This window comes from Ranitomeya imitator, chromosome 3 (assembly GCF_032444005.1).
Source record: "Ranitomeya imitator isolate aRanImi1 chromosome 3, aRanImi1.pri, whole genome shotgun sequence".
NCBI classification, from domain to species: Eukaryota; Metazoa; Chordata; class Amphibia; order Anura; family Dendrobatidae; genus Ranitomeya; species Ranitomeya imitator.
Window position 1 is genome coordinate 659182707 of NC_091284.1, and position 576716 is coordinate 659759422.

At 44.3% G+C, this 576716-nt stretch overlaps 1 protein-coding gene across 1 annotated transcript; it reads right to left on the bottom strand.

Moving 5' to 3' along the window:
• Positions 1–11111: 11111 nt before the first annotated feature.
• Positions 11112–340118, bottom strand: ERICH6B (glutamate rich 6B). The gene is made up of 13 exons (XM_069760223.1): positions 339917–340118; positions 255591–255913; positions 246438–246483; positions 244792–244916; positions 174494–174570; positions 164322–164450; positions 143698–143855; positions 138966–139030; positions 125290–125438; positions 76823–76905; positions 64438–64593; positions 15858–16086; positions 11112–11660 (listed from the first exon to the last, which is right to left on the bottom strand). The coding sequence occupies exons 2-13, from the start codon at positions 255871–255873 to the stop codon at positions 11277–11279; spliced, it is 1884 nt and encodes a 627-aa protein (XP_069616324.1). The 5' UTR covers positions 255874–255913; positions 339917–340118; the 3' UTR covers positions 11112–11276.
• Positions 340119–576716: the final 236598 nt, after the last annotated feature.

Below are 576716 nucleotides of genomic sequence, written 5' to 3' on the forward strand. Positions count from 1 at the left end.
TGGGACCGCTCATTAGAGAAATGAATATGGACTCCACTCCCATAGGGGTGGAGCCGCATATTCATTTCTCTAATGAGCGGTAACGGTGACCACTGATAGAGGAAGAGGCTGCGGCACCGAAGACCAGCTGTCCGGGGGAAGGAGCGGGATGCCAGAAGCAGGTAAGTATTAGGCTGGCGTCACACTTGCGAGTTTTACGGACGTAAGAGCGCAGAAACTACGTCCGTAAAACTCGCAAAAAATATGGCACAATTATTCTCTATGCCCCTGCTCCTATCTGCCGTATTAAACTGATCAGTATTATACGGCTTTCTATGGCCGTAGAAAATCGCAGCATGCTGCGTTTGTCACAGTATTGCGCAAATAAAACGTCAATGAAAGTCTATGGAAGCCCCAAAAATACGGATTACACACGGACCAGCAGTGTGACTTGCGAGCAATACGCAGCGCTGTTAGAAAAGCCGGCAATTCAGTGCGGTGTACAGTAAAATCACACTGACAGCTTACAGTAGAATAGGTAGAATAAATGTGTACACATAGAATAGGTATATATATATATATATATGTCAGTGAGTCACATATATGTATATATATTAATATTTCATCCAGCGCGATATAGCAGAAAGCCGGTAATTCAATTTTTGCTTTCTCCTTCCTAAACCCGACATGATTTGTGACATGGTTTACATACAGTAAACCATCTCATATCCCCATTTTTTTTTGCATATTCCACACTACTAATGTTAGTAGTGTGTATATGCAAAATTTGGCCGTTCTAACTAGTAAATTAAGGGGTTAAATGGCGGAAAAAATTGGCGTGGGCTCCCGCACAATTTTCTCCGCCAGAGTGGTAAAGCCAGTGACTGAGGGCAGATATTAATAGCCTGGAGAGGGTCCACGGTTATTGGCCCCCCCCTGGCTAAAAATATCTGCCCCCAGCCACCCCAGAAAAGGCACATCTGGAAGATGCGCCTATTCTGGCACTTGGCCACTCTCTTCCCATTCCCGTGTAGCGGTGGGATATGGGGTAATGAAGGGTTAATGCCACCTTGCTATTGTAAGGTGACATTAAGCCAAATTAATAATGGAGAGGCGTCAATTATGACACCTATCCATCATTAATCCAATACTAGTAAAGGGTTAAAAAAAACCAACACATTATTAAAAATTAATTTAATGAAAAAAACACAAAGGTTGTTGTATTAATTTATTCTACTCTCAATCCACTCACTGAAGACCCTCGATCTGTAAATCAAAAAAAATAAAAATAAACCAAGAATATACATACCTTCTGAGGATCTGTAAGGTCCAACGATGTAAATCCATCTGAAGGGGTTAAAATATTTTGCAGGCAGGAGTTCTGTTAATGCAGCGCTACTCCTGCCTGCAAAACCCCAGCGAATGAAGGTAAAGTAGGTCAATGACCTATATTTAGCTTCATTTGCGGTGAGGCGCCCTCTTCTGGCTGTTCCTAGATCGTGGGAACTTTCCTAGAAAGCTCCCTGGCTCGAGATCATAAGAGGGCGCCCTCTGCTGGTTGTCCTCATATGAACTCGAGCCAGGGAGCTTTCTAGGAAAGTTCCCACGATCTAGGAACAGCCAGCAGAGGGCGCCTCACCGCAAATGAAGGTAAATATAAGTCATTGACCTACTTTACCTTCATTCGCTGGGGTTTTGCAGGCAGGAGTAGCGCTGCATTAGCAGAACTCCTGCCTGCAAAATATTTTAACCCCTTCAGATGGATTTACATCGTTGGACCTTACAGATCCTCGGAAGGTATGTATATTCTTGGTTTATTATTTTTTTTTGATTTACAGATCGAGGGTCTTCAGTGAGTGGATTGAGAGTAGAATAAATTAATACACCAACCTTTGTGTTTTTTTCATTAAATTAATTTTTAATAATGTGTTTTTTTTTAACCCTTTACTAGTATTGGATTAATAATGGATAGGTGTCATAATTGACGCCTCTCCATTATTAATTTGGCTTAATGTCACCTTACAATAGCAAGGTGGCATTAACCCTTCATTACCCCATATCCCACCGCTACACGGGAATGGGAAGAGAGTGGCCAAGTGCCAGAATAGGCGCATCTTCCAGATGTGCCTTTTCTGGGGTGGCTGGGGGCAGGTGTTTTTAGCCAGGGGGGGGCCAATAACCATGGACCCTCTCCAGGCTATTAATATCTGCCCTCAGTCACTGGCTTTACTACTCTGGCGGAGAAAATTGCACTGGAGCCCACGCCAATTTTTTCCGCCATTTAACTCCTTAATTTACTAGCTAGAACGGCCAAATTTTGCATAGACACACTACTAACGTTAGTAGTGTGGAATATGCAAAAAAAATGGGGATATGAGATGGTTTACTGTATGTAAACCAGGTCTCATATCATGTCGGGTTTTAGGAAGGAGAAAGCAAAAGCCGGCAATTAATTACCGGCTTTCTGCTATATCGCGCTGGATGAAATATTAATATATATACATATATGTGTCTACTGACATATATATAGACAGTATATATGTTTGTTTTTGTTTTTTTGCACATGGATCCCTTGTATAACCGTATGTCGGTTTTGCAAGCCTGCGATTAAAACACGCAGTACGGATGCCATACGGATTACATACAGAGGATGCCATGCGCAAAAAACGCTGAAACACCCTGCCTACGGAGGAGCTACGGACCACTATTTTCGGGACTTTTCAGCGTATTACGGCCGTAATATACGGACCGTATTTTCATACGCTGAGTGTGAAGCCGGCCTTACATATTCACCTGTCCACGTTCCACACACCGGGCGCCACTCTGTCTTCGTGTCCTCTTGCAATGACTGTGCAGGTCAGAGGGCGCGATGACGTACTAGTGTGCGAGCCGCCCTCTGCCTGAACAGTCAGTGCGGAGAGACGCCGGGAAGGGATGCTGAGGAGCTGCAAGCAAGAAAGGTGAGTATGGCATTTTTTTTTATTATTGCAGCAGCAGCAATGGCACAGCTTTCTATGGTGCAGCTATGGGGCAATAATGAACGGTGCAGAGCACTATATGGCACAGCTATGGGGTAATAATGAATGGTGCAGAGCACTATATGGCACAGCTATGGGGAAATCATGAACGGTGCAGAGCACTACATGGCACAGCTATGGGGCAATACTGAACGGTGCAGAGCACTATATGGCACAATTATGGGGCAATAATGAACGGTGCAGAGCACTATATGGCACAGCTATGGGGCAATAATGAACGGTGCAGAGCACTATAGGGCACAGCTATGGGGCAATAATGAACGGTGCAGAGCACTATAGGGCACAGCTATGGGGCAATAATGAACGGTGCAGAGCACTATAGGGCACAGCTATGGGGCAATAATGAACGGTGCAGAGCACTACATGGCATAGCTATGGGGCAATAATGAACGGTGCAGAGCACTACATGGCACAGCTATGGGGCAATAATGAACGGTGCAGAGCACTATATGGCACAGCTATGGGGCAATAATGAACGGTGCAGAGCACTATATGGCACAGCTATGGGGCAATAATGAACGGTGCAGAGCACTATATGGCACAATTATGGGGCAATAATGAACGGTGCAGAGCACTATATGGCACAGCTATGGGGCAATAATGAACGGTGCAGAGCACTATATGGCACAGCTATGGGGCCATAATGAACGGTATGGAGCATCTATTTTTATTTTTGAAATTCACCGGTAGCTGCTGCATTTTCCACCCTAGGCTTATACTTGAGTCAATAAGTTTTCCCAGTTTTTTTGTGGCAAAATTAGGGGGGTCGGCTTATACTCGGGTCGGCTTATACTCGAGTATGTACGGTAGGTAGAGCATGCAGGCTTTAGATCAGCATTCCACAACTGCGGTCCTCAAGAGCCACCAACAGGTCATGTTTTCAGGATTTCCTTAGCATGGCCCAAGTGATTATTGCATCACCTGCACAGGCAATAATTCCATCACCTGTGCAATACTAAGGAAATCCTGAAAACATGACCTGTTGGTGGCTCTTGAGGGCCGGAGTTGGGGAACACTGCTTTAGATCAATGCATAATGTTTGGAAGTGTGGTCCATGTCATTCTCTGTATTGCACACTGTGCCCATTTTTTTTTTCTATATAGTTGGACTAGCACTCCTCCCATTTGTCCCAGGTGTTCTTAATTTAACAGGAGCCTGAAAGAGTGGTTCTGCCTATTTTTGCTCTCAGCTCACAGTTTGAGAGCATTTGGAAGGTGATTTTCTAGAACTATTCACTTGGGGTTGGTGCTGTATGGCACCCATTATTGCAGTGGTGCTGTGCGTGTGGAGTGGTGTGGCCCTGATTCACAGGGACTCCGCCTAACAGCATGGGTGCTAATGGCACCAGGTCACTCTTCCTGCTGGCGCACTGTGACGTTGGTTGGCGTATGTCGTTGCACTTTTAAGGCTAGAGACCCACTAAGACGTGGCAGCGGGCTTCATGCAGTCTGATCAGAATGTTAAACTAAAAACGTCATATTTAATTTTGTAAATTGTTGCCTAGAGCCATTAGATCAATGTATGATTTTTGGATGTGCAGTCCATGTTTTTTTCTACAGTTCTGCTATATTATGCTGCTATCATATTTTTTAATCAGATATTTTTTATTAAAGTTTTCAGAATTTTCACCAAACTACCCCACAATCTTTCCCCCATTCCCAACCGCTCCCTCCTACCCAACCCTGGTCCAATAATAAAATATATCACAAAAAAAAATACAGACATAGATAAGGCACATATTCCAAAGCACCAGTCATGGATTACAACTAAATCACTTTCAGGGTGATATAAACATGGTATCATGAGAATAAATTTACAGACGGTAAGCCTGGAACATTCGACGATCCTGCACAAATTTTCTCAAACACTGCCGGTCTACCCAGTTTAAGATAAATGGTCTTCTCTCTGCATAGTATGAGGTTTAGCTTATTTACATATTCTTTCCTCTTGGGAATTTTATCTGAGATCCATTGATATGCTATTAATTTTCTAGCAGTAAAAAGCATTCTGGCAACAGCTATTTGTGAATAATCATCTCCCGCCTCCTCAACATATCCAAGCACACAGACAATAGGGTCTCTGGGAATATCCTGCTCTGTGGCCATATATATTAAGTTGAGAACCATAATCCAGAATATTTGTATAGAGGGACACGTCCAGAACATATGTAGGATATCTGCATTATCGAGCGTACACTTGGGACATTTTGAATTTGGCCTTAGACCCAAATCAAACAGCCACTTAGGAGTCCTATAAACCCTATAAAAGCATATATAGTTGAGACACACGGTTAGGCTCACTGAGGGACAACTTAGGGATCATTCGCATTATTGACTCCCATTGATCTACCGAAACCCCCCCCCACACTTGTTGTTCCCATTTCGCTAATGCCGTCATCGGGTGACCCAATAGCACCCTCGAGAGGAGCTCCCCGTACACAAATAAAATTAGTCCACTAGATGCCTGTAAACCGAGCCTATTAAAAACAGTATCATAATGTATAATAATAGGGTGTATATGAGTCTGCATTATATAAGCGTGTCTTACTTGTAAATACTGATAAAATACAGAATGCTGAAGTGAGAACTCCTTTCGTAAGTCCTCAAATGATTTAAAGACACCCCCATCTATCAGCTGTGAGAGCCACCAGATACCCACTCGTCGCCATTGCACAAACTCCTTCAATGTCCTCAGTTGCGGCAGGTATGGATTATCCCATATAGGGGTATACCTCGTGAACCCAGTAATTCCTCTTAAACTTTTAATTTTACCCCACACTTTGACCATAAGCATTACCATCGGAAATTTAGACACCCACGGTTTAAATTTATTTGCCTCTAATTTAGACAATAGGGGACCCCGACCCCCCTGAGACTGAAGAATCCCTCGACCACCCCCCATTTTCACAGATGTGTCCTCCATTCTACTTGCCAGATGTTGACACTGGGAAGATAAAAAATATAGCCAAGGGTTAGGCAATGCCAACCCTCCCTCCTCCTTACTCCTTTGTAAATGCTCTAACTTAATTCTCGCACCCTTTTTCAACCATAGAAGTTCCCTAAACAGTGCATTAATTTTAAAGAACCTATTTTGGGGAAGCCAAATTGGGGAGTTATGAAGAACATATAAAAGCTGAGGCATAATCATTTTCAACAGGTTCACTCTCCCAACTATTGACAAATGTAACTTCGTCCTGGCCTTAATCTTCTGCTTAATCCTAGCCACAAGCGGGGAAAGATTTAAGCATTCATAATCTAATTTGTTGTTTGATACATTGATACCCAGGTATTTAAAACATGACACTACTGGCACCTGTGGAGCTCCAACCACAGTTGGGTCTAATAGTAAAATAGCAGACTTTTCCCAGTTTATGGCCAAACCCGATATAGCCCCAAACGCAGCAAAAAGTGACATTACTCCATTGAGCGATCCGTCAGTCAGCCAAAAACAGGAGAATGTAATCGGCGTAGAGAGCCACTTTCTCCTCTAATGTCCCGTACCTAAACCCCTCAATTTCTAGGCTAAGTCTTATCCTCGAAGCCAAAGGCTCCACTGCCAGGGCGAAAAGCAGCGGAGACAGAGGTCAACCCTGTCTCGTACCCCTATACAGATTGAAGGGCTCAGATAACAGTCCATTCGCTTGTATTCTTGCTGACAGTTCTGAGTACAAAAGCTTAATCCAACCAATAAAGCCTGGACCAAAACCCATGCACTGAAACGTAGCAAACAGGTATTTCCATTCCACGCTGTCGAATGCCTTAGCGGCATCAAGGGACAGAACTGCCCTCCTCCCCACACTGTCCGCCCCCACTTGCATATTGAGATATAGTCTTCTAACATTTAGGGCTGTTGACTTACGAGGCATGAATCCGGTCTGATCCGAGTGTATTAGAGATTCCACGACTTTTGAAAGACGGATGGCTAACACCTTTGCTAATAGCTTAACATCTACTGTCAGTATGGAGATTGGTCTATACGAGACCGGGAGGGTAGGATCCTTATCTTTTTTTGGTATGACCGTAATAATAGCTTCCCGCATAGAAGGCGGAAGGACCCCAAGCCCGAGGCTATCGTTAATTGTAGTCAATAATATTGGGAGTAGAACCGACTTATAGTTTATATAGACCTCCACTGGTATGCCATCCACCCCCAGTGATTTGTTATTAGATATAGTGTTCAGAGCCTCTTCCAGCTCATCTAAACCCAAAGGTTCATCTAGCAAAGCTCTATCTGCATCAGAAAGTCGCTGGAGCCTGGCGGCTTCTAGAAAGTCCGCAAGCTCTTCCGTGGAAGCCCCAAAATGAGAGGAATACAAGTTAGTGTAAAAGGCCCTCAAAATCGTTGAAATTCCCGATGAATCCGTGATAAGTGTCCCATCCCCACCACTGAGCCCAGGTATGAACGAGGACCCTTTTTGTGCTGACGTTATAACCCAAAGAAGGTGCCTCACACTCTCTGCACTTTCAAAGAATTGGGTCGATTGGAACATATGTTTCTACGCGGCCACCTCTAGAGTCATTTTGGTCACTCGTGACTGAGCATCCTTAAGTCTCCTCTGTGTGTTAGGGGTGACCTGCATTGAGAAATCCTGCTCTGCAGCCTCCAACTCCTGAAGTACAAGTTTAGATTTTTGTCTTGAACTAGACTTAATCTTTGAAATCTCACGAATAAACATACCACGCAAGTAAGCCTTCAGAGTCTCCCACACCACCAGACTAGAGGCTGAGTTCTCATTAAACCGAAGGAATTCCTGTAATTCAGAGGTGAACATATCAGTCTTATCCACTAGCTGCAACCAAAACGGATTTAAGCATCACAGAGGCCCACCCCCGTGACCCCACATCATCCCCCTTGATCACAATGGACAGGGGTGAATGGTCCGACACTGTCCTCGGCAAATATTCAACATTTTTAATTTTCCCCAGCATGAGACCATGACCCAAGGCCAGATCGATACGAGATAAGGAAGTAAAAGTAGGGGATAAACATGAATACTGATACACCTTGGGATTCATGCATCTCCACATATCAGTTAAAGCTAGTGTGCAATTGCCTTCCGGTTTTATAGGTGCATGATTACCTCCATCCCATTGGGCATCTAAAATATTGTTCAAATCACCCACCACTAAATATGGGACCCCTGGATAACCTCTCAAAATAGTAAGGATTTGATATATGATCCTACTACTATATGGTGTAGGAATATATAAAGATATGAGTACCATTGTAACTGCAGACAAGGTACAACATAAAATAAACCGCCCCTCCTCGTCCACCACTACCTGATTACATGAAAACTGAGCACCCCGTCCAATTAGTATACTAACACCTCTGGAATACTGGGAATAAGTGGAGTGATATCCCGCCAATATCCATCTCTTATCTAGAATAATGAGTGTCTCTCGGGTAAGATGCGTCTCCTGCAGACAGATTACCGTTGGTTTATGATCCGCAATAAAAGAAAAAATTGCCTGCCTTTTTACTGGGGACTTCATCCCTCTACCATTGCAACTAAGAATCCTAACCTCCCCTATAACTAGTAGTTTTAGTCATACACAATATCCAGTTAATCCTAGCCAAACCTATTTTGAGATATGTGCACATATCAAAGGACCTAACACCCCCCCCCATTCCCTCCCACCCTCCTAACAACCCATCCCATCATAACTTTAAATTGTGTTGGATTCATCACACAGAAGAAGCGTATACTCCCCTCTGGAATAGATAAAACCCCAACACTGGGTGATTTAGTTCCCATCTCGCCCCCCACATTTTACAGGATAACACCCCACAGCACAAGGTGACCATCTGAGCACAAAGACAACTTAAAGTGTCTAAAAGTTCACTTTTCCCCACTGCAGTCCTCCATTTCTCTTTTTAAATGTTGTGCATTCAGCTGCCTCTATAGCGTCCAGAAAAAATGAGATTTATTCCCAGCCTCGACCCGCAATTTAGCCGGGAAAATCATTGAGTATTTCAAGCCAAGAGCCCTCAGCCATTTTTTTTATAACAAATTTTGCTCTCTTTTTCTGCACTGTTGGTGAGAAATCCGGATAAAATGAAACTCTAGAACCATCAATAGTTAGTTCAGGGTGATCTCTTGAGAACCGAAGAATGTTGTCTCTGTAGTGAAGTATTTTGGCCAAAATAGGCCTTGGTGGATGGCCGGGGGAGGGGGACGGGCCGGGATCCTATGAGCACGCTCCACCACGTATAAGTGGGTCAGAATGTCCGGTCCAACTTTCTCCTTTATCCAGGCCTCAATAAAAGTAGAATTTTTGCCCTTGCATCGTTCTGGCACACCGACAATGCGGACATTATTGCGCCTGGACCTGTTCTCCAAATCATCCGTTTTGTTCTAAATCGCAGCAATATCTTTCGTGATCTCCTTATTGTGCTGCGCAGACGCAGAAACTGTGTTTTCAACCACACCAACTCTTTTTTCCAATAGCCCAGTTCTGTCCTTAACTGTGTGGAGATCATGTTTTACATTTTGCATTGATTCCTGTAGAAAGCCCAACTGAGTGAGCACATTCGTAATGGCTGATCCACACTGCATAATAGCCACCAGCACGTCCCTTATAGTGGGCTCAGCAGGAATCTGCAGCTTCAGCGCTGCGAGCTGCTTCTTATTTTGTTCCACCAGCTCTCCCCAGCTAGCCAGTGCCTCCTGGTTCCGCTGCCCTCCAGCACTTTCAGTCTCCTCCTCCGCCTTTTCACTCATCCCCCGCTCTGTACCTTCTCCTTCTGTGTCCGGATCTTTCCCAGCTGCTTGGGGAGATTCCTTCTCCAATTCCTCCACTCGGGCATATCGCTGCAGACGAGCCGCTACTTCTCGGTTTCTGGCTGCACCATCAGTCTCTGCATCTGCCAGAGCACGTGCTGAAGTGGCGGCGCCATCTTGGGAATCGGAGGCCATCTCTCCTGTAATCCTCATTTGACCTTTTTTCGGCATGTTGCACGCCTGGAATGCTCCCACAACGGCACGATGACCTCCACCAGTCCCCAGGGCCTCTCCATAGATAATTACTGGCCATGCTGTGGGGATTTAGCAGAGGTAATTAACTAGGACATGCGGGAGCTCTGCAGACACACGTCCTCCTCACATGTCGCTAGGCCATGCCCCCCATGCTGCCATCATATTAAGTAGAAAAAACCTGCTGTCAGATTCTCTTTAACAAGTGTAGCAGCCAGCAATAGACAATGCAACACAAAGGCCATATGAGGCCAACGGTGCTAAATTTCTAAGGAAAGCCAATTAAAAAAATATTGTTGGCTAGTGGCTACATTTAGGTAAAAATATAATAAGCAATTGGCCTCAGAGATAGACAACCCTCTTTTAGTGATGAATGAGGAGGAGAGAGGTTAATGAGGATTGTAAAGGGATCAGGTGAAAGCAAAGAAACTTCAAGATAACCACACAGACCCATTTTCTGAACCCACTTATTGCTAAGGGAATTTGTTCTCAGCTTCTTAGACCCCAAACTAACATCCTCCCAGTAATGTTACTGTAATGATGATTACTTCCATACCTTTATATTTTAAGTTTGTGTCTCCATTGTATCATAAATTCATTGAATTCTTATGCAAATGAGCTCACATGGGGTTGGCCTGCACTTACAGCTTTCCAGCTACAACCGCCTTGTTCTCCTCGCGCCGGCTACTGTTGGTGATTGACAGGTCACACTTCTCTGTGACCTGCTCCCCTGAAATAGTCTCTGTGACCTGGTCCCACACCTCCACAGGCACCATCATTACCAGGGGTGGCAGTTCCACAGATGGATAGTTTGGCTCTCACAATAATATCAGGGCGTTACTATTATATTAAGGCGCTAATGTTCATGCACTGCTTGAGGAATGATTGTGTCTGCAGAAGATGTCTTCCAGGATGAACAGGTCATAGAGAAGAATTACCTGTTGCGCACTTACAGAGGCCGGCATCAAAAGATGCACAGGGGCCCAAGAGGTAAGGGGGTCCTCTTCTATTTTCAAGGCAGATGGAATTGTGCATTAAGATGAGGTATTGGACTGCAAAGTCCCATATACTGTTATTGCACAGAGGCCCTGCTGTTTATAAGATATTGATTGTTTTGTGTGAAGAGACCTCTACTAGTTTTTTATTTTTGTACATCACATTCCGAATTCCTGTCTGAATTATCTGTATCATACAACAGGATGAATCCTGTCCAGAATATATTTACTGTGATAGTGATGGGATATAACAATGTCTAGTAAATCTTTTGCAGCAATACGTATGTTTTATTTGTCTTTTGGATCATTAATGTGGCAGTTTTTTTTCTTTGGCAGCTTGCTCTTTTTTTGCGTTTTAGCAGCAGGGATTTTGTCAGAATTAGGGCAAGGCTTCTTCCCAGCAGCCACACTTTCTTGTATTTCCATGGTGTTGAGTAGACTTGATGTATTCACATTTTTGTTGGCGAGTGCAATAATGAGCTTAAAAATCTTCTGCAGCTGGTAAATATGGCCTTGTATCATCTCCTCTCCATCTTTAGACCTGGCTGAATTTCTCACTAGGCTGCGGATTTTGTTTAAAAGGCGGAAGATTTCAAGTTTTTTAGAAGAACAGTAGATTTCCATCTCACCAGTGCTCGACATCATGCTGGATGTTCTTGCAGAGTTTTTCAGCTGCAGAAAAAAACATATTCCTAGTTAGTATACTGGTCATAGTGCTTTGTTTTATAATCCATCACAAGATTAGGATCTTAGTTTGGGCTTCTATTACCTGGGTGAATAAACCAGAATCACTTTTGAATATCATTGCTTAAAGGGAACCTGTCACCCCGTTTTTTGAGATTGAGATATAAATACTGTTAAATAGGGCCTGCGCTGTGCGTTACTATAGTGTATGTAGTGTACCCCGATTCCCCACCTATGCTGAGAAATACATTACCGAAGTCGCCGTTTTCGCCTGTCAATCAGGCTGGTCTGGTCAGGTGGGCGTGGTGACATCGCTCTTTTCTTCCCCAGCTTTCCGTTGGTGGCGTAGTGGTGTGCGCATGTCCAGAGTTCCTAATCCCCTGCGCGCACGTGAAGCAAAAGCGCGCGTTCTGCGCTATTGCCCCTGTCATCGGTGGGGGCGGCCATCTTCCTGGGGCCGCGCGTGCGCAGATCGAGTGCTCTGCTGCACAGGGCTTCAGGAAAATGGCCGCGGGATGCCGCGCGTGCGCATTAGAGATCGCGGCGGCCATTTTCCCAAAGCCGAGTTTGCATCTCGGCTTTGGGAAAATGGCCGCCGCGATCTCTAATGCGCACGCGCGGCATCCCGCGGCCATTTTCCTGAAGCCCCATGCAGCAGAGCACTCGATCTGCGCACGCGCGGCCCCAGGAAGATGGCCGCCCCCACCGATGACAGGGGCAATAGCGCAGAACGCGCGCTTTTGCTTCACGTGCGCGCAGGGGATTAGGAACTCTGGACATGCGCACACCACTACGCCACCAACGGAAAGCTGGGGAAGAAAAGAGCGATGTCACCATGCCCACCTGACCAGACCAGCCTGATTGACAGGCGAAAACGGCGACTTTGGTAATGTATTTCTCAGCATAGGTGGGGAATCGGGGTACACTACATACACTATAGTAACGCACAGCGCAGGCCCTATTTAACAGTATTTATATCTCAATCTCAAAAAACGGGGTGACAGGTTCCCTTTAAAGGGAACCTGTTATGAATAGGTAATTCAGAACCACAATGGACCTTGAAGTTCAGAGCACACAAAGTGACCTGACATTGATCAAAAACATAGGACGAGCTCTGAGACGTGGAAACTCTGCTGACCGCAATCTCTAATCCTATCACACCACACTAGAGGTAGCCGTGGATTGCGCCTAACGCTCCCTATGCAACTCGGCACAGCCTGAGAAACTAACTAGCCCTGAAGATAGAAAAATAAGCCTACCTTGCCTCAGAGAAATTCCCCAAAGGAAAAGGCAGCCCCCCACATATAATGACTGTGAGTAAAGATGAAATACAAACACAGAGATGAAATAGATTTAGCAAAGTGAGGCCCGACTTACTGAATAGACCGAGGATAGGAAAGATAGCTTTGCGGTCAACACAAAACCCTACAAACAACCACGCAGAGGGGCAAAAAGACCCTCCGCACCGACTAACGGTACGGAGGTGCTCCCTCTGCGTCTCAGAGCTTCCAGCAAGCAAGAAAAACCAATATAGCAAGCTGGACAGAAAAAATAGCAAACAAAAGTAACACAAGCAGAACTTAGCTTATGCAGGATAGACAGGCCACAGGAACGATCCAGGAGGAAGCAAGACCAATACTAGAACATTGACTGGAGGCCAGGATCAAAGCACCAGGTGGAGTTAAATAGAGCAGCACCTAACAACTTAACCTCATCACCTGAGGAAGGAAACTCAGAAGCCGCAGTACCACTCTCATCCACCAAAGGAAGCTCATAGACAGAACCAGCCGAAGTACCACTCACGACCACAGGAGGGAGCTTGGCCACAGAATTCACAACAGGAACCTGTCACCTGAATTTGGCGGGACCGGTTTTCGGTCAAATGGGCGGAGTTTTGGGGTGTTTGATTCATCCTTTCCTTACCCGCTGGCTGCATGCTGGCCGCAATATTGGATTGAAGTTCATTCTATGTCCTCCGTAGTACACGCCTGCGCATAGTAAACTCCGCCCATATGACCGAAAACCGGTCCCGCCAAATTCAGGTGACAGGTTCCCTTTAAAGTATTGTACTGAAAGTAATGAGATTTGTCCACCCTAAAAACAGAATTTATAATAAATGTTATGTATGAATGCATGAGCTTATGCACTTACATGAATCAGATATATGAGCCCATAGTGTACCAGTGTATACAGTGGGGAAAAAAGTATTTTGTCAGCCACCAATTGTGCAAGTTCTTCCACTTAAAAAGATGAGAGATGCCTGTAATTAACATTATAGGTAGACCACAACTATGAGAGTCAAAATGAGAAAACAAATCCAGAAAATCACCTTGTCTGATTTAGCAAGATTTATTTTGCAAATTATGGTGGAAAATAAGTATTTGGTCATTAACAAAAGTTAATCTCAATATTTTGTTATATATCCTTTTGTTGGCAATGACAAAGATCAAACGTTTTCTGTAAGTCTTCACAAGATTGGCACACACTGTTGTGGTATGTTGGCCCATTCCTCCATGCAGATCTCCTGTAGAGCAGTTATGTTTTGGGCGTGTCGCTGGGCAACACGGACTTTCAACTCACTCCAAAGGTTTTCTATGGGGTTGAGATCTGGAGACTGGCTAGGCCACTCCAGGACCTTCATATGCTTCTTACAAAGCCACTCCTTTGTTTCCCTGGTGGTATGCTTGGGAGCATTGTCATGCTGAAAGACACATCTACGGTTCATCTTCAATGCCCTTGCTGATGGAAGGAGGTTTGCACTTAATATATCAGTCACGATATATGGCCCTATTCATTCTTTCATGTACACGGATCAGTTGTCCTGGTCCCTTTGCAGAGAAACAGCCCCAAAGCATGATGTTGCCACCCCCATGCTTCACGGTGTGTATAGTGTTCTTTGGATACAACTCAGCATTCTGTCTCCAAACAAAATGAGTTTTGTTTCTACCAAACCATTCTACTTTGGTTTTATCAACCATAGGACATTCTCCCTATACTCTTCTGGGTAATCCAAATGCTTTCTAGCAAACTTCAAACAGGCCCGGGCATGTACTGGCTTAAGCAGGGGGGACACGTCTGTCACTGCAGGATCTGAGTCCCTTGCGGTGTAGTGTGTTACTGATAGACGCCTTTGTCACAGTGGTCCCAGCTCTATGCAGGTCACTCACTAGAGTCCCTCTGGAAGGTTCTGGAATTTTTGCTCACAGTTCTTGTGATCATTTTGACCCCACGGGGTGAGATCTTGTGTGGAGCCCCAGATAGAAGGAGATTATCAGCGGTCTTGTATGTCTTCCATTTTCTTATTATTGCTCCCACAGTTGATTTCATCACACCAAGCTGGTTGGCTATTGCAGATTCAGTCTTCCCAGCCTGGTGCAGGGCTACAATTTTGTTTCTGGTGTCCTTTGACAGCTCTTTGATCTTCACCATAGTGGAGTTTGGAGTGTGACTGTTTGAGGCTGTGGACAGGTGTCTTTTATACTGATAACAAGTTCAAACATGTGCCATTACTAAAGGTAATGAGTGGAGGACAGAGGAGCCTCGTAAAGAAGAAGTCACAGGTCTGTGAGAGTCATAAATCTTGCATGTTTTTAGGTGACCAAATACTTGTTTTCCATCATAATTTTCAAATTAAATCTTTCCAAATCAGACAAGGTGATTTTCTGGATTTGTTTCCTCATTTTGACTCTCATAGTTGTGGTCTACCTATGATGTCAATTACAGGCCTCTCTCATCTTTTTAAGTGGGAGAACTTGCACAATTGGTGGCTGACTAACTACTTTTTCCCTACTGTATGTATTCCACCAAACAGCATCACCTATCATATCACATAAGTATATTCCTCATGGAGGCACCATATGTCGATGCATGGAGTGCCTACTACTGATGAGCGAACCTGCTCGGATAAGGTCACATGCAGCCGTCACATGTTTTTTAGACTCATTTGAACTGTTTTATTTTTTAAATAATAATTTTACCTGACTGGAATACCCCTTTAAGCAAAAAGTTTGCACTTTATAATAATAGCAAGTGGAATATAAAATACACATTTCAGTGTTTCTAAGCTAGCATTAATTATCAACACATTTAATAACAGTATAAATGTCTACACTAATATTATTAATAATAGTCAATATTTTATCAGGACCAGGTCATGTGAAAAAAAAAAAATTAGAACCGGCTTACCAAAAGTTTTGACCCAACATTGAAAGTAACTTTCTCTTTGTCTTTTGTGAATGAGAGATGAATTTGATCCTGTTTTACCACTTTAACTTCGGTGTTGGAGTTAAGCATACATGTGATTGGTTGGAAAGGAGGAGCATGCACGTGCTGGCTGAAATCCCACCAAATCCAGTGTTTCTTCTGGGCCCCATTCTCATCAAAATAGGCACCACCCCATGGATTTAGTACAGTCCTTTGGTAAAAATATCAAATGTGAATCAATATTCGAGACAGTAAGAAGATTTTTGTAATCAGATTTCAAGTCTCTCTCTATCTATCTATCTATCTATCTATCTATCTATCTATCTATCTATCTATCTATCTATCTATCTATCTATATTGTTTGCTACCAAAGGCTTATTCCTTCACAAGACTGATTTTCACCCATGGAAAAACCAAGTCCAAGCATTAATAAATTGCGGTGCAATGATGAATCCCACTCATTGGTAGTAGTAATGGGTTAATAAGGAGTACACACAAGTATCATTAGTATGCCTTGCTCAAACAGTGACAGAAGGCTTCTATTAAGTGGAAGAAAAAGAGATCGTAACATGGAAGCTATCAATGCAAAGGATACTTTATCTGGTCGGGTCAAGCTGAGATAAAAATATTTTGTGGTTCCTGTTCTTGGCAGCATTTAGTTAATGATTTCTACTAGGAAAACTATTAAAAGAAACTCGGGGAATGGAAACACCATACTGTTAGCCTTTATATAAATAATTATAGGCATGCAATTTAGCAATGTAATTGGCTTCACTTGAAAGATTCAATTACTTTTAAATTGCTCATCCAATGGAAAAATCTGAGCAAAAATTGTCGTTCTTAACACACTGAAAACCCTCCTCTCATTTCGACTTTCGCTTACTGATGGGTCCTAATTGTTTTGCAAGCATGATAAAGCCAAGAATTGGTGAGCTTACTGATATGTATAGCTTTCCAATGTCGCCGAGCTCATCCACAGCATTATGATGATGGATCAGAAGAAGATGCTTATTGGGAATTCATTAGCTAGAGCAAACAATAATGAACGTCATTTTATAGAGTGCGGAGCTCTGGGATTATCAGAAAATGTTTCTTGTCATTCCGCAAGTTGATTATTGTAATTTCTAAAATTGAGAAACTACTTCAATTAGCAATAAAAACTTTCAGGATCTTGCGCATGGGAACCATCGCATACCGATAATGATCAGGGGAGGTAAACAGGTATTCGATCTGTGCAGTTACAGACTATTTTATACCAAGTAATAAAAAATAAAGGTTTTATGAGTCATACACAATGTGATAGGATGCACCATTAGCGCAGAATTATGGTACGTATTATGAAAGTCTATAGTCTTTGAATGGCATTTAGGCAATGGACTGTCATAATATAGTCTGTCTATAGATGGTGATGGGCCTGTAGAGCATCAGAAATTCTGTCTGCCACCCTCTCAAAGACAATCAGAAAAGTCTTGTTGTCCTCCAGAGTCATTTTCTGCAAAGCTTCTTGTACTGTTAAGGCATCCATGTAAGGTGACTTTGGCTGGTCTACCTGACCCGGACAGTTTCCACCAAGAGAGCCATCTGCTGCTCATGCAACTGCTGGATCAAAAGTTTGTTGGCTACTTGTTGGGCCTTCTTCTGCTGCCATTGCTGCATCAGGAGTTTATTGGTTTCCTGTTGGATGTGCTGCTGCATATTGACCTGGTCCAGTTGCTTAACAAGCTCCTCCATGCCTTCAGACTGTGTTTGCAATGTTGTAGCTACCTTCACCCAGGACATTCAGCCTTTAAACTGTAAACTCCTATACGCGTTGCAACTTCTGCCCGCATCCAAAATATCAAAAGAAGGGATTCACAATCAGCAGTAGGCACTCACTTAGCACAGGTCTTCGTGCAATACAAGGTAGGGTTTATTGTGTTTCATTGCACTATAAATAAAAAGCTTTCTCCAGCAGAAGAAAATCAAATTATAACCGCTTATTCACAGCCCAAAAACATATAATGAGCCACACAGTCCTGTTATCAGGGTTGGCACAGTATATTAACATGATTTTACTTACACCACAGCATGGGCATTAGTTGTCGGAAGAACAGTCTGTAAATCAACATTAGCTTCTATTCAATTCCACTACCACAGAGAAGTGCTCACTTCCCAGACAGCCCACATTTGCTGTTTTGCAAATTGTATTAGCCTAATGTAAATATCATGTCATGTGAATTGTATTGTGAATTGTATTGTACAGGGTGGGCTATTTATATGGATACACCTAAATAAAATGGGAATGGTTGGTGATATCAACTTCCTGTTTGTGGCACATTAGTATATGGGAGGGGGAAAACTTTTCAAGATGGGTGGTGACCATGTCGGCCATTTTGATGTCAGCCATTTTGGGTCCAACTTTATTTTTTCCAATGGGAAGAGGGTCATGTGCCACACCAAATTTATTGAGAAATTCACAAGAAAAACAATGGTGTACTTGGTTTTAACTTGACGAGAGACGAGATGTGCAGCATCTGAAACAACGGATACTGGAAGCCTATGCTAGCATTTCTTCTGCGGTGTTGCTATCAGTGTGTCAAGAGTGGGACAAGAGGGTTGCATTGACAATCCAACACAATGGGCAGCACTTTGTACACATTTTATAAGTGGTCATAAACTTGTAAATAACTCATGAAAGAATAGTTACATTAAAGCCAAGCACATTACCCTCTTCCCATTGGAAAAAATAAAGTTGGATCCAAAATGGCCGACTTCAAAATGGCCACCATGGTCACCACCCATCTTGAAAAGTTTTCCCCCTCCCATATACTAATGTGCCACAAACAGGTAAACTGTATAGTGTGAATAGTGTTGTGAGTAGATAGTTGATTATAGGATAAGTTTAGGGCTAGTACTTAGGACTAGCCTACAGCGGGTAGAGCTACTGTAAGGGAAAAGTGACTGCTTCCTGCTAGGAAGGCAGATCGGGTCAGGAGTGCTGAGTGAGCGGTGCCACTTACGAGGATGATGCTAAATGAGAGGAGACTGAATGGGAGGGATAGTGAGATCCTTAAGATAAGTGACTAAGAGAGACAGAGTGGCCTTCCAGAGGCAGATCCTTGGAGCGAACGCCTAGACACAAGACCTTGGGCTTATAATGCTGAGAGGTAATGGGCCTAAAGAGGACTGCATATGGGAGACTAGTGAGGGGTCATGAGCGGACATTCCAGGGTGCAAGTAGTGGAAGAAATAGGACAAGGAACCGCTGAACAAGTAAAGGAGACTTGTTGATCAGGACTGGAGCATTAAAGCTGGGTTGTGACGAAGTAGGGAGAAACAGCTGATAGATTTCTAAAGTACATTATAGAGGAAGGATACTGTGTGGAAAATGCTTCAAGTTGCAAAGAAATTGTTAATAAGACTTTGTACCAGCTATCCTTTGCATATAACCCTTACCAAGTTGCCGTTTAGTAAAGAGTTCATTTTTGAACAGTGGTATCCCTCATTGAACTGCAAAACATCTGGTCCTGGCAAACCAGCAGCATCGCTTACATGTGGCCTGCACGGGTAAAATGCCCTCACATGACAAGTCCACACACCCAGCCAAGACCTCCGCTTTCATAGAACGTGGTGGCGAGTCTCAGAAGAGTGTCTGAAGCACGGCTACCGCCCACGCCATGTTACATAGCTATGGAGCTGTAGGAACCCTTTAGGTACCAGAGCCCTTGTGTGATATAAACCGCAGAACCTCTAAAGATGTTGGTGGACACTTTAGGGTATTTGCACATGTTGAGTACTTGCAGCAGATTTTTCCGCTCCAACAAAAGCAGAATGTTGGCAGGAAAAAGCTACATGCTACACGAGTTCAAGCTCACAAGAAAAAATTAGCAGCATGTGAATGAGGTTTCAGCAATTCATTCCTTCTTTTTTTCCCCAAGAAATTTTTAGATCTTTTAATGTTGATGTAAGAAAAAATGAAAAAATAAAGCAGCAACAAGCAATGTAAAAGTGAAAGTACTATTGCAGCACGTAAAAAAAAACATAAAATTTGGCATCTTATTTTGTAAAGCCCGGATGCATGAAATGGACTTCTCATATCCAGGAAGCTTGGCTTCCAAAAGGAAGAAGAGCCATGTCTACAAGTATGTGAGATAACTGAACACTGACAAGTGATTTTCAACGCACTAGTTAAGGTCAACCTTCTTGCAGACCTTGAGGCCTTATCTTAAATGAATCCGCAAGTAAAGGAGTTATGGATATTGATTTTTTAGTGTGCACATTTCTGATAATACCACATGGATGCAACAAGACCACTGTTCCCTTTAAAAAGCCTAATTTAAAAATCAGCCTTTAAAGTCTGAGTTGCACTAATTTGCTAATATTTGTCTGATCTTTTTTATCACTTTCAAAAGCTAAAAAGAAATATTGCTATAATTTGCCATATAATGGATTATATTAAGCTTGTATTTCTTTCCATTTAGAGTATAAGTACGGTATATGTTTTATACCCAGAATATGACACCTTCCATTGCATTTTATAACCAATTATCTGACATTTGTTGTTAAAGTGCAAGGGGCAAAGAAAGATATGTGCTTATTAACACTTGGATTTAGCATTGTGTGTAACGTAAAGAACCACTAGAAAGATAGCTACGTAGATGTTAGAAGGGGATTTGGTTTGGGAAATCCTTTGGACAGACTGATTGTCTTAATAATAATAATAATAATAACATTGATTTTATTTATATAGCGCCAACATATTCTGCAGCGCTTTGCAAATTATAGAGGGGATTTGTACAGACAATAGACATTGCAGCATAACAAAAATTACAGTTCAAAATAGATACCAAGAGGAGTGAGGGCCCTGCTCGCAAGCTTACAAACTATGAGGAAAAGGGGAGACATGAGAGGTGGACGGTAACAATCGCCTTCGTTGTTTGGACCAGCCATAGTGTAAAGGTACCTTCACACTAAACGATATCGCTAGCGATCCGTGAAGTTGCAGCGTCCTGGCTAGCGATATCGTTCAGTTTGACACGCAGCAGCGATCAGAATCCTGCTGTGATGTCGTTGGTCGGGGCTAGAAGGCCAGAACTTTATTTGGTCGCTGGCTCTCCCGCTGACATCGCTGAATCGGCGTGTGTGATGCCGATTCAGCGATGTCTTCACTGGTAACCAGGGTAAACTTCGGGTTACTAAGCGCAGGGCCGCGTTTAGTAACCCGATGTTTACCCTGGTTACCAGCGTAAAAGTAAAAAAAAAAAACAAAACACTTCATACTTACCTTCCGCTGTCTGTCCTCCGGCGCTGTGCTTTCCTGCACTCACTGTGAGCACAGCGGCCGGAAAGCAGAGCGGTGACGTCACCGCTCTGCTTTCCGGCCGCTGTGCTCACAGCCAGTACAGAGAAGCACAGCGCCGGGGACAGACAGCGGAAGGTAAGTATGAAGCGTTTGTTTTTTTTACTTTTAGGATGGTAACCAGGGTAAACATCGGGTTACTAAGCGCGGCCCTGCGCTTAGTAACTCTGTTTACCCTGGTTACCGGCATCGTTGGTCGCTGGAGAGCGGTCAGTGTGACAGCTCTCCAGCGACCAAACAGTGACGCTGCAGCGATCCGGATCGTTGTCTGGATCGCTGCAGCGTCGTTTAGTGTGAAGGTACCTTAAGAATCGGGTGTTCATGTAAAGCTGCATGAACCAGATAACTGCCTAAATATGTAACAGTACAGACACATGCAGGGCTATTAACTGCATAAAGTGTATGAGAACATGATGCGAGGAACCTGATTATGGTTTAAGTTTTTTGAATGGGCCACACAAGGATAGTTAGGTTGATGCGTTGAGGTGGTAGGCCAATCTGAACAAATGCGTTTTTAGGACACGCATTTTCCTGTGGGGATTGGGAATTAATCGTATTACCCTGGGTAATGCATTCCAGGGAATTGGCACAGCACGTGAAAAAGAAACTATAAGATGTTGGGGAGGAGATGAACATTCTAAGCTGGATTTCTTGTTGGCAATGCTTTGTCTTTGGTGATAGGTACTCTTGAAACCATCAATCTATGGCTGACCTTTTTTTTTAATAATAAAACAGTGGGCAGCCCCAGATTGGGGATTTTTCGGAATATAATGTAGTAACAAATCCTTTCATAAGTAACCCTAATGTCCAGATTGTATTTAGAAAAAACACCAATCTAGAAACCGCTCATAAGTAACATTATTATCCTCGAAAGTGGGGATCACAAAATGCAGCGCTTGATTCCTCAACCCACCATGGCATGCTCTCGCAGTAAAAGAGCGAGATCTCGTTATCTGCACTAATAGAGTACACTGCAGTTCTCTGTACTAACTGCTCGAATGATCTTAAGTTTCAGTAACAGCTTAGTAAAGTATGTGGCAACGTTCGGTTAGTGCAAAGAGACAAACCTTAGGAGATCTTGCTGTATCCTTGTGAGAGTGGCCATGAAGGATTGTGGGATCCCACAACCCAGAAGTTTGGGCCCAACTTTCAAGCAGAAGTCTGGCCCGAACTTTGAGGTTGTGAGATATCGAGGACAATTGTGTTACTTGTGAGTGGTTTTGTTACTATCTTATATTTAGAAAAATTATCAATCTGGAGCTTTGCATTGTTTTATTATATAAAAAGTGCAACCCCAGACTGATGATGGGTACTCTTTTTTTAAGGCATTTTCACATGGGCCAAAAATTGGCCAAATGTGAGTATATAATAATGCTCCTTGCAGCAGATCATTGTCATATTTAAGCATGCCACCAATCAGCCGATGAATGAGCAAAACATCAGTTCATTGGTTGACTGAATCGTTTAGGTGAGCATATCAATTATCTTTGTTGTCAGCACATCCCTCTGGAGATTGAGTCAATATGCATTCTTTTTACGTTATGTGAATGAAGAGTGACAGAACCATTCAGGTTTGCACCCCTTTGATACTCGGCCGTAAAAACTAATTTGAACAATTGTCAATTTATCTATTATTAAAATATTAGTGACAAAAATAATAATAATAGTTATTAAGGTTGAAGAAAGACTTTGGGTATGTGCACACGATGCGGATTTTGCTGCGGATCCGCAGCGTTTCAGTTTCCCATGAGTTTACAGTTCGATGTAAACCTATGGGAAACCAAAAACGCTGTGCACATGCTGCGGAAAAACGCGCGGAAACGCAGCGGTTTACATTCCGCAGCATGTCACTTCTTTCTGCGGATTCCGCAGCAGTTTTACAGCTGCCCCTATGGAAAACCGCGGTTGTAAAACCGCAGTGAAAACTGCAGAAAAACCGCAGTAAATCCACGGTAAATTCGCAATAAATCTGCAGCAAAAACGCAGCGTTTTTGCCCTGCAGATTTGCCAAATCTGCTGCGGAAAAATCCGCAGTGGCCAAGAATACGTGTGCACATAGCCTTTAAGTCCATCTAGTTCAACCCATAGCCTAACCCAACATGCCCTAACATGTTGATCCAGAGGAAGGCAAAAAAAAAACCCATGTGGCAAAGAGTAAGCTCCACATTGAGGAAAAAAATCCTTCCCTACTCCACATACGGCAATCAGACTAGTTCCCTGGATCAACACCCTATCAAGGAATCTAGTATATATACCCTGTAACATTATAATTTTCAAGAAAGGCATCCAGTCCCCTCTTAAATTTAAGTAATGAATCACTCATTACAACATCATACGGCAGAGAGTTCCATAGTCTCACTGCTCGTACAGTAAAGAATCCGCGTCTGTTATTATGCTTAAACCTTCTTTCCTCCAGCGTAGAGGATGCCCCCTTGATCCTGTCTCAGGTCTATGATTAAAAAGATCATCAGAAAGGTCTTTGTACTATCCCCTCATATATTTATACATTAAAATAAGATCACCCCTTAGCCTTCGTTTTTCCAAACTAAATAGCCCCAAGTGTAATAACCTATCTTGGTATTGCAGACCCCCCAGTCCTCTAATAACCTTGGTCACTCTTCTCTGCACCTGCTGTAGTTCAGCTATGTCTTTCTTATGCACCGGAGACCAGAACTGTGCACAGTATTCTAAGTGTGGTCGAACAAGTGACTTGTATAGAGGTAAAATTATGTTCTCCTCATGAGCATCTATGCCTCTTTTAATGCATCCCATTATTTTATTTGCCTTTGTAGCAGCTGCCTGACACTGGCCACTAAATGTGATTTTGTCATCCATCCATAATCCCAGGTCTTTTTCATTGACAGTTTTGCCCAGAGTGTTAGAATTAAGCACATATTTATACATCTTTTTACTTCTACCCAAGTGCATGACCTTACATTTATCCCCATTAAAGCTCATTTGCCATTTATCAGCCCAAGCTTCTAGTTTACATAAATCATCTTGTAATATAAAATTGTCCTCCTCTGTATTGATAACCCTGCAAAGTTTAGTGTCATCTGCAAATATTGAAATTCTACTCTGTATGCCCCCTACAAGGTCATTAATAAATATGTGAAAAGGAAGAGGGCCCAATACTGACCCCTGTGGTACCCCACTGCTAACCGCGACCCAATCCGAGTGTGCTCCATTAATAATCACCCTTTGTTTCCTATCCCTGGGCCAGCTCTTAACCCACTTACACATATTTCATATTTTACCCATCCCCATTATTCTCATTTTATGTATCAACCTTTTGTGTGGCACCATATCAAAAGCTTTTGAAAAGTCCATATACACTACGTCCACTGGGTTCCCTTGGTCCAGTCCGGAATTTACCTCTTCATAGAAATTGATCAGATTAGTCTGACAGGAAGAGTCCCTAGTAAACCCATGCTGATATTGGATCATGAGGTTATTCCTCTTCAGATACTCCAGTATAGCATCCCTTAGAATGCCCTCCAGGATTTTACCCACAGTAGAGGTTAAGCTTACTGGCCTATAATTTCCGAGTTCATTTTTTGTCCCCTTTTTGAATATTGGCACCACATTTGCTGTACACCAGTCCTGTGGTACAGACCCTGTTATTATGGAGTATTTAAAGATTAAAAATAATGGTCTATCAATGACTGTACTTAATTCCTGCAGTACTCCGGGGTGTATCCCATCCGAGCCCGGAGATTTGTCAATTTTAGTGATTTTTAGACGCCGACGTACTTCCTGCTGGGTTAAGTAGGTGACACTTAATGGGGAATTTTTGTTATCACTGATCATTTTGTCTGCCATGGAATTTTCTTGTGTAAATACTGAGGAAAAAATGTCATTTAGCATATTGGCTTTTTCCTCATCCTCATCCACCATTTCACCCAGACTATTTTTAAGGGTGCCAACACTATAATTTTTTAGTTTCTTACTATTTACGTAGTTAAAGAATATTTTGGAATTATTTTTACTTTCTCTGGCAATGAGTCTCTCTGACACAATCTTCGCTGCCTTGATTTGCTTTTTGCAGAATTTATTTAATTTTCTGTATTTATTTAATGCCTCATCACTACCTACTTGTTTAAAATCTCTAAATGCTTCATTTTTGTCACTTATTGCGCCCCTTACAGCTCTATTTAGCCATATTGGTTTCCTCCTATTTCTAGTATGTTTATTCCCATAAGGTATATACTGTGCACAGGTCCTATCCAGGATGCTAATAAACGTCTCCCATTTTCTTTGTGTATTTTTATATCTCAGGATATCGTCCCCTTTAACTGCACCAAGATCATCTCTCATCCGTTGGAAATTTGCCCTCCGGAAGTTTAGTGTCCTTGTAACCCCTCTACTACACATCTTATTAAAGGATACATGAAAACTTATTATTTTTTGATCACTCTTCCCCAAGTGACCCCAACCCTTATATTTGATATGCGGTCTGGCCTGTTGGTTAATATTAGGTCTAGCAGTGCCCCCCTTCTTGTTGGGTCCTGAACCAGTTGTGAAAGGTAGTTGTCTCTCATAGTTGTAAAAAACCGATTACCTTTGCTGGAACTGCAGGTTTCTGTTCCCCAATCTATTTCAGGGTAGTTGAAGTCCCCCATAATAATGACTTCTCCTTGAGTCGCAGCTTCATCTTTTTGCTTTGAGGATGTTCTCTATTGCTTCCATTATTTTTGGAGACTTATAACAAACCCCTATCAATAATTTATTATTTTTTCCCCCTCCCCTTATCTCCACCCACAGGGACTCAACATTTTCATTAGATTCACCTATATTATCACACAGGATGGGTTTTAAGGATGATTTTACATATAGACACACAACTACCCCTCGCTTATCCATTCGGTCATTTCTGAACAGACTATAGCCCTGCAAGTTAACAGCCCAGTCATGGCTCTCATCCAGCCATGTTTCAGATATCCCCACCATGTCATAATTGTGCTCCAACAACATTAATTCTAATTCGTCCATTTTGTTGGCGAGGCTTCTAGCATTAGTATACATACACTTTATGTATCTCTCTGCACCTCTATTCTTTCTTAAATTATTAAATTGTTCTAACCCCACCCCCCATGCCACCGCCACCCCCAACTTCCTTATTTGTGCCCAGGTCTCTATCTGCACTATCTTCCCCTCCTATAAAATTAATACTCTCCCCCCATTCCCTAGTTTAAACATTCCTCCAACCCTCTAGCCATTTTCTCTCCCAGCACAGCTGTACCTTCCCCATTGAGATGCAGCCCGTCCCTAGCGTAGAACCTGTAGCCAACTGAGAAGTCATCGCAGTTCGGCAGGATCCCAAACCCCTCCTTCCTACATCAATTCTTGAACAGCTTATTAACCTCTCCAATCTCCCGTTGCCGCTCTGGCCTGGCACGTTGTACAGGCAGTATTTAGGAAAATACCACGTTGGAGGTCCTTGCTTTCAGCTTGAAGCCTAATTCCCTGAAATCATCTTTTAAGGACCTTCCACCTACCTCTAACTTTGTCATTTGTGCCAATGTGCACCATGACCGCTGGGTCCTCACCAGCCTCTCCCAGTAATCTGTCAACCCGATCAGCAATGTGATGGACTCGAGCAGCACACCGTTCGACGATCCCTGTCTTTGTGACAGATGGCCCTATCTGTTCCCCTAATAATTGAGTCCCCCACTACCAGCACCTGTCTGGCCTGCACTGCTCTCCTATTTTCCTCCTTACTGTAGCAGTCACTCCTCCGGCTTTCAGAGGACATGCCTGGCTGCAGCAGTGCTACCCCTCTACTGGCACCCCCCTCATCTGCCAACTTAGCAAACTTATTGGGGTGTGCCAGATCAGGACTAGCCTCCCTGGCACTCTTCCCTCTACCCCCCTTCCTAACTCACCCAGCTTGCTGCTTCACTGTCCTGCAGCTCCATCCTACCATCCCCCGCCTCATCTATCCCATTGAGCGTCTGCTCAGTGAGCAGAAGACTCCTTTCCATACTGTCAATGGATCTCAGTGTTGCCAGCTGCACATTTAGATTCAGAATCTGGGCTTCCAAATGCTCAACGTGCTCACATCTCGCACAGCAGTATACACCCTCGACCGGCTGATCAAGGATTGCATACATGTGGCAAGATGTGCACTGGATGGCATTAACAATAGTGGAACACATTTCCTAATGAGGATTGCACCAGACAGAAAAGTTAAATAAAAAGTAAATGCAAAGTATTAATAAAACACAGACAGCAATTCAGTAATTCCTCCCTTGGAAACTCCCTGAATCCAAAGTCAATGAATCTCAAGTCACACACTTACCGCCGTTCGCACTTACGCTCAGGTCACACTCGCTAAGCTGAAGATTTAACAGATTTTTTTTTCTCTTTCCCCTCAGCAGCAATCCACCTTGCTGTTCAATGCACTTCCTAAAAGGACTTGAACCCCAACCAGCTGCCCCTTATAAACCCTTGATTATGAGCCCCCACCCTAAATTAACCCCTTGTGAATATAGCTATTCCCAATTCAGCAACTCACACCAATTCACACAGGTATTTGTTAAAGGTTTTCCACATACCTCTTCACTGAATCTCAAGTCACACACTTACCGCTGTTCGCACTTACGCTCAGGTCACACTCAGCTCGTTCACACTCGCTAAGCTGAAGATTTAATCCCATTGGACGTACTATCTTGTCAAGGTGACCTGGGACTTAATTCCCAGTGACTGGATAGTACGTCCAGCGCGATCAGCTGCGCTCACGGGGGGTGCGCGGCCGGGCGTCAGCTGACTATCGCAGCTGACATTGGCACTATGTGCCAGGAGCGGTCACGGACCGCCCCCGGCACACTGCGATCAAACATGATCGCAGTGTTCCGGAGGTATAGGGAAGCATTGCGCAGGGAGAGGGCTCCCTGTGTGCTTCCCTGAGACCCTCAGAGCAACGCGATGTGATCGCGTTGCTCCAAGGGTCTCCTACCTTCCTCTCTCTGCAGGGCCCGGATCCAAAATGGCCGCGGGGCTGCATCTGGGTCCTGCAGGGAGGTGGCTTACCAGCGCCTGCTCAGAGCAGGCGCCGGGACCCTACCTGCTGTGCATGTCAGATCGCTGATCTGACACAGTGCACAGCAAAGTGTCAGTTCAGCGATCTGTCACTTTACTGTTGTGCCCCCCCCCAGAGCAAAGTAAAAAAGTAAGACATTTTTTTTACATGTGTAAAAAAATAAATAAATAAAATAATAATTCCTAATTAAATAATAAAAAAATATTGTTCCAATAATAATAATAATCTTTATTTATATAGCGCCAACATATTCCGCAGCGATTTACAGTTTAACAGTTTCAAACACAACAGTCATAGGTAACAACGTTAACAATACAATAAAGCAAAATCAGACGACCCTGCTCGTGAGAGCTTACAATCTACAATGAGGTAAGGGAGATACAAAGTACAGGTGTGTATTTACAATGATGTATCATGTATCATGATGATGTATCATTCCTTTATCTAATTTTTAAAAAAAACAAACAATAAAAGTACACATATTTAGTATCGCCGCTTCCGTAACGACCCAACCTATAACACTGTCCCACTAGTTATCCCCTTCAGTGAACACCGTAAAAAAAAAAAAAAGAGGCAAAAAACAACGCTTTATTATTATACCGCCGAACAAAAAGTGGAATAGCACGCGATAAAAAAGGATATAAATAACCATGGTACCGATGAAAACTTCATCTTGTCCTGCAAAAAATGAGCCACCATACAGCATCATCAGCGAAAAAATAAAAAAGTTATAGTCCTCAGAATAAAGCTATGCAAAAATAATTATTTTTTCTATAATTATCGTATAAAAGTGCCAAAACATAAAAAAAATATAAATGAGATATCCCTGTAATCGTACTGACCCGAAGAATAAAACTGCTTTCTCCATTTTACCAAACGCGAAGCGGTATAAATGCCCCTCCCCCCCACAAAAGAAATTCTTGAATAGCTGTTTTTTGGTCATACTGCCTCAAAAAAATCAGAATAAAAAGCGATAAAAAAATGTCACGTGCCCGAAAATGTTACCATTAAAACGTCAACTCGTCCAGCAAAGAACAAGACCTCACATGACTCTGTGGACCAAAATATGGAAAAATTATAGCTCTCAAAATGTGGTAACTGTGAGGATTAGGGATGAGCGACCTTTACTTTTATAGGATCGGGACGGGTTTCACGAAATCCGACTTTTTCAAAAGTCGGGTCGAGTGAAATCGGCCGATCCTATAAAAAAGTCGGGGTCGGACGAAACCTGAAACCCAATGCAATGCATTGGGTTTCCATGGTTCCCAGGGTCTGAAGGAGCGGAAACTCTCCTTCAGGCCCTGCGATCCATATTAAAGTGTAAAATAAAGAATTAAAATAAAAAATATTGCAATAGTTACCCTCTGACGCGCCCTGGTACTAACCGGCAGCCTTCCTCCTTCGAATCCGCGCTTCTAGGACCTTGCCGTGAAGTCGCGGTGACGTCGCGGCTTGTGATTGGTCGCGCGGCCGCCCATGTGACCGCTCGCGCGACCAATCAGAAGCCGTGACGTCACCGAAGGTCCTTCAAGCGCTGATTCTTAGGAAGGAAGGCTGTCGGAAGGAAGCAGGGCGCTTCCAAGGGTGAGTATATTCCTATTAGGTATATACTCACCCTCGGAAGCGCCCTGCTTCCTTCCGACAGCCTTCCTTCCTAAGAATCAGCGCTTGAAGGACCTTCGGTGACGTCACGGCTTCTGATTGGTCGCGCGAGCGGTCACATGGGCGGCCGCGCGACCAATCACAAGCCGCGACGTCACCGCGACGTCACGGCAAGGTCCTAGAAGCGCGGATTCGAAGGAGGAAGGCTGCCGGTTAGTACCAGGGCGCGTCAGAGGATAAGTATTGCAATATTTTTTATTTTAATTCTTTATTTTACACTTTAATCTGAATTCCGATACCAATTCCCGATATCTTAAACATATCGGGAATCGGTATCGGAATTCCGATTCCAGATTCAAAAGATCGCCGACTTCATGGCCGACCCCACACTGGGGTTGGGTCGGGTTTCATGAAACCCGACCTTGCCAAAAGTCGGCGACTTTTGAAAAATCTCGACCCGTTTCGCTCAACCCTAGTGAGGATAATATATAATATAAGTTTTAGTTTCTCTTGCCTGTTAGTGCCATGCTGTGGGCTAAAACCCCCCTTCTTTTTGTGTTCCTGCAATGTGTGTGTAGAAGAGGTTTTCTGGGAGCAAAGGAATTTTTACGATCAGTATAGCTGCATAGACAATGGTACCAGCTGAAACTGGTCTGATCTCTCTTTTAAAACATGAGGCTCTTTGTCCTAATCTTGTAAGATTCTGGGCCACTGATTTGGGCTAGGAAAATAATAAGTACATATTGTTAAAGTCCATCGGCGGATCTATCAGCCACAGTAAGCACGAGCCTCTAATTCCAACAGGTAAAAAAGTATGGATTTCTCCAAAACTGTGTCCAAACTAGAACAAATTTGGTCTCCTTAGAAAGCCAATTGTAAAATAAGAAGAAAGCTGGGTGTGTTATGATTCTGACATGCTTGGGAACGAAAATGCGAGACTTATAAAATTAGAGTTAAATTTGGTAAGTCTGAAGAGAGAGGATGGACTGGGTAAACCAACCCCTTTTAGTGATGTCACCAGGCTGAGCTACAAGTGTTATGCCAGGCACCCAGCAGTGAGTCTTTCCTGAGGAGCTGTTCCTATCCAGACCTCCTGATGCACTGGGACATTTGGGGTTCCGCCTACCAGCATGGTTTTGCTTGAAATGAATTGAGAATATGTGAGTTTTACTTTTTCTCATTTAATTCCTTTATTTTATAATTACCTTGTACATATTTTCAAATGTCTCATATTGTAACATCTTTATATACCTTTGTAAACACTGCCTTAATCTTTCAGAGTAAAATATTTAATACTAGTTTCGTTCTCCTGCTCTAAAACGTACCCTAAGTCTTCTGAAGGGAATTACGCTACTGTTTTGGGTTAGCTTCAGACCTGTTTAATCGAAGCTGGTGGCAGCATACCGTGTGCTGTGCCTTTGGGAGTCGTTGTAGCGACGGCGGCGTTGTTAATTATTGTTCCTGCCTGAGTGGGAGTAGTTATATTGCCTCGCTGCAGCGTGCCCAATAGCCAGTACATAGCAGGCAGCCTTTCTGGCGACTAATTACCCTAGGTGCAGTACCTAATCTGAACTGAGGGTAAGGGGGTGCCAGACAGCTGCAAGTTCAAGCGGAACTGTAAAGCGGGATATACATAAATCCCTGCAGTTCATGGTATATTGAAGAGCAGTGGGATAACTAAAATAAGCCCATACTGTAAACTAAGAGGTCAATAGCCTTGTGTGTGTTTTTCATCACATTGTAGCAGTGGAGGGATAACTAAGATAAGCCCCCCTGGGATAGCCGTCTGTTGACCTAAAGTCACCCCGATCCGTGACATAGGGGTGACGGTCACGGTGTGAATCATGACAAATTGGCGGCAGCGGTGGTAGATCTTAGAGCATTAGTGATTTGGTTTGAGCAATCATTCCTCTCACTAAAAACTTGCAAAGTTCTTGCGAGGACTCTGCGCAAATAAGTTTGGAGAATGAACTTGGTGTTTATTAGTCCTGAGACAGTTGTGTGCACTGGTAATTATCCCCTACCCTTCTCTTTGTTTTTCTGTCCTATCTTTTATTTGGCAACCATGGCTGCAATGGGGGAAGAGTGGTATAAGCAGCTTAAGAAAGACACTCTTATTGCTCTGTGCGGGGCAGATCGACACCACGAACAAAAAGAAAGGCCAACTGGTCGCGGCTCTGGTGCAACGGGAAACCGGCCAGAGACCAGTGGGCGCAGAACCCGGCCCAAGCAGAGGGGGTGCTGCAGTAGAGGTCCAACCACTGAATGCCGGCCCTACTAGCAATCAGGGCGAATTGGACCCCTACCTGCTGGCAGCCTTGGAAGAATTCCCCACTGATGACCATGATGGATGTCGGCAGCTGATTCAGCAATACCGGCAGGAGGCTCAGGCCCAGCAAGCCGAGCGGGAGACCCAGGCCCAACGAGCTCAGCGCCAAGCCCAGCGAGAATATGAACTGGAGATGCTCCAGCAGGGGGTGATGCCCTCCACTGCCCGGAGCCGTGAGCTCAGCAGGGCTCAGGTACCGACGCCCCGGCCCAATTACTTTCCTGTTATGGAAAAGGATGGGGACTTGGACACTTTTCTGCGGGCCTTTGAGAAAGCCTGCAATCAGTACCAGCTACAGGCGAATGGGCACGATACCTGACACCTGGGCTGAGAGGCAAAGCTCTGGAGCCATTTTCTGCCCTCCCTCAAGAACAAGATGGTAACTATGAGGCCATCAAGCAGGCCCTGGTAACAAAGTACCAGCTTACACCTGAGGTTTACCATAGAAAGTTCCGAAACCTCCAACGTAGCCCACACGACAGCTACGGTGATGTGGTGCATGGACTCAGGACCCACTTTAACCAGTGGATCCAAGGACTGTCAGTGACCACCTTTGAGCAGCTGGGAGACCTGATGATCAAAGACCGGTTCTTACATCTTTGCCCAGCTGAGGTGCGACAGTTCGTGATGGACAGAGAACCCTAAGACATGACGAAAGCAACGCAGATTGTCGATGCCTATGAGGCCAACCGTAGATTGGAACTGCGGAAGCCAGTCACCACCAGCTGGAGAGGGGGTAAGCCTGCAACCAACGCCAGTACCCCTGCCAGCCAACACACCAGAGGTCTTGTCCCCGTGGCCAACAGCACCAGACCTAACACTGAACCTCGCCAGTGTTTCTTCTGCATGCGGATTGGTCATATCAGTCCCCACTGTCCAGACAAGCAGAAGAACCCCCCATCCAAGGCCCCAGGGCCTAACGCAGCAGTTCTTTTGGTGGGTGGGGTGGCTGGGAGGGTGTGTGACAACGTACAGCAAGTCACCGTGGGAGGCCATGTCGCTGGCGCTGTTTCCTGTCTTGGCCGCACCTTCTACTATATGAGCGGTCACGTGGGGCGGCTCATTTACAGTGATGAATATGCGGCTCCAGCCCTATGGGAGGTGGAGCCGCATATTCATGACTGTAATCAGCGGCCCCACGTGACCGCTCATACAGTAGAAGGTGCGGCCAGGACAGGAAGCAGCACCAGCAAGGGAGCAAGCCCGGTGAGTATTTTAAGAACAGCGGGGGGGGGGGGGGGGGGGGCGCACAGGGGGTGGGAGGGGTATGGGGACATGGACCTTTATTTTAAACACGAGAAACAAAAAAAAAGGGATTATTCATATCTTTTTTACAGCAAACGCTGCTGCAGAGAAGATATGAATTGCGGCTACAGCACCAGCGGGGGGGGGGCAGCGCTTACTGTAGCGCTGTCTCCTGCATGGCACACGGACTGCACACGGACAACGTCCGTGTGCGGTACGTGTTTTACACGGACCCATTGACTTTAATGAGTCCATGTAATCCGTGCGCTCCCACGAACACTGACATTTCTCCGGGTTTGGCACACGGAGACACGGTCCGCAAAAAATCAATGACATCTGCACAGATGCATTGATTTGAATGTGTCTACGTGTGTCAGTGGCTCCGGTATGTGAGGAAACTGTCACCTCACGTACCGGAGCCACTGACGTGTGAAACCGGCCTAACAAGACAATGACCCAAAGCATACTGCTAAAGCAACACTCAAGTGATTTAAGGGAAATTGTGTAAATGTGGAAAATGAGAAAAACCAGCTGCAAACAACTTAAGGGCTCCTTTCCACTTGCGAGGAAAACGGACGAGTGCAATCCGATAAAAAATCGGATTGCACTCGGACCAATGTTATTCAATAGGTGACATTCCATTTGCGATTTTTTTCTCAGCCGAAATTGAACTGAGAAAAAAATCGCAGCATGCTGCGATTCTCGGATGAGACTCGCCAATGCAAGTCAATGGGTGCGAGAAAAAAAACGCACAGCACTCGCACCATGCGAGTGCTGTCCAATTTTTACGCACCGGTGTCCTTTGAAAAGCCGGCAATTCAGCACAGTGTACAGTAAAATCACACTGACGGGTTAGATTAGAGTAGATATATACATAACCCGACAGGATATGAGACATGGTTTACATACAGTAAACCATCTCATATCCCCTTTTGTTTTGCATATTCCACACTACTAATGTTAGTAGTGTGTATGTGCAAAATTTGGGCACTCTAGCTATTATATTTAAGGGTTAAATCGCGGAAAAAATTGGCGTGGGCTCCCGCACAATTTTCTCCGCCAGAGTGGTAAAGCCAGTGACTGAGGGCAGATATTAATAGCCTGGAGAGGGTTCATGGTTATTGCCCCCCTTCCTGGCTAAAAACATCTGCCCCCAGCCACCCCAGAAAAGGCACATCTGGAAGATGTGCCTATTCTGGCACTTGGCCACTCTTCCCTTTCCCGTGTAGCGGTGGGATATGGGGTAATAAAGGGTTAAAGTCACCTTGCTATTGTAAGGTGACATTAAGCCAGATTAATAATGGAGAGGCGTCAATTATGACACCTATCCATTATTAATCCAATTGTATGAAATGGTTAAAAAACACACACACACACATTATTACAAAGTATTTTAATGAAATAAACACACAGGTTTTTGTAATATTTTATTATCCTGGTAATCCACCTGAAGACCCTTGTTCTGTAAAAAAGGTAAAATAAAAAAACAACAATATCCCATACCTTCTGATGATCAGTCTCGTCCTCATATGAACTCGAGCATGGGAAAATATTCTGAAAAGTTCCCAGGCTCGAGTTCATATGAGGACATCCAGCAGAGGGCGCATCACCGCAACTGAAGGCAACTACAGGTCATTGACCTACATTCCATTCATTCCACTGGGTTTTACAGGCAGGAGCACAGCTGCATTAGCAGAGCTTCTGCTTGTAAAATTAGTTAACCCTTTCAGATGGATTTAAAGCGTGGGACAAGACTGATCATCGGAAGGTATGGGATATTGTTGTTTTTTATTTTACCTTTTTTACAGAACGAGGGTCTTCAGGTGGATTACCAGGATAATAAAATATTACAAAAAAGACTTTGTAATAATGTGTGTGTGTTTTTTTAACCATTTCATACAATTGGATTAATTGACGCCTCTGCATTATTAATCTGGCTTAATGTCACCTTACAATAGCAAGGTGACATTAACCCTTCATTACCCCATATCCCACCGCTACACGGGAATGGGAAGAGAGTGGCCAAGTGCCAGAATAGGCACATCTTCCAGATGTGCCTTTTCTGGGGTGGCTGGGGACAAATGTTTTTAGCCAGGGGGGCCAATAACCATGGACCCTCTCCAGGCTATTAATATCTGCCCTCACTGGCTTTACCACTCTGGCGGAGAAAATTGCACGGGAGCCCACGCCAATTTTTTCCGCGATTTAACCCTTAAATATAATAGCTAGAGCGCTCAAATTTTGCACATACACACTACTAACATTAGTAGTGTGGAATATGCAAAAAAAAGGGGATACTGTATGTAAACCATGTCTCATATCATGTCGGGTTTGTGAAGGAGATAGCAAAAGCCGGCAATTGATTTACCAGCTTTTAAGCTATCTAGCGCAGCATTAAATATATATATATATATATATATATATATATATATATACATATATATATATTTATATGTGTCTCCCTGACATTTATATGTATATATACCTATTACCTATTCTATGTGTATATATCTACTCTAATCTAACCTGTCAGTGTGATTTTACTGTACACTGCGCTGAATTACCGGCTTCTCAAAGGAGACCCGTGCATAAAAATCGGACAGCAATACGGATGTCATACGGATGTTGCAATAAAAAAAATCGCATGACAATCGCATACATTACATCTGTTTTTTTGGTCCGTAAATCGGACCGTTTTTTTTTCTAGCAAGTGGACCAGCAGTGTACAGCTTGCAAAATCCCGGGTGCAACACCTGAAACTATCGAAGTTGAACAAAGTCCAGGCCAAAGAGGAAAAAATAGGTGGCACTCTGTAATGCAGTAAAACAATCCTTTCTTTATTCAATGCAAGTAGTACATGGATGCAGCAGAGCAGGTGCAGCGAAGGACGATGGCCAGGTATGACCCATTTGAAGCGTCTGATCGACACGAAATGGCTGTTGTCCTTCGCTGCACCTGCTCCACTGTATTACTTGCATTGAATAAAGAAAGGATTGTTCTACTGCATCACGGAGTGCCACCTATTTTTTCCTCTTTGGCCTGGAAATCGTGTAAATGTTTTGGAGTGGCCCTGCCAAAGCCCAGACCTTAATCCAATTGAGAATCTGTTGTCAGACTTGAAGATTGCTGTTCACTAGAGGAAACCATCTAACTTTAATCCCTTCATGACCTTGGGATTTTCCGTTTTTCTGTGTTTGCTTTTTGCTCCCCTTCTTCCCAGAGCCATAACTTTTTTATTTTTCCATCAATATGGCCATGTGAGGGCTTATTTTTTGCGAAACAAGTTGTACTTTTGAACAACATCATTGGTTTTAGCATGTCGTGTACTATAAAATGGGAAAAAAAATTCCAAGTGCGGTGAAATTGCAAAACAGTGCAATCCCACATTGGTTTTTGATTGGCTTTTTTACTAGGTTCACTAAATGCTAAAGCTGACCTGCCATTATGATTCTCCAGGTCATTACGAGTTCATAAGACACCAAACGTGTCTAGGTTCTCTTTTATCTAAGTAGTGAAAAAATTCCAAACTTTGCTAAAAAAAATTGCGCCATTTTCCGATACCCGTAGCGTCTCCATTTTTCATGATCTGGGGTCAGGCGAGGGCTTATTTTTTGCATGCTGGGCTGGCGTTTTTAATGATAGCATTTTGGTGCAGACACATTCTTTTGATCGCCCGTTATTGCATTTTAATGCAATGTTGCGGCGACCAAAAAAAGTAATTCTGGCGTTTCGAATTTTTTGCTCGTTTAGCGATCAGGTTAAACCTTTTTTTTTATTGATAGATCAGGCGATTCTGAACTTGGCGATACCAAATATGTGTAGGTTTGATATTTTTTTTTTATTTATTTTGAATGGCGCGAAAGGGGGTGATTTAAACTTTTATATTTTTTTATTTTTTTCACTTTTTTTCACTTTTTTTTTACTTTTGCCATGCTTCAATAGCCTCCATGGGAGGCTAGAAGTTGGCACCACTCGATTGGCTCTGCTACATAGCAGCGATCATCAGATCGCTGCTATGCAGCAGAAATGCAGGTGTGCTATGAGCGCCGTCCACAGGGGGCGCTCACAGCAGGCCGGCATCAGTAACCTTAGAGGTCTCAAGGACCTCTATGGTTACCATTCTGACACATCGCTGATCCCCGATCATGTGACGGAAGTCGGCGATGCGCTCATTTCCGGCCGCCCGGCCGGAAGCGCTGGTTAAATGCTGCTGTCAGCGTTTGACAGAGGCATTTAACTAGTTAATAGCGGTGGGTGAATCGCAATTTCACCCGCCACTATTGCGGGCACATGTCAGCTGTTCAAAACAGCTGACATGTCCCGGCTTTGATGCGGGCTCATCGCCGGAGCCCTGCATCAGAGCGCGGTATCTGACCTCGGACGTACTATCCAGTCCGAGGTCAGAAAGAGGTTAAGGATCTGGAGCCCTTTTACATTGAGGAATGGGCAAAAATCTCAATGGAAAGATGTGGAAAGGTCATAGAGACTTATCCAAAACTACCTGCAGCTGCAATTGCCGCAAAAGGAGACTTTACAAAGTACTGACTTTAGGGGGTGAATAGTTATGCAAACTGATGTTTTTGGTCATTTTGTCCTATTTGTCACTTGCTTCACAATAAAAAGAAAACCAAATGTTCACAGTTGAAGGCATGTTCTGTACATGAGCTGATGCAAACCTTCCAAAAAATAGTGAAATTCCAGGTTCAGGTAGCAAAAAGTGAAAAATGATGAAGGGAGTGAATACTTTTCACCACTGTAACTTCAGAATAAGAGTTGTTGCTGCAGTTGCATCCTCCTTTTTATTTTCTTAGTATGGCTGAGTCACTTGGTAGACACATATAATGATATCTGAAAGCAACTGCAGCACTTTCTGATGAGTAGAGAAATTGTGCCAGGTTGACAGTAACAATTGGCAAGTGTCTGGCTTATCACCCAGCAATCCATTAAGCACTCAATATATTCAGTTGTTATTAAAGGTCCTATAATAACTATTTCAAAGTAACTTTACTTTCAACAGATTATTCACATTGAACAAAATACAAGGCGGACACTGGCTTTTGTATGTCGGTTGGATAGAATTACTTCTCCTGTTCATTACAAGTGTCTTATCAATGACATTTAACAAATGATTTATATTAACTGTAGCACATTTTTAAAGTGAACATTTCTAAGACCAGCAAAATCATAATTTTTTTTTTTTTTAGAAAAAGAAATTAATTCAAGAATAAAAAATCACAGTGTAATGTGCTTGCTCAAAATGCAAATAATCAGCCATTTTCAGCTAATCAATGTCATTCATGTTTAGTTTAAGCCGAAAACGACCAAAAAATTGACTGAGTGAAACCTTGAAAAGATAGTTGACCAAAAATTGGCGTTTTGAGTCGAAATTTAACTTATGTGTATGGTTAACTTAAAGAGTACTGTGTGTATGCGTTTAGATATTTATTTTTAAATACTGCTTTTCTGCTGAATTTGCTGTTTTTCTTTTGTTCCCACACTTTTTAGAAGATATACTTAACGGGAGACAAGTCAGGAGACAACGAAGGCCATAGTAGCATGTTTAGGCCACGCAGGCTGCTCACAGTAGATGAAGAAATATGCAGCCTGGCTTTATGTTGAAAATCTCCTCCAGGGATACTTTGGAGCTTTTTTTTATAGAGAGCACAGGAACACTCAGCTGTCTGACAAACAACCCTCCTATACAGATATATATATATATATATATATATATATATATATATATATATATATATACTCGCTCTACTATCTAAAGTGTATGAATAGCTTTAGTCAAGCACTTGTTTGGCTAACTTGAATAGCACTGTTCAAGCAAATGTATTTGCACCCTTTGTGTTGTCCATGTGTACAATTTGTACTGTTATTATTATTTGTTTCTAGAGCACCATTAACTTCATGGTGCTGTAAATGAGAAGGAATTACATGCAAAATGTAAATTACAGAGAACATCTCAACTATGGCAAACTGGTACAGAAAGGAAAGGGCACTACCCTGACCAGCTTACATTCTATAATAATCGATTATCAAGTCTGACAAATTAAGGATTACTACATCTACATTACTACAGGATCAGAACCACCGTCAGTATATGCATACAGTTGTGGTCAAAATTGTTGGTACTCCTCGTTTAATGACAGAAAAACCCACAATGGTCACAGAAATAACTTGAATCTGACAAAAGTAATAATAAACAAAAGATCTATGACAATGAACAAATGAATGTCAGACATTGCTTTTCAACCATGTTTCCACAGAATTAAAAAAATAAATAAAACTCATGAAATAGGCCAGGACAGAAATGATGGTACCCCTGAAAATAATATAACAAAAGGGACATGTTAAATTAAGGTGTATCCACTAACTAGCTTCACAGATGTCTACAATCTTGGAATCAGTGTGTGGGCCTGTATATAGGGCTACAGATACTCACTGTGCTGTTTGGTGGCATGGTGTGTATCACACTCAACATGGACCAGAGGAAGCAAAGGAAAGAGCTGTCTCAGGAGATTAGAAAGAAAATTATAGACAAACATGTTAAAGGATAAAGTTATAAGACCAAATCCAAGCAGCTTGATGTTCCTGTGACTACAGTTGCACATATTATTCAGAAATCTAAGATCCATGGGACTGTAGCCAACCTCCCTGGACGTAGCCGCAGGAGGAAAATTGATGACAAATCTAAGGAACGGATAATACGAATGGTAACAAAAGAGCCCAGAAAAATTTCTAAACAGATTAAAGGTGAACTTCATGCTCAAGGAACATCAGTGTCAGTTTGCACCATCCGTCTTTGTATGAGCCAAAGTGGACTTCATGGGAGACGACCAAGGAGGATGTCATTGTTGAAAAAAAATCATAAAAAAGCCAGACTGGAATTTGCCAAACTACATGTTGACAAGCCACAAAGCTTCTGGGAGAATGTGTTAAGGACAAATGAGACAAAAATTGAACTTTTTGGCAAGGTACATCAGCTCTATCTTCACAGACGGAAAAATGAAGCATATCAAGAAAAGAAAACTGTCCCTACTGTGAAACATGGAAGAGGCTCTGTTATGTTCTGGGGCTGCTTTGCTGTATCTGGTACAGGGTGTCTAGAATCTGTGTAGGATACAATGAAATTTCAAGACTATTAAGGAATTCTAGAGAGAAATGTGCTGCCCAGTGTCAGAAAGATTGGTCTTAGTCGCAGGTCATGGGTCTTGCAACAGGATAATGACCCAAAACATACAGCTAAAAACACCCAAGAATGACTAGGAGGAAAACATTGGCCTATTCTGATGTGGTCTTCTATGAGCCCTGACCTAAATCCTAATGAGCATCTTTGGAAAGAGCTGAAACATGCCATCTGGAAAAGGCAACCTTCAAACACAAACTGCTCTTGAGGAGTGGGTCGAAATACCTGTTGAGAGGTGCAGAATTCTCATTGACAAAACACTGAAGATAGAGGGCACCATCAACAATAAGACTTTATGTGCTCAACCTGCAGCATGTCAAATATTGAGACAGTACAAAAAAGCAAAGAGTAAAGAAGACATGCACATACGCAGGGATCACCAAGAAAGATTAACAAAATTTATTAATTCCAAAGTCATTTAAACCACATACCGCACACAAAACATTTAAAACCAGAGATCACAGAATATACCCAAAAAAAGGGGTCAGGGGAACACAGAGTAGGGAGCATGGATCCATTCCATCATCAAGTTACATCACAGGCAATATTGTACGCAGTATATTGTCAGTTAAATTCAATTTATACTGTACAAGAAAAAATAGCAATCCTATTATAACAGATTGGTACCTAATCTAGATGTAGAAAGTGCAAAATGCAGTCTCTATAGCAGCCTATGAAGACAAAAATAAATGCCCTAAATGCACATGGAATAATTAATGCCCAAAAAATAGAAAACATGAAAACATCTTAGCAATAGTAATTTCCAAATGGTAAATGAGCCAATTTACCATTTGGAAATTACTATTGCTAAGATGTTTTCTATTTTTTCAGCATTAATTATTCCATGTGCATTTAGGGCATTTATTTTTGTCTTCATAGGCTGCTATAGAGACTGCATTTTGCACTTTCTATATCTATATTGGGTACCAATCTGTTATAATAGAATTCTCATTGACAGTTACAGGAATCGTTTGATTGCAGTGATTGCCTCGAAAGGTTGTGAAACAAAATATTAAGCTTTGGGTACCATCATTACTGCCCAGGCCTATTTCATGAGTTTTATTTTTTTAAAATTCTGTGAAAGCATGGTTGAAAAGCAATGTCTGACTTTAATTTGTTCATTTTCATAGATCTTTTATTTATTATTACTTTTGTCGGATTCAAGTTATTTCTGTGACCATTGTGGGTTTTTCTGTCATTAAATTAGGGGTACCAACAATTTTGACCAAATGTGTACATCACCAGAACCACCAACAATGCATAAATACAGCACCAGACCCACCATTATATAAATACAGTACGTGAACCATCATCAGCCAATAAATACAGCAACAGACCTGCCAACAGTACATGAATAAAGCACTAGAACAAACATCACTACATAATTACAACACCAAAGTGTCACGGCTTTGGATACTTACCCGCCTGTCTCCTTCCCTCAGCGCGTTCCCAACATGGTCCCTCGCCGCTCCTCGCCCGACTTCTCGGGATCGCGGCGCATCGATGGTTCGCACATGCGCGGTTGCGCTTCCTCTGCCGCTGGGTTTCTTGGGAGGCCTTGACACGGTGGCTCCACCCCATCATGGCGGCGCCCACCGGGTATTTGTTCTCTGCGTCTTCAGAGGTAAGACACCTGTGTATCTATTGCGGTGGTGCTAGCATCTTTGCCGGTGTCCTTCCTCGTTCTCAGGCCCCGTGTATCTTCTTACATAGCTCTTCATTTGTCCCTGTCCTGTCCATCCTCCCGTGCCTCTGCCTAGTGGGTCCTTCAGACTTTCCAGTTTACTGTGTCTGCTCAGTTCTTTGTCTCTGCCTCCCTTGTTAGTCCAGTGTCTTCTCCTTGTCTGTCTTCCCAGTTGCACCTGTCAGTTCTTTGTCTACCGCAGCTCCTGTTCCTGCATTCCGTGTGTTTGTGTTTTCCTAACCTTGTCTCCCTACAATTAACTATCTACTAGTGTTGAGCATTCCAATACTGCAAATATCGGGTATCGTCCGATATTCGCTGTATTGGAATTCCGATACTGAGTTCCGATATTTTTGCGATATCGGATACCGGAATCCGAAGTTTCCATAGTGCAGTGATGCACTATAATGGAGTGTGGGCGGAGAATGCGTGTGTGTGTTTGTGGGCGGGGTCTGTGCGTGACCGTGGGGGGGTCTGTGCGTGCCTGCCGGGCTCTGTGCATGCCTCCCGGGGTTCTGTGCGGCCTGCTGGGGCTCTGTGCGTGCTTGCCGGGGCTCTGTGCGCTGTGCTGGGGCTCTGTGCGGCCTGCCGGGGCTCTGTGCAGCGTGCCGGGGTTCTGGGCGTGCCTGCCGGGGCTCTGTGCGGCGTACGGGGCTCTGTGTGGGCCTGCTGGGGCTATGTGCATGCCTGCCGGGGCTCTGTGCGTGCCTGCCGGGGCTCTGTGCATGCCTGCCGGGGCTCTGTGCGGCGTGCGAGGCTCTGTGCGGGCTTGCCAGGGCTCTGTGCGGCCTGCCGGGGCTCTGTGCAGGCTTGCCGGGGCTCTGTGCAGGCTTGCCGGGGCTCTGTGCGGCCTGCCGGGGGCTCTGTGCGTGCCTGCCGGGGGCTCTGTGCGCGCGTGCCGGGGCTCTGTGCGCACGTGCCGGGGCTCTGTGCGCGCATGCCGGGGCTCTGTGCGTGCCTGCCGGGGCTCTGTGCAGGCATCGTCCAATGGGACTACAAGTCCCATCGGACGATGCCTGCAACAGTGACAGGGATTGACACATTAGCCAATGATGGGACAGTAGTAGTCCCATCATTCGGCTAATGTGTTGAATGTAAAAAAAAAAATACTACATACATTCTACATACATACAACATACATACAACATGCATACTACATACATGCAACATACATGCAACATACATGCAACATACGTGCAACATACATGCAACATACATACTACATACATACTACATACATACAACATACTACATACATACTACATACATACAGCATACTACATACTGTACATACAACATACTACATACATACTACATGCATACTACATACATACTACATACACTACATTCATACATTTCATACAATACATACATACAGACATACAGTACATTAAACATAGATTACATACTCACTATTACTTGTCACTTAGTTCCCCGAAGCCAGTGTCATCTGTAAAAAAGATTAAAATAACAAACAACCAATATACTCACTGATCCGCAGAAATCCACGAGTGTCCTACGAGGATCTCCCGTGGAGAGCAGCAGCATCAGCTGATGTGACCGCTCTCTAGGGGCTCCAGGAATCCAATGATGGGAGGAAGGTATCCTTCCGCACTGTATTCCTCCGCCGCTGTAAAAAAAATGGTCCCTAGTATCACTTTTGGCATTGCTGTGTGAGAAATTTTCCCACGCAGCAATTGCCATAAAGTGAGACTTTGTCCTAAGGTAACCTCTCAGTGATGCACTGCAGGAGCCATTGTCTCCTGTCAGTGTGTCACTGAGGGTCCTATAGAGCAGTGACATCACCCGATGTCACTGTTCTATAGGAGAGATTGTCGAGGGACACTCGTTATTAATTGGACTACAGCGGACAGGTAGTATACGGTTTATTATTTTACGTTTTTTGCAGGCGCTGAAGTATGGTAAGTATGGTTAAATGAAGAATATTAAAATACTTTTTTCCTAATGTGTGTGTTTTATTAACCCTTTATTACTATTTGATTAATAATGGATAGGCGTCTTTTTGACGCTTCTCCGTTATTAACCCGGCTTAATGTCACCTTACAATAGTAAGGTGACATTAACCCCTTATTACCCCATATCCCACCGGTACACGGGAGTGGGAAGAGAGGGGCTAAGTGCCGGAATTGGCGCATCTAACAGATGCGCCATTTTTGGGGCGGCTGCGGACTGGTATTTGTAGCCGGGGGGGCCAATAACCATGGCTCCTCTCTAGGCTATGAATATCAGCCCGTAGCTGTCTGCATAGCCTTTCTGGCTATAAAATATAGGGGGACCCCACGTCATTTTTTGGGGGTCCCCCTATTTTAATAGCCAGTAAAGGCTACGCAGAGAGCTGCGGGCTGATATTCATAGCAGGCTACAAATTTTGGCCCCCGGCCGTCGGCTTTCCCCCTCTGGCGCAGAAAATTGTGCGGGAGCCCACGCCGTTTTTTTCGTTCTTTTTTTTTCAATTCAACGCTCATTAAGGACTCTTTCACTCTTGTGTCGGTACGGGTCTGGCGCTATGCGTCGAGCCGACGTACCAATGCACGTTGTGAAATTTGTGCACGATGTGGGCAGCGGATGCAGTTTTTCAATGCATCCGCTGCCCATTCTGAAGTCCGGGGAGGATGGGGCGGAGTTTCGGCCGCGCATTCTAGGTGGAAAATGGCGGATGCGATGGACAAAAAAATGTTCACTTGAACGTTTTTTCGTGCCGACTGTCCGCCAAAACACGACGGATCCGTTGCACGATGGATGCGACGTGTGGCGATCCGTCGCTAATACAAGTCAATGGGTAAAAAACGCATCCTGCGGGCACATTTGCAGGATCGTTTTTTTTCCGCAGGATCCGTTTTTTCCACCGGATCCGTTTTTTTCAGCAGGATCCGTTTTTCCACTGGATCTGTTTTTTTCCGCAGGATTCTTTTTTTCCACTGGATCCGTTTTTTTTCCACCGGATCTGTTTTTTTCCGCAGGACTCGTTTTTTTCCACCGGATCTGTTTTTTCCAACGGATCCGTTTTTTTCCGCAGGGTCCGTTTTTCCGGCAGATTCTTTTTTTTCCGCAGGATTCGTTTTTTCCCCCTGCTCCGTTTTTTTCCGCTAGATCCGTTTTTTTTTTTGCCGGATCCGTTTTTTTTTTTCAAAACTTGTCGGATTGTGCCTGACGGCAAAAGCTGATGTGTGAAAGCAGCCAGATATATGGATAGATACATCTATGTATCTATAGATATATCTATCTATAAATATACTGTATCTATAGATAGATATATCCATAGATATATAATGAAAGGCCGATGTTTCTAAGGCTACTTTCACACTTGCGTTTTTAGCAATCCGTCGCAATCCGTCGTTTTGGGAAAAAAACGGATCCTGCAAATGTGCTCGCAGGATGTGTTTTTTACCCATAGACTTGTATTAGCGACGGATTGCCACACGTCGTGTCCGTTGTGCAACGGATCTGTCGTGTTTTGGCGGACCGTCGGCACGAAAAAACGTTCAAGTGAACATTTTTTTGTCCGTCACGTCCGACATTTTCTACTGCGCATGCGTGGCCGAAACTCTGCCCCATCCTCCCCGGACTTCAGAATGGGCAGCGCATGCGTTGAAAAGCTGCATCCGCTGCCCACGTCGTGCACAAATTTCACAACGTGCGTCGGTACGTCGGACCCATACCGACGCAAGTGTGAAAGAGGCCTTAATGAGCGTTAAATTAAAAAAAAATATGGAGAAAACAGCGTGGGCTCCCGCGCAATTTTCTGCGCCTGGGGGGAAAGCCGACGGTCGGGGGCCAATATTTGTAGCCTGCTATGAATATCAGCCCGCAGCTGTCTGCATAGCCTTTACTGGCTATTAAAATAGGGGGACCCAAAAAAAATGACGTGGGGTCCCCCTATATTTTATAGCCAGAAAGGCTACGCAGACAGCTGCGGGCTGATATTCATAGCCTTGAGAGGGGCCATGGATATTGCCCTCCCCCCGGCTACAAATACCAGTCCGCAGCCATCCCAGAAATGGCGCATCTGTAAGATGCGCCAATTCCGGCACTTAGCCCCTCTCTTCCCACTCCCATGTAGCGGTGGGATATGGGGTAATAAGGGGTTAATGTCACCTTAGTATTGTAAGGTGACATTAAGCCGGGTTAATAACGGAGAGGTGTCAATAAGACGCCTATCCATTATTAATCCAATAGTAATAAAGGGTTAATAAAACACGCACACATTAGGAAAAAAGTATTTTGAATATTCTTTATTTAACCATACTTACCATGCTTCAGCACCTGCAAAAAACGTAAAATAATAAACCGTATACTACTTGTCCGCCGTAGTCCAATTAATAACGAGTGTCCCACGACGATCTCCCCTATAGAACAGTGACATCGGGTGATGTCACTGCTCTATAGGATCCTCAGTGACACACTGACAGGAGACAATGGCTCCTGCAGTGCATCACTGAGAGGTTACCTTAGAACAAAGTCTCACTTTATGGCAATTGCTGCGTGGGAAAATTTCTCACACAGCAATGCCAAAAGTGAGACTAGGGACTATTTTTTTACAGCGGCGGAGGAATACAGTGTGGAAGGATACCTTCCTCCCGTCATTGTGTTCCTGGAGTCCCTAGAGAGCGGTCACATCCGCTGATGCTGCTGCTCTCCACGGGAGATCCTCGTGGGACACTCGTGGATTTCTGCAGACAGGGAGTATATTGGTTGTTTGTTATTTTAATCTTTTTTACAGATGACACTGGCTTCGGGGAACAAAGTGACAAGTAATGGTGAGTATGTAGTCTCATCAGACTATGCCTGCACAGACCCCCGGCAGACCGCCCAGAGCCCTGGCAAGCCCGCCCAGAGCCCCGGCAAACCCGCCCAGAGCCCCAGCACGCCACACAGTGCCCCGGCAAGCCCGCACAGAGCCCCGGCAAGCCCGCACAAAGCCCCAGAAAGCCCACACAGAGCCCCGGCAAGCCCGCACAGCCCCGGCAAGCCCGCACAGAGCCCCGGCAGGCACGCACAGAGCCCCGGCAAGCCCGCACAGAGCCCCGCACAGAGCCCCAGCACGCTGCCCAGAGCCCCGGCAAGCCAACACAGGGCCCCGGCAGGCTGCACAGAGCCCCGGCAGGCAAGCACAGAGCCCCGGTAGGCACGCACAGAGACCCGGCAGGCCACACAGAGCCCCGGCAGGTACGCACAGAGGCCCGGCCGGACGCACAGAGCCCCAGCAGGCCACACAGAGCCCCGAGACGCCCGTACAGATCCCCAGCAGGCCCGCACAGGCCCCGCCCACACACGCAGACACATACAGTGTCCGCCCACGCACCGCCCACACTCTTCCCCCCCCTCCGGAGCAGGATGTAGAAGGACAGAAAGGGCTTATTTACATTCTGATATTTGTGTCCTATTGACTTGCATTGGTATCAGGTATCGGTATCGGCGATGTCCGATATTTTTTGGATATCGGCTGATCCAATCCGATACCAATACTTCTTGATATCGGAAGGTATCGCTCAACACTACTATTTACTTGTTCGCACTCTTACAGCTTTGAGCCACTGCCAGTCTCAGATTCCTCTTACCTCCCATATTCCTCTGTTCCCGTTATTTCTCTGCCTCTTATTTTCTTCGTCCTCACCTCGGTCCCCTCTCACCTGATTAACCCTTAGTCATCCTTTTGGCTCCAGCCATTGTGGTTTTTATCCCCCTTGGACTTGGCCCACAACACTCCCTGTATAGGGGGTGGTTCCACCGGGTCTGCTCGCCCTCGGGGGCTCTGGAGCTGCAACCCAGAGGGTCCACTTTCTCCTTTGAATCCTAATTCAGAGTCATCATCAGTGTATGAATAGAGCACCAGAACCACCATCAGTACAGTGAGGCAGCACCAGAAACATCATCACTATATGAATACAGGACCAAGATTAGTACAGCAATAAATTTCAATGTCAAGTCAGCCCCCATGAACCTGCAACTCCCAGTATGACATTAACAATTGTAAGGAGATGATGGAAGTTATTCTTTCTTGCCATCATTAGACTGTAGACTATACTGGAACAGGAAAATGTACTAGTCTCAGGCATAAGCACTATTAAACACAATATTTGGAAGATATTTTATATAGTTTATGCCTTTCAATTCTGAGCAGATCAGTGGGTATGGGTCACACAACACCATCCAATCACTCAAAAGACTGTTTAGAAGTGTGCTGCTTAGGAGGTTCTTTGAGCAATCATGTATACTCAGAAGAACAATTGGAGTACTCAGTCCATAATTTGTAAAAACGTACATAATACTTTATTCAATCCATAGTTAGTAATAAATACAATTGTAACAACCATTAACAAATACAGGGTAAGGGTAGCCACAGGTACAATGGCATGTAATATCACAACATAGAGTGCATAGTGCTCATAATTTTACATGGGAAGCTATCCCCAACCACATATAGCGATCACTATCAAGAGTTACCGCATAGTTGCAGCATAATGACATGTAGCAGAGTTGTAGTACTCAGTTAGGGAGCTTACCCATAGTATAGTACAGAGCCGGACCCGTGTCACACCGCCACCATTGGACCACAGGACCAATGGTGGCGGTGTGACACGGGTCCGGCTCTGTACTATACTATGGGTAAGCTCCCTAACTGAGTACTACAACTCTGCTACATGTCATTATGCTGCAACTATGCGGTAACTCTTGATAGTGATCGCTATATGTGGTTGGGGATAGCTTCCCATGTAAAATTATGAGCACTATGCACTCTATGTTGTGATATTACATGCCGTTGTACCTGTGGCTACCCTTACCCTGTATTTGTTAATGGTTGTTACAATTGTATTTATTACTAACTATGGATTGAATAAAGTATTATGTACATTTTTACAAATTATGGACTGAGTACTCCAATTGTTCTTCTGAGTATACACTATTGCTAGGAGTGTCCATCTGATAATATATTGCCTGTGATACAAGGGCTTTACGGACGTATCTCATGGGCTGTAGAATATGTAGAGTGTTCTATTTGGTTTGGCTTTATATCTTTGAGCAATCAGTAGGAAGCTCATGAACTCGAATTTAAAGGCCTAAAACATATGAAAAATCTCCCCAAACTTTAATTACTATTTAGGATGCATTTACTATTACTATGCAGTTACACTGGCCAATAGTAAATTGGCCTATCAAAACAGGTTGCCAATTTTCACGGTGCTAGCAGTGATATCATTGAGGTCACCACAGTTAATCGTTCCACCCCACAGTGAATTGCCCTTGTGAACCTTGCTTCAGTGACCGGCGGTAACCTCTATGACTTCACCGCTTGTCACTGAAGTCGCAGCAGCTCATTGTCTCCTGGTATTCAGTTTGTAAATCAGATGTCAGAAAGATGGATTACGAAGTGGCACAGTATGGATTATCTTCATCTTGGACAGGTGAGGTGTCACAGATCCCTACTCTGTGGTGTAACTAATTTTCACGTGCCCGCTCTCAGCACGTGACTTGGGTTGTGCCTGCAAGGGTTAATCTATCTCCCCTCTCTCAGTCCAGCATTCAACCTCTGTCCTATGCTGTAATGGAAGCATAAATCACACACTGACCCAGGCCACACATCCGCTCATACACGCTGCCACCACTCACCGAATACACGGTCGATGAGTCCAGGAAATATTAATACTAATAATGTCTACCACTTATAAGGCTCACACACCTTAGGCTATGGATTCTTTTAGAACATTCAAGGTTCAACTTGTTAAAGTTTTATACTTTAATACAAAAAAGGTTCAGTGCTTACAGTAAGAAAAAGTTATAAAAATATGATAATAAAAAGACTTACAACTTATGCAAAACAGTATAAAATAACAGGAGAAAGCTTACAGAAATCATCTGACTTGGAAGTTTGCTTTCTGCTCCCTGAGGGTAGGATGAATGTAGATTGGATCACACTAGCTCGGCCGCCCCACTATGTGAATACGTTTCTCTGTATACAGGACTAATTTATAACTTTGGTCTGGAGGTCAGGTTTCTAGACCAGCCCCTCAGGTTAATATCATAATTGCTTGGCTTTTTATTGGACCATGGCCGCGCCCCCCAATGAATATGTTATTTTCTCTTGAGATCCTTTGTGTAAACGTTCTCACAGAGATACTATCAGGCCATAATTAACATCTCTCTTCCAAGAGCTAAGAGGTGTCAAATGTTACCTTTCTTCTTGGCTTCTAGCAGGACCCCTTGGTGAGATTGGAGACAGAATTCTACTTGTCCCAGGAAAATACATATTAACACCTGGGTGCGAACCTGCAGCCTTCAGGACAGATGTTCCTAGTTACACAATACCTATACATAAGGTCACTGCACACACACACACACACACACACACACACACACACACACACACATTATATATATATATATATACAGTACAGACCAAAAGTTTGGACACACCTTCTCATTTAAAGATTTTTCTGTATTTTCATGACTATGAAAGTTGTAAATTCACGCTGAAGGCATCAAAACTATGAATTAACATATGTGGAATTATATACTTAACAAAAAGTATATACCGGAAATGGTCTTTCAACAATCTTGAAGGAGTTCCCAGAGATACTTAGCACTTGTTGGCCCTTTTGCCTTCACTCTGCGGTCCAGCTCACCCCAAACCATCTCGATTGGCTTCAGGTCTGGTGACTGTGAAGGCCAGGTCATCTGGCGTAGCACCCCATCACTTTCCTTCTTGGTCAAATAGCCCTTACACAGCCTGGAGGTGTGTTTGGGGTCATTGTCCTGTTGAAAAATAAATGATGGTCCAACTAAATGCAAACCAGATGGAATAGCAAGCCGCTGAAAGATGCTGTGAAAGCCATGCTGGTTCAGTATGCCTTCAATTTTGAATAAATCCCCAACAGTGTCACCAGCAAAGCACCCCCACACCATCACACCTCCTCCTCCATGCTTCACGGTGGGAACCAGGCATGTAGAGTCCATCCGTTCACCTTTTCTGCGTCACACAAAGACACGGTGGTTGGAACCAAAGATCTCAAATTTGTACTCATCAGACCAAAGCACAGATTTCCACTGGTCTAATGTCCAAACAAGTCTCTTCTGCTTGTTGCCTGTCCTTAGCAGTGGTTAACTAGCAGCTATTTTACCATGAAGGCCAGCTGCACAAAGTCTCCTCTTAACAGTTGTTGTAGAGATGTGTCTGCTGCTAGAACTTTGTGTGGCATTGACCTGGTCTCTAATCTGAGCTGCTGTTAATCTGCGATTTTTGAGGCTGGTGACTTGGATAAACTTATCCTCAGAAACAGAGGTGACTCTTGGTCTTCCTTTCCTGGGGCGGTCCTCATGTGAGCCAGTTTCTTTGTAGCGCTTGATGGTTTTTGCAACTGCACTTGGGGACACTTTCAAAGTTTTCCCAATTTTTCGGACTGACTGACCTTCATTTCTTATAGTAATGATGGACACTAGTTCTTCTTTACTTAGCTGCTTTTTTCTTGCCATAATACAAATTCTATTCAGTCTATTCAGTAGGACTATGGGCTGTGTATCCACCAGACTTCTGCTCAACACAACTGATGGTCCCAACCCCATTTATAAAGCAAGAAATCCCACTTATTAAACCTGACAGGGCACACCTGTGAAGTGAAATCCATTTCCGGTGACTACCTCTTGAAGCTCATCAAGAGAATGCCAAGAGTGTGCAAAGCAGTCATCAAAGCAAAAGGTGGCTACTTTGAAGAACCTAGAATATAAGACATATTTTCAGTTGTTTCACACTTTTTTGTTAAATATATAATTCCACAGGTGCTAATTCCTAGTTTTGATGCCTTTAGTGTGAATTTACAATTTTCATAGTCATGAAAATACAGAAAAATCTTTAAATGAGAAGGTGTGTCCAAACTTTTGGTCTGTACTGTATGTGTATATATATATATATATATATATACAACATGAGGGATATGGTTATTAATTATTTTAGTTTTTTTTACAGGGGACATGGGCTTCAGAGGATTATCTTCATGTCCAACAGGTGAGGAATATGGTTGTTTATTACTTTTGTTTTTTTTTTTACAGGAGACATGGCCTTCAGAGGATTAGGTGTTAAGATGAGTATAACTTTGTTCTTTATTTTTTGATAAAATTTGATTTTATAGGGGGACCTTACATTTTTTTTTCTGGGGTCCCCTGTAAATTGACCAGTAAAGGCTAAGCAAACAGCTGTGAGCTCTTAATAACCTGGGAATCTTTTGGGAAATTGTCCCTTTACCCAGATTATTAACATCGGCCCCCAGCTGTGGGCCTTTCCTCTGCTGATTATGAAAATTACGTTGGAGCCCACCCTATTTTTTTTTCTTTATTTTAATCAAGAGGGACACAGAAGGTGCTGAATACAACTCCCATCATTGTCGCCTGGTCGCACTGATCTCAGGGAGACCAAGCGACAATGATGAGAGCTGCCATCAGCAGCCGGTGCCTGAGAAGAAGTGGTACAGTTCACGCTGTTATGCTGGTACGTGTCACGCTGATGACACACGGATGTTATCAGTGTGCACATGTGTGGCACTCATTTTGTCCATACTGTTGATAAAAAACTGACATATCTGCGGGTTTTTCACATGGACATATGGTCCGTGTGAAAAACCTGACATGTGCGCATCACCATTGAATACAATGGGTGTGGGTGTGTCCATATTTGCAACCCTTAAAATATGGACCATATATAGACCCAATTAAGAACATGTTGAGGGGGCCTAAACAGAACATGCATTACCAAGAACAATGCTATTCTATGTTAGCAATAATTTTGTGCACATAAAACTGCAGTCAGCCTATTTAAACAATCTGTTAAATGACGGCTGATCGGTGCAGTGCAGCAACGTCAGTAGCTTGATGAGGTGACCTCATCACACTGAAGCGATGTCAGAAGAATAGTGACATTACCTCATTGCTCCAAAGTGATGTCAGCAGCATGCTAATGCCTCTGAACATTGGGCAGGAAGCTGTTTAGTGCTCTCTTGCCCCTGCTGTGTTGAAGAGCTGGAACCTTCATTTGTTATTCAAACACCCTCTCTCTGCAGAGACCCTTTTTCTGGACCTCAGCTGCCTAGTGGCAAATATGGCTCTGGAAGTAGTCCATCCTTTTTTAACATTGGAAAAACAGAATTTTTGAGAAAAAAAAAACAGCTGCCGTTTTCTGATCCAAAGTCAAGAGTGGATGGGAAATGTAAAGAAAGCAATTATACTTTCTGCTGAATCTACTTCACACTTTGGCTCAAATAGCTACCGTATATTGAAAACCACGCTCAAAAAGATGGTTCAGGAGTCTCAAAACAAGACTTCAAAAACCCGTGCCCAAACTGTCCACAGGTGGTGCGCTGTATTGGAGCTTAGCCCATTATCTGGAGAAAGGAATTCAGGTATATGTGCTTGCGGGGCCATTGACGGTAATAATGCCATCAGAATCACGGTGTTCTCTGTTAGATGTAATTTTCTTCTGTCTTAAAGCCCTCTTCAAATAGGCGTATACGACAAAGCGAACAGAGACTCCGTCTGTATCATTACAGTCAATGGTCCTGTCAGTGCATACGACCAAATCCTGTTTTCCCGAACTTCAAAAATAAGCCCAACAAAGCAACTGACATTAGGGTAAGATGCGATGTGAACATAGCTTTAGGCTCTGCATACTTCATGAAATCCCATTATTTAGTAACTCTCTGATCACATATCAGAATTTTCACAGAATTTAATTTCACTCAATTCTTGATGCAACAAAATGAAGAATATGGTATGGAAAAGTGTTTGCCTTACTTTTATATTTCATGGCTAGTATACTAAATGGTGTCTATTTTCCTAAATGAACAGGTTCAAAGAGAAAAGCAGCATAAAATAACCTAATAATGGATTATGTCGGATTTGTGTCCTGTGTCTGAAATAGAATCTTTTTAATGATCAGAATTTAAACGTTGAGAATAATCAATGTGTTAAAGGCATAGTCTGAAAAGAGCTGTCAGTCATCCCCTTGTACTTTTTTATCTTCAAGCAGATTATTACTTTTCCCTTTCTCTATAATGCAGCTCATTTTAGGTTACCTTTAATCTGTGCATCAAGTGTCAATCACGTTTATTTTTAAAGGCATTGATGAACTGCATAATGCTCGGAGACCTGAGATATATTGGAACTTTTCTAATTGTATTCATTATTTAGAGTGTTCCTACACCGGCTCACCCAGGCAGAAATTGGCTCCAGATTCTAGCTAAGTCAAAACTAATTGAATTCTGGCTTATTTCATTAAAATGTAATTTGTAAGACACAGACGCACAGCACACAATTAGGTTATGCTGCATTGAAAATTGATGATATCTGTTTGTTTTCTCCATTTAAATATGGATATCGCTAGATTAACTTTTTTTGTTACAAATTAATGGTGTAATGTGCTCCTTGTTTTCTTTATCAGGAACACAATTTCTCTAGAAATGCCAAATGTTTGCCAGCAGGTTTCTGATAACAGAAATACATTTAACTTATTTCCCTAAATCACTTGACTCAAGTTTGGATATAAAGAAGGAGATTTTCCAGTTATAACTTCAATACCTGAAATTGTTTAGAAAAAGCAAATACCGGTAGACATTTTTCATTGCTGCATTTTTATTGCACACAATGGAAACTGGACTTATATATGGATTTAAAGGGAACATGCCAGAAAATTCATGCTGCCTGAAAGCAAGGAAGCACAAATCAGGGGTGACTTCTTAATTGGAAGGATCTATGTTTTTTTATGCAACTCTATGTTATATAGGGGCTAAAACTCAGATGACTAGTCACAAAGACGGGTCCTCTCCATTACTGAGCTAGGTGGAGAGATCTCTCCACATATACACGTAGGGAGACCTGTCATTAAGAAAGAGCCAGATGAGGAGAAGGGAACTCTTCCCCCAGGACTAGTCATCTCAGTCGTCCAGTCACCTCAATCTCGGAACATGGGTATAGTCTGTTTAAATAGATATAAGGGAGGTTGTCCCTGATTCAAGGTGCCTGTGATTTGTGCAGCATGAATTATCCGATAGGTTCCCTTCCAGTATTAGTAAGTTGATGCACTGGTGCACAGGGTTACTGTTGCCCATGTAATCAAAATTATAACATGGTGCCTGCAGATTCAACTGCATTTTTATGGTGACAGGTTCCCTTTAAGAACTGTATTGTATGTCTTATAGTCAAATGTGAGATGCCTAGTTTTTTCCTAGACATGAAGAAAACAAGTTTTAGGAGGAAAGTCAGGCCAAAAAATGGAATTGGTGTGATAATGGTGGATGTGGACCCACCACATAACTGGCCTGGCTTACCCTGGAGGGACGTAACTAAGCAACTGCTTGGCCTTCACTAGAGTCTCTGATGGTGAGGATAGGTTTGAGTCATTAGGGTAGTCACCAGGTGCCACATCAGGGCAGTCCCCGGATCTGCTGCAACCAACCAGGGGGTCAAAGGGCAAATATGAGACACAGAGCTCAAAGCCAGAGATGTGGTCAGACAGTCTGAGGACAGGGCAGGCACCACAGGTTTTAAATACAAAGTCGTGGTCAGAAGTGGAGAGATCAGACTAAATGAGTAACCAAAAACACAAAAAAGGCACAATGAAACCAAAAAATACTCTGTTGCAGAAAATATCAGTAAACGGCAAGTGCTAGTAAAAAGATGGAAAAACACTATTTGGTTAATAAGTTTTTTGCAAAAATGTATATTAAGCCGCTCTACCAAATGTCAAGGTATACCCATATTAGAGCAGTCCAAACTAATTTAGGTAATCCCTATCTGATGTATTTAAAAACCTGGTCATATGTATAGTACCTGTATGACCAGGATTTAGAAAGGAAATATCCAATGTGGACACGTAGCATAGAACGGCTTTTATGTGCACGGCTCACAAGGAGGGGTGGGAACCTCCCTAGTCTTGTAGAAACAAGAAAACAATTGGTTAAAACAAACACATGAGCCATGCACACAGTGAAAAGGCCTGTAGGGACACCGTTCACACCACCAAGAAACTGAAACACAAAAAAGGCACAGTAAAACCAAAAAAATACTCTGTTGCAGAAAATATCAGTAAACTGCAAGTGCTAGTAAAAAGATGGAAAAACACAGGGTATTTGGTTAATACGTTTTTTGCAAAAATGTATATTAAGCCGCTTTACCAAACGTCAAGGTATACCCGTATTAGAGCAGTCCTAACTAATGTAGGGAATCGCTATGTGATGTATTTGCACATAAAAGCCGTTTTATGCTACGTGTCCACATTGGACATTTCCTTTCTAAATCCTGCTCATACAGGTACTATACATATGAACAGGTTTTTAAATACATCAAATAGGGATTACACCAGAACCTCCATCAGTGCAGTGCATTATACTATATTAAGACCTATGAGAAGTGCATTATACTATAATAATATACTATAGGGAGTGCATTATAGTATATGGAGCCCTATGAGGAGTGTATTATACTATATGGAGGCCTATGGGGAGTGCATTATACTATAAAGGGGCCTATGGGAGGTGCATTATACTATATGGAGGTCTATGAGGAGTGAATTATACTATATGGGGGGCTTATAGGGAGTGCATTATGCTATATAGAGGCCTATGGAGATTGCATTATACTATATGGAGGTGGCGCCCTATAGGGGAGTGCATAATACTATGTGGAGGCATATGGGGAATGCATTATACTATATGGAGGCCTATGGAGAGTGCATTTTACTATATGGAGGCCTATGCAAAGTGCATTTTACTATGTGGAGGCCTATGGGGAGTGCATTATACTATATAGAGGTGGTAGAGGCCTATGGGGAGTACATTAAACTGTATGGAGGACTATGGAGAGTGCATTAAACTGGATAGGGGACTATGGGGTGCATTATACTATGTTGAAAACTATGAGGAGTGCATTATACTATATGGAGTCTATTTTGGGGGCCATCATACAGTGTGGAGATTACAGTGAGGGGGACTATCATACTGCGAAGCGGCCATCGTACAATGTGGGAGCTTATGTGATGTTGGGGCCATTATACTGTGTTGGGTCTATCAAACAGTTTGTGGTCAGTATACTGTGTGGGGGGTATTATACAGTGTGGGAGTTATACTGTGTATAGAAAAGCATCATACTGTGTATAGGGGAGCTGTATAGGGGGAGACTCAGAACATTATTAAATGTTAAGTGGCCACTTATTTTTATTGGGGAACTCAGGTTTTTATGCCAAAGGGGCACAGAGGGCATTATTAATTTCTATGGGGCAAAATGTGGGCACGGTTTTCTACGGCACTTGCACAGGGCAGTAATACATGCTAGAGGGTTGTTTTACTATTTAGAGGGTACATAGTATCACACAGTAGGTGCAGTAATAGGGACACATATGGCAGCAGCGGCACAGCATTGGAGTAACAGCAGGATAAGGAGTTTGTGCAAGTTGGGAATAGATGGGGACGGTGCTGGAAATGTGAGAAGTCAGATGTGTCTTTGTTGTAATCTCTGAAGCCAAGTCCTGGCTGTAAGAAGTTGTCATGTTAGTTTGAGACAGATGGAAAGGACTGGAAAAGTGAACAAGTCCACCAGAAAGAACATCAGCTGTAACTTACTATCTGTATTTGTAATCTATTACATGTTCTGCAGGGCTGGTATCTACCACTATATGATCACCATATAGCAATAATATCAGTATTCTATTGACCTTTGTATACAGATCTGTTTTTAGTAACAGCGCAGTCATCTGCTGAGGTTCTCCTCCAGTATTAGGTTGCGTCACCATAACTGTAATCAAGGTTACCTGGTTAGGAGCCCACTCAGAAGTTTTGCCCATCCTGAAACAAAACCCTAGCTACGCCTCTGGTGCCTCTGCAAAATCAAAGACACACAGAGCTACTGTAGGGCCCATAGAGTTCTAATGTAGTCACATAGTTCCATCTACCCATACCTTTATGCAAATTTAATTAACAACGTGTTGCCAAAACACTCAACAGACTGCAAACCATATCATAACCAGTGAGTGGCCCCATATGGACACCTATAGCATAAGCATCTGTCAAAAAATACTGAAATCATGTTTTATTTCAAAACTGGGCATTTTGCACATTGTATCTTGTGACATAGCTAAGAGAAAAGTTAAGGAAGGACACGGTTACATTTTTAATGTGAAATTTAAAGAAGCAGTGCAATAGACTTTTTCTTTCACTAAATCTGTGTACATGTGTATGTATTGTATAGTGTTGAGCGATACCGTCCGATACTTGAAAGTATCGGTATCGGATAGTATCGGCCGATACCCGAAAAATATCGGATATCGCCGATACCGATATCCGATACCAATACAAGTCAATGGGACATCAAGTATCGGAAGGTATTCTCATGGTTCCCAGGGTCTGAAGGAGAGGAAACTCTCCTTCAGGCCCTGGGATCCATAGGGATGTGTAAAATAAAGAATTAAAATAAAAAATATTGATATGCTCACCTCTCCGGCGGCCCCTGGACTTCACGCTGCTAACCGAGAGGCTTCTTTGTTTAAAAAGCGCGCCTTTCGGACCTGTGAATGATGTTCCGGCTTCTGATTGGTCGCGTGCCGCCCATGTGACCGGCACGCGACCAATCAGAGGCCGCGACGTCATTCGCAGGTCCTCAATTCCTAGAATTAGCAGTTTTGTGAATGAGAATGACGTCGCGGCTTCTGATTGGCCGCGTGCCGCCCATGTGACCGGCACGCGGCCAATCAGAAGCCGCGACGTCATTCTCATTCACAAAACTGCTAATTCTAGGAATTGAGGACCTGCGAATGACGTCGCGGCCTCTGATTGGTCGCTTGCCGGTCACATGGGCGGCACGCGACCAATCAGAAGCCGGGACGTCATTCACAGGTCCGAAAGGCGCGCTTTTTAAACAAAGAAGCCTCCCGGTTAGCAGTGTGAAGTCCAGGGGCCGCCGGAGAGGTGAGCATATCAATATTTTTTATTTTAATTCTTTATTTTACACATCCCTATTGATTCGATACCGATACCCGATATCACAAAAATATCGGATCTCGGTATCGGAATTCCGATACCGCAAGTATCGGCCGATACCCGATACTTGCGGTATCGGAATGCTCAACACTAGTATTGTAGTGTAATGTGTGTTAATGTACTCATCTACTATCGTATTCGCCAGTATCCAGCGCCATTTCTGTCCTCTTCTCAGTGACGTCCCCGCTTTCCAGATTTTCCGGGTCATAATTCTCTCTGTATCTTTTACAATGTAAGTCTATGGAAGGTGAGAACAAGCCCCATAGGCTTACAGTGTAAAAGACATCTCCGACTCGCGGACAGAACATGAGAGTGAGCCGGATAGTCTGATGAATGGTAAAGTCACTGAGAAGAGGATCAGAACTGGATACTGGAGGGGGTGGTGATAGATGAATATACTAACATATTTACATTACAGCACATGCACATATACACAGGTTTAGTGAAAAAAAAGTTAATGAGAGTGCTTTTTTAAGTGGACACACATTTTCACATGTAGTAGGTGAATATTTAGATGGCTAGTTGAAATATGACGTAAAATTGTGCTACACAATACATGACTGCCCGGAGTGTAACCTCCCAACACATAGACTATAGCCACTATATTCTGTATAGCCGGAGATCTCTAAACACCATTTCTCTTTGACAATTCCTGCTTAAAAGAATGAAGCACCTCTTTACGTGTTGTAATAAATCTCTGGTCAACAGTACATCAAAAATACTTTTGTTGGTTTTCTAACAAGGTCTATTTTGTTCTTTACCAACATAGTACTTATAGAGTTTTAAATATCTAATTTGTATTCTCTTTCCATTGTGAATGAACACACAGGAATAGTATATGTCAGGTTAAATTTATTCTGCTAGTGCCATGTGGAATTCGATTAAGTGCAATTGGCACTTTGTGCCTCTGGGACAATCTCAAGACATTGAGAAGCACTGCAGTTTTAACTCCGAAACGGCTTTCTATTCCAAGTTACTGAATCATATTTTCTTTATCTTATTTCACGTACTTGTTGTTATTCAGAAAACAATTCATATGCATTTGAAAGTCACAGATCATAAGAAGAAAAAAAGGTTATGTTTATGACAATGCCTGCCTTGGTAGTACACCCTGGAGAGAATTAACCAGGCTTTGCAAAAATCCAATTTTCACATTGAAAATAAGTAGCACACAAGTATCCTATCAATTCACATTGGAGCATCTTTTAATCTCTTAGAATAATGTGAATCATTGAGATTATTTATATGCTTCATCAGGTTGCTGGGATTAGGATCTAAGAATATTTAGTTACATTGCCTTTTGCAGTATTAATGTGCAGCATTTTACACATGGAGGTCTACAATGGGGCAACTATATTTCCTTGAGTAAAGAGTTTTTTTCCTATTTAAAGAAGCACGCCCATCAAACTTTTTTATCCTTTTAATATATTGCAATCATCATACTATATTACACTATGTACTTACAATCGCTAATTCTGCCTTTCTACCCAGCTAATTTTTCTCTTGCTCTATGTAGAAACAGGAAGTCTCTTGTCCCTGCATTTATCATTCCCCTCTTAAACTCCTGACCTAGCTCCCCTCTCCTACCCCTGCTATAGGCTTTTGCAGTGATTCATCTCTTGTGCAATCAAAATTGACCTTGTGTTTCTACATAGAGCGTAGATAGATTCAGTGAATCCGTTTTTATTCACTTGATGTCATAGACATAAAGGAAAACAGAAGAATTATCTGGGTAGAAAAGCAAAATGAGCAATTGTAAGTACGCAGTGCTATGTAATGTGATTGCAATATATTTACATGATAAAAATTGCTTCTCTAATAAAATGATTTGGAAGGATATGTCATCACTTTAAGATCTCTGGAGATCAGATATCTGGGAAGTGGAAATGATCCTGAGACTACAAGGCTGTAGTTCTTGATTATTTGCTGCGTCCCCATCTAAACATTCCCTTATCAGTTTTTCCATTGGCCCCTTCATTCCCCTAAATGGTGTCATGCTGTAGTTTCTACAAAGCGAGTAATAGGCGCACGGCTGTGTAGGAGAAATACAGTGTTGTGCTTCCTCTTCCTTATTCTTAAAGGGAACCTGTCACCCCCAAAATCGAGGGTGAGCTAAGCCCACCACCATCAGGGGCTTATCTACAGTATTCTGTAATGCTGCAGATAAGCCCCCGATGTATCCTGAAAGATGAAAAAAAGAGGTTAGATTAAACTCACCCAGGGACAGTCCCGCTGCAGTCCGGTCCGATGGGCATCGTGGTCTGGTCCGGGGCCTCCCATCTTCTTACGATGACATCCTCTTCTTGTCTTCACACTGCGGCTCCGGCACAGGTGTACTTTGTCTGCCCTGTTGAGGGCAGAGCAAAGTACTGCAGTGTCGGGGAAGGTCAGAGAGGCCCGACACCTGCGCACTGCAGTACTTTGCTCTGCCCTCAACAGGGCAGACAAAGTACACCTGCGCCGGAGCTGCAGCGTGAATACAAGAACAGGGCGTCATCCTAAGAAGATGGGAGGCCCTGGACTGGACTGCGACACCCATCGGATCAGAACCGAACCGGCCGGGACCACCCCTGGGTGAGTATAATATAACCTCTTTTTCTCATCTTTCAGGATACATCAGGGCTTATCTACAGCATTACAGAATGCTGTAGATAAGCCCCTGATGCCGGTGGGCTTAGCTCACCCTCGATTTTGGGGGTGACAGGTTCCCTTTAAGATCAGTGATGGCACAAAGGTCAAGACTCCACTGATTGTAAAATGATGAAAAATCCCAGGAATATGCCATTACTTAGGAAGATGGAAAAATGTATTTGCATAAACCACTCAATTTCAGATAAGCAGCAGAAAATAGATCAATTGATTAGTATTATACATTCTGCTCTTTGGTTTTATTGTGTTATTTTTTTAAAGCTATCAGTTCTGTAAAGTGGTATATACAGTACAGACCAAAAGTTTGGACACACCTCATTTAAAGATTTTTCTGTATTTTCATGACTATGAAAATTGTCTTATCTATGTTTTTTTTTTCTCTGATGTGTTGTACATAAGTATGTGATTCTCCAGAATTTCTTTTAGGCCGGAGTCACACTACAGCGAGATACGGCCGAGCCTCGCAGGTTAAAAACAAGCTCTGGCACCGGGACTACGGAGCGGAGTGTGCAGCTCCATGTATTGCTATGCGGCCGCACGCTCTGCTCTGGAGTGCCGGCGCCAGAGCTTGGTTTTAACCTGCGAGACTCGGCCGCATCTCGCTGTGTGTGATCCCGGCCTTAGTCTATGCCTGGTGAAGAGACCTGAGTAGTCTCGAAAGCTTTCAATTTTTTCAGTTAGCCAAAAAGGTATCAACCAGTGAGGACTCTCAGTTCTTAATATTTTTCTACTGTAGAAGTCAAAATCCACAACAAATCTCAACTGTAAATTTTGCTGAGGAATACCAATAGAACCGCAAGATCTGAATAAAAAAATCATATTCTGCTTACTTACCTGGTCTTTGTATACCCAGCTTCTTGCAATGACATCTTGCATCTTGTGAACACTGTAACCATTCACAGGAGGCAGTGGTCACATCATACAAAATATTATCGCAAGAGGCCCCATGTACAGACGGAGGTTCAGAGATGTGTTCATCGCCATATGAGTGGCAGGGGAGGTGAGATTACTTTTTTCCTTTTGGCAACTTGTTTTTCATGTGAAATTAGTCAGCAATTTTACACCATTATCTAGAAGAATTGTTGCAATCTGCTGCTGCAGATTTCCCTGAAGATCCTTGTGGAATTCTTACAGAAATATTTCTGAAGAATCTTCACTACATGCGGATGTGCAGTCAGGGTAATGTAGCAGTTCTGGGTGTTCTTGTATTATTTGCTATACTATATATAATGCAGTATATATACTTTCATGTGGAATTTATCCCTCTGTATAAATGACCCTATACATTCTTGCTGGGGTGACACAGAAGACTTTTCATGTAGATACATATTCAAAATCAACCATGGTTAAGATTTTTTTGTAGATAGCGTTCCTTCTTTAACTTGTAGGGGGTTAATACTTTTATGGAAGGATAGCTAGGGATGAGTAAATAAATTCGAGTGGAATTAAATTCTACTTGCATTAAATAAAATACGTATTTGCCAAAATGAGGATTTTTTTTTATTTGCTTCTGCACAGATTGCGCAAAATAACATCCACCGGCCGACATTTTTTTTCTGAACCATAAAGGGCCATCAAAAGTTAAAAAAGTTTGTAAAAAATCCTTATAATCACTTCACTGTTCACCTTTGTGGCCCCTCCACTCCCCAGCTTCACACGTCTGGCCCTCGTCACATCTTCTGTTCCTCTATGCTTGCGCTGATATTCCTGGCCCCTCACACTGAACTTGGACTTCTGACTCTGATGAAGTCTTGGATGCTTCTGTGCATGCACACACAAGGCCACAATGCACTTTGTGGCAATGATATTGTGACCTTTTGCGCACTTGTACAGAATCCTTCCCAGCCTCATAAGAAAAAGAAGTTCCTGACTCAGTGTGAAAGGCCCAGAGATTTCAGTAGAGCAGTGGGGATTAGCAGATGGAATGGGTGCTGGATAAGTGACGGTGAGGAGCGAAGGGGCCGGAGAGGTGAATGATGGGTATAAAGATTTTTTCTATTCGTTAAATATCAAATTTATTATGCCCTGGAGTCCAGAAAGACCCCAGAGCATAATAAGAGACATTACATTTCCCAGGAAAATGTGCGTGAACAGGCGCATTAGAATTGTGCCTTATCCACTTATCTCTACTAGTGCATTTTTTGCTTAGTTTTTTTATTTTGTGTGTGCCATATACAACGTGTAATTATTATTCTTATAATTTTCTTTAGGGTATGTTATTAATTTTCAATATTCCTTATCTTCTTCCCGCTCAAAAAATGTGATCAGTATGTAGCATTTCAGTACCGCTACCACACTATCTATTATTGATTGTTGATAAATGACAGTCTTTTGCAAAGTAACATAAAGAATGATAACTCAGAGATTCACCAGTCACTGCTGTTTGATGTAAGTCTCTATTTTCTCTAGTGCCTTGCTGTAAAATGTCTTTAAGTATACCATTCAACTTACCAAACCATCCCGTTATGATGGTAGCAGGTTGCATGACCATTACTCATAAAAATGGCTTGAATCTGTGGTTTCTTCTCAGCATCTTCCAAGATGATAAAGATAAACTGTGTGGGTTTCGGGCAGGCTATCAAGATAGCAATATTTCCTGAAGGATATCTGATTTGCAGTCAAGGAAGATAATGAGAAACATAGTACATTGCGGAGAGTAGTTATCAATACAGCATATAACTATTAAAGAGTTGTTCTTCCCATTTAGAAAAAGAACAAAAACAAATCCTAATGTAAGGAATCAGGATAAAGGTTATAAAAGTATAAAATCTTACAATGACTAAGACTGTCTTTGTTATATGTCTTATTCATTTTTAAATTGCCTGAATTTACACCAGAATAAATAATTTTTTATGTCCAGGTGACTGCATTTGTCTAAGTACAGTCAAATAGAGGAACTAGATAGATTGGAGACTTTCCTGGCCAAGTGGACTTGCTGTAAGCTTTAATTTTGCAGCTGTAATGGGGTCCTGTCAGTTGTCACCTGGCAGGTCTAAAATGGCTAACATGGATAAGCTTAGCGCAAGCTACTTTGTATACCAGATCTTAGGGTTTGTCCATGACCCTCTAATCCTGGACATAAACATGGGCCCCTGGACTGGGGCCACAGAATAAGCTGCTGTTCAGTGGTGCAGGCTGTCAGGAGTGGTCATGTAGCAGGAATAGAACCAAGAGGGTAGAAAAAGTGCAACATCAGAATACACAAGAATAGTCAGTCAAACAAGCCAAGGTCAAAGTAGGAAACTATAATACTACACAGGAGATGAATAGGCAAAACTTAACCAACAGAAGGTTATGTGGCAGCTTCCAGCAATAGGTTTAAGAAGAGTGTGGTGTAGATTTTTTTATTTTCTTGACTCAGTTATAATTTTTTGTGAAGCACCTGGGGGTTTAAAGTTCTCACCACATATCTAGATAAATTCCTTAGGGGGGGTCTGTTGTGAATTCTGTTGTCGAACTCCCTCCTGTGGTCGTGAATGGTACTTCGGCGAGTTCTGTCTATGGGCTCCCTCTGGTGGCTATGAGTGAAGCTGCTGCTTCTGAGGTTCGTTACACAGGTGACGTGGTTTATCCTTTGGTTGGATTCTCTATTTAACTCCTCTCAGATCGTTACTCCATGCCAGCTGTCAATGTTTTTACATTCGTTCAGTTCGCTCCTGGATCTCTCTGGTGACTTGCCTTCTCCTGCAGAAGCTAAGTTCCTTATAGTCTTATTTTGTTCTCTGTTTTCTTGTCCAGCTGGTTTTCATGATTTTGTCTTGCTAGCTGGAAGCTCTGGGATGCAGAGTGGTCCCTCCGCACCGTGAGCCAGTGCGGAGGTCTTTTTTGCACACTCTGCGTGGTCTTTTGTAGGTTTTTGTGCTGATCGCAAAGTTACCTTTCCTATCCTCTGTCTATTTAGTAAGTCTGGCCTCCCTTTGCTGAACCTGTTTCATTTCTGCGTTTGTGACTTTCTTCTTTACTCACAGTCAATATATGTGGGGGGCTTCCTTTACCTTTGGGGAATTTCTCTGAGGCAAGGTAGGCTTTATTTTCTATCTCTAGGGCTAGATAGTTCTTAGGCTGTGACGAGGCGCCTAGGTCTGGTCAGGAGCGCTCCATGGCTATTTTTAGTGTGTGTGATAGGATTAGGGCTTGCGGTCAGCAGAGCTCCCACATCCCAGAGCTCGTCCTGTATGAGGTTTAATTATCAGGTCATTCTGGGTGCTCCTAACCACCAGGTCATAACAGGGGTCTAGTTTCCAAAATTGGGTAACTTGTGGGGGGCTTCCACTGTTTAGGCACATCAAGGGCTCTCAACACGCATGGTTTCCACACGTGATTACAGCTAGTTTTGGGTTTGAAAAGTCAAACGGTGCTCCTTCTCTTCTGAGTCCTGTCATCCCCCACACATGAGGTATTGGCATTCTCAGGAGAAATTTCACAACAATTTTTAGGGTCGATTTTCCACCTGTTACCCTTGTGAAAATAAAAAACTTGGGGCTAAAAGATCATTTTTGTGGATTTTTTTTTAATTTTTTTATTTTTACATATCTACATTATAAACTTCTGTGCTCACCACACAGAATGGGGTCATTTGAGGGGAGTTTCCACTGCTCTCCAAACCCAACATGCTCAGGAGAAATTGCAACAAATTTTGAGGTCTATTTTCTCCTGTTACCCTTGCGAAAATAAAAAAAAGTGGGTCTAAATTAAAATTTTTGTGAAAAAGTTACCGTAAATGTTTATTTTTTTCCTTCCACATTGCGTCAGTTCCTGTGAAGTACCTGAAGGGTTAATAAACTACTTGAATGTAGTTTTCAGCATGTCGAGGGATGCAGTTTTTAGAATGGTGTCACTTTGGGCATTTTCTGTCATATAGGCCCCACAAAGTCACTCCAAATGTGACGTGGTTCCTAAAAATAATGGATTTGTAAATTTTGTTTGTAAAATGAGAAATCATTGGTAACAATTAGAACTTCCTAACAAAATAAAATTATGTTTCAAAAATTGTGCTGATGTAAAGAAGACATGTGGGAAATGTTATTTATTAACTATTTTGTGTGATATACAATATTTCTCTAATTTAAGGGTATAAAAATTAAGTTTAAAATTGCAAAATTTTCAAATTTTTGGCAATATTTCCAATTTTTTCACAAATGAACGCAAGTCATATTGAAGAAGTTTTACGACCATCATGAAGTACAATATGTCACGAAAAAATATTCTCAGAATCATTGGGATCCGTTGAAGTGTTTCAGAGTTATTACCTCATAAAGTGACACTGGTCAGAATTTTAAAATTTGGTCATGAAGGTGAAAACAGGCTTGGGGGAGAAAAAGGTTAAGGCCCTCCAAAATACATTAGATAGCTGTTAATGATTGTTCGGTCAACATTTACTTCTCTCAGATACACATGAATGTTTGGCTTGACTGAACGTACATGAGTTTTCAGAAGGGAAGAGCAGAGAAAGACAGCACTGGCAGCAGCTAATCTCCTTAGTGATGAGCGCAAGTGATCATTACTTGAGTTTGCCTAGGGTGCTCGGTAATGCACTGAGTATTGCGGTTGCTCGAGTGACATGTTAGAGTTCCCGTGGCCGCATGTTTTGTGGCTGTTAGATAGGCACAAACCATGCGGGAATATCTGTCAAACACGGGCAATCCCTGCATGTTTTGTTGCTGTCTAATAGGCTCAAAACATGCGGGCGCAAGGACTTGAGCATGTCTCTAGAGCACCTGCGATACTTGGTGCATCCCCTAGCCCCCATGCAAACTCGAGTAATGAGCACTTGTGCCCTTCACTGTCCTGTATAATAAGTGGGTTGGGTGTAAAAATGCTATACTGCCCGTTCCTTATCTTCTCCAACATGTGTCGGGGAGAGCCATGATGCCCCATTCACATTCTGCTGATATTGGCAGGTTTGGAAAACATTAGTCCAATGTCTATGAAGGCCTTTAATGTCTCAAGAGACTAGATAAACTTTGGAAAGTATTTTTTGGCATCTCATAGAGCATTATTTCTGGATACACCACCTGAAGTATATATGGATGCAGTCATCAGATTAAATAAAATGTTAATTCACAGATAATGTTACAGTTTCAACATTTCATGAACAAATACATTACTTCATTAGCGAAAACCCTAGATTTAGGCAGCAGAACCATGTGTATGGAGACTCAAGTTCCTATGGCTCTTTACTATGGAACTGTAAGGCTACTTTAACACTTGCGTTTTCTGCTGTACGTCGTTGTGCAGCAAAATGATGCATCGACGGACGTCACGAAAATAGCAAAAACCGTGTGTGACGGATCCAGTGCAATGACGGATGCGTCGTCCACAATTTCTGGGAATTAAATGTTGGGGATGAGCGAGAGAGAGAGAGACTGACTTTTTCCCAGATTTTAAAATCCTTTCGGACATGCTCAGAGGGTAAAAATGTTATACGTCGCTGGATTCCTGTGTGCGACGGTCAGCGACGGATCCTGCGCCCATAGGCTTCCATTATAGCCGACGACTGGCAGCGCAGGATGCGTTGCTAACCAATTTTCCGACGTGCAGAAAAAACGACGGATTGTGACGGAAGCAGAAAAACGCAAGTGTGAAAGTAGCCTTAGTGTGCTAATGTATGGTATATTTGCATAGTACTGTCTGCTTCTCTTTCACACATCAGTTTTTTAGAATCAGTCACAATCCGTCTTTTTTACAAAAAAAACGATCCAGCAAATGTTGCTGCTGGATCTGTTTTTTCTAATAGACTTGTATTAGCGACGGATTGTGACGGATGGCCTTTCGTCGTAAAGTCTTTGTCCATCGGCCGGAGACAACGGACAAAGTAACATTTTCTGTGTATGTCAAAAAGTCGGACAGCGATGGATCCTGCGTCGTCCGTCGTTGGCTATAATGGAAGCCTATGGGCGCAGGATAAAAAAAAACCCGATACAGTGCATCAGTTCTTTTTCCTATCACCATGACAGCACTCTACGAGAGAGGGGATTCGCCCACCATCTAGACAGGAACCTACAGGATTTAAAGGGGCGGTCCCCCTCACCACTCCAGTTTTGGGTTCCTGTCCTAGATGGGAACACACAGGTGCTAAAGCACGAAGTTGTCCTACCCAGGTCCTCAGCCTCTGCGTGGTGTCTGTGAGAACGGCAGAGACGGGGTCGCTGGAAGCAGCGTCGGGGGTGTCCTGCTTGCAGACCCCTCCTCGTCTGGCCATATGGAGCATGTCTCAGGGGTCGGGCAGTGCCACCCTGGATCGCGTGAGTGCAGCGCTGATTCAGCATCCTCATCAGCGCTGGTGAACCCGGAAGTAGTTGGTACACTTCCGGGGGAAGCCGGGGAGGAGGCGCGGCTGTAGATATGAAAGAGCGGCGGCTGTGGAATGAGCTGTGCGGCAAGATGTCCTCGGTAGGGGACACAGAGCACCCTCAGGTGGAGGTGCTGGAGCAGCGCAGCAAGAGTGGTAGCGGCCGCTCAAGGAGTAGCAGCAGTGTGGTACGGGGGCAACAGGCGAGCGCCCCAGTGTCACATGTGGATTCACCTCCTCCGAAACTGGTATTATGATAGCCTTTGGTGAGTGTTAAAGATACACCTAGCGCTGACATGGTCTGTTTTTTCTTGTGCTTTGTTTTAGGTTAAGAAGTCATCAAAATCTAAACATAAGCAGTGTGCATTATGTACGGTTCCGTTGCCTGATAGCTATAATAAGAGGCTTTGCCAGGCTTGCATTTGTCGGACCTTAGAGGAAGAGGCTCCCCTTCATTCATCAGACCTCAGGGCGGTCATCAGGGAGGAAATAAATTATTCCCTTAGAGGCAGTCACCATGAAAGGTCGGTCAGGGACGTATCTCCTGGATCTAGCCCGTCCTTACAAGAGGGTGAATGTTCTCGTTCCTCATCGCCATCCTCCTCGGATGAAGAGGGAAGGCCATGTTTTTCAGTAGATAATATGGATGTATTGGTCAAGGCGGTTCGTACAACCATGGGGGTTGCAGAGAACAAAGAACCAAGATCCACGCAGGATATAATGTTTGCGGGCTTGTGTCAGAAAAGTCGTAGGTAATTTCCGGTAGTTGACACGGTTAAGGACCTTATTAGACGAGAATGGGATAAGCAGGACAAAGGCTTTTTGCCGTCATCTGCAAAGAGAAGGTATCCCTTTGATGATAAGGATTTAGCTGAATGGGTGAAGGTCCCTAAGGTGGACGCAGCCATGGCTTCTACATCTAACTCAGGTACTTTACCACTAGAGGATGTAGGTCTGCTGAAGTATCCGTCAGATAGAAAAGCGGATATGTTTTTGAAAAAGGTTTGGGAGTCATCATCAGGAGCATTCAAACCTGCAATCTCTAGTACTTGCACGGCCAGATCAGTTATGGTCTGGATAACCCAGCTGGAAGAGCAGCTGAAATCTAAGGTGCCTAGAGACAAATTACTAAACTCCCTGTCTCAGATCCGTGAGGGTGTGGCGTATGTGGTAGATGCATCAGTAGACTCTCTGAAGCTTGCAGCCAGATCTGCGGGACTCTCGAATGCTGCTCGCCGAGCCCTATGGCTTAAGACCTGGAAAGGGGATGCTCAGACTAGAGCTAAACTGTGTACTATTCCGTGTAGGGGTGAGTACTTATTTGGCCCGGTACTGGATGACATCCTGGCTAAGGCTGAGGATAGGAAGAAGGGATTTCCTAAAGTATTCAATCCTACCTTTAGGAATACCTTCAAGAGACGCATTCCATACCGGAGACCTTACTCAAACCGAGATTGGGACTCGACGGAGCCGAAGAAGAAAGGTTCAGACTTCAATACCTCATCATCTTCTTCAAGGCGTAGACGAAATTACCGATAAATCACATCTTCGAGTAGGGGGCAGATTAAAATATTTCTATACTCAATGGGCCAGAATAACTTCCAGCAATTGGATTATTGGTATAGTTGAGTCAGGATTAAGATTAGAATTTCGGGAAAGACCTCCTGATTACTATGTATTGACTGCCCCTAATTCCTTAGATCAACAGGAGGCCCTGGAAAAAGAGGTTCAGCTGTTGAGACAAAAGGAGGTTATTGTAGAGGTTCCAAAGGATCAGGAGGGGGAAGGGTTCTATTCCCCTTTATTTGTAATTTCCAAACCTGATGGATCCTTTCGAACCATCATAAATTTACGAAAGCTGAACAAATTTCTACAATACCATGCCTTTAAAATGGAATCTATTAAATCGGCGACTAAACTTCTTTTTCCCAGGTGTTTATATGGCAGTCCTGGATTTAAAAGATGCGTACTATCATCTGCCCATTGACAAGGATCACCAGCGGTTCCTCAGAATGGCGGTGCGCTTAAACGATCAGGTCAGACACTTTCAATTTACGGCAATGCCATTTGGATTATCTATGGCACCAAGGGTGTTTACTAAGATCATTGCGGAAGTAATGGCCTATATCAGAGAACAAGATACATTAGTTATACCCTACTTGGATGACTTCCTAGTAGTGGGAAATTCGTTTTTCCAGTGTAAAAGTTGCCTAAACTGAATAATATCATCTCTACAGGACCTGGGTTGGATGGTCAATCTAGAGAAGTCAAAACTAGAACCATCAACGAGTCAGACTTTCCTCGGTATTCTGCTAAATTCAGGGGATCAGCTACAGTGGGGCAAAAAAGTATTTAGTCAGTCAGCAATAGTGCAAGTTCCACCACTTAAAAAGATGAGAGGCGTCTGTAATTTACATCATAGGCAGACCTCAACTATGGGAGACAAACTGAGAAAAAAAAATCCAGAAAATCACATTGTCTGTTTTTTTAACATTTTATTTGCATATTATGGTGGAAAATAAGTATTTGGTCAGAAACAAACAATCAAGATTTCTGGCTCTCACAGACCTGTAACTTCTTCTTTAAGAGTCTCCTCTTTCCTCCACTCATTACCTGTTTTAATGGCACCTGTTTAAACTTGTTATCAGTATAAAAAGACACCTGTGCACACCCTCAAACAGTCTGACTCCAAACTCCACTATGGTGAAGACCAAAGAGCTGTCAAAGGACACCAGAAACAAAATTGTAGCCCTGCACCAGGCTGGGAAGACTGAATCTGCAATAGCCAACCAGCTTGGAGTGAAGAAATCAACAGTGGGAGCAATAATTAGAAAATGGAAGACATACAAGACCACTGATAATCTCCCTCGATCTGGGGCTCCACACAAAATCCCACCCTGTGGGGTCAGAATGATCACAAGAACGGTGAGCAAAAATCCCAGAACCACGCGGGGGGACCTAGTGAATGAACTGCAGAGAGCTGGGACCAATGTAACAAGGCCTACCATAAGTAACACACTACGCCACCATGGACTCAGATCCTGCAGTGCCAGACGTGTCCCACTGCTTAAGCCTGTACATGTCCGGGCCCGTCTGAAGTTTGCTAGAGAGCATTTGGATGATCCAGAGGAGTTTTGGGAGAATGTCCTATGGTCTGATGAAACCAAACTGGAACTGTTTGGTAGAAACACAACTTGTCGTGTTTGGAGGAAAAAGAATACTGAGTTGCATCCATCAAACACCATACCTACTGTAAAGCATGGTGGTGGAAACATCATGCTTTGGGGCTGTTTCTCTGCAAAGGGGCCAGGACGACTGATCCGGGTACATGAAAGAATGAATTGGGTCATGTATCGTGAGATTTTGAGTGCAAACCTCCTTCCATCAGCAAGGGCATTGAAGATGAAACGTGGCTGGGTCTTTCAACATGACAATGATCCAAAGCACACCGCCAGGGCAACGAAGGAGTGGCTTCGTAAGAAGCATTTCAAGGTCCTGGAGTGGCCTAGCCAGTCTCCAGATCTCAACCCTATAGAAAACCTTTGGAGGGAGTTGAAAGTCCGTGTTGCCAAGCGAAAAGCCAAAAACATCACTGCTCTAGAGGAGATCTGCATGGAGGAATGAGCCAACATACCAACAACAGTGTGTGGCAACCTTGTGAAGACTTTCAGAAAACATTTGACCTCTGTCATTGCCAACAAAGGATATATTACAAAGTACTGAGATGAAATTTTGTTTCTGACCAAATACTTATTTTCCACCATAATATGCAAATAAAATGTTAAAAAAACAGACAATGTGATTTTCTGGATTTTTTTTTCTCAGTTTGTCTCCCATAGTTGAGGTCTACCTATGATGTAAATTACAGACGCCTCTCATCTTTTTAAGTGGTGGAACTTGCACTATTGCTGACTGACTAAATACTTTTTTGCCCCACTGTATGTTTTCTTCCAGAAGAAAAGAAGCAGAGGATTATGCACAAAGTCAGGACTGTGAGAAAAAATCCAGATCTGACCTTGAGAGACGCAATGTCCCTTTTGGGGTCATTAACATCTTGTATACCGGCCGTTCAGTGGGCTCTATTCCACACTCGGGTATTGCAAGCTCAAGTCCTGGATGCAGAAAGGAGTCTTCAAGGTCACCTGAGCGGAAGACTCAGACTATCCACCACCACTCTGTGCAGTCTGAGATGGTGGCTAAATATGGGACATTTGGCAAAAGGGGTACATTGGGAAATAGTACCAGACAACACGGTCGCAACCGATGCCAGTCCAATAGGATGGGGAGCTCACATAGGAAATATTTGGACACAAGGGCAATGGTCTCTCTCAGAGACCCAAGAGTCCTCAAATTGGAAGGAGGTTACGGCAGTAAAAAATACCCTGCTCAGGTGGCTACCGATCCTGCGGGATTCACATGTAAGGGTTCAGTCAGACAATATGACAGTAGTGGCATATCTCAACCATCAAGGAGGGACAAGGTCAAGGTCTCTAATGAACACCACCGCAGACATACTCAACATAGCCGAAGCTCACTTTCTCTCTCTATCAGCAGTTCACATACAAGGAGAACACAGCACAGAGGCAGATTACCTCAGCCATCATTCTCTACGTCAGTGGGAATGGGCTCTAAATCGGCTAGTATTCAAACAGATAGTGGGTCTGTGGGGGTTACCCGTTATAGATCTGTTTGCTACAAGGGAAAACAGACAGACCAGGAAGTTTGCATCCCTTCGAGTAGCGGACAAACCTTGTATAGTAGACTCCTTTCAGGTTCGTTGGGATTTCCCTCTGGCATATGCATTTCCCCCAATGTGTCTGATCCCTCTAGTTCTCAGGAAGATCAGGGAGGAGAGGGCGAGAGTAATTATAATTGCCCCCTTCTGGCCCAGGAGGGCATGATTCTCCTTACTCAGGGCAATGTCAGTGACCGACCCTTGGGTGTTTCCCGTGAGTCCGGAACTTCTGTCTCAAGGTCCATTTCATTACCCCAATGTGGAATCTCTACATTTGACGGCATGGAATTTGAGAGGGAGTTATTAAAGGGAAAGGGGTTTTCAGACGCTTTAATATCTACCCTTTTAAGTAGCCTAAAAGAAGTTACTACTAAAATCTACTCTAAGATCTGGAAAAAGTTCCTTGCCTTTTACCAACCTCCATTTATGGACAAAATTCCAATTCCGGCAATTCTGGAGTTCTTACAGAAGGGCCGAGAATTGGGCTTGGCGTAAATACCCTTAGAGTTCAGGTATCAGCCCTAGGGGCATTATATAACAGCAATGTGGCGGGAAATAGATGGGTGTCTAGATTCATTAAAGCTACTGAACGTAGTAACCCGGTTCATATTGCTAGATTGCCGCCATGGGATCTAAATTTGGTTTTGGATGCTTTAACAGAACCCCCCTTTGAGCCGTTAGATTCTGTCTCCATTAAAAATTTAACTTGAAAAACGGCTCTTCTAATGGCCTTGACTTCTGCTAGAAGAATGAGTGATATGCAAGCATTGTCAGGAGACCCTCCTTATCTAATGGTCTTTCAGGATAGGATCGTTTTAAAACCAGATCCAGTATATTTACCAAAGGTAGCTTCTAAATTCCACGGAAGTCAGGAGATATATTTACCATCATTTTGTGACAATCAAGTTTCGGCAGAAGAGCAGAAATTTCATATGCTAGATGTTAGAAGAACAGTATTAGAATACTTGCACAAAACAGAACCTTGGAGGCAGAGTAGGGCTCTGTTTGTTTCCTTCCAGAATCCAAGGAAAGGGGCGAGTGTAACAAAAGGGTCTATCGCCAGATGGATCAGAGATGCAATATGTCTTGCCTATTCTGCCAAAGGTCAAATACCACCGGAAGGCATCAAGGCCCACTCCACTCGAGCCATGGCCTCATCCTGGGCGGAGAAAATGGACGTCTCCATAGACATGATATGTAAGGCGGCAACGTGGTAATCTCCTTCCACCTATTATAAACATTATCATCTTGATCTATCATCTAAGGCCAACTTAGACTTTGGCCGTTCAGTACTTAGTGCTGTAGTCCCTCCCAGGTGATTAGTCTTTGAAAGTCTCTCGTAGGGTGCTGTCGTGGCGATAGGAAAACCGGTTTTTACTTACCCGTAATAGGATTTTACAGAGTCCACGACAGCACCCGCACATTCCCCCCGGTAGTTAATCACTAGTTTCCTGCACTCTATTGGAAGGTGTGCCTTTAGTTGTCACTCTTTAGAGGTGATGGTATTTAGTAATGTTTAAGTATATATGATTGTGTACTAACTCAATGGCGGTGTCCCTTATACTCTGAAACACAAACTGGAGTGGTGAGGGGGACCGCCCCTTTAAATCCTGTAGGTTCCTGTCCAGATGGTGGGCGGATCCCCTCTCTCGTAGGGTGCTGCCGTGGACTCTATAAAATCCTATTACCGGTAAGTAAAAACCGGTTTCAAGACTTTCACGGATTGTGACCGATTCCCCCCCCCAAAAAATGATGTGTGATGATGTTCCTTGGAATGCCTCTGTAATGGAGAATCAGGTTGAACATGCCATGCATTATCTGTTTTGGAAATATATGAAAGTACAGTAGCACCTGCTAAACTTCTGGGTAGTGTATTACAGGTCAATATAGTGTAGGGCTTGAATGGAGAAATAAAATCTCTAAAGCTCATGAGGATATGTAACGTCTTTATCTTACTGACTCATATCACAATATATCGTGGTAAATTAAAAGTATGTTTAGTTTTGTTGTAAACTGAATGGATTACTTCTGTAATTATGTAATTTCTAATAAATATATTTATTAAACAGTATTAGCTGAGAGTGGAACAGCATCACAGCAACCAAGAACATGGTAGAACTAGCAGAATTTTTTTTATGTCAAAGCTTTGAATGGTAAATGTGGGCCACTATAGTCATAACTCTGCACCAGCCTGGGTGTTTCTTGTGACCTGGACCATCATTAAAATGCGGCATGCGGAGTCAATTACATATTCCTGTAGATACTAAAAAAGTAAAAATGTCATAAAAACTGCCTTTCTACTTACAAAAACTATTCATGTGAAAACTGTTACTAAACCAACTGCTAGCTTGTGCTATAATAGGTTTATTGAAAGATTACAATGGGGACTCCTTTACTAAATGGATTTTGATTTTTATACCCAATTTCTGGCTCCATTGTACAATCAGTGCTGATACCATGCCACACATCATTGCAGCTGCTAAATAGCAAATGAAATCAGTAGTATGTATACACATTATATTGTGAATGGTGATATAGGAATGTAAGCAGTTTGTGTCTCCAGTTGTACAACAATATTCTAAAAATAATAAAGTAGGGTAAATTGTCCCTTCAATCCACCCAATGTTTCAAAACTGCTCAGATCTACTGAGGTTTTAGTATTTCAAGGAACAAGATGTGTTTGCTTCTGTAGCCTCTAGATGAAAGCTTCCTTATTGGACAAAGATTCAATTGAAGGAAAAAATGTGTTTTGGTTTCCACCAAGGGCTGAACGGCAAGAAACATCACATAATTTTAGTTCAGTTGGATACAGAACCTGCCCTGTTCCATCTGGAAAGAGGGTGCAGAAATTTTGTCCAGAACTGTAACGCTGCTTGATAGTCTCTTTAGGTCTCTGCAGAAACAAAAATGTGCAGGAATCATAATCTGTGAAAAGTTAGGTTTTGTAATATGTCTGTATACCAGACTGTAATATCATTAAAGTCAATATGTTTAAGAGCAGTCAAATGGAAAATCACAAACACATAATGTGATTTGTTCCATATAATAGGCCCAGTTCTGCAAATACACAGTTAAAAGGGGATTTCAATCAGAGCATATTAATGTTACCCTTTGCAAAGATGTTCTTTGACAATATGGGGTTGATTAATCCTATGCAACATTGAGAAAGTGCAAACCTAGACTAGTCAGTCTGAAAGTGGCCCAAATTAATAACTGGATTATAGATTTGACCCACTTTTGTATAACCTTCTACCACCTATTGGTTGGTTTACTTTACTCCAATTATTTGCATCTGACATTTGGTTCCATTTGGCACATAGTCACATTTTAATCCACACCCTTTTTTTATTTAAGCCCACCCCTTGTTGGAATGACTAAAGCTTGATGTGATGTTATTGCCTAAAATATGGCAAATTTTGGTGCATGTTTCACAGTCTTTAGTAAATGTCCCCCTACATTTATATTACAGAGTTACATCACTATAGAAGCCCACCCTATTAACCACTTATTGCTAAAAGTTAAATTTTTCTTACAGAACTTGATGGTAGCACAACATTAGCGACACTGTGCAAGCAGGGTTAGGGACCCAGGTGTCCAACAGCACGAATGCTGCCTGGCACATCTTTTAGGGTCTTGGGTCACATTGCCCAAAGACACAGCATCACAGCAACAACGGCCACCACACACAACCATCAGGTGTACTGACCTAAACACTCACCTTCCATGATATCCCAGGTAACAAACTAAAAACAAAATAGGTCCCAGGACAAATTGATGTAGTGCTGATACTAATAAAAACAAACAAAGAGGATGGACTACGCAATATGGACCACTCATCCAAATATTATATATACATTGATGAATTGCAGCTAAGCAAATTTTTCAAAACTGAACATAAAGATCTCAGCATTTTGCTTAAACTGCATAAGCCCATTGCCATGTCATGTGAACTTCTTAGGCCATGTTCACACGTTGCGGTTTTTATCACGGATCCGCAGCGTTTTTGACGCGGCCGATCTGCAGCAGTTTTCCACGCAGTCTACAGTACCATGTAAACCTATGGAAAACAAAATCTGCTGTGCACATGCTGCGGAAAAAAACGCGCGGAAACACAGCATTGTTTTTTTCCGCAGCATGTTAATTCTTTGTGCGGAACTGCAGTGTTTCTGCACCCATTGACTTGCATTGAGTCGGGCACTTCTGCAGCAAAACCGCAGATGTAAAAAAGATCTGCTGTTTAGCTGACGAGTTAACGCTGCAGTTCGGGAGGGGGGAACAGTGTGGGTGGAGTGTGGGCGTGTATGTGTGTGCGGGCGGTGTCTGTGAGCTCTCCGTGCCGGGTCTGCGTGCTGTCCGGGTGGTCTGCGGGTTGTCCGGGTGGTCTGCCGCCTCTCCGTGCCGGGTCTGCGGGCTGTCTGGGTGGTCTGCGGCCTGTCCGGGTGGTTTGTGGCCTGTCTGGGTGGTCTGCGGCTTGTCCGGGTGTGTGTGGCACTGTGTGTGTGCATGTGTGTGTGCAGGTATCGTCCAATGGGACTACAAGTCCCGTCGGGCTATGCCTGCTACAGTGACAGTGAGTGACACATTAGCCAATGACACATTAGCCAATAAGAATATTAAAATACTTTTTTCTGGCTGTCTTTTTTAAAAAACTCTTTTACTAGTCTAGGATTAATAAGGGATAGGCGTCTTATTTATGCCTCTCCATTATTAACCCGGCTTAATGTCACCTTACAATAGCAAGGTGACATTAACCCCTTATTACCCCATATCCCACCGCTACTCGGGAGTGGGAAGAGAGGGGCTAAGTGCCGGAATTGGCGCATCTCACAGATGCCCCATTTCTGGGGCGGCTGGGGGCTGGTATTTGTAGTCGGGGGGGCAATATCCATGGCCCCTCTCTAGGCTATGAATATCAGCCCGCAGCTGTCTGCATAGCCTTTCTGACTATAAAATATAGGGGGACCCCACATCATTTTTTTGGGGTGGTCCCTCAATTTTAATAGCCAGTAAAGGCTATGCAGACAGCTGCGGGCTGATATTCATAGCCTGGGAGGGGCCATGGGTATTACCCCCTTCCCAGGCTACAAGTATTGGGCCCCAGCCGTCAGCTTTCCCCCTCTGGCGCAGAAAATTGCGTTGGAGCCCACAACATTTTTTTCCGTTTTTTAAAATTTATCATATGTCGGGTGCACATCACGCAAATCAAAAGTTCGCATCAATGAACATTTATATGACATAGGCCACACTGGGGATTCAACTCGTACTGTCTCTGCAGCCTCTAAGCATTTCATTGTGGTCCATGCCTGCAGCACCAAGTTCTTCCAAGTGCATGGAATTGAAGGTGTTAATAGACCTCTACGTGGTGGAGATACCAGACGGTTTCTTCACACTCGTGAAGCCTTCTGGATTTACTACCTCAATACCCGGTTTCCTACAGGTCTCAACAAACGTAATGAACTGATGTTTCACTATTGATATTATGTGCATTTGTCTCAGCATGTTTTTAAATTTATGATTTTTCATGTTTTTCACTATTTTATGTTATGTTCGCATTTTGTACATTTGCTAACAATTGTTATTTGTCCTTATTAAGCCAATAATGTGATTCCTTTACATTTGAAGGATTTTTCGACCATTCATTTGGCTTTTATTGGTCATTGGGATCTATATATTGGGTAATGAACTCTGTGTATATAGCTTTGATAAAGATCTTTAGTGATAGAAACGCGTCGCTCGTGTCCCCTTGTGCATCTGGAGAGCACATTCCCACTGCTTTTATATTGGCATAATAAAGTTTCAAGCCTGAATTTTACAAATATGGAGCTGGAACGACTTTTTCTTTTTTCCTTCATCTTGTGACTACGTGGATCAACGTGGAGTTCCATGCACCTGCGGTGGTTACTCGGTGAGCTGGCTTTACCTTCCATAGCTGTTTTCTACCATGTGTGCACATATCCTTAGTGGGTCTCTGCTCTGACAGGCACTGCACTGCATGGCAACCACTGACTCCACGACATTGTGCAGTACTACACTTAATAGAGCAGTGATCAATTAAGAGGTCCGTCATGAAATGGCAGTGAGCTTTTACTTTCTGATCAAAATGTTAAGAATCTCATGTTCAAATTTGAAAATTTAAGTTTGCAGTAAATCAATGAATACTATTTGTCCATTGCTTTTTTTCTTCAGATCACCATTAAAAAAATGTGGCCTGGGACTGCCTTCCTGTATGACATTTATGATATATTGCATGGGTTGTCCCTTCATTTTTTTGTTTTCCTTTGTACAAGCACCACACTCATTTGGCCCAGCTACTTTTTAAATTAGAATGAGATGGCAAAAAGGGTCCAACCTATTTTGTTCTTAATTTGCTGCAAAGACCACATACAAGGTGATTTTTTATATCTGTTTACTTGGTGTTGATGCTGTCACGACTCTGTTGTTGGGTGTCCTGGGACCAGAGGCTCCTTCCCTGTCCACAATGCTAGGAGGCGCCCTAGCTCACCCTATTCCCTGGATTACTTCTGGGGGTGAAGATGCTGGGGCCATGTACCTTGCCTTAGCTTATGAATCCGCCCTTAGTCTGTACCCATTGCCCACCCAGGGAAGAGGAGAGTAGTAGTGTACCGTAATACACCAACCTGTAGAAAGTAAGCCCGCCTTTAGAATGTAAGCCCGCAAGGGCAGAGTCCTCTTTCTTCTGTATCAGTCTGTGATTGTTAGTTTTGTTTTGCTGTAAGTGATATTTGTATCTTGATGTAACCCCATCTAATGTACAGCACAATGGAATTAATGGTGCTATATCAATATTATTATTATTATTATTATTATTATTATTATTAACAACCAGGTGACAAGATAATACAATTAGGGATAACAGAAAATGCCAAACATGCAAATATACTCACATAGACAACAAAGGAATACTCTGGGGAGTGGAGGATGGGGTTAAACCAAAGTAGGAGAAGAAATGGAATTATCACGCACTCAAAACCTGGTAACACTTACAGATAAATCCACAAAAACCCTTCTCCAATAATAACCATCAACTACCACCAGCCATGCAGCAAAAGCTATTCTGACAATGAGTGCTAGCCATGTCCCAGTTAATATAAGAGATGGGAGTGGCTAACAGTGCACAGCTGAGCCTAAATGCAGAAAAGCATTCAGGAGCTCTCAAATGAACAGATTAACCCCTGCAGTGCTGAAAGAAACAAATATTGTTTAATAAGAAGGTGAAGTGCTTCTAACCAGTGCAGGAGTAGGAGGAATCGGACGCTGCGGTCTTCTGGCTCCTCTCTGTCATGATAAACCTGTGACAGATGCTATTACTGTGGGATGGTGGAAACTAGAGCTGTGAGAGTTTTGCCTGAGAGCATGGGTGCTGTTGGACAACTGGGTCGCTCCGCCTGCTGGCGAAATGTCGCAGAGGTGGTGGTCATTTGGAACTACAACACCTAATATGAATTTCACCATCATGTTGCAGTGGGCTTATACATTCTGTCATGTATGTGCAACACTTTGCTGGGACTTGTAGTACATCTGAGATTAGAAGCTCACAGTGATTAGTTGAGCACAGGTCCTCTTTAAATCTACATGGCCATTCATTAGTTAATGGGTTTCTTGGGGCATGGAAAGGGTTCATAGGTCTTCCTCGTCTTTTGGCTGTGGTGATTATTGGAACCACACCCTTCCATTATATAAGCCTTTGACTTGCTTCCCTCCATGTGAGCAATAGAATCTTCATTCTGTTCCTGGCTTCATTGAAGAAAGTGGCCTGTTTTGAGATTGTTGCATGTGGTCTGTTGTGACTCCCTCTATCCTCCCCTTTTGGCATTTTTTCGTGTTGCTTTTTTGCCTCTTTACTGTGCACCCATTTCCCCTTCGTATTTTATACTGTGTGTCTGCTGTTGATTGTGCCTTGGTTTTCCCCTGTCTGTCTAGCTTGTGTTTACTTTTTCACTCCAGACCCTTTCCTCCCTGAGGTTAGGATGAGATCAGCTTAGTATTTTGTAGAAGCACAAACAGGAGAAAGACCCAGGCATTTCCACCTTCAGGGGTAATCCTGCGGTTAGGGATAGACTAGGACTCCCGTAGATTAGGATACTGTATAGGGTCCTTCTGTCCTGGCTTTCCTACAGTCACAGCGTGACATATTCTGATGAAAATATATATTTTTTTAATTTTTACCCAGTCACTTCAACAAAAGTAAAACGACGTTGAAATAAATCTATAGTAATAAAAAAAAATAGTCTACTTTAAAATGTATACACTGCTCAAAAAAATAAAGGGAAAACTAAAATCCCACATCCACATCCTAGATATCACTGAATGAAATATTCCTGTTGTAAATGTTTATTCATTACATAGTGGAATGTGTTGAGAACAGTAAAGCCTAAAAATGTTCTGCAGAGGTCTGGAGTTGGAATGATGCTCAAAATCAAAGTGGAAAATGAAGTTACAGGCTGATCCAACTTCAGTAGAAATGCCTCAAGACAAGGAAATGATGCTCAATGGTGTGTGTGGCCTCTGCGTGCTTGTATGATCTCCCTACAATGTCTGGGCATGCTACTGATGAGGTGGTGGATGGTCTCCTGAGGGATCTCCTCCCAGACCAGGACTAAAGCGTCTGCCAACTCCTGGACAGTCTGTGGTGCAACGTGACATTGGTGGATGGTGCGAGACATGATGTCCCAGATGTGTTCAATCGGATTCAGGTCTGGGAAATGGGCAGGCCAGTCCATAGGTTCAATGCCTTCATCTTGCAGGAACTGTTGACACACTCCAGCCACATGAGGTCTCGCATTGTCCTGCATTAGGAGGAACCCAGGGCCAACCACACCAGCATATGGTCTCACAAGGGGTCTGAGGATCTCATCTCGGTACCTCATGGCAGTCAGGCTACCTCTGGCGAGCACATGGAGGACTGTGCAGCCCTACAAGAAATGCTACCCCACACCACTACTGACCCACTGCCAAACCGGTCAAGCTGAAGGATGTTGCAGGCAGCAGATCACTCTCCACGGCATCTCCAGACTCTGTCACGTCTGTCACATGTGCTCAGTGTGAACCTGTTTTCATCTGTGAAGAGCACAGGGTGCCAGTGGCGAATTTGCCAATCCTGGTGTTCTGTGGCAAATGCCAAGCATCCTGCACGGTGTTGGGCTGTGAGCACAACCACTTCTGTGGACATTGGGCACTCAGACCATCCTCATCGAGTCGGTTTCTAGCCATTTGTGCAGACACATGCAAATTTGTGGCCTGCTGGAGGTAATTTTGCAGGGCTCTGGCAGTGCTCCTCCTGTTCCTCCTTGCACAAAGGCTGAGGTAGCAGTCCTGCTGCTGGTTTGTTGCCCTCCTACGGCCCCCTCCATGTCTGGTGGTGTACTAGCCTTTCTCCTGGTAGCGCCTCGATCCTCTGGACACTATGCTGACAGACACAGCAAACCTTGCCACAGCTCGCATTGATGTGCCATCCTGGATGAGCAGCACTACCTGAACCACTTGTGTGGGTTGTAGAGTCCAATTCATGCTACCACGAGTGTGAAAACAAAACCAACATTCAATGGTGACCAAAACATCAGCCAGAAAGCATTGGTACTGAGATGTGGTCTGTGGTCCTCACCTGCAGAACTACTCCTTTATTGAGTGTGTCTTGATAATTGCCAAAAATTTCCATCTTTTGTCTACTCCATTTGCACAACAGCATGTGAAATTGATTGTCAAACAGTGTTGCTTCCTAAATGGACAGTTTGATTTCACAGAAGTTTGATTTACTTAAAGTTATAGTCTGTTGTTTGTGTTCCCTTTATTTTTTGAGCAGTGTATTTGGGACCACATATACTGTTTTCTAGAAAAACAGTTGAAGTAACATTTCATTGAACTATATTTCATAAGGTAGGTCTCCATTTTAAATTCGGGTAATGCAAGGAAAAATTGTTGAAAAATCACAAGATATTTACCATGGTTGGAATTTTTGTGATCGATTGAAGCTACTCGTAATTTTTAAAAGTATATAAGAGAACTGCAATTTTACTATGATCTGTGCATGAGCATTAGTTGATGTGGGGGTGTACGTTAAACCCCTAAAAACAAATGGTGCACGGTATTTCTCTGGCAATAGTAATGAGATCCTCAACTGGACTTTCTTTGCCAATTCCTCCCTTAATGTCCGTTGTTGCCTCAGTGATTGTGGACAGACTGCAGCGGTGATGTCGTGTTAACAGCACTGCAGCCAATCACTGGGCTTGGATGTAAATGTCATAAGCCTCTAAGTCCAGTTATTGGCTGCAGCGTTATTGATGTGATGACCCCTGCAGTTTGTACACAATCCCAGCACAGCGTTACTGGTGACATTTAATTTTATTATTTTTAACTAGACCATGACAAATTGATAAAAAAGTTAAAAGAAGAAAACCATTTAAACTAGAACAATAGAGAAGTAACATAATATTGGAGAAGATTACTTTGTACAGTTAACTAGATATTAAATCTGTTCCATCTAATGCTGTAATAAATTGCAACGAATGGTTTCTATGTTTCAGCTCAACTTCAAGAACACATGTCGTTTAGCAATGAAGGGAATGTGACAATAAGTAGATGATGATCAGTGGAAATGATGAAATTGTGGGAACAGTTGATCCAGCTCTTAAATCTCAGAGATGTGACCTCGTGTCAGTTTCAATCATAAAACAAGATTGCTATGTTTTATCCAATTTCGCAGATCTTTTGTTCAAATGGAAAATGAGTGAATCTAATAATATGTGAAGGGACCGAAGTTGGAAGGCCAAAATAGAGGCAGATAGAAAAAAAGATAATCTGCACCATCTTCACAAGGGGAATTATCACAAAGTGACAGCTTAATGCGCACAGCAGCTGTGAAGACATGGCCCTTTGTAGGGTCAGCAGGCACCTTCTTATCTGTTGGTGATGGGGATCTAGCTCTACAGCTGTATTGGCACTATTAAGTAAAGGATCTGAAAATTGCTTATCCTACAAATGCTTTCAAGATTTTGTATTAAAAGCCCCACGTCACTTATCACCATGTAAGAGGTTTTTAGCTGCAGTCCTCCAATTTACTACACATTGGGCAGGTGTTAACCCAACAAATTTCAGCAAATCTAGGTTCAAACGCTACAGTGACTTTGTACTATTTTAGCAATGGGGGAATGTTTGAATTTTACAATTTCTCGTTTATCACAAATCAAATTCAGATGCATGCTTGAAAATCTTATATCCGCTGTGAAGGTATGTGCCAATTTATCAAAAGCAGAGCAGATTTTCTGACAACTGTGTTTTACAATATATGCAATAAACTTGGCACTCGAATTGGTTGTAAGGTGTAGTTAATTGTCTTTATTGCACGTCCCAGATACAGTTTCAACAGTTAAACATTTTCGGTCCCGCTGGACCTTCTTCAGAACAATTTCCAATTTATCTGATACAAAAATACCAAAGAAAAGGCATATGGAACAATATTTTAGTCTCTGCCTGGTTTCACAATATCACATATTAGGTGTAAAAAAATAGAATTAACAAAAGAAATGTCTACATAGAAAAACAATGAAAGGAAATCAAATATAAAATAAGGAGATAAATATAAAAAAAATCGGTATACACAATATACGATAATTATGCGGATGCTACCGCAGCCTATGGTTAACTCCAATGACTTATGCATTTACTACAGATCTGACTTAGTAGAATTTCGGTATAGTATACTATAGTATGCTATAGAGAACCCCTATGAGAAAAAGGATATATGTTCATAGGTGAGGGGTGGAGCTCCCTCGTGGATCAGAAATGAAGTGATGATATGTATTCATCTTTATAGCCCGATAAACTTAGTGCATGGTATAACGTGCCTAGGGAGATAAAGCATATAGGGTAATATAGTAACATAGTAACATAGTTAGTAAGGCCGAAAAAAGACATTTGTCCATCCAGTTCAGCCTATATTCCATCATAATAAATCCCCAGATCTACGTCCATCTACAGAACCTAATAATTGTATGATACAATATTGTTCTGCTCCAGGAAGACATCCAGGCCTCTCTTGAACCCCTCGACTGAGTTCGCCATCACCACCTCCTCAGGCAAGCAATTCCAGATTCTCACTGCCCTAACAGTAAAGAATCCTCTTCTATGTTGGTGGAAAAACCTTCTCTCCTCCAGACGCAAAGAATGCCCCCTTGTGCCCGTCACCTTCCTTGGTATAAACAGATCCTCAGCGAGATATTTGTATTGTCCCCTTATATACTTATACATGGTTATTAGATAGCCCCTCAGTCGTCTTTTTTCTAGACTAAATAATCCTAATTTCGCTAATCTATCTGGGTATTGTAGTTCTCCCATCCCCTTTATTAATTTTGTTGCCCTCCTTTGTACTCTCTCTAGTTCCATTATATCCTTCCTGAGCACCGGTGCCCAAAACTGGACACAGTACTCCATGTGCGGTCTAACTAGGGATTTGTACAGAGGCAGTATAATGCTCTCATCATGTGTATCCAGACCTCTTTTAATGCACCCCATGATCCTGTTTGCCTTGGCAGCTGCTGCCTGGCACTGGCTGCTCCAGGTAAGTTTATCATTAACTAGGATCCCCAAGTCCTTCTCCCTGTCAGATTTACCCAGTGGTTTCCCATTCAGTGTGTAATGGTGATATTGATTCCTTCTTCCCATGTGTATAACCTTACATTTATCATTGTTAAACCTCATCTGCCACCTTTCAGCCCAAGTTTCCAACTTATCCAGATCCATCTGTAGCAGAATACTATCTTCTCTTGTATTAACTGCTTTACATAGTTTTGTATCATCTGCAAATATCGATATTTTACTGTGTAAACCTTCTACCAGATCATTAATGAATATGTTGAAGAGAACAGGTCCCAATACTGACCCCTGCGGTACCCCACTGGTCACAGCGACCCAGTTAGAGACTATTCCATTTATAACCACCCTCTGCTTTCTATCACTAAGCCAGTTACTAACCCATTTACACACATTTTCCCCCAGACCAAGCATTCTCATTTTGTGTACCAACCTCTTGTGCGGCACGGTATCAAACGCTTTGGAAAAATCGAGATATACCACGTCCAATGACTCACCATGGTCCAGCCTATAGCTTACCTCTTCATAAAAACTGATTAGATTGGTTTGACAGGAGCGATTTCTCATAAACCCATGCTGATATGGAGTTAAACAGTTATTCTCATTGAGATAATCCAGAATAACATCCCTCAGAAACCCTTCAAATATTTTACCAACAATAGAGGTTAGACTTACTGGCCTATAAACACAGAGGGTGTTGAGATCTAAACACAGACAAAACCTATACATGGAAAATTAGAATATACATATTCTAAGTCAGATCTGTAGTAAATGCATAAGTCCTTGGAGTTAACCGTAGGCTGCGGTAGCATCCGCATAATTATCATATATTGTATATGCCGATTTTTTTTATATTTCTCTCCTTATTGTTTTTCTATTGTAAGACTCATGCTGGTGTGGTAGATGGAGGCAGGTATATCTCGCCCAGGTGTTTGTCCTATGTGAATTAGGCCACTCAGTATCTTCAGGGTGCTAATGGGTTAATGATTGCAGGAATAAAAGATGACCAGCTGGGTGTTTCCAGTGTCTGCCTGGGGCACACAGATTGCCTGCCTGTGTGAGACAAACGTGAGTGAAGAGCTCTGCTCAAGATCTGTATGATGTTAGCTGGGTGGGAGAAGCCCCCCCAGTTGTTGAGATAGCAACGTATTTGTTTAGTTAGTGCCGGACAGGCTAGGATTTATTTTTATGTTTTGTTTTTTGTGTTGCTTTCACGTTAATAAATCTGACCTGAGGTCAGCCTGCTCAGAAACCTGCTGTACGCCTCAGATTCAATGCACAAACCACGTGTCCTTTGACCCCAGCAAAGGCGATCCCAGAGTGTTTTGTCACATTGTGGTGGAGAATGCGGGCATACCGTGGCACAGGCGACAGCATGGAAGACGTGGTGAAAGCCTTAGTACAGTCCACTGCCGTACAGCAGTAGGCCACTGCCGCACAGCACGAAGCTAATCGCTTGATGGCCGCACAGCTGAAGGAGTTACTGGACATGACGGTTGCAGACCGCCAACTTCTCCAACAGGTGGCGCAGCGCCTGGTGAGCATGCCTGACGCTGACCCGGAAGCAGAGTCCAGAAGGATCCATGTGAGTCGATACTGGCAAAAGCTGACTGCAGAAGATGACGTCGAGGCATATCTGACAACTTTTGAGCGGACGGCATTGAGAGAGAAGTGGCCGAAGGCACGATGGGCCGATTTGATTGCCCCGTTTCTCTCCGGCGAGGCCCAAAAAGCTTACCATGATTTGGACCCGGAGGTCGCTCAGGACTTTGAGAAGCTGAAAGCTGAGATCCTGGCCCGGCTGGGTGTGACGACGGCTGTCCGTGCACAGAGGGTACATCAGTGGACATACCAGCAAGATAAACCAGCGCGGTCTCAGATGTTCGACCTGATCTACTTGACAAAGAAATGGCTGCAACCCGAGGTACTGACAATACCCGAAATAATCCAGCGGGTTGTCCTGGACAAGTACCTGAGAGTACTACCCCCAGCGCTGAAAAGGTGGGTAAGCCAAGGAAATCCCACGACAGCGGATCAACTTGTGGAGTTGGTCGAGCGTTATTCCGTGGCAGAAGGACTTCCCGACGACACCGCCAAACCCCGGACTGTGCCTCCTCCTCGTGGAACCGGTAAGACTGTTCCAGGGACCACGGGTGAAGGAAAATCGCTTAAAACTGTGGGGGAGGAGTCCGGGACTGCTCGCACTCCGAGACCAAGAGTATTGGACGGTGGTCTCAGTAGGGGACCTGTTAGGTGTTTCCGCTGCCATGAGAAGGGTCATGTTTCTGCGAACTGTCCTGTTACCGCTGAACCCATGCAGTGCGACGTTATAGACTCTAGAAAACGCATGTCTTTGGTTACACAGCTAGTGAGTGTGAATGCGGGTCAAAATGATACAGTGAAACATCTGTGTGAATTATCTGTTGATGGGAAAAATGTTGTGGCATTACTAGACTCTGGAAGTGTGGTGACTCTGGTGAAAGCTAGTCTAGTGGCACTTCCGTCTGGTCTGTCTGACAAGTTTTCTGTGACGTGTGTGCATGGTGACACCCGCTCGTACTTAACAGCGGTCATATGGATTTCTACTCCCTATGGGTCAGTGCAGCACAAAGTGGGACTCGTTCCCGCATTGTTACATGATGTAATCCTGGGCAGGGATTTTCCCTATTTCTGGCAGTTGTGGGAGAATCAGTTGCTCCTTCACGGTAGCTGTACCCGTGAATCTTCTCCCATGCCATCTGGAGGTCCCGAGTCCCTAGAGGAGACCCCACAGGAAGATGTTGCTGGGGAGGTTAGTGAATCTAACCTTCAGTACCCCTTCTCCGTCATGGCGGGGGAAACAGAGGAAACTGAGGAACCTCAGCGAGAGGCGGAGGCAGACAGCCATCCGGCACCCTGCCTGCCAGATGTGGAGTCCAGGTGGATGACTTCCACAGCGAGCAAATGAAAGATCCTACCCTGACTCCGGCTAGGAAAAATGTAAAAATGATAGATGGGGTACCCGTAGAACCTGACACTAGGCTAGCGTACCCGTATATGGTTCTTGAAAATGATTTGCTCTACCAGGTAGAAAAAAAAGGGGAAGGCACAGTGCAACGGTTAGTGGTACCCAAACCTTATCGGCGGAAGGTACTGGATTTGGCCCACGGACATATAATGGGGGGACATCTGGGGGTACAGAAAACCACAGAAAGGATATTGCATTGTTTTGTGTGGCCTGGAATACATTGTGATGTGCGTAACTATTGTGAGTCCTGTCCAGAGTGCCAAATCGCGGCCCCTAAATCTCAGTTCCGTAGCCCTTTGGTACCCCTTCCTATCATCGGGGTCCCTTTTGAGAGAATTGGGATGGATTTGGTTGGGCCCCTTCCCCGATCCACACGTGGGCACCAACATATCCTCGTCATCGTGGACTATGCCACTCGTTACCCGGAAGCCGTCCCTTTGCGTAACACAGCTACCAAGACGATCGCCAAGGAATTGGTACAAGTGTTTAGTCGGGTGGGAATTCCAAAACAGATACTCACCGACCAGGGGACTCCCTTTATGTCGAGGGTAATGAAGGAGCTCTGCAGGCTCTTACAAATAGACCCGTTGCGTACGTCTGTCTATCACCCTCAAACAGATGGCCTGGTTGAGCGCTTCAACAAAACCTTAAAACAGATGCTCCGGAAGGCGATAGACAAAGATGGGAAGAACTGGGATTACTTGTTACCCTATTTGCTGTTTGCCATTAGGGAAGTTCCCCAGTCTTCCACAGGATTTTCGCCTTTCGAACTGTTGTACGCCCGTCGTCCCCGGGGACTGCTGGACGTCGCAAAAGAAACCTGGGAAGGTCAAGTCACTCCCTTTAGAACGGTGATCGACCATGTAACACAAATGCAGGATCGTATTGCCGCTGTCATGCCCATTGTTAGGGACCATATGTTACAGGCCCAGGGAGCCCAGAGGCAAAGTTATGATAGAGGCGCTAAGGTCCGTACATTTGCACCCGGCGATAGGGTGTTGGTCCTAATCCCTACGGTGGATAGTAAATTCCTGGCAAAATGGCAGGGCCCATTTGAGGTCCGAGAAAGAGTTGGTGAAGTGAACTATAAAGTGTACCAGCCGGGTAAGAGAAAACCGGAACAGATTTATCATGTGAATCTGATAAAATCCTGGAAAGACCGCTCTGCCCTAACGGCGGATCTGCCCCGTCCGGTTTGTTCACCTACTGTACCAGAGGTGCAGGTTGCTGAGACTCTCTCAGAACGACAAAAATCTGAGGTTAAGCAATTTTTGTTACAGAACCGACAGTTTTTCTCCGAAAAACCTGGCCGGACGAAGTTGGTGAAACATGAGATTGTCACAGAGCCTGGCGTCACTGTTCATGTGAAGCCCTACCGGATTCCGGAAGCCCGCCGTGAAGCCGTCTCCCGGGAAGTGATGGCAATGTTGGACTTAGGAGTCATTGAGGAGTCACACAGCGCCTGGTCCAGTCCAATTGTGTTGATACCTAAACCGGATGGCTCCATCCGGTTTTGTAATGACTTTAGGAAACTGAATGCAGTTTCTAAATTTGATGCATACCCTATGCCCCGGGTCGATGAGTTGATCGACCGGCTTGGTAAAGCCCGTTACATTACGACCCTGGATTTAACAAAGGGGTACTGGCAGATTCCTCTGGCCGAGGCGGCCAGAGAGAAGACGGCATTTGCTACACCGGAAGGTCTGTTCCAGTATGTCTATATGCCGTTTGGACTTCACGGAGCTCCCGCAACGTTCCAGAGATTGATGGATCGAGTCTTGAGGCCTCACAGACAGTACGCTTCTGCCTACCTGGATGACATCGTAATTTACAGCATGGACTGGGAAACTCATCTCCAGAAGGTACAAGCCGTGATTGATGACCTGCGAGATGCAGGTTTAACGGCAAACCCCAAGAAATGCCACATCGGGCTTGAAGAAGCCCGATACTTGGGCTACGTGATTGGCCGAGGAGTGGTTAAACCCCAGATCGACAAAATACAGGCAATTCAGGGCTGGCCACAACCAGTGAACAAGAAACAAGTGCAGGCTTTCCTGGGGATTGCCGGCTATTATCGCCGGTTCATACCCAATTTTGCAGCCATGGCTACTCCCTTGACGGATCTTACCAAGGGGAAGGGTTCCGTCATGGTAAAATGGACCTCAGCTGCTGAAGAGGCCTTCCACAGCCTGAAACGGGCTTTGTGCTCTCAGCCCGTACTAGTGACTCCTGATTTCAGCAGCGAGTTTGTGGTACAAACTGATGCCTCTGATACTGGTGTCGGAGCTGTACTTTCCCAGGTGAGGGACGGAGTCGAACACCCGGTCCTCTATCTCAGTCGGAAACTGAATGTACATGAGCAGAGGTATGCCGTGGTTGAAAAAGAGTGCCTAGCCATTAAATGGGCTCTCGACTCCCTCAAGTATTACCTGGCTGGTAGGAAGTTTAGGCTGGTCACAGACCATGCCCCTCTCAAGTGGATGCACCTCCACAAGGACCGTAATAGTCGGGTAACCAGGTGGTTCCTTGCCCTGCAGGTTTACTCTTTTACGGTGGAGCACCGACCTGGGGTGCAGATGGGGAACGCCGATGCCCTATCCCGAGTGCACTGTTTCAAAAGTGTTCTTGCTCGACCGGAGTGGTCTGAGCAAGGGGGGGGGAGGATATGTAAGACTCATGCTGGTGTGGTAGATGGAGGCAGGTATATCTCGCCCAGGTGTTTGTCCTATGTGAATTAGGCCACTCAGTATCTTCAGGGTGCTAATGGGTTAATGATTGCAGGAATAAAAGATGACCAGCTGGGTGTTTCCAGTGTCTGCCTGGGGCACACAGATTGCCTGCCTGTGTGAGACAAACGTGAGTGAAGAGCTCTGCTCAAGATCTGTATGATGTTAGCTGGGTGGGAGAAGCCCCCCCAGTTGTTGAGATAGCAACGTATTTGTTTAGTTAGTGCCGGACAGGCTAGGATTTATTTTTATGTTTTGTTTTTTGTGTTGCTTTCACGTTAATAAATCTGACCTGAGGTCAGCCTGCTCAGAAACCTGCTGTACGCCTCAGATTCAATGCACAAACCACGTGTCCTTTGACCCCAGCAAAGGCGATCCCAGAGTGTTTTGTCACACTATGTAGACATTTCTTTTGTTATTTCTATTTTTTACACCTAATATGTGATTTTGTGAAACCAGGCAGAGACTAAAATATTGTTCCATATGCCTTTTTCTTTGGTATTTTTGTATCAGATAAATTGGAAATTGTTCTGAAGAAGGTCCAGTGGGACCGAAAACGTTTAACTGTTGAAACTGTATCTGGGACGTGCAATAAAGACAATTAACTACACCTTACAACCAATTCGAGTGCCAAGTTTATTGCATATATTGATTGACGGGTTGGAGACCCTACTTGAGCACCATTCCTCACCATCCAGCAGAGTGCCGTGTTTTGTACAATATTTGAACTGTGTTTTACAGGAATAGCATTGTGCATGAAATTTTAATAAAATTTCATGAACAGTGTAAATTGTCAATTTACAATATATAGGGTGTAATGTGTGGATTTACCACTCCATTATCACAATACTGCTTTCGCTTTGTCCATTTAAAAAAAAAATATGTTCCTTAACCTCCTTCACCGCCTTGGGTTTTTCCATTTTTGAGTTTTCATTTTTTGCTCCCTTTCTCCCCAGAGCCATAACTTTTTATGCCGATATGGCCGTGTGAGGACTTGTTTTTTGCAAGACAAGTTGTACTTCTAAACGACACCTTTACCATATCGTGTACTGGAAAAATGGGAAAAAAATTTAAAGTGCGGTGAAATTGCAAAAAAAGTTACATTCCACAGTTTTTTTTACCATCTTCACTAAATGCTAAAACTGACCTGCAAATATGATTTTCCAGGTCATTACGTGTTTGTGGATACCAAACATGTATAGGTTATTTTTTATGTAAGTGGTGAGAATTTTTTTTCCAAAGTTTGTAAAAAAAAAAAAAAATAATAATAATAAAAAAAAAGGTTGCCATTTTCCGAGACCCTTAGCGTCTTTCTGTGATTTAGGGCTGGGTGAGGGCTTATTTTTTTGCATGCTGAGTTGACATTTTTATTGATACCATTTTGGTATAGATACAATATTTTAATTGGCCGTTATATATCCCGGTGATCAAAAAAACGTAATTTTGGTGTTTTCATTTTTTTCATTTTACCGTTTACCAATCTGATTAATTTGTTTTATATATTGATAGATATGGTGACTCTGAATGTGGCAATACCAAATATGTGTTTTTTATTTTTTATCGGTTTATTTTGAATGGGGTGAATGGGAGGTGATTTGAACTTTTACTTTTTAAAATTTTTAAAATATTTTTAGAAACTTTTTTTTACTTTTTACAGTAGTTTCCATGGGATATTAGAAGCTGCAATCTTCTGATCACTTGTGCTACACGGTATGTGTAGCTAAAATGGTCATCTGCTATGAGCGCTGGCCACAGGGCGGTAATCATAGCAGTTCGGGAGTGACAACCACAGGGGTCTTCTGCAGATTCTGAGTCATCATGCCTTCCCATCAATGACCCATGGTCCTGTGACGCGGATGCATATGGACGAGGTTTGTGACACACTTTCAGCGTGATCATGTTAACAGCTGAGGGTGGATCACGATTCGAAAAGTGACTGTTAGGGTTATAACTCAGCTTATGAAAATCAGCTGACATTTGGTGGAAAAGTTGCAGGCTCATCGCTGGAGTCTGAAACAAACAATAGGAGGCATCCTTGGACGTACCTATACGTCCAAGGTTGTAAAGTGGTTAATTGATGATACATAAAGGATGGAAAACTCCATTAAACAGAATAGGGAGGTTTTAGCTTACCATAATTTAGTGCTGGTAATGTGAATTGATTAAGGCAACATCAGAATTTAAAAATTAAAGAAGCACTCTCATAGTTTTTGTCCTCTTAATATATTGCAATCATTATACTATACAGCACTGTGTACTTACAATTACTAATTTTACCCTTCTACCCAGTTGATTCTTCTGTTTTCCATTGGATCTATGACATCACATGATTAAGAACTAGCTGCGTTCTTCTAAGCTCTATGTAGAAACAGGAGGCCAATTTTCACTAAATGTATCATTCCATGTCAGGGGGAGAAGTGGAACAACTGGGTCAGGAGTTGAAGAGGAGAATGATTCATACAGGGAAAAGAGACTTCCTGTTTCCACACAGAGCAGAGAAAATTAGCTGGGTTGAAAGGCATAATGAGCAATTGTAAGTACACAGTGCAATATAATATGATAATTGCAATATCTTAGGATAAAATTTGATGTCAGTGTTTCTTTATTGTAATTATTAGGTTCCTTGAAGATACTGGTACATTTACAGCCAGTGCAGGAATTCTTCATGCAATGCGCCTTGAGAAAAAATTATGCAAATGAGCTGCCTTACAGATGGAAAAATATTATTTTTCTAGTGCCCTCTGTGGATATCTGTCCTGTAAGTCAATAGTGATCCATTATAAAAGCATTCATTCTGGACAAAAGCTAATTTACATTAATACATTTATATTTTTGTATTGATTTTAAATTTGGTTGCTTCACAGGAGGAAAAAAATAGATTTTATTTTTCTGTTTCCGAGGAGACTGTTGAAGAACAAAGTTATCAGAAGCAGCAAAGGATTTACAGGTGCTTCTCACAAAATTAGAATATCATCAAACAGTTAATTTATTTCAGTTCTTCAATACAAAAAATGAAACTCATATATTATATAGAGTCATTACAAACAGAGTGATCTATGTCAAGTGTTTATTTCTGTTAATGTTGATGATTATGGCTTACAATGAAAACCAAAAAGTCATTATCTCAGTAAATTAGAATAATTAACAAAAACACCTGCAAATATTTCCTAAGCATTTATAAAGGTCCCTTAATCTGTTTGAGTAGGCTTCACAATTATGGGGAAGACTGCTGACTTGACAGATATCCAGAAGTCAGTCATTGACACACTCCACAACGAGGTTAAGCCAATTGCTAAAGAAGCTGGCTGTTCTCAGAGTGCTGTATCCAAGCATATTAATGGAAAATTGAGTGGAAGGAAAAAGTGTAGTAGAAAAAGGTGCACAAGCAACCGGGATAACCACAGTCATGAAAGAATTGTTAAGAAAAGGCCATTCAAAAATTTGGGGGAGATTCACAAGGAGTGGACTGGTGCTGTAGTCATTGCTTCAAGAGCCACCACACACAGATGTATCCAGGCCATGGGCTACAAGGGTCGCATTCCTTGTGTCAAGCCACTCATGACTGATAGACAACGCCAGAAGCGTCTTACCTGGGCTAAGGTGAAAAAGAACTGGACTGTTGCTCAGTGGTCCAAGGTGGTATTTTCAGATAAAAGTAAATTTTGCATTTTATTTGGAAATCAAGGTTCCAGAGTCTGGAGGAAGAGTGGAGAGGCCACAATCCAAGCTGCTTGAGGTCTAGTGTGAAGTTTCCATAATCAGTGTTGGTTTGGGGGGCCATGTCGTCTGCTGGTGTAGGTTCACTGTGTTTTATTAACTCCAAAGTCAGCGCTTCTGTATTTATCACACACTCCTGGATTTGTTTTACAAATACTGATGCAAAATGCTGATCAAATACTAAACGTGTGAACATGGCCTTAAACATAAGATCATGGGAGTGAATTGCATATCTCTTGATAAAATTAATACCTATTGAACTGTCCCAAAGGCAGAAACTAGAATTTATGTCTGCAATGAGTTACAATAAGTTTGCGCCACAAGTTGTGTGATTTTTTTTTTCCATCAATCAAAAATTTGTTGGAAACAAACATCTTGTAACGGTCACTTTTCTCAATACTTTTTAAAAGTGGTAAGTAGTGAAAAATGTTTCATATTATAATGCAATTATGGCATGTGACAAAATTTGCATCTTTTTTTTACAGCACAAAATTAACACTTGATGGTATATAAACTCCACTCCGCATAATGCTGATGAGTGATGAATAATGTAATTTATTCATTGTAATTTGTAACGCATGGTATTATAATCCAATGCATGGGGTTCTCTGAATGCTGCATACCCAAATGAGGAAAATAGGACACTGACTGCCATATATTTGGATCTAATTGCAAATATCATGTAGGATGTAATCTATGTCAACCTGTGATATAGCCTGGAAACGATTACATGAAAATAAAGATACTAAACACATGGCAGAGATTTATAATGCACAGCCTAAAGGTTTATTCAGTTGAGTACACCAGGGCTTAGTAAATCTGGGTCTGGTGAGTTGTAGTCTTAGATAAGACCCATCCTGGCTCAGTGACCTAGAACTGAGCTTGACATCTTTTTATTATAGTGTCAGACCAGCCGTCCAAATCATTACTCAGCTCATTCATACAGATAAAACAGCCGTCATTTTACTCTCTGGAGGGATATATTATCTGGAAGTCATTGTTATAGTCAGTGCCAACACTGTCAATTAATTGTAAGGAAGGTGTAGAAGGTTATGAGAGATGTGTCACACGCTGAGTTCCTACGTAGCCTTAAGGTTTACAACCATATGGGCAGCCATTTACTATTGTGCTGGGCAGATGCCTGGACGGGAATAAAACTTATTGAAAATGCTGCACACTATTTTAGAAGGAATATTATCCTGCTATACTGTAAAGTTCCTGTAGATGCATAAATATGTATATTTTTATACCTTTATTTGAGCATCACTTGTGAAACACACAGGAAATATGTATACAATTATTCCCTGCCCTAAACTTTATAGTAAAAATTATACTCATTAATATTATGCTTTTATGTTTTTTGATCAAAAGTTATTTACATGCACTATTACTATTTACTTACTACAGGGTATATGTTCATTTTGTTTTCATCCTAGGCTATGTTTGTTAATGTCTACTGTGTGACAAATTGTGAAAGTTTCTGAAAATAGTCAAAAAAAGTTGAAATATTGTATAAACAAGTTTTTTCTATTTGGCAGATTGACAAAGGCATACCTTGATGGCACAATATCTACGACTACAGGGAATTATAGAGATACCAAAATGAAATATGAACTAAAAAAAATTGATGAATTAGAATGAAAAAATGGAATTGTGTTTGACATTTCAGAGCCCCATAGTCAGGAATGGTGGGGGTACTAGAATTCAGACTCTTAACAATTAGCAAGTTACTGTATCAACTGTTGGGTGGATAGGTGATCTTACAGAGTTGGAACAGCTCCTTTTTTAATGTAGGGAAATGAATAAAAAATGCCTAATACAATATATTACTATATAATCTATATATTTCCTTTTTATACACAAGCCAAACCCTGTCGCCTCGTTGGTCTGTATGTGCTTTGATTTTATTACGGACAAAGTTATTGTACCTGTATTGCACTCTTGAATGCTGTGTCTGTTCCTACATGGTACATTAGCAAGCTACAGTACTATATTTGGTTTGCTTTTTTGGCATTTTACATAAATTAGATACTTTTGTTGCACATACAACTGTGTTTGCCTTATTCTAGCCACCCGTGCACTTTATGATATTTCTTGTTTTTTGTGGGTGAGGATGGGAGATCTACAGTATCTGAAAGATTGGCACATTTACAGTTAGGGGAAAGGTCTTGAGTTCCAGAAATAAACTAATCAAGAAGTTTCACTGTAACTTTCCTTTCCTCTTCATGAGAGTGGGACTATTGTAAAAAACTTACCAGCCCTTGTGCCTGTCATTACTATCAAAGATCATTGCTCCGTTCCTATTGGCGGCCCTGACAGCAGTAGAGGTAGGGACTCATTTTATGCTGGACAGCATGTGTGCCATCCAGTCAGTATTATGGAAAGGGTTTAAGTTGGTTGGTGAATGGACTCCTCACATGTTGGGATGCCTTATATTATCCTGCCTGGAATGGCCAATATAGGCAAACCGGTAGCACCTTATAAAAGAATTATTAGATCTAATTTATTAGTCTTATTTATAGAGACGAGTGAATAGATTTGCAGGACCATAGCCTGGTGGCCACATTAGTCATCACTAGTCTGTGACTACTTGCTGGGAGATCTGTGAACTGCCTCCTACCTGCCAAAATCACCGACATATCTTCTGATTTGTAGGACCAGGGCGGTGACATCATTGCGGATTGACACACTGATAACGTTGCAAAGTGCCTACTAATCAGAAGGGGTGAAAGGAATGCCAGCATGCAGGAGCCGGTTCAAAGGGCTCCTAGTCCCTACTAATGTTACCGCTTGACCTTGGTTTTGCCAATCAATTTGCTCATCTCTACTGATTTAATATGAAATTGGTAAGTGAAACCAATATGTGTAGTTAATCTGTCAAGGAAAGAAAATAATATGCTGATTATATAATTTTGTAATATCTCCTAAATTGTAAAACTAATAATGATGGGCAGGGCAAGTAGACAGCTAAAATGATTCAGGTGTTTGAATCCTTGAACTGTTATGTGAAGGTCATATTAAGATATTGTTAACTTAGATAAGAGACCATAGGGAAATATGTCATGTCTGTGTTTTAAGAGGTTTTATTACCAAAGTCCATGGAGGTTAAATGATCACATTTGTGCAAGGTCAACTACACTTTTAGTCTTCTGCTGGGATATCTCTTTACAATTACGCGATTAAAATTAAATGAATGTATTAATTATATCTGAAAGTGCTGTGAGATCTAAGTGCTCTAGCTATTAATATTAACACCATAACTTGGTTAAATATGTAATCTATTTTTTTTAGTCAAAGTAAATCTACGTTTAAGATACATTGTTACTAGAGGAAGATAATTTCATATTGGATACATTACCAGAAAGGTCAAAACTATAAAAAGGAGCAGTAGCATTAATTGTTTTATTAATAAAAATGTTGCACTTTTATATGACTTTACACTAGAAGATTTCAAAGCAATTGAGAAACTAATTACACACAATTAAAATGTTATGGTTTATGGAGTGAAAAGGCAAATGCAGAATACTAAAATCATGCAAGTCATTCAAATAGTTTAATCAAATAGTCAAGCTTCCAATAATAATGGGGGGCATTTTTAAAACTTTATGTATTCAAAAGCTACAAGGTCTCATTTTAAGGTGTCCTGTTTTGAGTGAAAGCAGTGACATGATTGGTTGCAATGGCAGAACTTTTCTTTGTTCCAGTTCTGATAAATCTCTTCCAAAGTCTTAAAAAATAGCTTATACAGCACTGAGCATTAGAGGCTCGTCCACTAGGTTGTGCAAAAGACTGGGCTGGTCTTAAGGGGCCTCAATTATTATCAAGTGGATGCATTATCTCCCAATGGGGCTTCCTACCTCTGCTGCCCAGCAATGAAGTGAACAGATTTTGGCCCTACTTGCTAGCTGTGACTATAGTCTACAACTTGCTGAGAGTGGGTGCGACTTTGCCCCTTAAGACGTCAGGAGTGCACATTTGCCTCTTTTGTTCCTGCCCCTGAATTTTTTGTGTTGTATTGTTCTCAGACAGTCCCCTTTTGGCATAAGGATATAGCGATGCCCATTTAGTCCCGACATTGCACAGTGCCTGTCAGGACACAGTACATTCTGCATTGCTACAGTTATGCAGCAAACTTAATTTCTAGTCTGGAGTCTTTTTTTAAGAAAAAAAATTCTACTAACAAATAGAAGTGGAAACACCAAAAATAAAATAACTAAAAAAAGAACAAATATAAAGAAATGAAAATTCCTCTCCATTTAAAGGGACTCTGTCACCTGAATTTGGCGGGACTGGTTTTGGGTCATATGGGCGGAGTTTTCAGGTGTTTGATTCACCCTTTCCTTACCCGCTGGCTGCATGCTGGCTGCAATATTGGATTGAAGTTCATTCTCTGTCCTCCATAGTACACGCCTGCACAAGGCAAGATTGCTTTGCGCAGGCGTGTACTATGGAGGACAGAGAATGAACTTCAATCCAATATTGCAGCCAGCATGCAGCCAGCGGGTAAGGAAAGGGTGAATCAAACACCTGAAAACTCCGCCCATATGACCCAAAACCAGTCCCGCCAAATTCAGGTGACAGAGTCCCTTTAAGTCTAATTCAACAACCATAATGTGACCATATTTTCGGGGCTGTATTACTGCCACAATTACTAGCCAGACTATGTATGTTATGGTACAAACTTACCGAATCTTATAATTATGACTCCTCTCATACAGCAAAACCAGACAATTTGCATAACTAGCATATTTCCCAGAGGACCATTGTGGCTTTAAGTCTCCTCAATTCGGCATGCTTAGCATGTCAATCTCCACAAGAAGAAACAATACTTCTTGGATATCGGTCAGACGCCTCTCACATAGCCAAACCAGGTCTCCACTCCTCTATATCATTGGGTAATACCAACGATTTATACCTAATTTTGGCACCTTTGAGCAATCTATTAAAGGGAAGGAAATCGTTCATGGTTCAGTGGGGCTCTCAGATGGAGGAAGCATTCCAATCCATGAAGATGGCCTTGTGCAGCCTGTCCTCTCCAGCCCCAACTTCAAGAAAGGCTTTATTGTGCAAATGGATGCCTCTGAGGTAGGCCTTGGAGCGGTTCTGTCACATGAGGTGTACAGAGAAGAACATCCGGTCACCTACTTGAGTAGGAAACTTACTCCGGCAGAGAAAAATTATAGTGTAGTGGAGAAGAAGTGCTTGGCCATTAAGTGGGCTTTGGAGTCCCTATTATGTTATTTACTCAGGCTACAGTTTTGCTTGGTAACGAACCATTTACTCTTGGTCTGGATGAGAAATGCCAAGAGGAATGCTCGAATCACCAGATGGTTTCTGTCTTTGCAAATCTTTAGCTTCTCTATGGAACATTGTGCTGGCAATGCATAAGGAAATGCAGATGCTCTGTCAATGGCACCCTGTATGGTAACAAGTGTTAAACCCCCCATGTTTGAACAGGGAGGGTATGTGAGGCAGTGAAGGGAATCATATACGAGGGTCATTATGTGTCCCCAGGATGCACATAGAAGCATACTAAACCCGCAGCAGAGTGTTTTAATTACAGCCACAGCTGTGATTACAATTTAAAATAAAAGAGTGTGAATTTGGTCAAATTATTTGACCATGTCAGATTTAATAAAATCTGACATGGGCTTTTATTTTTGGAGTGTGCTATAGGATGGTAGTGGGGCGGATTTCACCCTCCACTCCGGGTCTTTGGAGTGGCCCATGTCCACAATTCCCATTTAAACTTTCAGTCAAGGTTTGGATGTGTTAGTATTTGCAATCATCAGAGCAGGAGGCTTTGTGCAGTACAGGTCTGTGTGAGACAGAACACAGGCCAGAGAAGACAAAACCATGGACGCACCCACAAGTGAGACGGCAATGCAGTCACCCATGGCAATGGATTTGTTACGGACTGTTATTGACGATCCGACTGTGAACCAGAGAGTTTTTAAGTTGCCAAAATAAAGACGTTTAAGTTGGACTAACCTGGGTGACTGCCTTTTTAACGCACTGTTGTAAAAGCTGCTGTATTAAAATATTTCTATTATTGGGGTGGTTATTTTTAATTTTAAACCCCAATATATCTTCCTTAATATGTACACTGAATTATATTGGTATTCATTAGTTGTTTTTAACATGCACTGTCTGTGTGCAGACAGCTTTATGGTATATTTGTACTGTCATTATGATACAGGGTATTAACCTTTTATTATGAAATGTATGCTATACACAACTTGTATTATTGATATTGATTTAATATGGGTTTCATAATACCACACTTAATCATTCTTGTAAAATAAGCACCCTTTTATAGGTCATTTAGTTTCCAGATATATTTTCACCTTATTCCATGTTAAGCTTAACATGTCACTCTCCGCAAGGAGAAACAATACTTCTTGGATCCCGGTCAGACGCCTCTCACTCAGCCAAACCAGATCTCCACTTTGCACTGACAAGGGGCAGTACCCCGAAACACAGTGTCTGCAAATTGAGATTTTGGTTTGGCTATTATCCTAAGTTATGTGACAAGGCTTGTTAAAGGGTCGACATTGACTTGTAGGATTGCTCTGTACTAAGAAGCCGAAGGCAGTTTTGAATGGCCTCGATTTTGTTCATTTGGGGTTCAATAACCACACTGCTAATCTGATACCCTAAGTACCAGGCTTCCTCGAGACCTATTACACATATTTTGGGGTTCACCATCAAGCCCGCAGCTCAAAGAGAATCCACTACCGATTGGACCAGGGATAAGTGGGTATGCCAGTCGGTACTATAGATGATAATATCCAAATACAGTGATGGATACTTCTGATTGGGCTCTAAAACTATGTCCATCAGCCTCGGGAATGTGGTTGGACCCTCATGTAACCCAAATGCAAAACGACATAGTGATAGATATCCTCTGGCATTATGAAGGCCGTCTTCTATTTCATAGACTCTGTAAGAGGCACCTGCCAGTAACCTTCGGTCAGATCGAGCGTGTTGACATCCTCTGGCATTATGAAGGCCGTCTTCTATTTCACAGACTCTATAAGAGGCACCTGCCAGTAACCTTTGGTCAGATAGAGCGTGTTGACATACTGGGCCTGCTCCAGTCTCTGTCAGCTTGTCCATCCGGGGTATTGGATAAAGGTCGAATGTTGACACTTCATTCAATTTTCAGAAATTATTACAAAATCATAATGATTCGGATTGTGTAAAATGGGGCTATACCACTCACTTCTAGACTCCTCAATAGCTCCTAGCTGGAGGATTTGTTTCACCTCAGCCACGATGGCTTGTCTCTGGGTCTCTGACACATGGTATGGCTTCATTTGTACCCTTACCTGAGGCTTGGTGACAATGTCATGTTGGATTACAGATGTTTGGCCTGGCAGTTCTGAGAATATGTCTGTTTTCTTCTCCACCAATTTCCAAGCCTCCCGTCACTGTTGTTTAGAGAGAGCGTCGCTTATTACCTCTCTCCGGGCCTCCTCCTGGGCTGGTGTCGGAGGGTCCAGAGACAATACGACCGGAGTCACATCCGTAATCATACATTCTCAGTCTTTCCATGCTTTAAGCAGATTTTCATAATATAATTGCTATTGCCTCTTCCCAGGCTGATATACCTATCGGGTTTACTCTCTTTCCCTATAAGGGTGACCCCTATGGCAGGTATTTGCCTCAGGATCTTAGGGTTCCACACCCTGACAGATCTTTACACTAGCAGGATTAATTTTACCCTCCCACAGGGACCAGAACAGGGGCAAGTGTCTTCCCAACACTGTCCCGTAAGGAAGGGTCTTCACCATTCTCACCACATGTTTAACCTCCCCGCATGGAGAGAAAATGGTAACCTCCGCCGTAGGATACCCACAGAGTTCACTGCAAATACAAATTACTCCAGCTTTTCCCCTAGTGGGTTCTATCCCGGAGATCAATGACCCATGGATGAGTGTTGCTAGGCTCCCTGAGTCCAAGAGAACCTCTGCCCAGTGTCCATTGATGCGCATCCAGCACATATGGGGTCCACCTGCTGGGGCGATGACATGTGAGGTGTAGATGGCCTTGGCATACATTGATACCTGTTGAGTAAACCCGCAGTCCATGGGTTCAGCAGTTGGCAGTCACATGTTCTGGCCTTTGGCACCTCCAGAATCTGATACTGGCGACACTGCTAGTCCATGAGACTGTCTTTGGGGAAAGTGTTTTCCTGCCACCCTGACTCCAGGGTACCCCCTCAGTATGGGCTTGGTTCTGACCTCAGCAGAAGGTTATGATCCTTTCCCAGGCTCCTGGGCTTGCAAGGACTGGCGTGATAGTCACAGTGGGATAGAGTCCTGTATGAAGTCCTGTGTGGCAGTATAACGCTCAATCAGGCTAACAACCTGGTCTAGCTTGCCTGGGCCCCATTGCCCCACCCAACGCTGCATGGCTACTGGAAGAGCTCTCACAAGCCGGTCGACCACCACCCTCTCTATTATCGTGGTTGGAGTCAAGGTCTCAGGCTGGGGCCATTTTTTTTACAAGGTGCAATAAGTCAAAAGCCTGAGACCTAGCGTGTCAGGCTTACACAAATGTCCACTGATATACCCGCTGCACCTGTACATAGGTGTTGAGCCCCATCCAGACAAGGATCTCACCTTTAAGGCATCTATAGCCCCAAGCATCCTCACAGCTGAGATCAAAGTATGCCTTCTGGGCATCTCCCATCAGCAATGGGGCCATCACTTCAGCCCACTGGTCAGCTGGCAAGTTCTCCTGTTCCCTGGTTCTTTTGAAGACGGTGACCGTGATGGAGGTTTCCAGGTCGTCCTCTGGACTCATTTTCCTCAGTGCTGCTCTGACTTTGTCCGGTGCCTCGGGATGGACGGTGTTGGTGGTGGGCACGCCTCTCACAGGGTCACAGTCTACTGCAGAATCAGGCTGTTAGTCTGCTGCTGTTGTGAATTGGAGAGGACCAACTGTTTTAGTATTTCCTCAATCTTGTCAGAAGTGGCGTTGCAGGCTTGATTACCAACATACAGTTTTCCTTGGGTTAAGCCTTAGTTCACACTGCCCAGATTCTCCACTTTATGTAATGCATCAACTTTCACCACAGTGTGGTAAAGAGGCAGTGACCCAGTTTAGTTCAACTTAAAAGTCTTTATTTTGGAAACTTACAAAAAAAAAATTTAAACAATATACAGTATGTTCCAATTATATTGGAGACCCAAACCAACTTAATAAAGGTATGAAAAATATATATGTAAGCAAAAAAATTATTCAGATGTGTAAGGTGCAAAGTGCAAGAAAGTCCATATTCTTATAACAAATATGCAAGCGTCTAAATTGCACTAAGCCAGATACCCAGGCCAATCTAATAAAGTGCAAAAAATCCATATAAGGAAAACATTATTCAGATTTTTAAATCTAGAAAAATATACCCGCATATAAATAGTAAACTCTGACCAATCTGAAAACCACAGTACAAAACACAAGAAACAGGGCGCCATCAAAAACAACGATCTTGTTTTGGACAAAAAAAAGCAGTGCACTTTTTTCAACACTAACATAGCAATACTAATTATGTGTCCTCTTTATTTCGTTTAATAATTTGCCTAAACAGTCCTGCAAATAAGTTCATTTAGATAAAGGTTTTCCAGGGCAGACTTATCTTAAAGGGAATCTGTCAGCAGGTCTTTGCTTTTATTCTGGATGGCAACTGGCAAAGCCTAGCACTGTAATGGTTGGCTGTTGTGATAGGCAATTCAGGAACACAATGTACATAGCGATCAGAGCACACACAGTGATCTGACAACAACCCAAAATAACAGAACGAGCTCTGAGACGTGGGAACTCTGTAGACCGCAATTCCTAATCCTCTCCAAACACAACTAGAGGCAGCTGTGGATTGCGCCTAACGCTCCCTATGCAACTCGGCACAGCCTGAGGAACTAACTAGCCTGAAGATAGAAAAATAAGCCTACCTTGCCTCAGAGAAATACCCCAAAGGAAAAGGCAGCCACCCACATATAATGACTGTGAGTAAGATGAAAAGACAAACGTAGGGATGAAATAGATTCAGCAAAGTGAGGCCCGATATTCTAGACAGAACGAGGATAGGAAAGATAACTTTGCGGTCTACACAAAACCCTAAAGAAAACCACGCAAAGGGGGCAAAAAGACCCTCCGTACCGAACTAACGGCACGGAGGTACACCCCTTGCGTCCCAGAGCTACCAGCAAAACAAATAGACAAGCTGGACAGAAAAAATAGCAACAAATAGCAAAGAAGCACTTAGCTATGCAGAGCAGCAGGCCACAGGAATGATCCAGAGAAACACAAGTCCAACACTGGAACATTGACAGGAAGCATGAATCAAAGCATTAGGTGGAGTTAAGTAGAGAAGCAGCTAACGACCTCACCAGATCACCTGAGGGAGGAAACTCAGAAGCTGCAGTACCACTTTCCTCCACAAACGGAAGCTCCCAGAGAGAATCAGCCGAAGTACCACTTGTGACCACAGGAGTGAACTCTGCCACAGAATTCACAACAGTTGGCACAGTGTGACCATTGTGATCTTCTTTGTGCTCCTCTGATTGTGTGTGATATAATATAAAGCAATGTAATATTTGCTTTTAAGTGTAATGCAATTACAGGTAGCACAGCCAGACACAAAGCAGTGACTATGTACAACAATGGAATATAATATCGCACTGCAATATTATTGCATCTCTTTGCACAACAAGTCCTGTAGTTACAGCTTCTTGTCTGTCTAGTAAATATTGAGAGCTCACATTGTAACCAATGCTCATGAACACTTTATAATAACCTTCACTGTTAAATATTTTATATACCGCAGGAGCTCCTGGAAAGCCCTCTAGGAGAAAAGGATTAAGAACCACTCATAAAATAAAGTGAATATACTATGCACTCATTCTTCAGAGCAGTAGAGAAGGAAATAGTACTAAAAATATTATTACCAGAGCATTTTATTTTCAGAAGCTATGTGTGATCCACACATTAAAAATGAAAAACTCAGGTCTATAGGGAATGAACTAGTCTTAGTCTGTTATTTACTGCCTCCTGACCTCGGGGACATATAAAATGTGTCACTGTGACCCAATCTGTTTGATTTACCTTAAGTATGAAGGTTGTGAACAAGCAGAAGAATTCATATTTTATGTACTCAGTTAAAATATTCCTCTGCCCATAGTATAGAAATCTTTTTTATTGTCTCAATCTACAGTGATACTGACACAGGGGGCTATATGAAATATCATCAAATCATAAAAGCGAGAAAGAAAGCACGGCCCCCAAAACAACTAGTACATCTTTCACATCTAAGTGTGGTGTGTGGCATTTGAAATAACCTTCTATAGCTCATAGAGACTCTTTTTTTATGACAAGTGAGCTGCAAATACATTGTGTAGAGAACGCCGCAGGTCTAAGCCCATGAAGATTCTTTTCGGCTGTGGAAAGACATTTCTCAAACCTATATGAACAGCATGCGACAGTCAGTAAAAGTTGATGGTCACACCAGGCCTTATTTGAAGTTTGAAAGTTCTCAGTGAGGAGAAACTGGATTGAGTTTTAGTTATAATGAAAATGTGCAAAGTTTTTGTACATGCTTTCTGAACATTTTTAAAGACAATCACCAGGTTTATGCTGCCCATTCTGAGAGCAGAACACATGAGCTGCGCGCACAGTGAACAAGCCCGTAGAGACATGTTCACACCACCAAGAGACTTGAAAACACAAAAAAGCACAGTAAAACCAAAAACACTCTGTTGCAAAAAAAAAATTCACAGTGGACAGCAAGTGCTAGTAAAAAGATGGAAAAAACAGGGTATTTGGTTGTTTCGTTTTTTTACAAAAAATGTATATTAAGCCGCTCTACCAAACGTCAAGGTATACCCATATCAGAACAGTCCTAACTAATGTATGTAATCCCTATCTGATGTATTTAAAACCTGGTCATATGTACAATACCTGTACATACCTGTATGAGCAGGATTCAGAAAAGGAATGTCCTTTTCAGAATCCTGCTCATACAGGTATTGTACATATGACCAGGTTTTAAATACATCAGATAGTGATTAAATACATTAGTTAGGACTGCTCTAATATGGGTATATCTTGACGTTTGGTAGAGCGGCTTAATATACCTTTTTTGCAAAAAACGTATCAACCAAATACCCTGTGTTTTCCATCTTTTTACTAGCACTTGCTGTCCACTGTGAATTTTTTTTGCAACAGTGTTTTTGGTTTTACTTTGCTTTTTTGTGTTTTCCATTCTGAGAGCAGCATAAATGTAGAGTCAGACTCGGATTCGAACGCTGTGTCACTTACTGGGCTGCTTACTGTAGTTGCAATAAAACACTGTTTTTTATTGGTCGTCCATGACAGCACCACAGAGAGAGGGGATCCGCCCTTCAGGAACAGGAAACCTACAGATACATAAGGGCGGCACCTGTCCCACGCTCGAGGACAGGATGCCCTACAGCAGAGGTCCCCAACAATTCTGACCTTGAGAGCCACATTCAGCTCTGACAGAGGGTCGCGAGCCACATCCAGGCTTGAGAGAGAGTCGCGAGCCACATTCAACTCCCGTCCCATCACAATAGTGTCAACCAAAGCCCCCATTACAGTCATAATTCTCACCCATCCCTTGTAGATTGTGAGCCTTCGCGGGCAGGGTCCTCTCTCCTCCTGTACCAGTTATGACTTGTATTGTTTAAGATTATTGTACTTGTTTTTATTATGTATACCCCTCCTTACATGTAGAGCACCATGGAATAAATGGCGCTATAACAATAAATAATAATAATAATAATAATGGTAACTAAAGCTTTTCCACAAAAATCACCCCAAAGCAGTATACAAAGATCAAGGGGATCGCACAATATCCCCCATTCAGTGTTCTCCTATAAAGCACTCCCAAGACACTGTTACATCCAGCTTCAAGCACCTCCTCTGACAGGTGATATCATCTTGTCTCCAGCGTACCATACTTAAATCATCTCAAAATCCCTAAGACCCGTACATGTTCATCCAGATCTGCTCTTCTGTGCAGTGCTGCTCACAAAATTCACCATTTTCAGATGTGCTCTTCATACCTGTTTGCTAGAACTGGAACTAATGTATCAAGCTGACAGACAGCCGTGAGCCACAATTCATGAGACCGCGAGCCACATGTGGCTCCCGAGCTACAGGTTGGGGACCCCTGCCCTACAGATATATCCATATTTCATCTGGAATACCCAGGCCGGCTGTCCGACTCACGTAGCGAGGGGGTCTCCTACCTCGGGCAGTGCGGGTCCCTGGAAGCGCCACGGTGGGTCCGGGTAGGGCTCCACGACAGTGAGCGGAGCAGGGGAGCGGAGTCCGGAGGATGTCCGTCTCCAAGTGACAGCAACGGAGGTGAGTATTCCACCCCCCCGATCCGTGCGGTCTTCCTGGAGCCTCTGTGGCTCCTGCGTCCCGTCGGTTGCCATGCCCAGACTTCCCTGCATGTCCCTGTGTGCTCTTTCCGATACTAGAAGTGACGCGGCAGGGGCGGGGCCTAAACCGGAAGTCGGACGCCGGACGGCTTCTGCTGCAGACGCCGCTGTGCTGCGGCCACGTGCAGAGATGGCGGTGGCGTGGGGGGTGGTCAGAGGCAGTAGGGGGACTGGTGGCCACACGGGGAGGGGGCGATACCGCTGGCCACACACCTGCTGACAATCTGGATCCGGGGGAAGGGCTATATATAGCCGCACAGAAGGCTGCAGGGCTGCTAATGAGCCCATCTACAGCAATGGATGAACCAGAAGCTCCCGTCGGTCTGCTGGAGCAGGAGCAGGACAGAGCCTTGGAAAGGTCCCATGCTAACCTCCAGCCGAAGACCCGGGGACGCAGTGATCAGCCCAGTCGCAGGACTTCGTCTAGACGGAAGGATCCAGTTTGCTCCCCCAGTAATCTGGTACCTACCGCTGCTGCCTGGGTAAGAGATATTCGTGAACGTGCCCTGATGCAGTCTTTTCCTATGTTTTTTTCCTTAGGGGAAAAAGTGTACTGGTAAAGCAAAGAATAAGGAGTGTGCACTATGTGGTTGCCCTTTGCCAGATGCCTACCCTAAAAGACTATGTCAGTTGTGTGTGCGACAGACGGTAGGGAGTAAGGAAATATATATATATATATATACACACACACACATATATATATATATATATATATATATATATATATATATATATACACACACATTGTATAGCGGTAGTACTAGTTAAATTACATAGGGTTTTTTCCGCTCCCATAGGTGGCGGAAGAGTCTCCTGATTTTACTTCAAACCTTAGAGAAATTATCAGGAGAGAAGTAAAAGATTCCTTAAAATCCTTGTCCCAAAGGGAGCCTTCCAAGAGAAGAAGGGAGCCTAGCATCTCAGATTCAGATTCGTGTACTGTCCCTAGGAAAGAATATGATTCAGAAGCCTCCGTCTCCTCGGCAACCTCTTCAGAGGAGGATGCTAATCGATTCTGTTTCCCGCTAGACCAGATAGACAGACTGGTTAAATCAGTCAGATCCACCATGGGGGTAGCTGATGAAAAACAAGAACTTTCGGCGCAAGACCTAATGTTCGGTGGTCTAGACCCAAGAAAACGCAGATCATTTCCACTTAATGACAGGGTTCAAAACCTTGTCAAAAGAGAGTGGAAAAAAGCCAGAAAAAAAGGGCTCCCTACCACCAGCCTTTAAGCGGAGATATCCCTTTGACAACCCCTTGGTGAACACGTGGGATAAGGCACCAAAATTAGATGCAGCGGTGGCTAAAGCTTCTAAGAAATCCTCTATTCCCTTCAATGACATGGCTTCCTTAAAAGATCCTCTTGATAAGAAAGCAGACTCGTTTCTTAAAGGGACTTGGGAGATGTCGTCTGGTGCTCTTAGACCTGCAGTAGCTGCAACATGCGCAGCCAGATCAATGATGGTCTGGCTGGACCAACTAGGGTCTAATCTAGAATATGGAGCCTTTTAGGGAATCCATATTAAAATCCCTACCAACAATCCAGAATGCTGCTGCATTTCTCGCAGACGCATCCGCAGATTCTGCAAGGATGGCAACTAGGGCTGCAGGGTTATCGAATGCAGCACGCAGGGCCCTATGGCTGAAGTGTTGGCCCGGCGACATTCAGGCCAGGTCTCGTCTTTGCTCTATCCCGTGCGAAGGAGAATACCTGTTTGGTCCGGTTCTAGATGAACTACTGGAGAAGGCCGGTGATGAGAAAAAGAAATTTCCCAGTCTACTGACCACTTCTTCTAGGCGTCCCTTCACAGGGAAAAGATTCTTTCGCAAAAGGCCGGCCAGGGACCAGGGCAGATGGGACGATAAAAAGAAAAGAGGTACTGGATTCATGTTTGGAGGTGGGGGACGTCAGGAGCCATCCAGTGAGATCAAAAAGCCACCCCAATGACTAATCACCCCAATGGGAGGTAGAATATCTGCCTTCTACCCAGCCTGGTCAAAAATTTCCAGTAGCAATTGGATTTTGGGAATAATAGCTATGGGTCTATGGCTAGAGTTCTCCTCTATCCCTCATAATTTATTCAGGGTTACCCCACTCAGGTCCTCTGCAGCAGAACAGATGGCCCTGGAAACGGAAATTCACGACCTGCTCAGTAAGAAAGTCCTATCAGAGGTTCCGGAAGGAGAACGGAGTAGAGGATTCTACTCTCCTCTATTCCTGATACGTAAACCAGACGGCTCCTTCAGAACTATTATCAACCTTAGGGCTCTTAACAATTTTCTGACCATACAACCGTTTAAAATGGAGACCATTAATACCGTAATAACACTACTGTTTAAAAACTGTTTTATGGTGGTGTTGGATTGAAAGGACGCCTATTACCATATTCCAATTTATGCAGGACACCAAAGATTCCTGAGGGTAGCGGTCCGGTTAGATGGGGTGGTCAGACATTTCCAGTATAGAACTCTCCCCTTTGGTATATCGGTCTCCCCCCGTGTATTTATTAAGGTCATGGCTGAGGTAATGGCCCACCTACATTCTGATAATCCCCTACCCGGACGATCTCCTCATAGTGGGTAAAACAGAGGAGCACTGTTTAGAACAACTGCAAAAAGTAATGTCTGCCCTGGAGCATCTGGGATGGTTACTAAATGTCAAAAAGTCCCGGCTACAGCCCATGAAGGTGCAGCGATTTTTAGGCCTGACCTTGGATTCCCAGGATCAGGAATGCCGTTTGCCTCACGAGAAAATAGATCGCCTGCACCTTCAAGTGCTAAATGCCTCCAAAAACCCCACCATGTCCCTTAGAAGAGCGATGTCTCTGTTAGGCTCTCTCTTCCTGCATTCCAGCGGTCCAATGGGCCCAGTATCATACAAGGATACTTCAGAGCGAGGTGTTATTACAACAAAAAATTTTGAGGGGTCACCTACAGAGCCAGCTGACCTTGTCCCAAAACCCTTTTTTATCCCCCGAATGATGGCTAGACCAAAATAATCTATTCATGGGGGTTCCCTGGGAATACAATGTAACCCGTATAATCACCACAGACGCTAGCCCTTCTGGTTGGGGGGCTCACATGGGTGAGATTATAATTCAGGGACTTTGGGACCAGCTTCAAACAGAAATGTTCTCTAATTTGAAGGAGTTAATGGCGGTGGAGCAGGCAGTTAAAAAACTCCTTATCTGTCTACAGGGCCACCACATGCGGATATTCTCCGATAATTGGGTCTCCGTGGCATATATCAATCATCAAGGCGGAACCCGTTCTAAATCCCTGATGAACGTGGCAAATCGTCTATTCCAGCTAGCAGAGCAGCACTTTCTCTCGTTGACAGCTCTTCACATAAGTGGAGCAGAAAATACTATGGCGGATTACTTAAGCCGCAACACTTTGAGGCAGGGAGAATGGTCACTAAACGACGCTATCTTCAATCTCATTGTGGAAAGATGGGGTCAACCGGAGGTAGATCTTTTTGCCACAAAAGAAAACAGAAAAGTGACACAATTCTGCTCTCTGAACCCCAGAGAAAATCCTCTGTCAGTAGACGCCCTCCTCATAGACTGGAACTTCAGGCAAGCTTACGCCTTTCCTCCCCTGTCTCTACTTCCTCTGGTGGTGAGGAAAATCAGGAAGGACAAGGCCAGAGTTATAGTAATTGCCCCCTTTTGGCCCAGAAGGATGTGGTTTTCATGCCTCAGGACCATGTCGATATCCGACCCATAGGTCTTATCAGACATTCCAGATCTCCTATCCCAGGGCCCAGTCTACCATCCTCGGGCAGTTGGCCTTCATCTGACAGCGTGGATTTTGAGCGGTCGCTGTTAAGAGATAGAGGTTTCTCGCCGAGCCTGATTAACACGCTGCTCAAAAGCAGGAAAATAATCACCACCAAAATTTACGTCAGGATCTGGAAAAGATTTCTTCAAAACTCGGGGGTAGTAGCTGGTCATTCAATACCAATAGCCCAGATATTGGAGTTTTTGCAAAAGGGGTTGGATATGGGGTTTTCCCCAAATACTCTTAAAGTACAGGTGTCAGCCTTAGGGGCCCTCTTTGGCTGCAACATTTCAGAAAATTATTGGATCAGTCAATTCATTAAGGCGGCAGAAAGGTCTAGGCCAATAATGAAGAATAGGGTTATGCCGTGGGACTTAAACTTAGTCCTCACGGCCATGACAAAAGCTCCATTTGAGCCAATTTCTTCGGCTTCTATTAAAAACCTGTCTCTTAACCCCTTCACCCCCAGAGCTTTTTCCGCTTTTTCATTTTCGTTTTTTTGCTCCCCTCCTTCCCAGAGCCATAACTTTTTTATTTTTCCGTCAATATGGCCATGTGAGAGCTTATTTTTTGCGGGACGAGATGTACTTTTGAAAGATACCATTGGTTTTACCATGCCATGTAACTGAAAACGAAGAAAAAATTCCAAGTGTGATGAAATTGCAAAAAAAGTGCAATCTCACACTTTTTTTTGTTTGGCTTTTTTGCTAGGTTCACCAAATGCTAAAACTAACCTGCAATTATGATTCTCCAGGTTATTACGAGTTCATAGACACCTAACATGTCTAGATTATTTTTTATCTAAGTGGTGAAAAAAAATTCCAAATTTTGCTTAAAAAAACAAATAAAAAAATTGCGCGATTTTCCGATACCCGTAGCGTCTCCAATTTTCGTGATCTGGGGTCAGGTGAGGGCTTATTTTTTGCGTGCCGAGCTGGCATTTTTAATGATACTGTTTTGGTGTAGATACGTTCTTTTGATTGCCCGTTATTGCATTTTAATGCAATGTCGCGGCGACCAAAAAAACATAATTTTGGTGTTTTGATTTTTTTTCTCGCTACGCCATTTAGCGGTCAGGTTAATCCTTTGTTTTTATTGATAGATCGGGCGATTCTGAACGCGTCGATACCAAATATGTGTATGTTTTTTGCTTTTTTTTATTGTTTTATTTTGATTGGGGCGAAAGGGGGGTGATTTGAACTTTTATATATTTTTTATAATTTTAATATTCTTAATCACTTTTTTTTTTAATTTTAGCATGCTTCAATAGCCTCCATAGGAGGCTAGAAGCATGCACAACTCGATCGCCTCTTCTACATAGAGGTGAAGTACAGATCACCTCTATGTAGCAGAAATGCAGGGTTGCTTTGAACGCCGACCACAGGGTGGCGCTCAAAGCAATCGGTCATCAACAACCATAGAGGTCTCAAGGAGACCTCTGGTTGTTATGGCAATGCACTGCTGACCCTCGATCATGTGACGGGGGTCAGCAGCGCGAGCAGCACCGGCCGCGCGTCCGGGAGCGCTAGTTGAATGCCGCTGTCAGCGCTTGATGGCAGCATTTAACTAGTTAATGGGCGCGGGCAGATCGCAATTCTGCTCGCGCTCATTGCACGCACATGTCAGCTGTACAAAACAGCTGACATGTCGCGGCTTTGAGGTGGGCTCACCGCCGGAGCCCACCTCAAAGCAGGGGATCTGTCAGCTGACGTACTATTCCGTCAGCTGGCAGAAAGGGGATAAAGTAGCCTTCCTGGTGGAACTAAAGTCAGCTCGTAGGGTAGGCGACATCAAGGCATTATCCAGGCTTCCCCCTTACATGCAACTTAGAGATGATAGAGTGATACTTTCCCCTGATCCAGCATATCTTCCTAAAGTAGTGTCTAGATTCCATAGAACACAGGAGATAGTTCTTCCATCTTTCCTCCCTAATCCTACTATTAATAAAGAAAGGAAACTACACACTCTAGATGTAAGAAGATGTATCCTAGAGTATCTAGCAGTGACTGATCCTTGGAAGATAGATAATGCCCTATTCGTGTCCTATCATGGTAGCAGGAAAGGTCATAGAGTATCAAAATCTACATTAGCTAGGTGGATCAGGGAGGCTATCTCGCTGGCATACGTCTCAAAGGGCAAGCCTGCGCCTGAAGGTCTAAGAGCGCATTCCACTAGAGCTATGGCTGCCTCGTGGATGGAGAGGTTAGAGGTGTCGATCGACCAAATATGTAAGGCTGCTACTTGGTCTTCTCCAAACACTTTCTATAACCTGGGTGCTTCCTCGGACCTCTCTTTTGGTGTAAAGGTGCTGCAAGCTGTAGTCCCTCCCTAAATAGTTACTCTCTGTAATTCTCTCCGTGGTGCTGTCATGGACGACCAATATAGTCTTAGTTACTCACCGGTTAACGGTGTTTTTCGGAGTCCATGACAGCACCTGTACATACCCTCCCATCTTCTTAAGTTCTGGGTGTACACCTCTTCCCTTTTTTTATATAATCCACTCGTGGTGAATAGTTAGCAGTAGTATCGTTGTATATAAATTATGCTGTTAACCTCGGTGGTCCTCTTGTGCTCCGTAAACCAACTGATGCATGGGAGAGGTGCCGCCCTTATGTATCTGTAGGTTTCCTGTTCCTGAAGGGCAGATCCCCTCTCTCCGTGGTGCTGTCATGGACTCAGAAAAACACCGTTAACCGGTGAGTAACTAAGACTATCTGCTTCAGCTCTGCTAGTCTTCTCACTGATGAGCTCCGGCTTTCTAGTTCTCAATATTCCACAACTGTTTTGCATCCTACTGCAGTGCAGACAGAAAGCTGTCAATCAATGGTGTTGGTGAAATATGACAGAGCTCATCAGTGAGAGGACTGCAGAAATTCAGCAGATAAAATGGTAAAAGAGCAAGAAGCAGAGTAAAGCCATACATACACATTGCTCTAATGTCAGCATGATGACCATCTAATGTGCATTGGGAGTTCAGACAATTTTTTGCCAGTGGCAGACAGATTGAAGAAGGTAATCCGTGCAAAAAACAGTACATGGTCCCTTTTATGAGTATATGACAGATGCTGCTTTTGAGGTGGAAGTGGGACACTTTAATTCTTGGGTTCCTGTACCATTCCCAATACAAACAATCTGAAAACTAGGCAGCCAATTTCTGCTGTAGCCAAGAGATCTTCTAATAAAATTTTTTTTTTTTCTGGAGTCCGTCCCTTTAAATGGATTGCCTAGTTTTATGGAAATATAACCTCGGGTTTACAGTACGCTCGAGAGCTACCCCTATCCAAACACAGGAAGTGCTGGCTATACTTTACAGCTGACTCATGCCTAGTGCTAATAAAGTCATTTAACCCCTTTCTGACCTCGGATGGGATAGTACGTCCGAGGTCAGAAGCCCTGCTTTGATGCGGGCTCCGCGGTGAGCCCGCATCAAAGCCGGGACATGTCAGCTGTTTTGAACAGCTGACTTGTGCCCGCAATAGCGGCGGGTGAAATCGCGATTCACCCACCGCTATTAACTAGCTAAATGCCGCTGTCAAAAGCAGACAGCGGCATTTAACTACCGCCTCCGGACGGAAATGCGTGCATCACCGACCCCGTCACATGATCGGGGGTCAGCGATACTTCTGCATTGTAACCATAGAGGTCCTTGTGACCTCTATGTTTACTGATCCCCGCTAGCTCTGAGCGCCACCCTGTGGTCGGCGCTCATAGTACACCTGCATTTCTGCTGCATAGCAGCAATCTAATGATCGCTGCTATGTAGCAGAGCCGATCCAGTTGTGCCAGCTTCTAGCCTCCCATGGAGGCTATTGAAGCATGGCAAAAGGTAAAAAAAATGTGAAAAAATATAAAAGTTTAAATCACCCCCCTTTCGCACCATTCAAAATAAAACAATAAAAAAAAAAATCAAACATACACATATTTGGTATCGCCGCATTCAGAATCTCCTGATCTATCAATAAAAAAAAGTATTAACCTGATCGCTAAACGGCGTAGCGAGAAAAAAAATTCAAAACGCCAGAGTTACTTTTTTTGGTCGCCGTGACATTGCATTAAAATGCAATAACAAGCGATCAAAAGAACGTATCTGCACAAAAATGGTATGAATAAAAACATCAGCTTGGAATGCAAAAAATAAGCCCTGAACCAACCCCATATCACGAAAAATGGAGACGCTACGGGTATCGGAAAATGGCGCAATTTTTTTTTTTTTTTTTAGCAAAGTTTGGATTTTTTTTCACCACTTAGATAAAAAATAACCTAGTCATGTTAGGTGTCTATGAACTCGTAATGACCTGGAGAATCACAATATCAGGTCAGTTTTAGCATTTAGTGAACCTAGCAAAAAAGCCAAACAAAAAACAAATTTGGGATTTTTTTGCAATTTCACCGCACTTGGAATTTTTTTCCCATTTTCTAGTACACGAGATGCTAAAAACAATGATGTCATTCAAAAATACAACTAGTCTCGCAAGAAAGAAGCCCTCACATGGCCATATTGATGGAAAAATAAAGGAGAAGGAAGGAGGGGAGCTAAAAACGAACACGGAAAAACAGAAAATCCCAAGGTCATGAAGGGGTTAAAGGGAATCTGTCAAGTGAAAAAATTATATTAACCTGCAGATTTGGGGTTAATTTGCAGGATAATAGCGTTCTAAATCTGCCCCGTGTCCACACTTAGAACCCCACTGCAAGGAGAGGATGTACTTAGAGGATATGAACTTTATTCCTACCAGCAACGTTCAGTGTTCAGTCACAGAGACAGCACTGGTACTGGTATACACAGAGTGATGGCTGAAACTTCGACCCTGGCACTGACTGACAGCCAGCCCTAATGATGAGCCACTGTTAGTCAGGGCCAGGGGCGCGACTACAGCCGCCACTCACTTTGCACAGAGTGGTGACTGAACCCGCACCCGCACCTACCCTGTGACAGAATGGAGGGAATAAAGTTCATATCCTCTCATCAGCAGGACTAAAGTGCGGCTGTTGGGCATATTCAAAACACAATTAACCTGCAGATTAATAGTGTTTTTTTCACATGACAAGTTCTTAATGAGGTCAACTGCCTTAGAAAACCCATTTTTAAAATGTATTCATTAGGCTAAGTTCACACTACCTTTGTGCACACTTTCAGGAGCCTATACTATGGAGAATCTGTCCACTATAGGGACCCACTGTAAAGAAACCAGATACCGCATAGTATACATTTCTTTGCAGGCTATTAATGTATAGGAAAGCACACTACTGCTTTACCATATACAGATAAAGGGAACCTGTCAGCTCCCCCATGCTCTCTAACACAGCAGCATTCACATTATGTATGACTAAATTCCCTGCCTACCCAGCCCTGCAAAATGTCATTGAGTTAAATCAGGGGCGTGATAACATGGAAAGAGGGCTAACTAGTCTGGGGAAAATAACGCCCGATCGACTAGTCACAGTCCTAATTAGCACAGGAAAAGTGGACCTTATAAATGCTTTTTAACCCCTTCAAGACCCAGCCTATTTTGACCTTAAAGACCTTGCCGTTTTTTGCAATTCTGACCAGTGTCCCTTTATGAGGTAATAACTCAGGAACGCTTCAACGGATCCTAGCGGTTCTGAGATTGTTTTTTCGTGACATATTGGGCTTCATGTTAGTGGTAAATTTAGGTCAATAAATTCTGCATTTATTTGTGATAAACACGGAAATTTGGCGAAAATTTTTAAAATTTCGCAATTTTCACATTTTGAATTTTTATTCTGTTAAACCAGAGAGATATGTGACACAAAATAGTTAATAAATAACATTTCCCACATGTTTACTTTACATCAGCACAATTTTGGAAACAAAATTTTTTTTTGTTAGGAAGTTATAAGGGTTAAAATTCGACCAGCGATTTGTCATTTTTACAACGAAATTTACAAAACCATTTTTTTTAGGGACCACCTCACATTTGAAGTCAGTTTGAGGGGTCTATATGGCTGAAAATACCCAAAAGTGACACCATTCTAAAAACTGCACCCCTCAAGGTACTCAAAACCACATTCAAGAAGTTTATTAACCCTTCAGGTGCTTCACAGCAGCAGAAGCAACATGGAAGGAAAAAATGAACATTTAACTTTTTAGTCACAAAAATTATCTTTTAGCAACAATTTTTTTATTTTCCCAATGGTAAAAGGAGAAACTGAACCACGAAAGTTGTTGTCCAATTTGTCCTGAGTACGCTGATACCTCATATGTGGGGGTAAACCACTGTTTTGGCGCACGGCAGGGCTTGGAAGGGAAGGAGCGCCATTTGACTTTTTGAATCAAAAATTGGCTCCACTCTTTAGCGGACACCATGTCACGTTTGGAGAGCCCCCGTGTGCCTAAAAATTGGAGCTCCCCCACAAGTGACCCCATTTTGGAAACTAGACGCCCCAAGGAACTTATCTAGATGCATAGTGAGCACTTTGAACCCCCAGGTGCTTCACAAATTGATCCGTAAAAATGAAAAAGTACTTTTTTTTCACAAAAAAATTCTTTTAGCCTCAATTTTTTCATTTTCACATGGGCAACAGGATAAAATGGATCCTAAAATGTGTTGGGCAATTTCTCCTGAGTACACCAATACCTCACATGTGGAGGTAAACCACTGTTTGGGCACATGGTAAGGCTCGGAAGGGAAGGAGCGCCATTTGACTTTTTGAATGAAAAATTATTTCCATCGTTAGCGGACACCATGTCGCGTTTGGATAGCTCCTGTGTGCCTAAACATTGGCGCTCCCCCACAAGTGACCCCATTTTGGAAACTAGACCCCCCAAGGAACTAATTTAGATGCCTAGTGAGCACTTTAAACCCTCAGGTGCTTCACAAATTGATCTGTAAAAATGAAAAAGTACTTTTTTTTCACAAAAAAATTCTTTTTGCCTCAATTTTTTCATTTTCACATGGGCAGTAGGATAAAATGGATCATAAAATTTGTTGGGCAATTTCTCCCGAGTACGCCGATACCTCATATGTGGGGGTAAACCACTGTTTGGGCACTCGGCAGGGCTCGGAAGAGAAGGCGCGCCATTTGACTTTTTGAATGGAAAATTAGCTCCAATTGTAAGCGGACACCATGTCGCGTTTGGAGAGCCCCTGTGTGCCTAAACATTGGAGCTCCCGCACAAGTGACCCCATTTTGGAAACTAGACCCCCCAAGGAACTTATCTAGATGCATATTGAGCACTTTAAACCCCCAGGTGCTTCACAGAAGTTTATAACGCAGAGCCATGAAAATAAAAAATAATTTTTCTTTCCTCAAAAATGATTTTTTAGCCTGGAATTTCCTATTTTGCCAAGGATAATAGGAGCAATTGGACCCCAAATATTGTTGTCCAGTTTGTCCTGAGTACGCTGATACCCCATATGTGGGGGTAAACCACTGTTTGGGCGCACGGCAGGGCTCGGAAGGGATGGCACGCCATTTGGCTTTTTAAATGGAAAATTAGCTCCAATCATTAGCGGACACCATGTCACGTTTGGAGAGCCCCTGTGTGCCTAAACATTGGAGATCCCCCAGAAATGACACCATTTTAGAAACTAGACCCCCAAAGGAACTAATCTAGATGTGTGGTGAGGACTTTGAACCCCCAAGTGCTTCACAGAAGTTTATAACGCAGAGCCATGAAAATAAAAAAAAAAATTATTTTCTCAAAAATGATCTTTTAGCCTGCAATTTTTTATTTTCCCAAGGGTAACAGGAGAAATTTGACCCCAAAAGTTGTTGTCCAGTTTCTCCTGAGTACGCTGATACCCCATATGTGGGGGTAAATCACTGTTTGGGCACATGCCGGGGCTCGGAAGTGAAGTAGTGACGTTTTGAAATGCAGACTTTGATGGAATGCTCTGTGGGCGTCACGTTGCGTTTGCAGAGCCCCTGATGTGGCTTAACAGTAGAAACCCCCCACAAGTGACCCCATTTTGGAAACTAGACCCCCAAAGGAACTTATCTAGATGTGTGGTGAGCACTTTGAACCCCCAAGTGCTTCATAGAAGTTTATAATGCAGAGCCGTGAAAATAATAAATACGTTTTCTTTCCTCAAAAATAATTATTTAGCCCAGAGTTTTTTAATTTTCCCAAGGGTAACAGGAGAAATTTGACCCCAATATTTGTTGTCCAGTTTCTCCTGAGTACGGTGATACCCCATATGTGGGGGTAAACTACTGTTTGGGCACATGCCGGGCCTTGGAATTGAAGTAGTGACGTTTTGAAATGCAGACTTTGATGGAATGCTCTGCGGGCGTCACGTTGCGTTTGCAGAGCCCCTGATGTGCCTAAACAGTAGAAACCCCCCACAAGTGACCCCATTTTGGAAACTAGACCCTGAAAGGAACTTATCTAGATGTGTGGTGAGCACTTTGAACCCCCAAGTGCTTCATAGAAGTTTATAATGCAGAGCCGTGAAAATAATAAATACGTTTTCTTTCCTCAAAAATAATTATTTAGCCCAGAATTTTTTATTTTCCCAAGGGTTACAGGAGAAATTGGACCCCAAAAGTTGTTGTCCAGTTTCTCCTGAGTACGCTGATACCCCATATGTGGGGGTAAACCACTGTTTGGGCACACGTCGGGGCTCAGAAGGGAAGTAGTGACTTTTGAAATGCAGACTTTGATGGAATGGTCTGCGGGTGTCACGTTGCGTTTGCAGAGCCCCTGGTGTGCCTAAACAGTAGAAACCCCCCACAAGTGACCCCATTTTAGAAACTAGACCCCCCAAGGAACTTATCTAGATATGTGGTGAGCACTTTGAACCCCCAAGTGCTTCATAGACGTTTACAACACAGAGCCGTGAAAATAAAAAATCATTTTTCTTTCCTCAAAAATTATGTTTTAGCAAGCATTTTTTTAGATTCACAAGGGTAACAGGAGAAATTGGACCCCAGTAATTGTTGCGCAGTTTGTCCTGAGTATGCTGGTACCCCATATGTGGGGGTAAACCACTGTTTGGGCACACGTCAGGGCTCGGAAGTGAGGGAGCACCATTTGACTTTTTGAATACGAGATTGGCTGGAATCAATGGTGGCGCCATATTGCGTTTGGAGACCCCTGATGTGCCTAAACAGTGGTAACCCCTCAATTCTAACTCCAACACTAACCCCAACACACCCCTAACCCTAATCCCAACTGTAGCCATAATCCTAATCACAACCCTAACCCCAACACACCCCTAACCACAACACTAATTCCAACCCTAACCCTAAGGCTATGTGCCCACGTTGCGGATTCGTGTGAGATATTTCCGCACCATTTTTGAAAAATCTGCGGGTAAAAGGCACTGTTTTACCTGCGGATTTTCCGCGGATTTCCAGTGTTTTTTGTGCGGATTTCACCTGCGGATTCCTATTGAGGAACAGGTGTAAAACGCTGCGGAATCCGCACAAAGAATTCACATGCTGCGGAAAATACAACGCAGCGTTCCCGCGCAGTATTTTCCGCATCACGGGCACAGCGGATTTGGTTTTTCATATGTTTACATGGTACTGTAAACCTGATGGAACACTGCTGCGAATCCGCAGCCAAATCCGCACCGTGTGCACATAGCCTAATTCTAAAGGTATGTGCACACGCTGCGGAAAACGCTGCGGATCCGCAGCAGTTTCCCATGAGTTTACAGTTCAATGTAAACCTATGGGAAACAAAAATCGCTGTGCACATGCTGCAGAAAAACTGCACGGAAACGCAGCGGTTTACATTCCGCAGCATGTCACTTCTTTGTGCGGATTCCGCAGCGGTTTTACAACTGCTCCAATAGAAAATCGCAATTGTAAAACCGCAGTGAAATGCGCAGAAAAAAACGCGGTAAATCCGCCATAAATCCGCAGCGGTTTAGCACTGCGGATTTATCAAATCCGCAGCGGAAAAATCCGCAGAGGACCAGAATACGTGTGCACATTCCTAACCCTACCCCTAACCCTACCCCTAACCCTACCCCTAACCCTACCCCTAACCCTACCCCTAACCCTACCCCTAACCCTAACCCTACCCCTAACCCTAACCCTATTCTAACATTAGTGGAAAAAAAAAAATTTCTTTATTTTTTTATTGTCCCTACCTATGGGGGTGACAAAGGGGGGGGGGGGTCATTTATTATTTTTTTTATTTTGATCACTGAGATAGATTATATCTCAGTGATCAAAATGCACTTTGGAACGAATCTGCCGGCCGGCAGATTCGGCGGGCGCACTGCACATGCGCCCGCCATTTTGGAAGATGGCGGCGCCCGGGAGAAGACGGACGGGACCACGGCTGGATCGGTAAGTATGATAGGGTGGGGGGGGACCACGGGGGGGGATCGGAGCACGGGGGGGGGGGGGGATCGGAGCACGGGGGGGGGGATCGGAGCGCGGGAGGGGTGGAACGGAGCGCGGGGGGCGTGGAACGGAGCACGGGGGGGCTGGAATGGAGCACGGGGGGGTGGAACGGAGCACGGGGGGGGGTGGATCGGAGTGCAGGGGGGGTGATTGGAGCACGGGGGGGTGATTGGAGCACGGGGGGAGCGGACACGAGCACGGGGGGGAGCGGAGCACAGGGCGGAGGGGAGCCGGAGCAGTGTACCGGCCAGATCGGGGGGGTGGGGGGGCGATCGGAGGGGTGGGGTGGGGGCACACTAGTATTTCCAGCCATGGCCGATGATATTTCAGCATCGGCCATGGCTGGATTGTAATATTTCACCCGTTATAATGGGTGAAATATTACAAATCGCTCTGATTGGCAGTTTCACTTTCAACAGCCAATCAGAGCGATCGTAGCCACGAGGGGGTGAAGCCACCCCCCCTGGGCTAAACTACCACTCCCCCTGTCCCTGCAGATCGGGTGAAATGGGAGTTAACCCTTTCACCCGATCTGCAGGGACGCGATCTTTCCATGACGCCGCATAGGCGTCATGGGTCGGATTGGCACCGACTTTCATGACGCCTACGTGGCGTCAAAGGTCGGGAAGGGGTTAAAAAAAAACAAAAAAAAACATTGATTTAACTCAAAAATACCATACATGGTTGGTTAGGCAGGGAATTTAGTCCTACATATGTGAATGCTGCTGGGTTGGAGGGCATTAGGACGTGGTAGGTTCCCTTTAAACAAGCAGTACGCATCTGCATACTGGCCAGACGGAGGCTGTTAAAATCCACTTTAGACCCACGCCTTGTGAATAATTACCTATGGCACTGTTACAGAATATGTCTGGAAAAGCTCCCGATGTATTCAGTAGGCTGACTGTGTTAAGGGACGAATGAGAGAGAACACAAACACTGTAATGCCTAAACCTACATTACAAGAGACCAGACTCGAGTGACGACCCACCAAGAGACCAGACTCGAGTGGAGACCTAACAGCCCAGACTCAGAGACAAGAGGCCCGTGTTGGTTCATCAAAGTCGTGCGTGCAGAACCAGAACTGGGATAGGCGATCGAGCTGCAGGAGAGAGACATTCGTATGAAGCGCAACCCCCGATGCAAATGTATGGTATAGAGGGAGGGGGGAATCACGCAGTGCTTCAGGAATAGAGGCGAATAGTTGTCATGTGTGCCTAGTGACCCATCAATATGGGACTTGCGGCCTAACATTGAGTAACGTAAACTCCCGTTGGGGAATGTACGGATCTTCATATTGCTTTGATAGTGGCGACAGGCCGTATACTAGTTGTGAATATAGAGTGGCAGCGTGTAAATAATATTGTGTATATACCCTGTTTTAGTTGTATTACGGTGTTCTTAATTTGCTGCTATACATTCACAACATTTGATATTTGATACACAGTTGCACCCGTCTATCTGTCAGCAAGTGCAAAGACGCAGTGTGTACGTAGCCTTATACAGGCAGCAGACTTCAATGGGAATTATGTAATCCTTCATTTTGCTGTGGGTACACTGCATGGTAATTAAAAACTTGCTGCCAAGTGGCCTCAAAATTTACTGCTGATGTGAAGGTATATTTTGTTTTCAACTTCACTTACTTTAAGAAATTCATTATCCAGAATAGGAATAAAATAGTCGTCAATGTTGTTGATTTGATCCGAAAATGCATTATCAGACAGTGCACAGTTTGTGATGGTGTCATTAGCTGATGCCAGAGTAAAAGATATTTTCTCCATCAAAAAAAGAGCTGAAACAAAAATCAATAAAATATGAATATTATTTAATTTATATATTATCACATTTTATCACTTAGTTTTATTTAACACCGCTATAGATGGTGATAAAAGTACCAATATTCTGAAATGAACATCATACAGTACGCCCTCAGGTAACAATTTAATTAGTCACAATATTTTTAGTGACACAATTTCCTTATCTTCAGTTACAATACTTCTCTCTACATGGTCTGCATTATTCCACCTATACTACATATACTGTACTCTACCTTTACTACCTGTACTAAGCTGCTCATTATCTATACTACATACTGTCCTTTGCTTCTACGTGTCAAGTATTACTCTCTATATTACATATAGTGTACTGCTCTCAACCTGTCATGCTTGACAGACCCCTGAGGAAGCCCACGCAAAACGCGCGTCGGGGCTGCACTAGACCTCCCATCCCGCAGATATATCCATGGGTAAGCTGTTCTCCTAATTTATTTATTAGGTTACATTTTTCTTGGTGCTGTGTGTCAGTGCTTCTGCTTGACAGCATTTAGTGAGACTCTTATCTGGTACTCCGCCTCCTTTGGGTTTGGAACCCTTGTGCTATTAATATCACTTTGAGGTACCCGTTCACTTTACATTTATGCTAGCTGCAGTGGTATATCTGATACGCACCTATTATACGCTAATATTATCCAGGTAGAGTAGCACTCCCTTGGTTCTGCTCACACATTTGGGATGTGGTTTGGTCTTCACACCTGAGCCTGTTTATCTGTTTGACCTATTGTATATGTATACTGCCTTGTGAACTGTTCTTATGTCTGATTATTTAAATAAAATGTTTTTGGTTTTAAAATACTTTTTTGGACTATAACGCCATTGTTCTCTATAGGATATATTACATGGGAGTGTCCTTATACACTTTATGCTGGTTTTCTTAGATTGGTGGTGCCAGCTTATATGGATATTTGAGATGTATCAGTGGTTTTTGTTCATAATAACATTTCAGGTGTATAAGATCTAAATAAAAAATATAAAAAAGAAGTCAAGCTAGCAAAGCTATCTACAGATCAGCAAATCGGCAGCGACTAAAATAAATCTCCCAATTTTATTTTATAACTACATCAATGCCAAGAAGAAAAAAAACAGATGCTATTGGCCCCATTAAAAGATGATATTAACAAGATAATTATAGCGGACAAAGAAAAGGCTTAGTTATTAAACAGGCTCTTTTCATCTATGCTCACCAATGATCTGTTTGTTCCAGTGATCTTTCATCAAGGCAAAAATCAAAGTTCACTAGTACCTGATATAACTAGTTTAACACAAGAAGAAGGACATCTATGTCTGATCAAATTAAAAAATAGCAAATCTCCCAGCACCCATGGCATTCATCCACGGATATTGAGGGAATTGAGCTCAGTACTTGACAGACCACTGTATCTCATATTCTTAGACTCTCTTGTAACAGGGGTGGTGCTACAGGATTGGAGGATGGCTCGTGTGATACCTATATAGAAGAAAGGTAAGAAGGTGGATCCAGGTAACTACCGTCCGGTAAGTCTGATATCAGTAGTATGCAAAGTTTTTTGAGGTTACCATAAGAGATGATCTGCAGAAATATATTGCAGAGAATAATATAATAAATGATATCCAGCACAGATTCATGAAAGATAGGTCATGTCTAACTAACATGTTGGGTTTCTATGTGGAAGTAAGTGCAAATCTGAATGTTGGTAATGCGACTGATGTGATTTATCTGTACTTTGCAAAGGCATTTGATACTGTACCACATAACTGCCTTTTACTGAAGCTACAGACGCAGGGACTAAGAGAAACTATATGCAGAAGGAATTGGCTAAATGACAGGAAACAAAGAGTCGTCATAAATTGTATGATCTCTACATGGGATATAGTCAGCAGTGGGGACTGCAAGGATCCGTGCTAGGATCGATTCTGCATATACAGTAAATGGGAGTATACTTGGGACTACAGAACAGGAGGAGTTGTGCATTCTGGTTGCATTATGTGTACTGTACTGATTTCCACCTGTATTGAATATACTGTATTGTTCTCAGCCTATACTATATGTACTGTACTGCTTTCTACCTGTACTAAATGTACAATACTGCTAGCGAACTGTAAAATTGCTCTCTGCCTGGGTAACATGTTTTGTTCTGCCCTCTACCTCTTCTACATACATATACTGTTTGAGTTTTTGCTTGTGCTACATATACTGCATTTCTCTCTTCCTTTGATACACATATGGTTGTGATTTCTACCTGTACTATGTGTACTTAAATGCTCCTTACTTGTACTACATGTACTGAACTTCTCCCTCTCTCTACTACCAGTACTGTACTGATTGCAACATGTTCTACATGCACTTTATTACTTTATACTCTTACTTACATATACAGTACTACCTGTTCGACTACTCTCTGCCTATGCTACATTAATTGTACTGTCTTCTACCTGTATCAGGTATACTGTCGACTCTTTGCTTGTGTTACATGTACTATACTTCTCTCTTGATGTGCTATACAGTGGGGAAAATAAGTATTTGATACATTGCTGATTTTGCAAGTTTTCCTACCTACAAAAAATGGAGGTCTGTAATTTTTATCGCAGGTACACTTCAACTGTAAGAGACAGAATCTAAAAATAGAGACCAGAAAATTACATTGTATGATTTTGACATATTAAATTAAATTGCATTTTATTGCTTGAAATACGTATTTGATCACCAACCAACCAGCAAGAATTCTGGTTCTCAGAAGTTTTAAGAAGCCCTCCTACTCTGCAGTCATTACCCGTATTAAGTGCACCTGTTTGAACTCGTTACCTGTACAAAAGATACCTGTCCACACACTCAATCACACTCCAACCTCTCCACCATGGCTAAGACCAAAGAGCTGTCTAAGGACACCAGGGACAAAATTGTAGACCTGCACAAGGCTGGGATGTGCTACAGGACAATAGGCAAGCAGCTGTTAGGAGTCGAGTTTCCTCTGCTGCACAGGGGGAATCTCGATCCGTCTCCGCTGCGGTCTCCCATTCTCCTCCAGCCGCAGTGGAGTCTGCTCAGCAGGGACGTCGCTCCCAGTGTCTTGCTCGCTCTCACTCTGTACAGAGAGTTACTGCTGCTTCTTCAGCTCCTGCCATTAAAGTCAGTGCTGGTCAGCGGCGAGCGGACTTCCCTGGGACTAAGTCCTTGTTTGCGCACACTGAGCATGCCCAGAGCAAGATCTCCCGTTGGAGATCGAGGGTCATGTGCTCTGGCTCTGCAGCGCATTCCATTGGTCCTCTTGGCAGGTCTTGGAAGGGCAAAGTTTCTGTGGCCACTTCCTGTCCTGCAATTATATAAACTGCGCATGACTGCACGGCCATGCGCTAGTGTACAATTGAATACGTGTGTTTGTTGTGAGTGCTAGTCGTTCATTAAATACCCCTACCCTATTGTATGACTGTTCGCGTATGGAGTATGGCTGCTATCTAGCGCCCGACAAATCACTCAACGTGTCACACACGTATCAGCGTCTATTGCTGTGACCGCCAGTGCGGCGCCACGCGCCAGCAGTGCGCTTCCTGACCCACGTCTGGGTGCTTAGTGGTGCCTGCCAGCACGGCACAGTTCGCACTTCGGTGCTCTAATTATCAGAGTTGCCTAACACACCCTGTTGCGGTGTTGTGCCAGCAAGGGTCTAATCGGACTTCAATCCTAGTTGGGGTTAAGTTCGCTGACTGCTTGCTCGCCTTCTATGTGCGGTACCGCGACCCTGTGACGCAACAGGATCGCTTCCTTCACGTTGGGTGAAGTTTAACCCACGCGAGTATACTTATGAGTACCGCCATATAGTCCGTCATTACTCAGCAGCAGGTTCCATCTCTGCACGGTGGACCCCGGGCTACGAACGCACCGTACACTATCAGTCTTATTATTTGGTGCGTTCCGCTAGCCCTAACATTACACTAGCGCCAGGGTCTGGCTAGTGATGACGGACAAACAGCAATCCCTGCGGTATATACAGCAGCTGGAGGGTAGGTTGGCGGCTCTCGAGAGCGCAACCTCAGCTGTGGATGTTACCGCAGTTGCTGTACAGGCTGCCAGCGTGGCTGCAGCAACTTTGTCCATTGCCACCCCTGTTCCGACATTTTCTCGCCTCCCGCTGCCAGAAAAATTTTCTGGTAATAGCAAATTTTGTAGGGGATTCGTGAGTCAGTGCTCTATTCATCTCGAGCTTCTGGCTGCACGTTTCCCCACAGAGCGGGCTAAGGTGGGATTTATTGTGTCTCTATTGTCGGACAGGGCGTTGGAATGGGCTACGCCGCTGTGGGAGCGTGGCGATCATGTGGTGCAGAGTGCTCCTCTGTTTTTGAGCACTTTAAAACAGGTCTTTTTAGGACCTCAAGTCACCCATGACACTGCGCTCCAACTGCTGGCATTAACTCAGGGTGAGTCCTTGGTCAGTCATTTTGCCGTCCAATTCCGCACTTTAGCATCTGAGCTGGAATGGTCGGATAAAGCTCTTATCCCCATATTTTGGAGGGGCTTGGCTGACCATGTAAAGGACGCTCTGGCCACTAGGGAGATTCCTGCCACACTGGAGGAGTTAATAACAGTCTCCACTCGAATTGACCTCCGTTTTAACGAGCGGAGGTTAGAGCGAGCCCAGTGTAGGCAGAGGTTTCGGCTGGCTCCTACTTTCGCCAAACCTCTGGAATCTCCGGTCCTGGTTCCTGAGTCACATGAGGCCAGGGAAGTGTCACAAGCGGGACCTAAGTCCCGGACCGCTTGTGCACTCAGGGTCTGTCATGTTTGCCAGCAGTCTGGACATTTAGCCACCAGATGTCCTCAGCGGTCGAGGAAACGTCAGCGTCTAGTGGTCGTAGGTGGAGGTACACTAGACACGGCGACGTTTGCCTCTAAATTGTCCTTTAAGGGGACAATTACTATAGGCTCATTCTCCCACTCGGTAGAGCTCTGCGTGGATTCTGGGGCGGAGGGCAATTTTATGTCTTCTGCCTTCGCCCAACGCCACGCAATACCTCTGGTTATGCTAGCTCAACCTGTAACGGTACGAGTGGTGAATGGGTCGACTCTGCCCTCACAGATAACTCACCAGACCATCCCTTTTACTCTGTCCATGTCGCCATCTCATCAGGAGATTATTTCCCTGCTCGTCATTCCAGAGGGAATTGATGAAGTCCTGTTGGGAATACCTTGGCTACGGTACCACTCTCCTCATATCGAGTGGTCCTCAGGCAGAATTCTGGGATGGGGTGAATCTTGTGGGGGTAGGTGACAGAGGGAGTGCGTTCAGGTAGCTACAACTGAGGTACCCGCAGATCTTTCCTCTCTCCCCAAGCAGTATTGGTCATATGGAGACGTATTCTCCAAAAAGGCGGCGGAGACCCTTCCGCCCCATCGCCCCTATGACTGTCCTATTGACCTCTTGCCTGGTGCTGAGCCTCCCCAGGGTCGAGTCTATACGTTATCTCTCCCGGAGATGGAGGCAATGTCACAGTACATCCAGGAAAATCTGGCAAGAGGGTTCATCAGGAAGTCAGTGTCACCTGCTGGGGCAGGGTTCTTCTTCGTGCAGAAGAAGAGTGGGGAATTGCGTCCATGCATAGACTACAGGGGTCTTAACGCCATCACCGTTAAGAATAAATACCCTTTGCCTTTGATATCTGAACTGTTCGATAGGCTTCGGGGAGCAAGGGTATTTACTAAATTAGATCTGCGGGGTGCTTACAACCTGATTCGCATCCGTGAGGGGGACGAATGGAAGACGGCTTTTAACACCAGGGATGGGCACTATGAATATCTGGTGATGCCCTTTGGGCTCTGTAATGCCCCAGCCGTTTTCCAAGACTTTGTGAACGATATCTTCCGGGATATGCTTTCCACCTCGGTCGTAGTCTATCTGGATGATATTCTCATCTACTCTCCAGATATTGACTCCCACCGGAGAGATGTTTGCAAAGTCTTCGACCTCCTACGGGCAAACTCCCTCTATGCCAAGTTGGAGAAGTGTATGTTTGAGCAGGAGTCCTTACCTTTCCTAGGCTACATCATCTCAGCCCAGGGATTGGCTATGGATCCTGCCAAACTACAGGCTGTGATGGACTGGCAGGAACCCCATTCTCTTAAAGCGGTGCAGCGCTTTATGGGGTTCATCAATTATTATCGCCAGTTCATCCCGCATTTCTCAACTTTGGTAGCTCCCTTGGTTGCCCTCACCAAGAAGGGGGCGAATCCCAAATTGTGGTCTGAGGAGGTCTCCAAGACTTTTATCTCTATAAAGTCACACTTCGCTAGCGCTCCCATTCTTCATCACCCCGATGTTGATAAGCCATTTATCATGGAGGTGGATGCCTCTTCTGTTGGTGCTGGAGCAGTTCTCTTCCAAAAGGATGCTCAAGGTCGGAAGCATCCTTGCTTCTTTTTCTCCAAGACCTTCGCACCAGCAGAGAGGAATTATTCCATCGGGGACAGGGAGTTGCTAGCCATGAAGTTGGCTTTCTCGGAGTGGAGACATCTCTTGGAGGGAGCACGTTTTCCCTTCCAAGTCTTCACAGATCACAAAAATTTGGTGTATCTGCAGACAGCTCAGCGGTTGAATTCTCGCCAGGCCAGATGGTCCTTGTTCTTCTCCCGATTTCATTTCACCCTCCATTTCCTTTCTGGGGAGAAGAACATTCGGGCTGACGCTCTCTCTCGCTCCGTTGTGTCATCTGCGGAGGAGGAGGAGGAGCCTCGGCTTATTGTCCCCAACGAGAGTTTGAGAACCGTGGCCCCGGTTTCGCTGGAGTCTGTGCCCCCGGGCAAGACTTTTGTTCCATCTAGTTTGCGACCGGAGGTTCTCTCTTGGGCGCACTCGTCCAGGGTGGGTGGACATTTTGGTACTAAAAGGACATCAGAGTTACTGGCGAGGACATACTGGTGGCCGCATATGGCTCGTGATGTCACGGAGTACGTTCGGGCATGTGTCTCTTGCGCCAGGAACAAGACTCCTCGGCAACGGCCAGCTGGGTTGCTTTATCCTCTGCCCGTGGCTGACAGGCCCTGGGAGATGGTCGGGATGGACTTTGTGGTTGGGTTACCCAAGTCTCGTAATTGCACCATTATCTGGGTGATCACCGATCATTTTTCCAAAATGGTGCATTTGGTGCCTCTTCCATGGCTACCATCTGCACGGGCGTTGGCTGTCTTGTTTATCAAGCATATCTTTCGCTTACACGGTATGCCAGACAAAATTGTTAGTGACCGGGGTCCCCAGTTTGCGTCTCGATTCTGGAGGGAGCTATGTCGTCTACTCAGTATTGAGTTAAATCTCTCTTCGGCATATCATCCCGAGACGAATGGGTTGGTAGAAAGGGCCAACCAGACCTTGGTCACATATCTGCGACATTTTGTTTCTGCCAGACAGGATGACTGGGCATCCTTGCTACCGTGGGCAGAGTTTGCACTTAACAATGCCGCAGCCGACTCTACCGGTCAGACTCCATTCCTCTTAAATTACGGCCAGCATCCGCGTGTTCCTGTGCCCATGCCTGTGTCTTCCGCTGATCCCAGGGTGGCAGACTGGGCTGTGGAGGCACGGGACATTTGGGATCGCACGCAGGATGCCATTCGGGCCTCCAAGGAGAGAATGAGGTCCTCCGCCGATGTTCATCGGCGCCCCGCTCCGACTTTTGCCCCTGGCGACTTGGTGTGGCTCTCCGCCCGTAACATCAGGCTGCGAGTTGAGTCCATTAAGTTTGCTCCTCGCTACTTGGGTCCCTTCAAGGTTCTCGAACAGGTTAATCCTGTGGTCTACCGCCTGGCTCTTCCTCCACGCTTGGGTATCACCGACACCTTTCATGTGTCCCTCTTGAAACCCGTATACATGTCCCGGTTTTCCGAGTCATCTGCCGGGACATCAGGTTCGTCTACGGACGATTATGAGGTGAACGCTATTTTGGGGTGCAAGGTGGTACGCGGCAAAAAGTTTTATTTGGTGGATTGGAAGGGTTATGGTCCAGAGGACAGGTCTTGGGAGCCTGCTGAAAACATTCGGGCCCCGCAGCTCATTGCTGCCTTCGAGCGTAGCGAGGCCCAAGGAGGGGGGGGGCCCTAGGAGGGGGGGTAATGTTAGGAGTCGAGTTTCCTCTGCTGCACAGGGGGAATCTCGATCCGTCTCCGCTGCGGTCTCCCATTCTCCTCCAGCCGCAGTGGAGTCTGCTCAGCAGGGACGTCGCTCCCAGTGTCTTGCTCGCTCTCACTCTGTACAGAGAGTTACTGCTGCTTCTTCAGCTCCTGCCATTAAAGTCAGTGCTGGTCAGCGGCGAGCGGACTTCCCTGGGACTAAGTCCTTGTTTGCGCACACTGAGCATGCCCAGAGCAAGATCTCCCGCTGGAGATCGAGGGTCATGTGCTCTGGCTCTGCAGCGCATTCCATTGGTCCTCTTGGCAGGTCTTGGAAGGGCAAAGTTTCTGTGGCCACTTCCTGTCCTGCAATTATATAAACTGCGCATGACCGCACGGCCATGCGCTAGTGTACAATTGAATACGTGTGTTTGTTGTGAGTGCTAGTCGTTCATTAAATACCCCTACCCTATTGTATGACTGTTCGCGTATGGAGTATGGCTGCTATCTAGCGCCCGACAAATCACTCAACGTGTCACACACGTATCAGCGTCTATTGCTGTGACCGCCAGTGCGGCGCCACGCGCCAGCAGTGCGCTTCCTGACCCACGTCTGGGTGCTTAGTGGTGCCTGCCAGCACGGCACAGTTCGCACTTCGGTGCTCTAATTATCAGAGTTGCCTAACACACCCTGTTGCGGTGTTGTGCCAGCAAGGGTCTAATCGGACTTCAATCCTAGTTGGGGTTAAGTTCGCTGACTGCTTGCTCGCCTTCTATGTGCGGTACCGCGACCCTGTGACGCAACAGGATCGCTTCCTTCACGTTGGGTGAAGTTTAACCCACGCGAGTATACTTATGAGTACCTCCATATAGTCCGTCATTACTCAGCAGCAGGTTCCATCTCTGCACGGTGGACCCCGGGCTACGAACGCACCGTACACTATCAGTCTTATTATTTGGTGCGTTCCGCTAGCCCTAACAGCAGCTTCATGAGAAGTCAACAACTGTTGGCACAATTATTAAAAATTCGAAGAAACATGTGATGACTGCAAATTTTCCTCGGTCTAGGGCTCCATGCAAGATCTCTCATTGTATAGTAAGAATGATTCTGAGAAAGGTGAGGAATCAGTCCAGAGCTACACGGGAGGACCTGGTCAATGACCTGAAGCTAGCTGGGACCACAGTATCAAACATTACTGTTAGTTACACACTACTCCGTCATAGATTAAAATCCAGCAGGGCACACAAGGACCCCACGCCTCCTGACGAAGCTCATCGGGCAAAACGCGCGTCGAGGCACCTGGCAGCACAGCAGCAGGATTTACCCACCCTCTACAGATCAACCATGGCTACAGGTATAGCAAGCTAATATGCTAAATCTTAAATCTATTTACCTTTTCGGGATATAGTTTTAAACTGGTTAGTCACTTTCTCTGAATATGATTTATTATCCCAGTTCACTCATTCCCTGTTTGAATCCCTATACCAAGTCTATTGCCATGGCTGTATCCATGCATATATATAGAATCTCAGATTGAGGCCTTTTATACACAATTTAACTTAGTGTGGTGTGGGTTCTACCCTGCAGTTTGCTGCTTTGGCAAATTTTTTGTCTTCTGTTTTTGTCTGTTTTTTGTGATTCTCACATATTTATTGATAACATATTATTGTTTGAAATATTTAAATAAAGTTTATTACTTTGCAAATTTTGTTGCTTCCATCATGCTGTATAGTACTAGAAACATAAATATGAGAACCTGGACTGTAGCACTATAGGTTTAAATGTTTTTTGCTGTTTTGGGAGCAAACATTTATTTCTGGAAGATAATTTATAGGTTGTGCACACAAGGACCCCCTGCTCACACCAACACGTGGTCAGGCCCATTTGAAGTTTGCCAGTGACCATCTGTATCATCCAGAGGAGGCATGGGAGAAGGTCATGTGGCCAAATGAGACCAAAATAGAACTTTGGAGTGTTTGGAGAAAGAAGAAGGATGAGTACATCCCCAAGAACACCATCCCAATTGTGAATAATGGTGGGAAACATCATACTTTGGGAGTGCTTTTTTGCAAAGGGGACAGCATTGAAGATGGGTTATGGCTGGATCTTCCAGCATGACAATGACCCAAAATACACATCCAGGGCAACTAAGGAATGGCTCTATAAGTAGCATTTCAAGATCCTGGAATGGCCTAGCCAGTCCCTAGACCGGAACCCAATAGAAAATCTTGGGAGGGAGCTGAAACTCAATGTCGCCCAGTGACAGCCCCGAATCCAGAAAGATCAGGAGAAGATCTGTATGGAGTAGTGGGCCAAAATCCCTGATGCAGTGTGACAAACTTGGTCAAGACCTACAGGAAATATCTTTCCTCTGTAATGGCAAACAAAGGTTTCTGTACCAAATATTAAGTTCTGTTTTTCTATTTTGTCAATTACTTATTTCATACAATAAAATGCTAATTAATTACGCAAAATCATGCAATGTGATTTTATGGATTTTTTTTAGATTCTATCTCTCACAGTTGAAGTGTATCTATGATAAAAATTACAGACCTCTCCATACTTTGCAGGGGGGAAAACTTGCAAAATCGTCAGTGTATCAAATACTTATTTTCTGCACTGTATATATTGTTCTGCTTTCTACCTAGATAGGTATGGTAATGCTCCATGCCTATACACTATGTTTTGATGGAGGAAAAAAGGTTGTAGCGGTCTGTGGAGCACTGAAATAAGGGATAAATATAGGATAGCTAGCTGGTTAACAAACTGAAAACTGAACATAATTACATGCATTTAGTCGAACGTTTGTGAGTACATTGACTCCTCTTTTGTAGAATTATCACACTTAGTGGTTTATACATGCTATGTGTTTATTGATATCAGTATTATATGATCTTTCTTTTTCTTGTGGTCATTTTGTGTAATGGGAAGATATACACTTTGTGTTGTTAGCATCCTGTTATCACTTTGTGCTTCCCTCTTTTTTGTCCTAAATAAATATTTTTGTACTTCATTCACCTATTGGTTTCTATTTTCATTTATTGGACCTTATATTTCGGTTTTTCCCTCTTTTTACAAATACTTTACTATGTGTAGTGATCTACTCTGTATTTGTACCATACTTACTGTACTGTTATTTTCCTATATTACCTGCATTATACTGCTCACAACTTGTACTGCATGCACCGTAATACTCTTCTAAAGCACTACATGTAAAAGTAGTGATGAGCGAGTGTACTCGTTGCTCGGGTTTTCCCGGGCACGCTCGGGTGGTCTCCAAGTATTTGTTCGTGTTCGGAGATTGTTTTCATCACTGCAGCTGAATGATTTACAGCTACTAGACAGCCTGAGTACATGTGGGGGTTGCCTGGTTGCTAGGGAATCCTCACATGTATTCAAGCTGGCTAGTAGCTGTAAATCATTCAGTTGCTGGGATGAAAACTAAATCTCATCCCTACTTATAAGCTTTAAGCTAATGGAATAAGCTATTCTTTCAGACAATAGTGGCTTCATTTTTGCTGTACGTTGAGTATTGTAAAGGATCCCCAACAAGCGCATTTTCTGAATAAAGAAAGACTTACAGCTTTCAGTAGTTCTTTCTTACAGTTACCGTAACTATTTATTACTGATATATTGTATTTGTGTTACATTTAATACACAAATAATGACTAGTTTTCTATAACTGCGTGGTCTCAAGTTACAATGAATGTTCCAGATGTTAAACGTTGACCAAATCTTTGTGATTTGGGCTCTGCATGCCACTAATTTTTATTTAAAATGATACAACTGAGATGCAATTGAAGTGTAGACATTGAGGTTCAGTTAAAGGGATTGAAAATAAATATCCTAAGAAACGTTTAGAAATTGCAATAATTTTTCTAGAAAAACATTAAAATTTGAGAGTCCTACTGTAAGTGATGGATACTTTTAATGACTAATTGAAGTGATGATGATAATAGATAGCAAGCTTCTGAGACTACTCAAATCTCTTCATCAGGCATAGAACCTGTGTAGTCTCTAAAGCTACTATTTATTAACATCTTTTCAGTTAGCCATTAAAAGGTATCAATCACTGGGGACTCTCCAGTTTCAATATTTTTCTAGCTGCTGGCTAACATAGTATAAAGACATTTCAATGGCTCAAAAGTAATTAAGCAAATTAACTTTCCCATAAATAAAATTTTAATTTGTAATACTTTGTAGATTCTTGCAAGCAATGAGTTCTTGAAGCCTGGAAGCCATGGATGTCACCAAACGCTGGGTTTCCTCCTTTGCCAGGCCTTTACTACTGCTGACTTCAGTTGTTGCTTGCTTGTGGGTCTTCCTACCTTATGTTTTGTCTTAAGCCTGTGAAATACATGTTCGATGGGGTTGAGATCTGGTGATTAATTTGGCCAGTGCAGAATATTCCTCTTCTTTGCTTTAAAAAACTCCATGGTTGCTTTTGCAGTATGCTTTGGGTCATTGTCCGTCTGTGCTGTGAAGCGATGTCCAAATCAACCTTGCTGCATTTGTTAGAATCTGAGCAGAAAGTATCTCCCTGTACATGTCAGAATTCATCCAGCTGCTTCTGTCTTCAGTCACATCATTAATAAACACTAGTGACCCAAGTGCCATTAGAAGCCATGCATGCTCATGCAAAGTGCCTCTACAATGTTTTACGGAGGATGCAGTGTGCTTTAGATCATGAGCCGTTCCAAGCCATCTCCATACTTTCTTCTTCACATTATTCTGGTAAAGGTTGATCTTAGCTTCATCTGTCCAAAGAATGCTTCTCCAGAAAGGGGCTGGCTTTTTTAGATGTTTTTTGGCAAAGTCTAATCTGGCCTTTCTATTTTTAAGGCTGTGTGGTAGATTGTCTCACTCAGCTGCTTAACAAGACAGTCACAGGAATATTTCTCGTTTACAATTTTAATTAGTTTATTAAAAGCAGGCTTCATAAACCAGTCCAAACCAAAGAAATAGGAATGTACAATCTTCTTGACATAAACAAAACAGCCCTTATAACTGCAGGGTTCACCCGTACAGGAAACAGGATTTAGCTCTGTTTACCATGAGCCCAGCTCTGGAGGTCAGCTCCCCTCCAGGGTACACAGAACAATCATTAGGTCCAAAGGATTCACTTTTACCTCCTGGACTCTTCCCTTGGGTGGAGATATGGTGAACAGCTGTCCCGCCCAACTCTTCAGCTGTTCACCTCACCTGTTAAACCTGGCTCTGTCATGGCAGATTAACCCCCACAGCACATAACATGCCAGGAGCAAAACTTCCAGGTTTATAAAACTGAAGCTAATAACCTCAGTTAAACATATCTCCTCTCCAGCACATTACCAGTGACCCTCTTACAGGTGATTAGTGGTTAGCGTATGTAGTACAATATATTTCAATAGTCTAAATACAATATCATACTTACATCCATATGTGCTCATATGGCTTGCTAGATTTGTAACGTAATTCTCGGTGTCTTTTTTCTTTATCCTAAATAAACAATTTAAATCAGATTATTAACATATAAAAGACTGAAATGTTAATAATAATAATAATAATAATAATAAAAATAATTTTATTTATATAGCGACAACATATTCTGCAGCGCTTTACAATTATAGAGGGGACTTGTACAGACAATAGACATTACAGCATAACAATAATCACAGTTCAAAACAGATACCAAGATGAATGAGGGCCTTGCTCGCAAGCTTACAATCTGTGAGGAAAAAGGGAGACACGAGAGGTGGATGGTAACAATTGCTTTCGTTGTTCGGACCAGCCATAGTGTAAGGCTCGGGTGTTCATGTAAAGCTGCATGAACCAGTTGACAGCCTAAATATGTAACAGTACAAACACAGAGGGCTATTAACTGTATAAAGTGTATGAGAACATGATGCGAGGAACCTGATTATGGTTTACGTTTTTTGAATGGGCCATCCAGGGATAGTTAAGTTAAAGCGTTGAGGTGGTAGGCCAGTCTGAACAAATGCGTTTTTAGGGCACGCTTAAAACTGTGGGGATTGGGGATTAATCGTATTAACCTGGGTAGTGCATTCCAAAGAATTGGCACAGCACGTGAAAAGTCTTGGAGATTGGAGTGGGAGGTTCTGATTATTGAGGATGCTAACTTCAGGTCATTAGCAGAACGGAGAGCATGGGTAGGGTGGTAAACTGAGACCAAGGAGGAGATGTAGGGTGGTGCTGAGCCATGGAGTGCTTTGTGGATGAGAGCAATTTGTATTGGATTCTGGAGTGGATGGGTAACCAGTGTAATGACTAGCACAAGGTAGAGGCATCGGTATAACAAATGGTGAGGAATATGATCCTGGCTGCAGCATTCAGGACAGATTGGAGAGGGGAAAGTTTGGTAAGAGCAAGACCGATTAGTAGAGAGTTAAAATAGTCCATACGAGAATGAATAAGTGAAACAGTAAGAGTTTTTGCAGAGTCGAAAGTAAGAAAAGGGCGAATTCTAGAAATATTTTTGAGATGGAGCACTCCTGCAGGAAACGTGTTTGCAGGTTGTCGCCGTCTGTGCCAAGTTTTTCTATGTATAGGAGTTGCAATTTCATCCAGGGCACTTTGCAGGGTTTCAGTGTAATGCTCCAGTGCAGAATCAGCACTATAGATGGAGGATATAGGGGCCAATGAGGACTGCAAGTACTTCATAAGTTTCTGGGTGTTAAAGGCCTGTATGTTTCTATAAATGTGGAAAGTGGGGGTGACCTGAGTGGGATGGCAGTTCTTGATAGAGAATCAAAGAAGGTTGTGGTCAGAGAGCGGGAGAGGGGAGTTTGTGAATGTTCAATAGTTATATTATTATTAGTGATGAGCGAGTATACTCATTGTTCGCGTTTTCCCGAGCACGCTTGGGTGACCTCCGAGTATTTGTTAGTGTTCGGAGATTTAGTTTTTATCCCAGCAGCTGAATGACTTACAACCATTAGACAGCTTGATTACATGTGGGGATTCCCTAGCAACAAGGCAACCCCCATATGTACTCAGTCTGGCTAGTAGCTGTAAATCATTCAGCTGCCGTGATGAAAACTAAATCTCCGAACACTAACAAATACTCGGAGGTCACACGAGCGTGCTCGGGAAAGCCCGAGCAACAAGTGCACTCGCTCATCACTAATTATTATCTATAAACTTTATATCTGTATCATCCTTTAAATAAATAAATACATCTTCATTTTTTCAGTATCAAGTATGAACGCCACAAGCAGAAATACACGTGATCAAATGTTTTTATATGCTATTGATGAAGTTATTAATTGTCGACTGCAGATTGTTCTGTCACGCTGAATGCACTTGTGCAAGCAAATCATCAAGATCTGCTGCCACCAGCAGCTTTTACAATTGCCGAGCAATGATGTCTCACATGTGCTTGATGAAAGACAAGTCCGGAGACGCTGCGTGCCATGGTAGCATGGCCACACAGGCTTCTAAGAGTAACATGAGCAACATGCGGCTTAGCAGTGTCATATTGAAATAAGGCTCCTGGGACATTTTGGAGAAACAAGTGTACCACTGGTACCATGACCAAATAAATGTAACACTGAGCTGTTAGTGAGTGAATCTGGAATGGAAACTAGAGTGGTTCAGCTACCATATATTATTGCACCCAACACCATAATCTCAGGAGTAGGACCGGTGTGGTGTTCATTCATAAAGACCTTTTCGTTGCACAGCTCATATGGGAACCAGATGAAACTCTGGCCATCATTGTGTACAAGACAAAAGCAGGACTTATCACTGAATTGGATAGACCTCCATTCAAGCCTCCATTGCTGTCTTGTTCTTCACCTTGTTAGTCTTTGAGAGCAGTAGTGTAAGGTCAATGGTCCACCTATGGCAGGACTATAACCAACCTATAGAAGGTGTAGTTTAACAGATATCCATCATTTTGTGAGTAGACTAAAATCTTTACGTTTATTTCAGGAACATCCATTTAGGGAGCACAGGCTCAGTCAGCAAAATCAATGTATTTTGACCAGAAGGTTTTAAACATGGTTTCCATAATTCCACAATTTTTCCTTCTAGGTGTTACAATTTCAATGTTGAGGGATATATTTCATAGTAGCATCTACGATCTCGTATGTTTGAAAGTATTATTAGTAGGTTGTTTGCTATAGTATGGGTCTAATTAATACATTGTTCATTTTAAATTGCCTGTCTTTAAGTTTAGGAAATTGTTAACATACCCTAATATTCATGAACCATTGCTAACATTTAGCATGTGCAATAGTTAAGTTCTCTCTGGTTCATCTCACATCTTACACCTTCATCTTATGATGCATACGTGGCGACTGCTTTCTGTGACTTCACAATTACCTCAGCTGTCCACCCGGTTCTCTTGGACACAATAGAAATCAAAAAATCAATAAGCAGCCCTGGCATTCCAATCTGAAGAAAAAACGGAGAAAGACGGATTTGCAACTGTTTTCCATGCGGTTTACAACACCATGTAAACCTATGGAAAATCAAATCCGCTGTGCCCATGGTGCGGAAAATACAGCGCGGAAACGCTGCGTTGTATTTTCCGCATCATGTCAATTATTTGTGCGATTTCCGCAGCGGTTTACACCTGCTCCATAATAGGAATCCGCAGGTGTAAAACCGCAGGTGGAACCCACACCAAACCCGCATTAATTCCGCGGTAAATCCATACATGCACCTATATGTCATTTTGCGTTAAGAGGTTAACCCTTAATGATGCGGCCAATTTTTGTTTTTCTGTTTTCATTGTTTCCTCACCTTTTGTGCGATGAAATGGAGAAAAAAAACCACAATGCCACTATTATTTTTTCCATTACATTTTTAGGGTTTGTGCAGTAAAAATCACCTGAGCACATGATTCTTTAGGTAAGAATAATTATGTTAATAGCACACATGTATATTTTTTTATTATATTTTACTGGCTTTTAGCAGCTTAAAATAATCTGACCTTTTTTATTTTTTCTTCAATAGAGCTGTGCAATGGCTGTTTTTTTCAGGGCAAGCTGGTATTTGTTATTAATACCTTTTGGGGCATATACTATGTTTTTGATCTCATCACATTTTTTAGTAAAGGTGCAGCAAAACAAAATCGTAATTTTTGCACTACAATTTTTTTTCTTCACAGCAGGTGTCATATGAGTTAAATAATTTTATATTTGATAGATCGGAGTCTTATGGATGCAGTGATACCTAAAATGTTGTTTTTTTTTTTATTTTTACATTTCTTTATTTTTAACTAGGAAGAAACTTATTTTTTAAATATTTTTAAAGTTTTTCTTTACTAATCACTTTTTTTCCCCCGATCCCATAAGGGACTTGAATCTAAGATTGTTTGAGCACTTGTTCTACATACGGCAATACTTGCTATAGCAGTATATAATAAAATTCACGGCCTGTTCCTGGACTCCACAAGAGAATGAACATGGATGTAATAAGGGCTTTTAGGAGGCAATCAGCACCCTGTAATCGCGTCACCTAGAGGCTCATGAGCGCCAGAAAGAACTGTGCCAGTTGATGCTGTTAAAGGCAGATGCCTGACAGATAACACAGCTGGCATCTGCCCTCAGTTTCTGAGCCCACTCCACACACCCTGACCCTCTTCTTGATGTATTTATCCACCATGGAGTGTAGCCAATACACCCTCTTAAAAATCCACCATCATCTAGTCCTCTTTCACCAGCTATCACCCCATCTTGTTACTCTCGCTTGCCTCTTGCCTTCTTGATGAGCGGGTCTTTATAGAAGAGTCCTCCCACCTTTTATCCACCTCACTTTTCGAACGGCTACCATCACTTGTGTTCTATTAATCAAAGGACTATATTCAATATTTATTTTTACTACTTATTATACATGTGCCATTTATGAAATCGGAGTCGGAATGTAAAAAATAGTTTTAGGTCTGACATTCTTGCATAATTATTTTTTTAATATATCTTTATAACTAACATTTTATTAGAAGGTGGATATTCACTTTAGGTCTCTTGCATTATGAAAAAAATAATGCCTCATCTATACACATTTGCATAATATATAATACAATCAACAAAATATTCAAAGAAACTCTGAACATTCTCTAAGGATGCTATTATCCACATCAGGAGTCTAATTAGCAGTATTTTCTGGATTACATACAAGGTCCTATATAGCATACTTACTGTTTTCTGAGTTCACATAGAGCTTTCATCTCATCAGAAATGGGAGCCGGTGTTTGTTCATCCTCGGTCTCTTCCTCAGTTTTCTCAGGTGTATACGACTCAATAGTTTCCATAATCATGTACTGAAACAATTCCTGGATTTTCACACAGCAAAATAGCTGGAGGCGAAGAAATACTAATGTTTATATTTGTAAGAGCAACATATTAAAACTTACTTTATGGTAACAAAAATGTCTAATGTGTCCCATTGGGTAAAATAACAACGGTGAGAACTACAGAAAAATAATCGCATTAACAGAACTTCTCACAAAATAACTAACGCAGACAGCGAGGGGCAGATCTCAGGTCAATAATAAGGCAGTCGATGGATGCAGGTTTTTTTTTTCATGAAAGATTTGCAGTATGGTCTGTGATTCCCAGACTATTCCTGTGTGGAAGCAGTAAGAAAGTGGTAAATAATCCAACTAATAATATGGCCCAGAATGTTCACAGCAGCATGCAGAAATATCTAAGTGAAATTCAATTACAGTATATAAAAAGTTATACTTGTTAATTACACTGCTTACAGTGGGGCAAAAAAGTATTTAGTCAGTCAGCAATAGTGCAAGTTCCACCATTTAAAAAGATGAGAGGCGTCTGTAATTTACATCATAGGTAGACCTCAACTATGGGAGACAAACTGAGAAAAAAAAAATCCAGAAAATCACATTGTCTGTTTTTTTAACATTTTATTTGCATATTATGGTGGAAAATAAGTATTTGGTCAGAAACAAAATTTCATCTCAATACTTTGTAATATATCCTTTGTTGGCAATGACCGAGGTCAAACGTTTTCTGTAAGTCTTCACAAGGTTGCCACACACTGTTGTTGGTATGTTGGCCCATTCCTCCATGCAGATCTCCTCTAGAGCAGTGATGTTTTTGGCTTTTCGCTTGGCAACACGGACTTTCAACTCCCTCCAAAGGTTTTCTATAGGGTTGAGATCTGGAGACTGGCTAGGCCACTCCAGGACCTTGAAATGCTTCTTACGAAGCCACTCCTTCGTTGCCCTGGCAGTGTGCTTTGGTGTCATGATCCCAATGGCAGGGGATCACAAAAGGACAAGCACAAAAAACAAAACCAGCTCTAGGGTGATGGAAACTGAGCTGACCGCGATCCTGAACCTCAACACACAACTAGCTGTAGCCGGGGAACGTGCCTACGATGATTCCTAGACGTCTCGCGCCAGCCGAAGAACTAACTTTCCCTATTAGAAGAAACACAGACCTCTCTTGCCTCCAGAGAAACACCCCACAGAAATAGCAGCCCCCCACATGTAATGACGGTGAAATGAGAGGAAAGCACATACGTAGTTATGAAAACAGATTCAGCAAAATGAGGCCCGCTAAAACTAGATAGCAGAGGATACAAAAGTGAACTGCGCGGTCAGCGAAAAACCCTACAAAAAACCATCCTGAAATTACTTGAACTCATGTTCCAACTCATGGAACATGAGGAGTAATATCAGCCCACTAGAGCAACCAGCAAAAAGGAATCACATATCTGCAAGCTGGACTAAGACAAAAATTAAGCAAAACGTGGAACAGGAAAATCAAAAACTTAGCTTGTCCTGAAGAATACAGAAGCGGGAAGCAGAGGTAACAAGACACACTGATTACATTGATAGCCGGCGAGGAAATTACAAGAAAGCCAGGTTAAATAGGAAACTCCCATATCCTGATAGAACAGGTGGACACCAGAGACCGCAGAGAACACAAGTCACCCAGTACCATCTGTAACCACCAGAGGGAGCCCAAAAACAGAATCCACAACAGTACCCCCCCCTTGAGGAGGGGTCACCGAACCCTCACGAGAACCACCAGGGCGACCAGGATGAGCCCTATGAAATGCACGGACCAAATCAGCAGCATGAACATCAGAGGCAACCACCCAAGAATTATCCTCCTGACCATAACCCTTCCACTTGACCAAATATTGGAGTTTCCGTCTGGAAACACGAGAATCCAAGATCTTCTCCACAACATACTCCAATTCTCCCTCCACCAGCACCGGAGCAGGAGGCTCAAGCGAAGGAACAACAGGTACCTCATACTTCCGCAACAACGACCGATGGAACACATTATGAATAGCAAACGATGCCGGGAGATCCAAACGAAACGACACAGGGTTAAGAATTTCCAAGATCCTATAGGGACCGATGAACCGAGGCTTGAACTTAGGAGATGAGACCTTCATAGGAACAAAACGAGAAGACAACCACACCAAGTCCCCAACACGAAGTCGAGGACCCACGCGGCGACGGCGATTAGCAAACTGCTGAGCCCTCTCCTGGGACAACTTCAAATTGTCCACCACATGACTCCAAATCTGATGCAACCTATCCACCACCATGTCCACTCCAGGACAATCAGAAGGCTCCACCTGACCAGAGGAAAAACGAGGATGAAACCCCGAATTACAAAAGAAAGGAGAAACCAAGGTAGCAGAACTAGCCCGATTATTAAGGGCAAATTCGGCAAGCGGCAAAAAGGTAACCCAGTCATCCTGATCAGCAGAAACAAAACACCTTAAATAAGTTTCCAAGGTCTGATTAGTTCATTCCGTCTGGCCATTCGTCTGAGGATGGAACGCAGACGAAAAGGACAAATCAATGCCCATCTTAGCACAGAACGTCCGCCAAAATCTAGACACAAACTGGGATCCCCTGTCAGAAACGATGTTCTCCGGAATCCCATGCAAACAAACCACGTTCTGAAAAAACAGAGGGACCAACTCAGAGGAGGAAGGTAACTTAGGCAAGGGTACCAGATGAACCATCTTAGAAAAGCGGTCACACACAACCCAGATGACGGACATTTTTTGAGAGACAGGGAGATCCGAAATAAAGTCCATGGAAATGTGCGTCCAAGGCCTCTTCGGGATAGGCAAAGGTGACAACAATCCACTGGCCCGAGAACAGCAAGGCTTAGCCCGAGCGCAAACTTCACAAGACTGCACAAAAGAACGCACATCCCTCGACAAGGAAGGCCACCAAAAAGACCTGGCCACCAAGTCTCTAGTACCAAATATTCCAGGATGACCTGCCAACGCAGAAGAATGGACCTTGGAGATGACTCTACTGGTCCAATTATCCGGAACAAACAGTCTTTCAGGCGGACAACGATCAGGTTTATCCGCCTGAAACTCCTGCAAAGCACGTCGCAAGTCTGGGGAGACAGCCGACAAAATCACCCCATCCCTAAGGATACCAGTGGGCTCAGAATTTCCAGGGGAGTCAGGCACAAAACTCCTAGAAAGAGCATCCGCCTTCACATTCTTTGAACCTGGCAGGTATGAAACCACAAAATCGAAACGGGAGAAAAACAGTGACCAACGAGCCTGTCTAGGATTCAGACGCTTGGCAGACTCAAAGTAAATCAGATTTTTGTGATCAGTCAAGACCACCACACGATGTCTAGCACCCTCAAGCCAATGACGCCACTCCTCAAATGCCCACTTCATGGCCATAAGCTCCCGATTACCAACATCATAATTCCGCTCAGTGGGCGAAAACTTTCTAGAAAAGAACGCACATGGCTTCATCACTGAGCAATCGGAGCTTCTCTGTGACAAAACCGCCCCCGCTCCAATCTCGGAAGCATCAACCTCAACCTGAAAAGGAAGCGAAACATCTGGCTGACGCAACACAGGAGCAGAAGAAAACCGGCGCTTAAGTTCCTGAAAGGCCTCCACAGCCGCAGGAGACCAATCAGCAACATCAGCACCCTTCTTAGTCAAATCCGTGAAAGGCTTAACAACACTAGAAAAATTAGTTATGAAACGACGATAAAAATTAGCAAAGCCCAAGAACTTCTGTAGACTCTTAAGAGATGTAGGCTGCGTCCAGTCACAAATAGCCTGAACCTTGACGGGATCCATCTCAATAGTAGAAGGGGAAAAAATATACCCCAAAAAAGAAATCTTCTGGACTCCAAAGAGACACTTTGAACCTTTTACAAACAAAGAATTGGCCCGCAGGACCTGAAACACCTTCCTGACCTGCTGAACATGGGACTCCCAGTCATCCGAAAAAACCAAAACATCATCCAAATACACAATCATAAATTTATCCAGATATTCACGGAAAATATCGTGCATAAAGGACTGGAAGACAGAAGGAGCATTAGAAAGTCCAAAAGGCATCACCAAATACTCAAAATGGCCCTCAGGCGTATTAAATGCGGTCTTCCACTCATCACCCTGCTTTATCCGCACAAGATTATACGCACCCCGAAGATCAATCTTAGTGAACCATTTAGCCCCCTTAATGCGAGCGAACAAATCAGTCAACAATGGCAAAGGATACTGATATTTAACTGTAATCTTATTCAAAAGACGGTAATCTATACAAGGCCTCAAGGAACCATCTTTTTTGGCCACAAAAAAAAACCTGCTCCCAAAGGGGACGAAGATGGACGGATATGTCCCTTTTCCAAGGACTCCTTAACATAATCCCGCATAGCAGTATGCTCTGGCACTGACAGATTGAGCAAACGACCTTTAGGAAATTTACTGCCAGGAATCAAATCTATAGCACAATCGCAATCCCTGTGAGGAGGAAGCGAATTGAGCTTAGGCTCCTCAAAAACATCCCGATAATCAGACAAAAATACCGGAACCTCAGAAGGAGTAGATGAAGCGATAGAAATCGGAGGTGCATCATCATGAACCCCCTGACATCCCCAGCTTAACACAGACATCGTTTTCCAGTCCAAGACTGGGTTCTGAGTTTGTAACCATGGCAGACCAAGCACTAAGACATCATGTAAATTATACAGTACCAGGAAGCGAATCACCTCCTGATGAACGGGAGTCATACGCATGGTCACTTGTGTCCAGTACTGAGGTTTATTCATAGCCAAAGGTGTAGAGTCAATTCCTTTCAAAGGAATAGGGACTTCCAGAGGCTCCAGAGTAAACCCACAGCGGTTGGCAAATGACCAATCCATAAGACTCAGGGCAGCGCCTGAATCCACATAGGCATCGACGGAAATGGCTGATAATGAACAAATCAGAGTCACAGACAGAATGAACTTAGACTGTAAAGTACTAATGGCAACAGACTTATCAACCTTTTTTGTGCGTTTAGAGCATGCTGATATAACATGAGCTGAATCACCACAATAAAAACACAACCCATTTTTCCGCCTATAGTTTTGCCGATCACTTCTGGACTGAATTCTATCACATTGCATTGTCTCAGGTGCCTGTTCAGAAGACACCGCCAAATGGTGCACAGGTTTGCGCTCCCGTAAACGCCGATCAATCTGAATAGCCATAGTCATAGACTCATTCAGACCTGTAGGCGCAGGGAACCCCACCATGACATCTTTAATGGCCTCAGAAAAGCCATCTCTGAATCTTGCAGCCAGGGCGCACTCATTCCACTGAGTAAGCACCGACCATTTCCGAAATGTCTGACAATATATTTCTGCTTCATCTTGCCCCTGAGAGAGAGCCAATAAAGCTTTTTCAGCCTGAATCTCTAGGTTAGGTTCCTCATAGAGCAAACCCAATGCCAGAAAAAACGCATCCACATTGAGCAACGCAGGATCCCCTGGTGCCAATGCAAATGCCCAATTCTGAGGGTCACCCCGCAGGAAAGATATAACAATCTTGACTTGCTGAGCAGGGTCTCCAGAAGAGCGAGATTTCAAAGAAAGAAACAACTTGCAATTGTTCCTAAAATTCAGAAAACTAGATCTATCTCCAGAAAAAAACTCTGGGATAGGAATTCTAGGTTCAGACATAGGAGCATGTACAACAAAATCTTGTATATTTGGAACCTTAGCAGCAAGATTATTCAGGCTGGAAGCCAAACTCTGGACGTCCATGATAAACAGCTGAGGTCAGAGCCATTCAAGGATTAAGAGGAGGTAAGACGCAGCCAGGCTGTAATTAAGGCTATGCAGCAAACTCTGAGGGGAAAAAAAAAAAAAAAAAAAAACTTCCTCAGACTACTTTTCTCCTTCTTCAGCCAATACGATTACCACTTTTTGGCCGGCTATACTGTCATGATCCCAATGGCAGGGGATCACAAAAGGACAAGCACAAAAAACAAAACCAGCTCTAGGGTGATGGAAACTGAGCTGACCGCGATCCTGAACCTCAACACACAACTAGCTGTAGCCGGGGAACGTGCCTACGATGATTCCTAGACGTCTCGCGCCAGCCGAAGAACTAACTTTCCCTATTAGAAGAAACACAGACCTCTCTTGCCTCCAGAGGTTAAATAGTTAACTCCCATATCCTGATAGAACAGGTGGACACCAGAGACCGCAGAGAACACAAGTCACCCAGTACCATCTGTAACCACCAGAGGGAGCCCAAAAACAGAATCCACAACACTTTGGATCATTGTTATGTTGAAAGACCCAGCCATGTTTCATCTTCAATGCCCTTGCTGATGGAAGGAGGTTTGCACTCAAAATCTCACGATACATGGCCCCATTCATTCTTTCATGTACCCGGATCAGTCGTCCTGGCCCCTTTGCAGAGAAACAGCCCCAAAGCATGATGTTTCCACCACCATGCTTTACAGTAGGTATGGTGTTTGATGGATGCAACTCAGTATTCTTTTTCCTCCAAACACGACAAGTTGTGTTTCTACCAAACAGTTCCAGTTTGGTTTCATCAGACCATAGGACATTCTCCCAAAACTCCTCTGGATCATCCAAATGCTCTCTAGCAAACTTCAGACGGGCCCGGACATGTACTGGCTTAAGCAGTGGGACACGTCTGGCACTGCAGCATCTGAGTCCATGGTGGCGTAGTGTGTTACTTATGGTAGGCCTTGTTACATTGGTCCCAGCTCTCTGCAGTTCATTCACTAGGTCCCCCCGCGTGGTTTTGGGATTTTTGCTCACCGTTCTTGTGATCATTCTGACCCCACGGGGTGGGATTTTGCGTGGAGCCCCAGATCGAGGGAGATTATCAGTGGTCTTGTATGTCTTCCATTTTCTGATTATTGCTCCCACTGTTGATTTCTTCACTCCAAGCTGGTTGGCTATTGCAGATTCAGTCTTCCCAGCCTGGTGCAGGGCTACAATTTTGTTTCTGGTGTCCTTTGACAGCTCTTTGGTCTTCACCATAGTGGAGTTTGGAGTCAGACTGTTTGAGGCTGTGCACAGGTGTCTTTTTATACTGATAACAAGTTTAAACAGGTGCCATTACTACAGGTAATGAGTGGAGGAAAGAGGAGACTCTTAAAGAAGAAGTTACAGGTCTGTGAGAGCCAGAAATCTTGATTGTTTGTTTCTGACCAAATACTTATTTTCCACCATAATATGCAAATAAAATGTTAAAAAAAACAGACAATGTGATTTTCTGGATTTTTTTTTCTCAGTTTGTCTCCCATAGTTGAGGTCTACCTATGATGTAAATTACAGACGCCTCTCATCTTTTTAAAGGGAACCTGTCACCTGAATTTGGCGGGACTGGTTTTGGGTCATATGGGCGGAGTTTTCGGGTGTTTGATTCACCCTTTCCTTACCTGCTGGTTGCATGCTGGCTGCAATATTGGATTGAAGTTCATTCTCTGTCCTCCATAGTACACGCCTGCACAAGGCAAGATTGCCTTGCACACACACACATAAAATAAATTACATACGATAAGAGTACCACAAACCAAGCAGGTTTAAATGGGAGTGTAACCAGGTAATTAACCCCTTAGCGACCGCCGATACGCCTTTTAACGGCGGCCGCTAAGGGTACTTAAACCACAGCGCCGTTAATTAACGGCGCTGTGGAAAAAGTCCATAGCGCCCCCCAGAGGCCGATTTTCTCCGGGGTCTCGGCTGCCGAGGGTAGCCGAGACCCCAGAGAACATGATTCGGGGGGTTTTTAACCCACCCCGCATTTGCGATCGCCGGTAATTAACCGTTTACCGGCGATCGCAAAAAAAAAAAAAAAAAGCGATCTCTTTAATTTCTCTGTCCTCCGATGTGATCGCACATCGGAGGACAGAGAAAAGGGGTCCCAGGTGGCCCCCCAATACTCACTTAGCTCCCCCGATGCTCCTCGTGTCTCCCGGTGGGCGCCGCCATCTTCAAAATGGCGGGCGCATGCACAGTGCGCCCGCCGGCCGGCACCGGGAGAATCTTTGGGGTCTCGGCTGCCGGAGGTAGCCGAGACCCCAAAGAGCACGATCGGGGTCGGTATTACCGACCCCTGTTTTGCGATCGCCGGTAATTAACTGTTTACCGGCGACCGCAAAAAAAAAAAAAAAAAGTAAAGTGTAATTCTCTGTCCTCTGATGTGATCGCACATCAGAGGACAGAGAAATAGGGGGATTCGGGGACCCTAGCATACTCACCTAGGTCCCTGGATCCTCTTGCTGCTCCTCCTGGCCGCCGGCAGCAGAACATGGCGGACGCATGCCCAGTGCGCCCGCCATCCGTCTCCATCTGCCGGCCGGCAGGAGAACAGCAGTTGGGGCTAAAATTAGGGGTAGGGGTAGGGTTAGGGGTAGGGTTAGGGTTAGGGGTAGGGGTAGGGTTAGGGTTAGGGGTAGGGGTAGGGTTAGGGGTAGGGTTAGGGGTAGGGTTAGGTTAGGGGTAGGGTTAGGTTAGGGTTAGGGGTAGGGGTAGGGGTAGGGTTAGGTTAGGGGTAGGGTTAGGGTTAGGGGTAGGGTTAGGGGTAGGGTTAGGTTAGGGGTAGGGTTAGGGTTAGGGTTGGGGCTAAATTTAGGGTTAGGGTTGGGGCTAAACTTAGGGTTAGGCTTCTTTCACACTTACGTCGGTACGGGGCCGTCGCAATGCGTCGGCCCGACATACCGACGCACGTTGTGAAAATTGTGCACAACGTGGGCAGCAGCTGTAGTTTTTCAACACATCCGCTGCCCAATCTATGTCCTGGGGAGGAGGGGGCGGAGTTACGGCCACACATGCGCGGTCAGAAATGGCGGATGCGACGTACAAAAAAACGTTTCATTGAACGTTTTTTTGTGCCGACGCTCTGCCAAAACACAACTGATCCAGTGCACGACGGACGCGACGTGTGGCCATCCGTCACGATCCGTCGGCAATACAAGTCTATGGGCAAAAAACGCATCCTGCGGGCACATTTGCAGGATCCGTTTCTTGTCCAAAACGACGGATTGCGACGGAATGCCAAACGACGCAAGTGTGAAAGTAGCCCTAGGGCTAGGGTTAGGGTTGGGGCTAAAGTTAGGGCTAGGGTTGGGGCTAAAGTTAGGGTTAGAGCTGGGATTAGGGTTAGGGTTTGGATTAGGGTTGGTATTAGGGTTAGGGTTGGCATTAGGGTTACGCTTGGGATTAGGGTTAGGTTTGGGATTAGGGTTAAGGTTAGGGTTGTGATTAGGGGTGTATTGGGATTAGGGTTAGGTTTGAGGTTAGGGTTGAGATTAGGATTAGGGGTGTGTTGGATTTAGGGTTTTGATTAGGGTTATGGTTAGGGTTGACATTAGGGTTGTTTTGGGGTAAGGGTTGTGATTATGGTTAGGGTTAGTGATTAGGATTATGGATGAGGTTGGGATTAGGGTTAGGGGTGTGTTGGGGTTAGGGTTGGAGCTAGAATTGGGGGGTTTCCACTGTTTAGGTACATCAGGGGGTCTCCAAACATGACAGCCAATTTTGCGCTCAAAAAGTCAAATGGTGCTCCCTCCCTTCTGAGCTCTGCCGTGCGCCCAAACAGTGGGTTACCCTCACATATGGGGCATCAGCGTACTCGGGATAAATTGGACAACAACTTCTGGGGTCCAATTTCTCTTGTTACCCTTGTGAAAATAAAAACTTGGGGGCTACAAAATCTTTTTTGTGAAAAAAAAAATATTTTTTATTTTCACGACTCTGCATTCTAAACTTCTGTGAAGAACTTGGGCATTCAAAGTTCTCACCACACATCTAGATAAGTTCCTTGGGGGGTCTAGTTTCCAAAATGGGGTCACTTGTGGGGGGTTACTACAGTTTAGGTACATCAGGGGCTCTGCAATCGCAACATAATGCCCACAGACCATTCTATCAAAGTCTGCATTCCAAAAAGGCGCTCCTTCCCTTCCGAGCTCTGCCGTGCGCCCAAACAGTGGTTTACCCCAACATATGGCACATCAGCATACTCAGGACAAATTGGACAACAACTTTTGGGGTCCAATTTCTCTTGTTACCCTTGTGAAAATAAAAATTTGGTGGCTAAAAAATCTTTTTTGTGGAAAAAAAAAATTTTTTTTATTTTCACGGCTCTGCATTATAAACTTCTGTGAAGCACTTGGGCATTCAAGGTTCTCACCACACATCTAGATAAGTTCCATGGGGGGTCTAGTTTCCAAAATGGGGTCACTTGTGGGGGATTTCTACTGTTTAGGCACATCAGGGGCTCTCCAAACGCGACATGGCGTCCGATCTCAATTCCAGCCAATTCTACATTGAAAAAGTAAAACGGCACTTTTTCTCTTCCAAGCTCTGCGGTGCGCCCAAACAGTGGTTTACCCCCACATATTGGGTATCGACGTACTCAGGAGAAATTGCACAACAACTTTAGTGGTCTAATTTCTCCTGTTACCCTTGTGAAAATAAAAATTTGTGGGCAAAAAGATCATTTTTGTAGAAAAAATGCAATTTTTTTTTTCACGGCTCTACGTTATAAACTTCTGTGAAGCACATGGGGGTTCAAAGTACTCGCCACACATCTAGATAAGTTCCTTAAGGGGTCTAGTTTCCAAAATGGTGTCACTTGTGGGGGGTTTCTACTGTTTAGGCACATCAGGGGCTCTCCAAACGCGACATGGCGTCCAATCTCAATTCCAGCCAATTCTACATTGAAAAAGTAAAACGGCACTCCTTCTCTTCCAAGCTCTGCGGTGCGCCCTAACAGTTGTTTACCCCCACATATTGGGTATCAGCGTACTCAGGAGAAATTGCACAACAACTTTTGTGGTCTAATTTCTCCTGTTACCCTTGTGAAAATAAGAATTTGTGGGCGAAAAGATCATTTTTGTGTAAACAAAAGCGATTTTTTATTTTCACGGCTCTACGTTATAAACTTCTGTGAAGCACTTGAGGGTTCAAAGTGCTCACCACACATCTAGATAAGTTCCTTAAGGGGTCTAGTTTCCAAAATGGTGTCACTTGTGGGGAGTTTCCACTGTTTAGGTACCTCAGGGGCTCTCTAAATGTGACATGGTGTCCGATCTCAATTCCAGCCAATTCTGCATTGAAAAAGTCAAACGGCGCTCCTTCACTTCTAAGTTCTGCGGTGCGCCCTAACAGTGGTTTACCCCCACATATGGGGTATTGGCATATTCAGGAGAAATTGCATAATAAAATTTATGGTTACATTTCTGTTTTTACACTTGTGAAAATAAAAAAAATGGTTCTGAATGAAGATGTTTGCAAAAAAAAGTTAAATGTTCATTTTTTCCTTCCACATTGTTTCAGTTCCTGTGAAGCACGTAAAGGGTTAATAAACTTCTTGAATGTGGTTTTGAGAACCTTGAGGGGTGTAGTTTTTAGAATGGTGTCACACTTGATTATTTTCTATCATATAGACCCCTCAAAATGACTTCAAATGTGATGTGGTCCCTAAAAAACAAATGGTGTTGTAAAAATGAGAAATTGCTGGTCAACTTTTAACCCTTATAACTCCCTAACAAAAAAAAATTTTGTTTCCAAAATTGTGCTGATGTAAAGTAGACATGTGGGAAATGTTATTTATTAACTATTTTTCATGACATATCTCTCTGATTTAAGGGCATAAAAATACAAAGTTTGAAAATTGCAAAATTTTAAAAATTTTCGCCATATTTCCGTTTTTTTCATAAATAATCGCAAGTAATATCGAAGAAATGTTACCACTAACATGAAGTACAATATGTCACGAAAAAACAATCTCAGAATCAGCGGGATCCGTTGAAGCGTTCCAGAGTTATAACCTCATAAAGTGACAGTGGTCAGAATTGCAAAAATTGGCCTGGTCATTAAGTACCAAATTGGCTCTGTCACTAAGGGGTTAAACAATAGCTATATTATGCCCCCATCACAACAAATACCATATATCTCCAAACATTTCGTATAAATAAATCTTGTGCAAAGTTGCAAAAATATAGGAGAAAAAGGAGTTTTGGCCCTTTAAGAGCAGGGGGAATAGACCTAGTCCAGATCGCTATAGATGCAGCTGGCTGTATAAGGCAGGGTTTTTTTCTCTCTTTTTTTCTTTTTTATATATAATGGCATGTGCCATACAGTTAGGGCCAGAAATATTTGGACAGTGACACAATTTTCGCGAGTTGGGCTCTGCATGCCACCACATTGGATTTGAAATGAAACCTCTACAACAGAATTCAAGTGCAGATTGTAACGTTTAATTTGAAGGGTTGAACAAAAATATCTGATAGAAAATGTAGGAATTGTACACATTTCTTTACAAACACTCCACATTTTAGGAGGTCAAAAGTAATTGGACAAATAAACATAACCCAAACAAAATATTTTTATTTTCAATATTTTGTTGCAAATCCTTTGGAGGCAATCACTGCCTTAAGTCTGGAACCCATGGACATCACCAAACGCTGGGTTTCCTCCTTCTTAATGCTTTGCCAGGCCTTTACAGCCGCAGCCTTCAGGTCTTGCTTGTTTGTGGGTCTTTCCGTCTTAAGTCTGGATTTGAGCAAGTGAAATGCATGCTCAATTGGGTTTAGATCTGGAGATTGACTTGGCCATTGCAGAATGTTCCACTTTTTGGCACTCATGAACTCCTGGGTAGCTTTGGCTGTATGCTTGGGGTCATTGTCCATCTGTACTACGAAGCGCCGTCCAATCAACTTTGCAGCATTTGGCTGAATCTGGGCTGAAAGTATATCCCGGTACACTTCAGAATTCATCCGGCTACTCTTGTCTGCTCTTATGTCATCAATAAACACAAGTGACCCAGTGCCATTGAAAGCCATGCATGCCCATGCCATCACGTTGCCCCCAACATGTTTTACAGAGGATGTGGTGTGCCTTGGATCATGTGCCGTTCCCTTTCTTCTCCAAACTTTTTTCTTCCCATCATTCTGGTACAGGTTGATCTTTGTCTCATCTGTCCATAGAATACTTTTCCAGAACTGAGCTGGCTTCTTGAGGTGTTTTTCTGCAAACTTAACTCTGGCCTGTCTATTTTTGGTATTGATGAATGGTTTGCATCTAGATGTGAACCCTTTGTATTTACTGTCATGGAGTCTTGTCCTTACTGTTGACTTAGAGACAGATACACCTACTTCACTGAGAGTGTTCTGGACTTCAGTTGATGTTGTGAACGGGTTCTTCTTCACCAAATTAAGTATGCGGCGATCATCCACCACTGTTGTCATCCGTGGACGCCCAGGCCTTTTTGAGTTCCCAAGCTCACCAGTCAATTCCTTTTTTCTCAGAATGTACCCAACTGTTGATTTTGCTACTCCAAGCATGTCTGCTATCTCTCTGATGGATTTTTTCTTTTTTTTCAGCCTCAGGATGTTCTGCATCACCTCAATTGAGAGTTTCTTTGACCGCATGTTGTCTGCTCACAGCAACAGCTTCCAAATGCAAAACCACACACCTGGAATCCACCCCTGACCTTTTAACTACTTCATTGATTACAGGTTAACGAGGGAGACGCCTTCAGAGTTAATTGCAGCCCTTAGAGTCCATTGTCCAATTACTTTTGGTCCCTTGAAAAAGACGACGCTATGCTTTGCAGAGCTATGATTCCTAAACCCTTTCTCCGATTTGGATGTGGAAACTATCATATTGCAGCTGGGAGTGTGCACTTTCAGCCCATATTATATATATAATTGTATTTCTGAACATGTTTTTGTAAACAGCTAAAATAACAAAACTTGTGTCACTGTCCAAATATTTCTGGCCCTAACTGTATATTATATCCCTACCACCGAAGTAGTTACCCAGCTGAAAATTAGGCAAAAAATGGACCCGAGTATAAATAATAGACTTACATAAAGCTAGTGAAGACCTGGAGCCCCAGCCTGCCGCCTCGACGCGCGTTTCGCTGTTTTCCTTCTTCAGGAGGCGTGGCTAAAGCAAGGCTCATATCCGTATATATCGAGGGAGTGGGCCAATGGGAAGATGGCGATTAAGCAGGTGTCAGCTAATATATGGCGCATGCGCCGGTGCTTCCCGGTTCCAAATGGGTACCTCCTTCTGCGCTCTTGAAACGCAAGCGGTCCACCACTGCCTAGCAGCGGGGGGCGCCCGCGCATCACCTGAGCACATCGGGAAGATCCGAGCGCGGTAACATCCGGTCATGCGCACTAGCTGAAGAACAGGGAAGAAATCCTAAGCAAGCGCAGTCGCGTCCAAGCTCAAAGCAGGTACCTCCCTCGGCGCGCCTGCGACGTGAGCGATCCCCAGTTGCTAAGCAACGGGAAATGCTACAACGTCACAGAAGCGCGCCAGGAAAGGCACAAGCATAGAAACGCCTAGCTATGCCTGCAAAAAAAGGAGCATATAGGACAGAGAGATCCTGGGCATGCGCAAACGTGACTAGTACCCTATTAGCTGCTATAGTGAAAATTTCGGACATAAAAATATCCTAGGGGAGGGAACTTATTTAAGGTGCTATCTCAGGTAGAAAGCCGCTGGATTTTTAGGCTGAATACTCTGGTACCCCATGGGTTAAATAAGAGCCATGGGTTTGGCTCATTTCTTTAAATTTGGTTTCATTATGGATAGTTTTTATCTTGTATTCGTTAGGTTTTAATTGTTTTTATTTGATATTGATATTCTTGTTCTACTATTCTAGATTGTTTGTTTATGAGTGGAGATGGCCAAGGGCTTGTATGGAAGTGGAGAATTAACCTGCATCTGGAAAATACAAGAGCATCTGGACTGTTTAAAGACTCTCAAATATGGACTCTGAGAAACTTCTAAGATTCCTTCGCATTATATTGGCTGTTCTAATATGTGTCATGCTTCTATGTTTTCTTTTTAAATATTTATTGCTGATATAGAAGCAAGTGTTTTTTATACTATAACAGGTACACATCAAAAAAAGTTTTTTATAATATAACACAATTTTAGCATCACCTAAAATTTCACCCTATTCTTACTCACACTATTATTTTGGAAAAAAAAAAAAAATTTTAATCAAAAAAACTTCTTCTTGTATAAGATTTATATTGGCACAGGTGGTCATTGTCTTAGTTTGACCGCAGGTACCAATGCACACAACTAATTAGTAGCACTTTATATATATATTCTTTGTATGAGTAATATACACTGCTATTTTAACCACATTTAGTATTTACATACTATCTACCATTATATTCGGTAGTTCTTATATGTTCACCTATTATTCTTTCTTTTTTTGCTGTTATATGATTTTCATTCTTTAGTTGTTGCTACAGATATATCTCTTTTTCGTTATTGTCAGCGAGTTCGGTTCGATATTTTTATGTCCGAAATTTTCACTATAGCAGCTAATAGGGTACTAGTCACGTTTGCACATGCCCAGGATCTCTCTGTCCTATATACTCCTTTTTTTGCAGGCATAGCTAGGCGTTTCTATGCTTGTGCCTTTCCTGGCGCGCTTCTGTGACGTTGTAGCGTTTCCCGTTGCTTAGCAACTGGGGATCGCTCACGTCGCAGGCGCGCCGAGGGAGGTACCTGCTTTGAGCTTGGACGCGACTGCGCTTGCTTAGGATTTCTTCCCTGTTCTTCAGCTAGTGCGCATGACCGGATGTTACCGCGCTCGGATCTTCCCGATGTGCTCAGGTGACACGCGGGCGCCCCCCGCTGCTAGGCAGCGGTGGACCGCTTGCGTTTCAAGAGCGCAGAAGGAGGTACCCATTTGGAGCCGGGAAGCACCGGCGCATGCGCCATATATTAGCTGACACCTGCTTAATCGCCATCTTCCCATTGGCCCACTCCCTCGATATATACGGATATGAGCTTTGCTTTAGCCACGCTTCCTGAAGAAGGAAAACAGCGAAACGCGCGTCGAGGCGGCAGGCTGGGGCTCCAGGTCTTCACTAGCTTTATGTAAGTCTATTATTTATACTCTGGTCCATTTTTTGCCTAATTTTCAGCTGGGTAACTACTTTGGTGGTAGGGATATAATATATGGCACATGCCATTATATATAAAAAAGAAAAAAGAGAGAAAAAAACTCACTTTCTAATGAAAACCCTGCCTTATACAGCCAGCTACATCTATAGCGATCTGGACTAGGTCTATTCCCCCTGCTCTTAAAGGTCCAAAACTCCTTTTTCTCCTATATTTTTGCAACTTTGCACAATATTTATTTATACTAAATGTTTGGAGATATATGGTATTTGTTGTGATGGGGGCATAATATAGCTATTGTTTAATTACCTGGTTACACTCCCATTTAAACCTGCTTGGTTTGTGGTACTCTTATCGTATGTAATTTATTTTATTTGTGTTTGTTAATAAAAATGTTTATACTTGAAAGAAAATTCTCCTTACCTCATTGAGTTATACACAATAGAGGTTTATGTGCTATGGTGAAATTTGGAGTAAAACTATATGAGATCCCCTGGTGTATAACTAACTGGTGGAACCATACACACCGCCACCCTCCTCCATGCAGCCTGATTCGACCACTTAAGGTGACTCAAATACTCCTTCTGACTTAAGGCACTTCAAACGAACAACTGCTGGAATACCCCCCAATCAATACAATCAGGACTAATTTGTTTGGAAGCAGGCTGTTCAAGAAGCCACAAGGCCCCAACCTATTTTTCAAAAACTGTCGCCTGTGGAATGGCGAGCTCAAGGAGAGTGGGAGTGTAGTAAGATGGATCGAGCCAGTGGTGCCTTTCTTATACTGGTCCCCGAACCATCTGGACTATCACCATTGTTGCAGTGAGGAAAGCATTTAGACCTGGATGGACCTTTGCACTACTGAAGAGGGCGTGACAGAGATAAAAGGGGCTGTGCGCGGTGAAAGGAGGCATTCGGCAGGAAGACAGATTATGCAGCAGGAGACAGTTAACTCTTGCTCTGTGAGACCACACAGTACCATCCCTCACTGCTATCTTGCACCCCTGCTGACTGTGAGAGAGCTGACTGTGGGTCTTTGTCTATCTGTGATACTGGATTGAGCATATGTCATGTTCTGAAGACTAACGCGGGCGCGCGGCCCACTTTTGAACAGGACGATCAGCTGAAGCCGGATAACTTACATCCCGCCTCCACCACTGAACTTTGCAATACTCCAGCGGAACCAGAGACTGCGTCATGACCCGTACGTTCCTCCGTCCGCGCAGGACCTCACTCAAGAGAACCCAGACACCGCTTCCATCAGGAGACAGTGCCTCGATTTCCTTCAGGACCAAGCCAGAGACTTTGCACGCTTTCTTCAGCGCCACCGTGGGAGGACAAGCCTTCACCTCCCTGAAAACTTCAGATTAATAAGTTTGCCTGTTATTTAGCCAACTGTTTAATTTCCCTTGTTTATTCCTTTTTGTTCCCGTCATCCCTCCATCACCAATACTCTCCCTGCGTGGAGTATCCCAAGAGAAAAAAAAAAACCTTAACTCTTGTTCTGCCTCCCGCTCAACCCCTTAATCCCATGTTCCTGCGACTTCTACACACCACTGATAAGATATGCTAAATTCATTATGTTGCATGCACCTCTTAATGAATTTGCCACATCTTATTGCTGCAAGTCCTTCATTAAGACTAGCATACAAAATGCCAATCTCAATAAATCAGAGCCTATATATCTACCTTGATTTATTATGGTTTGCCAGTTTCCACTTCTTCTAAACGTTGCTGCTTCTTGTATCACAATGCAAAACCTGTTGTTTTAAATAGAGGTCTAGAAGAACATTAGTTTACAGGAGACAATAGACAAACTTGAAATAATGTGAGGCATGTTGCGATGAGCAATTCAATTGTTAAAACTTGCAAACTTTAAAAAGAAATAGATTTGGGTGAATCACCAATTTTGACATTCAATTAGTCATCTTTAACATGGAAAAAAATTTTTAGAATCAGTTTTCCTATAAGTAGAAAAGTGGCAAATTGATCCACATAGTCATAAAATTAGATAATCCTTTCAAAGAAGTAGCCATAACACCTCATTCATAAATCCGTGACTCACATACATGTTGTATTTGTGTTTGTGATACCCATTATAATCTTTGTGGCTGTTCAGCTATCTGTGTTTTTTGTGGACCTTTTCGCAACATGTCCATTTTTGATGAGAGCAATGCTGTAGATCAAGATTAATCATTGAAGTCTATGGGTCCGTACAAATTATGGACAGCAAACAGACAGCATTTACCGTATTAATGATTAACATTGCAATGAATAGAAGCTATGTAGTTTATTTATTTTCATCAGTGAAAAACGGTCCATGTTTTTATGTATGAGAAAAATCTCTGCTGTCTTATTATCCATAAAGCAAAATTAATCTGAACTTGGGCACTTTGCCATCTCCAGGAAACATATGTAAGATTGGATAAGAATTCTAAAAATTCCAATAGAAGAGTCCACATTAGCAGATGATTCTTTTACTTCATTAGCGTAAAAGAAATAAGTGATCCTATTATGCTCATCATCTTATCTTTTCAAGTGGTTTGTTTCCATAGTAATTCAGTGGAGAGGAGCTCAGCATAATTGCCAGGCTTCCAATAAACATTAATGATAAAGGTAAAAAAAAAATCCCCTTCGATTGTGTCATGTATTTAAATGACAGAGGAGTGAATGTCTAAATAGGCAGGAAGATTAATTATAAGACACAATTTTACATAAACATAAGATGTATATGTCTATGGGTAGGGGAGAGTGAATCGAATCACAAATACTAAAGGATTAATATTGAACCTTTTTTGTAGATTTTATATGAACCTCAAGTGAGAAGGGACACTATAGGTGTCAGCAGCCCACCCCAAAAGTATACTGTGTAGATGTCAGGTGTGCATGCTCTATGACTTTGGAGCCGGGGGTGCCGCAATGTTTCCCCACTAGGGTGCCAACCTCTGCTGTTAGATAGGGGTACAGCACAGTATATTTATATAGGGGTTCCTAGGGTACACAATTATCCATTGTGGTGCGGTAACCCATGTTACAGCCAGGGGGCGCTGTGTGTGTGCTTTAGGATGCTCTTAGAGGCATAATTATGGTGATAAGACAAAGTCCGGCAGGATTGTAAATGGCCGGTATGTGTCGTAGAGGTGCTCTGCATTTTAAGCTCAAAATGATATGGTTATGATGAGACTTATAGTTCCACAAGAGTTTGTTGTGTTTACTTATAAGCATGGGCTTATAGGGTTAGCTGGTGAGCTGGGCGGGACTGGCTAACCACGCACACTCCCATCTAGGGGAGTGGTTACAACCATATAATGTGGTTGAGGTCTGGTCACATGGTCAGTGTATGGATCTGTTTGTTCCATGTGCAAGGTCCTGGATGGTTGGTGTTGGAAGCTCATGTGAGTGGAGTCATCCTGGAAGCACGTGAGAGACCGTGGACCTGGTGGTCTGTGTTGGAGTCTCCTGGCAGTGGAGACGTCCTGGAAGCACCTAAAAAGACTGTGGACCTGAATGCTCAGGGTGTTGGATTGTCCTGGTATGGACTGGAGTCCTGGAATGGTCAGGGTGTTGGATTGTCCTGGGATGGACTGGAGTCCTGCAAGTGCCTGGTGAGACCATGGACTGATGGCCTGTGTGTTGGAAGTGCCTGTGATTGGACTTCCTGGAAGCGCATGGAGAGGCTGTATCTACAGAGCCTGAGACGGCTTCTGTGTTGGGGAAGCTACAGTTCCTACTGTGGGTCTGGACTATCCGAGGTGCCCTCGTCACAAGGACAGTGATCCCAGTGAGGCAGCTTTCCCCTATGAACCAGAACTGGCAGGAGTCAGTGTGTGGAGCCGGAACTCCTGAAAGGTAACCCCGGTCAAAAGGGAATTGTAATATATGGCAGAGAAGTTTATCTGCTGCATGAACAGACTGATGGTCATGATAAGTTCATGGATGTAATGAAATAAACTGTATGTCATGTGGTTTATGATGTTTAATAAACCGGATTAGACTGTTTAAGTGGAGAAATCGTGCCTGAGTGCTTAAATCCCGTGCCAAGCGAGTTTTCCCCAACCCACTCAGGTAGTGTTTCACCACACCATGTGTGTCAATATCTCGTGTCTAGTTACTGTGACATGTCATTCAATTGACATTTTAAAGTATATTTAATAAAGTTTTGTTATTTTAGGCACTAGGTCTTTGTATGATTTTCCAGTGATAGGGACATTGCAAAAATATTTGATTTTCTGTTTTAGGTATAACTTTGGAGCCAGCAAAAATACATGGATTGTCACAAAAGAAGTGCCTGGAGAAGATTCTTCAAAATTGGCAAGAAAAGTGGGGCTGTTGTATAAATCAAGGAACAAATAAGAGCTGAAATGTGATTTGTTGCTAAGAACATGGGCTCCACTTTTACTTTGCACTAAGTTTGATAACTGTACCTTATTGACTTTACCAGAGTTTGGAGAAAAAGTGAGTCTCAAACTCTTGCTGTCTATTATAAATATACTATGATAACTATGGCCTAGTATACAGAAAAGAGTGAATCAAAAGTGTCGATATTAATATTACGTTGTCCAACCTCCAACTACTGCTACAATTACCGTGCTGCCAGGTTCAGAAGAAAGTTGTGTAATGGATGGAAAGGGTTTTTTAGGCAAGTGACAGAATTCACAAATTGAGATGGTGGCTTCCATAATCCTCAGCGGATCATCTTCACAAATCAGTGGGAGCTAGAACAGAGGAAGCACATAAAAATACGATAATCACAAAAACATAAAAAAGAAAAGTTAAGCGTGTGATAACATTTGTGTATATGCCTTGAATCCTTTCATACATAAAACCATGTGCATACAGATTGATGTTGATATCTTGTTTTTGCACTCTCTGCACATGGATAAGACAATGGATTGAAGATGGCCATACATGAGATAGCTAGGTGACAGATACCTTCTCCGACCTGCTTATATTTATTTAGATAGTCAACAACCGTAGAGGAGTTATCAGACACCTTATCTTCTGGCTTAACAAAAGAGTTGGACATGTTTAATTCTAACACGCTCAATCTTTATATTTATTGACTTACATGCCATTGTGGGACATTCAAGAAGCCTCCATACACATTAGATTTTCACCATTAATTTGACGTGTATCAAAAGCCTTAAGTGTTCTGTTTTAGGTATTTAATTGGGAGTCCTTCTTACTCAATGGCTTCAGGAAGCCAGTTATAAAACATTCATAGATGACCACTGAAAACGTTCATGAAGATCAGTGTGGCCATCTTTCATTTTCAAAAAATGCTAGTATTACACAGCACATCTTGACACCCCAGTCTGCTTTGAAATCTTTGACTGGGAGAGACCTTGCTGATGCAGTATAACTACGGTACCATGTTTTTTTGTTGCTGTACTCCGTGTTGGCATGGTGTATGACATCTGACATGAAACGGTCTTCCACAACCTGAGCTTTGTAGCAGAGTTTGGATGTTCCTCGCCCAGTTTAAAGCCTCATACACAACAGTTTGTGTTTCAGTTAATGCCTGTTTCAAGCTACATTTGAAAATGATGATCATGATCACCTGTTAGGTATAACGAATTACTCATACAACTGAATAGCTTCCTACAAAAACCCTGATTTGTGTATCCTGTAGAATTAATGCTGTTGTGAAGGCAAATAGGGGTCATACCAAATATTGATTTGATTGTCATTTCTCTTTAGTTCATTCATTTTGCTAATTAATAAAAATCAACTATTAAATATTAAAACTCATTAACAGCATTCTTACTTTGATGCCCTGTTAGAGTAAAAAAGGGGTTAATGTGCTCAGGCCTGAAACAAAGACTTGTTCCCATGATCAGGAAAGTAGTAGCGCTTTGGAAGCAGTGTATTTTCACTGTGTCCAAAGCGCTGCAATCTTATCATGCAGGTAAATACGCATGTGTTCACTGAACAGTGCGGATTTACTGCACTCAGTGCACATCTAAAGTAGAAATTTCAGTTGCGGAGACTAGCGTTTTCGCAACAGAAGCTAACATGCTGCGGCTTGTAAACCTGCACCACGGGTGCGTTTATGCAGCGATAAATAGAAGCACAGAGGACATGGGATTTCTATAAATTCCATCCACTATGCTTGCACTGTACAACGCAGCGTTTTTAATGCTGTGGAAGTGCGCTGTGTTAAAACGCTGTTATTCCTGATTTTGAGCACGCAGCCTTACTGGTATAATTAAGCTGTCGGATACAGAGAGTGTCTTATTATGCAGCTATGTATTCCACAATTTTCTACCATATTAAAAATGTTTACATGTGTAGATGGAACGTCTATATTCATGAAGCCTACAAATTAACCCCTTCAAGAGCCATGACTTATTTCATTTTCTATCTATATAGCTGTATGAGGGCCATTCATTTTTACCACATAGTGTACTGGAAAACAGGAATAAAAATTCCAAGTGCGGTGAAATTGCAAAAATAGTTAAATTCCACAATTGTTTTTTGGGCTTTTTGTTTACCATGTTCACTATATGGTAAAAATTGACCTGGAAATATAATAATAATAATAATAATAATTTTTATTTATATAGCGCCAACATATTCCGCAGCGCTTTACAAATTATAGAGGGGACTTGTACATACAATAGACATTACAGCATAACAGAAATACAGTTCAAAACAGATACCAAGAGGAGTGAGGGCCCTGCTCGTAAGCTTACAAACTATGAGGAAAAGGGGAGACACGAGAGGTGGATGGTAACAATTGCTATAGTTATTCGGACCAGCCATAGTGTAAGGCTTGGGTGTTCATGTAAAGCTGCATGAACCAGTTAATTAATTTTTTTTTTTTTTTTTTAATATAGGCCACACAGGGATCGTTAGGTTAATGCATTGAGGCGGTAGGCCAGTCTGAACAAATGAGTTTTTAGGGCACGCTTAAAACTGTGGGGATTGGGGATTAATCGTATTATCCTAGGTAGTGCATTCCAAAGAATCGGCGCAGCACGTGTAAAGTCTTGGAGACGGGAGTGGGAGGTTCTGATTATTGAGGATGCTAACCTGAGGTCATTAGCGGAGCGGAGGGCACGGGTAGGGTGGTAGACTGAGACCAGAGAGGAGATGTAGGGTGGTGCTGAGCCATGGAGTGCTTTGTGGATGAGGGTAGTAGTTTTGTACTGGATTCTTGAGTGGATGGGTAACCAGTGTAATGACTGGCACAAGGTAGAGGCATCGGTGTAACGGTTGGTGAGGAATATGATCCTGGCAGCAGCATTCAGGACAGATTGGAGCGGGGAGAGTTTGGTAAGAGGGAGGCCGATTAGTAGAGAGTTACAATAGTCCAGACGAGAATGAATAAGTGAAACAGTAAGAGTTTTTGCAGAGTCGAAAGTAAGAAAAGGGCGAATTCTAGAAATGTTTTTGAGATGCAGGTAAGAAGAGCGAGCCAGTGATCGGATGTGGGGGGTGAATGAAAGGTCAGAATCAAGGATGACCCCAAGGCAGCGGGCATGTTGCTTTGGAGTAATGGTGGAACCGCAAACGGAGATGGCAATGTCAGGCAAAGGTAGGTTAGTAGAGGGAGAAAACACGAGGAGTTCAGTTTTTGACAGGTTTAGTTTCAGATAGAGGGAGGACATGATGCTAGAGACAGCGGTAAGACAATCACTGGTGTTTTCTAATAAGGCAGGCGTGAGATCAGGAGAAGAAGTGTATAGTTGGGTGTCGTCAGCATAGAGATGGTACTGGAAGCCAAATCTACTGATTGTATACTGCCCCTATTGGACAAACAAAGAGAAGAGGAGGGGGCCTAGGACTGATCCTTGAGGAACCCCAACAGTAAGGGGAAGGTGAGAGGAGGAGGAACCAGCGAAACATACAGTGAAGGATCGGTCAGAGAGATAGGAGGAGAACCAGGAGAGAACGGTGTCCTTGAGGCCGATGGAGCGGAGCATAGTGAGGAGGAGCTGATGATCCACAGTATCAAATGCTGCAGAGAGATCCAAGAGAATTAGCATGGAGTAGTGACCATTAGATTTAGCTGTTAGTAGGTCATTAGAGACTTTAGTGAGGGCAGTTTCAGTAGAGTGTAAAGAGCGGAAACCAGATTGAAGAGGGTCGAGAAGAGAGTTATCTGAGAGATAGCGGGTAAGACGGGAGTGGACCAGGCGTTCGAGGAGTTTAGAGATGAAGGGAAGATTAGAGACAGGTCTATAATTAGCGGCACAGTTTTGGTCGAGGGATGGTTTTTTAAGTAATGGATGTATGATGGCATGCTTAAATGAGGAGGGAAAAATACCGGAAGTGAGGGAAAGGTTGAATATTTTTGTTAGGTGAGAGGTGACAGCCGGGGAAAGGGACTGGAGGAAATGTGACGGAATGGGGTCACTGGTGCAAGTGGTCGGGCGAGAAGATGCAAGGAGCCTGCTTACTTCTTCTTCTGTAACTGGTTCAAAATATGAAATATGATTTGCCAGGTCAGTATGAGCACACAGATACCAATCATGTATAGTTTCTTTTTTTTAATTTAGGTGTGATGAATTGTTTTGGAAAATTTGTACAAAAAATTATTTTGTTCATGTTGCCATTTTCCAAGAAACATAACTTTTAATTTTTCAGCATCTGGGACTGTGTGAGGGCTTATTTTTTGCGCACCGACGTTACATTTTTAATAATACCATTTTGGGGTAGATATGATGCTTTGATCACCTCTTATTGCATTTTATTGCAATTTTGTGGCAGCCAAAAAACAATTCTAGGGTTTCTATTTTTTTTCTTGCTACACAATTTACTTATCGGATTAATTTACTTTATATGTTATAGATCAGACATTTCTGAACACAACAATACCAGATATTTTCATTTGTAATTGTTTTATTTTTAATGGGACAAAAGGGGGGTTATTTTAACTTTTGTGCTTTTTTAATTTTTTTATTTTTTACTTTTTACTAACTTCAATAGTCCCCTTAGGAGACTTGAAGCTGCAATCTTCCGATCACCTGTGCTACACATAGCAGTGATCTAGCACTGCTATGTATAGCAGAAATCATATTCTCTTATTAATGTTGGCCTGTAATGATAGGAGGATCGTAATGACAGATACAGGGTCATCAGCAGACCCCAGGCTGCCATAACAACCCATCGGCGCCCTTCAATCATGTGACAGGGGCGACAATGGGGGGCGCATGTTAAAACCTGCACATTTGGATTTGTTTTTGATTCCCCAGCATTTTCCTCAAAATCTGCAAAATTTGGCCAAAGTCCGGTAAATGATAGAGTTTCCACAAAGACTGTGTGCACACGGCGGCTATTATCAGCGGTAACATTATGTCAGGTAAGATTGTTATTATCGGTCAGAGTGCTGCGAGGTCACACTGTCAGATGTCAGCATAACCCCGCAGCTGTGACTGGGAGCCGCTGTAAAAAGCTTACCGCAGGTCACAGGCGTCGGCTGATGAGAGACTACTACTCCCTTCAGCCTATGCCTGCTGTCGCTGATAATAGCGGGAATAGGTGGCTGCTAATGGGCATAGTCATCAGCCGGTGCCTGTGCTCAAAGTAAAGAAAAAAAAGTTAAAATAAAGAAATAAATATTGAAATAAAAATAAACACAGTGTATACTCACTTACACCTAATCTCTGAAGCCCTGGTCTTTTGTAAAAAATAAAAAAAACACCATATTCTCACATTAATGCCTAATCCCCAATGCCCATGTTACCTGGAAAAGAGAAAAATAATTAACCACCATATCCCTCACCTATCTGCCGTAATCCATACTGTCCCACAATGATTCAGATCACTTATAGAGCGTTCACATCAGCTGATGCGACACACTGACAGGAGCGTGTAATCACTTCTGCAGTGTGTGGCCATAAGTGAGGTCACCGGAGTTCATCAGGTAATGAGCCCAGGTGACCTCACTTACGGCACTGCTGCATAAGAAAGTTCTCACTGGGGCTAAACAGCTGATGAACTCAGCTCAGCGCTACACACTGCAGGAGTGATTACACACTCCTGTCAGTGTGTCACCCGTCTCCAGAATCGTCGTGGGTCATTATGGATTATCTCTTCACTTCGGACAGGTGAGTAATATGGTTGTTTATTATTTTAATTCATTTGCAGGGGACAATGGCTTCAATGGATTGGACGATGATGTGAGTATGGTATAATTTAGAGTCAATGAAGGAGTCTTTGTCATTATTTCAAATAAACGACTTTATTCCGGGTGTGTGTTTTTTTTGTAAAAAACAATATCACTATGGGGTTAGTAATAGGGGTATCTTATAGATGCCTCTCCATTACTAACCTCTGGGCTTGATGTCACTAGACAATACAAAGGTGACATCAAATCTACAAATATGAACCCCACTTGCCACTGCCACATGACAAGTGGGAAGAGCCGGTCAAAGCACCAGAATTGGTGCATCTAATAGATGCACCTTTTTTGGAGTGGCTGTGGGCTGCTATTTTTAGGCTGGGGGCAATATCCATGGCCCCTTACCAGCCTGAGAGTATCAGCCCACAGCTGTTAGATTTATCTTGGCTGGCTGTCAAAAATAGAAGAGACCCCATACTGTTTTTAAAATTTTTTATTTAAATAATTAAAAAACGGCATGGTGACCCCTCTATTCTTGGTAAGCAGCCTTGTTAAAGCTGACAGCTGAGGGTTTCAGCCCACAGCTGTCAGTTTTGTATACAGTACATGCAAGAATGGAGTAAAATAGTCCACCAAGAAAAAGTAAAAGCAAAGTAATTTTATTAGACTAATTATATAGAAGGCACCAAAAAGATAACATTAAAAGAACCATATCCTTGACAGAGCTGTAGAAGACAAGGAATCAGGTGCAGCAAAAATCAAGTGCAAACACACAGGTACAGCATAGTAGAGTCTAGTAGTGAGGCATATGAATACATGTGCTTCAAGTCTTATCCAGGAAAATAGTGAGACATATGTAGCCATGTCAGCATAAGTGCAAAAAGTAAGATATCCAATATATCATCATAATCAGTAAATATGCTAATGTTGACTCGGCAACACCAGGATCACATATAGTAAATGTTCTTACCCATGGCTGTCCTGCAAATCACACGTGCACCCCCAACGCACGTTTCGCATGGACTTAGTCAGGGAGCACTCATATATACAGTATAATAGCTTTCTTTCCATTCTTGTCTAGCCTAATATTTTAGCAAAGAGCAGATTGGTGGGTGGCGCTCATAGCAATCCGGCAATGACAACAATAGAGATTTGCTTCAGACCACTGGTTGTCATGCCGACCCATTGGTGACCTGCGATCATGTGAAGGGCTCACCGATGGGTCGGATTTATGATGCGCTTCCGTTGAGCGTGAGTTAAATGCAGCTGTCAGAAAGTTGTTGTCATGGGGGATTCCCTGTTGAGAGGAACAGAGGCCGCTATTTGCAGACCAGATATACTGCAATCTGATATACTGTAATCTCGAGAGAAATGTGCTGTCTTCCAGGTACAAAAACTAAAGATGTGTTTGACAGGATATCAGGACTCTTCAGACCTACAGACGACCACCCATTCCTGCTAATACATGTGGGGACAAATGACACCGCAAGAAGGTACCTGGAAACCATCTGCACTGACATTGAAAACTTAGGTAAGAAAGTGAAAGAACTGGGAGCGCAGGTGGTCTTCTCTTACATCCTCCCAGTGGATGGCCATGGAACAAGGAGGTGGAATAAGATTCTGCAGGTAAACAACTGGCTACGTCGATAGTGCCGTCAGCAAGGATTTGGATTTCTGGATCATGGAGTGAATTACCTAAATGATTGCTTGCTAGAGATGGGATGCACCTTATGAAGACTGGAAAATATGTATTTGGAAGTCGCCTTGCTGCACTCATCAGGAGAGCTTTAAACTAGAACAATGTCGGAAGGGAAGCAAAAGGCCAGAAAAAGCCATACACCTGACAAATACTATTGAGAACTATGCTATTAGAAGTGGAAAAGAAGAACAAAGACAAAAAACCTAAATAATAAAAATATTGGAAGAAGAGAAACCAATCACAAACTAAAATGTTTGCACAAAATGCACAAAGCATGGGCAACAAACAAGGAGAGTTGGAACTACTAACACAGGACAAGAAATATGATGTCATTTGAATCACTGAAACTTGGCGGGACGATACACATGATTGGAATACAAGGCTATAAGGATACAACTTATTTGCAAAAAACGAGGAGGAGGTATCGCATTGTATGTTAGAAAAGTGTATATCTGCACAGAGATTGAAGCTTCAGAGACTGGGAGTTCTGTGGAAACTGTTTGGGTAAGAATACAAGGAGAGAACAACGGACAGGACACCATTGTAGGCATTTACTACAGGCCGTCTGTGCAAGCTGATGATATCGATGAACTCTTCATGCATCAAATGGCCAAGTTCTCCAAAAAATATGACATAGTGGTCATGGAAGATTTCAACTATCCAGACATTTGTTGGGAATCTCTCTCAGGCAAAACTAATAGGTCAAGCAAATTCTTATCCTCTCTTGCTGACAACTTTATCTTCCAAAAGGTAGGGGAGACAACAAGGGATCTGCTACCTTGAATCTAATCCTTATAAACAAGGAGGAAATGGTTGAGGAGGTAAGGGTGGCTGGGACCCTAGGAGGTAGCGACCATGCTATTTTGGCATTTTGGATACCTAGAGGAGGAAGACCTGTGAAGACTCAGACTTCAAGGTTAGATTTCAGAAAGGCAGATTTTAAGGGACTCAAAAAGAGAATCGGAGGGATCCAATGGCTGGATGTCCAGAAGGACAAAAATTTGCAGGAAGGATGGGAAATCTTGAAAAATTAGATTCTCAAAGCACAATCGTTAACAATTCCAAAAAGAAGGAAGAATAGAAAGCATTTAAGGAAACCAGGATGGATGAAGACAGAACTTAAACACATGCTAAAAAGGAAGAAAGAAATGTTTATCAAATGGAAAGAGGGAGGCATATCTAAAGAAGAATATAATGCTGTCTGCAGAACCTGCAGGGCACGAATCAGATTATCTATAGCTGACAATGAATTAAGGCTTGCAAGAGACGTCAAAAGCAATAAAAAAGTATTTTGGGGATATGTCAGAAGTAAAATAAAAGTCAAAGATGCTATAGGATTTTTACAGGATGAAAATGATGAAATGGTAAGAAAGGATGTTGAGAAGGTCGAACTTTAAATTCCTATTTTGCATCTGTTTTCTCTCAGAAAGGAAATGTAACATCAACTGATCTTCACTGTCCTATTAAAGGAATATAAGAATCCAGGATATCTATAAACAGAACGATAGTGAGGAAACACTTAGCTAACATAAATGAATTCAAGTCTCCAGGTCCAGATGAATTACACCCCAGAGTACTGAAGGAGATAGCAGAAGAAATTTTTGAACCACTCTCCATAATCTTTGAAAATTCTTAGAGAACAGGAGAAGTCCCAGAAGACTGGAGAAGAGCAAATTTTGTTACTATCTTCAAAAAGGGGAAGAAGTGGACCCAGGGAACTATAGGCCGGTGAGTCTGACTTCTAGACCAGGGAAGATCTTTGAACAAATTATTAAACAACATGCATGTAAGCACATGGATAAGAATGAAGTGATTAACCAGAGTCAGCATGGGTTTGTAACTAATAAGTCATCTGAGACTAACTTAATTTCCTTCTATGACAGAATCACTGACTGGGTGGATCAGGGAAATGCTGTAGATGTAGTATATCTTGACTTCAGCAAAGCATTTGTCAAAGTATCTCACATGATCCCTATTGAAAAAATGACTAAGTATGTAATGGACAAGGCAACTGTTGGGTGGATTCATAAATGGCTTAGTGATTGACCCAAAGAGTGGTTGTAAATGGCTGCATATCCAGTTGGAAGAATGTCTCAAGTGGGGTACCACAGGGTTCTGTTCTGAGCCCTGTATTGTTCAACATCTTTATCAATGATTTAGATGAAGGAATTGATGGCACACTGATTAAATTTGCTGATGACACAAAACTAGGAGAGATAGCTAATACTAGAGAAGAGAGGATTCAAAAAGATTAATACATTGGAGCAGTGGGCAGCAACTAACAATGGTTTTTAACAGGAAAAAATGTAAATTACTACATCTGGGCAATAAAAGTTAAAAAATACAGAATGGGAGGAATAGGGCAAAGCAATAGCGCATTACAGAATGCTGTAGATAAGCCCCCGATGCTTGTGGGCTTAGCTCACCTTCGATTTTGGGGGTGACAGGTTTCCTTTTAAGACACTGCATTTTTTACGCAGAGAAAACATGCAGTTTTAAAAACAGGATAAAAACTCATCGTGGGAACATAACCTAAAGGTATATTCACGCACTGCATATTTGTTTTAGAAATTTTGGCAACTGTAGAATCAGTCTGTGCATCTAAATTGGGTGGTTTCTGCAACATGTGCAGTCAGGGAAAGTTCTGCCACTAATCTGCTACACATGAGTATGTCCTAATCATGAACACAGAGTGATTATATTCCTTCTGTGAATTCAGATATCTGCTTTCATACTTTGCACATAGTAAGAAATGGTGGTCTTAAGGCTCATTCAGATAAGTGTATTATATGAATAAATAAAAATCAGATCGATTATGGAACATCTGTATAGCATCCAATTTTTACTGATACATTGCTATCTTTAACATAGGAAACTTCATTGAATCATTTATCTTTCAAACCGTTGATAAATGAATACAGATACAATAAATACACTTTATTCTAATTTGTTTGGGGACTTTGCATACTGTTTGTTGGTGGATTACTTACCTGTCGAAGTATCTTAGTATCATCTTGTTCAAAATCTGAAGTACCACCTTCTACCGTGTTTTCACTAGTGATAGAGCCTAGAGGAGATAAATGGTATGAAAATAAGACTTCTATACCAGCTATATGTCAAATTGTGACCCAATCGTGGCATAATCGATAAGTGTTGGTGCATAAATTGTATTTGATTCCTAAAATATATTGCTTGGAAAGACTAACTAGTAGTGGGAAGTTCTCAGCGGCATGTACCAACATTCAGTTTTATGGGAATTATATGAGACAGTGAATATGTCCTAAGGCGTCAATATTGGACCAAATGCATCTGTGCCCAGCATCCTTAAGAACAAATTAAAAATGGACATCTTCTCTAGAACATCAATCTGTAAATGTTTCAATAATGTATGTGTAGTCAGAAGGCTCGGCTGGATGACTGGTTGGCGGCCTGCCAGGATCTATTATAATGAATGATTCACATGATGAAGGTCAACTCAAAAGTATTTCAGATTAAATGAATAGTTAAAATCACAAGTGTGCCCAGCCATTCAGCTGCTTCACCTTGCACCTGAAATCCCTTTTCCTTATAAACATTTGTATTATGCTCTCTTCCCTCTAAACCTGCACACTTATTTTCAGCAGCACAACCATCATTGAACGGTAATCATTTTATTTTTAGAGAAAAATAATAGAGAATGTACTCTAAGGCTGGCGACACACTAGAGAGTTTTACGGACGTATGAGAGGCGCAAAAACTACGCATTGCACATGGACCAATGATTCCCTATGGGGCAGCTCCTATCTGCCGTACATTTCTCAGCCGTATTTTAAGGGCGTAGAAAATCGCAGCATGCTGCGTTTGTCGGCGTATTGCGCAAAAAAATCCACCAATGAAAGTCTATGGGGGTGAGAAAAATACGGACTACACACGGACCATCAGTGTGACTTGTGAGAAATACGCACCGGTGTTCTGTAGAAAAGCTGATAATTCAGTGCAGTGTACAGTAAAATCACACTGACAGGTTAGAATAGAATAGGTAAAATAAATGTCTACACATAGTATAGGTAGATTTATATATATATATATATATATATATATACACATATATATATATACATACAGAGAGAGAGAGATAAAAAAGAACACAGCAGCACATGTACATGAATCTAGGCCATGTGAAAACACAGACAAATATTCAATATGAATTATACTTCTCAAAAATATTTTTTTCACACATTTTTTCAAAAAAATTGTTTTCATAAAACTTACAGTAATAGATTAAATGAAGATTCTTAGCGCATAAATTGGCCAATTCTTGTGTGCCCATCAACCACGGCAAGGTGATCTCCTTCTGATGGGTCCTACTCTACCATACATGCCACTTTTGGGCCACCAGCCTACAACTATGGACAAAACATGTCACTCTGGGCTAAACCTACAATATATGGGCAGGTAGAGTTCATTACCGCCACCTGCAAGGTCAATGGGAGGAGTGCAAGATCAGTCTGGATGCAGCCAACATACAATAACTAAATAGAGAAAAAAAAAACAACCAGCACTCCTAATGTGAACACGTGTAAGCTGCAAACTGCAAAATAGATAAAAAAGAACACAGCAGCACATGTATATGAATCTAGGCCATGTGAAAACACAGACAAATATTCAATATGAATTATACTTCTCAAAAATATTTTTTTCACACATTTTAAAAAAAAAAAAAATTTCTCATAAAACTTACAGTAATAGACGAAATGATTCTTAGTGTTAGGGGTCGAGTTCCCACCTCTGCACAGGGGGAATCTCAGGCCATCTCCGCTGCGGTCTCCCATTCTTCTCCTGCCGCAGTGGAGCCTGCTCAGCAGAGACGTCAGTCCCAGCGTCTCGCTCAGTCTGACTCTGTACAATGGGTTACTGCTGCTTTTCCTGCTTCTACCATTGAAGTCAGTGTTGGGCAGCGGCGAGCAGACGCTTCGAGGACTAAGTCCTGCTTTTCTCGTTCTGACCATGCCCAGAGTAAGATCTCTCAGTGAAGATCGAGGGTCACATGTTCAGATACTGCAGCTAAATCCATTGGTCCTTCTAGGAAGGTCCTGTAGATGCTCAGGCTCTGTAGCAGCTTCTCATTGGTCCTTCTTGGAAGGTCCTGTACTTGCTGCAGCTATCTAAGGCTCTCATGACCGCACGGCCATGCGCTAGTATTGAATCAGTTATGTGCAAGCATGCGCCAGTGTGGTCACATTTATGTGTGTTCAGGGACTCGACTGAAATAAGCCCCTAGAATGCTGGCACCTCCGGCGAGGAGATTGTGTGCATGGATTTAGGGCCCCGGCTGAAATTAGCCCCTAGAATACCGGCTCCTCCGGTGAGGAGATTGTATGTTTGTTTTGCCACACACTGCCTTCAGCTCGGCAGTTGCTGGATACTCCTGTGAAGTCAACAGGGTTCCGCATTTCTTAGTTGCCAAGGTCTCAGCTGCTGACTCGGGGAGTCCTCTGGCGCGGGTTTAAAAGCCACCGAGGGTCAGAGTGAGATCTGGCACAGCGTCTCTGTGAAGTAACAGAGTGCGTTTCTACCGCCATAGAGGTCCACCATTTGCCAGCAGCAGGTCCTCTCCTGCACGGTGGACCCTGGGCTGCGAACGCACCAAATAATATCTCTCAAATTAACACGGTGCATTCCGCCAGCCCTAACAATACTAGCGCCAGGGTTTGGCTAGTAAATGGCGGACATACAGCAGTCCTTGCAGTACATCCAGCAGCTGGAGGGTAGGTTGGCGGCTCTCGAACGCACAACCTCAGCTGTGGATGTAACCGCAGTTGCTGTTCAGGCTGCTAGCGCGGCTTTAGCAACCTTGTTCACTGCCACCCCTGTTCCAACATTATCTCGCTTCCCGGTGCCAGAAAAATTTTCTGGAGAAAGTAAATCTTGTAGGGGTTTCGTGAGTCAGTGCTCTATATACCTCGAGCTCCTGGCTGCACGTTTTCCCACAGAGCAGGCAAAGGTGGGATTTATTGTGTCTCTCTTGTCAGACAGGGCGCTGGAATGGGCTACGCCACTGTGGGAGCGTGGCGATCATGTGGTGCAGAGTGCTCCGCTGTTCCTGAGCACTCTGAAACAGGTCTTTTTAGGACCTCGAGTCACCCATGACACGGCGCTCCAACTGCTGGCATTGACTCAGGGTTTGTCCTTGGTCAGCCATTTTGCCGTCCACTTCCGTACCCTAGCATCTGAGCTGGAGTCGTCGGATAAAGCCCTTATCCCCATATTTTGGAGGGGGCTGGCTAACCACGTGAAGGACGCTCTGGCCACTAGGTAGATTCCCACCAAACTGGAGGAGTTAATAGCTGTCTCTACTCGTATTGACCTCCGTTTTAACGAGTGGAGGTTAGAGCGATCCCAGTGGCACCCACCTTCGCCAAACCTCTGGAATCTCCGGTCCTGGTCCCTGAGTCACATGAGGCCATGGAAGTGTCACGAGCGGGATCTAAGTCCCGGACCGCTTGTGCACTCAAGGTCTGTCATGTTTGCCAGCAGTCAGGACTTCTTGCCACCAGATGTTCCCAGCAGTTGAGGAAACGTCAGCATCTAGTGGTAGTAGGTGGAGGTACACTAGACACGGCAACGTTTGCCTCTAAATTGTCCTTTAAGGGGACAATTGCTATAGGCTCATTCACCCAGTCTGTAGAGCTCTGTGTGGATTCTGGGGCGGAGGGCAATTTTATGTCTTCTCCTTTCGCCCAACGTCACGCAATACCCCTGGTAATGCTAGCTCAACCAGTAATGGTACGAGTGGTGAATGGGTCGACACTACCCTCACAGATAACACACCAGACCATCCCTTTTACTCTGTCCATGTTGCCATCCCATCAGGAGATAATATCTCTGCTCATCATTCCTGAGGGAATTGATGAGGTCCTGTTGGGAATACCTTGGCTACGCTACCACTCTCCTCATATCGAGTGGTCCTCAGGCAGAATTCTGGGATGGGGTGAATCTTGTGGGGGTAGGTGTCAGAGGGAATGCATTCAGGTTGCTACTACTGAGGTACCCACAGATCTATCTTCTCTCCCCAAGCAATATTGGCACTATGTGGACGTGTTCTCCAAAAAGGCGGCGGAGACCCTTCCGCCTTACCGCCCCTATGACTGTCCTATTGATCTCTTGCCTGGTGCTGAGCCTCCCCGGGGTCGAGTTTATCCGTTATCTCTCCCGGAGATGGAGGCAATGTCTCAGTACATTCAAGAGAATCTGGCAAGAAGATTCATCAGGAAGTCAGCATCACCTGCTGGGGCTGGGTTCTTCGTGCAGAAGAAGAGTGGGGAACTACGTCCATGCATAGATTACAGGGGTCTTAAGGTCATCACCGTTAAGAATAAGTATCCTTTGCCCCTGATATCTGAGCTCTTTGATAGGCTTCGGGGAGCAAGGGTATTTACTAAATTAGATCTGCGGAGTGCTTACAACCTGATTCGCATCCGTGAGGGGGACGAATGGAAGACGGCTTTTAACACCAGGGATGGGCACTATGAATATCTGGTGATGCCCTTTGGGCTCTGTAATGCCCCAGTCGTTTTCCAAGACTTTGTGAACGACATCTTCCTGGATATGCTCTCCACCTCGGTCGTAGTCTATCTGGATGATATTCTCATCTACTCTCCAGATGTTGACTCCCACCGGAGAGATGTTTGCAAAGTCTTCGACCTCCTACGGGCAAACTCCCTCTATGCCAAGTTGGAGAAGTGTATGTTCGAGCAGGAGTCCTTACCTTTCCTAGGCTATATCATCTCCGCCCAGGGATTGGCTATGGATCCTGCCAAACTACAGGCTGTGATGGACTGGCAGCAACCCCATTCTCTTAAAGCGGTGCAGCGCCTTATGGGGTTCATTAATTACTATCACCAGTTCATTCCACACTTCTCAACTTTGGTAGCTCCCTTGGTTGCCCTCACCAAGAAGGGAGCAAATCCCAAATTGTGGTCTGAGGAGGTCTCCAAGGCCTTTAACTCCATTAAGTCACACTTCGCTAGTGCTCCCATCCTACATCGCCCCGATGTAGATAAGCCATTTATAATGGAGGTGGATGCCTCATCTGTTGGTGCTGGAGCAGTCCTTTTCCAAAAGGATGCTCAAGGTCGGAAGCATCCTTGCTTCCTCTTTTCTAAGACCTTCTAACCAGCAGAGAGGAATTATTCCATCAGGGCCAGGGAGTTGCTAGCCATGAAGTTGGCTTTCTCGGAGTGGAGACATCTCTTGGAGGGAGCTCGTTTTCCCTTCCAAGTCTTCACTGATCACAAAAATTTGGTGTACCTGCAGACAACCCAGCGGTTAAATTCTCGCCAGGCCATATGGTCCTTGTTCTTCTCCCGATTTCATTTCACCCTCCATTTTCTTTCTGGGGAGAAGAACATTCGTGCCGACGCTCTCTCTCGCTCCGTTGTATCATCTGAGGAGGAGGAAGAGGAGCCTCGGCTTATTGTCCCCACCGAGAGCCTGAGAACTGTGGCCCCGGTTTCACTTGAGTCTGTGTCTCCGGGCAAGACTTTTGTACCATCCAGTTTGCGACCGGAGGTTCTCTCTTGGGCTCACTCGTCCAGGGTGGGTGGACATTTTGGTTCCAAAAGGACATCTGAGTTACTGGCGAGGACATACTGGTGGCCGCATATGGCTCATGATGTCGCGGACTATGTTCGGGCGTGTGTCTCTTGCACCAAGAACAAGTCTCCTCGGCAATGGCCAGCTGGGTTGCTTTACCCCCCGCCGGTGGCGGACAGGCCCTGGGAGATGGTCAGGATGGACCTTGTGGTGGGCTTACCCAAGTCTCGTAGCTGCACCATTATCTGGGTGATCACCGACCATTTTTCCAAAATGGTTCACTTGGTGCCTCTTCCACGGCTACCTTCTGCACGGGCTCTGGCAGCGTTGTTCATCAAGCATATCTTTCGCCTACATGGTATGCCAGAAAAAATTGTCAGTGACCGGGGCCCCCAATTCGCATCTCGGTTCTGGAGAGAGCTTTGTTGTCTACTCAGTATTGAGTTAAATCTCTCCTTGGCATATCTGTTGTGAATTCCGTTCTTGGGCTCCCTCCGGTGGTTGTCAATGGCACTTTTGTGAATTCTGCCCTTGGGCTCCCTCTGGTAGTTTTGAGTGGAACTGCCGCTCCTTGGGTTTAGCTTTAGCAGCTGCTTTCGCTAATCGCCTCTCCTGGCTCTGCTATTTAACCTGGCTCTAGTATTCAGCCTATGCCACTTGTCAATGTTTTCAGGCTGGATTCACATCTCTGCTTGGATTCTCCTGGTTTCCTGACCAGTTCTGCAAAGATAAGTTCTGGCTTTGCTCATTTCAGTCCACATGTTGTGGACTTATTGTTCTTTGCATTCTATTTTTGTCCAGCTTGTCATTATGGATTTTTTCTGTTAGCTGGAAGCTCTGGGAAGCAGATTTACCCTCCACACCTTTAGTCAGGTGTGGAGATTTTGTAAACTCTGTGTGGATTGTTTTGTAGTTTTTATACTGACCGCACAGTATCCTTTCCTGTCCTATCTATCAAGCTAGACTGGCCTCCTATGCTAAAATCTGATTTCATCTCTGCGTATGTTATTTTCCCCTCCTCTCACCGTCAATATTTGTGGGGGGGCTATCTTTCCTTTGGGGATTTTCTCTGAGGCAAGATAGGTTTCCTGTTTCCATCTTTAGGGGAAGTTAGATCTTAGGCTGTGCCGAGGGGTCTAGGGAGCGTCAGGTACCCCCCACGGCTATTTCTAGTTGCGCTGCTAGGTTCAGGGTCTGCGGTCAGTACAGATACCACCTCCTTCAGAGCTTGTCTCATGTTGTTCCTAAACCACCAGATCATAACAGTACAAGTGGCCAAAAATGAATTAAATGTATCTCAAAAGAAGGAAAAGAAAGTTCTGAACCATTTTTTTTTCTGTGCTCTGGTTTGCCTCTTTTTTCCTCTTGATATCTGGGTGGTGCAGGATATATGCTCTGGCATGGATGCTCAGGGTTTGTTTTCTCGTGTGGATCAACTGGCTGCAAGAGTACAGAGTATCCAGGACTATGTTGTCCAGACTCCGGCTTTAGAGCCAAGAATTCCTACTCCGGATTTGTTCTTTGGGGACAGATCCAAGTTTTTGAACTTTAAAAATAACTGCAAATTGTTTTTTGCTTTGAAACCCCGTTTTTCAGGTGATCCCATTCAGCAGGTGAAAATCATCATATCCTTGCTGCGTGGTGATCCGCAAGACTGGGCTTTTTCTCTTGAAACAGGGGATCCGGCATTATTGAATGTAGACGCATTTTTTCAAGCGCTCGGATTATTGTATGACGAACCTAACTCTGTAGAGCATGCTGAGAAAACACTGTTGGCCCTGTGTCAAGGTCATGAAGCGGCAGAGTTATACTGCCAGAAATGTAGAAAATGGTCTGTGCTCACTAAATGGAATGAAGAGGCTCTGGCTGCTATTTTCAGAAAAGGTCTTTCTGAAACCCTTAAAGATGTTATGGTGGGTTTTCCTACGCCTGCCGGTTTGAACGAATCTATGTCTCTAGCCATTCAGATTGATCGGCGTCTGTGCGAGCGCAAAGCTGTGCACCATATGGCAGTATCCTCTGAGCATAGTCCTGAACCTATGCAATGTGATAGGATTTTGAGTAGAATAGAAAGGCAGGAATTCAGACGTCAGAATAGGCTGTGTTTTTACTGTGGTGATTCGGCTCATGTTATCTCTAATTGCCCTAAACATACTAAGAGAGTTGCTAGGTCTGTTACCATTAGTACTATACAGCCTAAATTTCTCTTATCTGTGACCCTGATTTGCTCATTGTCGTCCTTTTCTGTCATGGCATTTGTGGATTCAGGCGCTGCCCTGAACTTAATTGACTTAGAATTCGCCAGGCGCTGTGCTTTTTCCTTGCAGCCTTTGCAGAGCCCTATTCCTTTGAGGGGCATTGATGCTACACCCTTGGCTAAGGATAAACCTCAGTACTGGACACAGATGACTATGTACATGGCTCCTGCACATCAGGAAGATTGCCATTTTCTGGTGTTGCATAACCTGCATGATGTTGTTGTGCTGGGATTTCGATGGTTACAGGAACATAATCCGGTGCTGGATTGGAAAACTATGTCTGTGACTAGTTGGGGTTGTCAAAGGGTACATAGTGACGTTCCTTTGATGTCAATTTCCTCTTCCCCCTCTTCTGAGGTCCCTGAGTTTTTGTCGGATTTCCAGGATGTATTTGATGAGCCCAAGTCCAGTTCCCTTCCTCCACATAGGGACTGTGATTGTGCTATTAACTTGATTCCTGGTTGTAAGTTCCCTAAGGGCCGACTTTTCAATCTGTCTGTGCCAGAGCATGCTGCCATGCGGAGCTATGTTAAGGAATCTTTGGAGAAAGGGCATATTCGGCCCTCTTCGTCACCATTGGGAGCGGGTTTCTTTTTTGTTGCTAAGAAGGATGGCTCCTTGAGACCCTGTATTGATTATCGTCTTCTTAATAAGATCACGGTCAAATTCCAATACCCCTTGCCTTTGCTTTCTGATTTGTTTGCTCAGATTAAGGGGGCTAGTTGGTTTACTAAGATTGACCTCCGAGGGGCATATAATCTTGTTCGTATTAAACAGGGTGACGAATGGAAAACTGCATTTAATACGCCCGAAGGCCATTTTGAATACCTTGTGATGCCATTTGGGCTCTCTAATGCTCCATCTGTGTTCCAGTCTTTCATGCATGATATTTTCCGCAATTATCTTGATAAATTCATGGTCGTATATTTGGATGATATTTTGATTTATTCCAATGATTGGGAGTCTCATGTGAAGCAGGTCAGGATGGTGTTCCAGATCCTTCGTGATAATGCTTTATTTGTGAAGGGGTCTAAGTGCCTATTCGGAGTTCAGAAGGTCTCTTTTTTGGGTTTTGTTTTTTCTCCCTCATCTATAGAAATGGATCCTGTTAAGGTCCAAGCTATTCATGACTGGATCCAACCCACATCTGTGAAGGGTCTTCAAAAATTTTTGGGCTTTGCTAATTTCTATCGCCGATTCATTGCCAACTTTTCCAGTGTGGTTAAGCCCCTTACTGATTTGACGAAGAAAGGCGCTGATGTGACGAATTGGTCCTCTGAGGCTGTTGAGGCCTTTCAAGAGCTTAAACGCCGATTTACTTCTGCCCCTGTGTTGCGTCAACCGGATGCTTCTCTTCCTTTTCAGGTTGAGGTCGACGCTTCTGCGATTGGGGCAGGGGCCGTCTTGTCTCAGAGGGAGTCTGATGGTTCTTTGATGAAACCGTGTGCTTTTTTTTCCAGAAAGTTTTCGCCTGCGGAACGCAATTATGATGTCGGCAATCGGGAGTTGTTGGCTATGAAGTGGGCGTTTGAGGAGTGGCGACATTGGCTTGAGGGAGCTAAACACCGTGTTGTGGTCCTGACCGATCATAAGAATCTGATTTACCTCGAGTCGGCCAAGTGGCTGAATCCTAGACAGGCTCGATGGTCCCTGTTTTTCTCCCGTTTTGATTTTGTGGTCTCGTATCTTCCGGGATCTAAGAATGTTAAGGCTGATGCCCTCTCTAGGAGTTTTTTGCCTGATTCTCCTGGAGTCCTTGAGCCGGTTGGCATTCTTAAGGAAGGGGTGATTCTTTCTGCTATCTCCCCTGATTTGCGCAGGGGGCTTCAGGAATTTCAGGCTGATAGGCCTGACCGCTGTCCAGTGGGGAAGCTGTTTGTTCCTGATAGATGGGCAAGTAAGGTAATTTCTGAGGTTCATTGTTCAGTGTTGGCTGGTCATCCTGGGATTTTTGGTACCAGAGATTTGGTTGCTAGGTCCTTTTGGTGGCCTTCCTTGTCTCGCGATGTGCGTGCTTTTGTGCAGTCCTGTGGGACTTGTGCCCGGGCCAAGCCTTGCTGTTCCCGCGCTAGTGGGTTGCTTTTGCCTTTGCCGGTCCCTGAGAGGCCCTGGACACATATTTCCATGAATTTTATTTCGGTTCTTCCTGTTTCCCAGAAGATGTCTGTTATCTGGGTTGTTTGTGACCGGTTCTCTAAAATGATCCATTTGGTACCTTTGCCTAAGTTGCCTTCCTCCTCAGATCTGGTTCCATTGTTTTTTCAGCATGTGGTTCGTTTGCATGGCATTCCGGAGAATATTGTGTCTGACAGAGGTTCTTAGTTTGTCTCTAGATTTTGGCGGGCCTTTTGTGCTAGGATGGGCATTGATTTGTCTTTTTCTTCGGCGTTTCATCCTCAGACTAATGGCCAAACTGAGTGAACTAATCAGACCTTGGAGACCTATTTGAGATGCTTTGTGTCTGCTGATCAGGATGATTGGGTGTCTTTCTTGCCGTTGGCCGAGTTTGCCCTTAATAATCGGGCTAGTTCGGCTACTTTGGTTTCACCTTTCTTTTGTAATTTTGGTTTTCATCCTCGTTTTTCTTCTGGGTAGGTTGAGCCTTCTGATTGTCCTGGTGTTGATTCTGTGGTGGACAGGTTGCAGCAGATTTGGACTCATGTGGTGGACAATTTGACGTTGTCTCAGGAAAGGGCTCAACGTTTTGCTAACCGCCGTCGGCGTGTTGGTCCCCGGCTTCGTGTGGGGGATTTGGTTTGGTTGTCTTCTCGTCATGTTCCTATGAAGGTTTCTTCTCCTAAGTTTAAGCCTCGGTTTATTGGTCCTTATAAAATTTCTGAAATTATTAATCCGGTCTCTTTTCGTTTGGCTCTTCCAGCCTCTTTTGCCATTCATAATGTTTTCCATAGATCTTTGTTGTGGAGATATGTGGTGCCCGTTGTTCCCTCGGTTGACCCTCCTGCCCCGGTGTTGGTTGAGGGAGAGTTGGAATATGAGGTTGAGAAGATTTTGGATTCTCGTTTTTCGAGGAGGAAGCTCCAGTATCTTGTCAAGTGGAAGGGTTATGGCCAGGAGGATAATTCTTGGGTTGTTGCCTCCGATGTCCATGCTACCGATTTGGTTCGTGCTTTTCACTTGGCTCGTCCTGATCGGCCTGGGGTGTTGTGAATTCTGTTGTCAGGCTCCCTCCTGTGGTCATGAATGGCTGGTTCTGTCCATGGACTTCCTCGGGTGGCTGTGGGTGTTTCTGAGTTTCCTTCCACAGGTGACGAGGTTAATTCGTTAGCTGGCTGCTCTATTTAACTCCACTTAGATCTTTGCTCCATGCCACCTGTCAATGTTCCAGTATTGGTCTAGTTCACTCCTGGATCGTTCTTGTGACCTGTCTTCCCAGCAGAAGCTAAGTGCCTGCTTGTATTTCTCTAGTTTGCTATTTTTCTGTCCAGCTTGCTATTTTGATTGTTGTCTTGCTTGCTGGAAGCTCTGGGACGCAGAGGGAGCGCCTCCGCACCGTGAGTCGGTGCGGAGGGTCTTTTTGCGCCCTCTGCGTGGTCTTTTTGTAGGTTTTTGTGCTGACCGCAAAGCTACCTTTCCTATCCTCAGTCTGTTCAGTAAGTCGGGCCTCACTTTGCTAAATCTATTTCATCTCTGTGTTTGTAATTTCATCTTTACTCACAGTCATTATATGTAGGGGGCTGCCTTTTCCTTTGGGGAATTTCTCTGAGGCAAGGTAGGCTTTATTTTTCTATCTTCAGGGCTAGCTAGTTCCTTAGGCTGTGCCGAGTTGCATAGGGAGCGTTAGGAGCAATCCACGGCTATTTCTAGTGTGTTTGATAGGATTAGGGATTGCGGTCAGCAGAGTTTCCACGTCCCAGAGCTCGTCCTATATTATCAGTAACTATCAGGTCATTCCGTGTGCTCTTAACCACCAGGTCTATTATTGTCCTGACTACCAGGTCATAACTGTACAGGTGGCCCAAAGTACTAATGCATCTCAATAGAGGGATAAGAGAAGTTCTGAGACCATTTTTTTTTCTTTGCAGTGTGTTTTGTCTCTCTTTTCCCCTTTTCCTCTGGGTGGTTCAGAACACAGGTGTAGACATGGACATTCAAGGTCTGTCCTCTTTGATGGATAATCTCACTATAAGTGTACAAAACATTCAAGATTTTGTGGTTCAGAATCCGATGTCAGAGCCTAGGATTCCAATTCCTGATTTGTTTTTTCGTGATAGATCTAAGTTCTTGAATTTCAAAAATAATTGTAAATTGTTTCTTGCCTTGAAAACTTGCTCCTCAGGTGACCCTGTTCAACAAGTAAAGATCATTATTTCTTTGTTACGTGGTGACCCTCAAGACTGGGCATTTTCCCTTGCGCCAGGAGATCCGGCATTGCGTGATGTGTTATGAACAGGTAATTCAGAACCACAATGGACCTTGAAGTTCAGAGCACACAAAGTGACCTGACAATTACCAAAAACATAGGACGAGCTCTGAGACGTGGGAACTCTGCTGACCGCAATCCCTAATCCTATCACACCACACTAGAGGTAGCCGTGGATTGCGCCTAACGCTCCCTATGCAACTCGGCACAGCCTGAGAAACTAACTAGCCCTGAAGATAGAAAAAAAAGCCTACCTCGCCTCAGAGAAATTCCCCAAAGGAAAAGGCAGCCCCCCACATATAATGACTGTGAGTAAAGATGAAAATACAAACACAGAGATGAAATAGATTTAGCAAAGTGAGGCCCGACTTACTGAATAGACTGAGGATAGGAAAGATAGCTTTGCGGTCAACACAAAAACCTACAAACAACCACGCAGAGGGGCAAAAAGACCCTCCGCACCGACTAACGGTACGGAGGTGCTCCCTCTGCGTCTCAGAGCTTCCAGCAAGCAAGAAAAACCAATATAGCAAGCTGGACAGAAAATAAAGCAAACAAAAGTAACACAAGCAGAACTTAGCTTATGCAGGATAGACAGGCCACAGGAACGATCCAGGAGGAAGCAAGACCAATACTAGAACATTGACTGGAGGCCAGGATCAAAGCACCAGGTGGAGTTAAATAGAGCAGCACCTAACGACTTAACCTCATCACCTGAGGAAGGAAACTCAGAAGCCGCAGTACCACTCTCATCCACCAAAGGAAGCTCATAGACAGAACCAGCCGAAGTACCACTCACGACCACAGGAGGGAGCTTGGCCACAGAATTCACAACAGTACCCCCCCCTTGAGGAGGGGTCACCGAACCCTCACCAGAGCCCCCAGGCCGACCAGGATGAGCCACATGAAAGGCACGAACCAGATCGGCAGCATGGACATCAGAGGCAAAGACCCAGGAATTATCTTCTTGACCATAACCTTTCCACTTAACCAGATACTGAAGTTTCCGTCTCGAAACACGAGAATCCAAAATCTTCTCCACTATATACTCCAATTCCCCTTCAACCAAAACCGGAGCAGGAGGATCAATAGATGGAACCACAGGTGCCACGTATCTCCGCAACAATGACCTATGGAACACGTTATGGATGGAAAAAGAATCTGGAAGAGTCAAACGAAAAGACACAGGATTAAGAACCTCAGAAATCCTATATGGACCAATGAAACGAGGCTTAAATTTAGGAGAGGAAACCTTCATAGGAATATAATGAGATGACAACCAAACCAAATCCCCAACACGAAGTCGGGGACCCACACAGCGCCTGCGGTTAGCGAAACGTTGAGCCTTCTCCTGGGACAAAGTCAAATTGTCCACTACATGAGTCCAAATCTGCTGCAACCTATCCACCACAGTATCCACACCAGGACAGTCCGAAGACTCAACCTGCCCTGAAGAGAAACGAGGGTGGAACCCAGAATTGCAGAAAAATGGCGAAACCAAAGTAGCCGAGCTGGCCCGATTATTAAGGGCGAACTCAGCCAAAGGCAAAAAGGACACCCAATCATCCTGATCAGCAGAAACAAAACATCTCAGATATGTTTCCAAGGTCTGATTGGTTCGTTCAGTCTGGCCATTTGTCTGAGGATGGAAAGCCGAGGAAAAAGACAAATCAATGCCCATCCTAGCACAAAAGGCTCGCCAAAACCTCGAAACAAACTGGGAACCTCTGTCAGAAACGATGTTCTCTGGAATGCCATGTAAACGAACCACATGCTGGAAAAACAATGGCACCAAATCAGAGGAGGAAGGCAATTTAGACAAGGGCACCAAATGGACCATCTTAGAGAAGCGATCACAAACCACCCAAATGACCGACATTCTTTGAGAGACGGGGAGATCCGAAATAAAATCCATAGAGATATGTGTCCAAGGCCTCTTCGGGACCGGCAAGGGCAAAAGCAACCCACTGGCACGAGAACAGCAGGGCTTAGCCCGAGCACAAATCCCACAGGACTGCACAATGAACGCACATCCCGCGACAGAGACGGCCACCAAAAGGATCTAGCCACCAAATCTCTGGTACCAAAGATTCCAGGATGACCAGCCAACACCGAACAATGAACCTCAGAGATAACTTTATTCGTCCACCTATCAGGGACAAACAGTTTCTCCGCTGGGCAACGGTCAGGTCTATTAGCCTGAAATTTTTGCAGCACCCGCCGCAAATCAGGGGAGATGGCAGACAAAATTACCCCCTCTTTGAGAATACCCGCCGGCTCAGGCAAACCCGGAGAATCGGGCACAAAACTCCTAGACAGGGCATCCGCCTTCACATTTTTAGAGCCCGGAAGGTACGAAACCACAAAGTCAAAACGGGAGAAAAACACCGACCAACGAGCCTGTCTAGGATTCAACCGTTTGGCAGACTCGAGATAAGTCAAGTTTTTGTGATCAGTCAAGACCACCACGCGATGCTTAGCTCCTTCAAGCCAATGACGCCACTCCTCGAATGCCCACTTCATGGCTTGCAACTCTCGATTGCCAACATCATAATTTCGCTCAGCAGGCGAAAATTTCCTGGAAAAGAAGGCGCATGGTTTCATCACCGAGCAATCAGAACTTCTCTGCGACAAAACAGCCCCTGCTCCAATTTCAGAAGCATCAACCTCGACCTGGAACGGAAGCGAAACATCTGGTTGGCACAACACAGGGGCAGAAGAAAAACGACGCTTCAACTCCTGAAGAGCTTCCACAGCAGCAGAAGACCAATTGACCACATCAGCACCCTTCTTGGTTAAATCAGTCAACGGTTTAGCAATACTAGAAAAATTATTGATGAAGCAACGATAAAAATTAGCAAAGCCCAGGAACTTCTGCAGACTCTTCAGAGATGTTAGCTGAGTCCAATCATAAATGGCCTGAACTTTAACAGGGTCCATCTCGATAGTAGAAGGAGAAAAAATGAACCCCAAAAATGAAACCTTCTGAACACCAAAGAGACACTTTGACCCCTTCACAAACAAAGAATTAGAACGCAGGACCTGGAACACCATTCTGACCTGCTTCACATGAGACCCCAATCATCCGAGAAGACCAAAATATCATCCAAGTATACAATCAGGAATTTATCCAGGTACTCTCAGAAGATGTCATGCATAAAGGACTGAAACACTGATGGAGCATTAGAAAGCCCGAATGGCATAACCAGGTACTCAAAATGGCCTTTGGGCGTATTAAATGCTGTTTTCCATTCATCGCCCCGTTTAATACGCACAAGATTATACGCACCACGAAGATCTATCTTGGTGAACCAACTAGCCCCCTTAATCCGAGCAAACAAATCAGACAACAGCGGCAAGGGGTACTGAAATTTGACCGTAATTTTATTTAGAAGGCGGTAATCAATACAAGGTCTCAGCGAACCATCCTTCTTGGCCACAAAAAAGAACCCCGCTCCCAATGGCGAAGATGACGGGCGAATATGACCCTTCTCCAAAGACTCCTTCACGTAACTCCACATAGCGGCGTGCTCAGGTACAGATAAATTAAACAGTCGACCTTTAGGAAACTTACTACCAGGAATCAAATCGATAGCACAATCACAATCCCTATGCGGAGGTAGGGCATTGGACTTGGGCTCATCGAATACATCCCGGTAATCAGACAAGAACTCTGGGACTTCAGAAGGGGTGGATGACGAAATAGACAGAAATGGAACATCACCATGTTCCCCCTGACAACCCCAGCTGGACACAGACATAGATTTCCAATCTAATACTGGGTTATGGACTTGTAGCCATGGCAACCCCAACACGACCACATCATGCAGATTATGCAACACCAGAAAGCGAATATCCTCCTGGTGCACAGGAGCCATGCACATGGTCAGCTGGGTCCAATACTGAGGCTTATTCTTGGCCAAAGGCGTAGCATCAATTCCTCTCAATGGAATAGGACACTGCAAGGGCTCCAAGACAAACCCACAGCGCCTAGCAAACTCCAAGCCCATCAAATTCATGGCAGCGCCTGAATCCAGAAATGCCATGACAGAATAGGAAGACAAAGAGCAGATCAAAGTAACGGACAAAAGAAATTTCGACTGTACCGTACCAATGGTGGCGGACCTAGCGAACCGCTTAGTGCGCGTAGGACAATCGGAGATAGCATGAGTGGAATCACCACAGTAGAAACACAGCCCATTCTGACATCTGTGTTCTTGCCTTTAAGCTCTGGTCAAAGTCCTATCGCACTGCATAGGCTCAGGTTTATGCTCAGATAATACCGCCAAATGGTGCACAGATTTACGCTCACGCAAGCGTCGACCGATCTGAATGGCCAAAGACATAGACTCATTCAGACCAGCAGGCATAGGAAATCCCACCATGACATCCTTAAGGGCTTCAGAGATACCCTTTCTGAAAATAGCTGCCAGCGCACATTCATTCCATTGAGTGAGCACGGACCACTTTCTAAACTTCTAACAATAAATCTCTATCTCATCCTGACCCTGACACAGAGCCAGCAAATTTTTCTCTGCCTGATCCACTGAATTAGGTTCGTCGTACAGCAATCTGAGCGCCAGAAAAAACGCATCAATATTACATAATGCAGGATCTCCTGGCGCAAGGGAAAATGCCCAGTCTTGAGGGTCGCCACGTAATAAAGAAATAATGATCTTAACTTGTTGAGCTGGGTCACCAGAGGAGCGGGGTTTCAAAGCCAGAAATAGTTTACAATTATTTTTAAAATTCAAAAACTTAGCTCTATCTCCAGAAAATAACTCAGGAATAGGAATTTTAGGTTCTAACATAGGATTCTGAACCACTAAATTTTGAATGTTCTGTACACTTATAGTGAGATTATCCATCAAAGAGGACAGACCCTGAATGTCCATGTCCACACCTGTGTTCTGAACCACCCTGATGTAAAGGGGAAAAGAAAGACAGAACACAGTGCAAAGAAAAAAAAATGGTCTCAGAACTTTTTTTTTCCCTCTATTGAGAAGTATTAGTACTTTGGGCCTCCAGTACTGTTATGAACAGGTAATTCAGAACCACAATGGACCTTGAAGTTCAGAGCACACAAAGTGACCTGACAATTACCAAAAACATAGGACGAGCTCTGAGACGTGGGAACTCTGCTGACCGCAATCCCTAATCCTATCACACCACACTAGAGGTAGCCGTGGATTGCGCCTAACGCTCCCTATGCAACTCGGCACAGCCTGAGAAACTAATTAGCCCTGAAGATAGAAAAAAAAGCCTACCTCGCCTCAGAGAAATTCCCCAAAGGAAAAGGCAGCCCCCCACATATAATGACTGTGAGTAAAGATGAAAATACAAACACAGAGATGAAATAGATTTAGCAAAGTGAGGCCCGACTTACTGAATAGACAGAGGATAGGAAAGATAGCTTTGCGGTCAACACAAAAACCTACAAACAACCACGCAGAGGGGCAAAAAGACCCTCCGCACCGACTAACGGTACGGAGGTGCTCCCTCTGCGTCTCAGAGCTTCCAGCAAGCAAGAAAAACCAATATAGCAAGCTGGACAGAAAATAAAGCAAACAAAAGTAACACAAGCAGAACTTAGCTTATGCAGGATAGACAGGCCACAGGAACAATCCAGGAGGAAGCAAGACCAATACTAGAACATTGACTGGAGGCCAGGATCAAAGCACCAGGTGGAGTTAAATAGAGCAGCACCTAACGACTTAACCTCATCACCTGAGGAAGGAAACTCAGAAGCCGCAGTACCACTCTCATCCACCAAAGGAAGCTCATAGACAGAACCAGCCGAAGTACCACTCACGACCACAGGAGGGAGCTTGGCCACAGAATTCAGAACAGTGATGTTGATGCGTTTTTTCCTGGCGCTTGGATTGCTTTATGATTAACCTAATTCAGTGGATCAGGCAGAGAAAATCTTGCTGGCTCTGTGTCAGGGTCAGGATGAAGCGGAGATATATTGTCAGAAGTTTAGAAAGTGGTCTGTGCTCACTCAGTGGAATGAATGTGCCCTGGCAGCAATCTTCAGAAAGGGTCTCTCTGAAGCCCTTAAGGATGTCATGGTGGGATTTCCCATGCCTGCTGGTCTGAATGAGTCTATGTCTTTGGCCATTCAGATCGTTCAACGCTTGCGTGAGCGTAAAGCTGTGCACCATTTGGCGGTATTATCTGAGCATAGACCTGAGCCTATGCAATGTGATAGGACTTTGACCAGAGCTGAACGGCAAGAGCACAGATGTTGGAATGGGCTATGTTTTTACTGTGGTGATTCCACTCATGCTATCTCCGATTGTTCTAAGCGCACTAAGCGGTTCGCTAGGTCTGCCACCATTGGTACGGTACAGTCTAAATTTCTATTGTCCGTTACTCTGATTTGCTCTTTGTCATCCTATTCTGTCATGGCATTTGTGGATTCAGGCGCTGCCCTGAATTTGATGAACTTGGAGTATGCTAGGCGCTGTGGTTTTTTCTTGGAGCCCTTGCAGTATCCTATTCCATTGAGAGGAATTGATGCTACGCCTTTGGCCAAGAATAAGCCTCAGTACTGGACCCAATTGACCATGTGCATGGCTCCTGCACATCAGGAGGATATCCGCTTTCTGGTGTTGCATAATCTGCATGATGTGGTCGTTTTGGGGTTGCCATGGCTACAGGTTCATAATCCAGTATTGGACTGGAAATCTATGTCTGTGTCCAGCTGGGGTTGCCAGGGGGTACATGGTGATGTTCCATTTTTGTCTATTTCGTCTTCTACTCCTTCTGAAGTCCCAGAGTTTTTGTCGGATTATCGGGATGAATTTGATGAGCCCAAAGCCAGTGCCCTACCTCCTCATAGGGATTGCGATTGTGCAATTAATTTGATTCCTGGTAGTAAGTTTCCTAAGGGCCAATTGTTCAATTTATCTGTGCCAGAACACGCCGCTATGCGGAGTTATATAAAGGAATCCTTGGAGAAAGGCCACCTGTACAGTTTTGACCTGGTGGTCAGGACAATAATGGACCTGGTGGTTAAGAGCACACGGAATGACCTGATAGTTACTGATAATATAGGACGAGCTCTGGGATGTGGAAACTCTGCTGACCGCAATCCCTAATCCTATCAAACACACTAGAAATAGCCGTGGATTGCTCCTAACGCTCCCTATGCAACTCGGCACAGCCTAAGGAACTAGCTAGCCCTGAAGATAGAAAAATAAAGCCTACCTTGCCTCAGAGAAATTCCCCAAAGGAAAAGGCAGCCCCCCACATATAATGACTGTGAGTAAAGATGAAAATACAAACACAGAGATGAAATAGATTTAGCAAAGTGAGGCCCGACTTACTGAACAGACTGAGGATAGGAAAGGTAGCTTTGCGGTCAGCACAAAAACCTACAAAAAGACCACGCAGAGGGCGCAAAAAGACCCTCCGCACCGACTCACGGTGCGGAGGTGCTCCCTCTGCGTCCCAGAGCTTCCAGCAAGCAAGACAACAATCAAAATAGCAAGCTGGACAGAGAAATAGCAAACTAGAGAAATACAAGCAGGCACTTAGCTTCTGCTGGGAAGACAGGTCACAAGAACGATCCAGGAGTGAACTAGACCAATACTGGAACATTGACAGGTGGCATGGAGCAAAGATCTAAGTGGAGTTAAATAGAGCAGCCAGCTAACGAATTAACCTCGTCACCTGTGGAAGGAAACTCAGAAACACCCACAGCTACCCGAGGAAGTCCATGGACAGAACCAGCCGAAGTACCATTCATGACCACAGGAGGGAGCCCGACAACAGAATTCACAACACTGGGGGCTCTGGTGAGGGTTCGGTGACCCCTCCTCAAGGGGGGGTACTGTTGTGAATTCCGTTCTTGGGATCCCTCCGGTGGTTGTAAATGGCACTTTTGTGAATTCTGCCCTTGGGCTCCCTCTGGTGGTTTTGAGTGGAACTGCCGCTCCTTGGGTTTAGCTTTAGCAGCTGCTTTCGCTAATCGTCTCTCCTGGCTCTGCTATTTAACCTGGCTCTAGTCTTCAGCCTATGCCACTTGTCAATGTTTTCAGGCTGGATTCACATCTCTGCTTGGATTCTCCTGGTTTCCTGACCAGTTCTGCAAAGATAAGTTCTGGCTTTGCTCATTTCAGTCCACATGTTGTGGACTTATTGTTCTGTGCATTCTATTTTTGTCCAGCTTGTCATTATGGATTTTTTCTGTTAGCTGGAAGCTCTGGGAAGCAGATTTACCCTCCACACCTTTAGTCAGGTGTGGAGATTTTGTAAACTCTGTGTGGATTGTTTTGTAGTTTTTATACTGACCGCACAGTATCCTTTCCTGTCCTATCTATCAAGCTAGACTGGCCTCCTATGCTAAAATCTGATTTCATCTCTGCGTATGTTATTTTCCCCTCCTCTCACCGTCAATATTTGTGGGGGGCTATCTTTCCTTTGGGGATTTTCTCTGAGGCAAGATAGGTTTCCTGTTTCCATCTTTAGGGGAAGTTAGATCTTAGGCTGTGCCGAGGGGTCTAGGGAGCGTCAGGTACCCCCCACGGCTATTTCTAGTTGCGCTGCTAGGTTCAGGGTCTGCGGTCAGTACAGATACCACCTCCTTCAGAGCTTGTCTCATGTTGTTCCTAAACCACCAGATCATAACACATATCATCCCGAGACGAATGGTTTGGTTGAGAGGGCCAATCCGACCCTGGTCACATATTTACGACATTTTGTTTCTGCCAGGCAGGATGACTGGGCATCCTTGCTACTGTGGGCAGAGTTTGCTCTTAACAACGCTGTAGCCGACTCCACCGGTCAGACTCCTTTCCTCCTTAATTACTGCCAGCATCCGCAGGTTCCTGTGCCTATGCCTGTGTCTTCTGCTGACTCCAGGGTGGCAGACTGGGCAGTGGAGGCACGGGACATTTGGGACCGCACTTAGGATGCCATCCGGGCCTCCAAGGAGAGAATTAGGTCCTCCGCCGATGCACATCAGCGCCCTGCTCCGACCTTTGCTCCTGGCGACTTAGTGTGGCTCTCCACCCGTAACATCAGGCTACATGTTGAGTCCACTAAGTTTGCACCTCGCTACTTGGGTCCCTTCAAGGTCCTCGAACAGGTTAACCCTGTGATCTACCGTCTGGTCCTTTCTCCACACCGAGGTATCATCGACACCTTTCATGTGTCCCTCCTTAAGCCCGTATACATGCCCTGGTTTTCTGAGTCATCTGCCGGGACATCGGCTTTGTCTACGGACGATTACGAGGTGAACGCTATTTTTGGGTGCAAGGTGGTACGTGGCAAAAAAATTTATTTGGTGGACTGGAAGGGTTATGGTCCTGAGAGCCTGCTGAGCACATTCAGGCTCCGCAGCTCATTGCTGCCTTCGAGCGTAGCGAGGCCCAAGGAGGGGGGCCCAAGGAGGGGGGCCCAAGGAGGGGGGTAATGTTAGGGGTCGAGTTCCTGCCTTTGCACAGGGGGAATCTCGGGCCATCTCCGCTGCGGTCTCCCATTCTTCTCCTGCCGCAGTGGAGCCTGCTCAGAAGAGACGTCAGTCCCAGTGTCTCGCGCAGTCTGACTCTGTACAAAGGGTTACTGCTGCTTTTCCTGCTTCTACCATTGAAGTCAGTGTTGGGCAGCGGCGAGCAGATGCTTCTAGGACTAAGTCCTGCTTTTCTCGTTCTTAGCATGCCCAGAGTAAGATCTCTCAGTGGAGATCGAGGGTCACATGTTCAGATACTGCAGCTAAATCCATTGGTCCTTCTAGGAAGGTCCTGTAGGTGTTCAGGCTCTGTAGCAGCCTCTCATTTGATCCTTCTTGGAAGGTCCTGTACTTGCTGCAGCTATTTAAGGCTCTCATGACCGCACGGCCATGCGCTAGTATTGAATCAGTTATGTGCATGCATGCGCCAGTGTGGTCACATTTATGTGTGTTCAGGGACTCGGCTGAAATAAGCCCCTAGAATGGCGGCACCTCTGGCGAGGAGATTGTGTGCATGGATTTAGGGCCCCAGCTGAAATAAGCCCCTAGAATACCGCCTCCTCCGGTGAGGAGATTGTATGTTTGTTTTGCCACACACTGCCTTCAGCTCGGCAATTGCTGGATACTCCTGTGAAGTCAACAGGGTTCCGCATTTCTTAGTTGCCAAGGTCTCAGCTGCTGACTCGGGGCGTCCTCTGGTGCGGGCTTAAAAGCCACCGAGGGTCAGAGTGAGATCTGGCACAGCGTCTCTGTGAAGTAACAGAGTGCTTTTCTACCGCCAAATAGGTCCGCCATTTGCCAGCAGCAGGTCCTCTCCTGCACGGTGGACCCCGGGCTGCGAACGCACCAAATAACATCTCTCAAATTAACTCGGTACGTTCCGCCAGCCCTAACACTTAGCGCATAAATTGGCCAATTCATTTGTGCCCATCAACCGCGGCAAGGTGATCTCCTTCTGATGGCTCCTACTCTACCATACATGCCACTTTTAGGCCACCAGCCTACAACTATGGACAAAACATGTCACTCTGGGCTAAACCTACAATATATGGGCAGGTAGAGTTCATTACCGCCACCTGCAAGGTCAATGGGAGGAGTGCAAGATCAGTCTGGATGCAGCCAACAGCCAATAACTAAATAGAGAAAAAAAAAACAACCAGCACTCCTAATGTGAACACGTGCAAACTGCAAACTGCAATATATATAAAAAAGAACACAGCAGCACATGTATATGAATCTAGGCCATGTGAAAACACAGACAAATATTTAATATGAATTATACTTCTCAAAAATATTTTTTTCACACATTTAAAAAAATTTTTTTTTCCATAAAACAGTAATAGATGAAATGAAGATTCTTAGCGCATAAATTGGCCAATTCATGTGTCCCATCAACCACAGCAAGGTGACCTCCTTCTGATGGGTCCTACTCTACCATACATGCCACTTTTGGGCCACCAGCCTACAACTATGGACAAAACATGTCACTCTGGGCTATACCTACAATATATGGGCAGGTACAGCTGATTACCGCCACCTGCAAGGTCAATGGGAGGAGTGCAAGATCAGTCTGGATGCAGCCAACATCCAATAACTAAATAGAGAAAAAACAACAACCAGCACTCCTAATGTGAACACGTGCAAGCTGCAATATAGATAAAAAATATAGTCAATATAATCAGTGAGACACATATATATAGATTTCATGGAGCTAACAACCAGCGAGAACAATAAGTACGTCACTGGATCGCTCCTGCATCGTTCTGCTGTTGCCGTGTTTGACGTCTCCTAGCGACCTAAACAGCGACGCTGCAGCGATCGGCTCGTTGTCTATATCGCTGCAGCGTCGCTTAATGTGACGGTACCTTTAAGCTATATTTTCCACCCTAGGCTTATTCTCGAGTCATTAAGTTTTCCCAGTTTTTTGTGGCAAAATTAGGGGGGGGTCGGCTTTTTCTCGGGTCGGCTTATACTTGAGTATATATGGTATTTCTTTTTAATGTTACTGCAGTAAAATATATAAAATGACCTTTCATTCTGTCTTTCCATTGTGGAGATCTTAGCAACCAAGTATTTGACACCCAAGGAGTTAACTTTTAAGTCTAAGGGTATGTGCACAAGTTGCAGATTTGCCTGCGGATCCGCAGCGGATTGGACACAGCGGATATGCAGCGGTTTTCCATCCGGTTTACAATACCATGTAAACCTATGGAAAACAAAATCCGCAGTGTACATGCTGTAGAAAATACCGCGCGGAAGTGCTGCAGTTTATTTTCCGCAGCATGTCAATTCTTTGTGCGGATTCCGCAGCGTTTTACACCTGCTCCTCAATAGGAATCCGCAGGTGAAATCCGCGGTAAATCCGGAAAAATCCGCTCTGAAATCCACAATGTGGGCACATAGCCTAAGTAGGTATTAACAGACAGTTTTCACTGGGGGCATGTACTTTTCTCTCTATATGAGATGCCCAATCATAAACAGGAAGAAAAAAAAACACGCCCCCACAATGTAATGTTTTCTACTTTCTACAATGAGATTCCTTTGCTGTGTTTTAAGCTGTTTACATGAAGTAACCGAGGGCAAGGTCGCCCATGTATATCCATGATCTGGCCCAGCAAAACTTCCACACTCAGATTCTATTTTAACAACCGTATCTTTACTGTTATACATTTTCCTTAACACAGCGGAACACAATAATAGACAGTACAAAATATGCCTATTCACAGAGATAACGTGTAATAACAAACTGTCCCTCACTTTCCCTATCCACACGTTACCAGTTCCTTTGTTCCAAGAGGTTATCTTCCCACGTCGCAGGCCTGTCTGTCACTGCAGGGGGATGCTCCAGCCGAAGAGAAAAACAACAGGGATTAAACAAAACTCCGTCCCTCAGGTCCAGACTGTAGTCCTTGGGGTTCAACAGGTAAGGTTGGAATGTTCGGCCTCTCAACAGAGGACCCGCTTACAGTTCATGGGCTCCAGGGTCTGTGAAGATGTCACCGTTGGGTGCTCCGCAGTGTGGGAGCTGGGAACAATCTGGATGTCAGCTTCCAAGAGATAGCGGTCATCCAGGCAATCTTCTATATCGCCTCTACAGGAGGACGCCAGCACACACCGACCTCTCTCTGCACACACCAGTTTCCCGGGCTCTCTCTTTCCCTCCCCTTCCTGTTCACATGACATCACAGGGGAAAGTTCTGCCAATACAGTTTGTTTCTCTGTAATCACATTCGGCATAGGTATAACTTCTGGCCACACGGGGGCAGTGTCTGTCACAGATTCTATGTCAATTATAATAGAACAGTCACAGCCGGCCAGCTCACTACATACAGATAATGGTGTTTGCCGTACAATGCAACTAAGAACATATTAGGAAAATCCTATCATAACAGCTAAATTTATATGGGTTTAATAAGAATCACTTTAAGTAATGGCATCTGTGCACTAACAACTACTTATCAGGAGTTTAAATGTTATTGAGTAATTCAGAACACAACCATATTGCGAATTATGAGAGGGTGTTTATGCAACCACATAATTTTAATTTTGTTATTTTTACTTTACCCCTTAAAATGATTTCAGTTTGTTTCACAATAAATTTGTACAGATTATGGGTGTTTGGGTTGGCGGATTGCACTAAATATAAATTATGATTAAGTGCGATCGCAACCCGGGGTCCACCTTGCTGAGATGGTAAACCGCAGCTAGTGAACAATGGCAGAGCGAGACTGTGAGCAAGCAACTAAAACACACTGAGTTAAATGTCACTCAATGCCAACAGAGCGCACAGTAACTAGCTCTGTTACTCCACAGAGCGGCACTGTACCAAAGGGCTCTTTAAGCTGAGCTCTTTTACTACACAGAGCGGTACTGTACAAGAGAGCACTTAGAGCCATACCCTGTTAGATGACACAGGAGTAGAGCAACAATGACGCTAGTTGGGGGCCCTATAGTAACCCCCCAGAGATGTCTAAGCTGGTGATTGTGCTTGCTCTGAAACTCAGCTGTGCTAACCGCACACACAACCGAAGTCAGATGCTAAGCCAAGCGGGAGTTCCCACCCTACACTTCCTGCCTAGGCACTCAATCGCCATGCTAAAAGCGGCACAAGTGTACACAGAGTGGTAACATATTCACTCACACAAATGGTCTTAGCACACCAACATGCGCTCCAGGAAACCTTTTAAACGCTGTTCAAATCCAGTCAGACAGGACCTTGCTCGTGGACCAATCCGAAACTGCCATGTCACCCAAGCAGCTGACGACCGACCAATGAAAGGTCGCCACCTCACGAGCATGCTCAGTAGGGTGATTTCTGGACTTAGCCTCTGGAACATAGCCTCTGCAAGTAAGATATATGTACACAAAAAGGTTTTTTCATAAACAACATATATTATAGGATATATACAAAATTTAAAATAGTAAACGTAAGAAGACAAGGGGTCAGACCAATTAGACCTCCATAAATAAATAGAATGGGATCCCAAAGTCCCCTGTGTAAATTAAGCAGTAATGAAAGTTTGTACCCAGTGCTCCATTGATTCTCAATGGGAGTGGCAGTTATACATGATCACTACCGTTCCATTGAAATCGGATATTTTGGCCCACATTCTTGAGATCAATGTGGTTTTGAGCAGCTGGACCCACAGCTATCATATTTATTTTCATCTATTCTGTAGCTACAGTGGGGAAAGTATTGATGATAAAGTATTTGATACATTGCCGATTTTGCAAGTTTCCCCACCTACAAAGAAAGGAGAGGTCTGTTTTTTTTTATCATAGGCACACTTGAACTGTGGGAAACAGAATCTAAAAATGAGAACTAGAAAATCGAATTGTCTGATTTTTACATAATTAACTTGCATTTTATTGCATGAAGTATTTTATCACCTACCAACCAGCAAGAGTTCTAGTTCTCATAGACCTGTTAGCTTTTCTTTAAAAACCCTCCTGCTCTGCACTAATTACCTGTATTAGTTCAACCTGTTTGAACTCGTTAACTATATAAAAGACACCTGTCTACAAAATCAATAACACACTAACTTCTTCACCATGGCCAAGACCAAAGAGCTGTCTAAGGACACCAGGGACAAAATTGTAGAGATGGACAAGGCTGGGATAGGTTAAAAGGACAATTGGCAAGCAGTTTGGCGAGAAGGCAACAACTGTTGGCACAATTATTAGAAAATGGAAGAAGCACAAGATGACTGTTAATCTTCCTCAGATTAAGAATAAAGGTTAGCTGACAGCACAACTGACAAAAGGATGCCTGTCCTAATTCCACTGGACCCAAGTGGAGGAGTACATACCATAAATTGAAGTGAAGGACAGCATCTTATCCAGGTGACAAAATTTTCTCTTTATTGCATTTGGCACAATAAAGGGAAACTTTTTTCACCTGGATAAGATGCTGTCCTTCACTTTAATTTATGTTAATCTTCCTCAGTCTGAGGCTCCATGTAAGAACGTGCCTCATGGGGTAAGGATGATTCTGAGAAAGGTCAATGACCTGAAGAGAGCTGGGACCACAGTCTCAAACATTACCATTAGTAACACACTACGCCGTCATGGATTAAAATCGTGAAGGGCACGAAGGGTCCCTCTGTTCACATCAGCCTATGTCCATGCCCTTTTAAAGTTCGCCAATGACCATCTGGTTGACCTAGAGGAGGCATGGGAGAAGGTCATGTGGTCAGATGAGACCAAAATAGAATGTTTTGCTATCAACTCCACTAGCCATGTTTGGAGGCAGAAGAAGGATGAGTACAACCCTAAGAACACCATCCCAACTGAGAAGCATGGTGTTATGACCTGGTGGTTAAGAGGCCACACTGAAATGACCTGGTGGCTAAAACGCAACATGGAACGAGCTCTGAGAAGGTGGTATCTCTACTGACCGCAGTCCCTAATCCTAACAACACAACTAGAAATAGCCGTGGGATGTTCCTGACACTCCCTAGACACCTCGTCACAGCCTCAGATATAACTACCCCTAAAGAAGGAAATAGAAAGCTATCTTGCCTCAGAGAAACCCCCAAAAAGAAAGACAGCCCCCCACAAATATTGACTGTGAAAGGAGAGGGAAATGACGAACACAGAAATAAAATTAGATTTCAGCAAAGGGAGGCCAAAACTAAACTAGATAGACAGAGAGCAAAGGATACTGTGCAGTCAGTATTAAAAACTACAAAATCCAAGCAAAGTTTACAAAAATGAACTCCACACCGACTCACGGTGTGGAGGGGCAAATCTGCTTTCCCAGAGCTTCCAGCTAGCCTGAATAAGACATAGTGACAAGCTGGACAAAAGAGACAAAAGGCAAAGCAATAGAGTCCAAGCAAATGGACAAACAAAACAAACAAAACTTATCTTTTGCAGACAAGGACTGGCCATATGAGAAATCCAAGGGAAGAATCAAATCCAACCAAGAACATTGACAGCAGGCGTGGACTAAAGCCCAGAGCAGGTTTAAATAGCAAACCCAGGCAAGGCGATTAGTGAAGGCAGCTGCCACAGCTACCTAACGGAGCAGCAGTTCCACTTGAAAACACCAGAGGGAGCCCAAGGGCAGAACTCGCAAAAATACCATTAGCAACCACAGGAGGGAGCTCCAGAACGGAACTCACAACACATGGTGGAGGTAAACATATTTTAGGGGTGCTTTTTCTTAAAAGATCTGGAGAAGATCTGTATGGAGGAGTGAGCCAAAATCCCTGCTCCAATGTGTGCAAACTTGGTCAAAAAACTACAGGAAACGTCTGACCTCTGTAATTGTACCAAATTTTAAGTTTTGTTTTTCTATTCAAATACTTATTTCATGCAATAAAATGCAAATTAATTGTGCAAAAATCATTCAATGTGATTTTTCTGGATTTTCTTCTAAGATTCTGTCTCTCACATTTGGAGTGCACCTACTATAAAAATTACAGACTTCACCATTCTTTGTAGGTGGGAAACCTTGCAAAATTGGCACTATATATCTAATAGTTATTTTTCCCTTTGTAGATGATAAATGTTGTTTATGATATAACCTCTTTAAAGTGAACCTGTCAGGAGAGTCATGCTTCCTGAACCATGGGTAACATGAATGACATGCTCACTCATTATAAATACTTACATTTTATTCTGAAACCTTACAGAGAGAACATAGCTTGTAAATGAGCAGAGAATGGGGAATATTCATGGGTGTAGCTCTCTCCTTCTTTTCCCTGCCTGACTCGGCTTGAGGGACTTTAGTAGAAAATAGGATTCATTTACATTGCTCCATTGCTTTTGGTGTAGACATTTTTGTATCTGAATCATCTGGCTCAGGAACCCCAGCTAGCGTGATACATATCCTTTGTAAACTATATCTTCAAATGCATGAAATATCCATAATTTCATTTTTGCTACATTACAGTGACATCCCAACTATCATTATTGCCAAACCTAATTGTGGTTTTAAAATGAGTAAGATGTTTAAAAGGTCACAAGGAGCATTACACTACATCAACCAGGCCAGTGCTTATGTCAGTTCTCCTTATGCTGCATAAGCAGATAGACTAATGAAAGTGATACTGAAAAGACATCCAGGCTTAGACATTTATTGAATGTACATGTAATGGATGATGCACGATAAATGGGACTATTTCCAGGAAAAGAGGTTGGTGGTACACAACAGGAATAAAAATCTGAAAGTGCTAGACATTATTCTACCATGGTTTAGGCCAACAAAACATGCATGACATATTGACTTGGTGGCTGAGTCACACAGCTCCATCCAGAGTCAAATCTTACACTGCAGATGGTACAGTACACCAGTATCATATATTTGATGTATATGCATTTATATGCAATATTTATTTATGGTAAAGTTAAAAGAGTTGTGTAATATCAGCTCCTTTAAAACATTTGGAAACCACGATTACACAAATCGCATTACTTGGCTGTATAAAAATTTCTTGACAAAAATAAGTTGTTACTTATTGCCAGTGGATGAGCATCTTTATAATAAAATTATTGTAGCTAGATGCCTGTATACCCAGAGAAGTTCAAGTTTACTTATATTGACTGATTGAACTTTTTAGACATTCGGATAGAGGGCTTATCCCCTATAAAAATTATACTGACATTGTAGATTTTAGTTTTTTTTTTAATTGAAAGACAGTTTTACTAAATGATTGTAAATGATGGGACTTCGGTGCAGTCTTGGTGTGGCCAAGGGCTCAGTGCCCCGTTCCGCCCCCTTAATTATCCCCCTTCACCCCTTCCCTTACAGTGACTGAGAGTACTAGCTTTGGAGTGCTGCCTGATCTAAATCCCTAGCCCTTCACATACTGACACTTCAGGGGCCAAGAGTGTGCAAAGTGTCAGTCTGTGCAGGGGCCCAAGTTCTCATTCCTCTCTTGTGTATAGCGGCTGCATGCTGCACACAGGATAACAAAGCAGCGGACAGCCGATGCTGACAAGAGAGAGATATGAGAACTAGTGTTGAGCCACCCCCCCCCAGTGTTCGAGTTCGGTTTGGTTTGTTGAATTGAGGCGTGTTCGATGAATGTTCGTCGAACGTTCGACGAACCCCATTGAAACCAATGGCAGGCAAACACAAACACATACAAACACATAGAAAACACCTTAAAAGGTGTCCAAAAGCTGACAAACTGCTCAGAAGACACAACAAACACATGGAAAAGTCACAAGTACATATAGTCATGCGAAAGGAAAACAGGTCGAGGAGTAAAAGGAGGAGGAGACACAGATAAAGGCATGTCATGCCCTTCTAAAATCAAGAAAGGCTGGATTAAAAATCTAAAATCGGCCTACCAACACCCAGACGTCATGACAAAAATGTTTTAAAAAGAAATATCTTTAGGTAGAATGGTGGGTCCATTCAGAACACTTTCCTTAGAAGACTTAGTGATATCTCCGTTGGGAGTCATGCCAAAAAAGGAACCCAATACATTCAGACTAATCCACCATTTGTCATATCCAAGGGGCAGGTCAGTAAACGACAACATCGACGCGGAACCAAGTGCAGTACTACATACTGTACCTCCTTTGACGAGGCAATCAGAAAGGTCACGAAGTTGGGAAGCGGCACCCTAATGGCCAAAACAGACATTGAGGGGGCGTTCTAGTTACTGCCTGTGCCTCCAAATAGTGTCCGCCTATTGGGCTGCTTCTGTGAAGGAGCATACTACATAGATCGCTGTTTGCCCATGGGGTGCTCCATATCCTGCACACTATTTGAGATGTTTAGTTGCTTCCTCGAATGGGTCGTCATGGATGTTTCTAAGGGGGCACATATTATCCATTACCTCAACGACTTCTTATGCCTGGGCCCAAAAGATTTGCCACAGTGTGAATATACGCGGTAGTCCACCTGTGAGAAGGAGAGAGCTGGAGGGAGAGCGGACACCCCAGAGCCGAGGGGTTAGATTGAGAAAGGAAGAAGGCGGTGTAGCTTGCTTCATGGGTACTCTGCTGAGTAGCAGACTGTTGTGAATTCTGCTTTTGGGCTCCCTCCGGTGGTTGTAGGTGGTAATGCAGTTGTCCCTGGGCTGCAGTCCTGGACAGGTGTATTTGCTGATTGCAATTCTGACTGAGGTATTTAGGTTTGCAGGACTCATTAGTCCTTTCCAGTTGTCAATGTTTCTTGGGAAGTGTTGGACCTCTTTCTGGCTTCTCCTGCTTAGCTGCCAATTCAGCAAAGATAAGTGTCTGTTTCGTTTTCTATGGCACACAAGCTGTGAGCTTGTTTTTTGATTGTATTTCTGCTCTGAGTGTAGGATTCTCTGGAGTTGCAGATATACGTTCCACGTCTTTAGTTAGATGGAGGAATTTTTTGTATAATCTGCTGTGGATATTTTTGGAAGGGTTTTAATACTGACCGCACAGTACTCTGTCCTATCCTTTCCTATTTTAGCTAGAGTGGCCTCTTGTGCTAAATCCTGTTTTCTGCCTGTGTCTGTCTTTCCTCTCCTACTCACAGCCAATATTTGTGGGGGGCTGCCTATCCTTTGGGGTTCTGCTCTGAGGCAAGGTAGAATTCCTATTTCCATCTATAGGGGTATTTAGTCCTCCGGCTGTGACGAGGTGTCTAGGGTTTGTTAGGTACACCCCACGGCTACTTCTAGTTGCGGTGTTAAGATCAGGATTTGCGGTCAGTATACAGTTAGGGCCAGAAATATTTGGACAGTGACACAAGTTTTGTTATTTTAGCTGTTTACAAAAACATGTTCAGAAATACAATTATATATATAATATGGGCTGAAAGTGCACACTCCCAGCTGCAATATGATAGTTTCCACATCCAAATCGGAGAAAGGGTTTAGGAATCATAGCTCTGTAATGCATAGCATCCTCTTTTTCAAGGGACCAAAAGTAATTAGACAATGGACTCTAAGGGCTGCAATTAACTCTGAAGGCGTCTCCCTCGTTAACCTGTAATCAATGAAGTAGTTAAAGGTCAGGGGTGGATTCCAGGTGTGTGGTTTTGCATTTGGAAGCTGTTGCTGTGAGCAGACAACATGCGGTCAAAGGAACTCTCAATTGAGGTGAAGCAGAACATCCTGAGGCTGAAAAAAAAGAAAAAATCCATCAGAGAGATAGAAGACATGCTTGGAGTAGCAAAATCAACAGTTGGGTACATTCTGAGAAAAAAGGAATTGACTGGTGAGCTTGGGAACTCAAAAAGGCCTGGGCGTCCATGGATGACAACAGTGGTGGATGATCGCCGCATACTTAATTTGGTGAAGAAGAACCCGTTCACAACATCAACTGAAATCCAGAACACTCTCAGTGAAGTAGGTGTATCTGTCTCTAAGTCAACAGTAAAGAGAAGACTCCATGACAGTAAATACAAAGGGTTCACATCTAGATGCAAACCATTCATCAATACCAAAAATAGACAGGCCAGAGTTAAATTTGCAGAAAAACACCTCAAGAAGCCAGCTCAGTTCTGGAAAAGTATTCTATGGACAGATGAGACAAAGATCAACCTGTACCAGAATGATGGGAAGAAAAAAGTTTGGAGAAGAAAGGGAACGGCACATGATCCAAGGCACACCACATCCTCTGTAAAACATGGTGGAGGCAACGTGATGGCATGGGCATGCATGGCTTTCAATGGCACTGGGTCACTTGTGTTTATTGATGACATAAGAGCAGACAAGAGTAGCCGGATGAATTCTGAAGTGTACCGGGATATACTTTCAGCCCAGATTCAGCCAAATGCTGCAAAGTTGATTGGACGGCGCTTCGTAGTACAGATGGACAATGACCCCAAGCATACATCCAAAGCTACCCAGGAGTTCATGAGTGCCAAAAAGTGGAACATTCTGCAATGGCCAAGTCAATCTCCAGATCTAAACCCAATTGAGCATGTATTTCACTTGCTCAAATCCAGACTTAAGACGGAAAGACCCACAAACAAGCAAGACCTGAAGGCTGCGGCTGTAAAGGCCTGGCAAAGCATTAAGAAGGAGGAAACCCAGCGTTTGGTGATGTCCATGGGTTCCAGACTTAAGGCAGTGATTGCCTCCAAAGGATTTGCAACAAAATATTGAAAATAAAAATATTTTGTTTGGGTTATGTTTATTAGTCCAATTACTTTTGACCTCCTAAAATGTGGAGTGTTTGTAAAGAAATGTGTACAATTCCTACATTTTCTATCAGATATTTTTGTTCAACCCTTCAAATTAAACGTTACAATCTGCACTTGAATTCTGTTGTAGAGGTTTCATTTCAAATCCAATGTGGTGGCATGCAGAGCCCAACTCGCGAAAATTGTGTCACTGTCCAAATATTTCTGGCCCTAACTGTAGTTACCACCTACTCCAGTGAAAGTTTTCATGCTGCTCCAAGGTCACCGGATCATAACAGCAGACACTGCTACTAGGCCCAAAGTATTGCCTAGGCTAGATGCAGTTAAAAATTAATACATAGATAAATAGGCGGTGTAGCTAGCTCCACAGGCGGGCTACTCCGCTGACGTGCAGACACTGCTGCAAAGCCCAAAACGATTTACTGGGTTAGATGCAGTAAAAAATTATTAGATACACAGGTGGTGTAGCTAGCTTCACAGGCGGGCTACTCTGCTGACGTGCAGACACTGCTACTAAGCCCAAAACCATTTACTGAGTTAGGTGCAGTAAAATATTATTAGATACACAGGCCGTGTAGCTAGCTTTACAGGCGGGCTACTCTGCTGACGTGCAGACACTGCTCCTAGGCCCCAAACTATTAGCTGGATTAGATGCAGTAAAAAAATTTAGATACACAGGCGGTGTAGCTAGCTTCACATGCAGGCTACTCAGATGACTATCAGACAATGCTACTAGCCCAAAAGGATTGGCTGAGCTAGATTACATCGAATGCTGTGACAAACACTTGCACAGCACTGGCACAGACCTGCCTGGCAAAAAGTGCTATGAACTGCTGTAACCTACCCTGAAAAGGGCTGATATTACAACTATCCCCGACTCCCTAAACCTATCTCTCTCTATCTAACTGCAAATTCGCTTGCAATTCACACTCTTATACTGTATAGCGCCCACAGCAGCAGCGGTGCCGTCTAACACTAAGCTGCAGTAGTGAGGAAATGGTGGTGACCGGGAAAATGGCTGGTTCTTATAGGGCAAGGACATGTGACATACACAGCCAATGACACATGCCCTTGCTTGTGTGCATCACATGCACATTGATCTATCCCCCCCCCGCACACTATACATTGAAACAGTCTATTAACATTGATAAAGTTTTAATGTGAAAATCAAGTTAGGCTTTTGGTGAACGAACTGTTATCGAATAGAAACTCAAACACTCGAATTTTAAGAAAATTGTTCGTCGAACGACTCGAACACCACCCAAAACAACTCGAATTTGAAATTAGCGAACAGTTCGACTTGAACACCGCTCATCTCTAATGAGAACATGCACAATGTATGTGTTGCACCAGCATTTGGGACACTCTACGTGTAGCAATATTTTGAGCAGCCATAAATGCCTTCTAAAGCTAGAAGTGAAAACATTCTAATTGATATATATAGCCTGTAAAAATACTGTATGCTGAGAAATATCTATAAATAGATTAATCATGTTAAAATGAAACAGCCATTACATGTGTATTGGTTGCAGCTGTGGGTATATGATTATACAATTTGATACAGTCAGGGCTCAGCATTTGAGTTCTTTCTCAGTCTTTTGAGAGATTTCTCCTTCACCACTCCGCCCTGGGCTCATTTAAAAGTCTGCTTTTCTCACACGATTTCTATCCATGTTTTTCACGGATGTAACTCATATTTAGTCTAGTCTATAGAGCTGTTCACATGTCCAAACAGGACAGATTTTCAAACCGAGTAGTCTGCGCAAAATTGCAAAAACATGTCCGATATTGATCTGAGTGTCAAATCAAAATCGGCAATGTAAGTCTATGGGTCTGCGAAAACGTTGTATAGCACTTGGATGCCATCCAAATGCTGTCCATTTTGAAGGGGCTGCTAGATGGGAAAAAGGTAGAGAACCTTTTTTCCTCATGTGGTAAAAACTTGGACCAAACTCGGATAACATTCTGATGAAAATTTATTGAAACTCTGAACAAAATCACTGATGAAGTTAGGACTTGTGAAAAAAACATAAGCCGATATGTTGTGGTTTCTTGGGATGACTCTTTACCTGATCATCAAAATATCAGCCCAAGCAAAAAAATTCCAAGCATCTGAGTTTTCAAAGTAATTTCCTCTATTAAATCACATTCACTTCATAAAAGAGCTAAGATGGAGACATTCCCAAGACCAAAAAAATAATACACTGCAAAGCTGTGTTGACGTCATTCATCTTAGAACAGTAGGTGACGTGGTGAATCAACTTCCTAATGTGCAACTCCTGGCGACTTCTTGTGGAATTTAAAGCCTGTTATTGAGGGTCCAGTAGCCTCTATTCAAAAGGGAGATACTGTAACAGGTTTGCAAGGAGCTAATCTTGTGTGGTTATCACTGTTGTGGATGAGATATTAGAATCACCTGTAGACTGACCTAAGGGCCTGTCATGATGTGTTCTCATTGTTGCTGTACTGTGGGGTTGGGTACTCTTTGGTCCTGAATCATCATTGCATTTCTGTCAGTTTTTTTGTGAGAATTGCTCTCAATTACCGTAGTTATTTTGTGATTTGAAGCTAAGTCATCAAATGATTTGCGCCTTTTTTCAAGTGGCCTTTTGTTATTTAGATAGTTTTCTGATGTTTATGTCAGTATGACTTATACAGATGTAGTCAGTTCATTAAATGCAACTCTGAAAAAGTCACAAAATTTGGTTCCACTCTACTCCAGCTGCCCCTAATGATGAATCGGGCCCTATGCTATTGATTTTTTCCCACAGAAGAAGGCATTAGTCAAATCTGCATTGGGGTCCAGAATGGTGTTTTTTATATATACAGTAGGGAAAATAAGTATTTGATCTCATGCTGATTTTGTAGGTTTGCCCACAGACAAAGACATGAACAGTCTATAATTTTAAGGATAGGTTAATTTTAACATTGAGAATATCAAAAATAAAATCCAGAAAATCACATTGTATAAATTATATAAATATATTGTCATTTCGCAGTGAGAAATAAGTATTTGAGTCCCTATCAACCATTAGCCCCTTAACCCCTGGAGTTTTTTCCAGTTTTGCATTTTCGTTTTTTGCTCCCCTTCTACCCAGAGCCATAACTTTTTTATTTTTCCGTCAATATGACCATGTCAGGGCTTGTTTTTTGCAGGACGAGTGGTACTTTTGAATGACACCATTGGTTTTACCATATAGTGTACTATAAAACAGGAAAAAAATTTCAAGTGAGGTGAAATTGCAAAAAAAAGTGCAATCCTACGCTTGTTTTTTGTTTGGCTTTTTTTTTTTACTAATTTCACTAAATGCTAAAACTGACTTACCATTATGATTCTCCAGGTCATTATGAGTTCATAGACACCAAACATATCTAGGTTCTTTTTAATCTAAGTGGTGAAAACAATTTCCAAACTTTAAAAAAAAAAAAAATTGCGCCATTTTCCGATACCCGTAGCATCTCCATTTTTCTTGATATTGGGTTACTTGAGGGCTTATTTTTTGAGTGCCGAGCGGACGTTTTTTAATTATGCCATTTTGGTGCAGATATGATCTTTTGACTGCCCATTATTGCATTTTAATGCAATGTTGCGGTGACAAAAAAAATTAATTTGGGCGTTTTCACTTTTTTTCTCACTACGCCGTTTAGCAATCAAGTTAATCCTTTTTTTATTGATAGATCAGGTGATTCTGAACGCGGCAATACCAAATATGTGTAGGTTTGATTTTATTTTTATTGTTTTATTTTGAATGGGACGAAAGGGGGATGATTTGAACTTTTATATTTTTTAATTTTTTTTATATTTTATAAATTTTTTTTACTTTTGGCATGCTTTAATTGTCTCCATAGGAGACTAGAAACTGCCATAGCCCAATTGGCTCTGCTACATAGAGGCGATGGTCAGATCTGCTCTATGTAACAGAATTGCTGACTTGCTATGAGTGCCGACCACTGAGTAGAGCTCACAGCATGTCGGTACTGACAACCATAGAGGTTTCCAGGAGACTTCAGGTTGTCACGCCGACACACCGGTGACCCGCGATCATGGAGCCCACATCAAAGGGCGGGATACCGACATTGGCGTACTATTACACCCGATGTTGGTAAGGAGTTGAGTTTTGGCTCCTACAAACCAGTTAGACGCTCCTAATCAACTTGTTGCCTGCATTAAAGAGAGCTGTCTTACATAGGCACCTTTATAAAAGACTCCTGTCCACAGACTCAGTCAGTCAGACTCTAACCTCTACAACATGGGCAAGACCAAAGAGCTTTATAAGGATGTCAGGGACAAAATCATAGACCTGCACAAAGCTGGAATGGGCTCCAAAACCATAAGTAAGATGCTGGGTGAGAAGGAGACAACTATTGGTGCAATAGTAAGAAAATGGAAGAAATACAAAATGACTGTCAATCGACATCATTCTGGGGCATCATGAAAAATCTCACCTCGTGGGGTATCCTTGATTATGAGGAAGGTGAGAGATCAGCCTAAAACTACACAGGGGGAATTTGTTAATAATCTCAAGGCAGCTGGGACCACAGTCACAAAGAAAACCGTTGGTAACACATTACGCCGTAAAGGTTTAAAATCCTGCAGTGCCGCAAGGTCCCCCTGCTCAAGAAAGCACATGTGCAGGCCCATCTGAAGTTTGCCAATGACCACCTGATTGATTTTGTGAGTGATGCTGTGGTCAGATAAGACAAAAATTGAGGTCTTTGGCATTAACTCTACTCGCCGCGTGTGGAGGAAGAGAAATGCTGCCTATGACCCAAAGGACACCATCCCCACTGTCAAGCATGGAGGTGGAAACATTATCCTGTGGTTGTGTTTCTTTGCTAAGGGCACAGGACTACTTCACCACATCAATGGGAGAATGGATGGAGCTATGTACCGTAAAATTCTGAGTGACAACCTCCTTCCCTCAGCCAGGAAATTAAAAATGAGTCGTGGCTGGGTTTTCCAGCAAGACAATGATCCAAAACATACAGCCAAGGCAACAAAGGAGTCTCTCAAAAGGAAGCACATTAAGGCCTTGGAGTAGCCTAGCCAGTCTCCAAACCTTAATCACACAGAAAACTTATGGAGGGAGTTGAAGCTCCGAGTTGCCAAGCGACAGCCTCAAAGGCTTAATGATTTAGAGATGATTTGCAAAGAGGAGTGGACCAAAATCCCTCCGGACATGTGGGCAAACCTCATCAACTACAAAAAAGTCTGTCTACTGTGCTTGCCAACAAGGGTTTTTGCTACCAAGGATTAAGTCTTGTTTGCCAGAGTGATCAAATACTTATTTCTCACTGCAAAATGCAATTAAATGTGTATATATATATAGCCTCTATAAAAGAATGAAATGTATAGTCTATATAAAAGTAGCTTAAAAAACAAACACAAAACAAGCAAATGTCTAAAACTGTGAAAATTCATAAATGTAAGAAAAATATGCCCCCGATTAATACATTGTATTGTGCTTCCATATTAAAAAACAGCTAACATCTGTCCAGAGCAATTTGTGCTAAAAAAAAACCCTATACCCCCTTCCCTCCCCAAAACAAAAAAAAACTCTATGTGAATGCAACCTAACAGCAACATATTCATTGTTGCTAAAATAGTTTTACTATTTTCTTAAATTGTTAGGTCAAGAGTTTGGACCTACAACTGTGAATTAAGATTTTGATCCTTGGAGGGTTATTGGTTCTGTAAGCTTAAAACATCAGGGATGTCATTATAAAGAGAGGAAACTGGCAGCGAGGAAACATCCAGGCATACAACTATAGATCAAGAGAATATCTTCAGGTTATTTAGGTCAGCTGAACAAGCTTTTCCAGTAAAGTATGACACACGGGAAGCCAAGCATAGGTTAAGCCATGTGATGGTATTGGGATTCAGGGGCTAAGCTTATCAGCATTCCTACACTCTACTGCTGAGGTCTTGGGAAACATTTCAGACTTGCTTCTGCAGGCAGAATTCTATCATCTTGAAAAAACAACAATCATTTTAAGAGACATTGTAGAAAACTAACTCTGTTTGCCATACTTAAAGATAAGAGGCGAAAACCCTTTGAAGAAGATCTCCTTCCCAGAAATAGCAGTGCCTATGCCAAATAGAATTCCACAAATGCATTATTCACTATTGCATAATAAAATAAATAACCACATCTGTTTCCCAAAGGGAGTTTTTATCTCGTGGCATTTAATGAAAATTATTGGGCCAGGAAAATAGAAAGTACATTGATCAGGCTGAGCTATAAGTAATGGAAACAGCGTATCAATGAGATGAGGTTTCTCGCTTGAGCTCCCGAGGGGCTACCTTCTGTCCCACTCCCCAAATTGTATATGACAAAAGAATTGGAGTCACGTGATAACTGTGGATAAAAGCAAAATATTGGCACTAGGATTGGCATAGTGAGCAAAAAGGAAAAGACTAATAGAACACAGTTCTATGAAAATGGAAGAGGGAATAATAAGGACTTTATTGTTTCCGATTGAAAGACCAAATAATAAACTATTGAAGTCAGCTATGCCTGTCCTCAGTCAGGCTAAAGATCTGGTAATATCCCGTTGGGGGTTTTATTTTATTTTTTTTTAAATGTTGGCATGATGTGTATGCAAATATTTGCGTAGTATATTTGTTTTTAGGGACACCTTGAATTGAAAGACAGTCAACTATGGTCTCCAATATAGTTAACCTATAAGTATTATAATGTATACAGGCAGGTAGAGGTCAAATAGACGCTCTTTTAGCATATATTTAGTTAATAAAAGCCGCACATGACTATATCAATAAAGTTTTATCAAGTAGAAATACCTGGAAGTATAAAAAAAAATCAGTTTTGTTTAACACCACACCAAGAAGTGACAAAAATCGCAGCGTCAAAAATATGATAAAAATGCATGTAAGAAACACACTCAAAAACAGAAAGGGAAGGTACAAGTAACCTAATTTGCCTAATAGGTGCAGAAAGGATAAGAAGTAGACATATTTACTATTACCATGTCCATAAAAGTCCTATCTCTCAAAATTTAAGATTAAATCACACTAACCTGGAGAATCATGTTGCCAGGTAATTTTTACCATACAGTGAAATCAACCCCCTCCCCCCCCCCAAAACTGTTGCAGAATTGTGTGAACATAGCTATACATATTTCACATAAAACACATAACCTGAAATCTGGAAATTAATACTGGAAATGTGCAGTAAACCCAGATATGCATGCTGGTGTGGAATAGCTCATCATAATATTGGTTTGGAGACCTTCTGAGGTATAATAACCGACATGTACCACATTTCAGATTGTCAACATAAGGCCTCATTCAGATGTCTGTTTTTCACGGCTAGAACACATACCCATTATAGTCTGTGGTACTGTTCACATATCCATGTTTTCTTTGCAGTCTGTCTGTCCATGCAAACCTCATGTAGACATGTCTGTTTTAGGCTGGTTTCAGACTTGCATACGGGAGTGCTGCGGATGGCAGCGTACTTCCTTTCTTCTTCCTCCGTGAAACCACGCCTACGCTCCGCCTACACCTCCTTGCGTCCTGCGGTGCCCTGCGTACCTATCTTTAACATTGGGTGCGCAGGGACGTATGCTGCATTTGGATGCCTCTGCATGCGCTATTTTGGCTCTGCGCTGAACTGCACCGAACACAACATGTTGCATTTTGTTGCGGTCGGCGCAGCGCCAAAACGGCGTATGCAGAGGCATCCGCATACAGTGTATGTCCCTGCGTACACAATGATAAAGATAGGCAGGGCACCACTGGACGCAAGGAGGTGGAGCGTAGGGCGGACCGTAGGCGTGGTTTTAGGGAGGAAGAAGGGAGGAAGTACACTGCCATCCGCAGCACTCCCGTACGCAAGTCTGAAACCAGCTTTATACAGGCATTATGGATGAAAAGTACAAATACAAGTCTATGGGTCCGTGAAAATCATGGAGAGTGCATGGATGGTATCAGTGTGCAGTCAGTGTGCTGTCCGTGATTAACATTGCAAAAGATAGTAGAAGCTTTATAATCTATTTATTTATCTATATGTTAAAAACACTGATAAAACACTGATGGTAAAAACTGACACGAGCCAATCACTGATGAAACTTGAATGCCCAAAAATGATGACACTCAGACCATTTGTTTGAGTGTGTAAACAAACATGGTTGTTAACATGAGGCCTTAGGACGGCGTCACACTACCGTAGAATACGGCTGAGTGCTATGTGAGAAAACATCGCATAGCACTTGGCCCAGTGTTAATCTATGGGGCAGCTCACATCAGCTTTTTTTTCCAGGTGTATTCGACATGCTTGTAAAATCGCAGCATGCTGCCATTGTACGTGTATATCCCCTGAGACTCGCCAATGCAACCCTATGGGTGTGACAAAAACCCGGACGCCACACGGACCATGCGAGTGCTGTCTGATTTTTAAGCATCGATCTCCTTTAAAAAGCCAGCAATTCATCTGCCCAGTACAGTAAAACCACAGCGTGACAAGTTAGAATAGATAGAATAGCTATATACACATATATATATAGATTTCAGTGACACATACCTATATATATATATATATATATATATGTATATATTATATAGATAGAGGAAAAGACGCCAATTCAGCAGCCACTTAGTGTAAAATCACAGTAGGAGCCGACAGCATATAATAGATGGATTACATACAGCATATACACATAGAATATATAGATGTCAGTGACAGATACAATTAGTACAGTATGAGTGCAGATTACTGTACATGTATTTAATTAATAAAAGATTATTTTTCTTAAAAAAATGGCGTGTTCTCCCGTGTAATTTTTCTAACCAGCAGAGGAAAAACCGATGGCTGGGGGCCGATGTTTATACCCTGGAAAGGAGGTAATACCCATCAAGCTTCCCAGGCTATTAATACCAGCTCACAGCTGTATACTTAGCATTTCCTGGCTATTAAAATGTGGGACCCTAAAAAAGATGACATATGGTCCTCCTATAATTAATAACCAGCAAAGGCAATGAAGACAGCTGCGGGCTGATATAAAATGTCTAGGAAGGGGACATGGATACTGGCCCCCAGGCTAAAAATATCAGCACTCAGCTGCCCCAGAAAATAATCTAGATGTCAGGCTGCATGGTCGCATCATGCAACCATGCAGCCTGCCTTCTAAATGTAGCTGAGGTAGACCCGTCATGGGACAAGTGGATTATTATCTCTGCGAAAGGTGAGGAATATGGTTGTTTGTTTTTTTAACTCTTTTACAGAATATGATGGCGTCAGTGGAATGAGCGATTATGAGAGAGCCCACGCTTTTTTTTCAGAAAAATCTTTTAATAATGAAATACATGTACAGTAAGCTGCACACATTGTACTAATTGTATTTGTCACTGACATCTGTATATCTACCTCTTCTATGTGTATTTACTGAATGTAATCCATCTATTCTATGCTGTCGGCTCCTGCTGTGATTTTACACTACGCAGCTGATGAATTGCCAGCTTTTCTCTTTATCTATCTACAGTATGTTAGATAGATAGATAGATAGATAGATAGGTACTGCTAAAAAAAATAAAGGGAACACTTAAACAACAGAATATAACTCCAAGTAAATCAAACCTCTGTGAAATCAAACTGTCCACTTAGGAAGCAACACTGTTTGACAATCAATTTCACATGCTGTTGTGCAAATGGAATAGAAAACAGCTGGAAATTATTGGCAATTATCAAGACACACTCAATAAAGGAGTGGTTCTGCAGGTGGGGACCACAGACCACATCTCAGTACCAATGCTTTCTGGCTGATGTTTTGGTCACTTTTGAATGTTGGCTGTGCTCTCACACTCATGGTAGCATGAGACAGACTCTACAACCCACACAAGTGGCTCAGGTAGTGCAGCTCATCCAGGATGGCACATCAATGCGAGCTGTGGAAATAAGGTTTGCTGTGTCTGTCAGCGTAGTGTCCAGAGGCTGGAGGCGCTTCCAGGAGACAGGCTGGTACACCAGGAGACGTGGAGGGGGCCGTTTGAGGGCAACAACCCAGCAGCAGGACCGCTACCTCAGCCTTTGCGCAAGGAGGAACAGAAGGAGCACTGCCAGAGCCCTGCAAAATGACCTCTAACAGGCCACAAATGTGCATGTGTCTGCACAAATGGTTAGAAACCGACTCGATGAGGATGATCTGAGTGCCTGACGTCCACAGATGGGGGTTGTGCTCACAGCCCAACACTGTGCAGGACGATTGGCATTTGCCACAGAATACCAGGATTGGCAAATTCGCCACTGGCACCCTGTGCTCTTCACAGATGAAAGCAGGTTCACACTGAACACATGTGACAGATGTGACAGAGTCTGGAGATGCCCTGGAGAGCGATCTGCTGCTTGCAACATCCTTCAGCATGACCGGATTGGCAGTGGGTCAGCAATGGTGTGGAGTGGCATTTCTTTGGAGGGCCGCACAGCCCTCCATGTGCTCGCCAGAGGTAGCCTGACTGCCATTAGGCATGAGGAGCATGCCCAGGCGTTGTAGGGAGGTCATACAGGCACATCGAGGCAACACACACACAACTGAACATCATTTCCTTGTCTTGAGGCATTTCCACTGAAGTTGGATCAGCCAGTAATTTGATTTTCCACTTTGATTTTGAGTATCATTCCAAATCCAGACCTCTATGGCAGAGGTGTCAAACTGCAATCCTCAAGGGCTGCAAACAGCTCATGTTTTCAGGATTTCCTTGTACTGCACAGGTGATAATTTAATCACCTACACGCATACTGATTACAGCACCTTGTGCAAAGCTAAGGAAATCTTGAAAACACGCATGGTTTGTGGCCCTAGAGGAATGCAGTTTGACACCCCTGCTCTATGGGATATTCATTTTGATTTACATTGATCCTTTTTATGTTTTATTGTTCTCAACACATTCCACTATGTAATGAATAAAGATTTGCAACTGTCAGGCCGCCGTCACACATGCGAGTTTTACGGACGTAAGAGCGCAGAATCTACGTCCGTAAAACTCGCAAAAAATACGGCACAATTATTCTCTATGCCCCTGCTCCTATTTGCCGTATTTTACTGATCAGTATTATACGGCTTTCTACGGCCGTACAAAATCGCAGCATGCTGCGTTTGTCACCGTACTGCGCAAGAAATACGCCAATGAAAGTCTATGGAAGCGTGAAAAATACGGATTACACACGGACAAGCAGTGTGACTTGCAAGAAATACGCAGCGCTGTTAGAGAGAAAAGCCGGTAATTCAGTGCGGTGTACAGTAAAATCACACTGACAGCTTACAGTAGAATAGGTAGAATAAATGTGTACACATAGAATAGGTATATATATATATATATATATATATATATATATGTCAGTGAGACACATATATGTATATATATTAATATTTATTCCAGCGCTATACAGCTTGAAAGCCGGTAATTCAATTACCGGCTTTTTCCTTCTCCTTCATAAAACCCGACATGATTTGAGACATGGTTTACATACAGTAAACCATGTCTTCTCTCCATTTTTTTTGCAGATTCCACACTACTAATGTCAGTAGTGTGTATCTGCAAAATTTGGCCGTTCTAGCTCTTAAAATAAAGGGTTAACTGGCGGAAAAAATTGGCGTGGGCTCCCGCGCAATTTTCTCCGCCAGAGTAGTAAAGCCAGTGACTGAGGGCAGATATTAATAGCCTGGAGAGGGTCCACGGTTATTGGCCCCCCCCTGGCTAAAAATATCTGCCCCCAGCCACCCCAGAAAAGGCACATCTGGAAGATGCGCCTATTCTGGCACTTGGCCACTCTCTTCCCATTCCCGTGTAGCGGTGGGATATGGGGTAATGAAGGGTTAATGCCACCTTGCTATTGTAAGGTGACATTAAGCCTAATTAATAATGGAGAGGCGTCAATTATGACACCTATCCATTATTAATCCAATTGTAGTGAAGGGTTAAATCAAACACAAACACATTCTTTAAAATTATTTTAATGAAATAAAAACAATGGTTGTTGTAGTATTTTATTCAACGCCCAATCCAGTCACTGAAGACCCTCGTTCTGTGAGTAAAGAAACATAATAAACCAACAATATACTTACCCTCCGCAGATCTGTAACGTCCAACGATGTAAATCCTTCTGAAGGGGTTAAAACATTTTGCAGCAAGGAGCTGTGCTAATGCAGGCTGCTCCTCGCTGCAAAACCCCAGGGAATGAGGCTAAAAATAGATCAATGATCTATATTTAGCATCATTTGCGGTGAGGCGCCCTCTGCTGGCTGTTCATAGATCGTGGGAAATTACCTAGAAAGCCAGGGAGCCAGGGAGCTTTCTAGGTAATTTCCCACGATCTATGAACAGCCAGCAGAGGGCGCCTCACCGCAAATGATGCTAAATATAGATCATTGATCTATTTTTAGCCTCATTCCCTGGGGTTTTGCAGCGAGGAGCAGCCTGCATTAGCACAGCTCCTTGCTGCAAAATGTTTTAACCCCTTCAGAAGGATTTACATCGTTGGACGTTACAGATCTGCGGAGGGTAAGTATATTGTTGGTTTATTATGTTTCTTTACTCACAGAACGAGGGTCTTCAGTGACTGGATTGGGCGTTGAATAAAATACTACAACAACCATTGTTTTTATTTCATTAAAATAATTTTAAAGAATGTGTTTGTGTTTGATTTAACCCTTCACTACAATTGGATTAATAATGGATAGGTGTCATAATTGACGCCTCTCCATTATTAATTAGGCTTAATGTCACCTTACAATAGCAAGGTGGCATTAACCCTTCATTACCCCATATCCCACCGCTACACGGGAATGGGAAGAGAGTGGCCAAGTGCCAGAATAGGCGCATCTTCCAGATGTGCCTGTTCTGGGGTGGCTGGGGGCAGATATTTTTAGCCAGGGGGGGGCCAATAACCGTGGACCCTCTCCAGGCTATTAATATCTGCCCTCAGTCACTGGCTTTACTACTCTGGCGGAGAAAATTGCGCGGGAGCCCACGCCAATTTTTTCCGCCAGTTAACCCTTTATTTTAAGAGCTAGGACGGCCAAATTTTGCAGATACACACTACTGACATTAGTAGTGTGGAATCTGCAAAAAAAATGGAGAGAAGACATGGTTTACTGTATGTAAACCATGTCTCAAATCATGTCGGGTTTTATGAAGGAGAAAGAAAAAGCCGGTAATTGAATTACCGGCTTTCAAGCTGTATAGCGCTGGAATAAGTATTAATATATATACATATATGTGTCTACTGACATATATATATATATATATTCTTTTCTTTTTGGGACACATGGATCACTTCTATAGCGGTATGTTGGTTTTGCAAGCCTGCGAGAAAACCACGCAGTACGGATGCCATACGGATTACATACGGAGGATGCCATGCGCAAAAAACGCTGACACAGCCTGCCAACGGAGGAGCAACGGACCATTTTTTTGGGGACTTTTCAGCGTATTACGGCCGTAATATACGGACCGTATTGTATTACGCTGTGTGTGACGCCGGCCTCACTCTGTGATTTTACTGCACACGACACATGAATTGCCGGCTTTTATTCTATCTATTTATTTTACTCATTTATATAGCGCCATTAATTCCAAAGTGCTTTACATACATTATTGGCACTGTCCCCGATGGGGCTCACAATCTAGAATCCCTATCAGTATGTCTTTGGAATGTGGGAGGAAACTGGAGAACCCAGAGGAAACCCACGCAAAACATAGAACATATAAACTTCTTGCAGATGTAGTCCTTGGTGGGATTTGAACCCAGGACCCCAGCGCTGCAAGGCTGCAGTGCTAACCACTGAGCCACTGATAGATAAATATCTATCTATTTATCTATCTATCTTATTTTGACAAGATACTTAAAAGTATAGTTATCGCTTAATCCTCAAAGACCCTTTTGAACTACTTTGAATTTACCCAAACACAGAAATAATTCTTAAAAGTAGTAAAACCATTTTCTAAATATACAGAAACAATTATTTTTTTAGCTCTAAGTATCAGCGGTATCATTAACCCCTTTCTGCCAGCTGACGGAATAGTACGTCAGCTGGCAGATCCCCTGCTTTGAGGTGGCCTCCGGCGGTGAGCCCACCTCAAAGCCGCGACATGTCAGCTGTTTTGTACAGCTGACATGTGCGCGCAATGAGCGCGAGCGGAATCGCGATCCACCCGCGCCCATTAACTAGTTAAATGCCGCCGTCAAGCGCTGACAGCGGCATTTAACTAGCGCTCCCGGCCGCGCGGCCGCATGTGCTCGCACTGTGGACCCCCGTCACATGATCGGGGGTCAGCAGTGCATCGCCATAACAACCAGAGGTCTATGGTTGTTGATGGCCGATTGCTTTGAGCGCCACCCTGTGGTCGGCGTTCAAAGCAACCCTGCATTTCTGCTACATAGAGGTGATCTGTACTTCACCTCTATGTAGCAGAGCCGATCGAGTTATGCATGCTTCTAGCCTCCCACAGAGGCTATTGAAGCATGCCAAAATTAAAAAAAAAAGTGATTAAAAATATAATAAAAATAAAAAATATATAAAAGTTCAAATCACCCCCCTTTCGCCCCAATCAAAATAAAACAATTAAAAAAAAATCAAACATACACATATTTGGTATCGCCGCATTCAGAATCGCCTGATCTATCAATAAAAACAAAGGATTAACCTGACCGCTAAATGACGTAGCGAGAAAAAAAATCAAAACGCCAAAATTACGTTTTTTTGGTCGCCGCGACATTGCATTAAAATGCAATAACGGGCGATCAAAAGAACGTATCTACACCAAAATGGTATCATTAAAAACGCCAGCTCGGCACGCAAAAAATAAGCCCTCACCTGACCCCAGATCACGAAAATTGGAGACGCTACGGGTATCGGAAAATCGCGCATTTTTTTTTTTTTTTTAGCAAAATTTGGAATTTTTTTTCACCACTTAGATAAAAAATAACCTAGACATGTTTGGTGTCTATGAACTCGTAATGACCTGGAGAATTATAATGGCAGGTTAGTTTTAGCATTTAGTGAACCTAGCAAAAAAGCCAAACAAAAAACAAGTGTGAGATTGCACTTTTTTTGCAATTTCATTACACTTGGAATTTTTTTCCCGTTTTCTGTTACATGGCATGGTAAAATCAATGGTATCGTTCAAAAGTACATCTCGTCCCGCAAAAAATAAGCCCTCACATGGCCATATTGACGGAAAAACAAAAAAGTTATGGCTCTGGGAAGGAGGGGAGCAAAAAACGAAAATGAAAAAGCGGAAAAAGCTCCGAGGGTGAAGGGGTTAAAACTTGTAATGCAGACATGGATACAATCTGTTTTAGTAGCAATTCTCATTAGGCGGGTCATACATGTTATTACGTATTTTAACTTTCACAAGTCTCTGTGACACGGCTGATCTTATCTGATTATTTAAGGACAATTTACTGAATGAAGAAACCTAATTGATGTCACCACTGATACTAAGCATTCTCTAATTAATACTTATGAATATTCATAGCTTCCCTTAATAAACTTAATTTTATGCACACATGTAGAAGGTGAGTACAGGCTAAACAGTTTGTCTTTAACACTCAAAAAATGTAACATATAATTAGTTATATATTTTCTTGTGGAGATGTCAGTTTTCCTGTCATGTGTTGAAGCGTAAAAAACAACTTTTAACAAAGTGACATACTTTATTCTACGTGTATAAAAATTAATTTAAACATGACATACAGTGGATATAAAAGTCGTCACACCCCTGTTAAAATACTAGGCTTTTGTCATGAAAATAATCATACCAAGAAGCATCATTTCAGAACTTCAGAATTTCAAAAATCTGGCATTTTAACAAGAATGTGCAGACATTTTATATCCAATGTATAATGCAGATAAATAACCCACTAGTGGGCATATCCTGGGGTAAATTCCTGTACAGCCTTGTACTACAGAGGTCTGGCATCCATGTGGCTCTACAACCCCTAACTTCCTAATGTTACATGTAGAGAGAAAAATATTGGCATGTCCTCACTCCCATTGAGAAAATCAACCAATCTTCTTCTTGATTAATTTGATTTCAACATTTTTTAATCATTGGTACAAAATATTTAGAATTGAGAGATCTTTTTTTCTTTTCTTCTATCTACTGGCTAACACGGTACCAAGATATATATCTTTCCTGAATCATTGGAACAGACATTCTTCTTTGTCAAGTGTAGCCCATTTTACACATTTTGGATCGTGAAATAAAATGATGTCATGTAATACCTGGGGTTATAGCTAGATAACTGCCATGCTCATTGGAGCTATTGGTCAACGGCCAAGAGTTTTATCCCTGCTCAGCCACATTTACTTCAAATAAAGTGAAACGGCTGACATTGATTTATATAGTTTATATTGATTGGCTCACTGGACTTGTGAGGAAGAGAAACTTGATGAATGAGCTCAAATTATTTCAACTACTAAAATTAGCTTTTTTACTGAGTTACGTGAAGGGCAAAGAAAATATTCCAAATATCTAAACAACTCTTCGCATTCCTTTACAAAAATGCAAATTTTGTTTTGTAACTTTAAATAAAAATTACAGTGATTTCTCTTTATGAAAATATTGAATTCTTATAGCACTTAGATAATAGTCTAAAGTTTATCAAGTTGTAGTTGACGCCCTCTCAAAGCTGATCAGACAAAATTTCCTCAGATATAGCAAATGTAACATTAAAGGGAATATGTTTTATATATATATACAGTGGGGCAAAAAAGTATTTAGTCAGTCAGCAATAGTGCAAGTTCCACCACTTAAAAAGATGAGAGGCGTCTGTAATTTACATCATAGGTAGACCTCAACTATGGGAGACAAACTGAGAAAAAAAAATCCAGAAAATCACATTGTCTGTTTTTTTATCATTTTATTTGCATATTATGGTGGAAAATAAGTATTTGGTCAGAAACAAAATTTCATCTCAATACTTTGTAATATATCCTTTGTTGGCAATGACAGAGGACAAACGTTTTCTGTAAGTCTTCACAAGGTTGCCACACACTGTTGTTGGTATGTTGGCCCATTCCTCCATGCAGATCTCCTCTAGAGCAGTGATGTTTTTGGCTTTTCGCTTGGCAACACGGACTTTCAACTCCCTCCAAAGGTTTTCTATAGGGTTGAGATCTGGAGACTGGCTAGGCCACTCCAGGACCTTGAAATGCTTCTTACGAAGCCACTCCTTCGTTGCCCTGGCGGTGTGCTTTGGATCATTGTCATGTTGAAAGACCCAGCCACGTTTCATCTTCAATGCCCTTGCTGATGGAAGGAGGTTTGCACTCAAAATCTCACGATACATGGCCCCATTCATTCTTTCATGTACCCGGATCAGTCGTCCTGGCCCCTTTGCAGAGAAACAGCCCCAAAGCATGATGTTTCCACCACCATGCTTTACAGTAGGTATGGTGTTTGATGGATGCAACTCAGTATTCTTTTTCCTCCAAACACGACAAGTTGTGTTTCTACCAAACAGTTCCAGTTTGGTTTCATCAGACCATAGGACATTCTCCCAAAACTCCTCTGGATCATCCAAATGCTCTCTAGCAAACTTCAGACGGGCCCGAACATGTACTGGCTTAAGCAGTGGGACACGTCTGGCACTGCAGGATCTGAGTCCATGGTGGCGTAGTGTGTTACTTATGGTAGGCCTTGTTACATTGGTCCCAGCTCTCTGCAGTTCATTCACTAGGTCCCCCCGCGTGGTTCTGGGATTTTTGCTCACCGTTCTTGTGATCATTCTGACTAGAGTTGAGCGACCTTGACCTTTTTAGAGTCGAGCCGGGTTTTGCGAAACCCGACTATGTCCAAAGTCGGGTCGAGTGAAATCGGCCGATTATGACGTAAAGTCGGGATCGACCGAAACACGAAACCCAATGCAAGTCAATGGGGCAGCATAGTCGGCAGTGAGTGGGGGCCAGGAAAACACCTAGAGTGGCCATTTTAATGTCAAAACCATCCATTCTTCTTAATGAAGCTTGTCAAGCGTAATTTACCTTATAATAATTGGAAGGCATTTGAAATTGGGGGTCATTTGGCTAAAGTTGTGGGGGGTAGGGCTGGTTCAAGTAATTAGTGGGCCCAGGAAATCTGGACCACGTCACGGCAGTGGAGCAGGGAGAGGTAAGTATTTCAACTTTGCAAGTGCTGTGAACCTGAGCAAGCAGGGGGGGCCCACTCGTTGGCATTGGCACTGGCACAGGGCCCCTCAAAGTACAGCGGTGTGTTTGCACGGCGGGGGCGCCTCCCACCGGCAGCAACACTTTTGCGTACTATGAGAGGCCCTGTGCCAGTGACGTCGCCAACTAGTATTCCTCCCCCCACCTGATGAAGGAACCTGCACTTTCATCTGCACCTTCCTCTTTGTCCCCGTGTAAGGTGGTATGGTATGCGGGAAGAGCAACCTGACTTTCAGCAGGGTCACAATGTTGTTGTGTAGCGTGCACGGGGAATGTTGCGTTATGGGTCAATGTACCAGCAGACTCATCTATCACTGGCTGGGCAATGGGCACGATGAAGTGGAAACACAGATATAGGCCCAAAGAAGAAAGTGGGCTAAATGCAGTTCAAAATTGGTAACACAGGAATAACCAGGGGGCATTGCAGTGGAGGACAACTGGAATGAGAGGCTGACACAGAGAGTAGGGCCAAATCAGTAAGTAGTCGAAATGCAGTTCAAAATTGGCAACCGTAGTAAACAGGCGGCACAGCTTTGTTCAGTGGAGGAGAACAGCAAGGAGTGGCAGACACCGATAGTAGGCCCCAAACCAACTAGTACGCCAAATGCAGTTGTTCCATTTAACCACAATTTAATGAGAGCCTGAAGATAGAAGCTCAGGAAAGGCAACCTGGGGAACACCTTGGAGTGTAACACACCATCTCTCTCCACCCCATACCCATTTTGTATGGCCTAATGCAGTGTACTTTTCTACAACTACTAAACGAGAGTCGGAAGACCGAAGCAATGGCAAGGAAACCTGGGGAACACCTTAGAGTGTAACACACCCTCTCTCTACACCCCATACCCAATTTGAAGGTCTAATGCAGTGTAGTTTCCAAGAACTACTAAACGAGAGCCGGAAGATCGAAGCTCAGGAAAGGCAACCTGGGGAACACCTTGGAGTGTAACACACCCTCTCGCTACACCCCATACCCAATTTGAAGGCCTAATGCAGCGTAGTTTCCAACAACTACTAAACGAGAGCCGGAAGATCGAAGCTCAGGAAAGGCAACCTGGGGAACACCTTGGAGTGTAACAAACCCTCTCTCTACACCCCATACCCAATTTGTAGGCCTAATGCAGCGTAGTTTCCGACAACTACTAAACGAGAGCATGAAGATCGAAGCTCAGGAAAGGCAACCTGGGGAACACCTTGGAGTGTAACACACCCTCTCTCTACACCCCATACCCAATTTGTAGGCCTAATGCAGCGTAGTTTCCGACAACTACTAAACGAGAGCCGGAATATCGAAGCTCAGGAAAGGCAACCTGGGGAACACCTTGGAGTGTAACACACCCTCTCTCTACACCCCATACCCAATTTGTAGGCCTAATGCAGCGTAGTTTCCGACAACTACTAAACGAGAGCCGGAATATCGAAGCTCAGGAAAGGCAACCTGGGGAACACCTTGGAGTGTAACACACCCTCTCTCTACACCCCATACCCAATTTGAAGGCCTAATGCAGTGTAGTTTCCAAGAACTACTAAACGAGAGCCGGAAGATCGAAGCTCAGGAAAGGCAACCTGGGGAACACCTTGGAGTGTAACACACCCTCTCGCTACACCCCATACCCAATTTGAAGGCCTAATGCAGCGTAGTTTCCAACAACTACTAAACGAGAGCCGGAAGATCGAAGCTCAGGAAAGGCAACCTGGGGAACACCTTGGAGTGTAACACACCCTCTCTCTACACCCCATACCCAATTTGTAGGCCTAATGCAGCGTAGTTTCCGACAACTACTAAACGAGAGCCGGAATATCGAAGCTCAGGAAAGGCAACCTGGGGAACACCTTGGAGTGTAACACACCCTCTCTCTACACCCCATACCCAATTTGTAGGCCTAATGCAGCGTAGTTTCCGACAACTACTAAACGAGAGCCGGAATATCGAAGCTCAGGAAAGGCAACCTGGGGAACACCTTGGAGTGTAACACACCCTCTCTCTACACCCCATACCCAATTTGAAGGCCTAATGCAGTGTAGTTTCCAAGAACTACTAAACGAGAGCCGGAAGATCGAAGCTCAGGAAAGGCAACCTGGGGAACACCTTGGAGTGTAACACACCCTCTCGCTACACCCCATACCCAATTTGAAGGCCTAATGCAGCGTAGTTTCCAACAACTACTAAACGAGAGCCGGAAGATCGAAGCTCAGGAAAGGCAACCTGGGGAACACCTTGGAGTGTAACAAACCCTCTCTCTACACCCCATACCCAATTTGTAGGCCTAATGCAGCGTAGTTTCCGACAACTACTAAACGAGAGCATGAAGATCGAAGCTCAGGAAAGGCAACCTGGGGAACACCTTGGAGTGTAACACACCCTCTCTCTACACCCCATACCCAATTTGTAGGCCTAATGCAGCGTAGTTTCCGACAACTACTAAACGAGAGCCGGAATATCGAAGCTCAGGAAAGGCAACCTGGGGAACACCTTGGAGTGTAACACACCCTCTCTCTACGCCCCATACCCAATTTGTAGGCCTAATGCAGCGTAGTTTCCGACAACTACTAAACGAGAGCCGGAATATCGAAGCTCAGGAAAGGCAACCTGGGGAACACCTTGGAGTGTAACACACCCTCTCTCTACACCCCATACCCAATTTGAAGGCCTAATGCAGTGTAGTTTCCAAGAACTACTAAACGAGAGCCGGAAGATCGAAGCTCAGGAAAGGCAACCTGGGGAACACCTTGGAGTGTAACACACCCTCTCGCTACACCCCATACCCAATTTGAAGGCCTAATGCAGCGTAGTTTCCAACAACTACTAAACGAGAGCCGGAAGATCGAAGCTCAGGAAAGGCAACCTGGGGAACACCTTGGAGTGGAACACACCATCTCTCTACACCCCATACCCAATTTGAAGGCCTAATGCAGAGTAGTTTCCAAGAACTACTAAACGAGAGCCGGAAGATCGAAGCTCAGGAAAGGCAACCTGGGGAACACCTTGGAGTGTAACACAACGTCTCTCTACACGACGGAAGGGCTGATTCTTAGGAAGGAAGGCTGTTGGAAATAAGCATTGCGCGTCCGAGGGTGATTATATTCTTATTAGGTATATACTCACCCTCGGACGCGCCCTGCTTCTTTATTTGGAATGAATGTTTATTTGCAATGTGGTGTTGACTTTCTCTATTATTTTGGTAATTAATGATTTTATTATTTTCATTATTTTGCATCTTCTCGGCAATAATATAAAGAAGACGCGACAGGACAACACTCGGTGGATGCCATATGTGTGTTTTCAATTTAAAAAAACTTTCAGTTAACTACTTGCAGGAGAAAGTAATTGTAGCTGGTGGCCATTTTTAGTACTGTACCAGATTTTAGTTGTGTGTTTGTTTTTAATGTTAAAATGTCTGCATTTGATATCTCACCAGTATTTTCTTTTTTATAAGCAAAATACTTATTTTTATATTTTCTGATGTTGGTTCCAGGGGTACACGGCCAGCAGTGCCCTGGTCAGTGTAGTAGTAGTTGAAAGAATGGACCGCAGACAGGCATCGAAGGCCTAAAATAATAACACATGGCTGTAGGCAATTTTAAATTGGTTCCAGGGGTACACGGACAGCAGTGGTGTGGTCAGTGGAGGCCTAGTGGAAGGAGTGACCGCAGACAGGCATCGAAGGCCTAAAATAATAACACATGGCTGTAGGCAATTTTAAATTGGTTCCAGGGGTACACGGGCAGCAGTGACCTGGTCAGTGTAGTAGTAGTTGAAAGAATGGACCGCAGACAGGCATCGAAGGCCTAAAATAAAAAAATTGGGCTGGCTGTAGGCAATTTTAAATTGGTTCCAGGGGTACACGGGCAGCAGTGGTGTGGTCAGTGGAGGCCTAGTGGAAGGAGTGACCGCAGACAGGCATCGAAGGCCTAAAATAATAACACATGGCTGTAGGCAATTTTAAATTGGTTCCAGGGGTACACGGGCAGCAGTGACCTGGTCAGTGTAGTAGTAGTTGAAAAAATGGACCGCAGACAGGCATCGAATGCCTAAAATAATAACACATGGCTGTAGGCAATTTTAAATTGGTTCCAGGGGTACACGGGCAGCAGTGACCTGGTCAGTGTAGTAGTAGTTGAAAGAATGGACCGCAGACAGGCATCGAAGGCCTAAAATAAAAAAATTGGGCTGGCTGTAGGCAATTTTAAATTGGTTCCAGGGGTACACGGACAGCAGTGGTGTGGTCAGTGGAGGCCTAGTGGAAGGAGTGACCGCAGACAGGCATCGAAGGCCTAAAATAATAACACATGGCTGTAGGCAATTTTAAATTGGTTCCAGGGGTACACGGGCAGCAGTGACCTGGTCAGTGTAGTAGTAGTTGAAAGAATGGACCGCAGACAGGCATCGAAGGCCTAAAATAATAACACATGGCTGTAGGCAATTTTAAATTGGTTCCAGGGGTACACGGACAGCAGTGGTGTGGTCAGTGGAGGCCTAGTGGAAGGAGTGACCGCAGACAGGCATCGAAGGCCTAAAATAATAACACATGGCTGTAGGCAATTTTAAATTGGTTCCAGGGGTACACGGACAGCAGTGGTGTGGTCAGTGGAGGCCTAGTGGAAGGAGTGACCGCAGACAGGCATCGAAGGCCTAAAATAATAACACATGGCTGTAGGCAATTTTAAATTGGTTCCAGGGGTACACGGACAGCAGTGGTGTGGTCAGTGGAGGCCTAGTGGAAGGAGTGACCGCAGACAGGCATCGAAGGCCTAAAATAATAACACATGGCTGTAGGCAATTTTAAATTGGTTCCAGGGGTACACGGGCAGCAGTGACCTGGTCAGTGTAGTAGTAGTTGAAAAAATGGACCGCAGACAGGCATCGAATGCCTAAAATAATAACACATGGCTGTAGGCAATTTTAAATTGGTTCCAGGGGTACACGGACAGCAGTGGTGTGGTCAGTGGAGGCCTAGTGGAAGGAGTGACCGCAGACAGGCATCGAAGGCCTAAAATAATAACACATGGCTGTAGGCAATTTTAAATTGGTTCCAGGGGTACACGGGCAGCAGTGACCTGGTCAGTGTAGTAGTAGTTGAAAAAATGGACCGCAGACAGGCATCGAATGCCTAAAATAATAACACATGGCTGTAGGCAATTTTAAATTGGTTCCAGGGGTACACGGGCAGCAGTGACCTGGTCAGTGTAGTAGTAGTTGAAAGAATGGACCGCAGACAGGCATCGAAGGCCTAAAATAAAAAAATTGGGCTGGCTGTAGGCAATTTTAAATTGTTTCCAGGGGTACACGGACAGCAGTGGTGTGGTCAGTGGAGGCCTAGTGGAAGGAGTGACCGCAGACAGGCATCGAAGGCCTAAAATAATAACACATGGCTGTAGGCAATTTTAAATTGGTTCCAGGGGTACACGGACAGCAGTGGTGTGGTCAGTGGAGGCCTAGTGGAAGGAGTGACCGCAGACAGGCATCGAAGGCCTAAAATAATAACACATGGCTGTAGGCAATTTTAAATTGGTTCCCGGGGTACACGGGCAGCAGTGGTGTGGTCAGTGGAGGCCTAGTGGAAGGAGTGACCGCAGACAGGCATCGAATGCCTAAAATAATAACACATGGCTGTAGGCAATTTTAAATTGGTTCCAGGGGTACACGGACAGCAGTGGTGTGGTCAGTGGAGGCCTAGTGGAAGGAGTGACCGCAGACAGGCATCGAAGGCCTAAAATAATAACACATGGCTGTAGGCAATTTTAAATTGGTTCCAGGGGTACACGGACAGCAGTGGTGTGGTCAGTGGAGGCCTAGTGGAAGGAGTGACCGCAGACAGGCATCGAAGGCCTAAAATAATAACACATGGCTGTAGGCAATTTTAAATTGGTTCCAGGGGTACACGGGCAGCAGTGACCTGGTCAGTGTAGTAGTAGTTGAAAAAATGGACCGCAGACAGGCATCGAATGCCTAAAATAATAACACATGGCTGTAGGCAATTTTAAATTGGTTCCAGGGGTACACGGGCAGCAGTGACCTGGTCAGTGGAGGCCTAGTGGAAGGAGTGACCGCAGACAGGCATCGAAGGCCTAAAATAATAACACATGGCTGTAGGCAATTTTAAATTGGTTCCAGGGGTACACGGACAGCAGTGACCTGGTCAGTGTAGTAGTAGTTGAAAGAATGGACCGCAGACAGGCATCGAAGGCCTAAAATAAAAAAATTGGGCTGGCTGTAGGCAATTTTAAATTGGTTCCAGGGGTACACGGGCAGCAGTGACCTGGTCAGTGTAGTAGTAGTTGAAAGAATGGACCGCAGACAGGCTTAGAAGGCCTAACATAACAAACTTGGGCTGGCTGTAGGCACTTTTAAATTGGTTCCAGGGGTACACGGGCAGCAGTGGTCTGGTCAGTGGAAGTCTAGTGGAAGGAGTGACCGCAGACAGGCTTCCAAGGCCTAACATAACAAACTTGGGCTGGCTGTAGGCACTTTTAAATTGGTTCCAGGGGTACACGGGCAGCAGTGGTCTGGTCAGTGGAAGTCTAGTGGAAGGAGTGACCGCAGACAGGCTTCCAAGGCCTAACATAACAAACTTGGGCTGGCTGTAGGCACTTTTAAATTGGTTCCAGGGGTACACGGGCAGCAGTGGTCTGGTCAGTGGAAGTCTAGTGGAAGGAGTGACCGCAGACAGGCTTCGAAGGCCTAACATAACAAAATTGGGCTGGCTGTAGGCACTTTAAATTGGTTCCAGGGGTACATGGGCAGCAGTGTATGGTCAGTGGAAGTCTAGTGGAAGGAGTGACGGCAGACAGTCTTCGAAGGCCTAACATAACAAAATTGGGCTGACTGTAGGCACTTTTAAATTGGTTCCAGGGTAACACGGCCAGCAGTGGCCTGGTCAGTGTAGTAGTTGTAGAAAGAAGGGACCGCAGACAGGCTTCGAAGGCCTAACATAACAAAAATGTCAAAACAATGGTATTGTCAGTGCCAGGCATTGAAGGATGTCAGCGGCTAGACTACACATTGGTGAAGCTGTGAGAGATAATTTTGCTAGTGGTAGAGCACTGTTTGAGCTGGGGGGGGAACTGTCTTGTGGCCGGCGGTACAGGCACAGGGCCCCTCATATTACAACGGTGTGTCTGACGTTGGGTGCGCACCACCACCGCCAGAGACACTTTATTGTACTATGAGGGACCCAGTGGCAGTGCCGTCGACCAAAAGCGGCCACACCCACCTCTTCAGACAAACAGCACTCTCAAGGGTCCAAGCGCAAAGTGGCGATAGCACGGCCCCGTGTGGGGAGTTTGGCCATTTCGTGAGGTGGAAACATGTCGTATGCTGGACAATCAGGTGAAGAAAATTACGAGATTGGAAAAGTCATTCAGAATAGTCCACAGGCAAGACCTTTTCATAGGAAAGCTAGGTGTCAGCCGGGCAGGGTGGGGCAAAAGATTTTGAAATCCAGTTGTGGTTCATTTTAATGAAGGTTAGATCATCTACATTTTGGGTAGCCAGACGAGTCCTTTTTTCTGTTAGTATTGAACCTGCAGCACTGAATACTCTTTCTGATAGGACACTAGCTGCCGGGCAAGCAAGCTCCTGCAATGCATATTCTGCCAATTCTGGCCAGGTGTCTAATTTGGATGCCCAGTAATCAAATGGGAATGACGGTTGAGGGAGAACGTCGATAAGGGATGAAAAATAGTTTGTAACCATACTGGACAAATGTTGTCTCCTGTCACTTTGAATTGATGCTGCAGTACCTGTCCTGTCTGCGGTCATAGAAAAATCACTCCACAACCTGGTCAGAAAACCCCTCTGTCCAACGCCACTTCTGATTTCTGCCCCTCTAACACCTCTGGTCTGCTGGCCCCTGGAGCTCGTGTGAGAACGATCACGGGCGCTGTGTGCAGGGAATGCCAGAAGCAAACGGTCAACAAGAGTTGATTGTTTTGTTGCTAATATTAGTTCCAAGTTCTCATGTGGCATAATATTTTGCAATTTGCCTTTATAGCGAGGATCAAGGAGGCAGGCCAACCAGTAATCGTCATCGTTCATCATTTTTGTAATGCGTGTGTCCCTTTTGAGGATACGCAAGGCATAATCCGCCATGTGGGCCAAAGTTCCCGTTGTCAAATCTGCGGTTGTGCTTGGTTGAGGGGCAGTTGCAGGCAAATCTACGTCACTTGTGTCCCTCAAAAAACCAGAACCCGGCCTTGCCACGCCACCAATTTCCCGTGCCCCCGGGAAAGCTTCCTCATTAAAAATATACTCATCCCCATCATCCTCCTCATCCTCCACCTCCTCTTCGCCCGGTACCTCGTCATGTACACTGCCCTGACCAGACAATCGCTGACTGTCATCAAGGCTTTCCTCTTCCTCTGGTGCAGACGCCTGATCCTTTATGTGCGTCAAACTTTGCATCAGCAGACGCATTAGGGGGATGCTCATGCTTATTATGGCGTTGTCTGCACTAACCAGCCGTGTGCATTCCTCAAAACACTGAAGGACTTGACACATGTCTTGAATCTTCGACCACTGCACACCTGACAACTCCATGTCTGCCATCCTACTGCCTGCCCGTGTATGTGTATCCTCCCACAAAAACATAACAGCCCGCCTCTGTTCGCACAGTCTCTGAAGCATGTGCAGTGTTGAGTTCCACCTTGTTGCAACGTCTATGATTAGGCGATGCTGGGGAAGGTTCAAAGAACGCTGATAGGTCTGCATACGGCTGGAGTGTACAGGCGAACGGCGGATATGTGCGCAAAGTCCACGCACTTTGAGGAGCAGGTCGGATAACCCCGGATAACTTTTCAGGAAGCACTGCACCACCAGGTTTAAGGTGTGAGCCAGGCAAGGAATGTGTTTCAGTTGGGAAAGGGAGATGGCAGCCATGAAATTCCTTCCGTTATCACTCACTACCTTGCCTGCCTCAAGATCTACAGTGCCCAGCCACGACTGCGTTTCTTGCTGCAAGAACTCGGACAGAACTTCCGCGGTGTGTCTATTGTCGCCCAAACACTTCATAGCCAATACAGCCTGCTGACGTATGCCAGTAGCTGCCCCATAATGGGAGACCTGGTGTGCAACAGTGGCAGGTGCGGATGGAGTGTTTGTGCGACTGCGGTCTGTGGACGAGCTCTTGCTTCTGCAGGAGGACGAGGAGGAGGAGGAGGAGGGGGTGCGAACGGCTACAGACAACTGTTTACTAGACCGTGGGCTAGGCAGAACTGTCCCAAACTTGCTGTCCCCTGTGGACCCTGAATCCACCACATTTACCCAGTGTGCCGTGATGGACACGTAACGTCCCTGGCCATGCCTACTGGTCCATGCATCTGTTGTCAGGTGCACCTTTGTGCTCACAGATTGCCTGAGTGCATGGACGATGCGCTCTTTAACATGCTGGTGGAGGGCTGGGATGGCTTTTCTGGAAAAAAAGTGTCGACTGGGTAGCTCGTAGCGTGGTACAGCGTAGTCCATCAGGTCTTTGAAAGCTTCGCTTTCAACTAACCGGTAGGGCATCATCTCTAACGAGATTAGTCTAGCTATGTGGGCGTTCAAACCCTGTGTACGCGGATGCGAGGCTAAGTATTTCCTTTTTCTAACCATAGTCTCATGTAGGGTGAGCTGGACTGGAGAGCTGGAGATCGTGGAACTAGCGGGGGTGCCGGTGGACATGGCAGACTGAGAGACGGTGGGAGATGGTATTGTTGCCGCCGGTGCCCTAGATGCAGTGTTTCCTACTACGAAACTGGTGATTCCCTGACCCTGACTGCTTTGGCCTGGCAAAGATACCTGCACAGATACAGCAGGTGGTGCGCTAAATGGTGGTCCTACACTGCCGGAAGGGATGTTGCGTTGATGACTAGCTTCATTGGCCGAGGGTGCAACAACCTTAAGGGACGTTTGGTAGTTAGTCCAAGCTTTCAAATGCATGGTGGTTAAATGTCTATGCATGCAACTAGTATTGAGACTTTTCAGATTCTGACCTCTGCTTAAGGAAGTAGAACATTTTTGACAGATGACTTTGCGCTGATCAATTGGATGTTGTTTAAAAAAATGCCAGACTGCACTCTTTCTAGCATCGGATACCTTTTCAGGCATTGCAGACTGAGCTTTAACCGGATGGCCACGCTGTCCTCCACCAGGTTTTGGCTTTGCCACGCGTTTTGGGCAAGATACGGGCCCGGCAGATGGAACCTGTGGCGATGTTGATGCCTGCTGCGGCCCCTCCTCCTCCTCTGCTTCAGAACTGCTGCCGCCTGCACCCTGTTCCCCCAATGGCTGCCAATCGGGGTCAAGAACTGGGTCATCTAATAACTCTTCTTGTACCTCCTGCGCAACTTCGTCTGTGTCACCGTGTCGTTCGGTGGTATAGCGTTCGTGATGGGGCAACATAGTCTCATCAGGGTCTGATTCTTGATCAGCACCCTGCGAGGGCAATGTTGTGGTCTGAGTCAAAGGACCAGCATAGTAGTCTGGCTGTGGCTGTGCGTCAGTGCACTCCATGTCAGATTCAATTTGTAATGGGCATGGACTGTTAACTGCTTCACTTTCTAAGCCAGGGACGGTATGTGTAAAGAGCTCCATGGAGTAACCCGTTGTGTCGCCTGCTGCATTCTTCTCTGTTGTTGTTTTTGCTGAAGAGGACAAGGAAGTGACTTGTCCCTGACCGTGAACATCCACTAACGACGCGCTGCTTTTACTTTTACCAGTTTCACGAGATGAGGCAAAAGAGCTAGAGGCTGAGTCAGCAAGATAAGCCAAAACTTGCTCTTGCTGCTCCGGCTTTAAAAGCGGTTTTCCTAATCCCAGAAAAGGGAGCGTTCGAGGCCTTGTGTAGCCGGACGACGAACCTGGCTCCACAGCTCCAGACTTAGGTGCAATATTTTTTCCCCCACGACCACCTGATGCTCCACCACTACCACTACCCTCATTACCAGCTGACAATGAACGCCCCCGGCCACGACCTCTTCCACTAGACTTCCTCATTGTTTTAAAAACGTAACCAAACTAACGTTATTTGTTGCAGTCACACAACTTACACGGTGAGCTATAACTTCAGTATGATTTAGCTACCCCTTTACAGGTTGGTGAGACCACAGCGAAAATCAGGCCCAATGTTACACACTCTTTTTTTGGTGGCTGCAAATTAGAGAGATGCCCCACACGCAGGACTGTCACTGAAGCACAAATGTTAATATTAATGTCACACTATTATTTTTTTTTTATTTTTATTTTTTTCAGGAACACTTTAGAAACCCCCCAAAAAAAAAAAAATAGATTTTTGCAGGGAGAATTTAGAAAACAAATGTAACAAACTATATGCTTTCTATGGGCCACTGAGTGAGAGATGACGCACACAGGAATCAGGAGTGGCACACAAGCCCAGAGGCCAATATTTTTCTACCAATGATTGATGGAGTTATTTTCTCTGGTAGATTTTGGAACCCAAATCAAGGAAAAAAAATGTAGGCTTTCTATGGACCACAATTGGAGAGAGAGAGAGAGAGAGATGGCACACCCAGGAGTCAAGACTGGCACACAAGCAGAAAGGCCAATATTAATCTCCCACTGTTTTTTTTTTTTTTTTTTTTTTCAGGGAGACTTTAGAAAAAAAAATAATAAAAAAAATATGATTTTATCAGGAAGAATTTAGAAACCAAATAAAATAAAATGATTTTTTCAGGGAGAATTTATAAAACAAATAAAAACAAAAATAGGCGTTCTATGGCCCACTGACTGAGAGATGACGCACACAGGAGTCAGGAGTGGCACACAAACCCAGAGGCCAATATTTTTCTACCAATGATTGATGTAGTTATTTTCTCTGGTAGATTTTAGAACCCAAATCAAGGAAAAAAAATATAGGCTTTCTATGGACCACAATTGGAGAGAGAGAGAGAGAGAGAGAGAGAGAGAGAGAGAGAGAGATGGCACACCCAGGAGTCAAGACTGGCACACAAGCAGAAAGGCCAATATTAATCTCCCACTGTTTTTTTTGGTTGTTTTTTTTTTTTTTTTTTCAGGGAGACTTTAGAAAAAAAAATAATAAAAAAAATATGATTTTATCAGGAAGAATTTAGAAACCAAATAAAATAAAATGATTTTTTCAGGGAGAATTTATAAAACAAATAAAACCAAAAATAGGCGTTCTATGGCCCACTGACTGAGAGATGACGCACCCAGGAGTCAAGACTGGCACACAAGCAGAAAGGCCAATATTAATCTCCCACTGTTTTTTTTGGTTGTTTTTTTTTTTTTTTTTTCAGGGAGACTTTAGAAAAAAAAATAATAAAAAAAATATGATTTTATCAGGAAGAATTTAGAAACCAAATAAAATAAAATGATTTTTTCAGGGAGAATTTATAAAACAAATAAAACCAAAAATAGGCGTTCTATGGCCCACTGACTGAGAGATGACGCACCCAGGAGTCAAGACTGGCACACAAGCAGAAAGGCCAATATTAATCTCCCACTGTTTTTTTTTTTTTTTTTCAGGGAGACTTTAGAAAAAAAAATAATAAAAAAAATATGATTTTATCAGGAAGAATTTAGAAACCAAATAAAATAAAATGATTTTTTCAGGGAGAATTTAGAAAACAAATAAAACCAAAAATAGGCGTTCTATGGCCCACTGACTGAGAGATGACGCACACAGGAGTCAGGAGTGGCACACAAACCCAGAGGCCAATATTTTTCTACCAATGATTGATGTAGTTATTTTCTCTGGTAGATTTTAGAACCCAAATCAAGGAAAAAAAATATAGGCTTTCTATGGACCACAATTGGAGAGAGAGAGAGAGAGAGAGAGAGAGAGAGAGATGGCACACCCAGGAGTCAAGACTGGCACACAAGCAGAAAGGCCAATATTAATCTCCCACTGTTTTTTTGGTTGTTTTTTTTTTTTTTTTTTCAGGGAGACTTTAGAAATAAAAATAATAAAAAAAATATGATTTTATCAGGAAGAATTTAGAAACCAAATAAAATAAAATGATTTTTTCAGGGAGAATTTATAAAACCAAAAAAATATTTAAATAGGCTTTCTATGGCCCACTATTTGTGAGAGAGATGGCACGCTCAGGACTGGCACAGATGGCACGCTCACAACTGGCACACAAGCCCAGAGGCCAATATTAATCTCCCTTTTTTCAGGGAAAATTTATAAAACAAAAAAAAAAATTAAATAGGCTTTCTATGGCCCACTATTTGTGAGAGAGATGGCACGCTCAGGGCTGGCACAGATGGCACGCTCAGGACTGGCACACAAGCCCAGAGGCCAATATTAATCTCCCTTTTTTTCTGGGAGAATTTATAAAACCAAAAAAATATTTAAATAGGCTTTCTATGGCCCACTATTTGTGAGAGAGATGGCACGCTCAGGACTGGCACAGATGGCACGCTCACAACTGGCACACAAGCCCAGAGGCCAATATTAATCTCCCTTTTTTCAGGGAAAATTTATAAAACAAAAAAAAAAATTAAATAGGCTTTCTATGGCCCACTATTTGTGAGAGAGATGGCACGCTCAGGGCTGGCACAGATGGCACGCTCAGGACTGGCACACAAGCCCAGAGGCCAATATTAATCTCCCTTTTTTTCAGGGAGAATTTATAAAACCCCCAAAAAAAATAAAATAGGCTTTCTATGGCCCACTATTTGTGAGAGAGATGGGACGCTCAGGACTGGCACAGATGGCACGCTCAGGACTGGCACAGAAGCCCAGAGGCCAATATTAATCTCCCTTTTTTTCTGGGAGAATTTATAAAACCAAAAAAATATTTAAATAGGCTTTCTATGGCCCACTATTTGTGAGAGAGATGGCACGCTCAGGACTGGCACAGATGGCACGCTCACAACTGGCACACAAGCCCAGAGGCCAATATTAATCTCCCTTTTTTCAGGGAGAATTTCTAAAACCCAAAAAAAAAATAAAATAGGCTTTCTATGGCCCACTATTTGTGAGAGAGATGGGACGCTCAGGACTGGCACAGATGGCACGCTCAGGACTGGCACAGAAGCCCAGAGGCCAATATTAATCTCCCTTTTTTTCTGGGAGAATTTATAAAACCAAAAAAATATTTAAATAGGCTTTCTATGGCCCACTATTTGTGAGAGAGATGGCACGCTCAGGACTGGCACAGATGGCACGCTCACAACTGGCACACAAGCCCAGAGGCCAATATTAATCTCCCTTTTTTCAGGGAAAATTGATAAAACAAAAAAAAAAATTAAATAGGCTTTCTATGGCCCACTATTTGTGAGAGAGATGGCACGCTCAGGGCTGGCACAGATGGCACGCTCAGGACTGGCACACAAGCCCAGAGGCCAATATTAATCTCCCTTTTTTTCTGGGAGAATTTATAAAACCAAAAAAATATTTAAATAGGCTTTCTATGGCCCACTATTTGTGAGAGAGATGGCACGCTCAGGACTGGCACAGATGGCACGCTCACAACTGGCACACAAGCCCAGAGGCCAATATTAATCTCCCTTTTTTCAGGGAAAATTTATAAAACAAAAAAAAAAATTAAATAGGCTTTCTATGGCCCACTATTTGTGAGAGAGATGGCACGCTCAGGGCTGGCACAGATGGCACGCTCAGGACTGGCACACAAGCCCAGAGGCCAATATTAATCTCCCTTTTTTTCAGGGAGAATTTATAAAACCAAAAAAAAAAATAAATAGGCTTTCTATGGCCCACTATTTGTGAGAGAGATGGCACACTCAGGACTGGCACACAAGCCCAAAGGCCAATATTAATCTCCCACTGTATTTTTATCAGGGAGAATTTATACACCCCACAAAAAAAAATACAGAAAAATGAAAAGGCTTTCTATGGCCCACTATGTGAGAGAGATGGCACACACAGGGATGGCACTCTAGCAGAAATGCCAAATTGCCAATCTTAATCTCCCACCAAAAAAAACAAAAAAAAAAAAACAGGGAATGTCCTACAATTACTATCTCCCTGCCTGCAGTAATCTCAGCCAGGTATGGCAGGCAGCTACTATCTCCCTGCCTGCAGTAATCTCAGCCAGGTATGGCAGGCAGCAATAAGGAGTGGACTGATGCACAAATGAAATAAAAAGTGTGGACAAACAAAAAAGATAGCTGTGCAGAAAGGAAGGAACAAGAGGATTTGTGCTTTGAAAAAAGCAGTTGGTTTGCACAGCGGCGTACACACAGCAATGCAGCTATCAGGGAGCCTTCTAGGGCAGCCCAATGAGCTACAGCGCTGAGGGGAAAAAAAAAAAAAAAAAAACTTCCACTGTCCCTGCACACCGAGGGTGGTGTTGGACAGTGCAAATCGCTGCAGCACAAGCGGTTTTGTGGTTAATGGACCCTGCCTAACGCTATCCCTGCTTCTGACAAAGCGGCAGCAACCTCTCCCTAAGCTCAGATCAGCAGCAGTAAGATGGCGGTCGGCGGGAACGCCTCTTTATAGCCCCTGTGACGTCGCAGACAGCAAGCCAATCACTGCAATGCCCTTCTCTAAGATGGTGGGGACCAGGACCTATGTCATCACGCTGCCCACACTCTGCGTTTACCTTCATTGGCTGAGAAATGGCGCTTTTCGCGTCATTGAAACGCGACTTTGGCGCGAAAGTCGCGTACCGCATGGCCGACCCCGCACAGGGGTCGGATCGGGTTTCATGAAACCCCGACTTAGCCAAAAGTCGGCGACTTTTGAAAATGTTCGACCCGTTTCGCTCAACCCTAATTCTGACCCCACGGGGTGGGATTTTGCGTGGAGCCCCAGATCGAGGGAGATTATCAGTGGTCTTGTATGTCTTCCATTTTCTAATTATTGCTCCCACTGTTGATTTCTTCACTCCAAGCTGGTTGGCTATTGCAGATTCAGTCTTCCCAGCCTGGTGCAGGCCTACAATTTTGTTTCTGGTGTCCTTTGACAGCTCTTTGGTCTTCACCATAGTGGAGTTTGGAGTCAGACTGTTTGAGGCTGTGCACAGGTGTCTTTTTATACTGATAACAAGTTTAAACAGGTGCCATTACTACAGGTAATGAGTGGAGGAAAGAGGAGACTCTTAAAGAAGAAGTTACAGGTCTGTGAGAGCCAGAAATCTTGATTGTTTGTTTCTGACCAAATACTTATTTTCCACCATAATATGCAAATAAAATGATAAAAAAACAGACAATGTGATTTTCTGGATTTTTTTTTCTCAGTTTGTCTCCCATAGTTGAGGTCTACCTATGATGTAAATTACAGACGCCTCTCATCTTTTTAAGTGGTGGAACTTGCACTATTGCTGACTGACTAAATACTTTTTTGCCCCACTGTATATATATATATGGAATTGACCTTTGACCAGGTACTGCACATCCGCCCCCTACTGATTTGAATAGGTAGCGGATGTGCGCTATGAGGCTATATGGTAGATGAACCTGGGCTGTGTAGCTCTGTAACTGGTCTGTTATGGCTGCCGCTGACACTGAGAGCAGCTGATACCGCACCCCCACCAATCAGACATTGACATATACCAAAGATAGGCCATAAATATTAAAATAGTGGACAGCCTCTTTAATTGTCAGCTTAACAATTGCTACGCCTGATTAACTGTCCTATTAATTCCTCCCAAATCGTAATGTAATTCTTAAGGCTGCATACAGAGTAAAATTACAGTTTTTTTTCTGAAAGTTTGGTAAATTGTGGCAAAAACGAAGCAACGTAAAAAACCTCAAAGAGGATACAAAATGGGAATGTAGCCTTGAGCTGGAAGGCTCACAACATAGTAGTTGAAAACTTTGATTCATGAGAGGAACTTTCTCACGCTACAAGTGTTGATGTCAGTGAGCTGACTAGTGTTCATCAGCTTTGAATTCCGGTGACCTTTCTCATGTCAGCGGTACACACTGCAGGAGCGTTCTCATGCTCCTCTCTGTGTGCTCTCGCTGACTTGCTGAAGGGTCGCATCATGTCACCGTTCAACAAACCACCCAGATGTAGCAGATCTGGACTTCTACGTGTGACAGATATGGATTATCTTCTTGTTGGACAGGTGAGGAATATGGTTGTTTATTTTTTTTTATATTTTACAGTACTAAATGGGAAAAAGAGGGACGGGGAGTATTTATTTGAAATTGAGGAGTCTGTGTCTTTCTTTCAATTAAAGACTTTATTCTGACTGTGTAATTTTACAATTTGACTATGGGGTTAGTAATGGGGGCATCTTATAGACATCTCTACATTACTAACCCCTTGGCTTGATGTCAGCTGACAATACAAAGCTGACATTAACCCCAACCCTATTACCTTACCCCACCTGCCACCTCACGTTGGCAAATGGGAAGAGCGAGGCTAAGAGCCAGATTTGGCTTATCTTATGGATATGCCATTTCTGGGACGGCTGAGGGCTGATGTTCTTTGTCTGGGAGGGGGTCAGTACCCATGACCTTTTCCTAGCCTATTAATATCAGCCTGCTTCTGTCTACCTATCCTTTTCTGGTTATTAATTATAAGGGGACCCCACATCATTTTTTTGAGGGGGGGTCACTAATTTTAATAACCAGTAAAGGCTAAGTAGACAGCTGTGAGTATGAGCCCTAATACTTACTCTGTGTTGCTTGTTTCAAGGGTTATCCAGGCAAATAATGATAACATATTCTTAGGTTAAGTCATCAACATTGGATCAGTGATGATCCAGCTCTTGTCATATCCAGCAGTAAACGGTTGTGGATCTGTACAACACAGCTGATCTGTAGCATTTTGCAGCTGCCAATAAACAATTAATGGAGCTGTGCCATTTCGTGCCGTGCTGGGTGTCGGACCTCTATTGATCTGATATTGCTGACCTTACTTGGAGATAAGTATCAATGTCAAAGTGGTGGGAAACGTCTATAAAGATAAAGCATTAGGCATATACAATATGGAAAAAGACTGCAAAGTAATATCCAAGTATTTGGATATCTCAGTGAGCACCATTGTGTTAATTTTGACATCTATTTAACACTGAAGGCCTAGCTTAAAGAAGGGCAATAAACAATGGCTTTATTCATGTGCTGCATTATAGATGGTTATTTCACAAGTTCAATGCTGGTACAAAGATTTCATGTCCACATCATGTACAAATTGATGCCTCTCCTTGCAGGCTATCTGAGCGACATTTAGTAATTCAATATAGCAGTTATAACTTATTTCAACCAAATAGTAATTGGATGATGTACATAAAAATCTTGGTAGCCTCTGAACAAACAACTTATTTTTAACCAGTCAAAAACATTTCTATTATAGCACACAAAGTCTGAGATCCTTCTACATGGGCTGAAGATTGGCTAAAAGAAGGTTCCTAATCACATGGGCCTAAAAATTATTGACGGTCAACAGCGCACCTCCACGTGTAAAGAGGGATGGACTGCTGATAGTAATGACAGGAGGGAGAATTAACAACTGCTCATATGTTCCAGTCATTGCTAGGTGAAAATGGTTCTTCAAAAGGTTTTCCAACACATGGACCACCTCTTTTATTATATAGGAAATTAGGTAATCCCCTTTGTAAAATACAAATACCACACACTTACCTCCCACACCGGCGCCGCTCCAGCGATGTCGGCACGGTGTCTGCCGGAGTTATGTGACATTATTATGCCACGTGAGCCATATAGCCGATCAACAGTCTCTATTGGGCTGCTGTGCTCTCACTTCTTCATCCAAGGAACGTGGAAAAGCAGCAAGTCAATAGCAGCCATTGATTGGATGAATGGCTCATAGTGGCATAACAATGTCACGCGAACCCCAGCAGACAAAATGCCGATGCAGAAGGTGAACAGATTTTTTAAATTATTTTAGAAGGGTGACCAGAATGAAATAAAAAAGTGGTAAATATTAAAGATTTCTGCTCACCGTTTTTACTTATCGATGCTTCGACTTCATAATGACTAGTGCACTCCGTCTGGGTCTGTACATTTTTGCAAGGAATGTTTTTTATGTTTGTTATTTGCCTTTTCTCAAATTTTAAGTTTTCCATTCTATAAAAAAGTTACATAGCAATTAATAAAGAACATTTCCACATGAAACAACAATATATTGTATCAATACACATTAGTTGTCTGGTTCCATTGTTAAAATATCTGTTCAGTCATATCTGTTTTTTTTCCTCTTTATAAACTGGTGACATTTGGTTGGGTTCACACACAGAGTTTGGCTGGTTTCAAAAGTGAACTGGAAACATTTTTCATCTGTGTGGCAATTCTTACAATTCTTGTTGCATTTGTTTTTCCAATATGAAGAAAAGAATAAGGGAATCTGTCATCTGCTGAGAGCGTGAGCCAAGTGTCAGTGCTCTGTGCCCCGATCCTCTCGCATCAAAGAATCGAAGCACATGTGCAGAGGAGACAGAGAAATTAATTTCTCCATCTCCTCCATTGTCGGAATCCATGGGGATTGCACTGCAGTTGGGTGACATCCGAGTGCAGTGCGGTTTCATGCGCACCCGCAGACTGTATGGGTGCATGCATCGGGCATTAGAAAATAATCGCAGAAGTGTGCGTGAACCCCTACCTTGCTGGATGCTGCAGTTTTGATAAAATCACTATTTGTTTTGCTGCAGATCTACAAGTTCTCTGAATGCTGAGCTCTTTATAATCCCACCCACACCACTGATTGGCAACTTTCTTTGTGCACTATGCATAGGCAAAAAGCTGCCTATCAATGCAAAGGCGTGGCTGGACTACATAGCAGCAGGTATAAAAGTCCTCTAATAATAATCTCCTGCTGATAAAACTGTGGTTTTACAAAAACTACACTAAGCAGACCAGTTAGGCCGGGATCACACATACGCGAGATACGGCCGAGTCTCGCAGGTGAAAACCGAGCTCTGGCACCGACACTCTGGAGCGGAACCTGCAGCTCCATGTATTGCTGTGCGGCTGCACGCTCCACTCCGGAGTGCCAGCGCCAGAGCTGGGTTTTCACCTGCGAGACTCGGCGGTATCTCGCGTATGTGTGATCCCAGCCTCAGTGGCACATCAGTGGAATCGGGGTCTCTGTCTCTATATTATGTTGCTCTTAAATTAGTAACAAACACTTGGTGACAGATTCTCTTAAAGAGTAAAATGCAGGATCCAAGAATGACATCTGTATACTTGACGTAAAGTAGTACATGTCTTTGTTTTTTTGTAACAATGGGTCCTAATAAAAACAGTTAAATTGTGATATATACATAAAAATAAAAAAATACCACACATACCAAAAGAATGTGTGAAGGACCCCTAAATTCAGTTTTTTTCAGCAGTATAGAAGATTTTGATATCTTGTATTTCAGGTTTCTCGAAGCGGCTTATTCTGCATGTCTGGTTGTAATAAAAATGCAGACATATCAGAGCCCAGGCTGCATGCTAAGAAAATATGAAATTTACAGAATCTGTGTGACGAAGAAGAAGGAGACATAAGAAGGCTAGAAGTGTTGATAGAAACCATCAAATATACAATAGTGTTATATTCTGATCATTCCTCAAGTAAAATTAATTTCAAGAATGCAGTATACATACCTACACTGCTGTGGTCCAAATTCATTTTGTTTTTCATTTCTGTCACCTGTGCAAAAAATAACAAATAGAGATGATGGTAAAGTAGAAAGCATGCATGCTCTGACTATGAAGCGCTATAAGCAGAGAAACAAATCTCACACAGAGGGGAAATTCATCAAATCCTTTATGCTAGTTTTCTGGTATATACACATTGCTAATTTTCATTGCCACGTTTGCTATTTATATGTCAGTTCTGCCTCATTTCTAACAATTGGACAGGGCTTAGTGGAACAGGTGGTGAACAACATGGCCCTAAATAATGCATATATATAAACTGTGTATACACACATGCAAATAATACACACAATGGCATAAATAATTGTGTAGGACTACTCCATCATATGAGACAGTTTGAAAATGCGCCAAATTCATCACGAAGTATGTGACTGAAAATCCCCATTCTTGATTAATTGGCCCCTCATTATTAATTGGGTGAACTACCAGTCTGGTATGTATTGTATGCTATTGCTGGCTAATAGTCAACCACTCTTTTCTTTACAGTCTGGTCTTTGGGAACCTAACATATACCAATTAGAGTTGGACAGATCGATTTGCGGTCTATCAGTTAGGTCAGCAGTGTCTGGCTGATAGATGGGAGGCTTACGAATCTATTAACTCTGGTTTACTACTGTATTAAAAACCTGCCCTGGGAAACCCGGAATGTATTTGTGCATAACACACCAATGATGCCAGCCTAGCCTAGTCGAGAGCCTCCCATCCAGTCCAGAAACTACTGACCTAGCTGATGGACCGGAGTCCCACAAATTGATCCTCCCAACTCTAAAGGTATGTGCAGGCGATCCGGAAATTAGCAGCTCTGTGGACGCAGCATATGTTCGCTGCATCCAACGCCTATTGAACATAGGTGAATCCGCGTGTGTTCACTGAACCGTGCTGACTTACCACGTCCAATATATTGTATTGGTGAAATTTTGTCTTGTGTCTCCACAAGAAAAATTGACATGCTGCGTGTTCATTTCCGTGAGTGAGCAGGTGGATGCATAGTGGGCATGGAATTTCTTGAAATCACATCCACTATGCTGTAACAGCTGGATGCTGCGGGTTGGACACTGCACAAGTTCAACCCGCAGTGATTACTGATTGTCTGCACATACCCTGTGCGGGGGACACCGCGTCTAGGACTACAGCAGGACACACCAGCAAAACGAGTCCACTTTTGTGCTAACTTATTAACTGCGCAACATCAGACGCAGACCATGCTGTACCTTTTTTCAGTGTCACCATTTCCAAATAACTCACAACTAGTACGTAACTGATGAAGGTCCTGACATAGGACCGAAACGTTTTGGTACTACGATTAAAACTATTCTCACGAGCATTAAGTTGAGTGCCAGGTTCTTTTTTTCTAAGTTTCACATGGTGTGGGAACCTACCTGGGCACCATTCATTAGTAGTGCACACATCTCTACCTTCCACAGAAGATAACTAAGTGTGACACCATTCTAAAAACTGCACCCCTCAAGGTGCTCAAAACAACATTCAAGAAGTTTATTAACCCTTCAGGTGTTTCACAGGAATTTTTGGATTGTTTAAAAAATAAAATGAACATTTAACTTTTTTTCACAAAAAATTTACTTCAGCTTCAATTTGTTTTATTCTACCAAGGGTAACAGGAGAAAATGGACCCCAAAAGTTGTTGTTCAATTTGTCCTGAGTACGCCGATACCCCATATGTGGGGGTAAACCACTGTTTGGGCGCATGGCAGAGCTCGGAAGGGAAAGAGCGCCGTTTGACTTTTCAATGCAAAATCGACTGGAATTGAGATGGGACACCATGTCGCGTTTGGAGAGCCACTGATGTGCCTAAACATTGAAACCCCCACAAGTGACACAATTTTGGAAAGTAGACCCCCTAAGGAACTTATCTAGATGTGTTGTGAGAGCTTTGTACCCCCAAATGTTTCAATACAATTTATAAAGTAGAGCAGTGAAAATAAAAAGTTTTTTTTTTCACAAAAATTTTTTAGCCCCCAGTTTTGTATTTTCCCAAGGGTAACAGTAGAAATTGAACCCCAAAAGTTGTTGTCCAATTTGTTTTGAGTATGCTAATACCCGATATGTGGGGGGAACCATCGTTTGGGCGCATGGCAGAGTTCGGAAGGGAAGGAGCGCTGTTTGGAATGCAGACTTAGATGGAATAGTCTGCAGGTGTCACATTGCGTTTGCAGTGCCCCTAATGTACCTAATCAGTAGAAACCCCCCACAAGTGACCCCATATTGGAAACTAGACCTGCCATGGAACTTATCTACATGTGTTGTGAGAGCTTTGAACCTCCAAGTGTTTCACTACCGTTTATAACGCAGAGCAGTGAAAATAAAAATTATTTTTTTTTCGCAAAAATTATTATTTAGCCCCCAGTTTTGCATTTTCTCAAGGGTAACAGGAGAAAATGGACCTCGAAAGTTGTTGTCCAATTTGTCCTGAGTATGCTGATACCCCATATGTGGGGGGGAACCACCGTTTGGGCGCATGGCAGAGCTCGGAAGGGAAGGAGCGCCGTTCGGAATGCAGACTTAGATGGATTGGTCTGCAGGTGTCACATTGCATTTGCAGAGCCCCTGATATACCAAAACAGTAGAAACCCCCACAAGTGACCTCATGTTGGAAACTAGACCCCCCATGGAACTCATCTAAATGTGTTGTGAGAACTTTGAACCCCCAAGTGTTTCACTACAGTTTATAACGCAGAGCCGTGAAAATAAAAAATCATTTTTTTCCCACAAAAAGGTTTTTTTTAGCCCCCCCAAATTTTTATTTTCTCAAGGGTAACAAGAGAAACTGGACCCCAAAAGTTGTTGTCCAATTTGTCCTGAGTACGCTGATACACATGTTGGGGTAAACCCCTATTTGGGCAAACGGGAGAGCTCGGAAGGGAAGGAGCACTGTTTTTCAACTCAGAATTGGCTGGAATTGAGATCGAATGCCATGTCGCGTTTGGAGAGCCCCTGATGTGCCTAAACATTGGAAAGCCCCAATTCTAACTGAAACCCTAACCCAAACACACCCCTAACCTTAATCCCAACCGTAAATGTAATCCAAACCCTAACCCTAACTTTAGCCCCAACCCTAACCCTAAATTTAGCCCCAACCCTAACCCTAACTTTAGCCCCAACCATAACACTAGCTCCATCCCTAACCCTAGCCCCAACCCCAACTCTAGCCATAGCCCTAACCCTAGACCCAACCCTAGCCCTAACCCTAGCTCCAACCCTAATCCTAGCCCCAACCCTAACTCCAACCCTAACCCTAGCCCTAACCCTAATGGGAAAATGGAAATATATACATTTTTTTAATTTTTCCCTAACTAAGGGGGTGATGAAGGGGGGTTTGATTTACTTTCGTAGCGTTTTTTTAGCGGATTTTTATGATTCGCAGCTGTCACACACTAAAAGACGCTTTTTATTGCAAAAAATTGTTTTTGCGTTTCAACATTTTGAGAGCTATATTTTTCTATACTTTGGTCCACAGAGTCATGTGAGGGCTTGTTTTTTGTGGGACGAGTTGACGTTTTTATTGGTTCCATTTTTGGCATGTGACATTTTTTGATCACTTTTTATTCCGATTTTTGTGAGGCAGAATGACCAAAAACCAGCCATTCATGAATTTCTTTTTGAGGGGGCATTTATACCGTTCCGCATTTCGTAAAATTGATAAAGCAATTTTATTCTTCGGGTCAGTACGATTACAGCGATACCTCATTTATATAACTTTTTAATGTTTTGGCTCTTTTATACGATAAAAACTATTTTATATGTAAAATAATTATTTTGGCATCGCTTTACTCTGAGGACTATAACTTTTTTCTTTTTTCTTTGATGATGCTGTATCGTGGCTCGTTTTTTGCGGGAAAAGATGACGTTTTCAGCGGTACCATGGTTATTTATATCCGTATTTTTGATCGCGTGTTATTCCACTTTTTGTTTGGCGGTATGATAATAAAGCGTTGTTTTTTGACTCTTTTTTTTTACCGCATTCACTGAAGGGGTTAACTAGCAAGACAATTTTATAGGTGGGGTCATTACGGAGGCAGCGATACTAAATATGTGTACTTTTATTGTTTTTTTATTTAGATAAAGACATGTATTTATGGGAACAATATTTTTTTTTCTTTATTTAGGAATTTTTTTTTTTACACATCTGAATATTTTTTCTTACACTATAACATTGCCGCAGGGGGGCAACATGTTATAGTGTCAGATCGTGATCTGACACTTTGCACAGCACTGTGTCAGATCAGCGATCTGACATGCAGGGCTGCAGGCTTACCAGCGCTTGCTCTGAGCAGGCGCTGGTAAGCCACCTCCCTGCAGGACTCGGATGTAGCCCTGCGGCCATTTTGTATCCAGAGCCTGCAGGGAGAAGGAGGCAGGAGACCCTCACATTGCGTTGCTCCGAGGGTCTCAGGGAAGCGCGCAGGGAGCCCCCTCCCTGCGCGATGCTTCCCTATACCTCTGGAACACTGCGATCATGTTTGATCGCGGTGTTCCATGGGTTAATGTGCCAGGGGCGGTCTGTGACCGTTCCTGGCACATAGTGCCGGATGTCAGCTGCGATAGTCACCTGACACCCGGCCGCGATCGGCCGCGCTCCACCCGTGAGCGCAGCCAATCGCATATGACGTACTATCCCGTCGGTGGAGACAACATTTTAAAAACATCTTCATTTACTTAGTATCAAGTCATGTACAGAAATACATGCACTTTACACACCTTGACATGTTATCAACCGATGTGAAAGTCTCTTCATAGTTTCCCACATCGAATCTAAACCAATCTTCAGCTATTATTGTGTACAAGACAAAAGCCAGACTCATCACTGAAGATGATAGACCTCCATTCCAGCCTCTATTGTCTTTTTACTCTGCACCAAAATAGCCTTTGAGAGTCGTGGCCTGAGGTCAGTGGAACACCTTCAAGTGGGAATGTCCCATTCCCAGTATTATAATGTGGGGTGGCATAATGTATGTACACTGAAAGCTCACTTGGTGGTGGAACCAGTGGTACTGACTAGAGATGGGCGAATGTTTGGCCGAACAGTTAAAAAAAAGTTTGGGTTCAAGTACCAGAACAGTAACTGGACCTGAACCTGAACCCCATTCAGCTGAATGGGGGATCCGAAAATCCAGTGTTTGCCACGCTGTCATGTGCATGAAGGTGCGGCAAACATTGCTTCTGAATGGCAGAAAAATCATCACCGCCGGTCAGACAGGCTTGGTTCCCACGCTGAAAAAAGATCAGAGGTAAAAAGTTTACATCCAGTCACTGGGGTTGGCGATGGGACTGCTGTTTCCAACAGCCTACACCTGCTGGCGCTAATAACAGCGAGAACAAGCGGCAGCTGATGGGAGTATTCATCAGCGAGTGCCTGTGCTCTAAATAAATAATTAAATTAAAAAATTGGCATGGGTTCCCCTGTATTTTTGAAAACCAGAAAGGCAAAACTGATAGTTGGAGGCTGCAACCCTCAGCTGTCAGTGTTAGCAAGGTTATCAAGAAAGACAGCGCAACAAAGATTCAGTGTTCGGAGGGCTGAACCCAAACAGTAACATGGAATTTCCTGTGAGGTCCATGTTTGGTGTCCGCGCCTGAACAGTAGGTGTTCAGTAAGGCAGTCATTTTACTGAAGCCGAGTGCCGCCGAGATTTCAATATGCACACATGCGGCCTCCGGCGGCCAATTTCCTGAAGCCTCCAGTGGCCCACAGCTTCAGAAAGATGGCCGCAGGGAAACCTGGTGATGCACTTTGCTCACCGTGGACACTGGGCAGTGGCGCCACCACATTTCTGCTGCTGGCATCTTGAAGAAGGGACCCTGCTAAGGTGCACTCTGCACTGCCCAGCATTGCCACACCTCTGCCACTACCCCCGATAAGCTTGCCTTCGCACTATAAGACGCACCCCCCATTTTACTCCTAAATTTTTTGGGGAAAATGTGTGTCTTATAGTCCGAAAAATACAGTAGTTAGTAAAATGAGTCCACCTGTGTGCAATTTATTCTTAGTATAACTACAGTTGTTCTTTGAAGGCCTCAGAAGTTTGTTTGAGAACATTAGGTATCAAACAGCATCATGAAAACCAAGGAACACACCAGAGAAGAGTAAGGCAGGGTTAGGTTCTAAAAAAAAGCCCAAGCTCTGAACATTTCATGGAGCACTGTTCAATCCATCATCCAAAAATGGAAGGAATATGGCACAACTACAAACCTACCAGGACATGGCGATTCACCTAAACTGATATTCTAAGCAATGGGGGAACACTAATTAGAGAATCAGCCAAGAGGCTCATGGTCCCTCTGTAGGAGCTGCAGAGATCCACAGCTCAGGTGGAAGAATCTGTACACATGACAAGTATTAGTCATATGCTCCACAAAATTGGCCATATTGAAGGAGTAGTAAGAAGAAAGCAAGGCATGAGAAGCCCCTTTTGCCGTTTGCAAAAAGCCATGTAGGGGACACAGCTAGCCCTGGTCAGATGAAACCAAAGTAGAACTTTTTGGGCTAAACGTTATGTATTGCAGAAATTACAACTGCACATCTCCCTGAAAATATCATCCTCACAGTTGAACATGATGGTGGCAGCATCATGCTGTAGAGATGCTTTTCTTCAGCAGGGACAAGGAAGAAGGTCAGACTTTATGGGAAGATGGATAGATGGATGGAACTAGATACAGGGCAATCCTATAGGAAAACCCATCAGAGGCTGCAAAAGACTTGTGGATGAGGTGTAGGTTTAATGTCCAGCAGGACAATGACCCTAAGCATACTGCCAAAGCTAGAATGTAATGGATTATATCAACGCATATACATGTGTGTGATAGACCCCGTCAAAGTTTAGACCTTCATCCCATTACGAATATATAGTAAGGCTTGAAAATTCCTGTTCACAGATGCTCTCCATCCAATCTCACCTAGCTAGAACGAGTGTGCAAAGAAGAATTGGCAAAAATGTCAAACTCTAGATGTGCAAAGCTGGAAGAGACATACCTAAAAAAACTTGCAGCAGTAATTGCAGCGAAAGGTGGTCCTACACAGTGAATACAAATGCTCATCAAAATTTTCTGATTTTTTTTAATATTTAGAAAGCCATTTTTTAACATTCCACAAATACTTGCTATTTTGTGTTGGTATATCATATAAAATCCCAATAAAATACATTTAAGTTTCTGGGCGTGTAACAAAGTGGTCTATGCTGCTATGAAAGCAATTTTGTATCTAAAATAAAATATTTTTGGATAACAATAAATATACTGAATTTCGTCATAAAGCATTCATATGTGTATATCCTGCAGGTTTGGACATTACACAGAATTAGGAGAACAGGTCTATATTTGTAAAATCGAGTGGCCCCAGGCCAACTGACCTCTAACTATTTGCCAGCCCTCCCATGGGAAAACCTTTATTTTATCACTGCATAGTACATGAGGCACTAAGCAGTAAAATAATAGAAGAGGACTAGGTCACAGCTCTGCCTTCAGGCTCATGTCACATGAGTGTATTATGGAACTTGTTACAGTAGTTTGCTCAGTCACGCAATGTATGGGAAATTCTAGTTTCAGCTAAGCTTGCGCTATAAATTTTAGCTGAATAGCATTTTTGCCAATTATTGCAAAGTTGTTTGGGATATTTTTCAGTATCTTTTGTTAAAAATTGTGTCTGAAGTTTTACATCAAATTTAGTTTTGCTACTGATTTGTAAAAAAATAATGTATATGCAATTTGTTTTCAATTACATGAGTGTTTCAATATCTTTTATGCTGGTTGCTCAAGAGACATACACCACAATAATTGCAACTAAATGGAAAACAGTTCTCGTTCTTGCAAAAGCTTCAGTGTCAAACAACCAGTACAGTGTTAAAGCAGGAATGTTCAGTAAAACTCATGGCTCTATCTCAGTTTGGATAATATTAGTTATCCCCTGCTGATCAATAGCAATCTGACTGCTGGGTCACTCACTCACCCACAACAACATAATCCCATACATTTGAATGAACTTGCACTGCTTTTCCATGTACAGCGGATAGCCCTCAATGTTGCTATAGAAGGAAGAAGTCGAAGGAACTTTGGACTCTTCACTATGGTGATCATCCCTCATCAGTGATCCTAGGGGTCAGAGCCTCTCAAATTACAATGCCACGGCATAGCCTTGTAATATGCTAATGTATTATTCGATTTTAACACCCCATGGACATATATATGAAATACCCTTGAATATGTTTTGTTGTGAGCTCTTTATAATGACCCAGTGAAATCTCTGGCAGAGAATTCTCTACCGTGTGAACAAATAAAAGAACATGTTGAAATCCAATATGCTCGAGTTTTTTTCCTTTTATGCCAAGTTACTGTTAGAGAACCCCTAAACTGTCGGCTGACTACACTGAAGTCAGTGGCTTCAATTTAGCTTTTGTATATTTGAAGCTTAAAAAAAAAAAGCAATTACAGTGAAAGGTGTGATAGGGAAAACATAATTTTTGAGGGGGAGACATCCCTAAACTTCAATGACACTAAACAGTTTGCAATGTACAAAATATAATATGTAATACGATTCAAGGTTGGGTTCACATAAGTGTTTTCTTTCACTGCCAGTGGCTCAGTCGGGGCTTACTTCCAAACAAAAGAAAACACAATGGAACAAACATCAGCTCGCTGGGTTGACAGATTCCTAGAATAAGGTTGCGGGGCATGGAGACTTCAGGCTGGTTTCCCAAGTGAGTAACTGCAAAAGTAATAAAACATCACATTTATTGGTAGATTAACACATGAAAAAGAAAAATGGAAAAACCATAATAGTATAATGGCCGACGTGTTTCAAGCTACACTAGCTCTTAATCATGAAAATGGAATTTGGGCATATGCGGCGACAGGGCCATTGCCTATAATGATGCTGACGGAGTCACAATGTACTCTGCCATGCATCAATAGATGTATATGGTCAAAAATTATGTAAGGCAGAGCACAATTTGGCCGAGTCTGCATCATTATAGGACATTGCTTTGTGAGCATATACATACAAATCCCATTTTGCAGGAATTCGGGCACGAGTCCCGATGGAGTAACTGACCATAGGAGATAATACTATGTCTACCCAACCTAACACACCGTATCCTCCAATGTCTTCCAACGTTGTATTAGTTCCACATTCCACCAAGTCTTTCCCTTGTGTTTCAGAAGGTGATAGTCCTGTATTCTTTTTCAGTTCCTCTAGCTGCTGGTTCTTCCTGATGTATTCCTCTACCTTTTGTCTTTCACCATCAAAAGAGTCGTATTCCAGTTCTAATTTGGTGACATTTTCCACCGTTAGATTACTCAGCCGTGGTGCGTGTTCTTTCATTGATCCATTAGATCTGTTTGCCATTTGATTGCTCTTCTTTATGTTGCTCATGGTAGGAGTTCAGCAAAACTTTATATTGCCCATATCTATTCTGCAATAATAAAACAGTGAACACATTAATATTTAAGTCTGGATCTAAACAAAGAGAAACCTTGGCTAAACAACCATCATTCAAAACATATAATGACTGAAGATAAGACAAACCGTTCCTAGAAAACAAGTGCAAACACCTCTGCCAAAATCCATAAGTAATTTAGGAGAAAATAAATAGTAGTAGAAACAGTTGGCAACTAGAACTTTTATTCTCTTGGATAGATGCCAATTCTGATTATGGTACTTAATTGTCACAACATGCAGCCATCCCTCAAGAGGATATGAAGTTCGAGATTTCCAACATTTAGCAATAATAAAAATGGTTTCCTACTTTATAAGGTGATGGTATATCGTAGGATGTCTCTGTGACCCTCACTGACCCTGAAAATCAAAGGGCTACAGTGCTGGTGTAGTGTTGTACCCCCTTCCCTGTTTTTCTTTGCACATTGCCACCCAACAATCTGCTGTGAGGGGAACTGCAGTACCAAACCATTTGTGCCAATGATGCCATATGCACTCGTACCTATGCGGCCAGTGGTATGACAGTGCGGCTGTGCGAAGAAAATGTATTATTTGTTTCAAAATAGAGCGAACATTTTCATTGGAGGGGTACACCTCTGAAAGAGGACCAAAATTCAAAATATATGGGAAAGTAAACATTCACTAGAGTAAAATATGATTTTCTTCTCAGGTCGTTTGGAGATTTCACTGTTTAAAAAAGCACAACCTAATGGCAGAATAGAATAAAGGGTTTATTATAAGAATAAAGCTATATTATGTAGCCAATTGAGCTAGTGCAGAAATTGTATTATAGACAAGAAAGCAGTTATTTTATTTATTTATTTTTTAATTAGTATGTGCTACACTTTTTTTCTTTGCTTGATTGCTAAGATGAAGCTTTCAGATATCGAAAATGTTCTCGGAAATCTAAACTGCTTTGTGTTTTTATTGATCGTTATGTGAGACAAAGGAAATAAAATTCCTTATGTACAGAATATCACCATGACATAGTCTGTGATGGAAACAATGCTTTTAATAGACAGTACTGTCCCTATAACACCATGCCACATGGGCTGCTGATTCCAGAAACTCTTACGTCTGTTGTGGACAAAGATTTATTGGGAGCACATGTACTGAAACTACATAAAGGAACAGAAACCTGTGGTATAAATGTTGGCTTCTAATACTGCAAGAACATTACATATAGTACTTGCTATGGGAAATGTCATCGCTTTTTTACCTAATTTTTATAAATTATCTGTTATCTTAAAAGATTGGTCTGAAATAGAAATAAATTTTCATCCTAAATCTCTATTTTATGCCATAATCTATACTATTTTCTAATACACTTTAATTCAAAATTCCCTATTCTTCCCTAACTACACTATCTAACTGCTTTTCTTTTTTTATTTTCACTCTCTTTTTGATGACGCTTCATTGGAGAGACCCAGAGCATGCTGGCATCATCAAATGAAGCATCATCAGGAGGCAGAGGCTGCGGTCACTGCCACAGACCCTGCCCCACTCCCTGAAACTAAGCATCATCAAAGATGCTCCTTTCAGGGCCTGGGCCATTGCGCTCACTCGCCAGCCCAGATCAGCAGTAACAAGCCAACAAGTGTCAGTGCACGGTGTCTAAAGATCGATGACATAACTTGCGGAAGTCGTCGCTGGTCTCTACACGCTGAGTAATCTTAGAACACACACTTACAGTGCACCGTAATGCCTGCTCGTTACTACTAATCTGAGCCAGCGTGACAGCGTGCTGTATTTGTGTCTATTGCAGAGTGCACATCACGCAAGGACTAGTCTAGCTCCTGAAATGAGCGTAACTGATGACACTTTGTTTCAGGGAGGTGGCAGGGTCTGTGGCAGTGATGATAGCCTCTGCCTCCTGATGACATTTCGATTGAGTATACCAGTATGCACTGTGGCTTTAGTGATGTATTTCGGTTCTGGTGACATATTCATGAAGTGATGGTTGTTCTGATGATGTATTCATGTATTGATGATGATTTTATACACACCTAAAAAGACAGACACAGCCCGATCACATGTCAGACGGTGACCACAGTGACTCCATCTGCCTCATTACCAGTACCTGAACCCACACCCCATTCAGATAAATGGGGGGCCTAAACATCTGTTGTTTGCCATGCTATCATCTGCGTGACAGCGTGGCAAACACAGGCTCTGATCACTGGAAAGATCATCAGATAACATGTCTGATGATGATGATGTCAGAGTACAGCGTGAGGGGACATGAAAAAGTTCACCAAAGTTGATACCTGATCAACCCCGGTGACCTCACTTATGGCACCACTCAATGCATGAGAAAATGTTTACAATGTTTATGCCCATCAGGGGCCCTCGAAACACGATGCAATGCCCACAGACCATTCCATCAAAATTTGTCTTCCAAACCATCACTATTTCCTTTCTGAGCTGAGCCCTTATATTCTACCGAACAGTAATTTTCTGCCATATATGGGGTATCTGCGTACTCGGGAGAAATTGCTCAACAAATTTTGTGGTAAATTTTGTTGAGTTACCTTTGTGAAATAAAAAAAAAAGGTTCTAAAGTAAAATATTTGTGAAAAAAGTTAAATTTTCATTTTTTCCTTCCACATTGCTTCCGTTCCTATGAAGCACCTGAAGGGTTAATAAACTTCTTGAAAGTGGTTTTGAGCACCTTAATGGTGTCACTTTGGGATATTTTTAGCCATATAGACCCCTCAAAGTCACTTCAAATGTTATGTGGACCCCCCAAAAAATGGTTTTGTAAATGTTGTTGGAAAAATGAGAAATCGCTAGTCAACTTTTAAACCTTCTAACTTTCTAACTAAAAAAATTATGTTTCAAAAATTCTGCTCATGTAAAGTAAACATGTGGGAAATGTTATTTATTAACTATTTTGTGTGACATAACAATCTGATTCAAGGGCATAAAAATTAAAGTTTTATCGAAAAATGTTTAGCACTAGTGCAGCGCCCCAGAGTCCTGGTCGTTGCAGTAACGTCGCTCTGCCATTAAGGAGAGTGATGTTATGTCTGATTGCACTAAAGGAGTGCACCTGACCAGGTATCACAGTCACACATTACACTTCACACTCCGGCCACCAGGGGGAGAAAAAGGCACTATGTATTAGGCCACTCCTCACACTCTGGTAAAACTGGGGGTTGGATAAGAAGTTAGAACAGAACGCAGCCTGGGAGAGCTCCAGGGAGGAACTGTCAGGGGTGGGTTCCTGGCAGGTACCTAGCAGAAAGGACAGAACGTGACGGAGCCGCACCTGCACTACCCTGCGGCGGCATCCTAAGAAAGGACACAAAGCGAAGTATTTTGTGGAGAAGTGAGAAACGAGATCACAGTACAAGGCGATAGAACCAGTAGGAGAAGTGCCCCGAGAACGGCAACATCCTACTGAGGCGCGTAGCCGGTGGCTGGAATGCCGAGGAAGTAACTGACTCCAAGCATTACTTCAAACAGTGGCAGGACAGTTGATTATAGGTTGGCTGTCTACCTTAAATCACCTAAGCAGACATAGGGGGCAAACGTGGAGAGGGGCGTCTCTAGGGTCCCAGAATAGCTCCGAGCCTACCCGTCATACGGGTGTGTCCTAGCCAGATAAACTTGGGGGACGGAGAAGAGAAAGAACTGATATGAGAGTTGTGAGGACTATCCTGTGGTGCTGAGCAGGGAAGGACTACAATACACAGGCACTAGTTGGTAGGCAACGATTTCCACATTCACAGAGAAGAAAAAATATCTTTGGGGACCTATATCCTTAAAAAATTCACAGAAAAAAATCCCCTGTGTTGACTAGATAAAAATTAACTTTATTATTATTATATTAAAAACCAACAAAATAGGTGCACTCAACACAAACCATCACCATTACAGCAACATATCATAGAAAAGACCAGGGTGGTGCCTAGCCCTGTACTGCACCCTGCCTGCCAGCGGAGGTTGGCACCCTATAATCCTGCGCAATTGGCGCCCCCGCTCACCGTCGACTATCCCTCCTACCCCTATTGAACCCTAACAGGATGGATTAGGAACACATAAACAGTCATAACAAAACACAGTCGTTTGTATGATTGAAGCAAAGTTGGGGTCTAAAATGCTATCTACGACGACTATCCACTAACCTGTCCCTTGTTAGATGATTAAGGGTATAATATGTAATAAGGTGCTGTAGTGCTTGTCGTGGAGCGGGGGCGCCACTGTCGTACTATAATAGGGTGCCAACCTCCGCTGACAGGCAGGGGCAGAGTAGATAGAATTTTAGACCCCAACTTTGCTTCAATCATACAAACGACTGTGTTTTGTTATGACTGTTTATGTGTTCCTATCCCATCCTGTTAGGGTCCAATAGGGGTAGGAGGGATAGTCGACGGTGAGTGGGGGCGCCAATTGCGCAGGATTATAGGGTGCCAACCTCCGCTGGCAGGCAGGGTGCAGGTAGTGCAGTACAGGGCTAGGCACCACCCTGGTCTTTTCTATGATATATTGCTGTCATGGTGATCGTTTGTGTCGAGTGCACCTATTTTGTTGGTTTTTAATATAATAATAATAAAGGTAATTTTTATCTAGTCAACACAGGGGATTTTTTGCAACGATTTCCACCTGCAAACGGAACTCTGGATGTGCCTTCGGACCGGCCGGTCTCAGTCAGCCCTGTTAGCAGTGCTCTGGATTGCGGATCCCGAAGTCTTCAATAAAAAAGGTAAAGAGACTGCATCCCTGTGTCCTCGTTATTAACCGTGCCTTACATCATCACCACCTACACTACTGGGAAGCCCTGGAGAAGCACTTCACCTGTGGGAAGGTATACCATCTAGCTGCCATAACACCACCCCAGTGGACCCCAAGCAGCGTCGGTCATCCTGACTGAATACCACAGGTGGCATCACGAACCCTTGACAGACTTTCATCACCTTTCATTGGACGCCCCTTAGCAGGGTCACGGACCGGGTCCAGCCACCGTGACAAACCCAGGACAGAGACAGAGAGGACCGGTACCGAGTACCCCGTGGCCCTGTGTCTGGGGGCGCTCCACTATCATGAATCATTAAAAACAATTTCAAAATCAGTGGGATCTGTTGAAGTGTAACATAGTTACACATGTGGTCAAAATTGTTGGTACCCCTCGTTTAAGGACAGAAAAACACACAGTGGTCATAGAAATAACTTGTATCTGACAAGTAAGAATAAATAAAAGATCTATGAAAATGAACAAATGAAAGTCAGACATTGCTTTTCAACCATGCGTCTGTAGAATGCTAGCAGGTGCATAGGATGCAGTGACACACAGGAGGCAGAGAAAGGGTTAACAGGTTCTTTACATATCAACAGTAATGGTACAAGCAGGGGGGTAAAGGATGTGAACTTGAGGATGGGGGAAAGTCAAATGCATAAAAAAGTAACAGGTTAACTTTTCAGTCTCTATGTGCTGGAGAACGGTGGCTGGAAGATCCCTCGGCTGCGCCGCAGGCAGCTCAAGATGTCTCCAATCCGGTCCCGCAGAAGAGCGATGCACTGTCTCCTGGTGACGACGAATTCTCTGGGTCCTTTGGCACGTGATCTACTGATCCGGGCACATGGTGGGATAGAGATGATGGATCAGTTGCACAGTGGAAGAAGCGGAAAGTTCAGTAGACAAGGCCACAGTTGAAGCACACAGTCCAGTGGACACAGCCACAGGCACAGGCCGGTCCTTAGCAGGCACCTCAAGGATGGGACTAAGCAGTGCCTTCGCGGTGGTGAGTGGAGCCAAGGTATGTATGTATTTATCCAGGTCACTACCTGCTGCAGATGTCTCTCTGGGCTGGGGGTAGTATGTGTAGGCAGTATCGCTAGCCGGGGGATACAAGGACAGCTTGGTGGCATGGGTCCATTGAGAGGGAGTCAACCGTCTCACTACTTACAAGCTCGTTCCCCATCAAGTGTCTCGTCTTCCTGCTCAGACTGCTATTTATGTCGGACCCGCTCCCATTCGTCAGGTGTCCTGAACTGCTATGGTCCGGAATCTCTTCCCCCTGAAATACTGGTGACAGCCCCGATAGTTCCGGCCCAGACATGCAAGAGAGACCGCAAGTTTGGCTCTGCTCCCTACACTTCCACAGAATTTTAAAAAAAAACAAAAAACTCATGAAATAGAGACAGAGATTATGGTAACCCCGGAAAATAATGTGACAAAAGGGACATTTTAAATCAAGATGTGTCCACTAACTAGCATCACAGGTGTCTACAATCTTGGAATCAGTGAGTGGGCCTGTATATAGGGCTACAGATACTCACTGTGCTGTTGGGTGACATGGTGTATATCACACTCAACATGGACCAGAGGAAGGGAAGGAAAGAGTTGTCTCAGGAGATTAGACAGAAAATTACAGACAAACATGTTAAAGGTAAAAGTTATAAGACCATCTCCAAGTATCTTGATGCTCCTGTGACCACAGTTGAACATATTATTCATAAATTTAAGATCCACGGGACTGTAGCCAACCTCCCTGGACGTGGTCGCAGGAGGAAAATTGATGACAAATCAATGAGATGGATAATACGAATGGTAACAAAATGTTAAGGACTGGCGGAACGCACCAAGTATAGATGGTAAGAAACTAGGTGCGTTCGCAGTCCGAGGTCCACCGTGCAGGTAAAAGACCCTGCAGCTAGCAAGACGGACAATATGGCGGTACACTAAAGGATACACGCGTGGGTTAAACCTCACCCAGCGTGAAGAAAGCGATCCTGTTAATTCACAGGACCGCAGTACCGCACTAGTGCGCGAGCAAGTGGTCAGCGGACTTAACCCCAGAAGGGATTGGAGCCCGATTAGACCCTTGCTGGCGTAACACCGCAACTGGGTGTGTAGAGAACCTTAAGAAATGTAAGTGCACAAGAGTGCGAGCGATGCCGCACTAACGGACGCCACTAACCACCCAGACTCGGGTATGGAAAGCGCAAGGCAGGCGCACGGCGCCGTACTGGCAGGCACAGCTACAGGACGCTGAGATGTGTGTTTAGTGCTGTAGGCTAAGTCGGGCGCTAGGTAGCAGCCATACACCTTCCGCGAACAGACATTCAATAGGGTAGGGGTTTCCAAGGACGACTTGCACTCACAACATACACACATTAGCAATTGTTTGAAAATACTAGCGCATGGCCGTGCGGTCATGCGCAGTTTATATAGCAGCAGCACAGGAAGTGGCCACAGCACTTTTGCCCTTCTAGGACCTGCCAAGAGGACCAATGGAATGTGCTGCAGAGCCTGAGCACATGACCCTCGATCTCCAACGGGAGACCTTACGCTGGGCATGCTCAGTACATGCAGACAAGGACTTAGTCCCAGAGAAGTCCGCTCGCTGCTGACCAGCACTGACTTTAATGGCAGAGACTGGAGAAGCAGCACTAACTCTCAGAACAGAGTGAGAATGAGCAAGACGCTGGGACCGACGTCCTTGCTGAGCAGGCTCCACTGCGGCTGGACAAGAATGGGAGACCGCAGCGGAAGTGGCTCGAGATTCCCCCTGTGCAGAAGCGGGAACTCGACCCCTAACATTACCCCCCCCTCCTAGGGCCCCCCCCTCCTTGGGCCTCGCTACGTTCGAAGGCAGCAATGAGCTGCGGAGCCCGAATGTGCTCCACAGGCTCCCAGGTTCTATCCTCTGGACCATGACCCTTCCAATCCACCAAATAAAATTTTTTGCCACGTACCACCTTGCTTCCCACAATAGCATTCACCTCAAACTCATCCGTGGATGAACCCGATGTCCCAGCAGATAACTCAGAAAACCGAGACAAACGAACGGGCTTTAAGAGGGAAACGTGAAAGGTATTGGTGATACCAAGGCGTGGAGGAATGGCCAAACGGTAAACCACAGGGTTGACCTGTTCCAGAACTTTAAACGGGCCAATGTAGCGAGGAGCAAACTTAGTGGACTCAACTCGCAGCCTGATGTTACGGGCGGAGAGCCACACTAAGTCGCCGGGAGCAAAGACCGGAGCGGGACGCTGGTGTGTATCAGCCGAAACCCTCATTCTCTCCTTGGAGGCCCGAATGGCATCCTGTGTGCGGTCCCAGATGTCCCGTGCCTCCACCGCCCAGTCTGCCACCCTAGAATCGGTGGATGACACGGGCATGGGCACAGGAACACGCGGATGCTGGCCGTAATTAAGGAGAAAAGGAGTTTGGCCAGTGGAATCGGCTACGGCGTTGTTCAAGGCAAATTCCGCCCAAGGTAGCAAAGATGCCCAGTCATCCTGCCTAGCGGAGACGAAATGTCGCAAATATGTCACCAGAGTCTGGTTGGTTCTCTCCACCAACCCATTCGTCTCGGGATGATATGCAGAGGAGAGGTTTAACTCTATGCTGAGCAAACGGCAGAGCTCTCTCCAAAACAGAGACGCGAACTGGGGACCCCGATCGCTGACAATCTTATCAGGCATACCATGCAATCGGAAAACATGCTTCATGAACAACACCGCCAAGGCCCGTGCTGAGGGTAACCGAGGAAGCGGTACCAAATGTACCATCTTAGAGAAATGGTCGGTGACAACCCAAATAATGGAGCAGCCACGTTACTTGGGTAAGCCCACCACAAAGTCCATTCCGACCATCTCCCAGGGCCTGTCTGCCACCGGTAGAGGGTAAAGCAACCCAGCAGGCCGTTGCCGAGGAGACCGATTCTGGGCGCAAGAAACGCACGCCTGAATATAGTCCTTGACATCTCGGACCATATGCGGCCACCAATATGTTCTCGCCAAAAGCTCAGAAGTCCTCTTGGTCCCAAAATGCCCACCCACTCTGGAGGAGTGAGCCCAAGAGAGAACCTCCGGTCGCAAGTTAGCTGGCACGAAAGTCTTGCCCGGGGGCACAGACTCCAGCGAAACCGGAGCTACAGTTCTCAAGCTCTCAGGCGGGACAATAAGCCGAGGCTCCTCCTCCTCCTCAGATGACACTACGGAGCGGGAGAGAGCGTCGGCACGAACGTTCTTCTCCCCGGAGAGAAAATGGAGGGTAAAATGGAACCGGGAGAAAAACAGGGACCATCTAGCCTGGCGAGAATTTAGCCGCTGGGCCGTCTGTATATACACCAAGTTCTTGTGGTCAGTGAAGACTTGGAAGGGAAAGCGAGCTCCCTCCAAGAGGTGTCTCCACTCTGAAAAAGCCAACTTCATGGCTAGCAACTCCCTGTCCCCGATGGAATAATTCCTCTCCGCTGGTGTGAAAGTTTTGGAGAAGAAGAAGCAAGGATGCTTCCGACCTTGAGCATCCTTTTGGAAAAGGACTGCTCCAGCACCAACGGATGAGGCATCCACCTCCAAGATGAATGGTTTATCTACATCGGGGCGATGTAGGATGGGAGCGCTAGCGAAGTGTGACTTAATCGAGAGAAAGGCCTTGGAGACCTCCTTTGACCACAACTTGGGATTTGCTCCCTTCTTGGTGAGGGCGACCAAGGGAGCTACCAAAGTTGAGAAGTGTGGAATGAACTGGCGATAGTAATTAATGAACCCCATAAAGCGCTGCACCGCTTTAAGAGAATGGGGTTCCTGCCAGTCCATTACTGCCTGTAGCTTGGCAGGATCCATAGCCAAACCCTGGGCAGAAATGATATAACCAAGGAAAGGCAAGGACTCCTGCTCAAACACACACTTCTCCAACTTAGCGTAGAGGGAGTTTGCCCGTAAGAGGTCGAAGACTTTGCGAACATCTCTCCGATGGGAGTCTATATCTGGAGAGTAGATGAGAATGTCATCCAGATAGACTACGACCGAGGTGGTGAGCATATCCCGAAAGATGTCGTTCACAAAGTCTTGGAAAACGGCTGGGGCATTACAGAGCCCAAAGGGCATCACTAGATATTCATAGTGCCCATCCCTGGTGTTAAAAGCCGTCTTCCATTCATCCCCCTCACGGATGCGAATCAGGTTGTAAGCACCCCGCAGATCTAACTTTGTAAATACCTTTGCTCCCCGTAGCCTATCAAAGAGCTCAGATATCAGGGGTAATGGGTACTTGTTCTTAACGGTAATGGCGTTAAGACCCCTGTAGTCTATGCATGGACGTAAGTCTCCAGTCTTCTTCTGTACGAAGAAGAACCCAGCCCCTGCCGGTGACACTGACTTCCTAATGAATCCTCTTGCCAGATTCTCCTGAATATACTGGGACATTGCCTCCGTCTCCGGGAGAGATAACGGGTAGACTCGACCCCGGGGAGGCTCAGCACCAGGCAAGAGGTCAATAGGACAGTCATAGGGGCGGTGAGGCGGAAGAGTCTCCGCAGCTCTTTTGGAGAACACGTCTGCATGGGACCAATAGTGCTTGGGGAGAGAGGAAAGATCTGCGGGTACCTGTGTAGTAGCAACCTGAACGCACTCCCTCTGACATCTACCCTCACAGGATTTACTCCATCCCAAAATTCTCCCAGAGGACCACTCAATATGAGGAGAATGGTAGCGAAGCCATGGCATCCCCAACAGGACCTCATCAATTCCCTCAGGAATGACTAATAGGGAGATTATCTCCTGATGTGATGGAGACACAGATAGCGTGAAAGGAATGGTTTGGTGGGTAATCTGTGAAGGTAGTGTTGACCCATTTACCACTCGAACGGTCACTGGCTGGGCGAGCATCACCAAGGGTATTGCGTGACGCTGGGCAAAGGCGGAGGACATAAAGTTACCCTCTGCCCCAGAATCCAAGCATAGCTCGACCGTAAGAGTGGATGGGCCTATGGTAATTGTCCCCTTGAAGGACAACTTTGAGGCAAACGTCGCCGTGTCTAGTGTACCTCCTCCAACTGCCACTAGACGCTGACGTTTCCCCGACCGCTGAGGACTCTTGGAGGCAAGACGTCCTGACTGCTGGCAAACATGACGGACCTTATGTGCACGAGCAGACTGAGACTTAGATCCCGCTCGTGTCACCTCCAAGGTCTCATGTGACTCAGATGCCTGGACTGGGGATTCCAAAGGTTTGGCGAAGGTAGGAGCCAGCCGAAACCTCTGCCTACACTGGGCTCGTTCCAACCTCCGCTCGTTAAAACGGAGGTCTATACGAGTAGAAATAGATATTAACTCCTCCAGTGTGGCAGGAATCTCCCTAGTGGCCAGAGCGTCCTTAACATGGTCAGCCAGGCCCCTCCAGAATATGGGGATAAGGGCTTTATCCGACCACTCCAGCTCGGAAGCTAAAGTACGGAATCGGACGGAAAAATGGCTGACCAAGGACTCACCCTGAGTTAATGCCAGTAGTTGGAGCGCTGTATCATGGGTGAGTTGAGGTCCTAGAAAGACCTTTTTCAGCGTGCCCAGAAACAACGGAGCACTCTGCACCACATGATCATTACGCTCCCACAGCGGCGTAGCCCACTCCAACGCCCTGTCCGACAGCAGCGAGACAATAAATCCCACCTTAGCCCGCTCTGTAGGAAAACGTGCAGCCAGGAGCTCGAGGTGGATAGAGCACTGACTCACGAATCCCCTACAAGTTTTGCAATCTCCAGAAAATTTTTCTGGCAACGGGAGGCGGGATAATGTCGGAACAGGGGTGGCAGTGGACAAGGTTGCTGCCGCCACGCCAGCAGCCTTTACAGCAACTGCGGTAACATCCACAGCTGAGGTTGAGTTCTCGAGAACCTTCAACCTACCCTCCAACTGCTGGATATACCGCAAAGATTGCTGAATGTCCGCCATACTAGCCAGACCTTGGCGCTAGTATTATGTTAAGGACTGGCGGAACGCACCAAGTATAGATGGTAAGAAACTAGGTGCGTTCGCAGTCCGAGGTCCACCGTGCAGGTAAAAGACCCTGCAGCTAGCAAGACGGACAATATGGCGGTACACTAAAGGATACACGCGTGGGTTAAACCTCACCCAGCGTGAAGAAAGCGATCCTGTTAATTCACAGGACCGCAGTACCGCACTAGTGCGCGAGCAAGTGGTCAGCGGACTTAACCCCAGAAGGGATTGGAGCCCGATTAGACCCTTGCTGGCGTAACACCGCAACTGGGTGTGTAGAGAACCTTAAGAAATGTAAGTGCACAAGAGTGCGAGCGATGCCGCACTAACGGACGCCACTAACCACCCAGACTCGGGTATGGAAAGCGCAAGGCAGGCGCACGGCGCCGTACTGGCAGGCACAGCTACAGGACGCTGAGATGTGTGTTTAGTGCTGTAGGCTAAGTCGGGCGCTAGGTAGCAGCCATACACCTTCCGCGAACAGACATTCAATAGGGTAGGGGTTTCCAAGGACGACTTGCACTCACAACATACACACATTAGCAATTGTTTGAAAATACTAGCGCATGGCCGTGCGGTCATGCGCAGTTTATATAGCAGCAGCACAGGAAGTGGCCACAGCACTTTTGCCCTTCTAGGACCTGCCAAGAGGACCAATGGAATGTGCTGCAGAGCCTGAGCACATGACCCTCGATCTCCAACGGGAGACCTTACGCTGGGCATGCTCAGTACATGCAGACAAGGACTTAGTCCCACAGAAGTCCGCTCGCTGCTGACCAGCACTGACTTTAATGGCAGAGACTGGAGAAGCAGCACTAACTCTCAGAACAGAGTGAGAATGAGCAAGACGCTGGGACCGACGTCCTTGCTGAGCAGGCTCCACTGCGGCTGGACAAGAATGGGAGACCGCAGCGGAAGTGGCTCGAGATTCCCCCTGTGCAGAAGCGGGAACTCGACCCCTAACACAAAAGAGCCCAGAAATACTTCTAAACAGATTAAAGGTGAACTTGAAGCTCAAGGAACATCTGTGTCAGATCGCACCATCCGTCTTTGTATGAGCCAAGGTGAACTTCATGGGAGACAACCAAGGAGGACACCATTGTTAAAAAAAAATCATAAAAAAGCCAGACTGGAATTTGCCACACTACATGTTGACAAGCCACAATGCTTCTGGGAGAATGTCCTATGGACAGATGAGACAAAAATTGAACTTTTTGGCAAAGCACATCAGCTCGATGTTCACAGACGGAAAAATGAAGTATATCAAGAAAAGAACACTGTTCCTACTGTGAAACATGGAGTAGGCTCGGTTATGTTCTGGGGCTGCTTTGCTGCATTTGGCACAGGGTGTCTAGAATCTGTGCAGGGTACAATGAAATCTCAAAACTATCAAGGGATTCTAGAGAGAAATGTGCTGCCCAGTGTCAGAAAGCTTGGTCATGGGTCTTGCAATAGGATAATGACCCAAAACACACAGCTAGAAATACTGAAGAATGAATAAGAGAAAATATTGGACTATTGTGAAGTGGCCTTCCACTGTATGAGTTCTGACCTAAATCCTATTGAGCATCTTTGGAAAAAGCTGAAACATGCCGTCTGGAAAACACAACCTTCTAACACGAGACAACTGGAGCAGTTTGCTCTGGAGGAGTGGGCCAAAATACCTGTCGAGAGGTGCTGAAGTTTCATTGAGAGTTACAGGAATCGTTTGATTGCAGTGATTGCCTCAAAAGGTTGTGCAACAAAGTATTAAGTTAAGGGTATCATCATTTCTTCCCATGCCCATTTCATGAGTTTTATTTTTTTTTTAATTCTGTGGAAACATGGTTGAAAACAATGTCTGACTTTCATTTGTTCATTTTCAGAGATTTTTTAATAATTCTTACTTTTGTCAGATTCAAGTAATTTCTGTGACCATTGTGTTTTTCTGTCATTAAACAAGGGGTACCAACAATTTTGACCACGTGTGTTTACCACATAAAGTAGCACTGGTCAGAATTGTAAAATTTGGCCTGATTATGAAGGTGAAATTAGGTTCGGGGGTGGAGGGGTTAATGGTAAAGATGATATTAAATTGCTTCTTTGCATAGTAAAGTATAGTACAAATTTTAGTATGTAGATTAAGTTTAATACTAAGAAAAACCTGAAAGGACATTGAAGGAGAAAAAAAAAATGTATACACAGAAGAATTCCTCTGTTAGTAGTCAGCATTACTCACTGTCATATACAGTGGTTTGCAAACTAATTCACCCCCTTGGCTTTTTACCTATTTTGTTACATTGCAACCTGTGTTTAGATATTTTGGAATCCAATTTGTGTGTGATGCATCAGTAGCACTAAATAGTCTAAGTTGGTAAAGTGGAATGAGAAAAATATAGGCATAAATTAAATTTAAGGCATTACATGACTAAAATGTGGCAAGTGCATATGTATTCACCCCTTTTGAGATGAATACCCTAAAATTTATGAATGTAATTGCTTGCCAATTACATTCAGAAGTCACATGCTTAGTGAAAGGAAGTCCACCAGTGTGCAATTTCAATATCATATAATAATAATAATAATAATAATCTTTATTTATATAGCGCCAACATATTCCGCAGCGCTTTACAGTTTAACAGTTTCAAACACAAAAGTCATAAGTAACAACGTTAACAATACAATAATTAAAGCAAAATAAGACGATCCTGCTCGTGAGAGCTTACAATCTACAATGAGGTGGGGGAGATACAAAGTACAGGTGTGTATTTACAATGATGTATTTACAATCATGGTCCAGCCATCTTCAGGGGTTGGGGAATAGATGGGGATAGTGAATGGGCTACACACACACAAACATAACATAACTTTCATTAGTGAACATGATAGGCCGCTCTGAACAAATGTGTTTTGAGCGAGCGCCTAAAACTATGCAAATTGTGGATGGTCCTAATATCTTGGGGTAGAGCATTCCAGAGGATTGGCGCAGCACGGGAGAAGTCTTGGAGTCGGGAGTGGGAGGTACGGATTAGTGCAGAGGTTAGCCGAAAGTCATTTGCAGAGCGCAGTGGTCTGTTAGGCCGATAGACAGAAATGAGGGAGGAGATGTAAGGGGGTGCCGCACTGTGGAGAGCTTTGTGGGTGAGAACAAGTACTTTGAATTGTATCCTGTAATGAATGGGTAGCCAGTGTAACGACTGGCGAAGAGCGGATGCGTCCGAGTAACGATTAGCCAGATGGACGACCCTGGCTGCTGCATTAAGGATGGACTGGAGAGGGGAAAGTCGAGTGAGGGGGAGGCCAATTAATAGAGCGTTACAGTAGTCTAGGCGGGAGTGGATCAGGGCGACCGTGAGGGTTTTAGCTGTCTCCATGGTGAGAAAAGGGCGGATTCTAGAGATGTTCTTTAGGTGTAAGCGGCACGAGCGGGCAAGAGATTGTATATGGGAGGTGAAGGAGAGATCGGAGTCAAACATAACACCCAGACAGCGCGCCTGCTGCCGGGGTGTTATTATGGTGCCACCCACGGAGAGGGAAATGTCAGATTTAGGGAGGTTAGTAGATGGTGGGAGCAGAAGAAGTTCAGTTTTGGAGAGGTTGAGTTTCAGATAGAGAGCGGACATGATGTTGGAGACTGCGGACAGACAGTCAGTGGCGTTCTGTAGTACAGCGGGGGTAAGGTCAGGGGATGACGTATATAGTTGTGTGTCGTCGGCATAAAGATGGTACTGAAAGCCAAATCTGCTGATGGTCTGTCCAATTGGGGCCGTGTAGAGAGAGAACAGAAGGGGGCCAAGGACTGAGCCCTGAGGTACCCCGACAGTGAGAGGAAGAGGAGATGAAGTGGAGCCAGAGAACAAAACACTGAAGGAGGGGTCAGAAAGATAGGAGGAGAACCAGGAGAGAGCAGTGTCCTTAATGCCTAGTGACTGGAGCCTAGAGAGCAGGAGAGGGTGGTCAACAGTGTCAAAAGCTGCAGAAAGGTCGAGAAGAATGAGCAGAGAGTGGTCACCATTACGTTTTGCTGTCAGAAGGTCATTGGTCACTTTGATGAGTGCAGTTTCTGTCGAATGTAGGGGGCGGAAACCGGACTGTGAAGGGTCTAGGAGGGAGTGAGTGGAGAGGTAACGGGTAAGGCGGGAGTATATCAGGCGCTCCAAGAGTTTAGAGATGAAGGGGAGATTGGAGACCGGTCTGTAGTTGTTTGTGCAGGATGGGTCGAGGGTGGGTTTCTTTAGTAATGGAGTAATGATAGAGTGTTTGAAGGAGGAGGGGAAAATGCCAGAGGAGAGGGAGAGATTAAAGATTGTAGTTAGGTGACTTGTGACAACTGGAGAGAGAGACTGGAGGAGATGTGAGGGAATGGGGTCGGTAGTGCATCATATGGTCTGTCAATTATATACATACCTTTTCTGAAAGGTAAAAGAGGCTGCAACACCATTAAGTTAGCACCATGATCCAAACAACACCATGAAGACCAAGAATGTCTCCTACCACAACAAACCTGTGAAGAGAGGACCGCCCACCAAAACTCTCAGCCCAGGCAAAGAGGGCATTAACACTAGAAGTCCTAGAGAGGGGTCATTTAACATTTCTACCTTTGGAACCCAGAGACAGGTCAAATGATCTGAAGGATTTTAGCTAACATCCTCTAATCACCGTCTTTTGTTTTGTAATTAAGGCCATTACTGTCGCACCACAGGAGGTTGTTGTTTTCCATTGAGTTTAGCCATTTAGTTTCTAGTTAAGAACTAACAAGCAGGTTAGTTGCTATCCACCGCCAATCTCTGCCGGCTCAGACTGGTCACAGACCTACAGCCTAATCTGCGGCTTCTCCTGACGTAATGTTGACACAGCCACTGCTTCTCTTCAACTCTGCTCTACTGCGTGAGCTCGGGGGGATAGTGACCACACTGTGCCACAAACCAGACTACCCTGGAAGGGGCGTGACTATGACAGCTGCCTTGGTCTTCACTGGAGCCTCTGATGGTGAGGTCAGACTTGTGCAGCAGGCATCTGCCAGGAGCTACTCCAGGGTGGTGTCTGGCTGTGGCTGCTGATCCCACTTGGAGAACAGGAATACTAGGACAGGTGCGGGCATCAGGCAGGACTAGCAGATGAGCAAGGATGAAACTCAGATGAGTAGGCTGGTACGGTTAAGACACAGGGCTGGCAGAGACACAGGGCTGGCAGGAATGGCAGAGAAACAAAGCTGGCAGGCATGGTAGAGACACAAGGCTGGCAGGCACAGCAGAGACACAAGGTTGGCATGCATGGCAGAGACACAGGGCTGGCAGGAACGGCAGAGACACAGGGCTGGCAGGAACGACAGAGACACAGGGCTGGCAGGAACGGCAGAGACACAGGGCTGGAAGGAACAGCAGAGACACAGGGCTGTCAGGAACGGCAGAGACACAGGGCTGGCTGGTGTGGTGTATGAAGGAACAGGTAGGGACCTGCTCACACTGGAAGTGCAGATACGAATATGAAGAATGAAGGAACAGGTTGGGACCTGTTCACACAGGAGGTGCAGGTAAGGAAACAAGCCGGAAGGAAAGGAGTATAAAGGAACAGGTTGGGACCTGTTCACACAGGAAGAGAACCGCAAGGCTGCAGATAGGAGTGGTAGAGCAGCAAGAGAAAGAGCAGAAACAGAAGCTAGGCAGAGCGGAACCACAAGGAATGCGGAGAGAAGCTGCAGTTAGATTTCTGCAGAAGCTAAGCAGAGCAGAACCACAAGGAATGCGGAGGGGAGCTGCAGCAAGAGATTTCTGCAGCAGCAGGAGCGGAGCAGAGTAGAACGGAGCAGAAGCGCAGGAGTGTGGAGCAGAGGCAAAGCCGCAGAGAGACAAGGGTAGAACCACAAAGTGCAGAGCCAAGAGCAGAGTGCAGGCACAGAGTGCAGAGCCAAGAGCAGAGTGAAGGCACAGAGTGCAGAGCCAAGAGCAAAGCAAAGACACAGAGGGCAGAGAGAAGAGCAGAGCAAAGTCACAGACAGGACAAAGTTCAGACAGGGTAATGGAACAAGACAAGGTATAAGAACAAAGACACAGGGACCAGGATATACAGCCTCCTGGAGGGCAGACAAACGAGAAACAAGGCAAAGCAAGGAGAACAGCCTTCAGAGAAGGCAAGACACAGAGTGTTATGTTTGCTAATGACAGGTGTTATGAAGGCAATCCAGAAACACAGTGTGCTTAGCGATCAGAGCGCACACAGTGATCTGCCAAATACCCAAAAATACAAGAACGAGCTCTGAGACGTGGAAACTCTGTAGACTGCACCCCTGATCCTATCCTAAACACAACTAAAAGCGGCTGTGGATTGCGCCTAACAACTACCTAGGCAACTCGGCACAGCCTAAGAAACTAGCTAGCCTGAAGATAGAAAAATAGGCCTGACTTGCCCCAGAGAAATTCCCCAAAGGAAAAGGCAGCCCCCCACATATAATGACTGTGAGTAAGATGAAAAGACAAAACGTAGGGATGAAATAGATTCAGCAAAGTGGGGCCCGATATTCTAGGACAGAGCGAGGACAGTAAAGCGAACTTTGCAGCCTACAAAAAACCCTAAAGCAAAACCACGCAAAGGGGGCAAAAAAAACCCACCGTGCCGAACTAACGGCACGGCGGTACACCCTTTGCGTCTCAGAGCTTCCAGCAAAACAAAAGACAAGCTGGACAGAAAAAAAGCAACAAAAAAGCAAAAAGCACTTAGCTATACAGAGCAGCAGGTCACAGGAACAATCAGGAGAAGCTCAGATCCAACACTGAAACATTGACAAGGAGCAAGGATAGCAGCATCAGGCGGAGTTAAGTAATGAAGCAGTTAACGAGCTCACCAGAACACCTGAGGGAGGAAGCTCAGAAGCTGCAGTACCACTTGTGACCACAGGAGTGAATTCAGCCACAGAATTCACAACAGTACCCCCCCCTTGAGGAGGGGTCACCGAACCCTCACCAGAGCCCCCAGGCCGACCAGGATGAGCCGCATGAAAGGCACGAACAAGATCGGAAGCATGAACATCAGAGGCAAAAACCCAGGAATTATCTTCCTGAGCATAACCCTTCCATTTAACCAGATACTGGAGTTTCCGTCTAGAAACACGAGAATCCAAAATCTTCTCCACAATATACTCCAATTCCCCCTCCACCAAAACCGGGGCAGGAGGCTCAACAGATGGAACCATAGGTGCCACGTATCTCCGCAACAACGACCTATGGAATACATTATGTATGGAAAAGGAGTCTGGGAGGGTCAAACGAAAAGACACAGGATTGAGAACCTCAGAAATCCTATACGGACCAATAAAACGAGGTTTAAATTTAGGAGAGGAAACCTTCATAGGAATATGACGAGAAGATAACCAAACCAGATCCCCAACACGAAGTCGGGGACCCACACGGCGTCTGCGATTAGCGAAAAGTTGAGCTTTCTCCTGGGACAAGATCAAATTGTCCACTACCTGAGTCCAGATCTGCTGCAACCTATCCACCACAGAATCCACACCAGGACAGTCCGAAGACTCAACCTGTCCTGAAGAGAAACGAGGATGGAACCCAGAATTGCAAAAAAATGGAGAGACCAAGGTAGCCGAGCTGGCCCGATTATTAAGGGCGAACTCAGCCAACGGCAAAAAGGACACCCAATCATCCTGGTCTGCAGAAACAAAACATCTCAGATATGTTTCCAAGGTCTGATTGGTTCGTTCGGTCTGGCCATTAGTCTGAGGATGGAAAGCCGAGGAAAAGGATAGGTCAATGCCCATCCTACCACAAAAGGCTCGCCAAAACCTTGAAACAAACTGGGAACCTCTGTCAGAAACAATATTCTCAGGAATGCCATGCAACCGAACCACATGCTGAAAGAACAAAGGTACCAAATCAGAGGAGGAAGGCAATTTAGCCAAGGGCACCAGATGGACCATTTTAGAAAAGCGATCACAGACCACCCAAACGACTGACATCTTTTGAGAAACGGGAAGGTCAGAAATGAAATCCATCGAAATATGTGTCCAAGGCCTCTTTGGGACCGGCAAGGGCAAAAGCAACCCACTGGCACGAGAACAGCAGGGCTTAGCCCTAGCACAAATCCCACAGGACTGCACAAAAGTACGTACATCCCGTGACAGAGATGGCCACCAGAAGGATCTAGCCACTAACTCTCTGGTACCAAAGATTCCAGGATGACCAGCCAACACCGAACAATGAAGTTCAGAGATAAGTTTATTAGTCCACCTATCAGGGACGAACAGTTTCTCTGCTGGACAACGATCAGGTTTATTCGCCTGAAATTTTTGCAGCACCCGCCGCAAATCAGGGGAGATGGCAGACACAATGACTCCTTCCTTGAGGATACCCGCTGGCTCAGATAAACCCGGAGAGTCGGGCACAAAACTCCTAGACAGAGCATCCGCCTTCACATTTTTAGAGCCCGGAAGGTACGAAATCACAAAGTCGAAGCGGGCAAAAAATAACGACCAACGGGCTTGTCTAGGATTCAAGCGCTTGGCAGACTCGAGATAAGTCCAGTTCTTATGATCAGTCAATACCACCACGCGATGCTTAGCTCCTTCAAGCCAATGACGCCACTCCTCGAATGCCCACTTCATGGCCAGCAACTCTCGATTGCCCACATCATAATTACGCTCAGCGGGCGAAAACTTCCTGGAAAAGAAAGCACATGGTTTCATCACTGAGCAATCAGAACCTCTCTGTGACAAAACCGCCCCTGCTCCAATCTCAGAAGCATCAACCTCGACCTGGAACGGAAGAGAAACATCTGGCTGACACAACACAGGGGCAGAACAAAAACGACGCTTCAACTCCTGAAAAGCTTCCACAGCAGCAGAAGACCAATTAACCAAATCAGCACCCTTCTTGGTCAAATCGGTCAATGGTTTGGCAATGCTAGAAAAATTACAGATGAAGCGACGATAAAAATTAGCAAAGCCCAGGAACTTTTGCAGACTTTTCAGAGATGTCGGCTGAATCCAATCCTGGATGGCTTGGACCTTAACTGGATCCATCTCGATAGTAGAAGGGGTAAAGATGAACCCCAAAAATGAAACTTTCTGCACACCGAAGAGACACTTTGATCCCTTCACAAACAAAGAGTTAGCACGCAGGACCTGAAAAACCATTCTGACCTGCTTCACATGAGACTCCCAATCATCTGAGAAGATCAAAATATCATCCAAGTAAACAATCAGGAATTTATCCAGATACTCACGGAAGATGTCATGCATAAAAGACTGAAACACAGATGGAGCATTGGCAAGTCCGAACGGCATCACTAGATACTCAAAATGACCCTCGGGCGTATCGAATGCAGTTTTCCATTCATCTCCTTGCCTGATTCTCACCAGATTATACGCACCACGAAGATCTATCTTAGTGAACCAACTAGCCCCCTTAATCCGAGCAAACAAGTCAGATAACAATGGCAAGGGATACTGAAATTTAACAGTGATCTTATTAAGAAGGCGGTAATCAATACACGGTCTCAGTGAACCATCCTTCTTGGCTACAAAGAAGAACCCTGCTCCCAGTGGTGATGACGATGGGCGAATATGTCCCTTCTCCAGGGATTCCTTCACATAACTGCGCATAGCGGCGTGTTCGGGCACGGATAAATTAAATAATCGACCTTTAGGGAATTTACTACCAGGAATCAAATTGATAGCACAATCACAATCCCTATGCGGAGGTAGAGCATCGGACTTGGGCTCTTCAAATACATCCTGATAATCAGACAAGAACTCTGGGACCTCAGAAGGGGTGGATGACGAAATCGACAAAAATGGAACATCACCATGTACCCCCTGACAACCCCAGCTGGATACCGACATGGAATTCCAATCCAATACTGGATTATGGGTTTGTAGCCATGGCAACCCCAACACGACCACATCATGCAGATTATGCAACACCAGAAAGCGAATAACTTCCTGATGTGCAGGAGCCATGCACATGGTCAGCTGGGCCCAGTATTGAGGTTTATTCTTGGCCAAAGGTGTAGCATCAATTCCTCTCAATGGAATAGGACACCGCAAAGGCTCCAAGAAAAACCCACAACGTTTAGCATAATCCATAATCAGATTCATGGCAGCGCCCGAATCCACAAACGCCATGACAGAAAATGACGACAAAGAGCATATCAAGGTAATGGACAGAAGGAATTTGGACTGTACAGTACCAATGACGGCAGACCTAGCGGACCGCTTAGTGCGCTTAGGACAATCAGAAATAGCATGAGTGGAATCACCACAGTAGAAACACAGACCATTCAGACGTCTGTATTCCTGCCGTTCAACTCTAGTCATAGTCCTATCGCACTGCATAGGCTCAGGTTTAACCTCAGGCAGTACCGCCAAATGGTGCACAGATTTACGCTCGCGCAAGCGTCGACCGATCTGAATGGCCAAAGACAAAGACTCATTCAAACCAGCAGGCATAGGAAATCCCACCATGACATCCTTAAGAGCCTCAGAGAGACCCTTTCTGAACAAAGCTGCCAGCGCAGATTCATTCCACTGAGTGAGTACTGACCATTTCCTAAATTCCTGATAATCATCCTGACCCTGGCACAAAAGCCAGCAAATTTTTCTCAGCCTGATCCACTGAATTAGGCTCATCGTACAGCAATCCGAGCGCCAGGAAAAACGCATCGACACTACTCAATGCAGGGTCTCCTGGCGCAAGAGAAAATGCCCAGTCTTGAGGGTCGCCGCGCAAAAAAGAAATAATAATCAAAACCTGTTGAATAGGATTACCAGAAGAATGAGGTTTCAAGGCCAGAAATAGCTTACAATTATTTTTGAAACTTAGAAACTTAGTTCTATCTCCAAAAAACAAATCAGGAATAGGAATTCTTGGTTCTAACATAGATTTCTGATCAATAGTATCTTGAATTTTTTGTACATTTATAACGAGATTATCCATTGAAGAGCACAGACCCTGAATATCCATGTCCACACCTGTGTCCAGAATCACTCAAATGTCTAGGGGAAAAAAAAAAAATGAACACAGAGCAGGAAAAAAAAAAATGATGTCAGAACTTTTTCTTTCCCTCTATTGAGAATCATTAGTTAGGCTCCTTGTACTGTTATGTTTGCTAATGACAGGTGTTATGAAGGCAATCCAGAAACACAGTGTGCTTAGCGATCAGAGCGCACACAGTGATCTGACAAATACCCAAAAATACAAGAACGAGCTCTGAGACGTGGAAACTCTGTAGACTGCACACCTGATCCTATCCTAAACACAACTAAAAGCGGCTGTGGATTGCGCCTAACAACTACCTAGGCAACTCGGCACAGCCTAAGAAACTAGCTAGCCTGAAGATAGAAAAATAGGCCTGACTTGCCCCAGAGAAATTCCCCAAAGGAAAAGGCAGCCCCCCACATATAATGACTGTGAGTAAGATGAAAAGACAAAACGTAGGGATGAAATAGATTCAGCAAAGTGGGGCCCGATATTCTAGGACAGAGCGAGGACAGTAAAGCGAACTTTGCAGCCTACAAAAAACCCTAAAGCAAAACCACGCAAAGGGGGCAAAAAAAACCCACCGTGCCGAACTAACGGCACGGCGGTACACCCTTTGCGTCTCAGAGCTTCCAGCAAAACAAAAGACAAGCTGGACAGAAAAAAAGCAACAAAAAAGCAAAAAGCACTTAGCTATACAGAGCAGCAGGTCACAGGAACAATCAGGAGAAGCTCAGATCCAACACTGAAACATTGACAAGGAGCAAGGATAGCAGCATCAGGCGGAGTTAAGTAATGAAGCAGTTAACGAGCTCACCAGAACACCTGAGGGAGGAAGCTCAGAAGCTGCAGTACCACTTGTGACCACAGGAGTGAATTCAGCCACAGAATTCACAACAACAGAGCAAGGCCTGGCATCCCAGAAGCAAAACACAAACGGAGTTAACACATTGCACAGGTCCAGTCCACAGGGTGCAGCTGCCCTAAATACTGGAGGCCTCTTGGTAATTGGTCAGGAACAGATTATACAGGTGCGCCCTGATTCTATAAGAACCAGAGAGTTCTGGCGCTGCCCCCCTATGCACACAGCCAGGAAGCATGCAGAGAGCAGAGGCACAGAATATGGAGCTGGCAACAAACAGAAACCACAAAATACCCTGGAGCAGTGGGTATGATAGTGTGAGAGATGAGAGGCCATGGTGTGATGCCAGCAGACTTGCTACTCTGATGTGGTGCGACTGCCGATGTCATGCTGATAGACACCCAACTCTCCGTTGCCTAACTGCGGGAAGTCAGCTGTTAATAAACGTGATGTCAGCAGTCACTGCCCATCTACTGATGTGAAGCAGCAGAATCGTCGGCAGGAGCTGTCTGTGACTGCTCTGAGGCAGCGGGTGGTAGAACAGGCAGTTAGCAACTACCTACCTGTTAGTTCTTAGGCACATAGTAAAATAATAAGATAGTCCTGAATAACCCATTCAAAGCTCGGCTGAGGAGCAGACACAGACAGAAGAGGTCCCCTGTGTATCATAATGCACAATTCCACTTGGTTGGAGCTGGTAGTGGTCCCCTTACCTCCCGGGCCCCTATTTGACTGAACAGGTTGCACCAATGCTATGTCTGTTCCTGATGGCTGAACTGTTTTAGTTTCTTTGTTTTTTTGTGATTTTTGCAAAACACCCCTGGTTTAATAGTGATAGGTGAGTAGACCCTCAGATTTGTATTCCATTAACATGCAATTGGCAATTGATTGCTGCAAAATCTGCTTTGTCTATGCATTATACTTTCCATGGCTACATAATAACTATGCAAACCCTAAACCAAACTGTCCTGTGAGATCACATCCTAATGATATACTATGTATACATTTGCACAAGAGTTACCGTAATTATTTCTACCTATCATTCAAAAAACTTACTTTACAATGTCACAGAAGTCATGGAAAGTTCGGCCTGAAATGGTAAGAACAATAACTTGTCAGACACTGCCTGACAGCCGCATGTTGATTACTCTGACACAAAATACTGAAATAATATAAAGTCAGGTTGGGCATATGTGTGTAGGAAGTAATAATAGATCTGCTTAATAAAAACACAATCTTTTCTGACTCCTACACCTTGTTCGTGAGAACAAGACGACAAGTTGATTTGAAACATGGAGCCAATTTATCATTTGAACTCAATTACTCTTCTGTATCACTCTCAGGTTTGTCTCAGATGAAGGGGCTGCCTGCCCTATGGCTGTTGTAATACTGAAAAAAGCAATGCACATTATCATCCTGCTTCTTTCTGCTGACATTAATGTCGCAGACAAGGAGTGAGATTTAGACCAGCAGAAAATGCTACAAATTGAAGAGGTCGACCTATTTGTTTCTTTCCCAAGCAAGAGGCGCTGATTTAGTAAAATTAATTAAGTTGAAATAGTTTTGAGGCTCATTATTATGGCTCATACTCACATGCGAGAAACTCGGATGAGTCTCGAACGTCAATACCAGGCACTGCACCCGGCACTCAGGAGCGGAGCGTGCGGCTGCATGTATTGCTATGCAGCCGCACGCTCCGATCTGAGTGCCGGGTGCAGTGTCGGGTATTGACGTGCGAGACTCATCCGAGTTTCTCGCTTGTGAGAATGAGCCCTTAAGGTAGAGATTTGTTGGAAAACACTACAGTTTTTGTGGCAGTTTTATGAAATGAAGCCACAAGTGGATTAACCCTCAGTAGAATATATAAAGGAAGGTTAGCTACTTTCTGCTAGTTCCATTTCTGACTTTGTCTCAATAATATGTATCATAAAATGCTGAACCAAAAAATTCACATGCAGTTTTGAATGATAGAATCAATGGTGTTTTATTATTAACTAGATTGTGGCCCGATTCTAACGCATCGGGTATTCTAGAATATGCATGTCCCCGTAGTATATGGACAATGATGATTCCAGAATTCGCGGCAGACTGTGCCCGTCACTGATTGGTCGAGACAACCTTTATGACATCATCATCACCATGGCAACCATTATGACATCTACGTCGATACTGTGCCCGTCGCTGATTGGTCGAGGCGAATTTGCGGCAGACTGTGCCCGTCGCTGATTGGTCGAGGCAACCTTTATGACATCATCGTCGCCATGCTGTGCCCGTCGCTGATTGGTCGAGGCCTAGTGGCCTCGACCAATCAGAGACGCGGGATTTCCAGGACAGACAGACAGACAGACGGAAAAACCCTTAGACAATTATATATATAGACTAGATTGTGGCCCGATTCTAACGCATCGGGTATTCTAGAATATGCATGTCCCCGTAGTATATGGACAATGATGATTCCAGAATTCGCGGCAGACTGTGCTCGTCGCTGATTGGTCGAGGCAACCTTTATGACATCATCGTCGCCATGGCAACCATTATGACATCTACGTCGATACTGTGCCCGTCGCTGAATCAGAAACGTGGGATTTCTACGTCCTTTATGACATCATCATCGCTGTGCCCGTTGCTGATTGGTCGAGGCCTGGCGGCCTCGACCAATCAGAGATGCGGGATTTCTACGTCGATACTGTGCCCGTCGCTGATTGGTCGAAGCCTGGCGGCCTCGACCAATCAGAGACGCGGGATTTCCAGGACAGACAGACGGAAAAACCCTTAGGCAATTATATATATAGATGATCTGCCTATCGGGGTGCTACCTTATATTTCAGGGTCTGCCAATGGGGTGTTGCTTTTTAGTACAGGGTCTGCCTATGGAGTGCTGCCTTATAGTACAGGGTCTGCCTATGGAGTGCTGCCTTATAGTACAGGGTCTGCCTATGGGGTGCTGCCTTATACTACAGAGTCTGCCTATGGGTGCTGCCTTGTGCTATAGAGTAGGCCTATGGGGAGTGCATTATAATATATTGAGTACTATCTGTTGCATTATACTTTATTGACGACAATCTGGTGCATTATGTTATATGGAGGCTATCTAGGGGGCATCATACAGTGTGGAGATTACAGTAAGGGGGCCATCATTCAGTGAGGAGATTACAGTGGGGGGTCATCATACAGTGTTGGAGCCATCAAACAGTTTGGAGGCTACTAAGGGGTCAGTATACTGTGTGGGTGGTACTATACAATGAGGGGGCATTATATTGTGTATAAGAGAATATCATACTGTGTATAGAGGGGAGGCTCAGGACATTATTAAATGTAAAGTGGGCACTTATTGTTATAGGGGAACTCAGGTTACTGTGACTATTAAAGGGACACACAGGGCAATATTACCTTCGAGGGGGCAAAATATGGGCACTGTTTTCTAGGGCACTTGCACCTGGCATTACTATATTATAGAGGGTTACTTTAGAATTTAGAAGGCACAGACAACCGCACAGCAGGTGCAGTAATAGGGACACATACGGCAGCAGCAGCTCAGTATTGGGGTATCAGGGGCAGTAATAGGGATACATACGGCAGCAGCGGCTCAGTGTTGGGGTATCAGCAGGATGAGGAGTTTGTTCAGGTTGTGAATAGATGTGATGGGGCTGGAATATGAGAAGTAAAATGTGTCTTTGTTGTATTCTCTGCAGCCGAGTCGTGGCTGGAAGACGTTGTCATGTCGGTCTGGGCCAGATGGAAAAGACAGGAAAAATTAACGATTCTATCATAAAGAACGTAAGTCATTATCTGTAACTGTGTTGTGATCTCATATCTTCTATAGGACTGGTATCTATCACTGACCATATGGCGGTAATATCAGTATTGGTCTTTATATAGAGATTATTTTCAGTAACATCTCTGTCATCTGCTGAGGTTCTCCTCCACTATTAGGGTGCGTCATCGAGTTGTAATCAAGGTTACCTGGTTAGGGGCCCACTCAGAAGCTTCGCCCCCACTGAACCAAAACCCTAGCTATGCCTCTGCACACAATACTCCCCTTTTGAGAAAGCATCTACTCGAAACGCGTGTCGGGGCCAGCAAGGAGTCGCAGGGACAGCGCCAGCGATTATGGGTGAGCAGGACTAACTGATTAATATGTATATGGTGTGGGTGATCCACCCATTGATTTTGCTGATCATAGGGATTCTTTACAAGTTCTGCCTTGTTATACCCCTGGTGACTTCTGAGTCCTTGCCTATCTCCTTTGCTGTACCAGTGTGTCTCCACATCTATTCTCCTCCTTTTTGCTAATATGTATGGCTTTTACTGTTTGTATTGATTCAATAAACTCTTTGTATTTTATTCATTTTTGTGGTTGTTTAAGTACTATAATTTTTCAGGTGTTTCTAATCTCATGGGAGTATTCCATCTGCTCACATGTATCTTGCATTAATGCATATTCGGGAGTGGACCGTGGTTCTCCTCGGCCGTGGTATTTTGGATTGCTGGTTGTGACTTTTCTTTTAATTCTCTGCCCCTTGTCTGACTCCTGTGTCTCACTGATAGGTCACTGAAACACAAGTGAACTGTCAAGACAGAAGGCGGGCAGCAGGCGTGGAATATGGAGAGACAGGAGAGTTGCAAGTGCAGTGCCCACACCATTGCAATTCCATCTCATTAGCGTGCAATTTCAAGTATGGATTTCACTAAAATATTAAAATGTATTTCTGCAAGAGACGTAAGGATTTACTCAGCATTCATATGTCTTTCCATACATGACATTAGTTTGAGGCATAAAATCCCGGCAACAGGTTCTCTTTAACTATTTTTAGTATGGGATTTGAAGCTCTGTATCTGAAAACATGTAGCTCTACTATTATAAATGTGCACTGTAAAGTAATCATCAGTTTTGGACATAAATTTAAATAGTATTAAAAGATGAACATTTATTTTAGGCATATGCAGATTTCCACTGCAGGAAAAAAAATTCCAACCGTCAGCATAGTATTCTTATAGAACAGTGCTGACAGTGATTTTATATTTCAGAATCTGTGTTGAATATTTCCCTCAGACATATAAGAGCATATAAAATATAGACGCTATCTAATATATAATTGCCTAGAATACTACTTCCTGCAATTTGTGCCAACTTCCGTGGCTTTGTCCGGAGCTAATGTCCGGAGCTAATGTCCGGAGCTAATGTCCGGAGATTAATTGCCTAGAATACTACTTCCTGCAATTTGTGCCAACTTCCGTGGCTTTGTCCGGAGCTAATGTCCGGAGCTAATGTCCGGAGCTAATGTGCGGAGATAATGTCCGGAGCTAATGTCCGGAGCTAATGTCCGGAGCTAATGTCCAGAGATAAGTGACGTCAACAGTGTCCAGTGTCTGATTGGTTGCCGCCTGCTGCGAGCGACCAATCAGAAACGTGCCGTACTGTGACACACTCCGCCCACCATTTTGGTGTGATTTTTGAATTTTTACCTCACAGCAAGTTTCTACTGCGTGGAGGCAGGCCCAGTGACGTTGCTCTTCAAGCTCCTGCCGAATTTCGTCAAAAAAATGATAATACCATTTACCAAAACTATATATATTTAGTTGTGAAGTGGTTCAGTGACATTTTCACACCAATTTTGAACTTTTGTTTGGTGTTTTCTCCATATACTGCCTATTATTCACTGACTGTTATACTGAGAGACTGCCGTTTATTAACCTCTTCTTTGCCACATTGGGTATATTGCTCTATTATTTGCCACATAAGGACATTGTCCATTATTGCCCAGCAATTTCTCTGCAATATAAACTGCCTATTTATTAATACCTGCATTCCTGCAAAGAACTATTGCCTATTATTAACTGGCTATTTTCCTACTACCTGACACTGCCTCTTATTAACCTGTTGTTTGCCACCACCACGCTGTCTTTCATCCCTCCCCTCATAAGCATGTTCATGGATCCTGTGTAACTGTACCTTAAATAACAAGAATTGTCAAGAGCTGGTGAGTGCAGCCATTTTTTGTTCTTTCTTACTATTATTTATTAATTGTATTATTCTTACATTTGAATAAATAAAGTATATATGGATTCTAGACTCCCGATTCTTTAGAATCGGGCTGCCATCTAGTAATCATATATATGATGTGATCCAGCAAATTCCAAATGTCTTCATTTCAATTTCAAATGTAAATGATTGTGCGGAGCTGGAGATACTAATAATTGCGCTGGTTCTCAGGAGATCTTCTTTTCCAACTTTAGCTGCTTAAAAATGAAATGTGATAAATTAAACTGATTGATGAATAAATGCCAATATAAAAAAAATCCTGAGAGACAATATTAATTGAGAGTATGGAAATATGACAGATCCCCAGAAGACGTTACGCGGCCGATCGAAGAGGGCTATGGAAATGAGTTCGATAAAATACATCCAACGTTATCTTTTTTAATCAGTAGCCAAATGACTGCATGAAGAAGCGTATATAATGATTAAAAACTAAGGATACAGTTAATGGATTGTATTTTTGTGCAGGTTATTCAATATTTTCCCGCATGACTGTGTTCCTTCTTGCATCAGTAACTGCCTTTAATTCTCCATGGCAATCAAAGCTGACATGTTTGTTGGAATCAGCAGAAGTACCTTAATTTAACAAAGTGCAGGTTACATTTAGGGCAAGCCTCTTGAAAGCAAAAAGTATTTTTTTTCTTATGAAGCATATAATTCGACTCTTTCTGTGCTAAATGAAACGGTGCATCGCTTTGCCTAAACTCATAAAGTTGCTTCTATGATGTAATTTACTGATTTTATTTATTACTTGTTCTACACAGTTTTTATGCTTGTGTTCAAAAATGGGGACTTAGCTATGTGGGGTAGTAAAATATGTTTGATTTATGGTATGTGTCATTATCTTAGTGCAAAATGATGGAGTAAGGTAAGCTGGCCAAAAGGTGGAGCAAGGAAAAGTCTCTAAAATATCTACCGAGATGATCCAAGTGAGCACTTTCTGCCTGTCTTGTTTAGTGTCATGCAGAATAAATTTAGAAAAGTATTAGGTTATTTTCCTACAATGAGTATTTGGTGAGTTATTGATGTTGCAGATTTTTTTGCACTTACCGTATTTTCCGCTTTGTAAGACGCACTTTATTTCCCCCAAATTTGGGGGGGAAATGTGGGTGCGTCTAACAAAGCGGATATACCACTTACCATTACAGGCTGGGATGAGGGGGTGTCCGCCGCCGCTACTGCCCGCCGCCGCTGTCGTCTGCCGCCGCTGCCGGGGTTGTCCGCTGCTGCCCCGGGTGATGCTGGAGGCTCCGATGCTGCAGGGGGCTCTGGCGACATTTTGTGAAAGACCAGAACCCCCCGGCAGTTCGTTCTTGCGTTCCAGTATGACTAATTCCGGGAAAATGGCCGCCGGAATCTCGGGACATGAGATTTCAGCGCTGAGATCTCATCTCTCGAGATTCCAGCGGCCATTTTCCCGGAGTCAGTCATACAGGAACGCATGGACGAACTGCCGGGGGCTCTGGCCTTTCACAAAATGTCGCCAGAGCCCCCCGCAGCATCGGAGACAGCCCAGCAGCATCGGAGACAGCCCTGCAGCACAGGAGCCCCCTGCAGACCCCTCATCCCAGCTTGCAGCACAGGAGCCCCCCTGCAGACCCCTCATCCCAGCCTGCAGCACAGGAGCCCCCCTGCAGCACAGGAGCCCCCTGCAGATTCCCTCATCCCAGCCTGCAGCAATGCTCCACTCCTGCCTACAGCAACGACCCTGGGACCCTGATCCACCACAGCCACAACCCCTGGTAAGTAATAAGACGCATGAATTATAAGACGCCCCACCAATTTATAAAAAAAAAGTTTTTTCCTATTTTTCTCCTCAAAATTTGGGGTGCGTCTTATAATCCGGAGCGTCTTACAAAGCGAAAAATACGGTACTTTTTTCCTTTGCGTTTTTGAGAGCATTTTTTACATGCATATTTATTGCGCTTTTGTTGCTGCTGCTTTTGTCTCTTTTTTGTATTTCACGTTTTAAATGAATAATATAAATCCCATCCACTTTGCTGACACTTTAAAAACTCTACTCACCAAAAACTCATTAAGAGAACTTATCCTTAGGCTATGTGCAATATTTGAGTATTTGCAGCAGACGCTACATAAGATACACACACATTTGACATAGTTTTAACAGCAGTTTTGATTAGTTTTTACATGCTTTTTCATCATTCCCTCAAATGGGTGAAAAACGTTACAAAAATGCTGAAACAATTGACATGCTTCAGATTTTAAAAAAAAGCTTTGATGGTTCGGGTTCGCAAGGAAAAAAATAAGCAGCTCTACATGCTCTACAATGTTTTATCGGATTGCACTTGACCCAATGTTATGTTGCAGTGTAGATCACCAATTATTCTCTCATTCCAATACAGCATGAAACAACAAAGGCAGCCTGCTGCTATTGGCTATGATACTTGGAGAGACAATGGAGAAGATGGAGAAACTACGTTCTCCGTCTTCTTCATACCTGTGCTGCGATTCTCTCATGTGAGAGAATCAGATCACACTCAGATCACACTAGAATCAGTTTCTGACAGAGTTTGACCGAAGAGTCATTAGCATAATCATACCGATTCTCTCGCATGAGTGTAATCACACCCTTAGGCATAGGTTGAACGCCTTGGACGTCTGATGTTTTTCCTTAATAACTATGGAACTATGAAGAAGAAGAAGCCTCAGGGTCCGATATAGGAGGTTTACTACAAACTATTCCTCATAGATAATATAAAAACTTCCTGTAAATTTTATTAAAAACCAATTGTTGAATGCAAATAGTAAGTTGGACTTTACAGAGAAAAATCCAATAAAATTTGGGGTCATTGTGAAAATGTTCCCATAGTCATCAGGGGTTATAGGGTGTTTTGCCCCCAGCAGTTCGCCCCCAGCAGTTTGCCCCCAGCAGTTTGCCTCTGGGTACATTTCACCCCCGCACATTTTGTCCCCAGCATTTGGCCCCCAGGATGTTTTGCCCCCACACATTTTACCCCCATACATTTTGCCCCCAGCAGTTCACCCATTTCATCCCCGGCAGTTTGCCCCCGGATGTTTCGCCCCCGGCAGTTCACCCCTGGATGTTTGTACCCTTGTGGTTCATGAATTCCCCTCCGTCATCAATGTTTCCCCTCCAGTAGTTCGCCCCTGGATATTTGTACCCTTGTGGTTCATGAATTCCCATCCGTCATCAATGTTTCGCCCCCGGATATTTGTACCCTTGTGGTTCATGAATTCCTGTCCGTCATCAATGCTTCACCCCCGGCAGTTCGCCCCTGGATATTTGTACTCTTGTGGTTCATGAATTCCCGTCTGTCATCAATGTTTCGCCCCCAGCAGTTCTGCCCCAGCAGTTCGCCCCGGATATTTGTACCCTGTTTTGCCCCCAGAATTTTGTGTTTGGATGTTTCGCCAGTTTGTCCTTGTGTTTCATGAAGTCCTGTCTGTCATCAATCCACATACCACAAAAGTACTGTACAGAGTGCTGCACTTTTGTGACATGTTTAATCAACTGTTTCCATCTGTAAACCTCACAACTGATTGCATTATAGTGTCATAGCATTTTGCCCGCAATTTTAACAAGACATTTTCTAAAACTTTTCTAAGCCTGTGTGCACACATTCAGGATTTTTCGCTTTTTTTGTGTTTTTTCACTATAAAAATGCTTAAAAAGCGCATACATATGCATCCCATCATTTATAATGCATTCTGCAATTTTTGTACATATGTCGCATTTTTTCCGTGAAAAAAAAGCATCGTGCACACAGGTCGGGACCTCCGCAAAGGGGAGAGAAGTGATTTTTATTTTCTGATGAGCAAACTCCGAATATTGCCTGTTTAGGATTGGTGTGGTTGAACCCGAGCAGGCAATGTTCGATGCGAACCCTGAACTTTCCAGAATGGGTTTGCTCATCACTAGATACAGTATGATATGTAATGGATGACAAAAAGAAGCCATTAAGTGTAACACCATTCGTACACAGGGCCGTATTTGCCACTAGGCACGCGAGGGCACGTGCCTAGGGCGGCGACATTGCGGGGGGCGGCACCTGAGCAAGGTGTGTTTTTTTAAATTTATTTATTTTTTATAAGTCCCGGCCCGGGTCAAAAACGCGCCCGACGGCCCCGCCCCCCCGCCTGCGAGTCCCCCCAGGCCCCCAACTCCGAGTCCCCCCACCTCCAAGTCTCCGAGTCCCACCCACCCTCCCTGAAGACGATACTCACCTGCTCCAGTGATGCCTGGTCTCAGCGTCTGTAGCGCGTCCTGAGTGAGCGGTCACGTGGCACCGCTAATTAAGGTCATGAATATGCGCATATTCATGACCTTAATTAGCTGTACCACATGACCGCTCACTCAGGACGAAGGCGCTGCGGCGCCGCGGGACAGAGCCAGAGCTGGAGGGATGTCGGCATGGCGTGTGGGACAGGCAGCTGACAGGTGAGTATGACTGAGGGACGGGGGGCGGGGGGAGGATGGGAAGCCACCCGCGCCATGCAAGATGGCCCGGGAGAAGGAGCGGGGAGGGGTGGAGAGATGAGCCATGCATAGGGAGGGGGGGGGGGAATTATGAGCGCCATCAGCCATGCATAGGGAGGAGGGGGGGAATTATGAGCGCCATCAGCCATGCATAGGGAGGGGGGGGGAATTATGAGCGCCATCAGCCATGCATAGGGAGGGGGGAATTATGAGCGCCATCAGCCATGCATGGGGGGGATTATGAGCGCCATCAGCCATGTATAGGGAGGGGGGAGGGGGGGAATTATGAGCGCCATCAGCCATGCATACAGGGGGGGGGGGGAATTATGAGCGCCATCAGCCATGCATACAGGGGGGGGAATTATGAGCACCATCAGCCATGCATAGGGGGGGGAATTATGAGCGCCATCAGCCATGCATAGGGAGGGAGGGGGGGAATTATGAGCCATCAGCCATGCATAGGGAGGGAGGGGGGGGAATTATGAACCATCAGCCATGCATAGGGGGAGAGGGGGGAATTGTGAGCCATCAGCCATGCATAGGGAGGGGGGGGAATTATGAGCCATGCATACAGGAGGAGGGGAGGGGGATATGAGCCATGGCCATTATACAATATGGAGCATCATGTGGGGTCATTATACAGTATTGAGCATCATGTGCGGCCATTATACAGCATTGCGCATCATGTGCAGTCATTATACAGTATGGAGCATCATGTGTGGCCATTATACAGTATTGAGCATCATGTGCGGCCATTATACAGTATTGAGCATCATGTGGGGCCATTATAAAGTATGGAGCATCATGTGTGGCCATTATACAGTATGGAGCATCATGTGCGGTCATTATACAGTATTGAGCATCATGTGCGGCCATTATACAGTATGGAGCATCATGTGTGGTCATTATACAGTATTGAGCATCATGTGCGGTCATTACACAGTATGGAGCATCATGTGCGGCCATTATACAGTATGGAGCATCATGTGCGGTCATTATACAGTATTGAGCATCATGTGGGGCCATTATACAGTATTGAGCATCATGTGCGGCCATTATACAGTATGGAGCATCATGTGGGGTCATTATACAGTATGGAGGATCATGTGCGGTCATTATACAGTATTGAGCATCATGTGCGGTCATTATACAGTATTGAGCATCATGTGCGGCCATTATACAGTATGGAGCATCATGTGGGGTCATTATACAGTATGGAGCATCATGTGCGGTCATTATACAGTATGGAGCATCATGTGTGGCCATTATACAGTATGGAGCATCATGTGCGGCCATTATACAGTATGGAGCATCATGTGCGGTCATCATACAGTATGGATCATCATGTGTGGCCATTATACAGTATGGAGCATCATGTGGGGTCATTATACAGTATGGAGCATCATGTGCGGTCATTATACAGTATTGAGCATCATGTGCGGCCATTATACAGTATGGAGCATCATGTGTGGTCATTATACAGTATGGAGCATCATGTCCGGCCATTATACAGTATTGAGCATCATGTGTGGTCATTATACAGTATTGAGCATCATGTGCGGTCATTATACAGTATGGAGCATCATGTGCGGCCATTATACAGTATTGAGCATCATGTGGGGCCATTATAAAGTATGGAGCATCATGTATGGCCATTATACAGTATGGAGCATCATGTGCGGTCATTATACAGTATTGAGCATCATGTGCGGCCATTATACAGTATGGAGCATCATGTGTGGTCATTATACAGTATTGAGCATGATGTGCGGTCATTATACAGTATGGAGCATCATGTGCGGCCATTATACAGTATGGAGCATCATGTGGGGTCATTATACAGTATTGAGCATCATGTGTGGCCATTATACAGTATTGAGCATCATGTGTGGTCATTATACAGTATGGAGCATCATGTGAGGTCATTATACAGTATGGAGCATCATGTAGGGCGATTATACAGTATTGAGCATCATGTGTGGTTATTATACAGTATTGAGCATCATGTGAGGTCATTATACAGTATGGAGCATCATGTAGGGCCATTATACAGTATTGAGCATCATGTGGGGCCATTATACAGTATTGAGCATCATGTGTGGCCATTATACAGTATTGAGCATCATGTGGGGCCATTATACAGTATTGAGCATCATGTGTGGCCATTATACAGTATTGAGCATCATGTGGGGCCATTATAAAGTATGGAGCATCATGTGCGGTTATTATACAGTATTGAGCATCATGTGTGGCCATTATACAGTATTGAGCATCATGTGAGGTCATTATACAGTATGGAGCATCATTTAGGGCCATTATACAGTATGTGGAGCACTGCGTGGCCATATTTTTTTGGTTTTAATTATTGTATATGAAACAGTGTGATCAGCAGTGCTGAATGGGTGTGGTTGGGACTTGGATATGGGTGTGATTAGTTGTGAAATGGGTGTGGTCAGAGGCGTGGCCCAAAATTTGCCGCGGCGCACTCCGTGCGCCGCAACCTTTACACCTTTTTCCCTTCTTCAAAAGTTGGGGGGTATGGTACCGCATTTCCCAGATCACAGCAAGTACCACAAATCCCATAAGGAATGAATGAAACCAAACGCAGTGTTGCCGTAAGTGATCCGTTACGCGGCAGATGCAGAAAAACTGCCCGATCTGCTGCAAAAGGCGACTTTCACAACAGCGATTCTTGCCAAAGTCACTGCGGATAGTGTCATACTCACCAATGGGGGAGGCAGCGCTAAAAGTGCCTAGGGCAGCAGAAACTCTAAATACGGCCCCGTTCGTACATGACAGTAAAATGATGGTCACTTGTCTTAGATCAGGTCAAACTCATATTCACCAAGGGCCACACCAATTTAATGGTTGTCACCAAAGGGCCATTTGTTACTGAAAGACCGGATGCACACAACCGAGTCCCGTCCAGAACATGCATTTCTCTACACAGAGCAGTGCATGCCCCTGTATAAGGCATGTCACAGTGGATCAGCTCTTTACCAGGCGCTGTCACATCTTCCCTGGATCTCACTGATATCATGGAGAGCTATGGCTGCAGCTTCCAGTCACTTGTCATTGTCGTTGGTGCTGAAAGTTGCTGATAAACAGCTGGTTCAATGCAGAATACAACTGGACCCTATTCTTGGCCTAATCTGAGGATGGGCATCAATAGAAAAAGGGATCCTGAAGTGAGAATGCCACTTTTATCTGCTGCTCTATTCTTTGGTATACTGGCAGAGTGTTCTGTGAGGGCTGATCCCAAAACCCCGCTTCTGAAGACCTGATAAAGAGGTTCTGTAGAAGCTGGTTAACCACCACTTTAGTTCAGCAAAGCCAATATCTCAGTTCTGCAGAGATGGTTGGTGGGATTAACCCTGTAGTCAGGCAACAATCCCCCTGCTTCCATACATAGCCTGCATTAAAGGGGTATTCTCATGCCAAACAGCAAAATAAGGCAGCATGCTTTCAGCAATCATGTTGCGGTAAGCATGCTGCCGATCTTTCCCTCCTGGTACTTACCTAGAGGTCTTCTGCTCATCTTTGCCTGATCTTCTCCTGGCTGTGTGGGCTGGCAATCGCCATGCTGGATGTGGGCTGGCCACCATGAGTCCTCTCCTTCTTCCTAGCTTCCTCTTCTTCTGCCTGATCTTATAGTGGCACTGCGCATGTCTTGGTGACTGGAGAGGCATCCTGCCCCCTGGATTGACTGATGAATAGGGCAGGAGTGACGTCATGTCAGTGAGCGACTTGGAGATTAGCATTCATCATGCTTCATGGATCAGTGATCCAGGCAAGATAAAAAGACAGCCAGAAGCAGGAGAAGACATCACGGGGAACCTCTAGACTGCACTCCATGGCCCAAGGAGCTGCAGCTGCGACAGTTAAGTATGTCAGGTTTTTTGTGTTCTAGGGTGATAATACTCCTTTAAGGCCAGCCAGAAGAGACACTGGGTGAGCTGCTGAAAAGGCAGCCACAGGAATCCCCAGCAATTGGGGTCCTGTACATTTTACCCCCGGGTATGTTCAGCCCTAGATGTTTTGTTCGCTGCATGTTGACCCCAAAAGTTGAGGGTGAAACATCTGGGTTCAAAATGTTAGGGGCAAAACATCAGATGGCGACACATCCAGGGACAAAATGCTGTAGGAGAAACATTCGGGGGCAAAACATCTGGGGGCGAACTGCTGGGGGTGAAACATTGATGACGGATGGGAATTCATGAACCGCAAGGGTACAAACATCCGGGGGCGAACTGCTGGGGGCGAAAGATCCAAATCCCATCATCAGGTCCTGCTTAGACAATGGATTTTTAAATTGAAATTCACAGGAAATCTGCAGCAAAATCTACATGACACACATGGACATGGGGATTTTGCAGTAGATTTAAAAGGAACCTGTCATTCAATTTACACTGCCAAAATCACAGGCAGCATGAGTCAGAGCCTGGCAGCATCATTGCAGCCAAGAATCATTTTTTCTGAAATGCTTCATTTGCAGGAATCGCAGACCTGTCAACCATCTGCAGAACCAGGAAAAGGGAATCTATAAAGTATATTTGCTCTGAAAGAAATATACCTGGCTGCAATCATGCAACCAGGCTCTGATTCATGCTGCTTGTAGTTTTGGCAGCATGAATGACATGATGGATTCCATTTAAGGTTACTTTCCCACGATGAGTTTTTGGTGAGTTTTTGACACTGAGTATTTTTATGGAGCATAAAATATAGCGTCTTACAGTTCCAACAAAGTGAATGGGATTTATAGAAATATCTATATTTTTTTATAATGTTTAAACTGATCTGTGGGATCTGTTTGGAAAATGCAATATGACAATTTCTCTTGCGGGTACGCTGAGTTTTATGTGCAGATTTTCCCAGTAGAATTGAAGTAGATACAGAAAATCCAAAAGAAAGAAACGCATATGCGTTTTTACTGTGTTTCCACAGGGGAAAAATCCTAAAAACAAATTTAATCCTCACGATTGTATGATGAAAATATTGCAAAGTCAAATACTGGAAATTATCAAAGTAAGGCTGTGTGCCCACGTTGTGTTTTCTATGTGTTTCCGCTGCATTTTTTTCCCACAGCGGAAACGCTAAAAAAATGCTTAAAATCGCATTCCCATGCAATCCTATGGGATTCCGCAGTTGCTGTGCCCATGCTGCGGATTTTCCTACTGCGGAATCACATATCGGTAAAATCCGCAGCATGTTCATTATTTCTGCGGAATCGCGGTGCTTCGGCCACCATAGGACTGCATTGAAACGCTTACTTTACGCATGTGGCTATGCGCTTCCTGTAAAAAAAAAGAATTAAAATAAAAAATAGGGATAAACTTACCTTCTGATGGCCCCCGGAGTCCTCCTGCCTCTCAGTGGTGCACGTGGCGGCTTCCGTTCCCAGAGATCCATTGCACAAATCACCTGAGATGATGTTGCGGTCACGTGACTGTGACGTCACAAAGGTCCTTCGCGCAAAGCATCCCTGGGAACGGAACGTACTGGGAGCGCCGCTGAGGAGATCAGGGGCCGTCGGAAGGTGAGAATAACCATATTTTTTATATTTTTAACATTCTATCTTTTACCATAGTAAAAAGTTGATCACACTTGGTCACACTTGTCAAGCACTTGTCAGATCGCTTGTAAAGCATAAGCATTCTGCAAGCTAAAAACGCTTGTAAAACGCTTGTGTTTTGCGGGAAAACGCATGCGAATTCCGCATGCTTTTTACCCGCGGCAGAGAGTTGCAATGTGGGCACATAGCCTAACAAAGCAGCTTTATTTAAGACATGACATATCAGTAAAAGATTAAAACCAAAGCTTCAAAAATGCAATAAAAATGACGTGAAAAAATCTAAGCTGGTTAATGTCTTTAAAATCCAGCTCTATTACAGAAGCTGCCATCAAAGTTGTGTATTGTGCATTTCCCTATTTATCGAGTCATCAAATAAATATGCTGAGTCCAGGTTTTACTGTTTTGCTACATATTTACAATCAATTTGGCTTAGACATAAATTAATGGTATGAGAACTGCTGAAGAATGACATCCGCAGAGCAACTTGACTATTAATTACAAGAATACAATGCATAAATCATAGGTACAAAAGCATAACCCCATTGACACGTCTAAAGGATCTCCATATGGAAAGGTGCAGGCTTATATTATGTATTACTGAAATAAATATTCACAACTTTAACGAATTCACAGAGCAGCCATTAGAAAATGTTGGGCCCCATATAGTTCAAAACTCAGAGCCCCTGTAAACATTTCAACATCACCTACCAGAAGGAAGCATAAAATACACTAAATAAGCATAGTGAAGCACATCATACACTCCCAGTGGCACCAATCAAATTCCCCAAACCTTTAAATACTTTTACCTAAGAGAGAGAAAAAATGAAGTGTAAAATACCCCCCTGCAGTGCCAGGGAAAGGGAAGTCCCTGAAATGATATAGCGGTATTGAACCAATTGATTTTTTTTTATACCAATACTTTTTAAAAAGGTTTTCTTGCAAGAATATGTTATCATGTAACCACAATATACCTAATAATTTCTAAATGGGGTCCAACTGCAGTAGGTTGCCAAAACAAAGAACTTTTTCCCACAATAATTAAATAGCGTACCGTGCTGAGTCCCCCCATGGCTGCTATCTTAACCCCATAGCGACCGCCGATACGCCTTTTAATGACGGCAGTTAAGGGGCCTTATTCCTCAGCGCCGCTTTTTAGTGCCGCTGAGAAATAAGGGTAAAGCGCCCCCCAGCGTAGGAAAATATCCAGGGTCTTGACTACCAGGGTAGCTGATACACTAGAGAACATGATTAGGGTCGGTTTTTATTTTCCACAGTCTTGTGATCACCGTTATTCACTGAATAACGGTGATCGGACAAAAAGTCAGATTCTCCATTCATTTTTCTCTCCTCTGATATGATCTAGCATACCAGAGGAGATAAAGACCCTCCAAGCCCCCCTCTATACCTATGTCATCCCTGGACCCTCTGGCTCTGTCCCCCGGCGCTCCACATCTTCTTCCTGGAAGAAAATGGTGGGTGCATGCACAGTGCACGCGCCAAGATCTGCCAGCCGATACCCTGCAACAGTAGATTTTTCCTATTGGTTCATTTTGATCACTGTGATAGACCCTGTCACAGTGATCAAAATAAAAAAAATTGTAAATCAACCCCTCCTTTGTCACCCCCTTAGTTAGATAAAAATAATAATAAAAAATAATGTATTTTTTTATTCTTTGCAGTTACAGTTATGGTTGCTGCTAGGGTTAGGGTTGGGGTTACAGCTAGCGATAGGGTTGGGGCTACAGCTAGGTTTAAGTTTGGGCTAGGGTTAGGGTTGGGACTATGGTTAGGGTTGGGGTTAGAGCTAGGGTTAGGATTGGGGCTAGGGTTAGGTTTGGGGCTAGGGTTACGGTTGTGTTGAGGTTACGGTTATGGTGTTGGGGTTAGGGTGGTGTTGGAGTTATGGTTGTGGTTAAGGTTAGGGTTGAGATTAGGGTTAAGGGTGTGTTGGGGTTAGGGTTGGAGTTAGGGCTGTGTTACGGTTGGAGTTAGAATTGGGGGTTCCCACTGTTTAGGGACATCAGGGGGTCTCCAAACAAGACATGGCACCCAGCCAATTTTGCATTAAAAAATTCAGATGGTGCTCCCTCCCTTCTGAGCCCTTCTGTGCACCAAAACAGTGGCTTTCCCTTACATACGGGGTATCGGTGTACTCAGAAGAAATTGCTCAACAAATTTTGTGGTCCATTTTCTCCTGATACCCCTGTGAAAATAAAAAAAAGTTTGGGTCTAAAGTAAATTTTTTCCTTCTACACTGCTTTAGTACTCGTGAAGAACCTGAAGGGTCAATAAACTTCTGGAATGTGGTTTTGTGCACCATGAGGGGAGCAGTTTTTAGAATGGTGTCACTTTGGGGTATTTTATGTCATATTGCCCCCCCCAAAGTCACTTCAAATGCGAGGTGTTGCATAAAAAAATGGTTTTGCAAATTTTGTTGGAAAAATTAGATGGTCAACTTTTAACCCTCATAACTTCCTAACAACAAAAAAAGTTTCCAAAATTATGCTGATGTAAAGTTTACATGTGGGAAATGTTATTTATTAACTATTTTGTCTGATATGACTCTCTGATTTAAGGGCACAAAAATTAAAAGTTTGAATATTGCAAAATTTACATTTTTTTCATAAATAAACGTAAGTCATACCAAAGAAACTGTCATGAAAAAATAATCTCAGAATCAGTGGAATCCGTTGAAGTGTTCCAGAGCTATAACCTCATAAAGTGACAGTGGTCAGAATTGTAAAAATTGGCTTGGTCATTAAGGTCAAAATTGGCTCCGTCACTAAGGGGTTAATATTAGTGATGACCAAATATACTCGTTAATTGAGATTTCTCGAGCATGCTCGGGGGTCCTCCGAGTATTTTTAGTGCTCGGAGTTTTAGTTTTTCTTGCCGCAGCTGAATGATTTACATCTGATAGCCAGCATAAGTATATGTGGGGGTTGCCTGGTTGCTAGGGAACCCCCACATGTACTTATGCTGGCTAACAGATGTAAATCATTCAGCTGCGGCAAGAAAAATGAAAACTCAGAGCACTAAAAAATACTCGGAGGACCTTCGAGCATGCTCGAGAAATCTCGAGTAACGAGTATATTCGCTGATCACTAATTAATATCAATGTGAGAAAGGATCCTAAAAATTTTTTCTCCTTTGGACAATTTCTATTTTTTAGAACAGTCCCTTGACTATACAATAATTGCAAATTGCCTACCCTTGTTTGGATTTTCAACTTTTGTCTGTAATCTGAGGGTAAAACTGGCAACATGTGCTCAATTTTTATGTAGGGTCACCACAGGGGAAATTAGCAATTACACAACACCCATTACAATCAATGAGTTGTCAGCTTAATGCATGACAGGAATGGTCCTCCAACGCGAGAGACGCTCATGATAACCACTCTCCACTATGGCCAAGGGGATCTTCTACTAGCAACTGAGAAATCTTTAATTGGACTTTTTTGGAAGGTTTTTCTCTTTTCCTTTCTACTAGTATCCGGTCCTACTATTGATGTAAAAATACTTAAAAAAACAGATCAGGTTGACCAACACGTTATTATTTTTTCGTTATTTTGGACAATCATGGGCAGCATTTTGAACAGACATATTGGAAAGCTAAAATGCATCATAAAGATAAGTGAAATACTCCTATAGCTCAGAACTGTGAAGTGGACAATTTAGCTGCATTTAGTGTGACCTAGAAAATCATAACATTACAGTCACAATAACCTGCACAAACGCCTCAAGCTTCATTAACAAATCACATACAGCAATTTTATTTTACAGACCCTGTAAGGCTGCAACCCAGGAGCAGATTCCTGGGACATTTTCTTCAACAAACCTGAATACTTTTCCTTCTCAATAAAATGAATTTACATTTTCTAGATAGAATCAATTGATTTTATATTACTTAAAATTAATGATGGTGCTCAATATACTAGCAAATTTATTATGCTGAAACTTACAGTATATATATATATATATATATATATATATATTATATAGGCATGTAGGTCATAGGAAGCTGAATAAAATGTTACTTTGAAGCATGTGATCTGATGTATTATTCCAAAAAATCCACATTTTTCTTATGAACAAGTTGGTGACAAATTGCAACATTTATCTTTTTTCATTCTTTAAGAATGATCTCCTATAGGCTCTGGATGCTGGATGGAGAGTGATGCTCAACTTGTTTTGGAATTGCCCATAGGTGTTTTGGTTGGGTCCAGATTAAGTCACATACTTGGCCACTTAATAATTTTCACCCTATTCTGCAGAAATGCAACAGCGTCCTTATGGGTGTTTTGGATCTTTCCCATGTTGGAAAATTGCATGTCTACCAAGGGTAGAATTTGTAAGGAGGAAGACCGGGCTGCAGGTGCCACAATAAGTGTTATTTGAATATTTGAATACAGGATTGTTGCTTTAATTCTGCTTGTTCCTTTAACCCTGATTCATTGTTTATTAATTCCCTGCCATCTCCCTGCGAGGAGTTTATTACTGTAGATTAAACCACTTTCTTGTCGACCCCTGCAATGCGCCTCTGTGTTACTGCATCCGTTTAACCTGCTTACATTTGGCATAGTCGGCAGGATGCAGTCCTTGAACGCAGAAGCTGGAGACCAGTCCAGTATAGGTGCCCCCGGGTTCAGCTTGCCATTGGGGGCAATGCTTAGTTACCTCCCAAAGTTCACAGGGAGCAACATGATGTTGTGGGACTGGACTGAAAGAGTTAAGAGTATGCTGTGGATGTACCCCATGGCTCCTGCGCTGCAGGCAGAAATAGCATTAATGTCCCTAGACGGTGAGGCCCGGCATTCTGTAATGTTCCGCCTCCCCCATGAACGGAACACGTTGACCAAGGTATTTCAGATCCTAGAGGAAATGCATGGAGATCCCATTGATGTTGGGGAACTGCAGATGCACTTGTTCTGCCATGTCCAAAGGGAGGGGAGTCCGTGATGCAGTACATTAATGCGCTGCAGGAGATACAAGCGCATATCTCCTGCCGGGATGATGTGAGAGTAATTGGAGTGGGGTCCCCTGACGTGATATTGAGAGACCAGTTTGTGGCGGGCCTCAGAGACATGACGCTTAAACAAGCTTAAAGGGAGCGTCTGCATGCTAGGCCACATATGACTTTCTCAGAAATTGAGGCCAAAGATCGCATAAGGGAACAGGAGCAGGGGAACACAGCCTTGGTAGGGATGGTCCGGAGCCATGAAGTACCTACCCCAAAAGTGGCAGAGCCGGAGTGGTCCCATGAATTACAGCATTAAATGCAAAAAATGAGGGCAGAAATAGGGAACCTAAAGGAAGCCCTTGCTGCTACCTTGGAGTTCAATCCCATACCCCAGGGTAACTTACGGCAAGAGTTAAGAGAAATGAGAGGAGAGATACAGAGAGTAAGAGAAACTCCAGCAGCAGCCCAGAATCTAATCCTATATTCTGGGATGAAGAGCGATTACACAGGGGGTATGCCTGTCCTGGAAGATGGCGAACTAGACCCAAGCACCCACCATACAGCTGCTGAAGTGAGTGTTGGACTTGTGGAAAAATGAGACACATGTCAAGGAGTTTCCCTACATGAGACAGCTGACGGCGAAGTTTCTCTCACCCCTCCAAAGGTCATGCTCACTGGAGAGAATGCAGCCCATGGAAGAAGTGGTACAAGTGAGCGGAGGGGAGCCTCACCCAGAGCAAGGCAGAGCCATGGAGTCGGATGCCGAGAAGTGAAGGAGAAGGCATCATCTGCCTGCAGCAAGATGTCTGCGTTACTCAGGAGCATGGAGGTGAATTGGGTGGAGCCAGAATGCGCCAAGAAAGTTGAAGATGATGGCAGCCCCAGTGAGGAAGCAGAGGTAGGGCTCACACCTAGTGCACAGTCAGATCACTTAGTGGAGAAGGACATTGAATGCCATGGAGAAGAGCCCGATGTCAAAATTCTGTAAGAGATACCTGAAATTCTGAGTACTCCAGATGAGAAAATTCAAGAGGTGCCTCAAAGTACCCAGTGTGACCATGCTGGTGTTCCACCTATGCAATATAAGCAGAACAATTTTCTTTGGGAAAACAAAGTGCAAGCAGAAATGGGTGCGAAAACTGTGGGCATCTGGCCCACCTCCAAAGAACAAAAAGGGGCACAAAGGTGTTTGCATCATGCTGAGTCCGGAACTGCTGGGGCTGCGTCCCAGGTTGCCCAGGGGGAAAGAATAGGGGACAGGACAGGAACCATGACCCGGGAAGATGGGGCATGACTAAGCCAGGCAGTGTGGAGAAAGCACGCAATGAAACAGTGAGTTTGCTGCCGGCAGTGAGGGCAGAGGCAGGCGTGCGGCACGCTCCACAGTATGAGACAGTGTGGGGCAGAACTGCAGCAGAGCTTCCCAATATGGGCCACTGAGCCAGTGAGAGCACCGAGCGCCCAGCTAAGCAGAGTGCAGCGCTCGCATGGAGGAGCGAGGGCCCAGTGCAGAACCCTGAGGTGCGTCTCCCATTGCTGACAGATGCAAAGTGGCACCCGTGTGGGACAGAGACTACTACAGCGATCCTCTCTTTGGCTGGCACAAAGAGGAGCGCATGCCGAGCAGAGCCGTGCAGAGCAGCCATTCAGGTGACGGCAGCTGCCCAGAGAGACACGTGCCGCGAGGAACCTTGAGGAGAGCTTTACTCTTCTACTCCACAGTTAAATGGACTAGGGGCTCAAAAGGTAAAACCGGAGACCGCCCGCTGCCGCCAGGAGACGGACTGTTAACTTTGGACCCATCTGAGGACCCTACATCAGCCATTACCGCCATTACTACCCCCATCAAACTGTGGCTTAAGGAGCATCAGCGTTATTTGAATATAGGAATGTTGCTTTAATTCTGTCTGTTCCATTAACCCTGATTCATTGTTTATTAATTCCCTGCTATCTCCCTGCGAGGAGTTTTTTATTGTAGATTAAACCACATTCTTGTTGACCCCTTCTCTGAGCCTCTGCTTTACTGCATCTTACAGATGCGTCATTTCTGGGGCGATTGCGTTCTGGTATTTGTAGCCGTGGGGGGCCCAATATCCATGGCCCCTCTCTAGGCTATGAATATCAGTCCGCAGCTGTCTGCGTAGCCCTTCTGACTATAAAATATTAGGGGGACCCCACGTCACCCCAAGCCCGCACAGAGCCCTGGCAAGCCAGCACAGAGCCCCAGCAGGCACGCACAGAGCTCCGGCAGGCCACACAGAGCCCTGGCAGGCACGCACAGAGCCCCGGCACGCCGCACAGAGCCCCGGCAGGCCACACAGAGCCCCGGCAGGCATGCACAGAGCCCCGGCAGGCCGCACAGAGCCCCGGCAAGCCTGCACAGAGCCCCGGCAGGCCGCACAGAGTCTCGGCAAGCCCGCACAGAGCCCTGGCAGGCCGCACAGACCCCCGGCAGCCCACACAGAGCCCCGGCAGGTACGCACAGAGCCCCGGCAGGCATGCACAGAGCTTCGGCAGGCCCGCACAGTGCCCCGGCAGGCCGCACAGAGGCCCGGCAGGCATGCACAGAGCCCCGGCAGGCCGCACAGAGCCCCACGGTGATGCACAGACCCTGCCCGCACACACACACACACACACACACACAGTCTCCGTCCACGCACCACCCACACTCCATTATAGTGCATAATTACAATATGGAAACTTCTGGTATCCGATATCGCAAAAATATCGGAATTCAGTATTGGAATTCCGATACAGCGAATATTGGCCGATACCCGATATTTGCAGTATCGGAATGCTCAACACTACTCATCACTCCAGAGTGTAAAGTCCCAGTAGTTTTTATATTTTTCATCAAGTGTAAGGAGGACGACCACACCGTGGGTATCTGCTTGCCGAGGCCGGGGCTGGAACTGTTGAGGCTGCATCCCAGCGGGAAGCATTAGTGCAGAAGAGCGCATGGCAGGTCAGTTTGGCGCCAATGGAGTGCAGTGCGCAGAGCGGTGAGAGGCGTGCCCTGCTTCCCCTCCCCACCACAGAGTACCTGCACTGCAGCAGGGCCCCACCATCTGAAGAGGACTGCCGCGCTGAGGGGAGCAGTGTGTCCAGCAGCAATCCAGAGAGAGGGACTGGTGCAGAGATAGCAGAGCCAGGTATGTGCTGCAGCAGCCAAGGGGAGAAGTGCTCCATCCTGGAAACACCAGCATTACGCAAGCCAGCATAAGAGAGAAAGAGTCGTGCAGTATGAGCTCGGTTATTACCACAGGACAAGGCGCCAACATTCCATGTTCGTGAGTACAGCACATGTGTCCCACAAGAGTGACCAATACCGGGACAGACAATTGCACCCTGACTTGGCCAGTTTATATTTGCTGAGCCACATTGGGCTCGTACAGGACTGTGGCCCGTACCCTTGTCAGACACAGCAGCAGGGACCAGTGAGTGCTTCGGTCCCAGAGTATCCTTGGGATGGCGCCCAAACACCGCCACCGCTGACAGAGACTGTGAGGAGAGTCGTGCAGGGGCCTCGTCAGGCTCAGACAGTGCCGTAGCCCATGCTCCTCTGACCACAATAGTATATGGACTAAGCTGAGCGGAAGGTACCGGAGACCAACCACCGCCACCAGAAGACGGGGCATTGTTGCCCACAGGACCTTCATAGAAAAGAATTGCTTTTATCTGTACCGTTATTCTTCACCTTACCGTATCCTTTGCCATTACACTGTTTAATCCACTATTTAGCCCTTTACCTCCCTGTGTGGAGTATACCCCTGCTAACAAATCTGTTAACCCTTGCTCTGCCTCCTGTCCATCACTGCGTCTCCGCGACCTGCTCACTCAAGGACCCTGGCAAATTGTAGGTGGGATTATTTGTGCATGGGTTTTATGAGAGGCTCCCTTCATGAATGACACCCATACCTTCCATTTCTATGCAGTGTGCGCCATATTGTGTCACAGGAAACACACACCTCAGTTTGGCATTTTACTTATTTAGTTAACTGCTCTGAAGTTGCATGTTGACATACTTTAAAAAAAAAATTATAACATTTTTAGAATATTAATCAAGGAAACAACCCTAAAAGCTAGGAAAAAAATGAACTGGGCCCTTCATCTTTTTAGCAAAGCATCAGATATGATTACATTATTCAGTTATATTTAACACGTACTGTATTATCAAAATATGAATAAATGTGGTTTTCATCTAAAACAGTCTTTGAAATGGTGACATTATGCAATTTTGTACCTATGCAGCAGTCATACTGTAATAGATGCATTGGCCCAGATTCATAATTTGCATTTTGTAAATTCACTTTCCTTTTTTTGCTTTGTGGCAGTAGTTGTTTTTTTCTATTTTGGACTGTTTTTACAACTTTTTTAACCCAAAAATGATGTTTTACAAAATGATTCAAAATTAGCGCCAAAATACTGGATTGCTAAAAACAACATGGGGGTGACTGGAGTAGAGTTGCACCACATGTTTTTAAAACTTTTTGCAAAGTTACAATTGATGAATCAGTTGAAAATATCTGGAACCGCTAAACTCCACCTCAAAGCGGGGTAAAAAAAAGTTGACCACACGTAAAATAGACTGTTTATTTTTTCTGCTTTGAGGTGGAGTTTAGCGATTCCAGAAATTTCTTCCTGACTGTAACGTTTGACTGCAACTTTTTAAAAAGTAAAAACAAATGTGGTGCATCTTTTCTCCAGAATAATAAATAGAATAATGAATAGGGTGCAAAAAAATAGTACAAAGAACATGTGCAAAGGTAATGGTGAATTGGGACCCTTATGTCTGCTTCTTGCAATTAAATACATTTTCTAAGCCAGGAACATCCTAGGTAAAGCACCACTCCAGTGTTTTTTTTTACTTTACCACTGTAGTAGTGTCACTGACAAAAGTTCCCTGCCCCTAGTATTACATTCACCAGCTGTCGTCTTCATCTGATATTGGCGCCACTACAGCTTGTCTTCTGCAGGTTATGATCTGCTGAATTGATCTAGTGTTTGCTGAGAAATCCAGAAGTCACTATGAGAGAAAGAACGAGGCCAGAATGAGACTCTCATAGACTTTAGAACTTGTGACTATTACCTCTAACTTCGTCTGCTGTTGCAGTTAGAAGATGGTAGATTGGGTCTGGAGCAGAAGATAATGTCTGGTAAATATATATTAGGGTCAGGGAACTTTTATTAGTGGCACTCCAGCACTAAAATTAAAAATAAAATGCTGATGCCTTAAATACATTCCATCCCCAATGTACCGACAATGACACCAGACCACATGACTGCTATGGGGCCTGTGAGCCGGGGGGGAGAGGGGGCAGTGCCAGCAGTCGCACCGACCCCCCTTCTGCCCATCATTATGAGCAATGATGATTGAGTAGGGAGCGTCAGCACCATGGTGGGAGCATTATAATCTATGGAGGACCATGAGAGGTGCATTATATTCTATGGAGAACCATTGGGAGTGCTTCATAATCTATGGAGCACCATGGGGAGTGCATTATGTTCCATGGAGGACCATGGGAAATGCGTGATATTCTATGGAAGAACATGGGGAGTGCATTATAATCTATGGATGAGCATGGGGAGTGCATTATGTTCTATGGAGGACCATGAGAAATGTCTGATATTCTATGGATGAGCGCATTAAAATTTGTTGATGGCCATGGGAAGAGCATTATATTCTATGGAGGGCCATGGGGAGAGCATTATATTATATGGAGAGCAATGAGGAGAGCATTATACCATATGGAGGACAATGGGGAGTGCATTATAGTTTATGGATGGCCATGTGGAGTGCATTCTATTCTATGGAGGACCATGGGAAATGCATTATATTCTATTGAGGACCATCTGGAGTGCATTATAATCTATGGATGAGCAAGGGAGGTCATGATAATCTATGGAGGGCCATGGGAAGAGCATTAAACTCTATGGAGGGCAATGAGGAGAGAATTATATTTCATGGAGGACCATGGGGAGTGCATTCTATTTTATGGAGAACCATGGGTACTGCATTATATTTTATGGAGTGCATTATATTCTATGGAGGAACATGGAGAGTGCATTGTATTCTATGGAAGACCTTGGGGAGTGTATTATACCATATGAGAGGACTATGGGGAGTGCATTATACCATATGGAGGACCATTTGGAGTGCATTGTACCATATGGAGCACCATGGTGAGTGCATTATACCATATGGAGAACTACCGGGAGTGCAATATACCATATGGAGGACCATTGGGAGTGCATTATACCATACAGAGGACTATGGGAAGTGCATTATATCATATGGAGGACTAAGGAGAGTGCATTATACCATATGGATCACTATGGGAAATGTATAGAAGTGTATTTTACTATATAGGTAACTAAGTTACATAACTACATAGGTTGAAAAAAGACCTAGGTCCATCAAGTTCAACCTTTGTCCACAAATTGTACATTTCGTCACTAATTTAACAATAACCCACAATGTTATGTGTATCAATGAAATCGTCCAGCCCGTTTTTAAAAGCTATTAGTGTGTGTCATTACTACCATTTGTGGTAGGGCATTCCACAGACTGACTACTCTAACTGTAAAGAACCTTTTCCTGTTTAGCTGCTGGAATCAACTTTCTTCCACCTGTAATGAGTGCCCCCTGGTCCTAAGTATGGTCTTTGGAAGGAAAAAGTCATGTGCCAGTGTTCTGTACTGGTCACGCACCTATTAATACATGAGATCTCCTCTGAGGAATCTTTTCTCTAAGCTAAACAAGCCCAACTTTTCTAACCTCTAATCATATGAGAGGCCTTCCATCCCTTGAAATAATTTAGTTGCCGATCTTTGAATTGATTCTAACTTCTGAATATCTTTTTTAAAATGTGTAGCCCAAAACTGGATCCCATACTCTAGCTGTGGCCTCACCAGTGATTTATAAAGGCGTAATAATACATTGAGATCGCGGGATTTTATCTCTTTTTTTAAAATATACTAAAATCTTGCTTGCTTTTGCAGCTACTGCTTGACAATGAGTACTGCTGCTCAGTAGTGTTGAGTCACCTCCTTAGTGTTCGGGTTCAGTTTGGTTCATCGAACAGTGACGTGTTTGACGAATGTTCGTCGAACATTCGACGAACACATTGAACCCCATTGAAACCAATGGCAGGCAAACACAAACACATACAAACACATAGAAAACACATAGAAAACACCTTAAAAGGTGTCCAAAAGCTGAAAAACTGCTCAGAAGACATAACAAACACATGAAAAAGTCACAACTACATATAGTCATGCGAAAAGAAAAGAGGTGGAGGAGTAAAAGGAGGAGGAGACACAGATATAGGCATGTCATGCCCTTCTAAAATCAAGAAAGGCTGGAGTAAAAATCTAAAATCACTCTACCAACACCCAGACGTCTTGACAAAAAAAAATTAAAAAATAAATATCTTTAGGTAGAATGGCGGCGGGTCTATTCAGGAAACTTTCCTTAGAAGACATAGTGGTACCCCCATTGGGAGTTGTGCCAAAAAATGAACCCAATACATTCAGACTAATCCACCATTTGTCATATCCAAGGGGCAGGTCAGTAAACGACAACATCGACGCGGAACCAAGTACAGTACTATGTACTGTACCTCCTTTGACGAGGCAATCAGGTGGGTCAAGAAGTTGGTAAGGGGCACCCTAATGGCCAAAACAGACATTGAGGGGGCGTTCCGGTTACTACCTGTGCCTCCAAATAGTGTCCTCCCATTGGGCTGCTTCTGTGAAGGAGCATACTACATAGATCGCTGTTTGCCCATGGGGTGCTCCATATCCTGCTCACTATTTGAGGCATTTAGTTGCTTCCTCGAATGTGTCGTCATGGACGTTTGTAAGGCGGCACATATTATACATTACCTCGACGACTTCTTATGCCTGGGCCCAAAAGATTCGCCACAGTGTGAAAACACGCGGTAGTCCAACTGTGAGAAGGAGAGAGCTGGAGGGAGAGTGGACACCCCAGAGCCGAGGGGTTAGATTGAGAAAGGAAGAAGGCAGTGTAGCTTGCTTCATGGGTGGGGTACGCTGCTGAGTAGCACCAAATTCTACTAGGCCCAAAAGGATTTCCTGGGCTAGATGCCGTTACAAAATAGTAGTTAGGTAAACAGGTGGTGTAGCTTGCTTCATGGGTGGGGTACGCTGCTGAGTAGCACTAAATTCTACTAGGCCCAAAAGGATTTCCTGGGCCAGATGCCGTTAAAAATAGTACTTAGGTAAACAGGCGGTGGGTGGCTGGGCTACTCTGCTGACTAAAGGCCCCGTCACACATAGCGAGATCGCTGCTGAGTCACAAGTTTTGTGACGCAACAGCGATCTCAGTAGCGATCTCGCTATGTGTGACACGTACCAGTGATCAGGCCCCTGCTGTGAGATCGCTGGTCATGTCGGAATGGCCTGGGCCATTTTTTGATCGTTGAGGTCCCGCTGACATCGCTGAATCGGCGTGTGTGACGCCGATTCAGCGATGTCTTCGCTGGTAACCAGGGTAAACATCGGGTAACTAAGCGCAGGGCCGCGCTTAGTAACCCGATGTTTACCCTGGTTACCATCGTTAAAGTAAAAAAAAACAAACGCTACATACTTACCTACCGCTGTCTGTCCTCGGCGCTCTGCTTCTCTGGTCTGGCTGTGAGCGCCGGGCAGCCGGAAAGCAGAGCGGTGACGTCACCGCTCTGCTTTCCGGCCGCTGTGCTCACAGCCAGACCAGAGAAGCAGAGCGCCGGGGACAGACAGCGGTAGGTAAGTATGTAGCGTTTTTTTTTTTTTACTTTAACGATGGTAACCAGGGTAAACATCGGGTTACTAAGCGCGGCCCTGCGCTTAGTTACCCGATGTTTACCCTGGTTACCGGGGACCTCGGGATCGTTGGTCGCTGGAGAGCTGTCTGTGTGACAGCTCTCCAGCGATCAAACAGCGACGCTGCAGCGATCCGGATCGTTGTCGGTATCGCTGCAGCGTCGCTATGTGTGACGGGGCCTTAACAGACACTGAAGCTTTGGAGAAGGCCTCTGAATCCCAGGCCATAGTATGAGTAAACAACTCTGCAGACGACCCCCCCTGGAATTGATGATGGCAGCATCATGTAAAACTCAGCAAGGGGACTAAATAGTCTCCATTTTTTCCAAAAATTCGGCCACAGACATCACTTAAGTGGCATCAATTTCGCCAGAGTTTTTTAAAACGGTTGGTGAAGTGATTTTCAAAAATCATAAAGCTTTTAGTCTCCCCAAGATGACACAGGGGTAGAAAAGTCCTTGCGGATCCAGGATTTGTTCATCTTGATGAACGTTAGTCTGTCTACATTGTCACTGGACAGCCGCGTGCGCTTATCTGTCAACACACCACCAGCAGCGCTGAACACACGTTCAGAGATAACGCTGGCTGCGGGGCACGACAAGATCTCCAAGGAATGAGTGGCGAGCTCAGGCCGTTTTTCCAGATTGTTAGGCCAAAATGAGCAAGGGTCCAGTTCCACAGTCATGGCATCGATGTTAACTTGGAGATACTCTTGTACCATCCTCTCTAGGCGTTGGCTGTGCGTCAGATTTCTTGTCTCCTGTGGCCTTGCAAAGGATGGTCTAAAAAAATCTTGAAACGATTGGAAAAAATTGCTGTTACCACCAGATACGATGTTACTGTTACAGTTTGAGTGATGACTCGATAGTCTCACGGTTGGCAAGTTAGAACTCAAAGATTCACTACGTACACCACTGGTGTTTTGTGGAAAAGCAGATGTTAGATTCTGTAACTAGGGTTAGGCGACCTTGACCTTTTTAGAGTCGAGCCGTGTTTCGCGAAACCCGACTATCTTAAAAGTCGAGTCGAGTGGAATCGGCCGATTATCGCGAAAAGTCGGGTATCGACCGAAACACGAAACCCAATGCAAGTCAATGGGGGAGCATAGTCGGCAGTGAGTGGAGGCCAGGAAAACACCTACACTGCCCATTTTAATGGCAAAAACATCCATTCTTGTTACAGAAGCTTGTCAATCATAATTTAGCTTATAACAATTGGAAGGCATTTGAAATTGGGGGTCATTTGGCTAAAGTTGTGGGGGGTAGGGCTGGTTCAAGTAATTAGTGGGCCCAGTAAATCTGGACCATGTCACGGCAGTGGAGCAGGGAGAGGTAAGTATTTCAACTTTGCAAGTGCTGTGATCCTGAGCAAGCAGGGGGGGCCCACTCGTTGGCATTGGCACTGGCACAGGGCCCCTCAAAGTACAGCGGTGTGTTTGCACGGCAGGGGCGCCTCCCACCGGCAGCAACACTTTTCCGTACTATGAGAGGCCCTGTGCCAGTGACGTCGCCAACTAGTATTCCTCCCCCCACCTGATGAAGGAACCTGCACTTTCATCTGCACCTTCCTCTTTGTCCCCGTGTAAGGTGGTATGGTATGCGGGAAGAGGAACCTGACTTTCAGCAGGTTCACAATCTTGCTGTGTAGCGTGCACGGGGAATGTTGCGTTATGGGTCAATGTACCAGCAGACTCATCTATCACTGGCTGGGCAATGGGCAGGATGAGGAGGAAACACAGATATAGGCCCAAAGAATAAAGTGGGCTAAATGCAGTTCAAAATTGGTAACACAGGACTAACCAGGGGGCATTGCAGTGGAGGACAACTGGAATGAGAGGCTGACACAGAGAGTAGGCCCAAATCAGTAAGTAGGCGAAATGCAGTTCAAAATTGGCAACAGTAGTAAACAGGCGGCACAGCTTTGTTCAGTGGAGGAGAACAGCAAGGAGTGGCAGACACCGATAGTAGGCCCCAACCCAACTAGTAGGCCAAATGCAGTCTAACATTAACAACTACTTAACGAGAGCCTGAAAATGGAATTTCAGGACAGGAAACCAGGAGAACGGCAAGGAGCGGCAGACACTGTTAGTAGGCCCCAAACCAACTAGTACGCCAAATGCAGTTGTTCCATTTAACAACTATTTAACAAGAGCCTGAAGATAGAAGCTCAGGAAAGGCGACCTGGAGAACACCTTGGAGTGGAAGACACCGTCTCTACAACCCAGACCCAACTTGTAGGCCTAATGCAGTGTTGTTTCAACAACTACTTAACGAGAGCTAGAAGATCGAAGCTATGGAGAGGCAACCTGGAGAACACCTTGGAGCGGAAGACACCGTCTCTATGACCCAGACCCAACTTGTAGGCATAATGTAGTGTTGTTTCAACAACTACTTAACACGAGCATGAAGATTGAAGCAATGGAGAAGCAACCTGGAGAACACCTTGGAGCGGAGGACACCGTCTCTACAACCCAGACCCAACTTGTAGGTCTAATGCAGTGTAGTTTTCAACAACTACTAAACGAGAGTCGGAAGACCGAAGCAATGGCGAGGAAACCTGGGGAACACCTTGGAGTGGAACACACCGTCTCTACACCCCATACCCAATTTGTAGGCCTAATGCAGTGTAGTTTGCAACAACTACTAAACGAGAGTAGGAAGATCGAAGCAATGTGGACGAAACCTGGGGAACACCTTGGAGTGTAACACACCCTCTCTCTACACCCCATACCCAATTTGTAGGCCTAATGCAGTGTAGTTTGCAACAACTACTAAACGAGAGTAGGAAGATTGAAGCAATGTGAAGCAAAACTGAAAATGTAGGCCCCTTAAAAAATAGTGAGGAAAGAATGGTTGTAGATGACGAGGAAAAAGCTAACATATTAAACACCTTCTTCTCCACGGTATTCACGGTGGAAAATGAAATGCTAGGTGAAATCCCAAGAAACAATGAAAACCCTATATTAAGGGTCACCAATCTAACCCAAGAAGAGGTGCGAAACCGGCTAAATAAGATTAAAATAGATAAATCTCCGGGTCCGGATGGCATACACCCACGAGTACTAAGAGAACTAAGTAATGTAATAGATAAACCATTATTTCTTATTTTTAGTGACTCTATAGCGACAGGGTCTGTTCCGCAGGACTGGCGCATAGCAAATGTGGTGCCAATATTCAAAAAGGGCTCTAAAAGTGAACCTGGAAATTATAGGCCAGTAAGTCTAACCTCTATTGTTGGTAAAATATTTGAAGGGTTTCTGAGGGATGTTATTCTGGATTATCTCAATGAGAATAACTGTTTAACTCCATATCAGCATGGGTTTATGAGAAATCGCTCCTGTCAAACCAATCTAATCAGTTTTTATGAAGAGGTAAGCTATAGACTGGACCACGGTGAGTCATTGGACGTGGTATATCTCGATTTTTCCAAAGCGTTTGATACCGTGCCGCACAAGAGGTTGGTACACAAAATGAGAATGCTTGGTCTGGGGGAAAATGTGTGTAAATGGGTTAGTAACTGGCTTAGTGATAGAAAGCAGAGGGTGGTTATAAATGGTATAGTCTCTAACTGGGTCGCTGTGACCAGTGGGGTACCGCAGGGGTCAGTATTGGGACCTGTTCTCTTCAACATATTCATTAATGATCTGGTAGAAGGTTTACACAGTAAAATATCGATATTTGCAGATGATACAAAACTATGTAAAGCAGTTAATACAAGAGAAGATAGTATTCTGCTACAGATGGATCTGGATAAGTTGGAAACTTGGGCTGAAAGGTGGCAGATGAGGTTTAACAATGATAAATGTAAGGTTATACACATGGGAAGAGGGAATCAATATCACCATTACACACTGAACGGGAAACCACTGGGTAAATCTGACAGGGAGAAGGACTTGGGGATCCTAGTTAATGATAAACTTACCTGGAGCAGCCAGTGCCAGGCAGCAGCTGCCAAGGCAAACAGGATCATGGGGTGCATTAAAAGAGGTCTGGATACACATGATGAGAGCATTATACTGCCTCTGTACAAATCCCTAGTTAGACCGCACATGGAGTACTGTGTCCAGTTTTGGGCACCGGTGCTCAGGAAGGATATAATGGAACTAGAGAGAGTACAAAGGAGGGCAACAAAATTAATAAAGGGGATGGGAGAACTACAATACCCAGATAGATTAGCGAAATTAGGATTATTTAGTCTAGAAAAAAGACGACTGAGGGGCGATCTAATAACCATGTATAAGTATATAAGGGGACAATACAAATATCTCGCTGAGGATCTGTTTATACCAAGGAAGGTGACGGGCACAAGGGGGCATTCTTTGCGTCTGGAGGAGAGAAGGTTTTTCCACCAACATAGAAGAGGATTCTTTACTGTTAGGGCAGTGAGAATCTGGAATTGCTTGCCTGAGGAGGTGGTGATGGCGAACTCAGTCGAGGGGTTCAAGAGAGGCCTGGATGTCTTCCTGGAGCAGAACAATATTGTATCATACAATTATTAGGTTCTGTAGAAGGACGTAGATCTGGGTATTTATTATGATGGAATATAGGCTGAACTGGATGGACAAATGTCTTTTTTCGGCCTTACTAACTATGTTACTGTGTTACTATGTTAATGTGGACGAAACCTGGGGAACACCTTGGAGTGTAACACACCATCTCTCTACACCCCATACCCAATTTGTAGGCCTAATACAGTGTAGTTTGCAACAACTACTAAACGAGAGTAGGAAGATCGAAGCAATGTGGACGAAACCTGGGGAACACCTTGTAGTGTAACACACCCTCTCTCTACACCCCATACCCAATTTGTAGGCTTAATGCAGTGTAGTTTGCAACAACTACTAAACGAGAGTAGGAAGATCGAAGCAATGTGGACGAAACCTGGGGAACACCTTGGAGTGTAACACACCGTCTCTCTACACCCCATACCCAATTTGTAGGCCTAATGCAGTGTAGTTTGCAACAACTACTAAACGAGAGTAGGAAGATCGAAGCAATGTGGACGAAACCTGGGGAACACCTTGGAGTGTAACACACCGTCTCTCTACACCCCATACCCAATTTGTAGGCCTAATGCAGTGTAGTTTGCAACAACTACTAAACGAGAGTAGGAAGATCGAAGCAATGTGGACGAAACCTGGGGAACACCTTGGAGTGTAACACACCGTCTCTCTACACCCCATACCCAATTTGTAGGCCTAATGCAGTGTAGTTTGCAACAACTACTAAACGAGAGTAGGAAGATCGAAGCAATGGAGAGGAAACCTGGGGCACACCTTGGGGCGGCAGACACCGTTAGTAGGCCCCACCAAAGTAGTAGCCCCAATGCAGTTTTAATATTCCTAGAGGCTGAAAACAAGACTATTGACGCTCTGCTTTTTTCAAAGGAGGACAGCTGTATTGAGTGGCGCAGACAGACACAGGTAGTAGGCCTTAAACCAAAAATGTGGCTCACTGCAGTTTAAAAAAGGTTACAGGGGTACACAGGCAGCATTGCTCTGGGCAGTGGAGGACAATTTCAATAGTGGACCGCAGACAGACTTTGTATGCCTACTATTAAAAAAAGGATGCTCTATGCAATTAAAAATAGGTTCCAGGGGTCCACGGGCAGCAGTGGTGTGGTCAGCAGAGGACAATTTGAATTAGGGACTGCAGACAGGCTTTGTAGGCTGTCCCCTGTGGACCATGCATCCAACACATTAACCCAGTGCGCCGTAATGGACACGTAACTTTTTGTGGACATGCCTACTGGTCCATGCGTCTCTTGTCAGGTGCACCTTTCTACTGTTTGATTGCCTGAGTGCTATGACAATGCAGACTTTTTCATGCCGGTGGAAGGCTGGGATGGCTTTTCTCGCAAAAGAAATGTCGACTGGGTAGCTTGAACCGTGGTACAGCGTAGTTCATCTGGGCTTTCTAAATATAAAACAAAGAAAAAAAGGAGGTTCCATGCACTTTCAGCTGGGTTCCAGGGGTACACGGCCAGCATTGGTCTGGTCAGTGGAGAACTATTGGAAGGAAGGACCGCAGACAGGCTTCGAAGGCCTAACATAATAAAATTGGGCTGTAGGCACTTTATAATTGGTTCCAGGGGTACACGGGCAGCAGTAGACTGGTCAGTGGAGGAGTAGTAGAAAGAACGGACCGCAGACAGGCTTCGAAGACCTAACATAATAAAATTGGGCTGTACATATAGTTACATAGTTATTAAGATTGAAGGACTATATGTCCATCTAGTTCAACCCATAGCCTAACCTAACATGCCCTAACATGTTGATCCAGAGGAAGGCAAAAAAAACCCATGTGGCAAAGAGTAAGCTCCACATTGGGGAAAAAAATTCCTTCCCGACTCCACATACGGCAATCAGACTAGTTCCCTGGATCAACGCCCTATCAAGGAATCTAGTGTATATACCCTGTAACATTATACTTTTCCAGAAAGGTATCCAGTCCCCTCTTAAATTTAAGTAATGAATCACTCATTACAACATCATACGGCAGAGAGTTCCATAGTCTCACTGCTCTTACAGTAAAGAATCCGCATCTGTTATTATGCTTAAACCTTTTTTCCTCCAACCGCAGAGGATGCCCCCTTGTCCCTGTTTCAGGTCTATGATTAAAAAGATCATCAGAAAGGTCTTTGTACTGTCCCCTCATATATTTATACATTAAAATAAGATCACCCCTTAGTCTTCGTTTTTCCAAACTAAATAACCCCAAGTGTAATAACCTATCTTGGTATTGCAGACCCCCCAGTCCTCTAATAACCTTGGTCGCTCTTCTCTGCACCCGCTCCAGTTCAGCTATGTCTTTCTTAAACACCGGAGACCAGAACTGTGCACAGTATTCTAAGTGTGGTCGATCTAGTGACTTGTATAGAGGTAAAATTATATTCTCCTCATGAGCATCTATGCCTCTTTTAATGCATCCCATTATTTTATTTGCCTTTGTAGCCACTGCCTGACACTGGCCACTGAATTTAAGTTTGTCATCCACCCATACACCCAGGTCTTTTTCACTGACGGTTTTGCCCAGAGTTTTAGAATTAAGCACATAATTATACATCTTATTACTTCTACCCAAGTGCATGACCTTACATTTATCCCCATTAAAGCTCATTTGCCATTTATCAGCCCAAGCTTCTAGTTTACATAAATCATCCTGTAATATAAAATTGTCCTCATCTGTATTGATTACCCTGCAGAGTTTAGTGTCATCTGCAAATATTGAAATTCTACTCTGAATGCCCCCTACAAGGTCATTAATAAATATGTTAAAAAGTAGAGGGCCCAATACTGACCCCTGTGGTACCCCACTGCTAACCGCTACCCAGTCCGAGTGTGCTCCATTAATAACCACCCTTTGTTTCCTATCCCTGAGCCAGCTCTCAACCCACTTGCACATATTTTCCCCTATCCCCATTATTCTCATTTTATGTATCAACCTTTTGTGTGGCACCATATCAAAAGCTATTGAAAAGTCCATATACACTACATCCACTGGGTTCCCTTGGTCCAATCCGGAACTTACCTCTTCATAGAAACTGATCAAATTAGTCTGACATGAACGGTCCCTAGTAAACCCGTGCTGATACTGGGTCATGAGGTTATTCCTCTTCAGATACTCCAGTATAGCGTCCCTTAGAATGCCCTCCAGGATTTTACCCACAGTAGAGGTTAAGCTTACTGGCCTATAATTTCCGAGTTCAGTTTTTGTTCCCTTTTTGAATATTGGCACCACATTTGCTATACGCCAGTCCTGCGGCACAGACCCTGTTATTATGGAGTCTTTAAAGATTAAAAATAATGGTCTATCAATGACTGTACTTAATTCCTGCAGTACTCGAGGGTGTATCCCATCCGGGCCCGGAGATTTGTCAATTTTAGTGATTTTTAGACGCCGCCGCACTTCCTGCTGGGTTAAGCAGGTGACATTTAATTGGGAATTTTTATCACTAGACATTTTGTCTGCCATGGGATTTTCTTGTGTAAATACTGATGAAAAAAAGTCATTTAGCATATTGGCTTTTTCCTCATCCTCATCCACCATCTCACCCAGACTATTTTTAAGGGGGCCAACACTATCATTTTTTAGTTTCTTACTATTTATGTAGTTAAAGAATATTTTAGGATTATTTTTACTCTCTCTGGCAATGAGTCTCTCTGTCTCAATCTTTGCTGCCTTGATTTGCTTTTTACAGAATTTATTTAATTTTCTGTATTTATTTAATGCCTCCTCACTACCTACTTCCTTTAATTCTCTAAATGCTTTCTTTTTGTCACTTATTGCGCCCCTTACAGCTCTATTTAGCCATATTGGTTTCCTCCTATTTCTAGTATGTTTATTCCCATTTGGTATATACTGTGCACAGGTCCTATCCAGGATGCTAATAAACGTCTCCCATTTTCTTTGTGTATTTTTGTGTCTCAGGATATCGTCCCAGTTAATTGCACCAAGATCCTCTCTCATCCGTTGGAAATTTGCCCTCCTGAAGTTTAGTGTCCTTGTAAACCCTCTACTACACATCTTTTTAAAGGATACATGAAAACTTATTATTTTGTGATCGCTATTTCCCAAGTGACCCCCAACCCTTATATTTGATATGCGGTCTGGCCTGTTGGTTAATATTAGGTCTAGCAGTGCCCCCCTTCTTGTTGGGTCCTGAACCAGTTGTGAAAGGTAATTGTCTCTCATAATTGTCAAAAACCGATTACCTTTGCTGGAACTGCAGGTTTCTGTTCCCCAATCTATTTCAGGGTAGTTGAAGTCCCCCATAATAATGACTTCTCCTTGAGTCGCAGCTTCATCTATTTGCTTTACGAGGATATTCTCCATTGCTTCCATTATTTTTGGAGATTTATAACAAACCCCTATCAGTAATTTATTATTTTTTCCCCCTCCCCTTATCTCCACCCACAGGGATTCTACATTTTCATTAAATTCACCTATATTATCGCGCAGGATGGGTTTTAAGGATGATTTTACATATAGACACACCCCTCCCCCTCGCTTATCTGTACGGTCATTTCTGAACAGGCTATAGCCCTGCAAGTTAACAGCCCAGTCATGGCTCTCATCCAGCCACGTTTCAGATATCCCCACCATGTCATAATTATGCTCCAACAACATTAGTTCTAATTCGTCCATTTTGTTGGCGAGGCTTCTGGCATTAGTATACATGCACTTTATGTTCCTCTCTGTACTTCTATTTCTTAAATTATTAACTGTTCTGACCCCACCCCCCATGCCACCGCCACCCCCAACTTCCTTATTTGTGCCCAGGTCTCTGTCTGCACTATCTTCCCCTCCTATAAAATGAATACCCTCCCCCCAATTCCTAGTTTAAACACTCCTCCAACCTTCTAGCCATTCTCTCCCCCAGCACAGCTGCACCCTTCCCATTGAGGTGCAGCCCGTCCCTAGCGTAGAGCCTGTAGCCAACTGAGAAGTCGGCCCAGTTCTGCAGGAACCCAAACCCCTCTTTCCTACACCAATTCTTGAGCCACTTATTAACCTCCCTAATCTCCCGTTGCCTCTCTGGCGTGGCACGTGGTACCGGCAGTATTTCGGAAAATACCACGTTGGAGGTCCTTGCTTTCAGCTTGCAGCCTAATTCCCTGAAATCATCTTTAAGGACCTTCCACCTACCTCTAACTTTGTCATTAGTGCCAATGTGCACCATGACCGCTGGGTCCTCACCAGCCCCTCCCAATAATCTGTCCACCCGATCAGCGATGTGTCGGACTCGAGCGCCAGGTAGGCAGCACACCGTTCGACGATCCCTGTCTTTGTGACAGATTGCCCTATCTGTTCCCCTAATAATTGAGTCGCCCACTACCAGCACCTGTCTGGCCTGCCCTGCTCTCCTATTTCCCTCCTTACTGGAGCAGTCACTCCTCCGGCTTTCAGAGGACATGCCTGGCTGCAGCAGTGCTACCCCTGTACTGGCACCCCCCTCATCTGCCAACTTAGCAAACTTATTGGGGTGTTCCAGATCAGGACTAGCCTCCCTGGCACTCTTCCCTCTACCCCGCTTCCTAACTGTCACCCAGCTTGCTACTTCATTGTCCTGCAGCTCCATCCCACCATCCCCCCCTCATCTGTCCCATTGAGCGTCTGCTCCGTGAGCAGAAGACTCCTCTCCATATTGTCTATGGATCTCAGTGTTGCCAGCTGCACATTTAGAGTCAGAATCTGGGTTTCCAAATGCACAACATGCTCACATCTCGCACAGCAGTATGCACCCTCGATCGGCTGCTCAAGGACTGCATACATGTGGCAAGATGTGCACTGGATGGCATTAACAATCGTGGAGCACATTTCCTAATGGGGATTGCACCAGACAGAACAGTTCAATAAAAAAAATAAAAATAAATACAAAGTATTAATAAAAATCAGACAGCAATTCAGTAATTCCTCCCTTGGAAACTCCCTGACTCCAAAGTCACTGAATCACAAGTCACACTTACCGCCGTCCACACTTACGCTCAGGCCACACTCAGCTCGCTCACACTCGCTCTGCTGAAGATTTATAGATTTTTTTTTTCTACTTTATAATTGGTTCCAGGGGTACACGGGCAGCAGTAGACAGGTCAGTGGAGGCCTAGTGGAAGGAGGGACCACAGACAGGCTTCGAAGGCCTAACATAAAAAAATTGGGCTGTAGGCACTTTTAAATAGGTTCCAGGGGTACACGGGCAGCAGTGGTCTGGTCAGTGGAGGAGTAGTAGAAAGAACGGACCGCAGACAGGCTTCGAAGGCCTAACGTAATAAAATATGGCTGTATGCACTTTAGAATTGGTTCCAGGGGTGCACGGGCAGCAGTAGACTGGTCAGTGGAGGCCTAGTGGAAGGAGGGACCGCAGACAGGCTTCGAAGGCCTAACATAATAAAATATGGCTGTAGGCACTTTAGAATTGGTTCCAGGGGTGCACGGGCAGCAGTAGGCTGGTCAGTGGAGGCCTAGTGGAAGGAGGGACCGCAGACAGGCTTCGAAGGCCTAACATAAAAAAATTGGGCTGTAGGCACTTTAGAATTGGTTCCAGGGGTGCACGGGCAGCAGTAGACTGGTCAGTGGAGGCCTAGTGGAAGGAGGGACTGCAGACAGGCTTCGAAGGCCTAACATAAAAAAATTGGGCGGTAGGCACTTTTAAATAGGTTCCAGGGGTACACGGGCCGCAGTGGTTTGGTCAGAGGAGGAGTAGTAGAAAGAACGGACCGCAGACAGGCTTCGAAGGCCTAACATAATAAAATTGGGCTGTAGGCACTTTAGAATTGGTTCCAGGGGTGCACGGGCAGCAGTACACTGGTCAGTGGAGGCCTAGTGGAAGGAGGGACCGCAGACAGGCTTCGAAGGCCTAACATAAAAAAATTGGGCTGTAGGCACTTTTAAATAGGTTCCAGGGGTACACGGGCAGCAGTGGTCTGGTCAGTGGAGGAGTAGTAGAAAGAACGGACCGCAGACAGGCTTCGAAGGCCTAACATAATAAAATTGGGCTGTAGGCACTTTATAATTGGTTCCAGGGGTACAGGGGCAGCAGTAGACAGGTCAGTGGAGGCCTAGTGGAAGGAGGGACCGCAGACAGGCTTCGAAGGCCTAACATAAAAAAATTGGGCTGTAGGAACTTTTAAATAGGTTCCAGGGGTACACGGGCAGCAGTGGTCTGGTCAGTGGAGGAGTAGTAGAAAGAACAGACCGCAGACAGGCTTCGAAGGCCTAACATAATAAAATATGGCTGTAGGCACTTTAGAATTGGTTCCAGGGGTGCACGGGCAGCAGTAGACTGGTCAGTGGAGGCCTAGTGGAAGGAGGGACCGCAGACAGGCTTCGAAGGCCTAACATAAAAAAATTGGGCTGTAGACACTTTTAAATAGGTTCCAGGGGTACACGGGCAGCAGTGGTCTGGTCAGTGGAGGAGTAGTAGAAAGAACGGACCGCAGACAGGCTTCGAAGGCCTAACATAAAAAAATTGGGCTGTAGGCACTTTTAAATAGGTTCCAGGGGTACACGGGCAGCAGTGGTCTGGTCAGTGGAGGAGTAGTAGAAAGAACGGACCGCAGACAGGCTTCGAAGGCCTAACATAATAAAATATGGCTGTAGGCACTTTAGAATTGGTTCCAGGGGTGCACGGGCAGCAGTAGACTGGTCAGTGGAGGCCTAGTGGAAGGAGGGACCGCAGACAGGCTTCGAAGGCCTAACATAATAAAATTGGGCTGTAGGCACTTTGAATTCTCTTGCAGGGGTACACAGGCAGTGGGCACCATTGGTGTTGTCAGCGGCGGCCGATTGTGATGAGTGTCTGCCAGTTAGTAGTCCCAAAAAATCAATACATGTTAATGTCTCGCATTACAACAAAAAGAAAAACCAAAAGGGTGCAATCATTAGGTACAGGGTTGGGCTCCTCTGCGTAGTTTCAGACCTAGTAATTTTGCACAAAGTATTTACTTGGGTAAATATAGGACACTGCCCCTGACTATGTTAAGTACCATCATACATGTCAACACAATGGTATTGTCAGTGGCAGTAATTTACGGATGTCAGCGCATAGACTAAACATAGGTGTAACTGTGAGAGATAATTGTGCCAGTGGTTGAGCAATGTTTGAGCTGGGGGTGGGTGAACTCTCTTGTGGCCGGCGGTACATGCCCAGGGCCCCTCATGTTACAACAGTGTGTCTGACGTTGGGTGCGCACCACCACCGCCAGAGACACTTTATTGTACTATGAGGGACCCAGTGGCAGTGCCGTAGACCAAAAGCGGGCACACCCACCTCTTCAGACAAACAGCACTCTCACGGGTGCTTGCACCAAGTGGGGATACCAGGGCCCCGTCTGGGGAGTTTGGCCATTTAGGGAGGTGTAAACATGTCGTATGCTGGACAATCAGCTGCTGCAAATTACGAGATTGGTTAAGTCATTCAGAGTAGTCCACAGGCAAGACCTTTTCATAGGAAAGCTAGGTGTCGGCCGGGCAAGGTGGGGCAAAAGAATTCGAAATCCAGTTGTGGTTCATTTTAATGAAGGTTAGATCATCAACATTTTGGGTGGCCAGACGAGTCCTTTTTTCGGTTAATATTGAACCTGCAGCACTGAATACTCTTTCTGATAGGACACTAGCTGCCGGGCAAGCAAGCTCCTGCAATGCATATTCTGCCAATTCTGGCCAGGTGTCTAATTTGGATGCCCAGTAATCAAATGGGAATGACGGTTGAGGTAGAACATCGATAAGTGATAAAAAATAGTTAGTAACCATACTGGACAAATGTTGTCTCCTGTCACTTTGAATTGATGCAGCAGTACCTGTCCTGTCTGCGGTCATAGCAAAATCACTCCACAACCTGGTCAGAAAACCCCTCTGTCCAACGCCACTTCGGATTTCTGCACCTCTAACACTTCTGTTCTGCTGCCCCCTGCTGCTCGTGTGAGAACGATCACGGGCGCTGTGTGCTGGGAATGCCTGAAGCAAACGGTCAACAAGAGTTGATTGTTTGGTTGCTAATATTAGTTCCAAGTTGTCATGTGGCATAATATTTTGCAATTTGCCTTTTTAGCGAGGATCAAGGAGGCAGGCCAACCGGTAATCGTCATCGTTCATCATTTTAGTAATGCGTGTGTCCCTTTTGAGGATATGTAAGGCATAATCCGCCATGTGGGCCAAAGTTCCAGTTGTCAAATCTGCGGTTGTGCTGGGTTGAGGGGCAGTTTCAGGCAAATCTACGTCACTTGTGTCCCTCAAAAAACCAGAACCCGGCCTTGCCACGCCACCAATTTCCAGTGGCCCCGGAAAAGCTTCCTCATTAAAAATATACTCATCCCCATCATCCTCCTTGTCCTCCTCCTCTTCAACCGCTACCTCGTCCTGTACACTGCCCTGACCAGACAATGGCTGACTGTCATCAAGGCTTTCCTGTTCCTCTGCTGCAGACGCCTGATTTTTTATGTGCGTCAAACTTTGCGTCAGCAGACGCATTAGGGGGATGCTCATGCTTATTATGGCGTTGTCTGCACTAACCAGCCGTGTGCATTCCTCAAAACACTGAAGGACTTGACACATGTCTTGTATCTTCGACCACTGCACACCTGACAACTCCATGTCTGCCATCCTACTGCCTGCCCGTGTATGCGTATCCTCCCACAAAAACATTACAGCCCGCCTCTGTTCGCACAGTCTCTGAAGCATGTGCAGTGTTGAGTTCCACCTTGTTGCAACGTCTATGATTAGGCGATGCTGGGGAAGGTTCAAAGACCGCTGATAGGTCTGCATACGGCTGGAGTGTACGGGCGAACGGCGGATATGTGAGCAAAGTCCGCGCACTTTGAGGAGCAGGTCGGATAACCCCGGATAAGTTTTCAGGAAGCACTGCACCACCAGGTTTAAGGTGTGAGCCAGGCAAGGAATGTGTTTCAGTTGGGAAAGGGAGATGGCAGCCATGAAATTCCTTCTGTTATCACTCACTACCTTGCCTGCCTCAAGATCTACTGTGCCCAGCCACGACTGCGTTTCTTTCTGCAAGAACTCGGACAGAACTTCCGCGGTGTGTCTGTTGTCGCCCAAACACTTCATAGCCAATACAGCCTGCTGACGCTTGCCAGTGGCTGCCCCATAATGGGACAACTGGTGTGCAACAGTGGCAGCTGCCGATGGAGTGATTGGGCGACTGCGATCTGTGGACGAGCTCTCGCTTCTGCAGGAGGACAAGGAGGAGGAGGAGGGGGTGCGAACGCCTACAGCCAACTGTTTCCTAGACCGTGGGCTAGGCAGAACTGTCCCGAAATTGCTGTTCCCTGTGGACCCTGCATCCACCACATTCACCCAGTGTGCCGTGATGGACACGTAACGTCCCTGGCCATGCCTACTGGTCCATGCATCTGTTGTCAGGTGCACCTTTGTACTCACAGATTGCCTGAGTGCATGGACGATGCGCTCTTTAACATGCTGGTGGAGGGCTGGGATGGCTTTTCTCGAAAAGAAGTGTCGACTGGGTAGCTCGTAGCGTGGTACAGCGTAGTCCATCAGGGCTTTGAAAGCTTCACTTTCAACTAACCGGTAGGGCATCATCTCTAACGAGATTAGTCTAGCTATGTGGGCGTTCAAACCCTGTGTACGCGGATGCGAGGATAAGTACTTCCTTTTTCTAACCAGAGTCTCATGTAGGGTGAGCTGGACTGGAGAGCTGGAGATCGTGGAACTAGCGGGTATGCCGGTGGACATGGCAGACTGAGAGACGGTTGGAGACGGTATTGTTTCCGCCTGTGCCCTAGATGCAGTGTTTCCTACTACGAAACTGGTGATTCCCTGACTGCTTTGGCCTGGCAAAGAAACCTGCACAGATACTGCAGGTGGTGCGGAAAATGGTGGCCTTACAGTGACGGCAGGGATGTAGCGTTGGTGAGTAGCTTCATTGGCCGAGGGTGCTACAACCTTAAGGGATGTTTGGTAGTTAGTCCAGGCTTGCAAATGCATGGTGGTTAAATGTCTATGCATGCAACTTGTATTTAGACTTTTCAGATTCTGACCTCTGCTTAAGGTAGTTGAACATTTTTGACAGATGACTTTGTGCGGATCAATTGGATGTTTTTTAAAAAAATGCCAGACTGCACTCTTTCGAGCCTCGGATCCCTTTTTAGGCATTGCAGACTGAGCTTTAACCGGATGGACACGCTGTCCTCCAACAGTTTTTGGCTTTGCCACGCGTTTTGTCCCATCTACGGGCCCGGCAGATGGAACCTGTTGCGATGTTGATGCCTGCTGCGGCCCCTCCTCCTCCGCTTCAGAACTACTGCCGCCTGCACCCTGTTCCCCCAATGGCTGCCAATCGGGGTCAACAACTGGGTCATCTATAACCTCCTCTTCTAGCTCGTGCGCAACTTCGTCTGTGTCACCGTGTAAGTCGGTGGTAGAGCGTTCGTGACTGGGCAACATAGTCTCATCAGGGTCTGATTCTGGATCAGTACCCTGCGAGGGCAATGTTGTGGTCTGAGTCAAAGGACGAGCATAGTAGTCTGGCTGTGGCTGTGCATCAGTGCACTCCATGTCAGATTCAACTTGTAATGGGCATGGCCTGTTAACTGCTTCACTTTCTAAGCCAGGGACGGTATGTGTAAAGAGCTCCATGGAGTAACCCGTTGTGTCGCCTGCTGCATCCTTCTCTGTTGTTGTTTTTGCTGAAGAGGACAAGGAAGCGACTTGTCCCTGACCGTGAACATCCACTAACGACGCGCTGCTTTTACATTTACCAGTTTCAAAAGAGGAGGCAAAAGAGCTAGAGGCTGAGTCAGCAAGGTAAGCCAAAACTTGCTCTTGCTGCTCCGGCTTTAAAAGCGGTTTTCCTACTCCCAGAAAAGGGAGCGTTCGAGGCCTTCTGTAGCCAGACGACGAACCTGGCTCCACAGCTCCAGGCTTAGGTGCAATATTTTTTTTCCCACGACCACCTGATGCTCCACTACCACTACCATCATTACCAGCTGACAATGAACGGCCACGACCTCTTCCACCAGACTTCCTCATTGTTTTAAAAACGTAACCAAAGTAACGGTATTTGTTGCTGTCAAACAACTTACACGGTGAGCTATAGCTTCAGTATGATTTAGATATCCCTTTACAGGTGGGTGAGACCGCAAGGAAAATCAGACACAATGTTACACACTCTGTTTTCGGTGGCACCAAATGAGAGAGATGCCACACACAAAGAACTGTCACTCAAGCGGAAATGTCAATATTGATCTCCCACTTTTTTTTTTTATTTGTTCAGGGAGAATTTAGAAACCAAATACAAAAAAAAATAGGCTTTCCAGGCCCCACTATTTGAGAGAGAGAGATGGCACACCCAGGAGTCAAGACTGGCACACAAGCAGAAAGGGCAATATTAATCTCCCACTGATTTTTTTTTTCAGGGAGACTTTAGAAACAAAATAAAACAAAATGATTTTTTCAGGAAGAATTTAGAAACCAAATAAAATAAAATGATTTTTTAAGGGAGAATTTAGAAACTAACTAAAAAAAATAGCCTTTCTATGGCCCAGTGCCCACTATTTGAGAGAGAGAGATGGCACACCCAGGATTCAAGACTGGCACACAAGCAGAAAGGGCAATATTAATCTCCCACTGATTTTTTTTTTCAGGGAGACTTTAGAAACAAAATAAAATAAAATGATTTTTTAAGGGAGAATTTAGAAACCAAATAAAAAAAAAGCCTTTCTATGGCCCAGTGCCCACTATTTGAGAGAGAGAGATGGCACACCCAGGAGTCAAGACTGGCACACAAGCAGAAAGGGCAATATTAATCTCCCACTGATTTTTTTTTTTTCAGGGAGACTTTAGAAACAAAATAAAATAAAATGATTTTTTCAGGAAGAATTTCGAAACCAAATAAAATAAAATGATTTTTTAAGGGAGAATTTAGAAACTAAATAAAAAAAAAGCCTTTCTATGGCCCAGTGCCCACTATTTGAGAGAGAGAGATGGCACACCCAGGAGTCAAGACTGGCACACAAGCAGAAAGGGCAATATTAATCTCCCACTGATTTTTTTTTTTCAGGGAGACTTTAGAAACAAAATAAAATAAAATGATTTTTTCAGGAAGAATTTAGAAACCAAATAAAATAAAATGATTTTTTAAGGGAGAATTTAGAAACCAAATAAAAAAAAAAAGCCTTTCTATGGCCCAGAGCCCACTATTTGAGAGAGAGAGATGGCACACCCAGGAGTCAAGACTGGCACACAAGCAGAAAGGGCAATATTAATCTCCCACTGATTTTTTTTTTATTTTTTCAGGGAGACTTTAGAAACAAAATAAAATAAAATGATTTTTTCAGGAAGAATTTAGAAACCAAATAAAATAAAATGATTTTTGAAGGGAGAATTTAGAAACTAAATCAAAAAAATAGCCTTTCTATGGCCCAGTGCCCACTATTTGAGAGAGAGAGATGGCACACCCAGGAGTCAAGACTGGCACACAAGCAGAAAGGGCGATATTAATCTCCCACTGTTTTTTTTTTTTCAGGGAGACTTTAGAAACAAAATAAAATAAAATGATTTTTTCAGGAAGAATTTAGAAACCAAATAAAATAAAATGATTTTTTAAGGGAGAATTTAGAAACCAAATAAAAAAAAGCCTGTCTATGGCCCAGTGCCCACTATTTGAGAGAGAGAGAGATGGCACACCCAGGAGTCAAGACTGGCACACAAGCAGAAAGGGCAATATTAATCTCCCACTGATTTCTTTTTAATTTTTTTAGGGAGAATTTAGAAACACAATAAAAAAAATAGGCTTTCTATGGCCCACTAGTTGAGAGAGAGAGATGGCACACCCAGGAGTCAGGAGTGGCACACAAGCAGAAAGGGCAATATTAATCTCCCACTGATTTTTTTTTATTTTTTCTGGGAGTATTTAGAAACCCAATAAAAAAAAATTAATAGGCTTTCTATGGCCCACTATTTGAGAGAGAGAGATGGCACACCCAGGAGTCAGGTGTGGCACACAAGCAGAAAGGGCAATATTAATCTCCCACTGATTTTTTTTTATTTTTTCTGGGAGTATTTAGAAACCCAATAAAAAAAAATTAATAGGCTTTCTATGGCCCACTATTTGAGAGAGAGAGATGGCACACCCAGGAGTCAGGAGTGGCACACAAGCAGAAAGGGCAATATTAATCTCCCACTGATTTATTTTTATTTTTTCAGGGAGAATTTAGAAACCCAATAAAAAAAATTAATAGGCTTTCTATGGCCCACTATTTGAGAGAGAGATGGCACACTCAGGACTGGCACACAAGCCCAGAGGCCAATATTAATCTCCCACTGTTTTTTTTTTTTTCAGGGAGAATTTATAAACCCCACAAAAAAAAAACAGAAAAATGAAAAGGCTTTCTATGGCCCACTATGTGAGAAAGATGGCACACACAGGGATGGCACTCTAGCAGAAATGCCAATCTTAATCTCCCACAAAAAAAAAAAAAAACAGGGACTGTCCTACAATTACTATCTCCCTGCAGTAATCTCAGCCAGGTATGGCAGGCAGCAATAAGGAGTGGACTGATGCACAAATTAAATAAAAAGTGTGGACAAACAAACAAGATAGCTGTGCAGAAAGGAAGGAACAACAGGATTTGTGCTTTGAAAAAAGCAGTTGGTTTGCACAGCGGCGTACACACAGCAATGCAGTTATCAGGGAGCCTTCTAGGGCAGCCCAATGAGCTACAGCGCTGAGGAAAAAAAAATGTAGCTTCCACTGTCCCTGCAAACAAAAGGTGGTGTTGGACAGTGGAAATCGCTACAGCACAAGCGGTTTGGTGGTTAATGGACCCTGCCTAACGCTATCCCTGCTTCTGACGAAGCGGCAGCAACCTCTCCCTAGGCTCAGATCAGCAGCAGTAAGATGGCGGTCGGCGGGAACGCCCCTTTATAGCCCCTGTGACGCCGCAGACAGCAAGCCAATCACTGCAATGCCCTTCTCTAAGATGGTGGGGACCAGGACCTATGTCATCACACTGCCCACACTCTGCGTCCACCTTCATTGGCTGAGAAATGGCGCTTTTCGCGTCATTGAAATGCGACTTTGGCGCGAAAGTCGCGTACCGCATGGCCGACCCCACACAAGGGTCGGATCGGGTTTCATGAAACCCGACTTTGCCAAAAGTCGGCGACTTTTAAAAATGAACGATCCGTTTCGCTCAACCCTATCTGTAACAGTCTCTGCTGATACTCCTGCATGCGTGAATCCCTTTCTATGAAAGGAATTATTTCACAAAATTTGCTTTTGTACTGGGGATCTAAGAGTGTGGCAACCCAGTAGTCGGCATTACTTTGGATTCTGACAATCCGAGGGTCATGTTGCAGGTAGTGCAGCAAGAAGGCACTCATGTGTCTTGCGCATCCAGGAGGGCCAAGTCCTTGTTGTCTTGGTGGTGGTGAGGTGAGAATCATGCTTCCTTTGTCTGCCCTCTCCCCCAACCTCGCAAAACAGATATTTGATCAAGGTCTCCCTCATCTGATGAGTCTTCCATGCCCAGCGCCAGTTCGTCCTCCACTTCTTCCTCGCCTCCTGCACCTTCCTCAACAGTTTGGCTGCTACCATGCGCCCTAGGTAATCCCTCTCCCCCAGCCTCCAATGCCAGCCGCCTTGGTGCTGCCAACCTTCTTGACCTTGAAGATATTATCCCTTCCGCATATGACTCTTCCTGTTCCTCCTCCTCCTCTTGTTCCACCACCTGACTCCGAACACTGTGTAAGGTGTGCTCCAGCATGTAAATCACCTGAATGGTCATGCTGATAATGGCATCGTCAGCACTAAACATCTTCGTTGTTATTTCAAAACTGTGCAGAAGGGTGCATAGGTCCCTGATCTGAGACCACTCCTGCAGGGTGATTTGCCCCACCTCTTGATCTCATTGGCCCAGGCTATACGTCTTAACGTATTGCACCAGGGCTCATCGGTGCTGCCACAGTCGCTGCAACATGTGCAGAGTTGAATTCCATTGTGTAGGCACATCGCATTTCAGCTGGTGAACTGGCAGGCCCAACGACTTCTGTAGAGATGTAAGTCGTTGAGCTGCGGGATGCAAACAGCAGAAGAGAGCACACAGCGACCGTGCCCTCTGCAGAAGCCCATCTAGTCTGGGATAGTGGGATAAAAATTGCTGGACAACCAGGTTCAAAACGTGAGCCATACAAGGCACGTGTGTGACATTGCCCCGGCGAAGGGCCACACCCAGGTTTGCAGCATTGTCGCACACAGCCTTCCCTGGCTGCAGATTGAGTGGAGACAACCATTGATGGAACTCGGTCTCCAGAGTTGACCACAACTCCTCAGCTGTGTGACTCACATTTCCCAGATATTTCAATGTAAACACTGCCTGATGCCATTGAGCCCTGGTGACAGCATAGTGAGGAGGTTTGCAGGATTCCTTCTGCGCAGTTACATTGCGGGTGGCATTACCAGACAGGCTTTGGGTGCAGGTGGAGGACTGAGAGGAGGTTGAGGCAGAAGCAGTGGAGGAATTTCTAGATACAGAAGATCAACGAGCAACTCATGGGGATGACAAGACTTGGACAGCAGCCCCTTCTCCTGATGTCACCTTAGTTACCCAGTGCCCACTCACCGACATGTTATGCCCCTGTCCATGTCTACTCGTCCAAGAGTTTTTCAAGGAAGCAGTGATGTTGTGTGCGACATGCTGGTGTAGCGCAGGCACAGCTTTCTTTGAGAAGTAGTGGCGACTGGGCATCTGGTTCTGGGGCACTGCAATGGACATAAGGTCTCGAAAATCCTCTGTGTCCACCAGGCGGAAAGGCAGCATTTCTGTAGCCAACAGCTTGCAGATGGAGAAATTCAACCTTACTTGTCCACATCTAAGGGACTGAGGGCTGGCTGCCGTGCTTAGATGGAGTTGAGTAGGGTGTCCCTGGAAAACTGCTTGTCTGCGATGAAGGTGCAGGTGGAGATGTTATGTTGCCTTGATCAAAATGTGGTGTCGATGTCGGAGAGCGCTCAACAACAGCAGGTATTTCCACTTGCAAATGTCCTGCCGACCTGCCAATCACACTGGCTGTTGCGAGTAAAAAGGTGTAAGGTCTGTGTCCAAAACCATGTGCGACTGCTTTCTTAACAGTCAAAGAGGATGAAGAGGATGCGGATGCACTTGAAGGGGTAGACGGTGGTTGACCCGGCCCACTAGGCCGCATTGTAGCACAGTGAGCTTCCCACTGTAACTTATGGCTCATATACATGTGATGGTTCATGCATGAAGTACTCAAGCTAGTCATTTTTTGTCCTCTACTGAGATTTTGTTGACAAATCTTACAGACAGCATGAGTTGGGTCATCCTTTGCAATGTCAAAAAATGCCCAGGCTATGCAAGGCTTAGAGCCCGTGCGACCTGAAGAGCCACCACGACTTCTGGTCTGAGGCACAGTTGGGGTGAGGATGCAGTTGTTGACGTGCTTCCAGTACTCCATCTCTGTCCAGGAAGGTACAACGTTACCTCGTCATCACTCGTCACTAGCATCCTCCTCCACCTCCTCTGCTGACCTCATAGACTGGCGGACTGGGGGTTGACAGTAAGTGGGGTCTACCACCTCGTCATCATCATCCTGTGTGTTCTCACACCCTTCGACCTCAGAGCCAACCTCTTCCTGCCCTGACCGAAAACTCAAGTTTTCGTTTCATCATCATCTTCCTCATTGTCTCCTCCAACAGGAGTTACAGTTTGGGAATGAGGGTCTACATTATGCTCAGAACCTTCTTCATCTGGGCCTGGTCCGACTCACAAAGATTCTGGGCATCAGTGCAGATCATTTCCTCATCTGGATTCACAGAAGCTCTGGAGCAGACCTCTGATTCCCAGGCTATAGTATGCGTAAACAGCTCTACAGACTCAACCATGTGTGTTACCCCATGCTCAGATGGGCAGCTGGAGACTTGGGAGCTGTGAGGAAGCAAGTGCGATTGGGGTGACAACTCTGAGGACTGGAGTAGTTGTGATGTTGAAGTTGACATGGAGGAGAGCCCACTTGAACGAGCACTTGATATCTGTTCAAGCACCTGCTGTTTTTGTGCCTCATCTGGAATTTTTGACGATGCTTGTAGCGATGGTCGTAAGAAAGGGATCATATCAGATTGTCCACGAAAAGAAGTAGACATCTTACTTTGGCTGGAAGATGGTCTTTCTTCTGCAGATGTTACTGTTGCTTTACCACTTACCCCACGGACACAACCTTTTTTCCCTTTCCAACACACCTATTCCGCTTTCCGCCAGCAACAGGCCTTTTGCCACTCATTTTAGTGCTTAACTAATTGGCAACTCTGTATCTGTAGTTGTTGGCACAACAACCGATGGATGAAAACCGAGCAGAACTAAGTGGCCAAACTGTGGTACTAGGCCCAAAACTATTAACTGGATTAGATGCAGTAAAAATAGGGATACACAGGCGGTATAGTTAGTTTCACAGGCAGGCTACTCTGCTGACGTGCAGACACTGCTCCTAGGCCCAAAAATATTACCTGGATTAGATGCAGTAAAAATTGAGATACACAGGCGGTATAGTTAGTTTCACAGGTGGGCTACTCTGCTGACGTACAGACACTGCTCCTAGGCCCAAAAAAATTAACTGGATTAGATGCAGTAAAAATAGAGATACACAAGCGGTGTAGTTAGTTTCACAGGCGGGCTACTCTTCTGACGTGCAGACACTGCTCCTAGGCCCAAATATATTAACTGGATTAGATGCAGTAAAAATTGAGATACACAGGCAGTATAGTTAGTTTCACAGGCGGGCTACTCTGCTGACGTGCAGTGTTATGATCCGGTGACCTTGGAGCTGCATGAGAACTTTCACTGGAGAAAGTGGCCACTATACTGACCGCAATCCTGAACTTAACACCACAACTAGAAGTAGCCGTGGAGTCTAGGGTATTGAAACTTGACCGTGATTTTATTCAAGAGGCGATAATCTATACAGGGTCTCAAGGAACCATCTTTTTTAGCAACAAAAAAGAACCCCGCTCCCAACGGTGAAGAAGATGGTCGAATATGCCCTTTCTCCAAAGACTCCTTAATAAAGCTCCGCATGGCGGTATGTTCAGGCACAGATAGATTAAAAAGTCGACCTTTAGGAAACTTACAGCCTGGAATCAAGTCAATAGCACAATCGCAGTCCCTGTGCGGTGGAAGAAAACTGGACATGGGCTCATCAAATACATCCTGAAAATCAGACAAAAACTCTGGAATTTCAGAAGGTGAAGAAGAGGAGATTGACATCAAAGGAACATCATTATGAACCCCCTGACAACCACAACTAGTCACAGACATGGACTTCCAGTCCAACACAGGATTATGTACCTGCAACCACTGAAAACCCAGCACGATAGCATCATGCAAATTATGCAACACCAGAAATCGACAATCTTCCTGATGGGCTGGCGCCATGCGCATGGTCACCTGTGTCCAAAACTGGGGCTTATTTCTAGCCAAGGGTGTAGCATCAATGCCCCTTAAAGGAATAGGGTTCTGCAAAGGCTGCAAGGGAAAACCACAACGCTTGGCAAACTCAAAATCCATTAAATTCAAGGCGGCGCCTGAATCCACAAATGCCATGACAGAAAATGATGACAATGAGCAGATCAAGGACACAGATAACAGAAATTTAGGTTGTACAGTACTGATGGTAATTGAACTGGCGATCCTCTTTGTCCGTTTAGGGCAGACAGAAATGACATGAGAAGCGTCGCCACAATAATAACACAACCTATTTTGACGTCTGAAACCTTGTCGTTCCGTTCTAGACAGAATTCTATCACATTGCATAGGCTCAGAAATTTGCTCTGAGGATAACGCCACAGCGCGCACAGTTCTGCGCTCCTGCAGGCGTCGGTCAATCTGAATGGCCAGAGACATAGAATCACTCAGACCGGAAGGCGTGGGAAACCCCACCATAACATCTTTAACGGATTCAGAAAGCCCCCTTCTGAAAATTGCCACCAAAGCATCATTATTCCATTTAGTCAACTCAGACCATTTTCTGAATTTCTGACAATACAATTCTGCCACCTCTTGACCCTGAGACAGGGCCAACAAGGTCTTCTCAGCTTGATCCACAGAATTAGGTTCATCATATAATAGTCCTAAAGCCTGAAAAAAGGAGTCAATATTAAGCAAAGCTGGATTACCAGATTCCAGGGAAAATACCCAATCCTGCGGGTCGCCACGCAGCAGGGAGATTACGATTTTTACCCGCTGAATGGAATCACCAGAGGATCGAGGTCTCAGGTCAAAAAACAGTTTACAGTTATTTTTAAAACTCAAAAATTTAGACCTGTCACCAGAAAACAAATCAGGAGTAGGAATCTTCGGTTTTAAAGCAGGAGTCTGAACAATATAATCAGAAATACCTTGCACCCTAGCAGGAAGCTGGTCTACATGAGAAGCTAATTCCTGAACATTCATGCTTGCACCAGGCTCCTCAGCCACCCAGATATTAAGAGGGAAGAGAACACAAAACAGACTGGAGAAAAAAAAATCACTCAAGAGCTTCCTTTCCTTCTTCTGAGATGCATTTAACTAATTGTTGGCAAGTTGTACTGTTATGATCCGGTGACCTTGGAGCTGCATGAGAACTTTCACTGGAGAAAGTGGCCACTATACTGACCGCAATCCTGAACTTAACACCACAACTAGAAGTAGCCGTGGAGTGTACCTAACACACCTAGACACCTCATCACAGCCGTAGGACTAAATACCCCTAAAGATGGAAATTGGAATACTATCTTGCCTCAGAGAAAATCCCCAAAGGATAGACAGCCCCCCACCAATATTGGTGGTGAGTCGGAGAGGAAAAAACATACACAGGCAGAAAAACAGTATTTAGCACAGGAGGCCACTCTAGCTAGATAGGACAGGATAGGACAGAGTTCTGTGCGGTCAGTATTAAAACCCTTCAAAACATCCACAGCAAAATATACAAAAAACTTCCTACATCTAACTAAAAGATGTAGGAGCTTAAATCTACAACTCCAGTGAATCCTGCAATCAGAGCAGGAATAAAACTGAAACAAGCACACAGCAGTGTGCCACAGATACAAAAACCAAACACGTATCTTTGCTGAATTTGGCAGCAAGCAGGAGAAGCCAGAAAGTGATCCAACACTTCACAAGGAACATTGACAACTGGCAAGGGCTAAAGGATCCTGCACACCTAAATATCCCAGTCAGAATTGTAATCATCCGATACACCTGGCCAGGACTGCGAGTCAAAGACAACTGCATTCCCACCTACAACCACTGGAGGGAACCCAAGAGCAGAATTCACAACAGTGCAGACACTGCTCCTAGGCCCCAAACTATGAACTGGATTAGATGCAGTAAAAATTGAGATACACAGGCGGTGTAGTTAGTTTCACAGGCGGGCTACTCTGCTGACATGCAGACATTGCTCCTAGGCCCAAAACTATTAACTGGATTAGATGCAGTAAAAATTGAGATACACAGGCGGTATAGTCAGTTTCACAGGCGGGCTACTCTGCTGACGTGCAGACACTGCTCCTAGGCCCAAAACTATTAACTGGGTTAGATGCAGTGAAAATTGGGATACACAGGCGGTGTAGTTAGTTTCACAGGCGGGCTACTCTGCTGACGTGCAGACACTGCTCCTAGGCCCAAAACTATTAACTGGGTTAGATGCAGTTAAAATTGAGATACACAGGCAGTGTAGCTAGCTTCACAGGCGGGCTACTCAGATGACTATCAGACAATGCTACTAGCCCAAAAGTATTGGCTGAGCTAGATTACACCAAATGCTGTGACAAACGCTTGCTCAGCACTGGCACAGACCTGCCTGGCAAACAGTGCAATGAACTGCTGTAACCTACTCTGAAAAGGGCTGATATTACAACTAGTCCCAACTCCTCCCTACTCCCTAAACCTATCTCTCTGAAAATTCGCTCCAAAAAACACTCTTAGGCTACTTTCACACATCAGGTTTTCAGATTTTTGCCTTGTTGATTGATCCATGAAACAGATAGTTCATTGGTGAACATGGATGAAAAGTGCCTGTGTAATATCTCAGCCTTTTCTTTATCCTCTGTAATTATCTTGTTACTATCATCTTTTAAGGGGCTGATACCATCTATTTTCTTCTTTTTGACATTGATGTATTTATAAAAAATTTGGGGATTTATTTTAATGTCATTGGCAATTTGTTTCTCTGTAGATAACTTTGCTAGCTTGATTTCTTTTTTACATTTCTTATTTAGATCTTTATAGTCCTGAAATACTATTTCAGTTTTCTCGGCTTTCAAGATTTTGAATGCCCTTTGTTTTTGTCTTATTAAACGTTGTACTGTCCTATTTAGTCATAATGGTTTCTTTTTATTCCTTGACATTTTTATTACCAGAGGGTATAAGTTTTCTGCAGGAGTCTGGTAGTTTTTCGTAAATATGCCCCATTTATTTTCAGTATCCCCAGTTACCATAACTTGGTCCCAGTCCACATGATTAACCTCTTCCCTTAATTTGTTGAAATCAGCTTTCGTAAAGTTCTAAGTTTTGGAATTTCCCCTTTTGAATGCTTGATTGAAAATTACATTGAAATTTACCATGTTATGGTCACTGCTTCCCAAATGCTCCCTAACCTGTAGATCTGAAATTGTATCTGGTCTATGTGGAGTGCAGAATACTATATGGAGGACTATATGGGGCTCATTATGCTATACGGAAGGCTATGTGGGTCCATTATAATAGTTGGATGGCTATATGGGGGCCATTATAATATTTGGAGGGCTATGTGGGGACCATTATACTGTATGAAAGCATTTATACAGTGTGAAGGTCTGCATGGTATCCATTATACTGTGTGTGGAACATTATATTGTATGGAGGTCTAGGCCATTATACAGTGTGGAGCGGTGTGGGGCCTTTATACTGTATGTAAGCCCGTTATACTGCATGGAGGGCTGTGTGGAGGTCACAGTTGGGGGATCACACTGTGTTAGGGACACCATACTTTGACATGGAAGTTGAGATTGGGTATAGTAGTATACTATGCATGTGGAGGCTAATGTGGAGGAATTCAACATGGGAGTATCAGACTGTTTTGGGGGAATGTTTTCTATGTACGCCCCTGGATAGCATACTGACCATTGTTATTCAATTGGGCAATGCAGATTAATGATTTTGTTCTCTGACAGAATCCGTCTGTGAAAAAAAAATCACAGCATGCTGCAATTTCACTCTATATTTGACTGGGTGCAAGAAAAAAAATGGATGCCATACAACCCATTAGTATGGCATCTGACAATGAGACTGTTTTTTATGCACTCGTTTGACCCCAAACTTATTCCCCCATATACATGAACGTTCACCTTAGCCAAGCATTCAAAAAGGAGAGAGTGTGGCTTATCTGCCTGGAGAGCAGAAGAATCGAGTCTTTCAATTTAATTTGCCCGATCCTTATCTCTTCCAACATCTTTATTGGTGAAGAATTGACTGGCCTGCAAACACATAAATGGTCGTGAAATGCCAATTGGTGGGTTCAGCTGACTTTGAGCTATTGTGTATGGGGTTCTTTACACTCAAATAAATTCTTTACTCATTTGTTCAGTCACATACATTGATGATAAGGGGTTTCATAATCAAAGTTAATAATTTCCTCTCTTTATGTAGTTTGATACCATTATGCCCTCCTGATAACTAGTCAATCGGATCCTTGTTCAACTTCCTACGCATTTAGAGCACCATGGAGTTGTAGATGTCGAACTCCAGTTTTTTGTATTCTGGTAATGTTTTACTTGTTGAGAGAATGACCAGTAGGAAAAGATCGACCAGTGTTGGGTCACCTCTTACTAAGGACCTCAAAAGAAGCTACCATGGCTTCCTTTATGTTATGTACAGCACATGTTTTAATGAGACTAACCCTAACATGGAATGTCAATAGGAGTTACAATGGCTTCTTTGTAAAGTCTGAATGTAATACTACTCAGTTAATAAATTACACCTACACATAGTGGATCAAACCAGACTGTAGGGTTTACGAGGCCATATACGCTAATGTCCATATAATGTAAGACATTGGGGACATCAATATAGCTGCTGCAGAGGGCTATTTATAAAGAGACTTGGCATGGTGTTTCACTCCATATTGATATTTGTCCATGTTCCCATTCATAGAGTATTTGTTTCTTTGTGTTTGTTTTAATCCTGGAGGATTTGTCAGTAAGCGTTGCTTGCTGTGATTAACCCTTAATTATGCTTATGGTAGATTATATTGCTCAATAAGAAAAGCTCTACATAATGGACGTGAGGATTTTATGTATTATGTGTCATGTACCGGCTTTTAACATAGGTAGGGAGAAAAGAAGTTGAAAAAGCCAGACTAAATACGTTGTGGATGAGGACATGTAAAGAATAGCAAAACAGTAAGATTTTTAATCATTATTACGGCTAAGCAATTCTGTGTTTAGATTTTAACCCATTACTATATTCAGTAATACTCAGAATGTAAAGTCAAATGATCAACATGTGCAGCACAGAAACCTAGTACACAGACAAATTGACAAATTTACTATTCAGCCATTACAATCATTATTACAATATGTCTGGCTTAACTCTTGGGCTTGGTTCACACCACGTCTTGGACCCTGTTTTGGGTCACATAGAGTCCAAAGTTTCATATTTTGGACTTCTTATGGATTATTGAATTCCAAAGTTTCATATTTTGGACTGCATCTGGATGATTGAAGTCAACGACTATGTCTAGGAAATACCTGAAAAGTTCAGTTGCTCTCCTGCATTATACTCTGTAAGGAATTGTATCAGGAAGATATTCTCAACCACCACTACAGCACAGTACACTAAGAATTAAAGGGAACCTGTCACCCCCAAAATCGAAGATGAGCTAAGCCCACCAGCATCAGGGACTTATCTACAGCATTCTGTAATGATGTAAAGTCTGCTTAATAATGTATAATTAAGAGAAGATCAGCAGCTGATGGAGGTGCAAGTGACAAGACAGTTCCATCAGCAGCCTCTAGTTAACCTCTTCACAACAGGGCCAATTTCTGTTTTTGCGTTTTCATTTTTTCCTCCCCTTCTTCCCAGAACAATAACTCTTATTTTTATGTCTACATGGACATATGAGGGCTTATTTTTTCCGTTACGTTACGAGTTGTACTTTTGAATGACAGCATTCATTTTGCCACAGCGGCCCAGTGTTTCAGAGACAAACATACATGGCTGTGATCATATAGCCAATGGCAGATACATGCTGTCCACAACTTGGGCACCATGTATCAGCTGACGGGTACCCTTTAAAGAATGTGCCAATTAGCAGTATATTATGTAAGGACAGTCATTTATCCTTTTAAGGAGTTCTTCACTTTTATCAAAGCAGACCCCAAAGGCTTGTCTGCATGTAGAATAACAAAATGAAATGGTATTCAACCACAACCATTTCAATACTGGCCACTGCTCCTGTCTCTATATTTTGGCTGCAGCGGTGACATCACATTAACTTCGTGCATCACCGATGCAGCCAATCAATGAGCTCAGTGACTTTGCCAATATAGACATCATGATGTGCTCAGTGATTGGCTGCAATGGTGATGTGCGCTGTTCACATGATGTCACCACTGCAGCCAAAACATAGAGACTGGAGCAGTGGTTTAGAGTCCATGCAGGAATTGCAGAAGGTGAGTATCATCTGATTGTGTTATTTTACATACTTGCAGTTGATTGGGGTCCACTTTGCAAACATTAAAAAACCCTTTAACCCGCAGCATCTAAAATTATGCTGCAGATTTTGCATTGATGAGAGATATTTTTTTTCTTTCAGTATATTTCCCTACTGTGTAATCACTATATTGTCCATGACATGTGCCTGTGAAATAATTGATAATCTCTTTCTTTAACTTTCAACAGGTACAGGCACTAGTCTCAAACCAACACTAAAACTTCAGAAAAGTGAAATCGCCATGATGTCTTATTAGCAATCATTTACATTAGCGCCTCTGCCAGCATTACCCTAAAAGTGCTCTGATTTTATCAGCGGTAATGGAATAAGAATAGTAAAATCACTTTCACCTGACTTGATTCTCTGCATGATTCCTGGTCTCTTCACCCTTCCTGTGCTTGTGGAAGTTTCCTTTGGTCTTATTATCCTAGTATGTTCTCGCCTCTCAGCTCGTGTTGTGTGTCCTGTCCCCATGACAACCAAGTCAGTCTCTCCAGATTGCTGCGCCTTTCCATGCCAGAGCAGTCCGTCCTGCCTGTCTGCTATAACTCCAAAGAACACATACGCTCTCATGCTCCTTATTGCAATGTAATATCTGTTAGTCACAAATTAGTTTTACATTGGTTGCAAGCAGTAACGATTTTAGAGAAATTAGAAGGTTTATAAAAAAAAAATAATTGTAACAACCAATGCACCTTATCTCTTTCACCCGGTGTCGCCAGTTTTCACCTTCATGACCAGGCCAAATTTTCCAATTCTGAGGAGTGTCACTTTATGAGGTAATAAACTCTGGAATACGTCAACGGGTCCCAGTGATTTTGAGATTGTTTTTTACAACAATTTTTGACACAATGTACTTTAGAGTTGATTTTTTTTTTTTTTGCGTTTATTTGTGAAAATATCATAAATTTGGAGAAAATTGTGAAAATTTCGCAATTTTCAAACAAGAGAGTTACATCACACAAAATAGATAATAAATAACATTTCCCACCATCATTTTTAAAACCTGTTTTTTTTTGTTATAAAGTTAAAAAGTGAAAAATGAACAATTTCTAATTTTTCCAACAAAATGAACAAATCCATTTTTTTAGGGACTACATCCCGTTTGAAGTGACTTTGAATGGCCTATGTGACAGAAAATACCCAAAAGTGACACCATTTTAAAAACTGCACCTCTCAGTTTTTCAAGCTGTTCAGACGATTCACAGGTTTTAAAGCAATGTGGAAGGAAAAAATGAAAATAAATTTTCCCACAAAAATGTTGCTTTAGCACCAAATTTTTCATTTTTCTGTCTACTGTAGAGTACACAGAACGGTAGTTGCACCATTTGACCTTGGAATGAAAAATTAACTAAAATAGATATTGGACCACATGTCATGTTTGTAGAGCCCCTGATGTACCTAAACAGGGGAACCCTCATAAGTGACCCCATTTTGGAAACTACACCCCTCAAGGAATTTATCTACAGGTAACATTTAAAAAAATGACATTTTTCTCACAAATATATTTCTTTAGCCCCAAATTTTTCATTTTCACAAGGGTAGCAGGAAAAAATTGACCCCAAAATTTTCTGTACAAGTCTTCCTGAGTATGTCGATGTGTAGTGAGAAACTACTGTTTGGACACACTGCTGAGCTATGAAAAGAAGGAGCAACGTTTTTGCGCGCAGACTTTGATAGAATGGTCTGGGGCACCATTTTACGTTTGTAGAGCCCTTGATGTGCCTAAATAGTGGAAACCTTCCACAAGTGACCCAATTTTGGAAACTACACCCTCAAGGAATTTATCTAGAGGTTTGGTGAGCACATTGAACCCGCAGGCGCTTCACAGAATTTTATATTGTTGAACGGTAAAAATAAAAACATGACATTTTTCCCACAAAAATGTTGCTTTAGCCCCAAATTTTCATTTTCACAAGGGTACATGGAGCACCCCCAGACACAGGGCCACAGGTTACTCGGTACCGGTCCTCTCTGTCTCACTTCTGGGGTTGTCACAGTGGCGGGACCCAGTCTGTGACCCTGCTAAGGGGCGTCCAATGAAAGGGTTGATGGTAGTTTGTCAAGAGTTCGTGACGCCACCTGTGGTATTCGGCCAGGGAGACCGACGCTGCTTGGGGTCCACTGGTGTGATGTGATGGCAGCTAGATGGTATACCTTCCCACAGGTGAACTATGTCCCCAGGGCTTCCCGATAATGTGGATAGCAATGGTGTGAGGTGCAGTCAATAACGAGGACACAGGGTTGCAGTCTCTTTACCGCTTTACTGAAGGCTTCAGGATCCTCAATCCAGAGCACTGTCAACAGGGCTGTCTGAGACTGGCTGGTCCGAAGGCACACCCAGAGTTCCCTTTGCGGGTGGAAATCAGTGCCTACCACTAGCGCCTGTGTGTTGTAGTGCTTCCCTGCTGAGCATTCGGGATAGTCCTCACAACTTCTGTTCTCGTTCTTTCTCGTTCTTTCTATTCTTCATCCCCCAGGTTTGTTATGGCTAGTACGCACCCTTTTGACGGGTAGGCTCGGAGCTATTCTGGGACCCTAGAGACGCCCCTCTCCACGGTTGCCCCCTATGTCTGCTTAGGTGATGTAAGGTAGACAGCCAACCTATAATTAACTGTCCTGCGGTATTTGAAGTAAGGCATAGAGTCAGTTTCTTCTTCGGTGTTCCGGTCACCGGCTACGCACCTCAGTAGGATGTTGCCGTTCTCGGGGCACGACTCCTACTGGCTCTCCTTTGTGCTTTGATCTCGTTTCTCACTGTCCACAATATCCTTCGCTTCGTGTCCTTTCTTTAGATGCCGCCGCAAGGTAGTGCAGGCACGGCTCTGTAACGATCTGTCCTTGTCGCTAGGTGCCTGCCAGGTTCCCACGCCTGACAGGGACCCCCCTGAATCTTCCCCGCAACACCCCCTGCCACGGGATATTGCCTGGACAAAACCCAGTCAGCTTCTCTCTACCTTCCTATCCAACCCCTAGTTTTACCAGTGTGAGGAGTGGCCTAATAAGTAAAACCTTTTGCTCCCCCTAGTGGCCGGAGTGTGAAGTGTAATGTGTGCTGGTGATACCTGGTCAGATGAACTCCTTTAGTGCCATCAAACGTACCATCACTCCCCTTAGCGGCAGAGCGACATTACTGCAACGACCAGGTCCCTCGGGCGCTGCATACACTTCAGAAAATCTAATATATAAAGCTGAATGTGTGTGTATGTGTGTGTGTGTATGTATGTATGTCCGGGTTTGGCATCTGCACCGTCGCAGCTACAGCCACAAAATTTTGCACAGTCACACGTCTGGACCCCGAGAGCGTCATAGGCTATGTTGTGAGGCGAAATTTTAACCCCGCGCATTCCAATTCACCAAAGAATTTTGCCCCTATCTACATAATGCGGAAAAAAGTGAAAGGAAAAGTGTTGGAGGCGTCGCAGCTACAGCCACAAAATTTTGCACAGTCACACGTCTGGACCCTTATAGCGTCATAGGCTATGTTGTGAGGTGAAATTTTAACCCCGCCTGTTCCAATTCACCAAACAATTTTGCCCCTATCTACATAATGTGGAAAAAGTGAAAGGAAAAGTGTTGGAGGCGTCGCAGCTACAGACACAAAATTTTGCACAGTCACACGTCTGGACCCCGAGAGCGTCATAGGCTATGTTGTGAGGTGAAATTTTAACCCCGCGCTTTCCAATTCACCAAACAATTTTGCCCCTATCTACATAATGGGGAAAAGTGAAAGGAAAAGTGTTGGAGGCAAATTGACAGCTGCCAGATGTGAACAAGGGGGACTTAAAGAGTGAGAGCGAGGTGGGGCCCCGACATGGGATACTCACGACACACGGGGATATGAACACACACACAAAATGCGCCACACACTACCACGTGCTTGAACACATATTACCCTCAGCACACATTTCACCACACATACACCAACCTCGCCACATAAAAGTCGAAACACAAAAGTCGCTGCTCAGAACTCGCCACCCGCAAAACTCGCCTCATGCAAAAACTAAGCTGACGCAAAACTCGCCACAAGTGCAAAACTCACCTCATGGAAAACTCGCCACACGCAAAACTTGCACACGCGGAAAAATTGCTACATGCACCAAAGTTGCAACACATGCAAAAGTTGCCTCACACAAAACTTGCACATACTCAAAAGGCACCACACATAAAACTTGCCATGCGCAAAACTCGCCAGGCGTAAAACTTGCTGCACACAACTTGCTACACTAACCTGTCACATGCAACTTGACACACAAAAAGTTGCTACACGCATGTCGCCACACAAAACTCATCTCACAAAAGTCGCTACATGCATGTCGCCACACGCAACTCAACACACAACTTGACATATGAAACTCGCCCTAAAACACACAAGAGTCTGGTATTATCCTTCAAAAATAAAAATCTGATTAATAAGCAGACAAACTAAAAGAGCAACAAATGTACCATATAGGAAATACGGCAGCTGTCAGTCACATGACCTGTCTATTATGTGTATGTGTGAGCTAATATATACTGCCTGGGGGAGGGCTTCCTGTTGGCTGGGGATTTATCAGGCTGCCAATTTAGCTTACAAATACTGAGTTAAAAATACTCAGCAAATAACTTGTGAACGAGGTCTAATACAGGAGGAGATGACACACAGGTATATACTATATACAGGAGAGATGACACACAGTTATATACTATATAGAGGAGATGACATACAGGTACATACTATATACATGAGGAGATGACATACAGGTATATACTATATACAGGAGGAGATGACACACAGGTATATACTATATACAGGAGCAGATGACCTACAGGTATATAGTATATACAGGAGATGACATACAGATATGTGCTATATATAGAAGATGACATACAGGTATATACTATATACAGGAGGAGATGACACACAGATATATACTATATACAGGGGAGATGACACACAGGTATATACTATATACAGGAGGAGATGACATACAGGTATATACTATATATAGAAGGAGATGACATACAGGTATATACTATATATAGGAGGAGATGACATACAGGTATATACTATATACAGGGGAGATGACACACAGCATTTATATACTATATATAGGGGAGATGACATACAGGTATATACTATATACAGGAGATGACATACAGGTGTATACTATATATAAGGGAGATGAAAAACATGTATATACTGAGGTGAAAATGAGAGGTGTGAGGTGAAAATGAAAAGGTGTGAGTGCAAAATGAGAGGAGTGAGGGAAAATAGTGGCGTGATTGGAAAATGACAGATGTGAGGTCGAAATGACAAGTGTTAGGGGGGAATGAGAGGAGTGAGGGAGAAAATGAGAGGTGTGAGGGAGAAAATGAGAGATGTGAGGGGGAAAATGAAAGATGTGATTGGGAAAATGAGAGGCGTAATGGGAAAATAAGAGAAGTGAGGTGCTATAACTAACCACAGATATTTACTATGCCCAGGCAACGCCGGGGTCTTCAGCTAGTGCATGATAAAATTTGTTGCGCAATTTCTCCTGTGTACGACAATACACCATATGTGGTCAAAACTAGGCACAGAGCAAAGCCAATGGGTGGCAAAGAAAAAAATAATTACACATTTATTCATTTATTACCACAAAAATGTTGTTTTAGCCCCAGATTTTAGATTTTCACACTGGGAAATTGATAAAAATTGCACCAAAATGTGATACACAGGTTCTACTGAACTTGGTAATACCTCATATGTGTCTGTGTAGTAATGCTTAGCCACACGTCAGACTCGGGAGTGAAGGAGCGCTATTTGACTTTTGGAGCACAAATTTCCTAGAATAGTTTTTGGACTTCATATACAGAGCACATAACTGTCAGAAGAGCTTAATCACCTTTCAAGCGACCCAATTTTGGGAATAATACCCTTTTGTGAATTTATCTACAGGCATAGTGATGATTTTGACTCTATTGTTGTTTTCCAGAAACAAACATCAATAGATGTAGCTGAGTGAAAATTACAAATCTGATGTTGTAGTGCCAAGTACATTGTAGTGCCCGTACATTGCGCCCAGTTTGTTCTTTTGGAGACACGCACCCCATAAATTAAGTGGGTTCTCATCACTACAGTACTGACCAACGTGGACGTTAAATGTGGCTTAGGCACCAGAGGATCAAAATGGTTGGGGACTTTTGGATTTGGGAGCTCAGAATTCACTGGATTTCTTATTGGGGGAGCCATTTCACTTTTCCGGAGCCTTTGTGTTACCAGTAACATGGAAGCCCCTTATATTTCCGTTAACAGAGGATGGACCTGAGTGTGAATTTTTTTTGTGGACGGGGTTGAAGCATTTACTACGAACATTTTGCATGATGTTTTGGATCATCTTTATTCTTTGCTGAATAAAAAATTAATTATATTGTGCTACTGTGTTAGCGAGAAAAATGTATGTAAATACTTTTTGCGCAGAAATGACAATAGCATTCTCGGAGTGATACATTTTTTTCTGGTTAGCCAAGAAAGGTATTTGCAAACTTTCAGAGCACAGAGGTGCCTTCTTCTAATGTGATTGCCCCACGTTAAAACATGCCTTAAAAGGCAGTTCATGCTTGGAAAACCCTTCAATGTGGCTGAAATACAACAATTCTGCAAAGATGAGTGGGCCAAAATGCCTCCAGAGCGACATAAAAGACTCATTGCTAGTTATCGCAAATGCTTGTCTGCAGTTATTGCTGTTAAGGATGGCTGAACCAGTTATTAGGTTTAGGGGGCAATCACTTTTTCACACAGAGCTTTGTAGATTTGGATTTATGTTTCCCTTAATAATAAAGATCTTAATTTAAAAATAGCATTTTGTGTTCACTTGTATTATCTTTGTCTAATATTTAATTTTGTTTGATGATCTGAAACATTTAAGTGTGGCAAACATGCAAAAGAATAGGAAATAAGGAAGGCGGAAAACACTTTTTCATACAACTGTACATTTTTTTGTCATTTTATTCTTTATTTTGTGATTTTAAAAAAATATTTTTACCATTTTGAAAAATGTACATTTTACTTTTTTACCTTGTCTCAGTATGGGCATTCAACTTTCACTGCCCTGATCGCTGATCTAATACTCTGCAATGGCTATTAATAATTTAGATAGGTCAAATGTGGTGATATATTCCCCTTAACCCCATCACGACTTTGTGATTTTCTGTTTTTGTGCTTTCGTTTTTTTGCTCTTTTTCTTCCAAGAGCCATAACTTTCTTATTTTTCCATCGATATACAGTTAGGTCCATATATATTTGGACAGAGACAACATTTTTCTAATTTTGGTTATAGACATTACCACAATGAATTTTAAGCAAAACAATTCAGATGCAGTTGAAGTTCAGACTTTCAGCTTTCATTTGAGGGTATCCATATTAAAATTGGATGAAGGGTTTAGGAGTTTCAGCTCCTTAACAAGTGCCACCCTGTTTTTAAAGGGACCAAAAGTAATTAGACAGATTCAATAATTTTAAATAAAATGTTCATTTTTAGTACTTCGTTGAAAACCCTTTGTGGGCAATGACTGCCTGAAGTCTTGGACTCATGGACATCACCAGACGCTGTGTTTCCTGCTTTTTGATGCTCTGCCAGGCCTTCACTGCTGTGGTTTTCAGTTGCTGTTTGTTTGTGGGCCTTTCTGTCTGAAGTTTAGTCTTTAACAAGTGAAATGCATGCTCAATTGGGTTAAGATCCAGTGACTGACTTGGCCATTCAAGAATATTCCACTTCTTTGCTTTAATAAACTCCTGGGTTGCTTTGACTTTATGTTTTGGATCATGGTCCATCTGTAGTATGAAACTGCGACCAATCAGTTTGGCTGCATTTGGCTGGATCTGAGCACACAGTATGTCTCTGAATACCTCAGAATTCATTCGGCTGCTTCTGTCCTGTGTCACATCATCAATAAACACTAGTGACCCAGTGCCACTGGCAGCCATGCATGCCTAAGCCATCACACTGCCTCCGCCGTGTTTTACAGATGATGTGGTATGCTTTGTGATCATGAGATGTACCTCGCCTTCGCCATACTTTTCTCTTTCCATCATTCTGGTAGAGGTTGATCTTGGCTTCATCTGTCCAAAAAATGTTCTTCCAGAACTTTGTTGGCTTGTTTAGATGTTTTTTTAGCAAAGTCCAGTCTAGCCTTTTTATTCTTGATGCTTATGAGTGGCTTGCACCGTGCAGTGAATCCTCTGTATTTACTTTCATGCAGTCTTCTCTTTATGGTAGATTTGGATATTGATACGCCGACCTCCTGGAGAGTGTTGGTCACTTGGTTGGCTGTTGTGAAGGGGTTTCTCTTCACCATGGAGATTATTCTGCGATCATCCACCACTGTTGTCTTCCGTGGGCACCCAGGTCTTTTTGCATTGATGAGTTCACCAGGCTTTCTTTCTTTCTCAGGATGTACCAAACTGTAGATTTTGCCACTCCTAATATTGTAGCAATTTCTCGGATGGGTTTTTTCTGTTTTCGCAGCTTAATGATGGCTTGTTTCACCTGCATGGAGTGCTCCTTTGACCGCATGTTTACTTCACAGCAAAACCTTCCAAATGCAAGCACCACACCTCAAATCAACTCCAGGCCTTTTATCTGCTTAATTGAGAATGACGTAATGAAGGGATTGCCCACACCTGTCCATGAAATAGCCTTGGAGTCAATTGTCCAATTACTTTTGGTCCCTTTAAAAACAGGGTGGCACATGTTAAGGAGCTGAAACTCCTAAACCCTTCATCCAATTTTAATGTGGATACCCTCAAATGAAAGCTGAAAGTCTGAACTTCAACTGCATCTGAATTGTTTTGTTTAAAATTCATTGTGGTAATGTCTATAACCAAAATTAGAAAAATGTTGTCTCTGTCCAAATGTATATGGACCTAACTGTAGCTGGACGGGGATTGTTTTTTGTGAGACAAATTGTACTTTAGAAAGATGATATTGATTTTACCATGTAGGGTACTGGAAAACATGCAAAGAAATCCAAGTGCGGTGAAATTACAAAAAAAGTGCAATTTCACAATTGGTTTTTGGGTTTTTCTTTACCATATTTACTAAATGGTAGAACTGACCTGGCATTATGATTTCTCAGGTCAATACGAGTATGTAGATACCAAACATGTATAGTTTTTTTTCATTTGAGTGGTGCAAAAAAATCCAAAGGAACAAAGATTTGCTCATTTTTCCATTTTCCAAGATCTGTGGCCCCTCCATTTTTTTGTGATCTAGGGCTTGGTGATAGCTTATTTTTTTGTGCCCAGAGCTGACATTTTTATTGATACCATTTTGGGGTAGAATTGATATTTGATCACCTGTTATTGCATTTTATTTCATTTTACCGATCTACATAATTTCCTTAGTATTTTGATAGACCGGACATTTATGAACACATCAATACCAAATATGTGTATTTTTTATTGGTTTTATTTTCAATGGAGTAAAAAGGGGGTGATTGGAACTTTTTGTTTATTTTCTCATGTTTTTTTAAACTTTTAAAAAAAAATCTTTACTGACGTCAATAGTTCCCTTTTGAGACTGGAACTACTATCATCTAAAACAAAAATCACAATCTCCTATTAATGCCAGCCAACAGATGGTGTTCATAGGAGATTCCCAATGACCGGCACGGGGTCTTATGCAGACCCCTTGCGGTTGTGACAACCCATCGGTGTCTCCAGATCACATGACAAGGCCAACGATGGCCGGGACTGTTGAGACGCGCTTCTGCATGGCGATTGACAGCTACATTTAACTGGTAAACAGCCACAGATGGATCTCTGATCCACCTGTGACTGTTGGAAGCACACGACAGCTGATCAGATCAGCTGTCATGTGCTGTGAAAGATGTGGGCTCAATGTTGGAGCTCACATACATATACTTCAAAGGTACACCCTGACCTCCTATCCCTAGGCTGTAAAACCAAAAATGGGCACAACATTCCCTTACATTTTCTAGTACCCTCTTGATTCCCTGTGCCAGACCGTGTGAAGTGATAGCATTATGGAGAAACCCCTGTGACTGCGCTTCACTTCATGTGTGCTTTACCTTTGGCTGTAATATTCAGTAATTTGTGAAACAATTTTTTTTTATGATGATCCAATCGCAACTTGTTTAAATTCGAGGGATTGACAAATTTCTTGAAATGTCGATTTGCAACTGTTTTAATTAAATTAATTAAATTATCTATATTCCTTACACCTAGGGCCTGATTACGTTGGCCGATGGCAGCCGTTCAATGATCACCAATTGGCCATATGTTTGTTGATTGCCTGTTGTTAACGATCAGCAATAAATCACTCTGTGCACGTAAGATGTCATTGCTTTCTTCAGCACAGATTTAGGTTACACAGCATCGTCTGTTGTTGAGAACAATTATTTTTTAAGAAAGCTTCAAAGATCATTTCACCCAACAAATAAGTGTTTTGCTCTTTTGTCAGGTGGTTGACTTGTTTTGGATAGTCATAAATAAAGGGTAAATGTCCTTTTTTATTATTGTCTTTCTAATGCCAGATTAAACACATTTTACTGTCTAAACACACATTTATCTACCTATATTTACATGTAAATTGAAAAAAATTGGCAAAGCTATAACATTTCATCACTATAGAAAAGTTGTTTATTGAACCAGCGTTTCGACTTTTTAGTCTGCTTGAGACTTTCTTAGTATGAGAAAGATAATACAGCTGGCATACCACATGGGTGAATAAACCAATGCTTTCTTTATTGCTGAAATTTAATGTGTTGAGTCCATTAATTTGATTTATTTGTGAATTTAATAAGGAGTCACTACCCTGAAGCTTGCTTCTTTTACCTGTTTTTCTATGGTGCTGCTTTTTTTTTTCTATTGATATATTCTCAGATATTAGTGTGATTCGGCTTTACTCGAGGTGTTATGGCACTTTTCTCTTCACAAAATGTAAAATATGTGGAAATGAAAGCTGTTATCACTGTAGCTGCAGGTCTTTTGGTGCCACGCTAGAGGAAGTCCATTACCCAGAGAAACAGCGGCTGACTGATCTAACTAAAAGTTTATGTGGTGAGACAAATTCTCTTAATTGATTTTCTTACACAGACTTCTGAGCTGTACAAAGCTTTAACAAAATTAGTGTTTTCAATTATATTAAAGGCATGATAGTAACAACTGTAGTATGTTATCAAGATTTAAAAGAACACGCCAGTTACACATCTCCTACTACCTTTCCTTTAATTAATGTGCTTATATTCCTTTAATGCTATATACAGGATCTATAGAAAATATAGTATAATTTTCTTAGCTAATCTTTAAAATTGTACATACAAAGTTAAGATACAAATTATACTATAAACTGGTGGGTATTGACATTATTAATTCACATATAAATATGTAGATCAATACTAAAAGTACATGGTAGAAATGCAGTCACAACATTGAAAATGGATACTTAATAGGAACCAGGTCCAAGGAAAAAGTTATTGGCCGTGGTGTGCTGATGGATCAACCAGAAAATATATACTTCTCATGTACAGCACCATGGAATCAATGGTGCTATATAAATAAAAAATAATATATACTCGAGTATAAGCCGACCCGAGTATAAGCCCAGGCACCTACTTTTGCCATGGAAAACTGGGTAAGCTCATTGACTCGAGTATAAGCCGGATATGCATTGTCCCCTCATCCCTGTCCTGCTATGCGTGGCTCCCCAGTCTTGTCCTGGTATGTAGCTCCCCCTGTCCTTTCTTGGATTGTGGCTTTCCCATCCTGTCCTGGCATGTGGCTCCCCCGTCCTGTCATGGTATGTGGCTCCCCTTGTCCTGTCCTGGTATGTGGCTCCCCTGGCCCATCCTAGTATGTGTGGATCCCCATGTTGTATGCAAGGCTCCCCCGGTCCCACATGGCTCTGTACTCCCAGCCCACATGGCTAAGCTCCCCTGGCCCGCATGGCTTGGCTCCCCCGGTCTGCATGGCTCGGCTCCCGGTCCCGCATGGCTCGGCTCCTGGTCCCGCATGGCTCGGCTACCTGGTCCCGCATGACTCAGCTCCTCTGGTCCCACATCGCTTGGCTCACCCCCTCCCATCCTTGTATGCATGGCTCACATTCACCCCATCATACTCACCCCCTCCATCATTATCACCCTCCTCGCTCGGTCAATGAACATCCCTGTTGTATGCATGGCTCCCCCAGTCTCACATGGCTTTGCTTCCCCAGTCCGCATGGCTTGGCTCCCCGGTCCTGCATGGTGCAGCTCCCCGGTCCCACATGGCTCGGCTCCCCTGGTCCCAGATCCCTCGGCTCACCCCGTCCCATCCTTGTATGCATGGCTCACATCCACCCCGTCATACTCACCCCCTCCATCATACTCACCCTCCTCGCACAGTCGCTGAACGTCCCTGCATCTCCATTGTCCTAGCGCCATCAGCTCTCCTCCTCTCCTATGCTGAGCGATCACGTGGTACCGCTCATTAAAGTAATGAATATGTACTCCACACCTATGGGAGTGGAGTACATATTCATTACTTTAATGAGTGGTACCACGTGACCGCTCAGCACAGGAGAGGAGAGCTGCCGGCGTCGGGGCAACGGAGATGCTGGGACCGAGAGGCGGTGACGGAGAGTGAGTATGACATCTTCTGTTAGCCGGCGGCTGCAGCTGCAGCTGTCACTGTACTACAGCCAACGGCTCCTGCCGCTGCTCCGCTGCTCCTCCTCACCTGCCAGCGTTCTGGACTATTGACTTGTGTATAAACCAAGGGGGGCATTTTCAGCACACAAAAAAGTGCTGAAAATCTCAGCTTTTACACGAGTATATATGGTAAGTAAAAGAGGTTGTCAAGTAAGAGTAAATCTAAAAGAGAGTGCACAGTGGCATACACATAACTTCACCAGTCAACAGTCATATTTCCCATTAAGTATCCACTTTCAATACTGTGACTGAAATTCTTCCATGTACTTTTTGTGTTGATGTACTTATTTATTTGTGATTTAATTATGTAAGCACCCACTAGTTTATAGTATTTTTGTGTCTTAACTTTGTATGTACCATTGTAACAATTATCTAATAAGATTGGATCAATATATTTTTTATAGCTATTGTGCCTTGCACTCCTTTTCATTGGTTTTCTTTCTTTGGGGATAACAAGTCTCTAGAAATAGTGTACACACAGCAAAACCTACTGATTTAAAGTGTATTCCACAGAACAGACTGAACTTTATGCATATAATATGTTTATGGATCATTAAGAGAATAATCCCAACAATTATTGTATATATCAGTATTTATAGAACGACATTCATTAGAAAAGTCATTAGTGAATATTGTACACATATATAGATAACCATTATCCAGATTGCATACAGCTGTTAAACACATTGCGATTGGCTTTTTTCTAGAATGCTACAGCAGCAATAAACTTTTAGTATCCCCCTGTTCAGTTTTTTAAAATAGCTCCTTCCATACACTTGGAGTAACTGTGAAAAATACATGTTTTTACTGTAGTTAAAAATGAGAAATGGCAAGTTTTTTTGTGTCATCACTTAGCTGGACAGACTGTGACAGTTTAATGCAGTTCTTGAAAACGCTGCTTGGAGGAAATGTACAGTATATGGTTTTATTAGCCCAGACTTGCTCTGCCTTCTGGTTGATATTTTAATTTCTTAAAAGCTTTTTTTTCATGTCTTTTCAGCATGTGCAGTCATCTTCTTTGCCTTGGAATCAATCTAACTCAATTAGCTCTGAACTCCTGAGATATCACTGCCCGCATAAATTGAGTATGCCAGGCAGGAATTTTAATTCAATAGGATAGGAGTTCAAAAGGGGTCCAAATCTAAAACTGTTGAGAAGTAATTGAATGAAATGTTTAATTCTGGGAAAAAAACATACAATGGCAGTAATATGATGGGATGAAAATGACCTTGAAACTTGGAGCATTTATTCCTCCTCTTTCTTACCGTATGTTTGTGGATAAGCCCAGGAAATTAGATTCTGAAAGTGGAATTTTATTTCTTTCTGTTTTCTTGAGGTATAACCATTTCATCTTCAAGGGTAATAAAATGTTCAAATTATAGCTGCTGAAGGTCTCATAATATTTCCATGATTGAAATAACTTGTATAAGAGAATATGTACTCGGTGTACCAGGTTTTCAAGTATAATAAAACATGTTTTTGAATAATTCATGGAAGTATCTCTTAAGAAACTCTCTGCGTTTAAGGATGCATTATGGTTTAGTTTTGAACAAACAGACTTATTTTTTTTTTAATTCAGAGATGCTGTAAAGAGTTTTAGAATATTCTTTATCAATTATAGGATAATTCTGACTTTTCTGATATACCATAACCTTGAATTTGTATTCAAGAATACATTATGGGAAGATAAATTGCAGAATGGCTTTAATTTGATGATCTTCATTTTTTTTTAAGGTAAAGCCCAGTTAAAGTGATTTTTCTCAGCACTGATATTGATGACCCGTCCACTAGCATATTTATAACCTACAATGCCATTTGTTGTGAAAAAAACATAGAGGCATTTTTTGAAAAGCTTAAATAGTGTCTTCCATAACTACCTCTTATGGTAAGACATTCCACAGTCTGACTGCTCTAACTGTAATGGACTCTTTCCTGTTTAGCTACTGGAATTTCCTTTCCTCCACATATTATGGATGTCCCCATGTCCTATGCAAGGTCCTAGGAAGGAATAAATCATATGCCAGTCCTTTGTATTGATCACATATTTATTTATAAATATGCACTGATAAGCAAAAGGATAACAAGTTTTAAAATTTTTACTTTCAGGCACCACATCTCACGACCAAGTACCGCTTTGAACAATTCTGACCAATTTCACTTTATGAGGTAACAACTCTGGAACGCTTCAATGGATCCCATTGATTCTGAGAATGTTTTTTGTGACATACAGTATTGTACTTAGTGATAGTGGTTACATTTGTTTGATATGACTTGCGCATTATTTTCAAACTTTTACCTTTTATGCCCTTAGACTAGAGAGTTATGTTACACAAACTTGTCAATAAATAACATTTCCCACATATCTACTTTACATCAGCACAACTTTTTAAACATTATTTTTCTTGTTATGAAGTCAGAAGGGTGAGTGATTTCTAATTTTTCCAGCAAAACTTACAAAACCATTTTTTTAAGAACCATATCACATTTGAGGTGACTTTGAGGGACCTATATGACAGAAAATACCAAAAATTTAGACCATTCTAAAAACTGCATCCCTCAAGGTGCTCAAAATCACATTAAAGAAGTCTATTAACCCTTCAGGGGCTTCAAAGGAATTTTTGCAATGCGGGAGGAAAAAATGAACATTTAATTTTTTTTTTCACAAATTTGTTTATTTAGAACCAAATTTATTTATTTTCACAAGGGTAACAGGAGAAAATAGACCCCAAAACTTGTTGTGTAACTTCTCCTGAGTATGTCGATACCCCAGATGTGGGGGAAAGTTACTGTTTGGGTGCACAGCAACGCTCAGAAGGGAAGGAGCGCCATGTGACTTTTTGAACTCAAAATTTGCTGAAACCATTAGTGGATGCCATGTCCCATTTGGAGAGCACCTGATGTCACTAAACAGTGGAAATCCCCCACAAGAGACCCCATTTTGGAAACTAGACCACTCAAGGAATGCATCTTGATGTATGGTGAACACCTACAACCTCCAGGTGTTTCACAGAAGTTTAAAATGTTGAGCTCTAAAAGTAAAAAATCAAATTTCCCCCACAACAGGAGAAAATGGAACCCAAAGTTTGTTATTCAATTGCTCTTGAGTATGCAGATGCCCAATATGTGGGGAAAAACTACCATTTGAGTGCATGGCAGGGCTCAGAAAGAACAGAGTGACAAATTGGAATGCATTTTTTGATGGAATGGTCTGCGGGTGTCATGTCACATTTGGAAAGCCCCTGGCATGCTTAAAAGGGGAAACCCCCTCAAGTGACCCCATTTTCCATTTTAGAAACTATTCTCCTCAAGTAATTTATCTAGATGTGTAGTGAGCACCTTGAACTCCCAGGTGCGCCACTTAATTTTACAACATTGATATGTGAAAATTAAAAAAATATATTTTTCCAACAAAAATGTTGTTTGAGCCCCAATTTTTTTCATGTTAACAACAAATGCAGGAGGTCATAAGTGACCTCATTTTTCAAACTACACCTCTCAATGAATTTATCTAGGGGTGGAGTGATCATATTTACACAACAAATGTGTCCCAGAATTTTATACCTTTGGGCAGTAAAGAAAAAAAATTACATTTTTTCCAGCCAAATTTAGTTTTATCCCCAGATTTTACATTTTTACAAGGGGAAGTGGGTACAAATGTCAGCAAAATTTGACCTACAATTTCTGCTGAATGTGGCTGTACAGTACTGCTTAGCCATATGACGAAATTCGAGAGAGACGGAGCGTTATTTGCCTCCTACAAATTTTCTTAGAATAGTTTGCAGACTCCATATACAGAGCCCCTAAGTGCTAGACGATCAGAATATTGTTGTAGTCCCCAGCATGTTGTAGTCCCCAGTATGTTGTAGTCCCCGGTATGTTGTAATCACTAGTATGTTGTAGTGCCCATCACATGCTTTTGGAGACATGTGCCTGTAAATTAGCGGGTTCTCATCTTTACAAAAATGCCAAACATGTGGACACTAAATGTGGTTTAGGCACAATGGGGCTCAGAAGGGAGGGGTAAATTTGGATTCTGGAGATCAGAATTTGCTGAATTTCTTTTGAGGAGCAAAGAGCCATTTCACTTTCAAGAGCCTTTATGTTACCAGTAAGAAGGAAGCTCCTTAAATTTCCATTGACAGATGACAGACCAGAGTGGGGAGTTGCTTTTTTTTGTGGATTGATTTAATGACTTTTTTAGGAACATTTTACATCACATTTGGGATCACATTTATCCTGCGCTCTACGTTGAGCACTTATATAATGGTTTCCATCTAAATCTCCGAGTGACGTGATTCAGAGAATCCCCCAAAGGATCCATTCACTATAATGAGGCAGGAGCAGTTCAGCAGTGTCCTTCTTTTCAGAAGTGCACAAAAACTGTGGCAGACTGAAATTTTATGCATGCTTAAAAAGATAGACACTGCCAGATCACAAGTCAGACGGCGTCCACAGTGCCAACATTGGCCTCATTATAGGGATTTTTCCACCGGGGTTCTGTCTGAATCATATATTTCATAGATTTACATAGAAACTCCAGTGTAAGCGCTCAGAGCAGAGTACATGATAAATGTGACCCAAACCTTACTGTGATTTTTGGGAGACACATAATGAACAAAACAGCAGGTGAAGAATTAGTTTTATTTATTTTCTATGCCATTCCTCGTGCTGTATAAGTGATTACATGACTTTATTCTTCAGGGTCGATGCGATTACAGCAATAACAGAATTATATAGTTTTTATGTTTGGCAAATGCATTTTTTTGCAAAAAGCATATTTTGATAGCTATAATTTTCCATATTTCTTCCAACAGAGTCATGTGAGGGCTTACTGTTTCCCAGATGAGGTGACATTTTCATTGGTACCATTTTGGGCACATGACTTTTTTTACCGTTTTCTATTCTGATTTTTGGGAGTTAGAGTGAACAAAAACCAACAATTCAGGAATTGTGGGTTTTTTTACGCCGTTCCACGCGTGTTAAAATTGATAAGGCAGCTTAGCAGGATTGCAGTGATACCACATTTGTATATTTTCTTTATGTTTTGGCGTTTTTACACAATAAAAACTATTTTATAAAAAAAGTACCATATTTCTTTGGATTATAAAATGCAAATTTTTACCCCAATTTTTTTTTTTGGGGGGAATGGGAGTGTGTCTTATGTTGCAGATATACCTTACCAGTACCGTTGCTGCAAGCCGCAGGCTGGGATGAGGGGGTGTCCGGGGCTACTGCTTGTGTCTGGTGCTGTGGGGTGCCCGGCGGTGCTGCGGTGGTCTCCGGCATTGTTTTGAGTGTCTCCAGTGCTGCTGCCGGGTTCTCTGGTGCTGCAGAAGGCTCTGCTAACATTTTGTAAAAGGCCACAGCCCCCTGCAGTTCCATGGTTTCCTGTGCGGTGGACTCCAGGAAAATGGCCGCTGGGGGCGGCGCATGTGCAGATAGAGATCTCGGCACCAAGATCTCGGAAGATGAGATCTCAGCACTGAGATCTCATCTCCCGAGATTTTGGTGCCGACATCTCCATCTGTTCATGCGCCAGCGGCCATTTTCCCGGAGAAGGAAAACATGGAACTGCAGGGGGCTCTGGTCTTTCACAAAATGTCGGCAGAGCCCCTTGCATCACCGCAGACATCAGAAGCAGCACCAGAGACACCGGCAGCAGCGCCGGACACCCCACAGCACGAGACACAAGCAGCAGCACAGGACACCAGCAGCATAACCTGACACCCGCAGTGGCGGGCCACACATCGGAACACCACCTCATCCCAGCCTGCAGCCTGCAGCATCACCCCACTCTTGCCTCCTCCAGCAGCGACCCTGGGACCCTGCTTCACTGCAGCCACTTCCCTGGTAAGCAATAAGATGCATGGATTATAAGAAGCACCACCATTTTATTTTAAAAAAAAGTTTTTCCTATTTTCTCCACAAAATTTGTGGTGCGTCTTATAATGCGGAGCATCTTATAATCCGAAAAATATGTTTTTGCATCGCTTTATTCTATAACGTTTTTTAACCGGACGAGATGACATTTTCAGTAATACTAATTTTATTTATTCTTGTCTTTTTGATCGTATTTTATTCTATTTTTCGTTTGGCTGTATTGTTTTTTGCTTAGGTTTTTCGTATTTTTTTACGGTGTTCACTGAAGGGGTTAACTAGTGTGACATTTTTATAGGGTAGGTCATTCTGGATGTGGAGATAGAAAATATGCATACTTTTTTGTTTATTTTTTCACAAAAATATTTGTTTATGGGTACAATATTTTTTTTTTTGTGATTTAAAAAAAAAAATGTGTACAACTTTTTTTTCCACTTTTTTACTTAGTCCCACTATGGGACTTTCATTATCAATGATATGATACTATAATCACAGTTATAAAGCATAGCAATGCAGAAGCATTGCTATACTTTGCAACTGTCAGTGCTGCATTAGCACAACTTAGTTAGAACATGCTCATTGGGTCATTATGGCATGGATCAGGTCCCTGCATTGATGTCGCCGGGGCTCTGATCATAGAGGGGTCTCCACCTATCTACCTGCCATTTAATCTGCCTGTGCATCGCTCCTAACAGTGAGTGCTGGGTGTCAGCTGTGAAATCAGCTGATCGGAAAGCGGCAATCTTGCGCCCACAGCTCCTGTGCAAGTAAAATCACCTGGATGCATACATACACCCAATGTCACTAAGTACCTACCAATTTGGACGTGTGGAAATGTGAAAGGTTGTGAAATAGTTAAAATTTTATCATACGTCAAGTAGCGTAATGTGAATAAGGACTGAGAAGAACTGAGACTTGGCTCATGGACACCCAGCCATGGGGAACTATAGGAATGTAATGTCCAGCTCAAGGAAAGGGAGGTCACTCTCATATTTGCACAGAGTGAAAAAAAAACTGAACCAAAAACCTAAAGAGATGAACGGGAAAATTAGTTAGTGTGCATGCAATCTGTAGGCACATGTTGACACTGGTCACTAAACAGACAAAACCTGAGATAAAAACAAAATAAGCAAAATAACAATCATGTAGGCTGTTGCCTTGTCGCATTTGTCTTCCTCAGCATGTATCTACCTGGCATTTTTTGTTCCTTTTAACTAGGGGGATTTGATTTTATAAACTAAATCTATATTTAACAGCAGTTTTTTTATGAATTAACAAAATGCAAAGTAAATGAACAAAAGAGAAATGTAAATTAATTTTTCCGCATACACTTGCACACAATTTTTGAAGAAACTCAGTAGAGAGGGTACACCAAATATCTGGGAGAACTAACCACAGATCTTCTCAGGCAAATCCTTCCTTATTTTCATGTAGTCCCTCCCATGCAAACATGAGATATGAAAACTGAATTGCATTACTGCACTAGCAATATCTCCAGAGAGGATTCACATTAGGTTCCCAGAGAGATGTAGACTGTCTAAAAGAGGATTGGCATTAGGTCCTGGCAACGAGAATCGCCTTAACGTGGCTGCCAGGTACAAATGAATTGGACAATTTTTGCGCTAAACATTCTCAATTTTTCATATTTCTAGTGCAGTAATGCAATTCAATTTCCATATTTTATGTTTGCATGCTATGGCGCTACAGAGTACTGCTTTGTTTGATTGTATATGGAGTTAACGACTTTAGGTAAGCACCTGTTCAAACCCAATTTATGTTTGGATGTGACTGTCAGTTTTTTAATATTGTATGCATTAGCCTTCTGACGGAGCACTCCGCCCATTAGCCTCAGGAGTTTTTAATTGTAGCAGAATCTTACCACTCCATAGAGATATAGACTTCAATCTAAGAGAGGATTCACATTAGGTTCCCAGAGAGATGTATGTTATGAGAGGCAATTCAGTACCACAATGGACATAGCGGTCAGAGCACATACAGTGATCTGACAATAACCCAAAATCATAGAACAAGTTCTGAGACGTGGGAACTCTGCAGACCGCAATCCCTAATCCTCTCCAAACAACACTAGAGGCAGCCGTGGATTGCGCCTAACTCTGCCTATGCAACTCGGCACAGCCTGAGAAACTAACTAGCCCGAAGATAGAAAATAAGCCTACCTTGCCTCAGAGAAATACCCCAAAGGAAAAGGCAGCCCCCCACATATAATGACTGTGAGTTAAGATGAAAAGACAAACGTAGAGATTAAATAGATTCAGCAAAGTGAGGCCCGACTTTCTTAACAGAGCGAGGATAGGAAAGATAACTTTGCGGTCTACACAAAACCCTAAAGAAAACCACGCAAAGGGGGCAAAAAGACCCTCCGTACCGAACTAACGGCACGGAGGTACACCTTTTGCGTCCCAGAGCTTCCAGCAACAAAATACACAAGCTGGACAGAAAAAATAGCAAACAAATAGCAAAGAAGAACTTAGCTATGCAGAGCAGCAGGCCACAGGAATGATCCAGGGAAAAACAAGTCCAACACTGGAACATTGACAGGAAGCCAGGATCAAAGCATTAGGTGGAGTTAAGTAGAGAAGCACCTAACGACCTCACCAGATCACCTGAGGGAGGAAACTCAGAAGCCGCAGTACCACTTTCCTCCACAAATGGAAGCTCCCAGAGAGAATTAGCCGAAGTACCACTTGTGACCACAGGAGGGAGCTCTGCCACATAATTCACAGCAGTACTCCCCCCTTGAGGAGGGGTCACCGAACCCTCACCAGAGCCCCCAGGCCGACCAGGATGAGCCACATGAAAGGCACGAACAAGATCGGGAGCATGGACATCAGAGGCAAAAACCCAGGAATTATCTTCCTGAGCATAACCCTTCCATTTAACCAGATACTGGAGTTTCCGTCTTGAAACACGAGAATCCAAAATCTTCTCCACAATATACTCCAATTCCCCCTCCACCAAAACCGGGGCAGGAGGGTCAACAGATGGAACCATAGGTGCCACGTATCTCCGCAACAATGACCTATGGAATACGTTATGTATGGAAAAAGAATCTGGGAGGGTCAGACGGAAAGACACAGGATTAAGTACCTCAGAAATCCTATACGGACCAATGAAACGAGGTTTAAACTTAGGAGAGGAAACCTTCATAGGAATATGACGAGAAGATAACCAAACCAGATCCCCAACACGAAGTCGGGGACCCACACGGCGTATGCGATTAGCGAAACGTTGAGCCTTCTCCTGGGACAAGGTCAAATTGTCCACTACATGAGTCCAAATCTGCTGCAACCTGTCCACCACAGTATCCACACCAGGACAGTCCGAAGACTCAACCTGTCCTGAAGAGAAACGAGGATGGAACCCAGAATTGCAGAAAAATGGCGAAACCAAGGTAGCCGAGCTGGCCCGATTATTAAGGGCGAACTCAGCCAAAGGCAAAAAGGACACCCAGTCATCCTGATCGGCAGAAACAAAGCATCTCAGATATGTTTCCAAGGTCTGATTGGTTCGTTCGGTCTGGCCATTAGTCTGAGGATGGAAAGCCGAGGAAAAAGACAAGTCAATGCCCATCCTACCACAAAAGGCTCGCCAAAACCTCGAAACAAACTGGGAACCTCTGTCGGAAACGATATTCTCCGGAATGCCATGTAAACGAACCACATGCTGGAAGAACAATGGCACCAAATCAGAGGAGGAAGGCAATTTAGACAAGAGTACCAGATGGACCATCTTAGAAAAGCGATCACAGACCACCCAAATGACTGACAACTTTTGAGAGATGGGAAGATCTGAAATAAAATCCATAGAGATATGTGTCCAAGACCTCTTCGGGACCGGCAAGGGCAAAAGCAACCCACTGGCACGAGAACAGCAGGGCCTAGCCCGAGCACAAATCCCACAGGACTGCACAAAAGCACGCACATCCCGCGACAGAGACGGCCACCAAAAGGATCTAGCCACTAACTCTCTGGTACCAAAGATTCCAGGATGACCAGCCAACACCGAACAATGAACCTCAGAGATAACTTTATTGGTCCACTTATCAGAAACAAACAGTCTCTCCGCTGGACAACGATCAGGTTTATTAGCCTGAAATTTTTGCAGCACCTGCCGCAAATCAGGGGAGATGGCAGACACAATTACTCCTTTCTGAGGATACCCGCCGGCTCAGACAAACCCGGAGAGTCGGGCACAAAACTCCTAGACAGAGCATCCGCCTTCACATTTTTAGAGCCCGGAAGGTACGAAATCACAAAGTCAAAACGGGCAAAAAACAGCGACCAACGAGCCTGTCTAGGATTCAACCGCTTAGCAGACTCGAGATAAGTCAAGTTCTTATGATCAGTCAATACCACCACGCGATGCTTAGCTCCTTCAAGCCAATGACGCCACTCCTCGAATGCCCACTTCATGGCCAGCAACTCTCGGTTGCCCACATCATAATTTCGCTCAGCAGTAGTGTTGAGCATTCCGATACCGCAAGTATCGGGTATCGGCCGATATTTGCGGTATCGGAATTCCGATACTGAATTCCGATACTTCCCGCGTATCGGATACCGGAATCGGAAGTTCCCAGAATTCAAATTGAACGCAGCAGCCAATGAGGAATGAATGAAAGTGTGGGCACATCCTGTTTAGCATGGTGGGCATGTAAGTACTGGCAAGGCTTGGATTGGCTGCTGAAATGATGTCACTCTGCACTATAAAAAAGCGCTGCCGCCATTTTGCGCTCACTCTGCTGTGATTTCAGTTAGGGACAGGACGCTGTGTTCTAACTGAGGGCCAGTTGAGCTTGCTAATTGCTTTATTTTCCTTTCCAAAGGCTAATTTAGCAAAACGCTGTGTGTTCTTCACTGTTCACCTTGCTCTTGCCTTGCAGCACTGTTTTAACAGCGTTCTGCAAGGTCTCTGTGTGTGTGTGTGTGTGCAGCTCACTCTGTAGTCTGTGTGCAGCCATATACCCGGTTGTATTCAGCTCAGGGGGGGTTCACACTGCCTCACACAGTTGTTCTTTTTTGCTCTTAGTGCAGCCTGCTGCACATTTTTTCTCAAATTTCCTATTAGTGTTTTTCCACCAGTCTCCAGCTCTATTGTGGAAAAACACTACATAGGATAACCTAGAGGGGGGTTTTAGGGCCTTGCAGCGCCGTTTACGGCTGTCTGCACGGTCTCCGTGTGAGCCCAGCTCGCCCTGTAGTCTGTGTGCAGCCATAGCCGGTTGGATTCAGCTCAGGGTTCGTTACTGGCTCATACCTTGAGAAAAATTTTCCTTTTTTTCAAATAGTGCAGCCTGTTTAAAATTTGAAAAAAAAAATTCCTATTAGTGTCTTTCCACTCGTATCCAGCTAAATAGTGGAAAAACACTATATAGGATAACCTAGAGGAGGGTTTTTTGGCCTTGCAGCGCCGTTTACGGCTGTCTGCACGGTCTCCGTGTGAGCCCAGCTCGCCCTGTAGTCTGTGTGCAGCCATAGCCGGTTGGATTCAGCTCAGGGTTCGTTACTGGCTCATACCTTGAGAAAAATTTTCCTTTTTTTCAAATAGTGCAGCCTGTTTAAAATTTGAAAAAAAAAAAATTCCTATTAGTGTCTTTCCACCAGTCTCCAGCTCAATTGTGGAAAAACACTACATAGGATAACCTAGAGGGTTTTTTTGGGGCCTTGCAGCGCCGTTTACGGCTGTCTGCACGGTCTCTGTGTGAGCGCAGCTCGCCCTGTAGTCTGTGTGCAGCCATAGCCGGTTGGATTCAGCTCAGGGTGCGTTACTGCCTCATACCTTGAAAAACAATTTCCTTTTTTTCAAATAGTGCAGCCAGTTTAAAATTTGAAAAAAAAAAATTCCTATTAGTGTCTTTCCACTTGTATCCAGCTAAATAGTGGAAAAACACTATATAGGATAACCTAGAGGAGGGTTTCTTGGCCTTGCAGCGCCGTTTACGGCTGTCTGCACGGTCTCCGTGTGATTTAAACTAGCTCTGTAGCCCGATCTGCACCAAAAAAAAGGTTAAGTTCACCAAACACAACTTACACTTGTGTAGGCCACATTTGAAAAATAATAAAGTTTAGTCCACAATTTACAACATTAGTGTTTCTTACACCTGTTAGGAGGAGCATTACAGGAATAAGCACACTAAGGCCTTAGTACTTTTCTGCTTATCTTTATCTGTCAACCAAGATGAAGAGGGCAGGGAGTAAGGCACGTGGGCGTGGGCGCGGAGCAGGGAGAGGAGCAGGGAGAGGACGTGGTGATTCTGTGCCTGCTGCGGGCGCCGGTGACTCGTCGTCACTCAGTTTCAGCAGGGAACAGTCCTTCATGCGCAGCTTTGTCGGAGAGCGCCGTGCACCGCTGCTGCGTGAAGACCAAATTGAAGCCGTTGTCGGGTGGATGGCAGCTAACGCCTCGGCATCGACTTCAGTTAGTGCCACATCCTCTCAGGCACAGAGCACTGGAGAGCAGCCATCTGTCTCTTCACCACCTGCCAAATTGGCCAGGCAGTCAGAGAGCCCAGGACAGGAGCCGTCTCTACTTCTGTTCTCTGAATCTCTTGGCTTGGAAACAGGGGGCCAGCCAAGCAGCATTGGAGAAATGGAAGAAGAGGCAGTGTGCAGTGATGCCCAACACCTTTTTCTCTCTGACTCTGAAGAGGCAGGTGGGCCAGTGCCTCCGGTGACCACAGCGCAGTACGCATCTGATGATGAAACTCAGGTGCCGCTTTCTCGTGCGTACTGTGCTGCTGAGACTACCCAGGAGGAGCAGTTGGTGGCAGAGGGTAGTGGAGATGATGAGGTCCTTGACCCATCGTGGCGTGAGGAACAGGAAGGTGGTGGGAGCAGCTCAGAGGAAGAGCTTCCTCTTACGGGCCAAAGAGGGAGAGGGAGGGGGAAGACTGCGGAGCCTGTAGCCTCCACTTTGGCACCCGTTAGGAGCCTGTCTCTTTCCAAAGCCAAAAAGGGCGCTCCCAAGACTTGCAGTGCCTGGTCCTTTTTTGACACAGTTGCAGATGACATTTGTTTTGTCAAATGCAAGCTGTGTCATCATAAAGTAAAAAGAGGGAAAAATGTCAGCAACCTCAATACCACAAATATGTGGAAACATGTGCGGACCAGGCACGCGGTGGAGTTACAGAAACACACTGAAGATGTAGGCCAACCAACAGCGGCAGCTACCACCTCTTCAGCTCGTGTTGCCTCTTCCTCCAGCTCACGCACAGCTGGTTTGGCTTCCTCCCAGAGACCTTGTGTAATTCCACCCACAGCACCACCTTCCCAGTCATCCTCACACTCCCAGTCTACTCTACAGCCATCGGTAGTACAGGCATGGGAGAAAAGGCGGGCATTCTCGGCCAACCACCCCCGAGCACAGGCTCTGAATGCAGGCATTGCCAAACTGTTGTCCCTGGAAATGCTCTCGTTCAGGCTGGTGGAGACTGACAGCTTCCGTGACTTGATGGCATTGGCAGTCCCACAGTACAAGGTGCCCAGCCGCTTTTACTTCAGCAGGCAGGCTGTCCCTGCCCTGCACAGGCATGTTGAGGCAAACATAAAACATGCGCTACTGAACGCCGTCAGTAGCAAGGTCCACCTCACCACCGATGCGTGGACCAGTCAGCATGGACAGGGGCGATATGTTTCCCTCACTGCCCATTGGGTTAATGTTGTTGAGCCAGGTACAGATCGTGCGAGTGGCGCAGGACGTGTCCTGCCCACTCCAAGGATTGCAGGAATCCAGTCTGTACGCATCGACTCCTCCTCTTACACCAGTTCCTCTGATTCCTCTCTGCAGGATCCGTCACAGTCCACCCCCACATGGACCCGTGAACGTTTACCTATGACCGACATGAGCACAGCCGTGGCCAAACGTCAGCAGGCCGTCTTGAAACTAGTTTCATTGGGGCATCGAAGCCACACAGCGCAGGAGCTCTGGAATGCCATAAAGCAGGAGAGCGATGTGTGGTTACTGCCAGCGAATCTCCAGCCAGGCATGGTAGTGTGTGACAATGGCCGAAATCTGGTGGCAGCTTTGGCCCTTGGCAACCTCACTCACATCCCATGTCTGGCACATGTGCTCAATTTGGTTGTGCAGAGTTTTCTGAGGGACTATCCGGATCTTGATGCCCTGCTGCACAAGGTCCGCCTAGAGTGTGCTCACTTGCGGCGTTCCAGCTTGGCCAGATCCCGCATTGCTGCTCTGCAGCGCCGATTCCGCCTTCCGGAACACCGCATCATATGTGACCTACCTACCCGGTGGAATTCCACGTTACATATGTTGGAGCGGTTGTGTGAGCAGCAGCAAGCAGTTATGGAGTACCAGCTGCATCAGGCGCAAAGAAGTCGCAGTCAGCGCCGATCAGACTTCACAACCACAGAGTGGGCCACTATGAAGGACGTCTGCCAGGTTTTGCGTCCTTTTGATTATTCCACGCGGATGGCAAGTGCAGATGATGCACTAGTCAGCATGACTGTCCCCCTTATCTGCCTGCTTCAGCAAACTTTGCAAGGGTTAAGGGATGATGTGGTGGAAGAGGTGGAGGATGAGGAGTCACCTTTTCCATCAGCTTCTGGAGAGTCAGCGCCACGTGGTTCCTCACAAAGGGGTACGCAGGGGCCAATTTGTGAGGAGGATGAGGAGGAGTCAATGGAGGAGGAAGAGCTCCGTCCAGAGGAGGGAGCGACACAATTGTCCAGTGGTCAGTGTGTACAGCGAGGGTGGGGTGATGACGAGCGGGCAGAGATCATGTCTCAAGCAGGGGACAGCGTTTCTGGGCCGGTTGGCACTCTGCAGCACATGGTGGATTTCATGCTGCAGTGCCTGAGAAACGACCGCCGCATCGACCACATTCTCAACATGCCTGATTATTGGGTGTTCACCCTCCTCGATCCTCGCTACCGGGACAACGTCCAAAACCTCATCCCTGCGTTGACCCGGGAGCGTAAATTGCGGGAGTACCACGACACACTGGTGAATTCCATCATCTTCTCCTGTCCAACTGAGAGGAGTGCTGCTAGTGCTTTACAAAGCAGCTCAGTGCGTCGAGGCAGTGGGGGAGGCTCTGCCCAAAGAGGGAGCAGAAGCAGTGCCTCTGCCCAAGGCAAGCCCAGTATGGCACAACTCTGGCACACTTTTGTGTGCCCGCCCCAAATGTCTACACCATCACCGGCGGCTCCAGTCAGCAGGAGGCAACGGTTCCGTCAGATGGTGACAGACTACATGGCTTGCCCTCTTACTGTACTCCCAGACGGCTCTTCCCCGTTCAAGTTTTGGGTCTCTAAGCTGGATACATGGCCAGAGCTAAGCCAGTATGCATTGGAGGTGCTGGCTTGCCCTGCGGCTAGTGTCTTATCGGAACGTGTCTTTAGTGCCGCAGGTGGTGTACTAACAGACCGTCGCATGCGACTATCCTCCGATAACGTTGACCGGCTTACTTTCCTGAAAATGAACCAGGCCTGGATCTCGCAGGAATTTGCCACTCCTCTGCCTGATTAAGTAATTGGGTGTCATCCAGGTCTCCTGCTGTGTTCATCTTTCTACCACCTGAACTGCTATTCCTGGGCTCCAACACCGCCAGTTGCGGCTCAGAAGTGCAGGCTGCACAGTAAAAACATACGACCCAGTGTTATTGGGTTTCAGTAACGTCAGCTGATCCCCAGCTGTGTAGCCGGCAATGTGTCCTGCGACCGCCACGCTGGCACAACAACCTAAATGTAAGGGAACCTGTCCCCCCCCCCCCCCCGTCGTTTGTTACTGAAAGAGCCATCTTGTGCAGCAGTAATGCTGCGCAAGGAAAAGGTAGCTCTTTTTTTTTAGCTCTTTGCACACGCAGAACTTAACACTTATAAAATGTGTTCACTGATACCGTTATACCGTCCCGGAGCTGGGACTTTCCTTCGTAATGTGACGCAGCACAGCCGTCATTCCTACCCCCTTGGTGCCATGCGCTGCCTCCTCAGCGTTGTTTTAAGCTGTCACGGAGCCTGCGCTGTTCTGTTATCCCTTGGGCATGCCCTATTTGCGCTGCCTGTCTTCTGACATAATTTGGTGTCAGGCTGGCTGCGCCTGTGCGGCCGCGGTGCCCGAGATCCCGCCTCGCAGTGTCTTCTGATTGAGTCACACTGCGGGCCTGGGATCCATGGGCATGCGCAGTGCATATCTTCCCCTCGGGCTCTCGCTCATTTCCCTCCGCCTTCTTTAGACTGTGCGCCGTCAGCTGATCCCTAGCATGCCACGGCCGTGACACCGCACAGTCTGAAGAAGAGGGAAGGAGGGGAGTGAGAGTCGAGGTTATGCACTGTGCATGCCCATGGTTCCAAGGCCCGCAGTGGGATTACGTTAGATGAGACTGCGAGGTGGGATCTGGAGCAGCATGGACGCACAGGCACTGACAGCCTGACACCAAATTATGTCAGAAGACAGGCAGCGCTAATTGGGCATGGCCAAGGGCTAACAGAACAGCGCAGGCTCCGTGACAGCTTAAAACAACGCTGAGGAGGCAGCGCACGGCATCAAGGGGATAGGAATGACAGCTGTGCTGTGTCCCATTACGAAGGAAATTCGCACCTCCGGAACGGTTTAACGGTATAAAGGGACACATTTTTAGTGTTTACTTCGGTGTTTGCAAGGAGCATAATTAAAAGAGCAACCTTTTCCTTTTGCATCCTTAGTGCTGCACAACATGGCTCTTTCAGCTACAAACGTCTTGGGGGGGGGGGGGTTAAAGGTTTCCTTTCAACTTGCTCCAATCAGGCTTCGGCCTACACTCTGTTCCTCTGCTCCTCCTGCTGTCCCTGGGCTCTAACACCGCCAGTTGGTGCCTGGAAGTGCTGTGTGCACAGTCAACAGTTGCTCCTCTGTTATTGGGGTTCAGTAACGTCAGCTGATCCCCAGCTGTGTGTGCGGCAATACCTCCAATCTGCTCCTCCTGCTGTCCCTGGGCTCTAACACCGCCAGTTGGTGCCTGGAAGTGCTGTGTGCACAGTCAACAGTCGCTCCTCTGTTATTGGGGTTCAGTAACGTCAGCTGATCCCCAGCTGTGTGTGCGGCAATACCTCCAATCTGCTCCTCCTGCTGTCCCTGGGCTCTAACACCGCCAGTTGGTGCCTGGAAGTGCTGTGTGCACAGTCAACAGTCGCTCCTCTGTTATTGGGGTTCAGTAACGTCAGCTGATCCCCAGCTGTGTATCCGGCAACGTGTCATGCGACCGCCACGCTGGCACAACTAAAATGTAAGGGGAGCTGTCCCCCCCCCCCCTAGGCGTTTGTTACTGAAAGAGCCACCATGTGCAGCACTAATACTGCACAAGGGAAAGGTCGCTCTTGAAATTATGCTCCTTGCAAACGCTGAACTACACACTCATGTAATGTGTCCCCTCACACCGTCCAACCGTCCCGGAGGTGGGACTTTCCTTTGTAATGTGACGCAGCACAGCCGTCATTGCTACCCCCTTGGCACCGTGCGCTGCCTCCTTAGCGTTGTTTGATTCCGTCATGGACCCTGCGCTGTTATGTTATCCCTTGGCCATGCACAGTTTGCGCTGCCCGTCCTCTGACATCATTTGTTGTCGTCCTGGCTGCGCCTGTGCGTCCACGCTGCCCGAAATCACACCTCGCAGTGTCGTCTAATGTGATCCCACAGTGGGCCTGGTATCCATGGCCATGCGCAGTGCATATACTAGCCTCTCATTCCCCTTCTTCACGCTTCTTCAGACTAGGCGGCGTCAGCTGATCCCTAATAGCATGCCACGGCCGTGACGCCGTACAGTCTGAAGAAGCAGGAAGGAGGTGAGTGAGAGGCGATGATATGCACTGCGCATGCCCATGGATCCCTGGCCCGCAGTGGGACTACATTAGATGACACTGCAAGGTTGGATCTCGGGCAGCTTGGACGCACAGGCACTGCCAGCCTGACACCTACATGATGTCAGAAGACGGGCACCGCTAACTGTGCATGGCCAAGGGATAACATTACAGTGCGGGCTCCGTGACAGAACCAAACAACGTTGAGGAGGTGGTGCCCGGCACCAAGGGGGTTGGAATGACGGCTGTGCTGTGTCACATTACAAAGGAAAGTCCCACTTCCGGGATGGTTTGACGGTGTGAGGGGACACATTATATGAGTGTGTACTTCAGCGTTTGCAAGGAGCATAATTTTCGGAGCCACCATTTTCCATGTGCAGTATTACTGCTGTACAAGATGGCTCTTTCAGCAACAAATGCCTGGGGGGGGGGGTTAAAGGTTCCCTTTCAACTTGCTCCACTGCAGGCTTCGGCCTACACTCTGCTCCTCTTTGATTCCCTGGGTTTCAACACTGTCAGTTGCCACCTGGAAGTGTTGTCTACACAGAAAAAACACTAGGTGATGTGTCAGTGGGGTTCAGCACCGCCAGCTGTTCCCCTGCTGTGTAGTCGGCAACGTGTCCAGCACAAGCCACGCTGGCACAACAGAACAAAAGCTGCCACCAGTGCAGGCTTCGGCCTACACTCTGCTCCTCTCCTCCTCCTGCTGACCCTGGGCTCAAACACCGCTAGTTTTTGCCCGGAAGTGATAGCTGCACAGAGAAAAACACCAGCCAATGTGTTAGTGGGGTTCAGCACCGTCAGCTGGTTCCGGGCCGAGCCTTTGGCTTAGGTGCCTCCTCCTGGGTATCCGAGTTCCGCCAACGTCAGGCGGTCCTTGGTAGTGCTTTTAAGCGCGGGCACCTACAGCTTAGTAACCGGGTTCCAGCACCGTCAGCTGGTCCTCGGTCGTGCCATTGGCTCTTGCACACTGGGGCAACGCATCCGGGTTCCAGCACCGCCAGCTGGTTCTCGGCAGTGTTCTTGTCACAGGTACTCCCTCGTGCCAAGCCTGGTTTCAGCACCGTCAGCTGTTTCCGGGTTGTGTCAACTTCACTGAGACGCCTATGCTTGCCCCGTCGTGGGGCGGTCGAGTTAGCCAACTCCAGGGTGCCTCCAGTTTAGGAGCTTCCTATGTGGGCTGCGTGAACTGGTAGTCAAGGCTGGTTCTGTAGTGCCAGTAGGCCCAGCTCCCCCTGTAGGACTGTTGGGGTTCGGTAACTGCGGCTGCCTCGCGGCCTAGCTGTTCTCTCCTCTCCTGTGGGCCTTGGGGTCCACCACCTGGTTCCAGCACCGTCAGCTGGTTCCGGGCCGAGCCTTTGGCTTAGGTGCCTCCTCCTGGGTATCCGAGTTCCGCCAACGCCAGGCGGTCCTTGGTAGTGCTTTTAAGCGCGGGCACCTACAGCTTAGTAACCGGGTTCCAGCACCGTCAGCTGGTCCTCGGTCGTGCCATTGGCTCTTGCACACTGGGGCAACGCATCCGGGTTCCAGCACCGCCAGCTGGTTCTCGGCAGTGTTCTTGTCACAGGTACTCCCTCGTGCCAAGCCTGGTTTCAGCACCGTCAGCTGTTTCCGGGTTGTGTCAACTTCACTGAGACGCCTATGCTTGCCCCGTCGTGGGGCGGTCGAGTTAGCCAACTCCAGGGTGCCTCCAGTTTAGGAGCTTCCTATGTGGGCTGCGTGAACTGGTAGTCAAGGCTGGTTCTGTAGTGCCAGTAGGCCCAGCTCCCCCTGTAGGACTGTTGGGGTTCGGTAACTGCGGCTGCCTCGCGGCCTAGCTGTTCTCTCCTCTCCTGTGGGCCTTGGGGTCCACCACCTGGTTCCAGCACCGTCAGCTGGTTCCGGGCCGAGCCTTTGGCTTAGGTGCCTCCTCCTGGGTATCCGAGTTCCGCCAACGCCAGGCGGTCCTTGGTAGTGCTTTTAAGCGCGGGCACCTACAGCTTAGTAACCGGGTTCCAGCACCGTCAGCTGGTCCTCGGTCGTGCCATTGGCTCTTGCACACTGGGGCAACGCATCCGGGTTCCAGCACCGCCAGCTGGTTCTCGGCAGTGTTCTTGTCACAGGTACTCCCTCGTGCCAAGCCTGGTTTCAGCACCGTCAGCTGTTTCCGGGTTGTGTCAACTTCACTGAGACGCCTATGCTTGCCCCGTCGTGGGGCGGTCGAGTTAGCCAACTCCAGGGTGCCTCCAGTTTAGGAGCTTCCTATGTAGGCTGCGTGAACTGGTAGTCAAGGCTGGTTCTGTAGTGCCAGGAGGCCCAGCTCCCCCTGTAGGACTGTTGGGGTTCGGTAACTGCGGCTGCCTCGCGGCCTAGCTGTTCTCTCCTCTCCTGTGGGCCTTCGGGTCCACCACCTGGTTCCAGCACCGTCAGCTGGTTCTCGGCAGTGTCTTTTGCTCTTGTACCTTCTGCTCCCCATCCTGGTTCCAGTACCGTCAGCTGGTTCGGGGCAGAGCCTTTGGCTTAGGTGCCTCCTTCTGGGTATCCAAGTTCCACCAATGTCAGGTGGTCCTTGGTAGTGCTTTCAGGCACGGGTACCTCCTGCTTAGTAACCGGGTTCCAGTAACGTCAGCTGGTCCTTGGTAGTTCCATTGGCTCTTGGACATTCGGCTACCCATCCGGGTTCCAGTACCGTCAGCTGGTTCTCGGCAGTGTCTTTTGCTCTTGTACCTTCTGCTCCCCATCCTGGTTCCAGTAACGTCATCTGGTTCCGGGCAGAGCCTTTGGCTTAGGTGCCTCCTTCTGGGTATCCGAGTTCCGCCAACGTCAGGCGGTCCTTGGTAGTGCTTTTTAGCACGGGTACCTCCTGCTTAGTAACCGGGTTCCAGTAACGTCAGCTGGTCCTCGGTAGTTCCATAGGCTCTTGAACCTTCGGGTAGCCATCCGAGTTCCAGTTCCATCAGCTGGTTCTTGGCATTTTCTCAGCCTTCTTGTACCTTCTGCTACATTTCCAAGTTGAAGACCCTAACGTCGACAACCCGGAAGACCACCCCGATGACGACGACCCGGAAGACCACCCCGATGACGACGACGACGACGGCGGAGACGACGACGGCTGAGACGACGACGGCGGAGATGACGACACTGGAGACGAAGACCCTGGAGACGACAACATGGAAGACCGAGAAGCAGAAGAACAAGAGGCTGCAGAACAAAGAGCAGAAGAACATTAAGCATAAGACTTAATATCAGAGCAAAAGATATTATCTAAATTATATGCAGAAGAAGACTAAGCAGTGTATGGGGGTGAGTCCGTTCCTCCTCGTGGTGCCCCTGGATAAAGCCTGATGCTGCAGGCCAAACTGAACGCGGACAAATGTAACTTTTGTGACTGGCAGAACGGAAGGTGTAATCTTCCAACTTTTATAGATAACAACTACGGGAATGCCTGTCACAAATGAGAATATGATGAAGAAGTAGAATAGGAAGAATAATAACAGTGGAATAAAAAGAATATGTAGAATAGGAAGAATAATAATAGTTGAAGAAAATGAATATGAAGAATGTAATAAAAAAAAAAAATAGGTAGAAGATGAAGAAGAAGATGAATAAGGTGAAGAAGTTGATGTCAAGGATGCTGATGATGATGAAGATGAAAGTGTGGGAAAAGAAAAAAAAAAAAAGAAAAAAAAGAAGGGGAAGGGCGTGGAATAGTGAAACATCAATATCTGACAAAATAAAAAAAATTTACATAGTCAATATCTTTTTCAATCCGAACGTCTTTAAAAAAAAAAAAAAACATGCTATTCTATTTGATTGGACTAATCCTCATTGCCTTTAATGTCTCCGCCACCTCCCCCATACATCCTACATTATTCTTAGTTGTTTTCCTTCATGTAGAATGAACCTACAAGGAAAGAAAGGGTTTATTTTAATTCCGATATTTTGGTCCCATTGACTTGCATTGGGATCGGGTATCGGTATCGGCGATATCCGATATTTTTTGAATATCGGCCGATCCAAACCGATACCGATACTTTCCGATATCGGAAGGTATCGCTCAACACTACTCAGCAGGCGAAAACTTCCTGGAAAAAAAAGCGCATGGTTTCATCACTGAGCAATCAGAACCTCTCTGCGACAAAACAGCCCCTGCTCCAATCTCAGAAGCATCAACCTCGACCTGGAACGGAAGAGAAACATCTGGTTGACACAACACAGGGGCAGAAGAAAAACGACGCTTCAACTCTTGAAAAGCTTCCACAGCAGGAGAAGACCAATTGACCACATCAGCACCCTTCTTGGTCAAATCGGTCAATGGTTTGGCAATACTAGAAAAATTGCAGATGAAGCGACGATAAAAATTAGCAAAGCCCAGGAACTTTTGCAGACTTTTCAGAGATGTCGGCTGAGTCCAATCATGGATGGCTTGGACCTTAACAGGATCCATCTCGATAGTAGAAGGGGAAAAGATGAACCCCAAAAATGAAACCTTCTGCACACCAAAGAGACACTTTGATCCCTTCACAAACAAAGAATTAGCACGCAGGACCTGAAAAACCGTTCTGACCTGCTTCACATGAGACTCCCAATCATCCGAGAAGATCAAAATGTCATCCAAGTACACAATCAGGAATTTATCCAGGTACTCTCGGAAGATGTCATGCATAAAGGACTGAAACACTGATGGAGCATTGGCAAGTCCGAATGGCATCACTAGATACTCAAAATGACCCTCGGGCGTATTAAATGCAGTTTTCCATTCATCGCCTCGCCTGATTCGCACCAGATTATACGCACCACGAAGATCTATCTTGGTGAACCAACTAGCCCCCTTAATCCGAGCAAACAAATCAGATAACAATGGCAAGGGGTACTGAAATTTAACCGTGATCTTATTCAGAAGGCGGTAATCTATACAAGGTCTCAGCGAACCATCCTTCTTGGCTACAAAAAAGAACCCTGCTCCTAATGGTGACGATGACGGGCGAATATGCCCCTTCTCCAGGGATTCCTTCACATAACTGCGCATAGCGGCGTGCTCAGGCACGGATAAATTAAACAGTCGACCTTTTGGGAATTTACTACCAGGAATCAAATTGATAGCACAATCACAATCCCTATGCGGAGGTAGGGTATTGGACTTGGGCTCATCAAATACATCCCAGTAATCAGACAAGAACTCTGGAACCTCAGAAGGGGTGGATGACGAAATTGACAGAAATGGAACATCACCATGTACCCCCTGACAACCCCAGCTGGACACTGACATGGATTTCCAATCTAATACTGGATTATGGGATTGTAGCCATGGCAACCCCAACACGACCACATCATGCAGATTATGCAACACCAGAAAGCGAATAACCTCCTGATGTGCAGGAGCCATGCACATGGTCAGCTGGGTCCAGTATTGAGGCTTATTCTTAGCCAAAGGCGTGGCATCAATTCCTCTCAATGGAATAGGACACTGCAAGGGCTCCAAGAGAAACCCACAACGCTTAGCATACTCCAAGTCCATCAAATTCAGAGCAGCGCCTGAATCCACAAATGCCATGACAGAATACGATGACAAAGAGCAGATCAAGGTAACGGACAGAAGAAATTTTGACTGCACCGTACCAATGGTGGCAGACCTAGCGAACCGCTTAGTGCGCATAGGACAATCAGAGATAGCATGAGTGGAATCACCACAGTAGAAACACAGCCCATTCAGACGTCTGTGTTCTTGCCGTTTAACTCTGGTCAAAGTCCTATCGCACTGCATAGGCTCAGGTTTAAGCTCAGGTAATACCGCCAAATGGTGCACAGATTTACGCTCACGCAAGCGTCGACCGATCTGAATGGCCAAAGACATAGACTCATTCAAACCAGCAGGCATAGGAAATCCCACCATGACATCCTTAAGGGCTTCAGAGAGACCCTTTCTGAACATAGCTGCCAGCGCAGATTCATTCCATTGAGTGAGCACTGACCACTTTCTAAATTTCTGACAATATACCTCTATCTCATCCTGACCCTGACAAAGAGTCAGCAAATTCTTTTCTGCCTGATCCACTGAATTAGGCTCATCGTACAGCAATCCGAGCGCCAGGAAAAACGCATCGATATTACTTAATGCAGGATCTCCTGGCGCAAGAGAAAATGCCCAGTCCTGAGGGTCGCCGTGCAAAAAAGAAATAATCAAAACCTGTTGAACTGGATCACCAGAGGAGCGAGGTTTCAAGGCCAGAAATAGCTTACAATTATTTTTGAAACTCAGAAACTTAGTTCTATCTCCAAAAAACAAATCAGGAATAGGAATTCTTGGTTCTAACATAGATTTCTGATCAATAGTGTCTTGAATCTTTTGTACTCTTGCCGAGAGCTGATCCACAAATGAAGACAGACTTCTAATGTCCATCGCTACACCTGTATACTGAACCACCCAAATGTCTAGGGGAAAAAAAAGGCAAAACACAGTGCAAAGAAAAAAAAATGGTCTCAGAACTTCTTTTTTCCCTCTATTGAGAATCATTAGTACTTTGGGCTTCCTGAACTGTTATGAGAGGCAATTCAGTACCACAATGGACATAGCGGTCAGAGCACATACAGTGATCTGACAATAACCCAAAATCATAGAACGAGCTCTGAGACGTGGGAACTCTGCAGACCGCAATCCCTAATCCTCTCCAAACAACACTAGAGGCAGCCGTGGATTGCGCCTAACTCTGCCTATGCAACTCGGCACAGCCTGAGAAACTAACTAGCCCGAAGATAGAAAATAAGCCTACCTTGCCTCAGAGAAATACCCCAAAGGAAAAGGCAGCCCCCCACATATAATGACTGTGAGTTAAGATGAAAAGACAAACGTAGAGATGAAATAGATTCAGCAAAGTGAGGCCCGACTTTCTTAACAGAGCGAGGATAGGAAAGATAACTTTGCGGTCTACACAAAACCCTAAAGAAAACCACGCAAAGGTGGCAAAAAGACCCTCCGTACCGAACTAACGGCACGGAGGTACACCCTTTGCATCCCAGAGCTTCCAGCAACAAAATACACAAGCTGGACAGAAAAAATAGCAAACAAATAGCAAAGAAGAACTTAGCTATGCAGAGCAGCAGGCCACAGGAATGATCCAGGGAAAAACAAGTCCAACACTGGAACATTGACAGGAAGCCAGGATCAAAGCATTAGGTGGAGTTAAGTAGAGAAGCACCTAACGACCTCACCAGATCACCTGAGGGAGGAAACTCAGAAGCCGCAGTACCACTTTCCTCCACAAACGGAAGCTCCCAGAGAGAATCAGCCGAAGTACCACTTGTGACCACAGGAGGGAGCTCTGCCACATAATTCACAACAGATGTAGACTGTCTAAGAGAGAATTGGCATTAGGTCCTGGCAACGAGAATCACTTTAATGTGGCTGCCAGGTACACATGAATTGGACAATTTATGCTCTAAGCATTCTCAATTTTTCATATTTCTACTGCAGTAATGCAATGCAAGTTTTATATTTCATGTTTGCATGCTATGGCACTACAGAGTGCTGCTTTGTTTGCTTGATTGCACTGAGGAGAGGCTAGCGACAGGCCACTCTGCCATAAAGGCTAACTGTTGGAGGGCTGCAGTGATAGTTGACTTCATGGAACTTTCTCCCGTCTCCCTACTGCATCTCTGGAGCTCAGCCACAGTGATTTTGGGGTTCTTCTTTGCCTCTCTCACCAAGGCTCTTCTCTCACAATTGCTCAGATTGGCCTGACGGCCAGGTCTTGGAAGACTTCTGGTGGTCACAATCTTGTTCCATTTAAGGATTACGGAGGCTACTGTGCTCTTAGGAACCTTGAGTACTGCAGAAATTCTGTTGTAACCTTGGCCAGATCTGTGCCTTGCCACAATTCTGTCTCTGAGCTCATTGGCCAGTTCCTTTGACCTCATGTTTGTCATTTGGTCTGCCATACACTGTGAGCTGTGAGGTCTTATATAGACACGTGTGTGCCTTTCCAAATTAAGTCCTATCAGTTTACTTAAACACAGCTGGCCTCCAATGAAAAAGTAGAACTATCTCAAGGAGGATCACAAAGAAATGGACAGCATGTGACTTTAATATGACTGTCTGAGCAAAGGGTCTGAATACTTATGAAAATGTGATTTTTCAGTTTTTCTTTTTTAATAAATTTGGAAAAATTACTACATTTCTGTTTTTGTTCAGTCAAGATGGGGTGCAGAGTGTACATTAATGAGAAGAAAAAAAAGAACTTTTTTGAATTTACCAAATGGCTGCAATGAAACAAAGTGTGAAAAATGTAAAGGTGTCTGAATACTTTCCATACCCTCTGTATATTTACATGTTACATGATTTTATTTTACTTAGCATTATTTGATTCTACTCTGCTTTTCTTCTTATTTTTAAAATTAAGGTTTTAGCCTATCTCCAGTGGAATACAGAAGTAAAGGTTTTATACAACCTCAATTCCAAAACCGTTGGGATGCTGATTTTACACAGCAACCCAACTGTTTTGGAATTGAGGTTGCAAAAAAACTTTACTTCTGCATTCTACTAGAGAGATAAGCTAAAAACCTCAGAAGAACAAGAAAACAAGAATGCAATGATTTGGAAATATCTTATAGCCATATTTTAGATATCAGATGTTGAAAGTTAGACATGTTTCCATTTCATTTGAAAAAACATGTAATTTAGAAATTGATGGCAGTAACATATTTCAACTAAGTTGGGACAAGGTGACATTGTGTATCCCCTCTTCTTTTTACAATGATCTAGAAATGTGTGTTAGATGAGGAGACTAATTGATGGAGTTTGTAGATATGAATGTTGTCCCATTATTTAGACTTTCATTCACCTACTGCTAGTATCAATGATTGGACTGGCCACGGTATCTCTTGCCTGTACATTGTGTTCTACGCTGTTCTGCTGCTGACAATGGCAATGTCCCATGCTCAGCCTGGCATATACAGTACTTTTTATCCATCATGTGAGCTATACTGTGCTCCTGCCAGGTTGTATGACTGTGTGGCTTCTGCTGATAAACAGTCATGCCAACCACACAGTCTGCCTGTCCACTGTGTTATATAGTGCTATAGTCTGTTGCCAATAGGTGCCCACACACATTTAATATTATAGTGTGCTGCATAGTTGTACTATACTGTTGTGGGGAAGTTTGTATTGTTCAGTGTATACAAATATGTTAAGGTGTAACATCCCTGCCAGCATCACTGCTTCCCATCTCCCCTCTTACTCACCACTCCGGCCCATGCTGTGAGTTCTGTCCTCTGCCGGCTCCATGCTCTGGGCCTCATGTCCTTGCTTGCTGCATACTTAATGTCTGTATGCTTAGGGCGGCGGCCCCGGCACTTCCTGTTTCTTATAGTGACTGTGTGCACCTTCCAAAGGTGTCCCCTGACAATTGCCAAGAGGCATCAGCTACTTAAGGCATTCTCACCCCTAGGGGGATGCCTGAGCAACGTGTTGATGGCCGAGCCCTACTTAACAGCAGTCTAGTCCTGCAGGGACAAAAACAGCTCAAAGTTGGAGCATTCTACTCAAAGAAGTTTATCTTCCACATGCTGTCTGGTATGCCCATGGGTCATTCTCAGCCAAAGACTCTACCACCTGTCCTGGTCTGGAGACCCAGCAAAGTGCTTCATTTGAAACAACCAAGTCATGAGAGGTGTCTGGTTCCCAAACGTCAAAGTCAGTCAGCAGTGCCGTCTACTGCTTCATCTGGTCTGCTAGTCGTCGAGTCAAAGTGTGCTGACGTCTCCAATGAAGGGAAAGCAGTGGCGTTCTCTCCACACATCTCCAATGACTATACCAGAGACCAATTCTGAGGAACATCCCTGTCTCTAGAGTTTTTTCCTCTGAACATCGGGCAGAAGACGGATCCTGTAAGGGTGCCTCCTGTTTCTATGTGGCCGTCTGATAAAGTTGACAAAATGGAGGCTTTCGTGTCCCTGCTTTCCATCAACCAGGAGGAAGTGATGTTCTCTCCACTCATCTCCAATGATTATACCAGTGACCAGTACCCAGGAACTTCTCTGCCACTAGGAAATTTTTCTCTGGATTTTAGGCAGAAAAAGGATCCTGTGAGAGTACCTTCAGCTTCCATGTGGCTTGTTGGTGAAGATACCAAAGTGGAAGGTCTCATATCTCTGCTTTCTACCAACCAGGAGGAAGCTGTTCAGATAATTGCATCTTCTTTGGTGGAAGCTGACCCTGTTGGGCACAGAGAGACTTGGCACTCCGAGACTCCTGATTCTACACTTGCCTTATTCTACCCTAAGGATATTGTGATGGGCTGGACTGTGTGTGGTCCTATACTCTTTCTGCAGATCATCCTGGCAGGCTTGAGGAAGAGGGGGCATAAAGGGGGTACTGTAACATCCCTTCTGGCATCACTGCCTGACTTCCATCTCCCCTCTTACTCACTACTCCGACCCATGCTGTGAGTTCTGTCCTCTGCCAGCTCCATGCTCTGGGCATCATATCCTTGCTTGCTGTATACTTCCTGGCTGTATACTTAGGGTGGCGGCCTCGGCACTTCCTGTTTCTTATTGTGACTGTGTGCACCTTCCTAAAATGTCCCCTGCCAATTGCCAAGAGGCATCAGGCACTCCCACCCCTAGGGGGATGCCTGAGCAACGTACTTACTCAGCGTCTTGCTGCTGAGTTGCCAGGTCCTGTCTTGCTTTATCTCTTGTGTCAACCACCCAGTGGGCTTCATACCCTGGCCTACACCTGTGTCCTGTGTCTCTTGTTTCAGCCACCCCGGGGGGCTTCATACCCTGCTCTGAGTCCTTGTTTCTCTTCCTTGTCCCTTTCCTGACCCTGTCTGATCTTAGTCCTATAACTGTGTCTGTTTGTATCCCTGTCTGTAGCCTTTACTATTCTGCTGTGTTTCCTTGTGTTCACTCCTTCTGCTCTTTGACCTGTCTTCTGCGGCTCTGCTCTTTGCTCCTCCTCCTGTGGCTCTGCGTTTGTTCTGTCCTGCTCTCTGCATCATGCGACTTTGCTCTGCTCCCGCTTCGTGCCCTGTGTGTCCTTGTCCCTCCAATCTGTACTGGTTCCTACCGGCTCCCTAATCCTACTCATTCCAGCCTGTGTTCCCGTGTCTCCTGAAGCAGTTCCTGTCCCTACAGTTTGAACTGGTTCCTGACAGTTACTGTCCCTCCAGTCTGAACTGGTTCCTATCTGTTCCTTACTCGTACCTGCCTATGTTGCTGTCTATCCCGAACCAGTTCCAGTCCCGCTAGTCATGCCCGCCTGCCTAGAGTGCCAGCTGTGCCCGCCTGCCTTCCTAGAGTACCCACCTGCCTGCCTAGAGTGCCAGCAATGCCTGCCTGCCTAGAGTGCCAGCCATGCCTGCCTGCCTAGAGTGCCAGCCCTGCCTGCCTGAGTGCCAGCCATGCCAACCTGCCTGCCAGAGTGCCAGCCATGCCCACCTGCCAGAATGCCAGCCATGCCTGCCTGCCAGAGTGCCAGCCGTGCCCGCCTGACTGCCAGAGTGCCAGCTGTGGCCAACAGAGTCCCAGTTGTGCCTATCCGTACTTGCTCGCACCTGTCACTTGTGTTTTGTTCCTCAGTGGGATCAGCTGCCACAGCCAGACACCGCCCTGGAGTGGTACCTGGCAGCTACCTGCCGCACAAGCCTGACCTCACCATCAGAGGTTCCAGTGAACATCAAGGTAGCTGCTTAGTCAGGCCCCTTCCAGGGTAGTCTGGTTTGTGGCACAGTGGGGCCACAATCCCCTCGCTCATGCCACCCAGTCAGGGCATGAGCATAACATAAGGCTCTCATAAAACAGATATTTTTTGCATGGTTTGTTGAAAAGCCATTGCTTCTCAACTTTAAAAATAGCAAACCTGTTCCTGCCCCCCACCCTTCCAAAAAATAATTTTTGCATGGCTTGTTAAAATCTCAATGTTCATTCAGTTTGCATTTAGCAAACCTATTGCTGATCCTAAAATTATATATATATATATATATATATATATGTATATATATATATATATATATATATATATACATATATATATATATATAAATATACTGTATATATATATAGTTTTTGCATGTCTTGTTGAGAAGTAAGACTCCTTAAAAGTGGTAAACTTATTCCTGCTGCCTAATCAAATGGATCATTGCTGCCTAAACAAAGGTATCATTTTGACATATCTTCAATAAAAAGTCAAGGTTTCTTCATTGTGCAAACATCAAACATGTTACGGATCCCAAGATAGTAATAATTTTTGGATGGCTTGTGAAAAAAGCAGCTTCTTGATAGTCAACAACAAACCTCTTGCTACTCCTAAAACTGGGATAATTTTTGTGTCACCTCTTGTGAAAAGGTTGTTTCTTCTGTGTGCACAACCTGTGTATAAACTTCAAAAATGCAAACATCTGCCACATAAAGGCATAATTTTGGATTTTTTTACAATTTAAAATGCCTACTTTTTTTGTTAGTGCAGTGAGTTGCTAAACAGGCTGCTGCTTACCACCGGTTACCGTCTGTTTACCCATTGCTAGATATGTTGAGACCACTTTCATATTTATAAGCAGTAATTCAAAAAAGAGCTTGAAAGGGTTCAGTGCTAGAAAAGACCATTTCTGGGAAATTAAGGGCTTGCGATTTGTGATGAATCAATTTGAAAATTTCAGCAAAGCTAGTGAATTCCAATTTCAAAATGTTCAATAATGTCTAGTTATACATATCAGGGCTGACAACTGTGTCCTCCTCCATCACACTTTTACATATGACTGCCAGAGATAATAACAGCTGATAACTAGGGGTATTGGACTTTGCTCCCCACCATTTCATAAAGTGATAACCTGTACAATAGAGAGGTCATGAATATCTGTGTGGTGAAAAACATTTTTAAGCTTTTTCTACTAAAGTTACTCTAGCCTTAGATCTGTAAAGTGTAAGTATTGGTACTCTATGCAGGATAAATCATATCATACCAATGCCAACAGGTTTCTGAATAATTTATCCAAAAGTCAAAAATAATCAACATTGTCTTTGTAACTTACTCCAAGAGTAAAAATTTCTAACAATTGCTTCTTTATTTGCATTTTGTTCATTATTTAATTTGTGCTTTTTTAAGCTAGCCTTACTTGGCTTTGTTTAGTTTCTATGTGAGCTTGGTGTTCCATATCCAGATATTTTAGCCTAATTTATCCTTTGCAACATTTCCATTTTTGTGCAAATATACTCTTGTACCCAGGGCTGGCGTCAGCACCCGACACACCGGGGCAAGTGCCGGGGCCCTAGCGAGACGGGGGGGCCCATTTTGACAAGTGTGACCAACTTTTTACTATTGATGCTGCCTATGCAGGGCAAAAATGTCCTGATGGATGTGGTTGATTTTTTTCTAGGAAATAAGTGTCCAAATCCTCACCGCTGAGGTTGGCGACCGGGGCCTGTGTTTTAGGGCTCAGGAGGGAGTGTAAGGTTATGAAAAGTCATTTTGGATTGTTAGCTAGTGAAGTGATGAGGGTGATGATGTATGATTGTTTGGCCAGATGAAGGGTAGAGATATGATAATAATAATCTTTATTTATATAGCGCCAACATATTCCGCAGCGCTTTACAGTTTCAAACACAACAGACATAAGTAACAACGTTAACAATACAATAATTAAAGCGAAATAAGATGACCCTGCTCGTGAGAGCTTACAATCTACAAGGAGGTGGGGGAGATACAAAGCACAGGTGTGTATTTACAATGATGTATTTACAATGATGGTCCAGCCATCTTCAGGGGGTGGGGGATAGATGGAGATAGTGAATGGGCTACACACACACACAAACATAAAATGACTTTGATTAGTGAACGTGGTAGGCTGCTCTGAACAAATGTGTTTTGAGCGAGCGCCTAAAACTATGCAAATTGTGGATGGTCCTAATATCTTGGGGTAGAGCATTCCAGAGGATTGGCGCAGCAAGGGAGAAGTTTTGGAGTCTGGAGTGGGAGGTACGGATTAGTGCAGAAGTTGGTCGAAAGTCATTTGCAGAGCGCAGTGGTCGGTTAGGCCGATAGACAGAAATGAGGGAGGAGATGTAAGGGGATGCTGCACTGTGGATAGCTTTGTGGGTGAGAGCAAGTACTTTGAATTGTATCCTGTAGTGAATGGGCAGCCAGTGTAACGACTGGTGAAGAGCGGACGAGTCCGAGTAATGATTAGCCATGGACGACCTTGGCTGCTGCAAGATATAAATTTTAGCATGAACCTATAGTGAATGAAATCCTCTGGTAAAAGCAATTTTCTCCACTGATGATCAGCACACCTTGAGCAACGCTGAAGAAAGTGTATTTGCATCGCGCACCGGGTTTTCTTTTAAAATGAAAGTTATCTACAGTATTTAGTTTAAAAACAAAAAAACAAAATGGTGTCCAGAAATGGATATTCAATGTAAGCTTGACAGCAGTGTAAAAAATGCTTAAAAGTATCACCTATGAATCTGCAATGTGACTTACTTTAAATGGTCATCTATAGTATATCGTATGCTATTACGACCTTTAAAAATTTGAGGTCATGTATATTACGTGTTCTGTTTCATTTGTGTGGATTACTTGATTGCTTTAAATCCAAAAGTCCCACAACCATGTTCCCATTTTCCCCAATCTATATTATTGCAGAGTTCAGGCACGTAGTGATTTACATCTCAAGATTTCTATGAGAAGCACTGGGGTAAGTACTGAGGACATATTCATGATCTAGCTGTTCTCTTAGAATTTCAATCCTCTCATAGTGTGAAACTTTATGGACAGCGTTTATCAAGATATAGACTATAAAACAGATAAATGACTAGTAGCCTATAGAGATTTACTCTTCTAGCCGGTATTAGATCATTTCATCATAAAATGATCTAGAGAGAAATGCCACAGGATGAAATAGATGGCCTTTTCATTTCATTAGAGAATGTAGATGTCAAGAAAGTGGAGTATAGAATTAATGGTGATAATCAGGATTACTTATGGTTTATGGATAGTGTATAGTTACAGTAACTTGCTCTCATAGAAGTTAAGAATATAACTACATCAGATCACTATAGTGTCACTACCATCATACATTTCTTAACCCCTTCATGACCCAGCCTATTTTGACCTTAAAGACCTGGCCGTTTTTTGCAATTCTGACCAGTGTCCCTTTATGAGGTAATAACTCAGGAACGCTTCAACGGATCCTAGCGGTTCTGAGATTGTTTTTTCGAGACATACTGGGCTTCATGTTAGTGGTAAACTTAGGTCAATAAATTCTGCGTTTATTTGTGATAAAAACGGAAATTTGGCGAAAATTTTAAAAATTTCGCAATTTTCACATTTTGAATTTTTATTCTGTTAAACCAGAGAGTTATGTGACACAAAATAGTTAATAAATAACATTTCCCACATGTATACTTTACATTAGCACAATTTTGGAAACAAAATTTTTTTTTGCTAGGAAGTTATAAGGGTTAAAATTTGACCAGCGATTTCTCATTTTTACAACGAAATTTACAAAACCATTTTTTTTAGGGACCACCTCACATTTGAAGTCAGTTTGAGGGGTCTATATGGCTGAAAATACCCAAAAGTGACACCATTCTAAAAAATGCACCCCTCAAGGTACTCAAAACCACATTCAAGAAGTTTATTAACCCTTCAGGTACTTCATAACAGCAGAAGCAACATGGAAGGAAAAAAATGAACATTTAACTTTTTAGTCACAAAAATTATTGTTAGCAACAATTTTTTTATTTTCCCAATGGTAAAAGGAGAAACTGAACCACGAAAGTTGTTGTCTAATTTGTCCTGAGTACGCTGATACCTCATATGTGGGGGTAAACCCCTGTTTGGGTGCACGGCAGGGCTTGGAAGAGAAGGAGCGCCATTTGACTTTTTGAATGAAAAATTGGCTCCACTCTTTAGCGGACACCATGTTGCGTTTGGAGAGCCCCCATGTGCCTAAAAATTGGAGCTCCCCCACAAGTGACCCCATTTTGGAAACTAAACGCCCCAAGAAACTTATCTAGATGCATAGTGAGCACTTTGAACCCCCAGGTGCTTCACAAATTGATCCGTAAAAATGAAAAAGTACTTTTTTTTCACAAAAAAATTCTTTTAGCCTCAATTTTTTCATTTTCACATGGGCAACAGGATAAAATGGATCCTAAAATGTGTTGGGCAATTTCTCCTGAGTACACTGATACCTCACATGTGGGGGTAAACCACTGTTTGGGCACACGGCAGTGCTTGGAAGGGAAGGCGCGCCATTTGACTTTTTGAATGGAAAATTAGCTTCAATTGTTAGCGGACACCATATCGCGTTTGGAGTGCCCCTGTGTGCCTAAACATTGGAGCTCCCCCACAAGTGACCCCATTTTGGAAACTAGACCCCCCAAGGAACTTATTTAGATGCATATTGAGCACTTTAAACCCCCAGGTGCTTCACAGAAGTTTATAACGCAGAGCCATGAAAATAAAAAATAATTTTTCTTTCCTCAAAAATGAATTTTTAGCCTGGAATTTCCTATTTTGCCAAGGGTAATAGGAGAAATTGGACCCCAAATCTTGTTGTCCAGTTTGTCCTGAGTACGCTGATACCCCATATGTGGGGGTAAACTACTATTTGGGTGCACGGCAGGGCTCGGAAGGGAAGGCACGCCATTTGGCTTTTTAAATGGAAATTAGCTCCAATGGATTAGCTCCAATCATTAGCGGACACCATGTCACGTTTGGAGAGCCCCTATGTGCCTAAACATTGGAGATCCCCCACAAATTACCAAATTTGGAAACTAGACCCCCAAAGGAACTAATCTAGATGTGTGGTGAGGACTTTGAACCCCCAAGTGCTTCACAGAAGTTTATAACGCAGAGCCATGAAAATAAAAAAAAAATTATTTTCTCAAAAATGATCTTTTAGCCTGCAATTTTTTATTTTCCCAAGGGTAACAGGAGAAATTTGACCCCAAAAGTTGTTGTCCAGTTTCTCCTGAGTACGCTGATATCCCATATGTGGGGGTAAACCACTGTTTGGGCACATGCCGGGGCTCGGAAGTGAAGTAGTGACGTTTTGAAATGCAGACTTTGATGGAATGCTCTGCGGGCGTTACGTTGCGTTTGCAGAGCCCCTGATGTGGCTAAACAGTAGAAACCCCCCACAAGTGACCCCATTTTGGAAACTAGACCCCGAAAGGAACTTATCTAGATGTGTGGTGAGCACTTTGAACCCCCAAGTGCTTCACAGAAGTTTATAATGCAGAGCCGTGAAAATAATAAATACGTTTTCTTTCCTCAAAAATAATTATTTAGCCCAGAATTTTTTATTTTCCCAAGGGTTACAGGAGAAATTGGACCCCAAAAGTTGTTGTCCAGTTTCTCCTGAGTACGCTGATACCCCATGTGTGGGTGTAAACCACTGTTTGGGCACACGTCGGGGCTCAGAAGGGAAGTAGTGACTGACTTTGATGGAATGGTCTGCGGGCGTCACGTTGCGTTTGCAGAGCCCCTGGTGTGCCTAAACAGTAGAAACCCCCAACAATTGACCACATTTTAGAAACTAGACCCCCCAAGGAACTTATCTAGATATGTGGTGAGCACTTTGAACCCCCAAGTGCTTCACAGACGTTTACAACGCAGAGCCGTGAAAATAAAAAATCATTTTTCTTTCCTCAAAAATGATGTTTTAGCAAGCATTTTTTTATTTTCACAAGGGTAACAGGAGAAATTGAACCCCAGTAATTGTTGCGCAGTTTGTCCTGAGTACACTGATACCCCATATGTGGGGGTAAACCACTGTTTGGGCGCACGTCGGTGCTCGGAAGTGAGGGAGCACCATTTGACTTTTTGAATACAAGATTGGCTGGAATCAATGGTGGCGCCATGTTGCGTTTGGAGACCCCTGATGTGCCTAAACAGTGGAAACCCCTCAATTCTACCTCCAACACTAACCCCAACACACCCCTAACCCTAATCCCAACTGTAGCCATAACCCTAATCACAACCCTAACCCCAACACACCCCTAACCCTAATCCCAACTGTAGACATAACCCTAATCACAACCCTAACCACAACCCTAATTCCAACCCTAACCCTAAGGCTATGTGCCCACGTTGCGGATTCGTGTGAGATTTTTCAGCATCATTTTTGAAAAATCCGCAGGTAAAAGGCACTGCGTTTTACCTGCGGATTTACCGCAGATTTCCAGCGTTTTTTGTGCGGATTTCACCTGTGGATTCCTATTGAGGAACAGGTGTAAAACGCTGCAGAATCCGCACAAAGAATTGACATGCTGCGGAAAATACAACGCAGCGTTTCCGCGCGGTATTTTCCGCACCATGGGCACAGCGGATTTGGTTTTCCATAGGTTTACATGGTACTGTAAACCTGATGGAACACTGCTGCGAATCTGCAGCGGCCAATCCGCTGCGGATCCGCAGCCAAATCCGCACCATGTGCACATAGCCTAATTCTAAAGGTATGTGCACACACTGCGGAAAACGCTGCGGATCCGCAGCAGTTTCCCATGAGTTTACAGTTCAATGTAAACCTATGGGAAACAAAAATCGCTGTACACATGCTGCAGAAAAACTGCACGAAATGCAGCGGTTTACGTTCTGCAGCATGTCACTTGTTTCTGCGGATTCCGCAGCGGTTTTACAACTGCTCCAATAGAAAATCGCAGTTGTAAAACCGCAGTGAAATGCGCAGAAAAACAGCGGTAAATCCGACATAAATCCGCAGCGGTTTAGCACTGCGGATGTATCAAATCCGCAGCGGAAAAATACGCAGAGGAACAGAATACGTGTGCACATACCGAAACCCTAACCCTAACCCTAACCCTATTCTAACCTTAGTGGAAAAAAAAAAATCTTTATTTTTTTATTGTCCCTACCTATGGGGGTGACAAAGGGGGGGTTCATTTATTATTATTTTTATTTTGATCACTGTGATAGATTATATCTCAGTGATCAAAATGCACTTTGGAACGAATCAGCCGGCCGGCAGATTCGGCGGGCGCACTGCGCATGCGCCCGCCATTTTGGAAGATGGCGGCGCCCAGGGAGAAGACAGACGGACCCCGGCAGGATCGGTAAGTATGATGGGGTGAGGGGGAGCACGGGGGGGGGGATCGGAGCATTGGGGGGGTGATCGGAGCGCGGGGGTGGAATGGAGCACGGGGGGTGGAACGGAGCACGGGGGGGTGGATCGGAGCACGGGGGGTGATTGGAGCACGGGGGAGCGGAGAAGAGCACGGGGGGAGCGGAGCACAGGACGGAGCGGTGCATAGGACTGATCGGAGGACTGGGGGGGCGATCGGTGGGGTGGGGTGGGGGCACATTAGTGTTTCCAGCCATGGCCGATGATATTGCAGCATCGGCCATGGCTGGATTGTAATATTTCACCAGTTTTAATAGGTGAAATATTACAAATCGCTCTGATTGGCAGTTTCACTTTCAACAGCCAATCAGAGCGATCGTAGCCACGGGGGGGGGGGAAGCCATCCCCCCTGGGCTAAACTACCACTCCCCTGTCCCTGCAGATCGGGTGAAATGAGAGTTAACCCTTTCACCCGATCTGCAGGGACGCGATCTTTCCATGACGCCACATAGGCGTCATGGATCGGATTGGCACCGACTTTCATGACGCCTACGTGGCGTCATGGGTCGGGAAGGGGTTAAGGAAACTCATACTGAATTAACACGGTTGGATTGACCTAAAGAGTAGGAAACTTCCATGTAGTTGATCCTTCGCACAGTGATCTTATTTATTCATCATTGATTGTTATAAACCCACATCATACACGTCAAGAGACCCAGTCACAATATTTTAACCCTCCCACCTTTTACATTCTTCAATCTGCATGCTTTTAAACTGCTGCTACCGTGACCTTCTATCTTATCTTGTAGCTTGTCTCTCCGGTTACCATTTCATATCTAAATGTAATCTTCAACCTCTCAACATCTCTGAGATAATTCTATTTTTTTTTTGCAGCATGCATTGATTGCTATCATCCTAAAGATGCAACTTTTGACCTATCTTATTTTGTTACTTTCACCAGGTCATCCTGTGTAGATGTCCAGGGTGTATAGGTTAGGTAAGCTAGCCCTGGTATATGGCCCCTGCACTCTTATTTCAGTCAACACAGGGCTTTATAGGGTCAGTATTTGACCACTCTGGACCTCGACACAGGATGACCTGCTATACTCTCGAAGCCAGTCCACTGACGGCCACCTCCTGAAATGGTGAGAATGTTCCATTTATTATTCAACCACTGTAGGTATGTTCATTTGAATGCCAGGACGTTTAAAGTACGTTAAGGGAACTCTGTTACCACTGTTATTTGTTTAATTCATTTTTCCCAAAAGTGCTCTTCATTTGGGATATTTTGCTCACCCCCCCATTTTGAATACTCTTAACTGGGATTAACCCAAACATAGTAGATACTGGGGATGATTTAAGATTCCCATTGTGTGTCTGGTTTATTAGATCGACTCACTGGGCAGTGCAAGGGATGACTAATACTGACCGGGTTTTCAAACCCTTTAATAGAGGACCTACATTCCTTAGTTTGGTAATCCTGGCAACATTTATTTTTCTACATCTATTCTATTTAGCTGGTCTCCCATTTGCTCTGAAGTGAAGCCTGTTTTTTCTCACGACGGGCATATCCCTCTTTGATAGGAAAGTTTTAGAGTCGTCTTTTCTCTGTATTGTACTGTTAGTTTTGAATCTTACAAATTGTTTTAAAATTACCTACTAAAAGTTCAATTTTACAATTTTTGTACCCTCTGCTACTAACACTTACAAGTGCTTCTCACTAAATTAGAATATCATCAAAAAGTTAATTTATTTCAGTTTTTCAATACAAAAAGTGAAACTCGTATTCTGTATTATATCGAGTAATTACAAACAGAGTGATCTATTTCACATGTTTATTTCTGTTAATTCTGATGATTATGGCTTACAGCCAAAGAAAACCCAAAAGTCATTAAATCAGTGAATTAGAATAATTTACAACACCAGCTTGAAATTATTTTAAAATCCGAAATGTTGGCCTACTGAAATGTATGTTCAGTAAATGCACTCAATACTTGGTCGAGGCTCCTTTTGCATCAATTACTGCATCAATGAAAAGTGGCATGGAGGCAATCAGCCTGTGGCACTGCTGAGGTGTTATGGAAGCCCAGGTTGCTTTGATAGCAGCCTTCAGCTTGTCTGCATTGTTGAGTCTGGTGTCTCTCATCTTCATCTTGACAATACCCCAGTTTGCTGGCCAATCAAGCACAGTGATATGGTTGTTTTTAAACCAGGTATTTGTACTTTTGACAGTGTGGACAGGTGCAAAGCCCTGCTTGAGAATGAAATTTCCATCTCTAAAAAGCTTGTTGGCAGAGGGAAGTATGCTGCAAAATTTCCTGGTAGATGGCTGCACTGACTTTGGTCTTGATAAAACACAGTGGACCAACACCAGCAGATGACATGGCTCCCCAAACCATCACTGATTGTGGAAACTTCAGACTAGACTTCAAGCAGCTTGGATTGCGTGACTCTCCACTTTTCCTCCGGACTTTGGGACCTTGATTTCCAAATGAAATGCAAAATTTACTTTCATCTGAAAACAACACCTTGGACCACTGAGCAACAGTCCAGTTCGCATTGGCCCAGGTAAGATGCTTCTGGCATTGTCTATTGGTCATGACTGGCTTGAAACAAGTAATGCGACATTTGTAGCCCATGTCCTGGATATGTCTGTGTGTGGTGGCTCTTAAAACAATGACTCCAGCAGCAGTCCACTCCTTGTGAATCTCCCCCAAATTTTTGAATGGCGTTTTGTTAACAATTCTTTCAAGGCTGCAGTTATCCCGGTTGCTTGTACATCTTTTTTCTACGACACTTCAACTCAACTTTCCATTAATATGCTTGGATACAGCACTCTGTGAACAGCCAGCTTCTTTAGCAATGACCTTTTGTTGCTTCCCCTCCTTTTGGAGTGTGTCAATGACTGCCTTCTGGACATCTGTTAAGTCAGCAGTCTTCCCCATGATTGTGGAGCCTACTGGAACAAACTAAGGGACCTTTTTAAAGCCTTTGCATGTGTTTTTGTGTTAATTATTCTAATTTACTGAGATAATGACTTTTGGGTTTTCATTGGCTGTAAGCCATAATCATCAACATTGACTGAAATAAACACTTGAAATAGATCACTCTGTTTGAAATGACTCTATATAATATACACGTTTCACTTTTTGTATTGAAGAACTGAAATAAATTAACTTTTTGATGATATTCTAATTTAGTGAGAAGCACTGGTATGCATGCTTATCCTGGTATGATTAGCCCCCTAACCATCCTGGTATGCATGGCCCCATCAGAAAACATAAAAAAAAATTAAACTTATGTTCCCAGAGCTCCCTCGCAGCGTCCTGCTCCGATGCCAGCAACTGCTTTATGCTTGTAAGCAGTGCATGGCAGGGATGTCATGCGCTTCTTGCAAGTTGAAAGGCAGCTGCCTGAATACTCAATGCTCTGCACGCCGGGCTGTGTGCGTGCAATGCACTGAGTATTCATTGCTCTTTGGTGAGCACAGTGATAAGGAAAGGATGGGACCAATCATTCCAGGAGCGGAATGGGGCCAATCATACCAGGATGCCATTAAAGAGAAATTAATTTTCATTGCCCTCCACACCCAAGGGCGTGGAACACAGTGAATATTCATTTCTCTTTAGCAGCAGGCAAAGGAGTTAGCTGCAGCAGCTGGCTCCTGCCTCTGTGACCCACTGCTCCACTTCCCCACCATAGCCAGATCCAGTACATCCAGACTATAAGAAGCACCCCTGATTTTCCTCCACATTTTCAGAGGAAAAAAGTGCATCTTATAGTCCGTAAAATACAGTAATTTAAATCTTCTGGTCCAAATGAATTAAGTCCTAGGAAGAGAAAGGATTCAGAAGGATCTAGATAAGCTTGAACATTGGGCAGCGACTAATAGAATGGTATTAACAGGGAGAAATGCAAGATTCTGCATCTGGGCAAGAAAAATTAAAATTACATCTACAGAATGGAAGGAATGAAACTAAGCAACAGCTCGTGGAGCAAGTTCAGAGAAGAGCCACCAGGATGGTGAGTGGACTGCAAAGTATGTCCTACATGGAACAGTTAAAGGATCTGGGAATATTCGTGTGCAAAAAAAAAAGCCAATAGGAGACTTAATAGCCATTTACAAATATTTGTCACAGTGTAGAGGGATCAAAACCAAAAAGCAGATGTGCGCATGCGCCGGCAAACATATTTTTGTTACATAGAACTAGTTCCGGTACATAAACCGGAAATACGTTTGCAGGCACATGCGCATTTCTGCTTTTCGGCTTTACTCGCAGTTAGGCAAAGCATACTGCGCAAGCGCAAGACACAATTTGTCTGCGCTGGTGCACAATTTCTCACGGCGATGAGGATGATACAGGAGGCATCATCCATGTACAGGACGCAGAGCAGCAGCCGCGGGGAAGGGTCGAGTGGCCCGAAGCCACGCCCATCGGACCAAACAGACCCGATCAATCACTGCTGGGTATTCAACATATACAGTATATTGCCAATACCATTGAGGAACAACAGTGTTAAATATGTAAGAGAACAAGATACAGAAGAGAAGATAGGAAAGCATCAAATGCTTCACGAGTTATTCCCTACTGTGAGGAATTTACGTTTAGATTTAGAAATATATTTCAAATACACAACATACACAAACACTCCATGGCCAAGGATAGCGTTGAAAGCCTTTATTGTTTTTTTTTGTTTTTAAAAATGGAATATTGGATGCTGAAAACCACATACAAATCTATAATGTTATCTCCATTGCTTTCTCATAATAGTGTAGAGTGCTAATAATATATAGCATTAAACTTGGGTAAAGTAATAAAATTAGTAACATAATGATCCCGACTCTCACTAGCTCTACATTATAGTCATGAGGTTTAACGATGAACAATGTGATCTCAAAATACATTGGAAATGTTGACGTGATAAAAATGTATTCTCTCCTCATCTGACTCTTAAAATAAATGACATAGTCACCTATTCCTCCTGCTCTCAGCTTCATGTATTTTTGCAATCAGGTTTTTCTTCTTACCCATCATAGGTGAGCTATTTTATGGATCACGAATCCTGTATCCAAGTTACAAATCACAATTTATGCCTTATATGCATACAGCGAAAATTGATTCCAAGAGTGAGAAAGGCTTTTGCTATGCACCACAGATTAACCAATCTTATAGGATGTATAATTTATTTCATTTCTGCCTGGCATTTACTTTACTATTACAGCATGGAACAATAGCATACCTGAAAAATTGAATTTCTCTGATCATACTTAATGGTCAGACACCAGTTAAAAGTAAATGGCAATGCGAAGTCTTATACATTTCTTCTACTGCAGTCTTAAAACCGATTTATCGGGTTCAATGAGTAAAACAATGTAATTATGCATCTTTTGATCTTCACTAAACCATTATATTTTATATTAAATGCTCTTAGTCCCTTATTACCCCACCTTAATGCTTCAACACTAAAGGAAACCATACACAGGCTGGCTGAACATGAAGAGTTTGGCAGAACCAGAGGACCATTTACTCAATATGGGGGTGTCCTGAGATTTCATCAAGGAAAAAAGGATGTTGGATTTCAACATACCTGATTCTTTTGTACATGGAAAGTTGCTATCAAAGGTGTCTGGAAAGTGTGTCTTACATTTGTCTGAGGGAAAGCAAAATTGGGCAGGTGGATTTAAACATGTTCTATTCTTTTGTTTTGAAAGCAGATGTGTTGCCCGCAAAAATGTTTAGAAGCAGTTTTCCCCTATATGCACTTTCAGAACACATTCGTGCTTAGCAGTACATAGTGTACATGTGAATGGGAGTCCAGAAGGATAGCTGTTGTCAGCCGACATCTATCGAATGTGTATGGCCAACTACATTTTCTTACAAGAATGGCACCATATTGTGGAGGTATTCAGTGGCATTCCGCTAATAGAAACAGACGACGCAGCCGCTATTGAGCCTGTGACTCGGGGGGCCGAGAGTCAGTGCTGGCATTGGGCTGTCTCCAACTGGCATCCACTTTCAACTGTATCTGCATACTGGTTACAAATACAATTGGTGGGCTGTGTGGGGGCCATTATACTATATGGACGGCTATGTTTGGGACCAATAAACTGTTTGCAGGTCTATGTAGGGGGCCATCACACGTTGTGGTGAGTTGTGTAGTGGCCATTATACAGTTTGGATGGCAATAGAGGGCCATTATGGGGCCATTGTATCATTTTGAGGACTATGTGAGTGTCATTTATACTATTTGGAGGGCTAGTGAGGGCCATTATACTGTGTGTAGGCCATAGTATAATGTGGAGGGTTGTGTGGGTGCATTATACTGTGTGATGGCCAGAATACTGAGTGGAGGGCAATTATACTGTATGGAGGCTCATTAACTGTATAGAGGTCTGTGTTGGGGGGCCATCATGTTATGAGGACTGTTTCAGGGGATTCTACTGTTTGTGTCACTGTAGAGGTATCATAGTTTGTGGGGGGTGGTACTGTAGGGTAATCATACTGCGAGTGTAGAGGGTACTATAAAGGAATTCACTGTGGGTGTATCACGCTGGTTTTGGGGAGCAGTTTTGTTTGTATCATGCTTTATGAGGGCTATGTAAGGGTAATCTTATAGCGTGGTATCACTAAGGGACTTCAATAGGATAAAAATAACTTTGTAAGGGCCGTAAAGTTGTGGGATATGCTTTTATGTGACCCCATCAAAATTTATTTTTTTTTTTTTCCCAGCTAGGACTTTTCTGTGGGGCCACATAGTTTCTATGTACACCCCTGGAGGTATTGTAAATTATATAAAGCAGCAATTTATGAATCATGCCATCATTTTTTGTCATATTGCATAAAAGTAATCAGTATCTGTATAAATAGGAATCAGAAGCAGAAACAAAATCGCCTCTTAGACTTTTATTGGAGCCATTCTATGGATCTACACTGTGCATTTCAGAACTTGTTCAGTGTCAGAATACAGACGTCTTTATGAGCCCTACAGCTCATTTATATTTTTTCCCCGGAAAGCAGGGGTCAGCAAATCTGCCTTTTATCAGCTGACAAACATGCTAACACGCTATCTTATGCTGAGAATAAAACAACTTCTTACAGAGATGACATAAGGAGTCATTTGCATAGAAAGCACCAATCCATCTCATTAATGGTTTTGAGATTAAACCTTCCAGTTTGGTGTGTGCAGCCTTTCACATATTGTGGCGTCTGCTGCCATTACAGTTTCTCCCTTGAGGTTTTTTGTAATTATGTATAAATGCATATTGGGCATTTTTATTGCAGAAAAACTGCTTAAATGTTATACTGCTAATAGATCTTGTAGAAAACCACAAATGAGGCATGGCATGTTGTCTATATGAAAATATCTGTGGCAAAATCTGTTTATTGTGGATTGGCAGTAGAGCTTTAATACTTTAAATTGTATATAATACTGTAAAAATGTACTTACTCTATAATGCATATCATAACAATATGTATCTTCTTGCTCAGGTCCACAATGAAAAGGTTTTGCAATAGCACAATATGGTGGATTATTCACCATACCTATTCATCTATATAGTGGCGTGTAAAAGTTTGGGCACCCCTGGTCAAAATTACAATTATTGTGAACAGCTAAGCAAGTTAAAGATGAAATGTTCTCTAAAATGCCTAAAGTTAAAGGTTGCACATTTCCTTTGTATCTTAGGCAAAATAAGATTATATATTATAATTTTTTACTTTTAAAAATTACAAAAAAGAAAATGGGCTGATGCAAAATTTTGGACACCCTGCATGGTTAGTACCTAATTGCACCCACCCTTTGTAAGTATCACAACTTGTAAACACTTTTTGTAGCCAGCCAACAGTCTTTCAATTCTTGTTTGAAGGATTTTCATCCATTCTTCCTTGGAAAATTCTTACAGTTGTGTGAGATTCCTGGGTCGTCTTGGATGCACTGCTGTTTTGAGGTCTAGACACAGATTTTCAATGATATTCAGATCAGGGGACTGTGAGGGCCATTGGAAAACCTTCAGTTTGCAGCTTTTGAGGTAGTCTATTGTAGTTTTTGACTTTTGTTTGGGATCATTATCCATTTGTACATTTATACAAGCCATTTTATTTTCAACTTCAACATTTTTTTACAGATGTTGGTATACAGACCAGGATGGTGATGAGGAGCCATGCAGACCAGGATAGAGATGAGGAGCCATGCAGAGCAGGATAGGGATGAGGAGCCATGCATGCCAGGAAAGGTATAAGGCCATGCATACCAGGATATGGATGAGGAGCCATGCAGACCAGGATGGGGATGAGGAGCCATGCAGACCAGGATAGGGATGAGGAGCCAAATATAAAAGCATAGGGATGAATGAAGAGCCATGCATACAAGGATAGGGATAAGGAGCCATTCAGATGAGGATAGGGATGAGGAGCCATGCAGACCAGAATAGGGATGAGGAGCCATGCAGACCAGGATAGGGATAAGGAGCCATGCAGACAAGGATGGGGAAGAGCCATGCCTTCAAGGCTAGGGATGATGAGCCATGCATGCCAGGATGAGGATGAGGAGCCATGCATACCAGGATAGGGATGATGGGCCATGCAGACCAGGATAGGTATGAGGAGCCATGCAGACCAGGATAGGGATGAGGAGCCATGCATACCAGGATAGGGATGATGAACCAAGCAGACCAGGGTGGGGATCAAGGGGCCATGCATGCCAGGATAGAGATAAGAAGATAATTCATACCAGGACAGGGATGTGGAACCATGCAGACCAGGATAGGGATGAGGGGACAATGCATACCCGGCTTTTACTCCAGCCAATACGTTTTCCCAGTCTTTTTTGTGGTAAAATTAGGTGCCTTGGCTTATACTCAGATTGGCTTATACTGACTATATTCTGATCCATTTTCCATCTATTTAAATTCACGTTAGCCTTAAAAATGAAAGGAAGCCCAAGAGGGTGTTTCCTAACCTTCTATTACCTACTAGTATGTGAAAAGATAGAGCAAAGAGGCATGTGAGCAATCCATCATTTTTGTTGACTATTCACTTAAATAGACAAATTAAGTGTACAAATTAAATCAGAATAGAACATTTTTCCAATTTTTTTTTCATGCTGATACATGGCTACAATGGGTCTGTGTGAAAAACATAGAATCACATGGCTAACGCACATTGATATGGGAATAAGACTTTCACTATTTTTCTCATATAAACAACTTAACTCTTCTCAGTATAAGTGAATAAAGCTCCTTTTGAGATTGAAAAAAATGGAATTCTGTGGTTTATGATGGTAGAAGCTACAGCAAAAAGTTGTACTCTCTTGTCGTCCAAGGTGCAGAAGGATATTACCAAACAATGTTTCACATAATTATTAACAAACAATGTTTCACATAATGTTATTTTATTTAGCTTTTAACTAAATAGTGTTAAATTAAGTGTATCCAAAAGAGACAAAATGTTGAAAGCATATTAGAAATAGATAGCAGGACTAGTATTAATAAACTAGGAAAAATGGATACAAATAATTATTTTCTAATTTGCTTTATGGCAAAGAAAAAGAAAATATATGACTTCTGGAAGAGAAATTTGGCTTTTCCACAAAGAACATTTGAACAATAAAGGTAATTTTGTGACTGACTTCACATATTGTTAGCAGTCCTTCTCCACATTGCCTTGTTTTAATTTTACCATTGTGCAAGAACAGATTGAAAAGCATGTCAATGCAATTAGAAACCTGAATAAATAATAATTTTTTATTGTTGAATACCTGGCAAGGCTTGAACTGTGCTAACTGCTCAGCTAATAAATGTAGAAGACTAATCAGCAGGATTTGTGAATGTCAAGAACACTGTGGAACTGACCAGGAGAAAACGCTGGAATAATAAGGATTTTTATATATCTCTATTCTGAGAACAATTTATATTTGTATTTTTTTCTGCTTTAGTCGCAAGCTTTTATGGTGGGAATAAATGTAAAAATTTTCAATGCAAAATAATTATCTACATTTGATTCTATAGTGACGGAGCTTAGTTACTGCCACTGACTAATACATATTAATGTGTGAGTGGGTATGCATATAATTATAAATTGAAGATAAACAAACAGCACAGAGAGCAAGTCACATTGTGCCCTATATTCTTTATCTTGCATTCAAAGCTGTGACCCTGAATAAATTTGACTTATTAACAATTTGAAAAAATAAAAGCTTATTATTCACTAATCTTCATTAAGAGGATTGAAAGGTGTGAATGTGTTTCAATTTGATCTATTGTTCTGCTTAAACTAAATATTCTGAATTCTGAAAGAAATGGGATGACATCTTATACTCACTGAATATGATCTTATGATACTAAATATTCTCATATTTGCTAAGTATTCAATTAGGTAAATCACATTTTTTTCATTGGCCATAAGTATGCATAAACCTCAATAATTAAGGAATAATCTTCTTGTATGGCTATAAGCGAATGGACAAACAATTTTCCAAGTTTATGGCTGAAGAATAATGCTCTTTGATTCTATTAATTGATGACACATTTCTGACTGATGTTTTATATAAATGGGGTTCGTGCATGTGGGGTATTTACATCATATTAAAGAAGCACCCCAAACAAAATTTTCATCCTTTCAATATTTTCCAATTATCATGTTATATGGAACTGTGTACTTACAATTGCTAATTTTCCCCTTCTACCCAGCTAATTTCTTCTCTTTTACATTAGGTCTATGATATCAGATGACTAAAAACTGCCTAGCTGAATCCTTCAAAGTTCTATATAGAAACAGGAGGTCAATTTTCCCTGCATGAGTCATCAGTCACTGCAAAAATCCCTGGCAGTGGGAGAAGGGAGCAGCTGGGTCAGAAGTTGAAGAGGTAAACGAAGGTACAAGAGACTTCTTATTTCTACATAGAGCAGAGAAAAGAGAAGAATTTACTGGGTAGAAAGGCAAAATGAGCAATTGTAAGTACATAGTGTTATATAATATGATGACTGCAATATATTAAGAGAGGAGTGCTTCTTTAACAGGATACAAAGTATGTGTCCAATACATGCAGGTCCCAACAGCATCTATCTTGAAAACAATCCAAGTCATGCACAGTCAGGCATGTAGAGCTCTCAATTCTCTTGGATTTGACAAGCAAGGCCGCCTTATCACTGCACCGATTTAGTGGAAACAGGAACAGACATATTATGGTTTAAACTGGGTGTATCTCACAGTTGCACTCACTGAAAAAAGACAAAAATGGCCAAAATTGATCAGAACGCTCAAGAGCTAAACATTGTAGTAATCCTTGTTACTACAATTCTCTATAAATGTAGTTCTACTGAATTGTTCACCAGGAATAAGTGAATGGATGACAGTTCCTGATGGTGTTGCTCAGCTATTGTAGAATCAAAGAAGAAAAAAGTAGAATTTTCCAGCACGTCCATCCATAAAATTAATCATTTTATTAGAAATGTATTTAAAGACAGAAGGATCCATGGAGGGTCTATGACTATGGGTATAGTGTATGCCAGAAACGCATAAGGTTTTATCCCCATGATGGATCCTCCTGTTTTTAAATGAATTTCTAATAAAAATATTGATTTTATGGATCCACCTTTTTTCTTCTTGAATTGTGCACCATTGAGGTGCAAAGTTTGTGGCCCTGTCTCTGAAAAGGTAGAAGTGAGGTGTAGCTTTAAAAGATATACAAATTCTGAGTCATTCTTGATACCACTAAAAAGGAGGGCTTGGTGTGGGCAAGGCCCTGCCTGCATCCCCCATGAGGCTCAAAGAGAAATTCAAACTACTGTGACCATAAGAAAAAACAGGTTGGCTCTAACTTTATGTGTATTCTAAGGGGACATTGATATAGTGTGTTCCTTAACAACTCTCTCATTAAAGGAAGACACTTGACTGTACTGCATGAATGTCAGGGGGTCACATCCACCATACAATCAATGCCTGGACAGTGACCTGATTGTTATGGGCCTACCAAGTGCAGTAGATTAGATGATCCATAGGTTAGGGTGACCATACCAGCCTGGAAGCAAGGGAGTAGCACAGCAGATCTTCCCACAGTAATCAGCAAGAGCCCAAGTAGCAGGGAATGCAAGAAGGCAGACAAACAGAGCAGTAAGCCCTAGGGGTGAGCAAAACGGATCGGTCATTTTCATAAGTTGCCGACTTTTGGCAAAGTCGGGTTTCATGAAACCCGATCCGATCCCAGCGTGGGATCGGCCATGCGGTACACGACTTTCGCGCCAAAGTCGCTTTCATATGACGCGTTCAGCGCCATTTCTCAGCCAATGAAGGTGGACGCAGAGTGTGGGCAGCGTGATGACATAGTTCTCGGTCCCCACCATCTTAGAGAAGGGCATGGCAGTGATTGGCTTGCTTTCTGCGGCGTCACAGGGGCTATAAAGGGGCGAGCACGCCGACTGCCATCTTACTGCTGCTGATCTGAGCATAGGGAGAGGTTGCTCCCACTTCATCAGAAGCAGGGATAGCGTTAGGCAGGGAATATAAACCCTCAAACCGCTTGTGCTGTGGCGATTTCCACTGTCCAACACCACCTTTTCCTTGCAGGGACAGTGGAGGCTAGATTTCTGTGCATCAGCGCTGTAGCTTATTAGGTTGTCTTATAAGGCTCCCTGATAGCTGCATTGCTGTTTGTACGCCGCTGTGCAAACCAACTGCTTTTTTCAAAGCACAAATCCTGTTGTTCCTTCCTTTCTGCACAGCTATCTTAACATAGTAACATAGTAACATAGTAACATAGTTAGTACGGCCGAAAAAAGACATTTGTCCATCCAGTTCAGCCTATATTCCATCATAATAAATCCCCAGATCTACGTCCTTCTACAGAACCTAATTGTATGATACAATATTGTTCTGCTCCAGGAAGACATCCAGGCCTCTCTTGAACCCCTCGACTGAGTTCGCCATCACCACCTCCTCAGGCAAGCAATTCCAGATTCTCACTGCCCTAACAGTAAAGAATCCTCTTCTATGTTGGTGGAAAAACCTTCTCTCCTCCAGACGCAAAGAATGCCCCCTTGTGCCCGTCACCTTCCTTGGTATAAACAGATCCTCAGCGAGATATTTGTATTGTCCCCTTATATACTTATACATGGTTATTAGATCGCCCCTCAGTCGTCTTTTTTCTAGACTAAATAATCCTAATTTCACTAATCTATCTGGGTATTGTAGTTCTCCCATCCCCTTTATTAATTTTGTTGCCCTCCTTTGTACTCTCTCTAGTTCCATTATATCCTTCATGAGCACCGGTGCCCAAAACTGGACACAGTACTCCATGTGCGGTCTAACTAGGGATTTGTACAGAGGCAGTATAATGCTCTCATCATGTGTATCCAGACCTCTTTTAATGCACCCCATGATCCTGTTTGCCTTGGCAGCTGCTGCCTGGCACTGGCTGCTCCAGGTAAGTTTATCATTAACTAGGATCCCCAAGTCCTTCTCCCTGTCAGATTTACCCAGTGGTTTCCCATTCAGTGTGTAATGGTGACATTGATTCCTTCTTCCCATGTGTATAACCTTACATTTATCATTGTTAAACCTCATCTGCCACCTTTCAGCCCAAGTTTCCAACTTATCCAGATCCATCTGTAGCAGAATACTATCTTCTCTTGTATTAACTGCTTTACATAGTTTTGTATCATCTGCAAATATCGATATTTTACTGTGTAAACCTTCTACCAGATCATTAATGAATATGTTGAAGAGAACAGGTCCCAATTAGAGTTGAGCGACCTTGACCTTTTTAGAGTCGAGCCGGGTTTCGCGAAACCCGACTATCTCAAATAGGGTTGAGCGAAACGGGTCGAACATTTTCAAAAGTCGCCGACTTTTGGCTAAGTCGGGGTTTCATGAAACCCGATCCGACCCCTGTGCGGGGTCGGCCATGCGGTACGCGACTTTCGCGCCAAAGTCGCGTTTCAATGACGCGAAAAGCGCCATTTCTCAGCCAATGAAGGTAAACGCAGAGTGTGGGCAGCGTGATGACATAGGTCCTGGTCCCCACCATCTTAGAGAAGGGCATTGCAGTGATTGGCTTGCTGTCTGCGACGTCACAGGGGCTATAAAGAGGCGTTCCCGCCGACCGCCATCTTACTGCTGCTGATCTGAGCTTAGGGAGAGGTTGCTGCCGCTTTGTCAGAAGCAGGGATAGCGTTAGGCAGGGTCCATTAACCACAAAACCGCTTGTGCTGCAGCGATTTGCACTGTCCAACACCACCCTCGGTGTGCAGGGACAGTGGAAGTTTTTTTTTTTTTTTTTCCCCTCAGCGCTGTAGCTCATTGGGCTGCCCTAGAAGGCTCCCTGATAGCTGCATTGCTGTGTGTACGCCGCTGTGCAAACCAACTGCTTTTTTCAAAGCACAAATCCTCTTGTTCCTTCCTTTCTGCACAGCTATCTTTTTTGTTTGTCCACACTTTTTATTTCATTTGTGCATCAGTCCACTCCTTATTGCTGCCTGCCATACCTGGCTGAGATTACTGCAGGCAGGGAGATAGTAGCTGCCTGCCATACCTGGCTGACATTACTGCAGGCAGGGAGATAGTAATTGTAGGACATTCCCTGTTTTTTTTTTTTTTTTTTTTTTGGTGGGAGATTAAGATTGGCAATTTGGCATTTCTGCTAGAGTGCCATCCCTGTGTGTGCCATCTCTCTCACATAGTGGGCCATAGAAAGCCTTTTCATTTTTCTGTATTTTTTTTTGTGGGGTGTATAAATTCTCCCTGATAAAAATACAGTGGGAGATTAATATTGGCCTTTGGGCTTGTGTGCCAGTCCTGAGTGTGCCATCTCTCTCACAAATAGTGGGCCATAGAAAGCCTATTTTTTTTTTTTTGGGTTTTATAAATTCTCCCTGAAAAAAAGGGAGATTAATATTGGCCTCTGGGCTTGTGTGCCAGTCCTGAGCGTGCCATCTGTGCCAGCCCTGAGCGTGCCATCTCTCTCACAAATAGTGGGCCATAGAAAGCCTATTTAATTTTTTTTTTGGTTTTATAAATTCTCCCTGAAAAAAAGGGAGATTAATATTGGCCTCTGGGCTTGTGTGCCAGTTGTGAGCGTGCCATCTGTGCCAGTCCTGAGCGTGCCATCTCTCTCACAAATAGTGGGCCATAGAAAGCCTATTTAATTTTTTTTTTGGTTTTATAAATTTTCCCTGAAAAAAGGGAGATTAATATTGGCCTCTGGGCTTGTGTGCCAGTTGTGAGCGTGCCATCTGTGCCAGTCCTGAGCGTGCCATCTCTCTCACAAATAGTGGGCCATAGAAAGCCTATTTAATTTTTTTTTTGGTTTTATAAATTTTCCCTGAAAAAAGGGAGATTAATATTGGCCTCTGGGCTTGTGTGCCAGTTGTGAGCGTGCCATCTGTGCCAGTCCTGAGCGTGCCATCTCTCTCACAAATAGTGGGCCATAGAAAGCCTATTTAAATATTTTTTTGGTTTTATAAATTCTCCCAGAAAAAAAGGGAGATTAATATTGGCCTCTGGGCTTCTGTGCCAGTCCTGAGCGTGCCATCTGTGCCAGTCCTGAGCGTCCCATCTCTCTCACAAATAGTGGGCCATAGAAAGCCTATTTTTTTTTTTTTGGGGGTTTTAGAAATTCTCCCTGGAAAAAAAAAGGGAGATTAATATTGCCCTTTGGGCTTGTGTGCCAGTACTAAGCGTTCCATCTCTCTCTCTCTCTCTTAGTCAGTGGGCCATAGAACGCCTATTTTTGGTTTTATTTGTTTTCTAAATTCTCCCTGAAAAAATCATTTTATTTTATTTGGTTTCTAAATTCTTCCTGATAAAATCATATTTTTTTTATTATTTTTTTTTCTAAAGTCTCCCTGAAAAAAAAAAAAAAAAAAAAAAAAAACAGTGGGAGATTAATATTGGCCTTTCTGCTTGTGTGCCAGTCTTGACTCCTGGGTGCGTCATCTCTCAGTCAGTGGGCCATAGAACGCCTATTTTTGGTTTTATTTGTTTTATAAATTCTCCCTGAAAAAATCATTTTATTTTGTTTGGTTTCTAAATTCTTCCTGATAAAATCATATTTTTTTTATTATTTTTTTTTCTAAAGTCTCCCTGAAAAAAAAAAAAAAAAAACAACCAAAAAAAACAGTGGGAGATTAATATTGGCCTTTCTGCTTGTGTGCCAGTCTTGACTCCTGGGTGTGCCATCTCTCTCTCTCTCTCTCTCTCTCCAATTGTGGTCCATAGAAAGCCTATATTTTTTTTCCTTGATTTGGGTTCCAAAATCTACCAGAGAAAATAACTCCATCAATCATTGGTAGAAAAATATTGGCCTCTGGGCTTGTGTGCCACTCCTGATTCCTGTGTGCGTCATCTCTCAGTCAGTGGGCCATAGAACGCCTATTTTTGGTTTTATTTGTTTTATAAATTCTCCCTGAAAAAATCATTTTATTTTATTTGGTTTCTAAATTCTTCCTGATAAAATCATATTTTTTTTATTATTTTTTTTTCTAAAGTCTCCCTGAAAAAAAAAAAAAAAAAACAACCAAAAAAAACAGTGGGAGATTAATATTGGCCTTTCTGCTTGTGTGCCAGTCTTGACTCCTGGGTGTGCCATCTCTCTCTCTCTCTCTCTCTCTCTCTCTCTCTCCAATTGTGGTCCATAGAAAGCCTATATTTTTTTTCCTTGATTTGGGTTCCAAAATCTACCAGAGAAAATAACTCCATCAATCATTGGTAGAAAAATATTGGCCTCTGGGCTTGTGTGCCACTCCTGATTCCTGTGTGCGTCATCTCTCAGTCAGTGGGCCATAGAACGCCTATTTTTGGTTTTATTTGTTTTATAAATTCTCCCTGAAAAAATCATTTTATTTTATTTGGTTTCTAAATTCTTCCTGATAAAATCATATTTTTTTTATTATTTTTTTTTCTAAAGTCTCCCTGAAAAAAAAAAAAAAAATCAACCAAAAAAAACAGTGGGAGATTAATATTGGCCTTTCTGCTTGTGTGCCAGTCTTGACTCCTGGGTGTGCCATCTCTCTCTCTCTCTCTCTCTCTCCAATTGTGGTCCATAGAAAGCCTATATTTTTTTTCCTTGATTTGGGTTCCAAAATCTACCAGAGAAAATAACTCCATCAATCATTGGTAGAAAAATATTGGCCTCTGGGCTTGTGTGCCACTCCTGATTCCTGTGTGCGTCATCTCTCACTCAGTGGCCCATAGAAAGCATATAGTTTGTTACATTTGTTTTCTAAATTCTCCCTGCAAAAATCAATGTTTTTTTTTTGGGGGGGTTTCTAAAGTGTTCCTGAAAAAAATAAAAATAAAAAAAAAATAATAGTGTGACATTAATATTAACATTTGTGCTTCAGTGACAGTCCTGCGTGTGGGGCATCTCTCTAATTTGCAGCCACCAAAAAAAGAGTGTGTAACATTGGGCCTGATTTTCGCTGTGGTCTCACCAACCTGTAAAGGGGTAGCTAAATCATACTGAAGTTATAGCTCACCGTGTAAGTTGTGTGACTGCAACAAATAACGTTAGTTTGGTTACGTTTTTAAAACAATGAGGAAGTCTAGTGGAAGAGGTCGTGGCCGGGGGCGTTCATTGTCAGCTGGTAATGAGGGTAGTGGTAGTGGTGGAGCATCAGGTGGTCGTGGGGAAAAAAATATTGCACCTAAGTCTGGAGCTGTGGAGCCAGGTTCGTCGTCCGGCTACACAAGGCCTCGAACGCTCCCTTTTCTGGGATTAGGAAAACCGCTTTTAAAGCCGGAGCAGCAAGAGCAAGTTTTGGCTTATCTTGCTGACTCAGCCTCTAGCTCTTTTGCCTCCTCTCGTGAAACTGGTAAAAGTAAAAGCAGCGCGTCGTTAGTGGATGTTCACGGTCAGGGACAAGTCACTTCCTTGTCCTCTTCAGCAAAAACAACAACAGAGAAGAATGCAGCAGGCGACACAACGGGTTACTCCATGGAGCTCTTTACACATACCGTCCCTGGCTTAGAAAGTGAAGCAGTTAACAGTCCATGCCCATTACAAATTGAATCTGACATGGAGTGCACTGACGCACAGCCACAGCCAGACTACTATGCTGGTCCTTTGACTCAGACCACAACATTGCCCTCGCAGGGTGCTGATCAAGAATCAGACCCTGATGAGACTATGTTGCCCCATCACGAACGCTATACCACCGAACGACACGGTGACACAGACGAAGTTGCGCAGGAGGTACAAGAAGAGTTATTAGATGACCCAGTTCTTGACCCCGATTGGCAGCCATTGGGGGAACAGGGTGCAGGCGGCAGCAGTTCTGAAGCAGAGGAGGAGGAGGGGCCGCAGCAGGCATCAACATCGCCACAGGTTCCATCTGCCGGGCCCGTATCTTGCCCAAAACGTGTGGCAAAGCCAAAACCTGGTGGAGGACAGCGTGGCCATCCGGTTAAAGCTCAGTCTGCAATGCCTGAAAAGGTATCCGATGCTAGAAAGAGTGCAGTCTGGCATTTTTTTAAACAACATCCAATTGATCAGCGCAAAGTCATCTGTCAAAAATGTTCTACTTCCTTAAGCAGAGGTCAGAATCTGAAAAGTCTCAAAACTAGTTGCATGCATAGACATTTAACCACCATGCATTTGAAAGCTTGGACTAACTACCAAACGTCCCTTAAGGTTGTTGCACCCTCGGCCAATGAAGCTAGTCATCAACGCAACATCCCTTCCGGCAGTGTAGGACCACCATTTAGCGCACCACCTGCTGTATCTGTGCAGGTATCTTTGCCAGGCCAAAGCAGTCAGGGTCAGGGAATCACCAGTTTCGTAGTAGGAAACACTGCATCTAGGGCACCGGCGGCAACAATACCATCTCCCACCGTCTCTCAGTCTGCCATGTCCACCGGCACCCCCGCTAGTTCCACGATCTCCATCTCTCCAGTCCAGCTCACCCTACATGAGACTATGGTTAGAAAAAGGAAGTACTTAGCCTCGCATCCGCGTACACAGGGTTTGAACGCCCACATAGCTAGACTAATCTCGTTAGAGATGATGCCCTACCGGTTAGTTGAAAGCGAAGCTTTCAAAGACCTGATGGACTACGCTGTACCACGCTACGAGCTACCCAGTCGACACTTTTTTTCCAGAAAAGCCATCCCAGCCCTCCACCAGCATGTTAAAGAGCGCATCGTCCATGCACTCAGGCAATCTGTGAGCACAAAGGTGCACCTGACAACAGATGCATGGACCAGTAGGCATGGCCAGGGACGTTACGTGTCCATCACGGCACACTGGGTAAATGTGGTGGATTCAGGGTCCACAGGGGACAGCAAGTTTGGGACAGTTCTGCCTAGCCCACGGTCTAGTAAACAGTTGTCTGTAGCCGTTCGCACCCCCTCCTCCTCCTCCTCCTCCTCGTCCTCCTGCAGAAGCAAGAGCTCGTCCACAGACCGCAGTCGCACAAACACTCCATCCGCACCTGCCACTGTTGCACACCAGGTCTCCCATTATGGGGCAGCTACTGGCATACGTCAGCAGGCTGTATTGGCTATGAAGTGTTTGGGCGACAATAGACACACCGCGGAAGTTCTGTCCGAGTTCTTGCAGCAAGAAACGCAGTCGTGGCTGGGCACTGTAGATCTTGAGGCAGGCAAGGTAGTGAGTGATAACGGAAGGAATTTCATGGCTGCCATCTCCCTTTCCCAACTGAAACACATTCCTTGCCTGGCTCACACCTTAAACCTGGTGGTGCAGTGCTTCCTGAAAAGTTATCCGGGGTTATCCGACCTGCTCCTCAAAGTGCGTGGACTTTGCGCACATATCCGCCGTTCGCCTGTACACTCCAGCCGTATGCAGACCTATCAGCGTTCTTTGAACCTTCCCCAGCATCGCCTAATCATAGACGTTGCAACAAGGTGGAACTCAACACTGCACATGCTTCAGAGACTGTGCGAACAGAGGCGGGCTGTTATGTTTTTGTGGGAGGATACACATACACGGGCAGGCAGTAGGATGGCAGACATGGAGTTGTCAGGTGTGCAGTGGTCGAAGATTCAAGACATGTGTCAAGTCCTTCAGTGTTTTGAGGAATGCACACGGCTGGTTAGTGCAGACAACGCCATAATAAGCATGAGCATCCCCCTAATGCGTCTGCTGATGCAAAGTTTGACGCACATAAAGGATCAGGCGTCTGCACCAGAGGAAGAGGAAAGCCTTGATGACAGTCAGCGATTGTCTGGTCAGGGCAGTGTACATGACGAGGTACCGGGCGAAGAGGAGGTGGAGGATGAGGAGGATGATGGGGATGAGTATATTTTTAATGAGGAAGCTTTCCCGGGGGCACGGGAAATTGGTGGCGTGGCAAGGCCGGGTTCTGGTTTTTTGAGGGACACAAGTGACGTAGATTTGCCTGCAACTGCCCCTCAACCAAGCACAACCGCAGATTTGACAACGGGAACTTTGGCCCACATGGCGGATTATGCCTTGCGTATCCTCAAAAGGGACACACGCATTACAAAAATGATGAACGATGACGATTACTGGTTGGCCTGCCTCCTTGATCCTCGCTATAAAGGCAAATTGCAAAATATTATGCCACATGAGAACTTGGAACTAATATTAGCAACAAAACAATCAACTCTTGTTGACCGTTTGCTTCTGGCATTCCCTGCACACAGCGCCCGTGATCGTTCTCACACGAGCTCCAGGGGCCAGCAGACCAGAGGTGTTAGAGGGGCAGAAATCAGAAGTGGCGTTGGCCAGAGGGGTTTTCTGACCAGGTTGTGGAGTGATTTTTCTATGACCGCAGACAGGACAGGTACTGCAGCATCAATTCAAAGTGACAGGAGACAACATTTGTCCAGTATGGTTACAAACTATTTTTCATCCCTTATCGACGTTCTCCCTCAACCGTCATTCCCATTTGATTACTGGGCATCCAAATTAGACACCTGGCCAGAATTGGCAGAATATGCATTGCAGGAGCTTGCTTGCCCGGCAGCTAGTGTCCTATCAGAAAGAGTATTCAGTGCTGCAGGTTCAATACTAACAGAAAAAAGGACTCGTCTGGCTACCCAAAATGTAGATGATCTAACCTTCATTAAAATGAACCACAACTGGATTTCAAAATCTTTTGCCCCACCCTGCCCGGCTGACACCTAGCTTTCCTATGAAAAGGTCTTGCCTGTGGACTATTCTGAATGACTTTTCCAATCTCGTAATTTTCTTCACCTGATTGTCCAGCATACGACATGTTTCCACCTCACGAAATGGCCAAACTCCCCACACGGGGCCGTGCTATCGCCACTTTGCGCTTGGACCCTTGAGAGTGCTGTTTGTCTGAAGGGGTGTGTGTGGCCGCTTTTGGTCGACGGCACTGCCACTGGGTCCCTCATAGTACAATAAAGTGTCTCTGGCGGTGGTGGTGCGCACCCAACGTCAGACACACCGTTGTAATATGAGGGGCCCTGTGCCTGTACCGCCGGCCACAAGCCAGTTCCCCCCCCAGCTCAAACAGTGCTCTACCACTAGCAAAATTATCTCTCACAGCTTCACCAATGTGTAGTCTAGGCGCTGACATCCTTCAATGCCTGGCACTGACAATACCATTGTTTTGACATTTTTGTTATGTTAGGCCTTCGAAGCCTGTCTGCGGTCCCTTCTTTCTACAACTACTACACTGACCAGGCCACTGCTGGCCGTGTTACCCTGGAACCAATTTAAAAGTGCCTACAGTCAGCCCAATTTTGTTATGTTAGGCCTTCGAAGACTGTCTGCCGTCACTCCTTCCACTAGACTTCCACTGACCATACACTGCTGCCCATGTACCCCTGGAACCAATTTAAAGTGCCTACAGCCAGCCCAATTTTGTTATGTTAGGCCTTGGAAGCCTGTCTGCGGTCACTCCTTCCACTAGACTTCCACTGACCAGACCACTGCTGCCCGTGTACCCCTGGAACCAATTTAAAAGTGCCTACAGCCAGCCCAAGTTTGTTATGTTAGGCCTTGGAAGCCTGTCTGCGGTCACTCCTTCCACTAGACTTCCACTGACCATACACTGCTGCCCATGTACCCCTGGAACCAATTTAAAAGTGCCTACAGCCAGCCCAAGTTTGTTATGTTAGGCCTTCGAAGCCTGTCTGCGGTCACTCCTTCCACTAGACTTCCACTGACCAGACCACTGCTGCCCGTGTACCCCTGGAACCAATTTAAAAGTGCCTACAGCCAGCCCAAGTTTGTTATGTTAGGCCTTGGAAGCCTGTCTGCGGTCACTCCTTCCACTAGACTTCCACTGACCATACACTGCTGCCCATGTACCCCTGGAACCAATTTAAAAGTGCCTACAGCCAGCCCAAGTTTGTTATGTTAGGCCTTCGAAGCCTGTCTGCGGTCACTCCTTCCACTAGACTTCCACTGACCAGACCACTGCTGCCCGTGTACCCCTGGAACCAATTTAAAAGTGCCTACAGCCAGCCCAAGTTTGTTATGTTAGGCCTTGGAAGCCTGTCTGCGGTCACTCCTTCCACTAGACTTCCACTGACCAGACCACTGCTGCCCGTGTACCCCTGGAACCAATTTAAAAGTGCCTACAGCCAGCCCAAGTTTGTTATGTTAGGCCTTGGAAGCCTGTCTGCGGTCACTCCTTCCACTAGACTTCCACTGACCATACACTGCTGCCCATGTACCCCTGGAACCAATTTAAAAGTGCCTACAGCCAGCCCAAGTTTGTTATGTTAGGCCTTCGAAGCCTGTCTGCGGTCACTCCTTCCACTAGACTTCCACTGACCAGACCACTGCTGCCCGTGTACCCCTGGAACCAATTTAAAAGTGCCTACAGCCAGCCCAAGTTTGTTATGTTAGGCCTTGGAAGCCTGTCTGCGGTCACTCCTTCCACTAGACTTCCACTGACCATACACTGCTGCCCATGTACCCCTGGAACCAATTTAAAAGTGCCTACAGCCAGCCCAAGTTTGTTATGTTAGGCCTTCGAAGCCTGTCTGCGGTCACTCCTTCCACTAGACTTCCACTGACCAGACCACTGCTGCCCGTGTACCCCTGGAACCAATTTAAAAGTGCCTACAGCCAGCCCTATGTTATTATGTTAGGCCTTCGAAGCCTGTCTGCGGTCACTCCTTCCACTAGGCCTCCACTGACCACACCACTGCTGCCCGTGTACCCCTGGAACCAATTTAAAATTGCCTACAGCCATGTGTGATTATTTTAGGCCTTCGATGCCTGTCTGCGTTCACTCCTTCCACTAGGCCTCCACTGACCACACCACTGCTGCCCGTGTACCCCTGGAACCAATTTAAATTGCCTACAGCCAGCCCAATTTTTTTATTTTAGGCCTTCGATGCCTGTCTGCGGTCCATTCTTTCAACTACTACTACACTGACCAGGGCACTGCTGCCCAAGTACCCCTGGAACCAATTTAAAATTGACTACAGCCATGTGTTAATATTTTAGGCCTTCGATGCCTGTCTGTGGTCACTCCTTCCACTAGGCCTCCACTGACCACACCACTGCTGCCCGTGTACCCCTGGAACCAATTTAAAATTGCCTACAGCCATGTTTTATTATTTTAGGCCTTCGATGCCTGTCTGCGGTCACTCCTTCCACTAGGCCTCCACTGACCACACCACTGCTGCCCGTGTACCCCTGGAACCAATTTAAAATTGCCTACAGCCAGCCCAATTTTTTTATTTTAGGCCTTCGATGCCTGTCTGCGGTCCATTCTTTCAACTACTACTACACTGACCAGGGCACTGCTGCCCAAGTACCCCTGGAACCAATTTAAAATTGACTACAGCCATGTGTTAATATTTTAGGCCTTCGATGCCTGTCTGCGGTCACTCCTTCCACTAGGCCTCCACTGACCACACCACTGCTGCCCGTGTACCCCTGGAACCAATTTAAAATTGCCTACAGCCATGTGTGATTATTTTAGGCCTTCGATGCCTGTCTGCGGTCACTCCTTCCACTAGGCCTCCACTGACCACACCACTGCTGCCCGTGTACCCCTGGAACCAATTTAAAATTGCCTACAGCCAGCCCAATTTTTTTATTTTAGGCCTTCGATGCCTGTCTGCGGTCCATTCTTTCAACTACTACTACACTGACCAGGGCACTGCTGCCCAAGTACCCCTGGAACCAATTTAAAATTGCCTACAGCCATGTGTTATTATTTTAGGCCTTCGATGCCTGTCTGCGGTCACTCCTTCCACTAGGCCTCCACTGACCACACCACTGCTGCCCGTGTACCCCTGGAACCAATTTAAAATTGCCTACAGCCAGCCCAATTTTTTTATTTTAGGCCTTCGATGCCTGTCTGCGGTCCATTCTTTCAACTACTATTACACTGACCAGGGCACTGCTGCCCGTGTACCCCTGGAACCAATTTAAAATTGCCTACAGCCATGTGTTATTATTTTAGGCCTTCGATGCCTGTCTGCGGTCACTCCTTCCACTAGGCCTCCACTGACCACACCACTGCTGCCCGTGTACCCCTGGAACCAATTTAAAATTGCCTACAGCCATGTGTGATTATTTTAGGCCTTCGATGCCTGTCTGCGGTCACTCCTTCCACTAGGCCTCCACTGACCACACCACTGCTGCCCGTGTACCCCTGGAACCAATTTAAAATTGCCTACAGCCAGCCCAATTTTTTTATTTTAGGCCTTCGATGACTGTCTGCGGTCCATTCTTTCAACTACTACTACACTGACCAGGGCACTGCTGCCCAAGTACCCCTGGAACCAATTTAAAATTGCCTACAGCCATGTGTTATTATTTTAGGCCTTCGATGCCTGTCTGCGGTCACTCCTTCCACTAGGCCTCCACTGACCACACCACTGCTGCCCGTGTACCCCTGGAACCAATTTAAAATTGCCTACAGCCAGCCCAATTTTTTTATTTTAGGCCTTCGATGCCTGTCTGCGGTCCATTCTTTCAACTACTATTACACTGACCAGGGCACTGCTGCCCGTGTACCCCTGGAACCAATTTAAAATTGCCTACAGCCATGTGTTATTATTTTAGGCCTTCGATGCCTGTCTGCGGTCACTCCTTCCACTAGGCCTCCACTGACCACACCACTGCTGCCCGTGTACCCCTGGAACCAATTTAAAATTGCCTACAGCCATGTGTGATTATTTTAGGCCTTCGATGCCTGTCTGCGGTCACTCCTTCCACTAGGCCTCCACTGACCACACCACTGCTGCCCGTGTACCCCTGGAACCAATTTAAAATTGCCTACAGCCAGCCCAATTTTTTTATTTTAGGCCTTCGATGCCTGTCTGCGGTCCATTCTTTCAACTACTACTACACTGACCAGGGCACTGCTGCCCAAGTACCCCTGGAACCAATTTAAAATTGACTACAGCCATGTGTTAATATTTTAGGCCTTCGATGCCTGTCTGCGGTCACTCCTTCCACTAGGCCTCCACTGACCACACCACTGCTGCCCGTGTACCCCTGGAACCAATTTAAAATTGCCTACAGCCAGCCCAATTTTTTTATTTTAGGCCTTCGATGCCTGTCTGCGGTCCATTCTTTCAACTACTACTACACTGACCAGGGCACTGCTGCCCGTGTACCCCTGGAACCAATTTAAAATTGCCTACAGCCATGTGTTATTATTTTAGGCCTTCGATGCCTGTCTGTGGTCCCTCCTTCCACTAGGCCTCCACTGACCTGTCTACTGCGGCCCGTGTACCCCTTGAACCAACCTAATAAAATATTTAAAAAATTAATTTGATTATAAAAAATAAGATCGTGTTGAGATCTCAAATGCAGACATTTTAACAATCAAAACAAACACACAACAAATATCTGGAACTGTACTACAAAGGTCCAACAGCTACAATTTCTTTCTCCTGCAAGAAGTTAACTGAAAGTTTTTTGGAGTTGTTAACACAGATATGGCATCCACCGAGTGTTGTCCTGTCGCGTCTCCTTTAAATTATTTCCAATAAGATGTTAAACTATTAATTTAATAAAATCAATAATTAAAAAAATAATTGAGTAAGTCAAAAGCACATTGCAAATAAACATTAATTACAAATCAAGAAGCATGGCGCGTCCGAGGGTGAGTAGATACCGAATAAGAATATAATCACCCTCGGACGCGCAATGCTTATTTACAACAGCCTTCCTTCCTAATAATCAGCCCTTCCGTGGTGTAGAGAGAGGTTGTTGTTACACTCCAAGGTGTTCCCCAGGTTGCCTTTCCTGAGCTTCGATCTTCCGGCTCTCGTTTAGTAGCTGTTGGAAACTACGCTGCATTAGGCCTACTAATTGTGTATGGGTGAAACAGTGGCGCATCTGCGGTCCCTCCTTCCACTAGGCCTCCACTGACCTGTCTACTGCGGCCCGTGTACCCCTTGAACCAACCTAATAAAATATTTAAAAAATTAATTTGATTATAAAAAATAAGATCGTGTTGAGATCTCAAATGCAGACATTTTAACAATCAAAACAAACACACAACAAATATCTGGAACTGTACTACAAAGGTCCAACAGCTACAATTTCTTTCTCCTGCAAGAAGTTAACTGAAAGTTTTTTGGAGTTGTTAACACAGATATGGCATCCACCGAGTGTTGTCCTGTCGCGTCTCCTTTAAATTATTTCCAATAAGATGTTAAACTATTAATTTAATAAAATCAATAATTAAAAAAATAATTGAGTAAGTCAAAAGCACATTGCAAATAAACATTAATTACAAATCAAGAAGCATGGCGCGTCCGAGGGTGAGTAGATACCGAATAAGAATATAATCACCCTCGGACGCGCAATGCTTATTTACAACAGCCTTCCTTCCTAAGAATCAGCCCTTCCGTGGTGTAGAGAGAGGTTGTGTTACACTCCAAGGTGTTCCCCAGGTTGCCTTTCCTGAGCTTCGATCTTCCGGCTCTCGTTTAGTAGCTGTTGGAAACTACGCTGCATTAGGCCTACTAATTGTGTATGGGGTGTAGAGACAGGTTGTGTTACACTCCAAGGTTTTCACCAGGTTGCCTTTCCTGAGCTTCGATCTTCATGCTCTCGTTTAGTAGGTGTCGGAAAGTAGGCTGCATTAGGCCTACAAATTGGGTATGGGGTGGAGAGAGATGGTGTGTTACACTCCAAGGTGTTCCCCAGGTTTCCTTGCCATTGCTTCGGTCTTCCGACTCTCGTTTAGTAGTTGTAGAAAAGTACACAGCATTAGGCCTACAAAATGGGTATGGGGTGGAGAGAGATGGTGTGTTACACTCCAAGGTGTTCCCCAGGTTGCCTTTCCTGAGCTTCGATCTTCATGCTCTCGTTTAGTAGGTGTCGGAAAGTAGGCTGCATTAGGCCTAAAAAATGGGGAATGGGGTGGAGAGAGATGGTGTGTTACACTCCAAGGTGTTCCCCAGGTTTCCTTGCCATTGCTTCGGTCTTCCGACTCTCGTTTAGTAGTTGTAGAAAAGTACACTGCATTAGGCCTAAAAAATGGGTATGGGGTGGAGAGAGATGGTGTGTTACACTCCAAGGTGTTCCCCAGGTTGCCTTTCCTGAGCTTCGATCTTCATGCTCTCGTTTAGTAGGTGTCGGAAAGTAGGCTGCATTAGGCCTACAAATTGGGTATGGGGTGGAGAGAGATGGTGTGTTACACTCCAAGGTGTTCCCCAGGTTTCCTTGCCATTGCTTCGGTCTTCCGACTCTCGTTTAGTAGTTGTAGAAAAGTACACAGCATTAGGCCTACAAAATGGGTATGGGGTGGAGAGAGATGGTGTGTTACACTCCAAGGTGTTCCCCAGGTTGCCTTTCCTGAGCTTCTATCTTCAGGCTCTCATTAAATTGTGGTTAAATGGAACAACTGCATTTGGCGTACTAGTTGGTTTGGGGCCTACTATCGGTGTCTGCCACTCCTTGCTGTTCTCCTGGTTTCCTGTCCTGAAATTCCATTTTCAGCCTCTCGTTAAGTAGTTGTTAATGTTAGACTGCATTTGGCCTACTAGTTGGGTTGGGGCCTACTATCGGTGTCTGCCACTCCTTGCTGTTCTCCTCCACTGAACAAAGCTGTGCCGCCTGTTTACTACGGTTGCCAATTTTGAACTGCATTTCGACTACTTACTGATTTGGCCCTACTCTCTGTGTCAGCCTCTCATTCCAGTTGTCCTCCACTGCAATGCCCCCTGGTTATTCCTGTGTTACCAATTTTGAACTGCATTTAGCCCACTTTCTTCTTTGGGCCTATATCTGTGTTTCCACTTCATCGTGCCCATTGCCCAGCCAGTGATAGATGAGTCTGCTGGTACATTGACCCATAACGCAACATTCCCCGTGCACGCTACACAACAACATTGTGACCCTGCTGAAAGTCAGGTTGCTCTTCCCGCATACCATACCACCTTACACGGGGACAAAGAGGAAGGTGCAGATGAAAGTGCAGGTTCCTTCATCAGGTGGGGGGAGGAATACTAGTTGGCGACGTCACTGGCACAGGGCCTCTCATAGTACGCAAAAGTGTTGCTGCCGGTGGGAGGCGCCCCCGCCGTGCAAACACACCGCTGTACTTTGAGGGGCCCTGTGCCAGTGCCAATGCCAACGAGTGGGCCCCCCCTGCTTGCTCAGGATCACAGCACTTGCAAAGTTGAAATACTTACCTCTCCCTGCTCCACTGCCGTGACGTGGTCCAGATTTACTGGGCCCACTAATTACTTGAACCAGCCCTACCCCCCACAACTTTAGCCAAATGACCCCCAATTTCAAATGCCTTCCAATTATTTTAAGGTAAATTACGCTTGACAAGCTTCATTAAGAAGAATGGATGGTTTTGACATTAAAATGGGCACTCTAGGTGTTTTCCTGGCCCCCACTCACTGCCGACTATGCTGCCCCATTGACTTGCATTGGGTTTCGTGTTTCGGTCGATCCCGACTTTACGTCATAATCGGCCGATTTCACTCGACCCGACTTTGGACATAGTCGGGTTTCGCAAAACCCGGCTCGACTCTAAAAAGGTCAAGGTCGCTCAACTCTAATCTCAAAAGTCGGGTCGAGTGAAATCGGCCGATTATGACGTAAAGTCGGGATCGACCGAAACACGAAACCCAATGCAAGTCAATGGGGCAGCATAGTCGGCAGTGAGTGGGGGCCAGGAAAACACCTAGATTGCCCATTTTAATGTCAAAACCATCCATTCTTCTTAATGAAGCTTGTCTAGCGTAATTTACCTTATAATAATTGGAAGGCATTTGAAATTGGGGGTCATTTGGCTAAAGTTGTGGTGGGTAGGGCTGGTTCAAGTAATTAGTGGGCCCAGGAAATCTGGACCACGTCACGGCAGTGGAGCAGGGAGAGGTAAGTATTTCAACTTTGCAAGTGCTGTGAACCTGAGCAAGCAGGGGGGGGCCCACTCGTTGGCATTGGCACTGGCACAGGGCCCCTCAAAGTACAGCGGTGTGTTTGCACGGCGGGGGGCGCCTCCCACCGGCAGCAACACTTTTGCGTACTATGAGAGGCCCTGTGCCAGTGACGTCGCCAACTAGTATTCCTCCCCCCACCTGATGAAGGAACCTGCACTTTCATCTGCACCTTCCTCTTTGTCCCCGTGTAAGGTGGTATAGTATGCGGGAAGAGCAACCTGACTTTCAGCAGGGTCACAATGTTGTTGTGTAGCGTGCACGGTGAATGTTGCGTTATGGGTCAATGTACCAGCAGACTCATCTATCACTGGCTGGGCAATGGGCAGGATGAGGAGGAAACACAGATATAGGCCCAAAGAATAAAGTTGGCTAAATGCAGTTCAAAATTGGTAACACAGGAATAACCAGGGGGCATTGCAGTGGAGGACAACTGGAATGAGAGGCTGACACAGAGAGTAGGCCCAAATCAGTAAGTACTACTTACTAAGTAGTCGAAATGCAGTTCAAAATTGGCAACCGTAGTAAACAGGCGGCACAGCTTTGTTCAGTGGAGGAGAACAGCAAGGAGTGGCAGACACCGATAGTAGGCCCCAACCCAACTAGTAGGCCAAATGCAGTCTAACATTAACAACTACTTAACGAGTGCCTGAAAACAGAATTTCAGGACAGGAAACCAGGAGAACAGCAAGGAGTGGCAGACACCGATAGTAGGCCCCAAACCAACTAGTACGCCAAATGCAGTTGTTCCGTTTAACCACAATTTAACAAGAGCCTGAAGATAGAAGTTCAGGAAAGGCAACCTGGAGAACACCTTGGAGTGGAACACACCATCTCTCTACACCCCATACCCAATTTGTAGGCCTAATGCAGTGTAGTTTCCAAGAACTACTAAACGAGAGCCGGAAGATCGAAGCTCAGGAAAGGCAACCTGGAGAACACCTTGGAGTGGAACACACCATCTCTCTACACCCCATACCCAATTTGTAGGCCTAATGCAGTGTAGTTTCCAACAACTACTAAACGAGAGCATGAAGATCGAAGCATTGGCGAGGAAACCTGGGGAACACCTTGGAGTGGAACACACCATCTCTCTACACCCCATACCCAATTTGTAGGCCTAATGCAGTGTAGTTTCCAAGAACTACTAAACGAGAGCCGGAAGATCGAAGCTCAGGAAAGGCAACCTGGAGAACACCTTGGAGTGGAACACACCATCTCTCTACACCCCATACCCAATTTGTAGGCGTAATGCAGTGTAGTTTCCAACAACTACTAAACGAGAGCCGGAAGATCGAAGCTCAGGAAAGGCAACCTGGAGAACACCTTGGAGTGGAACACACCATCTCTCTACACCCCATACCCAATTTGTAGGCCTAATGCAGTGTAGTTTCCAACAACTACTAAACGAGAGCCGGAAGATCGAAGCTCAGGAAAGGCAACCTGGAGAACACCTTGGAGTTGAACACACCATCTCTCTACACCCCATACCCAATTTGTAGGCCTAATGCAGCCTACTTTCCGACAACTACTAAACGAGAGCATGAAGATCGAAGCTCAGGAAAGGCAACCTGGGGAACACCTTGGAGTGTAACACACCCTCTCTCTACACCACGGAAGGGCTGATTCTTAGGAAGGAAGGCTGTCGGAAAGAAGCAGGGCGCGTCCGAGGGTGATTATATTCTTATTAGGTATATACTCACCCTCGGACGCGCCCTGTTTCTTTATTTGTAATGAATGTTTATTTGCAATGTGGTTTTGACTTACTCTATTTTTTTGGTAAATAATGATTTTATTATTTTCATTGTTTTGCATCTTCTTGACAATTATATAAAGAAGACGCGACAGGACAACACTCGGTGGATGCCATATCTGTGTTTTAAATTGAAAAAAACTTTCAGTTAACTACTTGCAGGAGAAAGTTATTGTAGCTGGTGGCCATTTTTAGTACTGTACCAGATTTTTGTTGTATGGGTTTGTTTTTAATGTTAAAATGTCTGCATTTGATATCTCTCCAGTATTTTCTTTTTTATAAGCAAAATACTTATTTTTATATTTTCTGATGTTGGTTCAAGGGGTACACGGGCAGCAGTAGACAGGTCAGTGGAGGCCTAGTGGAAGGAGGGACCGCAGACAGGCTTCGAAGCCCTAACATAATAAATTGGGCTGGCTGTAGGCAATTTAAAATTGGTTCCAGGGGAACACGGGCGGCAGTAGACAGGTCAGTGGAGGCCTAGTGGAAGGAGGGACCGCAGACAGGCTTCGAAGGCCTAACATAACAAAAATTGGGATGTAGGCAATTTACAATTGGTTCCAGGGGAACACGGGCGGCAGTAGACAGGTCAGTGGAGGCCTAGTGGAAGGAGGGACCGCAGACAGGCTTCGAAGGCCTAACATAACAAAAATTGGGATGTAGGCAATTTACAATTGGTTCCAGGGGAACACGGGCGGCAGTAGACAGGTCAGTGGAGGCCTAGTGGAAGGAGGGACCGCAGACAGGCTTCGAAGGCCTAACATAACAAAAATTGGGATGTAGGCAATTTACAATTGGTTCCAGGGGAACACGGGCGGCAGTAGACAGGTCAGTGGAGGCCTAGTGGAAGGAGGGACCGCAGACAGGCTTTGAAGGCCTAACATAACAAAAATTGGGATGTAGGCAATTTACAATTGGTTCCAGGGGAACACGGGCGGCAGTAGACAGGTCAGTGGAGGCCTAGTGGAAGGAGGGACCGCAGACAGGCTTTGAAGGCCTAACATAATAAATTGGGCTGGCTGTAGGCAATTTAAAATTGGTTCCAGGGGAACACGGGCAGCAGTGGCCTGGTCAGTGTAGTAGTAGTGGAAAGAACGGGCCGCAGACAGGCTTCGAAGGCCTAACATAACAAAAATTGGGATGTAGGCAATTTACAATTGGTTCCAGGGGAACACGGACAGCAGTAGACAGGTCAGTGGAGGCCTAGTGGAAGGAGGGACCGCAGACAGGCTTCGAAGCCCTAACATAATAAATTGGGCTGGCTGTAGGCAATTTAAAATTGGTTCCAGGGGAACCCGGGCAGCAGTAGACAGGTCAGTGGAGGCCTAGTGGAAGGAGGGACCGCAGACAGGCTTCGAAGCCCTAACATAATAAATTGGGCTGGCTGTAGGCAATTTAAAATTGGTTCCAGGGGAACACGGGCGGCAGTAGACAGGTCAGTGGAGGCCTAGTGGAAGGAGGGACCGCAGACAGGCTTCGAAGCCCTAACATAATAAATTGGGCTGGCTGTAGGCAATTTAAAATTGGTTCCAGGGGAACACGGGCGGCAGTAGACAGGTCAGTGGAGGCCTAGTGGAAGGAGGGACCGCAGACAGGCTTCGAAGCCCTAACATAATAAATTGGGCTGGCTGTAGGCAATTTAAAATTGGTTCCAGGGGAACACGGGCAGCAGTGGCCTGGTCAGTGTAGTAGCAGTGGAAAGAACGGGCCGCAGACAGGCTTCGAAGGCCTAACATAACAAAAATTGGGATGTAGGCAATTTACAATTGGTTCCAGGGGAACACGGGCAGCAGTAGACAGGTCAGTGGAGGCCTAGTGGAAGGAGTGACCGCAGACAGGCTTCGAAGGCCTAACATAACAAAAATTGGGCTGTAGGCAATTTAAAATTGGTTCCAGGGGAACCCGGGCAGCAGTAGACAGGTCAATGGAGGCCTAGTGGAAGGAGGGACCGCAGACAGGCTTCGAAGCCCTAACATAATAAATTGTGCTGGCTGTAGGCAATTTAAAATTGGTTCCAGGGGAACACGGGCGGCAGTAGACAGGTCAGTGGAGGCCTAGTGGAAGGAGGGACCGCAGACAGGCTTCGAAGCCCTACTAACATAATAAATTGGGCTGGCTGTAGGCAATTTAAAATTGGTTCCAGGGGAACACGGGCAGCAGTGGCCTGGTCAGTGTAGTAGCAGTGGAAAGAACGGGCCGCAGACAGGCTTCGAAGGCCTAACATAACAAAAATTGGGATGTAGGCAATTTACAATTGGTTCCAGGGGAACCCGGGCAGCAGTAGACAGGTCAGTGGAGGCCTAGTGGAAGGAGGGACCGCAGACAGGCTTCAAAGCCCTAACATAATAAATTGGGCTGGCTGTAGGCAATTTAAAATTGGTTCCAGGGGAACCCGGGCAGCAGTAGACAGGTCAGTGGAGGCCTAGTGGAAGGAGGGACCGCAGACAGGCTTCGAAGCCCTAACATAATAAATTGGGCTGGCTGTAGGCAATTTAAAATTGGTTCCAGGGGAACACGGGCGGCAGTAGACAGGTCAGTGGAGGCCTAGTGGAAGGAGGGACCGCAGACAGGCTTCGAAGCCCTAACATAATAAATTGGGCTGGCTGTAGGCAATTTAAAATTGGTTCCAGGGGAACACGGGCGGCAGTAGACAGGTCAGTGGAGGCCTAGTGGAAGGAGGGACCGCAGACAGGCTTCGAAGCCCTAACATAATAAATTGGGCTGGCTGTAGGCAATTTAAAATTGGTTCCAGGGGAACACGGGCAGCAGTGGCCTGGTCAGTGTAGTAGTAGTGGAAAGAACGGGCCGCAGGCAGGCTTCGAAGGCCTAACATAACAAAAATTGGGATGTAGGCAATTTACAATTGGTTCCAGGGGAACACGGGCAGCAGTAGACAGGTCAGTGGAGGCCTAGTGGAAGGAGTGACCGCAGACAGGCTTCGAAGGCCTAACATAACAAAAATTGGGCTGTAGGCAATTTAAAATTGGTTCCAGGGGAACCCGGGCAGCAGTAGACAGGTCAGTGGAGGCCTAGTGGAAGGAGGGACCGCAGACAGGCTTCGAAGCCCTAACATAATAAATTGTGCTGGCTGTAGGCAATTTAAAATTGGTTCCAGGGGAACACGGGCGGCAGTAGACAGGTCAGTGGAGGCCTAGTGGAAGGAGGGACCGCAGACAGGCTTCGAAGCCCTAACATAATAAATTGTGCTGGCTGTAGGCAATTTAAAATTGGTTCCAGGGGAACACGGGCAGCAGTAGACAGGTCAGTGGAGGCCTAGTGGAAGGAGTGACCGCAGACAGGCTTCGAAGGCCTAACATAACAAAAATTGGGCTGTAGGCAATTTAAAATTGGTTCCAGGGGAACCCGGGCAGCAGTAGACAGGTCAGTGGAGGCCTAGTGGAAGGAGGGACCGCAGACAGGCTTCGAAGCCCTAACATAATAAATTGTGCTGGCTGTAGGCAATTTAAAATTGGTTCCAGGGGAACACGGGCGGCAGTAGACAGGTCAGTGGAGGCCTAGTGGAAGGAGGGACCGCAGACAGGCTTCGAAGCCCTACTAACATAATAAATTGGGCTGGCTGTAGGCAATTTAAAATTGGTTCCAGGGGAACACGGGCAGCAGTGGCCTGGTCAGTGTAGTAGCAGTGGAAAGAACGGGCCGCAGACAGGCTTCGAAGGCCTAACATAACAAAAATTGGGATGTAGGCAATTTACAATTGGTTCCAGGGGAACCCGGGCAGCAGTAGACAGGTCAGTGGAGGCCTAGTGGAAGGAGGGACCGCAGACAGGCTTCGAAGCCCTAACATAATAAATTGGGCTGGCTGTAGGCAATTTAAAATTGGTTCCAGGGGAACCCGGGCAGCAGTAGACAGGTCAGTGGAGGCCTAGTGGAAGGAGGGACCGCAGACAGGCTTCGAAGCCCTAACATAATAAATTGGGCTGGCTGTAGGCAATTTAAAATTGGTTCCAGGGGAACACGGGCGGCAGTAGACAGGTCAGTGGAGGCCTAGTGGAAGGAGGGACCGCAGACAGGCTTCGAAGCCCTAACATAATAAATTGGGCTGGCTGTAGGCAATTTAAAATTGGTTCCAGGGGAACACGGGCGGCAGTAGACAGGTCAGTGGAGGCCTAGTGGAAGGAGGGACCGCAGACAGGCTTCGAAGCCCTAACATAATAAATTGGGCTGGCTGTAGGCAATTTAAAATTGGTTCCAGGGGAACACGGGCAGCAGTGGCCTGGTCAGTGTAGTAGTAGTGGAAAGAACGGGCCGCAGACAGGCTTCGAAGGCCTAACATAACAAAAATTGGGATGTAGGCAATTTACAATTGGTTCCAGGGGAACACGGGCAGCAGTAGACAGGTCAGTGGAGGCCTAGTGGAAGGAGGGACCGCAGACAGGCTTCGAAGCCCTAACATAATAAATTGGGCTGGCTGTAGGCAATTTAAAATTGGTTCCAGGGGAACACGGGCGGCAGTAGACAGGTCAGTGGAGGCCTAGTGGAAGGAGGGACCGCAGACAGGCTTCGAAGCCCTAACATAATAAATTGGGCTGGCTGTAGGCAATTTAAAATTGGTTCCAGGGGAACACGGGCAGCAGTGGCCTGGTCAGTGTAGTAGTAGTGGAAAGAACGGGCCGCAGACAGGCTTCGAAGGCCTAACATAACAAAAATTGGGATGTAGGCAATTTACAATTGGTTCCAGGGGAACCCGGGCAGCAGTAGACAGGTCAGTGGAGGCCTAGTGGAAGGAGGGACCGCAGGCAGGCTTCGAAGCCCTAACATAATAAATTGGGCTGGCTGTAGGCAATTTAAAATTGGTTCCAGGGGAACCCGGGCAGCAGTAGAAAGGTCAGTGGAGGCCTAGTGGAAGGAGGGACCGCAGACAGGCTTCGAAGCCCTAACATAATAAATTGGGCTGGCTGTAGGCAATTTAAAATTGGTTCCAGGGGAACACGGGCAGCAGTAGACAGGTCAGTGGAGGCCTAGGGGAAGGCGTGACCGCAGACAGGCTTCGAAGGCCTAACATAAGAAAAATGTCAATACAATGGTATTGACAGTGCCAGGCATTGAAGGATGTCAGCGCATAGACTAAACATTGGTGGAGCTGTGAGAGAAAATTTTGCAAGTCGTAGAGCACTGTTTGACCTGGGGGGGGGACTGTCTTGTGGCCGGCGGTACAGGCCCAGGGCCCCTCATATTACAACGGTGTGTCTGACGTTGGGTGCGCACCACCACCGTCAGACACTTTATTGTACTATGAGGGACCTAGTGTCAGTGCCGTCGACCAAAAGCGGGCACACCCACCTCTTCAGACAAACAGTACTCTCACGGGTGCTGGCGCCAAGTGGCGATACCACGGCCCCGTGTGGGGACTTTGGCCATTTAGGGAGGTGTTAACATGTCGGATGCTGGACAATCAGGTGCTGCAAATTACGAGATTGGAAAAGTCGTTCAGAATAGTCCATAGGCAAGACCTTTACATAGGAAAGCTAGGTGTCAGCCGGGCAAGGTGGGGCAAAAGATTTCGAAATCCAGTTGTGGTTCATTTTAATGAAGGTTAGATCATCTACATTTTGGGTAGCCAGACGAGTCCTTTTTTCTGTTAGTATTGAACCTGCAGCACTGAATACTCTTTCTGATAGGACACTAGCTGCCGGGCAAGCAAGCTCCTGCAATGCATATTCTGCCAATTCTGGCCAGGTGTCTAATTTTGATGCCCAGTAATCAAATGGGAATGACGGTTGAGGGAGAACGTCAATAAGGGATGAAAAATAGTTAGTAACCATACTGGACAAATGTTGTCTCCTGTCACTTTGAATTGATGCTGCAGTACCTGTCCTGTTTGCGGTCATAGCAAAATCACTCCACAACCTGGTCAGAAAACCCCTCTGGCCAACGCCACTTCTGATTTCTGCCCCTCTAACACCTCTGGTCTGCTGGCCCCTGCAGCTCGTGTGAGAACGATCACGGGCGCTGTGTGCAGGGAATGCCAGAAGCAAACGGTCAATAAGAGTTGATTGGTTGCTAATATTAGTTCCAAGTTCTCATGTGGCATTATATTTTGCAATTTGCCTTTATAGCGAGGATCAAGGAGGCAGGCCAACCAGTAATCGTCATCGTTCATCATTTTTGTTATGCGTGTGTCCCTTTTGAGGATACGTAAGGCATAATCCGCCATGTGGCCCAAAGTTCCAGTTCTCAAATCTGTGGTTGTGCTTGGTTGAGGGGCAGTTTCAGGCAAATCCACGTCACTTGTGTCCCTCCAAAAACCAGAACCCGGCCTTGCCGCGCCAACAATTTCCACTGGCCCCGGAAAAGCTTCCTCATTAAAAATATAATCATCCCCATCATCCTCCTCGTCCTCCTCCTCCTGTTCGCCCGCTACCTCGTCCTGTACACTGCCCTGGCCAGACAATGGCTGACTGTCATCAAGGCTTTCCTCTTCCTCAGCTGCAGACGCCTGATCCTTTATGTGCGTCAAACTTTGCATCAGCAGACGCATTAGGGGGATGCTCATGCTTATTATGGCGTTGTCTGCACTAACCAGCCGTGTGCATTCCTCAAAACACTGAAGGACTTGACACGTCTTGAATCTTCGACTACTGCACACCTGACAACTCCATGTCTGCCATCCTACTGCCTGCCCGTGTATGTGTATCCTCCCACAAAAACATAACAGCCCGCCTCTGTTCACACAGTCTCTGAAGCATGTGCAGTGTTGAGTTCCACCTTGTTGCAACGTCTATGATTAGGCGATGCTGGGGAAGGTTCAAAGAACGCTGATAGGTCTGCATACGGCTGGAGTGTACGGGCGAACGGCGGATATGTGAGCAAAGTCCACGCACTTTAAGGAGCAGGTCGGATAACCCCGGATAACTTTTCAGGAAGCACTGCACCACCAGGTTTAAGGTGTGAGCCAGGCAAGGAATGTGTTTCAGTTGGGAAAGGGAGATGGCAGCCATGAAATTCCTTCCGTTATCACTCACTACCTTGCCTGCCTCAAGATCTACAGTGCCCAGCCACGACTGCGTTTCTTTCTGCAAGAACTCGGACAGAACTTCAGCGGTGTGTCTGTTGTCGCCCAAACACTTCATAGCCAATACAGCCTGCTGACGTTTGCCAGTAGCTGCCCCATAATGGGAGACCTGGTGTGCAACAGTGGCAGCTGCGGATGGAGTGGTTGTGCGACTGCGGTCTGTGGACGAGGTCTCGCTTCTGCAGGAGGATGAGGAGGAGGAGGAGGGGGTGCGAACGGCTACAGCCAACTGTTTCCTAGACCGTGGGCTAGGCAGAACTGTCCCAAACGTGCTGTCCCCTGTGGACCCTGCATCCACCACATTTACCCAGTGTGCCGTGATGGACACGTAACGTCCCTGGCCATGCCTACTGGTCCATGCATCTGTTGTCAGGTGCACCTTTGTGCTCACAGATTTCCTGAGTGCATGGACGATGCGCTCTTTAACATGCTGGTGGAGGGCTGGGATGGCTTTTCTGGAAAAAAAGTGTCGACTGGGTAGCTCGTAGCGTGGTACAGCGTAGTCCATCAGGGCTTTGAAAGCTTCGCTTTCAACTAACCGGTAGGGCATCATCTCTAACGAGATTAGTCTAGCTATGTGGGCGTTCAAACCCTGTGTACGCGGATGCGAGGCTAAGTACTTCCTTTTTCGAACCATAGTCTCATGTAGGGTAAGCTGGACTGGAGAGCTGGAGATCGTGGAACTAGCGGGGGTGCCGGTGGACATGGCAGACTGAGAGACGGTGGGAGATGGTATTGTTGCCGCCGGTGCCCTAGATGCAGTGTTTCCTACTACGAAACTGGTGATTCCCAGACCCTGACTGCTTTGGCCTGGCAAAGAAACCTGCACAGATAGTGCAGGTGGTGCGGAAAATGGTGGCCCTACACTGCCGGAAGGGATGTTGCGTTGATGACTAGCTTCATTGGCCGAGGGTGCTACAACCTTAAGGGACGTTTGGTAGTTAGTCCAGGCTTGCAAATGCATGGTGGTTAAATGTCTATGCATGCAACTTGTATTGAGACTTTTCAGATTCTGTCCTCTGCTTAAGGTAGTTGAACATTTTTGACAGATGACTTTGCGCTGATCAATTGGATGTTGTTTAAAAAAATGCCAGACTGCACTCTTTCTAGCATCGGATACCTTTTCAGGCATTGCAGACTGAGCTTTAACCGGATGGCCACGCTGTCCTCCAACAGGTTTTGGCTTTGCCACGCGTTTTGGGCAAGATACGGGCCCGGCAGATGGAACCTGTTGCGACGTTGATGCCTGCTGCGGCCCCTCCTCCTCCGCTTCAGAACTGCTGCCACCTGCACCCTGTTCCCCCAATGGCTGCCAATCGGGGTCAAGAACTGGGTCATCTATTACCTCTTCTTGTAGCTCGTGTGCAACTTCGTCTGTGTCACCGTGTCGGTCGGTGGTATAGCGTTCGTGATGGGGCAACATAGTCTCATCAGGGTCTGGTTCTTGATCATTACCCTGCGAGGGCAATGTTGTGGTCTGAGTCAAAGGACCAGCATAGTAGTCTGGCTGTGGCTGTGCATCAGTGCACTCCATGTCAGATTCAACTTGTAATGGGAATGGACTGTTAACTGCTTCACTTTCTAAGCCAGGGACGGTATGTGTAAAGAGCTCCATGGAGTAACCCGTTGTGTCGCCTGCTGCATTCTTCTCTGTTGTTGTTTTTGCTGAAGAGGACAAGGAAGCGACTTGTCCCTGACCGTGAACATCCACTAACGACGCGCTGCTTTGACATTTACCAGTTTCACGAGAGGAGGCAAAAGAGCTAGAGGCTGAGTCAGCAAGATAAGCCAAAACTTGCTCTTGCTGCTCCGGCTTTAAAAGCGGTTTTCCTACTCCCAGAAAAGGGAGCGTTCGAGGCCTTGTGTAGCCAGACGACGAACCTGGCTCCACAGCTCCAGACTTAGGTGCAATATTTTTTTTCCCACAACCAGCTGATGCTCCACCACTACCACTACCCTCATTACCAGCTGACAATGAACGCCCCCGGCCACGACCTCTTCCACCAGACTTCCTCATTGTTTTAAAAACGTAAACAAACTAACGGTATTTGTTGCTGTCACACAAATTACACGGTGAGCTATAACTTCAGTATGATTTAGCTACCCCTTTACTGGTGAGTGAGACCACAACGAAAATCAGGCACAATGTTACACACTCTGTTGTTGGTGGCAACAAATGAGAGAGATGCCACACACGCAGGACTGTCACTGAAGCACAAATGTAAATATTAATCTCCCACTGATTTGTTTGTTTGTTTTTTTCAGGGAGACTTTAGGAAAAAAAAATAATAGAATAAAATGATTTTTTCAGGAAGAATTTAGAAACCAAATAAAATAAAATTATTTTTTTCAGGGAGAATTTAGAAAACAAATAAAACAAAAAAAGGCTTTCTATGGCCCACTGAGTGAGAGATGACGCACACAGGAGTCAGGAGTGGCACACAAGCCCAGAGGCCAATATTTATCTCCCACTGATTGATGTAGTGATTTTTTCAGGTAGATTTTGGAACCCAAATCAAGCTAAAAAAAAAATAGGCTTTCTATGGCCCACAATTGGAGAGAGAGAGAGAGATGGCACACCCAGGAGTCAAGACTGGCACACAAGCAGACAGGGCAATATTAATCTCCCACTGATTTTTTTTTTTTTTTTTTTTCAGGGAGACTTTAGGGAAAAAAAATAATAGAATAAAATGATTTTTTCAGGAAGAATTTAGAAACCAAATAAAATAAAATGATTTTTTCAGGGAGAATTTAGAAAACAAATAAAACAAAAAAAGGCTTTCTATGGCCCACTGAGTGAGAGATGACGCACACAGGAGTCAGGAGTGGCACACAAGCCCAGAGGCCAATATTTATCTCCCACTGATTGATGTAGTGATTTTTTCAGGTAGATTTTGGAACCCAAATCAAGCTAAAAAAATAATAGGCTTTCTATGGCCCACAATTGGAGAGAGAGAGAGAGATGGCACACCCAGGAGTCAAGACTGGCACACAAGCAGAAAGGGCAATATTAATCTCCCACTGATTTTTTTTTTTTTTTTTTTTTTCAGGGAGACTTTAGGAAAAAAAAATAATAGAATAAAATGATTTTTTCAGGAAGAATTTAGAAACCAAATAAAATAAAATGATTTTTTCAGGGAGAATTTAGAAAACAAATAAAACAAAAAAAGGCTTTCTATGGCCCACTGAGTGAGAGATGACGCACACAGGAGTCAGGAGTGGCACACAAGCCCAGAGGCCAATATTTATCTCCCACTGTTTTCTTTTTGTTCCAGGGAAAATTTATAAACCCAATAAAAAAAATAATAAATAGGCTTTCTATGGCCCACTATCTGAGAGAGAGAGAGAGATGGCACGCTTAGGACTGGCACACAAGCCCAAAGGCCAATATTAATCTCCCTTTTTTTTTCAGGGAGAATTTATAAAACAAAAAAAAAATAAATAAATAGGCTTTCTATGGCCCACTATTTGTGAGAGAGATGGCACGCTCAGGACTGGCACACAAGCCCAGAGGTCAATATTAATCTCCCACTTTATTTTTTTTTGGTCCAGGGAAAATTTATAAACCCAATAAAAAAAATAATAAATAGGCTTTCTATGGCCCACTATCTGAGAGAGAGAGATGGCACGCTTAGGACTGGCACACAAGCCCAAAGGCCAATATTAATCTCCCACTGATTGATTTATTGATTTTTTCAGGTAGAATTTAGAACCCAAATAAAGCAAAAAAAAAAAAAAGGGCTTTCTATGGCCCACTGAGTGAGTGATGATGCACACAGGAGTCAGGAGTGGCACACAAGCCCTGAGGCCAATATTTTTCTCCCACTGATTGATGTAGTGATTTTTTCAGGTAGATTTTAGAACCCAAATCAAGCAAAAAAATAAATAGGCTTTCTATGGCCCACTGACTGAGAGATGGCACACACAGGAGTCAGGAGTGGCACACAAGCCCTGAGGCCAATATTTTTCTCCCACTGATTGATGTAGTGATTTTTTCAGGTAGATTTTAGAACCCAAATCAAGCAAAAAAATAAATAGGCTTTCTATGGCCCACTGACTGAGAGATGGCACACACAGGAGTCAAGAGTGGCACACAAGCCCTGAGGCCAATATTTTTCTCCCACTGATTGATATAGTGATTTTTTCAGGTAGATTTTATAACCCAAATCAAGCAAAAAAATAAATAGGCTTTCTATGGCCCACTGAGTGAGAGATGGCACCCACAGGGATGGCACTCTAGCAGAAATGTCAATCTTAATCTCCCACAAAAAAAAAAAAAAAAAAACAGGGAGTGTCCTTCAATTACTATCTCCCTGCAGTAATCTCAGCCAGATATGGCAGGCAGCAATAAGGAGTGGACTGATGCACAAATTAAATAAAAAGTGTGTACAAACAAAAAAGATAGCTGTGCAGAAAGGAAGGAACAAGAGGATTTGTGCTTTGAAAAAAGCAGTTGGTTTGCACAGCGGCGTACACACAGCAATGCAGCTATCAGGGAGCCTTCTAGGGCAGCCCAATGAGCTACAGCGCTGAGGGGAAAAAAAAAAAATGTAGCTTCCACTGTCCCTGCACACCGAAGGTGGTGTTGGGCAGTGGAAATCGCTACAGCACAAGCGGTTTGGTGGTTAATGGACCCTGCCTAACGCTATCCCTGCTTCTGACGAAGCGGCAGCAACCTCTCCCTAAGCTCAGATCAGCAGCAGTAACATGGCGGTCGGCGGGAACGCCCCTTTATAGCCCCTGTGACGCCGCGGACAGCAAGCCAATCACTGCAATGCCCTTCTCTAAGATGGTGGGGACCAGGACCTATGTCATCACGCTGCCCACACTCTGCGTTTACCTTCATTGGCTGAGAAATGGCGCTTTTCGCGTCATTGAAACGCGACTTTGGCGCGAAAGTCGCGTACCGCATGGCCGAACCCGCACAGGGGTCGGATCGGGTTTCATGAAACCCGACTTTGCCAAAAGTCGGCGACTTTTGAAAATGAACGACCAGTTTCGCTCAACCCTAGTCCCAATACTGACCCCTGCGGTACCCCACTGGTCACAGCGACCCAGTTAGAGACTATACCATTTATAACCACCCTCTGCTTTCTATCACTAAGCCAGTTACTAACCCATTTACACACAATTTCCCCCAGACCAAGCATTCTCATTTTGTGTACCAACCTCTTGTGCGGCACGGTATCAAACGCTTTGGAAAAATCGAGATATACCACGTCCAATGACTCACCGTGGTCCAGCTTATAGCTTACCTCTTCATAAAAACTGATTAGATTGGTTTGACAGGAGCGATTTCTCATAAACCCATGCTGATATGGAGTTAAACAGTTATTCTCATTGAGATAATCCAGAATAACATCCCTCAGAAACCCTTCAAATATTTTACCAACAATAGAGGTTAGACTTACTGGCCTATAATTTCCAGGTTCACTTTTAGAGCCCTTTTTGAATATTGGCACCACATTTGCTATGCGCCAATCCTTAGTTCTCTTAGTACTCGTGGGTGTATGCCATCCGGACCCGGAGATTTATCTATTTTAATCTTATTTAGCCGGTTTCGCACCTCTTCTTGGGTTAGATTGGTGACCCTTAATATAGGGTTTTCATTGTTTCTTGGGATTTCACCTAGCATTTCATTTTCCACCGTGAATACCGTGGAGAAGAAGGTGTTTAATATGTTAGCTTTTTCCTCATCATCTACAACCATTCTTTCCTCACTATTTTGTAATGGGCCTACATTTTCAGTTTTTATTCTTTTACTATTGATATAGTTGAAGAACAGTTTGGGATTAGTTTTACTCTCCTTAGCAATGTGCTTCTCTGTTTCCTTTTTGGCAGCTTTAATTAGTTTTTTAGATAAAGTATTTTTCTCCCTATAGTTTTTTAGAGCTTCAATGGTGCCATCCTGCTTTAGTAGTGCAAATGCTTTCTTTTTACTGTTAATTGCCTGTCTTACTTCTTTGTTTAGCCACATTGGGTTTTTCCTATTTCTAGTCCTTTTATTCCCACAAGGTATAAACCGCTTACACTGCCTATTTAGGATGTTCTTAAACATTTCCCATTTATTATCTGTATTCTTATTTCTGAGGATATTGTCCCAGTCTACCAGATTAAGGGCATCTCTAAGCTGGTCAAACTTTGCCTTTCTAAAGTTCAGTGTTTTTGTGACTCCCTGACAAGTCCCCCTAGTGAAAGACAGGTGAAACTGTACAATATTGTGGTCGCTATTTCCTAGATGCCCGACCACCTGCAGTTTTGTTATTCTGTCAGGTCTATTAGATAGTATTAGGTCTAAAAGTGCTGCTCCTCTGGTTGGATTCTGCACCAATTGTGAAAGATAATTTTTCTTGGTTATTAGCAGAAACCTGTTGCCTTTATGGGTTTCACAGGTTTCTGTTTCCCAGTTAATATCCGGGTAGTTAAAGTCCCCCATAACCAGGACCTCATTATGGGTTGCAGCTTCATCTATCTGCTTTAGAAGTAGACTTTCCATGATTTCTGTTATATTTGGGGGTTTGTAACAGACCCCAATGAGAATTTTGTTACCATTTTTCCCTCCATGAATTTCGACCCATATGGACTAGACATCCTCATTTCCTTCGCTAATATCCTCCCTTAAAGTGGACTTTAGACAAGACTTTACATAGAGACAAACCCCTCCTCCTCTCCGATTTTTACGATCCTTTCTAAACAGACTGTAACCCTGTAAGTTAACTGCCCAGTCATAGCTTTCATCTAACCATGTCTCGGTTATTCCCACTATGTCAAAGTTACCTGTAGATATTTCTGCTTCTAGTTCTTCCATCTTGTTTGTCAGGCTTCTGGCATTTGCGAGCATGCAGTTTAGAGGATTTTGTTTTGTTCCAATCTCCTCGCTGTGGATTGTTTTAGAAATGTTCTTACCTCCCTTCTGAGTATGTTTTCCTGGATCTTCTTTGTTCAAGTCTAATGTTTTTCTTCCCGTCCCCTCTTCTTCTAGTTTAACGCCCTCCTGATGAGTGTAGCGAGTCTTCTGGCGAATATGTGTTTCCCAGGTTTGTTGAGGTGTAGTCCGTCTCTGGCGAGGAGTCCATCGTACAAGTAATTCACACCGTGGTCCAGGAATCCGAATCCTTGTTGTCTGCACCATCGTCTTAGCCAGTTGTTTGCATCAAGGATCCTGTTCCATCTCCTGGTGCCATGCCCGTCTACTGGAAGGATAGAAGAAAAAACTACCTGTGCATCCAGTTCCTTTACTTTCTTCCCCAACTCTTCAAAGTCTTTGCAGATTGTCGGTAGGTCCTTCCTTGCCGTGTCATTGGTGCCAACATGTATCAGAAGAAATGGGTGGACGTCCTTGGAGTTGAAGAGCTTTGGTATCCTATCGGTCACATCCTTGATCATCGCACCTGGAAGGCAGCATACTTCTCTTGCAGTTATGTCCGGTCTGCAGATGGCTGCTTCTGTGCCTCTCAGTAGTGAGTCTCCCACCACCACCACTCTTCGTTGCTTCTTGGCTGTACTTTTTGCTGTCACTTGTTGCTGTGTGCCCTTTTCTTTTTTGCTTGCTGGTATTGCTTCATCCTTAGGTGTGCCATCTTCATCCTCTACAAAGATTTGATATCGGTTCTTCAGTTGTGTGGTTGGTGATTTCTCCATGGTCTTCTTGCTTCTTTTGGTCACACTTTTGTGTGCAGCAGTCCTTTTTATTGCTGCCTGCCATACTTTTCTGAGATTACTGTAGGTAGATAGTAATTCTAGTACAGTCCCTTTTTTATATATCTTCAAGCCACTTTCTGCCCCTGAAACTGTGTAGTGTGAAACAGTGGGCCTGTATTATTTCTGCACGGTCCCACACCTAAAAAGGGAGATTTATATTGCCAATCAGAGCATCTGTGCCAGTCCAGTGTGTGGTATTGGTCTGTCATTTTGTGCCACTGAAACACTACTGTAAAACTGTGGGCCAGATTTATTCACTAGCCTCCCATAAAAAAAAAAGAAGGGGGGGATTAATATGGGCAAATCTGTGCATCTGTGCCAGTCCAGTCTGTGGTATCGGTCTGTCATTTTGTGCCACTGAAAAACATCTGTAAAACTGTGGGCCAGATTTATTCACTAGTCTCCCATCCAAAAAAAAGAAGGGGAGATTAATATTGGCAAATCTGTGCATTTGTGCCAGTCCAGTCTGTGGAATCGTTCTGTCATTTTGTGCCACTGAAACACTACTGTAAAACTGTGGGCCAGATTTATTCACTAGTCTCCCATAAAAAAAAAGAAGAAGGGGAGATTAATATTGGCAAATCTGTGCATCTGTGCCAGTCCAGTCTGTGGTATTGGTCTGTCATTTTGTGCCACTGAAACACTGTTAGGACTGGCGGAACGCACCAAGACAGATGATATAGATGCGTTCGCAGTCCGGGGTCCACCGTGCAGGTGAAAACCTGCTGCTAGCAATTTGCAGACTATATGGCGGTACACTAAAGTATACACGCGTGGGTTAACCTCACCCAGCGTGAAAGAAGCAATCCTGTTAAGTCACAGGACCGCGGTACCGCACCTAAAGCGCGAGCAAGTAGTCAGCGAACTCAACCCCAACTAGGATTGAAGTCCGATTAGACCCTTGCTGGCACAACACCGCAACTGGGTGTGTAAGAAAACTGAATAACAATATAAAGGCACAAGAGTGCATGCGGTGCCACACTGACGAACGCCACTAACCACCCAGGCTTGGGTAAGGAAAGCACAGAGGAAGTGCACGGCGCCGTACTGGCGGTCACAGCAACTGGACGCTGTAATGTGTGATTAGTGCTGTAGGATAAGTCGGGCGCTAGATAGCAACCATACACCTTCCGCGAACAGACATTCAATAGGGTAGGGGTATCCAAGGACGACTTGCACTCACAACATACACATATTAACAATTGTAAGACAATACTAGCGCATTGCCGTGCGGTCATGCGCAGTTTATATAGTTGCAGCACAGGAAGTGGTTACAGCACTTTTGCCCTTCCAAGACCTGCCAAGAGGACCAATGGAATGTGCTGCAGAGCCTGAGCACATGACCCTCGATCTCCAACGGGAGATCTTACCCTGGGCATGCTCAGTACGTGCAGACAAGGACTTAGTCCCAGAGAAGTCCGCTCGCTGCTGACCAGCACTGACTTTAATGGCAGAGACTGGAGAAGCAGCAGTAACTCTCAGAACAGAGTGAGAATGAGCAAGACACTGGGACCGACGTCTTTGCTGAGCAGACTCCACTGCGGCTGGACAAGAATGGGAGACCGCAGCGGAGGTGGCTCGAGATTCCCCCTGTGCAGAAGCGGGAACTCGACCCCTAACATGGCCCCCCCCTCCTTGGGCCTCGCTACGTTCGAAGGCAGCAATGAGCTGCGGAGCCCGAATGTGCTCAGCAGGCTCCCAGGATCTATCCTCAGGACCGTAACCCCTCCAGTCCACCAAATAAAATTTTTTGCCACGAACCACCTTGTACCCCAAGATAGCGTTCACCTCGTAATCGTCCGTAGACGAACCCGACGTCCCAGTAGATGATTCAGAAAACCGGGACATGTAGACGGGCTTAAGGAGGGACACATGAAAGGTGTCGGTGATACCTAGGCGTGGAGGAAGGGCCAGACGGTAAACCACAGGATTAACCTGTTCGAGGACCTTAAAAGGACCTAAGTAGCGAGGTGCAAACTTGGTAGACTCAACTCGCAGCCTGAAGTTACGGGCGGAGAGCCACACTAAGTCGCCAGGAGCAAAGGTTGGAGCGGGGCGCCGATGTGCGTCGGCGGAGGACCTCATTCTCTCCTTGGAAGCCTGAATGGCATCCTGAGTGCGATCCCAAATGTCCCGTGCCTCCACAGCCCAGTCTGCCACCCTGGAATCGGCGGAAGACACGGGCATGGGCACAGGTACCCGCGGATGCTGACCATAGTTAAGGAGGAATGGAGTCTGTCCAGTGGAATCAGCGACAGCATTGTTAAGAGCAAACTCCGCCCACCGTAGCAAAGATGCCCAGTCATCCTGCTTAGCAGAAACAAAATGTCGCAGATATGTGACCAAGGTCTGGTTGGCTCTCTCTACCAACCCATTCGTCTCGGGATGATAAGCCGAAGAGAGATTCAACTCGATACTGAGAAGACGACAAAGCTCTCTCCAGAACCGAGACGCAAACTGGGGACCTCGGTCACTGACAATTTTGTCTGGCATACCGTGAAGACGAAAGATGTGTTTGACAAACAACGCTGCCAAGGCCCGTGCAGAAGGTAACCGGGGAAGCGGCACCAAATGCACCATTTTAGAAAAATGGTCGGTGATTACCCAAATAATGGTACAGCCACGAGACTTGGGCAGACCCACAACAAAATCCATCCCGACCATCTCCCAGGGCCTGTCTGCCACCGGCAGAGGGTATATCAAACCAGCTGGCCGTTGTCGGGAAGACTTATTCTTGGCACAAGAGACACATGCCTGAACGTAATCTCCGACGTCATGAACCATATGTGGCCACCAGTACATTCTCGCCAGTAACTCAGATGTCCTTTTTGCCCCAAAGTGTCCACCCACTCTGGACGAATGAGCCCAAGAGAGAACCTCCGGACGCAAATTGATGGGAACAAAAGTCTTGCCCGGGGGCACAGACTCTAGCGAAACCGGAGCTACAGTTCTCAGACTCTCCGAAGGGACAATGAGCCGAGGCTCGTCCTCCTCCTCCTCAACTGACACGAAGGAGCGAGAGAGAGCATCAGCACGAATGTTCTTCTCCCCGGCGAGATAATGTAGGGTAAAGTGGAACCGGGAGAAAAACAAGGACCATCTGGCCTGACGAGAATTCAGCCGCTGGGCTGTTTGTAAATAGACCAAATTCTTGTGATCCGTGAAAACTTGGAATGGGAACCGAGCACCCTCCAAGAGATGTCTCCACTCCGAAAAGGCCAACTTCATTGCCAGCAACTCCCTATCCCCGATGGAGTAATTTCTCTCCGCTGGTGTGAAGGTCTTTGAGAAAAAGAAGCATGGGTGCTTCCGACCCTGAGCATCCTTTTGATAGAGGACTGCTCCAGCACCAACGGATGAGGCATCCACTTCCAAAAGGAATGGCTTACCCACATCGGGACGATGTAAGATGGGAGCGCTAGCAAAATGGGACTTTATAGAGGTGAAGGCCTTGGAGACCCCTTCGGACCACGATTTGGGATTCGCTCCCTTCGTGGTGAGGGATACCAAGGGAGCTACCAAAGTTGAGAAGTGGGGAATGAACTGGCGATAGTAATTTATGAACCCCATAAAGCGCTGCACCGCTTTAAGAGAATGGGGTTCCTGCCAGTCCTTCACTGCTTGTAGTTTGGCAGGATCCATAGCCAATCCCTGGGCCGAGATGATATAGCCCAGGAAAGGCAAGGACTCCTGCTCAAACACACACTTCTCCAACTTTGCATATAAGGAATTCGCCCGTAAGAGTTCGAAGACTCTGCCAACATCTCTCCGGTGGGAGTCAATATCTGGAGAGAAGATGAGAATATCATCCAGATAGACTACGACCGAGGTAGAAAGCATATCCCGGAATATATCGTTGACAAAGTCCTGAAAAACGGTTGGGGCATTACAGAGCCCGAAAGGCATCACCAGGTACTCATAGTGCCCATCCCTGGTATTGAAAGCCGTTTTCCACTCGTCCCCCTCACGGATGCGAATCAGATTGTAGGCACCCCGCAGATCTAATTTGGTGAATATTTTAGCTCCCCTTAATCTGTCAAAGAGCTCCGATATCAGGGGCAACGGGTATTTGTTCTTAATAGTGATAGCATTGAGACCCCTGTAATCAATGCAAGGACGTAACTCCCCGTTCTTCTTTTGCACGAAGAAGAATCCCGCCCCTGCCGGAGACACTGACTTCCTTATAAACCCTCTTGCCAAATTCTCCTGAATGTATTGAGACATAGCCTCCATCTCAGGGAGAGAGAGGGGATATACCCTTCCCCGAGGAGGTTCGGCTCCAGGCAAGAGTTCGATAGGACAGTCGTAAGGGCGATGGGGCGGTAGAGTCTCAGCAGCCTTTTTAGAGAACACGTCTGCATAACACCAATAATACCTGGGAAGTGATGAAAGATCTGCGGGTACCTCGGTAGTAGAGACCTGTACACACTCACTCACACACCTGCCCAAACAAGACTTACTCCAACCCAATATTCTCCCTGAGGACCACTCAATATGTGGGGAGTGGAAACGGAGCCAGGGTATTCCCAGCAAAATCTCATCCATTCCCTCAGGAAGGAGAAGAAGGGAAATAATCTCCTGGTGGGAAGGAGATATGGACAGCGAGAACGGAACTGTCTGGTGTGTGATTTGCAGTGGGAGTGTCGCCCCATTCACAACTCTAACCGTTATTGGTTTGGCGAGCATGACTAGTGGTATAGCATGACGTGTAGCAAAAGCAGAGGACATGAAGTTTCCCTCTGCTCCTGAATCCACACAAAGCTCGACTGTTAGAGTGGAGGAGCCTAACAGGATTGTCCCTTTAAAGGACAGTTTGGAGGAGAATGCTGCTGTGTCTAGTGAACCTCCCCCAATGGTTACTAGACGCGATCGTTTCCCGACCGCCGCGGACATTTATTGGCGTAATATCCATGTTGTTGACAGTTATTACAAACCACGGGTACTCGAGCGGCTAGAGATTTAGGTCCCGCTCGAGAAACCTCCATGGCCTCATGGGAATCTGACGCCAAGACAGGGGATTCCAGAGGTCTGGCGAAAGTTGGAGCCAGCCGAAACCTCTGCCTACACTGGGTCCGCTCCAACCTCCGCTCGTGAAAACGGAGGTCGATGCGGGTAGACACAGAAATAAGTTCCTCCAGTGTGGCCGGTATCTCCCTAGTGGCCAAGGCGTCCTTCACATGGTCTGCCAGTCCCCTCCAGAACACCGGAATAAGTACTTTGTCTGGCCACTCTAACTCTGAAGCTAAAGTCCGGAACTGGATGGCAAACTGGCTGACCACGGACGTACCCTGCGTAATAGACAACAATTGGAGTGCGGTGTCGTGGGTAACCCGAGGCCCTAAAAAGACCTGCTTCAGAGTGTCCAAGAAGAGAGGAGCACCCTGTACCACACGATCATCTCGCTCCCAAAGTGGCGTCGCCCACTCCAACGCCCTGCCCGACAAGAGAGATAGGATAAATCCCACTCTCGCCCGCTCCGTAGGAAAACGTGACGCCAGGAGCTCAAGATGTATAGAGCACTGGCTCACGAATCCGCGACAATGTTTACTGTCGCCAGCAAACTTGTCAGGAAGCGGGAGACGGGATAAAGTCGGAGCAGGGGTGGCAGCGGACAAACTGGCTGCGGCTACACTTGCAGCCTGCAAAGCTACAGCAGTGACATCCACAGCTGAGGTTGTACGCTCAAGAGCCGCCAACCTTCCCTCCAGCTGCTGGATGTACCTCTGTAAACGCTGGTCGTCCGCCATTTTACTAGCCAGACCCTGGCGCTAGTATTCTGTTAGGACTGGCGGAACGCACCAAGACAGATGATATAGATGCGTTCGCAGTCCGGGGCCACCGTGCAGGTGAAAACCTGCTGCTAGCAATTTGCAGACTATATGGCGGTACACTAAAGTATACACGCGTTGGTTAACCTAACCCAGCGTGAAAGAAGCAATCCTGTTAAGTCACAGGACCGCGGTACCGCACCTAAAGCGCGAGCAAGTAGTCAGCAAACTCAACCCAAACTAGGATTGAAGTCCGATTAGACCCTTGCTGGCACAACACCGCAACTGGGTGTGTAAGAAAACTGAATAACAATATAAAGGCACAAGAGTGCATGCGGTGCCACACTGACGAACGCCACTAACCACCCAGGCTTGGGTAAGGAAAGCACAGAGGAAGTGCACGGCGCCGTACTGGCGGTCACAGCAACTGGACGCTGTAATGTGTGATTAGTGCTGTAGGATAAGTCGGGCGCTAGATAGCAACCATACACCTTCCGCGAACAGACATTCAATAGGGTAGGGGTATCCAAGGACGACTTGCACTCACAACATACACACATTAACAATTGCAAGACAATACTAGCGCATGGCCGTGCGGTCATGCGCAGTTTATATAGTTGCAGCACAGGAAGTGGTTACAGCACTTTTGCCCTTCCAAGACCTGCCAAGAGGACCAATGGAATGTGCTGCAGAGCCTGAGCACATGACCCTCGATCTCCAATGGGAGATCTTACCCTGGGCATGCTCAGTACGTGCAGACAAGGCCTTAGTCCCAGAGAAGTCCGCTCGCTGCTGACCAGCACTGACTTTAATGGCAGAGACTGGAGAAGCAGCAGTAACTCTCAGAACAGAGTGAGAATGAGCAAGACGCTGGGACCGACGTCTTTGCTGAGCAGACTCCACTGCGGCTAGACAAGCATGGGAGACCGCAGCGGAGGTGGCTCGAGATTCTCCCTGTGCAGAAGCGGAACTCGACCCCTAACAAACACATCTGTAAAACTGTGGGCCAGATTTATTCACTAGTCTCCCATAACAAAAAAAAAAGAAGAGGAGATTAATATTGGCAAATCTGTGCATTTGTGCCAGTCCAGTCTGTGGTATCGGTCTATCTTTTTGTGCCACTGAAACACTACTGTAAAACTGTGGGCCAGATTTATTCACTAGTCTCCCATAAAAAAAGAAAGGGAGATTAATATTGGCAAATCTGTGCATCTGTGCCAGTCCAGTCTGTGGTATCGTTCTGTGATTTTGTGCCACTGAAACACTACTGTAAAACTGTGGGCCAGATTTATTCACTAGTCTCCCATCCAAAAAAAAAAAAGAAGGGGAGATTAATATTGGCAAATCTGTGCATCTGTGCCAGTCCAGTCTGTGGTATCGGTCTGTCATTTTGTGCCACTGAAACACATCTGTAAAACTGTGAGCCAGATTTATTCACTAGTCTCCCATCACAAAAAAAAGAAGGGGAGATTAATATTGGCAAATCTGTGCATCTGTGCCAGTCCAGTCTGTGATATCGGTCTGTCATTTTGTGCCACTGAAACACTACTGTAAAACTGTGGGCCAGATTTATTCACTAGTCTCCCATCACAAAAAAAAAAGAAGGGGAGATTAATATTGGCAAATCTGTGCATCTGTGCCAGTCCAGTCTGTGGTATCGGTCTGTCATTTTGTGCCACTGAAACACTACTGTAAAACTGTGGGACAGATTTATTCACTAGTCTCCCATCCCCCAAAAAAGAAGGGGAGATTAATATTGGCAAATCTGTGCATCTGTGCCAGTCCAGTCTGTGGTATCGGTCTGTCATTTTGTGCCACTGAAACACATCTGTAAAACTGTGGGCCAGATTTATTCACTAGTCTCCCATAAAAAAAAAATGAAGGGGGGATTAATATTGGCAACTCTGTGCATCTTTGCCAGTCCAGTCTGTGGTATCGGTCTGTCATTTTGTGCCACTGAAACACATCTGTAAAACTGTGGGCCAGATTTATTCACTAGTCTCCCATAAAAAAAAAGGAAGGGGGGATTTTTATTTCCAGTGTGTGCATCTGCGTCAGTCCTGTTAGTGGCATATCTGTCAGCCACTGTCTGCCACTGAAACTGTGTACTGTAATACAGTGGGCCTGATTTTCCCTGCACTCTCACACACCTATAAAGGGAGATTTAAATTCACAACAATTTTGCGTCCACCTTGTAACTGGTTTTACAGTACCAAATACCGTTTGTTAGTTTGGTTACATATTTCCAAGAATGAGGAAGTCTGGTGGAAGAGGTCGTGGCCGTGGGCGGTCATTGCCAGCTGGTAATGATGGTAGTGGTGGTGGAGCATCAGGTGGTCGTGGGAAAAGCAATATAGCACCAAAGTCTCGAGTTGTTCAGCCGCCGTCATCATCTGGCTACACAAGGCCTCGAACGCTCCCTTTTCTGGGAGTAGGAAAACCGCTTTTAAAGCCGGAGCAGCATGAACAAGTTTTGGCTTTCCTTGCTTACTCTGCCTCTAGCTCTTTTGCCTCCTCTTCGGAAAGTGCAAATGTAAAAGCAGCGCATCGTCAGTGGATGTTCCCGGTCAGGGACAAGTCACTTCCTTGCGTTCTTCACCCAGAACAACAGAGAAGGATGCGTCAGGTGACACAACGGGTTACTCCATGGAGCTCTTTACACATACCGTTCCTGGGTTAGAAAGGGAAATTGTTAACAGGCCATGCCCATTACAAGATGAATCGGACATGGAGTGCACAGATGCACAGCCACAGACAGATTATTATGCTGTTCCTTTGACTCAGATCACAACATTGCCCTCGCAGTGTACTGATCCAGAATCTGACCCAGATGAGACTATGGAGCCCGTCACGAACGCTATAGCACCGGCTTACATGGTGACACAGAGGAAAGTGCACATGACACAGAAGAGGAGGTCATAGATGACCCAGTTGTTGACCCCGATTGGCAGCCATTTGGGGAACAGGGTGCAGCCGGCAGTAGCTCTGAAGCGGAGGAGGTGGAGCTGCAGCAGGCATCAACATCGCAACAGGTTCCATCTGGCAGGCCCGTATCTGGCCAAAAACATGTGGATAAACCAAAACCAGTTGTAGGACAGCGTGGCCATCCGGTTAAAGTAGCTCAGTGTGCAATGCCTGAAAAGGTATCCGATAGTAGGAAGAGTGCAGTCTGGCATTTTTTTAACCAACATCCAAATGATCAGTGCAAAGTCATCTGTAAGAAATGCTCAAGGACCTTCAGCAGAGGTCAGAATGTTAAAAATCTAAATACAAGTTGCATGCGTAGACATTTAAACACCATGCACTTGCAAGCCTGGACTAACTACCAAACATCCCTTAACGTTGTTGCACCCTCTCACAATGAAGCTAGTCAGCAACGCTACATCCCTTCCCTCACTGTAAGCCCACCGTTTACCACACCACCTGCAGCAAATGTGGAGGTTTCGTCGCAAGGCCAAAGCAGTCAGGGAATCACCAGGTTCTTGGTAGGAAACACTGTATGTAGGCAAACAGCAAGAATACCATCACCAACCTTCTCTCAGTCTGCCATGTCCACCGGCACCCCCGCTAGTTCCACCATATGCAGCTCTACAGTCCAGCTCACCCTACAAGAGACTCTCGTTAAGAAAAGGAAGTGCTCATCCTCTCATCCGCGTACACAGGGTTTGAACGCCCACATTGCTAGACTAATCTCATTAGAGATGATGCCCTACCGGTTAGTTGAAAGCGAAGCTTTCAAAGCCCTGATGGACTATGCTGTACCACGCTACGAGCTACCCAGTCGACACTTCTTTTTGAGAAAAGCCATCCCAGCCCTCCACCAGCATGTAGAATACCACATTGTCCATGCACTCAGGCAATCTGTGAGTAGAAAGGTGCACCTGACAACAGATGCATGGACCAGTAGGCATGGCCAGGGGCGTTACGTGTCCATCACGGCACACTGGGCTAATGTGGTGGATGCAGGGTCCACAGGGGACAGCAATATTGGGACAGTTCTGCCTAGCGCACGGTCTAGGAAACAGTTGGCTGTAGGCGTTCGCCCCCTCTCCTCATCCTCCAGCAGAAGCGAGAGCTCGTCCACAGACTGCAGTCGCATGACCACTCCATCCGCAGCTGCCACTGTTGCACACGAGGTGTCCCATTATGGAACAGCTAGTGGCAAGCGTCAGCAGGCTGTATTGGCAATGAAGTGTTTGGGCGACAACAGACACACCGCGGAAGTTCTGTCCGAGTTCTTGCAGCAAGAAACTCAGTCATGGCTGGGCAGTGTACATCTTGAGGCAGGCAAGGTAGTGAGTGATAATGGAAGGAATTTTATGGCTGCCATAGCCCTTTCACAACTGAAACCCATTCCTTGCCTGGCTCACACCTTAAACCTGGTGGTGCAGTGCTTCCTGAAAAGTTATCCGGGGTTACCCGACCTGCTCCTGAAGGTGCGCAGACTTTGCTCGCACATCTGCCATTCGCCCGTACACTCCAGCCGTATGTAGAACCATCAGCGATCTTTGAACCTTCCCCAGCATCGCCTAATCATCGACGTTGCAACAAGGTGGAACTTCACACTGCACATGCTTCAGAGACTGTGCTGTTGTGAATTCTGCTCTTGGGCTCCCTCCGGTGGTTATGAGTGGTAGTGCTGCGGTAGTTGGATCGCAGCATTTGTCAGGTGTATCTATTTTTTGCAATTTGGGCTGGGCTATATAGCCTTGCTTGTTCCTTTAGTCAGTGCCAGTTGTCCATTGTTTTTGGAGGATTCACATCCCTTCTGGTCTCTCCTGTTCGCTGTGCTTTTCTTCAAAGATAAGTCCTGGCTTTGTTTTTGCTGTCCACCTGCTGTGGACCTTATTGTTCTGTGCATTTTTCATGTTTTGTCTTGTCCAGCTTTGTTGTGAAGGATTTTTTGCAGCCTAGCTGTGTCTCTGGAGATGCAGATATACCCTCCATGTCTTTAGTCAGATGTGGTGTTTTGTATTTTCTGTGGTGGATATTTTCTTGTGTTTTAATACTGACCGCATAGTACTCTGTTCTATCCTTTCTTTTTAGCTAGTATGGCCTCCTATGCTAAATCCTGATTTCATGTCTGCGTATGTTATTTCCCTCTCCTCTCACAGTCAATATTTGTGGGGGGCTGTCTATCCTTTGGGGATTTTCTCTGAGGCAAGATAGGTTTCCTGTTTCTGTCTTTAGGGGTAGTTAATTCTTAGGCTGTGTCGAGGGGTCTAGGGAGCGTTAGGTACCCATCACGGCTACTTCTAGTTAAGCTGCTAAGTTCAGGGTTTGCGGTCAGTACAGGTGCCACCTTCTCCAGAGTACGTCTCATGCTGCTCCAAGGCCACCAGATCATAACAGTACAACTGGCCAACAATGAGTTAATTGTGTCTCAAAAGAAGGGAGGAAATGTTTTGAGCCATTTTTTTTCCTTAGCCTGTTCCTCCCTCTTAATCTCTGGGTGGCTGCGGAACCTAGTAATAACATGAGGGTTCAGGAGTTAGTTTCTCGTGTGGATCAGCTTGCTGCTAGGGTACAGGGTATTTCAGATTATATTGTTCAGACTCATGCCTTAGAACCTAGGATTCGCACTCCTGATTTATTCTTTGGTGACAGATCCAAATTTTTGAGTTTCAAAAATAACTGTAAACTGTTTTTTGCATTGAGACCCCGGTCTTCTGGTGGTCCCATTCAGCAGGTTAAAATCATCATATCCCTGCTGCGTGGTGACCCACAGGATTGGGCATTTTCCCTGGAAACTGGCAATCCTGCTTTGCTTTGCTTTATTGTATGATGAGCCTAATTCTGTGGATCAAGCTGAGAAAATCTTGCTGGACCTGTGTCAAGGTCAAGAAGCGGCAGAATCGTAGTGCCAGAAATTTAGAAAATGGTCTGTACTGACTAAATGGAATGAGGATGCCTTGGCGGCAATTTTCAGAAAGGGTCTTTCTGAATCCGTTAAAGATGTTATGGTGGGGTTCCCCACGCCTGCTGGTCTGAGTGATTCTATGTCTCTGGCCATTCAGATTGATCGGCGCTTGCGCGAGCGCAGAGATGTGCACACTATGGCGTTGTCCTCTGAGCGGAGCCCTGAGCCTATGCAGTGTGATAGGATTTTGTCTAAAGCTGAACGTCAAAGATTCAGGCGTCAGAATAGGTTGTGTTTTTACTGCGGCGATTCTGCTCATATTATTTCTGATTGCCCTAAGCGTACAAAGAGAATCGCTAGTTCTGTTACCATCAGTACTGTACAACCTAAATTTCTGTTATCTGTGACCTTGATCTGCTCATTATCATCATTTTCTGTCATGGCATTTGTGGATTCAGGTGCCGCTCTGAACTTAATGGACTTAGAATTTGCCAGACGTTGTGGTTTCCCCTTGCAACCTTTGCAGAACCCTATTCCTTTAAGGGGCATTGATGCTACACCGTTGGCTAAAAATAAACCTCAGTTTTGGACACAGCTGACCATGCGCATGGCGCCAGCCCATCAGGAAGATTGTCGTTTTCTGGTGTTGCATAATTTGCATGATGATATTGTGCTGGGTTTTCCATGGTTACAGGTACATAATCCGGTGTTAGATTGGAGATCTATGTCTGTGACTAGTTGGGGTTGTCAGGGGGTTCATGGTCACGTTCCTTTAATGTCAATTTCCTCTTCCCCCTCTTCTGAAATTCCTGAGTTTTTGTCAGACTTCCAGGATGTATTCGATGAGCCCAAATCCAGTTCCCTTCCACCGCATAGGGACTGTGATTGTGCTATTGACTTGATTCCAGGTTGTAAATTCCCTAAGGGCCGACTTTTCAACCTGTCGGTGCCAGAACATGCCGCCATGCGGAGCAATATTAAGGAGTCTTTGGAGAAGGGGCATATTCGGCCATCTTCTTCACCATTGGGAGCAGGTTTTTTTTTTTGTTGCCAAGAAGGATGGCTCCTTGAGACCCTGTATTGATTATCGCCTCTTGAATAAGATCACGGTCAAATTTCAATACCCTCTGCCTTTGCTTACTGATTTGTTTGCTAGGAATAAGGGGGCTAGCTGGTTTACTAATATTGACCTTCGAGGGGCATATAATCTTATTCGTATTAAGCAGGGAGACGAATGGAAAACTGCATTTAATATGCCCGAAGGCCATTTTGAATACCTTGTGATGCCATTCGGACTCTCTAATGCCCCATCTGTGTTCCAATCCTTCATGCATGATATCTTTCAGAGTTATCTTGATAAATTTATGGTTGTATATTTGGATGATATTTTGATTTTTTCCGATGATTGGGAGTCTCATGTGAAACAGGTCAGGATGGTATTTCATATCCTCCATAATAATGCTTTATTTGTGAAGGGGTCAAAATGCCTCTTTGGAGTGCAGAAGGTTTCTTTTTTGGGCTTCATTTTTTCTCCCACATCTATAGAAATGGATCCGGTTAAGGTTCAGGCCATTCATGATTGGATTCAGCCCACATCTGTGAAGAGCCTTCAGAAATTCTTGGGCTTTGCTAATTTTTATCATTGTTTCATTGCCAACTTCTCCAGTGTTGTTAAACCTCTGACCGATTTGACGAAGAAAGGCGCTGATGTGACGAATTGGTCCTCTGCGGCTGTTTCTGCCTTTCAGGAGATTAAACGCCGATTTACTTCTGCCCCTGTGTTGCGTCAGCTGGATGTTTCTCTTCCATTTCAGGTTGAGGTTGACGCGTCTGAGATTGGGGCAGGGGCCGTTTTGTCTCAGAGGAATTCTGATGGTTCCTTGATGAAACCGTGTGCCTTCTTTTCTCGGAAGTTTTCGCCTGCGGAACGCAATTATGATGTCGGCAATCGGATGTTGTTGGCTATGAAGTGGGCATTTGAGGAGTGGTGACATTGGCTTGAGGGGGCCAAGCACCGTATTGTGGTCCTTACCGATCATAAGAATCTGATTTACCTCGAGTCTGCCAAACGGCTGAATCCTAGACAGGCTCGATGGTCCCTGTTTTTCTCCCGTTTTGATTTTGTGGTCTCGTACATTCCTGGTATTAAGAATGTTAAGGCGGATGCCCTCTCTAGGAGTTTTTTTCCTGATTCCCCTGGGGTTCTTGAGCCGGTCGGCATTCTGAAGGAAGGGGTGGTTCTTTCTGCCATCTCCCCTGATTTACGACGGGTTCTTCAGGAATTTCAGGCTGATAAACCTGACCGCTGTCCAGTGGAGAAACTGTTTGTTCCTGATAGATGGACTAGTAAAGTGATTTCTGAGGTTCATTGTTCTGTGTTGGCTGGCCATCCTGGGATTTTTGGTACCAGAGATTTGGTTGGTAGGTCCTTTTGGTGGCTTTCTTTGTCGCGGGATGTGCGTTCTTTTGTGCAGTCCTGTGGGATTTGCACGCGGGCTAAGCCTTGCTATTCCCGCGCTAGTGGGTTGCTTCTGCCTTTGCCGGTCCCTCGGAGACCTTGGACGCATATTTCTATGGATTTTATTTCAGATCTTCCGGTTTCCCAGAGGATGTCGGTTATCTGGGTGGTTTGTGACCGGTTTTCTAAGATGGTTCATTTGGTACCTTTGCCTAAATTGCCTTCCTTTTCTGATTTGGTTCCGTTGTTTTTTCAGCATGTGGTTCGTTTGCATGGCATTCTGGAGAATATTGTGTCCGATAGAGGTTCCCAGTTTGTTTCTAGGTTTTGGCGGGCCTTTTGTGCTAGGCTGGGCATTGATTTGTCTTTTTCTTCCACATTTCATCCTCAGACAAATGGCCAGAGCGAGCGAACTAATCAGACTTTGGAAATTTATTTGAGATGCTTTGTGTCTGCTGATCAGGATGATTGGGTGGCTTTCTTGCCATTGGCCGAGTTTGCCCTTAATAATCGGGCTAGTTCTGCTAACTTGGTTTCGCCTTTTTTTTGTAATTTTGGTTTTCATCCTCGTTTTTCTTCGGGGCAGGTTGAGCCTTCTGATTGTCCTGGTGTGGATTCTGTGGTTGACAGGCTGCAGAGGATTTGGGCTCATGTGGTGGACAATTTGGTGTTGTCTCAGGAGGAGGCACAGCGTTTTGCTAACCATCGTCGGTGTGTTGGTTCCCGGCTTCGGGTTGGGGATTTGGTCTGGTTGTCTTCCAGTCATGTTCCTATGAAGGTTTCTTCCCCTAAGTTCAAGCCTCAGTTTATTGGTCCTTATAGGATTTCTGAGATTATCAATCCAGTGTCTTTTTGTTTGGCCCGTCCAGCCTCTTTTTCCATCCATAATGTGTTCCATAGATCTTTGTTGCGGAAGTATGTGGTGCCCGTTGTTCCCTCCGGCTCCGGTGTTGATTGATGGGGAGTTGGAGTATGTGGTTGAGAAGATTTTGGATTCTCGTTTTTCGAGGCGGAAGCTTCAGTATCTGGTCAAATGGAAGGGTTATGGCCAGGAGGATAATTCTTGGGTTGTTGCCTCCGATGTTCATGCTGATGATTTGGTTCGTGCCTTTCATTTGGCTCGTCCTGATCGGCCTGGGGGCTCTGGTGAGGGTTCGGTGACCCCTTCTCAAGGGGGGGTACTGTTGTGAATTCTGCTCTTGGACTCCCTCCGGTGGTTATGAGTGGTAGTGCTGCGGTAGTTGGATCGCAGCATTTGTCAGGTGTATCTATTTTTTGCAATTTGGGCTGGGCTATATAGCCTTGCTTGTTCCTTTAGTCAATGCCAGTTGTCCATTGTTTTTGGAGGATTCACATCCCTTCTGGTCTCTCCTGTTCGCTGTGCTTTTCTTCAAAGATAAGTCCTGGCTTTGTTTTTGCTGTCCACCCGCTGTGGACCTTATTGTTCTGTGCATTTTTCATGTTTTGTCTTGTCCAGCTTTGTTGTGAAGGATTTTTTGCAGCCTAGCTGTGTCTCTGGAGATGCAGATATACCCTCCATGTCTTTTGTATTTTCTGTGGTGGATATTTTCTAGTGTTTTAATACTGACCGCATAGTACTCTGTTCTATCCTTTCTTTTTAGCTAGTATGGCCTCCTATGCTAAATCCTGATTTCATGTCTGCGTATGTTATTTCCCTCTCCTCTCACAGTCAATGTTTGTGGGGGGCTGTCTATCCTTTGGGGATTTTCTCTGAGGCAAGATAGGTTTCCTGTTTCTGTCTTTAGGGGTAGTTAATTCTTAGGCTGTGTCGAGGGGTCTAGGGAGTGTTAGGTACCCATCACGGCTACTTCTAGTTGCGCTGCTAAGTTCAGGGTTTGCGGTCAGTACAGGTGCCACCTTCTCCAGAGTACGTCTCATGCTGCTCCAAGGCCACCAGATCATAACACTGTGCGAACAGAGGCGTGCTGTTATGTATTTGTGGGAGGATACACATACACGGGCAGGCAGTTGGATGGCAGACATGGAGTTGTCAGGTGTGCAGTGGTCGAAGCTACAAGACCTCTGTCAAGTCCTTCAGTGTTTTGAGGAATGCACACGGCTGGTTAGTGCAGACAACACCATAATAAGCATGAGCATCCCCCTAATGCGTCTGCTGATGTAAAGTTTGACGCACATAAAGGAGCAGGCGTCTGCAGCCGAGGACGAGGGAAGCCATGATGACAGTCAGCCATTGTCTGGTCAGGGATGTCTACTGGACAAGGTGGCGGGCGAAGAGGAGGAGGACGAGGAGGATGATGGGGATGAGTATTTTTTGGATGAGGAAGCTTCTCAGGGGGCAATAGAATTTGGTGGGGTTGCAAGGCCAGGTTCAGAGTTTTGGAGGGAGGCAAGTGACGTTGATTTGCCCGAAAGTGCTCCTCAACCCAGCACAAGCAGTGAATCGACAACTGGAACATTGGCCCACATGGCGGATTATGCCTTGCGTATCCTAAAAAGGGACCTAAAAAGGTTGGCCTGCCTCCTGGATCCACGCTATCACGCTATAAGGGGAAACTGCAAAACATCATGCCACATGAGAACCTTGAAAAAATATTGGCAACCAAACAAGCAACTCTTGTTGACCGTTTGATTTAGGCATTTCCATCACACAGCGCCGGTGATGGTTCTCACACAAGCTGCAGGGGGCAACAGGGCAGAGGTGTTAGAGGTGCACAAATCAGAAGTGGCGTTGGACAGAGGGGTTTTCTGACCAGGTTGTGGAGTGATTTTGCAATGACCGCAGACAGGACAGGTACTGCTGCATCAATTCAAAGTGACAGGAGACAACATTTGTCCAGTATGGTTACTAACTATTTTTCCTCCCCTATCGATGTTCTCCCTCACCCGTCATTCCCATTTGATTACTGGGCATCCAAAATAGACACCTGGCCTGAATTGTCCGAATATGCATTGCAGGAGCTCGCTTGCCCAGCAGCTAGTGTGCTATCAGAAAGAGTATTCAGTGCTGCTGGTTCAATACTGACCGAAAAAAGGACTCGTCTGGCTACCCAAAATGTTGTTGATCTAACCTTCATTAAAATGAACCACTCATGAATTTCTAATAATTTTGCCCCACCTTTCCCGGCTGACACCTAGCTTTCCTTTAAAAAGGTCTTTCTTTTGGACTGGTCTTACTGAGTGTTCCAATTTCTCCATTTGCAGCTGCTGTATGTCCAGCATACGACATGTTTACACCTCCCTAAATGGGCTGACTCCCCCCATGTGGCCGTGGTCTCGCCACTTGGCGAAAGCACCCGTAAGAGTGCCGTTTGTCTGAAGAGGTGGGTGTGCCCACTTTTGGTCGACGGCACTGGCACCGGGTCCTGTTATGACCTGGTGGTTAGGAGCACCCGGAATGACCTGATAGTTAAACCTCATACAGGACGAGCTCTGGGATGTGGGAACTCTGCTGACCGCAAGCCCTAATCCTATCACACTAGAAATAGCCGTGGAGCGCTCCTGACCAGACCTAGGTGCCTCGTCACAGCCTAAGAACTATCTAGCCCTAGAGATGGAAAATAAAGCCTACCTTGCCTCAGAGAAATTCCCCAAAGGTAAAGGAAGCCCCCCACATATATTGACTGTGAGTAAAGATGAAAGTCACAAACACAGAAATGAACAGGTTTCAGCAAAGGGAGGCCAGACTTACTAAATAGACAGAGGATAGGAAAGGTAACTTTGCGATCAGCACAAAAACCTACAAAAGACCACGCAGAGTGTGCAAAAAAAACCTCCGCACCGACTCACGGTGCGGAGGGACCACTCTGCATCCCAGAGCTTCCAGCTAGCAAGACAAAATCATGATAACCAGCTGGACAAGAAAACAAAGAACAAATAATGACTATCAGGAACTTAGCTCCTGAAGGAGAAGGCAGGTCACCAGAGAGATCCAGGAGCGAACTGAACAAATGCAAAAACATTGACAGCTGGCATGGAGTAACGATCTGAGAGGAGTTAAATAGAGCAGCCAACCAAAGGATAAACCACGTCACCTGTGTAAGGAACCTCAGAAGCCGCAGCTTCACTCATAGCCACCAGAGGGAGCCCATAGACAGAACTCGCTGAAGTACCATTCACGACCACAGGAGGGAGCTCGACAACAGAATTCACAACAGGGTCCCTCATAGTACAATGAAGTGTCTCTGGCGGTGGTGGCGCGCACCCAACGTCAGACACACCGTTGTAACAAGAGGGGCCTTGGGCCAGTACCGCCGGGCACGAGAGAGTGCCCCCCACCCCCCAGCTCAAACTGTGCTCTACCACTTGCAAAATTATCTGTCACTGCTCCACCGCTGTTTAGTCTATGCGGTGAAATCCTTCAATGCCTGGCACTGACAATACCAATTTGTTGACATGTATGATGCTACTTAAAATATTCAGTGGCCCTGTTCTACATTTACACCAGTAAATACTTTGCGCCAAATAACAATGTCTGAAAGTCAGCAGAGGAGCCCACCCCTGTACCTAAGTATGCCACCCTTTTTTTTGTTTGTTTTGTTTTTTTGCGAGACATTAACATGTATGTATTATTTTGGAGTACTAACTGTGTCAGACACTCCTTCCAATTGTCCTCCGCTGACCACACCAATGCTGCCTGTGTACCCCTGCAAGATAATTGAAACTGCATTGAGCCTACTTTTTTTATGTTAGGCCTACTAGGTCTGTCTGCGGTCCCTCCTTCCAATAGTCCTCCACTGATCACACCAATGCTGCCTGTGTACCCCTGGAACCTATTTAAAAGTGCATAGAGCCTATTTTTTTCATTTTAGGCCTACTAAGTCTGTCCGTGGTACCTCCTTCCAATAGCCCTCCGCTGACCACACCATTGCTGCCTGTGTACCCCTGGAACCTATTTAAAAGTGCATAGAGCCTACTTTTTTATTTTAGGCCTACTAAGTCTGTCTGCGGTCCCTCCTTCCAATTGTCCTCCACTGACCACACCAATGCTGCCTGTGTACCCCTGCAAGATAATTGAAACTGCGTTGAGCCTCCTTTTGTTATTTTAGGCCTACTAAGTATGTCTGCGGTCCCTCCTTCCAATTGTCCTCCGCTGACCACACCAATGCTGCCTGTGTACCCCTGCAAGATAATTGAAACTGCATTGAGCCTACTTTTTTTTATGTTAGGCCTACTAAGTCTGTCTGCGGTCCCTCCTTCCAATTGTCCTCCACTGACCACACCAATGCTGACCGTGTACTCATGTAACCTTTTTTAAACCAGCATCGAGCCAACTTTGTGGTGTAAGGCCTACTAGCAGTGTCTGGCTGCGCCACTCAATACAGCTGTCCTCTTATAAAAAGGACCTGCAATTATCAGGTTTTCAGCCTATCGGAATTTTAGAACTGCAGTGGGGCTACTAGTTTGGTTGGGGCCTACTAACAGTGTCTGCCGCTCCAAGGTTTTCTCCTGGTTGCCTTTCCTGAGCTTCTATCTTCAGGCTCTTGTTAAATAGTTGTTAAATGGAACAACTGCAGGGGGTCTACTACTTTGTTTGGGGCCTACTAACGGTGTCTGCCGCTCCTTGCTGTTCTCCTGGTTTATGGTCCTGAACTTCCATTTTCAGGCTCTCGTTAAGTAGTTTTTAATATTACACTGCATTTGGCCTGCTAGTTTGGTTGGGGCCTACTAACGGTGTCTGCCTCTCATTACAGTTTTCCTCCACTGAACAAAGCAATGCCGCCTGTTTAGTCCTGTTACCAATTTTGAACTGCTTTTAGCCTACTTTTGTATTTGGGACTATATCTGTGTTTCCTCCTCATCCTGCTCATTGCCCAGCCACTGCTAGATGACTCTGCTGGTACATTGACCCAGACCGCTACATTCCCCTTGCATGCTACACAGCCAGATTCTGACCCTGCTGAAAGTGAGGTTCCCCTTCCCGCATACTAAACTACCTAACACGGGGACAAAGAGGAAGGTGCAGATGAAAGTGCAGGTTCCTTCATCAGGTGGGGGGGGAAACTCGTTGGCGACATCACTGGCACAGGGCCCCTCATAGTATGCAAAAGTGTCGCTGCCGGTGGGAGGCGCCCCCAGCCGTGCAAACACATTGCCGTACTTTGAGGGGCCCTGTGCCAGTGCCAATGCGAACGAGTGGGCCCCCCCTGCTTGCTCAGGATCACAGCACTTGCAAAGTTGAAATACTTACCTCTCCCTCCTCCACTGCCGTGACGTGGACCACGTTTCCTGGGCCCACTAAATACTTGAACCAGCCATACCCCCCACAACTTTAGCCAAATGACCCCCAATTTCCAATGCCTAACTATTATTATAAGGTAAATTAAGATTGACAAGTTTCAGTAACAAGAATGGATGTTTTTGCCATTAAAATGGGCACTGTAGGTGTTTTTCTGGCCTCCACTCACTGCCGACTATGCTTCCCCATTGACTTGCATTGGGTTTCGTGTTTCGGTCGATCCCCGACCCCGACTTTTTGCGATAATCGGCCGATTTCACTGGACTCGACTTTTGAGATAGTCGGGTTTCGCAAAACCCGACTCGACCCTAAAAAAGTAAAAGTCGCTCAACTCTAGTAAGCACCAAATAAAACAGCACTAGGTTTACACAATGGAACAGTAAATGGTTTATACAGTATAATAAATGTTCGCAATCAGGTACTTGGAGCTAGAAAATTGTTAATTACAGGATAGCAGTGAGGTAATGGTAACTGGATCTTACTTTGCAGAGACAAAGTTCATATATACAGTTGTGTGAAAAAGAGTTTGCCCCCTGTTACGACTGGCGGAACGCACCAAGTACAAGATGTTATGATACTAGGTGTGTTCGCAGTCCGAGGTCCACCGTGCAGGTGAAAACCCTGCTGCTAGTAGAGAGGATGATATGGCGGTACAAAAAGATACACACATGGGTTAACTTCACCCAGTGTGGAGGAAGCGAACCCTGTTGAGTCACAGGGTCGCGGTACCGCACAAAGAGCGCAAGCAAAGAGTCTCAGAACTCAATCCCAAGACTTAGGATTTGAGTTCATAAAGACCTCATGCGCTCGACACCACTACTGGGGTGTCAGAGTGACAGAAATAATATAGTTTAAGTGGCACAAGAGTGCGTGCGGTGCCGCACAAACGGACGCTGCTAACCACCCAGGCTTGGGTCAGGTAAGCGCACGGCGCCGTACAGGCGGTCACAGCAACTAGACCCAGTTATGTGTGTAACGTGTTGTTGGATAAGTCGGGCGCTAGATAGCAAACATACACCTTCCGCGAACAGTCATCCAATAGGGAGGGTTATTTAAAGAGTGACTTTCACTCACAACACACACACATATAATCAAGACAATACTAGCGCATGGCGTGCGGTCATGCGCAGCTTATATAGTTGCAGCACAGGAAGCTGCTACCGAAGTTTTGCCCTTTCAGGACCTTCCAGGAGGACCAATGGGATGTGCTGCAATACCTGAGCATGTGACCCTCGATCTCCAACGGGAGATCCTGCCCTGGGCATGCTCAGACAGAGAAAAGCAGGACTTAGATCCGGAAACATCCACTCGCCGCTGCCCAGCACTGGCTTCAATGGCAGAAGCAGGAAAAGCAGCAGTTACTCTTCGCACAGAGTCAGACTGAGCGAGACGCTGGGATCGACGTCCCTGCTGAGCAGACTCCACTGCGGCTGGAGAAGAATGGTAGACCGCAGCGGAGACGGATCGAGATTCCCCCTGTGCAGCAGAGGAAACTCGACTCCTAACATGCCCCCCCCTCCTTGGGCCTCGCCACGTTCGAAGGCAGCAATGAGCTGTGGGGCCCGAATGTGCTCAACAGGCTCCCAGGACCTGTCCTCAGGGCCATAACCCTTCCAGTCCACCAAATAAAATTTTTTGCCACGTACCAGCTTGCACCCCAAAATAGCGTTCACCTCATAATCGTCCGTAGACGAACCCGTTGTCCCAGCAGAGGACTCGGAAAACTGGGACATATACACGGGTTTCAAGAGGGACACATGAAAGGTGTCGGTGATACCCAGGCATGGCGGAAGGGCCAAACGATAGACCACAGGATTAACCTGCTCGAGGACCTTGAACGGGCCCAAGTAGCGAGGAGCAAATTTAGTGGACTCAACTCGCAGCCTGATGTTACGGGCGGAGAGCCACACCAAGTCGCCAGGAGCAAAGGTCGGAGCGGGGCGCCGATGAGCATCGGCGGAGGACCTCATTCTCTCCTTAGAGGCTCGAATGGCATCCTGAGTGCGGTCCCAAATATCCCGTGCCTCCACAGCCCAGTCTGCCACCCTGGAGTCAGCGGAAGACACGGGCATAGGCACAGGTACCCGTGGATGCTGACCATAGTTGAGGAGGAATGGGGTTTGTCCAGTGGAGTCGGCTACGGCGTTGTTCAGTGCAAACTCTGCCCATGATAGCAAGGATGCCCAGTCATCCTGCCTGGCTGAAACAAAATGTCGCAGGTATGTGACCAAGGTCTGGTTGGCCCTCTCTATCAACCCATTCGTCTCGGGATGGTAAGCAGAAGAGAGATTCAACTCTATACTGAGAAGACGACAAAGCTCTCTCCAAAAACGAGACGCAAACTGGGGACCCCGGTCACTGACAGTTTTGTCAGGCATACCATGTAGGCGGAAGATGTGTTTAATGAACAACGCTGCCAAGGCCCGTGCAGAAGGTAACCATGGTAGCGGCACCAAATGCACCATTTTTGAGAAATGATCGGTGATGATCCAAATGATGGTACGGCCGCGAGACTTGGGTAAACCCACGACAAAGTCCATCCCGACCATCTCCCAGGGCCTATCTGCCACCGGCAAGGGATAGAGCAAACCAGCTGGCCTTTGACGCGGAAATTTATTTTTGGTGCAGGAGACACACGCCAGAATATAATCCCTGACATCCCGGACCATATGCGGCCACCAGTACGTCCTCTCCAGTAGCTCAGATGTCCTCTTTGTCCCAAAGTGTCCACCCACCCTGGACGAATGAGTCCAAGAGAGAACCTCCGGTCGCAAATTAATGGGCACAAAAGTCTTGCCCAGAGGCACAGACTCTAGCGAAACCGGCGCTACGGTTCTCAGGCTCTCAGAAGGGACAATAAGCCGAGGCTCCTCTTCCTCCTCCTCAGTTGACATAAGGGAGCAAGAGAGAGCGTCAGCACGAATATTCTTCTCCCCGGCGAGATAATGAAGGGAAAAGTGGAACCGGGAGAAGAACAAGGACCATCTGGCCTGGCGAGAATTTAGCCGCTGGGCTGTTTGCAAATAGACCAAATTTTTGTGGTCGTGTACACTTGGAAGGGAAACCGCGCACCTTCCAGAAGATGTCTCCACTCCGAAAAGGCCAACTTCATTGCTAGCAACTCCCTATCCCCGATGGAGTAGTTTCTCTCCGCTGGTGTGAAGGTCTTTGAGAAGAAGAAGCATGGATGCTTCCGACCTTGAGCATCCTTTTGATAGAGGACTGCTCCAGCACCAACGGATGAGGCATCCACCTCCATTAGGAATGGCTTATCCACATCAGGACGATGTAAGATGGGAGCGCTAGCAAAGTGGGACTTAATAGAAGTGAAGGCCTTGGAGACCTCTTCCGACCACAATTTGGGATTCGCTCCCTTCTTGGTGAGGGCTACCAAGGCAGCTACCAGAGTTGAGAAGTGGGGAATGAACTGGCGGTAATAGTTAATGAACCCCATAAAGCGCTGCACCGCTTTAAGAGAATGGGGCTCTTGCCAGTCCATAACAGCCTGTAGTTTGGCAGGATCCATAGCCAATCCCTGGGCGGAGATGATATAGCCCAGGAAAGGTAAGGACTCCTGCTCAAACATACACTTCTCCAACTACGCATAAAGAGAGTTTGCCCGTAGGAGGTCGAAGACTCTGCCAACATCTCTATGGTGGGAGTCAATATCTGGAGAAAAGATGAGAATATCATCCAGATAGACTACAACTGAGGTGGAAAGCATATCCCGGAAGATGTCATTGACAAAGTCTTGGAAAACGGCTGGGGCATTACAGAGCCCGAAGGGCATCACCAGATACTCATAGTGCCCATCTCTGGTGTTAAACGCCGTTTTCCATTCGTCCCCCTCACGGATGCGAATCAGGTTATAAGCACCCCGCAGATCTAGTTTAGTAAACACTCTAGCTCCCCGAAGCCTATTGAAAAGCTCAGATATCAAAGGCAAAGGGTACTTGTTCTTAACTGTGATAGCATTAAGACCCCTGTAGTCTATACATGGACGTAGTTCTCCATTCTTCTTCTGCACAAAAAAGAACCCTGCCCCAGCAGGTGACACTGACTTCCTGATGAACCCTCTTGCCAGATTCTCTTGAATGTACTGAGACATTGCCTCCGTCTCCGGGAGAGATAGTGGATAGACTCGACCCCGGGGAGGCTCAGCACCAGGCAAGAGATCAATAGGACAGTCATAGGGGCGATGGGGCGGAAGGATCTCCGCCGCCTTTTTGGAGAACACGTCTGCATAAGACCAATATTGCTTGGGGAGAGAGGAAAGATCTGCGGGTACCTCTGTAGTAGCAACCTGAACGCACTCTCGATGACACCTGTTCCCACAAGATTCACCCCATCCCAGAATTCTGCCTGAGGACCACTCGATGTGAGGAGAGTGGTACCGTAACCAAGGTATCCCCAAGAGAACCTCATCAATTCCCTCAGGAATGATGAGTAGAGATATAATCTCCTGATGAGATGGTGACATGGACAGAGTAAAAGGGATAGTTTGATGTGTAATCTGTGTGGGCAGTGTCGACCCATTCACCACTCGTACCGTTACTGGTTGGGATAGCATGACCAGAGGAATTGCGTGACGTTGGGCAAAGGCAGAAGACATAAAATTGCCCTCCACCCCAGAATCCACGCAGAGCTCTAACGAGTGGGAGGATGAGCCTAATGTTATTGTCCCCTTAAAGGACAATTTGGAGGCAAACGTCGCCGTGTCTAGTGCACCTCCACCAACTACCACTAGACGCTGACGTTTCCTCGACCTTTGGAGACATCTGGAGGCAAGATGTCCTGACTGTTGGCAAAGATGACAAATCTGGAGTGCACGAGCGGTCTGGGACTTAGAACCCGCTCGTGACACTACCACAGGCTCATGGGACTCAGGAGCCTGGTCTGGAGATTCCAAAGGTTTGGCGAAGGTGGGAGCCAGCCGAAACCTCTGCCTACACTGGGCTCGCTCTAACCTCCGCTCATGAAAACGGAGGTCAATACGAGTGGATAGAGTTATTAATTCCTCCAGTGTGGCGGGAATCTCCCTAGTGGCCAGGGTGTCCTTAACGTGGTCAGCCAGCCCCCTCCAAAATATAGGAATGAGGGCTTTATCCGACCACTCCAGCTCAGATGCTAAGGTGCAGAAGTGGACGGCAAAATGGCTGACCAAGGACGCGCCCTGAGTCACTGCCAACAGTTGGAGCGCCGTATCATGGGTGACACGAGGTCAAAAAAAGACCTGTTTCAGAGTGCTCAGAAGCAACGGAGCACTCTGCACCACATGATCGCCACGCTCCCATAGCGGCGTAGCCCACTGCAACGCCCTGTCCGATAGAAGAGAGACAATAAACCCCACCTTAGCCCGCTCTGTAGGGAAACGAGAGGCCAGCAGCTCGAGATGGATAGAGCACTGACTCACGAAACCCCTACAAGACTTTCTGTCACCAGAGAATTTCTCTGGTAGCGGGAGGCGGGTTAGAGTCGGGACAGGAGCGGCAGTGGACAAGGTGGCTGCAGCAACACTAGCAGCCTGAACAGCGACAGCAGTGACATCCACAGCTGAGGTTGAACGCTCAAGAGCCGCCAACCTTCCCTCCAGCTGCTGGATGTACCACTGAAAACGCTGATCGTCCATGATTTACTAGCCAGACCTTGGCGCTAGTATTATGTTACGACTGGCGGAACGCACCAAGTACAAGATGTTATGATACTAGGTGTGTTCGCAGTCCGAGGTCCACCATGCAGGTGAAAACCCTGCTGCTAGTAGAGAGGACGATATGGCGGTACAAAAAGATACACACATGGGTTAACTTCACCCTGTGTGGAGGAAGCGAACCCTGTTGAGTCACAGGGTCGCGGTACCGCACAAAGAGCGCAAGCAAAGAGTCTCAGAACTCAATCCCAAGACTTAGGATTTGAGTTCATAAAGACCTCATGCGCTCGACACCACTACTGGGGTGTCAGAGTGACAGAAATAATATAGTTTAAGTGGCACAAGAGTGCGTGCGGTGCCGCACAAACGGACGCTGCTAACCACCCAGGCTTGGGTCAGGTAAGCGCACGGCGCCGTACAGGCGGTCACAGCAACTAGACCCAGTTATGTGTGTAACGTGTTGTTGGATAAGTCGGGCGCTAGATAGCAAACATACACCTTCCGCGAACAGTCATCCAATAGGGAGGGTTATTTAAAGAGCGACTTTCACTCACAACACACACACATATAATCAAGACAATACTAGAGCATGGCGTGCGGTCATGCGCAGCTTATATAGTTGCAGCACAGGAAGCTGCTACCGAAGTTTTGCCCTTTCAGGACCTTCCAGGAGGACCAATGGGATGTGCTGCAATACCTGAGCATGTGACCCTCGATCTCCAACGGGAGATCCTGCCCTGGGCATGCTCAGACAGAGAAAAGCAGGACTTAGATCCGGAAACATCCACTCGCCGCTGCCCAGCACTGGCTTCAATGGCAGAAGCAGGAAAAGCAGCAGTTACTCTTCGCGCAGAGTCAGACTGAGCGAGACGCTGGGATCGACGTCCCTGCTGAGCAGACTCCACTGCGGCTGGAGAAGAATGGGAGACCGCAGCGCAAACGGATCGAGATTCCCCCTGTGCAGCAGAGGAAACTCGACTCCTAACACTCCCTTCCTGATTTTCTATTCTTTTGCATGTTTGTCACATTTAAATTTAAATATAGTATAATAATATAAAAATGTAAATATTAAGCAAAATAATACAAGTAAACACAAAATGCAGTTTTTATTATCAAGGGAAAAAGGTATCCAAACCTACAACCTAACAACTAGTTGGGCCACCCTTAGCAACAACTGCAAACAAGCATCTTGCAGTAGCTGGCAATTAATCTTTTATAATGCTCTGGAGGAATTTTAGCCCATTCATTTTTGCAGAGTTGTTGTAATTCAGACACATTGAAAGTTTTTTGAGCATGAACCACCTTTTTAAGGTCATGCCACAGCATCTCACTCGGATTAAGGTCAAGACTTTGACTAGGCCATTACAAAGTCTTAATTTTGTTTTCTTAAGCCATTCAGAGATAGACTTGCTGGTGTGTTTTGGATTATTTTCCTGCTACATAACGCAAGTGGGTTTCAGCTTGAGCATGAACAGAGATGAGCAAACTTGTTCGGAAAACGTTCGCCAATCTCAAATTCGGCACGAACCTTGCACATTCGAATTCGTGTTCAGAGTCCAAAGATTTTTTCCTAAAAATTGACAAAAGTCAGCCAAAGTTCAGTAAATGACCAAGTTCACTAAGGACTTTTTCAGACATCAGTGTTGCCGGTAGCAGCATGGCCCGTAAAATGGCCCGGACAACTGCACACTGACACAGGGATGACATGCCTGGGTCATCAGTGTGACATGTACCAGCTCCTTGTAATCAGCGGTACTGTTCACGCTGTTCCTTCGCACCGGGTGCTGAAGTGAAGACAGCTCACATCACTGTCCCTTGCTTTTGCTGTGATCAGTGAAAGCAGTGGACAATGTTGAGAGTTTTATTCAACTGTTAACAGCGAGAGCAAGCAGCAGCTGATGGGAGTATTCATCAGCCGCCTGCATTATAAATAAATAAAAAAAAAGAAGTGGAGTTCCCCTGTATTTTTAACCCCTTCCCGACCTGTGACACAGCGTATGCGTCATGAAAGTCGGTGCCAATCCGACCTGTGACGCATATGCTGTGTCACAGAAAGATCGCGTCCCTGCAGATCGGGTGAAAGGGTTAACTCCCATTTCACCCGGCCTGCAGGGACAGGGGGAGTGGTAGTTTAGCCCAGGAGGGGTGGCTTCACCCCCCCGTGGCTACGATCGCTCTGATTGGCTGTTGAAAGTGAAACTGCCAATCAGAGCGATTTGTAATATTTCACCTAAAAAACTGGTGAAATATTACAATCCAGCCATGGCCGATGCTGCAATATCATCGGCCATGGCTGGAAACACTTATGTGCACCCACCCCACCCCACCGATCGCCCCCCCCAGCCTCCCGATTTGTGGTCCGCTCCCCTCCGTCCTGTGCTCCGCTCCCCCGTCCTCCTGTCCGCTCCCCCCGTGCTGCAATCACACCCCCCGTGCTCCAACCAAACCCCCCCGCACTGCGATCCCCCCCCACACAGCGATCCCCCCCGTGCTCCGATCCACCCCCCCGCACAGCGATCCCCCACCCCGTGATCCAATCCCCCACCCCGTGTTCCGATCCACCCCCCGTGCTCCAATCCACCCCCCCGTGTTCCGATCCACCCCCCGTGCTCCGATGCCCCCCCCGTGCCCTGATCTCCCCCCCTTATACTTACCTAGCCTCCCGGCGTCCGTCCGTCTTCTTTCCTGGGCGCCGCCATCTTCCAAAATGGCGGGCGCATGTGCAGTGCGCCCTCCGAATCTGCCAGCCGGCAGATTCGTTCCAAAGTGAGTTTTGATCACTGAGATATAACCTATCTCAGTGATCAAAATAATAAAAATAGTAAATGACCCCCCCCCCTTTGTCACCCCCATAGGTAAGGACAATAAAAAAAAATAAAGAATTTTTTTTTTTGTTCCACTAATGTTGGGGTAAGAACTAGGGTTAGGGTTAGGGTTAGGGTTAGGGGTAGGGTTAGGGGTAGGGTTAGGGTTAGGGGTAGGGTTAGGGGTAGGGTTAGGGGTAGGGTTAGGGTTAGGGGTAGGGTTAGGGGTAGGGTTAAGGGTAGGGTTAGGGTTAGGGTTAGGAATGTGCACATGTATTCTGGTCCTCTGCGGATTTTTCCGCAGAGGATTTGATAAATCCGCAGTGCTAAACCGCTGTGGATTTATCGCAGATTTACCGCGGTTTTTCTGCGCATTTCACTGCGGTTTTACAACTGCGATTTTCTATTGGAGCAGTTGTAAAACCGCTGCGGAATCCGCAGAAAGAAGTGACATGCTGCGGAATGTAAACCGCTGCGTTTCCGTGCAGTTTTTCTGCAGCATGTGTACAGCGATTTTTGTTTCCCATAGGTTTACATTGAACTGTAAACTCATGGGAAACTGCTGCGGATCCGCAGCGTTTTCCGCAGCGTGTGCACATACCTTTAAAATTAGGCTATGTGCACACGGTGTAGATTTGGCTGCGGATCCGCAGCGGATTGGCCGCTGCGGATCCGCGGCAGAGTTCCATCAGGTTTACAGTACCATGTAAACATATGGAAAAACAAATCCGCTGTGCCCATGGTGCGGAAAATACCACGCGGAAACACTGCGTTGTATTTTCCGCAGCATGTCAATTCTTTGTGCGGATTCCGCAGCGTTTTACACCTGTTCCTCAATAGGAATCCGCAGGTGAAATCCGCACAAAAAACACTGGCAATCCGCGGTAAATCCGCAGGTAAAACGCAGTGCCTTTTACCGGAGGATTTTTCAAAAATGGTGCTGAAAAATCTCATACGAATCCGCAACGTTGGCACATAGCCTTAGGGTTAGAGTTGGAATTAGGGTTGTGGTTAGGGTTAGGGGTGTGTTGGGGTTAGGGTTGTGGTTAGGGGTGTGTTGGGGTTAGGGTTGTGATTAGGGTTACGGCTACAGTTGGGATAAGGGTTAGGGGTGTGTTGGAGTTAGAATTGAGGGGTTTCCACTGTTTAGGCACATCAGGGGGTCTCCAAACGCAACATGGCGCCACCATTGATTCCAGCCAATCTTGTATTCAAAAGGTCAAATGGTGCTCCCTCACTTCCGAGCCCCGACGTGCGCCCAAACAGTGGTTTACCCCCACATATGGGTTACCAGCATACTCAGGACAAACTGCGCAACAATTATTGGGGTCCAATTTCTCCTGTTACCCTTGAGAAAATAAAAAATTGCTTGCTAAAACATCATTTTTGAGGAAAGAAAAATGATTTTTTATTTTCACGGCTCTGCGTTGTAAACGTCTGTGAAGCACTTGGGGGTTCAAAGTGCTCACCACATATCTAGATAAGTTCCTTGGGGGGTCTAGTTTCCAAAATGGGGTCACTTGTGGGGGGTTTCTACTGTTTAGGCACACCAGGGGCTCTGCAAACGCAACGTGACGCCCGCAGACCATTCCAACAAAGTCTGCATTTCAAAAGTCACTACTTCCCTTCTGAGCCCCGACGTGTGCCCAAACAGTGGTTTACCCCCACACATGGGGTATCAGCTTACTCAGGAGAAACTGGACAACAGCTTTTGTGGTCCAATATCTCCTGTAACCCTTGGGAAAATAAAAAATTCTGGGCTAAAATATTATTTTTTAGGAAAGAAAACGTATTTATTATTTTCACGGCTCTGCGTTATAAACTTCTGTGAAGCACTTGGGGGTTCAAAGTGCTCACCTTACATCTAGATAAGTTCCTTAGGGGGTCTAGTTTCCAAAATGGGGTCACTTGTGGGGGGTTTCTACTGTTTAGCCACATCAGGGGCTCTGCAAACGCAACGTGACGCCCACAGAGCATTCCATCAAAGTCTGCATTTCAAAACGTCACTACTTCACTTCCGAGCCCCAGCATGTGCCTAAACAGTGGTTTACCCCCACATATGGGGTATCAGCGTACTCAGGAGAAACTGGACAACAACTTTTGGGGTCAAATTTCTCCTGTTACCCTTGGGAAAATAAAAAATTGCGGGCTAAAAAATCATTTTTGAGAAAAGAATTTTTTTTTTTATTTTCATGGCTCTGCGTTATAAACTTCTGTGAAGCACTTGAGGGTTCAAAGTGCTCACCACACATCTAGATTAGTTCGTTTGGGGGTCTAGTTTCCAAAATGGGGTCATTTGTGGGGGATCTCCAATGTTTAGGCACACAGGGGCTCTCCAAACGCGACATGGTGTCCGCTAATGATTGGAGCTAATTTTCCATTTAAAAAGCCAAATGGCGTGCCTTCCCTTCTGAGCCCTGCCGTGCGCCCAAACAGTGGTTTACCCCCACATATGGGGTATCTGCGTACTCAGGACAAACTGGACAACAACATTTGTTGTCCTATTTCTCCTATTACCATTGGCAAAATAGGAAATTCCAGGCTAAAAAATCATTTTTGAGAAAAGAAAAATTATTTTTGATTTTCATGGCTCTGCATTATAAACTTCTGTGAAGCACCTGGGGGTTTAAAGTGCTCAGTATGCATCTAGATAAGTTCCTTGGGGGGTCTAGTTTCCAAAATGGGGTCACTTGTGGGGGAGCTCCAATGTTTAGGCACACAGGGGCTCTCCAAACGCGACATGGTGTCCGCTAACAATTGGAGCTAATTTTCCATTCAAAAAGTCAAAAGGCGCGCCTTCCCTTCCGAGCCCTGCCGTGTGCCCAAACAGTGGTTTACCCCCACATATGAGGTATCGGCGTACTCGGGAGAAATTGCTCAACAACGTTTAGGATCCATTTTATCCTATTGCCCATGTGAAAATGAAAAAATTGAGGCGAAAATAAATTTTTTGTGAAAAAAAAGTACTTTTTCATTTTTACGGATCAATTTGTGAAGCACCTGGGGGTTAAAAGGGCTCACTATGCATCTAGATAAGTTCCTTGGGGCGTCTAGTTTCCAAAATGGGGTCACTTGTGGGGGAGCTCCAATGTTTAGGCACACGGGGGCTCTCCAAACGTGACATGGTGTCCGCTAAAGAGTGCAGCCAATTTTTCATTCAAAAAGTCAAATGTCGCTCCTTCCCTTCCAAGCCCTGCCGTGCGCCCAAACAGTGGTTTACCCCCACATATGAGGTATCTGTGTACTCAGGACAAATTGGACAACAACTTTCGTTGTTCAGTTTCTCCTTTTACCATTGGGAAAATAAAAAAATTGTTGCTGAAAAATCATTTTTGTGACTAAAAAGTTAAATGTTCATTTTTTCCTTCCATGTTGCTTCTGCTGCTGTGAAGCACCTAAAGGGTTAATAAACTTCTTGAATGTGGTTTTGTGCACCTTGAGGGGTGCAGTTTTTAGCATGGTGTCACTTTTGGGTATTTTCAGCCATATAGACCCCTCAAACTGACTTCAAATGTGAGGTGGTCCCTCAAAAAAATGGTTTTGTAAATTTCGTTGTAAAAATGAGAAATCGCTGGTCAAATTTTAACCCTTATAACTTCCTAGCAAAAAAAAATTTTGTTTCCAAAATTGTGCTGATGTACAGTAGACGTGTGGGAAATGTTATTTATTAACTATTTTGTGTCACATAACTCTCTGGTTTAACAGAATAAAAATTCAAAATGTGAAAATTGCGAAATTTTCAACATTTTCGCCAAATTTCCGTTTTTATCACAAATAAACACAGAATTTATTGACCTAAATTTAACACTAACATGAAGCCCAATATGTCACGAAAAAACAATCTCAGAACCGCTAGGATCCATTGAAGCGTTCCTGAGTTATTACCTCATAAAGGGACACTGGTCAGAATTGCAAAAAACGGCAAGGTCTTTAACCCCTCTGTGACCTTAGACGTACTATCCCGTCGAGGTGCCCTGGGCTTATCTGACCCTGGACGGGATAGTACGTCATAGCCGATCGGCCGCGCTCACGGGGGGAGCGCGGCCGATCGCGGCCGGGTGTCAGCTGCTTATCGCAGCTGACATCCGGCACTATGTGCCAGGAGCGGTCACGGACCGCCCCCGGCACATTAACCCCTGGCACACCGCGATCAAAGATGATCGCGATGTGCCGGCGGTGCAGGGAAGCACCGCGCAGGGAGGGGGCTCCCTGCGGGCTTCCCTGAGACCCCCGGAGCAACGCGATGTGATCGCGTTGCTGCGACGGTCTCACCTCCCTCCCTGCTCCCTCCAGCCCCGGATCCAAGATGGCCGCGGATCCGGGTCCTGCAGGGAGGGAGGTGGCTTCACAGAGCCTGCTCAGAGCAGGCACTGTGAAGCCTGCAGCGCTGCATGTCAGATCAGTGATCTGACAGAGTGCTGTGCAAACTGTCAGATCACTGATCTGTGATGTCCCCCCCTGGGACAAAGTAAAAAAAAATTTTTCCAAATGTGTAAAAAAAATTAAAAAAAATATTCCAAAATAATGAAAAAAAATATATATATTATTCCCATAAATATATTTCTTCATCTAAATAAAAAAAAAAAAACAATAAAAGTACACATATTTAGTATCGCCGCGTCCGTAACGACCCGACCTATAAAACTGTCCCACTAGTTAACCCCTTCAGTAAACACCGTAAGAAAAAAAAAAAAAAAAACGAGGCAAAAAACAACGCTTTATTATCATACCGCCGAACAAAAAGTGGAATAACATGCGATCAAAAGGACAGATATAAATAACCATGGTACCGCTGAAAGCGTCATATTGTCCCGCAAAAAAAGAGCCGCCATACAGCATCATCAGCAAAAAATTAAAAAAGTTATAGTCCTGAGAATAAAGCGATGCAAAAATAATTATTTTTTCTGTAAAATAGTTTTTATCGTATAAAAGCGCCAAACCATAAAAAAATGATATAAATGAGGTATCGCTGTAATCGTACTGACCCGAAGAATAAAACTGATTTATCAATTTTACCAAACTCGGAACGGTATAAACGCCTCCCCCAATAGAAATTCATGAATAGCTGGCTTTTGGTCATTCTTCCTCACAAAAATCGGAATAAAAAGCGATCAAAAAATGTCATGTGCCCAAAAATGTTTTCAATAAAAACGTCAACTCGTCCCGCAAAAAACAAGACCTCACATAACTCTGTGGACCAAAATATGGAAAAATTATAGCTCTCAAAATGTGGTATTGCAAAAAATATTTTTTGCAATAAAAAGGGTCTTTCAGTGTGTGACGGCTGCCAATCATAAAAATCCGCTAAAAAACTCGCTATAAAAGTAAATCAAACCCCCCTTCATCACCCCCTTAGTTAGGGAAAAATAAAAAAAAATGTATTTATTTCCATTTTCCCATTAGGGCTAGGGTTAGGGCTAGGGTTAGGGCTAGGGTTAGGGCTAGGGTTAGGGCTAGGGCTAGGGTTAGGGCTAGGGTTAGGGCTAGGGTTAGGGTTAGGGCTAGGGTTAGGGCTAGGGTTAGGGCTAGGGTTAGGGCTAGGGTTAGGGTTAGGGCTAGGGTTAGGGCTAGGGTTAGGGCTAGGGTTAGGGTTAGGGTTGGGGCTACAGTTAGGGTTGGGGCTAAAGTTAGGGTTAGGGTTTAGATTACATTTACAGTTGGGAATAGGGTTGGGATTAGGGTTAGGGGTGTGTCAGGGTTAGAGGTGTGGTTAGGGTTACCGTTGGAATTAGGGTTAGGGGTGTGTTTAGATTAGGGTTTCAGTTATAATTGGGGGGTTTCCACTGTTTCGGCACATCAGGGGCTCTCCAAACACGACATGGCGTCCGATCTCAATTCCAGCCAATTCTGCGTTGAAAAAGTAAAACAGTGCTCCTTCCCTTCCGAGCTCTCCTGTGTGCCCAAACAGGGGTTTATCCCCACATATGGGGTATCAGCGTACTCAGGACAAATTGGACAACAACTTTTGGGGTCCAATTTCTCCTGTTACCCTAGGGAAAATACAAAACTGGGGGCTAAAAAATAATTTTTGTGGGAAAAAAATTTTGTTTTATTTTTATGGCTCTGCATTATAAACTTCTGTGAAGCCCTTGGTGGTTCAAAGTGCTCACCACACATCCAGATAAGTTTCTTAGGGGGTCTACTTTCCAAAATGGTGTCACTTGTGGGTGGTTTCAATGTTTAGGCACATCAGTGGCTCTCCAAACGCAACATGGCGTCCCATCTCAATTCCTGTCAATTTTGCATTGAAAAGTCAAACGGCGCTCCTTCCCTTCCGAGCTCTCCCATGCGCCCAAACAGTGGTTTACTGCCACATATGGGGTATCAGCGTACTCGGGACAAATTGGACAACAACTTTTGAGGTCCAATTTCTTCTCTTACCCTTGGAAAAATAAAAAATTGGGGGCAAAAATATAATTTTTGTGAAAAAATATGATTTTTTATTTTTACAGTTCTGCATTATAAACTTCTGTGAAGCACTTGGTGGGTCAAAGTGCTCACCACACCTCTAGATAAGTTCCTTAGGGGGTCTACTTTCCAAAATGGTGTCACTTGTGGGGGGTTTCAATGTTTCGGCACATCAGTGGCTCTCCAAACACAACATGGCGTCCCATCTCAATTTCTGTCAATTTTGCATTGAAAAGTCAAACTGCGCTCCTTCCCTTCCGAGCTCTCCCATGCGCCCAAACAGTGGTTTACTGCCACATATGGGGTATCAGAGTACTCAGGACAAATTGGACAACAACTTTTGAGGTCCAATTTCTTCTCTTACCCTTGGAAAAATAAAAAATTGGGGGCAAAAATATAATTTTTGTGAAAAAATATGATTTTTTATTTTTACGGTTCTGCATTATAAACTTCTGTGAAGCACTTGGTGGGTCAAAGTGCTCACCACACATCCAGATAAGTTCCTTAGGGGGTCTACTTTCCAAAATGGTGTCACTTGTGGGGGGTTTCAATGTTTAGGCACATCAGTGGCTCTCCAAACGCAACATGGCGTCCCATCTCAATTCCTGTCAATTTTGCATTGAAAAGTCAAATAGCGCTCCTTCCCTTCCGAGCTCTCCCATGCGCCCAAACAGTGGTTTACTGCCACATATGGGGTATCAGCGTACTCAGGACAAATTGGACAACAACTTTTTCGGTCCAATTTCTCCTGTTACCCTTGGTAAAATAAAACAAATTGGAGCTGAAGTAAATTTTTTGTGTAAAAAAGTTAAATGTTCATTTTTATTTAAACATTCCAAAAATTCCTATTAAACACCTGAAGGGTTAATAAACTTCTTGAATGTGGTTTTGAGCACCTTGAGGGGTGCAGTTTTTAGAATGGTGTCACACTTGGGCATTTTCTATCATATAGACCCCTCAAAATGACTTCAAATGAGACGTGGTCCCTAAAAAAAAATGGTGTTGTAAAAATGAGAAATTGCTGGTCAACTTTTAACCCTTATAACTCCCTAACAAAAAAAAAAATTGGTTCCAAAATTATGCTGATGTAAAGGAGACATGTGGGAAATGTTACTTATTAAGTATTTTGTGTGACATATCTCTGTGATTTAATTGCATAAAAATTCAAAGTTTGAAAATTGCGAAATTTTCAAAATTTTCGCCAAATTTCCGTTTTTTTCACAAATAAACGCAGGTACTATCAAAGAAATTTTACCACTATCATGAAGTACAATATGTCACGAGAAAACAATGTCAGAATCACCAGGATCCGTTGAAGCGTTTCGGAGTTATAACCTCATAAAGGGACAGTGGTCAGAATTGTAAAAATTGGCCTGGTCATTGACGTGCAAACCACCCTTGGGGGTAAAGGGGTTAAGGTCAAAATAGGCTGGGTCATGAAGGGGTTAATAACCAGCTAGGCAAAACTGACAGCTACAGGCTGCAACTCTCAGCTGTTAGCTTCAGCAAAGTGGGTTATCAAAAATAGAGGGGTCCCCATGCTATATGTTCTAATTATTTACATAAATAATCAAAATAGCCTGTTGTCCCTCCCATTTTTGAAAATCAGTTGAAGTAAAGCAGACAGCTGGGGGCTGGTATTCTCAGGCTGGTAATGGACCATCGATAGTGGCCCACCAGCCTAAAAATAGCAGCCACCCCAGAAAAGGTGCATCTATTAGATGCGTCAATTCTGATGCTTTGCCCAGCTCTTCCCACATGCTCTATGGTGGTGGTTGTAAATGGGGTTCATATTTGTGGTTGGTTGATTTGTATTGTCCGGTGACATCAAGCCCACCGCTTAGTAACAGAGTGACGTCTATAAGACGCCTATCCTTTACTAATCATATAGTTATATTGTAAATAAACACACACCCAGAATAAAGTCATTTAATTGAAAGAATAACACAGATTCCTTTAATGAATCTAAATTAAACCATACTCACATCATTGCCCAGTCCACAAAAGCCATGGTCTCCTGTAACAGAATTAAAATAATAAACCACAATATTCTTTACCTGTCCGCCGAGAAGATAATTCCATTTGTCCCACAACGGGTCTAGCTCTGCTACAGCTAGATGGCAGGCTGCATTGTTGCATGATGCAACTATACAGCCTACAATCTAGCAGAGAGACTATAGGCCCCTTATCCAATTATAACCAACAACAACCTCTCGCCAAGCAGCGAAAGCTTGCACTGACAATAAGTGCTAGACAGGGCCTAGTTTATATGGGGGATGGGAGTGGTTAACAGTGCACAGCTGAGAGCCTTAACTCAGTAAAGCTTCCAGGAGATCTCAACTTAGTTGATTAACTCTTGCACTACTAAAGAAAACTTACACCATTTAATATGAAGGTGAAGTGCTTCTAATGTGAGCTGGTGAAAAAAAAATGTGAGCCTGAAGAAAACAGGGAGAGCCAACTTTAGACATACCTATACGTCTAAGGTTGGAAAGGGGTTAAACTACAAAAAACTTTCTAAAACTTTTTATGGATTGAAATATTCATCCATACCCACGCAGTTCTTGTTACATTTTACAGGTATATTAAACGGTAAAACAAAAGCTTTCAAAAATTTGAATGGATTCAATGATTCATGTATAGAGTTTAACGTGCTTTCCGTAAAACTATGGTGGGTTAAAAAAAAATAAAAAAAATGTTAAAAGCAGCCTGGACTAGTACAGTTCACAAAATATTTTTGGTCAAAAAATTGATTATTTTCATATATTGTAGAACCTGCTTTGTGTGAAATTTCTTTGGTTTCCAGTTGTGGCTTTCAAGGGTGAATAAATTGTAATTTTTGGAAGGCTTTGCACTGCGCAGAACTTTTAGGAGTGGAGGAGTACCACAACTATATTTTGGGCACAATATTTGAATTCGGTACTACAGTTGTTGCCTTCAGGGTTGTATGGATGACCCGGCTTGTAATTTTTGACAGGCTTTGCACTTAGTGCATAACCTTTATGAGTCTAGGAGTACCACTTCATGACAATTTGAACAGAATTTGTATGAGGCCCTCCTGTAAGTCTAATACAGGGTATATCTGAGTCCCTATTACAGAACATTTTTCGCAGTTCTTGTTTCCTTCATAAATTACACAGACATTTCCAATTTTTTTTAACAAAAAAATTAAATTTTGGCTTACTTAAGTTATTATTTTTTTAAAATCCTTTTTAAATTTTGCCTTATATAAAAGTCATTACACAGGAAAGAATATTTCTTAACATTTTTTTCATGTAAACTCGATTTTCTTGTTGATTTTCAATGGTTTTTTTGCTAGTCCTTAAAGGGAACCTGTCACCTGAATTTGGCGGGACTGGTTTTGGGTCATATGGGCGGAGTTTTCGGGTGTTTGATTCACCCTTTCCTTACCTGCTGGCTGCATGCTGGCTGAAATATTGGATTGAAGTTCATTCTCTGCCTTGCACAGGCGTGTACTACGGAGGACAGAGAATGAACTTCAATCCAATATTGCGGCCATCATGCAGCCAGCGGATAAGGAAAGGGTGAATCAAACACCCAAAAACTCCGCCCATATGACCCAAAACCAGTCCCGCCAAATTCAGGTGACAGGTTCCCTTTAAAGTGGAGTAAAAGTGTGACACCATTGTTAGCAGCAGCGATCTAGGATTCACAGATGCTTAAAGTGGTCTTCCCCATCCTGTTCTCCTTCCATTTAGTATTTTTTCCATTCATTTCAATATTTTCACTGCCCCACAGACCTCTTTGTAGGGTTTGCCGGAAAAAAAATAATTTTCCTTTGACTCCCATCATACTCGTTACTAGGGTTGAGCGAAACGGGTCGGCCATTTTCAGAAGTTTACCGACTTTTGGCAAAGTCGGGTTTCATGAAACCCGACCCGACCCCTGTGTGGGGTCGGCCATGAGGTCGGCGATCTTCTGAATCTGGTATCGGAATTCCGATCCCGAGTTCCGATATGTTTGCAATATCGGAAATCCGTATCGGGATCCATATTTAAGTGTAAAATAAAGAATTAAAATAAAAAATATTGCTATACTCACCCTCGGACGCGCCCTGGTACTAACCGGCAGCCTTCCTTCCTTAGAATCTGCGCGTGAAGGGCCTTAGATGACGTTGCGGCTTGTGATTGGTCGCGCGACCGCCCGCGCGACCAATCACAAGCCGCGACGTCACCGAAGGTCCTTCAAGCGCTGATTCTTAGGGAGGAAGGCTACCGGAAAGAAGCAGGGCGCGTCCGAGGGAGAGTATATACCTAATAGGAATATACTCACCCTCGGACGCGCCCTGCTTCTTTCCGGCAGCCTTCCTCCCTAAGAATCAGCGCTTGAAGGACCTTCGGTGACGTCGCGGCTTGTGATTGGTCGCGCGAGCAATCACAAGCCGCGACGTCATCTAAGGCCCTTCACGCGCAGATTCTAAGGAAGGAAGGCTGCCGGTTAGTACCAGGGCGCGTCCGAGGGTGAGTATAGCAATATTTTTTATTTTAATTCTTTATTTTACACTTAAATATGGATCCCAGTGTTAGGTCTCGAGTTCCCGCTTCTGCACAGGGGGAATCTCGAGCCATCTCCGCTGCGGTCTCCCATTCTTATCCAGCCGCAGTGGAGTCTGCTCAGCAGGGTCGTCGGTCCCAGCGCCTTGCTCAGTCTCACTCTGTACAGAGAGTTACTGCTGCTTCTTCAGCTTCTGCCATTAAAGTCAGTGCTGGTCAGCAGCGAGCGGACTTCTCTGGGACTAAGTCCTTGTCTGCACACACTGAGCATGCCCAGGGCAAGATCTCCCGTTGGAGATCGAGGGTCATGTGCTCAGGCTCTGCAGCACATTCCATTGGTCCTCTTGGCAGGTCTTGGAAGGGCAAAGTTTCTGTGGCCACTTCCTGTGCTGCAACTATATAAACTGCGCATGACCGCACGGCCATGCGCTAGTGTACAATTGTTAATGTGTGTATGTTGTGAGTGCAAGTCGTCCTTGGATACCCCTACCCTATTGAATGTCTGTTCGCGGAAGGTGTATGGTTGCTATCTAGCGCCCGACTTAGCCTACTGCACGAATCACACATTACAGCGTCCAGTTGCTGTGACCGCCAGTACGGCGCCGTGCACTTCCTCTGTGCTTTCCTTACCCAAGCCTGGGTGGTTGGTGGCGTTCGTCAGTGCGGCACCGCATGCACTCTCGTGCCTTAATATTGTTATTTAGTTTCCTTACACACCCAGTTGCGGTGTTGTGCCAGCAAGGGTCTAATCGGACTTCAATCCTAGTTGGGGTTGAGTTCGCTGACTACTTCTTCCACATTCTTCTCCACGGTATTCACGGTGGAAAATGAAATGCTAGGTGAAATCCCAAGAAACAATGAAAACCCTATATTAAGGGTCACCAATCTAACCCAAGAAGAGGTGCGAAACCGGCTAAATAAGATTAAAATAGATAAATCTCCGGGTCCGGATGGCATACACCCACGAGTACTAAGAGAACTAAGTAATGTAATAGATAAACCATTATTTCTTATTTTTAGTGACTCTATAGCGACAGGGTCTGTTCCGCAGGACTGGCGCATAGCAAATGTGGTGCCAATATTCAAAAAGGGCTCTAAAAGTGAACCTGGAAATTATAGGCCAGTAAGTCTAACCTCTATTGTTGGTAAAATATTTGAAGGGTTTCTGAGGGATGTTATTCTGGATTATCTCAATGAGAATAACTGTTTAACTCCATATCAGCATGGGTTTATGAGAAATCGCTCCTGTCAAACCAATCTAATCAGTTTTTATGAAGAGGTAAGCTATAGGCTGGACCACGGTGAGTCATTGGACGTGGTATATCTCGATTTTTCCAAAGCGTTTGATACCGTGCCGCACAAGAGGTTGGTACACAAAATGAGAATGCTTGGTCTGGGGGAAAATGTGTGTAAATGGGTTAGTAACTGGCTTAGCGATAGAAAGCAGAGGGTGGTTATAAATGGTATAGTCTCTAACTGGGTCGCTGTGACCAGTGGGGTACCGCAGGGGTCAGTATTGGGACCTGTTCTCTTCAACATATTCATTAATGATCTGGTAGAAGGTTTACACAGTAAAATATCGATATTTGCAGATGATACAAAACTATGTAAAGCAGTTAATACAAGAGAAGATAGTATTCTGCTACAGATGGATCTGGATAAGTTGGAAACTTGGGCTGAAAGGTGGCAGATGAGGTTTAACAATGATAAATGTAAGGTTATACACATGGGAAGAGGGAATCAATATCACCATTATACACTGAACGGGAAACCACTGGGTAAATCTGACAGGGAGAAGGACTTGGGGATCCTAGTTAATGATAAACTTACCTGGAGCAGCCAGTGCCAGGCAGCAGCTGCCAAGGCAAACAGGATCATGGGGTGCATTAAAAGAGGTCTGGATACACATGATGAGAGCATTATACTGCCTCTGTACAAATCCCTAGTTAGACCGCACATGGAGTACTGTGTCCAGTTTTGGGCACCGGTGCTCAGGAAGGATATAATGGAACTAGAGAGAGTACAAAGGAGGGCAACAAAATTAATAAAGGGGATGGGAGAACTACAATACCCAGATAGATTAGCGAAATTAGGATTATTTAGTCTAGAAAAAAGACGACTGAGGGGCGATCTAATAACCATGTATAAGTATATAAGGGGACAATACAAATATCTCGCTGAGGATCTGTTTATACCAAGGAAGGTGACGGGCACAAGGGGGCATTCTTTGCGTCTGGAGGAGAGAAGGTTTTTCCACCAACATAGAAGAGGATTCTTTACTGTTAGGGCAGTGAGAATCTGGAATTGCTTGCCTGAGGAGGTGGTGATGGCGAACTCAGTCGAGGGGTTCAAGAGAGGCCTGGATGTCTTCCTGGAGCAGAACAATATTGTATCATACAATTATTAGGTTCTGTAGAAGGACGTAGATCTGGGTATTTATTATGATGGAATATAGGCTGAACTGGATGGACAAATGTCTTTTTTCGGCCTTACTAACTATGTTACTATGTTACTATGTTACTTGCTCGCGCTCTATGTGCGGTACCGTGGTCCTGTGACGCAACAGGATCGCTTCCTTCACGTTGGGTGAAGTTTAACCCACGTGTGTATACTTATGAGTACCGCCATATAGTCCGTCGTTACTTGGCAGCAGGTTCCATCTCTGCACGGTGGACCTCGGACTGCGAACGCACCATACTCTATCTGTCTTATTATTTGGTGCGTTCCGCTAGCCCTAACATTACACTAGCGCCAGGGTCTGGCAAGTAATGACAGACAAACAGCAATCCTTGCGGTATATCCAGCAGCTGGAGGGTAGGTTGGCGGCTCTTGAGAGCGCAACCTCAGCTGTGGATGTTACCGCAGTTGCTGTACAGGCTGCTAGCGTGGCTGCAGCAACCCTGTCCATTGCCACCCCTGCTCCGACATTTTCTCGCCTCCCGCTGCCAGAAAAATTTTCTGGTGATAGCAAGTTTTGTAGGGGATTTGTGAGTCAGTGCTCTATTCACCTCGAGCTCCTGGCTGCACGTTTTCCCAAGAGCGGGCTAAGGTGGGATTTATAGTGTCTCTCTTGTCGGACAGGGCGTTGGAATGGGCTACGCCGCTGTGGGAGCGTGGTGATCATGTGGTGCAGAGTGCTCCGCTGTTTCTGAGCACTCTGAAACAGGTCTTTTTAGGACCTCAAGTCACCCATGATACTGCGCTCCAACTGCTGGCATTAACTCAGGGTGAGTCCTTGGTCAGTCATTTTGCCGTCCAATTCCGCACTTTAGCTTCTGAGCTGGATTGGTCGGATAAAGCTCTTATTCCCATATTTTGGAGGGGCCTGGCTGACCACGTTAAGGACGCTCTGGCCACTAGGGAGATTCCTGCCACACTGGAGGAGTTAATAACTGTCTCCACTCGAATTGACCTCCGTTTTAACGAGCGGAGGTTAGAGCGAGCCCAGTGTAGGCAGAGGTTTCGGCTGGCTCCTACCTTCGCCAAACCTCTGGAATCTCCGGTCCTGGTTCCTGAGTCACATGAGGCCAGGGAAGTGTCACAAGCGGGATCTAAGTCCCGGACCGCTTGTGCACTCAAGGTCTGTCATGTTTGCCAGCAGTCAGGACATCTAGCCACCAGATGTTCTCAGCGATCGAGGAAACGTCAGCGTCTAGTGGTAGTAGGTGGAGGTACACTAGACACGGCGACGTTTGCCTCTAAATTGTCCTTTAAGGGGACAATTACTATAGGCTCATTCTCCCACTCGGTAGAGCTCTGCGTGGATTCTGGGGCGGAGGGCAATTTTATGTCTTCTGCCTTCGCCCAACGTCACGCAATACCCCTGGTTATGCTAGCTCAACCAGTAACGGTACGAGTGGTGAATGGGTCGGCACTGCCCTCACAGATAACACACCAGACCATCCCTTTTACTCTGTCCATGTCGCCATCTCATCAGGAGATTATATCTCTGCTCGTCATTCCTGAGGGAATTGATGAGGTCCTGTTGGGAATACCTTGGCTACGTTACCACTCTCCTCATATCGAGTGGTCCTCAGGCAGAATCCTGGGATGGGGCGAATCTTGTGGGGGTAGGTGTCAGAGGGAGTGCGTTCAGGTTGCTACTACAGAGGTACCCGCAGATCTTTCCTCTCTCCCCAAGCAGTATTGGTCGTATGCAGACTTGTTCTCCAAAAAGGCGGCGGAGATCCTTCCGCCCCATCGCCCCTATGACTGTCCTATTGATCTCTTGCCTGGTGCTGAGCCTCCCCGGGGTCGAGTCTATCCGCTATCTCTCCCAGAGACGGAGGCAATGTCACAGTACATCCATGAAAATCTGGCAAGAGGATTCATTAGGAAGTCAGTGTCACCTGCTGGAGCAGGGTTCTTCTTCGTGCAGAAGAAGAATGGGGAATTGCGTCCATGCATAGACTACAGGGGTCTTAACGCCATCACCGTTAAGAACAAGTATCCTTTGCCCTTGATATCTGAGCTCTTTGATAGGCTTCGGGGAGCAAGGGTATTTACTAAACTAGATCTGCGGGGTGCTTACAACCTGATTCGCATCCGTGAGGGGGACGAATGGAAGACGGCTTTTAACACCAGGGATGGGCACTATGAATATCTGGTGATGCCCTTCGGGCTCTGTAATGCCCCAGCCATTTTCCAAGACTTTGTGAATGATATCTTTCGGGATATGCTTTCCACCTTGGTCGTAGTCTATCTGGATGATATTCTCATCTACTCTCCAGATATTGACTCCCACCGGAGAGATGTTTGCAAAGTCTTCGACCTCCTACGGGCAAACTCCCTCTATGCCAAGTTGGAGAAGTGTATGTTTGAGCAGGAGTCCTTACCTTTCCTAGGCTACATCATCTCTGCCCAGGGATTGGCTATGGATCCTGCCAAACTACAGGCTGTGATGAACTGGCAGGAACCCCATTCTCTTAAAGCGGTGCAGCGCTTTATGGGGTTCATTAATTATTATCGGCAGTTCATTCCGCACTTCTCAACTTTGGTAGCTCCCTTGGTTGCCCTCACGAAGAAGGGGGCGAATCCCAAATTGTGGTCTGAGGAGGTCGCCAAGGCCTTTAACTCTATAAAGTCACACTTCGCTAGCGCTCCCATCCTACATCGCCCCGATGTTGATAAGCCATTTATCATGGAGGTGGATGCCTCTTCTGTTGGTGCTGGAGCAGTCCTCTTCCAAAAGGATGCTCAAGGTCGGAAGCATCCTTGCTTCTTTTTCTCCAAGACCTTCTCACCAGCAGAGAGGAATTATTCCATCGGGGACAGGGAGTTGCTAGCCATGAAGTTGGCTTTCTCGGAGTGGAGACATCTCTTGGAGGGTGCACGTTTTCCCTTCCAAGTCTTCACAGACCATAAAAATTTGGTGTACCTGCAGACAGCCCAGCGGTTGAATTCTCGCCAGGTCAGATGGTCCTTATTCTTCTCCCGGTTTCATTTCACCCTCCATTTTCTTTCTGGGGAGAAGAACATTCGGGCCGACGCTCTCTCTCGCTCCGTTGTGTCATCTGCGGAGGAGGAGCCTCGGCTTATTGTCCCCACCGAGAGCTTGAGAACTGTGGCCCCGGTTTCGCTAGAGTCTGTGCCCCCGGGCAAGACTTTTGTTCCATCCAATTTGCGACCGGAGTTTCTCTCTTGGGCACACTCGTCCAGGGTGGGTGGACATTTTGGTACCAAAAGGACATCTGAGTTACTGGTGAGGACGTACTGGTGGCCGCATATGGCTCGTGATGTCGCAGAGTATGTTCGGGCGTGTGTCTCTTGCGCCAAGAACAAGACTCCTCGGCAACGGCCAGCTGGTTTGCTTTATCCTCTGCCGGTGGCGGACAGGCCCTGGGAGATGGTCGGGATGGACTTTGTGGTGGGCTTACCCAAGTCTCGTAACTGCACCATTATCTGGGTGATCACCGACCATTTTTCCAAAATGGTGCACTTGGTGCCTCTTCCATGGCTACCTTCTGCAAGGGCGTTGGCTGTCTTGTTCGTCAAGCATATCTTTCGCCTACACGATATGCCAGACAAAATTGTTAGTGACCGGGGTCCCCAGTTTGCGTCTCGATTCTGGAGAGAGCTTTGTCGTCTACTCAGTATTGAGTTGAATCTCTCTTCGGCATATCATCCCGAGACGAATGGGTTGGTAGAGAGGGCCAACCAGACCTTGGTCACATATTTACGACATTTTGTTTCTGCCAGGCAGGATGACTGGGCATCCTTGCTACCGTGGGCAGAGTTTGCACTTAACAATGCCGTAGCCGACTCCACCGGTCAGACTCCATTCCTCCTAAATTACGGCCAGCATCCGGTGTTCCTGTGCCCATGCCTGTGTCTTCTGCTGACTCCAGGGTGGCAGACTGGGCTGTGGAGGCACGGGACATTTGGGACCGCACGCAGGATGCCATTCGGGCCTCCAAGGAGAGAATGAGGTCCTCCGCCGATGTTCATCGGCGCCCCGCTCCGACCTTTGCTCCTGGCGACTTGGTGTGGCTCTCCGCCCGTAACATCAGGCTGCGAGTTGAGTCCACTAAGTTTGCTCCTCGCTACTTGGGTCCCTTCAAGGTTCTCGAACAGGTTAATCCTGTGGTCTACCGTTTGGCTCTTCCTCCACGCTTGGGTATCACCGACACCTTTCATGTGTCCCTCTTGAAACCCGTATACATGTCCCGGTTTTCCGAGTCATCTGCCGGGACATCGGGTTCGTCTACGGACAATTACGAGGTGAACGCTATTTTGGGGTGCAAGGTGGTACGCGGCAAAAAGTTCTATCTGGTGGATTGGAAGGGTTATGGCCCAGAGGACAGGTCATGGGAGCCTGCTGAAAACATTCGGGCCCCACAGCTCATTGCTGCCTTCGAGCGTAGCAAGGCCCAAGGAGGGGGGGGCATGTTAGGTCTCGAGTTCCCACTTCTGCACAGGGGGAATCTTGAGCCACCTCCGCTGCGGTCTCCCATTCTTATCCAGCCGCAGTGGAGTCTGCTCAGCAGGGTCGTCGGTCCCAGCGTCTTGCTCAGTCTCACTCTGTACAGAGAGTTACTGCTGCTTCTTCAGCTTCTGCCATTAAAGTCAGTGCTGGTCAGCAGCGAGCGGACTTCTCTGGGACTAAGTCCTTGTCTGCACACACTGAGCATGCCCAGGGCAAGATCTCCCGTTGGAGATCGAGGGTCATGTGCTCAGGCTCTGCAGCACATTCCATTGGTCCTCTTGGCAGGTCTTGGAAGGGCAAAGTTTCTGTGGCCACTTCCTGTGCTGCAACTATATAAACTGCGCATGACCGCACGGCCATGCGCTAGTGTACAATTGTTAATGTGTGTATGTTGTGAGTGCAAGTCGTCCTTGGATACCCCTACCCTATTGAATGTCTGTTCGCGGAAGGTGTATGGTTGCTATCTAGCGCCCGACTTAGCCTACTGCACGAATCACACATTACAGCGTCCAGTTGCTGTGACCGCCAGTACGGCGCCGTGCACTTCCTCTGTGCTTTCCTTACCCAAGCCTGGGTGGTTAGTGGCATTCGTCAGTGCGGCACCGCATGCACTCTCGTGCCTTAATATTGTTATTTAGTTTCCTTACACACCCAGTTGCGGTGTTGTGCCAGCAAGGGTCTAATCGGACTTCAATCCTAGTTGGGGTTGAGTTCGCTGACTACTTGCTCGCGCTCTATGTGCGGTACCGCGGTCCTGTGATGCAACAGGATCGCTTCCTTCACGTTGGGTGAAGTTTAACCCACGTGTGTATACTTATGAATACCGCCATATAGTCCATCGTTACTTGGCAGCAGGTTCCATCTCTGCACGGTGGACCTCGGGCTGCGAACGCACCATACTCTATCTGTCTTATTATTTGGTGCGTTCCGCTAGCCCTAACACCCAGGGCCTGAAGGAGAGTTTCCTCTCCTTCAGACCGTGGGAACCATTGGAAACCCAATGCACTGCATTGGGTTTCGTGTTTTGGCCGACCCCGACCCCGACTTTTTTATAGGATCGGCCGATTTCACTCGACCCGACTTTTGAAAAAGTAGGGTTTCGTGAAACCCGACCCGATCCTATAAAAGTAAAAGTCGCACAACCCTACTCATTACTTCAAATGAGCATTCAAGCTCCTCAGTTCGAGTAACAAGGATTCAAGCATTTTAGTGCTTGCTCATCTCTAGTTACATTACATAGCTAAACTGTGCATGGAGAACATGAAGCGTATCCACAAAAAGCTGCAAGAAGGATTAGCTAACCTGTATCACTAATGGAAAGAGAAATGCTTTTCAATAGTAGTAAAGTGCAGCAAGCTGACAAATGTAAAGTCTATTATTAAAATGCCCTCCTCCTTACTTTAGTGATACAGGCCAGCTAGTCATTGCTGTGGTTTTATGTGGATAGTCTTCATGTTCTCTATGTACACTTTAGCCAGCAATTAGATGCTGTCTTTAAACTTACCATACCATGGTCACTACTAGATATCTCACTGAGAGCTTTATTTTTTGCAATCTTACCCAAAAAGTTCAATATGCTCTGTTTCTACATTTTCTTTCCCATTACTATTTGTCCTGTATAAACCTGAACCTACTGTAGATATGCTACTTAGTGATTTTCTATGTATTCATCATTTATTGCTTTTGTATCCATAACCTTTCGATTTATATTCCTGAGTTTAACACCATAACAACTGCCGATATGCCTTTTAATGGCGGCAGTTAAGGGTACTTAAACCACAGCGCCACTTTTTAATGCCGCTGAGGATTAAGTGTAAAGCGCCCCCCAGAGTTGGAATTTCTCCAGAGTCTCGGCTACTGGGGGTAGCTGAGACTCCAGAGAACATGATTCAGGTTGGTTTTTACTGACCTTGGTGTTGCGATCGCCGTTGTTAACGGTATCATGGCAGTCGCAAAGAAAAGTCCTATTTTCCATTTAATTTCTCTTTCCTCTGATGTGATTGCACATCAGAGGAGAGAGAAATAGGGTCCCGCAATCCCCTCGGTATCTCCGTTGTTCCTGTAATCCACCATGAAGTCCCCCAGGACGAAGGCATCTTCTTCAGGGAGAAAATGGCAGGCGCATGAGTAGCTCGCCCGTCGAGATCTGCCAGCCAGTACATGGCAACAGTAGGAAATTTTTCCTATTGGTTCATTTTGATCACCTTGATAGATCCTAGTTAATCAAACCTTATTTTAGTTAGCTAAAAATACTAAAATAAAAAAATGTATTTATTTCCATTTTTCCATTAGGGTTAGAGTTGGGCTAAAGTCAGGGTTAGGGTTGGGCTAAAGTGAGTTGGACTAAAGTTAGGGTTAGGGTTGGGTTAACATGAGTTGGGCTAAAGTTAGGGTTAGACTAGGTTTAGGGTTGTGGTTAGGGTTGGGATTACAGTTAGGGTTGGGATTAGAGTTAAGAGTGTGTTAGGGTTAGGTTTTTGGTTAGGGTTATGGTTAGGGTTGGGATTAGGGTTAGGGGTGTGTTGGGGTTAGGATTATGGTTTGGGTTATGGTTAGGGTTGGTATTAGGGTTAGGGGTGTGTTTCAGTTAGGATTGGAGTTCGAATTGTTTTTTTTTCACTGTTTAGGTACATCAGGGGGTCTCCAAACACGACATGACGCCACCATTGATTCCAGCCAATTTTGCCTTCAAAAAGTCAAACGATGCTCCCTCCCTTCTGAGCCCTGCCATGCACCCAAATAGTGGCTTTTCCCCACATTTGGGGTATCGGTGTACTCAGGAGAAATTGCACAACAAATTTTGTGGTTCATGATCTCCTGATACCCTTGTGAAAATAAAAAAAATTGGTTCCAACGTAAAGTTTTTGTGACAAAAGTAAAACGTTCATTTTTTCCTTCCACATTGCTTTAGTTCTTGTGAAGCACCTGAAGGGTTAATAAACTTCTTAAATGTGCTTTTGTGCACCTTGAAGGATGCAGTTTTTAGAATTGTGTCTCTTTTGGGTATTTTCTGTTATATTGACCCCCCAAAATCACTTCAAATGTGAGGCAGTCCCTAAAAAAATGGAAAAATGAGAAATCGCTGTTCAAATTTTAACCCTTATAATGTCCTAACTAAAAAAAAATGTTGTTTCCAAAAGTGCGGTGATGTAAAGTAAACATATGTAAATGTTATTTATTAAGTATTTTGTGTGACATATCTCTCTAATTTAAAGGCATAAAAATTCAAAGTTTGAAAATTGCAAAATTTTCCAAATGTTCGCAATATTTCTGTTTTTTTCATAAATAAACGCAAGTCATACCAAATAAATTTTACCACTAACATGAAGTACAATATGTCATGAAAAAACATTCTCAGAATCAGCGAGATCCATTAAAGGGTTCCAGAGTTATAACCACATAAAGTAACAGTGGTCAGAATTGTAAAAATTGGCTTGGTCATTAGGTACCAAATTGTCTCTGTCACTAAGGGGCTAAAGTTTACATCTTGGAGCATTGCAAAGTTGTACTTGCTGCATCAGTTTTAATGTATATTTTTACAAGTATTGCAACTTGCCATTTATATACTCTGTGTTCCAAATTAGTATGCAAATTGGATTTAAGTGTCATAAAGATTTAATTGTTTTGTTTTTCAAATAAACTCGTGGATAGCATTGTGTCTCAGGGCTTAATGGAACACTGAAATCAATCTTAAACACATGTGATAATTAGTTTTCCAGGTGATTCTAATTAAAGAAAAACTACTTGAAAATCATGTTCCACATTATTAAGCAGGCCACAGGTTTCAAGCAATAGGGGAAATAAAAAGGATCTCTCTGCTGCTGAAAAGTGTTAAATAGTGCAATGCCTTGGACAAGGTATGAAAACATTAGATATATCACGAAAACTTAAGCGTGATCATCATACTGTGAAGAGATTTGTGACTGAAACAGAGCACAGACAGAGTTCATGCTGCTATAGGCATAAAAGGAGATAAACTCATGGTGTGGTCTTCCACTGACCTCAACCTTATAGAGAACCTTTGGAGTATCATCAAGCAAAAGATCTATGAGGGTGGGAGGCAGTTCACATCAAAACAGCAGCTCTGGGAGGCTATTCTGACTTCATGCAAAGAAATACAAGCAGAAACTCTCCAAAAACTCACAAGTTCAATGGATGCAAGAATTGTGAAGGTGATATCAAAGACAGTTCCTATGCTAACATGTAACTTGGCCTGTTAGGATGTTTTGGAGTTAAATAGCTTTTTTGTTCAGTGAATGTGACCTCCTAATGCTGCAAATTCCACAAATGAGCATTTTCAGTTCGTTAAAACATATCAAATGTTTAGAAATTCTACTGTGCCTAATAATTTGGAACAGTGCATTTTGAGTTTTTATTCATTTTGGAGATTATACTGTTACCATTGGGTGGTTTCTTCAATAAAATTCGATGTATAATCTAACGGGTGATGACTTTTATTAGACTGACTGTCATTTGCACTGACCATTTAGGAAAATCCGAGAAAAATATAATTTGCATAATAATTTGGAACATGGTGTAATTGTATATATTTTCCAGTGAGTCTGATGAAGGTACTAGGAACATAGACCAAAACGTTACCTGTTTTATTTGGTTTCCTGCTTAACCCCTTAATGACCACCAATACGTCTTTTTACTAACCTGAGATATAAGAAAATATCATCCCCATACAGGTGACAATCCAGCAGCTGTCGGCTGTGCACTATAACTGAAAACTTGCTGTATCAGCCACATTCAGAGTTGGCACCGACTATGGTCGTTTAAGCCCTTAGATGCTGCTGTCAATAGTGACTACATCATATAAATGGTTAACAGCATGTAGGGGCTTCCTCTTTAACCCCATCGGCACCCTGAGATCATGATTGTGTGGTCCTGATATCTGCCATGGCAATTCATGGCCAAATAGCGGTCTTAGTGTCTTCTGGCTATAGTAGGCTGTTCAGAAGTTAGCGACACTTAGGTGGTAAAAATACACTTTTTTATTCCTCTCATGCCAGTTTGCATTAATTCTTGAATATCATCTGAAGGATTAATAAACTACCTGACAGACGTTTTCAATATGTCAAGGGGTGCTGTTTTTAAAATGGTATTACTTTTGGAGGTTTTCCAATATATAGGACCCCAAAAGTCACTTCAAACCTCGATAGGTCCCTCAAAAAAATAAAATTTGTAAATTTCCTTGAAAAAATGGAAAATTGCTGCTACATTTTTAAACCTCCTAAAAGGCTAACAAAATGAAGTAACATTTTACAAATGGTGCTGATGTGAAGCAGACATGTGGGAAATGTTATTTATCAATGTGTTTCTGTGCTTTGACTATCTGGATTAGGCCGGTGTCATACTTGCGTGTGCAATGTGAAAAACTCGCACGAGTCTCTCACAACAATACCCGGTACTTCCACCGACACTCGTGACCGGAGCGTATGGCTGCATGTATTTCTATGCAGCTGAACGCTCTGGTCCGAACCACCGGTAGCAGTGCCGGGTATTGATGCAAGAGACTTGTGCTAGTTTCTCAAATTGCACATGCAAGTGTGACACCGGCCTTAAAGGGATAATCATTCAAAGTTTGAAAATTGCCAATTTTTTTACATTTTTGTCAAATTTCTGATATTTTTTATAATTAAACACAACACATATTAACCTAAATTTACGATTATCATAAATTATCATGTGCCACAGAAAAACAATCTCAAAATCACTGGGATTTGTTGAAGCATTCCAGAATTATCAACACATAAAGTGACATTGGTCAGATTTAAAAAATTTAGCCCAGTCACTAAGGGAATCTGTCAGATCATTTTTGTATAGTATACTAATAGTATCCTGAAATAGGGCTTGGGCAGCCCTTTCAGGATATGTAACTTATTTCTCTACATGGCCCCTTTGTGTTCCTGCAAGCCCTGGACAAATTTATTGTCTCACGCCGGCAAGTCAAGCATATGTAGATTGCAAATGAAAATTTCCCAATCCTGCCCACCCCTCTGCATTGGTGTCTCTGATTATGTCAGACTGCCATATGTCTGAGGATTGCATCACAGTTACACAGACTGGCCGTCTGCTCTCCTGACCAGAGAGTGATAACTGCATAACAATACATGCTGTCACACTCAGGCCAGGAAAGCAGACAGCCAGCTTCAGGATTGCAATGCGATCCTCGGGCAAGTCAAGGTACCGTCACACTAGACGATATCGCTAGCGATCCGTGACGTTGCAGCGTCCTGGCTAGCGATATCGTCCAGTGTGACAGGCAGCAGCGATCAGGCCCCTGCTGTGATATCGCTGGTCGGGGAAGAAAGTCCAGAACTTTGTTTCGTCGCTGGCTCTCCCGCTGACATCGCTGAATCGGCGTGTGTGACGCCGATTCAGCGATGTCTTCGCTGGTAACCAGGGTAAACATCGGGTTACTAAGCGCAGGGCCGCGCTTAGTAACCCGATGTTTACCCTGGTTACCATCGTTAAAGTAAAAAAAAACGTCAAAAGTAAAAAGTAAAAAGACGTCACCGCTCTGCTTTCCGGCTGCCCGGCGCTGACAGCCAGAGCAGAGAAGCAGAGCGCCGGGGACAGACAGCGGTAGGTAAGTATGTAGTGGTTGTTTTTTTACTTTAACGATGGTAACCAGGGTAAACATCGGGTTACTAAGCGCGGCCCTGCGCTTAGTAACCCGATGTTTACCCTGGTTACCGGGGACCTCGGGATCGTTGGTCGCTGGAGAGCTGTCTGTGTGACAGCTCTCCAGCGACCAAACAGCGACGCTGCAGCGATCCGGATCGTTGTCGGTATCGCTGCAGCGTCGCTTAGTGTGACGGTACCTTAACTCAGCAGTCTGACAATCATTGCCAATGGCCAGGAGGACTTGGTGGGATTATGGGCGGGGAAGGGGTGAATATTAAATTTTCATTTACATGTGCACCCACAAGTCAAGCGTATGTAAATGCCAAATTAATATTGACCCCTTCTAAACAAACTGGAACTGTGGGCAGCAACCACCAGAATAGTTTGAACAGGGAGAAATGCAAAGTCCTGCATCTGGGCAAGAAAAATGAAAAAAGCATATACAGAATGGGAGGAATAGTGCTAAGCAACAGCACATGTGAAAAAGAGTTGGGTATACTAATAGATCACAGACTGCACACGAGACAACAGTGTGATGCAGCAGCAAAAAAGACAAATACCGTTCTGGGATGTAATAAGAGAAGCATAGAGTCTAGATCACATGAATAAATTATCCCCCTCTCCTCTTTTTTTGTTAGGCCGCATTTGGAATCCTGTGCCCAGTTCTGGGCACCACATTTAAAAAAAGACATGAACAAACTGGTGCAAACTCAGAGAAGAGCTACCAGGATGGTGAGCGGACTGGAAACTATGTCCTATGAGGAACGGTTAGAGGATTTAGGAATGTTTGCAAAATAGAACACTGAGGGGAGACTTAATAGCTGTCTACAAATATCTGAAGGGATGTCCCACTGTAGAGGGATCAGCTTTATTCTCATTTGTACAATGAAAAACTAGAAGCAATGGGATGAAACTGAATGGGAGGATACATACAGTCATGGCCAAAAGTATTGACACCCCTGCAATTCTGAAAGATATTACTCATTTTCTTCCTGAAAGTGATTGAAAACACAAATTATTTGGTATTATTATCTTCATTTCATTTGTCTTAAATGAAAAAACACAAAAGAGAATGAAGCAAAAAGCAAAACATTGATCATTTCACACAAAACTCCAAAAATGGGTCAGACAAAAGTATTAGCACCCTCAGCCTAATACTTGGTTGCACAACCTTTAGCCAAAATAACTGCGACCAACCACTTCCGGTAACCATCAATGAGTTTCTTACAATGCTCTGCTGGAATTTTAGACCATTCTTCTTTGGCAAACTGCTCCAGGTCCCTAATATTTGAAGGGTGCCTTCTCCAAACTGCCATTTTTAGATCTCTCCACAGGTGTTCTATGGGATTCAGGTCTGGACTCATTGCTGGCCACCTTAGAAGTCTCTCTCCAGTGCTTTCTCTCAAACCATTTTCTAGTGATTTTTGAAGTGTGTTTTGGGTCGTTGTCCTGCTGGAAGTAAACAAGTGACTAGCACACTCCAAGAAATTGTGATGCAAATAAAGTGGGGTTTATTACATACAATGATCACAAACGTTTCGGTCTATTCTTTGACCTTCATCAGTGTGCTGTACAAAACGGAACATAACAATAGAGTGGGGTGTAAACAAAATAGAACATGGTAATAACAAACAACGAAAGTATATACATCACGGGGTACTGCGTCATGGAATAAAATGAAAGATATCTAACAATCATGGAGAACCATCAACAAATATATGTCTACGCATGGATAGGGTTGCAAAACGGCGTACAGGCAGAGAAACCGTGAAGATGAAACAGTATAGAAAGACTGTAGCGAGTATACAGTGTGACCTAGTGGATGAAAAGGTAAGCACAGTATAATATGAGACCTACCTAAGTACACTTGTATGCCTGTATGGGCCCCAATAATAGATGATATATTTTATTGCATCTATAGTAAACCAAATAAGAGGTAAGAAATAATGACATATACCGTGGTACCGTTACAGTGTACTATATAGTATAGTATAGTGTACTATATAGTACACTGTAACGGTACCACGGTATATGTCATTATTTCTTACCTCTTATTTGGTTTACTATAGATGCAATAAAATATATCATCTATTATTGGGGCCTATACAGGCATACAAGTGTACTTAGGTAGGTCTCATATTATACTGTGCTTACCTTTTCATCCACTAGGTCACACTGTATACTCGCTACAGTCTTTCTATACTGTTTCATCTTCACGGTTTCTCTGCCTGTACGCCGTTTTGCAACCCTATCCATGCGTAGACATATATTTGTTGATGGTTCTCCATGATTGTTAGATATCTTTCATTTTATTCCATGACGCAGTACCCCGTGATGTATATACTTTCGTTGTTTGTTATTACCATGTTCTATTTTGTTTACACCCCACTCTATTGTTATGTTCCGTTTTGTACAGCACACTGATGAAGGTCAAAGAATAGACCGAAACGTTTGTGATCATTGTATGTAATAAACCCCACTTTATTTGCATCACAATTTCTTGGAGTGTGCTAGTCACTTGTTTACTATATATCAAGGTTTGGGCACCTATAGACTGTGCACCTCCCCTCCAGGCTGTGCTTTACATTTTCTATACCGTTGTCCTGCTGGAAGACCCATGACCTCTGAGGGAGACCCAGCTTTCTCACACTGGGCCCTACATTATGCTGCAAAATTTGTTGGTAGTCTTCAGACTTCCTAATGTCATGCACACGGTCAAGCAGTCCAGTGCCAGATGCAGCAAAGCAACCCCAAAACATCAGGGAACCTCAACCATGTTTGACTGTAGAGACCGTGTTCTTTTCTTTGAATGCCTCTTTTTTTCTCCTCTAAACTCTATGTTGATGCCTTTGCCCAAAAAGCTCTACTTTTGTCTCATCTGACCAGAGAACATTCTTCCAAAATATTTTAGGCTTTTTTAGGTAAGTTTTGGCAAACTCCAGCCTGGCTTTTTTTATGTCTTGGGGTAAGAAGTGGGGTCTTCCTGGGTCTCCTACCATACAGTCCCTTTTCATTCAAATGCCAACGGATAGTACGGGTTGACACTGTTGTACCCTCGGACTGCAGGGCAGCTTGAACTTGTTTGCATGTTAGTCGAGGTTCTTTATCCAACATCCACACAATCTTGCGTTGAAATTTCTTGGCAATTTTTCTTTTCTGTCCACATCTAGGGAGGTTAGCCACAGTGCCATGGGCTTCAAACTTCTTGATGACACTGTGCACGGTAGACACAGGAACATTCAGGTCTTTGGAGATGGACTTGTAGCCTTGAGATTGCTCATGCTTCCTCACAATTTGGTTTCTCAAGTCCTCAGACAGTTCTTTGGTCTTCTTTCTTTTCTCCATGCTCAATGTGGTACACACAAGGACACAGGACAGCGGTTGAGTCAACTTTAATCCATGTCAACTGGCTGCAAGTGTGATTTAGTTATTGCCAACACGTGTTAGGTGCCCCAGGTAAGGTACAGGTGCTGTTAATTACTAGTGTTGAGCATTCCGATACCGCAAGTATCGGGTATCGGCCGATACTTGCGGTATCGGAATTCCGATACCGAGATCCGATATTTTTGTGATATCGGGTATCGGTATCGGAAGTGTAAAATAAAGAATTAAAATAAAAAATATTGTTATATTCACCTCTCCGGCGGCCCCTGGACATCAGCGGGAGGATCCGGCGTCCGGCACGGCTTCTTTCTTCAAAATGCGCGCCTTCAGGACCTGTGGTATGACGTCCCGGCTTCTGATTGGTCGCGTGCCGCCCATGTGACCGCCACGCGACCAATCAGAAGCCGCGACGTCATTCCTCAGCTAAAGTCCTAGAATAAGCGCCTTTTAGGACCTGAGGAATGACGTCGCGGCTTCTGATTGGTCGCGTGGCGGTCACATGGGCGGCACGCGACCAATCAGAAGCCGGGACGTCATTCCACAGGTCCTGAAGGCGCGCATTTTGAAGAAAGAAGCCGTGCCGGACGCCGGATCCTCCCGCTGATGTCCAGGGGCCGCCGGAGAGGTGAATATAACAATATTTTTTATTTTAATTCTTTATTTTACACTTTAATATGGATCCCAGGGCCTGAAGGAGAGTTTCCTCTCCTTCAGACCCTGGGATCCATGAGAATACCTTCCGATACTTGATGTCCCATTGACTTGTATTGGTATCGGATATCGGTATCGGCGATATCCGATATTTTTCGGGTATCGGCCGATACTATCCGATACCGATACTTTCAAGTATCGGACGGTATCGCTCAACACTATTAATTACACAAATTAGGAAAGCATCACATGATTTTTCGAACAGTGTGAATACTTTTGTCCACCCCCTTTTTTATGTTTGGTGTGGAATTATATCCAATTTGGCTTTAGGACAATTATTTTTGTGTTTTTTCATTTAAGACAAATTAAATGAAGATAATAATACCAAATAATTTGTGTTTGCAATCATTTTCAGGAAGAAAATGAGTATTATTTGACAGAATTGCAGGGGTGTCAATACTTTTGGCCATGACTGTAGATTAGATATTAGAAAAAACTTTTTGATAGTGAGGGTGATCAACAAGTGGAACAAACTGCATGAGAGGTGGTGAGCTCTCCTTCAATGGAAGTTTTCAAACAGGCTGCACAGACATCTGTCTGGATGATTTAGTGAATATTGTATTAAGCAGAGGGTTGTACCAGATGATCCAGGAGGCCCCTTCTAACTCTATCGTTCTGTGATTCCATGATTTTATGAGAGCAGACAGCCAGTCTGAGGATTGCCATGCTATCCTTGGGCATATGGCAGTCTGACAGAATCAGTGACGCCAGTGCAGAGAGGTGAGCAGCATTATGGGTGAGGGCAGGGGTGAATATTCATTTGCAATTTATATATGCTTAACTTGCTAGAGTGAGACAAGACATTTGTCCAGGGCTTATAAGAACACAATGGGCTATGTATAGAAATGAAAATTACATATCCTGAAAGAGCTGCCTAAGCCCTATTTCAGGAAACTATTAGTATGCTACACAAAAAGGACAGATTCCCTTTAAAGAAATGTCATATTTTGCATACAAGGATTTGTGAAGTTTCCTTTGTGTATTACATGATAAGATATGATTTAAAATCAGCACTGGACCCAGGGAGGGTAAGTAAAGTACTGGTTGATTTTTTATATTTAACCTATGGACAGTGGTTTTCTGAAGAGAAAACCTCTTTAGCAATGAGCCCATGCAAATAATAGACATATTATGTGATTTTGTTAAAACCATTTATAAAATGTCATAGATATTGCTTTATTTTAAATTTATATTATGTACAGAATATTAATGTTCAATTTTGTTGCAGCAAGTTTTTTTTTTCATTTCCATTTTGTCAGTCACATTTAACTCTATCTATCAAGCTTTCATATGACATTAATCAAACTATTAGAGAACATCTCTGACTTTCTTAGTTAAGATCAACCTTCATTAAATGGACATTTTCATGCATGATCAGCCAAGCCTCAAAAATACATTGTTCAACATGTACAGAAAATATTATGTGCTGCTAAGGAGGAAATGAATTCTCTTGGTTATGAGAAATTCATTTTATTAGATGAATCATTCATCTTTGGTTCTAAAATTCATGCATATTAGTATATAATTTTATTTTGATATGTTGCTTTTGTATATTGTGAAGTCTTTCTGTATCTTGTAATAGCTCAATATTTTTCAACTTCTTTAGCATTGTAATTAGAGATGGGTGGACACCTGTATGTTCAGGTCCCGTGGGTTCGGCCGAATAGTTACAAAAAGTTTGGGTGCCAGAACAGTACCCTGACCCGAACCCGAACCCGTACCCCATTCACTTGAATGGGGGGCCCGAACATCCTGTGCTTGCCACACTGTCATGTGCATGACAGCGCCGCAAACACTGCTTCTGATCGGCTGTGCAATCATCACCGCTGGTCAGAGAGTTATGGTTCCCACACATTCAAAAGACAGCGTGAGTGCTCAGCTGTGATTAGAGGTATACATTTTAACTCGAGTCACTGGTGTCAGTGGATGGAACTAGTGCTCCCAACAACTCATCCAACACCTGCTGCCGCTAATAACAGTTAGAGCAGGAGCTGCTGATGGGTTTATTGTCACGGTGCTAGTGGGGAACTCACCGAGGTCACCGCAGTTCAGCCCGGCTGGGAACGCAGCCTCAGTTACAGGAGGTAACCTCGATGACGTCACCGCCGGTCACTGAAGCTGCGCTCACAGCAGTTCAGTCACCAGTGGTTTTCTGCCTGGACAGTCGCATCTTGGCACTGTCCAGGTTGAAAATTGTTAATTCCCCAGACATGGATTATGGTGTGGGACAGAACGATGGAGAGGTGAGGGATATTGTTACTTGTTATTTTAGTTTTATTACAGAAGATGAGGGATTCAGTGGAATTAGGAGAGTATAACTGTGTTTGTTATTTTTGAGTAAAAAAGTAAAAGTGTGTTTTGTTTTATTTCTAATAAAGGACTTTATTCTGGCTGTTTCTTTATTTACCATACAACTACAGGATTAGTAATGGATAGGTGTCTTAAGGCCCCTTCACATTAAGCGACGCTGCAGCGATACCGACAACGATCCGGATCGCTGCAGCGTCGCTGTTTGGATGCTGGAGAGCTGTCACACAGACAGCTCTCCAGCGACCAACGATGCCGGTAACCAGGGTAAACATCGGGTAACTAAGTGCAGGGCTGCGCTTAGTAACCCGATGTTTACCCTGGTTACCATCCTAAAAGTAAAAAAAACAAACAGTACATACTTACCTACTGCTGTCTGTCCTCCAGCGCTGTGCTCTGCACTCCTCCTGTACTGTCTGTGTGAGCACAGCGGCCGGAAAGCAGAGCGGTGACGTCACCGCTCTGCTTTCCGGCTGACCGACGCTCACAGCCAGTGCAGGAGGAGTGCAGAGCACAGCGCTGGAGGACAGACAGCGGTAGGTAAGTATGTACTGTTTGTTTTTTTTACTTTTAGGATGGTAACCAGGGTAAACATCGGGTTACTAAGCGCGGCCCTGCGCTTAGTTACCCGATGTTTACCCTGGTTACCAGTGAAGACATCGCTGGATCGGTGTCACACACACCGATCCAGCGATGTCCACGGGAGATCCAGCGACGAAATAAAGTTCTGGACTTTCTTCAGCGACCAACGATCTCCCAGCAGGGGCCTGATTGTTGGCCGCTGTCACACATAACGATTTTATTAACGATATCGTTGCTACGTCACAAAAAGCAACGATATCGTTAACAATATCGTATGTGTGAAGGTACCTTTATAGATGACTCTCCATAACTAAACCGTGGGCTTGTTGTCACCTAACAATACAAAAGTGACATCAATTAAAGGGCAATTGGGAAGAGCCTGGCAAAGCACCTGAATTGGCACATCTAATAGATGTGCCTTTTCTGGGCGGCTGCAGGCTGCTATTTTTAGGCTGGGGGGGGCAATATCCAGGGCCCTTTACCAGCCTGAGAATACCAGCTCCCAGCTGTCTGGTTTAGCAAGGCTGGCTGTCAAAAATGGGGGGACCCCATGCCATTTTTTAATTATTTATTTAAATAATTTAAAAATACGGCATAGGGACCCCTCTATTTTTGATAACCAACCTTTCTGAAGCTGACAGCTGAGGGTTGCAGCCCCAAGCTGTGAGTTTTGCTTGGGGAACCCACATTGGGTTTTTTAATTAATTTATTTACAGAGCAGGAGTCAGCTAATAACTACACCCATCAGCCGCTCCTGCACTCACTGCTATTAGCAGTAGCAGGTGTTGGATGATGGGAGCTGTGGTCCCATCAGCTGACACCAGGGACCAGAGGTAAACTTTATACCTCCGATCACAGCTGAGTGCTCCCGCTGTATTTTGACAATGTGGGAACTGCGGCTCTCTGACCGGCAGGGATGATTTCACTGCGGATCAGATGCGGTGTTTGACGCGCCCCCATACACATGACAACATGAAAAACACCTGGTGTTCGGGCAGCCGAACCTGAACATTAACACGGACTTCCTGGTAAAGTCCGTGCTCAGTGTCCATGCCCTAACAGTAGGTGTTCGGGGCGGACACTGAACTTTACTGTTCGGTTTCACCCATCTCTAATTATAATACTACTACAATAATGTATGAATTGTTATAGTTATACTAGTATTTTTTAATATATTTTCAATAATATATAGCTAATCGAATGCCATGCTCCACTATCTTCAAGGAACAATATTATAGAGATATTTGTCCATTGAAACAATCCTTTTAGGAAAGAACGCTTCTATTAAAGGGGTATTCCTGGCAAAACATGAATTTCTGCAGTGCTTTTACCTTACTGCATATTGCTGAATCCTGACAGTGTGCCACATGCAAATCTGTTCCTGGGAACCGCAATGGTGCCCATAGTCCTGACTAATACTTCCTGGCTGGTGACATTTTTCATACAATTCCTGGTTGAAACAACTGCTTCTTTGGTGAGATATCACAACCTACAGAAAGTCATTTCAAGCAAACGCTTCCATCCACTGCATTTGAGAAATATTATCCTCTTTCATCGGGCATGTTGGATTAACAGAACATGAAGGAACATTTATAAATTTGAGGTTTGTGTTTTTCAGTCATTATTAGACCAGCAGTGCACAAGAAAAGGCTCAATAATTTTAACCCATAAAGGCAAACAGTTTGAATTAAGTCCCTAAGGTTTTAGTGTGTTTAACTGAATAATCCACTGGGTTCCTGTCCTTGGCATTTAAACTAAAAAGTTACTTCCTTCACAACACTTTTTTATCCCTTTCTATACTCCTAAAGGAAGTTCATATTAAGTTTTCTTTATCCTCTCTTTGTAATTAATTAGCTTTTTAATATTGAGTAAACGTTCTTTCATTATTTTTTGTAATTCATGTATTGTCAACCTACATTTCTTAATGGCAGAGGGATGATATCTAATAAATATCCTGTCTAGAATAGCAATTTAAATAATCTTTTATAATAATAGAAAAGTGAACTAGATAACAAAGTATCCTTACAGAGAAAAAAACTTCAGTATATTAATATCCAGAATGTACAAAGGCATTTTATCAGAAACTGAAAATTCTTAAATCGCAATTTGAGCCGATAGATAGACACATCATATCATCTGCCTAAAATCAAATTTATCTGAATAGCTAGATCATATTTTACAAGACAATGTACAATAAGTACTGATTTTCCTCTGTTATACAAAACATATGTTGCAAATACTTGAGTCTGTTAAATGGGAACTGCATTATATTTTGGGCACATTGAACATCTCTTCATTGAACACCATCTTCAAAAACCAAAACAGTTGTGATGTAGTGGAACAATTTTTAAAATATAGCAAGAGAACTAAAAAAAATTCCAACAGAACAATATAACTGTATCAGGAATGCCATTTTATTTATCTTAATCCATGATTATTTTAAATATCTTGATTACTTTTATTTACAATCATGGCGTATGATGATGGGGACCAGGTTCATGCCAAGATTTGACAATGTATATATAAGTAAGTTGGACGAGCTTACCATTTGTCCTAAAAGCAAGCTTGGCACAGGACTGGTTCTTTGGAAATGTTTTGTAGGTGATATATACTTTGTATTTGAACAGGAGGGGAAGAATCATATGGTAATTTTATAACTTGTATGAATAAAATTGAATTTTATTTATATTTTACTTCACATTATAGTATGAAATCATTCAATTTTTTTGGGACATTGCGAGATTTATATATGTAACGCCCCTGGCCATGCTTGCTCTTCTAGGTGTCAGTGGTGAAATGCACCCTGGATGACATAGATTTTTTTCAAGGAACGGGTGATGTTGTCAGCAACATGCTGGAGTAGCGCAGGCACAGCTTTCTTAGCGAAGTAATGGGCACACAATTAACACAATGGATTTATATGCTGAAATGTGGAAGGCTATGTGCACACACTGCTGATTTTGCTGCGGATCCGCAGTGGTTTAGACGCTGCGGATCTGCAGCTGTTTTCCATTTTACAGTACCATGTAAACCTATGGAAAACAAAATCCGCAGTGCACATGCTGCGGAAAAAAAGCACGGAAACGCTGCATTGTTTATTCCGCAGCATGTCAATTCTTTGTGCAGATTCCGCTGCGGTTTACACCTGTTCCATAATAGGAATCCGCAGGTGTAAAACCACAGGTGGAATCCGCACAAATACTGCGGTAATTCCGCAGTAAATCTGCAGTAATCCACAGTGCGGTTTACTTGCGGATTTACAAAAACAGGTGCGTAAAAATCCACAGACATCCCACCTACGGGTGCACATACCTGAATGGTTTCAGGAGCACACAATTAGATGCTGACATATGGACTGGTGGCGGGATGACAGAATTAGCACAAAGGATTTAGAAGCTGAAATGTGAACCGGTGGCCGGACCACAGAATTAGCACAGAGGATTTATATGCTGAAGTGGCGACTTGTGGCTGCACCACAGAATTAGCACACCAGATTTATATGCTGAAAGGTCGATTTGACAAAGGATCCTATCTATCTGAATTAGCTGAGAATAAACCGCCTAACTAACTACCTGACTGCAGCAGCAGCAGAGCAGCAGTCTCGCTGTGTTTTTACAGTCACAAAAAGGCACCAAAGCCAAATGTCCACTTTTTATATTGAGAAGGTTATGTGAATCAACAGCCAATCACACAAGCCCTTGTGTCTGGACGTTGTGGATGATTTTTGTGCCATGATTGGTTGCTGGGATCTCCACACATTTAGTTTATAAAAAAAAGAATAGTCTGCTGCTTCTCTGACCTTTTGCCATCCCCTCCCCTCATCAGACATGTTCCCCCTGCTCATCATACATCCTAGTCCTGTCAAAAGCAATAATGGAAATTTGATCATTTACCGAACTTTGGCCGAATTTTGCCAATTTTGAGGAAAATACTCGGGAACCCAAACATGAATCCGAATGCAATGTTCTTGCCGAATTTCAGATTGGCAAATGTTTTCCAAACAGGTTCACTCATCTCTACTAAGGATCTTTATGAGCTATAAGAATTTGCCATTGTATAATACCTCCATGTGGCACAGTTACAAGAGGAGAATGCTTCTCTAATATAGCATGACTTGGGCCATAATCTTATCAGTGAACTAAAAATCCACTACAAGGTTTGTATTGTAGGATTTGTATGGTCCAATACATTTCAAAGAGTCATATTATACATCCATACAGTCCCTAACCTGCAAAAATCCAACATGTTTGGCTACTTTGAGCTTTTTTTTTATTTTTAGCCATTAATAAACCTAGGATAACCATCTTCATATGGGATTTAGCCCCAGTCTGCTTATATGCTAAATATCATGGTAATCAGGTTTTACATATTTAAAAAAGCATTTAACTGGTAAAATATTCATGTTGGCATAAATTGATGTGATTCAACTACTGGCTTTGATCATATACTTCTATTTAAAGCAGTGATATCACTCTAGAAGTTTAATGGTTGATGAGAAGATTGGCATCAAGAAGCCTGGAAACTTCTTAATCTCCTCACAATGACTTTGATGCAGCTGTGACTGAAGGGTTTCGATTGCAAGCAAGAAAACTCATCAACTCAGAACAAAGCTGATTATGCAAATGACACATCAAGATGCTATTTTCAATTGATTTCATACTGTAAATAAATATTCCATTAATATCCATCTGTTAAAAACCAGGTAAAACAAAAAAGTCATTATTATGGCAGATGTTACGGGACGCAATAAGTTTGAAGGGTTTCAGACTGATATCTTGAAGACAAGATAAGAAAAGGCAAAACTTACATCAAACATGGGTTTCAACAATTTCTGGTTCTGTATGAATGAGTTTATTTATTACTCTGCTTTTGCCAAGTCGAACAAAGTTTCCACTGATTGCCGCCTGACAGAGATCAATAATAATTACAGAGCATAGAACCGTTGCCTGATGATGAGGTTGGCTTCAAATCAGCCTTAATTCTTCCCTACTTTGCAGTTTCATTTAGTTCTTTGTCACACATTCATAAAAACCTCATGCATGGGGGAGCTTTCTTTTTTGGAGAATGCAGTGATCACAACTATTCGAGAAAGAGTCCCTTTGAACAAGTAACTTTATTATTGTAAAACAATCCACTTGATAACAGTGAATAATATCTCTTTAGTTACCAATATTCATGTGGTCTTGTTTTTTCACATAACCAGTATGCTATGTTTTATACTTTTTCCAGGGTTGAAAATAACATGTATTAAATCTCTTAGATAAAAGTGATCTGAAAAGTTAAGGTTATGTTCACACATTGCGTTTTTGCTGCTGTTTTTACCGCAGTCAAAGCTTGCACTCTTGGAAGTAAAGAAGCTGCTAACAAAAAGCAGATTTTACTGAGTTTTTGCTGCATTTATATTGCTACATTTTGGTTGTCTTTTTTGCATGTTGATAAATTTAGTAGCTCCAAAAAAAAACATGATTTAACTTTCTTAGGTTGTTGCACCAAAAACACAGCAACAACTGATACCTGTGTTTTTGCTGCATTTTTAGCACTTACCCATTGTTTCCTATGGGTGAAAAAATGGTGCAAATTTGCTGAAAAATGGTGAAAGAAGTGAGATGCTGCAGTTTGCAAAAATGCAGCAGTTTTCACAATCAGTCTAGAAAAAAACAACAATGTGTGCATGAGCTTTCTAAAATCTCATAGACTTTGGTACTGTAAAACGCAGCTTAAAATTTGCACAAAAAACAGCAAAATAATTCTGCAAAAACGCTATGTGTGAACATAGCCTGAAATTTCAACTATTGTTCTTTTGACTCATTTTTTTATGCTGATTTTACACCTACTTAATTTGTTTATTTTTTGTTGCCTAAAAAGTAACTGTCATTTTATTTTTTATTCCACAATAGTACACATGAAAATAATATCATAACTGAATAATTATTTAAACAAATCTCAATTCTTCGGTAAAATATGTATTCTGTGAAGACAGATTGTTACATCACTGAGATAAGAGATGACAGATGCTACTGATAAGATTCTATGCAAATTGAGGACATGAGGGGAGAGGACAAGGGCGAGCTACAGTAGTGTTCCTCCCCCTTTTGTCTACATAGAATTTTATCAGTAGCAGTTGTCATCTCCTATCTCTGCAATGAAAAAACGTTTTTTGATTTTTTATATATATATATACATATACTGTATATATACAGTACAAAAGTTTGGACACACCTTCTCATTTAAATTTTTTTCTGTATTTTCATGACTATGAAAGTTGTACATTCACACTGAAGGCATCAAAACTATGAATTAACACATGTGGAATTATATACTTAACAAAAAAGTATGAAATAACTGAAATTATGTCTTATATTCTAGGTTCTTCAAAGTAGCCACCTTTTGCTTTGATGACTGTGGAAGGTCCTTAAATACGATTTCAGGGAATTATGCTGCAAGCTGAAAGCAAGGACCTCCAACGTGGTATTTTCCGATATACTGCTTGTACCACGTGCCACGCCAGAGAGGCAACGGGAGATTAGGGAGGTTAATAAGTGGCTCAAGAATTGGTGTAGGAAGGAGGGGTTTGGGTTCCTGCAGAACTGGGCTGACGTCTCAGTTGGCTACAGGTTCTATGCTAGGGAAGGGCTGCACCTCAATGGGGAAGGTGCAGCTATGCTGGGGGAGAAAATGGCTAGAAGGTTGGAGGAGTGTTTAAACTAGGGAATGGGGGAGGATATTCATTTTATAGGAGGGGAAGACAGTGCAGATAGAGACATGGGCACAAATAAGCAAGTTGGGGGTGGCGGTGGCATGGGGGGTGGGGTTAGATCAATTAACCCCTTAATCCCATTGGACGTACTATCCCGTCAAGGTGACCTGGGACTTAATTCCCAGTGACGGGATAGTACGTCCAGCGTGATCAGCTGCGCTCACGGGGGGAACACGGCCGATCACGGCCGTGTGTCAGCTGACTATTGCAGCTGATATCCGGCACTATGTGCCAGGAGTGGTCATTGACCACCCCGGCACATTAACCCCCGGCACACTGTGACCAAACATGATCGCAGTGTACCGGTGGTATAGGGAAGCATCGTGCAGGGAGGGGGCTTCCTGCGGGCTTCCCTGAGACCCTTTGAGCAACGCGATGTGATTGCATTGCTCCGAGGGTCTCCTACCTTCTCCCTGCAGGCCCCGGATCCAAAATGGCCACGGGGCTGCATTCGGGTCCTGCAGGGAGGTGGCTTACCAGCACCTGCTCAGAGCAGGCGCCGGGAAGCCTCCTTGCTGTGCATGTCAGATCACTGATCTGACAGAGTTCACAGCAAAGTGTCAGATCAGCGATCTGTCACTTTACTGTGATGTCCCCCCTTGGGCAAAGTAAAAAAGTTAAAAAAAAATCCTAAATCAATAATAATAAAAAAAAATTGTTCCAATAAATACATTCCTTTATCTAAATAAAAAAACAATAAAAGTACACATATTTAGTATCGCCGCATCCGTAACGACGCGGCCTATAAAACTGTCCCACTAGTTAACTCCTTCAGTGAACACCATAAAAAACAAAAAAACGAGGCAAAAAACAACCGCCGAACAAAAAGTGGAATAGCACGCGATCAAAAAGACGGATATAAATAACCATGGTACCGCTGAAAGCGTCATCTTGTCCCGCAAAAAATGAGCCACCATACAGCATCATTAGCGAAAAAATAAAAAAGTTATAGTCCTCAGAATAAAGCGATGCAAAAATAATTATTTTTTCTATAAAATAGTTTTTATCGTATAACAGCGCCAAAACATAAAAAAAATAAAAAATTATATAAATGAGGTATTGCTGTAATCGTACTGACCCGAAGAATAAAACTACTTCATCCATTTTACCAAACGCAGAATGGCATAAACACCCCCCCAAAAGAAATTTATGAATAGCTGTTTTTTGGTCATACTGCCTCACAAAAATCGGAATAAAAAGCGATCAAAAAATGTCACGTGCCCGAAAATGTTACCAATAAAAATGTCAACTCTTCCCGCAAAAATCAAGACCTTACATGACTCTGTGGACTAAAATATGGAAAAATGATAGCTCTCAAAATGTGGTAACGCCAAAAAATATTTTTTGCAATAAAAGCGTCTTTCAGTGTGTGACGGCTGCCAATCATAAAAATCCGCAAAAAAAAGCTATAAAGTAAATCAAACCCCCTTCAACACCCCCTTAGTTAGGGAAAAATAAAAAAATTAAAAAAATGTATTTATTTCCATTGTCCCGTTAGGGCTAGGGTTAGTGCTAGGGTTAGGGCTAGGGCTAGGGTTAGGGCTAGGGATTGGATTACATTTACGGTTGGGATTAGGGTTAGGGGTGTGTCAGGGTTAGGGGTGTGGTTAGGGTTATGGTTGGGATTAGGGTTAGGGGTGTGTTTGAGTTGGGGTTAGGAGGGTGGTTGGGATTAGGGTTAGGGGTGTGTTTGGGTTAGGGTTTCAGTTAGAATTGGGGGTTTCCACTGTGTAGGCACATCAGCGCTCTCTAAACGCGACATGACGTGCGATCTTAATTCTAGCCAATTCTGCATTGAAAAAGTAAAACAGTGCTCCTTCCTTTCCAAGCTCTCCTATGCGCCCAAACAGGGGTTTCCCCCAACATATGGGGTATCAGGGTACTCAGGAGAAATTGGACAACAACTTCTGGGGTCCAATTTCTCTTGTTACCCTTGGGAAATAAAAATTTGGGGGGCTAAAAACCATTTTTGCAGGAAAAAAAATATTTTTTCTTTTCACAACTCTGCGTTATAAACTGTAGTGAAATACTTGGGGGTTCAAAGTTCTCACAACACATCTAGATAAGCTCCTTGGGGGGTCTAGGTTCAATTATGGGGTCACTTGAGTTTTTTTTTACTGTTTAGGTACATCAGGGGCTCTGCAAATGCAACGTGACGCCTGCAGACCAATCCATCTAAGTCTGCATTCCAAATGGCGCTCCTTCCCTTCCGAGCTCTGCCATGCGCCCAAATGGTGGTTCCCCCCCACGTATGGGGTATCAGCGTACTCAGGAAAAATTGGACAACAACTTCTGGGGTCCAATTTCTCTTGTTACTCTTGGGAAAATAAAAATTTGGAGGTCAAATAAACATTTTTGTAAGAAAAAAATGATTTTTTATTTTCACGGCTCTGCGTTATAAACTGTAGTGAAATACTTGGGGGATTAAAGTTCTCACAACACATCTATATAAGTTCCTTGGGGGTCTAGTTTCCAATATGGGGTCACTTGTGGTGGGTTTCTACTGTTTAGGTACATCAGGGGCTCTGCAAATTCAATGTGACGCCTACAGACCAATCCATCTAAGTCTGCATTCCAAATGGCACTCCTTCCCTTCCGAGCTCTGCCATACACCCAAAAGGTGGTGGTTCACCACCACATATGGGGTATCAGCGTACTCAGGACAAATTGGACAACAACTTTTTGGTTCCAATTTCTCTTGTTACTCTTGGGAAAATAAAAATTTGGGGGGCTAAAAAACCATTTTTGTAGAAAAAAAATGATTTTTTATTTTCACGGCTCTGCGTTATATACTGTAGTGATATACTTGGGGTTCAAAGTTCTCACAACACATCTAGATAAGTTCCTTGGGGGGTCTAGGTTCCAATATGGGGTCACTTATGGGGGGTTTCTACTGTTTAAGTACATCAGAGGCTCTGCAAATGCAACGTGATGCCAGCAGACCAATCCATCTAAGTCTGCATTCCAAATGGCGCTCCTTCCCTTCCAAGCTCTGCCATGTACCCAAACGGTGGTTCCCCCCCATATATGGGGTATCAGTGTACTCAGGACAAATTGGACAACAAGCTTTGGGGTCCAATTTCTCCTCTTACCCTTGGGAAAATACAAAACTGGGGGTTAAAACATAATTTTTGTGGAATAAAAATAATTTTTATTTTCACGACTCTGCATCATAAACTATAGTGAAACACTTGGGGGTTCAAAGCTCTCACAACACATCTAGATAAGATCCTTAGGCGGTCTACTTTCCAAAATGGTGTCACTTGTGGGGGGCTTCAATGCTTAGGCATATCAGGGGCTCTCCAAATGCAACATGACATCCCATCTTAAATCCAGCCAATTTTGCATTGAAAAGTAAAACGACGCTGCTTCCCTTCCGAGCTCTGCCATGCACCCAAACAGTGGTTTACCCCCACATATGGGGTATCAGCGTACTCAGGACAAATTGCACAACAACTTTTGTGGTACAATTTCTTCTAGGACCCTTGGGAAAATAAAAAATTGGGGGCGAAAATTTCATTTTTGTGAAAAAATATAATTTTTTATTTTTACGGATCTACATTATAAACTTCTGTGAAGCATTTTTTTGGGTCAAAGTGCTCACCACACATCTAGATAAGTTCCTTAGGGGGTCTACTTTCCAAAATGGTGTCACTTGTGGGGGATTTCAGTGTTTAGGCACATTAGTGGCTCTCAAAAAGCAACATGGAGTCCCATCTCAATTCCAGCCAATTTTGCATTGAAAAGTCAAATGGCGCTCCTTCCCTTCCGAGCTCTGCTATGCACCCAAACAGTGGTTTACCCCCACATATGGGGTATCAGCGTACTCAGGACAATTTGCAAAACAACTTTTGAGGTACAATTTCTTCTAGTACCCTTGGGAAAATTAAAAATTGGGGGTGAAAATTTCATTTTTGTGAAAAAATGTTATTTTTTATTTTTACGGCTTTACATTATAAACTTCTGTGAAGCATTTTTTGGGTCAAAGTGCTCTTCACACATCTAGATAAGTTCCTTAGGGGGTCTACTTTCCAAAATAGTGTAACTTGTGGGGGTTTTCAATGTTTAGGCACATTAGTGGCTCTCCAAAAGCAACATGGCGTCCCATCTCAATTCCAGCCAATTTTGCATTGAAAAGTCAAATGGCGCTCCTTCCCTTCCGAGCTATGCCATGCACCCAAACAGTGGTTTACCCCCACATATTGGGTATCAGGGTACTCAGGACATATTGTACAACAACTTATGTGGTCCATTTTCTCCTGTTACCCTTCATAAAATAAAACAAATTGGAGCTGAAGTAAATTTTTGTGAAAAAAACATTAAATGTTCATTTTTTTTAAACATTCCAAAAATTCCTGTAGAGCACCTGAAGGGTTAATAAACTTCTAGAATGTGGTTTTGAGCACCTTGAGGGGTGCAGTTTTTAGAATGGTGTCACACTTGGTTATTTTCAATCATATAAATCCCTCAAAATGACTTCAAATGTGATGTGGTCCCTAAAAAAATGGAGTTGTAATAATGAGAAATTGCTGGTCAACTTTTAACCCTTATAACTCCCTAACAAAAAAATATGTTTCCAAAATTGTGCTGATGTAAAGTAGACATGTGGGAAATGTTACTTAATAAGTATTTTGTGTGACATATCTCTGTGATTTAAGGGCATAAATATTCAAAGTTGTAAAATTGTGAAATTTTCAAAATTTTTGCCAAATTTCCATTTTTTCCACAAATAAACAGGTAATATCAAAGAAATTTTATGACTATCATGAAGTAGAATATGTCTCGAGAAAGCAGTGTCAGAATCACCGGGATCCATTGAAGTATTCCAGAGTTATAACCTCTTAAAGGGACAGTGATCAGAAATGTAAAAATTGGCCTGGGCTTAAGGGGTTAATAATTTAATAAAGACTAGAGGTGCAGAGAGATACATAAAATGTATGTATACTAATGCCTGAAGACTTGCCAACAAAATGGACGAATTAGAATTAATGGTGTTGGAGCATAGTTATGACATGGTGGGGATATCTGAGACGTGGCTGGACAAGAGCCGTGACTGGGCTGTTAACGTGCAGGGTTATAGTCTGTTCGGAAATGACCGAACGGATAAGCAAGGGGGAGGGGTGTGTCTATATGTAAAATCATCCTTAAAACCCATCCAGCGTGATAATATAGGTGAATCTAATGAAAATGTAGAGTCCATGTGGGTGGAGATAAGGGGAGGAGGAAAAATAATAAATTACTGATAGGGGTTTGCTGTAAGTCTCCAAAAATAATGGAAGCAACGGAGAATATCCTCATAAAGCAAATAGATGAAGCTGCGACTCAAGGAGAAGTCATTATTATGGGGGACTTCAACTACCCTGAAATAGACAATTACCTTTCACAATTGGCTCAGGACCCAACAAGAAGGGGGGCACTGCTAGACCTAATAATAACCAACAGGCCAGACCGCATATCAAGTATCAGGGTTGGGGGTCACTTGGGGAATAGTGATCACAAAATAATAAGTTTTCATGTATCCTTTAATAAGATGTGTAGTAGAGGGGTTACAAGGACACTAAACTTCAGGTGGGCAAATTTCCAACGGAGATCCTGAGACATAAAAATACACAAGGAAAATGGGAGACATTTATTAGCATCCTGGATAGGACCTGTGCACAGAATATACCACAAGGGAATAAACATAATAGAAATATAAGGAAACCAATATGGCTAAATAGAGCTGTAAGGGGTGCAATAAGTGACAAAAGGAAAGCATTTAGACAATTTAAGGAAGTGGGTAGTGATGAGGCATTAAATAAATACAGAAAATTAAATAAATTCTGTAAAAAGCAAATCAAGGCAGCTAAGATTGAGACAGAGAGACTCATTGCCAGAGAGAGTAAAAATAATCCCAAAATATTCTTTAACTACGTAAATAGTAAGAAACTAAAAAATGATAGTGTTGGCCCACTTAAAAATTGTCTGGGTGAAATGGTGGATGAGGAAAAAGCCAATATGCTAAATGACTTTTTTCATCAGTATTTACACAAGAAAATTCCATGGCAGACAATATGATCAGTGATATCAAAAAATCCCCATTAAGTGTCACCTGCTTAACCCAGCAGGAAGTACGTCGGCATCTAAAAATCACTAAAATTGACAAATCTACGGGCCCGGATGGGATACACCCCCGAGTACTGCAGGAATTAAGTACAGTCATTGATAGACCATTATTTTTAATCTTTAAAGAGTCCAAAATAACAGGGTCTGTACCACAGGACTGGCGTATAGCAAATGTGGTGTCAATATTCAAAAAGGGGACAAAAACTGAACTCGGAAATTATAGGCCGGTAAGCTTAACCTCTACTGTGGGTAAAATCCTGGAGGGCATTCTAAGGGATGCTATGCTGCAGTATCTGAAGAGAAATAACCTCATGACTGTTGTGAATTCTGTTGTCGAACTCCCTCCTGTGGTCATGAATGGTACTTCAGCGAGTTCTGTCCATGGACTCCCTCTGGTGGCTGTGAGTGAAGCTGCTGCTTCTGAGGTTCCTTACACAGGTGACGTGATTTATCCTTTGGTTGGCTGCTCTATTTAACTCCACTTAGATCGTTACTCCATGCCAGCTGTCAATGTTCCTGCATTGGTTCAGTTCGCTCTTGGATCTTTCTGGTGACCTGTCTTCTCCTGCAGAAGCTAAGTTCCTGATAGTTATTATTTGTTCATTGTTTCCTTGTCCAGTTGGTCATCATGATTTTGTCTTGCTAGCTGGAAGCTCTGGGATGCAGAGTGGCACCTCCGCACCGTGACTAACGGTGCGGAGGTCTTTTTGCACACTTTGCGTGGTCTTTTGTAGTTTTTGTGCTGACCGCAAAGATACCTTTCCTATCCTCTGTCTGTTTAGTAAGTCTGGCCTCCCTTTGCTGAAACCTGTTTCATTTCTGTGTTTGTGACTTTCATCTTTACTCACAGTCAATATATGTGGGGGGCTGCCTTTTCCTTTGGGGAATTTCTCTGAGGCAAGGTAGGCTTTATTTTCTTTCTCTAGGGCTAGCTAGCTCTTAGGCTGTGAAGAGGCGTCTAGGGAGAGTCAGGAACGCTCCACGGCTATTTCTAGTTGTTGTGATAGGATTAGGGCCTGCGGTCAGCAGAGCTCCCACATCCCAGAGCTTGTCCTGTGTGAGTTTAACTATCAGGTCGTGCCAGGTGCTCCTAACCACCAGGTCTTAACACATGACCCAATATTTTGTGAATTCTGCTTTTGGGCTCCCTCCGGTGGTTGTTAATGGTAATGCAGTTGTCCCTGGGTTGCAGTCTTGCACAAGTGTATCGGCTGATTGCAATTCTGACTGGGGTATTTAGGTTTGCAGGACTCTTTACTCCTGGCCAGTTGTCAATGTTTCTTGGGAAGTGTTGGATCTCTCCTGGTCTCTCCTGCTTAGCTGCCAGTTCAGCAAAGATAAGTGTCTGTTTCTTTTTCGGTGGCACACATGCAGTGTGCTTATATTTCAGCGCTATTCATTTGTTTATCTATTGTCCAGCTTAGACTGTGTCAGTGTTTTCTCAGTCTGGTTGGATTCTCTGGAGTTGCAGATATACACTTCACACCTTTAGTTAGGTGGTGGAGTTTTTTTTGTATTTTCTGCTGTGGATATTTTGGAAGGGTTTTAATACTGACCGCTTAGTATCCTGTCCTGTCCTTTCCTATTTAGCTAGAAGTGGCCTCTTTTGCTAATCCTGTTTTCTGCCTGCGTGTGTCTTTTCCTCTACTACTTACAGTCATTATTTGTGGGGGGCTGCCTATCCTTTGGGCTTCTGCTCTGAGGCAAGACAGTATTCCTATTTCCATCTTTAGGTATATTTAGTTCTCCGGCTGTGTCGAGTTGTCTAGGTTTTGTTAGGCACACCCCACAGCTACTTCTAGTTGCAGTGTTAAGATCAGGGTTTGCGGTCAGTATAGTTACCACCTACTCCAGTGAAAGTTTTCATGCTGCTCCAAGGTCCCCTGATTATAACAGTACAACTGGCCCATAATGAGTTAAATGCATCTCAGAAGAAGGGAAGAAAGGTCTTGAGCCATTTTTTTTCTTCAGTCTACTTTGTCTTCTCCTCCCTCTTAATCTCTGGGTGGCTGAAGAGCCTTGTGCTAGCATGAATGTTCAGGAATTAGCTTCTCAGGTAGACCAGCTTGCTGCCAGTGTACAGGGTATTTCTGATTACATTGTTCAGACTCCTGTTTCAGAACCGAAGATTCCTACTCCTGATTTGTTTTTTGGTGACAGGTCCAAATTTTTGAGTTTTAAAAACAACTGTAAACTGTTTTTTTCTTTGAGACCTCGATCCTCCGGTGATTCCATTCAGTGGGTTAAAATCGTCATCTCCCTGCTGCGTGGCGACCCGCAGGATTGGGCATTTTCCCTGGAATCTGGGAATCCGGCTTTGCTTAATGTAGACTCCTTTTTTCAGGCATTAGGATTATTATATACTGAACCAAATTCTGTGGATCAAGCTGAGAAGACCTTGTTGGCCCTGTCTCAGGGTCAAGAGGCGGCAGAATTGTATTGTCAGAAATTCAGAAAATGGTCTGTGTTGACTAAATGGAATAATGATGCTTTGGCGGCAATTTTCAGAAAGGGTCTTTCTGAATCCGTTAAGGATGTTGTGGTGGGGTTCCCCACGCCTTCCGGTCTGAGTGATTCTATGTCTCTGGCCATTCAGATTGACCAGCGCTTGTGGGAGCGCAGAACTGTGCGCACTGTGGCGTTATCCTCAGAGCAAATTCCTGAGCCAATGCAGTGTGATAGGATTCTGTCTAGAATGGAACGACAAGGTTTCAGACGTCAGAATAGGTTGTTGTTGTGAATTCTGTTATCAAACTCCCTCCTGTGGTCATGAATGGTACTTCCGCGAGTTCTGCCAATGGACTCCTTCTGGTGGCTGTGAGTGGAGCGGCTGGTTCTGAGGTTCCTTCCAGAGGTGACTTAGTTTATTCTTTGGCTGGCTGCTCTATTTAACTCCACTCAGATCATTACTCCATGCCAGCTGTCAATGTTCTTGTACTGGTTCAGTTTGCCCTTGGATCTTTCTGGTGACCTGTCTACTCCAGCAGAAGCTAAGTCCCTGCTAGTTAATTATTTGTTCATTGTTTTCTTGTCCAGCTTGCTATCATGATTTTGCCTTGCTAGCTGGAAGCTCTGGGATGCAGAGTGGCACATCCGCACCGTGAGTTGGTGCGGGGTCTTTTTGCACACTCTGCGTGGTCTTTTTGTAGTTTTTGTGCTGACCGCAAAGATACCTTTCCTATCCTCAGTCTATTTAGTAAGTCTGGCCTCCTTTGCTGAAACCTGTTTCATTTCGGTGTTTGTGACTTTCATCTTAACTCACAGTCAATATTTGTGGGGGGCTACCTTTTCCTTTGGGGAATTTCTCTGAGGCAAGGTAGGCTTTATTTTCTATCTCTAGGGCTAGTTAGCTCTTAGGCTGTGAAGAGGCATCTAGGCAGCGTTAGGTACGCTCCACGGCTATTTCTAGTGTGTGTGATAGGACTAGGGGTTGCGGTCAGCAGAGCTCCCACTTCCCAGAGCTTGTCCTGTGTTAGTTTAACCATCAGGTCGTTCCGGGTGCTCCTAACCACCAGGTCCATAACAGTTCAGCTGGCCCAAAGTGTTAATGCATCTCAATAGAGGGATAAGAGAAGTTCTGAGACCATTTTTTTTCTCTGCAGTGTGTTTTGTATTTCTTTTCCCCTTAACCTCTGGGTGGTTCAGGACACAGGTGTAGATATGGACATTCAAGGTCTGTCCTCTTGTGTGGATCATCTCACTGCAAGGGTACAAAACATTCAAGATTTTGTGGTTCAGAATACGATGTTAGAGCCTAGAATTCCAATTCCTGATTTGTTTTCTGGGGATAGATCTAAGTTCCTGAATTTCAAAAATAATTGTAAACTGTTTCTTGCTTTGAAACCCCGCTCCTCTGGTGACCCCGTTCAACAAGTAAAAATCATTATTTCTTTGTTGCGTGGTGACCCTCAAGACTGGGCATTTTCCCTTGCGCCTGGAGATCCTGCATTGCGTGATGTAGATGCGTTTTTTCTGGCGCTTGGATTGCTTTATGATGAACCAAATTCAGTGGATCAGGCAGAGAAAATCTTGCTGGCTTTGTGTCAGGGTCAGGATGAAGCGGAGGTATATTGTCAGAAGTTTAGAAAGTGGTCTGTGCTTACTCAGTGGAATGAGTGTGCCCTGGCAGCAATTTTCAGAAAGGGTCTTTCTGAAGCCCTTAAGGATGTCATGGTGGGATTTCCCACGCCTGCTGGTCTGAATGAGTCTATGTCCTTGGCCATTCAGATCGATCGGCGCTTGCGTGAGCGCAAAGCTGTGCACCATTTGGCGGTATTCTCTGAGCATAGGCCTGAGCCTATGCAATGTGATAGGACTTTGACCAGAGCTGAACGGCAAGAACACAGACGTCAGAATGGGCTGTGTTTTTACTGTGGTGATTCCACTCATGCTATCTCCGATTGTCCTAAGCGCACTAAGCGGTTCGCTAGGTCTGCGACCATTGGTACGGTACAGTCTAAATTTCTTTTGTCCGTTACTCTGATTTGCTCTTTGTCGTCCTATTCTGTTAGGGCATTTGTGGATTCAGGCGCTGCCCTGAATTTGATGGACTTGGAGTTTGCCAGGCGCTGTGGTTTTTTCTTGGAGCCCTTGCAGTATCCTATTCCATTGAGAGGAATTGATGCTACGCCTTTGGCCAAGAATAAGCCTCAGTACTGGACTCAATTGACCATGTGCATGGCTCCTGCACATCAGGAGGATATTCGCTTTTTGGTGTTGCATAATCTGCATGATGTGGTCGTTTTGGGGTTGCCATGGCTACAGGTCCATAATCCAGTATTGGATTGGAAATCAATGTCTGTGTCCAGCTGGGGTTGTCAAGGGGTACATGGTGATGTTCCATTACTGTCAATTTCGTCATCCACTCCTTCTGAAGTCCCTGAGTTTTTGTCGGATTACCGGGATGTGTTTGATGAGCCCAAATCCAGTGCCCTATCTCCTCATAGGGATTGCGATTGTGCTATTAATTTGATTCCTGGTAGTAAGTTTCCTAAGGGCAGACTGTTCAATTTATCTGTGCCAGAGCACGCCGCTATGCGGAGTTATATAAAGGAATTCTTGGAAAAAGGGCATATTCGCCCGTCGTCATCACTGTTGGGAGCAGGGTTCTTTTTTGTGGCCAAGAAGGATGGTTCTTTGAGACCTTGTATTGATTACAGCCTTCTTAATAAGATCACGGTCAAATTTCAGTACCCTTTGCCGCTGCTGTCTGATTTGTTTGCTCGGATTAAGGGGGCTAGTTGGTTCACCAAGATAGATCTTCGAGGGGCCTATAATCTTGTGCGTATTAAACCGGGCGATGAATGGAAAACAGCATTTAATACGCCCGAGGGCCATTTTGAGTACCTGGTGATGCCATTCGGGCTTTCTAATGCTCCATCTGTATTTCAGTCCTTTATGCATGACATCTTCTGAAAATACCTGGATAGATTCATGATTGTATATTTGGATGATATTTTGGTCTTTTCGGATGATTGGGAGTCTCATGTGAAGCAGGTCAGAATGGTGTTCCAGGTCCTTCGTGCGAATTGCTTGTTTGTGAAGGGGTCAAAATGTCTCTTTGGAGTTCAGAAGGTTTCATTTTTGGGTTTCATTTTTTCCCCTTCTACTATCGAGATGGACCCTGTTAAAGTTCAGGCCATTTATGATTGGACTCAGCCGACATCTGTGAAGAGCCTGCAGAAGTTCCTGGGCTTTGCTAATTTTTACCGTCGCTTCATCGCTAATTTTTCTAGTGTTGCTAAACTGTTGACTGATTTGACAAAGAAGGGTGCTGATGTGGTCAATTGGTCCTCTGCGGCCGTAGAGGCTTTTCAGGAGTTGAAGCGTCGTTTTTCTTCTGCCCCTGTGTTGTGCCAGCCAGATGTTTCGCTCCCGTTTCAGGTCGAGGTTGATGCTTCTGAGATTGGAGCAGGGGCTGTTTTGTCTCAAAGAAGTTCTGATGGTTCGGTGATGAAACCATGTGCCTTCTTTTCTAGAAAGTTCTCGCCTGCTGAGCGCAATTATGATGTTGGCAATCGAGAGTTGTTGGCCATGAAGTGGGCATTCGAGGAGTGGCGACATTGGCTTGAAGGAGCCAAGCATCGCGTGGTGGTCTTGACGGATCACAAGAATTTGACTTATCTTGAGTCTGCCAAACGGTTGAATCCTAGACAGGCTGGATGGTCGCTGTTTTTCTCCTGTTTTGATTTTGTGGTTTCGTACCTTCCGGGCTCTAAGAATGTGAAGGCTGATGCCCTTTCAAGAAGTTTTGTGCCTGACTCTCCGGGTGTTCCTGAGCCGGCGGGTATTCTCAAAGAGGGGGTAATTTTGTCTGCTATCTCCCCTGATTTGCGGCGGGTGCTGCAGAAGTTTCAGGCTGATAGACCTGACCGTTGTCCAGCGGAGAAACTGTTTGTCCCTGATAGATGGACTAGTAGAGTTATCTCTGAGGTTCATTGTTCGGTGTTGGCTGGTCATCCTGGAATCTTTGGTACCAGAGATTTGGTGGCTAGATCCTTTTGGTGGCCTTCTTTGTCACGGGATGTTCGTTCTTTTGTGCAGTCCTGTGGGACTTGTCCTCGGGCTAAGCCCTGCTGTTCTTCTGCCAGTGGGTTGCTTTTGCCCTTGCCGGTCCCGAAGAGGCCCTGGACGCATATTTCCATGGATTTTATTTCAGATCTCCCTGTCTCTCAAAGGATGTCGGTCATTTGGGTGGTTTGTGATCGCTTCTCTAAGATGGTCCATTTGGTACCCTTGTCTAAATTGCCTTCCTTCTCTGATTTGGTGCCATTATTTTTCCAGCATGTGGTTCGTTTGCATGGCATTCCGGAGAACATCGTCTCGGACAGAGGTTCCCAGTTTGTTTCGAGGTTTTGGCGGTCCTTTTGTGCTAAAATGGGCATTGATTTGTCTTTTTCTTCGGCTTTCCATCCTCAGACAAATGGCCAACTGAACGAACTAATCAGACTTTAGAAACATATCTGAGATGCTTTGTTTCTGCTGATCAGGATGATTGGGTGTCATTCTTGCCTTTGGCTGTGTTCGCCCTTAATAATCGGGCCAGCTCGGCTACTTTGGTTTCACCTTTTTTCTGTAATTCTGGTTTCCATCCTCGTTTCTCTTCAGGGCAGGTTGAGCCTTCGGACTGTCCTGGTGTGGATTCTGTGGTGGACAGGTTGCAGCAGATTTGGACTCATGTGGTGAACAATTTGACATTGTCCCAGGAGAAGGCTCAACGTTTCGCTAACCGCCGGCGCTGTGTTGGCCCCCGACTTCGTGTTGGGGATTTGGTTTGGTTGTCGTCTCGTTATGTTCCTATGAAGGTTTCCTCTCCTAAGTTTAAGCCTCGATTCATTGGTCCTTATAAGATTTCTGAAGTTCTCAATCCTGTGTCATTTCGTTTGGCCCTTCCAGCTTCTTTTGCCATCCTGTTGTGAATTCTGTGGTCAAGCTCCCTCCTGTGGTCATGAGCGGTACTTCGGCTGGTTCTGTCTATGAGCTTCCTCTGGTGGATGTGAGTGGGGCTGCGGCTTCTGAGTTTCCTTCCTCAGGTGACGAGGTTAAGTCGTTAGGTGCTGCTCTATTTAACTCCACCTAGTTCTTTGTTCCTGGCCTCCAGTCAATGTTCCAGTATTGGTTTTGCTCTCTCCTGGATCGTTCTTGTGGCCTGTCTGCCCTGCATAAGCTAAGTTCTGCTTGTGTTACTTTTGTTTGCTATTTTTTCTGTCCAGCTTGCTATTTTGGTTTGTCTTGCTTGCTGGAAGCTCTGGGACGCAGAGGAAGCACCTCCGTACCGTTAGTCGGTGCGGAGGGTCTTTTTGCGCCCTCTGCGTGGTTGTAGGTTTTTGTGCTGACCGCAAAGCTATCTTTCCTATCCTCGGTCTATTTAGTAAGTCGGGCCTCACTTTGCTAAAATCTATTTCATCTCTGTGTTTGTGTTTTCATCTTTGCTCACAGTCATTATATGGTCGACGGGGAGTTGGAGTATGTGGTGGAGAAGATTTTAGATTCTCGTATTTCGAGACGGAAACTCCAGTACCTGGTCAAGTGGAAGGGTTATGGTCAGGAAGATAATTCCTGGGTTTTTGCCTCTGATGTTCATGCTGCCGATCTAGTTCGTGCCTTTCATTTGGCTCGTCCTGATCGGCCTGGGGGCTCTGGTGAGGGTTCGGTGACCCCTCCTCAAGGGGGGGTACTGTTGTGAATTCTGTTATCGAACTCCCTCCTGTGGTCATGAATGGTAACATAGTAACATAGTTAGTAAGGCCGAAAAAAGACATTTGTCCATCCAGTTCAGCCAATACTCCATCATAATAAATCCCCAGATCTACGTCCTTCTACAGAACCTAATAATTGTATGATACAATATTGTTCTGCTCCAGGAAGACATCCAGTCCTCTCTTGAACCCCTCGACTGAGTTCGCTATCACCACCTCCTCAGGCAAGCAATTCCAGATTCTCACTGCCCTAACAGTAAAGAATCCTCTTCTATGTTTGTGGAAAAACCTTCTCTCCTCCAGACGCAAAGAATGCCCCCTTGTGCCCGTCACCTTCCTTGGTATAAACAGATCCTCAGCGAGATATTTGTATTGCCCCCTTATATACTTATACATGGTTATTAGATCGCCCCTCAGTCGTCTTTTTTCTAGACTAAATAATCCTAATTTCGCTAATCTATCTGGATATTGTAGTTATCCCATCCCCTTTATTAATTTTGTTGCCCTCCTTTGTACTCTCTCTAGTTCCATTATATCCTTCCTGAGCACTGGTGCCCAAAACTGGACACAGTACTCCATGTGCGGTCTAACTAGGAATTTGTACAGAGGCAGTATAATGCTCTCATCATGTGTATCCAGACCTTTTTTAATGCACCCCATGATCCTGTTTGCCTTGGCAGCTGCTGCCTGGCACTGGCTGCTCCAGGTAAGTTTATCATTAACTAGGATCCCCAAGTCCTTCTCCCTGTCAGATTTACCCAGTGGTTTCCCGTTCAGTGTGTAATGGTGATATTGATTCCTTCTTCCCATGTGTATAACCTTACATTTATCATTGCTAAACCTCATCTGCCACCTTTCAGCCCAAGTTTCCAACTTATCCAGATCCATCTGTAGCAGAATACTATCTTCTCTTGTATTAACTGCTTTACATAGTTTTGTATCATCTGCAAATATCGATATTTTACTGTGTAAACCTTCTACCAGATCATTAATGAATATGTTGAAGAGAACAGGTCCCAATACCGACCCCTGCGGTACCCCACTGGTCACAGCGACCAAGTTAGAGACTATACCATTTATAACCACCCTCTGCTTTCTATCACTAAGCCAGTTACTAACCCATTTACACACATTTTCCCCCAGACCAAGCATTCTCATTTTGTATACCAACCTCTTGTGCGGCACGGTATCAAACGCTTTGGAAAAATCGAGATATACCACGTCCAATGACTCACCGTGGTCCAACCTATGGCTTACCTCTTCATAAAAACTGATTAGATTGGTTTGACAGGAGCGATTTCTCGTAAACCCATGCTGATATGGAGTTAAACAGTTATTCTCATTGAGATAATCCAGAATAACATCCCTCAGAAACCCTTCAAATATTTTACCAACAATAGAGGTTTGACTTACTGACCTATAATTTCCAGGTTCACTTTTAGAGCCTTTTTTGAATATTGGCACCACATTTGCTATGCGCCAGTCCTGCGGAACAGACCCCGTCGCTATAGAGTCCCTAAAAATAAGAAATAATGGTTTATCCATTACATTACTTATTTCTCTTAGTACTCGTGGGTGTATGCCATCCGGACCTGGAGATTTATCTATTTTAATCTTATTTAGCCGGTTTCGCACCTCTTCTTGGGTTAGATTGGTGACCCTTAATATAGGGTTTTCATTGTTCCTTGGGATTTCACCTAGCATTTCATTTTCCACCGTGAATACCGTGGAGAAGAAGGTTTTTAATATGTTAGCTTTTTCCTCGTCATCTACAACCATTCTTTCCTCACTATTTTTTACGGGGCCTACATTGTCAGTTTTTATTCTTTTACTATTGATATAGTTGAAGAACAGTTCGGCGAGTTCTGTCCATGGACTCCCTCTGGTGGCTGTGAGTGGAGCGGCTGGTTCTGAGGTTCCTTCCACAGGTGACTTAGTTTATTCTTTGGCTGGCTGCTCTATTTAGCTCCACTCAGATCATTACTCCATGCCAGCTGTCAATGTTCTTGTACTGGTTCAGTTCGCTCTTGGATCTTTCTGGTGACCTGTCTACTCTAGCAGAAGCTAAGTCCCTGCTAGTTAATTATTTGTTCATTGTTTTCTTGTCCAGCTTGCTATCATGATTTTGCCTTGCTAGCTGGAAGCTCTGGGATGCAGAGTGGCACCTCCGCACCGTGAGTCGGTGCGGGGTCTTTTTGCACACTCTGCGTGGTCTTTTTGTAGTTTTTGTGCTGACCGCAAAGATACCTTTCCTATCCTCAGTCTATTTAGTAAGTCTGGCCTCCTTTGCTGAAACCTGTTTCATTTCTGTGTTTGTGACTTTCATCTTAACTCACAGTCAATATTTGTGGGGGGCTACCTTTTCCTTTGGGGAATTTCTCTGAGGCAAGGTAGGCTTTATTTTCTATCTCTAGGGCTAGTTAGCTGTTAGGCTGTGAAGAGGCGTCTAGGCAGCGTTAGGTATGCTCCACGGCTATTTCTAGTGTGTGTGATAGGATTAGGGGTTGCGGTCAGCAGAGCTCCCACTTCCCAGAGCTTGTCCTGTGTTAGTTTAACCATCAGGTTGTTCCGGGTGCTCCTAACCACCAGGTCCATAACAGGTTGTGTTACTATTGTGGCGACGCTTCTCATGTCATTTCTGGCTGCCCTAAGCGGACAAAGAGAGTCACCAGTTCAATTACCATCAGTACTGTACAACCTAAATTTTTGTTATCTGTGTCCTTGATCTGCTCATTGTCATCATTTTCTGTCATGGCGTTTGTGGATTCAGGCGCCGCCCTGAACTTAATGGACTTTGCCAAGCGTTGTGGTTTTCCCTTGCAGCCTTTGCAGAACCCTATTCCTTTAAGGGGCATTGATGCTACACCCTTGGCTAAAAATAAGCCCCAGTTTTGGACACAGGTGACCATGCGCATGGCGCCAGCCCATCAGGAAGATTGTCGATTTCTGGTGTTGCATAATTTGCATGATGCTATCGTGCTGGGTTTTCCGTGGTTGCAGGTACATAATCCTGTGTTGGATTGGAAGTCCATGTCTGTGACTAGTTGGGGTTGTCAGGGGATTCATAATGATGTTCCTTTGATGTCAATCTCCTCTTCTTCCTCTTCTGAAATTCCAGAGTTTTTGTCTGATTTTCAGGATGTATTCGATGAGCCCAAGTCCAGTTTCCTTCCACCACACAGGGACTGCGATTGTGCTATTGACTTGATAACAGGCTGTAAGTTTCCTAAGGGTCGACTCTTCAACCTGTCTCTGCCTGAACATACCGCCATGCGGACCTATATTAAGGAATCTTTGGAGAAAGGGCATATTTGACCATCTTCTTCACCGTTGGGAGCAGGGTTCTTTTTTGTTGCTAAAAAAGATGGTTCCTTGAGACCCTGTATTGATTATCGCCTCTTGAATAAGATCACGGTCAAGTTTCAATACCCGTTACCTTTGCTTTCCAATTTGTTTGCTAGGATTAAGGGAGCTAGTTGGTTTACGAAGATTGACCTTCGGGGGGCATATAATCTTGTTCGTATTAAGCAGGGTGATGAATGGAAAACTGCGTTTAACACGCCCGAAGGCCATTTTGAATACCTTGTGATGCCATTCGGACTCTCTAATGCCCCATCCGTGTTCCAGTCCTTCATGCATGATATCTTTCGGAGTTATCTTGATAAATTCATGGTTGTATATTTGGATGATATTTTGGTTTTTTCCGATGATTGGGAGTCTCATGTGAAACAGGTCAGGATGGTATTTCAGATCCTCCGTAATAATGCTTTATTTGTGAAGGGGTCGAAGTGCCTCTTTGGAGTGCAGAAGGTTTCTTTTTTGGGCTTCATTTTTTCTGGCTTTCACTGGCTTTACCACTCTGGCGGAGAAAATTGCGCGGGAGCCCACGCCATTTTTTTCCGCTATTTAACCCTTAAATTTAATAGCTACAGCGCCCAAATTTTGCACATACACACTACTAACATTAGTAGTGTGGAATATGCAAAAAAAAAAAGTGGGGATATGACATGGTTTACTGTATGTAAACCATGTCTCATATCTTGTCGGGTTTAGGAAGGAGAAATGAAAAGCCGGCAATTGAATTACCGGCTTTTCTGCAATATCGCGCTGAAGTAAATATAAATATATATATATATATATATATATATATATAAATATATATATAAAAATATATATGTGTCTCAATGATATATATATATATATATATATATATAAAATGAAACCCGACTTTGGAGAAAAGATCGCCGACCCGATCCCACAGTGAGATCTGGTCGGGTTTCACGAAACCCGACTTTGCCAAAAGTCGGCGACTTTTGAAAATATCCGATCCGTTTTGCTCAACCCTAGTAATCACTATATTTATGTAATCCTTATATGTACTTATTAACCTTTGTATGTTAACATATACAAAAGTGTACGCACTCACACTATTCAATCATACTATTCCTTGAATTTTGTAGTTTGCAATAAAATTGTGTTGTATTGCAAGTATTAGCCTTTTTTAAAGCCATATCTGAACCTTCATGTGAAAAACATGGCCAATAAAATTGCAAAATTCTCCTGTAAATAATTCTGCAAAGAGGGAACCATCATACCATTAAAAAATACGAGTGGATTTTCATGGGCCCATTTAGTATGTGGGTTCCAAGACGTAATGGGGTGCATATGACTATGCAGCAGGGCTGGCTTTGCTGCCAATGTGTAAAACAAAGGAGTACGGGAGTACAAAATGCATATCGTGAAGTGGATTTTCCTGGGCTCATCCAATATGTGGGTTCCAAGGTGTAATGGGGTGCATATGACTGACTATGCTGCAGGGCTGGCCTTGCTGCCAATGTGTAAAACAAAGGAGTACGGGAGTACAAAATGCATATTGTGAAGTGGATTTTCCTGGGCCCATCCAATATGTGGGTTCCAAGGCGTAATGGGGTGCATATGACTATGCAGCAGGGCTGGCTTTGCTGCCAATGTGTAAAACAAAGGAGTATGGGAGTACAAAATGCATATCGTGAAGTGGATTTTCCTGGGTCCATCCAGTATGTGGGTTCCAAGGCGTAATGGGGTGCTTATGACTCACTATGCAGCAGGGCTGGCCTTGCTGCCAATGTGTTAAACAAAGGAGTACCGGAGTACAAAATGCATATTGTGAAGTGGATTTTCATGGGCCCATCCAGTATGTGGGTTCCAAGGCCTAATGGGGTGCATATGACTGACTATGCAGCAGGGATGGCCTTATTGCCAATGTGTATAACAAAGGAGTACAGGAGTACAAAATGCATATTGTGAAGTGGATTTTCATGGGTCCATCCAGTATGTGGGTTCAAAGGCTTATTGGGGTGCATATGAATTGGTAGCTGGGCAGGCCTTGAATTCAATGCAACACTTTTTCAGGAGTCCCCCATGGACATCTTATGACAGGGGTATTGTGGTGTGTCGTAATTCTTGGCAGCCCATCCACTCACAGCATAGGCTACAACAGCTTAGGAGACCCACTGTTTCACAATGGCCCTTTAAGAAGATTAATGCCGCCTGATGCATCAGTAAAAATAGGCTCTGTGACTTTAAGAGTTCCTCCTTCATAAATGAAACAAGATGGGTCTGCTTATGTGTCACACACCACATGGCCAGCTAGAGTTGTTAAATGTTACAATGACATTTCCCAGTGACTGCATTTGTAGTGGTTGATGCAATGTTAAAGTTGAAAAACACTTAAAAAAACACTGCGTCTGAACTAAGCCTAATTGGGGAGGAAATTTTCTTTGTGGGGTTAAATATTTGGCCTTACAGGCAAGTCATTAACCTGCAAAGGATGTACCTTGACATATTTTCAAGCAAAACCCGTTTTGGTTTCGTTTTAATGTGTTTTTTGTAGCACTGGGAAAAATGGCATGAATCTCGGAAAAAAATGATTAAAGCTGTGAACTATGGGTCAGGAATGCTTCCAGGGGCGATCTCCATGATGTCCCTGTGTCATTTGAGCAGTGTTTCCATCATTTTCAGACGTTTGTAGACCTTTAAAGGACCCCCGGGGGGATCGCTGTAAAAATACTCGAGTCTCCCATAGACTTACATTGGGATTGCTGTTCTGGCCAAGTACCCGAGTATTCCAATCTGCTCGACCTGAGCAACGAGCACCCGAGCATTTTAGTGCTCGCTCATCACTACTTATTACCCCATATGCCACCGCTACAGGGCAGTGTAGCAGATGCACCATTGCTGGGGTGGTTGGGAGCTGGTATTTGTAGCTTGGGGGCCAATATCCATGGTCCCTCTCTACGCTACGCTATGAATATCAGCCCACAACTGTCTGCGTAGCCTTTCTGGCTATAAATTATAGGGAGACCCCATGTCATTTTTTGGGGGGTTCCCCTATGTTAATAGCCAGTAAAGGCTAAATATACAGCTGTGGGCTGATATTCATAGACTGGGAAGATCCATAGGTATTAACCCCTTTCCAGGCTACAAACACTGGTCCCCAGTCGCTGGCTTTCCCTCTCTGGTGCAGAAAATTGCGCGGGAGCCCACACTTTTTTTTTTTCAATTTTTTATTAAATTAAACAGATATTGCATTTAAGGCCGGGATCACACTTGCAAGAAACTCACACAAGTCTTGCACCTCAGTACCCAGCAGTGCCGCCGGCACTCAGAATGGAGCGTTCAGCTGCATAGAAACACATGCAGCCGCACACTCCGATCCCAAGTGCTGGCGGCAGGGCAGAGTAATGAGGTGTGAGACTCATTCTAGTTTCTTGCAAGTGTGACCCCGGACTAACGCAGATTTCATGTGTGTGTGTGTGTCTTTATTTAAGGCCGGGATCACACATGCGAGAAACTTGGGCAAGACTCGCATCTTAATACCTGGCACTGCCGCCGTCACTTGGGAGCGGAGTGTGCGGCTGCATAGAAATACATGCAGCCGCATGCTCCGGTCCCACTATAATTTTGTCTTCCCATTTTGTTCTCCAAGAATGAATCTTGATTACCAATGCCAACATTCATCCTCATCCCAAATTACAACGTTTCAAGGCCATTGTTCTAAAGTAACAAATATCTTCACTTATATAGCCCATATTCAAATTCATCATGAAATTCTCTGCTTGATGCACCAACGAAGGTAAGATGATAAATAAGGTGAGAACTTGGATAAGAATGCAAAAATAAATGATTAAAATACTACAAAAATGGCTAAAATACATTTCTGGACAAAAAACCCTGCTGCCTATGTTTCAATATTTTAATCTTCTGACAAAAAGCCTTATTCTGCTCTTAAATCACCCCAGATTGGGAGTGAAGTTTCCCGACTACAAGCGCCTAGAAAAAGACCCGAATCCGAAACTTTCCTTTAGTCCCGATGGGGCTAGAGTTCCCAGGCTATAAATCCATTGGCATTTCTTCTGTGCAATTTTTTTGCCTAAGTCACCTCCCCTAAAGCACATGGAGATGTGATCAATGCCTTTGAATTTAAGTAGGTTGGGATTGCATTGGTGAAATTTTTAAAAATGCTTCGCTAAAGTTTTTAAAGTGGTGTCATTAGTGAAATTCCTGGCCTTTTCTATGTCTAAAACAATGCTCTCTTACCCTGATCTTCGACTCCCTGCTTGTTAAGCCGTTGTAGATTTTATTACATGAACATACAACGAAGGACACAAGGAACAGTGTAAAAAAATATATAAAACTAATTATTCACCTACTGTTGATTTGTTCATTTTGCCTCACAAAGATCGCAGTAAAGCTTGGCTCACATTTATCCTGAGCTCTGCGCTGAGCACATACACCGGGGTTTCCATGTAAATCTCTGAAATACGTGATTCAGATGGATCCCCCGGCAGAAGATTCCCTATAATGAGGCAGATGGAGGCAATGTGGACGGCATCTGATGGACTGTCTGTCAGTTTTGTTCACCTCTGGAAAGAAGGACACTGCTGAACAGAAGCCAGACAGAGTCCAGAGTATCTCTGCTGCCCTGCTGCCTAATTATTGTGAATGGATCTCTTGGGGGTTTCATCTGAATCACATCACTCTGAGATTTAGGGCTCATACTCACATGCGAGAAACTATGATGAGTCTTGCACGTCAATACCCAGCACTGCACCCGGCACCCGGCATTCAGGAGCGGAGCGTTCAGAGCATGTATTGCTATGCGGCCGCACGCCCCGATCCGAGTGCCAGGTGCAGTGCCAGGTATTGACGTGCGAGACACATCCGAGTTTCTCGCATGTGAGTATGAGCCCTAAATCTCAGAGTGATGTGATTCAGATGAAACCCCCAAGGGATCCATTCACTTAGATGGAAACCCCAAAGTAAATGCTCAGTGTAGAGCACCAGATAAATGTGATCCCAAACGTTATGTAAAATGTTTTTGTAAATTTTATGGAAAAATGAGAAATTGCTGATACATTTTTAACCAGTATAATTTCGCAACAACAAAAAATATGTTTCAAAAATTGTGCTGATATGAAGTAAACATGTGGTAAATGTTATTTATGAACTAATTTGTGTGACAAGACTCTCAGGTTTAAGGGCGTACACATTAAAAGTTTGAAAATTGTGAAATTTTGTAAAGTTTTGCAAAATTTTCAATATTTTCATAAAAAAATACAAGTTATATTAAACAAATTTTACCACTATAATGAAGTACAATATGTCACAAAAAACATTCTCAGAATCACTGGGATACGTTGAAGAGTTCCAGAGCTATTGCCTCATAAAATGATGCTGGTCAGTATTGTAAAAATTGGCCTGGTCACAAAGGTGAAAACAGGCTCTGGCGCTAAAGGGGTAAACATACATGAATGAAATCATGCAGCCTGTGTTTGATACATGCTACCTGTGGATCAGGCAGCATGTATCAGCTTTAATAAACGGAATCTGTTAGCAGGTGTTTGATATATAATCTGCAGCATGTATCAGCTTTAAACGGAATCTGTTAGCAGGTGTTTACTATATAATCTGAGGACAACACATGGAACGGGCTAAGACACTAAATTCAGCAATATATAATTTAATATACTATGTATTTGTGTTTACTTACAATTAAGGTTTTATCACTATTAGATTATCACAGTGACCACACTGCACATGAGCACTGGTCCAATCTCAGAAACATTGCAGAGTATCAGAACACTGATCTGTTACTATACAGTTACTGTATGTCCCATCCTGGAACAATGTAGAAAAGTAAAAAAAAATATTAACCCCTTAATCCCATATGACGTACTATCCCGTCCAGGTGACCTGGGACTTAATTCCCATGGACGGGATAGTACGTCATATGCGATCGGCCGCGCTCACGGGGGGAGCACGGCCGATCGCGGCCGGGTGTCAGCTGCCTATCGCAGCTGACATCCGGCACTATGTGCCAGGAGCGGTCACGGACCGCTCCCGGCACATTAACCCCTGGCACACCGCGATCAAAGATGATCGCGGTGTGCCGGCGGTGCAGGGAAGCATCGCGCAGGGAGGGGGCTCCCTGCGGGCTTCCCTGAGACGATCGGTACACGGTGATGTGCTCACCGTGTACCGAGCGTCTTCTCCCTGCAGTCCCCGGATCCAAAATGGCCGCCGGGCTGCATCCGGGTCCTGCAGGGAGCACTTCCGGGTCAGGATCAGGCTGCAGCTGCAGCTCTAATCCTGCCCGGCTGTATGTCAGATCACCGATCTAACAGAGTGCTGTGCACACTGTCAGATCGGTGATCTGTGATGTCCCCCCCTGGGACAAAGTGAAAAAGTAAAAAAAAAAATTTCCACACTTGTAAAAAAAAATAAAAAAAAAATTCCTAAATAAAGCAGAAAAAAAAAAATATTATTCCCATAAATACATTTCTTTACATAAAAAAAAAACAAAAAAAACAATAAAAGTACACATATTTAGTATCGCCGCGTCCGTAACGACCCGACCTATAAAACTGGCCCACTAGTTAACCCCTTCAGTGAACACCGTAAGAAAAAAAAAAAACGAGCCAAAAAACAACGCTTTATTATCATAACGCTGAACAAAAAGTGGAATAACACGCGATCAAAAAGACGGATATAAATAACCATGGTACCTCTGAAAACGTCATCTTGTCCCGCAAAAAACGAGCCGCCATATAGCATCATAACCAAAAAAATAAAAAAGTTATAGTCCTGAGAATAAAGCGATGCCAAAATAATTATTTTTTCTATAAAATAGCTTTTATCGTATAAAAGCGCCAAAACATAAAAAAAATGATATAAATGAGGTATCGCTGTAATCGTACTGACCCGAAGAATAAAACTGCTTCATCAATTTTACCAAACGCGGAACGGTATAAACGCCTCCCCCAAAAGAAATTCATGAATAGCTGGTTTTTGGTCATTCTGCCTCACAAAAAATCGGAATAAAAAGCGATCAAAAATGGTCACATGTCCGAAAATGTAACCGATAAAAACGTCAACTCGTCCCGCAAAAAACAAGACCTCACATGACTCTGTGGACCAAAATATGGAAAAATTATAGGTCTCAAAATGTGGAGACACAAAAACTTTTTTGCTATAAAAAGCGTCTTTTAGTGTGTGACGGCTGCCAATCATAAAAATCCGATATAAAAAACTCGCTATAAAAGTAAATCAAACCCCCCTTCATCACCCCCTTAGTTAGGCTAGGTTCACATTGCGTTAATGGGTTAACGCTAACGGACAGCGTTGCACGGCGAAAATGTCACAATTAACGCCGTGCAACGGGTCCGTTAGCACAACCATTGACAGCAATGTGATTTTCGGGTGTAGCGCATCGCTAGAGCGTGCCATTTTCGGCTCGCGCTAGCAAGGTGCCGTTCTTTTGTGGTGCGCCTCAGACGCTGCTTGCAGCGTCCGCGGCGCGCCCGAGGTCCGATCCCCGATCTTCCAGAGCGGGGACGTTAACGCGACCACTAAACACGACACCTAAAAAGACATTGCGTTAGCGCAATCCGCTAGTGCTAAACGGATTTCCCTAATGCAATGTGAACCTAGCCTTAGGGAAAAATAATAAAATTAAAAAAAATGTATTTATTTCCATTTTCCCATTAGGGTTAGGGTTAGGGCTAGGGTTAGGGCTAGGGTTAGGGTTTGTATTACATTTACGGTTGGGATTAGGGTTGGGATTAGAATTAGGGGTGTGTCAGGGTTAGGTGTGTGGTTAGGGTTACAGTTGGGATTAGGGTTAGGGGTGCGTTTGGATTAGGGTTTCAGTTATAATTGGAGGTTTCCACTGTTTAGACACATCAGGGGCTCTCCAAACGCGACATGGCGTCCGATCTCAATTCCAGCCAATTCTGCATTGAAAAAGTAAAACAGTGCTCCTTCACTTCCGAGCTCTCCCGTGCGCCCAAACAGGGGTTTACCCCAACATATGGGGTATCATCGTACTCGAGACAAATTGGACAACAACTTTTTGGGTCCAAGTTCTCTTGTTATCCTTGGGAAAATAAAAATTTGGGGGGCTAAAAATCATTTTTGTGGGAAAAAAAAGGATTTTTTATTTTCACGGCTCTGCGTTGTAAACTGTAGTGAAACACTTGGGGGTTCAAAGTTTTCACAACACATCTAGATAAGTTCCATGGGAGGTCTAGTTTCAATATGGGGTCACTTGTGGGTGGTTTCTACTGTTTGGGTACATCAGGGGCTCTGCAAATGCAACGTGACGCCTGCAGACCAATCCATCTAAGTCTGCATTCCAAATGGCGCTCCTTCCCTTCCGAGCTCTGCCATGCGCCCAAACAGTGGTTCCCCCCCACATACGGGGTATCAGCGTACTCAGGACAAATTGAACAACAACTTTTGGCGTCCAATTTATTCTGTTACCCTTGTAAAAATACAAAGCTGGGGGCTAAAAAATAATTTTTGCGAAAAAAAAAAAAAAATTATTTTAACGGCTCTGCGTTATAAACTGTAGTGAAACATTTGGGGGTTCAAAGCTCTCAAAACACATCTAGATAAGTTCCTTATGGGGTCTAGTTTCCAAAATGGTGTCACTTGTGGGGGGTTTTAATGTTTAGGCACATCAGGGGCTCTCCAAACCAACATGGCGTCCCAACTTAATTCCAGTCAATTTTGCATTGAAAAGTCAAATGGCGCTCCTTCCCTTCCGAGCTCTGCTATGCACCCAAAAAGTGGTTTACCCCCACATATGGGGTATCGTCGCACTCAGGACAAATTGCACAACAACTTTTGTGGTCTAATTTCTTCTCTTACCCTTGGGAAAATAAAAAATTGGGGGCGAAAAGATCATTTTTGTGAAAAAATAAGATTTTTTATTTTTACGGCTCTGCATTATAAACTTCTGTGAAGCACTTGTTGGGTCAAAGTGCTCACCACACATCTAGATAAGTTCCTTAAGGGGTCTACTTTTCAAAATGGTGTCACTTGTGAGGGGTTCCAATGTTTAGGCACATCAGGGGCTCTCCAAACGCAACATGGCGTCCCATCTCAATTCCAGTCAATTTTGCATTGAAAAGTCAAATGGCGCTCCTTCCCTTCCGAGCTCTGCCATACGCCCAAACAATGGTTTACACCCATATATGGGGTATCAGCGTACTCAGGACAAATTGGCCAACAATTTTTGAGGTCCAATTTCTTCTCTTACTCTTGGGAAAATAAAAAATTGGGGGCGAAAATATCATTTTTGTGAAAAAATATGATTTTTTATTTTTACGGCTCTGCATTATAAACTTCTGTGAAGCAATTGGTGGGTCAAAGTGGTCACCACACATCTAGATAAGTTCCTTAGGGTGTCTACTTTCCAAAATGGTGTCACTTGTGGGGGGGTTTCAATGTTTAGGCACATCAGTGGCTCTCCAAACGCAACATGGTGTCCCATCTCAATTCCTGTCAATTTTGCATTTAAAAGTCAAATGGCGCTCCTTCCCTTCCGAGCTCTGCCATGCGCCCAAACAGTGGTTTACTCCCACATATGGGCTATCAGCGTACTCAGTACAGATTGTACAACAATGTTTGGCATCCATTTTATCCTGTTACCCTTGGTAAAATAAAACAAATTGGAGCTGAAATAAATTTTGTGTGAAAAAAAGTTAAATATTCATTCTTATTTAAACATTCCAAAAATTCCTGTGAAACCCCTGAAGGGTTAATAAACTTCTTGAATGTGGTTTTGAGCACCTTGAGGGGTGCAGTTTTTAGAATGGTCTCACACTTGGGTATTTTCTATCATATAGACCCCTCAAAATGACATCAAATGAGATGTGGTCCCTAAAAAAAAATGGTGTTGTAAAAATGAGAAATTGCTGGTCAACTTTTAACCCTTATAACTCCCTAACAAAAAAAAATTTTGGTTCCAAAATTGTGCTGATGTAAAGTAGACATGCGGGAAATGTTACTTATTAAGTATTTTGCGTGAGATATCTCTGTGATTTAAGGGCATAAAAATTTAAAGTTGGAAAATTGCGAAACTTTCTAAATTTTCGCCAAATTTCCGTTTTTTTCACAAATAAACGCAAGTTATATCGAATAAATGTTACTACTAAAATGAAGTACAATATGTCACGAGAAAACAATGTCAGAATCGCCAAGATCCGTTGAAGCGTTCCAGAGTTATAACCTCATAAAGGGACAGTGGTCAGAATTGTAAAAATTGGCCCGGTCATTAACGTGCAAACCACCCTCGGGGCTTAAGGGGTTAAAAAGTGTTAGTATGTAGGAAAAAATCCCCAAATAAAGAACAGAAAAAGAAAACATTAACCCAATAAACAAAAAGTACACATATTTGGTATCACCATGTCATTCTTTAGAACTGTCTCACTAGACAAAAACGAAGCAACAAATTATGCTAAATCATCATACCGCTGTACAAAAAGTGCAATAAAATGCGATAAAAAAGACGAATGTAAATAAAGCTGAAAACGTCATCTTGTCCTGCAAACAACAAGCTTCTTTAAATCTCCGTCAGCAGAAAAATAAAAAAATTATAGCTCTCAGAATAAAGCGGTACAAAAATAATTTTTTTCTATAAAATAGTTTTTATTGTGCAAAAACGCCAAAACATAAAAAAAGATATAAACAGGGTATCACTGTAATCGTACTAACCTGAAGAATAAGGCTGCCTTATCAATTTTACCACACACGGAACAGTAAGTAAAAAAAAAGCTACCAATAAAAATGTCATCTCGTCCTGCAACAAACAAGCCATCACATGTCTGTCGGTCGAAATATCGAAACATTATAGCTGTCTAAATATGGGGATGAAAAAACTATTTTTTTTCAATAAAAAGCATCTTTTAGTGTGTGACAGCAGCCAAATATAAAAACCCGATATAAATCTGGTATAGCTGTAATCGCACCAACCCAAAGAATACAGCCATCTAATCACTTATACCGCACAAGGAACCGCGTAAAAAGTAAAAACAATTGTTCACCTCGTGTTGATTTTTTCATTCTGCCTCCCAAAGATTGCAGTAAGGCTGGGCACACATTTATCCTGCACTCTATGCTGAGCGCTTACACCAGGATTTCCATGTAAATCTCTGAAATAAGTGATTCAGATGCAACAGTGGAAGAATCCTTACATTGAGGCAGATGGAGGCACTGTGGATGCCATAGGACCTGTGTCTGTCTTTTTAGACGAGTATAAAAACGTCGTCGACTACAGTTTTCTGTACTTCTGAAAAGAAGGACACCGCTGAACAGAGGCCAGACAGTGTCCAGAGTAACTCTGCTGCCTCATTATAGTGAATGGATCCATCAGGCGTTTCATCTGAATCACATCACTCAAAATTTAGATGAAAATCTTAAAGTAAGTGCTCAGCATAGAACGCCGAATAAATGTGATCTAAAATGTTATGTTAAAAGATTCGAACAAAAGCTTCCACTCAATCCACAAAAAGCAAGTCCCCATTTAGGTCTGTCATTTGTTATCAGAAATATAGCAAGCTTCCACATTACTGGTAGCAAAACGGCTCTGGAAAAGCGAATGGCACCTCACCCTTCAAAAGAAATTCAGCAAATTCTGCACTACTGCTTGTTTCTGGAAAACAACCATGGAGTCAAAATCATCACTACATTGGTAGACAAATTCCCAAAGGGGTATAATTTCCAAAATGGGGTCACTTGAGGGGGGGATTCTGCTTGTTCGTCCCTCCCTAATCTCGTCGTGTGGCTAAGCAGTACTGTACAACCACATACGTGGTATTTCTACATTCAGTAGAAATTGTGGGACATGTTTTGGTCTCAAAAAAGCTGGGGCAAAACTAGACCCAAGAAAAAGTATATGATGAAAAAGCCACTAGGGAAAAATATATAATTTACCTTTCATTGGATATTAGAAATAAAAATATCCCACAAATTAACAAACAACACATAAAGTGCAAATGTGCCAGTGATATTAAAAACACCAAGAACAATTAGTCATGATAACAAGTGGTCACTATCAGATTGCCTCAAATCACAAAAGGCTGCCGACAAGTGGCTTAAAGAGATGCATACCCTAAAAAAAAATTATACCTCCCATTTAGCATATGTTCACTCAGAGCATTTGGCTTTAGTTTTTCCTTTAATATTTGTGCGGACTCTCACTCCCAAATTTGGGAAGTCCCTCTCTCATTCCAAATTGTTAGCTAGATAGTGAAATACATATTCCCCATCTTTTTACAAAGCCAGCTAAAACATGCCTTTTTGAATATTGAGCTTCGTCCGCCACCACTACGTCCACCGCTATGCCATTATGCGACCCTTGCTTGACATTTTCAGAGGGCCAGCAGGTGCCGTGAAACTTGAGTTTAGGAAGGGCCCTCAGGTGGCCCTGTATCATACATTTGGGAAAGCTCCCACTCCTATATTTGAGAGGTGCCTCCCTCATTCCAAATTGTTAGCTAGATAGTAGAATACATATTCCCCATCTCTTAACAATGCCAGCTAAAACATGCCCATTTGAATTTTGGGCTTCACCCGCCACCACGTTCATCGCCATGTCATTATGCGGCCCTTGCTTCACATTTTCAGAGGGCCAGCAGGAGCCGAGAAACCTAAGTTTTGTGAGCTTCACAGTTCATTTTGGCCACCGGATCCCAATGGAGCCACTGTCATAGCGGGTGAAGCTGCTATAAGGTGAATATAATGCAGGAGTTGCGGGAGCTGTATGATCAATGTCAGTAAATTATATTCTACCAGACACCAAAAGCATTAGAATTAAATTATGAATACAGTGTAAGCAAGCGAGTGCCTATATTGTAGTCAGTCTGTCAGGCCTGAAACCCATGTCATGAACATGTGCAAGCCTCATAATACTTGGAAGCAGCCTCCTCAAGGGAAAGAGACAGGCGTGCCATTGACCAATCTGCACAAACCTACGCACTTCTTCTGGAAATTACCCAACTAAGCAGAACGTATCTTTTGCATAGTTTTGAGAAACAATGGAGTAATTGCAGGATATGTCCCAGAGAGTGACGAGGTCTGTGGAGTGTATTACTCAGGTAGCAGGCAGTGCTATAGAGCTTAGGTAAAGCTTAGGTAAAGGCCTTAGCATTAGGCTGTGGTCTGAATAGGTCTGTGGAGCATATTAACCTAGTCTCTTAAGGTACCTTCACACATAACGATTTCGTTAACGATATCGTTGCAACGTCACGCTTTTTGTGACGTAGCAACGATCCCGCTAACGATCTCGTTATGTTTGACATCGACCAACGATCAGGCCCCTGCTGGGAGATCGTTGGTCGCTGGGGAATAATCAGGACCTTTTTTTTGGTCGCTGATCACCCGCTGTCATCTCTGGATCGGCGTGTGTGACGCCGATCCAGCGATGTGTTCACTTGTAACCAGGGTAAACATCGGGTTACTAAGTGCACGGCCGCGCTTAATAACCCGATATTTACCCTGGTTACCATTGTAAAAGTAAAAAAAACAAACAGTACATACTCACATTCCGATGTCTGTCACGTCCCCCGCCTTCAGCTTCCCGCACTGACTGTGTCAGTGCCGGCCGTAAAGCAGAGTACAGCGGTGCGGGCTGCTGGGAGTCTGTGTGGGCTGCCGGGGGTCTGTGTGGGCCTTCCGGGGGTCAGTGCGGGCCTGCTGGGGGTCTGTACGGGCCTGCCGGGGCTGTGGGCGGGCTGCCGGAGCTCTGTGTGGGCTGCCGGGGCTCTGTCCCATCGGACGATGCCTGCTACAGTGACAGTGATTGACAAATTAGCCAATGATGGGACAGTAGTAGACCCATCAACCGGCTAATGTGTTGAATGTAAAAAAAAAATACTACATACATACTACATACATACAACATACTACATGCATACATACAACATGCTACATACATACTACATACATAATACATACATACTACATACTACATACGTGCATACTACATACATACTACATACATACTACATACATACTACATACATACTGTACATACTACATACACACTACATACATACATACTACATACATACTACATACATACATACTACATACAAACTACATATATACTACATACATACTACATACATACTACATACATACATACTACATACATACATTCTACATACAACATACATACAATACATTCATACATTACATACAATACATACATATAGACATACAGTACATTAAACATAGAGTACATACTCACCATCACTTGTCACTTTGTTCCCCATAGCCAGTGTCATCTGTAAAAAATATTAAAATAACAATCAACCAATATACTCCCTGATCCGCAGAAATCTAGGAGTGTCCCACGACGATCTCCCGAGGAGAACGGCAGCATCAGCTGATGCGACCGCTCTCCAGGGGCTCCAGGAATCCAATGACGGTAGGAAGGTATCCTCCGCCACTGTAAAAAAATAGTCCCTAGTCTCACTTTTGGCATTGCTGTGTGAGAAATTTTCCCACGCAGCAATTTCCAGAAAGTGAAACTTTGAACTATAGTAACCTCAATGATGCACTGCAAGAGTCATTGTCTCCTGTCAGTGTGTCACTGAGGGTCCTATAGAGCAGTGACATCACCCGATGTCACTATTCTATAGGGGAGATCGTCGTGGGACACTCGTTATTAATTGGACTACGGCGGACAGGTAGTATGCGGTTTATTATTTTACGTTTTTTGCAGTTGCTGAAGTATGGTAAGTATGGTTAAATGAAGAATATTAAAATACTTTTTTCCTAATGTGTGTGTGTTTTATTAACCCGTTATTACTATTGGATTAATAATGGATAAACGTCTTATTGAAGCCTCTCCGTTATTAACCCAGCTTAAAGGGAACCTGTCACCCCGTTTTTTCAGATTGAGATAAAAACACTGTTAAATAGGGCCTGCGCTGTGCGTTACAATAGTGTATGTAGTGTACCCTGATTCCCCACCTATGCTGCGAAATACATTACCAAAGTCGCCGTTTTCGCCTGTCAATCAGGCTGGTCAGGTCGGGTGGGCGTGGTCAAATCAGGCTGTCGGGTGGGCGTGGTCACAGCGCTGCTTCTTCCCCAGCTTTACGTTGGTGGCGTAGTGGTGTGCGCATGTCCCAGTGCCGAATCCATTTGCGCACACGTGAAGAAACAGCGCGCGATCTGCGCTATTACTATCTTCGGTGGGGGCGGCCATCTTCCTGGGGCCGCGCGTGCGCAGATGGAGTGCTCTGCTGCACAGGGCTTCAGGAAAATTGCCGCGGGATGCCGCGCGTGCGCAGAAGAGATCGCGGCGGCCATTTTCCTGAAGCCTGATTTGACCACGTCCACCCGACCTGACCAGCCTGATTGACAGGTGAAAACGGCAACTTTGGTAATGTATTTCGCAGCATAGGTGGGGAATCAGGGTACACTACATACACTATTGTAACGCACAGTGCAGGCCCTATTTAACAGTATTTTTATCTCAATCTGAAAAAACGGGGTGACAGGTTCCCTTTAATGTCACCTTACAATAGCAAGGTGACATTAACCCCTTATTACCCCATATCCCACTGCTACACTGGAGTGGGAAAAGAGGAGCTAAGTGCCGGAATTGGCGCATCTTACAGATGCGCCATTTCTGGGGTGGCTGCTAACTGGTATTTGTAGACAGGGGGCCAATTGTTGTGAATTCTGTGGTCACAAGTGGTATTGCAGTCTCTGGGCGTCCTCCCTCAGGTGTTTTGGTGAGCTCGTTGGCTGCCTTGCTATTTAGCTCCACCTGAGTCTGTCTTCCTTGCTCCTTGTCAATGTTCCAGTGTTGGATCTGAGCTACTGCATCTTTCCTTGGGCCTGCTGCTCTGCTAGATAAGTGCTTCTAGTTTGTTTTCTGTTTTTTCTGTCCAGCTTGTTATTATCTTTTGCTGGAAGCTCTGAGAAGCAAAGGGGTGCACCGCCGTGCTGTTAGTTCGGCACGGTGGGTCTTTTTTGCCCCTTTGCGTGGTTTTCGTTTTAGGGTTTTTTGTAGACTGCATAGTTCTCTTTGCTATCCTCGCTCTGTCTAGAATATCGGGCCTCACTTTGCTGAATCTATTTCATTCCTACGTTTGTCTTTTCATCTTGCTAACAGTCATTATATGTGGGGGCTGCCTATTCCTTTGGGGTATTTCTCTGAGGTAAGTCAGGCTTGTATTTCTATCTTCAGGCTAGTCAGCTCCTCAGGCAGTGCCGAGTTGCATAGGTAGTGATAGGCGCAATCCACTGCTGCTTCCAGTTGTGTGAGGACAGTTCAGGTACTGCAGTCTACAGAGATTCCACGTCTCAGAGCTCGTCCTATTGTTTTGGGTTTTTGCCAGATCTCTGTATGTGCGCTGATTACTGCACGCTGTGTTGCCTGATTGCCAGCCATAACAGTACAAGGAGCCAATTCAATGATTTCCAATAGAGGGAAAAAATAAATCCTGACATCATTTTTTTTTCTTAGCTCTGTCTTCAGTCTTTTTTTTCCCCTAGACATTAGAGTGCTTCAGGACACAGCTGTGGACATGGATATTCAGGCTCTGTGCTCCTCAATGGATAATCTCGTTGTAAATGTACAAAAGATTCAAGATACTATTGATCAGAAATCGATGCTAGAACCAAGAATTCCGATTCCTGATTTGTTTTTTGGTGACAGAACTAAGTTCCTGAGCTTCAGAAATAATTGTAAGCTATTTTTGGCCTTGAAACCTCATTCTTCTGGTAATCCTATTCAACAGGTTTTGATTATTATTTCTTTTTTGCGCGGCGACCCACAGGACTGGGCGTTTTCTCTTGCACCAGGAGATTCTGCATTGAGTAATATTGATGCATTTTTCCAGGCGCTGGGATTGCTTTACGATGAGCCTAATTCAGTGGATCAAGCTGAGAAAAATCTGCTGGCTTTATGCCAGGGTCAGGATGATGTAGAACTATATTGTCAGAAATTTAGAAAATGGTCAGTACTCACTCTGTGGAATGAATCTGCACTAGCGGCTTTGTTCAGAAAGGGTCTCTCTGAAGCTCTTAAGGATGTAATGGTGGGATTTCCTATGCCTGCTGGTTTGAATGAGTCTATGTCCTTGGCCATTCAGATCGGTCGTCGCTTGCGCGAGCGTAAATCTGTGCACCATCTGGCGGTATTGTCTGAGAGTAAGCCTGAGCCTATGCAGTGCAACAGGACTATGACTAAAGTAGAACGGCACGAACACAGACGTCTGAACAGACTGTGTTTCTATTGTGGTGATTCTACTCATGCTATTTCTAATTGTCCTAAACGCACTAGGCGGTTCGATAGCTCTGCCGTTATTGGTACTGTACAGTCCAAATTCCTTTTGTCCATTACCTTAATGTGCTCTTTGTCATCATATTCTGTCATGGCGTTTGTGGATTCAGGCGCTGCCCTGAATCTGATGGATTTGGATTATGCTAAACGTTGTGGATTTTTCTTGGAGCCTTTGCGGTGTCCTATTCCGTTGAGAGGAATTGATGCTACACCTCTGGCCAAGAATAAGCCTCAGTACTGGGCCCAGCTGACCATGTGCATGGCTCCTGCACATCAGGAAGTTATTCGCTTTTTGGTACTGCATAATTTGCATGATGTGGTCGTGTTGGGGTTGCCATGGCTACAAACCCATAATCCAGTATTGGATTGGAACTCTATGTCGGTAACCAGCTGGGGTTGTCAGGGAGTACATGGTGATGTTCCATTTTTGTCTATTTCGTCATCCATTCCTTCTGACATCCCAGAGTTCTTGTCGGACTTTCAGGATGTATTTGAAGAGTCCAAGTCTGATGCCCTTCCTCCGCATAGGAATTGTGATTGTGCTATCGATTTGATTCCTGGTAGTAAATTCCCTAAGGGTCGTTTATTTAATTTGTCCGTACCTGAACACACCGCTATGCGCAGTTATGTGAAGGAGTCCCTGGAGAAGGGACATATTCGCCCATCGTCGTCACCATTGGGAGCAGGGTTCTTTTTTGTAGCCAAGAAGGATGGTTCGCTAAGACCGTGTATTGATTACCGCCTTCTTAATAAGATCACTGTTAAGTTTCAGTATCCCTTGCCATTGATTTCTGACTTGTTTGCTCGGATTAAGGGGGCTAGTTGGTTTACTAAGATTGATCTTCGTGGTGCGTATAATCTGGTGAGAATCAGGCAGGGAGATGAATGGAAAACGGCATTTAATACGCCCGAGGGTCATTTTGAGTATCTGGTGATGCCGTTCGGACTTGCCAATGCTCCATCTGTTTTTCAGTCTTTTATGCATGACATTTTTCGTGAGTATCTGGATAAATTCTTGATTGTTTACTTGGATGACATTTTGATCTTCTCAGATGATTGGGAGTCTCATGTAAAGCAAGTCAGAATGGTTTTCCAGGTACTGCGTGCTAATTCCTTGTTTGTGAAGGGATCAAAGTGTCTCTTCGGTGTGCAGAAAGTTTCATTTTTGGGGTTCATCTTTTCCCCTTCTACTATCGAGATGGATCCGGTTAAGGTTCAGGCCATCCAGGATTGGACTCAGCCGACATCTCTAAAAAGTTTGCAGAAATTCCTGGGCTTTGCTAATTTTTATCGTCGCTTCATCTGTAATTTTTCTAGCATTGCCAGACCATTGACCGATTTGACCAAGAAGGGTGCTGATTTGGTTAATTGGTCTTCTGCTGCCGTGGAAGCTTTTCAGGAGTTGAAGCGTCGTTTTTGCTGTGCCCCTGTGTTGTGTCAACCTGATGTTTCTCTTCCGTTCCAGGTCGAGGTTGATGCTTCTGAGATTGGTGCAGGGGCGGTTTTGTCACAGAGAGGTTCTGGTTGCTCAGTGTTCAAACCATGTGCTTTCTTTTCCAGGAAATTTTCTGCTGCTGAGCGTAATTATGATGTGGGCAACCGAGAGTTGCTGGCCATGAAGTGGGCATTCGAGGAGTGGCGTCATTGGCTTGAGGGTGCTAAGCATCGCGTGGTGGTTTTGACTGATCATAAGAACCTTACTTATCTTGAGTCTGCCAAGCGCTTGAATCCTAGACAGGCCCGTTGGTCGTTATTTTTTGCTCGTTTTGATTTTGTGATTTCATACCTTCCGGGCTCTAAAAATGTGAAGGCGGATGCTCTGTCTAGGAGTTTTGTGCCCGACTCTCCGGGGTTATCTGAGCCGGCGAGTATCCTCAAGGAAGGAGTCATTGTGTCTGCCATCTCCCCTGATTTGCGGAGAGTGTTGCAGAAATTTCAGGCTAATAAACCTGATCGTTGTCCGGCCGAGAAACTGTTCGTCCCTGATAGGTGGACTAGTAAAGTTATCTCTGAACTTCATTGTTCGGTGCTGGCCGGTCATCCAGGAATCTTTGGTACCAGGGAGTTGGTTGCTAGATCCTTTTGGTGGCCGTCTCTGTCGCGGGATGTGCGTGCTTTTGTGCAGTCCTGTGGAATTTGTGCTAGGGCTAAGCCCTGCTGTTCACGTGCCAGTGGGTTGCTTTTGCCCTTGCCGGTCCCGAAGAGGCCTTGGACACATATTTCGATGGATTTCATTTCTGACCTTCCCGTTTCTCAAAAGATGTCTGTCATTTGGGTGGTCTGTGATCGCTTTTCTAAAATGGTCCATCTGGTGCCCTTGGTTAAATTGCCTTCCTCCTCTGATTTGGTGCCTTTGTTCTTCCAGCATGTGGTTCGTTTACATGGCATTCCTGAGAATATTGTTTCTGACAGAGGTTCCCAGTTTGTCTCAAGGTTCTGGCGAGCCTTTTGTGGTAGGATGGGCATTGACCTATCTTTCTCCTCGGCCTTCCATCCTCAGACTAATGGCCAGACCGAACGAACCAATCAGACCTTGGAAACATATCTGAGATGTTTTGTTTCCGCTGACCAGGATGATTGGGTGTCATTTTTGCCGTTGGCTGAGTTCGCCCTTAATAATCGGGCCAGCTCGGCTACCTTGGTCTCTCCATTTTTCTGCAATTCTGGGTTCCATCCTCGTTTCTCTTCAGGACAGGTTGAGTCTTCGGACTGTCCTGGTGTGGATTATGTGGTGGACAGGTTGCAGCAGATCTGGACTCAGGTAGTGGACAATTTGACCTTGTCCCAGGAGAAGGCTCAGCTTTTCGCTAATCGCAGACGCCGTGTGGGACCCCGACTTCGTGTTGGGGATCTGGTTTGGTTATCTTCTCGTCATATACCTATGAAGGTTTCCTCTCCTAAATTTAAACCTCGTTTTATTGGTCCGTATAGGATTTCTGAGATTCTCAATCCGGTGTCTTTTCGTCTGACCCTCCCAGACTCCTTTTCCATACATAATGTATTCCATAGGTCGTTGTTGAGGAGATACGTGGCACCTATGGTTCCATCTGTGGAGCCTCCTGCCCCTGTTTTGGTGGAGGGGGAATTGGAGTATATTGTGGAGAAGATTTTGGATTCTCGTGTCTCTAGACGGAAACTCCAGTATCTGGTCAAATGGAAGGGTTATGCTCAGGAAGATAATTCCTGGGTTTTTGCCTCTGATGTCCATGCCCCAGATCTTGTTCGTGCCTTTCATGTGGCTCATCCTGGTCGGCCTGGGGGTTCTGGTGAGGGTTCGGTGACCCCTCCTCAAGGGGGGGGTACTGTTGTGAATTCTGTGGTCACAAGTGGTATTGCAGTCTCTGGGCGTCCTCCCTCAGGTGTTTTGGTGAGCTCGTTGGCTGCCTTGCTATTTAGCTCCACCTGAGTCTGTCTTCCTTGCTCCTTGTCAATGTTCCAGTGTTGGATCTGAGCTACTGCATCTTTCCTTGGGCCTGCTGCTCTGCTAGATAAGTGCTTCTAGTTTGTTTTCTGTTTTTTCTGTCCAGCTTGTTATTATCTTTTGCTGGAAGCTCTGAGAAGCAAAGGGGTGCACCGCCGTGCTGTTAGTTCGGCACGGTGGGTCTTTTTTGCCCCTTTGCGTGGTTTTCGTTTTAGGGTTTTTTGTAGACTGCATAGTTCTCTTTGCTATCCTCGCTCTGTCTAGAATATCGGGCCTCACTTTGCTGAATCTATTTCATTCCTACGTTTGTCTTTTCATCTTGCTAACAGTCATTATATGTGGGGGCTGCCTATTCCTTTGGGGTATTTCTCTGAGGTAAGTCAGGCTTGTATTTCTATCTTCAGGCTAGTCAGCTCCTCAGGCAGTGCCGAGTTGCATAGGTAGTGATAGGCGCAATCCACTGCTGCTTCCAGTTGTGTGAGGACAGTTCAGGTACTGCAGTCTACAGAGATTCCACGTCTCAGAGCTCGTCCTATTGTTTTGGGTTTTTGCCAGATCTCTGTATGTGCGCTGATTACTGCACGCTGTGTTGCCTGATTGCCAGCCATAACAGCCAATATCCATGGCCCCTCTCTAGGCTATGCCTATCAGCCTGCAGCTGTCTGCGTAGCCTTTCTGGCTATAAAATATAGGGGAACCCCCACGTCATTTTTTGGGGGGGTCCCCCTATTTTAATAGCCAGTAAAGGCTGTGCAGACAGCTGCGGGCTGATATTCATAGCAGGCTACAAATATTGGCCCCCGGCCATCGGCTTTCCCCCTCTGGCGCAGAAAATTGCATGGGAGCTGTGACAAAACACTCTGGGATCGCCTTTGCTGGGGTCAAAGGTCACGTGGTTTGTGCATTGAATCTGAGGCGTACAGCAGGTTTTCTGAGCAGGCTGACCTTTGGTCAGATTTATTAACGTGAAAGCAACATGAACAAAACAAAACATAAAAATAAATCCTAGCCTGTCCGGCACTAACTAAACAAATACGTTGCTATCTCAACAACTGGGGGGCTTCTCCCACCCAGCTAACATCACACAGATCTTGAGCACAGCTCTCACTCACGTTTGTCACACACAGGCAGGCAATCTGTGTGCCCCAGGCTGACGCTTGAAACCCCCAGCTGGTCATCTTTTATTCCTGCAATCATTAACCCATTAGCACCCTGAAGATACTGAGTGGCCTAACTCACATAGGACAAACACCTGGGCGAGATATACCTGCCTCCAACTACCACACCAGCATGAGTCTTACATATCCCCCCCCCTTGCTCAGACCACTCCGGTCGAGCAAGAAGACTCTTGAAACAGTGCACTCGGGATAGGGCATCGGCGTTCCCCATCTGCACCCCAGGTCGGTGCTCCACCGTAAAAGAGTAAGCCTGCAGGGCAAGGAACCATCGGGTTACCCGACTACTACGGTCTTTGTGGAGGTGCATCCACTTGAGAGGGGCATGGTCTGTGACCAGCCTAAACTTCCTACCGGCCAGGTAATACTTGAGGGAGTCGAGAGCCCATTTAATGGCTAGGCACTCTTTTTCAACCACCGCATACCTCTGCTCATGTACATTCAGTTTTCGACTGAGATAGAGGACCGGGTGTTCGACTCCGTCCCTCACCTGGGAAAGTACAACTCCGACACCAGTATCAGAGGCATCAGTTTGTACCACAAACTCGCTGCTGAAATCAGGAGTCACTAGTACGGGCTGAGAGCACAAAGCCCGTTTCAGGCTGTGGAAAGCCTCTTTAGCAGCTGAGGTCCATTTTACCATGACGGAACCCTTCCCCTTGGTAAGATCCGTCAAGGGAGTAGCCATGGCTGCAAAATTGGGTATGAACCGGCGATAATAGCCGGCAATCCCCAGGAAAGCCTGTACTTGTTTTTTGTTCACTGGTTGTGGCCAGCCCTGAATTGCCTGTATTTTGTCGATCTGTGGTTTAACCACTCCTCGGCCAATCACGCTTCTTCAAGCCCGATGTGGCATTTCTTGGGGTTTGCCGTTAAACCTGCATCTCGCAGGTCATCAATTACCGCTTGTACCTTCTGGAGATGAGTTTCCCAGTCCATGCTGTAAATTACGATGTCATCCAGGTAGGCAGAAGCGTACTGTCTGTGAGGCCTCAAGACTCGATCCATCAATCTCTGGAACGTTGCGGGAGCTCCGTGAAGTCCAAACGGCATATAGACATACTGGAACAGACCTTCCGGTGTAGCAAATGCCGTCTTCTCTCTGGCCGCCTCGGCCAGAGGAATCTGCCAGTACCCCTTTGTTAAATCCAGGGTCGTAATGTATCGGGCTTTACCAAGCCGGTCGATCAACTCATCGACCCGGGGCATAGGGTACGCATCAAATTTAGAAACTGCATTCAGTTTCCTAAAGTCATTACAAAACCGGATGGAGCCATCCGGTTTAGATATCAACACAATTGGACTGGACCAGGCGCTGTGCGACTCCTCAATGACTCCTAAGTCCAGCATTGCCATCACTTCCCGGGAGACGGCTTCACGGCGGGCTTCCGGAATCCGGTAGGGCTTCACATGGACAGTGACGCCAGGCTCTGTGACAATCTCATGTTTCACCAACTTAGTCCGGCCAGGTTTTTCGGAGAAAAACTGTCGGTTCTGTAACAAAAATTGCTTAACCTCAGATTTTTGTCATTCTGAGAGAGTCTCGGCAACCTGCACCTCCGGTACAGTAGGTGAACAAACCGGACGGGGCAGATCTGCCGTTAGGGCAGAGCGGTCTTTCCAGGATTTTATCAGATTCACATGATAAATCTGTTCCGGTTTTCTCTTACCCGGCTGGTACACTTTATAGTTCACTTCACCAACTCTTTCTCGGACCTCAAATGGGCCCTGCCATTTCGCCAGGAATTTACTATCCACCGTAGGGATTAGGACCAACACCCTATCGCCGGGTGCAAATGTATGGACCTTAGCGCCTCTATCATAACTTTGCCTCTGGGCTCCCTGGGCCTGTAACATATGGTCCCTAACAATGGGCATGACAGCGGCAATACGATCCTGCATTTGTGTTACATGGTTGATCACCGTTTTAAAGGGAGTGACTTGACCTTCCCAGGTTTCTTTTGCGACGTCCAGCAGTCCCCGGGGACGACGGGCGTACAACAGTTCGAAAGGCGAAAACCCTGTGGAAGACTGGGGAACTTCCCTAATGGCAAATAGCAAATAGGGTAACAAGTAATCCCAGTTCTTCCCATCTTTGTCTATCGCCTTCCGGAGCATCTGTTTTAAGGTTTTGTTGAAGCGCTCAACCAGGCCATCTGTTTGAGGGTGATAGACAGACGTACGCAACGGGTCTATTTGTAAGAGCCTGCAGAGCTCCTTCATGACCCTCGACATAAAGGGAGTCCCCTGGTCGGTGAGTATCTGTTTTGGAATTCCCACCCGACTAAACACTTGTACCAATTCCTTGGTGATCGTCTTGGTAGCTGTGTTACGCAAAGGGACGGCTTCCGGGTAACGAGTGGCATAGTCCACGATGACGAGAATATGTTGGTGCCCACGTGCGGATCGGGGAAGGGGCCCAACCAAATCCATCCCAATTCTCTCAAAAGGGACCCCGATGATAGGAAGGGGTACCAAAGGGCTACGGAACTGAGATTTAGGGGCCGCGATTTGGCACTCTGGACAGGACTCACAATAGTTACGCACATCATAATGTATTCCAGGCCACACAAAACAATGCAATATCCTTTCTGTGGTTTTCTGTACCGCCAGATGTCCCCCCATTATATGTCCGTGGGCCAAATCCAGTACCTTCCGCCGATAAGGTTTGGGTACCACTAACCGTTGCACTGTGTCTTCCCCTTTTTTTTCTACCTGGTAGAGCAAATCATTTTCAAGAACCATATACGGGTACGCTAGCCTAGTGTCAGGTTCTACGGGTACCCCATCTATCATTTTTACATTTTTCCTAGCCGGAGTCAGGGTAGGATCTTTCATTTGCTCGCTGTGGAAGTCATCCACCTGGACTCCCAAATCTGGCAGGCAGGGTGCCGGATGGCTGTCTGCCTCCGCCTCTCGCTGAGGTTCCTCAGTTTCCTCCGTTTCCCCCGCCATGACGGAGAAGGGGTACAGAAGGTTAGATTCACTAACCTCCCCAGCAACATCTTCCTGTGGGGTCTCCTCTAGGGACTCGGGACCTCCAGATGGCATGGGAGAAGATTCACGGGTACAGCTACCGTGAAGGAGCAACTGATTCTCCCACAACTGCTAGAAATAGGGAAAATCCCTGCCCAGGATTACATCCTGTAACAATGCGGGAACGAGTCCCACTTTGTGCTGCACTGACCCATAGGGAGTAGAAATCCATATGACCGCTGTTAAGTACGAGCGGGTGTCACCATGCACACACGTCACAGAAAACTTGTCAGACGGACCAGACGGAAGTGCCACCAGACTAGCTTTCACCAGAGTCACCACACTTCCAGAGTCTAGTAATGCCACAACATTTTTCCCATCAACAGATAATTCACACAGGTGTTTCGCTATATCATTTTGTCCCGCATTCACACTCACTAGCTGTGCAACCAAAGACATGCGTTTTCTAGAGTCTATAACGTCGCACTGCATGGGTTCAGCGGTAACAGGACAGTTTGCAGAAACATGACCCTTCTCATGGCAGCGGAAACACCTAACAGGTCCCCTACTGAGACCACCGTCCAACACTCTTGGTCTCGGAGTGCGAGCAGTCCCGGGCTCCTCCCCCACAGTTTTAAGCGATTTTCCTTCACCCGTGGTCCCTGGAACAGTCTTACCGGTTCCACGAGGAGGAGGCACAGACCGGGGGTTGGCGGTGTCGTCGGGAAGTCCTTCTGCCATGGAATAACGCTCGACCAACTCCACAAGTTGATCCGCTGTCGTGGGATTTCCTTGGCTTACCCACCTTTTCAGCGCTGGGGGTAGTACTCTCAGGTACTTGTCCAGGACAACCCACTGGATTATTTCGGGTATTGTCAGTACCTCGGGTTGCAGCCATTTCTTTGTTAAGTAGATCAGGTCGAACATTTGAGACCGCGCCGGCTTATCTTGCTGGTATGTCCACTGATGTACCCTCTGTGCCCGGACAGCCGTCGTCACACCCAGCCGGGCCAGGATCTCAGCTTTCAGCTTCTCAAAGTCCTGAGCGACCTCCGGGTCCAAATCATGGTAAGCTTTCTGGGCCTCGCCGGTGAGAAACGGGGCAATCAAATCGGCCCATCGTGCCTTCGGCCACTTCTCTCTCAATGCCGTCCGCTCAAACGTTGTCAGGTATGCCTCGACGTCATCTTCTGCAGTCAGCTTTTGCCAGTATCGACTCACATGGATCCTTCTGGACTCTGCTTCCGGGTCAGCGTCAGGCATGCTCACCAGGCGCTGCGCCACCTGTTGGAGAAGTTGGCGGTCTGCAACCGTCATGTCCACTAACTCCTTCAGCTGTGCGGCCATCAAGCGATTAGCTTCGTGCTGTGCGGCAGTGGCCTGCTGCTGTACGGCAGTGGACTGTACTAAGGCTTTCACCACGTCTTCCATGCTGTCGCCTGTGCCACGGTATGCCCGCGTTCTCCACCACAATATGACAAAACACTCTGGGATCGCCTTTGCTGGGGTCAAAGGTCACGTGGTTTGTGCATTGAATCTGAGGCGTACAGCAGGTTTTCTGAGCAGGCTGACCTTAGGTCAGATTTATTAACGTGGGGACGTTATCCTGGCGGGATTCCCCTCCTCTGTTGCCCCTTTGAGCCGGTAAGCTGACTTGCGTTGACCTACTGTACTTGCACTTTGGCTATTTGGATTAGCACCGTATTACCGGTCAGCCTGCCGCTTTGCACTAGGTTACACTGCATAGGAATACATTTCAAAAAACCTGATCTGCACATCCAAACATAGACTGAGTGTGAACAGGTGCTGAACCCAGAGTCGCCAACTCGTATATAGTTAAATAAATAGGGCAGCACACTGCAGCGCCAAAACATGCAAACTTGAAAACACGAAATTTAAACTGCATTACTGCACTAGAAATATGAAAAATGAGAGCTTTTAGCGCATAAAAATGGCCAATTTTATGTGTACCTCGTAGCCACTTTACGGCATCTCTCTTATACGAGGTCCTACTCTAAACCTACCTCGCTGAGAATAAACGTCTCCATCTGAATGGGTACATGTGAAACCTCTCCTTGGACTCAAATTCTCTCTCACTGTGGAGGGGTATTGGACCTACTATAATTAAAAACACCTGAAGCTAGGAGGCAGGGAGTGCACGATCAGAAGGCTAGAGAATACATTTCAAAAAACCTGATCTGCACATCCAAACATAGACTGAGTGTGAACAGGTGCTGAACCCAGAGTCGCCAACTCGTATATAGTTAAATAAATAGGGCAGCACACTGCAGCGCCAAAACATGCAAACTTGAAAACACGAAATTTAAACTGCATTACTGCACTAGAAATATGAAAAATGAGAGCTTTTAGCGCATAAAAATGGCCAATTTTATGTGTACCTCGTAGCCACTTTACGGCATCTCTCTTATACGAGGTCCTACTCTAAACCTACCTCGCTGAGAATAAACGTCTCCATCTGAATGGGTACATGTGAAACCTCTCCTTGGACTCAAATTCTCTCTCACTGTGGAGGGGTATTGGACCTACTATAATTAAAAACACCTGAAGCTAGGAGGCAGGGAGTGCACGATCAGAAGGCTAGAGAATACATTTCAAAAAACCTGATCTGCACATCCAAACATAGACTGAGTGTGAACAGGTGCTGAACCCAGAGTCGCCAACTCGTATATAGTTAAATAAATAGGGCAGCACACTGCAGCGCCAAAACATGCAAACTTGAAAACACGAAATTTAAACTGCATTACTGCACTAGAAATATGAAAAATGAGAGCTTTTAGCGCATAAAAATGGCCAATTTTATGTGTACCTCGTAGCCACTTTACGGCATCTCTCTTATACGAGGTCCTACTCTAAACCTACCTCGCTGAGAATAAACGTCTCCATCTGAACATCACACTCAGTCTATGCCTCCTAGCTTCAGGTGTTTTTAATTATAGTAGGTCCAATACCCCTCCACAGTGAGAGAGAATTTGAGTCCAAGGAGAGGTTTCACATGTACCCATTCAGATGGAGACGTTTATTCTCAGCGAGGTAGGTTTAGAGTAGGACCTCGTATAAGAGATATGCCGTAAAGTGACTACGAGGTACACATAAAATTGGCCATTTTTATGCGCTAAAAGCTCTCATTTTTCATATTTCTAGTGCAGTAATGCAGTTTAAATTTCGTGTTTTCAAGTTTGCATGTTTTGGCGCTGCAGTGTGCTGCCCTATTTATTTAACTATATACGAGTTGGCGACTCTGGGTTCAGCACCTGTTCACACTCAGTCTATGTTTGGATGTGCAGATCAGGTTTTTTGAAATGTATTCTCTAGCCTTCTGATCGTGCACTCCCTGCCTCCTAGCTTCAGGTGTTTTTAATTATAGTAGGTCCAATACCCCTCCACAGTGAGAGAGAATTTGAGTCCAAGGAGAGGTTTCACATGTACCCATTCAGATGGAGACGTTTATTCTCAGCGAGGTAGGTTTAGAGTAGGACCTCGTATAAGAGAGATGCCGTAAAGTGGCTACGAGGTACACATAAAATTGGCCATTTTTATGCGCTAAAAGCTCTCATTTTTCATATTTCTAGTGCAGTAATGCAGTTTAAATTTCGTGTTTTCAAGTTTGCATGTTTTGGCGCTGCAGTGTGCTGCCCTATTTATTTAACACTGCATAGGAAGGCTTTCTACATTCCTTTTCTTCCATGTTTTTTTTGTGCGATTTAGGGACTCTAGAGGGGTGGTTCTCCCCTTGTCTATGTTAATCATGGAAATGTCTGCACCTTAAATATTACTGATAAATGTTGTTTTTAATGTTCGTATCAATAAAGCAATTGTTTATATTATGCTCCGGGTTCTCCTATCTTTATTCAGATTATATGGAGCGAATTTGATGTGTCTGGCTATATATAACACACATGTGTTCTTTTTCCCAGACCACTGATATGACTTTGGGATTTGTTATATCATTATTAACGTGAAAGCAACATGAACAAAACAAAACATATAAATAAATCCTAGCCTGTCCGGCACTAACTAAACAAATATGTTGCTATCTCAACAACTAGGGGGCTTCTCCCACCCAGCTAACATCACACAGATCTTGAGCACAGCTCTCACTCACGTTTGTCACACACAGGCAGGCAATCTGTGTGCCCCAGGCTGACGCTTGAAACCCCCAGCTGGTCATCTTTTATTCCTGCAATCATTAACCCATTAGCACCCTGAAGATACTGAGTGGCCTAACTCACATAGGACAAACACCTGGGCGAGATATACAGTGGGGCAAAAAAGTATTTAGTCAGTCAGCAATAGTGCAAGTTCCACCACTTAAAAAGATGAGGCGTCTGTAATTTACATCATAGGTAGACCTCAACTATGGGAGACAAACTGAGAAAAAAAAATCCAGAAAATCACATTGTCTGTTTTTTTAACATTTTATTTGCATATTATGGTGGAAAATAAGTATTTGGTCAGAAACAAAATTTCATCTCAATACTTTGTAATATATCCTTTGTTGGCAATGACAGAGGTCAAACGTTTTCTGTAAGTCTTCACAAGGTTGCCACACACTGTTGTTGGTATGTTGGCCCATTCCTCCATGCAGATCTCCTCTAGAGCAGTGATGTTTTTGGCTTTTCGCTTGGCAACACGGACTTTCAACTCCCTCCAAAGGTTTTCTATAGGGTTGAGATCTGGAGACTGGCTAGGCCACTCCAGGACCTTGAAATGCTTCTTACGAAGCCACTCCTTCATTGCCCTGGCGGTGTGCTTTGGATCATTGTCATGTTGAAAGACCCAGCCACGTTTCATCTTCAATGCCCTTGCTGATGGAAGGAGGTTTGCACTCAAAAGCTCACGATACATGGCCCCATTCATTCTTTCATGTACCTGGATCAGTCGTCCTGGCCCCTTTGCAGAGAAACAGCCCCAAAGCATGATGTTTCCACCACCATGCTTTACAGTAGGTATGGTGTTTGATGGATGCAACTCAGTATTCTTTTTCCTCCAAACACGACAAGTTGTGTTTCTACCAAACAGTTCCAGTTTGGTTTCATCAGACCATAGGACATTCTCCCAAAACTCCTCTGGATCATCCAAATGCTCTCTAGCAAACTTCAGACGGGCCCGGACATGTACTGGCTTAAGCAGTGGGACACGTCTGGCACTGCAGGATCTGAGTCCATGGTGGCGTAGTGTGTTACTTATGGTAGGCCTTGTTACATTGGTCCCAGCTCTCTGCAGTTCATTCACTAGGTCCCCCCGCGTGGTTCTGGGATTTTTGCTCACCGTTCTTGTGATCATTCTGACCCCACGGGGTGGGATTTTGCGTGGAGCTCCAGATCGAGGGAGATTATCAGTGATCTTGTATGTCTTCCATTTTCTAATTATTGCTCCCACTGTTGATTTCTTCACTCCAAGCTGGTTGGCTATTGCAGATTCAGTCTTCCCAGCCTGGTGCAGGGCTACAATTTTGTTTCTGGTGTCCTTTGACAGCTCTTTGGTCTTCACCATAGTGGAGTTTGGAGTCAGACTGTTTGAGGGTGTGCACAGGTGTCTTTTTATACTGATAACAAGTTTAAACAGGTGCCATTACTACAGGTAATGAGTGGAGGAAAGAGGAGACTCTTAAAGAAGAAGTTACAGGTCTGTGAGAGCCAGAAATCTTGATTGTTTGTTTCTGACCAAATACTTATTTTCCACCATAATATGCAAAAAAAATTATAAAAAAACAGACAATGTGATTTTCTGAATTTTTTTTTCTCAGTTTGTCTCCCATAGTTGAGGTCTACCTATGATGTAAATTACAGACACCTCTCATCTTTTTAAGTGGTGGAACTTGCACTATTGCTGACTGACTAAATACTTTTTTGCCCCACTGTACCTGCCTCCAACTACCACACCAGCATGAGTCTTACAGAGCCCACAACGTTTTTTTCCATTTTTAAAATTTAAATTAAACGCTCATTAAGGCCTTTTTCACACTTGCATCAGTACGGGTCCGTCGCTATGCATTGGGCCTACGTGCCGATGCACATTGTGAAATTTGTGCTCGACGTGGGCAGCGGATGCAGTTTTTCAATGCATCCGCTGCCCATTCTGAAGTCCGGGGAGGATGGGGCGGAGTTTCGGCCACGCATGCGCGGAAGAAAGTGGCGGACGCGACGGACAAAAAAGTTCACTTGAACGTTTTTTGTGCCGACGGTCCGCCAAAACGCGACGGATCCGTTGCCATCCATCACGATCCGTCGCTAATACAAGTCTATGGGTAAAAAACGCATCCTGCGAGCACATTTGCAGGATCAGTTTTTTTCCAAAAACAAAGGATTGCGACGGATTTCTAAAAACGCAAGTGTGAAAGTAGCCTTAGAAACATCGGCCTTTCTATTATATATCTATGGATATATCTATCTATAGATATATTCATAAATAAACATGTCTATAGATACATAGATGCATCTATCCATATATCTGGCTGCTTTCATACATCAGGTTTTTGCCGCCAGGCACAATCCGGCGAGTTTTGAAAAAAACAGATCCGTTTTTATCGGCCGGATCCGTTTTTTTCCGCCGGATCCGTTCTTTTCTGCCAGATCCGTTCTTTTCCGCCAGATCCGTTTTTTCCGCCAGATCTGTTTTTTCCGCCGGATCCGTTTTTTTTCGCCGGATCCGTTTTTTTTCGCCGGATCCATTTTTTTTTTTAAAACTCGCCGGATTGTGCCTGACGGCAAAAACCTGATGTGTGAAAGCAGCCAGATATAGGGATAGATAGATCTATGTATCTATAGATATATCTATCTATCTATATATTCTTTACTGTAGATAGATATATCCATAGATATACAGTGGGGCAAAAAAGTATTTAGTCAGTCAGCAATAGTGCAAGTTCCACCACTTAAAAAGATGAGAGGCGTCTGTAATTTACATCATAGGTAGACCTCAACTATGGGAGACAAACTCAGAAAAAAAAATCCAGAAAATCACATTTTCTGTTTTTTTATCATTTTATTTGCATATTATGGTGGAAAATAAGTATTTGGTCAGAAACAAACAATCAAGATTTCTGGCTCTCACAGACCTGTAACTTCTTCTTTAAGATTCTCCTCTTTCCTCCACTCATTACCTGTAGTAATGGCACCTGTTTAAACTTGTTATCAGTATAAAAAGACACCTGTGCACACCCTCAAACAGTCTGACTCCAAACTCCACTATGGTGAAGACCAAAGAGCTGTCAAAGGACACCAGAAACAAAATTGTAGCCCTGCACCAGGCTGGGAAGACTGAATCTGCAATAGCCAACCAGCTTGGAGTGAAAAAATCAACAGTGGGAGCAATAATTAGAAAATGGAAGACATACAAGACCACTGATAATCTCCCTCGATCTGGGGCTCCACGCAAAATCCCACCCCGTGGGGTCAGAATGATCACAAGAACGGTGAGCAAAAATCCCAGAACCACGCGGGGGGACCTAGTGAATGAACTGCAGAGAGCTGGGATCAATGTAACAAGGCCTACCATAAGTAACACACTACGCCACCATGGACTCAGATCCTGCAGTGCCAGACGTGTCCCACTGCTTAAGCCAGTACATGTCTGAGCCCGTCTGAAGTTTGCTGGAGAGCATTTGGATGATCCAGAGGAGTTTTGGGAGAATGTCCTATGGTCTGATGAAACCAAACTGGAACTGTTTGGTAGAAACACAACTTGTCGTGTTTGGAGGAAAAAGAATACTGAGTTGCATCCATCAAACACCATACCTACTGTAAAGCATGGTGGTGGAAACATCATGCTTTGGGGCTGTTTCTCTGCAAAGGGGCCAGGACGACTGATCCGGGTACATGAAAGAATGAATGGGGCTATGTATCGTGAGATTTTGAGTGCAAACCTCCTTCAATCAGCAAGGGCATTGAAGATGAAACGTGGCTGGGTCTTTCAACATGATAATGATCCAAAGCACACCGCCAGGGCAACGAAGGAGTGGCTTCGTAAGAAGCATTTCAAGGTCCTGGAGTGACCTAGCCAGTCTCCAGATCTCAACCCTATAGAAAACCTTTGGAGGGAGTTGAAAGTCCGTGTTGCCAAGCGAAAAGCCAAAAACATCACTGCTCTAGAGGAGATCTGCATGGAGGAATGGGCCAACATACCAACAACAGTGTGTGGCAACCTTGTGAAGACTTACAGAAAACGTTTGACCTCTGTCATTGCTAACAAAGGATATATTACAAAGTATTGAGATGAAATTTTGTTTCTGACCAAATACTTATTTTCCACCATAATATGCAAATAAAATGTTAAAAAAACAGACAATGTGATTTTCTGGATTTTTTTTTCTCAGTTTGTCTCCCATAGTTGAGGTCTACCTATGATGTAAATTACAGACGCCTCTCATCTTTTTAAGTGGGGGAACTTGCACTATTGCTGACTGACTAAATACTTTTTTGCCCCACTGTATAATGGAAAGGCCGATGTTTCTAAGGCTACTTTCACACTTGCGTTTTTAGCAATCCATCGCAATCCATCGATTTGGGAAAAAGCGGATCCTGCAAATGTGCTTGCAGGATGCGTTTTTTACCCATAGACTTGTATTAGCGACGGATCGTGATGGATGGCCACACATCGCATCCGTCATGCAACGGATCTGTCGTGTTTTGGCGGACCGTCGGCACGAGAAAACGTTCAAGTGAACATTTTTTTGTCCATCGCGTCCGCCATTTTCTACCACGCATGTGTGGCCGAAACTCCGCCCCATCCTGACCGGACTTCAGAATGGGCAGCGGATGCGTTAAAAAACTGCATCCGCTGCCCACATCGTGGCACAAATTTCACAACGTGCGATGGACCCGTACCGACACAAGTGTGAAAGAGGCCTTAGTGAGCGTTTAATAAAAAAAAACGGAAAAAAACGTTGTGGACTCCCGCGCAATTTTCTGCGCCAGAGGGGGAAAGCCGACGGCCGGGGGCTTTATTTGTAGCCTGCTATGAATATACTGGCTATTAAAATAGGGGGACCCCCAAAAAAATTATGTGGGGTCCCCCTATATTTTATAGCCAGAAAGGCTATGCAGACAGCTGCGGGCTGATATTCATAGCCTAGAGAGGGGCCATGGATATTGGCCCCCCGGCTACAAATACCAGTCCGCAGCCACCCCAGAAATGGCGCATTTGTAAGATGCGCCAATTCCGGCACTTAGCTCCTCTCTTCCCACTCCCGTGTAGCGGTGGGATATGGGGTAATAAGGGGTTAATGTCACCTTGCTATTGTAAGGTGACATTAAGCCGGGTTAGTAAGGAGAGGCATCAATAAGACGCCTATCCATTATTAATCCAATAGTAATAAAGGGTTAATAAAGCACACACACATTAGGAAAAAAGTATTTTAATTTTCTTCATTTAACCATACTTACCATACTTCAGCGCCTGCAAAAATGTAAAATAATAAACCGTATACTACCTGTCCGTCGTAGTCCAATTAATAACGAGTGTCCCACGACGATCTCCCCTATAGAACAGTGACATCGGGTGATGTCACTGCTATTTTAGACCCTCAGTGACACACTGATATGAGACAATGACTCCTGCAGTGCATCACTGAGGTTACTATAGTTCAAAGTCTCACTTTATGGCAATTGCTGCGTGGGAAAATTTCTCACAGAGCAATGCCAAAAGTGAGACTAGGGACTATTTTTTTACAGCGGTGGAGGAATACAGTGCGGAAGGATACCTTCCTCCCATCATTGGATTCCTGGAGCCCCTGGAGAGCGGTCGCATCAGCTGATGCTGCCGTTCTCCATGGGAGATCGTCGTGGGACACTTGTGGATTTCTGCGGATCAGGGAGTATGTAGGTTGTTTGTTATCTTAATATTTTTTACAGGTGACACTGGCTTCTGGGATCAAAATGACAAGTAATGGTGAGTATGCACTCTATGTTTAATGTACTGTATGTCTGTATGCATGTATTGTATGTAATGTATGAATGTACTGTATGTAGTATGTATGTAGTATGTATGTTTTTTTTCATTCAACACATATTTGTCCCATCATTGGCTAATGTGTCAATCACTGTCACTGTCACTGTAGCAGGCATCGTCCGATGAGACTTGCAGTCCCATCGGAAGATGCCTGCACAAACGTACAGACCCCCGGCAGCCCGCACAGACCCCCGGCAGCCCGCACAGACCCCCAGCAGCCCGCACAGAGCCCCAGCAGCCCACACAGAGCCCCGGCAGGCCCGCACAGAGCCCCGGCAGCCCGCACAGAGCCCCGGCAGGCCCATACAAACCCCTGGTAGGCCCGCACAGACCCCCGGCAGGCCTGCACAGACCCCCGGCAGCCCGCACAGACCCTCAGCAGGCCCATACAGACCCCCGGCAGGCACGCAAGATCCCGTGCAGGTACGCACAGACCCCCGGCAACCCACACAGACCCCGGCAGCCCGCACAGACCCCTGGCAGGCCCACACAGACCCCCGGCAGTTCGGACAGACCCTCGGCAGGCACGCACAGTCCCCCGGCAGCCCGCACAGACCCCCGAGAGGTCTGTACAGATACCCGGCAGACCCGCACAGACCCCGCCTGCACACACAGACACGCACAGTGTCCGCCCACGCACCACCCACACTCTTCCCCCCTCCGGAACAGGATATAGAAGGACAGAAAGGGCTTATTTACATTCTGATATTTGTGTCCCATCGTCTTGCATTGGTATCGGGTATGGGTATCGGCGATATCCGATATTTTTCGGATATCGGCCGATTCAATCCGATACCGATACTTCTGGATATAGGAAGGTATCGCTCAACGCTATTTATCACCTAGACAGATGAGCTTCAGCAGAGCATGCTGTCGCTTCACCAAGGCAGTGCTGCAGACCTCCCAGCTGGGCAGTGAGGGTGAGGCTAGTTCTGCTGAGGATGAGGAGCAGGAGGAGAGACAGAAACTGGAATAGGAGGAGACTAAAACCCTGATGGAAGTTGGGACCACTATACTTGGTATGGGTACGATGTGTGATGTCCCAGCCTCTGACTCTGTTCCAGACTCCACCAAGTTCACCCTGTGTGCAATCAGAGAAAGGTAGCGTGGGGTGCTCAAATGTTTGGAAATCACTGCACTCCACCTCCTCATGACCCTCTTTAACGGTGCATCTTGAGACGCCTGACAAATTCCAAGGGTACTTAAACAGTTCCTCAGAGTGGCTATTGCTGGGGACATATGTTTCCTGGGATTCTTGATGAGGGGAGGAAGGAGGACCAGGTTGAGGATTCAGAGTCCCAGCCTCTTGGCTACTAAGACTGGACTGTGTGGAAGACTTCATGGTGGTGCTTGTCAACACACTGGTGCCTTTGTCTGCCATCCATCCCACAGCCTCCTTGGTTCGACAGTGGTGTAGTGCACTGACCAAATTTTGACAGGAAGCTAGAATGAGATACAGTCATCTTCTGATCTGTCACATAGCCTTGGCATGCACCACCACATCGACGTCCCTTAATGTCACCTTTTCTCATATTGAATGCGTTATGATGAATAAAATTATTCCAGGCTTTTTTTTCACAAGTACCCTCACAGAGGTGTTATTTACAAATTCCCTATCTAGCAATGTATAGGTATTTTTTTTCAGATATCACCTTTAGTACACATGGCAACAGCAGACTCAGGAAAATTACAGGTAAATAGTCACATTTGCGCATCTCTGCAGGGTTTGCGTCATTTGCACAACTGCTAGATAAAAATACGCTATTCATTTAACCAATAGAAAATTTTTATTTTTTTATATCACCTTTCTGGCACATGGCAACAGCACGGTAAGTAAAATAATTGCCACTGGTAAATTATGATGTTTCCGATTCTCTGCAGGGTTTGCGCCTGTTGCACAACTGCTAGATAAAAATACACTTTTATTCAACCAATAGAAAATTTATAGATTTTTTACACCTCCCCTATGACACATACCGACAGCAGATTAAGGAAAATTATTGCCACTGGTAAATTGTGATGTTTGCGTATCTCTACAGGGTTTGCACTAATCGCACATCTGCTCAATAAAGATATGCTATTTATTTAACAAATATCAAATTTGTTTTTTATATTGCCATTTTGACACATGGAAACAGCAGACTAAGGAAAATTTTTGCCACTGGTAAATTGTGATATTTGCATATCTTTGCAGGGTTTGCGTCAGTCGCACAACTGCTGAATAAAGATACACTATTTACATAACCAATAGAAAATTTGTATTTGACTACATCGCCTTTCTGACACACTCAAACAGTAAGGAAAATGATTGCCACTGGTAAATTGTGACGTTTGCGTATCTCTGCAAGGTTTGAGCCAGTAGCACAACTGCTAGATAAAGATACGGTATTTATATCACTTTTTTGACACACATGGCAACAGCAGAGTAAGGAAAATTTTGGCCACTGGTAAATTGTGACTTTTGTATTTCTCTGCGGGGTTTGCGCCAGTCGCACAACTGCTAGATAAAGATACTCTATTTATTTAACCAATAGAAAATCAGTATTATTTTATGTCGCCTTAATGACACATGCTGACAGGCAGAAGGAAAATTTTTGCCATGGGTAAATTGTGACATTTGTGTATCTCTGCAAGGATTGCGCCAGTTGCACAACTGCTAGATAAAGATGCACTATTGCATTTAAGCAATAGAAAATTTGTATTTTTTCATATTACTTTTCTGACACATGCCAACAGCAGGTTGCGGAAAATTATTGCCACTGGTAAATTGTGACGTTTGCGTATCTGCAGGGTTTGCGCCAGTCGCAGAACTGCTAGATAAAGATACGCTATTTATTTAACCTATATACTTTTTAAAATTTTTTATATTGCCTTTATGAGATATGCCAGTAACAGTCTCAGGGAAAGTACTGGTAAATAGTGATGTTTCCGTAGCTCAGCAGATTTTGCACCAGTCGCACAACTGCTAGATAAATATTAGCTATTTCAGCAATAGGCAAGTTATAAAAAAAGATGTTACTATATGCTGGCACTGACAAATATTTAGCTGTAAAAAAAAAAAAATATTTGCTGGTACACAGGAATATTATGTAGCTAAAAAAAATTGGTTTAGTATATGCTGGTACTAACTAATATTTTTTCGCTCTAATAAAAGCTGCTTTGTATATTATGGTAGTGGATGAAACTCTGCCTATCCCTAATACCACAGTCTGTTCCTAAACTATACAACACAATACAAACTAGCAGAGATCTGCAGCATGTACTTGCAATGATGATAACACCCAGGTGCCTGACTTTCACTCTCCCTCATTTTAAATCTCTCCCTACCCTATCTAAGAGCAGTCTCACACGCCCAGATAATTCCGGTACCAGAAAAATTGGTACCGGAATTATCCATGTCCGTGTGCCCGTGCGTTTCTGTGGCACATCAGTGTGGCACACGTGTGGCACACGTGCGGCACACGTGTGTTACCCGTGTGCTCACTGGGTACCACACGCACTAGCATCTGGTGCTGAAGCCGCCATTGATATCTTCCATGCAGCAGCGTTTGCTGTAGAGATGATATGAATATTCCTTTTTTTTTTAAGTTTCTCGTGTTTAAAATAAAGGTCCATGTCCCCACCCCCCTCCCACCCCCTGTGCGCCCCCCGCTGTTCTTAAAATACTCACCCGGCTCCCTCGCTGGCTGGCACTGCTTCCTGTCCTGGCCGCACCTTCTCCAGTATTAGCGGTCACGTGGGGCCGCTCATTAACAGAAATGAATATGCGCCTCCACCCCTATGGGAGGTGGAGCCGCATATTCATGACTGTAATCGACGACCCCACGTGACCGCTCATAAAGTATAAGGTGCGGCCAGGACAGGAAGCAGTGCCAGCGAGGGAGCGAGCTGGGTGAGTATTTTAAGAACATACATGCAGCCGCAAACTCCGGTCCTGAGAGCTGGCTGCAGTGGTTGGAAATGATGTGAGAGACTCGTGTGAGCTTATCGCATTGAACTCGCAAGTGTGACCCTGGCCAAAAATTTACTCTATGTAAAAGCTAATGTTAAAATCACATTGCAATCAGATTGCATTAGCATGTAAATTGGATGTCATTCGTATGCTAGTTGATAAAAATCACATTGTACTCACAGCAAAAATCGAATGACACTTGCATGACGTTTGTCCCACTTTTCTGGATCGATATCGAACCTTTTTTGTTATTACAGTGATGGTTATGAGCCCTATAGCAAAAACTCATCTGAAAGTTTTATGAACATTTTTCTTCCTTGCATCTTACCATTCACATACAGATGGGGCTTGGTAGAATTTTCCTTTAAAACTCTTTAAAACAAATGTTACAGACATGCATGAAGGATATCAGATGTTGTGTCTGTCCCCCAAAATGGAAAATCGCTGTAGGAAGCTACGTTGCTCTTATAAAACTGATTTGTTTTCTACTCCGCAGCAAATCACAAACTGCCAGAGCTTCATCTTTGTATGGGAGAGAGGTGATCTTTCTCAGTTGTTGAATGATGCTCCATTAACTGATAAAAGAAGCCGGTGTATGATTGCATTACAGCACATTATAAGAGTTAAATGAAATTGAAGTGTAATAAACTATATAGAATGAACTTCTGCTGATGTACAGCTTTTCCACAGGCTGTATTTCAGTCACTGCTTCCATTCCAAATGACATTTCAATGGGGGATAATACATTGGTTCTGAGCCAAGACGGGGATTTATATTTGCATTTAGTATTAGTTTTTGCCCTTGAAATTATTTAAATTGGTTCAGCCAGCTTATATAGAAAAAAGACAAAATTAAGCCATGAAATGACTGTTGTTGAAATTACCTTTCTAAAATCATTTTGCTTTGATTGTTTTTTCCTCTACTGTCAGTAGCTAATTTAATTATCAAGTATAGTTGCTAACACAGCAAATGGTAATTAGGAAGATGAGGTGATTGCATGCATTTGCGATGGTGTATAATACAATTATATTATACTGCACACTATTTCAATGTAATGGTTGTTTCAAAATGTGAAGTTTTATACAAGAAATTTGCACCAAGCAAAAAACCCAGATTTGTTATGTTAAAGAAAGGAAGCATGATATCAAGAAGATGAGAATAGTAGATGTAGATTCCATTGATAGGGAAAGAGCGACAGATAGGGGAGGGGCTTGCAACAGAAGTATTCGACTCCATGGGATTGATCAGTGACAGATGTGTCTTGCAACTTTTCTGCTGCATGGAATTACAATTTTTCATTTTGTTTTCATTTTTAATGCACTAAAAAAGAGACGCATGACAGCACAATAATCTTAAATCAGTGTCACACAGTGAGTTTGCTTGACAAAAGCCACTGTACTGTTGTTTGTTTTCTTGTACAGTAGATTATGTGCAGAGGGAAATAATAATTATTATTCTTTTTAAATATAAATGAAAATTACCCAAAATTCAAATATTTAATTGCAACTGTCCACCTTACAAAATGTGCGTGTAGCAAACAACTTTTTGAAGTTTTTTTTAGTAAAAAATTTACATCTGTACACTCCACAACAATGCAACACCCTATTGTAGCTTTTTTAAGTGTACCTGTCTAGCATTTCTTATTACATAAATTTTTGGAATGGGTTAAGTTTTTTTGAAAAATGGACCACATTTTTTCTTGCAAAAAATGTAAACATTTAATTGTAGATGTTTGTTTTTGCATACCTGTTTTACTACATACCCACTCAAAAAAGTAAATAGACAAAAATTATACTAAAAAATATAATTTTATTAAACACATAGAATAGAAACCACATGAAAAACAATGAAAGGAACACGAGGGGATGAAAAAGTTCTATACAGGGAAATCACTGAAAAACGTATTGGGAGTACGTATAATCAAGCAACAACAGTAAAACTCCCAAACATGGCCATGTGGCCAGTGTAAAGTCCATACAACCATATTAAATTTTACATAGTAATTCCCAGGGAACGTAAATATAAAAGATCATGTATAAACCTTATGTCTGTAGTGTGATTCCTATAAGTGTGTCCTAAAAGTGTGAAGATTATATAGAATTAAAACCAGAAGGATGTATACAGACTGTGCCCTGCTATCTGCCACTATCGCACTCTAACCATCCTGTCTATTCTTCCTACAGGTATGTTCATGCACCTAGCTCTCCAGCCTGCTCTCCTGCCTTGTCTGTCTATGAAGTGCATATAGTACATCACCCAACATTCCGCACAGCCTTTCCTCTGCTCCTAGCATTCACATAGTATGTTCATGCACATAGCTCTCCAGCCTGCTCTCCTGCCTTGTCTGACTATGAAGTGCATATAGTACATCACCCAACATTCCGCACAGACTTTCCTCTGCTCCTAGCATTCACATGGTATGCCTTTCAGCTTACCCTAGTGTTATTTATGACCTTGTTTACTTTGGCTTGATTGTATGCATCTGGTCCACTCTTAATTCTCTAACCAAGATGAACAGAGACCACTCCTCTCTGCTTCACACCTGAATGCACTTAGTTGTACATATATTGCAAAGCATAAGTCTGCAATGACTTTAGTCTGCAGTGTGATTCCTAGAAGTGTGTCTTAGAAGTGTGAAGATTATATAGAATTAAAACCAGAATTGAGCCAGTAGGGAACTGAAGGTAACTGGCCAGTCACTTTAAACAATGTTTCTGTTTGTATTCACTTTTACCCCTATAATTCTTCACTTTCTGCTACCTCCCCTAATCGCGAAACCTAGTAAGGAACTGTTCATCTCTTCTTCAATCCTCCCTATCCATCTCACCTCCTCCTCAGAACTGTTCCTCAACATACAATCCTCTGTCTCAAAGCACAGACAGTCTCCTCATGCCCTCTCATGCTCCAACCTGCTAACACTTTCCCTGCTTCTTCTCACTGCTGGTGATATCTCTCCAAATCCTGGTCCTCCTCACTACATCCCCACAGTTAGTTCTTCCTCCCATCCACGCTCTATCACAAATTTCCGTAACCTCTCTAACCTTTTACCCATTTGCCCAGCCCCCACTTCCCCAGTCCCACTAACAGAAACTCTATGGAACGCTCGCTCTGTCTGCAACAAGCTTTCCTACATCCATGATCTTTTTATTACTCACAAACTTTCCTTCCTCGTAATTACCGAAAACTGGCTCACCCCTTCTGACACAGTCTCTACTGCTGCACTTTCATATGGTAGCTTCCACTTTCTCACACACCCTGCCCCAGCAGCAAGCATGGCGGAGGAGTTTGTTTTCTCCTGTCAGATAACTGCTTCTTCACCCCAATCCCACTGCCACCCTCTGTTACCCTCCCCTCCTTTGAGGTGCACTCTATGCGCATCTACTCCCCCTCTAACCTCCAACTGGCTGTCATTTACCGCCCCCCAGGGCCAGCCACCAGCTTCCTTGACCACTTCACCACCTGACTACTTCATTTCCTTTCTGCAGACATCCCCACTATCATTATGGGTGACTTCAACATACCCATTGACACTTCCCTCTCAGCTGCCACTAAACTTCTATCTCTCACTTCCTCCTTCGGCCTCACTCAATGGTCTTCTGCAGCCACTCACAAAGATGGTCACACACTGGACCCGCCTCTGCTCCATATCTAACCTCTCTAACTCACCTCTTCCTATCTCTGACCACAATCTACTCTTCCCTCTCCACTCCTTGTCTACAATCCCCACCCCACAAATTTGCACACCCTCTCAGAAATCTTAAACACCTCGATCTACACTCACTCTCTGAATCCCTCCTCCCTCTCAGAGACATAAGTTCCCTACACAATGTGGATGATGCTGCCGCTCTATATAACACCACAATAGCTGTAGCTTTGGAATCTCTTGCCCCTCTCACACATACCAAAGCTCGCAAAATCAACAGACAGCCCTGACACACCAGCCTGACCAAAGAACTGAGGCGAGCTTCCAGGGCTACTGAGCAGAGATGGAAAAGATCCCACTCCAACGAGCATTTCATTGCATTCAAACAGTCCCTCACTACTTTCAAGACCACATTCTCCACAGCAAAACAAACCTACTTCTCATCTCTCATACCCTCCCTGTCTCACAACCCTAAACAGTTATTCAACACCTTCAACTCTCTCCTCCCCCAGCACTTCCTCCCTCCCAACTAATCTCAGCAGAAGACTTTGCCTCATTTTTCAAACAGAAGATTGAGAACATCAGAGACAGTTTTAGTCAACAACCTCCAGAGCCCTTCCTCCCAACTATCCAGCCCTCCACCTCCAAAACCAACTTCTCCACCATTACAGAAGATCAACTCTCCACTCTACTCTCAAGATCGCATCTCATCACCTGTGCACTTGACCCGATCCCTTCCCACTTCATCCCAAACATTGCCACAGTCTTCATCCCGACCCTAAACCATCTCTTCAACCCATCACTAACAACTGGTGTTTTCCCCTCAAGCTTTAAACATGCCTCCATCACACCTATCCTCAAAAAGCCCTCTCTTGACCCATCCTCTGTATCGAGCTATTGCCCTATATCACTTCTCCTCTATGTCTCAAAACTACTGGATCACCTTGTCTATCTTGAACTGTCCTCTCATCTATCTTCCTGCTCCTTCTTCGACCGCTTACAATGAGGCTTCCGGTCACACCAATTCACTAAAACTGCCCTAACTAAAGGTCACCAATGACCTATTAACTGCCAAGAGCAAGCGACACTACTCTATCCTCCTCCTCCTGGACCTGTCCTCTGCCTTTGACACAGTGGACCATTCCCTGTTGCTGCGGACCCTCTCATCCCTTGGCACCACAGACTTGGCCCTATCCTGGATCTCATCATACCTAACTGACCGGACATTCAGCACCTCCCACTCACACACCACCTCATCACCTCGCCACCTATCTGTGAGAGTCCCGCAAAGCTCAGTTCTAGGGCCCCTGCTCTTCTCCATTTACACTTTTGGCCTGGGACAGCTCATAGAATCTCACGGTTTTCAGTATCATCTCTATGCTGACGACACACAGATCTACATCTCTGGACGATATATCACCACCCTACTGACCAGAATCCCTCAATGTCTCTCTGCTATTTCATCCTTCTTCTCTGCTAGATTTCTAAAACTTAACATGGACAAAACTGAATTCATCGTCTTTCCCCCATCTCACGCGACCCCCCCAATGAACCTATCCATTACAGTAAATGGCTGTCCACTCTCCCCAGTCCCACAAGCTCGCTGTCTCAGAGTAATCCTTGACACTGACCTCTCCTTCAAACCGCATATCCAAGCCCTTTCCACTTCCTGCCGCCATCAACTCAAAAATATTTCATGGATCCGTACATTCCTCAACCAAGAATCTGCAAAAACCCTAGTCCATGCACTCATCACCTCCCGCCTTGACTACTGTAACCTCCTGCTCTGTGGCCTCCCCTCTAACACTCTCGCACTTCTCCAATCTATTCTAAACTCTGCTACCCGACTAATCCACCTGTCCCCCTGCTATTCCCTGGCCTCTCCCCTCTGTCAATCCCTTCACTGGCTCCCCATTACCCAGAGACTCCAGTACAAAAGCCTAACCATGACATACAAAGCCATCCACAACCTGTCTCCTCCATACATCTGTGACCTCATCTCCCGGTACTTTCCTGCATGCATCCTCCGATCCTCACAAGATCTCCTTCTCTACTCCCCTCTTATCTCCTCTTCCCACAATTGCATACAAGATTTCTCTCGCGCATCACCCCTACTCTGGAACTCTCTACCGCAACATATCAGACTCTCACCTACCATCGAAACCTTCAAAAAGAACCTGAAGACCTACCTCTTCCGGCAATCCTACAACCTGCAGTAACCACTGATCGACCAAAACACTGCACGACCAGCTCTATCCTCACCTACTGTATCCTCACCCATCCCTTGTAGACTGTGAGCCCTCGCGGGCAGGGTTCTCTCTCCTCCTGTACCAGTCGTGACTTGTATTGTTCAAGATTATTGTACTTGTTTTTATTATGTATACCCCTCCTCACATGTAAAGCGCCATGCAATAAATGGCGCAATAATAATAATAATAATAATAATAATGTATAGACATTATAAAAAAGTTAAATAATGTGGGAAAGTTTAAGTTACCAATTGCAAGTTTAAGGAGGTGGACCAGACTGCAGGTACCTGCATGCTGGGTCCGGAACTACAAAGGCTGCATCCTCTGTTTCTGGAGGGGGATGCCTGAGAGAGGCGGACCTTTCCCTGCTGCAGGAGGGAAGGAGGAGAGAGATGGAGATTCCTGCTGACAGGAGGGGGCAGGGAGAGCCTAGAAAGAGCACACAGCCACAGGAATATAGGAGGGAAAAGTACGTGCTGCAGGAGGGGTTGGCACCAAGTAAGTGCAGCACGCAGAGTTGTGAGCAGCGTGCTCTACTTCCCCCAGCTGACAGTGCTGGGCCTGTGACAGGCTATGCTGCTGCTGTCGAGGGTAGGAGCTGTAGTGCTGAGGGGATTAGCCATGCCAACAGAGCCGTGCCAGCAGCGAAGAGCCGAACCAGCAGAGCAGAGCTGTGCCAGCAGAGCCATGCAGAGCTGTGCCAGCAGAATGGAGCTGTGTTGAGCCATGCAGAGCTTAGCCAGGTGCCATACATGGCGTGATAGTGAGTACCTTACACGCTCTGCCCAGGAGTGATTGCATACTTGACAGACCCCTGTATACAGGTCCACCGTTTGTGGATGACCGACTGTCAGCTCCCCACTACCCTCCAAGCTGGGAGGTGATCCTAGTTGAAGCCAGAGACTGCACTGAGTGTGCGACGCAGAGAGAGAGAGAGACAGACGGCTAGGCCAGATCCTCTCTACCCAGGACTTGTGTACACCACAGAGTGAAGTCCCATTTCTTGGTTCCCCATACTGTGCCATCCCAGTTGGTCAATACCTCAGGAACAGGAGAGTGTGCTCTACAGATGTCCATTTTGAACAGCAGTCCGCTATTCTTACAGATAGGTTTAAGGCCAGGGGATACAGCACCCAATGCATCAAATCAGGATATAGGCGTGCACGGTCCATGGGGAGGAATGACTTGCTTAAGGCCTCTGAAAAAAAAGAACTAAACAGAGAAGTGACTACAAACTGAGTTACAGTTCAACTTTTAACTGTCATTGGGACAAAATGCGGGAAATCCTGCGGAAACACTGGCCGATATTGCGCAGTGACAATGTCCTGGCTGCTTATTTGTCAGAGTTTCCGCAGATGATACAAAGAAGAAGTAGAAATTTGAAGGACCAGCTAGTAAGTAGCCACTATGTGGCAAGACAGCCGAAGATGTTTAATCAGGGTGACAACAGGCAAGGCTGCTTCCCATGCGGATCTTGCGTGGTGTGCCCCAATATAATGAGATGTGGGACCTTCAAGTCATCTGATGGGAGCAGGGAATTCAAAATCAGAGAATACATCTCTTGTAAGACATCATAAGTGGTATACTATGCCACTTGTCCCTGCTCCCTGATATACGTAGGTCTCACATCAAGGGAACTCAAAATCAGGACCCGGGAGCACGTCCGCGACATTAAAGCGGCGAAAGACATACCTGACACTTCAACATTAAAGACCCTACCTAGACATTTTAGGGAATACCATGGATGTAATCCCAGGGGTTTGAGCGTGAGGGGAATTGACCGCGTCCATGGAGGTGTCAGGGGTGGGAATCTGAAACAAGTCCTTGCCCAACGTGAATGTAGGTGGATCGCCACCCTGGACACAATATCACCAAAGGGTTTAAATGAAAAATTAACATTTGTACCCTTCTTGTGATGTGCCATACTTTGGAGTTTGGATATACAATTTGCTGGACCAGGGGGCCCTGTCCCCACGGCTTTTTCGTGTGCATTTAGATTATGGATAATTTATAACAAAATTTATTTTGGAATCATGGTATGTTTTTAACTATGTGTGTCTCTTTCTTGTACTTAGTATCGATATTCCAAATTCTCTACATGTGATATGCAAATCTCTGCACTATTTTTTGGATCTCGGCCACCAAGATCTTTTACATTACGGATAAATTCAAATTGAATCGGTACTTGAATGATACCTTGCTGGGACCTGGACTGATTGGGGAAGAAGGTCTATAGGGGGAGAATTTTATATTTATATATTTTGAATGCTGTATAGGCATTTTTTCTATGTACCACAATGCACAGTACACTTTTCACTATTTTGTTATTGTAAATTGTTATGATATGTGAATAATTTGAAAATATTATGCTATGTTTCATAGCGTTTAGCATCTTGGGTTAGGACTCGCTATCACTGCTATGTTTTTATTTACATTTTCACTTGTATTATATATATATCAATATATTTTAGTGATGTTTTTTCTGTTTTTCTTTCCCCCCTATTCCCCCCCTTGTTCTTCTCCTTAGCATAATTTCCTTTGTGCATTGATGTGCATTGATGTGCGGACAGGGCTACTTAGTAGCCTTTTGTACACATTGTCTACACTTTTGATCTTATGTATAACACGGTATTTATGCATAATATTTTAATTTATGGTGTCTCGATTTATATGGAATGTATGATATTTTTTGACTAATGTCCGTATATGATACAAATAGGCGTGGGGATCTTATATAAGTAGTGTTGAGCGATACCGTCCGATATTTGAAAGTATCGGTATCGGATGGTATCGGCCGATATCCGGAAAATATACGATATCCGATACCAATACAAGTCAATGGGACACAAATATCGGAAGGTATCCTCTATGGTTCCCAGGGTCTGAATGAGAGGAAACTCTCCTTCAGGCCCTGGGATCCATATTCATATGTAAAATAAAGAATAAAAATAAAAAATATTGATATACTTACCCTCGGACGCGCCCTGGTTGTCACCGCTGCAACCGCCATGCTTCCCTTTCTTAGGAATGAGCACGTTAATGACCTTCGATGACGTCGCGGCTTGTGATTGGTCGCGTGAGCGGTCACATGACCGCTCAGCAACCAATCACAAGCCGCGACATCATCAAAAGTCCTTAACGCGCTCATTCTTAGGAACGCAAGCATGGCGGTTGCAGCGGTGACAACCAGGGCGCGTCCGAGGGTAAGTATATCAATATTTTTTATTTTTATTCTTTATTTTACACATGAATCTTAATCCCGATACCGATTTCCGATATCACAAAAGTATCGGAACTCGGTATCGGAATTCCGATACCGCAAATATCGGCCGATACCCGATACTTGCGGTATCGGAATGCTCAACACTATATATAAGGGTTAACACTATTACCCTCGTCCTTGTATCTATAGCCCTTTAGCATTATGACACACTGCACGCGTGCGCACTGCGACCTAAAATCATCCTGGTGATGTACTCGTGAGTCTAGAGATGTGAGACGTTGGTTACACACAGGCGCAGTGCGGCTCCGACCTAGGACTTAATCAGCTCCGGCGCAGATACCTTGTTTGCTCCGGTCGCGTCGGCGTGAGTTATGCGCAGGTGCTGCCTGATTACTATGGCGATGCCAATCCTTTATCTAGGGAGGTGAGACTGGGGTTACACACATGCGCAATGTGGCTATGACTTTGTCTCTTTCAGTTCCGGTTTGACATCATATTATTCCGGTTTGTTGGCGCGAGTAGTGCGCATGCGCAACCTGATCTACCTGGCACTGCTCAATCTCTATGGTGTCTATAACATGTGCGGCGTGGATGGATACCCGGTACCATGGGTGATTTTTCGCCCCCATGCGCGCCGCATAATGACGCCTATAGAGTGTGCACTTTTTTGTGTGGGGGTTCAGGTGCGCAGGCGCCAATTACACTGGTGTACCGACTTCCAATAAATGGTGCAGTAGTAGCGAGACACTCTTATCACTCCCCCTTTGAGAAAGCGATTACGCGTAACGCGCGTCAGGGGTTGTGGGAAGGCCACACAAGAATCCTGACTTATTATGGGTAAGTTCATATTGCCTTAGATATGGTTGAACACGAGATGTATGATTCCTAACTTAATATGGGACTTCGGTGCCTGGGAGACGATCCCTCATTGTAGGACTATTGATATCCTAGGAAACCTTTTTCTGATACTTACCCAGGTCATATTATGGTTGTGTGCCCTACCTTTAGTGTACTGGCTGGTTTTCCTCCTCTCCACATGTTGGAATTTTTTATGTATTCTGTGCATGTACGTAACTATGTTTATGTGATCTTTTGATATTTGTAATTAATAAAATATCTATATTTTTTCTAAGAATTTTTAGTGTCTATGCTCCCTTTTTCGCTAGTATATCATAATTGGGATTAGAAGTGACACTCCTGTATATATATACTGATATTTGATACATGGGAGAGCTTTCTTTGGGTACCGACCATGCTCTTGGCCATTCATTTTACTACATGCTTACTGATTATCGTATTTGTCTATACTGAGTGTGTGATGCAGAGAGAGAGAAACAGATGGCTAGGCCAGAGCCTCTCTACCAAGGACTTGTGTACACCACAGAGTGAAGTCCCGTTTTGTGGTTCCCCATACTGGACTCAGTTCCATGCTAGCTACATTTTGAGCATGGAAAATCTTCCTACCTCCCAGAGACTGCGATGAGACGACCTGCGCCACTGTTGTCGGTGTCACCGTTGGATTCCCGCCTGTCAGAGACTCCGTCAAGACAACCCGCACAGCTGTTGCCGGTGCCACGGTTGGAACCTTGATCTTCCTCACATCAGAAGTCTACAGACCGATACGTTTAACCTCTTAATTACTGAACTTCCATTCGTACCTATCTTGCCCTGCCATCATCCCAGTTCTGCCCCATTCCTTACCTTCACCCTTCAACCCCTCTACTCCCTGCGAGGAGTATTGTTCTTTGTTAAATAAATATCTTAACTCTTGGTCTGCCTCCTGTCCATGGTGACATCCTCCGTACCTGCAGATTATTACACAAGTACCAAGGTGGCTTTTTCCCTGCATGTGTTGCGGCTGTCAAACAACTGTGAGACATGCAGCCATGGTGACTTGAACATAGTATTTGAGCATGCTGAAAATACTGTATTGGCACATGAGTGTGCTTGGTCAATGCTTTATCCGAGCACGCTCGCTCATCACTACACATTACTTTTCTATCAATGGCTGCAGAGATCACAGATCCTTTTGTGCACAGTACCCCCACAGAAGCTAATAGCACATTTCACCCACAGAGTATGTTTCCACATTTCACCCATAGAAGGTGATAACAAATTTCACCCACAGAATGTGATAGCAAACTTCACCCACAGAGTATGTTTTCAATTTTTCCTGAGAAATCTGATTACAAATTTCACACCCAGTCAATGGGACACAGTACCTCCAAAGATGAGTTGCAGAGTATACACATCGGCTTAAAGGCACTGTACTCCTATAGATATGTGCTGAAGAATGCACAGTGGCTTTTGGCAAAGTACTCCCACAGAAATGGGTTAAAGAATACACACAGAGGCTTTCGGCACAGTACTAACACAGATATGGTTGCATAAGAGTAGAGAAATGTGTTTAGAGGCATATCACTCCCACTGACACAGTTGAACATTATTAAAGCTTTTGGCTATGCATGGTACGATCACAGACACGGGTGCAGAGTACACATAGTGTTTTTTGAAAACTGCATGTATGCTAAACTTAACACTGCCCCTTACTACAGCTGCATTCTGTCCCCTACACTAAGCAGAGCAGAAATAAAAAATAAGTATCTTGAACCAGGAGGAATATATCCAAGTGGAGGAGGAGGTGGATGTGGTGGTATAGGTAGAAGAGACAGGGCATCATGGTGACTCCGTGTTAGCACTGCAGCTTTGCAGTGCTGGGATCCTTGGTTTAAAACCAACCAAACAGTTTTTATCTTCTCTCCATGTTTGTGTGGATTTCCTCCGGCTAATCCAGTTTCCTCCCACACTCCGAAGACATACCGTTAGGGAAATTAGATTGTAAGCCCCAGACTTTTTTATTTTTTATTTTTGTTCTGTAACTGACTTAAACAACCTACAAAACTAAACTAGCTATGTAGAACCACGAGACGTAGGTCCAATGGTGGAAGAGGTGGACTATTCGGTATGGGTGGGAGAGACAAGGGAGAAGTAATCCAAAGGACATAGAATGAAATCAAAATAAACTAACAAACCAAACCAGGGGAAGGAGGTCCAACTGGAGGAAGAGGTTGAGGAAGTAGACATGGCGGTGTAGGTGGAAAAGGTGGAAGAGGAGATAAAAACCCAAAGCTGTTTTAGCTATTTGGGGAGGAGGCACACAAATTAAACAAATGGCAAATAGATATTACCACTGGCAGGGTGCGGCTGTTATAGTAGTCTAATCATCCAAAGGTTTGGCCAAGTCCTCTAGGATGCACACCTTGTTCATTTTAAGGAATGTTAGGTTCCCCATGTTGGATCTGGACAGGCGGATGCGCCTGTCTGTAATCACACCCCCTGCCTTGTTAAATATTCTGGCATGACACTTGCTGCAGGGCAAGCCATCACCTCCATGACATAAAGGGCAAGCTCAGGCCATGTGTCTAATTTGGAGATCCAGAAGTCAAATGGGGGAGACCCATCTGTTAGTACATGGAGACATGTAGACAGGTATTCTTTCACCATGCTGCTGCCATGTTGTTGTGTTGCTGGCTCCTGCTAATACAGAGCTATGACATGGTGGTGCTGTATGCTGTGGCATGCTCATAAAGTTTTGCCACATTTTGGCCATGGTAACCCTGCCTCCTGAGGTGCTGGCGGTGCCCCAGCTGCATTGGCTAGTTCCTCTTGCCCCTCAGACTTGTTGCTCCACTGAGTCCCCACTGTTGGGTGGGAAAGGCATTAGTACTTTTTCTACTAGCCTGTGCTTGAATTCAAGCATTTTTTCCATCCCTTTCTACTGACAGAAGTAATGATGGCACGTTGTCTTTGTAGAGGAGATCCAGCAGGGTGGATATCCAGTAATCGGTACTGGTAACAATAAAGTTGGTACTCCTATATTTTTTGCCTATGCAGTAAATGCAACACCTGCCCCAAATGGGGACGCACCCCAATAACGCATTGAGCAGACATACAGGAGGACCTCCTAAAGCAATGTTCCCATTATTAGGAAGTTGGTACTCCCATACTGTTTGCCCATGAAGTGAATGCAAGGCCTGCCCTGCCCCAAATTTAGATGCACCACAATAACCCTTTGAATAGACGTAGAGGATGGCCCCGTGAAAGCAATGTTTCCAATATTAGGAAGTTGGTACTCCCATACTGTTTGCCTATGCAGTGAATTGCAGTGTTGAGGCTGACGACTCGGCATTGGCAAAAGGCAGTGTTGAGGCTGAAGACCCGGCATTGGTGAACTGCAGTTTTGAGGCTGAAGACCCAGCATTGGCAAATTGCAGTATTGAGGCTAAAGACCCACAGTGGTGAATTGCAGTGTTGAGGCAGAAGAATCTACAATGGAGATTTGCAGTTTTGAGGCTGAAGATTCGGCAGTGGCGAATTGCAGTTTTGAGGCTGAAGACCCGGCAGTGGCGAATTGCAGTTTAGAGGCTTGAAGACCCGGCATTGGCGAATTGCAGTTTTGAGGCTGAAGACCCGGAAATGGCAAATTACAGTGTTGAGGCTGAAGACCCGTTAGTGGCGAATTGCAGTATTGAGGCTGAAGAATCAACAATGGAGAATTGCAGTTTTTGAGGCTGAAGACCCAGTATTGGCGAATTGTAGTTGTGAAGCTGAAAACCCAGCATTGGCGAATTGTAGTGTTGAGGCTGAAGACCCGGCAGTGGCTAATTGCAGTGTTGAGGCTGAAGACCCGGCATTGGCAAATTGCAGTGTTGAGGCTGAAGACGCAGCAGTGGCAAATTGCAGTTTTGAGGCTTGAAGACCCGGCATTGGTGAATTGCAGTTTTGAGGCTGAAGACCCGGCATTGGCGAATTGCAGTTTTGAGGCTGAAGACCCGGAATTGGCAAATTGCAGTGTTGAGGCTGAAGACCCGTTAGTGGCGAATTGCAGTATTGAGGCTGAAGAATCAACAATGGAGAATTGCAGTTTTTGAGGCTGAAGACCCGGCATTAGGGAATTACAGTTTTGAGGCTGAAGACCCAGCATTGGCGAATTGTAGTTGTGAAGCTGAAAACCCAGCATTGGCGAATTGTAGTGTTGAGGCTGAAGACCCGGCAGTGGCGAATTGCAGTGTTGAGGCTGAAGACCCGGCATTGGCGAATTGCAGTGTTGAGGCTGAAGACCCAGCAGTGGCAAATTGCAGTGTTGAGGCACTTTTATGCAATCCTAAAAAGACAGACACTGCAGGATCACAGGTCAGGCGGCATCCACAGTGCCTCCATCTGTCTCATTATAGGGAATTTTCCGTCGGGGTTCCATCTGAATCACGTATTTCAGAGATTTCCATGGAAACTCGAATGCAAGCACTCAGCGCAGAGTCCAGGATAAATGTGCGCCTAGCCTTACTGCGATCTTTGGAAGGCAGAATGAAAAAATCGACAACAGATGAAGAATTGGTTTTATTTATTTTTTATGTGGTTACTTGTGCGGTATAAGTGATTAGGCAACTTTATTCTTCAGGTCGGTGCGATTACAGCGATACCAGATTTATATCGGATTTTTATGTTTGTCTGCTGTCACACACTAAAAGACGCTTTTCATTGCAAAAAATAGTTTTTGCATCACCATATTTTGAGAGCTATAATTTTTCCATATTTTGGCCCACAAGAGTCATGTGATGGCTTGTTTTTTGCGAGACAAGTTACCGCTTTTATTGGTACCATTTTCGGGCACATGACATTTTTTGATCGCTTTCTATTCCGATTTTTGGGAGGCAGAATGGATAAAAATCAGCAATTCAGGATTTTTTTTTTTTTGGGGGGGGGGGTTTATGCTGTTCCATGTGAGGTAAAATTGATAAGGCAGTTTTATTCTGTATGAAGGGATACGTAATTTATGGATTTTTTTATATTTTGTTGCTTTTACATGAACTATTTTATAGACATAATAATTATTTTTGCTTCGCTTTATTCTGAGAGCAACACCTTTTTAATATTTTTCGCCGTTAGAGCTGTGTTGTGCCTGTTTGTTTTGCGGGACAAGATGACGTTTTCAGCGGTACCATGTTTATTGTCTTTTTTATCGCATTTTATTTCACTTTTTTTTTTTTGGTGGCATGATGATAAAGCATTTTTTTTTGCCTTGCTTTTTAATTTTTTTTTATGGTGATCATTAAAGGAATTATCTAGTGTAACAGTTTTATAGGTCGGGTTGTTGCGGACATGGCGATACCAAATATGTGTACTTTTATTGCTTATATATATTTTTTCATTTTCAAATTTTACCTTATAGATACAATATCTATCGATTTTGTTATTATCATTTTTGATTTAAAAAAAAATATTTTTAAAATGATTTTAAAAAATGTTTACTTTTTTACATGATCAGCAAGTTCAGCAAGTTTCCTGGCTCTGGTGATCCAAATGTCGTCATGGAGATATTTGGTCACCATATCAATGATCGGGACCCTGCATCATGCCTCAGGGTCTTCAATCCAAGGGCAGAGGTGCTTTCAGCCTTTTATTGGCTCCCGGAATGCTGTGATCCTGTTTGATCACTGCATTTCAGGGGTTAAAGTGCCAGGAGCGGTGCGTGACCACTACTGGCACTTAGTGTTGGGTGTCAGCTGTCAGAATCAACTGACACCCGGCGGCGATCGCCCATTTGCCAGCTGTGTGTGCGGGCGATCGCCCAGACGTAATAATCCGTTCCTAGTTAGATAGACCCAGGTCACATGGACGGATTATTACATCTGATGTCAGAAAGGGTTTAACAAAAAAAAACTATTCATGTTTGGTATCTGCATACTCATACTGAAGTGGGGAATCATAGTGCCAAGTCAGTTTTATCATATAGTGAACATGGTAAATAAAAATCCACAAAAGCAATTGTGGAATTTCACTTTTTTTTTGCAATTGCAGCGGACTCAAGCCCTCATATGGCTATATTGATGGAAAAATAAAAAAGTTATGGCTCTTGAAAGCAGGGGAGGAAAAAACAAAAGTGCAAAAATGGAAAATCGCAAGTTTATGAAGGGGTTAAAGCCAAGAGCTTTCATTTGCACTCTTGTTGACTGGGACAGACCATCTCTGACAGACTGCAGAGCCAACAATTAACTGTAACGTGGTTCAGGGCGATAGCCGCGAGCCAGGTACTCATCTCTTGTGCCCCGGCACATTACTTGAGAGTGAGAGTCCTGGCTGGGTGTGTGGACTTGTGCTGTGAGTACATTACACCCATGCTGGCTGTATGTAACCGATATTGCTGGTTTCACAGTTCAATGAGGGAGACCACTATTTAAAAATACACTCTTTACTGCATGGGAACTCTGCTGGGAATATATTCAAGACAAAGCAGGTAAACAGTCTTATGGACGTTTCCTTTCGAACTCGAAGCATTTTCTACACAGTTTCCTTCCTCTTTTCTCTATTGTCCTCTATCTCCACTTGCCTTTACTTTCTTTACTTGTCCTCTGCCTCCACTGTTTCCTACTACTGCACCACTATCCAGCTAAACTCTACAGTCATGCTTAGACTGCTTTCACACATTAGTTTTTTGCCATCAAGCGCAATCCAGCGAATGTTGAAAAAAACGGTTCCGTCGCAGATTGTGAAAAACTGATCCGACGGATCCATTTTTTTAATGGATCCGACTAGCTGATCCAGCTAATTGGATCTTAAAAAAATCGGAGCATGCTTAGTTAAAAAAATGGAATCCGTCGCCGGATTCCATCATTTGACATATCCGGTGCCATAGGGTTCCATTGTAGCAAACGACGGACGGCGACAGATCCGTCCGTTTTTTCAACGGACACAAAAAACGTTACTATGTCTGTTTTCTCCAGCCACTGGAAAACCAATTTTTGACGGATCCAGTGAAAAATGGATGAAACGTGAGGCTATCTGTTGCAATCCGTCGCTAATACAAGTCTATGAGAAAAAACAGATCCGGCGGCAACTTTTGCCGGATCCATTTTTTAAAAAAAATTTGCCACATTGTGACTGACGGAAAAAAACTGATGTGTGAAAGCAGCCAGTAAGACTCTCTGGAACTCCAACCCAGGACAATCTTTTCATCTCAGTCCTGTCTAGGCTGGTTAACTTGAAGAGTTATAAACTCTGGGCCTTTCTGCAAGGAGTCCTCTCCCAGAACCCTTCTCCGACAATTCACTCTGTCTCTCTGTCACTTTCCTCTTTTCTGTTCCATTTGTCGATCTTTCCTTCCATCTCCTCTCTTTACTTCTCACTTTAGGGACACCCCAGAATGTAGCACTGCTCTTAGGTCCTCTTTCTGTGCAATCCTGGCCCTATTTGCCTCTTTGACAGGAATTTGTCACTTTCCCTTCAAGTTAGACTTGTCCACTCTGGGCTAATCCCAAACATTAACTCTCAATACCCCTATTGTCAAACTACACACACCATCAATATTACCAACAGTTTTAATGCACATAACAATTCACATTATACATCACCTTTCACATTACACCACAGAACATTTAAGCTGGTTTCTGGAACACGGGCAGCATGTCCATTTCCTTATGTAACTGTAAAATTAAAAAAACCCTCTGTTCTATAGAATGGATTGGATTTTTAATAGGATGGAAATTACATAGTTGCTTTTTTTTACAAGAACTTTGGTATTTTTCCTATTGGACAAGATGAGACAATCTCATAAGACTTGCATGGGACATTTGGTTAAATTTTGTAAGTTTATTAGCAAAGAGAGAAGAAAATAAAACATTTCAATAACTTTGTAAGTGGTGAGAAATGTGGACTTTCATTATTACAGTAGAAAAATAAACTAGTATGATAGCGAATGTAATTTTGTATGAGAGTAATGTGCACAGCAATATTCTGTCATCAGACATGAACCATCACAAATAACATCTATGTGACGCTAAGGGTCCTTACCGCTGGTTCATCTTTCCTCAAATAGAGGATTAGTGAGCTTTTGTCAGTAGCCATCACTCTTAACCATGTAATGACATTTGTATGAAGCTGTAGAGAATGTTTTAATGCATTTCAAATAAGTACCTAGTTTCTTAGGAAAAGACATCACTTTCTTAAACTCTCTTGAAAAGCTGCAAATTTTATTCACTGCTTGTCAATCTGAAACCACTTTAAGCATTTTAATTAGTATCTCCTGGAACACCAGGTGCCTAACACTTAATGGTTGTTTATTAATATGCAGATTTAGTTAAACTACTAAATTAAATAAAGTATAGCGTGCTTCAAGGCAACATTTAATCCACATGGTTCATTACAATCCTAACAGTACATAATGTGCAACATTGCTTAAATGCACAAAGCTAATGTTATGATCAAATTATATTTTATATGTTCATAATGGGATGCACCAGTCCTGAAATTATCTAGAGAAAAGCCTTTTTTCTCAGTAAGCAATGATAAGACTGGTACCTGACAACTTCTCAGACGTCAACAAGGTATGTACGTGTTCATGGACA

Excerpts from the sequence above, each read along its gene's own strand:
- ERICH6B (XM_069760223.1), bottom strand. The coding sequence starts at position 255,873 with ATGAGCAACATAAAGAAGAGCAATCAAATGGCAAACAGATCTAATGGA. Across the intron at positions 244,917-246,437 it reads TTTGGACCACAGCAGTGTAG|AATGGAAAACTTAAAATTTG; the intron begins GTATGTATACTG and ends ACTTTTTTATAG. Across the intron at positions 16,087-64,437 it reads CATCATAACGGGATGGTTTG|GACTGTACTAAATCCATGGG; the intron begins GTAAGTTGAATG and ends TTTTTACCAAAG.